Here is a 543,295-nt window from a genome sequence, read left to right as displayed (position 1 = left end):
TCAGTATTCTGAGGTGAGCAATGAAAGCATCTGCTGAGACATTTTCATGCATACGTACGTATATGTATATCGTAGCTTCCTACGATATCGCGGGTTATTTGGTATCGCGGTATTCGAGGTTTCGGTAATCTTCTGCATAGCTCCACTTATCGTGTGCTCATCTTATGTACACTGGGTGACCATAAGTTACTAGTTCTGCATCTCCAATCACCATTTTTTATTTCGGGAAAATGTCGGAACTGCTGGCGAGTACACTATTTTAAAATAAGTACCCATGAATTTTACCTTTTCAAAACATGGCTGTACCCCATGTTCTTACATAAAATATATGTCTTCTTTAAGTCGATATTACTGTAACGACTCGGTTAACCAGTTTGTCGTCTGATAATGTCCAATGATTGTATGCAAGAGTCAGATACATGGTGACCATATTTGTCAAGAAACAAGAGTTTGTATCTATGGCAGCAAATAATAGTAAAAACTATGACGGAAAATCATGTTGTTTTCTTGTAGCGTTCACAACTGACAGGTGTTGACTTAAAAACTTTGTTGTATACTATTCATTACTTTTCGTTGTAACACCTGGTTTTGTTTTAACAGTCTGTGGTTGACATGAACTTTAATGCTCATGCTGGTGTGCCCGTTCTCACCGACAATCCTGGCGTCATCCCCCGTCACAAATACATATGCATTGTTTTAAATCTCACAATGAATTTTCTGTTTTTGGAAGGTACAAGTGACAGAATGAGCGCCATTGATGTAGCATCCAATTTTCAAATTGATTTACAATTTTTACAGCATATACATCAAGACCCTAACATTAGGACGCGTATATGCCTTCGTAAAAAAAAAAAATTCGGCATCACCGCAATATAAGAGTAACGCCTCAACGCCTCTTGCATAACCTCGAATCGTCATGGCGTCTGTGTATAGGTTGTTTACAGCAATTATTTGATTTAAACTGGAAATTAAATGTATAGTAATACAGAGCGAAGAACATCTAACGCACGCTCGCAAGCACGCTCACACACACACGCACACATTCTTGTATTTGGTGGATATCGAGGACTTGCGTACCGAGGACATTTGTTCTGATGATGTTAGAGCGAAAAGAAATACTGTTGAGGCAGTACATTAATAGCAAATGGTGATGTATCAACGAGGGAATTGTATTATCAGTTCTAAGGAATATGAAATTTTGCAATGCAAGCGAGGACGCACACGTTTACACAAATATTCTGTATAATCCATACAAACTAAGGACGTACACTATTTGACAAAATCACGGAGACCGTGGACATTGGTACATTATGACCAACAAGGACATATTTGCACATCTAATCCATTCTTAACAATCAGTACGACCGCTCAGGTGGCCTAGTGGTTAGAGCGTCCGCCTCGGATGCGGGAGGTTGCGGGTTCGAACCAAGGCAGAGCCATAATAAAGACATGATAATGGTACTAACAGCTGCCTCGCTAGGCGCTCAGCATTAGGAGGTTAGTGTTATGACTAGTCGGCCTGGTGTAAAAATAGTGTGACTGCGTGGGACATCATGCTACATATCTGCGGCGTAGTGCCCCAATGATCGACGTCACTATAAACTGCCACACTGCAGACACCGTAGCAATATGACTGAAAGACTGTTAAAGATATGTTAAAATCAAATCTAAATCACATACTAGTATTAAATAACTGTAACCTCTATAAGGGTTTCGTCTACAACTGTTCTTTAGGGCAATTACATTATTATTTGAATATATATCTTGTTGTTATTGACTGACTGATGAATTTATTGATTGACTGATTGTCCTGAAAAATAGTTCCCCTGTGTTAGAGGATAGTTGTATAGTTTCTACGGCGTGTGCTGACGGTACGGAAAGTTGATGAAGAGAAAGCATGCAGATGTGCGGTTGATAGATATTTGGCAAATTTTGAGATCTGTGGTCTTGCATTAATTAGCGAAAAATGTATGTATAGAATGGACACATCGGGCTTTCTAATTTATAACCGAAGTTGTATAGAAGTCTTTGGAAATTTGGGGTAATCTTATGACTTCTAGTGGAATCGTGTCAGGGTTTGACACCGCTCGGTCAAGCAAATACCCCTGGCTTATAGCAATACTATTTGGCTGGATTTGAGCATTTATGGCAGGAAACTCGCCTTATCGGCAATGACTATTCGCTTTTTGACAAAATATAGTAATATCTTCTTTGTATAATACGCGTACGAATCCTCTCTCTCTCCCTCTCTCTCGGGCATGTACAGATGTAATGTTGAAAATGAGAACAATTGCTTGTGTTACCCATAGTGTGTATTTCACAGAGACTCTGTATTTTTCAAGTCACTTTGGTTGAATAAATCGATGATGCATACAACATTATTTCTGTTGTAATCTGTATAGTTTTTTTTTCTCAGCCTCAACACAAATAATAATGATAGACTAAGACATCGATAGCAACAACAACAACAATTTATCTATGCTAACTGAATTGAAACCTCCTAAAATGCTTTAAAGTACAGTAATTGCAGAAGCGAAGAACAGAGTTCTATGAGAGTAGATGTATGCATAGATTTAGTGGATGGGGATAATTGTCTAATACCTTTTTACAAATAGTTTATCCTGTTTTATTGTTTTGGAGCCATGAATAAACAAGAATATACTTTAATGGTATAACACTCTCTTGGTTCACCTTCCAAATCACTTAGTTTATACATCTGCTAATTCAAGGAACCACGTAAAGGTGTTTTGTATCGCTGATTGAAAGTTTTAAACAGGTTCTTTTTCCCGCGTCGCCTTCTGTATTAAACATACTGAAAAAAGACTAAATGAGTAAGAATATTACAGTCTAATGCAGCTCTTCCAAATTCGGTTAGTGATAATTCGATCTCACCTTGACGGGATTTTTCACTTGATTCACATCTGTTCTCTCCTGTTTGAATACTAAATAGGCAAATGATGAAATAGGGGCAGATATAGCTCATTTAATAATCATAAAATAAATTTTGCATATCAAGGATGTCTTTTCAATATCTTTACGTGTGTAAAATCTCGCCGCAAACAGGATGTTTTAACCTTACAGATGGGTTGGATAATTAGCAATTTCATTCCAACTCTACAATGAATTCATGCATATTTCCAATAGCATTTTGATGTACTTCTTTCGTACATGTCGTAGGTTGGACGTGTATGGTATGAATGTATCGTGAGTTTCCCAACGCTATTGTCTCACATGCATGAAATCTTAATAAAAATACCAAGGACTGTTATATGCACCAGCTTATCTTCTTATAGTTTAGCTTAGTAGTTGGTATATGAGGCTTCGATCTAAGGGAGATAATACGTTTTTGCAACGTAATTTGATAGTGGAGATCTCTCTACAAGTTTTCTACCGGCCAGTCGAGGACATGGTTTCGGGCGTGTGTATCACCAGCTTTGGAAGAAAGATACACTCCAAAATCGCGAACAAGTAACAAGCGTGTAAACGGGGACCTTTTCAGAAATCATGATTTTACGTTATTCTAGGCTAAAATAGTTGGGAGAAGCAAGATTTTACCATTTTTCCTCGGTACGTTGGTGTGTAAGCTCATTAATGTTCTCGGTTTACACCAAATACACACACACACACATACACATACACATACACATACATACATACATATGTATACGATTACATACATACATACATATGTATACGATTACATAGATACATACATACATACATATGTATACGATTACATACATACATACATACATACATATGTATACGATTACATACATACATACATACATACATACATACATACATACATACATACATACATACATATGTATACGATTACATACATACATACATACATACATATAATCTCCCATCACCTTTAGCGAAGACTAAAAGTGGTTGCTTTTCAAGCCTTACCTCTCGTCAAAGGAAAACTCGGCCTCTCGTTCATCGTAACACCTCTCACTGCCGATAGTAGATTTAAATTCAACAAACACGTGGTACGAATCATTTGCTCGCCGTTTTTTTTTTTTTATCAGCCTCTTGAATGTTTTTAAAAGATATACTTCTAAACATGCAGCATGTTTTGTTTTACTCTGACCACTTTATTGGAATCTTTGCGCCTCGATTCCATTTCTTCCGATAGATCTGTACAACTTTATATCCGGTGTCATAGTCTTCTGTAGCGACATAAACAATAACAAGTCGGAAGAATTATATAGCAGAAGTAAGACGCATCGGGTGCACGGTGTACTGAAATAAGACAAAATCAGGCCACACAGATTATCGGGAAAATAAGACGCGCATATTTCGGTTTTGTGTTGTCGTGTGCATTAAAAAATTCTTTATAACAAGCGTGTCTTACAGAGAACTTAAAATGTCTTCGGTCAAGCGAATAATTTTTACGAGTTCCCCTCATTTTAATATCTCTTTGTCTTTTCTGCAGATCTCACTAGGTAACCTACACTAATATGGAGCGCAACGGGTTTATTTTGTATTTGTAAGCAAAATCAAGAAAATACGCATTGTCTAACTAATAATATGCACACAAAATCCAACACTGGTATGACTGACATGAAAAGTTTTATGAATGACCATACAGTCCCAACCACGAGTTTCGATAAAGCTTTAATAAAAAGAGATGCTCTAATGAAACTGCAAGTTGCAAGAAGTTTCCCAGATCCAGGGCTACATTTTTGTATTTGACGTAAGATAAACTATGCTAATTAGACAAATATATTTTCCCAAAGTTATTCCTGCCCCAACATATGTTCTCTTGTAAGTGGAATTTCAAACTTCTAGCTGGAGGCATTGGGCCCTGACTGTATTGTTTTAACTTTTCAAAAGATATATTTCGTTACTAACTACTTAACCCACAGCATACAAAGAAGTCTGTCTACTAAACGAAATGCTGCCACCGCTCGGATGAAACAAATATGTCTTAAACTTTGACTGAAAGGTGAACAGTTCACCGATTAAAACGAGCCGTATTCAAACAAGTTTGTTTTTATCCACTGACCCGTATTTCCCGCTTCAAGACTATGTATAACGTGCATATGTAAGTTAAAAGACATTTTTGAAACCATGAACATTTCAATCCTTTTTGTGTCTGTAATATCGAAAGGTAAAGTGACAACAATGATCTAAATCCGTCACATTTGACAGCTAAACAAAAGTAGTTACCGCGGTCTTTTTTAGGTTCATCACAGATCCATGACTGTGAAAAGGGCTTTCAATGTAACAATACTAGACCTATATCCCTATGACTTAACCCACCTGAATAAAAACTAGGTACGCGTTGCAATGTGGGAAGAATTTGGGCTGGGTTGGGGATATGTGCACCATAGCCATTTAGCTATACCTTTCAGTATATAATGAAATGGAATTTCAATATAAATATTATCATGTTCCCGCCGAAGAAAAGGAAAAAAAATCGTTTTAAGAGGAAACAAACGTGAATTTTAAGCCTATACCAAGATATAAAGTACATTTCCCTACACAAAGGTATCTTTATTAGAAATTTGTCATGCCACCAGTGTTGGGTGTGCGGGTTTAATGCCATTTTTCAGGCCATGGCCGACTTTACATTGTGGCCAGTATATATGTTGGAGGAGGAACCCGAGAAGAACCATCGACCCACTGGAAGATACTGGCAAGCTTTCTCACATACCCACGCATGCCGAGCCGAGACTTGAACCCGCTCGGATAGAGGTGAAATGTCAGTGATCTGCAAAGGCGAGCACCTTATACTTCTCAGGCACCCCGAGTTTCCAAAATTATTATGGATTCATCGGGATAAATATATTGAATACAATAAAAAATTAGGTACGTAAAATGTAAGTTAAAAATAAGAAGAGGCCCACTCTGGGTCTTATATCGCTCACATGGCATAAGCAATTTAACAGGCTTATGTAGTATTGTAAGAACACGACTTGCGTAAAATGTTGCTTAAACTTTACATCATGTTGATTTTACCTTTTTTTACTATCGTTCGTTCCAAAGTTAAAGAGATGATGGTATAATTAACATGCAAAGTCTCTTGCTCATAACTGAAATCATCCCAAAATTATTTTAAAGTTAAGTTTACAGAGTTTTAATTTCTGGTCTGTAATTAGTGTCACATGTATTTTACGCGAATTGAAGTTATATATGCGGGCCCTTGTATGTGTAGGGCCCAAGGCAGCACGCAGGACCCAAGGCAGCAAGCGATAAGCGCGGGGCCCTAAGCAAAAAAATTACATTGCTAGTTAGCGCGGGGTCCAAGGCGGTTGCCTCGTTCGCCTTGCCCTAAGGCCCGTCCTGCATATATGACAGTGTTGTTATATGTGTGTGCGGGTGTGTTTGTGTGTATTTTCTTGCTGTTGTTGTTTCAAGGGCCATGGGATTCTTTTCTCATGATGATACAAATCGGAAATATTTCGGGAGAAAAGCGAACTGGGGTATTTTTTAAATTAAAAACAAAAATTACAAAATATAAATTTCATTACATTTTCTGAGTAATGGCATTTGACATATGAAATGTCATTATAAATACACAATACATGTGATATTATACAAAAGACAAATGTTGCAGGCACTTTAACATGATAAGACAAGCAACTTTTTTGTCTTATACGCCTTAAAGAAAGAAGACATAAAACATACATTGTTTTCAACTTTAGTGGACTTATATCGGGCTTTCAACTTTAGTGGACTTTTATCGGGCTTTCAACAGCGCATAGGGAGTTGGATAATAGAGAAAGTTGATTAAGACTGCTATAAAGCGGAAAATACCGGTACTCAAAATGAAAATCAACATGTATATGGATGTAAATTATTGTATCTTCCACAATGGAACGAAAATAGGGTTATCTACTTGCAGTGAAAGAGTTAGACAAGGCGAAAATCTTTCTCCTATATTATTTGTGCTGTAACTAAATGACATCGAGAACAACTTGCTGAGCTCAAATTGTAATGGCATGACAATTGATTTACTGGATGGTGATATAGTAAGATATTTAGAACTATTTGTTTTACTTTATCCAGACGATACCGTTGTATTTTCAGATAATCCAAAAGATGTGTATATTAATCTTGACGTATTCTTTAATTACTGCCAAAAATATTAACTTCACATAAACACAAGCAATACAAAAAATATCATTTGTTGGAAATGTAGAAATACACAAAATTTGAAGTTCAAGTTAGACGATTAGGAGCTTGAAATTGTCCGAAGTAATACATATTTAGGACTGACTCTAGAATGGTTAGAATGGTATATATTCTTGGGGAATAAAGATTCGAATTAGTCTAACCATGAATGTCATGCACCTTCTTAAGAAAAGAATATGAATCTTAATTTGCCTGTTTTTCCGATGTAACAATAGCATCCATGGAACGGGTTCATTTACACTTCATAAAATATGTACTAAAAGTCTAAAACAAACCCCACACATACACATGCGTTATGTTGAGCTCGGTAGAAAATGACTACATTTACACATAAAAATAAAAATGGTTGACTATTGGGTAAATCTCATTAATGGTAAACAAACGAAACTGTCTTATATAATGTATCTGATGCTATTGCAGGATTATAATAATGGTTTTGGCAGAAGTAAATGGATAGAAAGCATGCATAAGGTCTTATCGGAAACTAGGTTTAAATTTTTATTGGTTAATCAAAATCTTTCCAATAAATGCTCGTTAGATACAATCTTTAAGGAAAGACTTCTTGCTCAGTTTATACAAATATTAGAATCATCCATTACTAATTTGACAAAAGCTGATGTATATTTAACTTTTAAACGGAATACTCCATTGGAGTATTGATTGTGATATTGCTGTCTACGTGACTTATTTTGCATCTACTGTGAAAGACAAGATATCGTCGATAACTAATGTCCAAAGTGAGATACTATTTTTTAATCTCACTTGCTGCGTATTAACAGCCTGCATGTAATGAAGAATGTGTTATTGAGATTGTCATTGTTCGACTTCATTTCACCAAACATATGTTTAAGAATTTCACATATGCCTAATTTTCTTAGACATAATAATCTGCAAATAAACTAAGTTCAGACATGGAGTTTAAAAGAAATTTTTGGTGCAATTAGAGCAGAATCAATATTAGAGAGAGAAGAAGACGCAATTGATTCCAAATAAAAATATAAAATTGTGTACAGAAATTCTGACTCTTAATTACGACATTGTGTATAGTTTATACGTATGTTTTATCTAACAATATCTCTGTCGTATGCTTTTATTCAGTTATATATTAGAAATTATGTATTATTGGCTTATTTGTAAAATTGTTCTTTTGAAATGTATGCATTCTGTAAGGTTCATTTTTGGGTAACTTTAAAATCTGGTTTGCATTTTTGCAAGGGAAAAAAGTCTGTATAACTCACATGTAATTCACCCTAGTCATTATCATGGGTTACGTACCTTGGTTTCCGTTCTAGAGAAGATAAGATACTCAAATGGACCTTATATTGTTCAATTGTTAAACATAACTTCACAGTTGTCCATTTCACTAACGAGGTTATGTAGTAATACAATAATACATCCAATATAAACTATCTTTAAAAATTTGTAGCATGTCAACCTGAACTATTTTACTACAGTCAAGTATTTCATCTACGTAGAGTGTTACTTGTATATCTTGGATCTGGATGATTTATGTATATTGGACCAAGTTCACTTAACAACCGGATCGGAAATACAGTCTCTAGCGTGGTAACAAGTTCAGCCAGTCAGGTGCAAGATCACCTCATTCTTGTGAGTTATCAATTGGATTCAAAATCTACATTGTATAAGCCTATAGTCCAAGTTGGATCGAAATGTAATCTGAAATTTGGCCTCCCGAGTTGTACAAAGCTCTGTCATTAAGATGCAAGATCACCTTTTCATTTCCGTGGATATGAAAGCCAGTCATATTGACTCAAGTCCATTATGGAACTTTTCCAAGATCTTGATAATGCAACCATATATTAAATGTTTGGTCAAAGTTGGATTAAAACACACACACACACACACACACACACACACGGTGTACATGGGCACCCGCAGCATAGGTCAAGGGGGTCACGTGACCCCCATCATACTGCATACATATACATATACATATATATATATATATATATATATATATATATATATATATATATATACAAGCTTAATAAAAAATATGTCTGCAAGGGGTGGGGCCACTTCGCTAATTCTTGCAAAAACAATTCAAAATGCGACCACTCTGGGGGCACGCATAAGGGGCGGTGCAGGAGGAAAGAAATTAAATGCGCTAACTGTACAGGACCTCACTACCCTAAATCATATGAATGCCCCCCAACTGCTCGTTAATTTGCTATAGAACAACGTATGGATTCGAACCACACATCATATAAAGAAGCAAGACTAAATATCATTCAAAATCCGAAAACCCCAACCCCCCAAAAACACAAATTCAGAACTGAACATTACCACAATCAAACTAAACAGATCCCCCACCAAAAAAAAAAAAAAAAAAAAACCACTAGCAAAAATGATAATAAAGAAACCAGGAAAACTAACATAAGCGAAACAGCACCATCCAAACCAAACACACCCCATATAACAACTTCTAGTAGGCATTATACTAATAATCAGGCGCCCAGATATCAAACAAACCAATTACCCAAATCCACTAGCAGACCAGAAGAAAGGAATAATCAAGCCACCAAATCAAATAGGTACTCTACAAATGTTGTCCTCCGATTCATTAGTGAATTTGCTAATAACATTGTACAAAATGCAAAGAATGATCATGTCCCAATCGAAATGACTCATCAAGTGCTAACCAAACTAATAAACAAATTCTTTCCCAATCAAAACTCGAGATCATAGTAAACCATACCAAAATCGTAACAATAGTAAATATCAATAATCAATATGTATCCCACTCAGCGTAAATGCTTGATACTGTGGCAGCGGAACTGCCGCGGGATCATTAAGAATATCCCGAGCTAATCCAAAAAATCAACTCCGACAAACCTAAACCTGACAAGAAACCCATCTAACTCAGGCCTCTAACCCCACCCCACCCAAAAAATCCAGGATACTCAACAGTATTTACTAAAAATAGAACAAACGGTAAATTAAAAGGAGGGCTAGCAACATATATTACTGACTCACTTCCAAACACCTAAGAAGTTACCCCAGATCAAAACCAAGACGCACCTGAACAAATAGAAATTCAAACCATCATGATTAACACTAGCCATCATACCATAATACTGCTAAACGTATATGACCCGGGGAGAGATAATCCAACTGCAATATATCACTATACGAAAATGACCACTGACAAAGAGGAAAATTGTATCATATGCGGGATTTTAATACCCGTAACGTAAGATGGGAAGGAATAACGCAAAACCTAAGGGGAAAACTACTTGAAAAATGGACAACCGAATCCAATCTAGTTATCCTTAACAATGGAGCAGGAACAAGATTAGATCCCATCAAATGTGCACTATCAGCAATCGACCTCACCATAGTCACTCCTAAATTGGCCAAAATCTCAGATTGGGAGGTTGATCAAAGCAGCAAAGCGATCACTTCCCTATCCTACCCGAACCCCCTCAATATAATGACAAAAATATACCCAACTAACACATACCAAGGTGGAGGTGTGACAAAGCCGATTGGGATAAATTTAAAATCGCCCTCTCTACAATAACTCTAGCAGATCTTTATAATGATAACATCGATCAATACCATCTAAATGTAATGAACGCCATAACTGAGGCAGCTAAAATAAGTATACCCAGAACAGGAGGACAACTTAAACCCACTGTCCCATGGTGGAACGAAGAATGTAAAGTAGCTCCAAAAAACCAACATAAGGTCCTTAATTGATTTAAACACACAGGGAACTCCAAAGACTTTAGGATTTACACCAGTAGGGAAAGAGAAATGAAAACAATAATCCAAAATGCAAAAGAAAAATTCTGGCAAGCCTTCTGCTCTAACATAAACTTCAAAACCAACGCAAAACAGGTATGGGACAAGAAAAAAGCAATAAAGGGGAAAAGCAAGCAATCAACTCAAAATCTAACCAAAAAAGAAAAGGCAAACTGCTTCTCATCACACTTTGCAAGCATGAGCAGCAACTCCAACCATACCCAAAAATTCCAAGAGCACCGCCAAAATGTAGAACAAAAGTATCCAAACCTCATCTCCGACCTAGGATCCAAACAATCTAAATTAAACAAGGACTTCACAATAGCAGAATGGATAGCTGTACTTGCTAAGAAAAAGGCAACCTCACCCGGAGAAGACCAACTTGGTTATGAAATATACAAACACATACCGGAAAACATAACCGAAATCATACTAGGTCTATTTAATAATAGCTGGCGGGAAGGGCCAACTACCCAAAAGTTGGAAAAAGCTATCGTCATTCCAATACCAAATCCTGGCAAAAACAATAATGACATCAATGCATATAGATCCATATCTCTAACTGATAACATATGCAAAATAATGGAAACAATGATTACTGATAGACTAAAATACCATCTAGAAAGCAACAACTACATTGCAGAAACACAAAGCGGCTTTCTCAACAAAAGATCCACCCTGGACCAATTGTTCAGACACGAAGCAAGCATCAAGCTAGCATTTAAAGCAAAACGCAAATGCAACATACATCTAATTGCAGTATTTCTTGATCTACAAAAAGCATTCGATTTGTGGCCAAAAGGTCTTATTGCGACACTTAATCTATACGAAATAACTGGCCGAATACATTATTGGACGGAGTTGTCAATCAATACTTTCGTTCCACGTGACAGAAAATCGTAACATGCAAGGCATGTAAGTCACACTCATCATCTATCTTTGTTAATTGCATGTTACTTTTCTGAGGTCAACTTCAACATCACTTTAGACAAAGAGACAGAGGGATAGGTAAAACAAGCGGTATAGGTGGATACTTTACAAAGGAAATATCAAAACTTCAGAACTCAAGAAATCCAAAAACGTCATACGCCATGAAGCAACATTTTTTTTGTGTACATCAGCGTACAATTGGTGAGACACTGGATGATGATCTATGACACTTGAGAGCGACTGAGTGTACAGAATGAAGAGAACAGGTCCAACAACAGACCCCTGTAGAACACCACAACACAGATCAACTGGGCTGGAGTGTATTCCATTTGCAGATAGAATTTGTGTCCTGTTGACCAAGTAGGACTTGAACCACAGTAAGGCTGTATCATGAATGCCAAATACATGCTGGAGACGGTGAAGTAATATATCATGGCCTATTGTGTCAAATGCTGCAGACAAATCAAGGAGGGTGAGGACAGTAATCTTTCCGCTATCCAACGCAGAGAGAATGTCATTAACTACTTTTAGAAGAGTAGTTTCAGTACTGTGGCAAGGGAGATATGCAGATTATATATTTCTGAAAAGACTGAATTTAGATGAGATACAAGCTGGGCGGTAGTTCTTTAAATCGTTATGGTCTAGTGTTGGTTTTTTCAGCAGAGGCTTTACAATGGCAGTTTTGAAAAATGATGGGAATTCTCCTGATGAGAGAGAGGTATTAATAACATCAGTTAGTGAAGGCAATACTGAATCTAAGCACTCAAGCAGCAGTGATGTTGGAATTGGATCAAGTAACGTGACTTTTGTGCACTCTTCATCACGATTGTACGTACAAAATCCATAGAGACAGGTTCAAATGCTGCTAATGGTTGCCGCTCAAATTCTGTATCCCAACTGTAGGGTGACGACGAGTCAATTGAAATTGTGGTGTCAAGCTTATCTCTAATTGTTTGTACTTTGTCACGGAAGAAATTTGCAAACATGTCCGGAAGGTCGACTGGAGAGAAGGTAGTTGGAAGTGGTGTTGATTTGTTCCTTGACATTAGTTTGTTAGTAATCTCGAAGAGCTCTTTGCAGCTGGAACTTTCCATGATCTTAGTAGTGTAGTGGGCTGATTTCGCTGCATGGACTATATATGTGACATTCTTCTTAGCGACTTCATAGATTTGCTTATGAATAGTGAGTCTGGTGGAAAGCCAGAGCCTCTCAGCTTTACGGCGGTCTCTTTTAGCAGTGCGAAGCTGGTCCCTAACACTGCTATACCATGGATAACACTTTTGAATTGATACTCTGCACTTGGTAGCTGGGGCATGTGTGTCAAGCAATGAACGCAGACAGTTATCAAGTTGTTCTGTGGTAGGAGGTAAGCAAGTTGTTAGGTTAGCTTGGATGTCGTGCGTTAGTTTGGTTCTATTTATCATACGGAGGTTTCTTTTAGTAGCAGATAAAGGTGGAGGGTTAGGGACTGATACGTCAAGATGGCATATAATGCAGAGGTGATCTGATGCAAGGTTATGGGATACCAGGGAGGACCGTAGAATGTTATCATCATGTCTATGAAGAATCCAGTCTAAAATGTGACCATGTGTATGGGTGGGATGGTTAACTGACTGTTTGAGATTGAAAACATTAATGGAATCTATGAGTTTTGATGTATTTGAGTTTCCGGGACAGTCAAAGTGAAAGTTGAAATCTCCAAGAATAATCAGGTTGCCACCTATCGAATTTCCATAGTCCAGGAGATTTGGAAACGGCTCCAAAAAGAGAGAGTCAATCTGCTTGTTTTTTCTACTTGGAGGAGGGCGGTATAGGCAGAAAAAATGGACTGACCTTTGCTCCAGAACGAGTGTGGTTTGGACTAGTTCAAACGATGTGTGGTCGAAATTGAATGTTGTTGTGTAGTTAAGACGTTTTATCATGGAGTTCTTTGTGATGACAGCAGTTCCACCTGCGCGAGAATTACGGGGGAACGACTTGATGGAGTAACCAGTGGGTGCTAGATCCGCACACTTGGGTTCATCGCCTGATGTTTTTAGCCATGATTCTGTCATGAAAAATATGTCAACATTTTGGTCGTTGATAAAATTAACTATTTCTGTGCGCTTTTCCAGTGGTCCTACTGACTGGGCATTGAATAATGCAATTCGTAGAGGTATTTCTTGGATAGTTGACACAAAGGTTGACGAATTAATAGGGATTTGAATTAGGTTATCTAAATTAACGGTCGAATTTTTTTTAAAATGGTTTAAAGCGAGATAACTGGGATTCGTCTTCCTGTTCTTCGCCGGCCAGCTTTGAAACAACGTTTCTTTTTTCGCTTCTGTTTACATTTAGGTAATGATGAATGTAGTCCCAGTTCGTTTAGTCTAGAGCACAATGTAGTGTGACGAGCCAAGGAGTGATCATTTAAAGCAATTAATGAGGGTCCATCGTAGCATAAACGGGTTGACTGGCGAGTATCACGTGATGGCGCTTTGTTCAAAAACAGTGGAGCAAGACAGCTGAGAAAAAGTGTAATTGTTCTCGTTTCCAAAACAAGGAGATGAAGAAACACATACGAATTTAACAGCCAATACATAATGAACACAATAACGAAGATGAAAACAGGCAACAAGCACAAATATCATGAAAACGGCACTAAAAAATGGAACAGCTGCTACAAGCCGGTTAAGCGATAGCGGCCATCTTGTAATAAAATCTAGCACTTTCAAGTTGTATTATATGTTGTGTCCAGTATTTCATTTTTGGGTTGGAAAATTTATTTCTTCAAATTATTGAATTCAAGTGATTATTTTCTCTGGAAATACAAAGGTACTCAGATAATTTTTTGGGATAGAGACATTCACTGGAATTTATAGTGAATTCAAACCTGAAATTATATTACTCTGATTCAACAAAAGACTGTTGACACATCAACACTCTGTAAGCTACCACGTGCGCATCTTCGCCTTCAGTTTTTTGGATTTATTCTGGACTTCTACTAAATTTTATTCAGGACTTTACATTATTAGGACTTGTGTCTGTAATTCATTGACTATTTTGGGATTTAATTGGCAATATCGTAAGTTATTTTTTTCTCATTTTTGCTTTGTATTCTAGGGAAATAAATTATTTGTTAAAGTTTACCAAGCTTGTTCTCTTTTGCTCTATTTTGTTACTTATTTTAAGAGCATTGACTCGTAACAGTAGTTGAAAACGGAGTCCAAAGGGCTAGAGTTTCAACACATCCAAAGGATTCATCGAACACCAATCAACAGTGCACTAATACGAATAATCGCTCATTTTATATAAAATAAAATAATTCTTAAAAAAGAAAGAACTTAACTAAAAATATAAATTTTCAGACGAGTTAAAAATCAAATTTGTTTTCATCGTTATTTCAATCGCTCTTAGCGAATATATACACTTCTTACTACAGGGGTCTCAAACTCAAACCACCCTGAGGGCCGCATCAAGCCATTTTCTATGCCCCAAGTGCCGCACCACCTTTGTTATCTCTCATGACACCTTGTGACGCCTATCATTTTGCGGGCAACAGAGTACGGCTTGGCGGGCCGAATGCGGCCCAACGGTCGCGTGTTTGAGACCCCCGTCTTACTTTATACCTATTAATTTTCTACCCAAGAGCGAGACATAATTGTACCTTCAAAAGTAGGAAAACTATACAGTCGTTTTCTGTTTCCGTACTACCATACTCTCAAACGATGTTGCAACTGCATTTTCTTCTTTGTTTCCTGATTACAATTCAACAAGTTAGAATGACAATGCCGTATCAAACACTTCACATATAAATGGAATTGATTAGAGTCTTTTTAACGAAACCATATCATCAAATCCCAACAGTTTATTTAATTCCGATGTAAATAACTGTCAAAATAATGTTGTAGTTTCTATGCCATATCCCCATCGAAGCCTCTCACAATGTCCGCCAGAAACAGTTTAAACCCTTATCAGCAGGGCTTTGGATAGAAACTTTACTGATTATTTAGCTGGTGATATCTTCTGTGATGCAAAATTTGGTAACTGCAGTTACTGTAAATCACATATATATTTCTGCTGCCCCTTTGCTTCGAAGAACTCGTGTTTTTTTCAGTGACAGAAGTGAAAATGAGCGAATGTTATTACAAATGCTTCGTTCCTAAAACTGATATTAATGCGCATATCAGCTGTTCAAAACAATGAATTTTAGTTTATGAATTAAGAAGTTCGTATTAGAATGGTTGAAATGTTAATTTCTTTCTTTTTTCCAGTTACGTTTGTAAATTGTATTAATTTATCTGAAAACAGAGTATATATAACAAAATGTCATAGCAATTCGCTCTTGACTGATAGATCACGTCTTACATGTCTAGACGCCTCACGTCTTGTAATGATTTGAATTATCCGATGCTGACAACTCACATGACTGGATCAGGTCAAGTGTTCCAAAATTTATAAATGGCCCTGACTTTCCTCAAAAGCGCACAAAAGCAGAGTTTTAGTGTCTATTTACTCAAAGTATGCATACTATCCAATAAACGTGCATTTTGTTTAGCCACCCACCCCACGGCCCTGACTAGACGATATCTCGCAATCAAGATCTCATTACTGTGATAGAATATATAGTTTCTATATTTGGAAACATTCTCTTTTGTGCGACTGTGTAATGTATAAAGGATGTCATGTTTTCCTCCAATACACACAATGCCGTGGTAAATCCGATGTTGTTGTGGTACATGGTTACGATCCCATCGGTACGCTTCGTCGAACAATGCTACATACGACGTATTTAATGATGTAAATAAAAATATTGACATTTTTATCTGGAATTAATTCTTCTTTATCCGTGAATGGGTGGATATCAACAAACCCCATGCATGAACGGATACTAGTGGAAAACAGTTTAAGAAAATGCAAAATGGAACACCATTTTTAGAGAGATTTCAACGACTTTTATTTTAACGATAGCTGTTGCAATAACGAATAAAATACAGCCTAAAGTATATGTAATGAGTTGATAACAATACAGTATGGAATATTTTTCTTTAAATGTCCGACAAGAATGTTGTAGGTTATTTTGGATAATTCCCTGTGCATTTTGTCCACTATTTATGAGAAATGCGCTGTTTCTTTTGTCACATCAGCACATGCCCCAAACTGTCACATGGAATCTAAATGTGACTTTTATCTCAACTGTCCATTGTCCTTTTATTATTATCATCTTTTGTTATTGCCTTCAATTTGCAGTTGTTTATCCTCTTTAGTAATTGATGATCATCCACTTGTATGGAATAATGTCGCGCAAACCACTCAAATAAGTAGTTAAATTATTCCTTACATTCTTGTTTACAAAATTAATTGGAAAATCTATGCTTATCTTGACTATTTTGTCCAATTAGATAAAAATTACAGCTGCATAATTTTAAATCCTGAACAGCTATAATCGTACTCTCTAAACAATGTCCTGAGCCGGCTATTGTTGTCAAAATTAAAACAACAACATTGATAATAATAATAATAATAATAATAATAATAATCATGCGGATCTGTAATATACCTTGTAACATAATTATATAGAGACTCAGTGTCAGTGAACATACACAAAAATAATAGCTTAATTTGTACTCTTGGTTAGTTGTATCAATTACAGTCCCGGTTATTTTGTATCTGTTACACAGTCCTGTAACGCACTCATGGTTCATTTGTATCTATTACATACTCGGTAACACACAGTATCAAGGTTAGTAGTCTGATTACTTGTTTTGTACTTGCTACACTGGTCGTACATAATTCAAAATTATAAGAAGCATATTTTTTTTAATATTCCGAACAAAACAGTAGGTTCTTTTTATCATTTCAATAGGAAGGCAAGAAAAAATTAAGTTTGTATCCTGCTTTCAAATTTCCAAACAACTGGATCGCGACCGATGTCTCCCACATACAATTCCCGTCCGTCTGGTGATACGGCCAGGTCGTGCGGAGCCTCAAAGTCCTGAAAACAGATGGAAGAGTCTTTTGTAATAACAAAAAAAGCATGTTTCATGAACGCTTAAAAGAATACATATCGTTTAATTCTAGATGTTTAGTCAATCAAATAGATATGACTCCCTCACATAGTGCTGTCCAACCCGCGGGCTGATTTTAAATGGCCTAAAAGAGCTCGAGCAGCTATATAGTCGTTACTTTTCAGTTTTCTTCTGCGGCCCTCGGCTTCAAGAAAAACATTTTTCAGTGGCCCATGGTTAGTTCAATAGTTTCCTCTACTGTAAAGACCTCCTTTCGCCAACAATTTAGCAGATCAGGTCACTGACTTTTTTTTTGGTGGGGGGTCGCTGCGGTTGTTTCAATAAAATTGTCTGATCCCCAAATGGCTTGAAACAAATACAAATACCTGGTTCTGATTTATAGAAAAATATCTTACTTTATCGATCATATTAAATGCAAATATTATCTTGAGATAAATGGAGAAAGAAAACCTGGTTTGAAAGAAAATCCCAAGCTCCCACCTCCACCGCCTAAAAAGATTTAGTGGCTTCTCTCTCATTATGCTAACATCAGCGCGGTCGAGGTCGCGTTGTATAACTAACACTACATCTAATCTGATCTAATCTGTTGAGTACTTAATAATTATGTCAACGTCTGAGCTGTCGAGAACGCTCTGTATAAGTTATGACACTTTCTGAGCAGTCCAGAAGGCACTGTATGACCTATGTCAAGTCCGAGCTGTCGAGAGCGCACTGTAGTAGCTATGCCAGTATCTGAGTAATCGATAACGCGTTGTATTAGTTTTGACACCATAGCCGTCAAAAGCGGATTGTATTTAGCTATGCCAAAGTCGGAGCTGTTGAGAGCGCACTATTAGTTATTCCAACATCTAAGCTGTCTAGAGTACATTATACAAGTTTAATCAACGTCTGGGCCGTCGAGAGCGCAGTCTGTTAGTTACGCCAACACTGGAGCGGTCGAAAGCGCATGGTATGAGTTAATGAACTTGTACAATAGCCGTAAAATAAATCATAATTGATCTAATGTACGTATTTTACAGTCTGTTTATCTACATCAGGATTTTATCTTATGAAAGTGTTAAGGTAGCATTTGATCAAATATACTTATTCAGATTCCCTGTGTATTCTTTAGACAAATGGATTGGACAATTCATGTTTCCATACTTAAAGTTATGCATTAATAGCTAATATACTTCAGATAAAACAGAAACTTGGTTCTATCTTTATAGATACCCTACTGTATGATGCGTGGTGATATGAACTTGATTTTTTTAAATAGGGAGAAAGAATGTTGTCATAGAGATTAGAGAATTTTTATTTCGTACTCCACTGAAATTCGAACCCTGGTCTGCGAATTACGGCATCCATCGCCTTGGCTGCAATCACTTATGAACCTGTATTGGTTAATATAGTAAGTAGTTTCTGCAGTTGAAACCAGACATGGTTCCAAGATTTGAAGATCAGTATGGTACTTAGCGTTGATGTAATCCGATACATAGCAGAGAGTCATATTTTGTCAACGCGTAAACCTTACCGTATTTGTCGGTCCCCATATTTCAAGAACTTTTCCATTTAAATTCATGGTTAGACCGACTGGAGGTTTTACACCCATGGGGTCGGATCCAGTAACTGCATACAGGATGCGGTCTGAAATAGACGGGTCAGAATAAGTAATTTGTCAGTGGAGAAATTTTGGTAGGCACATCTATCGATGTTTTTTGATGGATGAAACAAATATATATATTTGAAATAGGTCATGATTAAATATTCAGTTAAGTTTTTTTTTTGTCAATCCATTTTCCTGCCTTACTCGCCACATTTTCAGTGATCAACCAATCAACCTGTCGATCAATCAGTGCCTCAAGAAAGGAAAAACAGAAAGAAAGATTTATAACCAATTTTTCAATGATTTTCAAATTAAGAATCACATCTTCTAAATTGGAGCTATTTATTTATTTGCTTCACTGATAAGCGTTCTATATGATATTCACTGTGGAGGTAATAGAAATCGTAAATATACATGAAATATGCTTTTGCAGAACCTCAATAAAAAGGACACCTGCTCTGAAAGGACCAAATTAAATTAAAGAAACGATGCATGTCTTCAGAAGATAAAATCGTACAGTTTCTTTGTTGTCCTTACATACATGTTTCATCACACGATATATATTTCACTCACTGGTCGGATCGTAGGAAATTGCAAATATCCTGCCATAATCAGACGGTATTGACCGCTCAAAGGTTCCCGTTCTGTTGCCATCCTTTAGTCCCGCCTCAAAGCACTGAATTCTAAACGAGGAATAAGAGGGGGAAATATTTTATTGCAGAGACAAGTGAAATGTTCTTATCAGAAATATGGCTCATAGGTTGGGAACAAGCTCAGTCACTGTGTTGCAACACATAGATATTGTAATGAATCAATCACAAAGACTGTTTTCGTCAATAAAATTCCGATAAGCTCTAAACATTTTACAATGTATGTCATACGCTACTTGAGATCATCGCGGGCTGGTGAGTCAGTTTTGGAAACCGAGTAGCAATTAAAGAACGTGACAGCAAGATTAATCTGACCAAAAACTGACATTTTTTTTTACGCGTTGAATTTCATATTGAAACTTTAGCAATAGTAACACGAATTCCCTCAAATAAATGAACACGAATACAGCCAAGTTACAGATTTTCGTATTAATTCAACAGTAAATATAATGTGCTTTAATAGCACAGCTATGACGTGCTAATAAATGCGAGAAACGGAAACAATACATAAAAAGTGAATAAAAACGCAAGTTTTCATTTGTGCTTGATCTTCATTTTCTCAAAACGTTTCCTTGTTTACACGGAGATAAATAGTTCGCTTCCGAAAGAAAAGAAAAGGCATACCGTAAATGGTGTGTGTGTGTGTGTGAGAGAGAGAGAGAGAGAGAGAGAGAGAGAGAGATTTTGATTTTTAACGTAGCTTTAACAATGTTTCAGCCATATCGTTACGATGTCTGCAGTGTGACATTTTATAGTGATGTCTAGCACTGGGGTATCATGCCGCAGACATAAAGCATCATGTTCCACCTAGTCACATTATCCTGACACCAGGCCGACCAGTCATAACACTTACCTCTTAATATTGAGCGCCTAGCGAGGCAGCTGCTAGTACCATTTTTGTAAGTCTTTGGTATGACTCGGCCGGGGTTCGAATCCGCGACCTCCCACATTCGAGGCGGACGCTCTAACCAGTAGGCCACTGGATCGGTCCGTAAATGGAGAGTAAATTGCAATAGCTGTGTTTCATCTTACACCGTACAGAGCAAGCAGCCTTCCATGTGTGTTCTTAGTTAAGGTGAAAATAAAAAACGAGCACACGAAACGCACAGCTAGTGGTTAACGAAATGTTCTAAATGTAATGTAACATACATTTAAAAAGAAAGAAATAAAATATGCGTCGGATGCTACTATTTGCAAATTATGAATTACCGAAGCGATGATGAACCTTACTAACTTAATCAAAATGAAAGTATGTCGCATCAATATAGTCATGACATGACAGAAATCACCGATCAGGAATTACGCACCTTTGACGTGTTCCATTAAAAATTCGTGAAAAGGTCAATCTGTCAGTGAAGTTATAATGATGGTGGCAATAAGCATTACATTAATCATTGTCATCGTAATAAAATGATATCATTATAGTCGGCGTCATCACAATCATCGTCATCATAAACAATAACTCCACCACCATAATTTCATCAACAACGACGATGACGACAATAACTAGAGTTCAACAACATCAAATATAGCAACGTTAACTTCAACGAGAAAGAAAAAAGTAACAGACCAAAATAAAGTAATAATTCTGGCACCTAAAAGCAAAAATGAAGAATGACAGACAACAATACTAGTATTCACAACCATTATTAACATCACCAAGACAGACAGGATATTGAGTTCGAATTTTGTTTCAAATGGTGACGTTCTATAATTCTGTTATCGAAGCACAATTTTGTGTATGTTTCTTCACTTTCCTATGTCCGTAAGTACACTATATATATATATATATATATATATATATATATATATATATATATATATATATATATATATATATATATATATATATATATATATATATAATTTTGCAAATTAACTCCTGAAGATGTGGTAATTACAAATGCAAGACACAACCACATAAACACACGATTAATGCAGAAGTCACAACATTTATGGCACTAATTATTATTTTAATGAGCACACGTGCCTAAAAATAATATTGTGCCATAGTTTTACATGACAAGGACAGAACATGGCCTTAATATGCTGACAATAAAATTGTACATATGTGGCATTATGCAATTTTAATTGTCCTTATTGCAGCATATATACTGCCAAAGTGTTTACCTTTATTCCAGTGTACCACAATCTATCTCATTTAGGTTTTCAATTTCTATTCGACAGAATTCAATGAATTGTTCTATTCAGTCCAAGCAATAGACAAACCAATTTTTAAAATTTTCTCTTTTATATTTGTAAGGAAAGTTCAGAAAATCTTTGAAAAACCAACTAGTAAAATTTGTCGAGCCTTCTTTTATCGTATAACATAATACATTATATGTTACTAATTTGATATTTTAAAATTTAGGCTTTCAGTTGATGTCGGCATCATATTATTTTTAATTTCAGATTGTAGGTACATTATCATTTAGCTTTTGTGAACCACATAGGTGTATATCAAAACGTCACGACTCCTACGTTACACGATTTTAACAGTTCCCTCTGACTAAATCCCGTACGTTACACGATTTCAACAGTTCCCTCTGACTAAATCTCGTACGTTACACGATTTCAACAGTTCCCTCTGACTAAATCTCGTACAGTTCTCTTGTTAATGATTATGCTTTCCACAATGCTTTCATTTGAAATTGTTTCCAAATTAGAAATAAATGTTTCATTTGCAACTTTTTTTTCCCCTTCCCAGTCGTCTATCCATCTATTCTTAATTTCATTTGCAACCAGTCGCTGTTTTTGAGACTGAAGCACAATGCACAAGATGTACCTTTCGTTTTCTCTGTCGGCCACACAAACTGTATCCGTCTCCTCAATCAGAGTGAGGCTGTGTGGTATTTGAAACACATCATCGGTCAATTTCCCTACACCTGCAAAATGAGTTAATCTGTATCAAAACGTTTGTAAACTACGCTTCACCCGTGTGTAAATACATTACTCACACTGGGTTCTCGTCAAATTAAAAATTTCCCGCAAAATGAAACATGAAAATCAAATTATCTCTCTATTTATATATGACCATACTATATAACCACGGTCACAACAGTACACCAAAAACAACAAAAAGTGCTTATTTTATTTTGAGTACGAATTTAAAGATTTGTAAGTAAAGAAAGATTCCACTGTTTATAATACTAAGACATTTCGGATCGAAATATTCACGGAGTATTTCGCAGCTTTCACGTGACGTTGACCTTGTACAGGTAGTCACACTGAAACTCCTCTTGTTGTTTAAACAGAAATTTTTTTGTGTGTGATTACTTTTAACAAAAACGCTCTTACAGTACATGCTACCATGGCGGACACATGATTATCAATCATTCTTTCAGGCAAAGTAGAATGTTTACGAATTTGTATTCTACACGCCAACCCACCCAGAAAATTCGTTTGCCAATGCTTGCCAATATATATATATATATATATATATATATATATATATATATATATATATATATATATATATATATATATATATATATATATATATATATATATATATATATATATATAATTTTGTTTCTTTTTTGTCCTCAAATATCCTGACTTTATCTAACTACACTGATAGATATTCAAAGTACTGTGTCCAATTACATTAAAGTTTTCGCCACATATACGTCCTCTGTCAGTCATTACAAGGTATAACGGGAGTGAAAAATCCGTCCTTGGGAAATAATTTTGTTAATCAGTGAGCAGAGCGTTCTACAATTTTTCAAGAAGTCGATTTGAAAGGCGACCTTACCTGTTGGTGTTTGTCCCCATGTCTTCAGCAGAGTTCCATTGGACGAGAACCTCATTATCCGGCTGTTGCAGTACCTAATGTAAGCAAAAATTTAATTCTTCATATAGAGGATCCAGTTGCTAAAACGCACTACCTCCATTTGTTCTCGCTCTGTTTTCTCCCATTTTAAACAGTACTTATTAAAACCCTCAGCCTTAAGATCAAACAGAGATAAATTGCAACCTCCCATTAACAGCTAGTCAGAAGAGCATTTACTGTTTATGCTAGGAGGATGTTTAAGAGAGGTAAAATGTCTAGATGAATTGAGAGTCGGCCGCTTGCTGGATTTAGGAGGTTTATGGGAGGTGGTCATATATAATGGTCAGTTAGACTGTAATAAAGTATAGATTTAAAGTTAAGATGGTGGTTGTGGAATTTCCATTTATTTTATATGTAACGTTTATTGTTGTATTATTTCTCAGACTGCAGGGTGATTTCAATGCCTCTTCAACACAGACAATTTAGCTTTCATTTACTGAAACATAAAAAAATTGTCTTGTTAATTTGCAAGTAGGTAAAGTTTGAATATGCTTGAGTTAATTGTAAAGCTACTTAACTGCATTGAATGCCGAAAGACTAATTTGCAGAGCTTCATATTTGTGCAGTTTTTCAAATAGATATATAACTCGCACAGAAATAAAATCGGCTGAAAAAAGGATCATAGAGACAGTTTGGGAGCTTTCACATACTGTTTTTCAGGAAGTGATGTAATATACGTATGATATAAGTTTGATGTCTACAATAATTGCATACCCGTCCGATACGAAAAAATCTCCATTGGATGCGACAGCAACATCTGTTGGTTTACAGAAATGTCTGTCGTCACTTCCGGGAACAAGAGCTTCTCCGAGCACCATGCTTGGATCATGGGACCCTTTTGGAAATTTCATTACCTGCAAAATTTGTATTGTCATTATATTACCGAATTAATTAATAATTTGTCCTCAGCTTTCACATTTGTATGTATGGTATCTTTTTCTGATAATGACTGTCCATGTGAGAAAGTCTTTTTAGCCAGATTATAATGTAATAATGTAGATGCGCGCTTTTTCTGCAGTTTGAACTCATTACACCTGAACGCTTTTTTTGTACTCTATGTCGCACTACCACATAATAGACAACAATTATAAAACGAAGTATGAATTTTAAAAGATTTCCTTATATATAAAGTCGAAAATAAACGGGTTCGTATTTCTGTATCTTTGCTTAAACGGCACCATTGTGTGTAATTTTGGTTGCTTCACAAGTTCCCTGGATTATGGTAAGTTAAGTTTTGCTTATCCCTCTGCAAAATGTGGACTCTTATATCCATCATCTGCACGAGCATGCACAACCGGATGCAGTTTCAACAGCAATGCAGAGGAAAGGGAAAACGAGTCCTGAGTGCCGTGATTGTTCTCGCAAGGCAATTTTCCACTGCCGGTCCGTGTTGTACAAATACCTTTCACTCAAATACACCTACAATTGATTCACTGTGGTACGTAGTCATACATTCGATGTAAAACTTAAAAAGTATCCTTTAGAAGTCAATTGCCTCCACCATTTCCGACCGACGTACAATGCACCGCTGTTACGAGCTATTGGTTAGCTGACATTAGTAGTATAAGGGGTGAGATTAGCGACAATGGGAATTAGCATTAAAAACACCCCCTGGGTAAGATTAGCGACAATGGAAATTTAACATTAACCACCCTGGGTAAGATTAGCGACAATGGAAATTTTACATGGGCAAAAAACCCTGGGTAAGATTAGCGACAATGGAATTTAACATTGGAGAAAGGAAAAAAAAGGAAATATTGAGAATAGCGACAAAGGCATTCGAACAATGGAAAAAAAAATATCGATTCTAGGGACAAAGGCAATTGAACATGGGGAATAGAGTTTGGGTCTGTCTAGGGACAAGGGGAATTGAACATGGGAATAGAGTTTGGGTTTGTCTAGGGACAAAGGGGAATTGAACATGTTAGAAAAAAAAACTTAGGGACAACTGGAATTGAACATGGGATTTTTTTTTTTTGTTAAATTTTTATAAAGGGGTAGGCAATCGAAAGGCTATCTCTTTTCGAGAAATGTGGGTGGCCCTGAAAAGGGCCTTTGGATTTATGTTAATATTAATATTAACATAGACGGCATCTGTCACATCTTCTTCTTCTTAAACTCCTTCTAACTGCAGGTCCATACACAAATACCCTCTTGAGGCATCCTTGTCTTTCTATGTAAACTCTTCTCATCCATAGACTAGTATCTGTCCTATCAACAACAGTCCACTTGGACCGGACATACATGAGCATGTCCGTCCTAAACATCGTTGAAGACACAAGGCTGGATGATTCAACTCTGGTCCACATCGTGAGGCGACGAGAACAGGTGAATCAATGCAGTGAACTGCGCTTATTTATAGGTAGAGGAAGGATTGAAACGGATTGAGTTCATTCACCAATCCGAACACGCGTTATAAAATTCAGTCAGTCCGCATCCAATCCGAAGAGAGCAGTCTGTGACGTCATGTGGTCTATATAGATTCCCTAGCGCCTGTGTGCTGTCAATCTATGCGACAGTGATTTAACATGACGGAAACTCAGAAAACGATCCATTGGGGTGCACCAGCAGTGGAGACCACCCAAGGGAACCCGGACTTACTTTCAGAAGAGGTACATTGGGATTTTGTGGATTTTCTTACCTCGCAAGAATTTGTTCCGGAACCTTCGTCTCATTCTTCATTACCGCAAGTGGAGAATTTTAGACAGAGACAGAAAGAAGAATTGGAGAAATTTATGCAACGACAAAAGGAAGCGGAACAAGCTTTTCTCCTACAGCAACAGCAACAGCAACAAGAAGAGGTAAGAAAAAAACAACAACAAGAAGAAGTAGCAGCAAAGAAACAAGAGGGTGAAAATCAAACGGCTACGGTACTGTTGGACATTTTAGCGGAGTTAAGAAGTCTGAAACAAATGTATCAGACTTCTTTATCACGACCGAAGAGAATACGACCTTCCCGAGCTAAACACGCCAACCCTGTGACTAAGCCTATCGTACCACCCTTAGTGATTTCAACCCAATCATCATCATCAGAAGTAGGCCTCGGCCGTGGCAAAGGCTTAAGACAGTTAAAGTTGATTGCTTAAACTCACCCCTACACCAAAAAAGGCCCTTTTCAGGGCCACCCACTTCTCTCGAAAAGAGATAGCCTTTCAATTTGCCAATAACTCAAAAATCAACAACAACAAAAAAAAACATTTTACCCTTATAGTACATGTCTGTGTATGAGTGCGTGAGTGTAGCTTCTTATTTTAAAATCAAAACTCAAAGACACTTACCTTATATAATTAATGTATTCTTTTCTCCATAGTTACAATCCAATTCACAATTCACAACAGAACACTTTATAAATTACATTCACTTCTTCTGTTTCTTTTTTAACTCTATCTTTTTTTTCAATTTCTTCACCGTCACAGTCTTTTCCTCCTCTTCCTCCTCACTTTCTTCCCTTCTTCTTTTCTTCACCTGGCTGCTTTCTTCCTCTGAAGACTCTCTCTCTTCTTCTGAAGAATCCCTCTTTTCTTCCGACTCCTCTTGTTTCTTTTTTGGGCAATCTGGAGACCAATGTCCTTTTTCTTGACAATAATAACAGGTATCTTGACTTTTGTCTTTTCTAGCCCCTGTTTTTGTTCTTTTTTGACGGTCTGGACACTCTGAAGACCAATGCCCTTTCTTCTGACAGATATAGCAAGTATCTTGACTTTTATCTCGAAAGGAAGGAGAGTAGTCCGTCGGCTGGTCTGAAGAGAATTTTCTAATGACCCCTCGCAAAGCTCTGATGAAACGTTCCATCTGGGTAGTCTCTTCCATCGTTGTGCTCGGTTTGAGAGTGAAATGAATAGTGAAAGGACAAGACACACACCTTTTTTATATACGCTGGTTTGCCATGACTATAAATTAGTCTATGGTGTTTAAACTTGAGTCATTTGACGTTTTGCACTCAAGATGAAACGATCCTATTCATTCGAGAAGAAAGAAGAAGAAGAAAGTAAGAGGCAGAAACGTGATCCATCGCCTCGTACCAGAGCTGAAGTCTTGGCACAAATTCATGCCAGTGATTTTGAAGAGGACATGAGTGAACCAGAATCCGAACCCTCTAAACAAAGTTCACCACTCTTAGTCAACCCTGAAAAGTACTATTCCATTCGAGAGACGGAAAAGCGCTCCTCTAGAAAATTTAGAACCACGGCTTACACCTACACAGTGAAGTTTAAAGATTTCAAGTCCGACGTACCATTGGAGAAAGCAGAAGGGTTTATCACCGAGATGTGGGATTCTTTGCTCACCGCACTCAAGCGACAATGTCAACCCAAAGAAGACGATCGCTTGACACTATCCATAGATCACGACAGCTTGAAATCCCCTGTTTGGATCGAGTTTAGCAGACCCGCAGAACTAACCTCTTCCAAAGTCATGGACAAGATACAACACGTACAACAATCTAATGACCAATTTGACATCACCGATGGTAAAGCAACACTGAAAATGGCCCACGTCTCTCCTCCTCAAGGGACCGGACAACGCAATAAGGTGTTATTGGTGAACGACCTTCGCAACACCAAAAAGAGTCTCGTTCAAATTCACAATTCTCAAGACCAGATGTGTTTAGCCCGAGCCATCGTGGTGGGACGAACCTATGCCAACAAGAACGACACGGTAGAATGGAAAAGAACCTGGAAAACTATTCAACGATCCGACCGAGCCAAACAACGAAACGAAGCAGAACTCCTGTTACAACAAGCCGGACTGTCCAAAGACACACCCTGTGGCATTCCTGAGATGCAGAAATTGCAAGATGTCCTAGCTCCACTCTACACCTTGAAAGTGCACCCTCAAGAAATGCGCAGACCTCTGTTGTTTCGAGGGAAAGACTTTAAGGACGGAAAATACATTCATGTCTATTATCACGATGACCATTTCGATACCATTACCACTATCACTGGATTCCTGGGATACAGTTATTACTCTGAGAAATGTGACTATGGCTATAACAATCGAGAGCAACACAAACATTGCGGATGGAAATGCCCAGGATGTTTGGCCTCTCCACCCTGTCTGAGCGAAGGACAAGAAAGAGTACAATGTCCTGCTTGTCTGCGCACGTTTGTCAGCCCTGCCTGTTACCAACAACATCTGAAGACGCAAGGTTCACAGCAGAAATGTGCTTGTCAACTGCTGAGATTGTGCCCTACGTGTCGAAAAGGCCATCGTACCAATAATACCAAGGCACACGTATGTTCAGGAAAGAAAAAATGTCACATTTGTCACCACATCGTGGACTTGGAACACCAATGCTACGTGCAAAAATACCAACCCCCACCAGAGAAAGAGGACGGTCACAAGAAGAAAGGCAATTTCATCTTTTTCGATTTCGAATGCATGCAAGAGACTGGCATTCACATTCCTAATTTCTGCGTGGCTCATCGAGCGTGCGAGAAGTGCATTCAAGAACCTATCTTCAGTCATTGCCCTCACTGCAGCAAGATTCCCGGAGGGCGTGAAAAAATCTTTCGAGGACCGAACACGTTAGTCGATTTTGCCCAATGGGTCTTAGATCCCATCGACAAGACGTGGAGCCAAGAGGACATCGAACGTTACGGAGATTGTCATCGTCATGCCACGGTGATGGCTCACAATTTCTCCGGATACGATGGACAGTTTCTTTTGAGGTACTATACGGAACATGGCACCGAACGTCCTAAAGTCACTTTGAACGGAGCCAAAATCATTTTCATGCAAGTGGGACAAGTGCAGTTTAAAGATTCGATGGGTTACTTGGCCATGCCTTTGAGTTGAATGCCTAAAACGTTTTGAATGACAGAAATGGCTAAGGGTTATTTTCCTCACTTTTTCAATACGGAAGCCAATCAACACGCCGTTCTACCCCATTTACCTGAGGCTCACTATTACGACCCTGACAACATGCGTACCGAACAACGAGAAGCTTTCTACGCTTGGTACCAGACTCACGCCTCCGACCCTTTCGACTTTCAGGAAGAAATGCTAAAGTATTGTCGTTCTGACGTGGACATTTTACGACGTTGCTGTGGAAAATTTCGAGAACTGTTCATGGAACACGGAGGGGTCGATCCTTTGAAAGAAGCTTGCACCATTGCCAAAGCGTGTTCCTTAGTGTATCGACAACGATTCATGCCTGAAAACACCGTGGCTGTCATCAGTCCTCAAACGACCCACTATGTCAAACGTCAATACTCGGTCAAAGCCCTACGTTGGTTACATTACTTGTGCGACAAGGAAGACAAATGGATTCAGCATGCCCGCAACGGAGGAGGCGAAAAGACCATCGGAACGTATTGGGTCGATGGCTGGGACTTAGAAAACCCCAAGATCGTGTACTAGTTTAACGGTTGCTTATTTCATGGATGTCCCGTCTGTTACCCTGATCGTAGCACTAAAAATCAGTTTTTACAACGAACCATGGAAGACTTGTACCAGGACACTTGTCAGCGACGCCTAAAGTTAGAACAGCAAGGATACCAAGTGGTGGAAATGTGGGAACACGAGTACGATCACCGTATGAAAACCGATCCCGAGTTTAAACGTGCCGTGGAAAGTTACAAGCTGATTGACCCCCTAAACCCGAGGGATAGTTTGTACGGAGGAAGGACCAATGCCACCTGTTTGCTGTACCAAGCCGACGAAGAGAAAGGAGAAGAAATCAAATACTTGGACGTGTGTTCGCTGTATCCTTACGTGTGCAAATATTGTCCCTTTCCTGCAGGGCACCCACAATTGTTCACGGAACACATCGACCTGAAAAACATTCGACAATACGAAGGCTTGATCAAGTGTAAAGTTTTGCCTCCCACGAACCTATACCATCCCGTCTTACCTCACCATTGTCAAGGCAAACTGATGTTTCCATTGTGCCGTACTTGTGCCGAAACGTGCAACCAAGACCAACCTTGTCAGCACACCCAGAAAGAACGTGCCTTGACGGGAACCTGGATCAGCGTAGAATTGTTCAAAGCTCTGGACATGGGATACCAACTGTTAGAAGTGTACGAAATTTGCCACTTTCCCAAGACACAACAATACCACAAGGGTGACCCCAGTCAGAAAGGCATTTTCGCCGACTACGTGGATGCCTTTTTGAAACTGAAGCAAGAAGCCAGCGGCTATCCTTCCTGGTGTCACACTTCCGAAGACGAAAAGACATTCAAAGAGAAATACTATGAACAAGAAGGCATCTCTTTAGACCATATCGAGAAAAACGAAGGCAGGCGGTCGTTTGCCAAAGTGATGTTAAATTGCTTGTGGGGTAAAATGGCACAACGACCGTGTTTACCCAAGACGGAATATTTGACAGAACCTTCCCGCTACTTTCAGATGATTCACGACAAAACCAAATACATGAAACACGTGGACGTCGTTCGAGAGGATTTGATCTTGGTCAATTACGAAGATCTGGACTTTGTACAAGACGACCCCTTTGGAAATGTCATCATTGCGGCTTACGTGACAGCTCATGCTCGCTTAAAATTGTACGAAGCTTTAGAACTGTTAGGGGAACGTGTCCTGTACTTTGACACGGACAGTTGCATTTACATCCATCACCCGAGTCAACAGCACCCTGACATCGAAGGAGACCGTTTAGGAGCCTGGACAGACGAACATCCCGACGACAAGATTCTAAGTTTCGTCAGTGGTGGTCCCAAAAATTACGGCTACGAATACCGGGACCCACAAGGAGAATTGCACACGACGTGTAAAGTGAAAGGATTGACTCTGAATTATCGTACCAGTCGTGTGGTGAACTTTGGGGTATTGAAAAAAGCCTTGCAATCGGGAGAGGATGCAAACTTTAAAGTGACCACCTATCAACCGAACAAAATTGTACGTTTACCCACTCACCACATCGTCAGTCGACCCTTGGAAAAAGTCTATCAAATCGTGTACCAGAAGCGAGTGCGACTTCCCAATCATTTCACCTTACCGTATGGACACGTCGGTATTGGTCTGTATATAAAAAGAAACCCTAGGCAAGATCGATAGTTCATTGTGACTACCAAGACCGAGCGAACAAGATGAATACTTTCAGAGAAACACAAAACAAGTTTAGACAGGCACAATTCAAGTGTGGGGCTTCTGAAGTGGAATGCGATTGTGAGGCTTGCGACTTTTCAACCTGTGTTAGTGATGGTGCCAGAAGAACCCGTCACCCAGGACGGGACTGTCGTGGACAGGCCTGAAAGACCCTTTCGGGAGGACACTTGTGTGACCTTACCCCCTACTATAGAACTGGTTAGAACATTACCCAAAACATGTTGTACAGACATTTGTGTTTATTCCACGTTAATGGTTATCATGTGCCTTTGATCCTTATACTTAAGCCTTTGGCTTTTATGTATTTTTGTCTTTCGTATTCATGTTTGAAACATTCAATAAACGTGTTCTGAAAAAAGTATATAAACTCTTGTCTTGTTTGTTTTCGTGTCACAAGTGACATTTCTCACACTATGGCTACCTCTGCTGTCTCTGCTCCCTCTTTCTCTACTGTCAAAATCATCGACGAACACTTAGATCGTGCCAGTTGGGAGGCTTTGTATCTTCGCCATCCCTTTAACATGCTCATTGCCGGACCTAGCGGTTCAGGCAAAACCGAATTCGTCAAACGTTTGATCGAACATAAACATCATTTGATCGATCGGCCACCTCAACGGATAGTGTGGTGTTACAAAGAGTGGCAATCGGCGTACAGCCTCTTGCGAGAAAGTCATGGCGATTCCATCGTGTTTGTGGAAGGCATTCCTAAAGAAGACGACGGCATCGTCTCTGACTCCCGTCTAACCCATTTGGTCATTTTTGACGACATGTTAGGAGAAGACGAAGAAGAAATTAAACTGTGGTTTACTCGCAAAGGGCATCACCATAATGCCAGTGTCGTTTACATCACCCAAAATTTGTTTCAACAAAGTAAAGCCCATCGTACCATCAGTCTCAATGCGCATTACGTGGTCTTGTTTAAAAGCCCTCGAGATAAATCGCAAGTGCAAGTCTTAGCCAAACAGTTAGGAACGCCTTGGCTGACTCAGGCGTACGACGATGCCACTCAAACTCAACACGCCTATTTACTCGTCGATTTGAAACCTACGACCCCCGAGGATTTGCGATTTCGTACCCACTTGTTTCACCACTGGTGCCAAGACGGAGGGCCTGTCCTGTACACGTCTCCGTCCTCGACTTCATTTCACTCGACAAAAAAAAATCTATAAAAACCTCAGACCCTTTTCGTCTGTCTCACACAGCGTCAACATGACGTCCCTTCAGTCGCATCTTCCCGTCAAATTGATTCGTGCCTTGTATGGCATCAGTCGAGAAAAAAATCCACAAATACGAGCTCGTGTCTTAGAAGCTAGTCTCAAAGACGTCTTACGATGGTTCACGGTGACGGCACGTCAATTACTCCAAGGAATCATTCAGATTCCTCATCAAACCAAACGCTTTTTCGATCGAAACAAAGTCGCTTTGGTCCAACTGGCCGATCCCCGCATCGACACTCAAACCAAAAAACAAATCATTTTGAAACCTGGAGGGAGCGGTACTCTATGAGGGGTCATCATTCGCTCTCTCTTAAGATGGGATCCTAATGCCCCCAAACTTCTCCCCAAGAAAAAAGTCCAACGAAGCCCCAAGAAGAAAAAGAAAAAGACCAGGTCCCCAAGAAGGAAAACTTCTCCAGTGGCGGGACCCTCCTCTGACCAGACACCACCACCCCGGAAAAAGAAAAGAAGCCCCCAGAAAAAGAAACAGAGAAAAAGTCCCCAGAAAAAGAAAAGTCCACAGAAGAAAACTAGTCGCAAGAGAGGCACTTCGGCCAGGACGCAACTTTACACTCGCAAACCACGACCTGCCACGGCGGTGACCGCATCTCCGGCAGCCTCACGTTCATCCACTTCTCCGTTGATGACACCAAGAACTGAAGAGTACTTGGAGACGTTGATCACACCAAGAACTTCTCCGTTGATGACCCCAAAAATTACTTCCCCAGTGGTAGGACCCTCCAATTTAGTGGCAGTGGCTGCTGCTCACAAAGTACCTTCTCCCAAAATCAAAGTTCAAGAAAGATCGGGCATGTTACAAAGTTTACTGGATTTGTCCAAGCAAGAACTGGCTCGATTTAGTCCGTTACCTACCCCTGCACGACGTGTCATGCCTGTCCTCAAATTGATACGACGTTAAGACAATCAGTGGCGACGCGTTCCAGTATAAAAAAGGTGTGTGACCAAGTAGGGTATCAGTGTTTTTTGGTGCTCCTGAAGACTCAAAGATGTCACCCTCCAGAAAACCCCAAGGAAAGAAAAGAAAAGGACTACCACCACGTTTAATCAAACATGGGGACATGTTATCTGTCCTGTCCAAAGCTTCTCCACCTCTACGAAAAAAACTCATTCAATCGGCCTCCAAAGAGGTCATCGATACCGTGTGCGAATGTTGTTTGAACGTCTTGAAAGGCACGATCCCTTTGTCCAAACACCAGAAACAATGCTTAAGCAAACATCGTCACGTTCTTCGCCAAATGGTTCAAAAGAAAATTCCGATTCGTCAAAAAAAGAAGATGTTGGTCCAACGTGGAGGCATTTTACCTCTCTTGTTAGGCCCCATACTGAAAGGAGTCTTGGGAACCATGTTGGGAGGACTGGTGGGAGCAAGATTAAAAGGCCCTCGGAAGTCCCAAGATTTCAGAATCGACCCTTGACAACCCCATGGAAGGACGAAAACTGGCTTTAGTGCCTTACAAACGATGGATGGAATACCATCGGTGGCAAGAACAACGCACCCCGCATTTACCTCCCAATCCCCATTTGAGCGAGATGTCCCAGTTACAACACGAATTGCAGTCCTTGATGGATCGCCAAGATTTGTCCGAAACAAAAAAATCGCAAAAGTACGGTCAACTCTTGCAACGACTGCAACTCTTTCACCAGAAAGCTTTAGACGAAACAGCTCTACCCACTCTAAAAGATTTTAAGACCTTGATGAAAAGTCCAGCACCATCACCAGTACCAGTACCAGTACCAGTGCCACCACTACCAGTGACCAAGACAGAAAAAGGAGAAGAAGAAGAAGGGTTTCAAACTCCACCAGAAAAAGTACGCAAGTTAACAACACCACCTACCTCCAGAATTGGATGGATTAAAAAGATGATGGCCACCCCTTCTTCATCACAAGAGAAAAAGAAAGTGAAGACAGAAGTGAAGACAGAAGTGAAACAAGAACCGATATCCCCCGCTCAGACATTCTCCTCTTCAACACCTATTGCCGGTCGCACACGCAAAGCATTGCAATCCAAGAAAATACCCCAAGAGAAAAAGAGTAGCATCCTCCAAGAGTGGGTGTCTTATTAACACACCAACCAACACAAAAAATGGAAAAAGTCTTAGCCAGCATTTACTACGATCCCTCCCATCCTGCAGGTACGCAGGAGTTCAAAAATTGTTTCGTGCTACCAAAACGCGACTGAAAAGTCTCCGTTTACCTCAAGTGCAACGATGGTTACAAGAACAAGCTACCTACACTTTACACAAACCCATTCGACGCAAGTTTGCCAGAAGTCGCACCCGAGTGGAAGGCATCGATCATCAATGGCAAGCCGATTTAGCCGATGTCTCTCATTTGGCCAGCTACAATCGTGGCTACAAATATTTGTTTTGTGTCATCGACGTCTTTTCCAAATTTGCCTGGGTCGTGCCCTTGACTTCCAAATCGAGCAGCGAGTTAGTGCGAGCCCTGCAACGACTGTTGAAACAAAGTGGCCGTCACTCTCTTCGATGGCAAACGGACAAAGGCACCGAATTTCTGAACCAAGCTTTCCAAAAAGAATTAAAGAAACGTGACATTCATTTTTTTACCACCGAGAATCCCGAAACCAAAGCCAGCATCGTGGAACGTTTTCAACGCACTTTGAAAGAACGCATGTGGAAATATTTTACGCATCACCACACTCTGAAGTACATCGACATCTTACCGCACCTGGTGAAAGCGTACAACCAATCTTACCATCGAAGCATCGGACGTGCCCCGCAAGACGTGACTCCCGACAACGAAGTGTTGGTGTTTGAGCGCCTATTTGGTACGTCCCCGACGAGGGCTGTCCCCAAGAAAAGTGGAGAGTTGGCCGTAGGAGATTGGGTGCGCATTGGCAAAACCAAACGCACTTTCGACAAAGGTTACTTACCTAACTGGACGACCGAATTGTTTCGTGTCACTGGACGAGTGCATGGCCGTCATCCTGCCGTCTATAAATTGGAAGACATGAACGGAGAAGTGCTCAAAGGAACGTTTTATTTGCCCGAGTTACAACGTGTGACCAAAAAAGAAGACGACGTGTACGACATCGAAAGCATTCTCGAACGCAGAACCCGTAAAGTGGGCAAACGTCGTGTCAAAGAAGTCAAAGTACGTTGGAAAGGATATCCACCCAGTTTTGATTCTTGGATCGACGCTTCGCAAGTCATCGACTATAAAAAGAAGTGACCATCATGCCCTTTCACACAGACGCAGCTACGTCGACCACTCCTCCTTCACCTAGTTCTTCTGTGCAAGATTTACAAAAACAACCCTTGTGGGTGTGGTGTGGAGAACGTGTGCCTAAAACGCAAATCGTCTTTTTCTGCCAAATCTTCGTGGTGTATTGTGTCATCGGGGCAGCCATCGCCAATTTGAGTTTGCAACAAGGAGACAAACAATTGTGGACCATTTTATTGAGCAGTTGCATCGGTTACCTGCTTCCCAATCCCTCCCTGAAATTCTCCTCGAACGGGAACCACGGGAACCTTGTGTCCAGTGCCAGTGCCAGTCACCACTCCAACAACAATCACAACCAGAACCTCATTTTGGGCGGAGACACGCCTCTGACGTCCAGTAACCCCTCGGACAGCCACAGAACTCTGGAATTATGAGTCACCAAAACCAAGTTTACTTGACCTTACCCAGTGACAGTTCCATGGAGGTGTTCCCCAACAACACGTTGTGCTGTTACACGGCCAAATTACCTCAAGCCATCCAGTTAGATCACGAAGCCCATTGGGAAGTGGCTTTGGTAGAAATGATTCACCCTGCACAAATCCAAATCATCACCGAAAAGCAAAACACTTTTGAGGTCGAAATCCTGAACCAACAATTACAAGAAGTCATGAATGACATCGGGTTTTCAGGGGACACAAGACCATCTTACAATTCACCCTTCAATATCTACACCTTGAAAATTCCGGCAGGGTTTTATTTTAGTGGTCAACATTTGGTGGACACCATTACTTCCAGGTTCGAGTTAGCCTTTGGCAAAGCCCTGAACAGAGTCAAAAAAAGTGTCACCCTGGAGTACCATAAAGTGGCTCGTCGCTTACTGATGAAATTTCAGGATACCCAAACGTTGTCCATCAGTTTTAATCGTGACTTGTTTGATATTTTAGGTAGAGACACAAAAATGGCTCCAAATTTTAAACCGAAGATCAACAGCAATACGGAATTTTACAAGTTTTTTCGATTCCCTGTAGAACTGAACCAAGGACTGAATTTGATGTTCGTGTACTCCGATGTGGTGGAGTATAACGTGGTGGGATACACCTCTGTGCCTTTACTGCGTGTCATTCCTTTCAAAGTGGATAGTATCACAACCAGTGACCAGGAAGGTGGAAACACTTACCACGTCCACCGGGAATTTGTACATCCTCATTATTTGCCTGTCAGCAAGTCGTATTTGGACACGGTCAACATTGCTATAAAAGGAGATTTGGGACAAAATATTCCATTCACCAAAGGAAAAGTCACGGTGAAACTCCATTTTCGAAAACGGTTCTCTCACGACTCGTAAGTCATGTATCCAGTGCATCGAGGGGTTGCTCGACAGCGAGGACACGGTTTAGGAGATATGTTAAAATCGGCCTTTCGTTCGGTGGCCCCGGTGTTGAAACCGATGGTGACACGCGGATTGCACGCCTTGAAAGATGCGGCACTGACGCAAGGCAAAGAATTTCTCCAAAATGTCATCATCGACAAACAAAACCCTAAAGAAGCCTTCATGAGGGCAGGCAAAAATGTCTTGCTGCAAACAGGCAAAGACCTTTTAGGCCGACGCGAAACACCTATAAATGCCCTGCACGCTACCGAGTCAGGCATTCAGCAAAGACAAGGCAGAAAGAGACGACGAAGAAAACACCCTTTCACCAGACTTCAAGCTAGAAAGGCAAAGAAAAGAAGAACCGTTCGAGACTTAGACGTTTTCGATTATTGAGACACAGCAACAAAAAAAATGATGCACCGAGAGTCTTGCGCCTGTTCCAAGACGGAACTGGATCTGTTTGCCATGCCACCCACCATGATGACCATGCAAGAATCCCAATGGGTGGAATTTCATCCCGTCTCCTCATTGACCGATTCCGCTCCCATCGAGTTTGAAATCAAAGGACAGCCCGAAGATTACATCGATTTGAATAGCAGTTACTTGTACTTGAAAGTCAAAGTTCAAGATAAGGATGGAAATGCTATAGACACTGAGCCAGTAGCTCCCGTCAACAATTTCATGCATTCCTTGTTTAGCGGAGTGGACTTGTACTTGAATAACAAACTAGTCAGTAGCAGCATGGATACTTACCCTTATCGAGCGTACCTGGAAAATCTCTTGACGTACGGAATAGACGTCAAGAACACTCATCTCAATGCCTGTGTGGTATGGGAAGCTGACGATGCAGGCGAATTTGAAACATTCAAAACTGATACAGCCAAAGACCACAATGCGGGATTTGTAGAACGAAGAGACAGAATCAAAGACGGACACAGTTTAGAACTGATGGATCGTTTGCATTTGGACATGTGGTTGCAAGAAAAATATTTGCTGAACGGGTTGGATGTCCGCCTGAGACTGAATCGGAGCAGTGCCGCTTTCCATTTAATAGCTGATAGTGACGATAATTACAAAACCAAAATCCAAGAAGCCAGACTCTACGTACGCCGTGTGGAAGTGTTACCTAAAGTGGGAAACGACATCAGTCAGACGTTGAGCAGAACGACCGCCAAGTATCCGATCCGACGCGTAGAAGTGAAAACCTTCACCATTCCTAGGGGACAGCGATCCATGATTGAAGATCATCTGTTCCAAGGACAGTTACCCAAACGTTTGATTGTTGGTATGGTCGAGAATACAGCCTTCAACGGAGCTATCGCTAAAAATCCTTTCTACTTTCAACACTTTGACGTGTCCAAGATCGAAGTCAGTCGCGATGGCAAGACCTTGTGTACCCTACCTTTCGAACCTAACTTTGACAAGAAGAATTACTTGAGGTCGTACTTGTCGCTGTACGAAGCCACGGGACAGTTAGGAACCAACACCAGTCACGGTATTACGTACGAGGATTATGCAGGAGGCTACGCTTTGTGGGCTTTCGATTTCAATCCAGACCAAGGCAGCGACGAGGGACATTTCCACCCTATAAAATCTGGCCAGATTCGTGTGGAACTTCAGTTTGCAAAGCCACTGGACGAGACAGTGAACGTCATCCTGTATGCAGAATTCGATAATACCATAGAAATCAACAGTTTGAGAGAAGTCATTCTAGATTACTAGAAGCTATGGAAGACTGTTATCCCTCTTTACCTAGTGGAGAAGCTTTGAAGATGGAATGTGAGGAGACCGTGGAAGGAGAATCCCAACACAAAGACGAAAAGGACATCGTGATCAAGTCGAGATGTCCAGAACAAGAACAGCAATTGGTCTCCTACTGTGCTACATACCTGGCAGACACAATTACGACATGGATGAAGCATGATTACTATGGATGTCAAAACATCAGTCAAGAAGAAAAATTCAACGAATATCTGGACGAAGCTTGGAGTCTGTTTAAAAAAGACGTGTTACGTTCGTGGTATAAAGACTTGCGTGAACATTTCTGTCCTCCATTAACGACTCGAGACATCCATTACATCAAAACCCTCTTTGACAAATTCAAAGAGAAAGTCGAGATCGAAATTGATCACTTATTATCAGCAAAAGAACATTTAGTGACTTATTTTGATCGTGATTTTTCTAGAAACGATGAGAAAGTAAATCGTTGATTTTGTGACTAGTATGCTTATTTTGTTGTCTTAAGCTAGGAAACGTAGTGTCCATCCATGACTCAATAACTTGCAACAGTGGAAATCACAATTTCATTCACAACGTTGCCAACCCTGTTTACAGTAGAGTGTAAATTGAAAAAATGTTTGATGTTATATTGTTGGATTATTGTTAAAAAATGTTAGAGTTGTTGGTTAGTGTTAAGTGATTTTTGAATAAAAAATGATGTGTTTTGAAAAAAATGCCTTTGTGATTTGTTTGGCTATAAGAATGTTTGATTCATGCTCTTTGACTTCTTACTATCCCTCTCATGACACTCATTGAACATTGCGGCTCGAAAACCGTGGAGGGATGTTTTCCTTCACGTCCGCGCTTTGACTTTAAGAACCGGGTTGTTTCCAGTCTAACCATCCATTGTCGACTCATCCTCCTACGAAGACGTGCTCCGAACTAGCTAAGCTAAACGAAGCCTACGTGAATTTGCATAGGGTCAGACACAGTCTGATGCCGAAGCCAGAAGAGATAGAGAATGTGAGAATGCTAAAAGTCACTGAAGACTTGATAGAAGAACTCTTCAGAGAAGAAGTGAACAGGGAGAAAGAAGAATGGACAGAGAAGTACAGACTTCAGAGACAGCAGCAACAACAACAACAACAGCAGCAGCAACAGCAGCAGGAACCTGAACCTGAGAGAGGCTTTGTCGATTGTCGTATCGACACCAAAGAGTTCTTCTTCTCTTTCCGAAGAAGCAGACCTATCGCCAGAAAGTCTATCCTCAGAGGACATCGCATTCTTAGAAACTAAAAGATTGCCATAGCAAACAAAAAAAAAAACAAAAAAAAAAACCCAGCCCTTTTCAGGGCTACCCCAATACTCTAGAAAAGAAATAACCATCAATTTGCCAATGTGTGTAGGTAGAGTAGTGTGAATATAAACACTAACTCTTTTTTATAGTGTGAGGGTATGTGTTTGTGTGTTTGTGTTTGTAACATCTCACGTACGTTGGTGTGGATAGTAGATTAAGATCATGTTTTGTTTGGCTGTTTGAGGTGTGGGGAGAGTAGATTTGGGGGGGGGGTTGATTGGATTGCTTTGCGTATGTGAATAGTATATTGGAGTGATTAATGAAAACATTTTTTAGAAAAGGAATGGGTAGTATAAAAAAGTGAGTGAGTGTTTCTTTTAGGTCCGCGCGTTGTTTTTTGGTCATGATCTAGGTAAGATCAATTTTATGTTTTTTAGGGGGATGTTTTCCTTCACGTCCGCAGTTTTAGTATAAATTGAAACTCGTTCGGCAGTCCAGCTACCCTTGTTGATTGATCAACACCAGAATGAACACGAGACTGGCGAAACTGTTGGAACTTCATGTGCATCTGGAATATGCCAGGCGCCTGTTGAACGAACTGGCCGCGGAGGCCATTGTGGAAGAAGGAAGGATGAAAGAGGAGGAGGAAAGAAGAAATAAAGAAGAGGAGGAGAGAAGATACAAAGAAGAGGAGGAAAGAAGATACAAAGAAGAGGAGGAGAGAAGATACAAAGAAGAGGAGGAGGAAAAGGAGAAAAGAAGAAGAAATTTCAGAATCCCAGAAACCGAAAATTGGGATTCTGAAGCCACATATCCTGCCTCTGCTCTCTCCCCCCAAAAAGTAAAAAGCAACTGGGGAACAAGATGTGTATGTGGCGTCAGGCCTGGAAGGTGCCACCATTAACCAGGTGTCCATGAAGTTCCCAAAAAAAACCCAGCCCTTTTCAGGGCTACCCAATACTCTAGAAAAGAAATAACCATCAATTTGCCAATGTGTGTGTGTGTGTGTGTGTGTGTGTGTAGGTAGAGTAGTGTGAATATAAACACTAACTCTTTTTTCATAGTGCGAGTGTATGTGTTTGTGTGTTTGTGTTTGTAACTGCTCACGTAAGTTTGTGTGAATGGTAGATTATGGGTTTCTTTATTGTTTCTTAGCGTATGTGAAGAGTATAGTTTGGGTTTTGTAACCGCTCACGTACGATTGTGTGGATAGTAGATTATGGATTTTGTTTATTGTTTCTTAACGTATGTGGAGAGTATAGTTTGGGTTTTGTAACCGCTCACGTACGATTGTGTGGATAGTAGATTATGGATTTTGTTTATTGTTTCTTAACGTATGTGGAGAGTATAGTTTGGGTTTTGTAACCGCTCACGTACGATTGTGTGGATAGTAGATTATGGATTTTGTTTATTGTTTCTTAGCGTATGTGGAGAGTATAGTTTGGGTTTTGTAACCGCTCACGTACGATTGTGTGGATAGTAGATTATGGATTTTGTTTATTGTTTCTTAGCGTATGTGGAGAGTATAGTGTGGGTTTTGTAACCGCTCACGTACGATTGTGTGGATAGTAGATTATGGATTTTGTTTATTGTTTCTTAGCGTATGTGGAGAGTATAGTTTGGGTTTTGTAACCGCTCACGTACGATTGTGTGGATAGTAGATTATGGATTTTGTTTTAATGATTTGCGTGTGTAAATAGTAGATTTGGGGTTTGTTTATTGTTGCTTCACTTATGTGGATAGTATATTATATGAAATGAGAAAAGTAGGGGATGTTTTCCTTCACGTTCGCGCGCTGTTTGGTCATGATCTAGGTAAGATCAATTTTATGTCTGGAGGACGTTTTCCTTCACGTCCGCGCTTTTCGTATAAGAACCCACAGTATTCGTGTTTCAAACCATTCTACAAAGAAGATGGCTTCGAACCACCTTGACAAAATGCAAAAATTACAAGACGTTTTAGACAATTTAGGAATAATGGAGCAGATGTTAGTGAGACTCAATGAAGACCACTATTCCTATAGTCCCCATCGACTAAAGATGGAAATTAATAACTTAAGAAAAGTAAAGGACATAATAAGTGGTGTCATGAAAGAGATAAAGGAGGAGAAGGAGGATGAAGAGGAAAGGATAAGAATACGAAAATGGAATGAAAAAATTGAAAAAGAAGAAGAAAATGAGAAGAGGAAGAAAGAAGAGGAGGAAGAGAAGAAGAAAGAAGAGAAGGAGAAAAAAAAGAAGAAAAAGAGTGTAGGAGAGAAAATAAGAAGTTGGTGGAGAAAAAGAAGAAATTAGAAGCAGAAGAAGAAGAAGAAAAACCAAAGGCCCTTTTCAGGGCCACCCATATTTCTCGAAAAGAGAATGACTTTTCAATTGCCTACCCCTTTTTTAAATTTAAATTTAAATTTAAATTTAAAAAAAATTATAAAAAAAATCCCATGTTCAATTCCCCTTGTCCCTAAAGTAGTTTTTTTTTTCTAACATGTTCAATTCCCCTTTGTCCCTAGACAAACCCAAACTCTATTCCCATGTTCAATTCCCCTTGTCCCTAGACAGACCCAAACTCTATTCCCCATGTTCAATTGCCTTTGTCCCTAGAATCGATATTTTTTTTTCCATTGTTCGAATGCCTTTGTCGCTATTCTCAATATTTCCTTTTTTTTCCTTTCTCCAATGTTAAATTCCATTGTCGCTAATCTTACCCAGGGTTTTTTGCCCATGTAAAATTTCCATTGTCGCTAATCTTACCCAGGGTGGTTAATGTTAAATTTCCATTGTCGCTAATCTTACCCAGGGGGTGTTTTTAATGCTAATTCCCATTGTCGCTAATCTCACCCCTTATACTACTGACATTACATACTAAGGGAGGCAACTCATGAAATCCGACAGATGTCGCTAGGACAAAGTACTAAATTATTTTTTCGAAACGCCAAGGTGTTGATAGGGTGATCATATCGGAACCTTGACTAAGGAAGATGATACCTGGAACAGTTTTTTTTTTTTTTTTTAAATATTTACACGACTGAACATTTGCTAATCCGTCAGTATATGAACTAGGTAGACTAATCAATATTCATCACCGTATGCCCTAAGCTTGCAATATAAATACATGTATATTATTTTGGCGGTTAACCTGCATTTACAATATATGTTATATATCCGTTAATGTGTGCTCGCAAAAAGAAGGAAAAGGCCCTGTGTATGTTTGGAGCACCAGGTCCGACGTCCTGTCCACGGTGGGTAAAACTGCATGCTGTATACGTATGACCTATCTTTTCCATTCGAACTCCACATCCAGGAATATGAAAAAAGTCTCCCTTTGCATTGAAAAGGGTTTTCAGCCATAAATTATGGCGTAAATCGTTTAGCAGTTACTCAATGACTGTGAGTTTTAATGCGATTTTTTAAAATATCAAAACTTGTAGAACTTAAAAGCAAGAATTTTAAATCTTATCATCTATGAGGAACGTTAGGAAGGTTTACCTTTAAACCACTGTTTATAAATATTGCGCATTTCAAACTTTATATCACGGTATAGCCCTTATTCACCATAAGTAAAACATAAGACAAAAAAAAAAACAAAAAAAAAAAATAAAAAAAAAACAAAAAAAAACATGCATCTCACACTGCCTAAAAGTTGTACAAACTGCCTAAATGCACCGTATTTACATTGGTTTTCAAACACAAACGTTACGTTTTGGTGGTGAGAAAACTCGTTTAGAAAGAACTGTATAAAAGATGTAGATATGACTTGAAAATTCTGATGCTATAAGTTTCTGAAAGTATGAGTCTGAATCAAAGTTTAGGTTTTCGAAGATTGGTGCATTTCTTTTCTGAGTCAGTATACATTTCTTACACACTGAAATTAAATATCATGATGAGTTTGAAAGTACAGACAGTCATTCGTGCTGGAGGTTCCTGGGTCATAAAATTGATAAAATTCTCTCTGATCGATCGAAATAACTGTAAATGTAGAGGATTAAAATCACAGTACCTGATGCAGACCAACATCCGTCACCCATATGTTTCCATCTTTGTCTACAGTTATTCCATGTGGCATATAAAATCTGTTAAAACAAATTTGAAAAATAGAATATTAAATCGCCTGTAATTTTAGAATGCTTCCTGCAGACACTTTGAAAATTAAAACATGATTATAAAATCTAAGTTTTGAAAAACAAAATTGTTTAATGACAAAATGAATGTTATGACCGAGAGACCATCTTTGACTCGTAGCAACGCTACAATTAACAAAACAATCTGTGCCCAACGAATGGCAAAACGGCTTTATCAGCATCATTTGTGATTGCCCGAATTATGAACCTAAGTGTTAAGCTCAGAATGTGTTCCCCCCTCCTTCATTTGTCACAATAATTTGGAGGCCAATGTGCGTTTCAAGATCTGTTTAAAAGATAAATACATGCAGATTCGTCACAACTTAAAGGTACTTAAACAAACGCCATGAGACCAAACACAATTTTCCCATTTTTGCCGCTGTTCGAACATTAGGTAAATAAAACATGTAGTGGGTGTATTTAAAAGGGGGGGGGGTAACCTGCAGAAAATCAAATTCAGTACATGCGGCAGATTTCTAAGTAATTTTGTATTTGCCCTCTTACTACTCCCTTGACCACAGAAGCAAAATAAAAGTCTAATTATTGATCACTATCGGCTCATTGTCCGTGATTCGATTTTCTAAACTTCTCGCCAAATTTAAGAATCGTCTGTCCATATGGGTAGATTGCAACACAAGATTTCAGTTTATAAGTACATTAGAAGAATATGCGCATTTCGTTAGAGAAATAAAGTTCAAGTGTCGAGGTTACAAGAATTAATATTTGTCGAGGCTCAAACGAGACGAACTTTAAATGAATACAGTACTTACTTTCCTTTGCCAAAGCGGTCGAGAACATTTCCTGTTCGAGAATTCCACTTGTTTATGACATCAACATCAATAGGCCCTTGTTCGGGATGTGCAAGTGTGTTCCCGTTAAATGTTCTGAAATTTGTAATAAAGTATATAGTTCCAGATACGAACATAATAGTTTGAAAAACGGAGAATCACACACGATTTATGCATTTTCTCGCTTGGCTTTTTTTTTAAACAACAGTTTTCTAGAGTTGGTTTACTTAATCATGTAATGATTCATTTATTGATTCAGTTATTCATACATTCGTTAAAGATTAACTATTTATTGGTTAATTTTGTCCTATAGCCAGCATTTCTGCTTGAACAGTAACCTTGCGAAATTTTAAAATGATTATGCTGCAGTTCGTTTTCTGTCTTTAAAAAGACAAAAGATCCGCAAATCATAATTAAGAAATCAAACAGCACGTTCATGTACCGAGCATGACAGTGTATGTCCTTCATGCTTGTCTTCGAAAATATATGTCTGTTCTACCGTACATGATCTATCGAATTTTAATGTTTTTAAAAGATGAAATTTTCGCTCTCGTGGATCGCGTTCTTTGCAATTTTATCTCCTTTAAGCAGCTGACGTTGTGCCGTCTAACAGCTGGCTGGTTAGGTATAGTACGTATATATTTTTCCACGAAGTTAAATTGTTTTATTTACCCATAGTCCCATATTCGCCCGGCCCTATGGAACACATAAAGATCGCTGTTTTTGTCCACAGCCACGCCTCCAACCTGTCCTACGGGGATGTGGTCCCAGCCCCTCACCTCATGTAGCCGGGACGGGTTTTCATTAGCATGAGTCTGTACTAATTCCAGTTCCTGAAGAATGAGAAAATATAGGATACGGACTAGCAACATTTCCGTAGATCGTATCTGCGCTTTAATGTGGCTTTGCAAGCATACATAGTTTGAATACTTGATCTGACAAGATCGCCTCGACACCTTTCGTATATTAAATGATATAAAATAAAACAAACAGCTTCTCTCTACACGTATTAAGATAGTTTAATTAGATACGTTGCTCCCATGTTTACCATTTGTTGTTTGTCGGAAAGACTTAGATGTCCGGTGTAGGTAGTGGGTAGGTCACGTTATACATCTTGGAGTGACTTAGTCACTGTGACGTACGATCTAGGGACAGGTACACATGGATTACTTTGCGGTGATCCATGCGAACTAGGGACAGGTACACATAGATCATTACTTTGCGCTGATTCACGCTTGTGGTAGTATTTGTTTGGTAAAATCACTGTGACGTCCAATCAAGGGACAGGTACACGTGGATAATTACTTTGAGGTGATTCATTCGATCTAGGGACATGTACGCATAGATAATAACTTTGTTATGATTCATTCGATCTAGGGACATGTACACATGGATGATTACTTTGTGGTGAGTCATACGATCTAGAGACAGGCACACATGGATGATTACTTTGTGGTGATTCATGCCTGTAGTATTATTTGTTTAGTAAAATCAGTGTATTAATATACAGTAGAGACAACTTACATTTAATTTTCGCAAATATAAAGATGAATTGCACAAAACACAAGATAAAATATCGAAAGTAAAGAGGTTACAATTCTGAAAATTGTATATAAAGTAACATGTGATACATGTAAATATGTATATGCAAAACATAAAATGTAGAGTAAGCAACATATAAAATACAAAAGGTATATGTCCTAAAAACAATATAAAAGGCACTTTTACCAATTAAGATAATGCATTCATAATAAATAGTTATTGCCACTCTTAGGATCGGAGATTTAAATGAAAGTTTCAAGATAAAAAAGTAAAAAACAACCCAAATAAATTGGGATGAGCGAATTAAAAAGAAAGTTGAAAATAAAATGCCCAAAAAGTACATTACAAAATTGGGTGCCGCCGCGAATTTTGAACCCGCTACCTCTTGTTTGGCAGGCGTGACACACATAATAACAAATGTGGGTGTTTATATACAAGATGCATACTGACACATTATACAAAAGTGGTACGCACTGCACAAGTAAAACAAGACATAAACGCTACAGGAGACCAATTTCCAATGGGGTCCTTGCTGTACTAACATATTTAGGGGGCAAACACCACAAGAATGACATATAAGAAAATAAGCAAATTAACAGGACAGTTAAACAAATTGTATAGCGATACATACAATATTACAAACATAAAACTAAGATACACAATTAAATGACAATAAAAAAGAAAGAAACAAAACATTACACACATATTAATCAGATGAAAGGGCAATACAGTTGAAGTTATGGGACGAACCCCGTTGATAAGAATAGGTATCATAAATACATAATTTGTTTGGAAAAATGAAATGTATTTATTGAAACAAAAGACAGTCACCTGAAATCAATAATAATAATTTTTTTAAAAATCCTTTTCGCTAATTTCAAGTTGTTCTGTTAAGTGAGACTTTACTACAGTTTTAATTCCCTTTCTGTTTGAAATATGTGTAATATTCAGCGCTAAGGGATTCCACAATTTTACTACATTATCATTTGGTAGAAAAGGATATGGTATTTTGAATTGGTGCTATACAGTTATAGTAGCCATCTCTAGTATTATAACTGTAATAGCCCAATACTCACATTGTCTCTAGTGTTATAACTGTAATAGCCCAATACTCACATTGTCTCTAGTGTTATAACTGTAATAGCCCAATACTCACATTGTCTCTAGTGTTATAACTGTAATAGCCCAATACTAAAGTTGTCCTAGTATTATAAATGTAATAGCCCAATACTCAAGCTGCCTCTAGTGTTATGACTGTAATAGCCCAATACTATCATTGTCTCTTGTGTTATAACTGTAATAGCTCAATACTATCATTGTCTCTTGTGTTATAACTGCAATAGCCCAATACTCAAGTTGTCTCCAGTGTTATAACTGTAATAGCCCAATACTCAAGTTGTCTCTACTATTATAAATGTAATAGCCCAATACTTAAGTTGTCTCTAGTGTTATAACTGTAAAAGCCCAATACTCAAGTTGTCTCTAGGATTATAAATGTAATAGCCCATTATTCAAGGTGTCTCTACTATTATAAACGTAACAGACCAATACTCAAGTTGTCTCAAGTGTTATAACTGTAATAGCCCAATACTCACATTGTCTCTAGTGTTATGACTGTAATAGCCCAATACTCACATTGTCTTTAGTGTTATAACTCTAATAGCCCAATACTTACATTGTCTCTAGCTAGTGTTATAACTGTAATAGCAAAATACTCAAGTTGTATCTAGTGTTATAACTGTAATAGTCCAATACTCAAGTTGTCTCTACTATTATCACTGTAATAGCCCAATACTCAAGTTGTCTCAAGTGTTATAACTGTAATAGCCCAATACTCACATTGTCTCTAGTGTTATAAATGTAATAGCCCAATACGCACATAGTCTCTAGTGTTATAACTGTAATAGCCCAATACTCAAGTTGTCTCTAGTGTTATAACCGTAATAGCCCAATACTTACATTGTCTCTAGCTAGTGTTATAACTGTAATAGCCCAATACTCAAGTTGTCTCTACTATTACAAATGTAATAACCCAATACTCAAGTTCTATCTAGTGTTATAACTGTAATAGCCCAATACTCACATTGTCTCTAGTGTTATAAATGTAATAGCCCAACACGCACATAGTCTCTAGTGTTATAACTGTAATAGCCCAACACTGAAGTTGTCTCTACTATTATCACTGTAATAGCCCAATACTCAAGCTGTCTCTAGTGTTATAACCGTAATAGCCCAATACTATCATTGTCTCTAGTGTTATAACTATAATAGCCCAATACTTACATTGTCTCTAGCTAGTGTTATAACTGTAATAGCCCAATACTCAAGTTGTCTCTAGTATTATAAATGTAATAGCCCAATACTCAAGCTGTCTCTAATATTATAACCGTAATAGCCCAATACTATCATACTATCATTGTCTCTAGTGTTATAACTGTAATAGCCCAATACTCAAGTTAACTCTAGTGTTATAACTGTATTAGCACAATACTCAAGTTGTCTCTACTATTATCACTGTAATAGCCCAATAGTCAAGTTGTCTCAAGTGTTATAACTGTAATAGCCCAATATACACATTGTCTCTAGTGTTATAAATGTAATAGCCCAATACACACATAGTCTCTAGTGTCATAACTGTAATAGCCCAATACTCAAGTTGTCTCTACTATTATCACTGTAATAGCCCAATACTCAAGCTGTCTCTAGTGTTATAACCGTAATAGCCCAATACTATCATTGTCTCTAGTGTTATAACTATAATAGCCCAATACTTACATTGTCTCTAGCTAGTGTTATAACTGTAATAGCCCAATACTCAAGTTGTCTCTACTATTATAAATGTAATAACCCAATACTCAAGTTGTCTCTAGTGTTATAACTGTATTAGCCCAATACTCACCTTGTCTCTAGTGTTATGACTGTAATAGCCCAATACTCACATTGTCTCTAGTGTTATAACTCTAATAGCCCAATACTTACATTGTCTCTAGCTAGTGTTATAACTGTAATAGCAAAATACTCAAGCTGTATCTAGTGTTATAACTGTAATAGCCCAATACTCAAGTTGTCTCAAGTGGCATAACTGTAATAGCCCAATACACACATTGTCTCTAGTGTAATAACTGTAATAGCCCAGTACTCACATAGTCTCTAGTGTTATAACTGTAATACCCCAATACTCAAATTGTCTCTAGTATTATAAATGTAATAGACCAATACTCAAGCTGTCTCTAATGTTATAACCGTAATAGCCCAATACTATCATTGTCTCTAGTGTTATAACTGTAATAGCCCAATACTCAAGTTGTCTCTAGTGTTATAACTGTATTAGCACAATACTCAAGTTGTCTCTAATATTATAACTGCAATAGCCCCATACTCAAGTTGTCTCTACTATTATCACTGTAATAGCGCAATACTCAAGTTGTCTCTAGTGTTATAACTGTAATAGCCCAATACTCAAGTTGTCTCTAGAATTATAAATGTAATAGCCCGATACTCAAGCCGTCTCTAGAATTATAACTGCAATAGCCCAATACTCAAGTTGTTTCTAGTATTATAACTGTGATATTATGATGCTCAAGCCGTCTCAAGAATTATACCTGCAATAGGCCGATACTCAAGTTGTCTAGCATTTATAACTGTGATATTCAGATACGCAAGCTGTCTATAGTATTATATTTGTAGTAACCCGATACTCCTGTTGTCTCTAGTATTATTACTGTGATATTCTGATACTCAAGTTGTCTCTAGTATTATAACTGTGATATTCTGATACTCAAGTTGTCTCTAGTATTATAACTGTGATATTCTGATATTCAAGCTGTTTCTAGTATTATGATACTCAAGCTGTCTATAATAGTATAACTGTAATGGCCCGATACTCAAGCTGTCTCAAGTATTATAACTGTGATTTTCTGATACTCAAGCTGTCTCTAGTCTTCTAACTCTGATATTCTGCTACTCAGACTGTCTCTAGTCTTCTAACTGATATTCTGCTACTCAAACTGTCTCTACTATTATAACTGTGATATTCTGATACTCAAGCTGAGTCTATTATAAATGTGATATCCTGATACTCAAGCTGTCTCTATTATTATAACTGTGATATTCTGATACTCAAGCCGTCTCCATTATTATAGCTGTGATATTCTTATACTCAAGCTTTCTCTATTTTAGCTGTGATATTCTAATAATCGTTCCGTCTCTAGTATTATAACTGATATTGTAATACTCAAGCTGTCTCTGTTAATATAACTAAATTATTCTAATACTCAAACTGTCTCTAGTATTATAACTGTGATTTTCTGATACTCAAAAGAACATTATTAAAAAAACATGCAGGGGGATTACTGATTTTTCAATATTGTTCACATGGTTTAGTCTGAATCGTTGACTCAGTTTTCCAAAATTACAGAATAAAGGATATATTTTGCAGCGTGCACGTTTCATTGAGTGATTAAAGTAAGTGTCAGTCAACATTAATAGATCTTTGATTTTTTTTAAGTGTCAGTACTAATAACCAAAGAAGGGCACGAACACTGCTGATTTTATCCTTCATACATGTTGCTACTAGGTCAACCCCATTGTTTATTGTTGTAAAGATTGTTGGAATAAATGCCAAGCCACACAAAGGTTCCAATCTATATGGAGGTTTTCGTCGTTTTCCTCTGAAATTCGAATAGGAAACACACTTTGAAAGCTATTTCAGAATAAATACTAAAACACCAACTTCCAGGTGATCTACCAATAACATACTGCCTAGTTGTGTTAGTAACATAGTTTTTCATTGGCTATTTGGCTCGCGCATGAGCAGAAGGGTAAACGTTGGATAGTTTTTTGTTGTTGTTTTTTTGTTTGTTTTTTTTTTTTTTTTTGCTTAACGGACCCATTATTTTCTTATCGAGACCACTCTTTATTCCAAATGCCCATCTTATCCTACTTTTTGCAAAGGTTCATCTGTCTGTTTGCAGTTCATACCGGTCTGCCTTAGATCTGAAACCAAAAAGTCTAAAATCCGGTCACAAAATCGGATTCCTACCACGGGCGAATTTTGGGTGGAAACAAATCGGGTCCAAAAAATGAGGTTTTTCCCTCTGTATTTTGTAGTGCAAATAGAAATTCCAGATTATTTGGTATCATTGTCGAGCTACATCTGTTTACCTTTCTAGAATACCACCCACTTTAGTGTTTCATACATGACATTGACGCAACAGAGCTTGGCAGTAGGCTACTACCTCCTGCCACTTATACTCGTCACCAGGGGTTAATGTGTTAAGTGACATTTTTCTCGTATTTGTGCTGAATTAAAATATTTAGTAACCAGCCAGCAACAAAACTACTTATGTATACACCCAACTACCGATGCGGAGAGCAGGAAAACAAAGTACGTATAGAGGAATGATGCATACCCATATTAGGACACTGGTTAAGACAAAATGGTACATGGTATATAAATATAATTCCTATATTTTGTTTTCTTCTGTTTATAATATTGTGCATGCTTTCTTCCTGTATCTAAATCCAACAAAATGTCGTCTAAAACGATGGATTCTATATAAATTGTCTGAATCAAATGATTCTATAAAACTTGTGATAATCAGTTGATTCTATACAGCTTGTCTGAGTCGGCCGATTCCAAATAACTAAAAAACAGTTACATGTATCATGTAATAGACACGTCACAAAGTACGCGTTGCTACTGTTTGTTCAATGGTCTAAATTACAAAACACGGATACCGCGTGTATGTGAAATACATGTTAATGATTATATCGGCTCGTGGATATAATGTTCACACTTCATTGACATGTATTTGGCTAATCTCAGATGAATATACTGATTTAACAATCTAAAATCCTACTAACTGATGACCTTAGCTATCAACAGCGCGTGGGCGGAATCAGGATGCGCATACTCGTTAGGTGACGTCTAATATCAATATAATGGAAAAAATTTTTATTTAAAAATAGAAAATAGCAACGTCAGAATACTGGAGAAAAATGTTAGATGTTTTGATTATCGTAACAGAAGTTGCTTTTACTTTGGAACAGGTTTTTTTTGTACCAGCTTGTATAATCCAGTTATTATGTAAAAAAAAATCTGCATAAATAACACAAGATTGTATTGGCGCATAGATGGTAATGGGGATTAGCACCTCTAAGACGACATGATTTAGGACAGAACTTTTTTAAACAAATTGTAGATAGTGCTACGTGGTATATGTAGAAATATTTCGTATTTAGAAGTAATAATAATTAATTCACCTCAGAAAAACGATAGTTCTGTTTTGCAGCCGTTTTGTTTACATCTATGTTGTCAAAATTTGTCATATTGGTCATTAAAGTTGGGATCATTCATTGTGTTCTGATATTATTTATTGGTTTAAGCATCTACTGCACAAAGATCACATACCTTAAGTCGACCAATTAGAGACTGGTCAAGAAGAAAACGGTTGTTCAGGTCTCTGTCAAAGTATCTAGCACTAACCGCAACCACCACGGCACCGACCAATATGGCCACCCAAGACCTCGCGACCATTCCTGCCACAGAAGACACTCGTCGATTCCTCAATGCCCCTTATCTTATCTACAGATGTCTTATATTGGTGACGGGCTAAATGTCAAAGACTGCAAGAATCACACGCAGATAACGCTATATCCTGGTGCAGATACCCTCTCCTATTGGATTCCTAAATGCTGCTCTGCTACAATGTAAATCGTATTGATCGACTCTACATTAACAAAGTGCAACTCAGCCGAGGTTGTTGCTGACGTAGATCAATAGGAATCTGTTGTCACGGGGGAAAAACCACTATTGATTATTTATGTGCCAAACCGATAATGATACAAGAGATATAATTTAAACTATATCCCAATAGTCTTGATAATTGTTTTGGATTAATTTGAAGATATTACTCTTTCTTGTCTGTCGTTACCACGAAGGCAGTGATCAGTTAATGAAGTGCACTTTAAATTTCATTTATTTTTAATTTTTTTTCAAAGTAGGGCGATGCAGTTGGCAAAGATTATTCCACTCAGGACACAAATTATACAAATGAGAAGTATATAAAGTACATCAGAAGTAGATTATCACAAAGTTACAATATTCCCTTTACAGTAGGCTATGTTAGTCTGTTTTTGTTACAGCTAAAATCGTTGAATAAACGCTCTGATAACTCTTTTCTTTCCGAAACATCCCATTTATATGTGTTCAAAATGTATTATCTTCTCTTTTTTCATTCATACACTATCAACAATATCCAAATAGGGATAATTTCTACTACACATGAAAAGAAAAGGATATACTGGAATATTTCTCTTTTTATGCTAGCGCTTGTTCTCTTAATGTTTTCTGCTTCAATTCTATGCCAAATCTGAGCCAGTGCTTTGTTTTGCTTACTCTCTGACTTGTTTTGCTTACTCTCTGACTTGTTTTGCTTACTCTCTGATAATTCAGGTCTTGTTTTTAATTAAACATGATTCAAAAGTATGACCATAACTTAAAGATATCTTTTTCAAAACCTGTTATTTCTATCTCTGACTACTACTACTGTTTTTTATGCTATCGTGGCATGTAAAAATATGGTAGGATTTCATCAAAATACAATCTGAAAAGGAGAATGTTGACCTGTTATCTTTTTCTTTCAAAGTTTTTTGAAAATTATTTTTTTCATCACACCATTCTTGGGAACAATATAATCAACGTATAAACTCAGCACTCTAACATAAGTTAACATTAGAGTTTTAACACTTGAGTACGTTGTAATACCATTCGATAGAGTTGTCCTAACTGTTATTTGTAAACACCTGCCTATTCCGTAGAACTGTTGCTGGCAAGTTATACAAGCTATATATTGAGTCGGTAAGAAGGCTAGCTGAAGACTTGGCTTATCTACATCTTACCTGGCACAAACATTTTCAGAGTTAAGAAGATTAAAGGAGTCAGTATATATGCGTTATAATGCATTTCTGCGAGTAGTAGTAGTTGGGGCTTTCTAGACCTAGGTATGAAACGCTCTGAGTTTCAAATGTTAAGTAATTATCTGTTTCAGCGTTTAAGAGAGTAAAGAACAATATATTGCCACGTTTTAGTTGGTAAAGAATGATATGTTTTACGATTTAGAGAGTAAAGAATGATATATTTTTGCGTTTTATATTGCGATTATTATCCAAAGTATTTTTCAAACATTTGGAAATTTTTAGATTATTTGCTAAAATATAAAAAAGTATGTACTTTTAAGTTATATTTTAAAGAATTTTTAGAAAATAATTTTTGCTTAGTATATACTTAAGCATGAGATAAAGAAAATTATTCGAAGAAAATTTAATTTTTTATAAATTTAATTTTCTGTATTTTCATATGAGAAGAATATATCTTTATATTTTTACAAGTGAAAATACAAGTTATCATGATACGCATTTCGTATCTCTGTAAAGTTACTTGCCCTGTACTATCTCGTCAACATTTTTTGTTAGTTTTTTTTTTTTTTTAAATAGGCCAGTGTGATACATTTGCTGAATCGGACTTGCTTTGGGGTCAGATAGGATGAAATAGTTTACAGAAGTTAAAAAATGAAATTTCTTGCATCATAGTAGATCATCCGAAGTGGACCACTATCTTAAATAATAATAACAATAATAATAATAATAAACTATCTTTGACGAGGATAACACATTTGGTCATGGCTGACCCATCTGCCATGTGGTCCTCGGTTTTTGTAATCGGCTATTTAAAAAAAAAAAAAAAAAATTACAACAAAACAAGAAATAAAAATTAACAAAAAAATAGACAAAATAAAAATAGAAGACCATGCACATAACCAGGTATCGTCGCACACTCATTCGTACATATTTAACATGAATGACTATGTGTGACTATACTGGGAAACATACGAATATGAACAATATTCCCCATATGGTAGAGCCGTAATCTACCAGTGGTAGTATATAACCCGAAAAATAAATTTCAAGTGATTGTGGAGGTAGAAATTTCGAAAGCAATTTTAACAGAGTTATTCTTTTGACTACCAGTGCACATAGGTGATCGATATGCGCATTCCAGTTGAGGTGTTGATCAATGTAGATACCAAGAAGTTTTTGATTTTTGACAATAGATACGTCTAGGCCATTTTTAGTTAGAAGTAAATCCATGTTAGTAGATAGACGCTACCTTGTTCCAATTGTCATACATTTCGTTTTAGAGATGTTAATATGCATTTCGTTTTGATGACACCAAACTGATATATTGTTGAGGTCGATATGAAGTTTATTTTTAATGGACTCTAGAGATTTACCAGATAAATGCAATGTAGAATCGTCAGCGAAAATATCCGTATTAGCGTGCACTGGATACAAGGCTAAGTCATTGATAAATAGTAGAAAAAGAAGAGGCCCTAATATAGATCCTTGAGGAACACCACTTAAGATATGACTTGGTTCGGATATATATTTACCCGTGCAAAGTTATCGCGGATATCTTTATGATCAGCCGATGAATACGGTTGAAAGTGAGATGAAGTTACGAAAAGTGTGATGGGGGATGGATGTTCCGAAGAGTGCGTTTAATCTTCCCATCATAGATTCAGGAACAATTTTGGCATGTAGTTATTTTTTTCCTGTTAAATACTCAACATATGACTTATTGTGGTACAAATATATATAATAGCATGTTTTTGTACAATACGATAAAGTATATTCCGTATTAAGGTACGAAAACATAGTCTACTTACTTTTGGTATTTTTGAAAATATATTTAAGAAATAACATGATATATATTTCAAAATTCATCATATCTTAAAAAAAATTAGACAGCTTTTCAACAATTCTTTTACTATGGTTTTTCACAAACTTTCCATATTTTTGTCAAAATAATGTGCCATATATATATATATATATATATATATATATATATATATATATATATATATATATATATATATATATATGCATTAGACGTGTATTGTGTTTTTGATTTGGGGGAGAGATTAACTAACAAACTGTAATTAATTGTGTGACTTATTACATTTTAGTGGCTTTAAAAAAACTATTTTTGAAGATTTTATGGATCAATATTATTTTATATAACTGAGAATATATATATATATATATATATATATATATATATATATATATATATATATATATATATATATATATATATATATCCGTCAGCTACAGCTGCATACGAAGATAGTCCTCTAATGGCACTGTCTTATCAGATATCAATATGATTGACACGTTTTAAACAACACTAAAAATAAAATATACGGTTTACTGACAGACGATGTTATTTTTAGAACTGCTTAAACAAAAGACTGTATAATTGATGATGATTGAAAGTTCGTTCCATCATTCGATTTTGTACATTGTAAGATTGCTAACTTTGATAAGCCTAGAAACTTGAGATATACATAGGTGAATTAATATTACCTTTGATTCAGTTATGCTGTACATTCTGTATTCATTTTCTAAACGGTCGAGTAGATGGTGATAAACAGGGAGATTTTATGTCTCTTGCAAACGGGAGGAGTCTAATAGATTATAGATAATACAGTCGTCAGATTTATTTAAACATATCGAACGACTCACAGTTCAAACGAATCGGATAACTCACCAATTGAAGTTCCAATCAAAATATTGTATAAAATAACACTGCTCTGGACGATATTAATTTAGGTACAAAACCTAAATCGATTTAAGTGGAAGGAGAATGCAAGAATTTGTATGTGACTAAGTTAGGAATGCTAGTCACAGAGCGTTTTATTAATGATTATTTATTGCACTGTTAAAAACGATATAGAACAATTGTTTGACATTCTCCTAAAATGTTGTATAATGCTGCAGTGATATTTAGAGTAGACTGTAGAAAATGAAATATTCAAAAATCGTCATGATACGATTTAGAATACAAGGATTTGAAAAAGAGGAAATACACTCTCTTGAATCAATTGAGGAAAACCAAGTATGAGGGAATTTTATCAAAAGTTTGTGAAATTCAGAAATAAAAATAGAGAAGTGTGCAGAAATAAAAAGAAGCGTTGGATTAAAGCTCTGTATAACAAATTAGAGAATTCACGTGATGAGGAAAAATATTTTGGGAATCTTGTAAATTCGATATCTTAAAATACTTTAATTGAAATGCTAGAAGAGGTATCAAATCTGGAATGGTTCGAGTATTTTCAAAGCGCACAGAATCCATCGAAAGGCGAATAATTAGACTCAAATTTTGTAGCATTTATTAGAAATATAATTGAAACCATGACAATAATGTCTGTGACACGTGCAATGACGATGACACAAATCAGATTCTCAACTCAGAAATATCTCAAAATGAAGTAATGAAAGCACTGAATTTGCTTAAAAGTAGAAATCACGGTAAAGAATGGCTTCTGGAGAGAGTTTTTCAAGTGTAGAAAGATATCATAGTATGATATTTAATACCTCTCTTAAACTCTATTTTTTGCAATTGTACCTTTTTCTGATATATGGAGAAAGAAAAGGGTTTAATTATACCATGTTTTTAAGAATGACAACCTCTTTGATGTAAATAATTACAGAAGAATAGTTTTACTAGGTACCTGCTGTAAATTATTTACTACAATTCTAAATGATAGACCATCGAATATAATAATGTACCCCATGAATAGGCCGGATTCCATGCTGGTATTTTTACACTAAATACTATTTTTATATTGCTTAATGGTTGATTAGAAAGGCATTTGATTAAGTGGATAAAGCCTGTTGTATGCATTATTGCAAAATGTGTGCAAGGTAGGATGCTGGCTATTTTAGATAAAGGATTTTCCGTTGTATTGCGTCAATTTCTTTTACGGCATAGGTCAAGTGAAAATGTGTAAAAGTAGGGATTTGATAAACATACTTCATTCATATTTAAAATCAGTCTCTGTGAATCACATTGTGATCAGAATAAAGAACTCTCTCTGTATGCATTTAACTTCATAAAAATAATTAAATAAAGGAAATACATAAATAAATAAAAGTGTTGGTCTGTGAGGACAACACTTGACTATAAAACTGAGTTTCAAATAACAAATGATATAATAATATGGAATTTTCTTGTAAAATAAATCAGAAATGAATAGAATTCATATAATTTATAAGAGAGAAAAGATAGAAAAAGTTTTTAAATAAATATTTCTTTGCCAGTAAATAAACTATAAACAAAAATTTACTGTCCAAAATATTGCCTAAAGTTACATAACTCTATAATAAACTAAATAAAAAAATTAATAAAACTCACAATAACTGTGATGTGCCTAGTTTGAGAACTGATTGATTCCCCGCAAGCTGCACACGATGCCTTATATACTGATGATAAAACCCACAACCAACAGAGCCCACAAACCCACATATCCAACGAAACGCACAACCAGCAAAGCCCACAAAACCCACAGATCCAACAACATGAGCTAGTATTGCACGTGTATATGTAGTCAATTTTCACAATGATTATGTAAAGAAATTACCAACTCGATCTTGTACACATTACTAAATTACGACTGTATTGCCCCAAGAATAAAATTAGTTTGTCTTTCGTGGCACTTACCGTGTTAATGCTAAGCTCATAGAAATGGTTAGTTATGCACTCTTACAATATTACTGAGGTAGACCGCATGGCAAGGGAAATCAACATATATTTGTACCAAAGAAATAAAGAAGAGAAAGCCAAACTTAAATGCAGTGATGTATACAAATTAAAAAACGGGGGCTATAAACACATTGCATATTTATCGTAGTCTTAAACAGTTATAGCTATAGCACAAGTCGCATAGCTCATGTACGCGGTCTAAGTCACCTTTTTGCAACTACAGGTGTCATTTTGGAGAATTCGATTGCACATATCTTTAAATGACGTTTATTCACTTTATTTTGTACCTTGCCCATCCAAATTCAATAGAAGATTATATAAAATCCTTGAAAAATGCTTAACGGCAAATCCAGTGACATTTTTAGGCATAGTTAAGCAATCGCTTACATGTCCTGTGTGACTTGTACTAAAAAAATATAGAAATTAATAAAATTGTCAAGGATGCCAGCCGCCGACATTCATAATCCCTATTTTTGATAACTCAGATCATGTAGACTATACCAACTAATAAATATTCGAAGAAGTAAACAAAACATAGAATCATATAAAATATTGATGTTAACTCATTTGATAAATTCGTTGTACTGCTCCGATTAAAAAAAATCGAGACAGAATTGGGCGGTTGGTATGAATGGTGTTTACCGTATATATGCATGTATATTTCACTCCATAAATGCAGGTTATTACAGTATATTGACCCTTATGTTAGATATGTAAAATATTGGTGTAAATTGTTGTACATTCCTAGCTATAGATATCCCTGGAAATGCTACACGGATGTTCAAGACATTCAATGATAGCGACACAATAATTTGGGCATATTATGTTAGATATCTACTTTGTAAACATGGGTTAGGTTTTGTGTACATATCACATGGTATTGCCGATGCTGATTTATTTATTGCTCAATTTAAACAAAGGTTAATGGATTGTAACTTGCAAGAATGTAACGATAAAGCAATGGATCAAACCCTTTAAAGAATAATAAGAATTATAAAAATCTTATAAAATGTGAAAAATACTTATATGTTGTTTCACATAACGAAATAAGACGTTATATGCTCTGTTTAGATTTATGAGAACTTTCTGTTCATATATTTACAGGCAGACAATAAAATGTAGATAGGTCACGTAGATTATATTATTTATGTTACAAAGGGGCAGTTGAAGTTGAATGCAATTTAAAAAAAAAATAAAATGCCCAAAATACTAAAACTTAAGTTTCAAGATTCCTCCAAAGTGCCATGACGAATACCCATCTTATGAAATATTTTGCAATTTACTTTGTAATAAACCTGAAGAGGTAATCAGAAAAACAGCACCGTTAATATATTTTGCCTGCAAGATAAGGAAAAATATTTTACAAATTGTGTATCTATGTTCTGTCATATGTATGTAATTATATGACTTACCTACTTACTGTAGACTTGGAAAATACCAATGTATGTCCACCGTAGTTACATATTTTTCTTCATTGCATAACTTTGTACTTAAGCCCTTATACGAAAAGAATAAAGTTCTTATTGTTGTTATGATCTAAATTTTATGTTACATCTGTATGGTCTTTAAGTAACTAAATAAGGGAAAGGAGTGAATACATGTATCAACATGTTTTGTAAAATTCAAGAAATAATTTATTTCCCTTGAATACAATGTGAAAATTCAAAAAGAACTTACATTATTGTGAATTAAATCCCAAATAGTCCTAACAGTTATATTATAATTCCAAAAGTGTAGAGTTTTCCAAATAAATTCCATTAGTGTTCCGAATGAATTTCAACATTGGACATGTTGATGTAATAATGGCTTGGAATGTGACGATGTGCTAACGTCTTGCTGCAACGTAAAGATATATAATACAAAATGTCCTCAAATAAATTTATAATGATCCCCAAACAGTTATTTAATCCGAAAAGTATTAATGAGCGCTTGTAATTCCAATGAATAATTGAAATAAATTAATCATCTCAAATATTAACTTAACCACAACTTAAATTGATGCCACTAAGACTGATGTTAAATTATAGAATCAGTCTTTCTGATATTATTACCCTTAATATAAAACCTAAGTCACGATAAGAGGACCAGGATGAGGGCCATCTTAATGGAAATGTCAGTCACAATGTAAACAACATTGGTTTCTAGAATATTCCATGGTCATAACCAAGGCTACAAAATTAATATCCTCAGTTATGGACAAAGGTCAAATACACGACATAAATGAAATATACGTAACATATACTGATAGGCAAAAGCCAACACACAATAAAAATTATATATATATATATATATATATATATATATATATATATATATATATATATATATATATATATATATATATATATATATATATATATATATATATATATATATATATATATATATATGAAATTACATAGGCAGTGATCCGTAACGGTGAGCGTTTTAGACCACTCGGCCACTCGGGGACCCTAGTGGTTCTTGGACTGATTCGCTAACAGCAAATAACAATGAATGACGACATTCGTCCCAGTATTTTTCTATATCACATCAATATGACCGAATCATATTCTTCGAAGTTTGATGAAATCTTTCTAAACCTCCTTGACTTGCGTTATGATAAGCAGAACAGAAGACGTAAACCATTGGCTGTCTAATTCATGCTTTACTTGCTGGAAAGTTCCAGACATAAAATTTTACTCTTGATCATATTGAACAGATGCGGGAAGGCTACAAAGTGTAAAACAAACCTCTTATCAACGCTTTTTCTATGCTTTAGTTTTAATTTTCCTCAAAAGAACTGCATCTGGAAATCTTGTTGACTAACACACTATGGTCAATAAATTTTGGTTGCCTGACTTGTTCCTTGGCAAGGGGCCGACGCAGTCTACCATTATTCTGCTAAATGGTTCGTCAAATGCAGAAATAAGTTGTACATGAGCCATATGCATCTTCTGATTGGGTTTCTCTACCATTTGACTAGTGTGACAAGATCTACAGTATTTAGATACATCAGTTTTCAACTTCGGCCAATAAATATTATTTGTGATCTTCTGATAAATCTTATTGACTCCTAAATGACCAAGCAAAGGAGTTTCATGGGCTAGACTAAGAATTTCCTATCGATATGGCTCAGGAACAACAATTTGACAAGTAACTGACTTCTCATCACCAGCGCGTACATCGGGTTGTGTCCGTTTTATCACAAGGACCCCATTTTTGACAAAATAAGAAACTGGTACTTGTGTGGCTTCAGTTTTAGTCCTTTGAAACAAACAAGAGATTTCAGGATCTTGTTCCTATTTGAAAATTAGTGATTGTATTTTGTCACCCTAACTAGAATAGATGGAATGAGTAGTAAAAAGAGGATAAATGTGACCAATACATTTTATCAATACCAAGAACAAAAGTGACCACGTCAAAATCCTGACCAATAAATGTGTCAGCTAAAGGATTAATTTCCTTATCACTATTCTTAATAGCTCGTCCTACCATAGCTCTTGTAACTGCATAAACCGGGTAGAACTAAGAAATTTTAAACTGAACAGGAGCTTTTTTTATCCAAACAAGACTTGTCAGTTACAAGTGGATTAACCACAACCTTATCTCTAGTTAGGTCATTGCCATGTAATAAATGAATACCCTCGATGGGTAAATAATCACTCTTCCGACTATCACGAGTTCTGAGACTAAGTCTGATGACAGATTTAGACAGCAGAGAAGAACAATAACGAAGCCACATTCTACTTCCGAAGATAAGAACACTTTCACTGGAAGAAGACTTCTCAAATAAAGGGAATGCACCTCCTAATAAAAAAATCTGATAAACTCCCGTGTCACTTAATATTTTAGAATTGACAGTCTTGGTAGAATCACCAATAAGTGATATAGAACCTCTAGATATAATCGGTTCATAATTCTCCATAAAAAATCGTACTGGTTTTGTTTAACCCTACAAATGCATTGCTTTCCTTACACCGTGACCCTGCCCTCTTAGAAATCAGAGCATCTGTAGCAATCAGAAATAACATGCCCTTTTTTCTTGCAATAGTTGCATGTAGAAGAATAAACGGATTTCTGATCAGTCTTATCAGATGTTTGATCCCAAAAGGTTTTGGCAGATTACGATTTGGAAGGACTCGTATGAAATAGATTTTTTAACCAAAACCTGCTTAGAAGAAGACTTGCTGACAAACTAATCTGTGTGAGTCCAAGACACACTGTGTGTTTCTTAGCACTTTGAAGACTGGGCTATTGTTATTTACTTCTGTCTGGTTCGCCTCATGATCTACTTCATAAACTTCAAACGGCTCAACACACATCTCCTCGGATCATCCTTAGAGTACGAATAATTGAGCACGCCTCAAACTTCCCTATAACCTACACTATCTACCCGTTCGATCCAGAATCAAACACAATATATACCTCACTTTGTTACATTACGTTGATTGGCTCCAGTCAGAACCTGACAAGCTCTAGCTTAGGGCCTCACAGTTTGAACTTACAGTCTGAGGGGACCTCTCAAATTTAGTTTATTCCAAATAGGGCCTCTACAGATTCCCTTAGCTTAGGGCCTCGCTATGTCTAAATTCGGCACTGGATCCAGTCCAAAATACCTATCTTACCTCATGCATGTGTACACCCCATCTATAAACTCACGCTCCTCTTCCGACACTCGCATTCTCATTGTTTGCACTGTTACAACGAAGTCAAACGGACAACGTTCTTTTGCGTACCTGAGCCCAGCCACGTGGAACGAATTGCCCGTTGAGCTTGACACAAGGACACTGTGATGTCATTCAAGAGTGCTCTTTAAACTCACCTATTTTGACTGAAAGAAAAAACCTAAAGACTTAATGTTTACTTCCTTAATTGATGTCAGTATGTTTTTCTTTTGTAATTTCATAGTGTTTGTTTTAGTAATATTGTCGTTGTATATATTTTATGTGTTATCTAATATTGTAAAGCGCTTATAAATTCTAAAGTATAGGCGCTGTATTAATTTCATATTATTATTATTATTATTACTGGGCTGTCCACTTGTTATGTGGCGCCTTTGGTTTTATTATCGTTATCTAGGAGGTAATCGACTACTGTTTATTGCCCGCATCGAGTAAATGACGTAAAATCTGAAATTAATTGATGGAATAGCAGATCTGAGCAGAGATGTAGAATAGAACAATACGAGCCCCGTATGTAAAATATAACAATTTAAACAATTACATAAATGAAAATTAAATTGTACATGACATTTGAAGGATACACTTTCTCGTAGAAAGAGAATTACAAAATTTACAAGAAATGCATTTAGCGGGTCTGTTATACCGATAGAAACATTTAATCATAGAATCAGTAAACGATCGAACTCATCTTGCACAGCATGTTTCCGGTCCTCTCACAGACAAAGTTGGTGACAGGTCAGAGTCGATATATTCCTTTTTTTCTCCAATCTCTTCAGGCTCAGCAACTGTAACCTGGTTGTCTATTCACTTTCCACTGTGTAGTGCACGTATGAGCCATTTTTTCCACTTTAAATAAATAACAACGCAACCAAAATATTTGTCAGACTTTTTAACTTCTGGGATCGAACAATAATCCCCGCTCTTGTTAAGTCATATATCGTCTTATGGTAATTCAATAGAACTGAAGCTAATATATTGTCTTATCGTAATTCAACCGACTAAGGCTAGTATGTTTCAGTTCGCAATCTAAAGCTGATACACAACCCTCTTAATATGAAATTAATGTCCGTCTCTAGCAGCTAGCCGCATTCCTAAATGGAACCATGACATAAGTAGACAAGATGGTATTGTGCCCTTGTGAGCTGTAAATCACTAACTGGACTATTTCGGTCGCCATGTACCGATTTATCGCTTGAAAAGTATTTAAAACTTAACTACACGAATGAATTAATGGACTTCACTTTTTTGTCCTAAATATATGTTTTGCTAACTAGTAATTCCCTGACATAACATTTCCAAATACAATTAAATCGGTTCCTAGCATGCATGATACATATAATTTATGATTGAAAAATTAATATATTCAGACAATTTGTATTAAAAAAAAATGCATGAAATCCTTAGAATACATACGTCATATAACATTCGAAACAGACACTTGCAAACCATTAACTTCCGAACTTATGGAAAATTGATGTATGAATTTAAATCGAATAAATTCAACAAATTATTACAAACTTATATCAATGAACATATTGTAGATGACTGAGACAAACACTGTACCTTCAGTAACTCGCTTCTTTTCTATGAAGCCGAATCTCTCTTTCCGTATCCCTCAACTTCCAGACACCGGTCCCGTGGACAATTTTATCTTGTTTAGGCTAACTAATTAGGATTAATAATATCCAAATGCCAAAAATTTAACATGCCCACCGAAGTTGGAATAATTCTCTCTATTCCGCCTATATTAATAAATAGTCAAGAGAAACTCCACTTATGTTACTTTTTCAAATAGCACAAATTGTCTCTGGATTGTCTCTACTTTGACATTTTCCACTACTCAACCCCAAGTTAACATATTTGTTGGACCATTATCTTTGCTGGTCCTAATTAAAATTCAGTCATGTTCCCAAACAAGAGTACCACATCCATCGTAGCCTGGCCCATAGTAAAAAAACTAATTGTTACGTGTCACGCTCACCACGACAAGATTTACTCTTGAATGTGTTGCAATAACATTTTCCTTCAAACTTCACTTTGTTACAATTATTATTATTATTATTATTATTATTATTATTATTATTATTATTATTATTATTATTATTATTATTTTATATAAAAGCCTAAAAGATTCGAGAAACAGTTTTATCAACGATTCCTGCTGCATAAGACTTTAGATCAATATCACAAATCTTATTCCACACAAGTTTTTGCGGTACCCTTGAGTCAGTTTGTTTGATTACCGTGCAGTATACATTTGTATCTCACCTATATCCGAAAAAAGCAATAAATATTACTTTCATGTATATTACTTATTTTGTTACGCACTATAACATCTTTTTGTACCGCATGATGTATGGATATGTATTATGGGCAAGTGGCCTATATTGCAAATAAACACTATTATTATTATTATTATTATTATTATTATTATCTAAATAACTCATAGAATTGGAATAATGCTACCCGTTGATCAATATTCTGGATAATATCCAGCATCGAATAGTTTATTAAATAATATAGGTAATATTGGTGCAATTATGTTTTTCGAAAATATAAAGAAATGTCTGGATAAAGCATCTCTTCCCCAGTTTGTCATGTTTCAGTTCACTCAGTGTTATGCAAACCTCTTCTTCATCCTCTCTATAGTATCATGGACTATTTGAATGTTTTCATTTTCCTGTAACAGGTCAATAGAACTGAGAAAAAAGTTTTAAATAATTCTGAAAAGTAGTTATATCAAGTTGCAGATATGGTACTGCTTTGTGAGCAAGTAATTGGATTCTTTACCGGCACCTTAAAGGTTCTGTATTTTTAGAGGATAATGCTGATAAAATGCTACATTTTTGTTTAATTCATATTCCTTGTGTTTGCTTCTTGTAAGAAATTTATTCATATTTTACGGGATTTGTCATTTGTGCTTTGAACTGTCTTAGATATATTAAAGCTTTCGTTTTAGCGGTTCTTCAATCATTGTCAAACCAAGTCTGACCTTTAGAATTTTTTTTTGTTTTCTTTTGCTTCCTATTCATTGGATTGTTTTTTTGTTGGCATGATGGTAAATACCAGCAATGGTTTCGACGCATTCATTGAGTTTCCTATATAGTTCATATCATTTAAAATCGCATCAACATTTTGAGATATTAGATCCTTGAGATTTTTGGATAAAAGACAACCCCTCTTCTTTGTTCCATTTATCTATTACTTTACTACCAGAGTCACTCTCAGCTTTCAGTTCTGATTTGCCGATGTTGTCATGGGAAAATTCAATATGCATATGCATTGATTCCAAACTCTCATCTATGTCAAAGGACGATATATTTTTTAAACACAAACGTCAGCTAAAACATATTATATTGCTGAGGCCGATGTAATAATAATAATAATAATAATAATAATAATAATAATAATAATAATAATGATAATAGCAACAACAACAACATAGCAAGTAGTCGTCAGCAAAGATCTATCATCTCTTTGCTTATATCATTTATCAGTAACTTCCATTGTACATGTATATGTATGGGTATCTCCCTTACCCAAACTCAGCCCCCACCCCATCCATACACACATCCATAGGGGTCGAATAGTTTTGCACCTCTACAGACCAATCATATCTCAAGGTACCAAATCTCCATTTTAAACCGTGAAGCAGGATTCTGGGCGACATTACAGTACTCATGGAATCACTTTACATTTCATATACAATTACAAATATGCATCTGTCCCTTTTGCCAAAACCCTACTATAGGGGGAGGAATTACATTGTTAAACCTTTCAATATATTTACAAAACCACCCCAATCATGTACCAAAGTTTGAATTTGACGGTATCTTTATTCAATGATGTAGGAGGAGTTTGAGACATTGCGCATGCACTAATTCACATTATCACGTGATCCAAACATTTTTTGGAAAATATAATAACAATAATAAAATATATCGTCATCATCATCAAGATCGAAAGTAGAAGAATACCTCAAAAGTGCGAAGTAATTATAGAGCACAAAGGAGAAATCCTCTTATACCAAAAAGACTGTTAAAACAGACAAGACAGACAATCTGACAAGTGCCCCATGCTCCAGATGAAGGGGCCGACGTCACGACTTTTTTAGTACAGGAAATGTTCATAGTGTTTCACCTTCACCTTAATGTATAAAGGGTAATTCTTCACAACTTGTATTTAGTAGGAGGAAACATGGATTAGTAAGGGGACTGGACGGGAGGAGGGAGTTGTTCTCTGTTGCATAGTAAGGGTGCCACTTAGGAACAGTGCCCCCGTGCGCCTCTGTAGTGGCGCCACTAAAAAACAATGACTCCGGCCACCTCGAACCCTCGCGACGCCACTGTACAGCGGCTTCACGTACAACAATCAGAAATCAAAGACACGATCAGGAAAGTTGGACGTCACAGATCATGAATAGCGTTTGATTGGCTTCGTCCCTTATAATCGACTTAAAATTAGACCTAAAAGGTAATAAATGATCCTTTGTCAAGAGAGGAAAACTTTGCATCGCCCGGGGCGGCCACAACACTATTTTGTTCTTATGCATTGTATGTCCCATTGACGATTGAAGAGACAGCAGGGATTGTTTGATTGATAGCTTTATTTCCTCGGTATATTACGAAAAGAACAATCAACAGTATAAAGAATACGACAAAGTAACATTAATTAAAGAAGAGAATAACATACATTTACAAATGATATACATAAATAAATGAATATCTGGTGAACATTTACCATGAGAACTAACAAAAATTAATTTATTTATTAAATTGCTAGGTCAAGGTCAGGTCATTCGTTTTCAACTTTTTCTACACATTACAAAAGCTGTATTACCATTTAAGTGAACACACCTGGCACAGATGCAAAGGGGCTTTGAAAATTTCCTGCAACAGCAAAATGGAAATACATTTTAAGAAAATGAATTACATGCTTATCATTAATAGATGTTAGCAACAGCAAATCTCACTGGCATTAGAGGTAAGCACAATATACTTACTACAAAATTCTCTATCAAATGCACCCATTGCCTCTTTCATATATACATAATGATATGGCTATGCATTGCGATGATGTAAATACTAACAATGACGAATCACACAGAATATATGATGTTAATAAACTAAATTATATGGTGAAGCATAAATCTGTAGATAAAACACATGCATTATCATCAACCATACAGTGAAAAGTTTGTTGTATATTTCCTTCGCATGGAAGAAACAATTAAAATATATATGAGCTGGAAATACACCAGTTGTGCATTGCTAATACAGTATTCACCAAAATCAGACATTGAATCAAAGTCCATGCAAACATGCATCATATATTTGTCAATACTATGACACCAAAACTTTGGACGGTCATGTGTACGAGCAACGACTGAAGAACAGATTGTTTGACAACGAGTACACACATCTTCTTCTAAAGATGGAAAAAATTAAGTCATAATAGTTGCAACAAGCCGACATGACTCAAGAGATCTTGAATTTTTTGTGTTACTTCCGATGTTACAAAGATAATCAAACTTCCATTAGGCAATAACTTCTGAAGTCGACAAAGATTGATGTAGCTGATCATGAAAAATATTTGATCGGATACGTCCATAATAATAGACCAACCATAGACCTGAAAGGTGCAGAGTAATCATTTGTCAAAAGTGGAAACTTTGTATAGCCTGGGGCAGACTCAAAACAATTGTTAGTATGCGCCATTGCCGACTGAAGAGAGAGGACGGTTGACAAGTGCTTGACATGTCTTCTACCTGTCTGGTGTTATAATAATATCTGTCACCTCTGAGAACGACAGAGGGCGAACGCTACTGGTAGAAGAGACTCTTCCTGAACCTGGGGAAGAAAGGAGAAATACATGAATTTCTTGCTTTGTCCCTGGTTTTGGATATTTGATGAGACTGGAATTAGCATTGTGCTTAGTCGTGTTTCGTTTTCGCCGGATTCTTGTGTGAAAATTAAGGGTATATATTAAAAGGTTACATCCTATCGAGACCGTTGGATTGATGACTGAAACTGACCCATGCTCTTCTAACTTTCATCGAGAAGAAAAGGAGGAAAATTTGAGCTGTAAGTAGGAACTGAATTTTACCAGATATCAATCATAGATACCTAAGAGCGTCTGCTGACTATGATTGCTTTGTTCTTTTATTTATAAATTCGGTTTTCGTCAATATGTTGAAGCCATTGGTTATAGTTATTGCTATAACAATATTTTTAATCCAGCATGTAACCAGTTCTCCTAAGCAATGTACAGAATGTTTGAAAGATCATACATGCAACCCACCGGACTGTTTTTGCTGCCGAGACAAATTTGTATTTCCCTTTAAATCCTCGGAGATTCCGCAAATGGTCTACTTCACATTTGATGACGCCGTCACCGAGCAAGTGTCAGTATTTTACCGAGAGCTTTTTGACGGATCAAGGAAAAACCCAAACGGTTGTCCTATCTCCATGACTCTGTTTATATCTCACGATAACACGAAATACCCCATTGTTAATGAGTTTTATAGAAAAGGAATGGAAATTGCATCTCACAGTGTGACTCATAGCCAACTAAATACCTCTAATTTCTTAATGGAGGCCAAATCACAGAGAGAGAACCTAGCTAAACTTGCTGGAATTCCAGTCGAATCAATTAAAGGGTGGAGAAGCCCATATCTTAAACCTACTGGTGACCTTCAACCCAGCACGCTTAAAGAACTTGGCTATCTGTACGACGCTACCCTAACATTCAGTAAGAGAAATCTACGCGAGAAAGCACCAACACCTTTCACGTTGGATTATGGTTGGCCGTATGACTGTAAGGTCAATCCTTGTCCTGCCGGGGTCCATAATGGATTTTGGGAGGTACCAGTGGTGTCCCTCATGGATTACAAACAACAGTATGACTGTGTATATGTGGATGGATGCATGAATCCACCTCCAGACGAGACAGCGGCTTACCAATTTTTATGGGAGAATTTCAACAGTTACTATACGAACTCTCGAATACCCTTTGGCATAAATATGCATCCCTCTTGGTTTTACTATCCTGACCGTCTGAAGGCAATGGACCGATTTATACAGAAACTAACAAGCTTGAATGACGTCTATATCGTAAATGTAGGTCAGGTCATTGAGTGGTTGATGAATCCCACGCCCTTATCAAAGCTGTCAACTTTTGCACCTTGGAACGCTTGTAGATCAAACATAACCTTTTCATCACAAATACAGGAACCAAGCATGGCTTCATCAATGACGACACAGCAACTACCGTCTCGTGCTCTTTCCTCGGCTGAGATTCGCAGACAGCATATACTTCATCGCATGCAGAGAATCAGGGAGGAGCTACGGCATAGAAGGCTGAATATTGATGCAGAAAATACACAACCCTTAATTATAAATCAGCAGCAGCAACAACAACAGCTTATAGAGCAAAAAAGATTACAGCAAGCAAGACAACAGCAAAACATAATTGTGTCATCAAGCATTTTGGATAGGTCTGATGTACGAGTACCTCAAGTTACCCGTCGGCATCAAGAAACTGTGGGAATTCTTCGTCCGCAGCTAGCAAGACAACAGCAGACAATCCGAGCCAAATGGCCAACCAATCAGCATGTGCAAACGCAACCGCAACAAACAGAGAACCCTTGGCTATCACGTCTAGAACATATACGGCAACGGCACCAGACTTCACAACTGCATACGACCAGTAATGAAACAAATACAAGACAAGAAGATACTTTCCCACAGACTATAAGCTCTTTAATTTCGGATATTGCACATGTTCATGACGTTAGAATTGTGCAATTGAAAACCCCCAAAACTGGCACAGAACAATCAGGGCAGTCAGCAATATCTGTTCAAAACCATTTCCCGGAAAGAACTGTACAGCTGCATCAGATACCTATCAAAGAGACTGTGTCGCCCTTGCAAATTACATTTACAACTGCGACTCCAAATTTTGCTAGAATAAATGACTCTCTGAAGAAGCAACAGCCCCTTCAGCCATCAACAGAAGCAGTGATATCTGGTAACAACTGGCATCATCCGCAGCGAGAAAACGCTGAACAACCTAGACAGTGGGATTCACCTTTCCAGTCAGGTAATGCAGGTCTCGAGCGAGACGTAACAGTAGCCAGAAGATTAATCCTTGAAACACAAACTCACAATACAAAAGTTCCAGATCACTGGGTTACAACACAGGTTCCATCTCAAAAGCCGAGGTCCTTTACCACGGTTACCAACGCCCCCGTCTTTGGTAGTCGTCAGTCCATAACTTGGACAACGACAGAGGCTACTACGACTCTTTCCACGGAAAATCCTCTGGCAAAGCGAAGCCGTATCCAGCAAGAGCATATGAGAATGCACAACCAGACGATTGCACGTCAAAAGCAGCAGGAAGAAATAATACGAAAAGAACAACTTGAAATGCTCCGGAGACAACAAGAGGAATTGCACAGAACTATGGAGCTACAGCAAAAACAAGAGACGGACTTTGCCGAACGGCAAAAACAAGAGAGAGAAAGACATCAGCAGGTTGAGCTACAAAGACAGCGTGCACAAGAAACTCAGTCTAAGTCTTCCCCTGATACTCAGCAAACTAACAGCCAGTCCTCAAACTCCGCGTCATCTAGGCGAGATTCATGGCGAGCATTCCTGAGGATGCTTCTAGGACAGTAAACTTTTCGGAAATTCTCGGGATTACAACCATGGATTCACACAAAAATCTTTCGGAATTTGGCTACTCAAGCTTGCCGCACAAAGGATATTAGCATGGTCTATTTTAAAGAAATATATGGAAAACGTGTATATTTTCAAATATCATCAACATTCAAAGATGTAAACTGATTCTAAATGGTTTCCGCTTATTGGATCCTGAGATTTGTTAAATTTTGTGTCAAAGGTGATGGACATTTCTTCAACAATCAAATGTCAGTCTACAACAATATGTTTTAGTCGGACTAATGGACAACATAAATCTTTTATTCCGCTGTCAGATCTCTACGCTACACATAATAATGAGACGATGATGACTAGAGAAATTACAAGTTTTCAGTAGAAATAAAATCAAGAATGAAAGAGAGTTTAAGAATAGACCTTGCCAGATGCTACCTTATTACCTTCTAGTGTGCATTAAACGTGAGCGATCTTAAAGAGTTGGTTACATTCAGTAATAATCAAAAGCGTAGATAATGAGTTAGTTTTATTCAGCAGTGCGTTTATATTGACTTTTCTGGATCACTCATAGTTTTGTGTTTTTACATCTTGTATAAGGAATACGATAATAATAATAATAATAATAATAAAAAATGACAAACTGATTATTGCTGTTATGGAAATTGATAGACCATACAATAGAACGAGTCAGAATGCTGTTTGGAGGGAATAGTTTAACTGCTTTGCTTTTTTAAATGTCTGATATTGCAGTAAGCTATTTAATTGTACAGGGATTGTTGTTGGATAAAATTATGCCTCAGGTTAAATACGTCTAGCCTCCTGAATTTTGCAGTCTTTTTTGTTTCTGAGATCTATTTCACAGTGTATGCAACATTTAATATCTTGTAGAAAATTCATAATTTATTGTATTTCCTATTGCATTATACCAATGCGAGAATGTCTTTCTTCAACAGTTTTGACTGAGCTGGATGATGCTATGACGTCAATCGAAACAATTGCAATTATGTCAAATTTTGCATCGATGATGGTTAATACTGTGTACAACCTATGCGGTAACACTAATATCTGAAAAGCCAATTGTTTTAATTGTTGACAATATACTAATTTATAATTTAACTAAAAACTGAATGGTCTTATAATTTGCTAAAATAATATCCCCAAGTCTGTCTAGTATTTTGAATTTAACTATTTTTAAAGAGATACCACGTTCGACTGGTGTGCTAGTTTAAACTTTTTTCATTGTGCTGGTAATTCTACAGGAGATCGCGATAAATAAAACTATGCGAGAGCAAATGAGTATTTAAACTTGGATTTGTAATGTTTGACTGGTCTAGTGATTTAATTTTAAACTGCTAATTAATAAAGTTACGTCCTACTGGTCTAGTTATTTATTTTGTATTTTAACGTTTTCATATATACTCCAGATCTAAAAACGAAGCTATGAATGGCTCAGAGCTGATACTTGCTAATTATTTAAATTGAAAGTACAAGTCTGTCTCTTGCATAAACTTTGATTCAGTGTGTGTTTATGAAAGTGGTGAAGAAATGTTGTGGAGTTTGGATTTTAAAAAAGTTTCCTTGTGTGATTTGAAAATATCTCCACCTTAATCTGTGCTCCTAAATTCGTTGTAGTTAAATGATATCCTTCTTAGTAAATTCGTTTTAAAACTATATTTCATTATCGTATTAGTAAAAATGCGATTGCTATTGCATAATCAGAAATTATGGCAATTTTTGGACTCCTTGAAAATTATCGCTGCCATTTCATCATTAGTATGCATAGATTTGAATATGCTTGAAATATTTTCAGTAGGAGCTATATTCTGGGCAACGTAGGTGACATTGCGTATTCAGTACCACGTATTTTATCTGACTTCTACATGGAACTACACATGTAAGAACTAGTTTAATGAGTATCATCTGTAACGGCAAATGACTGCGAACAACGTACACCAAAATAAGCAATCCACATATAATGAGGGCGCATTAACCCTAAACGCCAACCTTTATTCCTTTTTTCTAGACACCTGACTTTAGAGCTAAGGTCCATGACGTTATTACATTTTATAAGATTCTGGCAAGATCACACCGGTTACGGCTTGTTTGATGTCACGCGTTTTTGTGACGCAAGTTGTACCGACCATTCATATTTTACGCAGTGTTTGAGTACATTAAATTTCCCGTGTTTAAAACCTTCTTTTTGTTGGAATTTTGTACATAGTCTATCATCAGGTAAGCTTAATGATGATACACGGAACACTGTGCCTAAGCGTTTCCTGATCCATGAGGAAAATGCTATAAACCCTCTAGCTCAAAATCTTTCCGCTTGCATCGGCCAACGTGTGCACGAAGGAAACCGTGTATTTCCCTACATTTCATATTGCTGAGATATGGAAACTTTTGATAGGATGGTGCCATTAAAATGCGACTCACTACCAGCCGCTATTTCTTATCACATCCGCGATATGAAAAGGAGGATGGGCAGAGTTTATTGTTTGCAAAAATATAAAAGTTCAGTGGGTTAATGTGAATGCAAGTTTTCCATAGGCTTGTAAAGAAAGCTCCACTTATTAGTATATTTAGTGGCGTAAACACAAACAAATACAATATAATGACATAGTCATTCAATTAAAAAAAAAATAACGTCATGTACCTTGGAATTATCTTCGAGAATCCAATAACAAGTGACCCAAGGTCAACTCGTAGCACTATGGCAAGTCTCCACCTGCCAGTCTGTATATGCAGAGAGAATTGGAAGCAATCGGAACGTCCACTGCCTTTTCCAATCGTATGCTAGAAAAAAAATCAGTGATCTATAATGATCATTTTGAACTGATCTTGAATCCATGGATATTTTTACAACATTATTTCAGTGACATTACAATAACTCGATGACGTGCCATCACTAAGAGCAACGTAAGCAACAGTTTCAGGCTATACCAACCTAATGATTTCTTACATTTCTCAGGTTTAAAAGTGCATGTATTTCAGCTAGTGCCAAACGTCGTTAAGTGTTACTTTCAACATCTATCATTTTATAAGATTCTGTTCTCTCACATCTAGCTTGATGTTCGTCCACGAAAATCTGACTAATTTGGGAAGTATAACTATCTGCCTACGAGTCTCCTTCAGGGAGTAGTAGTTATTTGACTCACATCGGAAGAGATGGGGTTGCTCCGAATGTGCAGATATCACTCTGGGGATCGTTTGTTTTGACTAATTGTCACGATCATTTTTTAATTTAAAAAAAAAAAAAAAACACCTTTGACGAAATGTAGTCCTATCTCAGACCTAAACCTTCTTAAAATATCTTCGCTATGCAAATTATTCAGGGACTGAAACAATTTTGCAGACTTTTGCCTTGTTTGAGATGTGAGCTTCCTCCATTTTCAGTCTTTAGCGATGTTTCGGTACGGTTAGAACTAATAACAATATATATATACGAAGAGTTTTCCTTACTGAACAGCAGCTATACTACTACTTCTACTACTATTACTAATAATAAAACTAATAAACAACTCTTTATTTAACGAGGATAACACACATGATCGCAAGAGATCCAGTGACCACCTGCTCCTCAGCGTATTTACAGGTTATTTAATAATATAACCACGTATACACACAAAGACATACTCACACACGCACTCAGACAGATTTAAAATATATTTACTAATATATAAAACAACAGTGTCAAAAGCTGCACAAAGGAACATATACTGTACATCAGTAAACAAATTTCAACATGTCAGTATTCATATAGACATATGTAGAAGAAAACAAGCCCGAGATTTTAACATAAATCATATATATAAATCTTATATATAAACAAAGTGTATGAATATTCAAGCATTCTGTTCATCTGCACACTTATACATTCTAACATATATGGATAAAGTGATAGCATTTTGTATTGAGAGACATTAATATATCATTGCAGTTGTTCAAGAAGGAATTTCGGAGCAGAAATCTTAAATGAAAACAGCTTTTTATTATTGCTGCATTGCTAGTGACAGTTGTGTGAAATAAATATCGCATACAAACTTAGGTAATAATAACACTTGGAGCGTGACATTTTTATTTTGTATTTATTGTTTTCTTTCATGATATAAAGGTGTCAGAAGGTTGAGACAGATTCCTCCACCAGTAATATACACGTCTCAGGTCTTTCACTGTAAACACCTTCCTAGTCAATTGATCTGTTCGTGGATTGAAATAAACTATAGTTCGATTTATTACATATTCTCTATTTTAATTGTTGGGAAGCATTTACTAGTATTTCTTATACGGAGGATTTTAAGAAATCTATTTTCCTTTAAATATAATTACAGGCAATATTCTAACGTGAGGGAAAATAGCCTACACACTTTTGTCTGGTGCAGTAATGGAACATTAGTGTATAATTCAGAATCTTTTTAACATTTCCAGTCAGTTCATCCACAGTTGCTACTCCCAATACCAATGTATCTTTGATTAGATTTGTGTAAGTTAACCGACTTACTGTACGCAATATCCATTATTCAGCCAATCGGACTTCATTTTAAATGTCATTTTATTTAGCATAGTAACTTGTTTTAGCTCGCGATACACGAGGAATTCTTTTTTTTTCTTCTTCTTCTTCCATTTTTAAAGAAATAGATACACAACTAATCACGTAATATTCAAGCAGGTAAAGCATCACCTTCTGGTCTGTTTCTGATAATAACGTATTCAACGTGCGTTTCATTTATTCAACATGATGTTGGTGTTTGGTGTGGTTTACATACTTATTTTTTATGCGAAGACGTCATAATGTATTGTAGTTGTCCTGAAATCACGTAGAAAAACGTATTAGGACGGATTTTAGTAAGCGAAATCTCAACGGACGTTGATGTCATTAACGTAGCTATCCTTCATGCAGATAAGCTTCAACGGACAACCTGAGTTTTTTAACGAAAAAGTGACTGAATTTTCTGAGTAACGTATACCCTCGGGATAAACTGTTATCTGAATATATATTCTAGCAGGTAAAAATTATAATACATGTATATGTAGAAGTATGTTCTTGACTAATGTGATACCCAGCATTAAACAAACTCTCATCTAAAGCAAAAATGACAACCCTGAAAGTAGGTTGACTTAGGTCGATGGTTTTACAGACTTTTAAAATCCTGAACACGTGTTTCCCCAAATTTTATATGATATGCTATCTTTTGAACACAATAATATCTATTTTAGATATTCAAATATATATTATATGTCCCAAGAAGAAAAAAATACATGAAAATATGGCAACAAGTTTTTAAGATATGCATCTGTCATTTTATGGAATGAAGTAGAATTAAATTTCAATTCATTTAGATCCTTTATTTTAGTCTGGAATGGTAAAGACTGTAAGTGTAATATCTGGAAATAATCACAGGCAGGTAACTAGAAAAATATATGACTCCCGATTAGTTGGTCGAGTTGCATAGTTCACATCAGAGAGCAAATCGGAACATCGCTCGGTCATCTTTGTGAAGTCGGGAAATAACCTCAGATGTAGTTGTAGGAATGAACATACATTTTGATGCGTTTGATGATTCGCCCCATGTACAGCGCACAACTTACAGTGCGAAGAAGCCAATATTCAGTGACTTTGTCTCCGTCCACCACCATATTGTGCTATGCGAACAAAAGTAGTTCCGGTTTTAGTCCTAAAATTGGGCAATTACATCAGTAGTTTCTTTTCTCAAATTGGGGAAAAATAAGATGTTCCGATTGACCAGGGAGCATAGGAGGTAGACAGCCAAACTAACTGTCTGGTCATAATGGGAAAAATGTACAAAGATTCCGTACTTTCAATAAGATGGAAGATGCTATTTATCTGCTTTCTCGCGAGCTCCGGAAGCTTGAAGCAGTTGTCAGAGAACCGTCAAGTGCTCTACAATTACATCCCTTTTCTTGGAAGGTTTATTTGCATCTCAGCATGTTTTTTGGCATGACTGGTGCTTCCTTCTTTTAAGATACCAAAACTTTGAATACTTTCTCTATTTTTACGGCTTAATATATTCCTTGACATCCTTGAGGTCCTAACCTGTTCTTTACTTTAGTTACCTCAACACTAATTTACTTTTAAATAATTCTTATTAATTGAAGAGCTTTACATATTTAAATACGTTTCTTGCTATGTGATTTGTATCATAATATTTATGTACTAAACTATGATTGTATGTCTTGCAAATTATTTTGATTTAATGACCTTATTGGTTTTATTTGCATTGCCTGTAAAAAGCTAATTAAAGTATAAGCTTAATTGTTGTTTTCATCTTGCCGACTATAATTAATCTTGTCTTATTTTAGTTTATATTGGCTTCGTTCGACTCTAACTTGTTAGCAGAGACACAGATTTTTAGGTGTAAAGTTTGACTCCTTGATCTGATAATTAAATTGATATGTAAGTGAAGCTAACGATTTAACAGCCGGATTGACCTGTCCGACAATAGTTTAATAATAATAATAATAATAATAATAATAATAAACCATTTGGTAATTTTGGTGAAGGCCACCTTCTTCTTCTTCTCTCTCTCTCTCTCTCTCTCTCTCTCATGTATAACATCCTAACTGGAATGTCACATGCGGCTTTCTCTTGTATAGGATCTTGAGAAATGTGTTCTGTACGATAAATTGTTTTAGTTTCATGAAAAATATAGATACAAATCATATAATGGTAAACAAAATATTTTAACTAAATCTGATTTCACGCATTTGTAAAAAAAAAAATGAAATGTAAGTCCCCTTAAACTAAGAAACGTACATGTAGTGTAACTCTGCATTATAAGTTTCTGAGATAATTGTACATTGCAATGTATAGTGTATTTGTAAACTAAACTGATAACGAAGAGTGCAAAACTAGTTTCTAACGAGCCTAAGCGCTTTCCGACTCTAAAGTAGTCTTTTCCAAAGACAAATACAAAATACAGACAAGACAAAGTTTAAAAAATTGTACATGATTATTTATACAAAAAATACTTAAAAGTTTTCATGCTTCAACTATGAGGACTTCAACTTGATGCTCTTGCTGAAACATGTTTTATATTGACCTAGAAATCGATGAGCCAAATATGAGATATTACATATTTAAGCAATATTTTATTCAGTTCAATAATTTAAATCTTGAGTAGTTTTTGGGATAAGCAATTATTTTGGACTACCTAGGTGTTAAAGTTTAAGAAATCAACTTTGCTTCAAGTTGATTATTATTTGATTTTGGGTAAGTTTTTAGATTTGAAACGGTAACTCTTTTACATGACAAGTTTTGTGCCTTAGGGCATTGTAGCATGAGATAAGAACAAAATATTTATTTTGGTCTTCCCATGTTGGTGATTGAACACTTTAAATAATAAAATAAAGGTTTTACACAAATTTAAACAACTACTGTCGAGAGGAAAGTAATTTTTTGTATGAAAGCTTTTCTTTGTTGGCTCGCAAGCTGTTTTAGCGAGTTTCACTCACTGTCTGCGCTAATGACATAACAGCTATTGCGATTTAACTGATCGATATTTGAATTCCCCTAATATATGGACCTGTTTATAGTAAAACACACTAGTGGATAAAAGGAATGGCTACGTTAAGAGTCCGTTTAGGTATTTGTAAATTTTACAAGGTTTCACAGTGACTGGAAAACGCTAAACTTTCCCGAGCAATCCACTTTTGATGTTAAACTATTTAAAACTGATTTTGTTTTAAAATCTGGCTCACAAAATTTTATTCTGTTGATAAAAAGTTGGCTCACCAATCGCGATTAGACAACCACCTCAAATTAGTTTTGGCAAATGTTGGGTGAAAAAGCCGACTTCACGATTTTCATTTTCAAAAGTATGATTGTGATCAGAATCATACTTATATTTAACTCTTTATTTATTTGAATTCTCGAATGATCTGGCTCAACGAGAAGGATATCCTTGCTTCACCTTTCACTTTTACACGTCACCCCAAAAAATCTTCAACTAAACAAGCTGAATGGAATTGACTCGTCGACATAACCTTTGTCCTCGCTATTGTTTAGTAGTATGTTCGTATCATAAATCGAAATAAAAGACAAAAACAAAAAACAAGAACATAAACACGTTCTGACGAACGCTGGAGGCCGATAAGATACCAAACTTCCTGCAGATTAACAAGCAGTAGAGGGACCCATATTTGTTCACGTATGATCGGAGTTAATACAAACGTGATCAAATGACACCCCAGTAATCATGCACCAGATCTGGCTTTTACTTTGAAATTTGTCTTGTTCAGGTCAACCAATGTGGCCCTGGTGGTTAAAATATCTAGCGGAATATTTTATTAATATCAATAGTCAAATAGGAAATTAGCCATAATGTGTACCGGGTTATTAGCGAGGCCACTTTCTACTGGCGCATGTTCCCAGCAAACATGTGTCACAGTGGGACAGGTTGTATACAAGACTGCAATATGGCATTTAATAATTAGAAACCATATTTTAACTGGTAATTATCAGCCAGAACTAATAACGTGAAATAAGGTAGCATTGATAAAGCAATTCACAATGGATGCATATCGTTTTACCTACATCTTCCATGAAAATTTACATGAAATAATTTGTTGTACTAATAGTAAAACCACTAGGTATTATTTTGTTTTACATAGTGCCACGTTATTGAAAAATACGTTAGCATCTTGCGATTATTGGCTATGAATGTCACGTTTTTAACCGCCTAGTAAATTAATGCTACGGCTATCTGCATATACATTTTGAAACATGCTCTTTGGGTATACTTTATTCATATATAACTCGTATTTATGGTACACATTATTTATACAGAACTTCGTTCCTTCGGAGAATTCTCGTTAACAAAAATCCTGAATATCCAAGCTAAAAGACTCTGGAAAGTTGTATAGTACGAATTGTTTATGTGTTCTTACTCAGCACTAAAACTACAAAACAAAATAACAAACGAAACAAACAAACAAGTGTAGCTAGATCAAAGACGTGTAATGGTCATAAAGTATATTTATAAGTATATTATCCGCTTGGGAGCGTTTTTAGCACTAGCTTGAGGTTCTTGCTTGAATAGTTTCGAAAACACGGGATCAGAAACAATATATATTACTAAAATCCATTGGCAGACGACAGTAACTGCTATTGTATATGCGTCTCTGCACGTTGGACATTGGCGCGTGTGAAAACATCAAGAAAAGTGGCACATTTATGTTTTATTTATTACTTGCTTTACACATGAACACCGTTCGTTCCACGCATATGGAGGTAAATGTATTGCCTAAGAAATATGCATGATCTCATTGGCGACGTTTCGCTATTCTAATTTTTAAAACATTTCTATAAAATACGCGAGATATTCACCACTTGCAGGCAGACCAGGAACATGACATGTTATACCCGGGAACTCATTCCAGCGATTTAAACTTAGTAATAGTTACAGAGACAAATACAGGAGTAGTGAATACGTGTGGAGTCCTGGGACAGTAGAATGTTCAAACATCAACCCCTCGTGTGCGATACGACAACACACAAGTAAAAACGAATTTATAGAATTTATGAGAAAGTTCAAGTGGGTATCGATTTCTTTATACTGCCTACATGTGTAGGAACCAGACAAAACTATAATAAAATATCCAAAGTTTCCAGAGAGTAGAATTTTTGTACACCATCCCACTGGCGTCGACAACGCTAAAAATAAATATGTTCTCTAGCAAAGCATCTCTAGGTCACAAATAGTCACATAAATTAGTATTCACAGGCGCAAACACACTAACTTAAATCGGTAATTATAGTGCTTTTAAAAAGAAAAAAACATACACACTAATTTACCTTATTTTACAAATTTAACAATTAATTAATATTCCGGCAAAATACATAGTAAATGGGACACAGACAAAATATATTCAACCAATTTGAGAAATGTTGACAAGATAATGTCTGCTAGTATACCTGTAACTTGTTTTACAGCGTGTTTGCAACTCAGTTTGCTTGATCTATGTATATAAAGCAGAATTACAAAATCAAACATTCTTCTGCAAGAGAGGTAAACTTTCTTTTCGTCATGTAAACTCTCTGTGTGTGTGATTGGGATTTTGAACGTAGCCTTAACAACTTTTCAATCATATCGATACGATGTCTAAATGTGACAGTTTACAGTGATGTCTAGCGCTGGGGCATCATGCTGCAGACATGTAGCATGATGTCCCACCCAGTCACATTATCCTGACACTAGGTCGACAAGTACTAACATAAACCTCTTAAGGCTGAGCGCCAAGCGAGGCAGCTGCGCGTACCATTTTTTTAAAGTCTTTGCACCTCCGGGTTCGAACTCGCGACCCCCCCCCCCTCCCGCATCCGAGGCGGATGCTCTAATCACATAGTGCACCAGTGCGGTCCCATGTGAAATACATTACTTTAAAATACTGATGTAATGCACAGGTTAAACTTCTAAGATAATTCGACTTGAATGCTTCTTCGAAGTACACAGCAACGATGGTGTAAACCTCAAGTTAAAATAATACGACGATTTCGACTTGAGTGCTGCGACATAGTACACATAAAACAGTGAAATGTTGTTACAAACACAATATCGTGATGTAAACAAAATACAAAATAATTGTGAAATATAAATTAGAATTTGTTCACATCTATAAATAGTTTATTCAATTTAAATTAAACTATTTTCCGATATAAATAATTAAAAACTTTTCTATATTTGAGAAGTTAATACCAAAAATAAGACTAAGAAAAATTACAAGTGCCCTGAATACGTTTTTATATAGAAGAGAATACAGAAGTATGAATGCCACAGTTTAAACTGAATGTTAGCGAAAGCCTTAGAGAGATTCATTTAACAGAAAGGTAAATTAGTACGGAAATTTTAACATGAGATATTGAGTCATTTGAGGACAAGATTGTAATTCCAAAAGTTTGACAGTTTGGTTAAAGCTCAGTTGATTGGTCCTTATAATGGGGCTTTAAAGATACACACCCAGGTGGGAGGGAAGCTGAACATAGAATTTTTTTATTACAAAGATAGCATCTAAATAAGTTTCACAGAGGCAAAATGGATAATGTCATTGAAAGTTTATTCGATAGTTTGCTATACAAATTAGGACAGGAAAAAAGCGAACGTACAAGATGCAAGTATGACATGATTGCCAATTTACTACTGCACTTAAATATAAATTACTTTCACGAGTCTCATTCAAAATTTTATCCATTTCGGTTAAGAAATATAAAACAAAAATAAAATTGTGGATGAGAAATGGTTTGTAAAAATAAAATGCAGTTATGCTTCAAATTTTACAATGGGCCTGAAAAATTATCAAAATTCAAAAAACTATGTTGCTAAGCAGATAACTCAGGATATAAAAACATTTTAAAGATAAGTAATGTCAGTATTTGAGGAATTACATTTACGTAAATACCACCAAAAGCAACGTTTTTCTAGGCAATGATTGATTCAAACGCATCAAATGACTAACCACTACGCAAAGAATGTCATGAAACATTTTAACCTTCAAATTGACTGGTAACAAATAAGATGGACAGAACATAATTTTCAGAGCTACGAGATGACTATAATCCTAAGTCACATTTTAGAAGTGGAATTGGAAAGTCTCTATTACGCTAGGATGACTATTCCAAGGATATATATATATATATATATATATATATATATATATATATATATATATATATATATATATATATATATATATATATATATATATATATATATATATATATATATATATATAATACTTGACACTATTTCCATTCCACTTTCTATCCTGTTAATTTAGAGTTGCGCGGTTTTACTAGTATACCATTTTACCGCGGTATTATTTCCGGTGATACGTTCCACGGTTCTATTTAACTGTACTGTTACTTCGGCAGTTTCCGTCAGCAAGTAGTATTCGGAAATTCCCGAGTAATCTTGTCAAGAATTTATAAATATTGACATGATGTTTCATTTTTTTTCTAAAAATCTAAATATTTTCTTGTGTTCAACAGTTGTGTTTGTCACAAATTAATTTTGAATATAACATGACAATTAAATATTTTATGTTTATGGGCCCTATCTGAAAAATATCTAACCCGGGTGTTGGCAATCCAAATCTGAGTTTCTCTTCCCTTTATCAACAATGTAGTAAATCGTAGCCTTCGGTGTCAACACTTCCTATTTATATTAGCAAGATCTCAAATTTCAGCACCATGTATTTCAGAGGGTGTCAGCTATACTGTAAGTTTAATCATCCAACTTTAGTTACAGTTTTTAGATTACAATTTATACAACAACTTATATTTGTCAAAGAATGGTTCTAAAGTATCGCACTGTTTTAAAATGTCCTCTGATTTTGCAAACAGAATTAATCTGAATCGTGGAAAATAATTCTTTGAGTGTGTTCTCTGTCTTTAAGGGGATTGCCATGTTCTTCCAGATGCCTCCTCAAAGTGTATTTAATGTGTTTACTACACAGGAGAAATTCTGCCTTCAGAAATTCACAGTGCAGTGCATTTATCATACTTTTCTTTTGATCACTTGCAAGTACAACAGCGATGTTACCTAATGTATCATTAACGTTGCTGAAATATTTGCCATATGTGTGTTCCCTCTGCATCGAAATGAATCATGCAGGGTTCAAATATTATAGGGAAATCCCCTGTTCGCCTGCTTTCTACGCACCTTTATTTTTATACGAAAATGCGTTAACGTAAAAACGGCTTAGATGAAAGGCCCCGACAACGCTCATAACACTACCGCACACCCGGCACAATTTCTTTTCATATCATCTATTTGATGTTGTTCGTACACTATACAAAAAAATACTTTTTGTCTTTAGTCAGGAGAAACTTCCTGAATGAATTGGTCTCTGTTTAGTCTTCCTATTGTGAGCAGAACGTCATCCGGTATGTTACTTCTAGAACCTAAATCATTCGTCCGAGATTTGTGTTTTTCCACTGGACTTTTTTTAAGCATATATTTAATTAGTTGATTTCTATGCGAAGAAATTGTCCTCTTTTGTTAACTGGAGGAATATGTCAGTCACGTTCGTCGAGTTAGACATCTGTGAGGCTGTTTGAAGAACTTATGGATCAGTGTGCATGTATGGCTCAGATTCTGGACACTTTGAATTTCAGCGTGGCATTGTTTTATTTTTTTATTTTTTATTTTTCATTTTTTTTTTGTTGCGGACATCTTGACACAGTATTCTATAACAGCACACTTGTGTATCTTGTCAATGCTATCAGGCACATCCATTATTGTTGTAACACGTTTCCAGCACTCATGATCAGCCATTAATTTTGTATGACAGCTGCGAAATGTCGCTACATGATTGGGTTGTGGTTTTATCATTTGTTTTCACTTTACGTTATCAAATATCTGCATTCAGTGTCCGCCATTCCGATTCCCTAGCCTCGTAAACCATCACACAAAAGTGTTGTCCCGAGAAAACTATGAAGACACGCCTTATTGTGTGCGTAAGGATATCATAATACATCACATTTGTTAGGCATGCCAACCGCATGAAACCGAATACGCAAATTTTACCCCTTTTTGCCGGGGTTTGACATTCGACACAAACTCATGTTCCGTTTGGCACATATTTCATTTAATATACCGAAGATGAAACAGCATCTTGGAACAGTTCCCGCTTTCATACAAAATCACCCTCCGTCCATCATCATCTCCACCACAAATACAATATTTGACCGTACTAATTACAATTGATTTGTCAAACGTCGTTGTACTTAAAAGTTCTCGCATATTTCCATTTTCATTTCTTATTTCCATGTCTTCTCTCTCTCTCTCTCTCTCTCTCTCTCTCTCTCTCTATATATATATATATATATATATATATATATATATATATATATATATATATATATATATATATATATATATATATATATTTCATTAAAAGGAAATGAGACTTGCTGGTCGATTAGTCTGCGGCCTTACCAATTAACACAGTGAGAAGGGGTAGGCGGCCTTCGTACAGTTCATTATTTAAAAATAATCAAGTTTTTACAATCTGATTAAAGGTTTAAGAACAAAACACACCTCAAAATTAAATAGATTACAATAAGTGTGCTTCGTAACCAAGAAATATACCTTATAGAATCATCAGGCTCTTGCAACTTTGTATCATTGATATTATGAACGCTGTAGATAACTCCCATGGAAACGGTTAAGACGACCAAGGTTATTCTATGTTACATCGTCAAGTTTTAGTTTCAAGGGGTTCATCAAGTCCAAATTATTTTTCTCTCTCACTCCAGATTTCTTCGTATTTTCCCCTTAGTCATGAGAGAGAGAGAGAGAGAGAGAGAGAGAGAGAGAGGGTGGGGTGGGGTGGTAATGCAGAAATTGTGTACCATGTTAAATTTTTTTAGAAAACGGAGATTATTAATATTTGTATCGTTATTTTTTTAGCTCGCTAATGATTAATCAGTGGAAATTCATCATTGATCCATAGAATCTATGGCATACAGTTGAAACGATATTTATATATGCGTATCAATGTGCCATGGGCTTATCACAATTTGATATTATATATATATATATATATATATATATATATATATATATATATATATATATATATATATATATATATATATATATATATTCATTTTTTGTTGCTTTTTTATATACTTCTTCTGTTGGTAATACCATTGTGCTGTTTTGATTTTGATGCAGAATGGAGACTATTTAGGAAGGAAAATAATGAGAAATCACATATAAATAAGATGGAAGAGTATTTTAAAAACAGTTTAAAGAGTTAAACGAAAATGAACATTAAGTGACTCAGTATTTGATATAAAATACGTGTAGCTTTTAGTTGTTTTTTTTTCTCTCTCTCTATTTGTTAATATTTTATTGAAAAACTTGCATTTCAATTGTGGCCCAGGTTCTATGACCTTTTGGCAATCCATTAACAACGAAAACATGTATTAGAGACTTTTGAAATTTTTCCGTTTCAAATACAAATAAAATAAAATAAAAGTATGCGCGAGACTTTCTGGTGGATATAAGATGATAACCCCATTTCCACAGAACGCCATTTTGTTTTGCGGATAGCTGAAGTAATTTCATGATATAGTATGAACTTTTTACATTTTTATTTTATATTTTCATTTGAATCGTATATTAAATGCAGATATATGGTTAAGTTTGATGGAATTGGTGTAGATTTTGGTGGATTTAGTGTCGCTTTGGGAGGATTTATTGTAGATTTGAGTGAATTTTGTGGCGATTTGGGTGGATTTGTTGTTGATTTGTGTGGATTTTGTGTCGATTTGGGTGTATTTGGTGTCCATAGCATTGTTTTGCGGACAGCCGAAGTATGTTCATGATATTTCATGATATCGGATGAACTCTTTCCACTTCTCTTTCATAATTTCATGTGAATCGTATATTAAACACAGAGATATGATTAGGTTTTTATGGAAATGGCGTCGATTTGGGTTGATTTGTTGTTGATTTGGGTGGATCTTGTCTCGATTGGTGGATTTGGTGTCGATTTTGATGGATTTGGGTGCTTGGTAATTTGGGTTAGTACATCAAATATTTCAAAATTACCAGTAAGTGATGTTGATATTTTCTGTCATCTCACTCTTTCAATATTGATCTGTCTTTCTCTCTGTACACACACACACACACACACACACACGCACGTATATTTACCTATTACTCTTCTATTTCTTTTATTCTTCTTGTATTAGTGTCTTCCCCTAACTCTTACCTAGTAGAATGATGAAGGTTTCGTGGATATCACCACTTGCATAAGTCCTATAAAAAGGCCCTTATGGGGTAAGGATTGACCCAGGGGCCAGTGTGTGGTACACACACACACACACACACACACACACACACACACACACACAGACAGAGTCACATAAAAGCAACAATGTCCTCAATCCCCAAGCTTCCCGCCCCAAAGGAGATGGATCGGAAATGGTATTAACAGTACATCCCCAAATCACAAAACAATGGTTCAAGTCCCGCGAACGCACGTCCGGACGAGTATGAAGAAAGGCCGAGTTGTACATAGGAATGACAAAATAGAATACACACATGGTGAGAGAAAAAAAACACCAAGATAACAATGGTCTCTATTGTGATTAATTTTTATCATGTAACACATTACAGTTTTGTTGAATTAAAGTTTTTGTGAGCATGAAATTTCCTATTAATGAAGAATATACTAGTGCATCATGTAATTCAGGTAACCAAAGGCTTTGCAGCAATGAAGTTATTATTAAATTTAACTGAGAAACACGAATGTCAAATTTGACATTTGTTTTGCTTAGGCTACCTCAAAATCTGCATGCGACCACAAATACGGTGTCAAACACGTTTAATAGATGAGTCAGTCTAGTGGATTTGAAAACGTGAAATGCATAACCGTATACACAACTATTCAGCGTAGTTACCTTCTGCTGTGTCACTTTACATTAATACTTCGACAAGGAAAATGGCGAACAAAAACTAAGTCGGTGTACTTGTTGTTTTAAAATCGCAGAGGGTAGTTATAGATTTGCTTACAAGAAATGGTGGCCACCCTCCGGAGGTGGTAACTAATGCAGTTCCGATATAATAACCGACAGGGGCAGAATGCACATACAACATCGTAGGCATGGTGAAATTTTTAAATACAGATATAAAATAATAGAATATACATTGAAATACATCAAATCACATGGCAAAAGTGAAGGGTTCTATATTAGTTTCTCCTATTCCAAAATAAGTGAACAAAACAAAATTGCAACACATTTTATCTTAAAAAAGGAAAAAAAGTATGACTAAATATATCGGAGATTAATTAAGAGTGAATTTTAATGAGTATAGATAATACGGCGGCAACAAGATATAGATAATTGTTCACTGACATTGAACCATATTTGAAGATCATAATTAACAATCATATGAACAAGATGAGTATTAAAGTTTGACTACACAACGCAGACACTATATATATATTAAACAGAGGTGATATAGATAATGATATCATACCATTGTTTACATACCAAATATGGACAGAAAAAAGCGAATGAATAAGATGGATGTTTGACAGGATTAAATATTATACGTAGATAAATAACAACAGCTCAGGTGAAGCTCGTACTTTGTGTTTCGTGGTTACTAGGCTGTTCATGAACCTAGAAAGAAAACAACACTTAAAATGATAGTTACATTTACAGAGAGCTTTGAATTAACAGAACAATTTATTGAACAGCTGGCTAAAGTGATAAAAATGTATTGAGACAACGAAACAGTTTATATGCATGTATCCTAAATATATGAGTTAAGACTTTTACCTATACGAATTGATTAATAGCATTGAGAAAACACCTTTGCAAGGAAGGAAATGTTTTATTCCATTTTAAACAATTGAAACATATGAAATGACAATTGATATCTTCAGTATATCTTGGAACATATGAACATGAAATCACTAGATCTATATCACTCTAACCTGAAAAAAGATACATGGATGCTATATGACATTTTTTTAGTAATTCAGAAATGTATTCTGAAAAATTACAAACTGGACCTTGCTCATTATTCGATTCCCTTCGAATTAGTGCATGACACAAGTTTAAAGATATCAAGTACTGAACAATAACTGCTGAAAAACAAGGGCACATTGATGATGATTGACAATGGAAAAGGTTCTATTAACGGATTCTATAACAGGTTCAATCTGAAATAGAAGTACAGTGATAGATAATTGATCTACATATATTCTTGCTGAGGCAGAAAAGTTTTACAATGTCACGAAACTTCGGGTCACGTGGGTTTATGCAAAGGATTACATAGTTGGTTCAATATGGTTAATTGGAACATTCCTGGTCCTTTCAAAGACGAGTTCAATGACGTTCAGTTTAGAGAGTTTTATGTGTTAAGGTCAAAATATTATTCATTTAAAGCTAAGACTAAAATGAAGTTTGTTAAATAACTTTTAAAATATGCAATTAAAAAGAAAAGGAAATGCAAAATGTATTTAATCACAAAAAATGAATTTGCTCACATCATACAATCATGAGGTGTATAAAAAGAAGAAGTGACATTGCTTTGTATGGCGACAAATGCTTTTTGTTTTGTAGCGTAAATGTATTTTGTAACGGATACGTTGTCTCCAACATAACTTTATAGCACAAGGGATATAAGCATTAAAAGTTTGTTTCATTTGTTTTCATTGAGAGGTCCCACATTTTTTTATTTAACTGAGTCAGGAAAAAGCAACACAGTTTGCTTCAAAACAACAATCTCATTGCATTTTGGTTTTATTATAAAATGTAATTACAAATGGATATTCTAACTGAAATATTTTACTGCAGAGCTGTGTTTCACCCAGATATATGTCTCAAAATGTCTGTCACTAAAAGTTTTTTTCTTCTCAGTTATATTTGTTGCTTTCTATTTACATGATGTAAATTCGTACATTCATGATTCATTAACTAAGAATTTGTTCGTTGAATCAACCAGTAACTCAAACCACTTATTTCAGTTTATCCTCTGGGTCTATCACGATCGCATTTTCATAATGAGTGACCTATCGAGTGGCTTAAATGGTTAGAGCGTTCACCTTGTATGCGGGTTAGAACCCTGGCCGAGTCATACAAAAGACTTATGCAAGTGGTACTAACAGCTTCCAACAGTGACGGGCCCGGAAACTACGTCTGATGCCAAATTGACACAGTGGAGAGGAAGATTAACAAATCCGCACTCTTATCCCTTAATAAAAACACTTTCAATAAAAGAAGACTTCTCAGACAAAGGTAAAGTATCTAATAACAAAAGACTCTGAGAAGCTTTTGTGTCTCTTAATATTTTAATAAGGAGAGGCTTGGATGAATCACAAATAAGTGATATAAAACATTCTAATATGAATGGTTTATAAGATTCCTAAACAGAATCAGACAGGGGTTTGTTTGACCAATCAAATATATTGCTTTCAATACAAGACTGTGGCTTTGACATCCTTGGAGTATTTGGAATTACTACTTTAATTATGTTTCAATTTGTATCAAAAGCAACGACGTGTCCTTTCTTTTTACATTAAGTGCATGTAGGAAGAGATAAGGATTTCTGATCAGTCTTATCAGATGTTTGATTTCTAAAAGTAGTGCCGGAATAACGATATAGAATTATTCATGTTAGACTGGGAAGATCTTTTAACAAACAACTGCTACAAGGAAGACTTGTTGACAAACAGACCATTGTAGACTTAATGAGTTTGCCCATAAGTACTCTTTGTAATAATCAAATCCAATGATCTCTTGTCCATTTCAATCTTTCAGCAATTTTCTCAAATTCAAGAAAGTATTTATCTATTTTTCCACTTAATTTCATGAAAAGGATGTTTAACCTGTTCCTTTATGTTATGGGAAGAGAGTGGTCCACTTGACAGGTCTCATTCTTTTGATTTGCATTGCATATCCCTTTCACTCTCCATTTCAACAAGTTATTTTTTCCTCTTAAATACAAAGTGAAAATTGAGGAGACATATATAATTGTGACTTAAATCCCAAATAAGCCTAAATGTCCTATCACAAATCCAAAAATATAGAATGTTTTGAGGGAACTCAAATACTCTTGAATATCCTGATAGAACAGAATTATGCAACCCAGAATGTCTTTGAATAAATTGACAATAATCTAAACCAGTGTGTATATGACCAAACGTGAGTGAGCACTTTAGTGATTCCAACGAATATTTTAAATAAATAAATGCTCTCGAATTACATCTGAACACAATTATAAATATTATTTAAAACTGATAAAGAAATGAATGAATTAATTTTTGTTTAATCCCTATACATTTTCACTTGACCTAGATGTGAATCATTCCAACGGAAAATTCCAGTCTATTAGTAAACAAGAATGGCACGTAATGTTCCAAACTCAAATGTTAAGTAAACATTCCATTTACAATTTATAACCGTGAACAAATGTTTAGCATACAATTAAATATACATAACTCTGTAAAGAAATTAAAAAATTTAATTAAAAATAACAATGCTTGTATGAAACCAATATTGCAAAAGATGGCTGATGATGTTATTACGATCCTTATGAAGAAGGGTGAAATTATTATGAATAAATACTAGTCCCATTTTGGGCATTATCTCGGGGATGCGGCCTTCTGGTCTTCAATTACGAAAGTAAATCATTTGTTTTGGAGAAATGCTTCAAACACCCGAACGAACTTTGAAAACATCAAATTTTGTAATTTCAAAAAGAGACCAAGGATTGTTTCAGCGAATTTTGATTGCCATAAACTACAAACAGGAAACTGATTTTTACAAATGCATAAAGACTGATTTGTACATATCCATAAGGAGCTGATTTGTACATATCCATAAGGAACCGATTCGTACATAAACGTATGCAACTGATTTGTACACATCCGTAAGGAACCGATTCGTACATAAACATAAGCAACTGATTTATACACATCCGTAAGGAACCGATTCGTACATAGACATAAGCAAATGATTTGTACATATCCACAAGGAACTTATTTGTACACATACGTAAGAGCTGATCTGTACATATTCATAAGCAACTGATTTGTACACAAAAAAAAGGTAATGACTTGTGCATATCCATAAGCGACTGGATCCTCATTTAACTGTTATAACCTATAAAATGTTCCTTGAAGAGTTTGACAAGGAAACAATAGGGATAACAGCTGTACAAATGGCCTATGTGCTGGTTGATTGTACTTAGACATACCTAATAAAACACACACACAGACACACACACACACACACACACTTTATGTATGTGGCCCAGATAGTCGTCAATCGTTTTGCATTCTCGGTGGATTCTTTGGTACCGACGTCCTGAGAACAAGTTATGTCTAACAGCTTAATCGTTCAACATTTAAATGTTATAGACCATCGTGGCCATTGAGAAAATGTACAAAACGAATATCTTTGCTACCTTTCGTTTTACGATGTCATAGAAACTAACAAGAAAATAGCGATGCGACGAAATCAATTAAATCAAAGTTGTACCAGCACCAATTGAGGCAAATAATAATGGCTGATACTCACTCGAACGTTCCGACATGTATCAATCAGAAAAAATATTGTTCTTTTTATGTTTAATTGTTTCTACAGAAAGCTACTCTCCACAGAGAAGAAAGAAAAAACACATTTTCCGTTTCTATGTTCCGCACGGTATCTGAAAACAGCTTTACATTTACAAGACAATGTATATAAAAATCCTAATTATGATAATAATTATTTCTAATTAAGAAACAAATTCAGATATACAAGTACAAAAAATACAAACAGTAGAGGACCACATCCCAATTTTATCGTATATTACAGGGAGATAGAAACCTTGCCAGTTGACAGATCGTGACAGTTTATATGGCTGAAGTTACGCGTGTTCTTTGCTTATAATCGTGACGGCGCATTAAGTGGCTGAAAATATTGTATGAATAACAAGCGCTGAAAAAGTCCGACAATAATTAGCCGTCCAGAATTAAAGCCACGCCTGTCATAATGCTAAATAACCATGTATTGTTAGACATGTGCCACGGTGTAATTTTAATGGCGGCATCATGCAAAGGCCGTCTCCCTATTGTCTTTTTATTTTTACTATAAAAGAGCGGTGTACCAAAACTGTACCTGAAAGGAGGTAAACGACTTCCAATTTTAATGCCAATATCCCCATACGGAAAAAATAGCTAAGACGTACACTGACAGCTTAGAATATGAACACCAGTTCTGTCTGAAAATTTGTAAGGCAAATGTTTCCTACAAACAAATGGATATAATACACAATAATTGCGAGTGAATATATTGATACATTACGCCAGCTTGTTTTCTTATACGTTTGTTATCCACGGATAAATCGCCTCTTTTACAGAAGGGCTGTGAGGATGCTCTTTTATTTCGAAAAGAGCATAAATATACACTGAACATGGCAATAATTTTTTCTCGCTGGGAGGTCATATAATGGCCCGAGTTCTTCTGGTCGTTTGCCACTATGCCTCTTATGATCGAAAAACTGGAGCAATTAGCCATGCGTGCATCGCAAAGGGCCCAACTCCTTAAATCAACTCCACAGGATCTGTATAAACGAAGACCTTTGCGAAGGCAAATGTGGTTGAATCTACCTCTTCAAAAATTAGGGGCACTAACATAGAACATAAATATGGAAGATGCTGGATGTAAAATTTGTGCAAGAGTTTATTAGTATCAAGCGACACGCTAAATTTTCTTAAAATCCGATATTGACCGGGATTATTAAATTGCAGAAAGCTAATGGGCTAAAGTTTCATTTAAATTTCTTAATTCGTTTAAAATACCCGTCCATGGATGGTGGTCACTATTTATATGTCTCTTGCTGTGACCTTGACCTTGAGAAGGAGGACCCGACCATAGTGACCAACTCACTATCTATACATGATATATAATTGGCTTAAATTTCATTAAAATATCCTCAATTTATCTTGAGTGGTTCGAGACAAGGATGTAAGTTACAAAACACATTTCCCTTTGCTAGACCTTGAAGCCGAGGCCGTGGCTATGACATGCAGTACATCATCCATACATGATATGTATTTGGCAAAATTTAATTCAAATATGCTTTGTGGTTCAAAAGTTATTCTCCCTACAAGGATTCAAGTCAAAGAATTATATTACCTTTGTCCTTGGTCTTGAAACAAGGAATCTGACTGGCTAGTGACAGGGCCTAAGTTTCGTGAAACTTTCTCCATCATCACAAAGTTATGGGCTATACAAGCAAATGTTAACAAACTGTTGGACGGTGGACGTATAGGCAACGATATAACACAATGCGCTCTGCTTAAGACGGGCATAAATAAAGGTGAGCAATGAGTCATCAACTCACTAATTAATGGTATTGATATTGATAATTTTGGGCAATATAATTTAAGGGGAAAATAATTGCATAAACACAATCCCAAATTAATCAATATAAAGCATTATATCAAATACGGAGAAAATCAAACAAGCCAAAACTGCGGAATCTAAAGGTTACGGGATAAATAATTATGGGCCACAACTCTTCCAAATGATGGTAGAGGTCTTAAAATAAAACTCGTGAGGTTTCATCTGTATAAAGCACTATACATTTGTTGAAATATAACAATCATTGGTAAAGGTATGCTGCGGAAACAAAAATTTAGGAGAATGAACAATCAATGGCCATAACTTCTCTAAATGATGAAAATATAATGCGTTAATTTCATCTCCGCATGGTACACTATCTAGTGTTTATGCACAAACTACATATACACAAAAGTTAATTTTGATATAAGTATATATTGTGTGCATATAGTATGTCTTATCTCAATTTCAAATACAGTTTGAAATACAGATGATCGTTTTCACCATTATATAAAGACGTGCTAACCGTTTAATAGGGAGGATCTTTGAGGATTTTCCCCCCGAGACTTACGTCACTTTAGAGTAGTACTGAACTACTGTACACACACACACACACACAGATATATATATATATATATATATATATATATATATATATATATATATATATATATATATATATATATATATATATATATATATATATATATATATATATATATATATATATATATATATATATATATATATATGTGTGTGTGTGTGTGTGTGTGTGTGTGTGTGTGTGTGTGTATCCAACATTGCAGCCCTATTTAAAAAAAAAAAAACATTACCACTGCCCTTGCAGCAGGTGGCAAGATTGACATTTCACTATAAAGACTGATATGGCTGCCTGACAAACTTGTTATTGCTACTTATGAATAGGTGGTTATACTAGTAGACATTTCTTTAGAAGACCATGTTGGTCCTGAATGAAAATCGTGCAGACCAATATGGCCATCACAACATTTGTCATGAAAATGTTATTACTGCGCTGTACAAGATAGTTAAATTGATGTGAAGTTTGCATTAAAATGCTTGTTGCAATATTTATTGTGTCTTGAAATGATACTTATTTAACCTCGAAAATAGCTGATAGTGGCCAACCTAAAAATTGGGTTTCTACTTTTTCTGAATGGATAGCGGTATCAACATTTTTAACTTAAATACTCTAACAGTAATGTGGCCAATTGAAATATGTTGTCACTCCTGAATAAATGGTAGCATTAGAGGTGAGTTGCATACCAGTTTACCGCTGTATTGTTTTTACCCTGGTGGTACATACCACAGTAGATTTTCACTGCACTGGTATATATTGGTAGTTTTTTCAGTAATGAATTCATAGAAATTTTCCAGGAATCTTGTTACAACTAAAATGATATTAAAAATGTTCTCATTTTCCCGCCCGTTATATCAGTAGTATTGTGTAGCAAGCAAATTGTAGGCTTCATTATCAGCACTTCATATTTTTATCAATAGGCTCTCGACAGTCTCACAGTATCAGCTATAGTGTAAGCTTAATCATCCCAATTTAGTTGCAGCTTTTAGATTGTAACTTGTACAACAATTAACATGGACACAGTTAATTCATCTACAGTAAGGTACTGACCTTTTATTTATTTTTTTTGGGTGGGGAGAGGCTGTGTGTGAAATATTTTCTTTTCATTCATTTCGAGATAATATATTTTTGGTAATATTATATATATAATATGGTGTTATTATGCTTTGAATCAGAGCAAGGTATCTTTTCCAGTCAATGACAAACGAATTAAACTAAAAAGCGCGTCGCGCTACTGTCCTGAACATTTAATTATATATAATTGCGGTATACCGTGGTACGTATACGGTACATTGAGAAATGCCGTTTGTGCAAAATTCTGTTTGTATCTTGCTTTAGTTATCATTTACCTTGGCGATTTCACTACAACCTGTAGTATAAAAAGATTTTTGTGCTGAAAAAAGAGCCTAGATTTATATGCAAAACAATTTTTAAAAAAAGCAGCAGCCCATGCCTGATGTACATAAAAATTCTAACAAGTTTTGTTGTAGCAACAAAAATGCATTATGCTTATTTACAATCTTACTCATTTCCTCTCATTTGTCACAGTGAATAAGAGCCTACTATATTGCCATATGTTAACACTTACATCCTCCATTGTTTGCTCTGAAGTTACAGCTATACTTAAATCATTGCACCCTTTCTTGAATACTCAAAATATTTCTTTCAGCCTTTTTATTCACTTTTCAAATTGAAAACCTTACAATATCATAAATTGGATATTCTCTTAATGCATGTGGATTTACAGAAACAATCTGCTTGTTCAGTCTGGAAAATGCATACTGTACCGATGGCTACCCAGTTCCATAGACATAGTTTTAATGATTTTACTTGGTAATGTGGCCATTGTGAACAATCTCTTTCCATGTTTACACAGATGGTCATTGATGTTTTTAACAGGCAAAACACTTCTTTCTCGAAAATCATATCTCTGTATTAAAATGATGCAGATCCAATGTTCAAAGTGGCATCTTGTAAATCGTGATCTTGCCACTTCTGCATGGTAGTATCGACATGGGATTTTCAGTTGAACATGACAACAAACTCTAGCTGGTTTTGAATGAAAAGTGTTCATCTGACCAACAACACGGAATCAAGGTGGCTAAGTAATCTTGTTATTAAATTAATGACAAGATTGAAATGACGTCACAAAACACTTTTTACATGTAATTGGTTCTGGCTGAAATGGTCCAGATTTGTCCACCATAAAATCTGCATGTTTTTGAAGTAGCATGCTGTCAAGTCCAAGGTCTTTACCCGGCACTTGTATTTTTGTAATTCAGTTTGCCTATGGACAGTAGCAGCAGAGAGGGCGAACAACCTCTAATTGGTTCACCCGTATTTTCGCAAAATAATCCTTCCTGGGGAATCGCAAAAAATCGCGATATTTTCTAAGTATCCGCGTTGAGTCGACTTGTTCGCCGAACTCAATAGATTCCAACCCCACTTATTGGTTATCGCGACCAGCGATACATCAAAGGAAATACGCGATTTGTCGGTGACAATTGGGAGGCGCGCCCTCTCTGCTGCTATGAATTAAAAATGTATGTTATTGATAATGGCAAATATTGGAGAAGCATATACCACTAGATTAGCTCGAGAGCGACTAGAAGCAATCAAAAAATTTCTTCCTGTGAGAGATTCTGTAAGACAAAAATTACAAGCGCGGCAGGAAGCACAAGTCGAATAGGCTACAGGCACAGAACAATTATTTAAACCCGTTACAACAGCCACTGAAAGGGCTGAGGCGGTCACTGAAAGAGCTTTATTGGGAGATCCTAAGGATGATATTAAGGAGGAAGAGGAAAGAAGAAAGGGTATTTTTCCACTATTAAAACAGACCGCTGAGCAAGCTGTAAAAATTGCGAGGAAAACTAAAAAAACAAAAAAGATTTTACGAGATCTTCCAACTGATATAGCTGCAACTCAACCTCCACCCGTCGACGAAGAAATACTTAAAGGCATCAGCGAAATTCATACTGAAGTCGCTGGCGTAAAAGAAAGACTTGAGCCTAAATCCAAACCGGTGAAAGAAAATGTTGAGCTGAGTGCAAAATTTAACGAAGGTGTTATTAAGCAACTCAAAGAAATAAAAGAAGATTTACCCGCTAAAGTATTACTCGGTCTGGGTCAAAAAGATAAATTTTTAAAACCAGGATATGCCACCATAAGCGATGAAAAATTTATAAAATGGATATATCGCGTGTATTACGACAAGGCGCGAGTCCAAAGTAATGATAAAAAATATGGGGATTTGTTAAAGGAAATGACACGACTTGATAAGCTCGCATCACAACCGCCACCGCCTCCCTATTCATCACCTGAGCAAGAGTCTTATCGACTTCCTCCTCCGTTGCAGCAAATAGAACGACAAAAATCTCAACCTGAATCTGAGACTTCCAAATTACCATCATATCCTGCAGAGATGTTTAATGAAAAATCTCGTAAACATCTTACCGACTTATCATTGGGTAGATTAATCACTATTGCTAGGGGATATAAATATAAAGACAAATATTTGGAACCTAAATATGTTGAAAGAGTAACACCTGAGGATTGGCCTGCTGCAGTATATTTTACCGCTAATAAATCACATATTAACCTAACCGATCCCGGTTACTTATCATTTATGCAAGGTATCGAGAAAAGGCAGATAACAATGCAGCAACAATCTCAAGGAAAAGTACCCGGCGCTACTGGCAGTGGTCTGGGAAGTGGTCTTATTGCCTGTCCTAATAGTATTCTCAATGACGTGTCGCGGTTAGAAGTTCTCATGGGAAGGGGGGGGGGGGGAAACGAGCTGGGAATAACTCACCAGAAATAATTAATGAAGCAGCTGATATCTGTCGACGATTATTTCAAGGTGGTATTATGGATACTGATATTTACCGAGAGTTTATTAATGAGCTCGTTGAAACACCTCAATTGTTTACTGCGTAAAATAATAATGTCAACGACAACATCGACGACAGAGTTAAATGTTCAGCAATATAGATACGATCAAGTACGCGAACGGCAATCAGAGTTCAAAACCCTCATCGATAAATACACAACAAAAGTAGAGAAATATAAGCGACGAGAAGTCATTGTAGACGTTGCAGTATACTCGGTATCCGCGTTAGTTGCATCCACCGGAGTAGTATTATCAGCGCTAACGCCAGTAACAACTGCATTCGCAGTAACAATATGTGTTTCATCATCAGCGACCGCGGATAGTGGTTTTAATATAATCTCGAAAAAGATATCAACGTGCACGAGCACAAAATTGCATGATTATGTCACGCGGCTAAACACAACAGCAGCGGCATACTCAAAATTATCGCCGCTGATATCATCAAGCCTCAACGACGAAATAATATCAGATTCCGAATTCGCGTTAATGGTTAAGACATACGTAGACTGCAAGCAGTCCTAGTCCCACCATTTGAAAACAACGAAAATGAATAATGACAGAATTACTTCAGCAGATAGCCGCAAATACACCACCCCCCCATGAAAACCTCAATAATAATAGTAAGCTCGACAAAACCTGAATTCAGTATTAATTTTCCAACTGCCATTCCGGTAAGTGAAATCGCACTAGCACAGTTGCGAGTATATCACAGTTGGCCCAATATCAAATCAAATCATTTGGTGGATTACCAGCAAATAATTCGTTTGTGTTTGCAAATAAAAATAAACCAGATGGCACTCCCGACTGGAACGTTGTTGGAATACCAACCGGGTCTTATCAAATCGAAGAAATCAATGAGGAATTACAACGTCGAATAAAAAATATCACCGGGAAGGAATCTAAAATAGCAATAACCGTTCATGAACCAACGCTGTCTTCTGCAATCGAGATAAACTCTCCCGACTACGCCGTGGATATATATCAATCTTCGATCAGAACAGTGTTAGGATGGCCTGAGATTCCACCACCGACACCACCAATATCGCCAGAACCTAAAAAGTCTGACTATGCCACGGACACGCAATCATACCACGACATGACACCGTCATACAAACAACAATTACTTGATATAATAAATATAGCGTTCGCCGATGATGTTGATTTTTGGGATGTAGGCAACGAAGCATATTGGAGATTTGTTTATGAACATCAAGGACTTGATATGTCCAAGGCTATTTATCTGAGTCAAATTATTAGATACTTCAGCGAAATTAATCAAGAACATAAAAAAAATTCAGCTACCACGGCAACTCTTTCAAGAACATCTTTCTAATATAACTTCACGCGACGAAATTATTAAACACGTAGAAATGCTAAATCAGCTTGTATCTGACATGGAATATATTAGCCAGCGAGTAATTCAGGCGACAATTAACCTCCATGATGTTCATCATGACCTCAGGCAACGATTTTTAGATGCACGCTCATTAACAGAGGCCACGCTGTCGAATTATAAATTTCCAGGGTATAATGCCCCCGAGCTAAAAAAAAATCAGTCAATGATATTATTGATGAGTTTTTCCCTGATATACTCGCAGAATGGAGATAAACACTACCACCGGCAACTACTCTCCGACACAACAATAGCTCCGAAGGGACAGGACGACATGTGTCTCCGGATATCGTAAATATAACCCCTGTGGTCGCGGTCAATCTTGTGTGTGATGTCATTGATGGCAGCTACAGCACGGACACGACAGTGTCAAATCAAGCCCAGCAGGGATTTGTTCTTTATTCATTCACACCAAAAGAGCCACCAGAATTTCTGATCGTGCAAGAGCCGATCAATCCAATCTATCTACGATGTCATAATCCGCTGTTATCAAGAATAAATTTCAAACTATCTGATCAGTCCGGCCACCTTCTGGATTTGAGGAATGAGACGGTTAATATCAATTTACTTGTGAAATCCTAAGGATTTTGTCTTAAGACTTTTATCCTAAAAATCTATGATTTTCAAGGATCTCATCCTAAAAATCTAAGATTAGATTTTCTCAGGCGGATGTTACATTTTGCACGATTCGGAAAGTAATTACTAGTCAAAATCGTTCACAAACGAAAATAAAAAAAGAAATCTGCAAGTGCACAAGAATATTTATTTTTTACTGACAGACCCTGATTTCTAATTAATCAAGCGAGTATTATATAATGTACCAACACATGAAGGTTTTCATACACGACAAGCATGTACTTGAAAACTACATCAAAAATATATTTACACAGTTTCTAGTCGGTCCAGTTGATTTTGTTATTGATGTATACGGTAACGAAGACTTTTTATTGACACAATCGCAGCTGGATAAACTTCAGCAAGAACGTATTTCTATGATCACGTGTGATAAAGATCAGATTCTAAATTACGCGCACTCTTGCATTAAATTTGATCGACTTAAGGAAATATTTAACTCATCAGATTTGATACAAACAGATTGATATAAGTAAAAAAAAATATTTCACTCATCAGATTGATGCAGGCAAAAAATATTTTTTTACTTTCGGGTTCATTTCCACGTACTTGACTTCATTTTCAAATATCCTTGATGAAATCACCTTGATAAAATCCTTGATTTCATCAAGGGGTCTAACTTTCGATCGTTTCACAATCTGACATAAATTTTTTTAGTTGCCTTACGCGAGTATTAATTATTTTTTTTATTCGTATTCTTCAGATAATTGTGATCTAATTTTTTCAATTGCGCGAGACAACAAAACAAATTCATTTATTTGTGCTTCTTCTACCGTAGCTAGCAATTGATACATAGCCGTCTGAATCCTTTTTATAAATCTGTAATTAGATGGCAGAATATACCGCCCTTCGCATTTAGCCTCTTATTTAGCCTCTTGCAGTGTTTCAAAATCAGAAATGATTTCTTCAGGATTTAATTCATCAGATAATTTTATACCGTCATGTTCTAATTTTTAATAGCAACAATCACATCATTGATATTTTCCTAATTCATTATACCGAATATTATATATTTAAAAGAAAAATATTTTAGACCAAAAATAAGCAGTAGCTATGATGAGCGGTTATCATTTGCACTGGTCTATGTGTCTTCACGAGGATCCTTTCAGACTTTTGTCCCGACACTTTGTCTCGGTTGAGACCTTTCTTATGGTCTTCTCGGCATCCGCATGATCGTTTCTTTTTGGCCGCATTCTTTCTGAATGTTTTGTTTTGTGGGGTACCCATGTGACTTAGAGCTTATGCATCCACGCTACTGTTTATTTTGGGGGCGTGTCACAAACATACCTCCAGCGAATTTTCTAAGCGAAAACGAAACGAAATGTTAGAATATTCAGAAGGCTGTCTGTGTATTGCATTCATGTACATCCTCCCAAGATCAAATCCCAGGGGTGAAAAACACACCGCCCCCACGATTTGACGTGGGAGAGAGATGTACATGAACGGCTTCGGCTGCCGCCCCCCAATTATAAAATCATATTAATCGGTATCATCGACAATATGCCCGTTACGAGACTCGAACCGCTGCCTGTTGACTCTACGGTCCTAATCTAATGATATATGGTTTAGAAATTATTATGTAGCTAACTGTTTACAGACAGTTAACAATTTGCAGCTGAATTTAAATTCTGAACTGGATTTTAATTCTAAACATTACCCGTGAAAAAATAACACCTACCTGTACTGACAATTTTTGATTTTATCAACGCGGAAATGCAAGTACATTGAAATAGCCTGTGGTGCAGTGTGTATACAATAAGACGGTTACGCCACGAAACTGTATGGCTGTAAAAAAAATAACGGTATACAGTTCTGCCACGCTGGATAATATATTACCTGTAAAATAGGTAATGACATGTGTTGCGCAATCTCCTTGATGAAATCAAAGGGCAGGGAAGTGCATCATTGACTTTTACACAATCGTTGCGGAGTTATCTCCGTTATCTGCATCTACATAATGAAATAAAATCCAGCTATTAAACTTGTATGAAAACGATGATTTGGTGATATTTCCTGCAACACGTTTGACTGACATCGAGTGAATATCGAAATACTTGCCAGCCGCGGCCACTGACCGAAATATTCTCTCTTCACTGGTACTTATGTTGAGAGATCTGACAACTCTAGGAACTTTTACAAATTTACAAGTCCTTCCTCGTGCAGAATTCTCGCTCGGCGTGATAGCTTGTAGGATAGATAATTTATTATTAAGTTTATTTTTATCTATATGATCGATCACAAGACCGTCTTTGATCTTTCCAAAGAAACACTCGAACACGAATCGATGATTATAATAATGTTTCCTCCCAGCAGTAAATTGGAGATAACCAGCATTAGTAAAAAAAACCAGTTGGTTTTTTCAACCTGCAATTTTTAATTTCACCATTACAAGACGCTTCATAATTCTTGATGATAGGATGTTGGACAAATTCTTAATTCATTTATACTTTAATGTCATTTGTCTAATTTATAATTTGTCTGAAAACTTAGTTATATACTCGCGCTCACATTTCAGCGTATCATTGTTATTTTTTTTATCATAATATCTTTTAAGTTCACGATATCTTTTTTCGCCACAATTCGCGCACAGCTGTGTTTTGCCCCTGACTCCAACACCACATCGCAGACACGGTATTGGTCCTAAACTCCCCCTTCGAACACTTTGTGAACGTTCCCCGCAGAATTCTTTTCTGCAGGATTTATTACAAGGGGTTACAGATCCCACTTTAAACCACTTGCACTGATTGGTTTGAGACATTATATATATATATATATATATATATATATATATATATATATATATATATATATATATATATATATATATATATATAATATTTTTTATTTAAATGTTTGTCTTAAATATATTATGGAGGAGTTGAGAGATTATCTGCAATCAAGCCCTGGAAAGCTTCTAGATTCGATTTTGCCAGACTAACCCCTGACTCGCGGAGGCGAGCTCTGACTGATCTGATTGATATTATCAGGGACGGCCAAAAAGAATTTCGTGATGATGGGGCATCTCATGTGTGGTCTACATTCAAAATTATATACGAAGACGATGTCAAGGACGCCACAATGAGCGATACACGAGCGAAAACGATTATCGATTACCTTAATCAAAAATATCTTTTCAGAATAAAGTTTATTGTGCATTCGGATGATAACAGGTGGATTATCCGCGACAAACGTGACCCTATCCTTGTTAATGGAAAACACGTTATATTAAGTAAAAATTCCAAGCCGGGAATGTTAACTGGGATTGACAGACCATATTATGCTCGAGTGTATCCTGTAACCGCGGTCATTTATGGAATTTATCCGATAGAAAAACCTAACATTAATGATTTTGCCCCAATGAGATTCTCAAAGCTGAATTGTGTAGCCGAGCGAGTAATGGAACATTTTAAAAATGCGAAGCGTGGAAATGGTTTAAGTGATCTGCGACGTAAAAAAATAACGAAGTGGGCTGAATCGGTTAAGGATACAGAAGCATCAATGAATGATGTCGCCGAGTTATCAAGTAAATTAAAATTTCCAATGATAGTAAAAACATTAACGGGAGAGGTCTTATATGAATCAGTGAATAAAGGAAAAGGAACACCAATTGAAATTATTGATCATAACGCTCATGGTTGGACCAGCGCAGTAACAATATTTCCACGAGATCGTGTCGTGAGATATTACTCCCCAGAGTTCTCTGGGGGAGGAATGTTTGATGCTATCAACCAGATAAGTAAAAACGATCCTGTGCCAGTGTGGTTGTTTAAAAGTTCCGAAGATGGCGAGTATGATCAATTTGTTCGACCTAACGACGATTTGTACCGTCAAGAATCTCTACACGAAGGAATGAGAAAACTCGCACAGAGATATTCAGAAAACACTGAACAATTATTAACTAATTGTTTTACAGTTCCATCAGTTGCTGCCCACGCCGCGAGAGAGAGAAATTCGTGGAGACCAACACGCGCTGAGTTCCTTGAAGATGTACAGTTAAGTTGTACTGAATACGGTCATGGCGGATTGTGGAATACCAAGTATGATCGCAACGAGATGATATCAGTTGATATGGTTGCGTGTTATCCCGGACGTTTTCTCGGGATGGGAGAATGTAGCGAGTATTTTAAAAGATTCGGACACCCCACAAACGAGATGACACGAGTGGCGATTAATGGTCCCTTATCTGATTTTGATCTGACAGGATTTGCTCGTGTAGTGTCGTTTGAATTCGCTGAAAATCTTCATCCTTGCTGTTATGTTTGGTTTGGTAGACACTTCTCCGAGAAACGTTGGGCGCCAATAGTGTTATTACGTTATATGCTTGATCGTAAAATATTGATATCGTTGGTTGTCAGTGAAGCAATTATATCGTATCAGCCGCAGACTTCGGTTTGGTTACCAACACCGGAGCGTATCAGTGTAGATGAGGTCATCGAAGGATATGCGCGGGAATCTCCAAATACTCCTGTTGATGTCATTGTTAATAATGCTCCTAATATTCTTAAGATTAAACTCAGCAGCAGTGAAAAAACAGCAAAGGATCTCGGTAGAAAAATAATCGGTAAATTTACTCAAGGTGGTGCATATGATCATAAACGGCATCACGCAAGACTGATTATGGATCCCGCCGAGTATAAATTTGTGGTCGCTGATGCAGCAGAGAAAGATATATTTTGTGATCGACAAGATGTTTACTTATCCAACGGGAAAAAGTTAGGCACAATTGTTAGTTACAATGCTGGAGAATCATCTCAGTATACTCATTTAAGATTTTCAGTGCTAGCTTATGTTTCTATAAATTTGCTATCGATGATAAATAGATTTCCTGACGCTGCAGTTAGTGTTGCTACGGATTCATTTTATATCGATAAAAGATATTCAGAATTATTGGCTCGTTTTACAAACACTAATGAATCATGGGGCTCGTGGAGAATAAAACAAGAAATGTTACAAAACTATTGTGAATCCACTGATATTACGGTTAAAGATAGTTATTGCAAATTAGAATTATCAGAAATGTCGTCGGCGCCGTCTGTGTATGATCCAGTATCCAGACACAAAACCGTTTATTTGAACGGGCCGGGAGGTTCTGGTAAGACAACTCGAGTGATCGAATTATTTCGAAATTCAGATATGATCCTGTTAACACCTACACACAGACTCGCGCGAGAGATGAAACAACGGGGGGTTAACTCATGCACTTATCACAGCTTTGTCAAATGCAGCGGCGGTGTGTGGACTCCTGACCGGATGAGAGAGAAATATATTCCAAAGATTATTATTTGGGATGAAATATGCACAGTGCCGTTAGACACATTAAAAACATTTCTTGACTGGCTATTAACAAAACATACAGCTGTGATAATGTGCGGCGATCACGGTCAACCACCGCCGTTTGTTGGGCCATCTCCACATTTATGGTTAAAAGATTTCATTGATTATTACGAGGAGATAACTGATGGTTATAGAGCGCTTGATGCAGAATTAAACGAGTTCAAGAAATTAATCAGACCACAACAGAATAAAATTCAATGCGAAATAATACGTAAAATAATTTCAGAGACTTCAATGAGCGACTTTCTGCAAGCGTGGAGACCAAACGACTTGATAGTGGCAAGTAGAAAGATAGACAGAGACACACTTCAACAGCAGTTGTTTCAGTTTCCAACGTTGCCAGTGCCGTTGTGGTATAGACCAGCTGATACACGCTTACAAAATATTGACGTTGATATACCAGGACAGACCGAAAAACAAAATCTCGTATTAAATGATATTGTCACAGTTGATGTCAATGTTGTTGAAGATGCACTGTGCGCTAATAAATCCCCGTGGACGCTAGGATACGCAATGACAATCCACTCATCTCAAGGATTAACTATCTCTGATACAGTTGTTTGGATCGTTGATGATCGAATCGAGTGGTCAAACTTAGTTTACTTGGCGGTGTCCAGAGTCAGAAGAATATCTCAGCTGCGGAGAATTGTTTTAGATGAGTCAACGGCTAATGAAATCAACGAAAACGACAAGTGCAGCAAAGATATAATAAGAAAAAATTAGCTGGTTACAAACAGAGTGACAAAAAAAAAAATAATCGAGAATTTGACCTTGATGTTGAATTTATCATGACACTAAAACAACAGCAGAATAATCACTGTACAAACTGTAATTGTGTAATGTTGTGGCAGTATTTGAGTAATAATCCAAGACAATGAACCGTAGATAGAAAAGATAATCGTCTTGGTCATACACGAGAAAATGTGATGCTGACCTGTCTTGAATGTAATCGGCGTAGGGGTGCTGGCACCCTTGGTGCTAGTTAAGTGATTTGGGCAGTAATTGTGTGTTCTCGGGAATTACTTGTAGTTGTTCACGTGTAAATCCACGTTGAGGAGCAGTTAAATCCAGTCTGTAGATTGCGGGTCTACCAGTAGATCTTGTTATGTTAGATATCTTGTGTGTGGTGATGCTCCAGGTAGGATCAGTCGCTCTATTTTTTACCACCTTCGAGTTCACCTGGTTCATATAAATATCTATCAGTGACATTGCCCAGTATTGGTTGTGCTGAAAAATCACGTCGTTGTGGTATATGTTTTTTTGTAATTGCGTTAATAGGTTTCATGTTGGTTGTTCGAGTAATTTCATTATTTAATGCAGTTATCACGCTTGGTAATCTTGCAACCCATTCGCGTGATCTCTTGTCCTGAATGAATTCCTTCACGTATTGATATCCAAATAACCGCTCAGCAAGAGTTCGATTAAATCGCTCAACAATTTCCTGATCACGATTAATTGCAGTATGTCCTCGTCTAATGGTGACATTATGTTGCTCATCAACGATGATACTGGACCCTGAAATTCCTTGCCAGGATCAACTTGTAGCAGCTGTGGCCATCGTAGACCACCTCGTTGATAAATTCCTTCAAACGCAGAAGCTACTTCAGATGCTGTTTTAGTTGTTAAAGGTTCTGCATCTTTGTGTCTACTTGCAACATCAACTACAGTTAGCGCATACTTGTATGTAATTTGACGTCTTTGGATTTTAACGGTATCATGAGGTAAAAATAAAATATCAGCCTGGTGAACTTCATTAGGAACACTAACATCAAAATGTGCAATGTGAATTTGTTTAGGCGGTGGTTGGTAAATTTGCCACATTGCTTGTTTGGATAACCAATTTTTAGCTGTAACACGTGTAACTTTTGCTGCTTCAGCGAGTTTACTAATTGCTGCGCTACCTTTCCAATATCCTCTTGGGGAATAATAAATAGATTCCATTTATAATTAATTGCCAGCACCTAGAGCTAATTACCTTTCATTGCGGATTTAATCAACCAATTAGCTAATGTTTCTTTGAAAGATTTACTTGTAATAGAATTTAGCGAGTGAATTAATTTCACATCTGCGATATGCCTATCTTGACGATTTTTACTTTTATAAGCTACATCATGAGCATGACACGCCTTATCAATAGCGTTTATCGGATACTCACCTGGTTTAGGTTGATCTTGGTCATCAAGTCTGATATCAAGTGTGGTTCCAGGGCCACAGTAATTATATCCTTGGAGGTATTTTTCTCCTGGTTATGTAGCCCACGGAGTCCCAGGTAATTTTGTTAATTTTGGTGCGATGTCACCTCCGTGTTGCTTCTGTTTTTTACTTGGCTTTATCTTTGGCTTTGGTTTATCACCTGATTTGGGAATAAATTTAAATTTCTTTGTACCGCATCGTTCACACTTGCCTTTAAGTGCTGATCTGTTATTTTTTGTTGTAATACTTGTTAGATCACCTGTTGGGGTACGCGCCCTGCATTTCACACAATATAAATCCATATTGTTTTATATTATATCTAATGGAAATCACTGACTTTTCTACTACAAGGAATCGAGAACCAGTTAAGCATCACGCAGCGCTACCAAATTCTGTTCGTATGATTATAATTGGACCATCTGGGATTGGTAAAACACAATTACTGTTGAATTTAATAAGTTGCATTTGGTAGCCCCGTCAGTTGATGATCAACGATGCTACGAAGTGTTAAAAGATTTTAATGAAAGTGCAAAATCGTTAAATGAGAGCGGAGATGATGTTGTTGAATTTATAACTGACATTAATGAAGCGCCATCTGTAGAAGATCTTGACGGATTTATTAATAATTTAGTTGTTTACGATGATGTAATGCTGGATTAGCAGTCCAATCCTGCCAGGATATTTTCCAGAGGTAGACACAAAAACACTGACGTGATTTATGTTACTCAAAGATATGTACAGATTCCTAAAGTGATCAGAGATAATTGTAATCTTCTGGCTGTGTTTAACAGAGCTGATACTCACACGTTGCGGAATATTCATCAGACTTGGTGCAGCGGCGATATGGATATAAATAAGTTTAGAAACTTCTTTTCACGAGCACAAGCTACTCCGCATAGTTTTATCACGATAAATTTACATGATCCTAGAACACGGTATCGAATCGGGTTAGATAAAAAAATTTAATTCATAGCAGCAGAGAGGGCGCGCCTACCAATTGTTACCGACAAATCGCGTATTTCCTTTTATTTATCGCTGGTCGCGATAACCAGTAAGTGGGGTTGGAGTCTATCGAGTTCGGCGAACAAGTCGACTCAACGCGGATACTTAGAAAATATCGCGATTTTTTGCGATTCCCCAGGAAGGCTTGTTTTGCGAAAATACGGGTGAACCAATTAGAGGTTGTTCGCCCTCTCTGCTGCTACAGTGGCTACATGTGCAAACGAATTTTGACCAGACTGTATATACCAGTAGTTGTATTCCAATAAGCAAGTCGATAATCACTACTTTGATCTTGATTTGAAGGTCAAAGTTATTAGCTGCACTGTCTTGCGAGCGTGATGAAATGAGTATGAATGGATTTTTGTCAAACACGGTTTGGGGATAATAATATCTGAAGAATACGTTGAATGATGCCAGTTAAGTAACTTTGAGGTATTTGCCTTTACTAGTCATAGACCAGAAGAACTTGTGAGCTGTTGCGTTATTCATCCATCGTTAGCAATCATGTTTGTTCCAACTTGCCATGAAACTTGACACACATTCATCCCAAGGTTTAGTTGGTCCTAAATGAAAATTGTGTTGCTCACTCATTCAATAAAATCTAACCTTGTTCCTTCTAGCAATGTTCCCATGCCGCCGGAGAATAGGGATAATGAAGTTTCGGTTGCTATACTGGAGTTTGGATGTCCATGACACTTTTGTGGACATATCTCCAGAATCTTTTCGGGATATATTCACGAAATTTTGTCATTTGTACAGTAGTGACCATTGTGATTACAAACTGTGTCTCTACGTCCGTTGCACTCTTCTGGTTAATACATCCTCAGTCGTTTAAGATGCTTAATGAAACTGGAATGCGCGTGTCCCATGTAAGATTCGTCTTTGTCAGATAATTATATTGATCCAACATTTTGTGCATACGTCTTACGGGATGGGATGTATTCAGTGAGCTTAAGGTATGGCTGCATGTCCGTTATACGTCATCCATAAAAATGTTTTTTTTTATTAAAAAAAAAACAGGACACGGTGCCTCGTAGTGATAGATGGGCTTACTAAATTTTGCGAAGATATCCCAAAGGATTCGGAAGTTACGTAAAGAAAAGCGCGACGGCCGCTCTAGCGGACTCTCGCAAACACACGCACGTCACAACTTTATTTGCGGGTATTTGAAATCCAAAGGTTTCGTTGCCTTTTTAAAATAAAAAAAATTTAAAAAAATTGGAGGGCAGCTTTCTCACTTACTAATGCGATTAAGAAATGAAACTTAGTATACTTACACACTGTGTATTGGGTTCCTATATACAAGGTCACAGCTAAATGTTTTCTATCATAATTTCTTGTCTGCTCCAGGACTTTAAAGCTGTTTCAGCTGTCGAGTTGAAACGTGGTATACTTGTACATCGTCATAAGGTGTTGCTGCTACATTGCGGATCCTGACAAAGTCACAATTCAATATTTCAAGATTTCCACACCCCTTATAGCTTTACAGCTGTTGGAGAATAATGGATGTGGTTGCACGTCATTATTTAAAGTGTCACATGGCTCTGTAGGTAAAATCTTGAAGTTCAAGGTCATGACTTTATATTTGTAACCACTCTCTCTTCCATTGTAATGCCTTTAAGCCATTTGAGATCCAGGGATTAAATTTGGTATACTTTCACCTTACGACAAGAATGTGTGCCACATACCACACTGGAGGTCCTCTTTTCAAGGTCAAGATTCATCGAGTTTTCCATTATACTTTCCTATCTGCTATGTAAATGGAGAACTATACGAGATTAATGCATGGAACTTCACATACACTCATTTATCACTAGATGCAGTTCTCATCCTAAGCTCAAGGTCACATCTCTATTTTAATTTTCCATCGCACTTTCCATGCAATACAGTAAATTTAGCAACGTTTGAAATTAAGGTATGCAGCTTTGTATACTTTTGCCTCATCACGAGAAACTATTCCAAGTACAACATCGGGGTTCAGATCTTTGAAGGTCAGGGTTATGGCTCAGTATTTTAAGTTTCTTCTCAATAATGTTTTCCATCATACTATTTTCTGCACTTTAATTTTAGAAATGAGTACTTGAAACTTTGTGTAACTTGCACATCATCAACAGAGTGTATCGTGTCGTACTAGGGTGAATGTGTTCAAAGTCAGTTTCACAGCTCAAGTATTTCAACTTTCCATAATACTCTTTCGGCTCCATAACTTAAGAGATTTTTGTTTCTAGGGTATGTAACCTTGTAGAATATAAGCTATATCGAATACCGCATTAGGGTTCTGTTGGGATTTTTTTTAAGGTCTAGATTACAACTCAGTACTTTGCGTTTTTCCCTGCAAATACAACTTTTTAGAAGTGTTGTTTATCATATTTTGGGTTGCTCTTTTCAAGGAGCCTCGGGTGGCAATGTGGTCTCAGGCACTCGCCTTTACAGTAAACTCACACATCTCATCTCTGTCTGATTAAGTTTGAGTCGTGGCTTAGCCAGCATGAGTGTGTGATTGCAAGTAGCTTCCCCTGGGTTAGTGGGTCTTTCAGAAGCTTTCCTGGATTATTCCTCCACCAAATATACTGGCGGCCTAGTCCTACAACGTAAGACACATCACCCAATATTTTTGTTCTGGAGTGTTGGATTAACTGGCGGCCATATACAGTCTATTTCACCTTAAATGGAAATCACAGCCCATCCCCCTAAAAAAAAAAATTTAAAGGCCAGTACCATACAGTACATGAATTTACTATGTCTGTGTTAATTGTTGTATAAGTTACAATCTAAAAGCTGCAACTAAATTGGGATGATTAAGCTCACACTATAGCTGATACTGTGAGACTGTCAAGAGCCTATTGATAAAAATATGAAGTGCTGATAATGAAGCCTACAATTTGCTCACTACACTATTGATATAATGGGCGGGAAAACTATTGGATGCCAAGCAAATGAGAACATTTTTTAGTGGATGAAACAGAAAACAAGTGCACTTCTGAAAATTGAAGAATGATTAGTCTTAAAAAAGAATCTGTATGCTAAACACATTCACATATTCTAGTAAACAGCTAAAAATACTGCGTCATTTTTGTTTTTACTTTTAATAAGCTGAATCTGTGCTGCAATTCATTTGGCCCTTACCTTGGCATACCCGACAGGTGTAAAAGATGTGATTAAAGATCATAAATATAATTTTCACTATTAATTTGGACAGATACAACTGTTTTGTAAAAGAAAGAATGAAAACAAGCTCTTAATAATTTAGTTGTAACAAGATTCCTGGAAAATTGCTGTTAATTCATTAGTGAAAAAACTACCAATATACCAGTGCAGTGAAAATCTACTGTGGTATGTACCACCAGGGTAAAAACAATACAGCGGTAAACTGGTATGCAACTCACCTCTAATGCTACCATTTATTCAGGAGTGACAACATATTTCAATTGGCCACATTACTGTTAGAGTATTTAAGTTAAAAATGTTGATACCGCTATCCATTCAGAAAAAGTAGAAACCCAATTTTTAGGTTGGCCACTATCAGCTATTTTCGAGGTTAAATAAGTATCATTTCAAGACACAATAAATATTGCAACAAGCATTTTAATGCAAACTTCACATCAATTTAACTATCTTGTACAGCGCAGTAATAACATTTTCATGACAAATGTTGTGATGGCCATATTGGTCTGCACGATTTTCATTCAGGACCAACATGGTCTTCTAAAGAAATGTCTACTAGTATAACCACCTATTCATAAGTAGCAATAACAAGTTTGTCAGGCAGCCATATCAGTCTTTATAGTGAAACTGTCAATCTAGTCACCTGCTGCAAGAGCAGTGGTAATGTTTTTTTTTAAATAGGGCTGCAATGTTGGACATCATTATCAGCACCATTTTCATCTAGGATCATCTCTACACAATGTAACAAAAGCTTTCTCCGAATCCAGATGCAAATATCACCACATTAAGTAGGGGCAAGATGTTAAAAAGTTGCTGCATATCAATACAATTCTCCATACATGGCCTGCAATACATCTTGATGCAAATATAAACTTGATGGTCTTCCCAGCTTTAGAAGGTAGGCGGGGCCCTTTTCTGTCTACACTGGTTGTTTATTTCCAGTATGCAGATTACAGACAGTACATATTTATATAAAATTCTCATCAATGACAACACAACAAAAATACTTTCAGACTCCTGGTAGGTTGCACAAGTTTTATTCAACATTTTAGGCCATTTAAGTAACTTTCACCATGCCCTTTGTTTTGCAATGCATGAATGCTTGAAAAACATCTAATGATCAATTTCATGTTCTCACAAACTTGGAAGACAAAAAGATAGAAGAATTTTCTTATGCAAAGACAATTTCCTCCTTGCTTCTTTACCCCTGTGTATGATATTGTTCTGTGCTTCTTTCTGAAGGGGAAAAAAAAAGGCTAGTTTTGATAGCTTGAATCGGTTAGGAAACTGAGCTTTATGGTTATGTACAATTTTCCGAAGACCACATCCATTGTCCTTTGAATGCATCTGCTCCAAAATAGGAATTTACATTAAAAAAGCTATGCCAAAGTTTCAGTTTCTCTCTCGAGTCAGTGCTCTACAGACTACAATACCAGACTTCTTATCTGTTTCATAAAGCTGCAATAGGGATTTTAGTACATCCGCTTATTCAGAGGTAGTTTGATAAATATCTTTACTCCTTAAATTCATTTTTTTCATATAATTTAATGAAGTTCATCATAACCCTGATGGTTATATATATATTGTTCTGTTGCATACATTACCACTGGGCTCAATTGATAGATAAAAGAAAAAGTGCATTATACTTTAAAATTGTCCGCATTTTAATTAAATACCACTAAAATGGAGATCTACCAGCAAGCTTTTATTTTTGTCCATCCAGCATGTATATCTGACTTGTATTTAACACCATTTTTGAGCTCAAAATCATCAACTGGCATCACCATTATTGCTTTCCCATCTCCAATAATCAAATATATTTCACAACTTTAAAAATTATTGTCATGATCATCAGCTAGTATTTGCCGAATGAAATAATCAGATCAACAAAGCCAGGAATCAACCATTTCACATTTTCTAGGCAGCCCATATTTTAAACACATTTGTATATACAAACTTCTTTAGTGTGACCCGCAAAAACGGGAAGGTTGGCATGTCTGAATTAAGGTCTAAATTTTTCCAAAGTTGGACCAATTTTTCCAGCAAGATATGTACAGTAGAACCTGTCCTGAAAGACCACCCCTTCTGCAAAATATAACGGCCTCTTAAGATAGGCTGTCTCTCACGACAGGTCATCACACTATATAACCAATCTGTGCAAGGAGTACCTGGTCTCTCTTAGCAGTGGTCTCAAAACAAAAACAGGTTTTACTGTATTACTATTGACAACTTCGAAATTTGCATGTGTGTTTTTTGGATTTGTAACATTCATACATTCATCCCCTGGCGAGGAAAAAGTGTAATCCAAGTGGACAAAAAGAGCAATCCACATTTAACATGATAAAAATTCAATGAGCATATATGTACAAAATGATTTTATTTATCCCTCTGGAATTTTAAAGAACCAATATTCCCTTCATAACCTGACAAAAAGGAGGAAATTTATATCTTAAGTTATTGTGTCTTTTAGCTGGGAAATAAGATGAAAAAATCAACTCTTCCTGTATGAAGTACGTTGTCAGGTAGATTGGAGTGCCAACTTGATACTTCAAGAGTTCTTCTAATTTATCAGCTGCTTTTCCTGCAACATGGTGCATCAAATGACAACCTGATATGTACAACGATGGAGACATTTTTCAAAATATAGAATGCAACTCCTTTATGACTTCGAGTCATCACTGATGCAGTCTCAGCTTAAAACCCCATACAATTATGCCAACTTAAATTTATTCAAAGTATTATCAAGCAAATAAATTTTTAAAAAATCTCAAGTGGAATCTACTGTTAATTCTGGTAATGAAAGAAGAGCACTCTGACTTTGCCCTTTACATTGTCAAAGTCTCTTAAAACAGACTGGGTACAACTTTTTGTCACAATTACTACTCCTGTCTGTTGCAATACTAAACAGCCCAATTTAAATGGCTTCTGCAATTTTAAGTGAAGTATCTCCTGGAAAACACCTAACAATATTAGACGATTTTGTTCTTGCACATGCATATTTTCTGCAATTTTGGAATCAGGAAACATCCGTCCAAAAAAAGGACCAATGTAGTCTTCTACTGCTAGAGGTCGTGTGTGTTTTATTAAGAACTCGGTAGAAAATGCATCTGCATTTATAAAATTCGTGTCCACAATTTAGTTCTGCTGTATAAAAAGAAGTTACCTCAGTACTGGAGTTAGTGAACGAGCTAATTCAAGATTTCTTGTTTTACCACCATGACCAATATTAAAATCCTTTCCATGCAAGGTGCATGAAGATCACTAGAATGGAACACTGTATTGTGTAATTCATGTATTCATCTCCGAATCAGTTTTTTTTCTTTTCCAAATCCATCTGTTAAATTACTTTGAAAAGTATTTTTTGCTCTAACATGCATCGACTAAAATAAATCTGACTTGACTTTTAGCGTCAAATACCTTACATACTGGTTGTTATGAATTAGAATAAAGAATCTGCAAGCAAAGATTAAAAGTTAGAAAACTAGTCTGTTCTCTCCTAAGCCATACAACTGCTATAAATAGAAACCGAGGTCAAAAGTTCAAAGTAGAAACTAGCATGTTTCTTGAGTAGGGCAACTGCTAAACAGAACAATACTGTTAGGAAAGTGCATGCAAGTTTTCGGACAAGCGTACTCTTATGTCGTAGTTACATAGAAGCCGTCTTTTCTAGAATATGGTCTGTGGGATTAATGGGATGTTAATAAAAATGAGAATTTTTGGGGGGGAGGGGGATATATCGAAAACGCACAATGCGAATACAGTTACGCATAATGGTTGGCATGTATGAACATTGCTTTAACATTTTTGCAGCCATATCGCTACGATGTCTGTAGCATGGCAGGTTATAGTGGTGTCTAGCACTGGGGCAACATGCCACAGACAAATAGCATGACCTTCCCACCTAGTCACATTATCCCGACACTAGGCCGATCAGTCCTAACACTAACCTCTTAATGCTGAGCACCTAGCGAGTCAGCTGTTAGTACCATTAGTTTATTTCTTTGGTTCGACTTGGTCAGCGATTTGACCCACAACCTTCTGCATCAGAGGCAGACGCTCTAACCACTAGGCCACCAGAGCGGTGAAATTTGCATGTACAAACTTCTTTAGTGTGATCGGAGTTGATGCAGCAAAGTTTTAACTAAAACGTTTTGTGAAGTACACAGATACCTTGATTACCTTCAGTAGTTTCAGAAACTGCAGTTCCCAACCCCATGGAGCAAGAAGGCTTCTTTCTAAATCTCAGCTTGATGTGATCTTTTTATTTTTTTTAACAATGTAATTGTTGCTTTTCCTCTCACAAATCAAAACATTCCTTTTTGTACTTCTTTGATGTTTAAAGATTATTGTTATTTTCAGGTTCCTAGTGGGCATTCTGTATGAATATAGACAGTTTAAAGTATCCAAGGTACTCCTATATAAGTTGGACTGGTTCCCTGATCACCATCACCGAATGTAATTATGAAACAGATCAGACTCAAACACAGATAAACAGTATTCAGATTTGAGAGCAATTGCCATTTTTTCAAGCCTGTCATTTACAGGTCATTTCAGCCAGAACTGCATTCAAATTGTATGGGGTTTGCAGGGCTTGGGCTAAGAATGTTGGACGTGAAAACACATTCATATGACCATGTGTACTGACATGAAGAATTTCAAGATGGCCCTTTTACAGCACTACCCGCCACTAATGGACAGATAGAAGATGGATGCAGATGCATCACAGTTTTTCTGGTATTTAACCAGCTGAGCTTTAAAAAAAAGGGGGACAAAACGGACTGTGACAAGTTTATTTTTGCTGATCACATTTACATGACTGAAGCTAGAGCGTTTTAAAATTCAAGATGGTTAAACTTCTTTTAAAATCCGCCATTACGTTCCATGGATTTTATTTCTGAAACATTTCTTTATATTAAACTCCAGTTTTGGTCTTGCATATTCAAGAATATTCCTATCCAAAATTAATACAGCTGCAAGTTAGCAAAGACAGCTTAATGAATATATGAATAAATAACTCAAAGGTCCAACGAAGTCAAAATCTGCACTTGATAGTCAATTCTAGAGATTCAGTGTTACAGCTTGTCAAGGTAGTTATCAAGGCTGGGTACACCTTCCTTGAGTCCCTTCCTTTTTCTTGTGGTGGTGACAACTTCTCCTGGCTTGCTGCTGGCTTCCATGGGGTTTCCTGGCAGAATCTGCCAGTGGTCAAATACACACTGGGGGAAGGCCTGTCCACCGGTGTGAGATCTCAGATCACCAGTGAAACCTGCATATATATAAATAAAAAAACCATGTACCTTGCCTTGGATAAAAACAACAGCACCCCTATAATTTTTTTTGGGAGTGGGGGGTATGGGACAAACATGTGGTTAACCATTAGGTTTTAGGGATGTTGGCCAAGAAGTTTAGAGATGGTGGTGTCTGTGTAGCACACATCCATTAAACAAGAAACGATTACAATATATTTTTAAAACATTAACATCAAGACTATGAGCAAATCTACCATATTTTACTTGCTGTCTTATTCCATGCTTTCACATGCCAAGAAATAGAACTTTTGACCAATGAATAAACTAAAAATCAACAGATCAGCAATGCCATTTTCAGATTAGTTTTGTATGTCATCAATGATGCCATTTTCAGATTACAATTTTAATATGCGATCAGCAATGCAACTTTCATATCACAACCTGCACAAGGCAGAATCAAATGATTTCAACATTTAATAAAATGATACAAGAAATTAAAGTTTAGGCATATGAGAGTTATGAATTTATTTGTACCCTTTTGCTAATGCTTTTGCTTTTTCTCCATGTAAACAAGTTTTCAATGATCGTCTGACCACAAACAGTGCCAACCTATCATATTAGTGTGCAAAAATTGGCCATATATGGCATAAAACTAAAAAAAAATTGTATCTTATTTTCAGAAATTCTTCCAAGTGATTTTCTTGTAAAACCAAGGTTTGTAATCTTTAACCTGCTACAATTTTACTTCTTACTGCAAACTGTAACTGAAAATTAGGGTAAAAAACTATATTGCTGACCATGAAAAAATAAATTGTTCCAATAAAACCGTTAGCAGTCCCAAGCATGACTGCTAATGTGACCTAGTTACTTAATGGTCAGTGTTGGATTAGCTGAATTGTATAATGAAGTATTTTGACATGTCAAAAAAATGATTTATTCAAAGCCTGGAATTGCATTTTCAGTTTTGTGTACTGGCTTTTTATCTAAGTGAATTATTACGTGGAATTAAACATTCTTAGTAGTAATACTGGTTGTTGAAGAGAGACATCAGAGGATTGATTCATTTAACATTATCATTCGTTGAACCTGCAGTGTTCTAACATTTATTTAAAGACTTTGGATTAACAGTTGTACCAAGTTACTGTGAACTTATTCAAAGACATTCTGGGATTATATTAGTAATGTCCTCTACTGTTGACAGACACATCAGTAGTGCATCATTTGGAATACCTTTGGAACTTGTTTTGATTACTCAGAATTATTGCAATTAATATACTTTAAAGATTTTAAGAATTCATTCACCATACTGCATGTTTGAATTCTTGTACTTTGTATTTTTCAGGAAATTATTTTGTTTTTGATTATACAAAACTTTATTTTCGCTCCTTCTTGAGTCTTAACAATGTTTATACAAGGTCTGAAAACTTGTGATTAAAATTTTTTTCCCTTAAAAATATTAAGATCAGGCAAAATGTAACCTGTTTTTTTTTGTGGAGAGCATGTTATTGAGACGAGGCAATATGTAATCCATTTTTGTGGATAGCATGTTTTGAAGACAAGAAAAACTGTTAACCTGTTTTTTGTGGAGAGCATGTCATGGAGACGAGGCAAACTGTAACCCGTTTTTGTTGAGAACATGTTATGGAGACAAAGCAAACTAATTTATAAATCCTGTATATACAGTTCCACATTTAATCTCTATTTAAGAGCTAATAGCATTGGATGTAATGCCAAGTGTCCAATTTTCAAAATATGCCTCACAAGGCCTTTGTTTAAAAAGTGCTCTTGCATTCAAGGGCCCATAACCCTTCTAAATGTCATAAAAACTCTGTTATTCCGGGTCTTGTCAATATAACGGAATGACAAGTTTGGCTGCAATGCAATTATTTGTAATAAAGTTGGGCAGATGATAGGCAATAATGGCTCTTCTAAATCAAACATGTAATTATAAGAAACTGAAGTCATTTAAGGTCTCACCAACAGAAAGCTGCATACCAAATTTATCTATCGGATGTACATCATTTTTTCTGTTTAAATACCAATGACATGTGGGCTGAATTGGGCCTTCCTTTAGTATACTGTGCACACAATTTATCTTATTGCCATTAATAGTGTGCATCTTTAATGTCGCATGTTTAATTAATGTCAACTCGTTTTGAAATTGTTTTCTAGAAGTCAAAATCAATAGGAATGAGCAATCGGGAGACTATCAGTGTTCTAAAAAGGAAAATACTGAGGGGACTAAATCAACACGAGTTCCTCAATGGGATGAATACTGGCTGGAAAATTTCCAGAAATACAAGACTAGACCATTTCTTCCATTTATCTGCGAAGTGCCACAACTATCGTACAATCCTCTGCGATAGGAAGATTTTCAAATGAGCTGCTGTGATATCTATATTCAATGTCTTTTAGTGAAAACCAGACGCCATTATGACCATCTGTGAAGTGGCAGTAGCAGCAAGTCTGTCATTGTGGCAGTATTAGAAGATCTAAAATTGATATCATAAGAATCCTATTGGTGTTGATGTGGCCATTTGTTTCAGAGTAGTGATGACCACCATGGTGGGCATACCAAGTCTTTCAGTAAAAACCCTACGCTGAAAATGAACATCAATTCAGGATGACTAGTGCTAACCAGATTTTTGAAATGGCTGCTGTGGCAGCCTTTATGGACATCAGATTGGAACCTTTTGCATTTAGTATCAACTGGACATCATGAGTTGTCTTCTGCTGACAATACCACATCAATATGATCATGTTTAGGAGCAGTAGTGATAAAATTTAAAAAATGGCTGTGGTGGCCTGGATAATCATCAGATTGTTACCATTTCCACTGAGGACTAAGAAGACACAAGGTCCTTATGAGAAAACCGCATGTTGATATGACCACGAATCAGAAGTTGTGGCAAGATGTTCAAGATGGTTGCTGTGATGGCCACATTGGATGTCCGAGCAGCACCAGACCTGCCAACCCTAACAAAACTGTCTAAGCAAGGCAGATTTTTTTCCACAAGTTTGACCTCTCTTCAGCAAGGTGTGACAAAATATATACTGCTAGTGTAAAGTTGGAAAACAAGTATTTAAGAAGTTTTTTTATTCAAAACTGATGCAGTGATGATAAGCTTTATGTAGAACTGAATGGTTTGTAAAGGACATGAAGACCTATTTACAGCTAGTACAGTTGCACAAACTTCAGTTTGAAACCTATGCAGCTCATTGGTTTGTTGTTGAATCTCAACTTGACAATTCTTGGAATATTTTTTCCATTTCACATGAAAATGTCAATCTTATCCCCAGCCACAATACATCCTCAAATGAACATATCCAATAAATATAAATGTGTCCTATCCTACTTTTATTCAGAAGAATCTGCATATTCCTTTTAATTCTTCTGTGCTGATAACACTTTAAGCAGCTTATTTTCCATTTAGTCTTGAACATGTATTGCTTGCTAGATGCCATTTAAAAAAAACTTCCATCAATGATGCCATCATGAAGATGTCTGCATGAAAAAATATGTACCATTTAAAGCATCCAAGGTACTATTCTAAGTTGGTCTGGTTTCCTGACAAACTCTACGAAATCTAAAATGAAATCTAGATCCAAATAAAATTTGGATCAGCCAAATGTCCAGATTTTACTGCAACAATCACTTTTCCAGATTTTGCTTTTATTGTTCATAGATTACAAATGCTCCAAAACAGTGCCGTTAAACTGATCGACATGCAAAATTTGAGCTAAGCTTTATAGACAGATTGACAAGTGCAACACTCCACTGTTATGGTGGGGAATGGATGAACAGAGCCATCTTTGTAGCTATAATGGACAGCATCTTTTTCAGCACTTACCGAATGATTCATTTACAGGCAGGTAAGCCTTAACCAAGAACTGTGGAGTGTGTCCAATTTGGTTGTTTTCAAAAACAACACCACGTCTCTTGTTCAGGCAGGTAAAAATCCCACCAACAGCAACTTCAGGGCACTGAAAAAGTAATTATTCAATGTTACTCAAAACAAAGCTATGCTAAAATAAAAGCAAACCATGTATTGGGGATTTAATGGCCCAGTTGCACAATGCTACTGCCTATATGGTGCCTATTGGAAGTCAAGATCTCAAAATGTCAATATAAAGAATTGAACAGAACACTGGAGCAAGATAAACCCATCAAAATAAAAGTAATGCATACATGCACAAGACTTTAAGGGCACCTCCACACATAGCTAGAAAATGTAAATTAAAGTCTGAAAAATGCAATGAAAAATTTCACAAGAACTATAGGAAGATGAACCCTGCTATACAAGTGTGCATAAAACATAACACAAATATCAATGGTTCAAAAGAAAAAGTTCTTAAATCATATTCACATGAAGAAATTTTCTTTCTTACAAAGTGGAAGTCTATGTACTTGACTTAACATGTTCCAGTTAGTAGACACTGGCAGGGTATGCACTTTGATCAAGGTTCTGCTGCAAGTATGCTGCAGTCAAATATGTACTCCCTATATGCAATTGGCACAATATCACCCAATCTCTGCAATTTGTTAAATACAAGGCAGGGATCGTCCTGGGCTTCGCCAATGTCGCAAACTGCGAATTTTTTTCCTTATTGGCGACAAAAATATCCCATCTGGCAATTTTTTTGGCGACAGACTTTTTGGTTATTTAATTTGTAAATACAATCATGGATTTTGACTGGATAAATTAAAAGGAGAATGAAAGGAAGCCACAAACTTGACTAAGCAATGCATTGGAATCAGTCTGTTACACAAACGATCCTTTGTTCGTATTGACAACCCCATCTTTAGAGTGCATTGTTACATCATAATCTGCTTATGCTGACATCTGGGCTGAGTACTGTATGCTGCGATACAGTCAGTCATGCTACCGAACTATACCTACAACTGACCGACTTCTGAAGACGCGAATAGAACAGATACAATTAATTGAATGGCTAATCCTTCTGTTGTTGTTGTTTTGTTTTTTTTACATATACCAATGCAATAGTTTTGCTGAACCTTCATTGAAAACTGATAACCTTTGAAGTACTGACTTTTGCGTATAAATACAAAGCAAATGGAAAAAATCTCAATCACAATTATATCTGTCGCCAGTACAGCATTTTACTCATTGATCTTTTCCTTTTGCCATCAATCCGTGTTATGGCTGCAGAGACTTAAACTCCGCAACAAGAAATAGCAAAAAAAAAAAAAAAAAAAAAAAAAAAAAAAACAGTTTTGCATAATTAATAATAATTATTTATTTCTCAAAATACAGGAGTGAAAGAATCCCTAAAATGGGTGTGAATTTATGCTTATATATACGGTCCAATATTGCCAGGTGTTGACTCATGTAAGTTTCATTCGTGGGAATGGAGATCCTAGTTTGCTTGTCGAGAAAATTTATACAACATTCAGTGATCATTCTTGGGATTTAGGAATCAATTCACTTCAAGCTTTGTGAAGCTAGCCATAAGGGGGAGAGGGGGGTGGGGGCTGCCGAGAGACTACTGGTGTCACCTGTCAGCACTGTAGACTGTGAACGTGGATTCAGTAAGATGAACCTCATAAAAACCTGGCATCAGAAATAAACTCTGCATTTCATCTCTCGAGAATTTAATGAGAATCAGCATGTACAGATGTGAAAAATTAGACTTTGAAACTGCATTCAACAAGTTGGCAGCCCTAAAATCGCGATGGATCTACATATAACACTTTGTAACATTTTGTTAATGCTTATTGTAATTAGAGTATTAACTAACCCATCTTTTGTAATTTTCATTGCCTGTTATATTAATAGACTAAATTAACACTTCAAAAAATGTACACTTGTTCTGGCGACACTTTTTGAAAATTGGCAACAAAATGTCGAGGTTGGCGATTTTTTTGGCGACAGCTTTATAGAAGCCAGGACCATCCCTGCAAGGGATACTAATCTGATAAAAACAGTTTGATGGTATCTTCCATTTGTAAATGGGTAATTGCAACACAGCTTTGGAGTCTCTATCTACCCCTTTATGACTCTAAATATGAATATGACTAGGCAAGATGAATGTGACAGTATGAAATGAGGAAATGTTTCTGCATCATCTTTGTTTCTGATTGATCTGGGACAAAAATCTAGAATTTTGGAAACAGGAATCAAGAACTTGAATTGTGTGTTTTGGACTTTGAATGCACCTTTCACAATTTTTCAGTCATATCGCCATGTCTGCCGAGTGACATTTTATAGTGATGTCTAGCACTGGGGCATCATGACAGAGACATGTAGCATCCTGTCACACCCAGTCACATTATCCAGGCTGGCCATTCCTAATAATAAGATCTTAACGCCAAGCAAGGCAGCTGTTAGTACCATTTAAAAAAGTTCCTGGTGTGACTCGGCCGGGGTTGGAACCCACGACCTCCTACATCCGCTGTAACCACTAGACCAGTCTCAAGAACTTGAAATAAAAGTACATTTAAATTTCAGATCTGCTAATGCTGATAATTACAATAGATCTTTTGTTAAGTACAAGACTCTTTGTTGTTGTTGTAGGGTTTAACACCATTTTTCAGTACATGATGGGCTATACATGGCAGCCAGTATTAATGGTGGAAGAAGAACCAGGGAAAACCCCGTAAAGAACCACCGACCCACGAGAACCTACTGGCAAACTTTCTCACATAAGCACATTGGCTGAATCCGAGACTCAAACCGATGCAGATAGAGGTGAGATGACAGTGATCCACAACGGAGTGTGCTTTAGACCACTTGGGGCCCCTCAAGACTCTTTGTTGATTCCAGAATTCTTCAGTAGGACAAGAGGACATCATCTATCAGCTTTTGAAGCATCTGATGGATACAAGGATACAACCCTCAAACGTTTTCAATCAAATTTGGGACACTGGTAAGTTGATGCTATCTTGTTGAGAAGCAACAATTACGACAGTGAAAATAAAGAGCTTGCAGTATTGTGAATCAAATCCCAAACAGTCCAAAAAGATCTATCACCAGTCCTAATGAACAAAGTTCTAATTCCAGTGGTATTCCAAATGAGTTCCAAACACTGAATGTATTGATGTGCCTGCAGTCTCCCAAGTGGTAATGTGCCATTGGCCTGAAGTGTGATAATGCACCATTAGCTTTTGATAATCACAATAATCCAAAACTGATCTTGTCTGAATTCACTTTATTTCCAAATTAAATTTGGTCCAAAAATAGTATTGAATAGGGATTTTATTTCATGTCAATAACAATTTGAATTCCACCCAAATAAAAAACTTAACACAACAAGAACTGGAGATTTTAACAAGAATATTTTTTCAAGTAAAAAAAATTATACATATATAATTAAAAAAAAACCAAGTCACCAAAAATAAAGCCAGGATATAGGTCCAAGGTTCATTCCAGATAATTCTATGCTGTAATCATAAAATCTGTTACTAAAATTATAATAAAGTGAGTGGTAAGCATCTGATACAAGTTTTGCCCATGGGGAATATCAAAATCCTTGACCCAGGCCCAAATAAACACATCTATATCTATTGATAATGATCTTAATATTTAACCCACACTAAAAGAGAAAATATTAATTATTTATTATTTGCTTAAAAATTAAAAATTACTTGTCAGTTACACAATGAACTACATACCTGCCAACCCTCCAGACTCGCAATTAGTGAAAAATAGGGATAAAAATTTGTGCATTTTTATGTGAATTTGTGAAGCGATCTTACAGTCTGGGAATATTTGTAGGAACAAATATTTAGCACGGACTCCAGCTGATAAAGGGTAGATTGTATTCAACAAGAAAACTCGCAAACAATGCCTCAACGTTGGTAACTTGCAGGTCTTTTGTCAACGGTTTAAAATATTCCAGAGCTGAAATCCGCTGAGAGTTCATCATTTTCCCACCTCTATGTGCTTTTTGCACCAATGTCTCTGCCACCATGCCCAATGCTAAAATTTTTGGGACACTGCATGCAAAAGCATGATGATGATGTTGTTTGATGGCTGAATGCATTGCCAATTTTTGGTATGCCAAGCTTAATTTTTTGTGCATTACATTTCATTTTCCTTGTTGGTGAAGACATTTTCAAGACGAGATGCCGCATGGTAATTAAAATCAGTGTTCGCGGTGCATGCACATAGCAAAACTCCAGTTAAGCCCCAGTTTATCTCAAAAGTATTTGTAAAACTACTCTTATTACATATAGCTTAAAATATGCTAAAATGCTTGCTAACGGGCCAACTGTAGCAATCAGCTATAGTTCCACTAATATCGCTACCAGATTTAAAATAATCGAGAAATTTATGATTTTTTTGCATACAGTGTGAATCCATGAATTGCTGAAAAAGTTGTGAAATTCGCACCAAAATCGAGAGGGTTGACAGCTATGCATCACATAATCACGGGGAAAAAATACCCAAACAGGAATACAAATTAAATATACATTAAAACAACATTGATATCAATACCTAAGCCCTGAAAGGACCATACCAACTTCTCAAATTAATGTCCAGTACCATCAAGTTGCATTTGCGAAACAGTGGCATGGCAAATGTATGATGCATTCTTCCGGTATGAAGTCCACACGCATTCAACAGCCAGAGAAGCATAAAAGACCATTTTGTTAGACTTGAACCAGCTATTAGATAAGCTTTTATAAAGAATCATTTTGTTGAATCGTCTTATCTTCATAATGATTCACATGATCAAAATTCATCGTGTTGGTTTAAGAAACATGCAAATAAAACACTTCAAGCAAAACCTCAACTGTTGACTATGCTAATGCCAGAAAAATTAACAGACGCATGCATGTCAACCCCTGGCAAGGAAAAAGTGTAATCCAACTGGACAAAAAGAGTAATCTGTACAGAAAAAGAGTAATCCACATATAACATAATAAAATTCAATAAGCATATGTACAAAATGATTTACTGTAGTATCATTTATTTTCGTTGGACTCAATTTTTTGTGATTTTGTATATAATAAAGACATTTCGTGGGTACTTAAATTTGTGGCATCACCTGTCAAAGTTTGCAGATTAGTAGGTATTTAATTTCATGGTTTAACCTCTACAAATACTCAAAATAAAGAATACAAAAGAATATAACTATTTTGATGCACAACACAACTTTAATGTTTAAAACAATACTATCACCTGTATGAGCGCAAATCAAAGACCTGGCAAGTTCAATACTTACACTTTGTTTTCGACCAAGTGAATAACATCAGTTGAAGCCGACGCAGCCAACAAAACTAAAACAATACTACCATCACTATGAGCACAAATAAAACATCTGTCAAAATTAATCACTTTTGCTTTTTCATTTGAAAGCTCAACATCAAAGGAAGCCGACGCAGCCAACAATGCTAGGCCAATCGGTGCTTAAAGTACATATGAATATCTCTTGTTTAAACCAATGTCCATAAAGTTGCACTATCAATAACTGATGTGTTTAGAACCCATCAAAGTTCGAAGATGCCAACTAAATTGAAAGACAGTGGAATGACTCCTTTGTTTGTGCCTGCCTCTTGTACAGAAGGATTTCAACCACTAAACTTGATAGTAAATAAAGAGTACAAAGAATAATCAAAGTCGCACTTCCACGAGTGGCATGCTCTACAGCTCATGGATGACATTACAGAAAAAGATGTTACTGGTGATGATCAGTGCACAGTATTAGTAAACCTTGCAACCTCATTAATCAAGCCAATTCACGCTGAATGGACAATTGCAGCTCAGGAGACAATTAGTGAAAGATTGGACTAATTATCAGTGGTTTTGAGAAAGCTGGACTTGTTTAATTTGGCAATTTGGGGATCATTTACCTGAGAAGCATTTGTGAGTACCATGAGACTTGATTGACACGACTCTGATACAATGGCTATGTCAAAAAGTTTGAAGTGTGAGCTTTAATACTCAGCTGTAGTGTACATAATACATAGTGTTTCATTAATAATAATGTTTCAAGACTAATTAATAGTATTTTACAAGAAAGTTGTCTTTATGGATTAAAATTGCATGGATAAAATGAAAAGTGCTTTCAAAAGGATTTAAATGTTTCAAAAACAGTTGCACTCGAATGCAGGATTGATATGAATAAGTATTAATTTAATTTTCTTATACTATTATTCTGTATTATTGTTTACATCATTTCAATATTACTACTGCTTATCTCTATTTTCTCTCCATCCTTACTTACCTCACATATCGATTTAAGGCAGTGAGTGTAAAATTACAGCTATCGAATACATCATCAAACGTGCATTGAAACAATATAAAATGATTTATAATTCATATTTCAAAAGGTTAAAATAAAAAATAAAAATCACTCGTAAAAGTTAATATTTAATTACTAGATTACAGTATTGACCTTGATTTATCAAATACTAGTAGCTGTGTTAATCTCTCGGAATCAAACAGAAAAAGGTATGTGTGTGTGTGTCGTTTGTTATCATCCTGTGTGGCTCATTTTTCGTTGGGGATTTAAATTTGTGGTTCAGGGCAACAATGAAAACCAAGAATATTGGTCCCCCACAAAAACTGATGATACTACCGTATTCTACCACTTCTGGTTTTTTAACATCAATTACTGCTTCTAATTTTCATACATATAGAACTTTGAGCTTTTAAAAAGCAACTGTCTCTCATATTGCATTTCAAAACACATTTTACCAGCAGTGATTATGAATGTTTTGCACACCAGTAGAGAACCAAGTGCTGGGTTACAGAGATTGAATCTGAATTCAGCCTTTTTTTTTTTTTTTTAACAAAACTGAACAATCTCTCAGTCAGCATTAGAATGGTAAAGAACCAATATTCCTTTCATAACCTGACAAAGAGGAGGAAATATATATACTCCAGTAATTGGATCTTTTAGCTGGGAAATGTGGTGCCACTGCACATCAACTCTGACCACAATAAGTACACTGTCAGGTAGAATGCCAACTTGATACTTCAGGGGTTCACCTAATTTTATCAGCAGCCTTTCCTGCAGCAAGGTGCATCATCTAACAAGGACAACCTGATATGTACAGTGAGACATTTTTAAAAATACAGAATGCAACTCCTTTATGAATTCCAGTCAGCACTGATGCATAATCAGCTGAAAGCCCCATACAGTTCTGTCAACTTATGTTATTCAAAACATTATCAAGCAAAAAAAAAATTGTTTTCTCCAGTGGAATCTATTGTTAATTCTGGTAATGAAAGAAGAGCACTCTGACTTGCCCTTTTCATTGTCAAAGTCTCTTACACAGACTGGGTACAACATTTTGTCATCATAATCACTAATCCTGTCTGTTGCAATATTAAATGGCCCAATTTTCATGGCTTCTGCAAAATACCTAACAAATTAGACGATTTTGTTCATGCAGATGCATATTTTTTTCAGTTTTGGAATCAGGAAACATTCGTTTCAACAAAGGATCAACGTAGTCTTCTATTGCTAGGGGTAATCCGTGTTCTATTAAGAACTCTGTAAATAACGCCTCTGCATTTACTAATTCTGTTTAAAAAAAAGAAGTTGCTAGTTACCTTGATATTGGAGTTGGTTAAAAGAGCTAATTCAAGATTTCTTTGTTTTACCATCATGACCAATATTAAAATCCTTTCCATACAGCCTGCAGTGGGCGTGAAGCTGCCCTAGAATGGAGCGCTGTATTGGTAATTAATGTATTCATCTTCCAATCGTTTTTTTTTGTCTTTTTCTAATCCATCTGTGAAATTATTCAGCGCCAAATACCTACAGACTGGTTCTGTATCAGATATGAATTACAACAAAGAATCTGCAGTCAAAAATTAAAAATCTGGAAACTAGTCTGTTCTCTCCTAACTAAGGAATACAGCTCCTATAAATAGAAACTGAGGTCAAAAGTTTCAAAGTAAAACCAGCACGTTTCTTGGAAATATGGCAGCTGCTATAAATAGAGCATAATACTGTTAGGAAAGCGCATGCAAGGCTACGGACAAGTGTACTCTTATGTAGTTACGTAGAAGCTGTCTTTTCCAGAATATGGTTTGAAAGATTAATGGGATGTTAATATAGATAACAAATTATATAAAAAAAATTGGGAGGTGGACACACAATAATCAAAATATGTTTATGTGTAAATTTAGTGGAAAAAAAAAGTAATAATTACGCCAAGGGCGTAATGGTTGGCATATATACTGCCATGGTTCACTTCCCACTAACAACAAAAATGAAACGTCTGAATCTTCTTAAAAGATGAAACCTCTTTCTCATCATGCAAAATGGAAAAGAAGATGCTTTTATATGTGCAGATGCAAATCTTTATATAATCACACTACTTCAAAACTTTTGTGGTTGTTGTGGGGGTTTAATGCCATTTTTCAGCACACGATAGACTATACACGGCGGCCAGTATTAATGGTGGAGGAAGAACCTGTGAACACCCCGGGAAGAACCACCGACCCACAAGAAGCTACTGGCAAGCTTTCTCGCATACCCACAATGGCTGAATCCTAGACCTGAACCCACGCAGACGGAGGTGAGATGGCAGTGATCCGTAACGGAGAGTGCTTTAGACCACTCGGCCACTTGGGGCCCCAAAACTTGTGGTAATCTGCAGAAATTGGTGAGACCGTGTTAACAAGATTCTTCCAAACACTACATAAAACTGCAAGTCAAAATGTGTAACAATCAGTTATCCATAAAATCTTCTCAGTCGAGTTTCTTTCACAAGATTTTGTCATACAAAGAATTGAGCTGCAAGTCACTATTCCTACATACACCTACTGTTAAGCCAAATACCATTTCTGGCCCAATTTGTTATGGTTGTATGTATGTTCACTTGAAGACCATAGTTAAATACACCAAATGATGTTATGTTTTACAAGTCCAAAGTTCTTGCAATAAATCTTTATGTCTCTGCCAAGAAAGTATTGCCAATGTCATGCCATCTGTCAAATTAATGCTTAACATAATCATACCTGAATTTCCACAAGATAAACAGGCTCCATTATTCTAGGCTCAGCTGTCAACATGCAGGCATACAAGCATCTCCTGGCTGTGGGGATGATTTGACCACCCCCACGATGGATAGCATCAGCATGGAGTGTTACATCATGGAGGTCAAATCGAACACCACGGACATTTTCCTCACAAAGAACACCCTGGAAAATAAAATGAATTAATTTTATTTTAGATTTAAGAATGCCAATTAAAAAAAAACATTTTACTACGCAAAAGTCCATTTTTCAAAATACATTAAGGTCAGGTCACCAAGGTTACATACTGCAGTGAACAAAAATTCTCAACCTAGACATTGGTTTTCCAAATTCACAGAAACAAAACTACAGCAAAAAACTTTCTAGTCCTCTACAAACTGTTGTATAAAACATAAGGGATACATTTAAAGGAGAACTTCTCCCATCTCCAGTGTGAGATGCATGAAACATCCTTGGCATGTCCTAAGCAAAGACACTTAACTGCATTTCATCAATATAATAGTCAAAAGATGTGCTGAAATGCTATCACAATAAAAAATAAAAAAAAGGAAACAAACCAAACTATAATTTAATGATGAAAGCAGTGTACATTACCTCTTTAAAATCTATTCTACATGCATGCATATGCACTCAAGTCAAGAGAGATTTATGTCTCAAAGTACTTTAAAAATATTACTGCTGAACCATTGCTGGTACTCACCTCCTTTGTAGCCCATTGGAAGCCAGCAACACAGCTGTCCTTAATTTCATTCAAATATTGTACTCCCTTGGTCACGTCAATCAAGAGGTTGGGGCCCAATCCCTCGGGACCAAAACACCAGATCTTGCGGCATTCACCAACGTCCATGTCAAAGTGCTCAGCCAAATACTTGGCTCTTTCCTTCATTTCTTGTCGGGGTGTTATATCTCCCTAAAAGACATGTAAAATGCTGTAAAGACTATCATTTTAGATACTCGTGTTCACTGTTGCTACTCCATTTCATTGAGTCTCTTCTATCATGTAACAATAACAGTTTCCAGAATAGAGAGCGAAGATTTTCAACAGTGTACTTAACTGATTGATTGATTGATTGATGGTTTGTTTTTTAACGGCGCATCAGCACTTTTAGGCTATTTAGCGCCAAACAAAGTGTTATTTGTATAATCTTTTAAAACTTATAAAAGGTCCTATATCGACCAGCAATATAAAAGAACAAATGGTTGAAATTAAAAACGGTAAGATGATAACGGTGCAAAATAAAGCTTCCCGATCAACGGGAGATGTAAAAAAGATGAATAGGTATTAAAAGTGTACTTAACTAAACAGGATACTACAAAAACCAAAACCTCTGACACTTGTACAGTGGCAGGTGTGTGATTTGGATTTTTAATGTAGCTTTACCAATTTTTCAGTCATATCGCTATAATGTCTACAGTGTGGCAGTTTATAGTGATGTCTAGCACTGGGGCATCATTCTGCATGATGTCCCACCCAGTCATTCTCCCGACACCAACCTCCTAATGCTGAGCGCTAAGTGAGGCAGCTGTTAGTATCATTTTTATAAGTCTTTGGTATGACTCGGCCAGGGATCAAACCTACAACCTCCCGCATCTGAGGCAGTTGCTCTAACTACGAGAGTGGTCAGAACCAGAAGGTGACGAACAAGACAAGAGGAAGAAAAAGTTGATGGAAACCTACTTATTGGCCTCTTGTATAGTGGCAAGTATATGGAGGTTCAATTTGCAACTTGGGGCAAAGTATTTGGCCAGTCTACACAAAAAACCAGATGACAAATAGAATCTTTAAGAGTTCAAACGTGCATGCATCATCATGGTTTTTCATTGGAGCTTCAAAGTGTCAGACAATGGATTCAGGTACCTACACAAGTAGAATTCAATAGTTTCATTAAATTGACTATGGGCACATTGTCATTGTATAAGTGCTGTTCCAGTAAAACAAAATCCCCGAGGGGAAGGCACTTTCAAATTCACCCAATCCACAACAGAAGCAATTTAAACAAATTATGATCCACTGTCAGATGTGTTTTAATTGAAAAACACTGCCCCCATACAGAAGCATAATTTTTTTAACATAATTTCTGGCTATGGGTTAGTGGGCGGTAGAAGTGATTTTAATATTGGGTTGGGGACAGAAGTGATTTAAATGACAGCTGGCTGGAGGTAATCTGCTGATTTCTTATAGATCACATAATCTATTGCATATTTTTATTTGTATTTATTCATTATAATCAATCTTTTGTCCTTTTATTTGTTTGTCAGCCATGTATATCTCTGATACTGTGAAATCACAAATGTTTATGTCATTGATCAGTCCCTTAATACCAACTAATTTAATGTATAGATCATTGATCAGTCCCTTAATACCTACTAATTTAACGTCCATGAATACAGATTTTATAATAGGGATTTATATTCTAATACAGAAATCATGAATTTATATCCTTACTAAACTGTCTGTTTACTAAAGTGATCACTGTGTTTTGCTATTTTTCTTTGTTCTCAGGCATGCTGCTTTTGATTAGAATAATAGTTAGATCTTGTATTACTTTAAATGTGTGGTCAGATGCTATGATTCCTTGTTATTATTTTTTCAATAAATGTTTTGGTAAACTTACAATACATGATTTGTTGGAAAAAAACAAACAATAATGCCTGTGGAAGTGATGTTGCATTACTTCTGCCTACTTTCACACTATATCATTTCTTGTAAGAACATATTTCAGTTACCGATGTCTTATTTTTATGCTTGTTGCAAGACTAATATAAATTTTAAAAAACAAAAGAAATATAGCAAGTCAAACATTTTTACATCATTAATTCGATTTTAAAAAATGAATGAAAGTCAAGGAATCATTTTTCCCAGAGTACTCCTCATTGAAGTTAACTGTATTGTCAACAGCATCATCATCATCACTGATGGCCAAGCAGTAACACTGCATTTTCAATCCAGTTGTCACAGGTTCTATCCCCCACTTCTAGTCTTTCATATGAGACTTGTACTTATGGCATGAGGGGCTTTCATGGCAGAGTGGTATAAGATGCTTGTCTTGTGATACAGATCTGAGGGGCTTTCATGACCAAGTGGTACAAGATGCTCGTCATGTGATTACTTGCCTCCAATGTGTAAATGAGAATGTTGTCAGTCACTTTTGGAAGATGAGTGGTTCTACATAAGTGGTGTTTGGTGTCTCAAAAGTGGTAAAAATAGGAGTCCCACCAGCACAAGTTGCAGTCCCTCCCAGAAAACTATGCAAATTGTAAGAACTATTGGTTGCCTTTAAGTTTAATTTCTACATTCTTTATAACACTGACAAAGCTCTTGTTTGTTCATCAGAGTGAGTCTGAATTTTGTCAATCCAAGGAAGGTCTTATTCAAAGCACTAAGCTAGGCATCACACTTTCTTACACTTGGCTACTGTCCCATCCAAACTATCAGTTCTAGCAACTTTAGCACAGCTAACTGATCAACACATTTTCCCACTAAGCAGGTGGCTGAAGCATGACTGGCAAGTCTTTGAATTTTGCCACCCACATATTACATGTGTACGGAGGACTCTCGCCTAAGTCATTTTATGCGTCCCCAATAAAAAAAATTGGCATTCAAATACATGTGATTAAGCATTTCTGAGACCTCAGAGTTTTCATTAACAGGAACTCTGCCGAAGATTCACTTCCTTGAATCAGCGCTTTGCTGCCTATTATGCTAGTTTTTTTTCTTCTTCCATAATGCTGTATTAGGGTTTAAAGTCCAATATTCCCATAGTCTGCTTGTTCAGACATAGGTATTTTGAATAAATATAATCGGCATATTGTCCCTCCAACACGTACATCAATTTTGGTCTCAAAATCACACACTGGTATGCTCATTCCAGGGCCAAATGAACCAATCAAATTTAGTTTAACAGCCATGCATGTCGAACCGACGTATATAGCTATCTGGACGTCGCATCAAGCGCTGCAAGACCGCTACTGGCAGCGCAAATTATGTTTTGAAATGCACTTTTAAAGTTAAAAAGTTTCATAAAATTGCACACTGCGCAAAGCATGTTTTATATCCACGACGATGTAATTTGTGGAATGAGTATCACTGCTTTAAAAGTACGCGAATTCGTACAAATTATGTGCACTCATTGGCATCATTTTCTGGCCCAATGTTTTATTCACGTTAGACCACTAGGAGGGGGTTAGATGCGATTTTAAATATATATTCGTTATATTTTGTGACAACCCCATCAGCGATTTCTCATTTTAACACAACCCACAATAGAAGTGATTTTCCTAACCAACCTTCCAGAACCAGAATCAAAATAGTTTAAAACACAACCTCCTACAGAAGTTTTTTCGAAGTGCTGTACGGGGGGTGGGGTGGGGGTGTATATATGTTTTACTGGAACAGCTCTAAGACATTCAGCAGTGAGTACGAGTGGCTTCCCTTTCTCTACCACTGTACTATTTTGTGGGACATAGCTCTGATGATGTTCCACTTTCCTATTTACGGTTTACAAGAAATTAATTATCATCCCCTGTACATGGTGTATCATTTAGTCCTGTTCAAAATCTTAGTTATGGTGGCCAAGAATGTTCTTGAGAAAAAAACTTTTGTTTTGCTATACCCATCTTTCTACTGATTTCATTTCCCCACAGTGACAAGTGTGAAAATGTATACATGTCAATGGTTATGGAGTTTTATTTTGAAAGTGGGTGACTCAAAATTTAATAGGGTCAATCACTGAACCCCGACCATAGCTGAAAACTTTCACATTTATGAAGGAAACCTTGCAACCCTACACAGTAAGAAAAAATTAATACCATGCTTTAGTAGTCCAGGTACAATGGTTAATGAACATTTCATTCCAGTTTACCTAAGTTTAGGGCAATATTTACGACCTTTGAATAGTCAATTTTTGTAGCATATTTTCATGTTTATATTTTACCAATTTTACACCAGTGTGAAAAAAATTGTAAACAAAAAACGTAATATGCAGAGTCTCTTGCTGATAACTGTTCATGATTTTCAGAACTTTACAACTTTAATCTGAGGTCTGCAGCATCATACAACTTTCACAATAAACTTAAATTACAATTTTTTAAAACAATTTTAAGGCCATAGGTCCTAATGGTCACTACAGCCATTCTGATCCATTCCTGATCAAATTACTTATATAAATGACCCAAGTATAATAATGGTCACCTGCCGAGGTGCTTGGTAATGAACAGTGATCTTTTAAGCAGTCACAGAGTGTATCAAGTATGTTTAGGGAAGCATCCAAAGATCCAAATAGCAATTGTATGGAGTTCCACCTCTGAAACTTCTGGCAAGAATTTCATAAATTTAATAACTGTTAAGACCAATTTTTTTTTTGCTCTCCTCAAGTGGCAGCTTAAAATTACACATTTTCTTCAGATGGAAATTAATATTTTCAATTGGCTTATTCTAGTTGATGAAATTGGTCTTTCTCCCTGCTGTATGGGAACCCATTTGTTCAAATCCAATTGGCTAAAATCAGCTGATGAACCATGCAATGTTAAAAAAAAGTAACATGTACAAGAAAACAACTTTATTATAACAATTCTCAATTATGTCAATGCTCCAACCACGACTAAAAAAGGGTCCAAAATAATTTTCATTGGAGCAAAATGATTTTCAAGAACTAGAATATCAATTTTAAAGGCTTACAACATATAAAAAAAAAAAAAAAAAAAAAATTAAAAAAAATAAAAAAAATAAAAACGACACTATTTTCAAAGTGTTCAAGGGAGTGTAGAACCCTGTAATTAACATGCAAAGAGCTCACTTGTATTTGAAATCAGAGATATTCATGACATAAAACAATATTTCAAATGTGATCAAAACTGGTTGAAAAACTCAGCTTCTATAGTGGTAACAAGCAATGATAGACACAAACCCTGTCACAAGCTCTAGTGGTAAAATGGTTGGGAACCTAAAATTCCCAACGTTTACAGTGCAATCCCTAGGGATTCAAGATAGGAGTTTTAAAAAAATCCTGTTAAACTTTGGAAGTTCAATGCACAAATGAGGGTAAAGGGAAACATTTACTTACATTGTCAATTGCCTCAGGACAACCTTCAGGCAAAGGTCTGGCTTTCATGTAAAGACGATTATGTTTGTTGGGTGACTTGGACAAGCACATGATATTGGATTCTTCACTGACAGTTTCTCTGTATGACACAACAGGATCTGACTTCTTGATGGGGATGCAGGCATGGTCCTCTTCCAGATCTTTCAGGCAGATTTCCAGGTGGAGTTCTCCTGCTCCAGCGATAATGTGCTCACCAGATTCCTCAATGGTGCACTGAGGACATAGAGAAGGGATTAGCATAGCCTTGAATAATAAAACTTGTAACGTGTTCCACTTTGAAAGAATTGCAAATGCCTAACAATGATGTTCATCTTAGGGGAAAGTTATTTTATTTACTGTTAGACATAAAGTAAAAAAATATAAGCCAGAATGGAAACATCAATAACAAAGGATTTCTTATTTTTGCTTCAAATCACATCAGTAAAATGGATTTCATCTGAGGAAATAACTACCAAATCACAATAAATCCAAATGTTATTTAACAAAGTCCCTCAAACTGATGCTTGACTAGGGAAGAAAAAAAAAAACACCCCAGGAATTCAAGACTATTTCTTCTGAATGTTGAAACCATCTCAGATATTCTTTGTAACAAGATTTCAAATTAGCAAAAGAACATTTCAGATTCGCCCATTTTTGTTTTAGGACAGGCAGACATCATTAGAAGCCTTTTGGTGAATCATCCCGGGGGGTTTAGTAAGAAGATTTTTGTCATTGTACTTGCCCAACTGTTTTCAATCAGGACAAATTAACAAGGTATTGCAATGATAAAAGAAATGATAATTAAAAACACCACCAAAAAAAACCCAAACACATCTGGTAAAAACAGACATTATTTTTTAAGATAGTCACCATTGTGGCCATATTGAGGGATAGTCATTACCATTTTGGACCAACTTGATACTACAAGAACGTCAAAATGACTTCCCATTTTTGAGATTTTCAAGAATGCCACATACTGTCATCAGATCATAACCATTTTAATTTATGACAAGTTGCTCAGTGAAAAACCCACGCATCCATGTTCCTTCAATCATTATGAAGTAGTGACAAGTTGGCTGCACTCAGATTGGCATCCTTTATATTTAGGACCAACCAGACTTCATAAAAAGTCCTTTAGTGAACACAGTATGTTGAGAGGACTGCATTCAGGAGTAGCAATATCATGGCATTCAGGGGTAGCAATATTATGAATTTTAAAGATGATCATTGTGGTGGCATACTGGACATCGGATTGGCACAATTTTCATTTAGGACTACCTAGACGTTGCTAGTATTCTGGTGAAATCCATGCAACAAAATTGTCAATCCCATAACCTCAGTCAGCTTTAATATTTTGGGGGCGAAATGGAAATGGCTGGAAAACCTAATATGTAATCATGTCCTTAAACTTAAAATGATCCCCAACTGAATATGTCGCACATCTCTAATACAATTATGCCAGATTAATCTCCGTAAGTAAAGTTGTTAGGTGAAAAAGAAAGTGCAATGAAGTATATGAAATACTTGCCCATGACCATGAAGATGGGACACACAATGTGGCTCAAGACAACATCTAATGATGTACAAGTGAACCAATTTCATCCCTTAATCTCAAAGGGCTTGAAAGGCCCAGTGGAAAGGAAAATATGACACAACCCCCACAAACAACCCAAATTAAAATGCAAAACAATGACCTTGATGACAGGACAACTAATGTGGCAGACAAAATGCATTATAGTTAAAACAACCTCAATGTTTTAACAGCAAAAAGTAAAGTAATTGATGAGAACCATGAATACAATACTTTTCCTGCTTTGCCCTACAAGATCATAGACAAATATTCAGGTGGTCATTCCAATTGAAAGTTGGCATCGCTACTACTTGATCCAATCAATTATATAATGCTTCTCATTTAAAGCTGGAAATCATGGCATCTATACAACTGTGAAACAACTCTTGTGGTTAAACCCCGATTTATTAGTAGGTTACAACAGCTCAAGGATTTTCTGGTTGCTACAAACTACAAATATAAAACCAATAAACAAAGAAAGATCCAACAGAACACTAGAGGTATATCTATGAAAGGCAAGACCCAAATGTAATGACCATTATGAAAAATATAAAGAAATAAAAATATGCACATCATTTTCTTGCAGTTAATTCATTGTGGACAAGAAACAATCAAAACCATAACAATGTACACACCTGGACCATAGGATCCGACTTGGCGAGACGTTTCAAACCTTCCACCAGCTTGGGTAGATCTGACGGGTGCACACATTCTACAGCCACACGCACGACAGGGCTCACAGAGAACTTCATCACCTTAAATAAATGGAGATTTTTGGAATATAAACAGCTTTCAATACCTATAATCAGTTCCTGCTATTGCCTGTTTGATTTCTCTTCAAAACCCCTTTCCCCCACTTTGTGTGGTCAAGTTGAAGGCCAAAATGGCTCTTCTGCATACCTTTTATCTTTGATACTGTATTGCTACATGCTTAGAATTACATTAAAGGGTCATCTTCAACTTTACAAATTAGAACTTTTAATAGGCACCATACAGCCAGCACTGGGCTGACATGCCATTAAACCTTATTCACACAAAACTTATTATTGGTAATCTATACATGTAAACTAACCAAAAGAACCCCTCTGTAGCATGGGAAGCAGAGTAATGTGAACAGCACATTATGTGGATTTTGTCATTTTCTGACTCGGCTTGCCACACCTTGTATTCACCCCAAAGACCCATAAATTTAAAGAACAAGATTATTTCTCTTCCGTAAATTTTGGTGAATTAAAAACAAAAAATCATGCCATGGTTTCTGACAATTTTGTCAAGTTCCAGTTAGTCGTTTGCCAGTTGTTGTAAATAGCAGCTGTCAATGGACTAAGAACGATGCAGAACGGACAAAAGGACACATCATACCAACTCGATCTTCTGATACAAACCTATATAGCCCTACAAGGTTCAAGATAAATTCAGTAAATAAGAATTTAAACTGAAATTAAAATCTAAGGCTATTGGAGGCAAGAAGTCTTAAAAAGGACACAGTCATGGATGGAACTAAAAACCATATACAGCATTATGTGAAAGGTAAGAATTCAAGCATAAAAGTCTGCAAAGCACTGATTTAATAAAGTAAAACTTTAATTCAGTTTATGTTAGTGAAAAATTATTGTTTTAAATTATCCAAAAGACAATACCAACAAGATATTCAAGGACAGGGATGCTCTTGTCTTGAATTCTGGAAAATTATTTTTTCTCATAGAGAATCTATTTTATATATCATTTTACATAATCTGAACACCTTTACCACTGTGTTATGATGTATTTGAATGGGTTTATCCTTTTTTTTTTTTTTTTAAGTGCAATATAATTTTGACATTTTTAGCTCAATATGACTTTAAAAATCATAGTATCATTACTATCAAGAGCCATTATTTGCCAAAATGAAATCACCATCTGAAGATGCACCACTGTGGAAATTTGCTATTTTGGTAATCAAGGTATCCCATATTATAAACACATATTTGTAAAACTTCCTTGATGCAATGTTCAAACTATAAAAGACTGCATGCCAATTGATTTAGTTTAACAACTATTCATGTGAAGCCAAAGAACCCGCACGTGTGAACAGACACCTAGTTGAAAAGAAACAAACCTCTAATGGCAGTTGGACTGGTGTTGTGACAAGCACTTTCAGGGACTGCTAAATAAGAAATGTATATTGCGCAGAGGACACTTTGGTACGCACAAGTTCTTATGTATCACCGCTTTCCAAGTACACAAAAAATTTCATACAAAATTTTGCGCTATTCCAATGCCCTGGCAGAATCACAGGTTATAGAATCATGACCAATTCCAATTTTTGCATTGATTATCTCATTCCTATTTGCTTCTCTAGCTGTTTATGCAAGAAATGGTGTTAAAACAATGGGGGGTTTAACAAAAGAAATAAAAAGCAAGGAAAAGCTAGACTGCTGGAAAGACTGCATAGGACACAATGTAATAAAATAAGACAGAAGAGTTTGAGAATTTTACCTACCCTCATGTTGTGGGCATCCTTGAAAGTTGAAATTGTTCCAGTCTTGATTAGGTACTGATCCACTCCGACAAGACCACAGATGTTACCACAAGGAACATCCTCAATTGGCTCAACATAGCGACCCATCATCAGAATAGTCCTTGAGAGTACAATTAAACAATGAGAGGTCCAAAAACTTTTTAAAAAATAATGCATTTCAAATAAAACAATATCAAATGTTAAACATTTTTGGTTTGGTGTGTTATGACACAGCAACACATGTAGGTTATATAGTGCCGAGGCAATTTAAAGAAAGTGCTTTGCTCAAAGACATCACGGTAACTGACCACAGGCTGGTCTGATGGCAGGATTCGAACCTGCAACATATTGGTTGCTAGCCAAGCATGGTAACCACTGAACCAGTGGCACCTTGTAAAACATTTCATACAGATATCAAATAACTTGATTGTAAACATGCAAATTTTGTTTTCATAAAATATAAAAAGCTTCGCACAAATCTTTTAAAAACAAATGCAGTTATAAATCCCATTGCAGGTGAGGGACTTCCCCATTATACTACTCGTGTTCCAAGAAATGCAGTACCCACAAGCTTGACAGTACAAAAAGTAAAAATCATGAAAAAAAAGTAATGTTCCTAACAAAGACAGCTTACACTAACCCCTTGATTTCTTAATGGCATTTGCTTTCACTGTTTACATTAATTGCAACAATTATGCCAAAAGCGTAATGGTTACTACGTATGTTCATCATGTCCTTTGTATGGCATCCAACACTTGTTATTGAACAATACACAGCAAATGATATTGGTCTGAAGAACACGAATGGTCTTTCTTGAAGGATTGATCGCCTATTCTAAAATCAAGAAAAGAAAACTTGTCTTTTGTAAATGGGTGTTCAGATTTAAAAATAAAAACAAAATATGGATCTACTTTTGATCTCTTCATCAACTGATATATATACTGCCTTCCACCCCAATTAAACAATCACATCAATGCATCAATAGTACTAACTATTGTCAAGTGTTTCAGAGTTGCAACTGCAAAGCAGCCTGCACTTGCATGTGATTCCTGTAATTTATGGCAACAAAGCTTGTAATACACCTAGGTATGCTGCACAAAATGTTTGGTACCCAAATTTTTTCACAATCATCTTGTGCTCCATGATGAATTATGCTTGAACTGAATATGCAGACAAGGCAAATTTTAAAACTTGCTCGAAATTCAGCCTTCGATCAAACAGAATTCAAACATTTTTGTTAATTTCATAAACTGAATGACAACTAGTTCCATCAGCATTTAATGGTCAAGAAAACATTTTGGCTGATTATATTCAATAAAATGACCAGACATTAATCCCCATTATTATTCAAATTGTTGACCAATAGGCAAAAGTATGCAGTTTGAAAAGGGCCAAAATTTATTTTGGACATTTTGAGAATACTTTTCCATTCTGTACAGTATTTTCTAGACAATTAAAAGTTTTCACTAATAAAAGTTCAGCATTTTTTTATCAAAGATCATTGTGCAGGTGTTTTCAATAGATGAAGCACATAGCTGCCAACCTTCCACGCTCACAATTAGTGAAAATAGGGATAAAAAGTCGTGAATCTGGACATGAATTAGTGAAAAATACCATGACAATAACTCCATCCACTCTGCCCGTCAATACTACACTATATCAAGATCGCAATATAAAACTAAAACACTACATATATGCAGAAATATTTATTTATCAAGACATGGTACTGTGGCAGATTCAACTTCCTCAACTGCTTGATTGTAAATTTGTTTTCTAAACAGTTCAGACTTCTTGCCTGCTGGTTGATCTTGGTGACTAAAATTGCTGAACAAATTTTCTGCAGTTAAGGAGGCCCTAAAGTCTGTCCTTTTTTCCCTCACTAGAGAAAATATTCTTTCGCTGTCACTGGTGCTGTGAGGAATGCACAGGAGCTGCAGCACTTTTGGTTCTTCCACAGGAAAATTTGGAAGCGATTTTCGAGTCCGGGAACATTTGTCAGAACAAATGTTTAGCATGATCTCCAGCTGATAAAGGTAGATTGTGTTCAACAAGAAAACTCACAAATAATGCTTCAGTGTTGATACCTTGCAGGTCTTCCGCTTAGAGGGCTTAAAATATTTCAGAGCTGAAATCTGCGAAATCTTAAGTTTCCCAACTGCTATGGGTTTTTTTTGCAACCGAAGTGCTTCCTCACATCGTCTCTGCAATGGCACACTGAGTGCAAAAAGCATTATGAATATCAATGTTTAATGGCAGAATGCACGGCCAATTTTTGATATATTCCAAATAAAACTTCACTTTTTGGGCAATACATTTCTTTTTCCTTGGTGGTCAAGACATTTTCACGATCTTACATGCGATGCTGAATGGTAACTGAAATCAGTGTTGGTGACGCACGCGCGGAGCAAAATTCCAGTTAGGCCCCAGTTTTTCTCAAAAGCATTTGTAAAACTAGTCTTATATATATAAATTGGAAAATGCTTGCTACTGGGCCAACTGCACTAAGCAGCTGTAGATATACTAATATCGTGACCAGCAGTACTGGACCGTTTCGGCAACTGCGAATATCACGACTAGCGCTTAACAGGAAATCTATTATCTTAAAGATTTAAAATAATTGAGAATCGGAGAATTCGTGAATTTTTGGCTTGCGGCATGAATCGCTGAAAAAGTCGTGAAATTCACGTCAAATTCGTGAGGGTTGGCAGCTATGGAAGCAGGTAGTCAAAATATATACTTTTCTGATTTCCAATGACAAGTTTGATGTCTTGTGCTTTTTTGAAAAGTGCAATCTATATAGTAAGCAAGCTTGGAATCTGAATGCCACCATCTGGCCCCTCCTAAATAAAATCAATCCTAGTCTTGCATCTTTATTTTCTAGAGCATTTGTATGCATCATAAATACAATGTTCTTGCACCACAGGAGAAAATGAAGTCAATGGTACATCTGAGCAGTTAAAATGAACTCCAATCCATAAAAAGATAGTTTTGAGATGCTTCAACTGCTGATTAAAAACAGTTTCAATTCTTCTTTTAACAAAAATGACCCTGCATTTATGGACAATAGGGTGCTGTAGTTCACTAAATCAACATCTTAAAATATTTTTGCTTTTATCTGAAAAATCTGCTATAAACTCCTTTCCCTCATTAACTATGTCAAGTCACTTGGCATTATACAAGAGTAAACTTTTTCCACAGGATATAAATTGGCAGTAGGAAAATGGGGGCGAGTGAGAGGATTCATCCAAAGGCTCAAGTGAAATTAAGTAGCTTCAAGAATGCAAGTTAAATTCAAGATGAAAATTAAAGTCACTGAACAAAATTTGTATACAAGCGACTCTGACTTTATGCAGGGACATGAGCACCAAATACACCACAATGTCCAGTCATGACCCCTTTCCCCATGTAACTGACAAGAAAGACCTCCCCTGCAAGTGACCAAGGCCATGATAAAACAAGACTGGTATAAGGTATTCAGCACCTATCTGTGACACAAATCCCCCCACCCCCCCATGGGAAGAGTTAATTATCATTACATCTTCATACCTCTGAATACTTTTCTCATACAAATCTTCCTTCTTTCCAGGCACATAGTTGGGTCCCATGATGCGGACCTTTTGTCCGGTTTTCACTGTTCCAGAGAATACACGACCAAAGGCATAGAAACGTCCCTTGTCACTGGTTGGCACCATCTTGGAGATGTACATCATAAGTTCTCCATTGGGATCACATGCCTTGACAGCTGAGAAAAGTGAAAGCCAAAGCTCGAGATTAAACCTGTGCACATACTCTCTTTCTTTAAGGTGCTGGCAACAATTATTACCTTTTATCATACAAGTTTGTCAGCTAAAAAAAGGTTAATGCCAAAATTGCTATGGTCAACTTTACAGTATTAGTCAAACTGACAGTATACAGACATGATTTTGGTATTCCACCAAAAAAGCTGATATTCTGAAAGGGGGGTTTGCGGGTCCTCACCAAATAATGGGTTATGTTGTCTCTCGAAGGGCAGCACCCCCAATCCAGGTTCCCATAAAAAAGCAGTTTACAATCATAAAAAAAGGCTCCTGGTACAACTTATGATCATAAAATATAACAAAATAATCATCTGTAAAACTAACAAACTTACGAAAAAATTTCAACCTGACTTGAACAATTTCACAATATTTATTGTCACATAAATTTGTTCTCCAGTACTATTGGTGCTTATTTCATGTGCATGTCAGTGTTCATATCGTAATTAAATTACAATAATTTCTAAATTGTGCAGCAAATATATTATACTTCTCTCTTTTCATAACAAATCTGTAAAACAAACACGCAAGTACATCAACTATATACAAATAATCCCATACATTCACTTGTCTTTTTCTCCACTGGACACAAACCTGTTGATATGCCAGTTGAGTTCATTTTGTGGCTTTAGCAAAGATTTCTTTAGCCTTCATTTTTGACGCAATGTGCAATCGTTTTATTTTCTTTCTTAATGAGAGCCTTTTTCCTTTCACGCTGGTGCTTGTATTGGCGACATGCAGTATGCATATTCTGACAGAGAGCTGAATCTTTTCTCTCATGCAAGAAATTTTTCATTTTACAGTAATTAACTGCACTTTTTTCAGATGCCTTCTGAGCTTCAATTTTTCCGTATGCAGCGTCTTTTGTAGGTGCTGTTCCAAACTCTTCCAAATGCGATAACCGTAGAGCAGAGGTCACAAGATGCCAGTCCTCTAGCATTCAGTTTTCTTATAAACTGACCAACTAAATTTCCATAAACTTTTCACTCCAGCCATTCCAATTTCCATACCTTTTTTTAAAACGTTTCTCTAAACTTCTCGTGGCATGGTCTCTCTCAATTCGGGACGCTATATTTTGCAAGCACATTTCTTTCCATTGCCATCAGTTTCCATTACATGAAGATTCACTGGATGAATTTAAACTTTTGACCAATCAGATACTCTTTTCAAGAGCCACGGGCTAAATAATATAAGGATCAAATATGTTACAAGGAGCACTGCAGAATGGGACCGAACGGAACATTTTTTAAAAACCAGATTGGAGATGATTAAAAAAAACAACAACAACAACAAAAAAAAAAAACGGAATATATCAAGAAAAATCGGATTCAAGTCAGGAGACAAGTGGAATTCTGCTTTAAAACAGAAAAATCTTGTCTGAGTATATTATATTCAAGACAATCCATTTCTCGCTTTTAGCTGCAGTGTCAAAACTATTTTCTGTTCTTCAGCAAGATTTTCAAATTGGCTGCTGTGGTCCATATATCGAAATAGCTCGGCACTATTTTTCTTCAGGACAAAGTCGACATCATGGTTAGACTTTTGGTAAGACCCAAGATCAAACTGATCATTGGGGGTGGGGGAAGGAGGAGAGGATATATATATATATATATATATATCAGAGGCACGACTGGCACCATTTTCATAAAGGACCAACGAGGTATCACAAGTCATTGGTGAAAACCCCGTTGATTTAGTTACCTATCTCGAAGAAGTAGAGGTAACATTAATGTCCATACAGAGGATGTCATTTTCATCAAGGACCAACTTAACATATAAGCTTTTCTGATGAAACTGATGTCAAAATGGCTTTCCATACGAAAGTAGCAAAATCGAGATGTTCAAGATGACCAATGTGCTGGCCATATTAGACATCATTCAATTTAGGACCAACTAAACATCACAAGTTTTCTGATGAAAACAGGTCAATATGACTTTCAATTCAGGAGGAATGGGACAAGACTTGCCCAATCAGCAAATGTCTATGCCACGTGAACAGAATATACAACAGCAGATCTTCTAATCTTTAATGTAGCTTTAAAAAAAATCCAGTCATCATTGATACAATGTCTGCAGTGTTGCAGTTACAGTGATGTCTAGCACTGGGGCATCACGTCTGACCCAGGAAGACGAGTCCTAAAACTAAACTCTCAATTCTATTCAGGGTTTGAACCTGCAACCTACCTCGTCCAAGGTGGATGCTCTTTCCACTGTGGCCATGAGAGCAGCTGCACATTTGGAGAGGATGCCAACCCTTCAGCATGCTCATTAGAGATACAACAACAATTTTGTGGGATCAAGGCAGCTGGCATTACTTGTTCATAAAACAAACCAACACACTCATATTGCACCTTTGTGCAAGCCAATACACACTAGTACAAAAAAGCAAAATTATTTTCCAGGCACCCAAACCAAGCCAATTCCTTGTAAACTGAAAAATGTTGAAATTGCATCTGATATTAATTTGCATTTTTGGACGAAAATTCCATTCAAATGGAGCAGTGATAGGATTTTCAAGAAGGCCACTGTAACTCCATTATTCAATGTTAGAATGGCATCATTTTCACTTAAAAACAAGTAACAAGGTAAGACTTTCTGTGACAAACCTATGTCAACAAGACAATCCATCTAGGAGCAATAGTAACACATTTTCACGATAGTCAATGTGACAGCTATATGGGATGTTAAAATGGTACAAATTTCATTTCGGTCCAACTAAACCATGAAATGAATGTACATATTAAGCTTCATGGTCATCCTCAAAAAACTCGGGACACTGCAACAAACTTGTGCAATCAGGCTGATGAATATCAGGCTGTGCCATGAACTACTCTGGTCTACAGTCTGCTAAAAATTCAATCAACTGGCCTTTTTGCCTAATTCCAAATATTAGATGCTTTACAACTACAAATCGGGAATGTGTGGGGTCTTCTTGGCCAAAAGGAAATAATGGGAATTTGCAACAAGTGAAAGGCATAAAGTTCATTTTTCCACAGTGAACTTAATCTCTTTCACACATTAAGATCTGGTGGATCTTTCAAAATTCAAAATACCATCTGTATAGAACAGCAGTACCAAATTTAATGTATTCTGTTGCTGCAACAAACCACCAATCAATGACCCATCAATGATGTGAAAATACCACAAAGGCAGAAATGTCTTTAAAATAACTATTACAAAATCCCCCACAATGTTGTCAAGTCTACCTACCAATAGCACACTTGTCATCCATTGGTCCTTCATACAGCATTTCACATCTGTATTTCTGGGCAGTGACAGGTGAGGGCAAGTGAAATACAATCATCTGAAGCAGGGCATCACCAGCTGGGAGCCATTTTCTCATCATTGTCTGAAGAAAAATTAAAATATGTGATAGATGTTGCATACATCAGCCGTAATAGCACTTCTGACCTTTTAATTCTGAACATCAATAACCCTAGAAAATCTTAAAACTTGGTTGTATCCACTCATCTATGCAGATTCTACAATTTCTATTTTTTCATAGTTCAGGTTACGAGCAAGTACCATTAACTTTGTCATCTACATGTCCTCTTGAAACATCAACCTAACACGGCTGAATTACAAAGAATGATCACAATATACAGCATTCCAATTGTAAGGACTTTTCAATAGACTGCATATCCCTTTCACCCTTAGTTCAATATCATTTCAGGCATGACACTTCCAGGCAACTGCAATACAAAAAGCAACAGCATGAACACATCTGGAATGGAACCAGCTTCCCAATGGGGATTTTTTTTTTTTAATTACAACTTTCCATGATCTGTAGGGCACTTTAAAAGATTTTTTTCTGGCTGTTCAAATTTAGTAATGTCATAATTTCTTGTTTCAAATAACTTAAGTTTTGTAGAGTGTGTGATTTAAACTTTTAATGAAGCTTTAAAAAATTCAGCCTTATTGCCACGATGTCTGCAGTGTGTCAGTTTATAGTGATGTCTAGCACTGGGGCATCATGCTGCACGTTTCCCAAGTCTGTAATTAGAATAGTATCAGTATGCCTTATGGTAAATTCACACAGGTTGACAGGTCTGCTTATCTCTGCCCCCTTTCCAAGCCATCTAAATAGGGGTTTGGTTAGTTTGTCCTGTATAGCTAATATTTACGTGGGGAAACCATTCGTCTGAATTCAGTCAGTTACCTTCAGCTTTCACACTTTGACCCCAAAATTAAAAAACCTTTTATTTTCCTTGTCAAAATCAACTTGCATGTAAAGTTTGGCAAACAGAGATCCTGAAGAACTAAGTCGATCAAGAACAGAAAAATGTCAAGACCAGATAGAGTCTCAGCATAATGTACTTTGCCAAAACAATGGCAAATACCATGAAGAAAAAAAAACAAAAAACAAAAACAAAACGAAAGAACTATATTGTGTAACTGTAATGGAGAGCACTACTAGATACAACAAATCATTTTCTGGTAGTTTGTGGGTGTGTGTGTGTGCATGTTATTATAATGATGTCAACATTTTTTCAACCATACCTTAAGAAGCTGCTTTTGCTCCAAATCCTTCTCTTCAACAGTCAATTTCACACCCAGTTTCTCTGCAAACTTCAATGCATCATCCTTAGTTGCCTTCATACAGATGTCAAATATCTGTGAAAATTGTCAACACATTATAAAAGAGAAATTCATCATGGTAATTCATGAACTTTTCAAGTAGTGTCCTAAAAAAAACAAAGTAAACTGACAAGGGTGGGAGTTGCTGTCTCCAGGTCCTCCAGTTTATGGACCAAGAGTGTTGTTATAACTCTGATACAAGACTTCAACTGTTGAAATCCTTTAAAATTTTTGGTAAACATACAAACAAAAGAAAATAATTAAGACATCTCTTAAACTTCACATAAAAAGCAACTGTAGTTCCTATTATGTAAATTTAATGCAGTCAAGCACTTCCATTCAACAAAGAGCATCACCTAAATCCATATACTTGCCAAAATAATCAGGAACATTGCCTACAATGTCACAAGCATGATTTTTGTATCTCACCATTTATGCAGGCAAGACATCCACTGTCAAGATACAAGGTTGTGCCTTCACAGATATGTACAACTGAAGACAAAACATCACCATGATTATTCATCCTGTCAATTTTCTTAAATTCAACTTTCAGGTATGGACAAAGTAAAACAGCCAGCAATTGGACATTCTATTCATAAACAAGTTTTATTAGGTAGCTGGTCTGGTAGAGATCAACCAAGGAGTCATGCACATATAAAATTGACAAAATTCATCTAGCAAACTGAAACTGGACATGTGAAATTTTATGAAAACGGACTTGCCTGGTAGATTGGAGACAGAATGTACTGAGTAAATCCTCTTTCTCCCTGAGATGGCTCTTTATACCACTTTTTCTCCTTTGAATTGTAGAAGTTGTCTCCCCAGAGCCTCTTTGTCAGCTTTTCCTCACTAATGCCAAACTTCTTGACGTACATCTTGGCAAAGTCTTTCAAGGTGAAGGCCCAACCATGCAGACCAGAACCAAACCCTACTGTACCTTTCTTTGGGTCAACCTGGCATGGAATCAATATACTAAATGTATAAAGAAGAATACTAGACCAGTTCAAGATCTGCTCATTTACAATACATGCAAAATTTCTAACTACATATTCAAAACTTGGTTCATTAAATTTTAAAATTCAAGTCTTGAAAGCAAAGCTCTATTTTTTAGCTTTAAAAATATCACAGGCAATGGAGGAATGACCAAAAGTGAAAGGCTCGTTTATGTAAAAGTACAGAGAATATCACTAGCCTGGAAAATTAGTTTGGTTTGATGCCATTTTCAGCACTGGACAGACTATACATGGCGGTCAGAACATCTAAAAGAACCACCAACATATGGTATGCTACTTGTGAGCCTTCTCACACAACTATATTAGTCAAGGTGAGACTTGAACCCACACAGAGATGACATATCAGTGATCTGTAAAGGAGAATGCCTTAGATCCCTCGGCCACCCTGGAAAAATGGAATTATACTAATTTACGTGAGGGTTGTAAGTGAAATTAAATTATATAATCAGGTGGGATTTATTTTATATAGGTTTCTTTTCAACATTTAATTTTTTTTAAATCTGAGGTTCAAAACACAAAGCAGTTACATCATTATCTCAATGGTGAGTGTAATCTTAACTTTTTTGAGTCTGTTGCTAAATATAATGAAACTAAAAATAAAGTGAAAATTAATGAATTAAAATGACTGGATGTCTTCAATTTGCACAATTTGTGTGCTTTATCAACCACTAGAACAGCCTAATGTGTGCAAACAAACCCCATTCCTTCTGGAGTCGGGGTGGAGTCTTGTCATTTTTCATCCAAGTTTTAACTTTTTTTAAAAATGTATTTCAGTTTCCCTCAATTTTTTAAAGGTCATTTTTAAGGTCTCCAAGGTCAAAATGAAATTTTAGGTTTTTCCAGGCTTTTGAGGTTCACTTCCAACACTGATAAGATCAAATGGAAGCAAATCTGAGGCATTGCTATGTATGCCCCTTCATGGTTTCAAGACATTTCATCAGGAAATGCAGTAATTCAAGAAGAAAATAGTCATTTTCAAGCTCTCAGATCATCTACGTACTGCTTTGCATACATCTGAGAAGACAGAAAAAAAGACAGGAGAAATGTGAAATTCTGCTCTAAAATAGGGGAAAACAATCCACAATGTGGTGGTCATGCAAACGCATTTACGTATCTTGAATATTAATTGTTGTTCTAAAATTTAAAATTATTATTGTGTAGCCAATATCTATTCAATCCCTATTATGGAATACTCTGTACCTTAACAGTCACCCGAAAACAGTGACAAAACCATGCTGGTCCATCATTTTCTAAACATGCTCATTAGTCCTTTGATGCCTGCAGACACATTACATGTTTGCACAGGAACCACTGGATAAGCACTTCTTTGACACATATCAAATAATTTATTTTTTATAAAAAGAAAGCAGATGCAGCCATTTTCCATGGTCTTGCCTAAACAATCCACAGTTTGTAGTTGGCAGGCTTCATCCATACAAAATATGGAGAATCCATAAGGTTAAATAGATCTGCAATATATGGCAGTACAATTGTTTGGGCAAAACAGGTAGCTTTATTGTAACATTTCAGCATGCAACACTTAATCTGGCTGGTAATAGAGCAGACCTTTACGCAGGCCTCATCCAACGAATGTCCATATACATTAGCACTGATTTTGCCACACATTTCTCAAGGCATGTAAACAACAGTCCAAGCAAAATGTGGGTACAACGATCAAAATAAAGTGGATAATCACCATTTGAAGATGTGTGTAATCAAATTCTAGAAAATGACTACTGAAATAGTTGTTACTAAAAACCTACATGATCTGCACAATCTGAACTAGTGACAAGTCTGACAAGTACAGCTGGTGACATACATTCACAAATTATTCATTATCTGAAAACCAATAGTAAAATTTGTTCATATTACAACAATCAAGATAAATTTTACTCCACAAAAAAAAATATACTGCTGCAGTCTAATAAGGCATGAGCCAATCTAACCAAACAGATCTGTATAAAATTGGTTCAGCTGTTCCAGAAGTTTAAAGCCACACCAGTGTGTGGAAGCAACCACAGGATACAATTTTCATAAAGCATGTTCCTAGAGACAATCCCACAAAGTATGATATAAGCCCAACCATTGTAGAAGTTAACATGAGGATCTTCACACAGCTGCAATGGATGCCATGCCTTTGCTAAGGAAGTCACCCAGGTCATTTTTTGAAACAATAAAAACCAATTTGGTTAAGCAGCTTTACATCACAAAAGCAAGTTTCAGTTTCATTTGTATAGTTTTCTGACAAACCTTTAAGGGAGTTGTGACCCTTGGCTGCCTTCTGCCTTGGTCCTTCCATGGTTTCCTCTCACAAACTTCTGATTGTAATTCATAGATTGGAATAAAATTTACTCGTTACATAAAACAACAGAATCAAGAGAGTTTGGACTTCACCCTTTCCCAGCAGTTTTACATTTTCAGTTCCCCATTTAACTTGGAATGTTGCCCTTTAATGACATCAAATTGGCGGAGGAAGCTGTACGAGAGAAACATAGTGATATAATTTTTCATAACAGTGCAGACTACAGAATCCCTCCTCAGCATACAATATACATCTGTTGTCTTAACCAGTTATTCTGAGACCTGGACATTTGTTCTAACAAGACTTCAATGTACGGTCCAAATATTTGTGTGGCAACACAATATACTTACATCAATGTTTCCCATGGGATTGCTCTCGTGACTGTAGGTGGCAATAATAACGTTGATGTTTTCAATAATTCTCTGGAAAGTTTGATACAAATCTTCCTTCTCAATTTGCAGTGTCAAAAGGGCCAAGTCCATCTTGTTCATGAAAAGAACTGGCTTAATTCTCTCTGCAATGGCCTGACGCAGCACAGTTTCAGTCTGGACACACACACCTAAAGTACAACAGTAAAGGTTAAAAAACAACGATGTACCGTGAGTACAAAGACCAAAGACTATAGCTATGAAATTCTGTTTTAAAAAAACCCATAAAACTAAATCTGAACAAGTTCTTTATTAAAGTCTTAAAAATGTGGGGGCTGTATAAATTACTTTAAAAATCTAGAATTATGAAAAGACCAAGGAACCAGCAAACTCGTCAAGATAATTTATCTGTACAATTTATGACAATTTCAATATTCACTCAACAATTCAGTGAAAAGTTAAATGGTTGGCAGGTATGGATGAATTGCCATGTACACAATTCAAGCAGCTTCAAGAACAGAACATTCAAGAACTTTAAAAGATTGATCTGAACCTTTTTCATGGACCCAATTAATAAAAATACAGGTGTCTTTAGTTTTAGTATCTTGTATAGTATCTATGAGAGGATATGAATGTAAAATGTTCCCTCCATTAGTTCCATTAAAAATATCAACATGAACTCAATCGTCTCTTCAAAAACCAGGGCACAGCGAAATCATATGAAGTGCAGTACCAGTTCTGTAAAAGGAGATGAGATTTTTATTTCCGCTGCACAATTGAGGCAACATGTGTATCTTACTACAAAGTATGCATAAAACAATACTTTATAACTTGCAGAAAATACACATCTGAACACTGTAGCCAGCTGAAAAGGAGACGTAATGATTTACAAGCAAGAAAATACTGACCAGAAACGCAATCCACAACAACCAGAGCTCCATCAGTTACACGCAAAGCAGCAGTTACTTCAGAAGAGAAGTCAACATGCCCAGGTGAGTCAATCAAGTTGATCAAAAAGTGGGTGTTCCCTTCAGGATCCCTGTCTTGCTTGATGTATTGCAGATCTTCCTTATTCAGTTCATAGTAAAGGGAAATGGCTCTGTGGGTACAGTGAAAAAGTGCATTAGTACAGAAGTAAACAATTTTCTTTAATAAAAATAAATCTACAAGTCATTTACAGGGGAAGAGGCTAAAATGGGCAAAAAGTTACCTCGCCAACACCTGCCCAAAACCCAAATGCAATATCAGTAAGACAATGTTATTTCAAGATTACTCAATTCTTAGGATCCATATTTTGATGCATATATGCATCACTGATCCAATTATGAAAAGCTTCATGGGAGAAAGATGCCCAGGGTTGGGTTAATTTTCTCAAGTGGTAAAAAGAAAATAAAAAAATTCTAGAATGCATATTTCCATTAGCATCATTTGTACAAACTTGAAACCCTTTACACATGAATACTTTGCAAATTCTTCAGAATGGTTTTTCAAAAGACTCTGAAAGGTTGTTTTTAGCAAGTTAAGATACTTGTTGGCAAATCAATAATTTATATAAATCTGAAGGCCTTTCATGATTAAAGTTTTTGTCAAATTTTGCCACTCAGTGATGGAAAAGTTAATTTTTAAGGTGTTTTCTTCCTCCTTTCAGGTTTTAGTAATGCTGACTATCTGACAACTGATCAGCATAATGTGAACCAATATGAAATCCATGAGTGCCAGAATTCTTTGTCAAATCTGATAAATCTGTCTGGGTGCCAAGCTGAACTTGTTTTTAAGTTTTCAATTTTTATTAACAGTGTCCATGATGGAATTTGAAGACCTCTTTTTCTTTTTAAAATAGAAATTTTAAGTAGCAATTGTGAATAGATGATGCACACAGACTATACCATCAGGTTACTCAAACATAAGATAGAAAGAAAAAAAAAAACCAAAATCTGCAACAACAAAAAAAAAACATTAAAAAAGTGCTGGGTTTAAATACAAATTTATTTCTTGCCAAACATCATCCTTTTTTTTTAAATTAAGAACAAGGGGGGTAATTGTAATTATTTAAGGATAAGTATTGTCCTCCAACTTGGATCAGAGGTCTCATTAGTATTTTGAAACGAGGAGTCCAGGACTCTTATTTTGGAATAAATAGGAGTCCCACCACCAAAAGTTGCAGTCCCCATAAGCATATTAGACGTACATGAAGTGGCTAATGTCAAGATGAGAAGGAACAGTTGTCATAAAGTTAAATTTTCCAAATTCTGTATACCACTGACAAATAACTTGTTTGTCCATCAGATACAAATTTCAATTAAAGGAAAATCCTTATTGCACCCACTAAGCCAGGCATCAAACTTTCTTGCGCTTGATAACTGTTCCATCGAACTACCAGTTCTAGTAACTTCAGCACTCTTTTGAACTTTTTGACAAATTCATCAATCTGCATTTAATCCCAAAATATTTATCCAATGGCATTTTGACCGAGTCTCCATGTGTTTTGATTTCGAGGTCATATGCACTGCTTATTCTGCTACACTAGGAAACGAACACAATATTAAAGGTAAATTTGTTCATTGATGTATGCTTATAATGACTACATGTACATCTCTACCTTTCTGCCTCAAATTCAGTCATTGTAAAAATTATCAGCACATTTTCCCACCACTCAGCAGCTAGTCAGGGTCTTTGAACTTGTCACCCAGCTAGTACATCATGTCCTTCTGATGTACTCTTAAAATGACGCGTACATCTGAGGGCCTTTCAGCCACTGAATTTTGACACATTTTCAAAATAAGCAGGTGGTTGAAGCAGGAGTGGCAAGCTTTTGAATTTGCCACCCAGATATTGCACATGTATGGAGGACGCCTGAGTGATTAACTGTGTCAGATAGAGTTTGTGTCCAAATACGCGTTATCAGGAGTTTCCGAGACCCATGTTAGATACAGACAGAAAGGACAGTATAGCATGGAGGAGGGGACTGGGCAACAAAAGCAGGTATTGCATAACTGAAATCATTTTACTACATTCCCCACATGCAGCATTGTATTACCCACTACTACCACCTTGCTAAATTGTAAAAAGCAGATATCCCAAGATAAATGTCAAAGTGCTTTAAGGCACCTCAACACAATTCTGGTTATATGGTGCAAAGTAAAAGTATGTGGGTTTTTTTTGGCATAATGTTGACAATCATTTTTGTATGGAGACTTTGCACACGTGTTGGGTCACTTAGTTGTCAGCAATGAAATTTTATGGAATGTAGGCCAAAACAAGTTTAAAGGTGAAATTGGTGGAGACGACTATTGCCTCCACCCCCTTACCCCAATGTGTAAATGCCTATGGGACGTGCCATTTTCCCAAGACATGCCTTATCTGCCCCCATTTTCATATTCTGGTCAGTTGTGGCTAAACTGCATTAATAGCTAAATGCTATATTTCAGGACACAAGCACAAGGCATGTGCGACTAATAGTTGATCCCTATCATTGCATTCATCTTGTGAAAAGGGCTGCCCTTTCGACATGCTTCAAAGAAATCATGTACTACAATGTGTATATAAGCACCAGCAATTTACTGACAAATAAATGATGCCATATTCTGTTGCAACTTGCGATGCCAAAGACTCCATTTTAACAGTTTAAATCTGCAGTCACAAGTTACTGTACATGCAGCAACTATTTTTACGTTTTATATCCCAAAATATTTCCTAAGGTTCAACTCTTAAGACAGTTAACACAGTTAAGTAAATAAAAGATTTACTTTGAATTAGTTTTTTGGGGGCATATATATGGTGTTGTATATAGGGTTTTATTCCTTAATTTAAAGTTTACATATAAGGCAAATAAATGCCCCGTGTTACTGGCCAAGTTTCTTTGGTGAAAATGGAGACATGATTATCTTTGCAGAGAAAATTACACAGCATTCACTGTGATCATTCACACGACTGAAAATAACTGGCAACATTTTTTAATTTAAATTTACAATAGTACTGTTGTAGGGGTAAAAAAAAACTTTGTTGTGTGATAATAATCATTTTGTCATAGCAGCATTCATAAGTGATAAAATAGAATATGGGATGTGTGGTTGGCATATGTCTATTTATGCATGGGATTTTTTTGGTGAGAAATAATAACTGACAATGTAATAATCGAGAATTCTCTGCCAAAAATTGGGATATATCATGAGATCAGGAGGTGGGTGTGGAAATACTTCCCCAATAATTGGGAGGTTTTTCTATCAGCTTGTGGAGTTTCAGTCAAGGCTTGCAAGTTTATTCAATTCATCAGCCTAGGCATGTGTCAAGGCTTGCAAGTTTATTCAATTCATCAGCCTAGGTATGTGTCTCCAACAAATTTTCTTTGCACGCCGACCAGGAAGAGATTGTCTAGCTTTCTCACATGACCCCACTGACAAGAGTCCAAGTCTTTAACTCGCACAGAAAATTCAGATGGCAGCAGTCGGTAAAGATGAGTGCTTCAGATCACTCTGCCATCCTGGGCCCCCAAGGAGGGTATAGTCCGCAAGGTTGAGAATGGTGGAACATGTGGATTTGTCAATTAGGTCTGGTGCCCCGAGTGGCCGAGTGGTCTAAAACGCTCACCGTTCCAGATCACTGCCATCTCACCTCTGCCTGCGTGGGTTCGAGTCCAAGGCTCGGCTAGCGTGGGTACGTGGGAAAGCCTGCCAGTAGCTTCTCGTGGGTCGGTGGTTCTTCCCTGGGTTTTCCAGGGTTCTTCCTCCACCAGTTATACTGGCCGCCATGTATAGCCTATCTAGCGCTGAAAAATGGCGTTAAACCCTACAACAACAACAATTAGGTCCTGCAGCACTAGCTTACTCTGTAGACTTTTCCATGGTGTGCAGAGCGTCTGGATTTCTCAATCTTGTCTTGAAACTGTTTCACTTCTAATAAATGGAAGACTGAAAATTCTGCAAGGTACAAGTGGGTGGTGATTGATCCATATGTGCAACCACAGGGGCTCGTTACAAAGAAAATCAAGGGACGTGGGTTCTAACCTGTAATAATATAACACAAGGGAAGATTTCACCATTGACCGAAAGGTAAGATCCGAACAAACTCGAGTGCACAATTCCGCGGTCAATGGTGAAATCCAAGACTGTCCGAATGCAAAAATCGCGCTGTGAGTTGGGATAATGTCCATACGTCAAGATCGGCGAACAATTATTGCATTTTCTCACATCACAAACTGAACGAAGTGTGTAGAACTGTTTTGAAAATTGAACTATTCTTGATTACGACTGGCCTAAGTTGGAAATTAGCAGACGCAATTAGGATAAACTAGCAGTGTTGGAACTGCCGAGGGGTGCGGACCGGTGTCTTCCCTTGTGTTATATTATTACAGGTTAGAACCCCCATCCCTTGATTTTCTTTGTAACGAGCCCCTGTGTGTGCAACCACAAGTCACACTGGGTAAAGAAGTGGTAATAATGAACATACAAAATGTATTTTGAATGTTTAAAAAACATTACTACATCAAACATATTTTTAAAGAATATCAGAGAAAGTTTACACTCCCTAAATACTTACGTAGACTTGATGGTAATGCAGCGCTCCTGTTCATCCTTGCGGGTATCAGTGAACCTAGTTTCACCTGCCTTGGCTGCAGCAATGATACCTGCTTTGCCCACAAGAGAATCTGTAAGAGTAGATTTTCCGTGATCCACATGTGCTATCACGGACATGTTGCGGATGTTGAGCTTATTGTCCATGATAGTACGGATCTCGTCTGTTGTAAAGTTCACCTGGAAAGACAAAAAGTTGAGTATTTCAAACAGTGAGCAGTAAGTAATACTACAAACATCCCTTGGCAAGATCATGAAAATGCACATGAGCAAAAAGCTTTGACAGCAGGCTTAAATATCAGATGCATCATACTTATGGCCACTTGATGGATTGGTTCCCTCGAACCACATATATTAAATCATAGTTCATTAAAAAAAAACAAAAAAAAAAACTCATTCAACTTTTAAGACTTTCCTAACGTAAACATTTTACAAAAACCGTAGAGAAATATTAATTGTAGTCGATCCACTGCGATCCCAATTTCCAACTGATGACGTAATATGGTGGTTGTATACATTTAACAAAAACAGCCATAAAAAGCGACCATTCATGTAAAATACATCCATGAAACTTTTATACCAAACACTTTGATAATCGTTCATTGATTTAGTCTATTTAAAAATCCTGGATGAACTTTACCATCTTGGATTGAGTCTTTTAGGACACGGCTGTATTTTGGTTGTCCTTTATGGCGGACTCAATATAGGAAAGGACCGGCTTCTACGTCACGTGCAGGAATGTTGCGAAATGAGCTAGACTGGTGTACAAATATATAATAAATCTAAAACATTCGAGAATTTACTCAAATGCTGTAGACCCGACAAGAAATGAAACGTGTGCAAATAATCAATGTATATCATTTAAAGCATATTTCGCTTAAGTTATATAATTTAAATACCAGAATTATTTTTTTAGATTTACATAACTTCTCAAATTTTTAAATGAGAATAACAGTCTATAAGATTGTCATTCAGACCACTTCGGCTATTTCTGCCAAAAAATATATGAGTGCAGACTGGTACCCTTGCCAGCCATACTCTTAGCACAGGAGGCCATTAGCTCACCTTTGAACACCTATGGAGTGTGTGTGTGTGTCTGTGTGTGTGATTTGGATTTTTAACGTAGCTTTGAAAAAAATTGAGTCATATCGCTACGATGTCTGCAGTGTGACAATTTATAGTCATGTCTAGCACTGGGGCATCATGCCGCAGACTTCTAGCACGATGTCCCCACCCAGTCACATTATCCTGACACCAGGCCGACCAGTCCTAACGCCAACCTCTTAATGCTTAACGCCAAGCGAGGCAGCTGTTAGTACCATTCTGAGGTATATTACTGGACAAAAAATGTCTTGGAACGGAACGCACAGAACAGTGACGTCAAAACTGCTTCTTACCAGGAATACATCTCCCATTTTTGTAAGCATCTATGGAGGACTCGCGGTACTAATTTAGTTCCCATAGTAAACCTACACAAACACCATGATATTAAATAACTTAAAATGTTTGAATGCTCATCATCAAACCTATATTTATAAGCATAGGTAAAACCTGGATGTCAGCTTTTGTGTTAAGGAAAGGATATGAGCCGCGGCATTTTCTGGACCTGCGTGTGTTTGAAACATATGCTTTCAATTCCGCACCAATGAGTCAGGTGCTAATTTTAGTAATGACTGTTAAAAGACTCCAATTCCATCAATAAAACAATGTCTCTATTTTTGTTTCACTTTGAACTGGATAAATTCTCAAAAGATTCTTTTTCGTAAAACATAACATACATTATTAACAAATCCTGGTCAGCCAAACCCATATATACTCTATTTTTTTGTAATTTTTTTTTTTGCAGGCTGGTTCCCATTTTCCCATGGGTCCAGAAGTGTTGACACCGAAGCCTGAAGTTTACAAGTTATGCTACTTATATAATAAGCATGGAAAATCTGAGTGGGACGTCAACACCATGGCAAGATTTTAATCAGAAAAGACCAGCAAAAATAAAATACCCATGCTAAACGAACGAGATAATATTTAATGAAGATGACATTTGTTTAAAAAATTCACCGCCACCACCTCCTAAAATAACAAAAACGTCTCAATCTTGCAAAGGAGTACATGCACCTAACAGATTAAGACACGGTAAATAAATAACTGAACTTTGATATCATTTCGATATTTTTAAATCCGATATTTATCCAAAAGATGGATTTTGCCAGAATGTCTTTCACAGCATCCCTTTTGGCCACCACGCTGGCATACATGACACGTGTCGAACATGTGATTAGAGGATCATAAATATAATTATATGTAATATTAAAAATAATTTTTGTGACAAATACATGTCCCCTCCCCCCCCAAGTGGGGATGGGTCGGGTTATTTTTTGTGATGAAAAATTAAATCGTACTGCTAATGTCATTAAATTCGTAAAAAGATTACTCGGGAATCTCCATACGTTCCATGCTGAAGGAACTATCGAAGTACCGATACAGTGAAAAATACCTTAACGCGTACCACATGAAAAAATACCACGATAAACCGATATAACAGTAATATCGTGCATTTCCAGTATCAACTGAAGTAACTCAGCATGCACAAACTTAAGGTTCAAATTTTTAAAAGGTGTTACAGTTTAAACCAACTTTTGTTAAGAATTTGAAATGTATAACTGGTCAAATATACAGGAATCCTATGGTTGTCTATGACCTATTAAAACTGCTTCTTATATCACAATATTACTCGTGCAGCTCTGCGAATGTTCAGACATGCCATTAGTGTCAAGCGCTCAGTTCAATGGCTTGGGCATTGCTTCCTGTTAAAATATGTACCTCGTCTTTATAGAACTACTGTTAAATATACCGACAAAAAAAGGTGGAAACAAATATCACCCAATATACTGGTCGTTTCTAGACCCTCATAGTGAAGAGTAGCGGAATTTGGTACTACTTTGCAGTAAAACATAAAGAATCATATACTTATTTACTCTGGGCATACTTTTGAAAGAAAAATGGATTTTTATAGGGTGAACAACAAAAAAAAACAACAACCACATGACATATAGCCTCCCAACTGGCGGTAAAGTACCAGATTTTGGGATATCCTTGGATCTGTGCTTTGGACAAACATGCATCATAGCATGGGGATTTAAGTTGGATTTTGTAGCCTTGTATAAGAACAACAACAACATCAACAAAGATGGATTTGTTCGATGTGTCTTTGAATTCAATTTAGTTAAATTTATACCGAAAACGTAGGTGCCGTTATGTGCTGTTTGAGTAGGGATGGTAATAAACACAGGCACCCACACACGCACGCATACGGCAGCAGAGAGGGTCAACCCTCCTCAATAAATCCGAGCAAAGAAGTCTACACGGCTTACCTTAACGGAGGAAAGTTTCATTTTGAAAAATAAAGCTTTCAAGAGGGAAGGCTCCGTTGGAAGGGGCCGGGCATAAAAGTCTATACGGGTTACCTTAACGGACAGGTTGTACCCTCGTTGCTGCTGTCAATTAAAATAAAATTATATCAGATAATGCCCCCAGCGTTTGAATCTCACGCAACTAAATTAGCTCGAGAACGACTAGAAGCAATTAAGGAATATATTCCCTTGAGAAATTCTGTTAAAGAAAAACTACAAGCGCGTCAAGAATCCCAAGGTGAATTTGTAGAAGGCGCAGAACAGTTATTTAGGCGCTACTGAAAGTCTACTTGTGCGATTACGACAAACCGCCGAACAAACTGAAAAAATAGCGGCGAGAGCTAAACAAACAAAAAAGATTTTAAGCAGCAGGGAGGGCGAACAACCTCTAATTGGTTCACCTGTATTTTCGCAAAATACGACTTCCTGGGGGATCGCAAAAATCGTTAAAAAAATGCGATATTCAGCGTAAAACAACTCCGTCAACGACAAATTGGTTTACTTATTATCGCTGATGGCTTTTTTTCTTCGATGCAACTTAAGAAAAAATGCGCAATCGTCGGTGACGCGTCTAGAGCGTCGCCCTACCTGCTGCTCAATTAAAAACTTTTATCAAGACCAACTCGATATTTTAGCACGACTAAAGAAATTTTTAAATTTATTTATGTCCATATCGCCGCTACACCAGGTCTGATGAATATTTCGTAACGTGTGAGTATCAACTCCGTTAAAGACAGTAAGAATATTACAGTTATCCCTGATCACTTTAGGGATCTGTGTATACCGCTGGGTTACATAAATTACATCTGTGTTTTTGTGTCTACCTCTGGAAAATATCCTGGCAGAATTGAATTGTTTATCCAACATTACGTCATCGTAAACAACTAAATTGTTAATTGACCCGTCAATATCATCGATACTCGGTGCTTCATTAATGTCAGTTATAAATTCAACAACATCATCTCCGTTTTCATTTATCAATTTTACGCTTTCATTAAAATCTTTTATTACATCATAACAACGCTGATCATCTACAGATGGAGCTACCAAATACAACTAATCCCACTTCATCCATTTCAGTATTAAATTAAGTAACAACTGCGTCTTACCACTTCCAGATGGACCTATAATAATCATACGAACAGAATTTGGTAGCGCTGCATGATACTTAACTGGTTCTCGTTTCCTTGCTGCAGAAAAGTCAGTGATTTCCATATAGAAAATATATAAAAAGAATATGGATTTATATTGTGTGAAATGCAGGGCGCGCATGCCAACAAGTGATCTAACAACCATTACAACAAAAAAATAATAGATCTGCGGTTACGGGCAAGTGTGAGCGATGCGGTACAAATAAATTTAAATTTATCTCTACTGGCAAGTCAGGTGAAAAACCAAAGCCAAAACCAAAGCCAAAAAACAAAACCAAAGCCAAAGTGAAAACCAAAGTCAAAGTCAAAGTCAAAATCAAGTAAAAAAAAAAAAAAAAAGCAAAACTACCCGGGACTCCGTGGGCTAAATACGCAGCAGAAAAACATCTTCCAGGATATAGTTACTGCGGCCCTGGAACCCGACTTGATATCAGACTTGATGACCAAGATCAACCAAAACCAGGTGAGTATCCGATAAACGCTATTGATAAAGCGTGTCATGCTCATGATGTAGCTTATAAAAGTAAAAATCTACAAGATAGGCATCTCGCGGATGTGAAATTAATTCACGCGTTAAATTCCATCACTGATAAATCTCTCAAGGAAAAATTAGCTAGTTGGTTAATAAAATCCGCAATGAAAGGTAAATTAGCGTTAGGTACTGGTAATTAATTATAAATGGAGTCGATTTATTATTCCCCAAAAGGATATTGGAGGGGTAGCGCAGCAATTAGTAAACTCGCTGAAGCAGCAAAAGTTACGCGTGATACTGCTAAAAATTGGTTATCCAAACAGGCAATATGGCAAATTTACCTACCACCGCCTAAACAAATTCACTTTGCACATTTTGATGTTAGTGTTCCTAATGAAGTTCAGCAGGTTGACATATTATTTCTGCCACGTGATACCATTAAAATCCGAAGACGTCAAATAACATATAAATACGCGTTAACTGTAGTTGATGTTGCAAATAGATACAAAGATGCAGAACCGTTAACGACTAAAACAGCATCTGAGGTTGCTTCTGCTTTTGAACGTATTTATGAACGAGGTGGTCTACGATGGCCACAGTTGTTACAAGCTGATTCTGGCAAGGAATTTTAGGGTGCAGTATCATCGCTGATGAAACAACATAACGTCATCGTCAGACGAGGACATACTGCAATTCATCGTGATCAGGAAATTGTTGAGCGATTTAATCGAACACTTGCTGAGCGGTTATTTGGATATCAATACGCGAAGGAATTAATTCAGGACAAGAGATCACGCGAATGGGTTGCAAGATTACCAAGCGTGATAGCTGCATTAAATAATGAAATTACTCGAACAACCAACATGAAACCTATTAACGCAATTACAAAAAAATATACCACAACGACGTGATTTTTGAGCACAACCATTACTGGGTGATGTCACTGTGAGATATTTATATGATCCAGGTGAACCTGAAAAGGGTAAAAAAAAAAGAGCGACTGATCCTATTTGGAGTATTACCACACAAAAGATATCTAACATAACTAGATCTACTGGTAGACCAGCAATTTATAGACTGGATTCAACTGCTTCTCAACGTGGATTCACACGTGAACAATTACAAGTAATTCCCGAGGACACACAATTACCGCCCAAATCACTTAACTAGCGCCTCTACGCCGATTACACTCAAGACAGGTCAGCATCACATTCTCTCGTGTATGACCAAGACGATTATCTTTTCTATCTACGGCCAATTGTCTTGGATTATTACTCGAATACTGCCACAACATTATACAATTACAGCTCACACAGTAATTATTCTGCTGTTGCTTCAGTGTCATGATAAATTCAACATTAAGGTCAAATTCTCGATTATTTTTTTGTCACTCTGTTTGTAACCAGCTAATTTTTTTCTGATTATATCACTGTTGTTTTCATTATTAATTTCATCAGCCATTGACTCACCCAAGACAATTCTCCGCAGCTGAGATATTCTTCTGAATCTGGACACAGCTAAGTAAACTAAGTTTGACCACTCGATTCGATCATCAATGATCCAAACAACTGTATCAGAGATAGTCAGTCCTCGAGATGAATGTATCGTCATTGCGTATCCTAGCGTCCACCGGGATTTATCGGCGCGCAGTGCATCTTCAACAACATTGATATCAACTGCAACAACATCATTTAATACTAAATTCTTTTTCTCGGTCTGTCCTGGTATATCAACGTCAATATTCTGTAACCGCGTATTAGCTGGTCTATAACACAATGGCACTGGCAGTGTTGGAAACTTTTTCTTGTGTAATTGAAATAACTGTTGTTGAAGTGTGTCTCTGACTATCTTTCTACTTGCCACTATCAAATCGTTTGGTCTCCACGTTTTCCAAAAGTCGTTCAAGGAAGTTTCTGAAATCACCTTGCGCATAATTTCACATTGAATTTTATTCGGTTGTAGTCTGATTAATGTTTTAAATTCCTTTCATTAGTGACTACTTCTTAATAATCAACAAAATCTTTTAACCACAAATGTGGGGATGGTCCAACAAACGGAGGTGGCTGACCGTGATCGCCGCACATTATCACAGCTGTATTTTTTGTTAATAACCAATCGAGAAATGTTTTTAATGTTTCTAACGGTACCGTACATATTTCATCCCAAATTATAACTTTTGGAATATATTTCTCTCCCATTCGATCTGAAGTCCACACACCACCGCTGTATTTGAAAAAGCTGTGATAAGTACTAGAATTGACTCCTCGTTGTTTCATCTCCCTGGCAAGTCTGTGTGTTGGTGTTAGCACGATTATATCTGAATTCTGTCGAAATAATTCGATCACTCGAGTTGTCCTACCAGAGGCTCCCGCCCCGTTCAAATAAACGGTTTTGTGTCTGGATACTGGATCATACACAGATGGTGCATTCGACATTTCTGATAATTCTAATTTGCAATAGCTATCTTTAACCGCAACATCCGCGGATTCACAATAACAATGTAACATTTCTTTTTTTATTCTCCATGAACTCCATGATTCATCATTGCTTGTGAAACGAGCCAGTAATTCTGAATATTTTTTATCGATATAAAATGAATCCGTAGCAACTCTAAGTGCAGTGTCAGGAAATATATTTATCATCGATAGTAAATTTATAGAAACATAAGCGAGCATCGAAGATATTAATGTGTGTACTGAGGTGATTCTCCATTGATGTAACTAACAATTGTACCCAACCGTGTTCCGTCAGACAAGTAAGCGTCCTCCCGATTACAAAGTATATTTCTCGCAGTGGCATCATTAATTATAAAATCTAATTCAACATCATCCATAATCAATCGTGAGTGATGCCGTTTATGATTATATGCACCACCTTGAGTAAATTTACCGATTATTCTTCTACCGAGATCTTTTGCTGTTTTTTTACTGTTATTGAGTTTAATCTTAAGAATATTAGAAGCATCATTGACAATGACATCCGCGGGTAGGTCCGGATATTCCTGTGCATACTCTTCGATGACTTCATCGAGACTGATACGCTCCGGTGTTGGTAACCAAACCGAAGTCTGTTTTCGGTACGATATAATTGCTTCACTGACCGTCAACGATATCAATATTTTACTGTCAAGCATATATCGTAATAACTCTATTGGCGCCCAACGCTTCTCCGAAAAATGTCTGCCAAACCAAACATAACAAATCGGATGAAGATTCATAGTAAATTCAAACGACGTTACACGAGCAAATCCTGTCAGATCAAAATCGGGTAATGGACCATTAATTGATACTCTTACCATGTCATGACAAGGATGACCAAATCTTTTAAAATATCCGGCGCACTCGCCCATCCCAAGAAAACTTCCGGGATAACACGCGGTCATGTCCACGGAAATCATCTCGCAGATATTATACTCGGTGTTCCACAAACCGCCATGACAGTATTCGATACAACTATCCTGGACATCTTCAAGGAACTCAGCGTGTGTTGGTCTCCATGAATTTCTCTCTCTCTCTCGCGGCGTGAGCAGCAACTGACGGAACTGTAAAACAATTAGTTAATAACTGCTCAGTATTTTCTGTGTATCTCTGTGCGAGTTTTCTCATTTCTTCGTGGTGAGATTCTTTACGATATAATTCAGCATTAGGTCTTACAAATTGATCATACTCGCCATCTTCGGAACTTTTAAACAACCATACTGACACAGGGTCGTTTTTGCTTATTCGGCTGATAGCATCAAATATTCCACTCCAAAAGCTCTCTGACGAGTAATATCTCATAACACGATTTCGTGGAAATATTGTTACTGCGGAGGTCCAAGCGTGAGCGTTATGGTCAATAATTTCAATTGGCGCTCCCTTTCCTTTATTCGCTGATTCATATAAAACCTCCCCCGTTAACGTTTTTACTACCATTGGAAATTTTAATTTTCTTGATAACTCAGCGACATCGTTTATTGACGCTCCTGTATCCTTAACCGGTTCAGCCTATTTGTTTATTTTTTCACGTCGCAGATCAGTTAAACCGTTTCCACGCTTCGCATTTGTAAAATGTTCTATTACTCGCTCGGCTACACAATTCAGCTTTGAAAATCTCATCGGGGTAAGAACATTAATGTTGGGTCTATCATTTAGCTGATAAATTCCGTAAATGACCGCGGTCACAGGATACGCTCGAGCATAATATGGTTTATCAATCCCATTCAGCATTCCTGGTTTGGAATCTTTACTTAACAGAGCGGTTTTTCCATTAGCAAGGACAGGGTCACGTTTGTCACGGATAATCCACGTATCGGAATCCGCCTGCACAATAAACTTTATTCTGAAATGATATTTTTGATTGAGGAAATCGATAATTGCATCACTCATTATAGCGTCCTTGACATCGTCGTCGTGTATAATTTTGAATGTGGACCACACGTGAGATGCTCCATCATTACGAAATTCGTCTTTGGCATCCCTGATAATATCAAACAGACCAGGCAGGGCTTGCCTCCGCGAATCAGGGGTTAGTCTGTCAAGATCAAATCTAGAAGCTTTCCGGGGCTTGATTGCAGATAATCTCTCAAACTCCTCCATATTATCTTTAAGACAAACATTTAAATAAGAAATATATATATATATATATATATATATATATATATATATATATATATATATATATATATATATATATATATATATATATATATATATATATATAATGCCTCAAACCAATCAGTGCAAGTGGCTCAAGGTAGGATCTGTAACTCCTTGTAACAAATCCTGCAGAAAGGAATTATGCGGAGAACATTTACAAAGTATTCGGAAGGGGGGGGGGTTCAGGACCAATACCGTGTCTGCAATGTGGTATTGGAGTCAGGGGTAAAACACAGTTATGCGCAAGTTGCGGGGGGGGGGAAGATACTGTGAACTTAAAAAGATATTATAACAAAAAAAATAGTAATGATGCGCTAAAATGTGAGCGCGATTATATAATTAAGTTCTCAGACAAATATAAATTAGACAAATAACATTATTATATAAAATGAACCAGGAATTTGTCCGACACCTATCATCAAGAATTACGAAGCGAATCGTAATGGTGATATTAGAAATTGTAGGTAAAAAAAAACAGTTGGTGCTGTTAGTAATACTGGTTATCTAAGGTTCAGAGCTGCGGGTAAGAAGAATTATCACTGTCATCGTTTCGTATTTGAGGTCTATCACGGAGAGATCGAAGACGGTCTTGTGATCGATCATATAGATAAAAATAAACTTAATAATAAATTATCCAATCTGAAAGGTGTCACGCCGAGCGAGAATTCTGCACGAGGAGAGACTGGTAAATTTGTAAAAATTCCTCGAGTTGTCAGATCTCTCAACATAAGGACCGGTGAAGAGAAAATATTTAAGTCAATGTACGCGGCTGACAAGTATTTTGATATTCACCCGATGTCAGTCCAACGTGTTGCAGAAAATATAATCAAATCAACTTTTTCATACAAATTTAATGGCTGGATTTTATTCCGTTATGTAGATACAGATAACGGAGATAACTCTGCAGCGACTGTGTAAAAGTCAATTATGAATTTCTCTCCCAGCGCAACCCACGTCATTAACTTTACAGGTAAACAATTCTCCGTGCTACTTAACACGGAAGGTGGCGCTATACAGTTTCGCATTTTGCATAAGGGTTAGGAATTTAAAGAAAAAGAATGTCCCCGGCTTTCCTCACTGGTTATACTGGCTATTTAAAAAAGACCTTATATATCTTAGGTATAATGCAAAGAACCTTTAATTCCCTTTATTTTGGTGTATGATTGATGGGTGTACTATGGGTTATAGAGTATACAGCTTGGCCTTACTTCAAATGTGCACCTTTCAAAAAAGTGCTAGCTCTACTTGGTCATTTTCACTTCCTGAACTTCAGAGGTCAATTGTATAAAAAAGAGCCGATAACTTTTTTTACATTTTATATATTTGGTAATTCATTCATTGCACTTTCAGAAGCTGGTATTGTCTAGTCTGGCAAAATTCATTTTCCCTATTTTAATAGCTGCTATGTATAGTGTACTTTAGACTAATTCAGGCTGATTTTTTAACACAAGGGAGCAGTCATTTTAGTTAGCAGTGTGCTTAAATCATGTAAAATTTCCAAAAGTACAATATCCAAAAGAAATATCATCTACATTACATTAATGTAGCATAGAGGTATGCAAACATTCTCTCCACTGTGCATGTTTTAAATGCGAACTACTTCACCTTACATACGTCACTCTCTCAAAAGTACATATTATCTGGTGAGCGCCACCGAAGCAAATATCTCCAATTACTTCCCTTGACAAAGTGGTAAGGTCGAAGTTGACAAAGTCAAGGATCGGCAGGTGTAATCGTTTATTTAGAATTTTTTTCAAAAACAATACACTTATTTTACTGAATTCGTTTGGTTTCTTGGTTCATCTGCAGTTTTTCCGCGATTATATTTAAGATAAGAAATACGAAAAAACACGCCCAACATATGAGCTATTTTTGAGTTTCCGAGCGTAGAATATAACCCCGTATATGTCTGTGTTTTCCTTGTACTACCCGTCAAACCTGCCAAAATGTTATGAGACAGGCTCTAAAGCACACAATTCTTACACTCCTTGTTGAGAAGTACAGTCAGTTATAGCAATGGCGCGTACAAAGCAAACAGTTTAGAAGTACTGGATCCCCCCACAGGACTATCTATACTGCCCACTACGGACTCCGAAGCTCAAAAAGGGTGAGAAGAATCATCACTTTACACAAAATAATTAACCAAACCAAACCGAAAATTATCAAGAAATGGAAAACAACATGGAAAAACGAGACATTGAAAACAAAATTCGTGCAACACGAGGCAATATGGCGACGAGAAAAGAAGTCAATTACCTTGAGAAATTCTTCAAGCTGGAAAGAGTAGTGATACATGATAAAAGCTACCTACAATGTAAATACAAGGAAGGAACGCAAGAAATAGACATGAGGCACATACAAAGGGAAAATATACCTTGTCTAACCACAGTAATGATAGCCATGAAAATAGCCCACCCGGAATGTATGGATAGAGTATACTCCATAAACCCTAATGGATACAAAGGCTACATAATAAGACCGAAAGGGAAGAAACCAATATTACCATATGGAGAAATGCAGATTGGGAAAGAAAAAGTGACAATAAAGGAACCAGAACCATTGCTAAGGGAGATTAAAAAACGAACAGGAGAATTACATGTTACAGACATCCCGCTGGAAATACCAATAGAAGCAATAGTCAAGCGTTTTGAGGAAAAATACAATATCCCGGTTAGCTCAGCAAGGAACAGAACGATAGAAACAACATCAATTTTAGACGGAACACGGATATTAGAGATAGAAATCAGTAACATGAAGAAAGTAAAGAGAGCCTTTTACATATTCGGATTCTTAGCAAAGACATGGTACAAAGGATGCATTTTTGACAGAACATGCAATAGATGTGGGAACACAGGTCACACACCATTTAAATGTACCCAGAACTCGGAAAATATAGGACCAATAATGACATCTACGAAAACAAGCAGCAGACAAATAGGAAATATGCAGCCACAACAACAACAACAACAAAGAACACAAGATGTGCAGCAGCAACAACAACAGCAGCAGGTACAAAAACAGGAAATACCGAAACAAGCAGGAAAAAAGATAGAACAAATACAACAACAAAGAGATGAGCAGAAGCAGCAACAACAACAAGAGCGTTTACAAGAACAAGGACAACAAAAACAAAAACAAGAACAGGAAATACAGAAACAAGCAGGAGAAAAGCAAAGGATAGAACAAATACAACAACAACAACAACAAGAGAGAGAAACTATACTACAGAAAGAAATTGAAAACAATAAAAAAGGGCTAGAAGTCCAACTGCAGCAACCCAAACAGACAAGAAATGAACAACAAGGACAACAACAACAACAACAACAACAAACAAAGCAACAACAGGTGATGGGAAATAGACAAGAAGAACAACAAAAGAAAATAAAATCACAACAGCAACCAGAAAACTTAGAATTACAAGGGTCAACAACAACGACAACAATACCAACAGATCAGCCTCCAGAAAACGAATCACAGGGATGTAAACAACAACAACAACAACATCAAATACAAATGCAAATACAAGAAAGTCAACAAGAAAATATCAAGCTAATCCAACAAGATATTGAACATGAGCAACAACTAGAAAGCAAACTACACCCAAAACAAACAAAACGAAGTCTACAAGAAAAAGAAGGGATACCAATACAGCCATCATTACAAGAAAGTGACTCAGAAGTTACAGCTTTCAAATTACAACAGATCCAGAAAACACAAACACCTAGATTATTAGAAACACCCCAAACAAACAGGATACCGCAGCAAAATTCAAATGAAGACCCAGAATTGCTACAACCAATGGAAACAAGCCTAGATTTAAGGAAAGCACTTCGAAATAAGACAAAAATGAAAAGAAAAGAAAGGAGAAAAAGTCAAAAAGAGACAGAAGCAACACCTATGTTCAGCTACGATGAATACATTGAAAGAAAGTATGGAATTTAAATAATTTAAAAAAAAAAAAAAAAAAAAAAAAAAAAAAAAAAAAAAAAAAAAAAAAAAAAAAATTATTACACTTTACAAAAAGCAATAACACAATAGCTAAACATACAGAATAGCAATCATAACATGTAGGGCAGGAGGGCCTCCCTAACTGGTCTGTGAAGATCAAAAAGGAGAGAGAACCCTCCAAAAAAAAAAAAAAAAAAAAAATAAAGCACACAATCAAATAGAGAAGATTTTGATATCGCACTAATAGTATCGTGTAACCCACGCACATATTTCAAAACAAACAAATAAAAAAAAAAAAAATGGATCCAGAAGGTCAAACTGAACCAGTCAGATCTAAGATCAGGCAGTATTTTCATACTGAGTATGAAGATAACAGGATGATAGTGAACCACCCGGCTGGGTGTCAAACCATAGACTTTGAAGGCGCCACCAACCCGCCACGACAAAGCGAAGTTTTGATGGCACTTCATCATATGGGGATGGACATAGGGAAGATTGACGCCCTACAAAACGGAGGACTCAATAAATTCGTGATCTATCCAAAAGGAGGAATACCATTATTACAAGAGGGAGAAATAAGTGTAAAGGGGATGACGGCCCAAGTCTACAAAGCAGCCCCCTTTATAAGAACCATGGAGCCACGATTGACGGAAATCAACGTGATGGGACTTCCCATGGAGGTGGATAGCCAAGAATTGGTGGATAAAATCAAAAAGAAGACGGGAGTGAGCGTGGTCACACACAAAATGGCGACTGTGTGGGGCTTCGCCCCAATCAAGTCAGGAAATAGACTTCTGTATGTCAGCAGAGAAGATGCCAAGAAGATCCCGATCTTCTTCTATGTCTTGGGCTTCCGATTGAAAACATGGTACAGGGGGAGCGAACAAGATCGAGTTTGCCCCCTGTGCCACCAAAAAGGTCATGGACCTAGAGATTGTCAAGGGGGAATGGAGAGACCCAAAAATCAAGAAGAAACCTATGCCAGTAAGGCATCAGAACAAGGGCAGAAAACCGTACCCCTGCAGCCAAAACAACAACAACAACAACAACAACTACAAAAGCAACAGGAAGAGATCCTCAATCTGATAAGACAGGTTAGAGAGGAAAAAGAAAAAGAAAGAGAAGAGGAATTACAAGTACTACCCGAGCTAGAGATCACAAAAATAGAGGGGCACAAGACTTTGGGGTGGGAGAACTACCTGAGCCCAAACAAAACGGCAAAAACGAGTGTACAAATTGAAGAAGAGATCACGACACAAAATAGATTTAGTGTCCTAGAGAACATACAACTAGGAGATAGCCTACAGACAGACACCCCTTTGACATCGACGCCCATGCCCAAGAGAAAGAGGGCGAAAAGGAATTCGGAAGCTATATCACCACAGGAGAAGGCAATACAACGCAAGAAAAATAAACAGGGAAAGAAAACTATAGAGGCCGAAATAGAGAAAATACAAGAAGAAGAAGAAGACTCAGAACTGGAAAGCGAGGGAGATGATATGGGACGAAATGAATCGGAACTGGAAACGGAAAATGACACGGAAATGGAGAAAGAGAACGTAATTACAACAACAACAACAGAATCGATACAAACCATGAATACAGAGTCAGAGAGTACAATACAAACAACAGTGACAAGTGCAGGGGGAACACAAAATAGTACAAATACATCAGAGGGGGGTGGGGAAACCAGTGCCCCTCCTACAGACATTTCACAAACAAGTATTATAACACAAGAATTATAATAATTTGTTAAATAATTTAGAATAAAAAGGAAAAAGCGACACCCTGGAAGAGACAAGAATGGAAGGAAAAAACTTACAATTCTTGTCTATAAATATAAATGGTATAAATAGGGAAAAAATTTTTAAATTCCCTAAAGATCTAAATTACGATGTATTGTTAATACAAGAGACGCATAACGGTTTTAAAGACAATATAAAAATAATAATGGAAAGTTACCTAAATGGGATCTTATTAATTAGTGATTACGAACACACAGATATTAAAGGAGGGGTGGCAGTTCTAATCAAAAATAAAAAAGGTTTGACATGGGAAAGAATAGAAGTAGATAAGATTTTTAACGGTAGGATGATACATATTACAATAGAGGATGTGCATATAATTAATGTATACATGCCAGCAAATAGGGAACAAAAAAAAATATTCTTAGAGAATTTAAATAAATATATAGAGAAATATGCAACAGGGAATATAATTATAGGGGGCGATTTTAACTGGGTGGGAGAAAATATAGATAGGGAGGGGGATCTAGCGCCAAACGATATTAGGATCAAACCGGATATGGACTTTTTTATCAAAAAATATAAATTAACGGATGTGTACCGAGTACAAAATTTATTAAGGAAAGAATATACTTATAATTATAAAATAAATAAAGGAAGCCGCTTAGACAAATTTTACTGTAACAACTATGATGAAAATGTATACAAAGAATCGAGTATCACAAATTTTAAAATATCAGATCATAAACTTATTAATATGACTGTAATCTTTAAAAATAGAATAAAATGGGGGCACGGAAGATGGATGATAAATAATTCAATTTTAAAAGATACAGATTTTATACAAAGAGTAAAGAAAGAGATAGAAGATTTTAAGAATAAGGAATATGGTGATATAATATTAGAGTGGGAAAAACTTAAAGTCAAACTAAAAAAACTAGCGATTGAACACTGTAATTTAAAAAATAGGAAACTGAAAACAGAAAGAGAAGCGATCAGATACCAACTACAAAAAACAAATGCTAAGGATATAGAGACCAATTTAAAAAACAGATTGGAAGAAATAAATAAAATAGAAAGTAGGGGTAGAGAAATTAGGGCAGGGAAATTTACGGGGATATATAAAAAAGCAGAGGGATTATATAAAAGAGAAGAGAAAAGAATGGGGGGAGATAAATTTATGGAGAGGGTAAAAATCAACACAACAACAACAACAACAATAATAGAAAAAAAGCAAGTTATGGATCATATTAAAAACTATTATGCAACACTGTATACGTCTCAAAAAATATCAGAGAATGAAATTGATGATTACTTACAAGATATACCATGTGAAAAAATTAATGATAATTTTAAACAAATATGTGATGACTTTATATCACAAGAAGAAATTTTAGAAAGTATAAATGCAATGAATAAGGGAAAATCTCCAGGGGGAGATGGACTCTCTGCTGAATTCTATATGACATTTTGCAGAGAGCTGTCGCCCATTCTTGAATGGTTATATAACAATATATTTTTAAGAAATAATGAAATGTCGGAAACGATGAAAGAAGGGATCATCATTTTAATATATAAAGGCAAAGGGGATAGGGAAGAACTAAAAAATTGGAGGCCCATCTCCCTCCTTAATACGGATTACAAAATATTAAGTAGAATCCTAAGCAATAGGCTAAAAAAGGGGATAGGTGGAATAATAAATGTAAATCAAACGTGTGGGCCCAAAAATAGGGACATACAAAATAACATATTAAGCATAACTGCAATTATAGAACATGTACAAAATAAGGGACAGAAAGCTGCTATGGTACTTTTTGATCAAGAAAAAGCTTTTGATAGAATAGAGCATAACTATATGCAAAAAGTCCTGGAAAAATTTGGCTTCGGAGAACCTTTCCGAAAATGGACACAAATTCTATATAATAACATTACTTCTAGAGTTCAAAATAACGGAGCCATGACAGAACAATTTGACATTAAAAGATCGGTGCGGCAAGGATGCCCACTATCAATGCTATTATACGTGATAGCAATTGAAATGCTCAGTATCAGTGTAAAACTAAACAAAGGAATTAAAGGTATAAATGTTCCAAATATCAAAGAGGAAGTGAAAATGTTACAACATGCAGATGATTGCACTAACTTTTTAGAGGACCCGAAATCCTTTGAGAACCTTATAAAGGAATATGAAAAATTTGGAAGAGCATCGGGGTCAAAAATAAATCATGATAAAACAGAAATTTTAGAGATAGGCAACTGGCGCGGTAGGCTTTCCAGCATACCAGCCCATATGTTTAAAGATACCGTTAAAGCACTTGGTGTGTACTTTGGCAAAAATGAAGAAAAGGAAAACTGTAAAAAAATGGAATGTGAGATAAAAAGAAATATCGATATCTGGGCACTTCTGCCGTTATGTTTAATGGAACGGGCACAGGTGGCCAAAACATATATGTATACAAATTTGAACTATATTATGAAGTCTACTAACATAAGTAACATAATATTAAATAATATAGATAAACTTATAATTAAATATATATGGGATTTTAAATTACATTATGTTATAAAAGAAACATTATACAAGGCAAAAGAATCAGGGGGAATAGGGTTACCAAGCCCCATAATTTTAAAAGTTACCAATATATTAAATAGATTTAAACGACTGAGTGACGAACCTAAATTACCATGGGAGGGGATATATATATATTGGTTTGGTTTTGTATTGCGGAACAGGGAGGGAATATATAAAAATAACAAATTAATGAAACTTTTAGAAACACCTAGAAAATTTAAGAGTATAAGAGATCTATTAATGAAATATAGGGACACAAAAGAATTTTGGGACCAGGACGAAAAACTCTCATATAAATGGATTCGGAATGACATAACCAAAAATATACTAAGTAAAGTTGAACGAGAAAATTTATATGTGAACTGGAAAAAGGCATGGGGGCACTGGTCACAATTAGGATCTTTAAAAATACAAAGCCTCGCCTTCAAATACATGCATGATGCGTGGTTGACGGGAGAGGTTGCAGCGAGACGGCACATGGTCGGAGTACCGCCTAAATGTCCGCTGTGTAAAATAGGAATATACAATAAAAAACACGTTATGTTACACTGTAAGGAAACAGAAGCTGATAGGAATAAAATAATTGATGAAATTAACTTAAAGAGTAAATTTAAACCACAATGTATATTATATCTTGATGGTGACTTTAGTAAAGCAACTTTATATAAAATTTCAAGTTTTATCGTTAATAATATTAAGAAATGTGGCCCAATTAAATTTTAACATAGGGATTACCTCAAGAGGGAAAGTACAGATAATGATGCCATGGGGCTATGTCACATGGCGCTACGCGAAGTGAACAGGCCCATGGCAGAATCTGGAAAGGAACCCCTCTTGTAAATAAATATATAAAAACTGAATCTCTATCCTTTCTATCACTAATATCTATAAAATTTTTTGGAATTGAAAAAAAAAAAAAAAAAGAGACAATTTGGAGGGGGCACGGTCAATAGTGTCTTGCACTACCCGTCAAAGCTGTCAAAATGTTTGGAGGGAGCAGGGTAAATAGTGTATATATGTTGTGCTGTCCTTGCACTAAAACCTGCCAAAGTGTTATAAGACAATATGGAGAGGGCACGGTCAATAGTGCTGTACAAACTTGGAGGGGCACGGTAAATAGAGCTGTCCTTGCACTACCCGTCAAACCTGCCAAAATGTTATAAGACAATTTGGAGGGAGCACGGTCATCAGTGCTGTACAATTTTTTTTTCATTTAAATATATAACTATATAAATAATGAATTACGAAAATATCAATGATGTAATTGTTGCTGTTAAAAAATTAGAAGAAAACGGAATTAATATATCTGATGAATTAAATCCTAAAAAATCATGTCTGATTTTGAAGCACTATATGAGGCTAAATTGGAAGGTCGGTATATTTTGCCTGCTCAGTATAAATTTATAAAGAAAATCCAGACAGAGTTATATAAATCACTAGCTACAATAGAAGAACAGCAACTAGATGAATTTGTCCCTCTCTGCCGTGCAATCGAAAAAATTAGATCAGCATTGTCTGAAGAATACGAATCAAAAAAAAAATAATTAATACTCGTGCAAGACAGTTGAGAAAAATTATATCAGATCGTGAGTTAAACCCCCTTGATGAAATCAAGGTGATTACTGGGAAATGAAGTCAAGTACGTGGAAATGAAATCGAAAGTAGAATGTCAGTGTCGCTGCACTGACAGTAAAAAAAAAATATTTTTACCCACATGATTTTTTTTTTACCCACATGATATTTTTTACCCACATCAATCTGACCTACATCAATCAATCTGATGAGTTATTTTCACTTGTATCAATCTGATCTGCATCTGATGAGTTAAATAATATTTCCTTAAGCCGATCAAATTTAATGCAGGAATGCGCGTAATTTAAAATCTGATCTCTGTCACATGTGATCACAGAAATACGTTTTTGCCGTAGTTCATCTAACTGTCCCTTCGTTAATAAAAAGTCATTACCGAATACATCAATAACCAAATCAACTGTGCTGACCGGGGACTGCATAAACACCTTCTTGATGTAGTTTTCAAGTGCTTGTTTGTCGTGTATAAAAACCTTCAAGTGCTGGTACATATATAATACTCGTTTGATTAATTGGAAATCACGGTCTGTCAGGAAAAAATAAAATTCTTTGCAGGTATATTTTTTTTACTGAATTCGCATGATTTTGTTGAGGTGTTTCAGCTACGAATTCCAAACACCAACAGTAAGATATTGCTTTTAATGTCTTATCGGCTGCTTCCAGTATAAATTCCTCTTCGGTTCCCTTGTTTAATATGATAGTAACAACCCCGGAAAACTTATCGGTGGAATCCCTCCAAAGATATTTTGTGAAAATCTCAAATTTTGCAGCACTGAACACAGAAAACCTGTACACGCCAGTAACTGTTGCGGTGTATTTGATAGTTTTATTTTGTTCAGACCATGTTGCGAATCCAGATGATACAGTGTACACTATGATGTTAAAATCCACAGGGATAACTCCAGGTGGGATTTTAATCAAACTGGTTTTGTTAACAATTTCAGGAATCCCACTTACGATATCCTGCTGTATTTGTTTGATCGTGTCAATGTTGGTTTTGATATCAGAAAGATTTATGTCAACGGTGTGCGGAGCGCCGAAGAATTCCTCTGCGGTTTCATTAATTTTTTGAAAGCTTCTACGAAGTCTTGAAAACGCGTTTACGTGAATGTCGTATTCGGCCGCAGCGTGGATAATTTATTGTCTACGTTGTCAACATATAGTTTGTTTGCAGCATCATTGTCGGATGTTGGATCCGCTAACACCAGTATTTTGTTTTCGTCCATGTTGAGTTCACCTGTCATTGTGTCACCGGTATTTTTTAAGCGATTAGTCACACTTGCTGCGATTTGATCTCTGATGCTTGTAAACGATATACTTGAGTCTCTGATATTTCCGATGTCAGTAAACACAGGAATGTTGTCCAGGACAGCTCCAAGAACCCTGCGAACTATATCATTCCATTTGATATTACTAGTTTTTAGTTTTCCGTACCGGTCCTGAAAAATAACAACCTCATCTGGGTCTATCCCGCATAACGTTAAAAGATTGTCGATTTCATCTTTGGTCGCATATTTTGATAAATCCACATCACCGCATTTTTTATCTTTGCTTCGATGAGAGATCTTCCGTAAATATCTACCATTATTCTCTTAAGGATTGTTTAAATCGTCCCGTGGTATACTCGTGCACGACTTTGTGAGGATGTTTGGTTGATTTTGATATCGCGTCAAGCACATTTAATACCTCACGGCCACATATTGGCGATCGGTTAGTGTTTGTGTTGGTAGCGTTGAATACCAGATTGGAATGGGAGTTGGAGTACTCGACTGGCGGTGCTAACCCATGCGAATCGAAATATATAATTCCATGTGGATCGATTGCGTGAGCAACCCAGTGAGTTCCTGGACCATCACTGTTATCGAGATTAATAATTCCAGTTTCTGGATTATTCGGTTGTTATGGTAATTGATTTCGCATAAAAACACCTTTGAAATTTTTTATATTTAATTGTTTAGCAGCATCGAGCAAATCAAAATTTGACATCGGTAGAAAACCAGCGGTTTTCAAAACTGTTTTGGGTACCATGAAGGCGGAGTTCCTGGAAGTCTTAGACCCCGTCCTTTTTTGTATCCTTTTCCAGTTGCTTTCTTTAATGCCATCCCAGCAGCTGTCCCAACAGCTCCTAACGCGGCTGCTTTTGCGACAGCTGGGGCAGCAGCAGCTATCAGTGCTGGTATTGCTACGAGAAGTGGAAATATTCCACCGGTTTTAATCATATCCTTGATAGCTTTTGGAGCGAAATCAAGTTGAACTCCGGTTTTTGCTTGCTTTGCTTTATTGAAATGTTTTAGTTGGGTTTTAGTCAGCGATAAGTTGTTTGGACCACCATTAGCAATTTTATCGTTTTTTAGTGTTATCGTTGCCCCCCACACACTCGCGTTCTTTGATTGTAATTTCTTTACCTGACCAGAAGTCAAAGCAACATTAACGTGACTGTATGACATTTTATAATTAACGCGATTGATCTAATTGTCTACATGTTTTCTACTGGTGCATCAACGACTCTCATTCGGCCACCAACACCAACACCTTCAAGTAACATTGTCTTATCGCTGAGTGTAACAGCAATTGCTCTGTAATTAGCTACTTCAGCCACATTTCTATTCACTTGAGCTCTGAAATGCACATCAACGACAGACTGTCTAGTTAAATCAAATTGCTCTAGTGAAAAGTAATAGATTGGATAACGTGCCATAAAATCCAATTGTGATATTTGCAAACCAGTATCGATATTTATATCACGCGCTAGATATTTCATCAAGCGATGATATACACGTGCAACATGATAATTATCAAAATTTAACTGTATATTTTCAGATGGTTCTTGATGCCCGTTTATTCTTAAAGAAACGTCAGCAACATCGAGTTTATCAAATATCATATGACTCCGTGTTTGTGAGTTTGTTCGTGTGACATCCTGAAGAGCAATGAAAATATGTGCAGAAACCCCCTGCTGTGATGCTATATGCCATGTAAATAAACCGTTAACGGTACTCTGAGCGCTATCTGTGGTTACTGTAAACCATGATAACAACGATTATCAAATTGATCCATAAAAGAAAGCAGTCGCTGTTCTTCAGCAATTGTCGGAGTCATTACCGGCATCCACAACAAAAGTTTTATTATTAATACTTTACCAACATCAACACCAGTACCAACTTCTCGCCATAAGGCATCATTGTCATCATTTTTTCTAAAAAGCACAACCGTATGTTTTAATCCAAAAATTACCTTTTTGATATCTCTACAAAATCCAAACATATGCGACAGCGGGATGGCACAAGAAAATTTTCTATCAATCCTACTCAACATTTGTTTATGTGTATGAAATCCTAGATTAAAATGATTATTAGAACCGTGAACCACCGGATATACATCAGCGTCGGCGTTGTTGGCAAAGCTTCTTGGTCGTCTAATATCGTACTGATTATCGTCAGGATGATCAGAAGTGTCCTTGGCAAACATCATTGATGGGCCAGCTGATTTTTTATAATCATCGGAGTATCTTGCTAAACCTATTATTGTTGTAGCCACATCAACATTGTTCTCAATTGACTCGATTTTTTTTTCCGTCAATGAGATACGCAGCGCTTTCAGATAAGGCCATAATTCCATTATTGACAAAACCGATTTTAAATCCATCGTCATGTTTTGTATTATTTGTTTTTGAAATTTCACCCTCTACCTCGTTGATTTGATTCTCGTATGCCATAAGAATAATACTGAAAATCGGGCACCGATTCATCCTTGAGTACTGGTGCATCCATGTCTAACGCTGGGTCAGATTTACATTTAAACATTTTATTATAATTTGTTATCTTCTAAAACGAAGACCGCTTCCTGACACCAGACTTGTATTTATTTGTTCAGCCCCTTGATTTATCAGCTCTGTTAGTTTTTTATTTGCAGCTTGATTTATTACTTTACTAACATCTGCAGGCATCACTTCAGCGCTAAATTTCACCGGTGGTGGCTGGACCGCCTTTGGCCTGCGTATTAATCGTGCTAGTCTATCCTTGATTGCCAAGAGCGCTTTATTGGCAACGTTACCAACAGCACCAGTAGCTTTATCACGAATAACATCAATAGCTTTCATTGATAATTGTTTTGCGATCGGTATTGCTTTAGGAGCCATTCCCGCAAAAAAGCCTTGAACAACATCACCAAATCCATCTCTGTAAGTTATTTTGTATACTGGTAATCGTGAATTTACCACCCTGACCCTAACTGGCCTACGATGAGATTCGTGTATGATCATTTTATTTAATTATTTATTTATCTAACAACTAGTCACTGTGATAGTCATGAACGAGCTCATTAATAAGTTCTCGGTAGATATCGATATCCATGATACCACCTTGAAATAATCGCCGACAGATATCAGCTGCTTCATTAATTATTTCTGGCGAGTTATTCCCAGCTCGCTTTCCTCCTATAAGAACTTCTAGCCGTTGCGCGTCATTGATGATATTGTTAGGACAGTCAATAAAACCACTTCCTAAACCACTGCCAGTAGCTCCCAAGATACCAAGGTCTTCTAAAATATCTCCTGAAGAACCAGGTTCATCCTCTGTTTGTGTTTCCTGTCCCCGCGTTTGTTGTCGTTCTACTCGTTGCAGTGGCGAAAAGGCTCTTGCTCAGGCAATGGATAGGGAGGTGGTGGATAGGGAGGAGGTGCTGGTGGTCGTGATGCGACCTTATCAAGTCGGTCCATTTCCTTTACCAAATTATTATACTCGTCAGTTTTGACCTGATTTTTTTCGTAATACACGCGATACAACCATTTTATAAATTTCTCATCCCTTACGTTGACATATTTTTGTTTTAAAATTCCACCCTTTCGATTTAGAAGTGATAATACTGCAGCGGAGGAATTTTCCTCTGGTATTTTTCTAAATTTTTCAATAAAACCATCATTAAATTTTGCATCCAGCTTAACGTCTTCTCTTACCGGTTTGGGTTTAGGCGCGAGTTTTTCTGTTACGCCTGCGACTTCAGTACGAATTTCGCTGATATCTCTAAGTATTCCTTCTTCTTCGACTGGTAGAGGTTGAGCTGCAGCTATAGCAGTTGGAAGATCTCGTAAAATCTTTTTTGTCTTTTTAGTTCTCGCTGCTATTTTTTCAGTCTGATCAGCGGTCGTTTTAATATTGGAAGAATACCCTTTCTTCGTTCCTCTTCCTCCTTAATATCGTCCTTAGGATCCCCCCAATAAAGCTCTTTCAGTGACGTCAGCAGCTTTTTCAGTAGCTGTTGTAATGGGTTTAAATAATTGTTCCGTGCCTGTAGCATATTCAACTTGTGTTTGTTGCCGAGCTTGTAATTTTTGTCTTACAGAATCTCTCACAGGAAGAAACTTTTTTATTGCTTCTAATCGCTCTTGAGCTAGTCTAGCGGAATGTGCTTCTCCAATATTTGCCATTATCAATAACATAATTTTTTAATTCATAGCAGCAGGGAGGGCACGCCTCCAAATTGTCACTGATAATCTCGCATTTTTTCTTAAGTTGCATCGAAGAAAAAAAAACCATCAGCGATAATAGGTAAACCAATTTGTCGTTGACGGAGTTGTTTTACGCTGAATATCACATTTTTTTTTAACGATTTTTGCGATCCCCCACGAAGTCGTATTTTGTGAAAATACAGGTGAACCAATTAGAGGTTGTTCGCCGTCCCTGCTGCTTTTTACAAAAACTTCGAACTGAAATAGCTGCAGCTCAGCCTCCTGCAGGTGAAGAAATACTTGAAAATATTCGTACTGAAATCGCCAACGTAAATGAACTTGCTCCTAAACCCAAAATAAAAGAAAGAAAATATTAAATTGATTAAAAATTTTAACGAAGGTGCTGTTGAAGAAATTAAAGATACTAAAGAACGTGAATTGCCTGAAAAAATACTACTTGGCATGTATGATAAATCTAAAATATTAAAACCTGGTCATGAAACCGTAAACGATGACGTGAGGATGCTAAATACGATGTACTTGTTGAAGAATGAAGACTTCATAAAGAGCTTAATACAACTTTCTATACCTTCTTCTCCATCACTACCGTATCAACTTCCTCCACCGCAGCAACAGATAGAACAAAAAAACAAAAAAACAAAAAACAACGCCGAGTATAGAAGGTAAACAACCTAGATTCATGTTTACTGATAGTGCTCTTGAGGAATTAAAAGATGTGAATGATTTAATCGATACTGCTGCAAGTGGATACGAACAACGTCAAAATTATTTAAAACGTAATAACAAAATATCATATAATAATTGGACTCCTAAATATTTTGCTGCTAAAAATTCACCGATTAATTTACACGATCCAAAATATATTAAATTTAAAAAGGAAGTAGAAGAAAGGAGACAAGAACAAGAACAATCTCACGATGCAACTGACACCGGTGTTACAGGAAGTAGTCTTGTTACTTGTCCTAACAATATCCTCGATGATGTGCAACGGTTAGAAGTTCTCATAGGAGGGAAACGAGCCGGTAATAATTCTCCGGAAATAATCAATGAAGCAGCTGATATTTGTCGACGATTATTTCAGGGCGGCATCATGGATATTAATGTTTATCGGAAACTTATTGATGAAATCGCGGACGGCCACTACAGCGATTAAACGAATAAATAACAAATAAGATGATCATGCATAACTCTCACCGCAGACCTGAAATGGTCAGAGTAGTAAATTCACGATTATCTGTTTACGGCGTGTATTACGGGGATGGACTCGGCAATGTTATTCAGAGATTATTTACAAGGATAGTTCCCAAAGCAGTACCAGTTGCAAAACAATTATCAATGAAAGCCATTGAGTTATTCGTGAAAAAAAGCTCCTGATGCAATCAGCAACGTTGCTTTTAAAGCGTTCTCAGCAATCAAAGACAGAATAATGCAATTAATATGCAGACGAAAAGTAGTACAACCACAACCAGTAAAATTACCAAGCAACGAAGTTATGCCCGCAAATGTTAGTAAAATAATAAATCAGGCTGCAAATCAAAAACTAGCAGAGTTGGCTGGTGTACCTGTTAAAGAAATAGAAAAAAAAAAATAACTGCAAGTCTGATAGCAGGAAGTGGTCTTCATGTTAGATGATAGCAATTATAATAAAAATGTTCAAACGCGTATCCGACACATTATTTGACATAGACGAACCAGTCTCTAGAAATGAGTCTGTGCGTGATTATCATCATTATTCTAACGAGGCACGTGTACCCGACGCACGTGGAAGAATTGAATTACAGATTCATGATACAAGTAGATATTTCTTACCTTGTGAGGCATTCATCGAAGTTGAGGGTAAAATTTTAAAAGCAGATAACATAGCATACGGAATTGATGATCGAGTTGGTTTTATTAACAACGGCGTAATGGCGTTATTTAGCAATGCCACATACATGACTGATGGAAGTAATATTGAAAATATTCAAAATGACGTTGACGTGGCCACGATGATACTTGGTCTTGCAAGATACTTTGACGATTACACGAGATCAGCCGGCCCAACATTGGTGTTTGCAAATGACACACATCTGATCATCCAGAGCACAAAAACGTAACCGTGGGTAATGTGAGAAACGCGGCTGGAACTGCAGAAACACCTGTAGTAATATCAATGAATGAAAACTTTAAACTCAGGATTTGCCGTACGCCGAGCAATGTTAAACGCCGACGAGGAGTTTTCATGCGCGATTCCACTATCTCATATTTTTGGATTTTGCAGAGATATCAGAAAGGTTATATTTGGCGCTAAACACACGATAGTTCTTGTTAGAAAACCTAATGATGACAATGCCATATGGCATCCTGATGGAGTTGATAATGGTAGAGTAGTGCTAACAAAACTATCACAATGGATGCCAGTAATGACTCCATCGATTACTGAAGAACAGCGATTGCTTTCTTTTATGAACACAGGTGGTAAATCACTGTTATCATGGTTGACAATGACCTCAGATAGTGCTCCAATTAACGCCGCTGGGTTGTTTACGTGGCAAATAGCATCACAACAGGGAGTGACAGCACCACGGCATATATTCATTGCGCTTCAGGCAAATTCAAGAACAGACAATCAACAAAGAAATCCAATGGTATCTGACACATTTGGAGCTTCTGAAGTTTCTTTGAGGATAAACGGACACCAGGAACCTTCTGAAGATACTGATTTTGAGCACAATGATGTTGCACGTGCGTATCGTCGTTTGATGTCGTATATGGGACGTGTCCAAAACATCGACACTGGTTTACAGATATCTCAACGCGATTTTACAACGCTGTATCCGATATACTACTTTTCGCTGGAACACTTGGATTTATTTAGGCAATCTGTTCTTGATATACATTTTCGAACTCGTGTAGCTCGAATACCAGCATCAGTAGCTCGTCCACCGGCTATTCCTGGTGGTGCCAGATCAATCGTGGTTATACTCAGCGACAAAGCAATGTTGTTTGAAGGATTTGGTGGTCGAATGAAAGTCACTGATGCACCAATAGAAAATATATAATTTAAAAATACGAGTATTTTATAAATGTCATCATACCATCACGTTAGTGTTAGTCTGACTCCTGGTCAGATTAAGAAACCACAATCTGCGTCAGTGAAAAAACAGGAACCAAAATAACGCTAAAGCACAGTCACATCACAGGCGGTGAAAATAAATTTGCGTTGACAGAACGTCAGCTTAAAAATCTCGATAACGACAGACTATCCCAAACCGGAATACGACTTAAACTTTCCATCGGAGCCATCAGCGACGCCGTTAAGACCGGAGGCATATTTCCGTTACTCGCGGAAATACCAACGCTGATAACTGCTGAAGCTCCAGCCGTTGCAAAAGCAGCCGCGTTAGGTGCTGTTGGAACAGCTGCTGCAATGGCATTAAAAAAGCAACACGAAAGGGCTTAAGGCTTCCAGGAACTCATCCTCGGGGATAGGGTCTAAGACTTCCAGGAACACTTCGTTGATTTCACCGTTGTCAAATTTTTATTTACCTGATGCTGCTAAGCAACTAAAAATAGAAAACTTTAGAGGTGTTTTTATGCGCGATCAGTTACCTCAACGACCAAACAACACCGGGACAGGTTTTATTACCCTCGATAATAGTACCGGTGCAGGCACTCATTGGGTAGCATACGCGATTGATCCCCGTGTGATTATTTATTTTGACTTATACGGGTTGGCTCCACCGCAGGAATTTATCAACTATGTTACACCGATCAAAACCCCGGTCTGGAATTCAACGTGCCAACACAAACACTAACCGATCCGCCGATATGTGGTAGTGAAGCAATTGCTGTACTCGACACTGTATCAAAATAAGCGTTGCCACCTCACAAAGTCGTGTACAATTATACAAGTTCGTCGTTTAAACAATAATGGTAGATATTTACTGAAGATCTCGCGGCGACACTACTAAGAGTAAAAAAATTCGACGAAATAGATTTGTTAAATTACGCGACTAAAGACGAACTCGTTCATATTATGAACCTCTCCGGAGTTGACCGAGATGAACTTGTTGTTTTTCAGGATAAATACGGCGTTTTAAAAACAAGTAACATCAAGTGGAATGACATAGTTTGTAGAGTTCTTGGTTCTACCACGGATAGCATCCCTGTGTTTACCAGCGACGGTAAGATCAGAGACTCAAGTATATCCATATCGCAAATCAGAAATGAAATTGCAAGAAGCATTGCTAATCGTTTGAAGATTACTGGCGAAACAATGACAGGTGAACTAAGCATGAACGGAAATAAAATAGTCGTGTTAAGAGATCAAACATCCGACGAAGATGCCGCAACAATATGTAGACGTTAACTGCAGCACCGTAGATGGTAAATTATCCACGCTGTGGGCCGAGTATGATGTTCACGTAAGTGCGTTTACAAATTTCCGTAGAAACTTTAGAAAACTTGACGAAATCGCAGACGATTTCTTTGGCACCCCGTTGACTGCTGACGTGAAACTCTCTGATGTCCAGACGAGCATTGAAACGATTACAAAAAACCACTAGAAGATGTCGTAAGTGGAATTCCTGATATCGTTAACAAAATTAATGTGATTAAAATTCCTCACAAACAGATTATCAACGTAGTATACACAGTGTAATCAGGATTCTCAACATGGTCACATCAGAATATAACTATCAAACATATCGCGGAAGTCACTGGTGTGTACAGGTCTGTGTTCAGCGCTGCAAAATTTAGTAAATACACCACACATCCCTGACATCATTCAACCGATAAGTTTTCCGGGGTTGTGTCTATTGTGTTAAATAGCGGAGACAAAGAAACATTTATACTAGAATCAGCTGATAAGAAATTAACCGCAGCATCTTATTGGTGGTGTTTGGAATTTGTTGCTGAAACGCCTCATTTGGTTACTGTTTAAAATATAATGGCCTTAACAGAGTTAAGCGTTCAAAAATTTAGATATGACCAAGTACGTGAATGGCAAACAGCGCTAAAAACCATCGTTGACAAGTATACAACGAAAGTAAAAACATATCGTAGACGTGCGGTTCTCATCAATGTTCCTGTATACTCGGTATCTACGCTCACTGCTGGTACCGGCGTAGTATTAGCAGCGCTAACACCATTAACTTCAGCAGTAGCTGTGACAACATGTGTTTCATCATCGACAACCATCACTGGGGTTTTTAATATTATCGCGAAAAAGATATCCACGTGCACGAGCACAAAATTGCACGACTATGTTGTGTGATTACACACGGCAACAAACGCGTACTCTAAAGTATCGTCGTTGATATCATCAAGCCTTGACGATACGACGATATCAGATCCTGAATTTGTCACAGTACTTAAGACATACAATGAAGTAATTGATTTAGAAAATGGAGGTTTAAATAATGACAGAACTACTGCAGCAGATAGTCGCAAATACAAATCCGCTGCAAACCACAATGATATCAGTAAAACCACTAACCCCAAATTTAATATTGTTTATACAATCGCGATTCCAGTAAAAGAAATAGCTCTCGCGCAGTTGCGAGTATACTACAATTGGTCAAATATCAGATCAAAGTCATTTGGTACGCTGCAGTCAAATAATTCGTTAGTATTTGCGAATAAAAATAAAGATAATGGTAATCCCGACTGGCAGGTTGTCGGAATATCCACGGGAAGTTATCGAATCGAACAAATCAATGATGTATTTCAGCGCAGAATTAAATCTGTTACGGACCGGGAATCCAATATAGCCATAACGGTTCATGAACCAACGCTATCAGCAGCGATAGAGAAAAATCCACCGGATTACGTCGTTGATATATATCAGTCATCGATCAGACCCGTGCTAGGATGACCTGAAATTGCTCCACCGGCACCTGCACCAATACCTGAACCTACACTGGCTGATTTTACATCGACGAATCGTTCGTATCATAGAGTTACCGCCATGAGTCATCAGTCATGGTATGGTAAATTGAATACATCAATTGAAAAGGACCTGTCTGGCGATGAATTAATATTCAACAATGGTAGAATAATGTGGCAGTTTGAATATTTCGAATCTAGCGGAGACAAAAAGAGCGAACTTGCTACCGAAGAAACTTGCAGAATTTATTTTGATCGCATTAATGGAGACCATAAACTAAGTCGAAATATTTTGCGTGATATTTTTACCGATTATCTTCTTGATTTGACGTCTACGCGAGATGAAATCATTAAAGAAATAGAAATATTAAATCAAATTGTATTTACTTTTGAATTTATTCATCAAAATCTTATACAAGGGGTAATCAAGTCAGAAAACAGATTTAAGCAATTATTTCTTGATAAATATTCAATAACAGAAGCTGATCTACCGACATTTAAATTTCCTGGATATAACCCAGACGTGTTAAATAAAGCTACCAATGATATTATTGATAAATTTTTCCCTAAAATACTTGCCGAGTGGAAAAAAATCATCCCGCCACCAAATAGTCTCAGGTACAACAATTGACAACACGGTGAATGCTATCATATTTCGCCGGGAATCGTAAATATAACTCAACGATCGCGGTCAATCTTGTATGTGACGTAATTGATGGCAGCTATCAGACAAACACAAACATATAAATCAAGCACAACAAGGATATATCTTATATAATTTTACACCGCAAGTTCCACCCGGATATATGATTGTGCAAGAGCCGATCAATCCGGTCTATCTACGATGTCATAATCCGCTATTATCAAGAATGAATTTCAGAATAACTGACCGATCCTGCAACTTGCTTGACCTTCGTGGAGAAGTTTTCCGTTTGAATTTATATGTGCGATCTTAATGATTTTATCAAAAGACAACACATACTTGAAACAGGAGGAAAAAATGCATAATAATTCCCCTCCTTGATCCTTGACTCTGTCAAAGGGGGGCATTTTTATTAAACTGACAAATCGACTAAAATCAATATAAAAAGACGAAAATCTGACACACTTTCACTTTCGTTTTCACGAAGTGACCCTAATCTTCATTTTCAGATATAATATTTCTTAATTGTCTTATGCGAGTGTTAATTTTCTTTTCTGCTTCGTATTCAAGAGACAGATCTAATCTAATTTTTCTATTGATACGAATTCCCCTACTTCAGTTTCTTTTACTGTGGCCAACGATTGAAACATGGACCTCTGAATTCGCTTTACAAACTTGCATTCTGATGGTAGTGTGTATCCCCCTTCAAGTTTACGTTCTTGTAATGTTTCAAAATCAGAAACAATTTTTTTTTCATGATTTAGTTCATCAGATATATTTATACCGTCATGTTTTAATTTTGTAATAGCAGAAATAATATCATTGATATTTTCGTAATTCATTATATACTAAATATACGTTTAAAGGAGACCAGAAACAAATGGAAATACAGAATAATAGTAAAAGCACTATAGAAGAAAACTTGATTCTGAAGTATCATCTGCGACCGTAATGGCAATATTTAAATATTGGCATATCTTCTAGGAGCTGAATTTCCGTGACCTCGTATGCAAACTTTCCGTGCCTATTCGGTTACTTTCGGGATGTGACGTCATAGAAGCGACTCCAGTATCCCAACTGGAAGTTGACAGAGTAAAAGACAATGCCGTTTTGCGTTGCTGACGGGTGTAATAGGACATTAAGAAAAACCTGTGGACAACATCTTTTTTTCTTTTCCAAAGATAAAGGCAGAAAAACAGTATTTATACATTATTACATGCGAATCGATTTCAAAGCAACACCATACAGCACTCTGTGATCATTACATTTCTAAAGGAATATTACAAGAAGGATCCTGAAAAAAAAAGACATTTCAAGGATACGCAAATACTGTTGGATATTTTAAATCCTGGAAAAAGTGTTAAACGTGTGAGTTACGAAAATAGGCAGAAAGCCGAGTAAGTGACCAAAAAATGCAACAATCAATTCACATATCTTTTATCAACACCAGCAGTGCTAAAAATGTGATAGCCCGACACCCGGGGCCCCTCTAATTTTAGTTCGGGCCCATCCTGTATTCAAAGTTAGGTGCCCATCGGGTTTGTCGAAAAAAAATTGTTTGCCTTAGGAAACTGTGATCGCGCTGATGAAATGAGTAAATGTATTTTCAAGATGTTGATATACATATCTTAACACGGCACAATCGAAATCAAATCATCTCTGTCCTAGGTGAAATTGAGACCTGATTTTAATCAAATGGAAGCTTTGCTAAAAATAAGATTATAAACCCCTGACACGGCCATGTTTCGAGAAAACACAATTTTCAGTAATCTTAAACAAAAATTAAAAATTAAAAAAAAACTTTTAGTCTATGCCTGTTACACGTAGTACGTATAAACAGTAATCTGTAATGACTGGAACTGATATAAAACTATCCCTTGGGATGTTTAAATAGAAGCGACTAAAAGAAAACAAGTTTCAATTTAACTGGCTGACAATAGAAATTGGGGCGGGGAGGTTTTACTATTTACCCCACCCCTTGCTCCAATGTGCGAGAGCCCATGGGAAGCGCCATTTCTCCCTGTGATACGCCTTATTATCCCCCAGGACAAGACCCTTTTTTCACATTCTTGTCAGCTGTGGCTAAACTGCATAATAGCTAAAGGTTAGACTTGAGTACACAAGTATAAGGCCAGTGTGACTAATTAACAATTAATCATCATCAATTCATTTATCTTGTGAAAAGGACTGCCCTTCGGACATACTTCAAAGAAACCATGTTCTACAATATGTATATGTAAACATCAGCATTGATTGGCAAATAAACGATGCCCTATTTTATTGTAGCTTACGATGCCTAGGACTTCATTTTAACAGTTAAAATCTGTGTTTCCCACATTTAAATCCCACCTTATTTCCTTAGGTTTAAGTCTTAAGGCGTGTAACACTGTTTACTGAATTCAATATTTATTCTGAATTAGTTCTTTGGGGGCACGTATACTGCGTAGCATATTTTCTTTTATTCCTTCTTTTCATTTAATCATGGTAATTAAATTAAACTTTACATATACTGTAGATGAATGTCAGGCGTTAACTGGCCGAATTTCTCTGGTGAAAATGGAGATTGATTTGTCTGCAGAGTAAAGTAGGCAACATTCACAGTGATCATTCATGGGATTTAAGATAATTGGTGACAATTTTATTTTTTTAAACGTTTTTGTTACTACAATTATGTTGTAGTGTTTTAAAGAATCTGAAATTTATGGGAATAATGTTTAATCTTAACATTCTATTTACTGAAGAAAAATATGATATTTATTATTTCGTGACTACAATCTTCACAAGTGATAAAATAGAACATGGCATCTGTGATTGTATACGTTTCATCTATTTATGTATGGGTTTTTGTTTTCTCTTCTGAGAAATGAACATTGGCAGACATAATGCAATAATAGGGAGTTCTCTACGAAAACTCGGGAGTTAGTACGAGATCGAGAGGTAGGTGTGAAAATACCCCCAAAATCGGGAGGTTTTTCTCCTGGCTTGAGAGTTGACAGGTATAAAATGTCCGGACTTGTGGAATTTCAGTCAGGGCTAATGAGTTTATTTAAGTCACCAGCACTGGGCCTGGGCCTACAAAATTTCTTTCAGCACTGACCAGTACAGTACATAAACCATTATACCAGACATGTATATACTGTCAGATTTGTCAGTACGCTAACTGTAGCCTGCATGTAAAATACACTGTGATTGAATCATAAGAAGGAAGCTTCTTAATGTTTAAATTAATTACTTATGATTTCTGCTTTGCAGATTTATTTGTGGGGTTTTTTGTGTGTGTGACAAAGTAATGCTTAAGTTACGACCGATAAAAACCGTTCTCAATGCTTTTTACACCACCAAGGTAATGGATATTTTTTCACACACAAGTCGGTCCCGTTCTAGTCTCTTCGCCCCTAATTCAGTATTATCTCTCAGCGTTTCAGAGTTGGATGTATATTTTCAAGATATTATACTTTCGGTGGTGTGTTTGTGTGTGTGTGTGTGTGTGTGTGTGTGTGTGTGTGTGTGTGTGTGTGTTGGGGGTAGGTAATGAATATGTCATTTACATATAATGGAATTGAACCTCATCCTTCTTAAATTAATGTATTGCATTGTGGTAAATTTTTAATTTTTACATTGGGCACCATCATTTTAATCCTTATCACATTTTTGCACAGCACACGATGTATAAGTATTTATTTAAAAAATACATTGCATTTTTTTAATTCCAAAATATGAAACAGGAGCACCTTCTTACTGTTGTATTTTTCTGATGTCAGGTCTTAAACACATTGTTAACACACAATTCAACAGATGTAGTTATGAGCATAACTCAGAAGCATATTAAACTTTGAATGAGCAGCCCAAATCAGGTCTCCTCCTGTCTGTCTCGCTCGCCATGTAGATGCTTGTCTTTGAGGACTGGCTAGTATTGCGTCAATGGACCACGTGATCTATCGTCTCATCAAACCTCGGAAAAACTCGGCAATTTACTGAATCGTGGTATCTTCCGCGCAATATAATCACTACCCGCCTACGATATTTAATTTATAAACATCACAGTCCAATTAAAATTTGTAAAGAAATACATACATAAAAGGAATTTTTTGGTTTCTGGTCTCCTTTAAAAGATTTTTTTTTACACTCTCATGTGAACTCCTAGATTGCCATATGACATTCTAGCAAGTCCAGGAGGCTGTTTTACACTAAGGACGACACAACCCCATGTGAGCTCCTAGATTGCCATATGACATTCTAGCAGGTCCAAGGGCGCACGAAACACAACTTCTCATGTGAAACCCTAGCACGGTCAGGAGGGCATGTTTAGTACAGGACAGCACAATACATAAATCTTAATTCTAAGGACAGCACAATTCCAATGTGAGACCCTAGATTGCCATATGACAGTATAACAGGATCAGGGATATATTTACAGTAAGGACGGCACAGTACATAAATCTTATCTAACTTAATTCTAAAGATGGCACAATCTCCATGTGAACACCTATATTGCCATATGACATTCTAGCAAGTCCAGGAAGATATATTTACAGTAAGGACGGCACAATACATATAGTAGCATATTTACAGTAAACCTTAATTCTAAGGACGGCACAATACATAAATCTTATCTAACTTAATTTTAAGGACATCACAACATACACGGGAGCCATTCTCTACGTTCAACAGATTTGTGCACACATTCCCCAAAATCAACCCCGGGAGAGTGCAAAAGGGCACTCACCACGTGGTGACATGGCGGGAAGGTGTGTTTGTTGAGGTTTGAGCAATCAGGAGAGGACTCCCAATAATAAAACGGACCCGATGATATATAAGGTAACCGATACTTGGAACTCCAAAAATAGCTCACGCGATGGGCGTGGCATTTTTGCTGTTTGTATTTTTATTTGTTCTTAATCATAATCGCAGAAAAAATATAGATGAAACAGGAAACCGAACGGATTAAGTAAAACGAGAATATTGTTTCTGAAAAGAAGACATCATTTATCCTTAATAAAAGATTTCACCTACCTTAACTGACAGTCCCTGACAAAATCAAGGGGGAAATAATGTTATAAAAAACGGAGACAACTGTCAGCACTTGAAGTAGACACAATTGTTTATACATCCTAGAAATATAATACCGTTGTTGTAACACAGACTAGATTGTTGAGATAGGCCGCTTTCTTAGGTGGCGCTCACCAGATAATATGTACTTTTGAGACAGTGACGCATGTAAGGTGAAGTAGTTCGCATTTAAAACATGCACAGTGGAGAGAATGTTTGCATACCTCTATGCTACATTAATTTAATGTGGATGATATTTCTTTTGGATGTTGTACTTTTGGAAATTTTACATGATTTAAGCACACTGCTAACTAAAATGACTGCTCCCTTGTGTTAAAAAATCAGTCTGAATTAGTCTAAAGTACACTATACATAGCAGCTATTAAAATAGGGAAAATGAATTTTGCCAGACTAGACAGTACCAGCTTCTGAAAGTGCAATGAATGAATTACCAAATATATAAAATGTAAAAAAAGTTATCGGCTCTTTTTCATACAAATTACCTCTGAAGTTCAGGAAGTGAAAATGACCAAGTAGAGCTAGCACTTTTTTGAAAGGTGCACATTTGAAGTAAGGCCAAGCTGTATACTGTATAACCCATAGTACACCCATCAATCATACACCAAAATAAAGGGAACTAAAGGTTCTTTGCATTATACCTAAGATATACAAGGTCTTTTTTAAATAGCCAGTATAACCAGTGAGGAAATCCGGGGAAATTCTTTTTCTTTAAAATCCTAACCCTATGCAAAATGCGAAACTGTATAGCGCCATCTTAAGAACGTAGTTATTTACTTCCGCGTTCAATTTTGGATTGTCGAATTAACATTACAGTAATAGGTGTTTTACCAAATCCTTCGTTTTTCCAGTAGTTAGATGTTGTGACTTTAGCAATACATGACCCGGAGTGAAACTCCGGAAGAGAGAATTAACCACACAAAAAATATGTATTTACAAATCTCTCCCCCTTGACAGAGTCAAGGATAAAATCAAGGACATCGTCATGGGGACAACGATGACTATATCAATTGCGATAAAATCAAGGACATCGTCATGGGGACAACGATGACTCTATCAATTGCGTTACATATCCGCTGCAGAGTTGTCTCCGTTGATTTATATCAAACACTATGGGACATAACAAAATGAAATCCATTGTTCATACTTCTGTGAAAGGGCCAAATTGGTTATTTTATCTGCTACATATTGAACCGCGCGTGAGTTAATACCGAAAAACTTACCACCCGCGTTCATTGACGGAGATATTATTTCTTTACCAGTTTTATATTTACAGATTTAACCACCGTATGAACTTTTTAAAAATCTTTCCAGAATTCCCAAATGCGGAATTTTCGCTCTGTGTGATAGATTGCAGGTTATCCCAAAAGTTATTTAGCTTTTGTCCGTCAATATGATCGATCACAAGACGGTTTTTGATCACCCCGTGAAAAGTCTCGTATATAAACCTATGACAGTAATACCTGTTCCTCCCAACGTTGAATCTAAGATAACCAGTATTATCAACAGCACGAATTGTTTTTTCCGCTGACAGTGTCTGATTACACCATCACGAGATGCTTCATAATTCTTGAGGATAGGATGTCTGACAAATTCTTTTTGCTCCATTTATATATAATATCATTTTTCTAAATTATAATTTGTCTTTACAAATCTAGCTATATAGTCTTCAGGGTTTCTTATGACCTTTTTATCAAGGGCAGAGTCTTTGACAACGTCAGGGTTGTTATTTTTTAAGATCATAATATCGTTTTAGTTCTCTATATTTTTTACCACCACAACGCACACACAACTGCGTTTCCCTCTAACTCCAACACCACACCGTAAACAAGACCAAGACCTACTCGACCAACCCTTTGCAAATGTTGTCAGCAGAATTCATTTTCACAAGATTTGTTACAAGGAGTTGAAGACCCTATCATCAGCTACATTGGTTCTTTGTTTGAGTCATCATATATATAATATTTTTTATTTAAGTATTTGTCTAAAATATACTGTGGAAGAGTTTGGGAGATTATCTACAACCCAGCCGTGGAAAACGTCGTTTCCTGAATCCAGATTCGATCTTGACAGAATAACTCCTGACTTGCGGAGGCAAACTCTGGCTGATCCGACGAATGATCTGGTTAATAATATTCGAGATGCTAAAAACACGTATTGTCAACATTCAAAATTATACGCGACGACGAAGTCATTGATGCTACAATGAACGATGAGCAGGCGAAAAAGATTATCGATTATCTCAACGATCAAAAATTTTTTTTCAGAATAAAATTTGTTGTATTATCAGAAACATGCAATCTCAGCGCTGAGTGGATTATCCGTGACAAACATGACCCTGTCCTTGTTTATGGGAAAACCGCTGTACTAAGTAAAAATTCCAGGCCAGGAATGTTGAATGGTATTGATAAGCCATATTACGAACGAGCGTATCCTATAACAACGGTTTTTTATGGAATTTATTCGCTAAATGATAACCCCAACATTTATGATCTTGCGCCAATGAGATTGTCAAGACTAAATTGTGTAGCCGGAGGAGTAATCGAACATTGTACAAAAGCGATACGTGGAAATGGGTCAACGGATCAGCGACGTGAAAAAATAAACAAATGGGCTGAATCGGTCAAGGAAACTGAGCTACAATTAATGATGTCGCTCATTTAGAAAAAAACACTAAAATTCCCAATAATAATAGCAACGATCCTGTATCAGTATGGTTATTTAATATTTCTGATGATCAAAAATATGAATTATATCGTAAAGAATCTCTTCATGAAGAAATGAAATATCTTGAGCAGAAATTTTCAACAGAGAATACTGAACAATTACTAAATAATTGTTTCACCGTTCCGTCAGTTGCTGCTCACTTTGCAGGAGAGAAAAATTCGTGGAAGCCAACACGATTTGAATTTCTTGAAGACGTACAGCTAAGTTGCTGTGAATATGGACACGGTGGATTGTGGAATACCGAGTATGACCACAACGATGTTATCTCGGTTGATATGGTCGCGTGTTAACCGGGAAGTTTTCTTGGTTACGGAGAGTGTTCTGGATATTTTAAAAGATTTGGACACCCCACACACGAGATGACTAGAGTATCAATAAACGGACCCCTACCTGATTTTGATCTAACTGGATTCGCCCGTATTGAGTCATTCGAGTTTGCTGAAGGTCTTCATCCGATCTGTTATATTTGTTTTGGTAGAAACTTTTCAGAAAAACGTTGTGCACCCAATAGTGCGGTTACGATATATGCTTGATTGTAAAATATTAATATGGTTGATTGTAAGTGAGTCAGTTATATCATACCGTCCTCAGAGAGAAGTTTGGTTACCATCGCCTGATGAAAGTAAAACCGCAAAGGATCTTGGCAGAAGAATAATCGGTAAATTTACTCAAGGCGGAGCATATAGTTCATAAACGACATTATGCACGGTTGATCATAGACAATGTTGAATATGATTTTGTAATTGCTGTTGCAACGAAGATAAATATATTTCTAAGTCGAGAAACCGCTTATTTGTCTAACAGAACACGATTAGGTACAATTGTTGGTTATATTGATGGCGAGTCGCCTCAGTTTACTCATTTAAGATCTTCAATGGTTGCTTATGTTTCTATAAATTTATTTTTGATGATAAACAGATTCCCTATCAATGCAGGCAGAGTTGCAACGGATTTGTTTTATACTGAAAACAAATATTCAGAATTACTTACTCAATTTACCGCTCATGATGCATCGTGGGGTGAATAAGAATAAAACAAGGAATGTTATATAATTACTCTGAATCCGCAGATGTTGCGGTTAAAGGTATTTATCGTATATCATTATTATCGGGACAAACGTCGAATGCACCAATGTATGATCCAGTGTTCAAACACAAGACGGTTTATCAAAACGGACCGGTAGGTTCTGGTAAAACAACGCGAGTTATTGAATTATTTCGGCAGAGTTCAGATGATATGGTTGTTTTAACACCTACACACAAACTTGCAAGATAAATGAAAGAAGGAAAAGTACAATCATATACTTATCATAGCTTCTTCCGATCGAAGGGATACGCATTAACTCCTGACCGAATGGGCGAGAAATACATTCCAAGGATCGTCATTTGGGATGAAGTATGCACAGTATCTAAAGATACACTAAAAATATTTCTCGATTGGCTGTTATTGAAAAATACAACTGTGATCATGTGCGGCGATCATGGTCAACCACCGTCGTTTGCTGGGTTATCTGTGCACGAATGGCTAAAGAATTTTATAGATTATTATGAAGTACCTGATGATCATAGATCTCTTATTCCAGAATTAAGGGAGTTTAAGAAATTAATCAGACTACTACCGAATAAAATTCAGTGTGAAATAGTGCGTAAAATAATTTCAGAAACTTCTATGAACGAATTTTTGCAAGTGTGGAGACCAAATGATTTGATAGTGGCAAGTAGAAAGATAGTTCGTGATACACTTCAACAGCGGTTACTTCAGTTGCATAAAGAAAAAAAATTCAGATATACGTGTACCATTGTGTTATAGACCAGTTGACGACAGAATATCGAAGTTGAAATTCCCGGTTCAAAGGAAAAACAGAATCTCGTATTAAATGATGTTGTCGCAGTTGATGCTAGTGTTGTTGAGGATGTGCTGAGCGCGGATAAGACTCCATGGACACTGGGATACGCAATGACAATTCATTCATCTCAGGGGTTAAATATCTCTGATACAGTTGTTTGGATCGTCGATGATCGTGTCGAATAGGCAAACTTATTTTATCTCGCAGTGTCTCGAGTCAGAATAATATCTCAACTGCGGAGAATTATCATAGACACTACAGAAACCATCAATGATGTTATTAAGAACGATATAGTAATTTATTTTTAGCTGGTTATAAACAATGTGACACAAAAAACGCGACTTTGATCTAGATGTTGAATTTATCATGACGTTGAGACAACAGCAGAATAATCATTGCGCGAGCTGTAATACAGTAATGTTGTGGCAGTACTCGGATAAACATCCAAGACAATTTACCGAAGATAGAAAGGATAGTAGTCTTGGTCATACACCCGAAAATGTGATGCTGACCTGTCTTGAGTTTAATCGACGTAACGGCGCTAGCTTACAAAAGTGATCGCGGTGGTAACTGTGTGTCTTCAGGAATTACTTGTAATTGTTCACGTACAAATTGACGTTGAGGAGCAGTTGAAACTAATTTGTAGATTGCGGGTCTACCCATGGATCTTACCGCGCTGAAAATTTTATGCGTTGTAATACTCCAGATAGGATCAGTCGTTCTTTTTTTACTACCTTCAAGTTCACCGGTTTCATATAAATATATTACAGTCACATTAACTAATAACGGCTGTTTTGAAAAATCACGTCGTTGTACGGGTATGTTTTTTTGTTATTGCATTAATGGGTTTCATAGAAGTTGTTCGAGTAATTTAATTATTTAATGCAGCTATGAACTTGGTAATCTTGCAGCCCATTCGCGAGATCTCATATCCTTAATTATTTCCTTCGCATACTGATAACCAAATAACCGCTCAGTAAGTGTTCGATTAATTCGTTCAACAATTGCCTGTTCACGATGAATTGCAGTATGTCCTCGTCGTTTTTCAACGTTATGTTTTTTCATCAACAATGATACTGCACCCTGAAATTCTTTGCCAGGATCAGTTTATAATATATGTGGCCATCTTAGACCACCACGTTGATAAATTCGTTCAAACGCTGAAGCTACTTCAGCTGCTGTTTTAGTTAATAGCGGCTCTGCTTCTTTATACCTACTTGCAACGTCAACGACAGTTAACGCGTACCTGTATGTTGCTCGACGTCTTCCAATTTTAATAGTATCATGTGGTAAAAACAAAATATCCGCCTGATGAACTTCATTTGGCACGCTAACATCAAAATGTGTATGCTGAATAATTTTAGGTGGTGGTAGTTAATTTTCCATATTGCCTGTCGTGCTAAATCATTTTTCAACAGCAACACGTATAACATTTGCTGCGTTGGCGAGTTTACTAATGCTGTTCTACCTTTCCAATAACCCCTTGGACTATACTAAATCAATTCTATTATAGCAATAATCGGTTGATTAATTACCAACTCCTAATGCTAGTTTACACATCATTGCAGATCTTACTAACCAATTAGCTAATGATTCTTTGAAAGATTTTTTTAATGGAATTTAGCGAATGAATTTTACATCTGCGATATGTCGCTGCTGAAGATCTTTACTTTTATAAGCTACATCATGAGCGTGACACGCTTTATCAATAGCGTTTACTGGATACTCGCCAGGCCTTGACTGATCTTGGTTATCGAGGCTGATATCAATTATGGTACCAGGACCGCAGTAATTATATCCTGGAAGGTGTTTTTCTCCTGGGTATTTTCCCCATGGTGTTCCTGGTAACTTTGTTAACTGCGCGGCTATATCACCTCACTTTTTTTAAGTCTTGCCCGTTGGTTTGTCAACGGAAATAAACTTAAATTTTTTTGTACCACATCGTTCACACTTACCCGTAAGTGCTTGTCGTTTAGTTTTCGTAGTTGTAGTTGTTAGTCCACTTGTAGGGGTACGCGCCCTGCGTTTCACACAATATAAGTCCATATTATTTATTATATTTTTACATCATGGATGTAACTGATTTTTTAGCGACACGAAAGCAAGAGCCGGTCAAGCATCATGCAGCGCTACCATATTCTGTCCGAATGATTATAATTAGCCCATCCGGGTCTGGCAAAACACAACTGTTACTTAATTTAATAATGAAGTGGATCAAATGGGATAAATTGTATTTAGTTGCTCCGTCAGTTGATGATCAGAAATGTTACGAAGTGCTTAAGGATTTTAATGAAAATGCAAAGTTGTTAAACGAAGACGTTATTGAATTTATTACTGATATTAATGAAGCGCCATCCGTTGATGATAATGATGGATTTATTAACAATTTAGTTGTATATGACGATGTAATGCTAGACAAACAGTCAAATCCAGCTCGGATATTTTCTCGAGGCAGGCATAAAAACACGACGTAATTTATGTTACTCAGGGGTATACGCAAATACCAAAAGTGATCAGAGACAACTGTAATATTTTAGTTTTATTTAACGGAGTTGATACACATACTCTGCGAAATATTCACCAGACTTGGTGTAGCGGTGATATGGATATAATTAAGTTTAGAAATTTATTTAGTCAGGCTCAGTCAACCCCCTATGGATTTATAACAATAAACTTACATGACCCCCGATCACGATTTGGTGGTATAGGTCTTGATAAATTTTTGGGATAGGGTGCGACCTCTCCGTTAAAGTAACCCGTATAGACTACTTTTTTGCCCGGCCATTTCCAACGGAGCCTTTCCTCTTGAAAGCTTTATTTTTCAAAATGGAACCTTCCTCCGTTAAGGTAAGCCGTATAGACTTCTTTGCTCGGAATTACTGAGGTGGGTTCACCCTCTCTGCTGCTCATACGCTCACGTTAACACCGGACTCATGTTTGGAACTATAGTGTCCTTTACATGTCTTGCATTTTTCATACGCCATAAAAACAATTAATAATGACAATAATGGTTCCTTCCTACTCTATCACACACACACACACACACACACACACACACTTTAGTTTGATAGTTTTAAATAACAGTACACTAACACTAACTTATGCACATTAAATGTTGCAAAAGCACTTTGTCCAGATTTAAAAATATTAATTAAAACTGTCTGAAGTAATAATAATAATAATAGTAATGGGGACTTTGTATAGTGCCTGATCTTTAGAAGCTCTAAGCGCTTTACAACATTAGACAACACATATAACATAAAAAAACATATAATGATATTATTACAGAAAACAAACACCATGAAATTAAAAAAACATAATAACATGCTGTAAATATTTAAGGTAGGGAACATTATTCGGTCTTTAAGTTTGTTCTTGCAGTCGAAATAAATGAGTTTTAAGAACACTTTTGAATGGGATCAGTGACTTTGTTCCTAAGTTCAGTGGACAATTCATTCCACGTTGCTGGGCCCTGGTATGCAAAAGAACGTTGTCCATATGACTTTCGTTTTCGTAGTGGGAATAATGAGTATACGATTGTCAGAAGAGGAGCGTAAGTATCTTTTTGGTGTGTACACATGAAGGAGGTCGCATAGGTATGTTGGACTAGAGTCCGTCAGTGAAACTTAGCACAGAGAACAAATTTTGTCATTGATTCTGGACCGAATGGATAACCAGTGTGAGGTACAGAGCAGCGGGGAGGTGTGCTCTGATCGTGGTATTCTAAGTATGATCCGAGCAGCTGTGTTTTGAACGTTTTGAAGTTTCTGAAGTTGTTGTTGTTGTGGGGTTTAACGCCATTTTTCAGCACACGATAGGCTATGCATGGCGGCCAGTATTAATGGTGGAGGAAGAACCCTTTAAAACCCCAGAAAGAACCACCGACCTACGAGAAGCTACTGGTAAGCTTTCTCACATACCCACACTGGCCGAGTCCTAGACTCGAACCCACGCAGACAGAGGTGAGATGGCAGTGATCCGTAACGGAGAGCGCTTTAGACCACTCGGCCACTCGGGGCCCCAAGTTTCTGAAGTAGACATTGAGATGAACCAGACAGAATTGAGCTACAATAGTCCAGCCTTGAACGTACTAATGAACATACAAATGTTTTAGTGGCATCAACTGAAAGATATTTGCGAATGGAGCTGATGCGTCTCAGCTCAAGATATGCAGCCTTGCATATGTTCATGACATGCTGGTGCAAGGTGAGAGTACATCATTTACATAGACGCAAATACAACGCTGATGACGTGCTCAAAGCTCTTCGATAATTAAGTTAAAGTATGTTTTAATAATGAGCAAAGACGAGTGGAGAAAGTGATGAAGAAATGTTTGTCAGCTCTGCGAGAACACATTTTAGCAACTATAAAAGGTACGCCAGATATGGTTTATCTCAAAGAGTTTAGTTCCAGCAACAGTGTACAGAAACCATTACATATTGTTTTTATTATCAAAAAGACACACAAATATAAATTAGTAAAAACGATAGCAAATTATGTGCTGGAAACCATATCATCTGGTGTGATCAGATAACAGGCTACATAGTAGTAGTAGGTTTAAATTAGCTAGCATACAACAATGTTCCACCTTTAAATCAAGAGGAAAAATGTGGATACTGACAGAATTATATTTATATTTGCTTCAGATCCTCAGCTAAACATTTAAAACAATCGCTAATTATGACATAGGCATGGACAGACATATTCGAACAAAAACAAAAGAGCATGATATTCCGTGGAGTGACCAATTTTAGCAAAATATTACTGTCACCAAATCTGATGAGACTGAACGAAAGAACTATTTTTGACTATGTCGTCATTCTCTAACTTTTGTGTTCAAGAAGACCTACGATAGAAATTGGTTATACAAAGATAATATGTGATCGGGATACATTCCTAGGATAATATTGACAAGTGGTCAGAGTTACTGGTTGGTTTCTTTCAAGAACCAATACTTTGTTTATGGTTGAAGACTTGGGCAATCTTAATTATGTATTAAATTAAGCAACATACCTGTCTTTCAGTGGTATAGATTTTGAAACATCATTTTTGATGATTTTACAAAAGTATAACCCTGTAATAAAATATTTGAGACAATACACATTATGCTGCTGACAGCATAGAGAGTACAAAATACGACAGAAACTATGGTTGTAAACGATCATGTTATTCCGGACTAAGTGATAGTAGAAAATGTCGATACTTTAAATAGAACAAAAGAAACACGCTTTTCTGAAACACAAACGCCCTTTCTAGTATAAGGTAACGATATGAAAGTAAGGTAATAAATTTATAAATAAAGTTGTCAAATAAACAATGCTTGTCGTCCCACATGTTAAATTTTTTTCATGTTGAATTTTACATTTCATTATGGTATAAAACAGGCCTGTACAACGTCCTCCAGGGCGCGGGCCAGACATGTGATTTTTAAAGCCAAATTCTATGATGTAAATAAAGCGGATTGAAGCAGGTCGTGGGCCAGGGGGTGTAGGTTGCACATGCCGGGTAGAAAATGGGTGAATTTATTTCTTTGTTTTGGTTTTTTTTCCTTTTGATTTTGTAAGAAATCTTCGACTAACACTAAGTCATGGTTTTCCTTTGGAAAGTTAAAGTTCTTTCAGGCATTTAAAAAATAGCATATATATATATATATATATATATATATATATATATATATATATATATATATATATATATATATATATATATATATATATATTACCGGCTTCTTTTGCTCCTGGAATATTCCATCGAGTTTATTAATCAATCCAAAAAAAAAAAAAAAAAAAAGAAAAAAAAAAAAGAAAATCAAAGCTGTATTCAGTGCAACGTAAGATTTAAACACCGGCTGTTGTGTAAACAATACAAACGTCTCTCTTCACAAATTTTACACCCAAGGTATGTAAATCTTTAAGTGTGTATAATGAATGATATAGTTTTCTTTGTGTCTCAAGTTGACAACAATATGTGAACTTGAGACATTTATTCATCTTCTTCATGGGAAATCAATTATTTTCATCTACAGTTAATTTCTCTGGAGCTAACACGTAATCGATAAAATGGAATCTTTAAATCAACTTCTAAAATGCAGCTGGTATCAGATTTTAAAGATACAATCACAATCATCGGACCAAATAAGCACACAGTTCTCTATCACATAAATTTGTTCATCAGCCGACATTAAGTCCTAATTATTTATTTTCAATATAATATTTTTTTTTCTTCTTCAGTTACCTGCATTCATTGTTCCATGGCCTAGATTAGCGGTTCTGAATATTTAGGTACGTAATTAAATGACCTTGACCATTTGAGCTCAGTATTATTGTCTACCTGACCATCTTTGTCCAGTTAGTATTCGTGATTTGCTTCTGCGTACCTATGTAGTCTCATACGACTTCCACCTCTTATTCCAATCTCATGAATCATGAACATGTTATAATCTATTAAAAGTTCAACACCGATAATGTTAATGAGGCAACATGTTATAATCTATTAAAAGTTCAACACCGATAATGTTAATGAGGCAACATGTTATAATCTATTAAAAGTTCAACACCGATAATGTTAATGAGGCAACATGAACTGATCAAGTTTGTAAGTTTTCACACAGACATTCACGAATTCCTCAAAATGTCACAATGTATCAATCTTTTTTTCCTTGTGTAATATTTTTTTTTTAGATCTTTGAAGATATTTGTATGTTAAAAGAGAAAGATTAACTCATAATGTAATATTTTATTTGTCTTATTGGAGTCTAAAGCAGTTGCATGGTCCTGCTAATGGATATAACCGGACTTTATAGTAAAATATTCATTGAATGAAATAATGCCTAAAGAAATTTATATGGCGTTTATAAGTGGTATGAATGACATTTCTCATCAGAATAAGGAATATAACATGATTTATATGCTTTTATTTCAGTCTCAATTATCTAGGAGTTTTATTGCATTTAAAATATCCATAAGCTGTGCTTGTTTAGCGATATTCAATTTTTATTTGCAGTATTCTCGTACAGTGTTTTCTCTATGATGACCCATTGCACAAATCTATCATTAATACCCCTCCCCGACGAACGAACAATCACGCGGAAACTGCGCTGTTTGTTTGGTAGATTGGAACAAAATTTGAAATATTGATTAATGTTAATAAAGCTCAATCCAATTATGCATGTGTTCAGGGGCGTATTAACCATTAAGCAGACTAAGCACAAAGTTGAGAAAAGGGTGAAAAGAAAAAAAAACGAATGAAGGTTTGTAAAAAAAAATTGATAAAACTAGTGCAAATTGATCATAATGTTCTGTTTCTTGATCATGGTGCACCCTAGGGTTATCTTCCCAGGTATACCACAAGGAGCACTGCTGGCGCAGTGCACTCTGACCTCTGTCGGTCAGCGTGGAAAGGAGGGGGGCACCAAGATTTGTCAGTGCTTAGGGCACCAGTGAGCACGTGTTTTACATCTAGATCAATCGCGATAATGAAGTACTTACGTGGTGACTTTTGCAATTGACTGATGAGAGGCATTCATTGATTGTCTAATTAAAAGCATTTTATCAACTACACCTGGCGAGCTGCACAGTGATGGACATGCAGTGTGAGTGTGTGATTAGGATTTTTAACGTAGCTTTAACAATTTTTCAGTCATATCGCTAGGATGTCTGCAGTGTGGCAGTTTATTGTGATGTCTAGCACTGGGGCATCATGCCGCAGACATGTAGCATGATGTCCCACCCAGTCACATTATGCTGACACCAGGCCGACCAGTCCTAACACTAACCTCTTAATGCTGAGCGCCAAGCGAGGCAGCTGCTAGTATCATTTTTGTAAGTCTTTGGTATGACTCGGTCGGGGATCGAACCCAAGACCTCCCGCTTCCGAGGCGGACGCTCTAACCACTAGGCCACCGGAGCGGTTAGATGGACATGCAGAGTTTGGTATTCGGTGGTAATGTCTCCGCCGTTATATGCAGTTCGAATACACGATGAGTAGTGACATTGTATTACACACGAACGCTTCACCTCCGCTGATAATGAAGATAAACAATCTATTATGTAGATAATGAAGATAAACAACTGTAAGTTATATATATATATATATATATATATATATATATATATATATATATATATATATATATATATATATATATATATATATATATATATTAAAAGTTATTAATCACTCACTTTTGTTGGAACACTTTATAAGGGGTATATTGACAAACATTGTGGTCATTAGAAATGTGATCTTTCCCGCTCCACAAGAGAACGCCACACTCATTTAGGAAATTATCGGAAGGGGAATTACCTTCTGTGTGACAATCCTGGAGAAATCACTGCTCCTATCCCATATATGTGATTTGAAATTCCAAATATAAGCTGTTATTTAATATCTACATTACTTAGATGGATATTCCCAAAAGAACCCAATATACCCATTATGCTCTCGCAAGATCCAACCAGTTCAAACTGGCTTGAGACACAAGTTTGTATTGACCATAATACAAAATTGTGAATCCTATCCCTAGAATCGCATATTAGTGAATTACATGGATTCAGCTGTTTAAACAACATTCCTTCTATTACTGATACTTACACACAGCAAGTTGTACTTCAAACATATTTAGTGTCAAGGAAGGCAGATTTTCTTTCATTCAATTTTGTAGTGACAAATACGACAAAAAAAATTGGCAGACAACGCCGACTGGACCTTGGTTTACTCAATGCGAATAGTGAAAATATTGATTTGGAGTTATTTTACTTCAGTGTCAAATTTATGGAAGAATTTGGCAATCGCATTTAAAATTTGTTATTGTAATGTTGTAATATTTACTTCAGCCAGCTTGACATCCGTCTAGGACATTGACAAATAATACACCCTTGTTTGCTAGCTTGGGCAGATTTTTTGTTGCAATATTAGGGCTTTAATTATGCAGATTTGTTTCTTCAATAGTCAGTGTATTAAAAACTGATTTTATTTTCTATCGTTGATTTATGACACTCACACATTATTGCTTATTTCTAACCCATTTTTAACATAACTTGGTGAAGATGACAATGCCATGAAGATGTTGGACACGCTTCGTGAAGGAGCGTATAATCCTGCATCTGACTGGTGTGTGGCTTTTTGTCACAGCCTTATGGTGTCAACCAGTCTTAGTAAATAGGTTGATATCATCCTATTTATAGCTGCTTCCGCACGGAACTACGCAACTAACTCTCCCAGTCATGACTGACTGCCCCCCACCGCAAAAAAAAAAAAAAATTATGCGGGCACCTTTGGATCCATTCATATTAATGACGCTATCTTGCATTTCACCGGTTGAGCTTGTCAATATGCATGAACGATATTTCTGATCAGATCCTGATAAAACTTGGTAAATAGTCTTATTTTCGATTACATTTTGTTCCAGCTCGGTCAATAATTTTATATAATCGTTGTATTAGGTTTCACAAAATGTGATTTCTGGGCATATTAATAAGTTTACATTTGACTTTCTGGGTTGTGATCTCTTTAGATAAAATTTAGAGGCTACAGTTTTCTTAACCGATTTTTAAAAATCGGTTTACAGCCTTAAGATGAGCAAGATGACATGCATATTAATTATACCTTAATATGCAGAAATAATGTGATTAAGAATCCAGTAAAATATGTGGTAAATAGAATAAAAGAGAAGAAAAGAAAGAAAAAACACATAAAAAACCCACAAAAACAATTGACTGTCTTATAAATCGACGTACAACCGGGAATATTATTAACCAATAGATTTAGAGAGAAAGAAGAACAAAGTTCCTTTCCGCGAACGTTTTACACCGATTATTGGATAAGACAGTTGGCTGTAATCGTTTGTCCTTATGGACTGACACACATATATATGGTCAGACAGAGAATTTCATTAAATCTATTACATGTAAATATCCAGGGATGAAATTGAAAGATCTGAAGAAAAATTATTATCCTCATACATACATATGCAAGACTGCATATCTTGAGCTGAGACGCAACAGCTCCATTCGCAAATATCTTTCAGCTGTTGCCGCTAAAACACTTGTGTGTTCATTAGTATTTTTAAGACTTGACTATTGTAGCTCAGTTCTGTCTGGTTCATCTCAATATCTACTCCAGAAACTTCAAAAAGTTCAAAACACAGCTGCTCGGATCATACTTTGAGTACCACGATCAGAGCACACCTCCCCGTTGCTCTGTACCTTACACTGACTATCCATTCGATCCAAAATCAAACACAATTTTCTGTGCTACGTTTCACTGACGGACTCCAGCCCACCATACCTATCTGACCTTCCCCATGAGTAGTGAATGGGGGCACCCTACGGACAATGGGAATTAGCATTAAAAACACCCTTGGGGCACTCTACGGACAATGGAAATTTAACATGGAGAAAAATCGTGGGGCACTGTACGGACAAGGGGATTTAACATGGGAATAAATCGTGGGTCACTCTACGGACAAGGGGAATTTAACATGGGAATAAATCGTGGGTCACTCTACGGACGAGGGGAATTTAACATGGGATTTTTTTTTTTTTTAAATTTAAAAAAAAAGGGGTAGGCAATGGAAAGACTATCTCTTTTCGAGAAATATGGGGGCCCTGAAAAGGGCCTTTGGGTTTTCTTCTGCTTCTAATTTCTTCTTTTCCTCCACCAACTTCTTATTTTATCTCCAACACTCTTTCTCTTCTTTTTTTTTCTCCTTCTCTTCTTTCTTCTCTTCCTCCTCTTCTTCTTTCTTCCTCTTCTCATTTTCCTCTTCTTTTTCAATTTTTTCGTTCCATGTTCTTATTCTTATCTTTTCCTCTTCATCCTCCTTCTCCTCCTTGATCTCTTTCATGACACCACTAATCTTGTCCTTTGCTTTCCTTAAATTGTTAATTTCCATCTTTACACGATGGGGACTATAGGAATAATGGTCTTCAACGAGTCTTATTAGCATCTGTTCCATTATTCCTAAGTTGTCTAAAACGTCTTGCAAGGTTTGTAATTTGTCCATTTGGTTTGACGCCATCTTCTTTTTATTCTTTGCAGAATGGTTTGAACGACGAATACTGTGGGTTCTTATACGAAAAGCGCGAACGTGAAGGAAAACATCCCCCTAAAACATAAAATGGATCTTACCTAGATGATGACCGAACATCGCGCGTACGTGAAGGAAAACATCCCCCTACTTTCTCATTTCATATAATATAACCCTAACTATACTCTCCACATTTGCTAAGAAACCCATAATCTACTATTCACACAAACATACCTGAGCTCTTACAAACACAAACACACCAACACATACCCTCAAAATTTTTAAGAAAGAGTTAGTGTTTATTTTCACACTACTCTACCTACACTCATTGGCAAATCGATCGTTATTTCTTTTCTAGAGTATTGGGTAGCCCTGAAAAGGGCTGTTTTTTTTAAAACTCCAGATGCACCTATCTAATGGTTGCACCTTCCTGGCCTGGCGCCGCACACGCATCTTCTTCCCCAGTCTTCTTTCACCTTTCTTCTGGGGAGCGCAGAGGGAGGATGATTCGCTTCAGCACCCCAATCCTCTGTTTCAGGAATATTAAACGACATCATCTCTTCTCTTTTCTTTTCCTCATCTTCCCTCTGTCTTCTCTCCTCTTCTTCCTTCTTTATTCTTGCTTCTTCTACTATAGCCTCCGCTGATAGTTCGTTTACTATCCGCCTGGCATATTCCAGGTGCATCTGGAGTTCTAACAGTTTCACTATTCTGCTAGTCATTCTTCTGGCTGTGTTGATCAATCAACAAGGGTAGCTGGACTGCCGAACGAGTTTCAATTTATACTGAAAGCGCGTACGTGAAGGAAAACATCCCCCTAAAAACATAAAATTCATCTTACCTAGATCATGACCAAAAAAAAAAAAAATAACAACAACGCGCGGACCTAAAAGAAACACTCGCTCACTTTTTTATGCTATCCATCACTTCAATAGACTATCCACATACGCAAAGCAATCCAATCTAACCCCAAATATACACCTCAAACAGCCCAAAAAACTAACATCATTTTAATCTACTATCCACGCCAACCTACTTTATCACTTACAAACACAAACACACCAACACATACCCTCAAATTTTTTAAGAAAGAGTTAGTGTTTATTTTCACACTACTCTACCTTCACACATTTGCAAATCGATCGTTATTTCTTTTCTAGAGTATTGGGTAGCCCTGAAAAGGGCTGTTTTTTTGTTATGGCATTCTTTTTAGTTTCTAAGAATGCGATGTCCTCTGAGGATAGACTTTCTGGCGATAGGTCTGCTTCTTCGGAAAGAGAAGAAGAATTCTTTGGTGTCGATACGACAATCGACAAAGCCTCTGTCAGCTTCAGGTTGCTGCTGTTGCTGTTGTTGCTGCTGTTGCTGCTGTTGCTGCTGTCTCTGAAGTCTGTACTTCTCTGTCCATTCTTCTTTCTCCCTGTTCATTTCTTCTCTGAAGAGCTCTTCTATCAGGTCTTCAGTGATTTTTAACATTCTCACATTCTCTATTTCTTCTGGTTTCGGTATCAGACTGTGTCTGACCCTATGCAAATTCACGTAGGCTTCGTTGAGCTTAGCTAGTTTGGAGCACATCTTCTTAGGAGGATGAGTCGACAATGGATGGCTAGACTGGGAACAACCCGGTTCTTAAAGTTAAAGCGCGGACGTGAAGGAAAACATCCCCCACACGGTTTTCGAGCCGCAACGTTCATGAGAGGGATAGTAAGAAATGAAAGAGCATCAATCCAACATTCTTATAGCTAAACAAAAGACAAAGGCATTTTTTTCTAAACACAACATTTTTTATTCAAAAATCACTTAACACTAAACAACAACTCTAACATTTTTTAACAATAATCCAACACTATAACATCAAACAATTTTTTCAAATACAATCTACTTTGAACAGGGCTGACAACGTTGTGAATGAAATTGTGATTTCCACTGTTGGAAATCATTAGGCCATTGATGGACACTACGTTTCCTAGCTTGAGACAAAAGATAAGCATAATGGTCACAAAACCATCGATCTACTTTCACATCGTTTCTAGCAGAAGAACGAGGATCGAAATGAGTCACTAAATGTTCTAAGGAATATCCCAGGCTGCGATGATGCAGAAAATACACACAGTACTGTCCACACACCAAGGAATCTGTGCTTTGTAATTTCACGTTATTGAATCGGGTGGTTTGAGCATTTCTTCTCATAAAGTCGATGATATCGTCTTCCAAAGGGGGCAATCCGTACGAATCAAAATATTCCACACATCCTTCCTGAGGAAAGTAGACGGCTACCCAGTGGGTTCCTGGGAGATGACTGTCGTCCGTGTTGATCACGTAAGCTTGATGGTCTTTAGGTTTGCGATGAGGGAGTTCATCTTTAGCACAGACGACAGGATTCCAAGAAGACGTATACGAACTGTGGTTCAAAAGGTAATAAAGTTCCCAGGTATCCATTGTTTTGTGTTTGTTTTCTTCACAGGTAATAATAAGTCGTCAATTCGATCCTGACTTTTTGCTTGAAAATGTCTGACGAATAAACGGTTATTCGTTCTGTTTCCTCACTCTGATTCAGGAGAGCTTCGATACGATGGATCTCTTGAGTGGTTAATGGTGGACAAGAATGTTCACGCAAGTCTTTATACCACTGGTGCAACACGTCTTTGTTCGAGATGAGACTCCAAGCTTCGTCCAGATATTCGTCCAATTTTTCTTCTTGACTCAACATCAGGCATTTATCGTGTTGAATTTGACTGGGATGATCGTTTTGACATCCATAACAATTTTTCTTGATCAATTCTGTTATTTTGTCGACCAAGTGTTTGGCAAAACAGGAGACTAAATGGGCTTCTTGTTCTGGCCATCTTGACTTCATCATGATATCTTCTTCGTCTTTGTCTTGGGATTCTTCTTTTTCCACGGTCTCTTCACATTTCATCTCCAAAGTTTCTCCACTAGGTAAAGAGGGATAACAGTCTTCCATGGCTTCTAATAGTCTAGAATGACTTCTCTCAAACTGTTGATTTCTATGGTATTATCGAATTCTGCATACAGGAGGACGTTCACCGTCTCTGTTAGATTTGTAGTAAACTGAAGTTCCACACGAATCTGACCTGATTTTATAGGGTGGAAATGTCCCTCGTCGCTGCCTTGGTCTGGAGTGAAATCGAAAGCCCATAAAGCGTAGCCTCCTGCATAATCTTCGTATGTAATGCCGTGACTGGTGTTGGTTCCTAACTGTCCGGTAGCTTCGTACAGGGACAAGTACGACCTCAAATAATTCCCGTCACCAAACTTAGGTTCTAAAGGCCGGGTACACAAGGTCTTGCCGTCGTGACTGACTTCGATCTTGGACACATTGTAATGATTAAAGAGGAAAGGATTTTCGTGGTAGGCTCCGTTGAAGGCTGAATTCTTGACGATACCAACAATCAAACGTTTGGGTAACTGTCCTTGGAACAGATGATCTTGGATCATGGATCGGAGTCCAGAGGCAATGGTGAACGTTTTCACTTCCACACGTCGGATCGGATACTTGGCGGTTGTTCTGCTCAATGTTTGACTGATGTCGTTACCTACTTTAGGTAACACTTCCACACGACGCACGTAGAGTCTGGCTTCTAGGATTTTGGTTTTATAAGTGGCATCATTAGCAGCCATCAAATGGAAAGCGGCACTGCTGCGATTCAGTCTCAGGCGGACATCCACCCCGTTCAGCAAATACTTTTCTTGCAACCACATGTCCAAATGCAAGCGATCCATCAGTTCTAAACTACGACTTCCAGCAATTTTCGCTCGTCGGTCTACAAATCCCTTTGAATGTGCAGCATCCGCAGCAAGTACAATAGCGTTGAACTTAGTTGCTGGGTCAGGTTTCCATACCACGCAAGCATCTAGATGAGTATTCTTGGCGTTTATTCCATACGTCAAGAGATTTTCCAGGTACGCTCGATAAGGGTAAGTATCCATGCTGCTGCTGACCAGTTTGTTATTCAAGTACAAGTCCACTTCGCTGAACAAGGAATGCATGAAATTGTTGACGGGAGCTACTGCATCAGTATTGTCTAGGTCATCGTTGTTCGCTTCGGTTACTTTGACTTTCAAGTACAGGTAACTGCTATTTAGATCGATGTAATCTTCGGGTTGTCCTTTGATTTCGAACTCGATGGGAGCAGAATCGGTCAAAGAGGAGATAGGAAGAAATTCCACCCATTGGGATTCTTGCATCGTCATCATGGTGGGGGGCATGGCAAACAGATCCAGTTCCGTCTTGGAACAGGCGCAAGACTCTCGGTGCATCATTTTTTGTTGTTGCTGTGTTTCAATAATCGAAAACGTCTAAGTCTCGAACGGTTCTTCTTTTCTTGGCCTTTCTCGCTTGAAGTCTGGTGAAAGGGTGTTTTCTTCTTCGTCGTCTCTTTCTGCCTTGTCCTTGCTGAATGCTTGACTCGGTAGCGTGCAGGGCATTTATAGGTGTGTCTCGTCGGCCTAAAATGTCTTTGCCCGTTTGCAGCAAGACATTTTTGCCTGCCCTCATGAAGGCTTCTTTAGGGTTTTGTTTGTCGATGATGACATTTTGGAGAAATTCTTTGCCTTGTGTCAGTGCCGCATCTTTCAAGGCGTGCAATCCTCGTGTCACCATCGGTTTCAAGACTGGAGCCACCGAACGAAAGGCCGATTTTAACATGTCTCCTAAACCGTGTCCTCGCTGTCGAGCCACCCCTCGGTACACTGGATACATGACTTACTTACTTACGAGTCGTGAAAGAACCGTTTTCGAAAATGGAGTTTCACCGTGACTTTTCCTTTGGTGAATGGAATATTTTGTCCCAAATCTCCTTTTATAGTAATGTTGACCGTGTCCAAATACGACTTGCTGACCGGCAAATAGTGAGGATGGACAAATTCGCGGTGGACGTGGTAAGTGTTTCCACCTTCCTCGTCAGCGATTGTGGCAGAGTCCACTTTGAAAGGAATGACACGCAGTAACGGCACGGAGGTGTGTCCCACCACGTTGTATTCCACCACATCGGAATACACAAAGATCAAATTCAGTCCTTGGTTCAGTTCTACCGGGGTACGAAAATACTTGACAAAAGTATCGTTGTCGTAAATGACGGTTTTTTGTTTTAGTGTTTGTTCTATTTTCTTCCTCATCTTTACGTCACCACCCAACATGTCAAACAATTCATCACAGAAATAGAAACCCAAGATTTTTTCATCAGGAAATTTCATCAGGAAGCGACGAGCTGTTTTGTGGTATTCCAGGGTGACAGCTTTGGACTTGAAAGTCTTAAAAGCTTCCCCAAACACGCCATTAAACTTGGAGACTATGGCGCTGACCAAATGTTGACCACTAAAATAATAGCCTGAAGGAATGAACAACTCATAGTCGGTCCACTTTGGATTGACTTTGTTTATTGTTTTATGGGGATATTTGTTATTGTCATTCATCCACTTTTGCAATGGTTCGTCATAAACTTCCACCGTAAATTTACTTTGATCGTCAATGACATTCAGGACTTGGGTCGGGTGAATCATTTCTACCAAAGCCACTTCCCAATGGGCTTCGTGATCTAAGGGGATGGCCTGAGGTAATTTGGCCGTGTAACAGCACAACGTGTTGTTGGGAAACACCTCCATGGAACTGTCACTGGGTAAGGTTAAGTAAAATTGGTTTTGGTGACTCATAATTCTAGAGTTCTGTGGGTGTCCGAGGGGATATTACTGGATGTCAGAGGCGTGTCTCCGCCCAAAATGGGGTTCTGGTTGTGGTTGTTGGAGTGGTGACTGGCACTGGCACTGGACACAACGTTCCCGTTCGAGGTGAATTTCAGGGAGGGATTGGGAAGCAGGTAACCGATGCAACTGCTCAATAAAATGGTCCACAATTGTTTGTCTCCTTGTTGCAAACTCAAATTGGCGATGGCTGCCCCGATGACACAATACACCACGAAGATTTGGCAGAAAAAGACGATTTGCGTTTTAGGCACACGTTCTCCACACCACACCCACAAGGGTTGTTTTTGTAAATCTTGCACAGAAGAACTAGGGGAAGAAGGACTGGTCGACGTAGCTGCGTCTGATGTGTGAAAGGGCATGATGGTCACTTCTTCTTTTTATAGTCGATGACTTGCGAAGCGTCGATCCAAGAATCGAAACTGGGTGGATATCCTTTCCAACGTACTTTGACTTCTTTGACACGTCGTTTGCCCACTTTACGGGTTCTGCGTTCGAGAATGCTTTCGATGTCGTACACGTCGTCTTCTTTTTTGGTGACACGTTGTAACTCGGGCAAATAAAACGTTCCTTTGAGTACTTCTCCGTTCATGTCTTCCAATTTATAGACGGCAGGATGACGGCCATGTACTCGTCCAGTGACGCGAAACAATTCGGTCGTCCAGTTAGGTAAGTAACCTTTGTCGAAAGTGCGTTTGGTTTTGCCAATGCGCACCCAATCTCCTACGGTCAACTGTCCACTTTTCTTGGGGACAGCCCTCGTCGGGGACGTACCGAACAGGCGCTCGAACACCAGCACTTCGTTGTCGGGAGTCACGTCTTGCGGGGCACGTCCGATGCTTCGATGGTAAGATTGGTTGTACGCTTGCACCAGGTGCGGTAAGATGTCGATGTACTTCAGAGTGTGGTGATGCGTAAAATATTTCCACATGCGTTCTTTCAAAGTGCGTTGAAAACGTTCCACGATGCTGGCTTTGGTTTCGGGATTCTCGGTGGTAAAAAAATGAATGTCACGTTTCTTTAATTCTTTTTGGAAAGCTTGGTTCAGAAATTCGGTGCCTTTGTCCGTTTGCCATCGAAGAGGGCGACGACCACTTTGTTTCAACACCCGTTGCAGGGCTCGCACTAACTCGCTGCTGGATTTGGAAGTCAAGGGTACGACCCAGGCAAATTTGGAAAAGACGTCGATGACACAAAACAAATATTTGTAACCACGATTGTAGCTGGCCAAATGAGAGACATCGGCTAAATCGGCTTGCCATTGATGATCGATGCCTTCCACTCGGGTGCGACTTCTGGCAAACTTGCGTCGAATGGGTTTGTGTAAAGTGTAGGTAGCTTGTTCTTGTAACCATCGTTGCACTTGAGGTAAACGGAGACTTTTCAGTCGCGTTTTGGCAGCACGATACAATTTTTGAACTCCTGCGTAACCTGCAGGATGCGAGGGATCGTAGTAAATGCTAGCTAAGACTTTTTCCATTTTTTTGTGGTGATTGGTGTCTTAATAAGGCACCCACTCTTGGAAGAGGCTACTCTTTTTCTCTTGGGGTATTTTCTTGGATTGCAAGGCTTTGCGTGTGCGGCCAGCAATAGGTGTCGAAGAGGAGGAGGATGTCTGAGCGGGGGATATCGGTTCTTGTTTCACTTCTGTCTTCACTTCTGTCTTCACTTTCTTTTTCTCTTGTGAGGAAGAAGGGGTGGCCATCATCTTTTTAATCCATCCAATTCTGGAGGTAGGTGGTGTTGTTAACTTGCGTACTTTTTCTGGTGGAGTTTGAAACCCTTCTTCTTCTTCTTTTCCTTTTTCTGTCTTGGTCACGGGTACTGGTGGTACTGGTACTGGTACTGGTGATGGTGCTGGACTTTTCATCAAGGTCTTAAAATCTTTCAAAGTGGGTAAAGCTGTTTCGTCTAAAGCTTTCTGGTGAAAGAGTTGCAGTCGTTGCAAGAGTTGACCGTACTTTTGCGATTTTTCTGTTTCGGACAAATCTTGGCGATCCAGCAAGGATTGCAATTCGTGTTGTAACTGGGACATCTCGCTCAAATTGGGATTGGGAGGTAAATGCGGGGTGCGTTGTTCTTGCCACCGATGGTATTCCATCCATCGTTTGTAAGGCACTAAAGCTAGTTTTCGTCCTTCCATGGGGTTGTCAGGGGTGAATTCTGAGATCTTGGGACTTCCGAAGGCCTTTTTATCCTGCTCCCATCAGTCCTCCCAACATGGTTCCCAAGACTCCTTTCAGTATGGGGCCTAACAAGAGAGGTAAAATGCCTCCACGTTGGACCAACATCTTCTTTTTTTGACGAATGGGAATTTTCTTTTGAACCATTTTCCGAAGAACGTGACGATGTTTGCCTAAGCATTGTTTCTGGTGTTTGGACAAAGGGATCGTGCCTTTCAAAACGTTCAAACAACATTCGCACACGGTATCGATGACCTCTTTGGAGGCCGTTTGAATGAGTTTTTTTCGTAGGGGTGGAGAAGCTTTGGACAGGACAGATAACAGGTCCCCATGTTTGGCTAAACGTGGTGGTAGTCCTTTCCTTTTCTTTCCTTGGGGTTTTCTGGAGGGTGACATCTTTGAGTCTTTAGGAGCACCTAAAAACACTGATACCCTACTCGGTCACAGGCCTTTTTTATACTGGAACGCGTCGCCATTGATTGTCTTTACGTCGTATCAGTTTGAGGACAGGCATGACACGTCGTGCAGGGGTAGGTAACGGACTAAATCGAGCCAGTTCTTGCTTGGACAAATCCAGTAAACTTTGTAACATGCCCGATCTTTCATGGACTTTGATTTTGGGAGAAGGTACTTTGTGAGCAGCAGCCACTGCCGCTAAATTGGAAGGTCCTGCCACTGGGGAAGTTCTTTTGGGGGTCATCAACGGAGAAGTTCTTGGTGTAATCAACGTCTCCAAGTACTCTTCAGTTCCTGGTGACATCAACGGAGAAGTGGACAAACGTGAGGCTGCCGGAGACGCTGTGGCAGGTCGTGGCTTGCGAGTGTAAGGTTGCGTCCTGGCCGAAGTGCCTCTATTGCGACTAGTTTTCTTCTTCTGTGGACTTTTCTTTTTCTGAGGACTTTTTCTCTGTTTCTTTTTCTGGGGGCTTCTTTTCTTTTTCCGGGGTGATGGTGGTGGTGTCTGGTAAGAAGAGGGTCCCGCCACTGGAGAAGTTATTCTTCTTGGGGACCTGGTCTTTTTCTTTTTCTTCTTGGGGCTTCGTTGGACTTTTGTCTTGGGGATAACTTTGGGGGCATTAGGATCCCATCTTAAGAGTGAGCGAATGATGACCCCTCCTAGAGTACCGCTCCCTCCAGGTTTCAAAATGATTTGTTTTTTGGTTTGAGTGTCGATGCGGGGATCGGACAGTTGGACCAAAGCGACTTTGTTTCGATCGAAAAAGCGTTGGGTTTGATGAGGAATCTGAATGATTCCTTGGAGTATTTGACGTGCCGTCACCGTGAACCATCGTAAGACTTCTTTGAGACTAGCTTCTAAGACACGAGCTCGTGTTTGTGGATCTTTTTCTCGACTGATGCCATACAAGGCACGAATCAATTTGACGGGAAGATGCGACTGAAGGGACGTCATGTTCACACTGTGTGAGACAGACGAAAAAGGGTCTGAGGTTTTTATAGATTTTTTTCATGGGAGGAGTGAAATGAAGTCGAGGACGGAGACGTGTACAGGACAGGCCCTCCGTCTTGGCACCAGTGGTGAAACAAGTGGGTACGAAATCGCAAATCCTCGGGGGTCGTAGGTTTCAAATCGACGAGCAAATAGGCGTGTGGCGTTTGAGTGGCATCGTCGTACGCCTGAGTCAGCCAAGGCGTTCCTAACTGTTTGGCTAAGACTTGCACTTGCGATTTATCTCGAGGGCTTTTAAACAAAACCACGTAATGCGCATTGAGACTGATGGTGCGATGGGCTTTACTTTGTTGAAACAAATTTTGGGTGATGTAAACGACACTGGCATTACGGTGATGCCCTTTGCGCGTGAACCACAGTTTAATTTCTTCTTCGTCTTCTCCTAACATGTCGTCGAAAATGACCAAATGGGTTAGACGGGAGTCAGAGACGATGCCATCGTCTTCTTTAGGAATGCCTTCCACAAACACGATGGAATCGCCTTGACTTTCACGCAAGAGGCTGTACGCCGATTGCCACTCTTTGTAACACCACACGATCCGTTGAGGGGGCCGATCGATCAAATGATGTTTATGTTTGATCAAACGTTTGACGAATTCGGTTTTGCCTGAACCGCTAGGTCCAGCAATGAGCATGTTAAAGGGATGGCGAAGATACAAAGCCTCCCAACTGGCACGATCTAAGTGTTCGTCGATGACTTTGACAGTAGAGGAAGAGGGAGCAGAGACAGCAGAGGTAGCCATGGTATGAGAAATGTCACTTGTGACACGAAAAACAAACAAGACAAGAGTTTATATACTTTTTTCAGAACACGTTTATTGAATGTTTCAAATATGAACACGAAAGACAAAAATACATACAACCCAAATAGTGATGTACAGGAATATAAAACACATCAAAGCGATCAAAGTGGAATATAAACAAGTGTCTGTACAACATGTTTTGGTTAACCAAGATGTCCTAGGGACAGTGTGTAATGTTCTTACAGTCTCTACATGAGGTATTGTCACACAAGTGTCCTCCCGGAATGACCTTTCAGGAATGTCCATGACAGTCCTGTCCTGAAGCGAGTGGTTGTTCTCGGTGACGGGTTCTTCTGGCACCGTCACTAACACAGGTTGAAAAGTAACTTTTTTCCTTGAACAACTCTTGTGCATACTGGGCCACTTCTTGGGTCCAAGCCTCAAAACCCCCCTTTTTCCAATCACGAACATCTGTCCAATGAGGGTGTAAGTCACAAGCTACACACACATCGTCATACACGTCTTGGGTCGCTAAAAGTTGACGAATCTTTTTTTCCTGTTGAGGTCGAGAAGTATCCAGATGAAAACGCAAGGCTTTGAACAAAAGGAGTTTTTCATGACCATTTAAGGCCATGGAGGTGGTAAGTACTGATCGTAAAGAGTCCACAAAGAATCGGCTGGTAAACGAAATCCCAGAAAACAAGTCACTAAGACACACACCACTTGTCGTCCAAAATTGAATGGATACAGTTCTTGTAATAATTGATGGTAATGATCCACGGTTTGAATATGGTCATTGAGTTCCTTCCACGGAATCTGTTGGATGACATGTGACATAAACCGTGGCATGGCAACCTGTTTTTATATTCTCTTTTTTTCGGATGCAATAGACGTACTTTCTAGCCAGAGATCTTCGTTCTCCAGTAGGGAATCTAAATCTTGCATACTGTAACCGAAGCGTCAGAGTTCGTTTAGGTGTTTCCTCTTCCTCTAAGTAGATTCCACGTAAAATATGTTGGTAATCCTTTAACTTGTCTTCCTCAATGTATTGCTGTAGGTGAATCTCGAAGTAACCATAATCATGAACATGTCGATCATTAGCGACCTCAAAGTTTTGAACAATGTCTGACCATTGAAAGAATTTCTGACGAATCAGTTCTCTTATACCATTCAAGTACCAGTGGTTAAAGATCTGGTGACGTATCGGATGCAATTGTTCTTTACGTTTCACTTGTATTTTCACCAGCTCTCGGTAAATGCGTTCTCTCAACTCCACAGGCAAAGCACGAATGTTCTCTTGTAAAGTATCCATGAATAGGTCATACTAAATCCTCTTTGGTCTGACACAAGAAATGTACTCTTTGCACAAACATGGTTTCACTTCAGTGTCGAATTTAAATCGTTGAGTCACTAATCTACACATTACAATTCGTTCAGAAGTTTCCTCTTTCACCAAGTTGACATTGTGTGAAAGATGTTGGTAATTCGTTAACTCTTCCTCTGGAATTCGATGCAGTACATTTACAATGTAGTAGATAGAATCGTCAATACCAAACCATTCCTTTTTATAACCAGGAGGTCGTTGATCAATGTCTGTCCAATGGAACACTTTCAATTGAATCAGTCCTTGTATAGCCTGAAGGTACCAGTGGTTCAAACACCGGTGACGTATCGGATGCAATTGTTCTTTACGTTTCACTTGTATTTTGACCAGTTCTCGATAAATGCGTTCTCTCAACTCCACAGGCAAAGCACGAATGTTCTCTTGTAAAGTATCCATGAACAGATGATTATGGTAAAAAGTTACTTCAATGTCTCGGTCCCACTAAAGGTAAGTAATGACAATTCGGTGACCATCGAGCATGTTCAACGTAGGCCGAATCTTGCCGTTCCCAGTGGTGAAGTGACACACCGCAACTGAAGCACTTGACTTTATCTCCTTCGCCCAAGTAGAAAAATCCGGCTCTGGCTAATTCTTCGGGGGTCGGTCCTCCCAGATACTTTGGCCATTTTCCTTTGAACGATTGAAGACGATTTTCAAAGTCGCAGTATTCCGACAAACGCACAGGAAACGAATATTCGTTTTTCACAGGTTCGTTTCGATGAGGGTTGAGTGAAATGGGCAGGAGTTTGCTCAGGGCTGGATGACATCCGTAGGGAGGTAAACGTGAAGGTCGACATTCCCCTTTAAAATGAAACCCAGTAAAATGTCCAAGAGGACGAGCAGCATCGCTTTCGCATCCCACAGGTTTGACACGCACAGCATCACTTTCCATGACAGGGGTAGGGGTACTAAAGTTCCCATGATGCTTTACGGCATCGCTCAGGTCACAAGGTACAGCATCGGTCCCATCGCAAGGCTCACAATCGCACTCGTCTGCAAACTCCGTTACGCAATTACAATGGTAACCACATGGACAATCGCAGTTTCCTTCCGGACATTTTCCGTCGCAATGTCTGGGTCTTATCCATCCAGTATTAGTCACACTAGAGAAAGATACAGCTTTTTTACAATCCCCAAACTGGAACGATGTCTCTTTCAAAGTATTCATCTTGTTCGCTCGGTCTTGGTAGTCACAATGAACTATCGATCTTGACCATAGCCCCTTTTTTATACTAGTCGCAATGCAGTCTCCAGCTTGTACATCTTTCCTTTTTTACGTTTTTTATGTCTTGTTTCGGAAGGTACCGTCTCTAAGGTACCGTCAACATTGTACCGTAGTGTGATGGGTGGAAAGGCCATAGAAAGGTAAGGGCAGTGCGGAGACCATCGAGTATGTTCCAGAATAGCTGAATCTTTATAGATACATAGATCCATTCGTAACTTCAGTCCGCAAGCGAAACACTGTACCTCGTATCCCAATCCTGACTCAGGTCCCAAGTAGACAAATCCTGTTCTAGCTAAAACATGCGAAGAAGGTAATCCTTCCCTATCCGTAGGCCATTTCTGAAACGTGTCCAATCGACGGGCACAATCACAATAGTCAGGTAAGAAGACTGGAAAATGGTAGGGTTTGAACTTGGAGTTCTCATCGGGTTTCTCACTCGATTCTTGCTGTGGCGAAGTCATCTTTCTGGTGGGTGGCTATCCTCTTACAACCAATGTTTTATACCAACGTGTCCATACGGTAAGGTGAAATGATTGGGAAGTCGAACTCGCTTCTGGTACACGATTTGATAAACTTTTTCCAAAGGTCGACTGACGATGTGGTGAGTGGGTAAACGTACAATCTTGTTCGGTTGGTAAGTGGTCACTTTAAAGTTTCCATCCTCTCCCGATTGCAAGGCTTCTTTCAATACCCCAAAGTTGACCACTCGACTGGTACGATAATTCAGAGTCAGTCCTTTCACTTTGCACGTCGTGTGCACTTCTCCTTGTTTGTCACGGTATTCGTAGCCATAATTTTTGGGACCGCCACTGACGAAACTTAGAATCTTGTCGTCGGGATGCTCGTCTGTCCAGGCTCCTAAACGGTCTCCTTCGATGTTAGGGTGATGTTGAATCGGGTGATGGATGTAAATGCAACTGTCCGTGTCAAAGTACAGGACGCGTTCTTCTAACAGTTCTAAAGCTTCGTACAATTTTAAGCGAGCATGGGCTGTCACGTAAGCCGCAATGATGACATTTCCAAAAGGGTCGTCTTGTACAAAGTCCAGATCTTCTTCGTAATTGACCAAGATCAAATTCTCTCGAACGACGTCCACGTGTTTCATGTATTTGGTTTTGTCGTGAATCATCTGGAAGTAGCGGGAAGGTTCTGTCAAATATTCCGTCTTGGGTAAACACGGTCGTTGTGCCATTTTACCCCACAAGCAATTTAACATCACTTTGGCAAACGATCTCCTGCCTTCGTTTTTCTCGATGTGGTCTAAAGAGATGCCTTCTTGTTCGTAGTATTTCTCTTTGAATTGTATTTGGTCTTCGGGAGTGTGACACCAGGAAGGATAGCCGCTGGCTTCTTGTTTCAGTTTCAAAAAGGCATCCACGTAGTCGGCGAAAATGCCTTTCTGAGTAGGGTCACCCTTGCGGTATTGTTGTGTCTTGGGAAAGTGGCAAATTTCGTACACTTCTAACAGTTGGTATCCCATGTCCATAGCTTTGAACAATTCTACGCTGACCCAGGTTCCCGTCAAGGCACGTTCTTCCTGGCTGTGCTGACAAGGTTGGTCTTGGTTGCACGTTTCGGCACAAGTACGGCACAAGGGAAACATCAATTTGCCTTGACAATGGTGAGGTAAGACGGGATGGTATAGGTTAGTGGGAGGCAAAACTTTACACTTGATCAAGCCTTCGTATTGTCGAATGTTTTTCAGGTCGATGTGTTCCGTTAACAATTGCGGGTGCCCTACAGGAAAGCGACAATATTTGCACACGTAGGGATACAGCGAACACACGTCCAAGTATTTGATTTCTTCTCCTTTCTCTTCGTCGGCTTGGTACAGCAAACAGGTGGCATTGGTCCTTCCTCCGTACAAACTATCCCTCGGGTTCAGCGGGTCCATGAACTGGTAACTTTCCACGAGGCGTTTAAACTCGGGATCGGTTTTCAAGCGGTGATCGTATTCGTGTTCCCACATTTCCACCACTTGGTATCCTTCCTGTTCCAACTTTAGGCGTCGCTGACAAGTGTCCTGGTACAAGTCTTCCATGGTTCGTTGTAAAAACTGATTTTTAGTGCTACGATCAGGGTAACAGACGGGACATCCGTGAAATAAGCAACCGTTAAACTCGTACACGATCTTGGGGTTTTCTAAGTCCCAGCCATCGACCGAATACGTTCCGATGGTCTTTTCGCCCCCTCCGTTGCGAGCATGCTGAATCCACTTGTCTTCCTTGTCGCACAAGTAATGTAACCAACGTAGGGCTTTGACCGAGTATTGACGCTTGACAAAGTGGGTCGTTTGAGGACTGATGACAGCCACGGTGTTTTCAGGCATGAATCGTTGTCGATACACTAAGGAACACGCTTTGGCAATGGTGCAAGCTTCTTTCAAAGGATCGACCCCTCCGTGTTCCATGAACAGTTCTCGAAATTTTCCACAGCAACGTCGTAAAATGTCCACGTCGGAACGACAATACTTTAACATTTCTTCCTGAAAGTCGAAAGGGTCCAAGGCGTGAGCCTGGTACCAAGCGTAGAAAGCTTCTCGTTGTTCGGTACGCATGTTGTCGGGGTCGTAATAGTGAGCCTGGGGCAAATGGGGTAGAACGGCGTGTTGATTGGCTTCCGTATTGAAAAAGTGTGGAAAGTACCCTTTAGCCATTTCTGTCATTCCAAACGTTTTAGGCATTCGACTCAAAGGCATGGCCAAGTAACTCATCGAATCTTTAAACTGCACTTGTCCCACTTGCATGAAAATGATTTTGGCTCCGTTCAAAGTCACTTTAGGACGCTCGGTGCCTTGTTCCGTATAGTACCTCAAAAGAAACTGTCCATCGTATCCGGAGAAATTGTGAGCCATCACCGTGGCATGACGATGACAATCTCCGTAACGTTCGATGTCCTCTTGGCTCCACGTCTTGTCGATGGGGTCTAAGACCCATCGAGCGAAATCGGCTAGCGTGTTCGGTCCCCGAAAGATTTTTTCACGTCCTCCAGGAATCTTGCTGCAGTGAGGGCAATGACTGAAGATAGGTTCTTGAATGCACTTCTCGCACGATCGATGAGCCACGCAGAAATTAGGAATGTGAATGCCAGTCTCTTGCATGCATTCGAAATCGAAAAAGATGAAATTGCCTTTCTTCTTGTGACCGTCCTCTTTCTCTGGTGGGGGTTGGTATTTCTGCACGTAACATTGGTGTTCCAAGTCCACGATGTGGTGACAAATGTGACATTTTTTCTTTCCTGAACATACGTGTGCCTTGACACTATTGGTACGTATGCCTTGTCCACACGTAGGGCACAATCTCAGGAGTTGACAAGCGCATTTCTTCTGTGAACCTTGCGTTTTCAGATGTTGTTGGTAACAGGTAGGGCTGACAAACGTGCGCAGACAAGTGGAACAAGGCACTGGTTCTTCGCTCAGACAGGGTGAAGAGGCCAAACATCCTGTGCATTTCGATCCACAATGCTTGTGTTGCTCTCGATTGTTATAACCATGGTCACATTTCTCACAGTAATAACTGTATTTCAGGAATCCGGTGATACTGGTAATGGTATCGAAATGTTCATCGTGATAATAGACATGAATGTATTTTCCGTCCTTAAAGTCTTGGCCTCGAAACAACAGAGGTCCGCGCACTTCTTGAGGGTGCACTTTCAAGGTGTAGCGTGGAGCTAGGGCATCTTGCAATTTTTGCATCTCAGGAATGCCACAGGGTGTGTCTTTGGACAGTCCGGCTTGTTGTAACAGGAGTTCTGCTTCGTTTCGTTGTTTGGCTCGGTCGGAACGTTGAATAGTGTCCCAGGTTCTTTTCCATTCTACCGTGTCGTTCTTGTTGGCATAGGTTCGTCCCACCACGATGGCACGGGCTAAACACATCTGGTCATGAGGGTTCTTAATTCGGACGAGACTTGTTTTGGTGTTGCGAAGATCGTCCACCAATAACATCTTTTTGCGTCCAGTCCCTTGAGGAGGAGAGACGTGGGTCATGTCCAGTGTGGCTTTACCATCGGTGATGTCAAACTGATCATTAGATTGTTGTACGTGTTGAATCTTGTCCATGACTTTGGAAGCAGTTAATTCTGCAGGGGTGCTAAACTCGATCCAAACAGGGGATTTCAAACCGTCGTGTTGTATGGAAAGTCTCAAGCGATCGTCTTCTTTGGGTTGACATTGTCGCTTGAGTGCAGTGAGCAAAGAATCCCACACCTCAGTGATGAACACTTCTGCTTTCTCTAACGGCACTTCAGCCTTGAAATCTTTAAACTTCACCGTGTATTTGTAAGCCGTGGTTCTAAATTTTCTAGAGGAGCGCTTTTCCGTCTCTCGAATGGAATAGTACTTTTCAGGGTTAACTAAGGGTGATGAACTTGGTTTAGAGGGTTCGGATTCTGGTTCACTCATGTCCTCTTCAAAATCACTGGCATGAATTTGTGCCAAGATTTCAGCCCTGGTACGAGGCGATAGATCACGTTTCTGCCTCTTACTTTCTTCTTCTTCTTTCTTCTCGAATGAATGGGATCGTTTCATCTTGAAAGCAAAAAGTCAAATGACTCAAGTTCAAACACCATAAACTACTTTATAGTCATAGCAGACCAGCGTATATAAAAGGGTGTGTGTCTTGTCCTTTCACTATTCATTTCACTCTCAAGCCGAGCACAACGATGGAAGAGACTGACCAGATGGAACGTTTCGTCAGAGCTTTGCGAGGGGTCATTAGAAAATTCTCTTCAGACCAGCCTACGGACTACTCTCCTTCCTTTAGAGATAAAAGTCAAGATACTTGCTATATCTGTCAGAAGAAAGGACATTGGTCTTCAGAGTGTCCAACCAACATGAAACCCATTAGCGCGGTCACAAAAAAAAATATACCAACACAACGGAAAGATGCTGGAAAACAAAAAATATTAGGTGATGTCACAGTCAGATATTTATATGAGCCTGGTGAACTTGAAGGTGGTAGCGCGAGAGCAACTGATCCTATTTGGAGTGTTACCACACACAAAATATCTACCGTGACAAGATCCACTGGAAGAAATGTAGGCGTTTCCAGACCTGCAATCTACAGATTAGATTCTGCTGCTCCTCAACGTGGATTTACACGTGAACAACTACAAATAATTCCCGCGGATACACAACTACCGCCGCGATCACTTCGGTGATTTCGATCACTTAACTAGCACCCAAGGCGCTAGCGCCAAGGGTGCCTGCACCCCGACGTCGATTACACTCAAGACAGGTTAACATGGTATTTTCTCGTGTATGACCGCGACTATTATCTTTTCTATCTACGGTAAATTGTCTTGAATCATTACTCGAATATCGCCATAACATTATACAATTACAACTGATGCAATGATTGTTCTGCTGCTGTTTTAACTCAATAATAAATTCAACATCAAGATCAAAGTCGCGTTTATTTTTTTTGTCAGATTGTTTGTATCCGATTAATTTTTTTCTTATTATATCATCATCGATGATGTTAAATTTATCAACGATTTCAGGAATTATAATTCTACGTAATTGAGATATATTTCTGACCCTCGATACCGCTAAATAAACTAAATTTGACCACTCGATGCGATCGTCTACAATCCAGACTCGTGTATCAGAAATAGTTAATCCCTGAGACGAGTGGATCGTCATAGCGTATCCCAACACCCATGGAGATTTGTCAGCGCGTAATGCATCTTCGACCACACTGATATCAACGGCGACAATATCATTTAATACGAGATTTTGCTTCCTTGACTCTGTCAAGGGTCCTGGAATATCAACATTAATATTCTGTTTTCGTGTATCTGATGGTCTATAACACAACGGTACGGGTAATTCTGAATATTGTTCTTTATGTAGCTGAAATAACTGCTGCTGTAAAGCGTCTCTGATTATTTTTCTACTTGCTACGATCAAATCGTTGGGTCTCCATGAGTTCAAAAAATCACTCATTGATGTCTCTACGATTACTCCACGTAATATTTCGCACTGAATTTTGTTTGATTGTAATCTGATTAATTTTTTAAACTCCTTCAAATTTGCATCAAGAGCTCTATGATCATCATCTATTTCCTCGTAATAATCAACGAAATTTTTTAACCAGTCATGTGGAGATGGTCCAACAAAGGGCGGAGGTTGACCATGATCGCCACACATTATTATGGCGGTATTTTTCGTCAACAACCAATCAAGAAACATTTTTAATGTATCTAATGACACCGTGCATATCTCGTCCCAAATAATTATTTTAGGTATATATTTTTCTCCCATCCGTTCAGGAGTCCATGTATCTCCGCGCCACCGGAAGAAACTATGATACGTACACGATTGTACTTGCCGCTGTTTCATCTCACGTGCAAGTCTATGTGTGGGTGTCAGCACGATTATATCTGAATTTCTAAAAACATTAATTGTTCGAGTTGTTTTGCCGCATCCACCAGGTCCATTGAGATATACTGTCTTATATCTGGTTATTGGATCACTCAACGATGGTGCCTTCGACACTGGAACATCTGCTGATTCTCCATAATTGTGTAATAGTTCCTTTTTTATTCTCCACGAACCCCATCGTTCATCATTACTTGTAAATTTCATAACAGGTTCTAAATATTTACTTGAAATATAAAACGAGTCCTTTGCGACTCTGACTGCGGCCTCAGGAAATCTATTAATCATCGATAATAAATTTATAGAAACATAAGCCAACATGGAAGATCTTAGATGAGTATATTGCGGGGATACGTCATTTATGTAACTAACGATCGTACCTAATTTTGTTCCGTCGGATAAATAAACACTCTCTCGATTTACAAATGTATTTTTCGCCGTTGTATCAGCGATTATAAAATCGTACTCGGCATCATCTAAAATTAATCGTGCGTGATGTCTTTTATAATCATATGCACCACCTTGAGTAAATTTACCTATAATTTTTCTACCGAGATCTTTTGCGGTTTTGAGTTTATTAGGAATATCGTCCTTAAACTCGCTAATAACTTCAGAATCTGACATGGGCAACCAAACTTTGGTCTGTGCATGATATGATATAATTGCCTCACTGACCACCAACGATGTCAGTATCATACAATCTAGCATATATCGCAACAGAACTATAGGTGCCCAACGTTTTTCACAAAAATGTCTGCCAAACCAAACATAACAAATCTTGTGAAGATTTTCGTTAAACTCGAACGACTCAATACAGGCGAATCGAGTCAGATCAAAATCAGGTAATGGTCCATTAATTGCCACTCGCGTCATCTCGTTTGTAGGGTGACCAAATCTTTCAAAGTACGTAGAACAATCTCCGTATCCCAGAAAACTTCCTGGATAACATGCAACCATATCAACCGAAATAACATCATTGTAATTGTATTTGGTATTCCATAATCCGCCATGTCCATATTCGACGCAACTTGCACGTACGTCCTCGAGTAAATCAAATCGTGTTGGTTTCCATGAATTTCGTTCTCTGGCGAAATGAGCCGCAACAGATGGAACGGTAAAAACAATTAGTTAGTAATTTGTCAGTATTTTCCGCGTGCTTGCACTGTAAAAACGTCGCAAGATTTTTCATCTCGTCATGGAGGGATTCTGTGCGATATATTTCACCGTTCGGTTTGACAAACTGATCAAATTCACCCTCCTCATTACTTTTGAATAACCATACCGATACAGGATCGGTTTTACTTATTTCGTTAATAAAATCAAACATACTCATATCTGCCACAGATAATTCTGTGGGATAAAATCTAACAGTTCGATCACGTGGAAATATTGTTACTGCGTTAGTCCATGCGTGTGCGTTATGATCGATAATATTTATTGGAGCTCCTTTCGATTTATATTTCGACTGGTACAGTACTTCTCCCGTTATTGTTGCTACGGTTATTGGAAATTTTAATATTTTTCCTAACTCAGCAACATCTTTTATTGTAGCACCGGTATCCCTAACTGAATCAGCCCACGAGTTTATTTTTTCACGCCTTAAATCAGTTAATCCATTTCCACGCATCGCGTTTGTAAAGTGTTCTATTACTCGTTCAGCTACACAATTTAGCCTTGACAAGGTCAAGGATGATAATTTCATCGGCGCTAGTTTATCAACGTTGGGTTTTTTATTTATCTCATAAATTCCATAAATAACCGCTGTTACAGGATATGCTCGTTGATAATACGGTTTATCAATACCAGTCAATAGACCCGGTCTGGAATTTTTACTTAATATGATAGTTTTATTATTGCCAAGGACAGGATCATACTTGTCACGGATAATCCAACTATCTGTTTCTGTTAATACAATAAATTTTACTCTGAAGAAATATTTTTGATTGCCCTCGTATTCAGCGATGTAGTTAATGATAGTTGCCGCTCGCTTGTCGTTCATTGTAGCGTCCGTGACAGCGTCCTTGACGGAGTCAGCGCGTATAATCTTGAACGTTGACCATGTATGAGATGCACCATCCGTGTAAAATTCTTTCTTGGCGTCGTGAATTTTCGAGATCAAACTTTTATTTTTCGGATCAACCAGATCTCGTACTGGCAAGTCAGAAGATAATCTGTCAAGGTTGAATTTATACTTAACAGGCCTAGTTTGGGATAATCTTTCAAACTCGTTCATATAACTAAAACAAATATTTAAATAAAGAAAATTATATATATATATACAATGTCCCAATGTAGATGGTTGATGATCGGCTCAGTAAATCGATGCAACAAATCCTGTAGAAAGGAATATTGTTGGATGCACTCACAAAACATACGACGAGGAAGTCTAGGACCAATGCCATGTCTACGGTGTGGTATTGGAGTGCGAGGAAAGACAAAATTATGTGGAAAATGTGGCGGGAAACGGTTCAGAGAACTTAAAAGATATTATGACAAAAAAAATAATAGCGGTGAAAACGCTATAAAATCCGTGGAGGATTATATATCAAGATTTCAGACAAACAATGATTTAAACATATAATATTATTATAATGGAGCAAAATATATTTGTCCCACATCCTGTCATAACAAACTATGAATCAAATATTAATGGTATCATCAGAAATTGCAGGTTGAAGAGACCAGTTGGCGTTGTTTCTAATACTGGCTATCTAAGGTTCACAGTTGGAAAGAAAAGATATCATTGTCATCGTTTCATCTACGAGTGTCACAGGGGGTTGATCAATGATGGTCTTGTTATTGATCATATTGACGGGGACACTCAAAACAATAATTTATCCAATTTACAAGCTATCTCTTACAGCGAGAATAATACACGTGGAAATACAGGAAGATGTAAGACAATCGGAAAGAGGGTGGTAATTTCTACAAACATAGAAACCGGTAAAGTAATTATGTTTCAGTCTATGAACGCGGCTGCGACATATTTTGATATTCACCCGCAATCAGTACAAAGAGTGGCAGAAAATATATATAAAACAGCTCTCTCGAAAAAATATAAACAGAAAATCACATTTCAGTATCAATAACTATCATCACCACATTATTAACTATCATCACCACATTATTAACTGTCATCACCACATTGAATTAATTTTTTTTTAATTTATGTCACAGAGGTCCTCCATACACTACTGAATTTTTGATTTAAGGGGAGATTACTTTGTAATATATAGTTTTCTTCGTAGATGGTTGGTTTTTTATGATTGTAATTAGTCAGTTTAACTAATTACATCGTATAGTGCCGAACGAACAGACTCATAAGTATTATTTATGGTTTTTAAATATTTTCCCATCATACAACACATGATAATATTATTGATCCGTAGGAAGCTGTGTGTGAAACAGAAATCGTTACTCATTGTAATTGACCTGCAGTTGTGTGTTCACTGAACTTACAATTCTGGAAAGTTCCTTGACTGGTGCATTAATGCCACTATATTATTGATTTTCGGTCTGCTACAAATACAGAAACTGTTATTATCCAGAAACCGCTACAAATACAGAAACTGTTAAATACAGAAACCGTTATAAATGCAGAAACTGTTATTATCCAGAAACCGCTACAAATACAGAAACTGTTAAATACAGAAACCAGCTACAAATACAGAAACTGTTATAAATACAGAAACTATTATTCAGAAACTATTATTCAGAAACTGTTATAAATGCAGAAACTGTTATAAATACAGAAACCGCTACAAATACAGAAACTGTTATAAATACAGAAACCGCTACAAATACAGAAACTGTTATAAATACAGAAACTATTATTCAGAAACTGTTATAAATGCAGAAACTGTTATAAATGCAGAAACTGTTATGATTCAGAAACCGCTGTTTAGTGTAAATATTGGTTCCTTAGCTATATATTAACTTCCGAAACATATGTTCGTAACAAGGTTTGATAGCTCGATCAGTATGGTATTGGACTGTGGCGCTCGCGGTCCAGGATCGAATCCCCATGGCTGACAATTTGTCGGTGGTGCGCATAATTGCGATTTTTATAATAGTGGGGGGAACCGCAAGAACCCCTCCGCTCAGCAAATTCACAACCACAATATTGACTGGTTGTTGATACCTATTTTTCGTATCACCCACTGGATTAATTATTATGGGTGTGATTTTGCTGAGCGTACCTTAATTAAGTTATATGTTTGTGCTGTCCCAGAAACATCCCGACGAACTCGAAGGGGGTCTGGGATATTTTTTTTTTATTTTAAAGATTTATATATATTATATAATGAACCATGAAAATATCAATGATGTAATTGTCGCTATTAAAAAATTAAAAAAAGATGGAATTAATATATCTGATGAACTTAATCCTGAAAAAATAGTTTCTGACTTTGAGATTTTACAAGAACGTAAAACCATGGGGACACACACACTATCATCTGAATACAGGCTCATGAAACGGATTCAATCGGCAATGTTTCAGTCGCTAGCTACCGTAGAAGATGATCATGTGAAGGAGTTCGTTCCTCTTTCTACCGCCGTAGAAAAAATTAAGTCGTTATTATCCCACGAGTATGAGGCAAAGAAAACGATTAGTACTCGCATAAGACAATTAAGAAAAATAATGTCAGATCGTGAAACGATCCAAGGTAACTTCGTTACTGATGAAACGATCCAAGGTAACTTCGTTGGTGAAACGATCCAAGGTAACCTCGTTACTGATGATAATGAAAATGAAAGTTTTGGTAACTGGGGTCCAAGTCAACGCTGACCACATGTATTGGTAGTCAAAATCAAGAAAGTTCTAACCTTGTCAAATTGTTCCTAATAAATTTTATTTATTATAAATTTTATTTATTATAAATTTTATTTTTACTGAGGATTTATTTTTTTTTACTAAAATCAAGAAAAATGCACAAATTACTTGATTCTGACGGGGTAGTTGGTAGTCAAAATCAAAGAAAAATGCACAAATTACTTGATTTCTGACGGGGTAGTTGGTAGTCAAAATCAGGAAAATTGAGCAATTTCGTTGTATTTTAGTAAAAAAAAAATAAAAATCTCAGTAAAAATAATATTATTAATAAATAAAATTAATTTATAATAAATAAAATTTGTTAGGAACAATTTGACAAGGTTAGAACTTTCTTGATTTTGACGGGGTAGTTGGTAGTCAAAATCAAGTAGTTCGTGCATTTTTATGTTTCTGACGGGGTAGTTGGTAGTCAAAATCAAGTAGTTCGTGCATTTTTATGTTTCTGACGGAGTAGTTGGTAGTCAAAATCAAGTAATTTGTAAAATCAGGAAATTTAATAAATATTATTTTTTTTTTGTGATAGAAATTTTAATTTTACTTTCATCGACTAGCTTTTTTAGTTGCCTAGGCCTTAGTTGCCTAGGCCTTAGTTGCCTAGGCCGATTAATTTGTACCAAACACAAATTTGTGCCAGTAATAATAAAATATTTTTTTAAGTTGATCGAATTTGATTCTGATCTCCGTTACAAATGTTCTTCTAACTGTTAAGAAATTCTCGCGTGTAAAAACCCTCCTCCACATGAAGATCTACGATAAAAGTCCTTACGACGGAAGTCCTTAAGACAAAAGTCCTTAAGACAAAAGTCCTTAAGACAAAAATCCTTAAGACAAAAGTCGTAGGACGGAAGTCTTTACGACAAAAGTCTTTACGACTTTACATACAGATTTATTATAAGCTCTTCTTCACGTATGTCAATCAAGCGATTAAGGTGGTCTGTGAGTTTAAAATTGATTCGTGTTAACATATTATTGTGACACCGTAAATACACGGGATTAGTTGGTTCTTGCACGATTAAATTTCCAGGGGGAACTTGTGGTGTGAACGTGTACAGGATGTATCCTTGTTGAGCTTGATTTGATCTTCCGAGATCTATTTGATAGCTGCCATCGATTACGTCACAAACCAGATTGACCGCGACCGTCGGTGTTATATTAACGATTCGCGGGGATACGTGTCTTCCGCCGCCATGTGGATCATTATCATATCTGAGAACAGCTGCTGGTGGAATTAATTTTCTCCATGCATCGAGTAGTTTAGGAAAAAACTCGTCGATGACATCATTGATAGATTTTCTTAACTCGGTTACACTATACCCGGGAAATTTATAATTTGGTACATCGGCTTCTGTTAATTTATATTTTTCTAACCATGCTTTTACTTCAGGATTTTCAGGTGATTTTAAAAGACTAACCATCTCCTGAACTATTCGGTTATTAATATATTCCATATCTGATATAAGCTGATTTAATATTTCCACACGCGTGATGATTTTTTCACGCGATAACGCTGATATGTCAAAAATATGTTCGTTAAAATATTGATTCAGTTGATCTAGTTCTTTTTTACACTCTTGATTGATTTCCTGAAAATATCTAATAATCGTTTCTCGATGAAAACCCCAATGAGGTCCTGTTTCTCCCGGATTATAAAAAAACCATGCCTCAATTCTACTGAAGAAGACAAAATTGTGAAGCATTGATGAGTTTTTTATAATACGTAGGTGTTCCCCGTATGATGGATTAATTTCATGATATGATTGTCTATCCGTGACATAATCAGACTTTTTCGGTTCTGGTGGTATCGGTGTTATCGGTGGTGATATTTCAGGCCATCCTAGCACGGATCTGATTGAAGATTGATAAATATCAACGGCATAATCAGGCGAGTTTATTTCAACCGTCGAGGACAACGTCGGCTCGTGAACGTTTATTGATATTTTTGATTCTTTTCCTGTTATTGATTTTATTCTACGCGCAAATTCCTCACCGATCTCTTCAATCTGGTAACTGCCGGTTGGTATTCCAACAACAACCCAGTCAGGTGTTCCATCGGGTTTGTTGTTGTTAGTAAATACAAGCGAATTATTTGCTGGTGTACCATTAAATGATTTTGATCTGATATTTGGCCAGCTGTAATATACTCGTAATTGTGCAAGTGCTATTTCTTTTACTGGAATTGCAGTAGGAAAATTAACAATAAATTCAAGATTGGTTGAACTTACCGAGATCATCGTTATCTTTGGCGGAGTTGTGTTGGTCACGATCTGCTGGAGTAATTATGTCATTATTGATACTTGTATCTTTAATACCTTCATCGTATATTTTGGTCATCATTGAAAATTCGAAATCAGATATAATTCCATCACTGAGACTCGCTGATAACAACGAGGATAATTTCGAGTATGCTACCGTCGCTGTATGTAATTTTATTTTGTAATCGGATAACTTTTCGTTCGTACAAGTACATATTTTTTTTGTGATGATGCCAAGCACACCTGCAATAGTTGTTGCTGCTGATATACAGATAGTTACAACTACTGGTGCCATCGTTGTTAACGCTGATAATATTACACCGGTTCCAGCAACAACAGCGGATACTGAATAAACAATCACATCAACGATAACCAATCGTCGTCGATATCTTTTTACTTTTACTGTATATTGATAAACTTGATCTTTTAGCGCCGCCTGCCATTCACGCGCTTGATTGTATCTGTATTGTGCACCGTCCATATATATTTTTATGCCGTAACCAATTGAGGTGTTTCAGCTACAAATTCCAAACACCACCAGAAGGATGTTGCGGTTAATTTCTTATCATCTGCTTCCAGAATAAATATTTCTTCGGTTCCGCTATTTAATACAACAGATACAACCCCGGAAAACCTGTCTGTGGAATGACGCCATGGAAACGTTGTAAATATTTCAAACTTAGCGGCGGAAAACACAGACAGCCTGTACACGCCAGTGACTGTTGCGGTATATTTGATAGTATTATTTTGCTGCGACCATGTTGCAAATCCCGATGATACCGTGCATACGATGTTTGTGATATGCCCGGGAGTTATTGCAGCTGAAATTTTAATCAAATTTGTTTTATTGACAATCTCAGGAATTCCCGCTACGATGTTTTGCTGTCTTTGTTTGATCGTGTCTAGGTTATTTTTTATATCAACGAGTTTCATGTCAATGACGAAAGGAGTTCCAAAGAACTTACTTATGGCATCATCGGTTTTCTGAAAATTTCTTCGAAGCCTTAAAAAACCGGTTACGTGAACATCATATTCGGCCCGTAACGTGGATAATTTACCGTCTACGGTGTCGACGTATTTTTTTGTTGCTGCATCTTCGTCAGATGTTGGATCCGCTAAAACTACTATTTTATTTCCGTTCATGCTGAGTTCACCCATCATTGTGTCACCGGTGTTTTTCATACGATTAGCAACACTTTTTGCAATTTCATCTCTGATGGTTTTAAGTGACATACTTGAATCTCTGATTTTGCCGCTATCAGTAAACACGGGAATATTATCTGTAACTGCACCAAGTACTCGCCGGACTATATCATTCCATTTGATATTGCTGGTTTTTAGTTTACCATATCGATCTTGAAAAATAACAACCTCATCTGGATCAACTCCAGCCAGGTTCATAATATCAGCGAGGTCATCTTTAGTCGCATACTTTGACAGATCAACGTCGGATTTTATTTTCTTACTAGTAGAAGATCTTCCGTAAATATCAACCATTATAATAAGATCCGTTGTTTAAAATGCTTTACGCGCAACATATCGGTTGCTTGTATAATCGTGCACGACTTTATGTGGTGGCCTGGATGATTTTGATATAGCGTCGAGTACATTAATTACTTCACGGCCGCATATTGGCGGATCTGTCATTGTTTGTGTTGGTAGCGTTGAATACCAAACTTTATAACCGCTAGTTGTTGCGTGGAGTGGTGCGACATACTTGATAAATTCAACAGGTGGAGGTAACCCGTACGAATCAAAATAAACAATTCCACGCGGATCAACCGCGTATGATACCCAATGAGTACCGGGTCCGGAACGTTTGTCAAGATTAATAATACCTGTTTCAAGTTTGTTTGGTTGTTTCGGTAATTGATCTCGCATAAAAACACCTCTAAAGGCGGATATTTTTAATTTTTTAGCAGCATCAAGTAAATCAAAATTTGATGATGGAACGTTTAACGAAATGACCCTGGAAGCCTTAGGCCTCTCCCCCAACGAGATCCCGGTAATCTTAGACCGCGTCCCTTTTTTTTGTATCCCTGCCCTGTTGCTTTCTTTAGTGCCATTCCAGCGGCTGTTCCAACAGCACCTAACGCGGCCGCTTTTGCTATGGCTGGAGCAGCCGCAGCTAGGAATGCCGGAATGGCCGCAAATAGTGGGAATATACCACCCGTTTTAACCATGTCTTTGATGGCGCTCGGGGAGAGATGGAATTGAACTCCAGTTTTTGATTCTAGGGCTTTATTGAAATGTTTAATCTGATTATTTGTCAACGATAATTTGTTTGGACCACCACCAATCTGATCTCGTTTTAGTGATATTTTAGTTCCGCATTTGTTGGCGGTTTTTGTTTGAAGCTTTTTTACCTGACCGGGGGTCAGAGTAACATTAACATGACTATACGACATTTTTATATAAAATATATTTTTCTAAATAACACGATTAAAGATTTTCCACCGGTGCATCAACGACCCTCATTCGACCACTGCCACCTTCAAGTAACATGGCCTTGTCGCTAAGTATGACCGCGATCGCTCTGTAAAAGGCACCACCAGCTGGTGGGTTAGTAACATGAGCTCGAAAGTGTATATCAACAACAGATTGTTTGGATAAATCAAGATGTTCTAGTGAAAAATAATAAATCGGATATAGACCTGTAAAATCTAGTTGTGATATTTGCAAACCAGTATCTATATTTTGATCACGTCCCATGAATGACATTAAACGATGATATGCGCGCGCTACATGATTTTGTGCATAATTTAACAATATATCCTCAGATGGTTCTTGATGTCCATTTATCCGTAAGGATACTTCACTAACTCCAAGGTTATCAAATATCATATGTGATTGTTCTTGATCATTTATCCGGTTAATATTTTGCAATGCAATAAAAATATGTCGTGGTGCAGAAACACCCTGTTGTGATGCTATATACCATGTAAATAAACCATTAATATTGCTTTGAGCAGCATCTGTGGTTACTGTTAACCATGATAGCAATGATTTACCGCCTTGATCCATAAAAGATAGTAATTTTTGTTCCTCAGTAATAGATGGAGTCATTACTGGCATCCACAATGAAAGTTTTGATATATTTACTTTACCCTCGGCAACACCAGCACCTCGCCAGATTGCATCATTATCATCACTTTTTCTTACGAGCACAATTGTGTGTTTAGCTCCAAAGATGACTTTTCTAACATTTCTGCAAAATCCAAAGATGTGAGATAATGGAATTGCACACGAAAAATTTCTATTATCTCCCGACAGCGCTGCTCGGCGTGTTGCAAATCCCAGGTTGTAAGTCGCATTAACGCTTCCTATAATATCAAAAGCAGCAGCTGGTCTGGCTGCGTGCTCAAAATCAACTGGTTGTGCATCGGCAGTACCTGCTGGTGTCAGTACTTTGGTATACTGAACATGATCAGCGTTGTTGGTAATATCCTTAGCAAACATCATTGTTGGACCAGCTGATCTTGTAAAGTCGTCAGAATATCTGGCTAGACCAATTATTGTTGTAGCAACGTCAACATCCTTCTGAACTGATTCAATATTTTTTCCATCAATCATGTATGTGGCGCTATCAAACAACGCCATGATCCCGTTGTTGACAAAACCAACACGCAAATTAGCAGCATATGGCGTATTAGCTACAACATTCGTTACAAGTCTACCTTCTACTTCAATAAACGCCTCAGCGGGCAAGAAATATCTACTTGTATCATGAACCTGTAATTCGATTCTCCCCCGCTGATTTGGTAGTCTTGCGTCATAAGAATAAAATTGATAATCACGTACTGACTCGTACTTAAGGACAGGTGCCTCCATATCAAATGCTGGGTCTGATTCGCGCCTGAACATTTTATTATAGTTACCATTTTTCCAAATGATGATCATCGTCGACGAAGACCACTTCCTGCTATTAAATTTGCTGTTATATTTTTTTCTGCTTCTTCAGATATCGCCGCTAGTTTTTGATTTGCAGCCTGATTTATTATTTTACTGACATCTGCGGGCATCACCTCAGTACTTGCCAGTTTCACCGGTGGTTGTTGTTTTCGTCGCAGTAATCGTGCTAGTCTTTCTTTGATCGCCGAGAACGCCTTACCAGCAACATTGACAATTGCACCAGGAGCTTTATCACGAACAATATCAATAGCCTTCATCGATAATTGTTTTGCAACAGGTGCTACTTTTGGAGCTATCCTTGTAAATAATCCCCGAATGACATCACCAAGTCCATTTCCGTAAATTGCTTCATAGATTGGTAATCGTGAGTTTACCGCTCTAACCTGTGTGGGTTTACGATGATTATCATGCACAATCATCTTATTTTATTTACCATTTATCTAACAACTAGTCATCAACGAGCTCATCAATAAGTTCTCGGTAAGCGCCAATATCCATGATACCACCTTGAAATAGTCGCCGACAAATATCAGCTGCTTCATTGGTTATTTCTGGTGAATTATTTCCGGCACGTTTTCCTCCTATGAGAACTTCTAACCGTGACACATCATTGATGATATTATCAGGACATAAACCAGATCCTGTTTTAGGTTCATCTTGAGATGTTTTAAATACTGGTGGTTGCATTACCGGAGTAAGTACTTCAGTGGTGACCGGGAGTGATCCAGGTGGTGAATCTGTCGGTGTAAATGTCATTTTCGGTGCAGAAATTTTACGTAAAGGTGAAGGAATTTTCTTCGAGGAGGGCGATTTAAGTGACTCTTTAGCCTTTTTAATTTCCGACATCAACCTTTGCTGTGACGAAGAAGATTGTTGTTGTTCTATTTGTTGCAGAGGTGGAGGAAGCTGATACTGGGAGGACTCTCCTTGTTCTGGTTGTTCCCGTCTCTCTCTATAAAGTCTTTTTACTTCTTCTTTAAGTCTTTTAAATTCTTGACCTCTAGCTTGTTTTTTATTGTAATATACGCGATATATCCATTTAATGAAATTATCATCATTTGTTTTTTCATGACCGGGTTTTAAAATACTAGATTTATTAGATATATTTTTTGATATCATCTCAGGTAATCTCTCTTTTTCAATATTTCTAATTTCCTCAACAACTCCTTCGTTAAATCTTGCAATTAATCTTAAGCTCTCTTCTGCTGTTTTGGGTTCAGATGCAAGTTTTTTTCTCACATCGGCGACTTCAGCACGAAGTTCTCCAATACCTTCAAGTATTTCCTCACCAACAGGTGGAGGTTGAGCTGCAGCTATGTCAGTTGGAAGGTCTCGTAAAATCTTCTTTGTCTGTTTGGTTCTTTTTGCTGTTTTTTCTAATACCGGAAAAATACCCTTTTTCCTCCTCTCATCTTCCTCCGCAATATCTCCCCATATAGTTTTTTCAGCAGCCGCCGCAGCTTTCTCAGTAGCTGTAGTGACGGGTTTAAACAGTTTTTTAGTGTCCTCTTCATACTCAACTTGTGCTTCTTGCTGCGCTTGCAAGTTTTTTCTAAATGAGTCTCTGACAGGAAGAAATTTTTTAATTGTTTCTAATCGTTCTCGTGCTGTTCTTGCAGTATGAGATTCTGAATGTACCATTTTTATTATAACATGATAATTTAATTAATATCAGCAGAAGAGGAATACAGAAGTTTGATGATATATAGCAGCAGAGAGGGTACCTACCAACGTTGGTCGTCAAAAAAATAAACAAGAAATAAATAAACACGTAGAGTACTTTATTTTTTCAGCTACTATTTCAAACTGAGGTTTTATTAGTACAATCGGTCATTGCAAAAATAAACATCTCAAGGAAAGTTCATTTGTAAAATCTGGACCTTTCTACGAGATGATTTATTTGTTTGTTTTATTTATTTTGTCGGAATTCTATGGTCTGTTCACCCTCTCTGCTGCTTATGTTAATGAATACACTAACATAAAACCCAAAGGCCCTTTTCAGGGCCAGCCATATTTCTCGAAAAGAGATAGCCTTTGAATTGCCTACCCCTTTTTTAAATTTTTAAATTTAAAAAAAAATCCCATGTTAAATTCCCCTTGTCCGTAGAGTGACCCACGATTTATTCCCATGTTAAATTCCCCTTGTCCGTAGAGTGACCCACGATTTATTCCCATGTTAAATCCCCTTGTCCGTACAGTGCCCCACGATTTTTCTCCATGTTAAATTTCCATTGTCCGTAGAGTGCCCCAAGGGTGTTTTTAATGCTAATTCCCATTGTCCGTAGGGTGCCCCCATTCACTACTCCCATGTGTACACATCAGAAAGATACTTACGCTCCTCTTCTGACAATCGTATACTCATTATTCCCACTATGAAAATAGAAGTCATATGGACAACGTTCTTTTGCATACCAGGGCCCAGCAACGTGGAATGAATTGCCCATCGAACTTAGACACAAAGACAGTGATCCCATTCAAGAGTGCTCTTAAAACTCACTTATTTCGACTGCAAGAACAAACTGTCTTTTGTTTTCCAATTTCATTTTTTTTTTGTTATTGTTGTAATCGTATCGTTATATATTTTTTTATGTTATATGTGTTGTCTAATGTTGTAAAGCGCTTAGAGCTTCTAAAGATTAGGCGCTATACAAAGTCCTCATTATTATTATTATTATAACGCGCAGTTGTTAGTGCCTATCGCCGCAGTTCCGGAACAACAGTGCAGAAACTGTTTAGGGTCGTACCATTTGTAGACGGAAGTGGTTTACCTCGACCACTAGACGTCAGCACCGCTTGAATAATTTCCATGATGTCTGCTTCCAGGACTCAGGTAAAATTGCTGTGAAATATTGATGGTTTTATGGACTTTTTGGTATGAAAGGCAGCAGTGATACATTTACTATGCCTGTAATAAACATTTCCTGAAGGGATTTTTACATTTACTGACAGATGTCTTCCAGACAAACGATGCATGTGGTTGACAATCGATCAATAATTTTCTAAAAAATGGTCTTATAAAAGAAGTTGCAGCCTCCCAAATGTGGCTTCATGTACAGGTGATAAAAAAAAATATATTTAAAAGGAATCTTAATTGCATGAGAGGATTCTTCTTGCACATCAACTGTTATAATTCTTGGACTTGTATTTAACAGTGAAACAAAAAGCGACATCTTAATTTTGCATGAAGAAGATCTATCATAAAAAAAGATGCTGCTTTAGTAATTCTGCCTAATGACGTCACTGGTGCAAATACAGGTTAAGCTCAGGGATCATCTAAGCGAGATATTCGTTAAGAATTGTTGCCAGATTCAGTTGATAATTAAAATGGCCATTTTTATTCATCCTAATACCAAAATAGATATTGAAAATATATTGCTTGAAATGTGCAATATTAGAGGGATAATCAAGAGTATGAATATAAGTCTCCATTTGTTTGTACCCACAACCAATTTAAAAGATGCAAGACATAAATAAGATAAAAGATGCATAGCACTTAGTTCATTTATTATTTCCATAATTTCAATCCCGATTTTGCCCAGGTGGGACCCTAACACTGTTATTGTCAGCACGTTTCATTCCAAACAGAAGTTTTCAGTGTAAAAGACAACTTTTTGTCAGTCATTTCCAGTTCCTGGACAAGTCCTTATTTCAGCGAAGGAGTGTATGCATGACTACACATGTACGTACATAGAAGGAAAATGCTATGTTGTCTGCTTTCTGTATATTTACAATGTCGAATCAAGCATAGGAAAAGAATCACAATTACAGATTTGCCTTTCATGTGAATTTAACAAGCGGTATAATTTCTGTGTACATGTGTGAATGGGATATGTATTTAGACTCTCAACATTATGGTAATTTACAGAATTAACCGACAGTTACCAAATATGATGAACTACATCACAATGTTGTTTGAGGAATCAATTTGCCTATAGTGTACACAACATGGTGCCGTGTTAGTATGGGAAAGTCTGTTAAGCATGAAAGGTGCAGAGAATACCTGTGTTCGGGCTATTCTGGTCACAGGTTAAAAATTACAAATCAATGAATGAACTAAGTTCTGTACACTTTTTATCACATTAAAGATTTCCGTTATTGAAATCGGTAGTGGGGTACAAACAAAAGGGGAGGTATAGTCAGACTTCCTACAATGTAAGATGTAGCACATAATATTTTTGTCTTGGTGCTGTGTCTTACTGCCTAAATAATGACCTTGTGTAGCATGTACCCATATCAACTGACAGGAGGCAGAGAGGTAACATTTGATGGAATATCTCACATACTTGGCAGCTCAAATCAGCACTCTTCCACAAATTTAAATCTAATTGATTATGCTTACTTTGCTGTCTTTATCCTGATGGAATCAAATTTTTTACTATTAAATGGATGTATTTTCATGTTCCATTCAGCTGGTTGGAATGTATTGGAAGCAGGGAATGCTGAAATCGGATTAGGTTGAAGAATATTTCTTTAATGAAAGTAATAAAAAATATACGAATATTGAACAAAGCATTTAGAAAGCAGTTTCATTGAAGGTACTTATCCTTTTAACCAATTTTGACATTCCCAGCTTCAATAGCATTCCAACTAACTAAAATGTAGGTCAACAGAACTCGAAAACACATCCATTTGTCTGTGTGAGAATTGGAATTTATTTGAAAAAAGGTGGTGTAAGTTAGGTCCACCTTAATCAACATGACTTTATTTGGTCGAAAAGCTTCAATATGTGCTATCAAATGTGTGAGATATTGTTGAAAATTTTGAACGTTCTGATATCAGTCAACATCACAGCATGCTACACAAAGCCATTATTTGGGATGTAAGACATGGCACCAAAATATAATGTAATATGTCATATTTTGTTGGACTAAATCCAGACTGTAAACTGGTTATCATTATATTAATCAAAGTTAAATAATGTGTTTATTTATCAATTTTTTAATTTGTGGCAAATCATACAGTCAAGATGAAGGGCATAATTTATTTCTCACAGGGCAGAGCCATGTTGGTTTTGTCCAGGTACCTCAAGGTGAATTGAATATTTAAATTCTTTCTCTTTATGATTGATTTCACACTGGCACATAGTATCTAATAGTTTTTTTTTACCTGAAGGATGCACTAAGAAACCATCTAAAAATAGCTGATGTTTACTGGAGATCAGTTTCTGAATTAAATAATTTTGTTACCAGTAAAAGTTGTCCAATAATAATCTGCTTGTCTTTACTAAAATTCATCTTGGTCATTTGGACCCTTTTTTTTTTGTACTCATTACAGGTATGTTTTGACTTGAGTACATTTTGTCTTGGATGTGTTTTAATTAGGTTACATTTCAGACCAGTTATCTGATGCCCTTATTTCTTAAAGGCCAACATAAAAATGTATTCTTTCCATCTTGCAGTTTTTATTGAATAGATATCCACAAATTAAAGTATTGATGCAAAATTATGCCCATGAAAATATATTTATTGATGGTACAGTTATCACTGGGTATACAGTCAGTGAATTTGTGAAAGGTGGACTTATAAAATTTGTGAAAGGTGGCCTTAATGAAAGTAAGAGTACCAAAACATTGTGGAAGCATCTAAAAGAGCTGAACCCACCCAGGAACAGTTGTCTTTCCCCTAGACTTAAGCAAAATGATGATATAGCAACATCTGTACAAGACATTGTAGAAATGTTCAACAATTTCTTCATAAGCATCTCCAGTAACAGTATTCAGAACCAGACTAACACCCCAATTGAACTTGATGCTCTTCTGTTATTTATAAGAGCTAAAATTCCTGATGATAATTATTTTTCAATAGCTAATGCTAGTGAAGCTGATGTTTTTGATATGCTAATTAAGGTGAATATTAATAATTCTTCTGGATTGGATGGTATTGGTCAACGAATTCTTCAAATTGCTGCACCAGTAATAACAAAGTCACTAACGCATATCATAAATTTAAGTATAATGAGTGGTAATTTTCCAGAAACAGTGAAAAGTGCAAAGGTTACACCTATCTTTGAGAAAGGAGAAAAGGAGGATCCAGGAAATTACAGACCAATATCAATTCTACCTGTATTGTCAGAACTATTTGAAAAGCATATAGCCATTCAGGTCTATAAATTTTTTGAAACATAATCTCTTTTTCATAAAGCGCAATCAGGATTTAGAAAGTACCACTCATGCCAAATAGAACTTACCAAATTAACTGATCTTTGGCTGAAGGAAATGGATAATGGACATATGACTAGGATTGTTTTCCTTGGCTTCAAGAAAGCCTTTGATCTTGTTGATCATGAAATTCTGCTGCAAAAGTTGAACTGTTACAGGTTTGACAATCCTTCTTTAAACTGGTTTAGATCATACCTAAACCAAAGGTCTCAACAAGTAAGCATTGGCAATATTAGCTTTCAGACTCGCACTATTCATTCAGGAGTCTCTCAAGGCTCAGTTTTGGGCCCTCTCCTCTTCCTTATTATATCAATGATCTGCCATTAAATAATGAATCCACAAATACAGATTTGTTTGCAGAAAATGCAACCTTGTATACATCTAGTTCTGATACTGAAGTTATCCAAACAAGATTAAACTCAGACCTTATTAGAGTCCAAAACTGGGCACAACAAAATAGGATGGTAATTAATGAAGGTTATACAAAATGTATGATTTTGGGGACATCACAAAAGCTACACAAGTCAGGGAACCCAAAACTATTTCTTGCAATAAATAATCATCCATTAGAAAATGTCAAACATGAAAGGCTTGTAGGTGTGTCCGTAGATAATAATTTATTATGGAATGACCATATTGATAAGCTTTGTAAAACTCTGTCATCCAAAATTGCCCTTCTCAGCAGATTCAAGAAATATCTACCTATGGAAACTCGCAATCTATACTACAAGTCATATATTCTTCCAACAATGGAGTACTGTTCTAATGTATGGGGAAACTGTGCTAAATCTGAGCTTGACAGGATTTATAAACTTCAGAAACAAGCAGCACATGTAGTTATAGATGCATCTGTTGATCATCCCTCAAAAGCATTATTTACAGAACTCAAATGGTTCACAATATATGACAGGATAGATTTTCACAAGGCAGTTCTTTTATATAAATGTCTACATAGAACTGCACCAGAGTATCTTCAGGACTTATTCAGGCCTTTTTCAGCGCAATACCAGTTGAGATCAATATCACATGGAAAACCTTCTAGCACCAAAACCAAGAACAGAGGAATTTAAAAAGAGTTTCATTACTCTGGTACAGTTCTGTGGAATAAGCTTCCACTACATGTAAAATATGCTGAAAATATTAGAGTATTTAAGAAGAGATATCATGAGCATGCATGTGTTTCTAATAGATAATGGAATTTAATATTTTAATACTAAACATGTTAAAATAAACACTAATTATTGCTATCTTCATATAATGTGCATTGTTATACTCTCCTTAAGAGGGCCTCAAGGGAGAATAGTCCTTGACTAATGAGTCACCCTCTATAAATAAAGCATTATTTGTTATTATTATTATTATTATTGTAAAACTCCTTATGAACCTTCGAGTGAGGCCTCCTTTCAGGACCTCACACTCAAAATTGTGTTTTCATGCACTCTGGTGTCTGTGAGAAGATGCAGTGAGATTCATAATTTGTCTGTAGACATAGTCAGTCTCTGGCTTTATGGAAATTACAATTCAGTTCCTCTCCTTTGTGAACTGAGATTTTTAGGCCAAAAAAATCGGTATTCCCTACCTTTAGAAATTCTTTGTGTTGAATCTGTGCTGGGGATGATCAAGATAGACTTTTATGCCCAGTTAGGATCCTCCGTTTCTATTGTAATGTGTCTAAAGAAAAAGGAAGAGTAGAAAACATCTTTTCTATCCTCTTAAGGGCTTTGTACACATTTCTACTGTCATTATCTCATGGTGGATTGTCACCACAATTAAGAGAGCAAAGCAGTCACTGATCAAAATCTCTTTTATGACTCTAATATCCCATGAGGTTCAAGCTGTTGCTACCTCATTGGCCTGCCTTAATCACTGTTTATTGGAGGACGTTATGAAGGCAGCATTTTGGCGTTCCCATACTACCTTCAACATTTACCTCTGCTTATTAGCTCAGCAGAGTGCAGACATTTGTTCTCTGGGACCTATTGTTGCAGCTTATTTGGCCTAGACTGATTAGCATGTTCTCTAACAAAAAAACGTGAATGTCTCCCCCAATGGTGAATGTATTCCATTTTCTGTTTTTGATCAGTTTTAATGAGAGCATCAGCCTATCCTAACTGTCAAATTCAGCTGTAGTATAGTGATTGGTAATGTATTAGTGCTAGTAAAATGTAGAGTTTTTTTTGCGGTTTGAAGTACAACTTGCTGTGTGTAAGTATTTACCCATTGCTATTATAAAATGCCCTCCTCCCACCATAATCTGGTGTTCTGGCTGAATTGTCTGTAAAAAAATATATTTCTGTGCTTAACCTAAATGAGTTGCATTTTTGGATTGTACCATGCTGACAGATTTCCATTATTTGGGAGGATATATTCATATCAAACAGATGGTGATTAGTTGACATCAAGAAGATAATCAGGGGCGGATTAAGGCTCACTGGTGCCCTAAGCACTGACAATCTTGGTGCCCCCCTCCTTTCCACGTACACCTGGGAAGATAACCCTAGGGTGCACCATGATCAAGAAACAGAACATTATGATCAATTTGCACTAGTTTTATCAATTTTTTTTTATAAATCTTCATTCGTTTTTTTTTTTTTCTTTTGACCCTTTTCTCAACTTTGTGGTGTCCCCTTTGGCCCTAGTGCCCTAAGCACGTGCTTAGTCTGCTTAATGGTTAATACGCCCCTGAAGATAATGATATACAATAGCGATGGGTAAGTGTTGCATAATTAACATTAGTTGCCCCTCCCCTCTACAACCTACATATTATTCTGTGTAGATAAGCTGATTAAGTATAAAATGAATGAATTCAATGGCTCATATTATTATCTAGTTATAATTTTTAATGAATTTTCCTTTACATTATTTGTATTTTTATTATGGTTTATAGAGATTTTTTTTCTTTCTTCAGAGAGCAGTATCATGATGTAAGCATTCATTTTATGTACAAAATGGATTAGACTGAGCCACCTTGTAGTTCTTAGAATGTCAGATCAGGAAGACAATATCTGTCTGGATGAGAAGCAGTCTGTTAAAGAAGTTACTGAACCAGACTTTGGGGAGGGGGCATGTGGGGGTAGGGGGCTGAGACCTAGCAGTCCCCGAAGTGAAGGTGACAATTTTAGTATGGATGTTCAGTTTGGTGAGGGAAGCTCTCGACATGCTAGTGAAATTTCATCCCTTTCCTATCAAAACTTATTAGATGATAATGATATTCCTGGCCCTGTACTATCCCGGAGAGAAAGTGAGGAAAGTGTAGATTCCTATCTTCCAGATATCCCTGATGACATTCCACAAAATATGGAAGGACCTGACATGTCAATCTCTGTAAGCCAAAGGGTTACAAAATCTGGTGAAAGCATTTCAAACAAAATCTCCATTAAAATGACAGACGATAATATACAAATATGTGAAGAAATTTATAGTACTGATCAGCTGGGTGATAGAACCAGTCAAAGTGAATCAAAGAGAAATGAAAGTATGAGAGAAGCTAATGAATATCAAATTGCATGTGATTTAGAAACAAAAGATATTCAATACAGTTTTCGAAAACAGGATTTTCTGGATACCCAGATAGATGGTTTTGGTCATAGAAGTAGATCGCTACCTCCTACAGAAGAGAAAAAGGAGGATATTAGTTGGAAAAGAAATAGTTTAGAAATTCGAAATAATATACCTGTCGTAGGAGAGATTAAAAATTATGAAAAAGACATTAACAGTATAGTGTTCAGTAACCAGGGTGCAAAGCCTAAAATAAAGAAGCAATCCCCTGGTCTAGCTTGTCGAGTTGGAGAGGGAAGTGGTAGTGGCAGTGATCGAGAAGGATCCAGTTCAGAAAAAGAGATGGACAAAAGTTCAAGGATGGCAAATGATATGACACATGCTGTAAATGTCAGCAGACAGAATGGCCAGTCTTCAAAAGACAGTTTTGGTAATGATGATATAGATATCCCAAAAATGACCAACCCTGGCACAGTTAATGTTGGAGGTGTGAATGTTTCAGTAGCACCTGCAAAAATGGATGTACAAAATGAGTATGATTATGTAAAATACTCTAGAGTTCAACAGGGCAGTTCCTATGTTGGAATGAGACTTGCTTATTCAAGCTCAAATGATGCTGCTAATTTGAAGAGTGGATGTTCCAGTGTTAATGGTATCGATCATCTGGGAGATAGTTCTAGAGAGGGCACGCCTGAAAGATTTTCTCAACAGAAGATATCTAATGTAAGAAACATTCAGGAAAGAGTTAGTGAGGAAACATTAATGGAAATCCCATTAAATGGACCAGATACTTGCCTGATGGATGGAAGCAAACCGTTTTCTCTGTCTCCAGAAAATACTGAATGTGATAGCATAGAAGTTGAGAGTGTAGTTTCAGAGGATGATAAATCTCCAGTAGGCATGCCAAATGTGGAAGATGGACTGTCAAGCAGTCAAGCAAGCGATGCTGAGGATAATCCCTTTCCTCAGGAGCCAGTTACTCCTACTAAAATGCTCCAAATGAAGCAGAAAGCTGAAATCCAGCTCAGCTTGAACAACCAGCAAAATCTGTCAGAAAACAAGCCAGTAGAGATAGATGCTGAGGCTATTATTGAAGATCTTAAAGCAAAGCGTGAGTTTTTAGACCATGCTATCAATGACATTCGAGAAGCCATACAGAAAAGTAAAGGGACGGAGCTAAAAACTTCATATGCAGAAGAAAGTGACAACACCTCTGAGCCAATATGGGTAAAACGGTAGGTATATATGTGTGCTCACATTTTTAAAGGTGTCATACAAATGATACAAGTCAGTAAATGTTGGATTGCCAAAGTAGAAATAACCACACATAGACTGGGGTATCATTTTTGGCCAAAACTGTTATTGTAGTTATTGTTACCACCCTGTTAAGGGGTAATATTCTTTTCACAGTGAATATTGATGAAAATTTAATGCTGGTTTTGAGGTTACAACAGTTTCAGTTTGTATATGACATGTAGCAATATTGACAAAGATGTTAGACCATCATTGAACCTTGCCATTGTACAAAACAGATTAGCATCCGAGCCACATATACAGTCCATCATAAGATAGGTCTTCACTTAAGACTTGAAACTGAAGGGTCTTTGTCTCCTGGGGCAAAATTTTCATTAGTTAGAATTGAAGACTAGGAATCAAAATCCTTAACCCAGAAATTATGAGAATGACATGGAGAAATATAATCTCACTTTTATAATTTTTTTGTCATTTTCTGAGCCTTCCTTAATTCACAAGCAAGACAATATATCAAGAGGAGGCTAACATGAAATTTGAACATCACACATACCATTCAAACGGATTATTCATAAACCACCATAGACAAATATTTGGCATTGCTGAAAATGGGTTAGCACAAGTTTTGCTAGATACAGTTCAATCTGTCTATTATTACTGACAAGGCAATACACTTAGATCACCCCACAATTTTCTTCCATGCTTGCTTGTATTGTCATATACATTTTGAAGGAGTGTCTACTTGATGTTTCTGACAGCTGTGTTCATTCTCACAGTCTGAGTTAGTATCATGCTGATGTTTCCCTGAGAAATAAGTTATATTATTCCTCTGAGCCATGGTATTTATATGCATTACCTAAATTAACAAATTTAATTTGGTATAACGTGATATTGCACAGCCAAAAGTAGAAAAATGTATGCATGTAACAGAAATGTTTAAGACATGAACAAATAGGGAAATTATTCACACAAACACACACACACATATATATATATACAGAAGCAAAACAAATTATACCTCACAGTTGATAACTTGTACACACTGGTGTCCAAAAACAGCGACAGAAATGAGAACACAAGTTACCAAGGGACCTCAGAAAAATTAAGGGATCAGTATTGACAGAAGTGGGAGTGGGTAGTTTAAGTGGTTGAGTACTCATTTAATAACTCATTGGAAATAATTTTCTAAACATGGCTCTATCTAATTACCTTTATTTCCAGTATATCCAGTCTCTAAAAAAAATCATTTAAAATCTTGTTCCACAAGTTTGCAACACACATCACATGTGTACCAGTGAAAACATTGTATTATAGACCACCTTTTGCATGTGAGTTTGGATATATTATAGTATTACTGTAGATTCAGAATAAAACATTTATTTAGAGAATGGTGAAACTTGAGTTTTAAAAAATTGTTATGCTAGTATAATACTGATGCTTGCATAGTCTAGTGGTAAGTATGACTGTCTTGTTTGCAGACAAACCAAGTTCAAATCTAATCTTGTACAATCTATTTTCTTCAATTTTAATTTGATGGGCTGCTCTGCCTTGAATTAGGCAGGAGAATCGTGATGGAGCTGAACATAAATGGTAAAATGCTGATATTATTGCAAGGGCTACAGTAAGAAATCTGCTATCGATCTGTTATACATATTGCAAGACAATACATTTGAACATAAAATGAATAGAAATTTGCTTGCTCCACATGAATAACATATTTCAAACTCAAGTATTTTCACCTACTCTAAATAAATCCACTATTCTCTTGTTTCAAGCAAATATTCTGTTTATATCTGAAGTTATTGCAGTAAGGCATTACTGACATTTTAATTGATCTGTATTTCGTCATAGATTGTTATTTTAAGTATACTGAAAACTGTTTAAAAAAAAATAAAAAATTGACTCTAACAAATTATACATCATTTATTAAAAGTTAAAAATTTCATAATTTTGAATAAAATTTATGTGCACTGACCATGGGTGAAACAATTCATCAGTATTTTGATGCGTTGGTACTTTGCTGTAAAGATACATATATTGATAAAAGATGTGGAGAATAAATTCAAAATAATACTTAATGTATGCTAGTTATTTTAATCTTCAGCAGTTATGAGTTCTTATTTGTAGGGGTGTGCAGTAATATCGAATACTGGTATATTGTGGTATTAAACTGACAATACAGTAATCATGATGTAACTTTCTTATGTCAATATAGTGCGATATTGACATAAATTTTGATAAGAAGCAGCAAACGAACTCTATTATTATTATTATGAATTAATATTAACCATATTTAACTACCTATAATAGTTTCTGATTGACAGTGACCTATTGAATTCCATACCTTTACCTCTGTTAATCAGCTTCAGAAACCATGGATTGTCCTTGGCTTCGCTAATGTTGCAAATTGCGATTTTTTTTATTGGCGACAAAATATACCATTTGGCGATTTTTTTTTAGCGACATCCTTTTTGGTTGTTTAATTTGTACATACAGTCATGGATTTGGAGTGGAGACATTCAAAGGGACCACGAAAGGATGCCACAAACTTGGTTATAAAATGCACTGAAATATATGTTACATAAACAAATCCCTTGTTCGTATTGACAAACCCATCTTTACAGTGCATTGTTACATCATAATCCGCATATGTTGACATCTGGCCTGAGAACTGTATGCTATGATACACTCAGTCATGCTACCGGACTATACCTACAATTGACCAACCTCTGAAGACACAAAAAGAAACAGCTACAATTAATTGAACGATGGCTAATCATTCTTTTTTTATATTATAAATGTATCAATAAAATAGTTTGGCTGAAACTTAAGAGAAAACTGATTATTTTTGAAGTACCTATTGCTGTGTATAAATACAAAGCAAATGGAAAAAATCGCAATCAGAATTATATCCTGTCAACAGTGCAACTCTGTCATGGGTAAACAAAAATTTACCATTGCATGTTCATCATCTCATCCTGAGAGTAGGTTAATGAAATTAATAGCATTTGGATTTAGTGGAATTTCATCAGACAACACAGTCCCTGAACCTGATGTTTATACCTGACAGTCCAGCATCATCTAGATATAGTGGTGGTAGTAATGCTTGAAGTGCATGATGAATGAGTCAAAAGTTCCAGAAAATTTCTCGACAGCTGGAAACTTGGGTGTTTGTGGCTGAGATATGATACAAAGTTAAAGTGGTGTTTTGTGATATATGTATCGAGGCACAAGTCGTGAATACATTTATAACTGGCTGTGATATTTTGAAGAAGAGGTGTGTCACCAAACATGAATCCAGGCGGGGTAATTTTGCTCTTTTGCTTTTGCCATTAATCCCGTCTTACAACTCCAGGGACTTAATGCAGCAAGAAATAGCAAAACAAACAAGTTTTGCATAATTGAAAATAATTCATTTCTTAAAATACAGGAGTGAAAGAATGAAAACTTGCAGCATGGTAAATGAATTCTTGTTTCCTAAAAATCCTTTCAGTTCCAGTATGTCCAAGAAATCTGAATACGTTTCAACAGAAAATGCCTCGTCTGTGTTGAAGTTTCAAATGTACAGAAAAATTTCCAAAGAATTCAAATAGTCGTTGAATAAATTTAGTTAATACAGTACATTTATTCTAGCTTGGTATGCAAAAATATATCCTTTCAAAAACCAAGTTGGGAGATTAAATCCAAAAATGTGCTGACTGGGACCTACCATCAGGAAGTTTTTTGCGGCATATTTAAGCATTGTTTTCACTAAAATATTCACTGATTTTTCGGGTCCAATACATGTGAAATCCCCCTCCCCCAGATGTGCCCCCATTTCATATTCTGTCAGCTGTGCCCAATCTGCACAGTATTTAATGGTTAGACTTGAGTCTCTTCGACATACTTCAAAGAAACTGCCTGTTCTACAGTGAGTGAAAGCACTAGCAACTGATCGATAAATAAACAATGCTCTTTTTTGTTATAACTAACAGTGCCTAAAATGGGTGTGAATTTAGTTAACATTTCAAATGTGGTCTCAAGTTACCATACATGTGATAACTATTTCCCACATTTTATATCACATCTTATTTCCTTATTGTTAACTCGTATATGCATAAAACACTGCTTACTAAATAACATATTTATTCCGAACGAGTTTTGGGGGGCACATATGCTGTGATATGTTTCTTCATTCCTTCTTTTAATTTAATGATGGTTGTTGTTGTGGGGTTTAACGCCATTTTTCAGCACACAGTATGCTATACATGGCAGCCAGTATTAATGGTGGAGGAAGAACCCGGGACAACCCCGGAAATAACCACCGACCCACGAGAAGCTTCTGGCGAGCTTTCTTACAGACCCACATTGGCTGAATCCGAGACTCGGACCAACGCAGGCAGAGGTGAGATGGCAGTGATCCATAACGGAGAGTGCTTTAGAACACTCTGCCACTCGGGGCCCCAATTTAATGATGGTAATTAATGCTTATATGGTACATTAATGCCAGGTGTTGACTCATGTAAGTTTCATTCGCTGGAATGGAGATCTAATTTGCTTGTCGAGAAAAAAGTCTACAGCATTCAGTGATCATTCTTGGGATTTAGGAATCAATTCACTGCTAGCAAAGTGTGGCAAAAATAAATTCTGAACTTCTCTTTTGACAGAGATTACTTTGTGATGCTAGCCATAGGGTGGGGGGGAGCATTTCATTCCTGAATGCATTAAATTGATGGTCGCATTATACATCACTTATCTTACATTGCAAAGTACGATCATAGGGTTTTAGTATTAAAATGTCATTAACTAAAGTTTGTTACAAAACCGTTGTTTGGAAAATAATACACATAATATAGATTTGCTTAATACCTGATGCTTCTATTAAAAAATGAGAGAGAGAGAGAGAGACTGTAGATGTCAGGAAAGTGGATATTTTACATTTGATAATGCATTTTTTTGAGGTGACAACAGTCGTACTTATGCATTAACTGTGATGTGGGATGCAAAGACCATGGAAGTAGTGCAAAACAGTCATGTAATGATTTATTTTGTAATATTATATCCTGTATTGCTTGTTGTCAATAAAGTAACTATCCCATCTTTTTCAATTTTCATTTCCTATTACATTAATATACTTGGAAAAATATTCACTACTTGTTTTGGCAACATTTTGTGAAAATTAGTGACAAAATATTGAGGCTGGTAATTTTGTTGTTGTTGAAAGTCAGGACTATCCCTGAGAAAGATTTCTTTTTCATTTCCTGAGCAGAATCAGCGTGGGTAATTGGAAGTTACATGTCTGTGAATCTTCATCCTATTGAAGCTTTAACTTCTCTTTGTCAGCAAATAAGCACCTTGCTGACATTGACCTTGAGCTAAAAGTATTTCAAGCATAGCTGAGTATGACCTGGTGCAAAATTCAAAAGTGCGGTCTGCCATATGGACTCATTTTGCATTAAGAAAGAGTAAAAGGGATGGGAAAATTGATGCGGCAATTGCAGTGTGCCAACTATGTGACACTCATTTTAAGTTTTCTGGTGGAACTACTAATCAAGTGTATCACATGAACCAGCACCATCCTGGGAAATGTGGTAATTACAAGATGACAGACAATAGATCATCGCTCCCTGCTAATGCGAATTCGTCATGTGAAGATACTTCCGATCTTTCTAAAGCTAAAATGTTGCAGCCAATCCAGAGAACCTTATCAGGGCTCATTGGCATGAAATACCCCTCGCATTCTTCTCCTGCTTTACATATTACTGACAAGGTATGCAGATTTATAATTAAGGACATGCGTCCATACTGAATAGTGGATTTGCCAGAACTTAGAGACCTTTTACATACACTTTACTTCCGATATAATGTTCAGGTAGAAAGCAGTTTGCAGAGGTGGTCATTCCTCAAAATATGCTCAAGTATTCCCATACCACCTATTGTATCATATAATGCATCAAACATGGACAAGGCAGGAACTCTTTTAGGATGCAACTTTCACATCAAGTGTTATGCACATACAATTAATTTAACTGCACGAAAGTGTCTCAGGATCAGATACATTGAAATTCTCCTCAGCAGGATTTGTCAGATAGTTGGGTTGTTCCAAGTACAACTGCAGCAGCTAAACTGAGAAGCCAGGCTGAATTGCTGGGTCTACTGGATCCTAAGCTTATAGCTGATGTTCCCACTGGATGGAGCACTGCTCCAGTGGCTATGTGGTTAGAGCATCCGCCTCGGATGCAGGAGGTCATGGGTTTGATCCTAGGCTGAGTCATACCAAAGACTTACAAAAATGGTACTAACAGCTAGCTCGCTTGGCGCACAGCATTAAGAGGTTATTGTTAGGACTGGTCGGCCTGGTGTCAGGATAATGTGACTGGGTGGGACATCTTGCTACATGTCTGCAGCATGATGCCCACGTGCTAGACATCACTATAATCTGCCACACTGCAGCCATCATAGCAATATGACTGAAAAATTGTTACAGCTAAGTTAAAAAATCCAAATCACACACACACACTCACACACCCACTGGATGGAACAGTACTTAAGAAATGATTTCAAAGATTCTTGAAATGCAGTGTGCAGTAATTGCCATTTTGAGATCCAAGGATCTTGCTAAAGATTTGAACACATTTGCCTGGCAGATGAGGTAATGGTTTGTCTAAAACCTCTTAAAGTGGTGATGACCACTCTTTGTGCTGAGTCTGTTCCAACCATTTCTGTTATCATGCCTCTTCATCTCACATTTATTGACAGCATTTTCCAATGTAGCGATGATGACTCTCTAGTAATAGCTCAGATGAAAAGGACTGTGGTTCTATCTTTGGGATAGATACACTCATCAAGAAGAAACTCACTATTGCTGCTGCCTTGGATCCACATTTTAAAGCATTACCTTTCCTCAGTGATGCATGAAGGAATGAAACCTTTACCAAAATTTTGCAGAATGCATCAGAAATCATTGTTAGAGTGAAGGCTGAACATGACACTGATCACTCACCTGTGGGTGATAGTGGGCAGAAAGAACTGCCAATTCTACTGCTAAGGATGCTCAACCAGTTTTGAAGAAGCTCAAGCCAGAGTGATATGATAGATAAAGGTACCTGTTGTTCTGGCATGCAAGAACTTCTGCATAGCTGGTATTGAGACTTCAGAAACAAAAATGGAAGAAATAAAAGAAGAGCTTAAGAGCTATAGAGTGTTTCCGTCAATTCCCTTGAATTCAAATCCTCTTCAATATTGGAAAAATCATGAGCAGAGATTTCCTATATTAGCTAAGCTTGCTAAATCCTTCTTGTGCATCCTAGCAGCAAGTGTCCCTTCTGAGAGGGTGTTCTTCACTGATGGAGATATAGTAAATGCATAACGTTCAGCTCTAAAACCAAATCATGTTGGTGCCCTTATCTTCTTAAAAACAAATATGAAGTAAGTTCCATCATGTGATTGTCAAGGCAGTTCCATTTGAACTACACTAGGTAAAGTGACAATAAAGAGACCAATATGCAGTTTCATGCATTTTATGTTTATCAAAAAGTAAACCACAAACTGTGAACCGTTCAGACAAAAGACTTAGATTGTAACTCTTTATATCTCTGTTAGATTGCAACTACCGTACTGCATGAAAATGACTATTGACAACTCACTTGCCTTTTACAAATTAACACCGAGTGTTGTGGTTTGTAATATGAAACCTCTTTGCCAATTCCATGTTAATTATCTTACAGCATGTTTAGCATAAAGGAGAGAATCCAGAAGTAACCCACTCATATAATGAAGTACTTTACTTATTATTTAGTAACCACTTTTATGTATTGTTTCTTTGTTGATTTGTATCTTGTCACTTTCATTCAAATTAGAAAGCTACACTTCTGGTATGTCAGACTGTGAAATATGTTACATTGAATTCTAATTGGTGGTTATTGTTTGTTCTGGTCCCAGGTAAACAATAACCACCAATTAGAACTTACATTAGCATATTCCTGGTATGAATTTGTAGAGCCAGTAATGTTTGAGAACTAATCCAAATTAGTTTGGAGTCATGCATATAAAAATGTACTCATTGTAGTATACAGTTTTTATTTAACTGTTCACCCTTGGTTTGGCATAAGCAGATAGATCATAGTGTTTGTGGCAACAGCTGTTTCTTAGATGCCTAGGCAACTGTTTACGCACCTGGGTTCTTCAGTTTGACATGACTGGTTGTTAAACTAAATTTGATTGTATTGTAATGTGCCCTCACACAAACAGAATGCTATATGTCCCTACACGAAAACTATATAGCACACAATATAACATATATACACAGAGCACACACGGGACGTAGGAGACCTCTAGCCAAGGTCAACTAAGAACTCAGGGGAGGGATTTTGAGCTGGGTGATAGAAACCGAACTTGGATGAACAGCCCTATAGATAACACTAGGACGTAACAAATACCCCATCAAAAATCAATGTAAATTTTTTAAAATCAAAATTCTTTTAAAAATAATAAACAATGTACCTGGTGGAAACAACAACACATAAAACACCTTTTTATTTTATATGTGGGGGGTAGGCAGTCTGGTTTCTCCCCCCCCCCCAAAAAAAAGAGTTTGAAATACAGGCTACCTAGATAACCCAAAATGGTTGATTCCCAGTGTGGCTTATCTTCAGATGATCATTTCGTTCAGCAGATATTTACTGATGATGGTGATGATAATAATTTTTAAAGTTATGAAGTACATCAGGTTATTGGAGCTGGTGATCATGGAGATATATTGGTGTTATAAGTCCACTGTACATATAGATCGATGGATAGAAATAGATGGCAGTGCAGGTCATTCTCCCTTTTAGCTGTGTTTCGAAATTAAATGTAGAAAAAACCCAGAATGCCAAGCCTAATTAAAATACATATAACTTAAAAGTGGAAAGCAGTTTTGATTTCTTTTCTCAAATGGACTAGTTCTGTGGGATCATGTGCTACAAAATCATATATTTTAGACCGGGTTTTAATAAGCTGAATTAAAAAAAAAAAGTTGGAAAAACAATGAAATTAAGTAAAAATATTTATTTGATTAAAATATCTGTCTGAACAAGCATACTATGGCATTGATGGCCTAAAAACCCTAATATGGTATTATGGAACATATAAGAAATCTGGCAAAGTAGTTAGTAAAGCGCTGGTTTAATAAAGTGAAACTGCAGCAGAGTTTTATATTGATGAAAATTCTTATTTTGGAACAGAAGTATCCAGAAGATAATACCTTAGCTCTGGAAAATTGTACATAACAACTGTAAATAATAGTTTCATAACTTAGGCAGGCTAAGATAGCTATGTACATGCTCCTTCAGACAGAAGCACAGTACAGTCTTGATGCACGTAAGGAATAGGGTACAATCAGAAATAATCAACGGATCAATGTTTATACTACTAGAGGTGACATATTTTAAAGATTTTGGTTTCAGTGGGTTTCTGATGGAGCGGAGCAGAGAAAGATAGAGACAGATATTGAAGTGTTAGGTAAATGTTAACTGGCCATTTCCTCCTTCCCTTACTTTTTTCTACTCCAACCTTATTTTGGTGACGAGGGAAAATCCTGGCAGCATCTTTGCTTAAATCACACCTGGGGAACAAATTTGGAATGTTCCTTTTTTTGCAGAGATATTTATTCAGCGATTGAATGTGCCGATAGGATAAATAAAGGTAGCACAGAATCTGTGAGTGCAGGTTTCAAACCACACAAGTTTCTTATCTTAGATCAATTTTTTAATTTTTTGGTAAAATTGGAGATTGTGTTTTCAAAGATTTTTCCTTCACTAAGAAAAACAAGTACCTGTAGCTACAGCAGTTTTTTGCATCTGCAGGAAGAACATTGGGATCAATTTTTTTGGTATTCATCCCCACTCCCACACTCAGACTTGTTCTAGATTAGATTTAATTTGCAAGAGGAAATTGCATAATTCCATTGATGGACATTTTCCAGCAGGGACTAATTGTTTGTAATTGAGAATTGAATAGGTTTTCATTCACCTCAATTTTAGTATGTGTTTTAGATTTCGGTAACTAAGTCAAAGCCTTTTATGTCCCATGACTTTACCCTTAATTCACATGGTAGTGTGATTTAAGCAAGTGCACATGAACCAGTAATGAACCTACAAATGTGTGTATGCAAGTTAAGTTGCTACAGAAATACTGGTAAACATGCTGGTAGAGTGGTAAGTTTACATTAGCAGATAGTTACTCAGCTTTTACTGTCTTTAACTCAGTTACCGGTTTTTGGCATCTAGTGCCCCTGGTTCCATATCTGTGCATGATGATGTGGGTGGTTTTCAATTTCCACCAGCACCAGTTTGAACTCACCCATACTAATTGTTTATCTTTGATAGCCGCAGAATCGGATTTACTAATTGTACAGAGATTACTTTGTGCTGCCACAAGAAGTTTTGAATAGATGTGTATTTATGAATATAATTGTATTAACATTATAGTACCAACACCAACTGAGATACAGGTTTCTATTGGTATAGCTCTGACAACAATTCTGATTGGTGTACCTGTGATAGTACTCATGGTCCCAATTTCAGCAACACCAAGGCCAATGGTTGTTCAGAGGTCTTGGAAACTCTTAATCATGCGTATTTGGATGCCAGTTCTTTTATCTGGGAAGCAGAAAATCACTTAGGCTGGAGTACTCCGTATGCAAGTAATAGGTCTGCGGCAAAATTCCAAGACTTGCCAGTCCTGCTTCTGTGTTGATCAGTTAGTTGTGCTGATATTTACGATGACAGAATTCAGTGGCTGAAAGACCCTCTGATGTACATGATGCCATTATAAGAGTACATCAAAAGAACATGATGCAATAGCTGGGCAGCAAGTTCCAAGACTTTGCCTGGCAGCTGGGTGGGAAAATGTGCCAATATTTATTGTGATTGAATTCAGAGTCGGAAAAACCAAGAGATGTACATGTGGTCATTTATAAGGGTACATCCAATAAACAACTTTAGCTTTCAGTATTGTTTTCAAGATGCCATTCACAAATTTGGATAAGTATTTTTCGGTTAAGTGTCAAATTGACAGATTGTAATTAGAGTCAGAAGAGTAGTAAAGCTGCTAGAAACTGATTGTTCGGATATGACAATAGCCAAATGTAAGAAAGTGTGTGATGCCTGGCATAGTGTTTGGAATAAGACCTATCCTTGGGTTGACAAAATTCAGTCTCACTCTGATGGACAAACAAGAGCTGTATGTCAGTGTTATAAAGAATGTAGAAATTAAATTCAATGGCAACCAACAGTTTTTCTAATCTGCAAAGTTTTCTGAGAGGAGACTGCAACCTTTGCTGGTGTGACTCCTATTTTTACCAAAATGGGTAAATCTACATTGAAAGAACATCCCTTCTTCAGAAACTTCAATTCTGACATTAAAATTACTACAGTCAGTGGTCTGATTTCACTATGTTACCTTTGCTACTGAACAAAATTGACCTTTACTGATTGTAGTCACATTGGTTCTACATATAACAACTTTGGAACTCTGTGGACACGAACATTGTGCAAATCAAATGGCAAAATATGCAGATGTTTTAATGAAGTCAGGTAGTTTCATGTGTCACAGTTGTAATGTTTGGAGAACTGTTTGAGAGCCACAATAAAAGGTTCCCATTTGAACCATTTCTGCATATAACATTGTGGACACGAAATTCAGTACGTTGAAATTATGATGTAGTTTCATAATATGAACTTTTATTACAGACTGTATCTGTATAGTAAAAAGGTTTCAGCATGTCTTATTATCTGTGGGCTATTTAAAAAACCTTTGATTAATGTTATTTTGTCTTTAACAAGTTCATAATGATGCATTTTGTTGCTCTTATGCTAAAGTTACATAAAGCTACTTCAAGGAAGGTGATGATGATGATGTAAAAAAATGGCAGTATAAATATAGCCCAGATTTTCTAATTATTTTGCTCTTATCAACAGATGCAAACATGATAGCTGATTGTGCATGCTGGAGGTGTTTTAATTATTACTGCAATTATATATCTACATCTGGCTGCTCTAACATAAACTTTTATCATAATTTTTTTCACTCTAAATTCACTGAGTAGCAGAGATAACCATGATCTCGGTCAAGCAAATCAATCACAGGGTAAGACAGAGCAGTGCATTGGCCTGACTGCGACATCTCTGGTGACTTCACTTGTGCCACACTGGGAAAATCCTACCATAGTTTCATGTGCGCTTGCTTAAATCTTACACTCACCTGTGATTTAAAGGTAAAATCATGGGTATAGTAGGCTTTGAACTATCTTGGGTACAGAATGACTATTATGAGACTGCTATTTTTACATACTCTTACACAGTGCAGAACTACCCTTTCAGCTTTAGACTGAAATATCTTTGTGTCTCAGCAGTTTGATATCTGCATCAGGTTGCAGTACCCTCTTCTCTAGGGAACCTTATAAGTTTCAGCAACGATACCTTTAAAATAATTTTGGTATATTGTGTAGTATCTCAATGGTTAGTGTGCTGGACTTGTATCTGAAAGGGTTTGGGTTTGAATCTTACCATCAGCTCATTTGGGTCAGCAACCATTGTGTGCCCTTGGATGATGCATTTTACTCCATTTATTTTGGCACAAAATAACTTGTGTTGCTGTGATATAAAACACCAAAACCAAACTCATTAAATGTACATGAAGTAAAGTGAAGTGCAGTTCCAGCTTTATCAGAAATATGACAGTGCCATAATGTCAAAATTATTCCTTGTCTGATTTTAATGCATGTAACTGAGCCTCTCTTTGATCATGGAGAGAAAAAATTTAATTACTGTTGTTTTTACATGCTTATGTAATAATTTCATCATAAGTAGGGAAAAAAAATCAATTTTTGACCTGTAGTGACTGTCATTACAGCTTGTAAACATAGGGATATATACCAGTTTGTAGTGGCTATTACTTGAGCATTCTTCCCGTCCATTAAGATGTTCCAATTGTTCAATATGTTGCATACCACTTGATTCAGATAGATATGTTAAGCTACCAAGAATGAAAGAATGTCTATGACTTTTGTGTGATTTAAATCTCAGTGGATTTGTAACAGGTGTGTTCTATGACAATTTAAGAGACAGTTTATTTGAGTTGAATTCAGAATTTTTTAAATTCAGTTTAATAATAATTTATGTTATCTCGGTACATGTAAGTGATAGTAAACCTTGTAATTTTATTGAAATTAGTTCCTTGCCTGTCAAAGTTGTGCTTCTCAGACACAATTTGTGTATAGATTGGGATGGGAAAAGATGGGTTGGTTTTAGGGTTGAAACTTTAATTATGGATCAGCTTTTAACATCCTTGAGATGACAATCTGATTGGAACCAAAAACTATCATTAGGTAGTTGCTCACTTTCAGAGAGAAATGTTTAGGAAGTTTTTTGTGTGGATGGTTTGTAATAAGAAGGTTGGAGGAATTTCTGAGGCATATTGATAGATTATTATGATCCATAGGTTGTAGTGGGAATTATTAAGACTTAGAAATACCTCAAAATTGGTATGTAGTAGATATTTTGGACCTTGTATGGTCTTAGCTTCTTTTAATCAAATGCAGTAAAGTTTCTTTTTCTGCCCAATCCTTCTCAGGATATTGGACAGCGTTAACATGGGCATGTATTATGTCTGCTTGAGAAGTCCATTTCACAGGAATAGGTTTAGTCTGTCGTATGAATCCTTGATCATGTTATTAATTTTGGATGATAAATAGAAAGAGATGAAAACAGTGTGTGTGATTTGGATTTTTAACATAGATTGAACAATTTTTTCAGTCTTGTTTAAGTGACTTTCAGATATTCAGTTTAGATGTCTGCAGTATGGCAGTTTATAGTGATGTCTAGCACTGGGGCATCATGTCGCAGACATGTAGCATTATGTCCCACCCAGTCACATTGTCCTGACACCAGGCTGACCAAGCCGAACACTAACCTATTAATTGAGGCAGCTGCTAATACCATTTAAGTCTATGGTATGACTTGGCTGGGGTTTGAACGCATAACCTCCTGCATCTGAGGCAGATGCTCTAACCACTTATGCCAACGGAATGGTCATGAAGAATTAAGGATGTCTGATATATTATATATATATATATATATATATATATATATATATATATATATATATATATATATATATATATATATATATGTCTGTGTGTTTGTTATCCTGACAATATATGTATGCATATATATATGTGTGAGTGTGTAATACTATCCATACATGTATGCATGCATACGTTTATCTTGGTGTATCTGAATAATAGTGTGCAACTTTAATACAAACTCTAGACTTTAGAGCCCCAATGCCACCATTTATCTTAAATTTCACCATTCTTCCAATCTAAAGTTTGGATAGAAGGAAAAGATTTGTTAAAAAGCTATCTTGACTTAAACCATTCTTTGAAATAATCAAGATGTTTGGTTTAAATGACTTTAAAATATTCAGTTTATAATTAAGAAGTGCCACCCCTTACTTCAGTCAATGAAGTTGCTTATAATTCTTTTGCTTTTTGGGGGGAGTTCTGCTGTTTTGCCTTGCCTCCACACCCACAGCTCTTACCAAGGTCATGGGAGTAGTTACAAGGTCACTATGTGTCCCATTCATGACATATTTTGATGATTTCATGATCCACAGTGGTTGCCTCGAGACCTTCAGACTAGGTGTGTCTTGGTGTTGGTCCATTGCGATCAGGCTGGGTCCCTTGGCCAAACTTGGAGAAATCAGAACCCACTACATCTCAAGTTTTTTTGTCTTTGTGGGGATGAATTTAGTCATTTACAGAGTATTAGTCCATGTCCCTTGGGACAACAGATGAAATTCTATTCCTCTTGACAGTAAAGATCAGGTTGGCAATTTATCCTTATCTCTTTTTGCTGGGGCCCTTGAACTCTGTAGCAGATTTGATTCCCCTAAGCAGACAGCATTTGCATCCTCTCCAATTTCTCCTTTGGTGGTTTGTAAACTGCACAGGGACTCCTTCACTACTGATTTTTATAGGTCAAGATTTCCACCATCATCTGATTTGGTTGACAAATCAGGGCCAGTTCTAGGACAGAGTCCTCATGCTCCCCCAACCCCACTTCTACCTGTTTGCAGATGCCACAGATTAAAGATGTGGTGCTCAGTTTTTGTCCAGTTAAGAATATACTTTCCACATCAGTGATTTAGAAACGAGGGCAGTGTACTTACCCCATCATTGGTTTGTCCACCAAATAAGAGGTCGCTTCAAGATTGTCTTGTCTGACAACATATTGATGGTAGTACACCTCAGGAGACAAGGTATCACAGGTGCACCTCCTTTGCCACATTCATGGCAAGAAGAATATTTTGGCAGACAGCCTGTCTAGGATAGGGAAGATAGTTCTCACAGAATGGTCTTTACATCTGTCCATACACTATTCCAACTTTACGGGACTCCATTGTTGGACTTGTTTGAAGGCTAAACAGCAAAGTCTCCTTTTACATTTTCCCAGCCCCAACCACAGAGCTGGGGGGGTCAAAACTTTTGGTTCAGCGGAGTTCTTGACCTGCTGTTGGACCACCCTAGGACATTACCCCAAACGAGGGACATTATATCAAGCGACAGGGGCACTTTCCTTCACAATGGTCCGCAAATTCTCAATCTTTATGCCTGGCTCTTCTCAAACTGTCCCTCTGCTATGAGTTCTAGATGTCCCTCTATGATTGCATTGACTGATGGCCACTGGGACTGACTCTTACTTTAGCAGCCCTGATCAGATATTTCACTAATGCATAGATGGAATCTCTTTTGTGTCTTGTGAACTCAAATTAAAACCCACTTTGAAGCGTTGGCTGAAGCTACCTTAAAGGACCTTACCCATTAAACTATTTTCTTGGTTATATTAGCATCTGTGCGATAAAGGAGTAAACTTCATGTCCTTTCCTTTGAACCAGGCTGTATTAGGTTCAGCGAATAGTATGTCAGTTTCTCATCTTTACCAACCAGCTTTTTTAGCAAAGAAAATCCATGGATTCATTGGTTGGTTTACTCCTAATTGAGATCCCCAGTCTTTGTCATATTTGTGTTGATTATCAAGGTAGACTTTATGATGTTTCTGCAGTACACCCACCCCCAAAAATGTTCACTATCAATGTGTGCAGGAAGTTAATGAAAATAATAATCTCTTCATTTTTGTTTGAAAACAGTCATTGATTTTACAAAATTCACAATTTAAAGGATTGTTTGTATCAGCTAAATTTTTGAAAGGTCACTGTCTTAAAATTATTGTAAAGTTTTGTATTTTAATCAATGTAGTAATGTAACTGTTAATTGCATTGGCACAGAATGGAGAAAAATTCCATTGAAATCACCAGTTTTTGCCTTTAAAAATATAGTGATAAGAAAATCAACCTTTTTTGAGTAGATACAAGGAAATATTTTGATTATGAAATAGAAACATTTTATACTGTCACTCTTGGCTTTGGCAGTCATTACAATGCAGTGTTTCCCACATATCTATTCAAAAGACATGGATATCCTTTACATCATCTCTTGGTCAACAAAAGACTGAGCAAAAGCATATTTCTAGTACATCAGAGAATAAATATATCAAACTTGTACTTGCTTTCCAAATGCATGTTGTTATCAAGGAAGGGTTGATTACAGAACAGTAACACAAGGAGGATTACAAAGTTAATTTTGAGGCATTTAGAGATTTCTTTCTTTTGCCAGCTTGCATTTACTGGTTTGAAGACAGAACTGTTGTGTTTCTTGTATTGGCCATCATTTGAACACTTTCAGCATTTTGTATTTAAGTTTTAAAAAATCATCTGACACATTATAACCCTGCTTGCAGGCTAAAACGTGTTCTTTGGAAACATTTTCCAGCTTTTCCCCATTGGTTGCCTTGTTTGAATTTGTACACATTCAGAAGCTTTCATAAATTGGCATTGTCACTTGTATTATTTGCAGGGAAACGGATGAGGAAGACCAGAAGCCAGCACCCAGTGAGGAGATACGTCTACTGAGAGAGGAGTTCAGGAGAAAGCAGGGGCTAGAAATGCATCACAAAGAGCAAGAACATGGTAAGATGGTCTCAATCATTATACAAGAAATTTTTAGCTATCTCTTTTGGTAATCCAAGTGGTGATATTAATTAGTCTTGAAGATGAAGGAACCTTGAGAACTACCGGTAGGAAGAAACTAGTATACTGTATATCTCTATTTTTATGAACCAGTGAATTAAGAGATTGTATAACATGTAATTTGATTAGATTCCATAAAATTATTCATATGAACAATTTAAAATGATTTGTTTTAAGTACGTTTTATGGCACAGCAAAAAACAGGTAGGTTATTTATAGCTGAGGCAATTTGTAGGATTTGAACCTGTACTCTAGAAGTTGTTACTTTGACACACTAACCATTGAGAGATTGTGGCTTCTGTTATTGTTAGTCACCTCTTATCACATGTGGGAGGGAACATTGGGCCTCGTTTACATCACATTCAGGCACACTATTTCCACTGCAGTATAATATGTGATGACAGTATTATTTATTACATATATTTAATTGTATTGATTAAACCCTTGAATGACAATGATATTTTTTTTTTGCTTTTGTGTGTTTCTCTACTTTAGTCATTATATGTGATGAAAAATGTCCAATACTATGGTGTATAGCACCCGACACTTAATCCAGTTCAGTGGATATCATATGTATAATGACAAATGCCCACCACTGGTTTCTAAAATCTGACACTTAATCCAGATCTGTGGATATATATTAGAGTGTGTGCACTTTTACCAGCATACTAGTTTAGTGATATTTGTTTTTCCTATAGTGCATTGTATGGTACTTTTTCATTGAACCAGTACTTCGATAGTTTCCGTCAATATGGAATGGACAGAACTTCTTGAGTAAACTTGTTACAAATTTAATATTCACATCATGTTTTCCTACTTGATGACTATATAATTGACATATTTTTTTTTTTGACAGAACAGTTATATTGGTTAAAAATGAATTTTGAATATTTGAAATATAATTATACTTTAGATCCTTTAATCATATGTTTGACTCATGTGATGTATGCCAGCTTGTTGGCCAGATTGGATGTTCAGAGTGAATCCAATTTTTGGAAAAAGTTTGAATTTAAGAAGAAGAAAAAATTTGGTGTTATTTCCTAGTGCATGCTAATGCATTAAGTACACACCACTCCGGTGGCCTAGTGGTTAGAGCGCCCACCTCAGATGCGGGAAGTTGTGCGTTCTATCCCCAGCCGAGTCATACCAAAGACTTACAAAAATGGTACTAATAGCTGCCTCGCTTGGTGTTCCACATTTCGAGGTTAGTGTTAGGACTGGTTGGCCTGGTGTCAGGATAATGTGACTGGGTGGGACAACATGCTACATGTCTGTGGCATGATGCCCCAGTGCTAGACATCATTATAAACTGCCACACTGCAGACATCATAGCGATATGACTGAAAAAATGTTAAAGCTACATTAAAAATCCAAATCACACACGTACATTAAGTACACTGTACATGTATTTCTTTTGTATGATTGAGAATTATTCTAAGCTTTTTTACAGGCTTCTGTTTGAATTCTATATATTTTCTCAGGTTGAGTGTATTTTTTGTTTACTGGCCCTGTTGATAAATATCTTGCCAGAGTGTTGGCATCCCATTCAAAATTTCCCTGCCTATTATATCAGTAGTTTAGTTTGTGAATTGTAGGCTTCGTGTCAACATTTCCCATTTTTTCAGCAAAATATTCTATGCTAGCATGTCTTTCACAGGGTGTCAAATGTAATGTAAGCTTAATTATCCCACTTTAGTTATCAGGGATGGTCCTGGCTTTTAAAAAGCTGTCGCCAAAAAAATCGCCAACCTCAATATTTTTTGAAGTGTTAATTTAGTCTATTAATGTAACAGGCAATGAAAATTACAAAAGATGGGTTAGTTAGTACTCTAATTACAATAAGCATTAACAAAATGTTACAAAGTGTTATATGAAGATCCGTTGCGATTTTAGTGCTGCCAACTTGTTGAATGCAGTTTCAAAGTCTAATTTTTCACATCTGTACATGCTGATTCTCATTAAATTCTCGAGAGATGAAATGCAAAGTTTATTTTTGATGTCAGTTTTTATGAGGTTCATCTTACTGAATCCACGTTCACAGTCTACAGTGCTGACAGGTGACACCAGTAGTCTCTCGGCAGCCCCCCCCCCCTTATGGCTAGCTTCACAAAGCTTGAAGTGAATTGATTCCTAAATCCCAAGAATGATCACTGAATGCTGTATAAATTTTCTCGACAAGCAAAGATCTCCATTCCCACGAATGAAACTTACATGAGTCAACACCTGGCAATATTGGACCGTATATATAAGCATAAATTCACACCCAATTTAGGGATTCTTTCACTCCTGTATTTTGAGAAATAAATAATTATTATTAATTATGCAAAACTGTTTTTTTCTTGCTATTTCTTGTTGCGGAGTTTAAGTCTCTGCAGCCATAACAAGGATTGATGGCAAAAGGAAAAGATCAATGAGTAAAATGCTGCACTGTCGACAGATATAATTGTGATTGAGATTTTTTCCATTTGCTTTGTAATTATATGCAATAGTCGGTACTTCAAAGGTTATCAGTTTTCTATGAAGGTTCAGCAAAACTATTGTATTGGTATATGTAAAAAAAAAACAAAAAAAAAACAACAGAAGGACATTCAATTAATTGTATCTGTTCTATTCGCATCTTCAGAAGTCGGTCAGTTGTAGGTATAGTTCGGTAGCATGATTGACTGTATCATAGCATACAGTACTCAGCCCAGATGTCAGCATAAGCAGATTATGATGTAACAATGCACTCTAAAGATGGGGTTGTCAATACGAACAAAGGATCATTTGTGTAACAGATTGATTCCAATGCATTGCTTAGTCAAGTTTGTGGCTTCCTTTCATTCTCCCTTTTAATTTATCCAGTCCAAATCCATGATTGTATGTACAAATTAAATAACCAAAAAGTCTGTCGCCAAAAAAATCGCCAGATGGGATACTTTTGTCGCCAATAAGGAAAAAAAATATCGCAATTTGCGACACTGGCGAAGCCCAGGACGATCCCTGGTTATAGATTACAGCTTTTAAAAAAAAATTAACATTAACATTGCTAATTCATCTACTATAATGTGCTGACCATATAAATTTTTTGAGGGGTGGGACTGCTATTTTCTTTTGAGCTGAGATATTGTATTTACTTTTTTTCTCAAGATAATTAATATTTTCAAATAAAATAATGGATATTTTTTCAGCTATTGAGACAGAAATTAAAAAACAACATGGCAAGTAACTGACCCTGAACATTAAACTGTTGATCCCTAATATAAGATGGGTATACAGAGGTACATATCATGGTATATTCAGAAATACAACAGTATACCATGGTACATAATTTTTCTAATATACACTTGTATACGACAAATGCCCTCCAATGTGGTGTCTAGAACCCAGACATGATTTTTCTCCATTTTAAAGCGGAGTTCTGCTTTTCTCCTTACTTGAATCAGATTTTTCTTGATACAGTCCATTTTTTATATCATCTTTGATCTGGTTTTTCAAAAATGGTCTGTCTGCTCCCATTCCACAACGACCCTGTAAATTATTCGTTCCATAGTTAGCACACGACTCTAGTAAAGAGTATTCTGATTGGTCAGTGGTTTAAATTCATCCAATGAATCTTTGTGTAATGGAAACTGATGGCAATGAAAAGAAGAATCATGCTTGCAAAACATGGCATCCCAAGTTGTTGAGAGAGTCTATGACACGAAAAGTTTAGATAAAGGTTTATAAAACATATGGGAATGGCTGGAGCGAAAAGTTGATGTATATTTAGTTGGTCAGTTTGTTAAAAAGCCTGAATGCTAGAGGATTGGCATTTTTTGACCTCTGCAATAAAGATCAGAATTACGGTAATTGCAGTTGGTAGAGTTTGGAACAGCACCTGCAAAAGAAGCTGCATATGGAAATATTGAAGCTCAGAAGGTATCTGGAAAAAGTGCAGTTGTTTACTATAAGAAGAAAGATTTCTTGCATGAGAGAACAGATGTAGCACTCTGTCAGAATATGTGCACTGCATGTCGCCAAGCACCAGCTTGAAAGGAAAAAGGCTGTCATTAGCAAGGAAAAGAAACAATTGCACATTGAGCCCGAAACAGCCAGTGTTGACAAAAAGGAAGACTAAAGAAATCTTTGCCAAAGCCGCAAAAAGAGCTCAACTGGCATATCAACAGGTTGTGTCAAATGGAGAAAAAGACGAGTGAATCTATGGGATTATTTGTATATAGTTGATGTACTTGAGTGTTTATTTTACAGATTTGTTATGAAAAGAGAGAAGTAAAACATATTGGCTGCAAAAATTAAGAAAATTATTGTGACTTAATTACGATGTGAACACTGACATGCACATAAAATAACTAAAGCATTAATAGTATTGGAGAACAAATTCATGTGACTATAAATATTGTGAAATTATTGAACTCAAGTTGAACATTTTTGTTAAGTTTATTAGTTTTTCAAATGATTATTTTGGTTTATTTTATGATCACAAGTTGCACTGGAGCAGCTTTTTATGAGTGTAAAATGTGTTTTGGTCGGGGGCCTTTGGCCCTCTGGATCAAGGGCACTGCCACTCAAGACCCAGTTGGGGAGGACCCCCCCAGACCCCCCTTAAAAATTGTTCAGCTTTTTTTATGGAAGACCAAAATCATGTCTGAGAACTGGACACTTTGTCCAGTAAACTGGATTTTTACTTTGTCCAGTAAACTGGATTTTTATGATGACACCTGACACTAGATCCAGTTCAGTAGTCACACACATGCACATTCATGTGGACCACTCAGGTGGCCTGAGTGGTTAGAGCATCTTGCTCAGATGCAGGTGGTCATGGGTTGAAACCCCAGCCGACTTATAACATTGGTACTAGCAGCTGCCTTGCATGGTCATTGGATATTCCATGTGCCATGGAGATTAGTGTTAGGAGTGGCTGGCCCAGTGTCAGGATAATGTGACTGGGTGGGACATGATGCTACGTGTCTGCGTCATGATGCCCCAGTGCTAGACATCACTATAAACTGCCGCTAGGTGCAGTGTTAGGACTGGTCAGCCTGGTGTCAGGATAATGTGACTGGGTGGGACATGATGCATGTCTGTGGCATGATGCCCAAATGCTAGACATCACTATAAACTGTCAGACATTAGACATCGTGGCGATATGACTGAATAAAATTGTTAAAGCCACATTAAGAATCTTAAACCACACAGACACACAAACACACACACACACACACACACTATAAACTGACACATTGCAGAAATCTTAGCTATATGACTGGAATTAAGGTATGTTAAAAGTCCAAATCACACACACATTCAGACCAACAGATATGGCTCTACCCTTTAATGCATTCAGCCTTCCATGTGCCATCTTAGATGTCAGAACCATGATCTGCAGGCATACAAAACTAATATGTAACCATTGCATTATACATACATGCCAACCATTATGCTTTTGGCGTAATCGTCAAGCTTTTTTTACCCTACTAAATTATGCCTTACGCATAAATGTATTCGGATTAAGCAGTGTTTCCCTTTATGCACATTTGTGCATCAGGGACGCACGCTGGAGACAATTGATGCACACATTTTGTTGTGATCACTGTGTCTTTGTGTCTAAGTTCAGTGGGCAATTCATTCCAAAGGACTATTCACTTTTGCAGTCTTGGCAATCACGCGATCAGAAGTCACACCGGTAATCATAATGAATATTCCAGTCAAGGGAATAATTTTCTCCATTTTTTATTAAAGTTAGATCCACAGTTACACTTTTGTGTTCTGCTTCTTTTACTTTCTTTGCTAATGTTTTTAGTGATCGACATTTTAATCTGGCAATCACTTTCTAGTGCAGTGAGGCTTGATTTTTAATATCTAGAACAGCTTGCTGAGCTCAATGGAAATCACGAGAAGCTCACGAATTTAGGGGAAGCTACTCCGTCATAACATTGCCTATGCTAGTCTGGTTCATTGTTTTATACGTTCCCTGCGTTGCACTTTGCTATACGAATAGAGGAGCACAAGGCAGGGAGCAAACAAAGCGGGGAACCAGTCAGTGCCTATACTCGAAGTATATATGATGCCATCCATCGTCCAATGCATTGGGTATTAAATAAATCATGATCATATTATGAAAATCCTTTGCATCAAAACACCGCACGGTAACAAAATGTGTGCGTCAATTTTCTCCCGCGTGCGTCCCTGACGCACAAATGTGCGTAACACTGATTAAATTTCTAAATTTTGCCAGTAGACGAATTCTGATAATTGCAGCATGGGTTGTCAAAAGCAAATTCTCTCTTTAAAACATTTAAAATAAAAAGAAAGCCTGCACTTGAGTAGAGCTTTCATGACATTGTTATGTGCTGCTTACGACAGATTTCCATTGTTTGCTGCATTAAAAGATTAATATTGAATGTTACATTTTTTGCATAATTTGCTTTATATGCCTTTACAAACAAATTTTACATGATAATATCACAACTTAACCTCATTACATTTCTCAGTCCATATCACAAGTCCAAAATTAGTTTCCACAAAACTAGTATCTTGTTAGTATTGTAACGTTTTTTGACAACAGGAAATATTTTCATTCAACAGTTTATGCTTTTTTTCTTTTAAACATTGAAGCATGACAATTGACACTGACCAGAAGCTGCTAGAAACTGTCCTTATGTATGTTGTTGGTTTGAAGACTTTTCCTCTATACACTTATTACACAATGGAGGGTGGGGGTGGGGGGAAGAGAAAGGAAAGAATGGACTGTAGGTTGAAAAATCTTGTTCAGACTTTTAGAAGAAAAGAACACATTTCAGATGGTAAGTCCCTAAGCAGGACAATAAATTGAAAAATGTATATGGTTTGTTTTATATAGTGCAAGAAACCAGTTTTATCTTACCCATGTGTTTCCTACCACTTCTGACCTGCGGGTTTCCTTCTTTTGGCTTCGGGGTGAAGAGAGCACAGTGTTATTACATTTTAAAGACTATGTCATTTTGGCAAATTACTGTTTATATCTAAATATATACACATACTGAAGTTCTGTCCAAGTTATACAATTTCATTTAGCTGCATGGTTTCCTGATATAGTTGTCCACTCTAATACTATTCATCTTTCCAGTATGTACATCTTTAAATATTTTTTTTTTCTCTTTATTAAGTCCATCTCTATCCTTCCTCTGGTTAGTTCCTCATAGCCACTGCTTTGAACATCCACTGAAGTTAAGTCTTTGTTAGGGAGAGGCCATTTAATTGTGGGAGGAGGCAAAGACACGTGTTTTGAAACGTGTTTCTTGCTCTGTGCTCTGATTTTCTTATATAAAGGACACTGTGCCATTCCTTTTCTTGCTTTAAATAATTCGCGTCAGCTATAACATCTCGTATTTCAAAATAAGGCACAATTCCCTCCTTATCTGACAGGCAAAATGTGGCATTTGATAGAAGGTGTTCAGCCACCGGAAAAAAAGCAAAAGTTGAATGAGAATGATGAGGAATAATTCTTATGATAGGGAAAAGTGTGATGGAAAATTTCAGAAGAAAAGGACAAAAGACAGGGAATGGCTGAATTATAATGAGGAAAGGAACGTTATGTGGTGTAACTGGTGTAGGCAATTCACAAAAACAAACACACAGAAAACAGCCAGTTTTGTTGCGGGTTGTTCAAACTTTAAAATTGAATCGGTAAACATACATGAAAGCTGTGTGACATTGTTTTGTGAACAGTACTGTAGTCCGATAATACAAACCCATTTGTTTGTACCCCCCTACTGATTTAAATAATGGAAACCTTTAATGTTATGAAAAGTGCAAGGAACTTAGTCAATTCATTCATTGATTTATAGTTTTTGACCTGACTCTGAGTAGAGTGGCCCTAACTCCGTCATCTTATGTGCGTTTCATGCTTAACTGAAGTTTTCGGTGTAATAGACTGACATGCTCGGATCCATTTCCAGTTTCTGGACAAGTCGATTTTCAGCAAAGCACCCCTTTGTGCTTTGTCCTTTGTATTATCAGACTTAAGATTTGGCAGGACTATAGTCCTACTCTACATCCCCGTTTGTTTGTACCCCCCTACCGATTTAAAAAATGAGAACGTTTAATGTGATAAAAAGTGCACAGAACTAAGTCAATTGAATCATTGATTTATAATTTCTAACCTGACTGTGACCAGAATGGCACTAATGCTGGCATACCCTGCACCATTTCATGCTTAACGGACTTTCCATACTAACACAGCGCCATATTGTGTACACTATAGGCCAGTTTATATCCTTCAGACAACATAATGACACAGTTCATCCTGTTCGGCAAATGCTGAATAATTGCGTAAATTACATAACGTTGAGAGTTGGAATTATATCCCTCTGCATACATGAACATAGAAATTAAACCGCCTGTTAAATCCACATGAAAAGCGTAATTGTCATTTTCCTTTGCTTGATTCGACATTGTAAATATCGCAAGCAGACGACTTATGTATGTATATCTGTAATCGTGATACACTCGTTTGCTGAAAATGGACTTGTCCAGAAACTAGAAATGGATCCGAGCATGTCTGTCTATTACACTGAAAACTTCCGTTAAGAATGAAACGCGCATAAGATGACGGTGTTAGGGCCTCTCTACTCAGAATCAGGTTAGAAACTATAAGTCAATGAATGAATTGACCAAGTTCCTTGCACTTCTTATGACATTAAAGATTTCCGTTATTTAAATCGGAAGGGGGGTACAAACAAACGGGTTTGTATTATCAGACTATAGTAAATTTCTCAATATACTAGTCCTTCTGGCTACAAAGAAATTTGTGTTAAATTCGAGCCATATATATATATATATATATATATATATATATATATATATATATATATACTGCATCACACACCAATGCCTGCTTCCCTTATATACAGAACTGGATTGGCTAACCATTACTAAATTAAGGACAGCCCCCTTCCACCACAGACCATACCATAACTAAATGTGCTGAACCAGCATTTCATATACCTCAGTTAGCCAGATTTTACATGAGGTTGAGATAGAAGAATATGACCCAGTTACCCAGATCTATCATGAATTCATGAGTCCCTCAAACTTGTCATGATATTGATGTTTACCAAAATTCTCAACCCCAACTTCTTGTTAAATAGAAACCTGATACTGCTAACTGCTGACTATATTACTTCTTTCATTGAACCTTATACATCTTTAACTTTTTCCCACATGAATTTCCCTTTGTTCATATAAGCATGAAATTGAGCAATGGTAATGTTTTGCACTAGATTTTTGAACATAACAAATATAGTTAAATGGGTGCATTCAATGGAAACTTTAATATAATACATGACATGTATTACTATGGGTCAAAAGTTTTTGTGCTGATATGCTGGGAATTCATTTGTCTTGCTGGTCTCATCAGCTTAAGCAGAAAACAGTCCACCATTGTAAACACTGTTAATTTTTGTTTTTGAATTTTTTGAAAATCTTGTGTTCTACATTTGTTGCTGCATTCATCTGAAATTTGGGTGCAATATTACAATAGGTCTAAAGTTGATATGCCAATATTCTTGGAGTTTCAGTCTTGCTTAAGAAGAAAACATGTTTCATGGTTGTAATCAAATGATGTTTTGTGTTAAAATTTCTTTTAAAATCACATTATCTTCAGCTCATTTTCTGTATTGAACTGAAACTTATAGGACAATATTTATGTAGGTGTAAGGAATTCCAGTCACGTCTCTATCAGCCACTTAAGCATGAAAGTTTATAAAGTCAGTTACACGAATTAAGCAGACAGGGTTGTATGGAACACTTGTGCTTAAACTTGGTATGAATGTTCTGCTGTGCCAGAATTTGTGCTTCAAGTGATACTCATTTCCCATCAAGTACATTTAAATGAATTTATCCTGACATGTTTCATTTATACTACTACATTGTCTTATAGACCAGTGTATACTGATTGAGCAATGTCAGGCTTCTTGGGTCTCTTGTTTAATGTTAGTGAAAGAAGCAGGGACTGAAAACAGATTGTGGAATTTTCTAGTCTTTTTATCACAGGAATGTTCAAAGCCAGCATATTGATCCTTTCATTTTGAATTATTACATTACCTTATAATTTTATATCATTTAGATTTTTGCTTATCTACTCTTACACTGAATGGAGAAGGTACTAATGTATTTATGTCTAATGTATTGCCATGAATGAAATGGCTTCACCAGACTTGGATTTAATCCTGCAATTTATTGATCTTTCTCGCTTTGTTGTCTGACTGGTTCTTACAGTGTTTTTGTTTCTTTTTCTTCAGTGTATGAAATGGAGAATGAAAATGATAGACTGTTGGAAAACCAGTTCACAAGGAATGATGGGAGGGTTTATCAGGCCCCAAAAGGTGAGACTGAGTTACAGGCATTTGGTGTACCATTTGGAAAGTGCAGGGTTCAGACCAAGCTGCAGCGAAATTAGCTGTTGAAGGACCAAAAGGCTTTGTCCTTAATGAAAAGGCATCTTTTATATAAAAATTTACTTTGATAGTGAAATTAAGAAAAAAAGTTCATGATACAGTCCTTTTGGAGTTGTTAGGTTTGACTGCATTAACCTGTATTTTCAGCATTTCTTTTCATTGCAAACGAGCTATATATATCTACTAACTTTCTTGCCTCAAAGGTTATATTCTAAAATAAAAAGACATAAGTCAGTAGCAAACCACTTCTAAAATGACTGAGAAAATTTCAAAAGCAAGAAGTTGTCATGTTAAAAGTTTCTGAACCCATACTGATGCAGTGAACTTAGTGGTACTAACTGACATTTTTGGAGAACACTGGAAAGTCTTTTCTGTTTTTGAAATCGTCCATTACAGTTCTATTCATGATGAAGATATAAAGAATACATATTTTGCTCTGGATGATTTTCAGATATTTTTTACAGTGACCAACCCAATCAGAAATTAATATTTTTTTGTTGATATGGTTGAAGGATTGATATGGTAATGCTTCTTTTGATTCTTTCATCTTTGACCTGTTTCTGTGGATTTAATTTTTTTGTGTGGGTACAAATCTTTTTTATATATATATATATATATATATATATATATATATATATATATATATATATATATATATATATATATATCTATCTATATATATGGATTTTATTTTCTACAAACTATGATTTAAAAACACAGCATAAAATGATCTAGCTGTGACTGCCCTCTCCCCACCATATTCACAGAATTGGGTACTAATTGACATTTAATTTATGACAAAATATCCTGGCAATTATAAGTAATTAGAAAAGTCATGTGACTTGTATCTCTTAATAATCTTTTTCTTTTTCAGGTAATATGTCAAACAGTTAACACTACAGGTAGAGGTATTAAGTAAATGATTACCACTGTGCTTTTGCTTTATGTACTTTCTGCCTAATTGCTTCCTATTGTCTTCTTAGTCAGTTTCTTTCAATTATTTTCTACCAGGCTTACACAGTTTTGAAGAAACCGATCAAGAATGTCAGGTGCATTTACATATTTTCAATGTTAAATTACATACCTCTTCCTCAGTAAATTGTGCCTGGATAATTTGCCTATCCATTTATAATGCAGTCAGGTGTGGAACCCATTCCCCCCCAATCCCCCTCCAAAACAATTGAACCCTATTTGTGGAACAATCAAAACTTGAAAATTAAACTTTCATATATCACTCATTTTTTCAAAAAATCAGAAATCTGTCAGCATAATGAAATTCATAACTTTTAATAAGAAGTCATATATTTTCTTGATTTTTTTAATACAAAATTAATCTCATTACACTGTAAATAGCTGTATTTGATTATATTTTAATCCATAAAAATCAGTAATGCCTGCTGGTGGCAGCACTTTAAGGAATTAATGTGAATTAGATAAGTTTTATAAAGTGATATTTGTGTTTTAGTTGAATCTTTTAATTTTGGCCTCTCTGAAACAATCATAAATGCTATATGGCCTCTTATAGGGGCCCCTGGTGGCTGAGTAGTCTAAAGCACTCGCCTTTACTGATCACTGCCATCTTACCTCTGTCCGTCTGGGTTCAGGTCTCAGTTTAAGCCAATATGGGTATGCTTCCCATAGGTTGGTGGTTCTTCATTTCCATGGGTTCTTCCTATAGCAGTTATATTGGCCACCATGTGTAGCTATCATGCACTGAAAAAGGGCTTTAAACCCGAAACAACCATATGGCCTCTTGTATTCATATGTGACAAGTGTCATTCTACTGTCACAGCTTTATCAGTGAACATTTCTGAGAACCTAATTAAGTATAGACTGTGTTTTGATCACCAATTTGCAGAAGTATTGCTTGTATCATTACAGTCAATGAAAAGTTGACCTGCTTTGTATTATCATTTTAATTATGTCTTTTGTGTGAAATCAAATAAATTGGATATCATAAGAGAAAAAATGTTAAAAAGTTTACAAACCATGAAAGAGCTAGTAATAATAGTGTGTCAGGTCAGTTGATTTCAAATGACCATTTGAACACTTATAAATATTATCATGTGGGTAACACAATTAAAGTCCCTAACATTAAACTGTACTTTATCCTACTAATTTGCAAATGTGATAAGTGATTGATAGGGAAGCAAAGCTAAAGGAGTACTTAATGCATGAAAAGCTTTGTTTCAGAGATGAAGTTCATTATAGAAAAGCAAGTTTTAAAGATATTTTGAGAGGTTTGCTCAAGGAGTAGAAATTTCACTGTTACTTGCAATAAAATTGCAGGAGCAATATTTTTAAAAAATAGTTTCAATATTGATAGTAATAAACTGTCCCTAGAGTTTTGAGAAAAGGAAGTCTTGTTTTGTTGTGATACAATAATAATACTTGAACATATGAATACTCATATGCAGAAAGCAATGATGTCATACAGGGTTTTTGGAAGTACATGTGGGCGTGTCCTAAAACCTCTTGGAGTAATGTTCTTAATGATTTTTCAAAGGTTGATTATCTTGAAAATAATGGTAAATTTTACAAATAGAGAACAACTTCATCAGAAGAGAATTTCATGGACAGTTATTCCCATTGCAAATATAAAATGAGTATTAATGTATTTAACACATTTTCTCCCCTAATGATCTCGTTGTTACTGTCCAGCCAGGATGGCATCCCCTTCTTATTATTATCCCTCTATAACTTGCACCCTCACTTAAACTGTGGCCTGTGTTTTATTACCCACTTGTGTACCAAGTTGTTAAGGAATAGGTGTAAATAGTCTTCCTCTGACAGCATAGATTTTCATAATTACTTCCTTGGATGTCAATGTCTTCGATGTTTTGGGCCATCTACCCATAACAAATGTAAGGGTAAAAATTGACTCCAAGATTATTTCTTGGTGCCATGTTTGAGTATTGCTCAGATAGATCATATTGTTATGTGTTTAGGCTCAAATAAACAGTAACACAGAAAGAGTGACAACAACAAGCTTTTTAACAAATGTTCTAATAATTTCAAGTTCGAATCCTGATGGAAAATCCAAGATGGATGATGATGATGTATGCTGTAGTCAGTACTGTGCTTATCTACAGTTCCTTGTATAAATACAAATAACAGCACTCTGGTGTTGGAAATCCAAATTAAATTTGTAAGCAGTGTCTTTCCAAAATTTCTGTGTGACCACTCCTCAAAATATTTCCAGAGAAAAAAGAATTAATCCTTTTGAAATCCAACTGTTCTGAAGAAAATTATAACTCAAAATCTGGCTACAACAAATTAACTTGACATCAGTGTGAAGAGCCCAAAACTGAGTTCTCTCTCTCTAAAACAAAGGTTATATTGTATTATAAGACGCAGTTTCAAAATTCCCCGAAGTTTTGAAATCAGATGGGGGGATCACATGATCATGTTTATATCATGTATACAGAATATGGCCATGATTAGACCAATAATTTTCTCTAACAAATAAAAAAAAAAATTAAAAAAAGTTGTTTACATCTTAAACCCAAAGCTCCATGATGACTTTGACAACAACCAATCATTTTAAAATAAAAATAGAACTTTGTTTACTAATTTTGAATCAAGGTCAGCATCCAGGCCAGCACCTGGTGTTTATGAAAAGAATGATTCAGGTCAAATTTTCTGGAAAAATACCATCCCCAGTGAATAAATTTACACTATAATAGCATATAATATAATACAAGTTTGAAACTGACAAACAATTAAATTAAAATAAATATGAATTAAATCAGATATACGTAACAATATTGCATTATACCTCTCTTCCTTTATAGCATACCTTCATAACTCATGAATCTAATTTTAGTTTGGATTCAGGTGTGGATGCCTCAGAATTGCTCCCTGTTTGCTGAACTTAAATAAATTTTTTAAATGAAAGCTACATAAGTCACTAGTCTTATCATAGAAAGTGTCTGTAGGTACAGGAAAATTTGTAATCAATATAATAAAATTTGCAAATTTTAATAAGAAATCATATTTTGATTGATTTTTCCTTTTAAATAGATGTCTCAATACACTGTAAATAATAATTATTCAAATAAATTATTTTCAGTGAATATGCTTGTAAATATCTGTTGATGGTGACCCTAAAAAATAAATACCAAGTAAAGGAAGCCTTGTGCACAGAGATTTTTTCCTTCACATTCATATTTTAATTTGATTTCATTGTTATCAAAAATGTGATATAATGTCTTCTGTTCAGTTGTGACAAGAGTGAATTGACTGATACATTGGTGCCCATGGGTACTTTGTAAGAATCTAATTAAGTGCTCTGTCTTGGTTTGCAATTTGTAAATGTGTTTGTTGCATTGTTACAATCAATTAAAAGTAGACCTGCTTTGCTTTATCATGTTCTTTTGTATCAAATAAAATAAGGGAGTTAGAATAAAAAATGCTCAAGGCATGCAAATCCTACCTTCATAAGAAATAAAGGTCACTGTCATGAGTCATAGGCAGTCAAATTATTTAAACTGACCAATCAAACACTGTTTTAAATATTTTTTTAACGTCATTAAAGTATGTAACATATTTTATCATAACCATTTGCAACTGTGATCATGGATAGTAAGGGAACCAAGTGGTGCTTGAACTTGTTATCATAGAAAGGATTCATAATGGAGAAGAGTATTCCAAAATTTGTTGGAACTTAAAATTCTTCAGTCAACACACCAGAGATAGGTTCAAGGAAGAGCAAAAATTACAGAAATGCTTGCATGAAGTTAATGCATATGATGGGCATACATGGAACTGGTATAGGTTACTAATGATACACAGATGAAGGTTGGAGACTCAAAATGGTGACCCAGAAATCTGAGAGACTTTGGGAGGTAGCAGAGAAGTAAAAAGACACCCAAAATAAATGAACTGTTTTTCTCTGAATGCCATATAGTGTATTAATTAGTGTAAATATTGATTTGTTCTGATTCACGCTATTGACATATTCTATGAAGTTAGGGCTCATTGAATTTGTGTTTGGACATTATTTGAGCATTTGTAGAATTTTGCAATTTAACTAAGAAGGATTTAATGTCCTTAATTTCATTGAATGAATCTTGACAAATGTGATCTAAAGGAAAAGAATTTAATTTTTGTATCTTATTTCATTTGATTAGAAATTTTGTGAAAAATATATGTCAACCATAATCTTTATGGCTATTTGAAGTTTGTAAAAGTTTTGATTCAAAACATGTAATGGCTGTAATTTTTGAAGCATTGTATTTAATTGGCTTTTTTTATTCAGTCATTATAAGGAAATAAAGCATTGTAATTTCTTTATTGTATTTCATTTGAAGTGTGCTAGATCATCCAATGAAAATCATAGCATTAATGTTTTACTGATAAAACAAATTTAAGAAAACAAAAACAAGTTTTGACATTTGTTCCTAAAGATAAATGAAAACCTTTTTGTAATTTTGTTCTAAATCAAAATTAGAATTTATTTACAGTCACACATAAAAAGTAGTGATGAAATACACTGTTTGTAGGTACTTGTACATATGATGCATATTGAAACCTCATGGAACACTGGTTTTAACAGGTATTTTTTTAAAGATTGTTTGACATGAAAATATTGACAATAAACAAACAACTTCATTTGTTTTCATTTGCAAAAAAGGCTATTTATGATGATTGTTCCACTGCTCTTTTTGCAGATGATGGATGTTGATTTTGACTGGAACAAACTTGAATTATTGGTTGTTAGTTCTGCTGATCATAGACCAGAAAAGCTTATGGGAGCATGTTGTCTGTTGTACATCATCTTACCACCCATAAGCACAAAATTGTTATTGCTAATCCTCTTTAACTACTTGGAGGATGCCATGAAACATTGCACACACATTCATCATATGGTCTTGTTGGTCCTAAATAAAAAAAAAGTGGTGTTGCTTGGACATCCAGTATGGGCACCAAAGTGGCCATGTTGAAAATATTTTTATCACTGCTCCTTCTGAATGGATGATCATATTAATGTAGGGTTTTCAGTAAAAGCCTTCTGATGATATCTAGTTGGTCCTAAATAAAAATCATGCCATACTGATGTCCATAATGGCCATCAATGGCAGCCATCTTGACAAACATGCTATTGTTACTCCTGACGAAGGGAAAGTGATGTTAACATGGCATTTTCACCAAGAAGACTTTTCTTGTGATATCTAGTTGGTCATAAATGAAACTGCTGCATCCAGTTATCCTACCATGGCAGCCATCGAAGAAATCATCTTATTGCTTCTTGTCCTGAATGGAAAGTCATATCAACATGGTTTTCACTACAAGAATTTCATATATGATGTCTTGATCCAATATGGCCAACATGACAACTCATCTTCAACAGAAAGTTGTATTAACATGGGGTTTTTATGGGAAGACTTCTGATACTGTCTAGTTGGTCTTGAATGAAAATGGTGCTATCTAACTTCCATTATGACAACCACAGTGGCTATCTTGTTATTGCTAGTCCTAAATGGAAAGTCGTATTGATATAGGGGTTTCGTGAGATGATGTATTATGATGTCTGCTTGGTTCTACATGAAAATGGTGCTGATCTGCCATCCAGTATGGCCACCATTGCAGCCATTTTGGAAAATCTTGTTATTGCTATTTGTCTCAAATGGAAAGGCCTATTGGCTTTGGTTTTCACTGGAAGACTTGGTATGAGTTTAAGCTTAAATAAAAATGAAACCAATCTGACATTCAGTATGATCACAATGGTCATCTTAAAAATCTTGTTATAGCTACTCCTTCTAAATAGATCGTCATAATGGTAATGAAGTCTGGTGGGTCCTAATTGTAAATGGTACTGATCATTCATCCAATATGGCCACCACTGCAGGTGGTATGAAAATCTTGTTATTGCTAAAAATTATATCAAAGATGTATTCAGCACTCAGCAGTTAAAAAGTAGAAATGGTCTTAACATGAATTTCTGGAAATGTAGAGTGTCAGTCACTTGAGAGACTAATGTTTTGTAGGAGTCATACTAATTAATTCAACTGAAGTGTGGAATATCAGGGGTCAAGCCTGACTTGAATTTTAGGGAGAAGTGGCTTTTCCTTGTGGACAGAACAGGGAGAAGTGAGAGCTCAACAGGGAGAAGTGGATGTGAAGCAAGAACTTGTGTATATATATATATATATATATATATATATATATATATATATATATATATATATATATATATATATACATTCATTCATATTTGCATTTAACATTGGATTTAAGCAATACTTTATTCTCAAGTAGAAAATTTTCTGAGTTATTGAGGCCATATGACTCTAAAAGAGAATGATAGAAACTACATTATAAACACATTTCATCTGAGTAACCAGATTACATTATTGTGATTTCAAGTTAGTAAAAATGCTAAATCAACTACCCTTAATCAAATGTTTTGAATTTTTTGTATACCTTCTACAAGTTCACAATAATAACACTTTCAAAGATCTCTACACCCATTTGAAACAACCCCTGTACCATGTACATGAGGGCAAATGCACACATGCCTTCAGATTGTACTGTTTGTCCTTATTTCCTTGTTGCAGATAAAACTTCATCATAACTATTCATAGATAACACACTCAAATGCATACAATTACAGAAATGACTCCTTTAATCGGTATATGAACTAAACCTTGTTTCCAACTGAATCAACACATCTGTTTTTAGAAGGAGGAGTTTGCATAATGTAATCACTCACTTTATATTTAGTTTCATTGCAGACTTATGGTTTATTTATTTGTCTATATGCTTGTACTAATTTTATGCATTGGTTAAATAGAATCTGCTTCGCTTCTTTTTTCTGTATTTTCACAAATACGAGTCAGGTCAGATAGCAGTTTTGACCGTACAATGCTTCTCGTGAATTCCACAACATAGCATTCCACAACATAGCATTGTCTGACCTATATAATTGCATTTTAAAGTCAAATCTTAATTAGTTTAATACCTAGGCTTTGCTTTCTTTGAATTGTATATTTTTCTGCATATATTTGCATGATTTACAAAGCAGACAATCTTATAAACTGGTACTACCCAGACATAGCGATGGTCTGCATTATTTCCCCGTTAATGGTTCACTTAAATTTCAAAACTAATTTTATGACAGAATAGTATACAAGAGGCAGTTAAAATATTCAGATCACAGGTTCTTATCTTAAAACACAAATTGCTATTTACATACTATTGTTAAAGATTCAAAACACAAATGTGTATGTTTTTATCATCAAAGGATAACATGCAGAAATTGGGCCGTGATAGTTGCTAACTTACTTGAGAAAGGGTTAATGGTCAATCAGCTGTCAAAACACATGCCTGTGAATGTGCAAGAGTGAGGTTGTCAGTGTAATTAATATCAGAACTAGGCCTAGCTACTGATAGCTGGTTGAATACATGTCACTACAACATAAGTTCAGAATTAACTTGGTTAAGGAGAGGGGGCATCTAAAAAAGTATGTCCAGTCAACGTACCTCTTAACAAATCACAGGGTGAATTCATTTTCGCTTTCCTAAGAGAAGAAGGCAAAGTTTACATTTTTTAGGCGACTTAGTCACCCACTTTGCCTGGTAGTGTGACCCCTGGAGTATTTTTGTCTTTAGTACTTATCTGTGTATGCTTCGTGGGAGTTTGTGATGGATGTGAGGTTTGATGCCCCACGTTACTTTCCAGGATAATGAGGATCATGTATGTCATCAAGTTCATCTTTCTACCGCAGTGTTTGATTTTGCTAGGGTATCTACAGAACCATCTTTTTCAGGGTAATATATTTCCAAACATGCTTTTGGAAACCTTTTTCACAACAAGCTCAAAGACTTTCTTTTGGTTGTCTGCTATTTTGGAGGGATGAGAAAGGGATATAACATTGAAATAACCAAGCATTGTCTCAGAGCCAAATTGAATGTGAAACAATGAAACTTTTACATGTAACTAGCTGATAAATTACTCATCAGTAATTAGTTTAAATTATGCTTGTACTAACTTTTGTGAATAAATCACTGTTTTTAAACCATCACATTTATGTCTTTTAAAGTATAAAATTAGCTATCTGATCTTAAAACTGATTGGATTAATCCTTGTAAAATTAATTTACTTAATTCATTTTTTTAAAAATCAAAACAAATCAGTATAGTTCTTTCATATTGTAATGCATTGATTTAAAAACATACTGCAGTTGACTGGTGCATCAGTTTATTATTGATTCCATATTAGCTACCCATATGTTCTGAAAAATTGTACAGATTTTGTCAATGTTTTTAACCATCAGTATAATGTACTTTTTGTAATTTGTCTTAACTTCTCATTTGTCATGTGTCATCAGTCTACAGAAACCATACCTATTTTTAATTGTGAGTCATGATTTTTCTCCATTTTAAAGCAGAATTCCGCTTTTCCCCAGACTTAAATCAGATTTTTCTTGATATAGTCTGTTTTTTTATGTCATCTCTGATCCATTTTTTTAAAAACGGTCTGCCCAGTCCCATTCTGCAACAACCCTTGTATATTATTTGTTTCATATATTAGTTAGCACATAACTCTCATAAAGTGTATTCTGATTGGTCAAAGGTTTAAATTTATACAATGAATCTTCGTGTAATGGAAACTGATGGCCATGGAAAGAAGCATGCTTGGTAAACATGGTGTCTTGAGTTGTTAAGAGAGACAATGACATAAAAAGTTTAGGTAAAGGTTTAAAAAATACATGGAAATATAAATGGCTGGAGCGAAAAGTTGACGGAAATTTAGTTGGTCAGTTTATAAGAAAACTGAACGCTAGAAGACTGGCATTTTGTTAGAGTTTCCTCTGACCCTTGTCACTCCATTTTTGATATTTGGACATTTGTGTTGGGGTGTAGGATCAGAGTCCATTCCCTATAAAAAAAAGTTGGAATTCGCCAACACCATTTGGTGTCGGCATGGGGTAGCCGCTTACTAGCTGGCCAGGCAAACTTGAATGACCTTTCATCGAGATATACCTGCATGAAATCGATAGGAACATAATTTATTTTCTCAGAAATTGCGATCATAGCATTCATTATGCATTTAATCTGCTGACAGATGAAACAAAAGTACATCGTTGCTTGAAATTTGACCTGGATTTGGCCATTTGCATTCCTAGTCATGTGGCTACACAACTCTTGCAACCTACATGTCAGTGACATCAGAGGTCATAAAGTCACGTGATATCAACAATACATCATTTCTAGTGTTGCTGTAGGAAAACAAGTCAAACATATAAATGAAAGTCACATAATTTTTATAGAAAAATGAAGAAGAAAAAAAACTTCTCAAAATATTTATTGTGAAAACAACGACCAAAAATCGGTAAATGTTGCAGCAATTTGAAGAAAACCAGATTCACTATGCAGAGAGCATTTGTCAGTGTAGTAGTCATGTGACACCAACAAAAACATTGCTGACATGTACTCTATACTTCTTAAAAATGGTTTTCTCCACCCTGTTGTGATACTGACAGGTTTCTGGTTGTTCTCAGAATAAATATGTTGAGAATTAAATGTGCATTATATCTATTTACAAACATTAAGTGACTTCTAAATAATGTCTAAATTCTGTGTACAACTACTTTGGAAATTTGTTTATTGTTGATATCACGTGACTATATGACCTCTGATGTAGGTTGCGAGATTTGTATAGTCATGTGAATTGGAATGCAAATGGCCAGATCCAGGTCAAATTTCAGCAGTGACATACTTTTGTCTCGTCTGTCAGCGGATTAAAGACATGACGAATGCTATGCTCATGATTTTTGAGAAAATAAATCATATTCCTATCGATTTCATGCTGGTATATCTCGATGAAAGGTCATTAAAGTTTGCTGGGCTGGCTAGTAAGTGGCTAGCCCATGCCGACACCAGATGGTGTTGGCGAATTCCAACTTTTTGAGAGGGAATGGACTTTGACCCTACACCCAAACATAAATGTCCAAATATAAAAAATGGGGTGACAAGGGTCAGAGGAAACTCAGACTAGCATTTTGTCACCTCTGCTCTATGGTAATCATGGTTGGAAAAGTTTGGAACAGCAGCTACAAAAGAAGCTGCATACAGAAAAATTGAAGCTCAGAAGGCATCTGGAAAAAGTGCAGTTAATTACTATAAGAAGAAAGATTTCTTGCACGAGAGAACAGATGTAGCCTTCTGTCAGAATATGCACACTGCATGTCACCAATACAAGCACCAGCTTGAAAGAAGAAAGGCTGTCATTGAGAATGAAAAGAAACGATTGCACATTGAGCCAAAAAAGTCAGTGGTGACAAAAACGAAGGCTAAAGAAATCTTTACCAAAGCCACAAAAAGAGTTTATCAGCAGGTTTATCCATTGGAGAAAAAGACAAGTGAATGTATGGGATTATTTGTATATAGTTGATGTACTTGGGTGTTTATTTTACAGATTTTTTTTATGAAGAGAGAGAAGTGTAATATATTTGCTGCAAAAATTGAGAAATTGTGACTTAATTATGATGTGAACACTGACATGCACATGAAAATAACTTCAGCATCAGTAGTATTGGAGAACAAATTCATGTGACTGGTAAATATTGTGAAATTATTGAACCCAAGTTGAACATTTTTGTTAAGTTTATTAGTTTTTCAAATGATTCTATTGGTTTATTTTATGATGATAAGGTGCACCAGGAGAAGTTTTTTATGACTGTAAAATGAACTTTTGGCCGGGGGATTCTTTGGCACCCTGGACCTGTTCGAGACCCAGTTGGGGGAGGACCCCCACCCCTTATAATTTTTTCAGCTTTTTTTATGGAAAACCAAAATCATGTCTGTTTGTGTATTTTTTTTATTCAAATAAAATTACATTTGCAAAATGCAGGTGATCATTAATTTTTAAAACTATTTTTACCTGTAAATTAATTTAATAAAATGTAATAAAAAATATAGCTAATACAGCATATATGATTAGCTGTGTTTCTTTGGCCCTATATCATAATATAAAGACAGTTTCTCTTCAGACAATAGAGGGTCAAAATTGTTTGTCTGTCTGGTCATTTTTTGCTTTTAAACCTCTAAATGTCAGTGATAAGTGTGGTCCCACTGATGATTTTATTTTATTTTGTTCTGCAACAAACCCAAATTTAAATTCAGGAAACACATATATTTGACAAAACCTTTTTTTTATTTACTGTATAATCTAAGTCACTCTGGTTTACTTTTTCCTTTCAGCCATTCATTTTTCTTTCTTTTTGTCCTGGTTCCTTTTCTTATGCTTAACTGTTTTGTTTTAAACAATTGTTACAGTGTTATAACATATGTTTCTTGTCTTTTGTGTAGTATTTTTCATCATTAAAGGCTCTCAGTCACATCTTGTTCTTAGATGTCTATAAATAAAACTTACAAGAAGAAGGAAAACTTGGTTCATTTCCCATTGCCTTTCTGTACTTGAAAAAATAAAACCATTGGAAAAAGTTACTCTTCCAGTCGATAAAAATGCCAAGGAAGGTTGAGCCAAAAGATGGTTGGAAATGGTTTCTACCAGAGATAGATCTGATAGGAACTGAAAATTCTCTGTATACTTTGGGTTTCAGATTGGAATGATACATGTTAGTCCTTTTTTCAGCTTGGTAGGCAAAAGTTGTATGCAGGGTATCTCTTATCTTGCCTTTGAAGAAGTTAAAAAGAAGCTCAAACATTTTAAAGGGCAAAAATAGGTTAGGGGATGAAATCTTAAGATTTTACAGGGCAGGATAATTGGAAAGAGGGAACAAGATACAACGTTTACACAAAAGCTTTGGGATTATTTACTAGTATTGTAAAGAAGAGCTTTCATGTTATACCAGTTATAGAACTTTATATGACTGAAGGACACGCATACAACATATGTAGATGCTATTAATGATGTTTATTCTTTTTATCTCTATGACAGATCAGAAGAGCTTACGGGATGGTCCATTCTTGTCAGTCGTCAGTCTGTCCTTTAGCACAAGTTTGAATTGCAGTGATAACTTTCTAAACACATTGATGCCATAGTCTAACTGGTCCTAGATGAATTGCAATGATATTTTCTAAACACATTGATGCCATAGTCTAACTGGTCCTAGATGAAAATGGTGATGCTTGCACATCCAAGATGGTCATGGCAGTGTACAACTTGAAAATTTTATAATTCACTCCTGATCAGATAGTCATATTAGCATAGGATGTTCAGTAAAAGACTTCTTATGATATATATATATATCTATCTCTCTCTCTCTCTCTCTCTCTCATTGTGCCCACAGATGGCACATGAGGCATCAGTGAATCTTTTCCAACTCTGGAGGTCTATTGCTTGGTTGACTGCTGTTGACATGTCAGATTGATCTGAGTTCCCTTTCCATGGAACCTCTCCAGGTTTCATTTGGGCATCGTCTTCCATGTTTCCCCATTGGTGTCCATTTTAGTGCCATCTTGGGAAGGCTTTTTGTTATTCTTCTAAGGCACTTGATGTGGACTTAATCCAGTTTCTTGCTGATGCTTTGGGTGGTTTTCCATTATTTGGATCCATATAGCAGAAGGCTTAATAGATTTAATTTGTAGATTCTTAGTTTTATCCTAAGAGAGAGCAGTTCTTATGATGTTTAGTTGGACCTCAACAAAAATTGGTGCTGATCTGACATCCAATATGGCCAGCTTGGCAGCCATTTTGAAAATCTTGTTTTTGCTACTACTGAATGATACCCAACATGGCCACCACAGCAGGCGTTTTGAAAATCTTGTTATTTCTACTCCTCCTGAATGGATGGTCATATCGGCATGGAGTTGCACTAAAAACGTTTTATGATATCTAGTTAATCTTAAGTGAAATTGGTGCTGATCTGGGGTCCAGTATGGCCACCACCATCTTGAAAATCTTATTTCTTTTCCCACATGGATGGTCGTATCAACATGGGGTTTTCACTGAAAGGCTTATGATGTCTAGATTGTCCTGAATAAAAATGGTGTATATCTGAAGTACAATAGTGCATCCACAGCAGCCATTTTGAAAATTTAGTTATTGCAATTCCTCCTGAATGGATAGCCATGTCAGCATGGAGCTCCCACTAAAAGGCTTCTTAAGATCTTAAATAAAAATGGTACATAACTGAAATCCATTAGTGCATCCACAGTAGCCATATTGAAAACCTTTTTATTGCATCTCCTGAATGGCACCGCTCTGGTGGCCTAGTGGTTAGAGCATCCGCCTCGGATGCTGGAGGTCGTGGGTTCCATCCCTGGCAGATTCATACCAGAGACTTAAAAAATGGTACTAACAGATGCCTTGCTTGGCGTTCAGGATTAAGAGGTTAGTGTTAGGACTGGTTGGCCTGGTGTCAGGATAATGTGACTGGGTGGGACATCATGCTACGTATCTGTGGCATGATGCCCCAGTGCTAGACATCACTATAAACTGCCACATTGCAGACATTGTAGTGATATGACTGAAAAATTGTTAAAGCTATGTTAAAAATAAAAATCACATCACATCACATTTCCTGAATGGATGGATCATGTCAACATGGTGCCTGTCTGATGTCTAATATGGCCACCACATCATGCATTTTGAAAGTCATGCTAGTGCAACTCCTACTGGAATGGTCATCTTGAAAATTTTGCTGTCATTACTGCTCAATGGATGGTCATATCAGCATGAGGTTTACACTTCATGTGATATAAAGTTGGACATAAAGATGCCGATGTTAAATCCAATATGGCTATCACAGTAGCCATCTAGAGAATCATTTTATGGCTACTTCTCCTGACAGAATTTTCACCAACAGATTTCTTATGGTGTCTCCTTGGTCATAAATGGTACTGATCTGGAGTTGAAAATGGCTGCCACAGTTGCCAACTTGAAAATCTTGGTGTTTTCACTAAAAGAACTCTTTTACTGTTTTGTTGATCTTAAAATTAAAATGCTGCTAATCTGACATTCATTATGTGACCATCAAGAAAGTCTTCTTTTACCTACCCCTTTTAAAGGTAAAGTCATTTTGACATGGAGTTTCCATCAGAAGAGTACTTACATTGTCTACTTGATCCTAAATGAAAAGGACTGACCCTCAATATGGCCCTTGTGATGGCTATCTTGTAAATATTGTTATCTCTACTTCCATATTGATGGATCTATCAACATGTGGTTTTCACCAATAGACTTCTTATGATACCTTGTTGATCCTAAATGAAAATTGTGCCAGTTGTAAATCCAATATGGCTGTGATGACAATTATGTTAAAATCAAGTTGTTACTGTTTCTGAATGGATGCTCATTATGACATGGGGTTTTGACCAAAAGACTTCTAATGATGTCTACTTTGTCTTAAATGATAATGGTGCCAATCTGACATCCATTATATGCACCACAGCAGCTTATTTGACAATCTTGTTATTGCTGAAGAATATTAGAAATGGTTTCAACACAGCAGTTAAGAGGAAGAAATGCTTTTAACTTGAATACCTGGAAATTCTTTTTTCCAAGAGTAGAGTGTCAGTCTTATGAAACGACTTGTGCTTATATGACCAAGAGCAAGAGATTGGCATGTAGCCGAAAAATAAAGACAAATATATTAAAAATTGTTTATGATATATTTTATCTTAATGTTTAGATCACCTGGTTGTATTGACAAGTAAAGTTATCATATGGCCCTCCTTCTTTTGTGCATCATTCATCATCTCTTATGTGTAATGTAATCAGCTTCTTTTCAGAAACCATTAAACCAATTTCATTTAAACTTGGGGGAGCATCCTGGCATAAAAAGCTTTCAGATTTGTAAAAATGTTTCAAATCTGCTTTCAGATACAGCCACCATTAGTAAAATTAGAAACCCTTTGAATGTTTTCTTCTACAAAACTGTTTAGTCACATTTAGATGAATTTAAAAGAAAGCATCTTGGCATGAATGAGTTTCAGTTTTATACAGTAATACCAATCTTCTCAAAAAGTGCTGAACAGGAATTGAATCAGATTTGACAAAGCATCTTGGTAAGGAGGGGTTAACAAAAAATTTCACAATTCTGCCAATCTGCCATCAGATATGACCACCATTACTAAAAATAGAAAAGCTGTTAAACTCTCAAAATATGCTCAATTGAATTTGACCACATTCAGCAAAGAACATGTTTGTAAAGACAGTTTTCAGATATTTTCTAATGATGCAGACCTGCCATCAGATATGGCCACTGTTGCTAAAAATATAAAAAAATTTCAAACAACTTGTTAAAAGCTGCCTAGATTGGACAAAATTTGGTATGAAGGTCTTCAAATGTTTTTGAACTGCCATCAGATGTGGCTGGTTTGACTAAAAATAGAAAAAATTTTGACAATGTATCCAGGCAAGAAAGGTTTTCAAGTTTTTAAAAAAAATACAAATTATGCCAATCTGTATTCAGATATTGCCATGGTTACTATAAATAGAAAAACATTAAAATGACTCTTTCTTAGAGAATACAGAATTTGACCAGATTTGACAGAAATCATATTTTGCATGGATGACATCATTTGTGCAAATGATTCCAATCTACCACCTGGTATGGTTGATATTACTTAAAATAAAAAAGTTGTACAACTGTTTTTAAAAATGTTGATAATTGGAAGAAATTTGTACAGAAGGCATCCAGATTTCTTAACCAGTTGTGCATGCATTTGGCTTTTATGCAGCTGTCAGCCAGGTGACCAATCTCAGGCCCACTTGGACCTTTTGTTGCAGTGACAGAATTGTGCATGAGATTAGTTTCATATAAAAAGTTGTTTTCATCATCAAAGCAACTATACCTGCCATAAGGCAGAGCACATTATGAAACTGTTGTCTGTCTATAACCTGTTTCATTTCTGCACAGTGGCTTGAGTTGTGCACATATGCAGTTACCAAACTTTGTGGAAGACTTGCTTTTGTGATAATGAAGAACCCTGTTGATTCTGGGTGGAAAACTTGATCAAGTGAAGGTCACTCTTACTAAAAGGAAGAAAATTGGTTTCTACATAATAACTCTAGTTCTCCATTTTCTTCTGTTACCAGACTTTGTGGTTGACTTGCACTTGGGGTAAAGGAAGAACCCTATTTATTTCAGATCAAAGGTCAAGGTCACAGTGAATGAAAGGAGAAAAATGGTTATGCACAATAATTTCAGTTCTCCATCCACAGTTACGAAACCATGTGTATGGCTTGTACTTGGTAAGGAAGAAGTCTATTGATTTGGGGCTTGAAAGTTCAAACATCATGGTCACTGTGATTGGAAGAATGTATATTTCCGCACAAAAATATCCTTTGGTTTAGATCATGGACCTAAGCCAGACTTTGTGAATGGCTTGCACTTTGGGTGAGAAAGAAACCCATTGACCTTCAGGGTAAAAATGCCAAAAGTAAGGGTCATTATAACTGCACAATAATATTGGTTCTTCTACATCACAGACCTCATCCAGACTTTGCAGATAGCTTACACTAGTGGTACAAACAAAAAGCCTTTTCAGTTTTTGGGTTAAAAGGTTAAAGATCAAGTTCACTGTGAATGAAGCAAGAAAAGTGTTTTTTTTTATCAAAAATTGTAGTTATCTACATAGAACCACTATTGAATTCAGCTGTACACTGTGTCATTGGTGGTACTCTTGATTTTATTCTTTCTTCCTTTTCTTGTTGCACATAATTCTGGTCATTTATTAGCTCTGCTGATCATAGACTAGAAAAGGTTATGTAATGATATTTTGTCAATCATCCATCTGTCCATTAGCACAAGTTTGCTATTGCTGCTCCTTCTAAAGGACAAGTAGGATTGCCACAAACTTGAAACACAATCATCCCATGGTTTTGTTGGTCCTCAGTGAAAATGGTGCTGCTTGAACATTGACAGTGGCTATATTGAAAACCTTGTTATAGATACTCTTTCATGTCAAAGTTTGGTTTTCATTAAGACTTATGTTTAGTTGGTCCTAAACGAAAATGGTGCTATCCAAACATCTAATATGGCTAATATAGCAACCATCTATAAAATCTTTTAATTGTTATTTCACCTGAATGGAATGTAATATCTTCAAGAGGTTTTCACCAAAAGACTTCTTACAATGTCTAGTTGGTCCTGTAAATGAAAATGGTGCCAGTTTGAAATCCATTATGGCCACCACAGCAGCAGGCTTGAAAATGTTGTTATTGCTACTTCTCCAGAATAGAAAGTTAGATCAGCATGGGGCTTTCACCGGAAGACTTCTTAAGGTGTCCAAGTTATCTTTACTAAAAATTGTGCTGATCTGATACCTAATATGGCCACCATAATGGTCTTCTATAAGCAGTATATTTCTTGTGATACCTAGTTTGTCTTAAATGAAAATGGCGCCAATCTTTCAGCCAATATGGCTGTCACGATGACTATTTTTAAAAGCTTTTTATAAATTTTTCTGAATGAATAGTCATATTGGCATGTGAATTTCACCAAAATGCTTCTTATCCTGAATAGTTTGGTCCAAAATGAAAATTGGTACTTATTTCATATCCAGTATGGCCACCGCAATTACCAATTTGAATGTTATCACTCAAAAATATCAGAGATGGTTTTAACACTTGGCATTTAAAAGAAGCAACAGTCTTGTATTCCTGGAGATTCCTTTCAGACAGTAGAGGTTTCTAAATGACACAGCTTTGTCACCTGGTAGGCACCATTAGGCCCCACTTTTTCCATTTGTTGAATGAACACTGACAATAGAAAACCTTTTTAGCATCTTAAAAATCGCTTAACTGTATTTGGTAGAAATCATGCAGGCAAGAGGGCTTTCAGCTTTATACAAATTATTATGTTCAGAATTAGGTAGTGTTCCAAATCAGGTGCAATCACTGTTTTAAAAAAAAAAATTTGTTAGAGAACTTCATCCCAAATACCACTTCACAGAATTTGACCAGTCTGTTAGAAAGCATCCTGACATTGAGGACTTTAAGATTTGTACAGATGATGCGAATCTGCCATCAAATATGGCCACCATTATTAAAAATAGAAACACCTTTAAAAAATTATAAAAATGCAGCTGAACAGAATTTGATACAATTTTGCAACGCTTTGTGTGGGTTCCTTGTGGCATAGTGGTCTAATGCATGTTTTTTTACACATTAACCCCAGGAGGTTTTTGTCGTTTTCACCTGAAATTCGCGTAGGAAACACATTTTGAAAGCTATTTCTGAATACATCCTAATAAATCAACTTCCAGGTGATCTTCCAATGACATAATGCCTAGTTATGTTAGAAACATAGTTTTTCATTAGCTGTTTGGCTTGCGCATGAGCAGAAGGGTTGTTGTTGTAGGGTTTAACGCCATTTTTCGGCACATGATAGGCTATACATGGCGGCCAGTATTAATGGTGGAGGAAGAACCCGGGAAAACCCCGGAAAGAACCACCAACCCACAAGAAGCTACTGGCATGCTTTCTCACATACCCGCATTGGCTGAATCCAAGACTTGAACCCATGCAGACAGAGGTGAGATGGCAGTGATCCTTAACGGAGACCGCTTTAGACCACTCGGCCACTCGGGGCCCCAAGCAGAAGGGTAACGGACCCATTATTTTCTTATTGAGACCACTCTTTATTCCAAATGCCCATCTTATCCTACTTTTTGCAAATGTTCATGTCTGTTTGCAGTTCATACTGATCAGCCTTAGATCTGAGACCCAAAAAGTCTAAAATCCGGATTCAAAATTGGATTGTGACAATGGGCGAAGTTTGGGTGGGAAAAAAATCAGGTCCAAAAAACAAGGTTTTTCCCTCTGTATTTTGTAGTGCAACTAGAAATTCCAGATTATTTGGTATCATTGTAGAGCTACATCTGTCTACCTTTCTATAATACCACCCATTTTGGTGTATCATACATGACCTTGATATTACAGAGCTCAGCAGTAGGGTTCCACCTCCTGCCATGTAAACTTGTCACCATTGGTTAATGTGTTAATTAATGTCATCTCACCTCTGTCCATATAGGTTTGAGTCTTAGGCTTGGCTAGTGTGGATATGTGAGAAGCTGCCAGTAGCTTCCAGTGGGTCACAAGTTCTTACTGTGTTTTTTCCCCAGGTTATTCCTCTACCACTTATACTGGCTGACAGATATAGTCTCATTGAAAAATAATTTTAAACAACAAAGCATTCTGGCATGAAGGGTTTTCAAGATAGTACAAATTATGCCATTCTCACATAAGATATGGCCACCATTACTAAAAGTAGTCATCTTTTCAAATGACTTGTAACTGAATACCATTTAACAGAATTTGAATTGATTTGACACAAAGTATCCTGGCGTGGAATGCTGTATGGCATATACAAATGATTCCTGTCTGAAATCAAATCTGGATACTGTTACTAAAAATAGAAATTTAAAAAATAACTTTTAATAATTGCTTAACAGAATTTTATCATGTTTATAGAAAGTGTTTTAAGTAGTAAGGTCTTTAGGATTTATACAACTGATGCTGATTCCCCCCTGCCATCCCAATCAGCTATGGCTGCCATTACTAGAAATAGAAAAATATTTGCAGAACTTTGAAAGAATTGGTGAATAGGATTTGACCTAGTTTGATGCAAAGTGTAGTGGTACAAATGTCTTTCAGTATTTGACATATGATGCTGATGTGAAATCACATATAGATGAGGATGCAGAAACTAATGGTACCTCAAAACATTGTTTTTCTAGCATATGCAATGAACACTATTGGATTAAAATGTTCACAGAAATTGTCCTGCCGACTCAGATTTGTTGGTCATTTGTATGTGTTAGGCAGATGTCAGTGAGATGAGCAATATCAGGGTCATATTGGTCTCATTTACATGCTTAAAGACAATCTGGATAAAAACACGGTTGCCTATGCTTTTCTGCTTTTTCTTGTTTCTTAGAGCTGTCATTATGATTGAGACAAATCAATTAAAGTTCAGTAATGCAATAATTGTTTTGAGTGTGACTTTGTCAGTGCTAAAAACATCCACTTGTTCACTTGGTGATTGGTAAAGTAAACACCAAACAAAATTAGTCACATAATGGTCTTGTATTTAGTTCACCTGGAAAAAGGCACAGTGAGTGTATGCTATGGTATTGATGCATTATGTGTCATCAACATTTCTTAAAAACTGTCAGACCAATTTCAACCAAATTTGACACTAAGCATTCTGGCATAAAGATCTGTCAACTTTATACAAATGATTCTAATCTGTATTCATTTATGTGGCTATCATTACTAAAAACAGAAAACTTATAAATGATGTCTTCTCCAAGCTGCTGAACAGATTTGGATCAGATTTGACAGAAAGCACCCTGGAATGAAGTCCTTGCAAAGTTTTACGTATGATGTTGATCCATCATCAAATATGGCCAGCATTACTAAACATAGAAAGAGTTGTCTGTCATCCATCAACAATTGCTGTTGTCATCTTCTACAAACCTTGTGACCAATTTCACGCAAATGTGGCACAGAGCATGCTGTTATAAGTGGCTTTAAAGTTTTCTATAAATAATGCCATCCTGCTATCAAATATGGTTGATGATACTAAAAAGGAAAAAAGAATCTTTAGATGACTTTTCTAAACCAGCTAAACAGAAATTGATGACAATTTTATTAAAAAAGCATAATGACATGAGGCCATTCAGGTTTTTACAAATGGTGTTGTTCTACCCTCAAAAAGACTGTTGTTATCAAATATAGAAAAACCTCCCCATCAATGTCAACAATTGCCAGTATAAATCCTGGCCTGAAGATCTTTCAGTTTTCTAAAGAAAATGCTGATCCACTGTCAGATATGGATGACATTACTAACATAGAGAATTCCTTTATACAACTTGTTTTCTAAAATTGCTGAATTGAATTTGACCAAATATGATAGAAAACCACCTGGTATGAAGATGTTTAAAATTTATGCAAAAGTTTAAACAAATGATGCCATTGTGTCGTAGAAATATGGCCACTGTTATTAGAATAAAATAAACCTTGATCAAATTCTTCTCCATAACCGCTGAATAAAATGTGACAGTAGGCATCTTGGAGTCAGTGCCTTTCATGTTTATATGAATGATGCTAATCTGCAGTTGGATATGTCTTCTGTCACAATAAATATAAAAGCCTTCAACAACTTTTTCTAAATAAACATTTGAAAGATTTAACGTAATATGATAAAGTGTCCTAGCTTGATTGCCTTCAGATTTATAAAAAATATGCAGTGTTTCCATCAGATATGGCTGCCATTACTAAAACTTTGAAAACCTTTACATACCATTATCAGTAATAAAATACGTAACAGAATTTGACCAACATTGACACAAAGCATCCTGGTGTAGGATCCTTTCAGTATTGTAGTGATGTGTGATTAACTGTGGAGAACAATACAGCATCTAGAGAAACCTTGAAACATTTGGGTTTTTTAAAATATGTAAGCCACAACACTGGAGAAATATAGCATAAGTCATCAAACTGACAGACTTCTTGGCCAACTGATCTTGCATTTGGCTATGAGGTAGATGTCAGTCTGGTGAGTAATCTTATACCCTCTTTGGTCTTTTGTCCATCTCGACTGCTTAGCATGATGAGGGGTTGGTAGCTAAAGACATGCAGCTTTCACCTGTGTGTGTGTGTGTGTGTGTATATATATATATATATATTATATATATATATATATATATATATATATATATATATATATATATATATATACATATACACATACATACATACATACACACACACACACACACATACAGAGCATAATTTGCAGTCAGGTTATGGTTTGTTGTCCAACAGGATGAGGAGCAGTTTAATAATATTTTTCAAAATATTTTTCTGTTTTCTGACTTGTAATTCATTCTTCACACTCTATGCTTACTTGTTTCTTAAAGCACTGTTAGTGTTAGTCTGATCACTGGATGAAACTACTCACCATCTTCTTTCTCACAGCAGTTAATTATATTTGAACTTTGTGTTTTAGCTTGTGTAGCATTTTTTGTTTGTGTTCATGTCACATCATAGGAGGGTTGTGGTGAAGATTTAAGTAGTAATTCCCCTCTTGATGAGCCTCTTAATCTCAGGACCCACCTTGCCAATAAAAAATTGTTATTTTTATGGAAGGGTCATGTTTCCATAGCAAATTGTATAATCTCTGGAAAGGGGATGGGGTTGCTTCTGTACAGCAGTTTCATTGTAGTATTGAAAAATGGCAAGAAATTTCTTTATGAAGAAAAGTAGAGGGGACATCTTTAAAGGACACCTGTTGTGATTTAAGTTTAATACAGTTAGTTCTGTGGAAAATGGGAACACAGTTTCTCCTGAAGCATACCCTTCAGCAATGAAAAGATAGTCCTGTAAGAGGAATGGTATGGTGAAGAGATGGTCTGTCTAGAGTAGGGGTCTAAAATATGTGCCACATGCAGCCCATGGGGGTATTTTATTTGGCCCACAAGGACACTGGAATTTATAAGATAGTAATGCAAATGTTTTCTTCACAGCCAGCCTGTTTTGTTAAAATATTTTGATTATTACATTTACTTCTTGTTTCCAGCATTTCAGCTTGGCTACATTTTATATGTGCCAGTTTTGCTTTATGAAAAGTTTCATTCATGCAGCCCAATTAAAGGGCCAATGTATTAGTAGTTATATGTCCCTCGTGGTGATTTGAGATGAGACACTTTTGTCTAGTGAGAAACAATATGAGGGAACCATGGTATAATTCCCAGGATAAAATAAAATAATTATTTCATAACACTTGATACAATTGTGCTTTTGTTAAAATCTTATTAGCCTGTTCTGTTTAAAGACTTTTTGAAACAAGTCAATATAAATATTCTACTTGTTTGCTTTTGAGACAAAGACTTCATTAATTTGTACTTATTCTGCATTAACAATGTGTTTTTTGTTTTATTAATGACCAGTTATGTAATATTCTGCAGTAGTTCATTTTAAAATTATGCATTTGAAACATAAGTAAATCATTATGCAAGGAACAAAGCAAAGAATGCTTGCTACAACCTCTGAGAATCTCTTCCTGTATGCACCTTATGAATATTGTCATTAGATCTTTCTGTAAACCCAAATTAAGTAATTGCCCTGGAAGCAAAATGCTTGGATTAGATATATGTAGAAGCAGTTGTGATCCTTGTATACATCAACAAAGAGAGGAATATTTTGATTACTCTTTCATATATTGTTGTTATAATTTTTGTTACAGTTTTATAGAAATGTCCTCCATCAGTTTATAATTTCTAATCTAATTTTTTTTTATCACGGGGTCCCAAACACTGTCAAGCTGTTGGTGTTTCAAATAAAATGGGAGATTCTTCAGTAACATGGTCACCATGTTTACATGGGTGAATCTATGTTTTAAAATACCAGAAGTGATGTAGTTCACTGTGTTTGATAATCTCAATAAGTCATAAATTTTGGAATACATCTCTTTGAACACACGTGCTCAAGAGTTCCTCCCCTTTATTTTTTTTTTTTTTTTTTTTAATTATTAAAACTAGACATTGCAAATTTGGATGCAAAGTCTTTACTGAAATGGTCTGTTCTAGAAACCAGAAAAGGACAGTGAGCAGTCTGTCTGCTTGTTTACATCAAGAGCTTCCAGTTGGTTTGAAATATTAACAAGGTGATGTTAAGACCTCCTTATGACAATCACGTTAGAAATTATAAATTGATGAATGATATGACTAAGTTTTGTGCATTTTTTAAAAATATCCCTGATGCTTTTTGTTTTTTAAAATCTGTAATGTGGTACAAACAGTAGGGTGTGAATATTATAAGTGTTCATATTTACAAGAAATATTTGCTAATGAGAATTTTAAAAGAATGCCAACAAGAAACAAAAGCAAAATAAGCAAAGAAAGATTATGGTCGATACATATCTTGCAGAGAAATTTTTCTTGCAGCAGAGGTATCTTTCTTTACAATTTATTGATAAAATTCTGATCATTACTCATTTTTTCTATTGCATTTAAAAACTATGATTTTCCTTTGCTGATCATCAGTTTGTTTAAATGCAGAGATGACAACCAGTCCTGACTTTGTGGAAATATTACAATTATTTAATTAAAATTCTGCATTCTGCATGATTTGTGAGGAAAACTAATGTTTATGGTTATTGTTTTGGCAATAAAATTGTAGAAGGAATTAAAGATTCTTGGATTTTATGAATGTATACACATTTATTCTTATTGGAGGTTAATGGTACAGGTGTGTGTAAATGCAGTATGATTGTTTGGAAGTTTGTGATTTTTAAAAAATCTTTTATTGATTCCAAGCATAATACTTTGGCTCCCAAAATATTACACTAGGATTCCTGATTATCATGCTCATGGGATGGGATCTTTGAAGATTACACTTATCTATATTGTCAACTAAGCCTTTTATCTTTCATCCAAAATAAAATAGAATTAAAAAAGTTGATGGGATGTTAAATTTGAATGATAATGGATTGTTAAAATGTTAATTTCTCTCCCCCCCCCCCCCATGAAGCACAGCTATTTAATTAGCATTGCATATTATGACAGACTTGTAATAAAGTAGTTATGTCATGACAAAATTTAATAATACAGAAATAGGTAGTCAGTAGACCTCATACATTAAAATTCAGTAAAGGATGTAATGCCCTCAATTGCATTCATGTAGTTTTCTTAGACTTGTGATTTCATTGTTTTGAGAAAGAAAGAATTGTTTTTAGCTGATTTGTAATTTAGAATGTCTTCATACTTTTCAGTCCTTTAAAATTAGTTGTATAAAAAAAAATCTGAAAAAAGCTGCCATATTAAAGCAACATTACAAAGAAATAATTGTTGAAACAATTATGAAAACTATGAATTTATGCCCATGTTAGATTCATGAAGCCTAGGATTCTTTCAAGGGTAATCAAGAAAAGAGTCGGTGGATATATTTTAGGAAAAAATTGACCATGGGGACAAATCTCAGGCAGTTGAATAATAGAAATTCTTCAAGATTTTGTTTTAAAGTTTGGATTGAGGCCCACTTGGATGTTTAACCCTTCAAATCAAATTGTCATCAACATTAACCATTAATAGCCAGATTTTAAGAAAAATTCTGTGTTTGGGATATCTATCAGCACAATTTGTGTATGCCCACCATAAGGAGCATATTTGTGTTGTGATATTCATCCATCTCTGTTACCAGTTTCATTTTTCACCAGTAACTTGAGATATCTGGCATCTGCAGTTAGTAACTTTGTAGATGGCTTGCACTTGGTGTAAAGAAGAACCATATATGATTTTTGGTCCAAGGTCAGGGTCACTGAATGAAGAAAAAAAAACATTATTTTGAGTGAAAGAGGAAAAATTGTTTCTCTATAATAATTTCAGTTCTTTGTCATGTACGGTTAGCAAACTTTATACCAGGTTTGCATTTGGTGTAAGGAAGAATCTTATCGATTTCACTGAAAGTTCAAAGGTCAAGTTAACTATGACAGAGAATAAAAATGATTTCCTGTAATATTGGTTTTACATTACAGATCTTGACCAAACTGTGGATAGCTTGCACATGGGATAAGGTAGAAACCTATCAGTTTTGGGGACTAAAGGTCAAAGGTCTAGGTCACTGTGATGGTTTTGCATACAAAATTTTTGTCTGCATAGAAGACTATTAAACATGAAGCAGGAATATTATGTGCCATTCACGGTATTCCTGTTGTTCCATGTATAAGATTTTTATAGTCTAAGTAATTCTTGTCAGTGGACAAGAAATGTCACTCAGAGGTTCATAAACATAAAAATTAAAGTAAGCATGTCCTGCTAGAAATCATTGTACTGCCAGTCTTACTTAAAGCAGCTGTAGATATGAACTTATATAATCATATCATTCATTACACATGCTAGAGATGATTACAGGAGGCAGTGACTTTGTTTTAGGCATTTTCTTTATCTTTTGTCGTGAAGTTTTTTCAATAACATTGACTTTGTTTATATTTCACTTTCTTGCAGCTATCTTTAACTTGAATTTTGTTAAAGGTGCCAAAGATTCCAAATTTAGAATTTTATTCTTTAGTAAAGAATTTCAATTCTGTCTTGTAAGCAGATGTATTATATATTTGTTGCATGATTCTATGGTCCAGATTAAAAATTAGCATCTATATTGGTTATATAGTCAAATGTAGAATCAGATGTAGTACTTGATGTAACCTAGCTTTTTCTGTCCATTGGCATCTGTTTGCATAGGTCTGTTTCCTAGTGTTTGTAGCAGTTGTCTTAAATTGTGATTTTAAGAGCTGGTCATTAATGGCACCAGAAACTTTTCTGTTCTGTGCATTTTTGAGTATTTATGTATTCTTTTTCTGCATGCTTACAAATCAGTGCATGATTTCTATGTTTTAGGTTATGACAGTGATGATGAGTATGAAGATGGTGAGGAAATGCAGTATACTCGACGAAATAAAGGCAAAAAATATTCTTCCATTTCCGGTAAAGAAGACTCAATTGATCATGTTGAACACCGCAGTTATGTGGTGGGTCCAATCAGTTCAGGGTCATTACAAAATAGTGACAGTGTTAGTATGTATGGGGACAATAACTCATATGCCTACACACAGGATAGTCGACACAATTCAGAATCCCAATGTTCCTCAGAAGAATATGGTGGCAGTGATACTGAACATGCAACAAAGACTGCATACATCAAGAAAGAAGGAGGTATAACGTTTAGTAATATTGCTGTAATCTGTTTAAAATTTGTCAGAGTTTTAAAGTTTATTTTGGACAAAGATGCAAAAGGATAGCAATTGTAGCAGGTATTTTGAGAAGAGGTTGAATGTGGGAACATGAGAGAATATACTTGCTTTGGCAGAGGTGTTGGATGTTAACAGTTATGTAACAAAAAAATTAAATATTAGGAATTTTCCTATCAGGCATAGAAACAACTAAATGCATATTAGCACTTGCTAAATGAGCTACAATAGGCCATTTAGAAGTTACATATGTATCAGATGAAAATAAGCAAAATCCCCAGAACTTTAAAGATCATTGGGAAAGATGGTCAGAAGTAGTTCATCCTATAAAAACCAATGTCCTTATTCACATTGGCTTCATAGGGTTATGCTGTTTTCACAATTATGCATTCATCACATACTGAGAACTATTTTTAAAAAATACTGATGATCATGTATGCTATTGAGGCAGTGCTTATACTAAATTATCTTAAGCCAGAAAAACAAAAATCTACAAAGTATATTTGACCTAGTGCACATGCATCCAGTTTAGGCATTATTAAGGAACAAACAGTGGATAAATGCACTTTACAAGCTAGTTCAAGTTATTATTCCTGCTCTTTTCTCTAATTTTATTGCATACACATATTTTTTATGATTGCATTGACAAAACATAAAGAAAAAAATCTATTTAAATATATTTGTAGTTCTTAATGTTTTAAATTTTGTGTAGCTGTAAGTTACACTTGACACAGATTAGTGGATAGTTTAAAATATAAATATGTATTGATAATGTCAAGGTGTCTTATGGTTTAATCAGAAGTCTTGTATTGTGAAATATGTGATAGTGGGAGCATTGAAGAAGAGAAGATATTCATTGTTAATGATCAGCAGAGTAATTTGTGACAAATAATTGTAAATGGTATATTTTAAGTAAAATATGTGAAAAATGAACACTTCATTTGGAAATATGAATCATTTATATATGCCTGCCATAGGGCAGAGCATATTATGTTAAGATGCTCTCTGGTCATCCATCCATCAGTTACCAGTTTGGTTTCTAAATAATAACTTTCAGTGTCGACCATGCACAGTTAGCAAGCTTTGTGGATATGTTTGCACATGGGGTTAGGAAGAATCCAGATCAATTTCAGTCTGAAAAGCTCAAATGTCAAGGTCACTGATTGAAGGAAATAACATGATTTCTTAACAATAACTCTCCATCATCTACATTTACAAAACTTTGTGGACAGCTTACACTTGGGATAAGGAATATCCCTATTGATTTCATGGTCAAAAGATCAAAAATATATGTAGCTGTGACTTCAAGAATGGTTCTGTACAATAATTTAAGTTTTCCATCACCTACATTTACCTAACATTGTGGATGGCTTGCACTTGGTATGGAAGAAGACTATAAATTTCATAGTCAAAAGGTCTGAAGTAAAGTTCTCTTTGACTGAAAGAAGGAAAATTACATTAATTCTACATGCTATACCTCAACCAAATTATGTGGATGACCTAAAGGTCAGAGGTTAAGGTCATTGTTGCTGGAAGAAGAAAAAGAATGGTTTATGAACAATGATTCAAGTTCTCCATCATTTGCAGTTACAAAACTTTGTGGATGGCTTGCACACTGTGTAAGGAAGAAGGCTAATGATATTGAGGTTTTAAGGTCAAAGGTCAAGACTACTGACTGATAGAAGAAAAATTGTTTCCACAAAATAATATTAGTTCTACACCATAGCAGACAGTACCTAAACTTGTGGATGACTTGCACTTAGGACTATTAAACATGTGGTAGGTATATAATGTGATATTCTTGGTAATCTTGTTGACGCTCTTATTTGCCCTTGTGATTTTATTGTCTGAGCTGAGTAAGCATGGTGTTATCACTTTTACAATAGGACCAGTGGTGATGTTAAAGTTTTATAGTACTGCTTAAGAAAAGGCTGTTTCATTCTTGTAAAAAGTCACATATTTTCAACATCAAATTTTGGATAATATTACTGTAGGTCTAAAGTTGATGTGCATGGAGATCTTTTATATAGGAAATAAGTCAGTATGGTTAAGAATGTTAAACTGTTGTATGAAAGTTAGATACAGGTGTTTCACTGACTAGCCTATGGATGCAGATGAGAAACAGGTTTCCATGAAACAATTGTATGTTTGTTGATGTGCAAATTTTGTAAAATGTACCTGACTCAAAGACTTTTAAAATTATCCTTTCATTGCAACATGATGTGCCACCTAGATTTTTAGTTCATTTATTAAATTCACAAACACATGTACACAAATATTTGTTTTCAGCAAACTAATGTGTATGTCAGATAGAAAAGACAACTAGTTGGATAATGAAATGCATCTAATTAAAAGTTCCATTCTTTTTTCTTATGCACCACTACTAATGCAATAGGAGTCTGTAGTGTTGTCTTTGCCTGACTGTACATACAGTAAAGTTTTTGCATTAAGGTCCATATCATAGGCACTGTTGTGGGACATTTGTCTTCCATGATTTTTTTTTAGTTTGAATTGATTTTGATCAAAATACATTAATTATGTGTGCAGTGTTCTTTGGGGAGTTTCTATGTATTATGCTGTTTTTTTCCTAACAGTTTCCGTTACATAATGCTTGTTTCTTATGTAATGAATATAACTGCATCTCTATAAGGTCTGTCAATTCAACCAAGGCTGCATTTAACTACCAGAACATCAGTGCATGAAACTTCAGCATTGGCTTGTCATGTGAAACTGAACTGCATTAGAGAATGAAGTGGGGATGGATGGGTGATAATGCAGGGAAAAAGCAGATTAAAATTTTTGTTTGCATTCCAGTGTTTAAAAGGGTATGCCCATATGCATAGACTCTTCTGCTGGATAGACATCACTATAAATTGCCACACTGCAGACATTGTAGCAGTATGACTGAAAAATTGTTAAAGCTATGTTAAAAAGCCAAATCATACACGCACACATAAAAGCTTTGTTGAATATCTGTCTCACATGAGTGCATTTTATGGCACTAAATGATGTAATCTTTCTAAATGGTGACAATGTCTGCTGCATTTGAAAGAGGGATTTTTATAAAGAAAAACTGTTTTTTCTAGGAATGTGAAGTCTTCAGAAATATTTGGCATATATAGGTCAAATTTTTTATCAGGCATCTGCTATTTTGTTTTTGACCGATGTTCTTCATCATGCAGGAGAGAAAATATGTACTCAATACAAATCTCGCTTTTTCTATTCATGAGTTCCTACTCATCCTGAAAACATTTTGTCACACATTGATGCAAAAGATTTCACTAATTTTGCCCACAGAAATAAGATTAGAGCTGATCTTGAACCCTTGATATGTTGTAGGTGTATTTAGTTATTTGCATTATCAAGTGATTAATTAAGGCCTGCTCATTGAAGTATGCTAAGCTCAATGCAAGCATGTTGTCCATCCATCACAGTTTGGTTTCTGCAAGATTACTGGCAATTGTTGAATTTTAAGCAAATTTATATTTGAGACCTCAAAAAGAGTTTGATTTTCAGCCTTAGAGTAATTGCCTCCCAATTGTATAATTTTTATTTCCATGACATCATTTTGCAAAGATATGTTAGATTTACCAAACTGATATGTGGCTTCACCTTAAATGACTTTTATTTCTTGTTTTCACTAATATCATTTATAGCAGTGACTTTTGTTTTCCACAGCATTACTGTACCAAGGATTGTTCAGTTTCAGCCAAAATAGGCATGACTGTTTATAAGACTTTAACTGAGTTTGATTTCCACCATTCAGCAACATCATTTAGAAGAGTTGTGGTTAAATTCATTATGCATCTTTATGCTTATAAGACCTTTGATTATTTTGATTCCATGAATTAATTTTAAAGTTGTTGATTGATTGTCCTCCTGACAGCATTACCTTACCAAGGAATGTTGGATTCTACCCAAATTATGTATGAAAATGAGTTTCATTTACATTTTTATTTAGAAGAGCTATGACCCCAAATTGCCATCATTATGACCTAAGTTCCTTCAGTACTTAACCAAGGTGTGTTGGATTATAGCCATATTTTGCAGCTGCATGCCAGTGAGACATCGAATGAGTTTTGTTTCCAGCATCATTTGGAATAGTTATGGTCATTGATTCCCAGTCCTCCTAACATTGGGTTCTGCAACATGACTTTCCTAAAAAAAGGTTGGACTTTGAATCACATTTATCACATCTTTATATTCACAATTATCACATCTTTATATTCAAGAGACATTTAATGAATTAAATATCCAGCCTTCCACATCATAATGCAGAAAAGTTATGCTTTCAGGTTGCCTATTGTCTTAATTGGTTTCCCAACACAAGTTCCTCTGTTGAAGGCCACGCTGAACAATTGCCATCATCCTTCATGATGCACCTGTTGCTAATTGCTCTAGTTTTCACAAGAAATTATATTTCTTGAATTGGATTTTTTATTTTATGAAGAAAGCATTTTTTTTTTATTCCTCCGAGGTCAGAATGAGCGGTGTTGCAGAAATGACTATGTAGTGGACATTTAACATTTTGTAACATCTTCCATTGTTAACACATTAACCCTGGAGGTTTTTGTCGTTTTTGCATGAAATTCGAGTAGGAAACACATTTTAAAACCTATTTCTGAATAGATCCAAACACACCAAATCCCAGGTGATCTTTCAACAACATACTGCCTAGTTGTGTTCGAAACATCGTATTTCATTGGCTATTTGGCTCATGCATGAGCAGAAGGGTAAAAGTTGGAGCTCTTTCTTTTTTTTTTCTTTTGCTAAACAGACCCATTATGTTCTATCGACACCACTCTTTCTTCCTGATGCCCATCTTATCCTACTTTTTGCAAAGGTTCATCAGTCTGTTTGCAGTTCTTACCGATTTGCCTTAGATCTGAGACCAAAAAGTCTAAAATCCGGACACAAAATTGGATTCCGACCACGGGCGAATTTTGGGTAGAAAAAAATCGGGTACAAAAAATTATGTTTTTCCCTCTGTATTTTTTAGTGCAACTTGAAATTCCAGAATATTTGGTATCATTGTAGAGCTACATCTGTCTCCCTTTCTATAATACCACCCACTTTAGTGTATCTTGCATGACCATGACGCTACAGAGCTCGGCAGTAGGCTACTACCTCCTGCCATGTTAACTCATCCCTAGGGGTTAGTGTGTTAAGAGACAGGATAGATTATGGTTTTTGATGATCCTTATATCATATTTTACCCAAGTACAAATGGAAATGAGTGAATCTTGTCATTATTGAAAACTATAACATACATGATGAGCAAGGTTGTCTATTCTAGTGTCACGGTAGATATATTATTCCTGACCCATATTATACAAAAAAGTTATGAAAATGCAGTGTAATTTGGTTGTTAATTTATCCCACAAATGATTGGGATCCTTTACTTTTTAGATTATGATACAGATGAGGAGACGGATCAGTTGCTGAAGAAGCAGTATCAAGGTAACCAACATGTGGATATCCCAGAACTAAGTCAACCACCAGTTAACAGAAGTGCTCAGGTATTTGTTGAAAGTTTAAATTGATAACATGCACATTTCATATTGTCTTGCCTAGAGTTATAAAGTTTTATACTGGCAATTTATGTTCATGCATAATTCTTTGTTATTCAGCAGAAGTCATTATTATGATAATGGAGTACTCTGTAGTCCATTGTCCATCGACCAGCATTTGCTTGTTACTAGTGTGGAGGCCATATTTTTGATCAGCTTTTAATAAATCTTGAAACATTGATAAAACTTAAATCAAGATCTTGCTTGAGTTTGATTATGACTGTGAGCCCAGATATTGATGAGGTGATTTACCACTCTAGGGATATTTTTTTTAATTCAGTTTCCGAACAAACTTGAAAAATAGGTTTTAAATCATCCTAATGTCTAGTGAATTTTACTATGAGCAAAGCTTGAATATATTAATGAAATTCAGCAAAATTTTAGAAAATAGTTCTGAAATTGTATGAAGTAATTTTTGGTTGGAAGTAACCCATGATATTTATGGTTAGAATCACATGTTTAGGGATAGAGTTCTTCCCCTTGCAAAATAAGAAAACCTGCTTTAACAAAATCTTTAGTAGAATACTTGATGTGTAATTTCAATAGAACAATTCTTTAAAATATTTGCAAAATAATACAACTTAAAGATTAAAATAAATAATTAAACTAAAAAAAATAAAAAATAATAGTAAACAAACATACAATTTCAGGCTAGCATATACTATATGTAAGGTTGTAATTAGAATCAGAATTTCTTGACACTGGTATAGCTGTTTGTTTACATGTGTTTTTTTTTTTATAGCTCTGTTGGTTATAAATCAGTACTTATTGGATCCATTGTCCATCTTCTGATATCTAATATAGCACTAGTTTATTATTGCTACTCCTCCAGATCTGCTTGTTGCATTGCCAGTGAAAATTTACATATATAGTCTTTCCAAAACCTAGTTAGTTCTAGATGAAAATTACACTGACATGCGATATGGCTGCCATGGCAGCTATCTTATGTTTGCACTAAAAGACATCTCATGGTGTCATGTTGCACCTAAATGACCATGGTACTGATCTGACATCCAGTATGACCTCCATGTCAGCCATCTTTAATATCTTGTTATCACTACTCCTCCTGAATGGAAGGTTATATTGGCACCAGAAGGGTTCTTATGATACCTGATAGTAATTGTAAAAGGGCTGGTTTGAGATCAACATTCATCACATTATGCTGAGTCACTGTGCAACAATGTTTTTGTTCAAACCTGGGCATCATTGGAAGGTTGGTCTAGTCACTCATGGCATCATAGCATCAGGTGGGTAACTATCAAGAGATACCATCATGACATTAAGTGTGTACAAGTGTCAGTAGTTGCTGCTTTGTGTTAGATACTCCTGGACAGGGTATGTTTTTCATGGGATACATATCTATCAATTCCCTCCAAATCAAAACATCCTGTCGTATGTATTTTCAAATCAGATGGAAGACTTTATAACAAAAAGCTTGTTAGGATTAAAGGTTTCACAGGATGATAGCCACAAAGAATGTGGCTAAAAATAGAGCAGGTAACAATGTGATCAACAACACAACCAATTAGGGATGTAGGTTCCTGTGATATACCATCATAAACCATTGGTTGCAAAGGAACTCTTTAATGTGCCATGGTGCCCATGTGCCATACAAACTCCTGCAGGAAGAAATTCTTCAACACTTACTGTGTTGTTCATGCCCAGAAATATAGAGTGGAATCTGACTCCTGTTGAAAGTGAGGAGCAGGTGCTATTGCAATCCATCGCATATGCAGCAGATGTGGAGATTGAAACCAGCCCAACAAGCTAAGATGTATAGAACTAAAGACCCATCCACAGTACAGGAAGGTCCTTATTGAGCTTGTGGCCAAGGTCCATCCCACATGGATGGTGACCTATGATCATATTAGAATCACTTTAACACATTAACCCCTGAGCCAAACAGCTAGGCAGTCCCTGAGACATGCTGACAGCACTTGGCTTGCGGATTTTTATGGGGGGGGGGCTACTTGAAATAAATTTGTTATTTTATTTGTACTCATTTAAATAAGCTGAAATTTGGCACAGCAGTTCTCAATAAAATTACATACATAATGGTATAAATTTCATGCTACATGCAGAAATAAAATGCTACATGCAGAAATAAAATTCATGCATGGTGAAAACAAATGATGTACTTGCCAATTTGCTTCTCTTGCCATGAATAATCCATAAAATCCATTATGAATTCACACAGAATTATTAACACCATCAGCACACGAAATAATTCTATTTAATGTACACAGAAATTCCACTTGTCATCTCTCTTGTAAACTTAACATCCTGTGAATACTGTACACAAATGGGCATATTTTCCTTGCTCTTTACTTACCTTTCTTCATTAGAATTCTCACTGAAAATTTAAAAACTAATAAAACACTTAACACGTTAACCCCTGGAGCTTTTTGTCATTTTCGCCTGAAAATCGAGTAGGAAACACATTTTGAAAGCTATTTCTGAATAGACTCAAAAACACCAAACCCCCGGTCATCTTTCAATAACATACTGCCTATTTGTGTTAGAAACATCGTTTTTCATTGGCTATTTGACTCGTGCATGTGCAGAAGGGTAAAAGTTGGAGTTCTTGTTTTATTTTTTTATATTTTTTTTGCTAAACGGAGCCATTATTTTTGTATTGAGACCACTCTTTATTCCAAATGCCCATCTTATCCTACTTTTTGCAAAGGTTCATCTGTCTGTTTGCAGTTCATACTGGTTTGCCTTAGATCTGAGACCAAAAAGTCTAAAATCCTGACACAAAATTGGATTCCAACCACAGGTGAATTTTGGGTAGAAAAAAGTCGGGTCCAAAAAATGAGGTTTTTTTAATCTGTATTTTGTAGTGCAACTAGATATTCCAGATTATTTGGTATCATTGTTGAGCTACATCTGTCTACCTTTCTATAATACCACCCACTTTAGTGTATCCTGCATGACCATGACGCTACAAAGCTCGGCAGTAGGCTACTACCTCGTGCCCCATTAAGTCGTCGCTAGGGGTTAATGTGTTAACAAACCTTGAGTTATCAACACTCATGCTAACAACATTTATTTCCCAAACATTTATCTGACGATTCTTCAAAAGAAAAAAGCTCCAAAAAATTATATTCATTTGCATCAGGGTCTAAATTATTGTTGGCCCTGGTGTTGGTCCTGTGTATAGCCTCTTGTCAGTGTGTGTTTTTATCATTTACGGTCCATCGATCAGTTCTCCTTTCATTTTCTTCTTCTCCATCCTCTTCAACATTCTCATTCTCATCACTACTGCTGTTGTCTCCAGTAGCTATTTTGATGTCATATCAATCTCGTCTGATTAAAATCTGAAAATTTTCCATCAGAGTTTGTCAAGTAAAAGTCTGCTCCCAGTGGCTGATTCTCATCAATTTGCAACATTTTCAGATCTGTATGTTTTCACTATTTCTGCTGCTATCGAAGTCAGTTTTTTTCCCTTTGTTCAGCAGTGTTCACTCTATCTACATAAGCATCTGCCTTGGAAGCGGGAGGTCGTGGGTTTGGTCCCTGACTGAGTCATACCAAAGACTTACAAAAATGGTACTAAGAGCTGCCTCGCTTGGCGCTCAGCATTAAGAGGTTAGTGTTAGGAATGGTCGGCCTGGTATCAGGATAATGTGACTGGGTGGGACATCATGCTACATATCTGCGGCATGATGCCCCAGTGCTAGACATCACTATAAATTGCCACATTGCAGACATCGTAGTGATATGACTGAAAATTTTTAAAAGCTACGTTAGTAATCCAAATTACATCACATCTATGTAAGCTAAAATTTTATTGGTTAAACTGCATACATAATTAGGAAATGGCTTCAAATCAACCAATGGTTTGCGCCGATTTAACTTGTCATGCAGGATACAGGCCTAGGCAAATACTGTCACTCAAACTTGGTGCCCGGGATACAAGCTAGGTAAACTAAGCCACATTATCAAGGCACTCGGGAGATGAGGTAGGTAAAGTATGATGAGTTATCGAGGCAGCGGGTGTTAATATGTTAAGCAATAGCATCTTTCCATTTTACCTACCAGTTGAATATTTGGATAAAGGCCAGGTACAGTGGCATTTATAGCTGCACACATACACCTACCCTGATGATAGCCAACAGCAAGCGGCAATATTTTTCCAACTAAAGATTAGTAGTGCTCCATAGGATCCCACTATCTACCCTAGACATGGAGCTTATTAATGCCACATGAAGGGAGTGAAAGATCGCTGAACAATAATACATTTATATGCTGGAGGCAGTACTAGTGGCCCAAGCTTGGTAGCCAGCCCCAGCCATCAAACAGTCAATGCCAGCCTCTAGGCATATCAAACCTACACTGGATCCTAGGTAGCAACCTGCACCATCTGAGGAAGTCTTGCATACTGGTTCTAAGGCAGTCACCAATGTCAACTCCTATTCAGGATGTTTTGAATGAGCCATTCTTTCCACCTTTTACCCTTCTGATGATCACACCAGTTGTACTTGCAATCACAGTAAGTATCATGGAATGCTATGATTGGACAAGTTAAAATTTCTAATGAAGGTCTCTGACATTTCCAAGTCTAAGAACCTCAACCCACTTTTCCAATTGTCTTTGGATGGGACTGTGCTCTTTATCCCACATGCGATTCCAGTAACACTCTGGATAAAACCATCATCCAGCTGCTGCTGTCAGACAATGACAAGCAAACATTACATATGGATCAAAGACCTTTCTGGGCTAGTGTATATCATTAACAAAATTGAACATAAAGAGCATGTTTGCTTCCATTGTTTTCAAGCCTTCTTCGAACCTAACCTTCTTGAAAGTCATGAGCATGGCCACAGAGGACCTTCTTTCTAATGCCAGGAAAGAATAAGCTTTAAATCAAGCACCTCTTTTATCAAATGCCATACCCTACATTATTCATGCAGACCTTGAGGCCCTAACTTACAGATCAGAAGGGAAGAGGTTAACCCCACAGCAATACCCATACCCATAAAACCTCGAGCCAGAGGAAAGGACATATTAGTCCAAAGGATAAAAAGCTAGGAGAAAGGGATGGTATATCTCTCAGAGGTATCAACCAACCTCACCTGTTTCTTACTGGTGCATTTGATATGGCTAAGGTCTGTCACATCTGGCAGAAGTGGTTGGGTGATAACATTTTAAGAAGAGACCACTGCCACATTACCAGCCAATGCCAGGGAGTTGGCCATAACTGCTGTAATCACATTATCTTGCACAATCTAATGGGCCTGGGTAATGAATGAGGGTGTTTGAGGTCCTCCCTGAGCACACAAATTAAATCTCAAGGCATATACACATACGTGCATTGCCACATGAATGGCATCTTATGTCCCTCACCAAAAGCCAGCTGGACAAGCTCTCCAAGTTCTGGAGGGCCCGCCGTGGTGCCAGAGTGTGGATGGCTGCTGGAGAGCTCACAAGCATCCTATTATGCTGATGTCTGTCCAGGTAAAGATCGTTACAAGCAATCTGCAAGTCAAAGTGCAGCATTAACTTTAATGTTTGATCATGGCCCAAAAGAATATGCAAAAAAAAGATTTTGTCTTTCCATTGTTTGCCCTCCTCCCTTCCTTAGTGGTTGTTGCCAAGGTGGCAGTGATCCTAGCCCAATGCAGCTGCTGGCAAGGTTGCAGCCCACAAATAGCTTGGTACAGCTTGTCACCTGGCAATGCACAAATATATGGGAGGTGCCATTTGGCCTCTAGTAAAAAGAAAATTTTGGTCTCTGACTTGTGTTGGTGGTATTGAGGACTCTTTCCAACTTTGACTCGCTGCATTTGGGTGTTTGTATGTGAGATGAGCTGGAGCTCCTGCTAGGGTGCAGCGGCACAAAGGCTGTCATTGTTAACCTCGGTACCTTGTAGAACCATGGAACTCAATGGGGTAGCATTTTGGGCAATGTCTGACCATCTGCTCTTTGTCAACATATAAGTTGCAAAGTCCAGTGTTTTTGCTCGTTTTGCCAAGATGGAGTCTCTGTTGCATCTTGCAGGCTCTAGCTAGGAACCATAAGGTGAAGCTTCCTTCAAAAACCTAACCCTCAAGCCTGGTTTTCTTGCTCTCATTAGTGTCAGTGACAAAGGAGTGAGCTTAATGACCTATCCATAGATCCCGGCTTTTTGAGGTTCAGTGAATGTATGATTCGGTTTCTCTCCTTTGCCAACCAGGTTTTAAGCACCAGCTTCCATCAGTTTCTCAACTCCTGATTGAGATCCTTATATATGCTTTGGAATGCTTGTATTTGTTGGCTTCTAAAGAGAGAAGAAGGAGTTGGGAACATCTTTTCATCCCTCTTAATAGGTTGGTTAGTCTTTTTAGCTAAAAGGTATATCCAATCCAAGGTGGATTGCATACACCTTTAGGAGAGCTTATCAGTTCTTTCCTGAGATCGACCTTTTGTTCATAAAATTAAAGCCCATGAGGTCTGAGCAACTTACACCTCATTGACCTGTCTAACTCATTAGTTTCTGGAAGATGCTATGAAAGCTGCATTTTGACAATCTGACGCTACCTTCTTCTCCTCTTACCTTCACTCATTGGTTCACCAAAGCGAAGGCATATTTTCCTTGAGTCCAATTGTTGTCTTTCAGAAAGTGGCCCAGTGGAATACCAACCAGCAATAGTCTTATAATCTGGAGGTCAGTTGTGTAATCAACACTTTCCCACCCAACTGACAAATTCAGCCATGTAATAGCAACAGGCATGGTACTACTGATATTAAAGAATAGTTTTTGGGGGTTAAACTAATGTCAAAGATGTAATAGTTAATTGTTGCTATTGCCAGATTCCCCCTTTCTGCCCTGCACTGATGTTTCACTAGTTCAGACTGCATCATAGAAAGAATGAAGGACAGTACAATTGGGCAAGCTATCTGCAGGATGTACCAGTGTCTTGTATTCTAGAGTCTTCTGGTTCACCCTAACGAGAGGACAAATTCTCATCCTCCAGTTAGGGTATTTTCCACATAGAAGTGTAATGCCTTGATCAATGATAATAGTAAGCATAAAGTAATTATTAATATTTATTAGGGAAGATAAGAAATATTCAAACTCCCTAATTAAATTGCTACTACCACCAATTGACATATTTACTTCTGTACATGATGACTTGTGTATCAATTCTTGTGGTAATTGATCTAAAAATCCCACATTAAGGATTTATTTACTGTTACAAGATTCTTGTGAAATTATTGTCTTTATTGCTAGATTTCTGTTCTATCGATTTTTAATGTAGTATATCTATGCTTTGATATATATGGTAAAGAAGGCTAGGCAGAACTGCATTTATATTGCAGCTTCCTTTCAACTGTTCTAGGCCAAAGGTGTAAAGTATCAACTCATTGGTACTCCACTGTTGCAGGTCATGGGCAATAATCTGCAATGCTTCATCACCCATGGCTGCTTTTGAGATATCCTCATTCCTCATGAAAATGCATAAACTTGATTATCCAGTCACTGCAAGCATATGTAAAGGTTTTATCACCATTGTGGCCCATATTCACACTGTTTGAAGGAGTCAGAGTTTCTCTGCCATCCACAGCCACTTATTGATCGATTAAATAATTACTTTCATTGCTGTGTGGGAGTTTGTTAGTGTTGTTTTTAATGACATATTTTTGTTTCTGTATTCTCATCAAAAAGAAGGAAATCAGTGTAGGCAGACACAGGTGATAGAGGGGCATTGCATATTAGTGCCTGTGGCATGTAATGATGATGGTACTCCAATGTTTACTGTCCACACTGTTCTAAGCATGTAATTTGTACATTTACTATATGTATCAAATGTGCATGAGGAAGCTTTTTATAAGTGAGAATTTACCACAAATATTTACTTCAAAAACAGAATTTGACAGCTTTTTAAGAAAAAAGGTAGGATGAATGAGATATTGTTGTTATGATGACAGAATAGAAAAGTTGCATCACGTGGGGTTCATATTATAATTTACCTCTAAATAATAAAGGTACTGTATGTACATAATAATACATTATGTACAGTACATATATGGTTTAGAGGTAATTGTAAGAAACTCCTATGAGTTGTACAATATAATAATAGACATCTGCATTACACAGGAAGTATGATTTTAAAAAAATTGAATTGATATGATATCAGTGACAATGGTTTTGTTTTTTCTGTATAGTTTTTAATATATTATCTTGTATCATATGACAGGTCCATATACAGCCTCTTCTTAATTATTTATTTCACATCAAAACTAATATTGCATGTATTGATTTACAATGACAACAATTAGACATTCACTGAAAAGAAACAAAATTCCTTACCTGGAAGAGCTATTGCTGAGAAAGTAGGCTCTTGAATGGTTGTGCTTTGCAACCTTTCTTTTCTGTCTTTCAGACTGGAAACTTGGCATGATTGCACCAGAGGTCTAAATGCCTTGAACAATCATTGTGAAATGTACTCAGCATGTTTAGGTTTTGAGACTTATATAATTTTGGCAGAAAGAACAAATGAATTCATCTTTGAGAATAGCAAATTTTAGTGAGATGGATGCTCCTAAAACAGATCACAAGTTTGTTTGAATGCCTTTGATCTTATAGTTATGCTGAGGCTAACATATACCTGCAGCTTGGTGCTTCATCTGAATAGAATGTGACTGACAATCAGTTAAGCAACTGATTCAACTTTGTTAAACAATTAAAATAACCAACTTACATTATGAAGCATAATGTGAAATGACAGAGGGGTATACTGAAGGAGACAGATGAGGCAGAGGGGTATGCTGAAGGGAGCAGAGGGGCACACAGCAGGGGCAGAGGGGTGGGCCCTCTGTTTCTTTTCTAGTAGGAATACTTCACCTATGGCCATTATGGGGCAGCTGCTTCGTTGTGACCTTGGGGAAGGGCATTTAGGTTTCCTTTTTTTGTCATGATATAACCAATAAAGTGTTAACAAATGCAGTTTAAACCAGAATAAATGAAAATGAAAGTTTGACAGGCATCAGTCTGGCATGATTTTAAAGCCAACATTCTTTACCAGTACTGGGTTGTGAACATGATAACAAAAACAAGTATGAATGGATTTTTATCATGTGACCTAATCTCTGGATAAATCTGAATCATATCTGGAATGATATCACAAAATAATCGTTTTTCCTCCAAGAAATAATATTACTTATTTATTTAATGAAAGCTAGCATATTATATCTGGATACTGAGACAGGTTCATTCATCTTCTGTCCATGATATCTTGACATTGTCTGAGACAAGTTCATTTATCTTCTATCCATGATATCTTGACATTGTCTGATACAAGTTCATTGATCTTCTGACCATGTTTTCAGGTTCAGGATCAAATGCCATGACAAAGCATTTTGTACTTTACATCTTATGAACATGTTAACCCAGACATGCACTAAAATATCTTTGTTTAGAAAATTTGATATGTTGGAATTTTCTCAACAGTTTCAGAGATTGTTTCAATCCTCAGCAGTTAAAAAGAAGAAACAACATATTTATAGGTTACTGCATTTGTATGGGAAAATATGAACAAGTTTTTGGATGGAATACTGCACAACCTTGGGAGTGCAGTATATCCTTCCGAAAAACGAGTTCATATTTTCTCATACAAATGCAGTAACCTTTTTATTATATGCTCATTTTTTTATTCTACCTAAGGTTTAATTATATAAACAAAATACACTACAAGAAACAACGTAAATGAATGTGTGCTGCATTCCAAACTAAAAAGTACATATTCATCATTACACAAATCAACATTATTACTGCGCACATAACTCCGCCCTGATAAATTTGAACTTAGTCGCACGCTCGACATAACTTTTGAAAGAAAATGGCGTGTCTAGTTAAAATTGAAATTTGGAGTCATATTGTGAACGAATGTGCATTGCAACAACTTTTCCATTTGATCTGGAATGATTAGATTTTGGTATTTTGTTTCGATTCAACAAAAGTTTGTGATTTTGGACTGGATTCATCTGTGCAAATTGTACATGAAATAATCAGATTGAAGCGGCGCGGGAGAAGCATGTTTACATCTGCAAGTGTGTTTGTTCTGTCATTGACTATTTGAAATCATTATGTGGGGAAAATATGAAGTGTTTCAATTGCAATTATCAAAAAGACTCTATTGAATTTAATGTTTATTTCATTTTGAGTACAGTAAGGAAGATGTAATCGCACTTGGAATATAGTCGAAATTACAGTACAAATTCGAAATGTTTAATCAAGCTTGAGAACTCATGACATGGCTCATGTAATTCGGATTTGCAGAACTAAGAAAGTACATTTTGAGGAAATTCTGGATGTAAAACTAAGTATATTTTTTTGCCATTCTTATTACCAGCTAAAGGAGACAGTTTATGCCTTTATAGCTTGCATGCTATTTGTAGGTACCAAGCATTTTATGAAATCTGGTGTCTATCGCAAAATCTGAAACAATGTATCAAAAAGTTAACGTGGAATGTAGCAAAACAGTTGGTATGTTGCAGTCCACGAAACATCTGCTTTAGTTCATTCAGAAACAAATTTAATCAACCACAACGTATTGCAACTACTATACTGATGTAGATTGGTTTACAAGTAGTTCCTAATACACTATTGGGCACACGTGTCCAGCATGTGGGTGCAATATGAAGGTGTGCAATATCGTTAAATATTGAATGATTCTGATAATGTAAAGTTAACGGAGAAAAAAATGAACATATAATAACATGGATTCTTGGAAAATCAGTCTCTTCAGGGGAACTCTTGCTTTCTCTATGCTCAAAATTATTGACAAAAGAGATGCAGGAAGTAGGAAAGCATTGTCCCTAGCACATATCTTAGGTGAGGTCATAAACTTGACCTCCTGCATGAGGAAGATTCTTTTAATGTTTGCGCATATTGTGTCTGCATTATCAGTTTTATGTGTGCATTATGTTCTTTATATTTCCTTTATGTGTACTTTATATTCTTTATATTTCCATAGTAACATACCCAATTGTTATCTTAGTAAACAAGTTGAACTGGACACCTGGTACATATAATAGAGTCCATCTTAGGTAAATTATGATGGTATTTTTCTTTATTGGACATTAATCTCTCTCTACTGTTTGAGGAAAAAGAAGAGGCATTGCAGCTGCCAAAGATTAAACCCAGCAACTCTCACAGCATAACCAGTCACACTTATAACTATACTAACACGGTCCAGATCATCTGGTCAGGAAATGGATAACATCCTTTTGACAACTGTACTCTGATCCCCTTACTTTCAGATGTGAGTTTTCTATAACCTATATACATATTCCTTAAAGGGGTAGAGCACATGCATTGATCATTAATGACAGCATGATCATCTCCATGACCGAAGGTGTCAGGATACAGCAATAACTTTGCTCCCATATCTGCTTCAGTTAATTTGCCCTTTTGACAATGTGGTTTATACAACATTCCTTTAGCTTGCTATGGTCTTGTTTTCTCAAACCTTGTATAGTCCTTACACATGGGTTATTAATTTTGTGGTTGATATATCCAGTGTCAAAGTTACTTGAACTAAAAATTTTTTTTTTTTCATTTTGCATGATAATCAGTTTTTCTTGGCTTAATTTTTGGCAAACTCTACAGGTGGGCTGCACTTAACAAGGGTTATCACCTAATTGATTCTGAGAGCAAGTGGTGAAGATCAAGGCCAGTGGAGCAGACATTGTAAATGTTTGTTTGTTTTGTTCTTTGGGTCCAATTTTCATTAAACTTAATAGGTAGTTACACTTTGGCAGTGGCCTTTATTGGTTCTTGGACCCAGATGTCAAAGGTCGAGGTTACTGAAGCAGAATATTTAACTTTGGGTTCTACATGACAAGTCCACATTCATCAGGTGTCCTACATACAAATTTGCCAACTTTGTGGTTGCATTATGCTTGAGGAAGTGCAGATTCCTATTAAGTTTGTGATTAACAGCTCAAAGGTTAGGCTCACTGTATGTGAAATAGCCAAATTTTGGGGGAATCAGTCAGTGTTCTGATGGTTATTTTGTATCACTAGCACTTCTGACATGGTAAGATCTGAATTCATTGTTTGATAATCTAGAGTGGTAAGCTCTGATGATTTAAATGAAATTGATATGTAAAATTAACTTTTTCATGGTTGATCATAGTTGGTTAGTTAGTAAATAGACGCATTTACTTCTAAGTATGGTTTTCAGGAGAGTACATATTTCACTGAACCTCAGTTTACTGGGCAATAGCATTGGTGGAGTTCTTTGTGACATTGTCCAGATATTCACTTTTATAGTGGATTTCTAATTGTCTTGGATTTCTTGCTACAAACCAAGATGTCAGCCATAAGTGCCATTTCAGTTCAAGGAATGTGTTTGTTTTAATGTATTAAAAATGTTACTTTTCAAAACCAGGAAAAATGTTGGCAGTGAAAATAATGTTATGTTTCTTGTTTTTGTAATGGCACTTTGAACACATTATCATCAGTGCCTTTGCAAGGACACACCAAGTCACTGGCCAAGGTAGGTATTCAGTTGCATTAATGGATAAAAAGTCTTGACTCTTAGAATATAAACATTCACTGTAAAAGAGCTAATTACAATATTATATTTTATTTTCAGGCTGAGAAGCGCCGTTCACGTGCCAAAGAAGGTGAGCAGGAATCATGTAAGCTATCTCATTTATGTAAACATTAATTTGTGTGGTCTTTGTTTCACTAACAGTGTTGTAATCTGCCTGATCAGCTTTTCTTCATCAAGGTGAGTAAAACTGGCTAGGTAAAATAACCGTCATTCATCCCAGGATAGATGAAAAAACTATCAACAGATACACAGCTTCATATTTTCTTTTCCGTTGCAGTGTGGGAGGTCATGGGTTCAGACCCCAGCCAAATCATACCCAGACTCATAAAAATGCTACCAGTAGCTGCCTCACTTGGCACTCAGCATTACATGTATTGTGTTAGGACTGTTCGACCTGGTGTTAGGATAATGTGACTGGGTGGGACATGAGGCCACATTCTGTGGTGTGATGCCCTAGTGCTTGACATAATTTTAAACTGCCACACTGCAGACATTTTTGTGATATGACTTGTTTTGTTAAAGCTACATTAAAAATTCATTCATACTCAATTAGTAAGCATGTTATTGGATTACACGCACCATGGTCTTTGTAGCTGTTGTTTGTGCTATTTCTAAACATGAATAAATTGATCAAAATCTGTTTCAAAGGGAAAGCACCTTGCCTCGTGTAAATCAAACCAAAGAGTGGCTTTAAAAAGTCTTATTTTTCTTTTGTCTTTATCTCTATGTAATCTTCATAATACTGAATTTAAAAAACAAACACCAAAACCAACTACTTTTGCTCATATATGTAATGAATAGGTTGTTGGTTTAATGCCATTTTTCAGCACATGATAGGCTGTACATGGTGGTCAGTTATCTGTTGGAGGACAAACCCAGAAATACCCTAGGAAGAACCATTGACCCATGGGAAGTTACTGGCAAGCTTTTTCACAAAGCCACATTGACCGAGCTGAAGACTCACCTAGACGATATGAGATGGCAGTGATCAGTAAGGAGAGCAGTCAGCCACCCAAGGACCCAATGAATAAGTAACTCTGGTGTATAAGATATGGATCTGGAGTTATTTCCCAATATTGCTTGCAGCTATATTTAACAAAATGTCAAAGGAGGTCTGTAATAAAACCCATAGCCGTAAGGCAATAGTTGCTACTATTGCCTTGCTTTCCTTTCTGGGATGCCATCTCCCCAGTTCAAGCTAAATATTCCCCCCACAAGTTGGTAATTAGAGGGGTGGAATTGAAAAGAACATGATCTCTATATGATTTCTTAGCCACAATCACTGTATGGAATATCTTCCTGTTTTTCCTGGACTACACGTCAAGAGTGTGCAAAACCTCATACTGGGATTTGCCTTGATATTTAAACATTTTTTCAGCCAGTCATATATTTTCTTGTGTTGATTGGGTATTTTTCTTCCAAGTCATTGTATTATGAGTGTTTTGTATTTAGTTTGCTAATTTTGAAGAGTCTCTGCACCTTGCTGAGCAAATTGTCCTTCTATTCTTTGCTCCCCTTGTTAGTAACTGTTGTTTATGTGAGTATTACCTACTCTCTTTCACAATGGAAATGGTGCTGTTCAGATATCAAATGTGGCCATCACAGCAGCCATCTCAAAAATCCTGTTGTCACTACTCCTCCTGAATAAAAGTCATAGTGACATGGGGTTTTCACCAGAAGGCTTCTTATGATGTCTTGGTGGTCCTGAATGAAAATAGTTGTGCTTGGACATGCTATCACTACATCTCTTGAATGGATGGATGGTCATATTGACAAAGGTTTGACTAAAACACCTTGTTGTCTAGTTGGTCCTAAATGTTCCCAATCTGATGTTCAATATGGCCACCATGGCAGCCATTTTGAACATCTTGTTATTGCAGGAATATCATATTTACGTGAGGATTTCTCTGAAAGACTTGTTATGATGTCTGGTTGATCATAAGTGAAAATGATATGGATCTGACTTGCAATATCTTGAAAATCTTGTTATTGCTTCTACTCCTGAATGGAAAGTTATATCAAAATAGGGTTGTCAGCATAAAACTTCTTGTGATAACTACCTGGGCTTATTTGAAAATGGTTACATTTAGACATCCAATATGGCTACAACTCTGACCATCTTGAATATATTATTACTTCTCTCAGTGGATGGTCATATAAACATGGGGTTATCACTTAAAGACTTTTTGTAATGTTGGTCATAAATGAAAATAGAGCTGGTGCTAATTTGGCATCCAATATGGCCACCACAGAAGCCATCTTGAAAGTCTTATTTTTGCTGCCACTCCTGAATGGAAACTCCGTGCCAACATGGTTTTCACCAGAATACTTTTCATGATGATTGGTTGGTCCTAAACAAACAACATGTCATTTCTGTATTTTAGGGATTGTCAAAAGTCCAAGAATTCCTCTGGTGAGGTCATATGCTTTTAGTGCTGGTAAAAGTTAGAGCAGATCATTGCTCCTTCACGTAAAAACTGCTTGAGCACAAGTCATACCTTCTGGATGGCAGGGAAGAGCAGTAATCTCACTCTGACAGATCTGAGGCAGACTTGTCTTTCTCTTCCTTCACAGGTTTTTTGCAAGTGGTGACCATACACCAGCTAGTTACTAGTCACCAGACTATTCAAGCAACTAGACACCTGAATTTGATCATTGCCCAGGGAACAGGGATATGTTACTACCTATCCCCTAGGGGTATTGGGATTTGAGATTTGCTCATCCATTTTGAGAAGGGGACTGGATTGGCATCCCCCATTTAATACCTACATGATTTGTGGATCCCCCCTACCTGGTAATGAGTATTGTTTCCTCCCTATGTCATCATGGATGACCCTTCTGTCCATACATATACCAGTCAACCAGCATCATTGTAGGCTGCAGACCCACAATTGGATGCTTTGCAAGTCTGATCAGAACACATGTAATTAGGTCTCTTGCTATATACCTTGTTTCCTGACTGGGACTATTGAGCATCCTTCCCCCTTATGGGATAGGAACTTGGACAACACTGCCCACTTTTTTATTCTTCTATATGATCTCTATGAGGCTTGGGCATTTACAACACCTGTTGAGTCTGGAATATCTCCTTTTCTCCTCATGGCACTATGGAGTTTCTCATTGGCCACAGTTATGGAAAATATGTTTTTAGGTTATTGCACATTTTTTGCACCTTATGACAAAATTGTGAACAAGATTTAGAAAATAGCCATCTCATGTCATTCTAATATACAAAATACAGTCTTTTGTCATGATTTGTCAGTTAATGTTCATTTGAAAGTGTAGCATTCTTTTTTTAATTTAAATGCCCCGCAAACTTGTAAATTGTTCATTAATTTAGAACAAGTTCATTAATTACAATATTTACAAGAGTAATTAGTGCATTAAATATTAAGTTTCACTATTTGGCAGGATTACTCGCCTCACAGCTTTCAAATTTCACACCTGTCTTTATAATTGCCACAGTTTAACTTCATTCTTCATTTCAAATTACAATCAAAACAAATTTTGTTGAGAGTTTATTTTGCTGTTTTCTTTTACATGTGGCAATGTGATGTTTTTTGGGTTGCCACCAAACTGCCTTTGTGCAGCTCTGATTTCTAAACACTTTACCTTGATTTGGTTTGGTGTTTGTAGCAATTTTTTTTACTACTCACAGATGTATCATATTTTTCTTTTCCTTCCAGTTCCAAGTGAAAGAAAATGTGCTATAAATAAAAATTAAAACACTTAGTATTTATGTAGAAAAGAGCCACACTATCTTATAACTGAATTTCAGAAAGTAGGCAATATAAAATATGGGATTATTTCTTTTCAAATTGCAGCCATTAACTTTAAGGTCAGAATTGAAGCCCCCCAAAACACATAGGCTACACCTTTCACGGCACTGGAAGTTTACAAAAAGCTTTTTTCTTATCTTTTTATAAAGGCAATGTATCTATTATGAATATAATATTTGCTGTATAAATATTAAATATTTCTGCTTAACTTTGCTTTTATTGTTGTATCAACTTAAGGCTTGCTTTATAATTTTTTGATGGTTTTCATTATGAATCTTGATTTTTTATGTACCTGCTATATTTGTATTGCCAGTATTTAAATGAACACCTTCATGAAGAAAATTTCTGTTTTACACAGTTTCATACATTTTTGAGCACACTTTCTGTAATCAGTAGACTTTATAAGTTTTTGTTCACCAATACAGAGTAGAGGACAGCTATATTGACCAACCCTGACATTGGCTTCAGTGTTGGCATAGATGTTGGCATGTACATGTGTTGAGCCTTACTGCATCTAAACAGTTGTTTCTTCTTAGCTTGTAGCAATAGTTTCAGCTAAGACCTGCCCTTCTAGAGAGTGGTTAAGAGCTGACTTTCATGTACATTATTTGTATATATTTATCTCAGGATTTTTGCAATCTCTATATATGCTGTTATACATTACAGTTCACTCGTATTTTTGTAACATGACACATCATGTTGGGGGACTTAATCCCTTCCACTTTTGCTCCATGATGGAGCAACAAAATACTGACCAATCACCACCATGCCTCAGTTGACACACCTATGACAACTCCACCATGAAGCAATGATTGGCATTACTGATTAACATTTGAACAGCCAATCAGTGAAGACCACCTATGGAAAGACCACAACTTCATGAGTGATTTACAATCAAATACTATTTCAGCAAATGATGATCTTTATTTTGATCACATATATGGGCAACAGAAATTTAAAAAGTCTTGTATATTTCGTTCATATAGATAACTTACATTCTGACCTGATGAGAGGCACACCTTGTTGAGCTTCTCTTGAACAGTAGTACATTTATCGTACTATTTAAACTTGAAAAGTAATCCTCTGAGGTTGGACAATAAATTCCAGATAACATCAGCTTATATTTAAAAACACACATATCAAAAAAGAAAAGACTGTATTTACTCTTAAATGCAAACAAAGTATTTTGTCCTTAAGCAGTAATGGTTCAGTTACAATATTGAATATACATTACACAGATATGAATTAGTTTAATTCTGAATGCACATGTACTGTAAGGGACTGGTCATTTAATTATATGGGGCTGACTTATTATTTTTTGATTGGCATTTTTTTTTTCTTTCATCAAAAGATAAGTTTGTTTCAGATCAAGCAAGGAATAGTGTCTTTTTTATACTATAAATCAGAAGAAAATAATAATTTTCAATCATTTACCCCACTTCCTTTAGAAACTTAACTTGTCTCTCTCTAATAAAGGCTTCAGCAGATGTCCAACAGAAATCAAGGCAGTGACCATTGTAGACACTGTTAAAAAATGTTAGCACCAGAAGATCATGACAATTTCACTTTGGGAAATGTGCATTTCTGTCACATGAATGACTTGGCACTTTGCACTTCATACATAGAGCTTGAAATATGGTCCAGTCATTAACAACAGAAGTTTTACTGATTGACATTTGAAAAGCTAATGAATGAAGACCACCCATGGAAAGATTGAGATATCATGTGGGATTTATAATCATATACCATTTGAAGATCCAAGTAATTTTAATTTGTATCAAATATATTAGGACAGTTAAAATATAAAATAAGAAAGTCTTGTATATTCTATAGCAATATGTTTATGCTTTTACTTTATTCAAAGAAATCTGAACAAACTTATATACTGACTTGACAAGATGCACACTGTTTTAATCTTTTCTTGAACAGTGTAAATTTATCTTGCTGTTTAAACATGAAGGATAATCCTCTAAGATTTGTACAGTTAAAATCCAGTTGATAGCAACTTTTGTTTTAAAAAAATCCCAACAAAAACAAGAGCAAATTCTGAATTTATGAACCATGTAATGACCCATTCATGAGTCTGAATATACATACTTTTCAGTTTTAATTACACATGAACTGCAAGGGACTGGCCATTTAATTTATGGTGATAGGTCATTTTTTCCAAATGGATATTTTATTTTTGTTTCATCACAAGATAAATTTATTGCAAATAAGAAAAACAATGGCATGGTGTCCTTTTTATCATACAAATCTCAAGTTTAAATCACCCCTCTGTAATTCTGTGATTGGATGTCAGAAGAAATAGTACATTTGATTACTGGGGTAACTATCGGAACTTGTGCAAGATTGTTTCACTTTGGTAAAGCATGAATGCAATTTTGTTATAAAATTTTTGATGTCTGTCTTTTGTTATAATTCTTTTCACTGCAGGGAGTGAAATATTACTGAATTTCATAACAAAAGTATAATGCATGAACTGCAGCAGAAATAAGGAAATGAATGCATCTACATTCTGATAACATAGTACAGTGGAACCCTGCTATAACATGATAATTGGGGTCCAAAAAATTGGATCACGTTAATATCGGGGTCACGTTAATGCGGGGTTTTACAGTATTTTACTTTATTCAGAGAACAACTCATTGGCACATATATGTGTATTCATGTCTAATGTATATGATAAATAGGGTATCAACACTGTTTACTATCGTGCCATCGAGGCAATCAGTTCATCTATAAAGCATGTAATTCCATTGAAAAATTGCACACAGATTTACAATATTTAACAATTATTTCCCAAATCATTGTGTCTGAATTCAACGTCTAATATACAGCATGAACAGGGGGGTATCAACACCGTTTACTTGCTGTCTGATATCGTACCACCAGGGCTTGAAAATAATCCATAATATATGTAATTCCATTGCAGAAATTGCATACATATTTAAACTATTCAATAATTTTGTAACACATGATTATTTGTCTGAATTCAGTAGGAAAAATTAACAGCAAAATTAGGTTAAGAAAGACAAAGCATGTGTACGGTTCATTACGTTCCAGAGTCTATGAATGGTGTCTGTACAAATTTCATACTGCTACAATTTTCTCATGTGTTTCCTTGTACATTTATCTGTTGCAAATTTCCAATAATTAATGCTTTTATGCCTATTCATTTGAACGACAACAGCAAGAATAATTACCAATCAACACATGCTTTCAGCATACATATAACTTTTACTTCAGATTTTGTGAATATCGAAAGAAACGTGTGAAAACTAATATACTAATCATTGCGCAAAGTGGAGAGAATGACTTGCATTTGTGAACTTGCTTTTCCATAATGGTAAAATATTTTTATAAAAAATATCAAATTAATAATGAGTTCGTAAGTGAACCCCATACACATGTAAAACCCGAGAACTAAGTGCAGTAGGCCTACAATGGTCACGAGTCACTTTTATAAAAAAAAATTTAAAGCTGAACACAGGTACAATTTCATACCCTTTAAATTTCCAGCTAATAAAGTGGACATTTTTTTACTGGTCAACTGATTGTGTCTAATAACACCGCCAAGCCCAGCAAACATTCTGGTGGCTTTTGATTTTTGATGTTTATTAAATTGTGAGAATCTTTTATCAACCACCACATTGTCTACTGCTTTGGTTTTGTTTGCAGTTAAGGAAGAAAACACATAATGGCTATTGTTTGAACAACAATTGTATACAGAATTAATTGAACATCACAAGGATGACTTACTGGCTTTACTCATGGACCAGTAATAAGTAACATTTCTGATTATGTTTATTTTGGCATAACACTTCAAGAACCTGGTAATATTGTTAAATTTCAGAAGCTATGCCACGATCATATATTAAAATTCATATGCAGACTTTTCCCCCAAATGATAATAAACATTTTACACACTATTTCTTTTACTTAAAAAAATATATATATATTTTTCCCAGTACGAGAAAAATACACATATATGTAATTAAAATTGCAGGAACCATGCCATGATCATATTAATTTCGAATTCATTCGCGATCTCTTTCCCATAATGATAATATACTTTAAACAAAAAATATTTTTTCTTGTGCAAATGAATATACGAAATTTCGGGAGCCATGCCACAACTGCGTTGTAGCTAAATTCATTGAAGTAAATGTACTCAAAATAGATCCATTAATTAGCACTTAACATTTTGTTTTGTTTTAAATAGACTTTTCCATAATGTGCAGAAGAAAGCAATAAACCAATTTGAGATAAATGTAGAAACCAAACTTGGTATTACTGCTACTGATAGGTCTTTTATTTGTGTGAAGTTATTACATTCTGTTAGAGTAATTTAAATTTAACATCCATCATTTTATTGTGTGTGAGAGAGAGAGAAAGAGAGATGAGGAATCTATCGCTTTTTCCATTTAATCCATATTAGCTGCAAAGCGCAAACCAAATACAGAAATCTGCTAAATACTATTGAAAGAAATCGGTTTGCATATTTTATTTTTTGTTTAAATTTCCATACGATCTAATAATCACAAGCAGGAAACTGCATTGAAATAATTAAACATCTTAGATCTATATTACGATTAAGTTTTTAATGCATCATTTCCATATGACTGATTAGTTTTTTTCTATCATGATTAAACTTTTGTTTGTATATTTTTCCTTACAACAACACAGAATGCCTTGAATTTGTAGAATATTTAAGATTAGAAAATTTTCTACATTATTATTTATTCATTTTGAACAATACGTTGAGGTCAGATTAATTAGGAACAATTACTAAACTTCCGATGTTAATAACAGGACCATAATGTGAGCTGTAAAATACAAAGCGCCAATTCAGATGGCTTTTTGTTAAAAACTTACCTTTTCCAAGCTGAAATTGACATAATTTTCTGATGCTAACATTTTACAACAGCGTTTATAATGGTCACTGCCTTGATTTCTGCAGAATATCCACTCAAACAAAATCTTTATTAGGGAGAGACCATTTAAGTTCCTAAAGGGTTATTTTATTTGAAACAAATTTATCTTGTAATGGGCGAAAGAACACTATGTAGTCCCAGAAATTAAATGACCAGTCCCTTATAGCATAAATGCAGTCAGAATTGAACTTAATAAGTTCAAATGTGTGTACATGTATATTCAGCCTCATGACTGGGTCATTACTTTTTAAGGACTAAACATGTGGTTCTCACTTCAGTGTAAATATAGTGTTTTCCGTTTTGTTGCTTGTTTTAACAGAAGTGGCTTTCATAGGGAATTTAAATGTACATACCTCAGAGGAATACTTTTCATGTTTAAACAAGGATAACTACTGTTCAAGAGAAATTTAACAGAGTCTCATCAAGATCCCAGTGGATAGTTTTATTCAGATTTCTTTGAATAAAGTAAATGCATAAACTTAATTGCAAAAGATTTTCATTAGTCTTTTCTACATGAAACAAGTACAGTAGTATTAGTACAATTTTGAGGCATTGCAACTATGTTAACATTATCTTAAATTTGAATCGGCATCATATCTATTACATCATCTTCATTAGAACTAGGAAATGTATATAATCATCTGATAGTGATGTAGATAAATTGATGCCTCTCTGTCTGTCTTTGAACCTCTAAAGAGCATGCATGCAGTGGTCATACACAGTACCCATGCCCATTTAATAAAGACCACATCCAGTCCATGGTGGTCATCCTCAGCAACTCCAGGAGAAAGCGAGGTGTACAGAGGAGCAATTCTGAGTGAGCATCTGCATAAACTCCACCAGGATGCGTGGAGAGGTGGTGGAATTTTTTTAAAAAAATCTCTCCACTATCTCCACTCCCACCCGCTACATGTCTGCAGCATGATGTCCCAGTGCTTGACATCACTATAAATTGCCACACTGCAGACATAATAGTGATAAGTTAAAAATTCAGAAAACACAAACACACTCTCCACCCCCATCTCCATGCATGGGGTTCCAAAAACATACGTGAACTGTCCTGTACCTGAAGTTTTGTTAAGGGGATGCATCACACCTTTGTTGCAAAAAGAAGTTTCTGGATCTATTTTTCATGCTCCATTGACACTTGAAATTTTGTATTTAAAGTTTTTTGATTGGGTACCGTTATATTCTATTCATGCAGTTTGTTAATTGAATGCATCGGATAATGCAACACACCTACAATCGAAGAAGGCAACTGTGACTTGTACTTTTATGCTTTATTGTAGGTTAAATATAAGTGTTTAGCTAATGATCACATTTTGTCCCATATATAAAGAACCAGGTTACACTGACCAGTGCAGTTGGAAATAGAAACAAACTTTCCATGACTGTTCATTATATTGCATTAATTTACCCACAGCAAGTTCATTCTGTACCTGTGAATGAATATAGGAGTTAGATATGTGGACTACATGTGTAGGATCAGCTGTATTAGCTAATCAGTGCAATTACTGATGCCTGAACTAAGCTTCTAATACTATACAAACTGCTATCAATCCAAGATTGCTCATAACCTGTGCCTTTCATGGAGTAAAACCTGGCTTCTTAGGGTAGGCATTGATAATAGTTTGAAGCAGATTTTAAGAACAATGATTTAAGGGAAAAAACCCAACCAAAAATCTAAATTAATCTCTAGATTTTGTCATCTCATTGTAATAATTCTTTAATAAAAGGGAATGGTCTCTTGTCTGCCATCCAACGCCCAATATCCACCTGTCCCTTAGCAGAAATTTGTTATTGCTACTCCACTTAAACTACTCGGAAGATTGCCATGAAACCTTACACATATATTCATCCCTTGGCCTTGTTGGTTCTAGATGAAGATGGTACTGCTGACACAGCCAATATGACAGGCACACTGGCCACCTTGAAAATCTTGTTTTAACTATTTCTTCTATATGGATCGCTATATTAACATGGGGTTGTCACTAAAAGATATCTTATTATGTTCTAAGTGATAGTGATTTAAATATGATGTCCAGTATAGCCATAAGCGATAAAGAAAACTTTGTTATTGCATCTTCATCTGAAAGGAAAGTCATATTGATATGGGGTTTTCACCAAAGACTTCTTTGGACGTCAACTTGGTTATAAATGAAAATGGTGCTGATCTGAGGTCTGATATGGCTGGCACAATGGCCATCCTGAAAATCTTGTTCTAATTACTTATTATAATTGGGTTTTCACTAACAATCTTTGTATAATGTTCTGTTGATCTTAAAATGGTACTCATCTGGTATCTAATATGTAGCCATCATGAAAAACTCGTTTTATCTTCTGCTCTTAAAGAGTAAACCTTTTGGACATTGGGTTTTCATCAAAAGAGTTCTTATGGTGTCTACTTGATCCTAAATGAAAAAGACCTAAATTAAATATGGCCACCATGTTGGCTAGCTTGAATTTATTGTTATCTCTAATGCCAAATGGATGGTTATATATACATGGGGTTTTCACCAATAAACTTTTTATGATACCTAGTTGGTCATAATGAAAATTGTGCCAGTTGTAAATCCAATATGGCTGTGATGACAGCTGATGTTAAAATCTAGTTGTCACTACTCTTTCTGAATTTTGACCAAAAAGACTTTCATTGTGTTGGGTTTGACATATTTGTGCCTTGTTTCTGCATGTCTACTGCCAATCTGACATACAGTATGTCTACCACAGCAGCTGATTACTATCTTGTTATTGCTGAAGAATATCAGAAATGATTCCAACACTCAGCAGTTGAAAGGAAGAAATAGTCTTGTCGTCGATTCCTGGAAATTGTTTTTGACCCAGGAGAGCAACAGTCCCATCAGTGAACTCTTGCAGTTATCTTATATCTTTTATGCCCTATGTTATGTATGTTTGTATGTATTTATATTGTTTAATGGCAGCACAGTACTGGCAATATAGTGGCAATTAAAAGTGAATTTTAAAAAATCATCAAGATTAAATATTATACAAGAAAACTTGTAACTAGAAAAGGATCCACAATTTTCTTGTCAGGATTACTTTGCCTGAATTTGTTTTTTGCAAGATAATTGATATTTGCAATAGCTACTTAAATCTTTGTATGCATGAGCTATATAATTATTGATTTTATTCTAGTTAACTTTATACCTCTTGATATAGCTATACATTTTGTAGGGCACACAAGATACTGCTTACATTTGTTATGTCCCACCTCAACACTGGAAATGGAATACAGTGTTACCCATGTCTTAAGGTCTGTTTGTCACCCTGGGTTGGCTGCCTCGATATGTCCTTGTACAATGCATTTCACTTCCACTTCCTTGGCCTGATGTAGCCAGTAATATGTTAAAAGTACTGTTAAAATGATCAAAAGCAAAACAAAACCATTTGTCTCACCATACTTAAAATTTACATTTGGATAATTTTAGGCACTGTGATGAGGCATCCATGCTCCTTGAAGATATTTCTTATTTTTAAAGCAACTTAGAGTTTGCATTAAAGTCTGTTACACATGTTTATCTTCTGGTTTTTTTTGTTCGTTTCAATGAAAAATATCCTTACCAGGTAATGTTTTATTAGATGTAAGGCAAATTGATTGGAAAATTTCTCACATTTAGTTCTGTAAATTTCATTCTTTGAATTCCTGAAAATAAGTCACTAGTGAATTATCATTCACTTTGCCAGTGCTGTTCAGAACGTTTTCCAATATGGGATGGGCTAGTTGCTAACATTGTTTACATCAGTCTGTCATATGATGTCAATGTTTATTCATAATATTACTGTGTATGTTGGCTTAGTGTCTTCATTAGTTAAACTTGGAAAAAGTCAACACAGCTTTTTGTTTGCTTGAATATTCAACATTGTTTCTCTTAGTGTATATAATAGATAGAACACATTTTTGCATAGTTGTTGTTGTTGTAGGGTTTAACGCCATTTTTCACCACACGATAGGCTATACATGGCGGCCAGTATTAATGGTGGAGTAAGAACCTGGGAAAACCCTGGGAAGAACCACCAACCCACGAGAAGCTACTGGCAAGCTTTCTCACATACCCACATTGGCTGAATCCTAGACTTGAACCCACGCAGACAGAGGTGAGATGGCAGTGATCCGTAATGGAGAGCGCTTTAGACCACTCGGCCACTTGGGGGCCCCTTTTTGTATAGTAATATGTTCAGTAATTCAGACAAGTCTAAGACCAAAATCCCATTCATTCACTATAGTGATCATGAATTGTTTTGTACAGTTGTACATGTAATGCAAATGTGCATAATCATCTATAAAATATTCCAACCAATTTCTCCAAATGAAACTAAAAAAACAACAGGTCTTGGACAACATAGTGGAAGCTATCTTTGGAAGTTAAAAGCATTCTTTGAAGAGGAAAAAAGTGAGAAAGTTTTATCAACAGTTAAAGCAAGATTGTAGTATCCCAGAATTTCTTGTCCAGAATTTGAAATCATGAATATCTTTGATGAATAGAAAAATTACACAAATACCATCATTATTGTGAATACAGTAGTGTTCTTTGGTACACTAGGAATTGTTTCAGTTGGATTTTATTTACAGATTTTATTATTTTTTAGTCTTTTCATTTACCATTTTCATTGAGCATTTATCACAATCACCTCAGAGTTTACAAGCACAACTATATATTTTGTTTACAATAATTTACAGAGGAAGTATGTTTTAATTAGAATCTAGATGAATCTAGATTTTCTATTTTTCTTGTTGTTCATATGGTGTAGCACTGTGCACAATATTTACATTTTTATATGGCAAATTCTATGCCATTTGATGATTGGAAGTCTAATTTCATGTACACTACTCCCTTGATAACTCACATCCAGATAACTGATGAACCCACTTATAATGTGGTGACAGGTATAGATTCCATTTTTTAAATCTAAAATGCCCCAAAAATGTACCAATCATGAAGAAAATCATGATCAAAGTTGGTAAATGAATCCCTGATAAATTGCTTTTATATTAACAAAAGCAGAAATTAGTGTCCAGAAATTTGAGACATCATGAAAATCTCAACTTTTTTAAGTCATATATTTTGTTACATTTTCTTTACAAATAAATTCTCTTTACACTATAAATAACAATCTTTGATAAGAGTCATTGAAAATGTCATTAATGCCTACCTGTGGCAACAGTTTAAGAAATAAATGGAAATAAGTTTTGTTCATGAAATTTGTGTTTTAGTCGTATATTTTAATTAAGTTTTAGTGAAATAATCATAAATGCAGTATGCTTTCTTGTATTCAATTGTGAAAAATATTGTATCCATCACGTCTGTGTCTGCGAGCATTTCTATGAGAACCTAAATTACTGCAGACTGTTTTGCTTTCCAGTTTGCAGATACGTTTGTTGTATTGTTACACTCAAGTAAAAGCAGATCTGCTCTACATTAGACAGCAATGCTTTTTGTATCAAATGAAATTATTGGAATGGAATTTTTTTAAAAAAAGTTAAAAGGCTTGCAATACCGGAATATAGGCTGGCAGGCACAGTCATGTCAGGTCAACTCATTTCAAATTACCACTCAAACACTTATAAATATTATTATGTAGGTTACAATTAAAGCATCTTAAATTATCCTAGGGATTTATAAATGTGATCAAAGATAGAAAGGCATCTAAGCAAAAGGATTACCTTGTGAATTCAAGCTTTGTTTGAAAGATATGGTTCATTATGGAGAAGTGAGTTCCAAAGTTATATAGTGAATTTAAAATTCCCGAATTGGTACTCATATATGAGCAGAAGTTTCACTATTACCTGCAAGGAAATCATACCATCATTATTTTACTAATAAAACAAAGTTAAAAAGTTATTAAACATCGACGTTCAAGAAATATCTGCATTTTGAACAAAAGGAATCTTATTTTGTTGTGTAAAAAGCACTGATATAAGACAATGTTTCTGCAGGTACACAATGAGGCACACATGAAAGTGATGTGTTGAAATCTCATGGAGTTATGTTTTCATGATCTTTCAGAAATTGGTTCTCTTGAAATCAAAGGTAATTTATACTGAAAGCAGACAGTTGCATTAGAAAAAGATGTTATTGACAATTATTCGCAATACGATTATAAAATGAGCATTCATTAAACAGTGCTGCTACCCCCCACTTCCATGGTCAGCCAAATGGCATCCCCTTGTTGACTTTTCAGATGTCCTTTGGTAACTTGCTCCTTTGCATTTTGTTCCGTCTATGTTTTCTAAGCCCTGCTGTGTGCGAGTTATTGAGGGAGAGATGTGTTAGATTTTAACAAATCTGTCATGTTGCTTTTATATAAATTAAAAAGTCATGTAGGTCTTCAGTTTAAACTGTGAAGGACTAGTTTACATTTTGTTTGTCAGTAATAATATACCAATAATATCTTTGTTCATAATATATATTGGTAATTATTTATAAATTCTTTATTTGAGCTTTTAATATAAGATGAAAAATTATAGCTGTACTAATTTATACTCTGCATAGTCCATTACTAACGTCATTCATTCTTTCCATATGTACATCTGATGGACTAACCTACTAACTTGATACTAATTGCTCTGGTAAGTTAATATACTGGTTTTTCTTTCCCACTGGCATGGGTTTAACATGTTTGTACCCTGTTCCTGCATGGCTATCTGGAACATTAAAAATATATGAAATGTAACAAAGACCCAACTTTGCACTTTTTTCTTTCATTTGATTCTTGATTGTTCTTTTGATCATTTGTCTGCTAAATTTAAGCAATAATAACTGGGCTTCATTTAGTGACTTGTATTTGTTTTACCTGAAAATGTGTGAAGGAACCCCATCTCATGGAAACCTTGCATATCTATGTCTTTGCAATGTCCTTACCCATTTGAGTTGGTGATGGGAAATATAATATTTTAGTTCATATGTTTTTGTTCATTCATTTATGTTTTGTTCATAAAAATCTCACATTTTATGAATATATCATGTATTGAGGTTTGCTGGTGATAGACCCAAAGTACTTATGTGTTGGCCGTCCATCTGGCATCTGGCATCCATTAACAGAAGTTTGTTATCACTATTCCTCCAACACTTCTGGGAGCATTGCCATGAAACTTTAGAAATACATTCACTTTAAATTCTTGTTGATCTAAATGAAAATGGTGCCATTTTGAAAATGTTTTTATTGATGCTACTCTTGAACACTTGGTCATATTGACATATGGTTTTTACTAAATGTCTTCCTATGATGTCTAGTTGGTTTTAAATAAAATAGTGCTGATCTGACAGTCAATATGGCAGCCACAGTGTCCATCTTGATAATCTTGTTCAGGGCTTGTGTTTTGAGGAATGTGATCGCTCTTGTGCAGCATCACACTCCTTAAGTTGCTTGCAGGAGACCAATCCATCACTCTCCCCAATCTGATTGTTCAAAACAAAGATTTCCATATGTTTTCTGAGGGAACTTCTCAATTTTAGTCCCTGATTTCTTAGCAGTTGCCTTTCATAACACTATAGATTTACATGTTCTGCCATTTTGATACGACATGTGCCATAAACGATGGTGTCAAATATTTTAGTTGTAGGATAGTCTTTAAAGCATTAATTAATTTAGTTTAATGATGATAAATATTATTCCTAACAATTTAGCATATTTGGTGACATCATCATACAAACAAGTGTTTATTTTTTGAACATGCATTTGACTTTGTGGACATAATATTAGCAGCCATCACTGTTCCTTTGTGCTTATGCATACAAAAATGTCATCTGCTAAAAAAAATAAAAGGCAGTTCAGTTCAGCTGGTCACATTACAATGATGGAATGTTCCTGCACTTTGATATAATACTGATATAATTGACAGTGAAGAAATTGTGACAAAATATGGTGTAAAGTTTGTGCCAGGCATTTGCCAAAAGTATGCAATGATGGTCATATTTATATTTGATCATTAGTGAATAACTTTCCTCAACACTACCAGGAGAGTTGTTTGCAGCTCTCCTGCATTTTACAAAACACAAGTCCTCCTGAATTGTTGGTCATATTGACATGGGTTTTCACTAAAGACTTCCTATGAAGTTATGCTGGTGTTAAATGAAAACGGTGCCCATTAGACATCCAAAAGGCCACTGTGTTAGCCGTATTGAAAGTTTTGTTATCTTTGCTCCTTGATTGGATGGTCATATTGATATAGGATGTTTTGTGATGTCTGTTTAGTTGTAAATAAAAAACAGTTCCATCCTGACAGTCAGTATGGACAACTTTCTGCCATCTTAAAAATCTTGATATGGTTGCTCCTGACTGAATGATGGGGTGAAATTTCACAAGAAGTCTTGTGATGTATTTTGGCGCTGAATGAAAATGGTACCAATCTGGCATAGAGTATGGGTGATTTTTCAAATCTTCTTATTGCTATTCATCATGTTATTACCTGCATTGGGTTTTCAGTAGAAGACTTCCTATGCTATCTCAGTTGTCCTTGTTGAACATGATGCTGAAATGACATCCAGTATGTTGTCCATCTTTTTTAAGTCTTGTTATTGCCACTCCTCCAGAATGAACAGTCATAACAGCTACATGGGTTAATTACCAAAAGACTTTTTATCATGTCACATTTGTACTAAATGACAATGATGCTGATTTGGATGTGTAGTCGGTTTGGCTTGGTGGCCATATTGTAATTTTGTTATTTCTACTTGTTCTAAATGGCTGGCTGTAGTAGCATGTGGTTCTCAAGAAAAAAGACTAATTATATTTTAACCGAAATGTGAAAACAAGACAACCAGTGTCATTGGATAATATTTACATCACCCTTATCTTGGTCCATATTGTTAAAATTTTATGGTACAGGACAGGTGGCATCCATAGAAATTTTCAGTAGCAAGGTTTTCTTCTTAGTGCTTCTCCTATAGGGGTCATTGGGGAATTTCCGTATGAGATCACAACTGAGCATGTGCAAAGGTCTGGTTGGCAAAACTACTATGGTAGTGAAGGAATGAGACAAACTCGTACAATGCAGATATATTACAAATGAAGCACATGGTCACTTTATGCAAAAGTTAGTTGGCATTAAAAATTATAATGGACTGCTTGATCCATACAAACTCAGATCAGGATGGATAAGATTTACTATTTGTTTGTGGTTGGTTATTATTATGTTTATTTCTTGCATGTTGATATTGTCTGCAGGCTTTTTGGCATTTAGTTCCAAGCCATTGTTTGTTATTTTTATTCCACATTGGATTGCTATTATTTATTACAAAACATGTTGAAGCATTGTTTCTATATTTTTAATTAAATCTGCCTTTTCGTTTTCGTGCTATCTTGGTTCAAGTTCATGTATGTAGAAATTATATTTCAGCATGTAGCTAGAAACAACAGAATAGTCAATAATGGAAGTATTTAGGAAATTTGTAGAAACAACATTCATATCATCACCACATTTGCCATTTACTATACTAATATTACTATTTCTGCATATGTCTATACGTATTTTCCCAGTGGTATTAATTTCTTGATCTAGTGTTACTCGTTTCTTTGGCAGTATATTCTTATCAAGAATGTTCTTGGTATTGTTGATCAATTCAGCACCAAAACCAGAGTGTTTGAGAAAGAATTAATTTTCTTTCAAATAATCATTAATGTTACGAGCTCTGGCATTAAAATCTCTCATCAAAAACAAATATATCTTTGAAGTACAAATAATAGTAATTTAGGATGCAAACATATCAGTTTCTTCTTAAGTATAAACCTAGAATTTGATGTAGGAACATAGATGACTCCAAAATAAACATCATCATCAGTTTTAGAACATGTTTTATTGACTTGAAACCAAAGTATCTAATCTGATTCTTACTGAATAATAGTTGCAAAAGGGGAGATATAATCATTTTGACATTACAGTTAGTCATCATATATGGAGCAAGCCTATGGTCTCTCTGCCAACCAAACTAGGAAACCCCCTGGTAACCATGCCCAATGATGTCACAGTAATGATTGCTATATTAAGTCCAGGGGTTGTCAGGAAAAGTTCTCTAAAAGCTAACATTATGTTTATTACTGGAAAAGCTTTCATATATAAAAATTAGCCAAAATATTGTTGGGATCGGCTTTTCAGCCAGTATTGGCTTATATTGGAAGAATCAAGGTAATAGTTTAAACTTGTAGACCTTTGCACAATAGAGATTTTCATAAAGTTCTTCTTATGGAAATGGAGGTGGGTTGATATCATTAATACACTGATGAATCACAATAATGCAGTATTTGCTCTGGTGGCAGTGTGGTCATGGTACTGATTCAGACAGTTGATACAGGATGATAACGATGAAACATAAACTAGATGATATAATCTGTCAAAACATATTTTGTCTTTCTGTCCTTTTAAATAAAGTAAACCAAGCTCCTTACAACAGGTATACAAACTGTCATTGTACCTACTATACAGTACCTAATTAACTGCTACACACTGTGTTTGAATCAAAGAACTTTAGTCTATCATCATATAGCAATTAGTAATCCTATATGCATATTTTTATTTGTTCTTTTTAAATATTTGTTCCACCAAAGTGTTGTTTGCATGTTTTGCTTACCCCATTATTTAGATTAATTATTAATCTTCCCTTAAAAAGGGTATACCATGTTCTGCTTAAATAAATGCCCCTCTCTCCCATTGAAGTTAAAGTAAGTGCCCAAGTTTGACAAAGATACATTCTGTATTGGAATTAGAAAAAAGAAGGTGTAAAATTTATAACCTGTAACTGTCTAGTTTTATGTACAGTGACCCAGCTTAAAAAATAAAATCATTCACATTCCTCTTCTGAATAACTGCCATTTAAGTTTGAAATTATTTAGATCTTTGTAGTTCTGCTCAATACACGTCTTTTGGCAGGAAAATGATATCAGTATATGCTGTCTTTAGTTCCCAGAACCACAGTCCTAATTTTTGTCTAGAGTTGACTGCATCAGCAACTTAAAACTGTAAAGTACATGTATCTAAAAGTGCATTTAGAATAATAAATATGTTTTAAAGTCATTTAATGCACCTAATCTATTTATGTGAACATTTAAAAGAAATCCAGAAAGAGTAGATAACACTTATTTTTCACCTGGAATTTAGTATATTCTAAAGTGGGTTTATACCATAATATGTGATGCTTCTTTTGGAAACATGGACTTTCATGCATTTTTTAAGCTGATATGTGGCAATAATATCGTATCATAAAGAATGTATTTATCTTGCTTTATTTCAGTTTATATATGTATATGCAACTGTTGTGATACATAAGGCATACTGAAGGCAGTTATCATAATACAATGACAGTGTATATCTCAGTAACTATTATTCTTTCTATTCACTTTAAAGAGGGTAAAGAAATAAACCTTTCATGATTGTTTCAATAAGTAGGCAACATTTTTATTATCTGTTGGAATGTTTCTTCTTTAAATACATTACCCAATCATAATACCTTAGGAGAACTACTTCTACCCTGCAAATCCAGCCCTCCCAGATAACACTCATAGCTAAAAGAAGCTAAAAGTTATCTGCCCACATAGGTGGCTGTCATGCAGACTGATCTCCCCTTGGTACAGGGATTGTCACCAAATCCCGTGAATATCCTAGTTACTACTTCCACTTGTGCCAGGCAGCATCTTTTCATCAAGAGGGATCTTGCAGTTCTACACTTACAAGATGGAGGAGCCTTCACTTCAGAAGGGAAGCATACTCCTATGTTTCCAGCTTTTCATTCTTCCCTTGAAGGCAAAGTTTTGCCTTTTACAAATATCCCTTTGCAAGGTATTTCAATATAATTTAGAAAACTTGTTTATATTACTATATAGCTTCCAATTGGGTTGGATAGGTACAGGTCAGTTTTCTATGCATGGTTTACTCAGTAGCATCCTGCTCATGTAGTGTTACTGAAAGTGATGCTTGAGTTATTTTTATCTGTGTAGGCAATTAACAAATGGTCTTCCTATGTAAGCTGTAAGTAGATTGATTATCTGCCTTCTGGTTAGTACATGTAAGTGACACTTCAGTGATTCTACTTGTACAGGCAGTCAAAATTCACATGCCTACAGGTTGTTTGTGACTAGAATTGATTATTTAGCATCCACTTTCTACATATTAATAATGAGGCTAAAATTCTCTACCTGTTCAGATCTACTGCACCCCACTACAGGTATTTATCATAGTGATGACCCTGCCTGGATTCTTACCAGTTCAAAAAGCAGGACACTCTTTAAATGTATATTGGATCTGCTCTATTTTGTCTTGCAAATTTAGACCATGGAGAGACCAGTTTGACAACAACTCAACCGATATAGTTAATTTTTTCTGGTTATCATTTCTTGAATACATTTTGGACCTGCATGTTATGGACAAGTCAATCATAGTTTGGGAGATTCAATATCTGCTTGCACACAAGGCTTCAAACCATATCTTTTCTGGGCAACAGGATGGAGAGCATCAGTTACAGGCTCGCTTATCAGAATTATGGCCAGGATAGATGGATCAAACATCATGTAATTCATCCCAACATAATAAATCAAATGATATTCTTCTTGCACAGATGACCTACTTCTGTTTCAACTAGACTAGGCTTGTCTACAACCACAATATATACATGATAAGTTACAGTATCAATTCAGGGCACTTCACAAATTTAGTCAACAGAATAAGCAGGGGCATATTCATAGGATGGTCCACTTCATAACAGAGACAAAACATACTTTAGTAGTAAAAACAGCTATGAACAAACACCAGGTGGAAAAAAGATAAAATGATCTCAAGCTCCACCTTGCAGACTGTTCACGGCCCAGGTAATGCTTGCAACCTCATCATCCTATCTCTTTAATTATCAGGTTGACAGAATTTGCTGCATGCCACCATCCCTGTCAGACTCAGCTACGGCAGAAGGATTTGCAATGCAACCAACAAGTCACAGGGATATTCCTGGAGTGCATGCCACTAGGAAACAATCCTACAACTAAGTGGAAGAGTCAGAGGGAAGTCAATCATTTTCACCAGCATTTCGCAAGACCATCCCTATCTCAGTGACATACATACAGGCTCCCAGTCTCATGCTTATCACAGATCCTGGTCAGGAGAAGGTTCCATTCTTTCGCGGCTGAATGGGGAAGATTTACCATGTCATCATGGGGACCCAGAAAGAGTACTTGGGCCTCAGTATCATATTCAATGCCCCTACTAAGCTTTTGGCACTCACCAGGTCCTCAGCCTAAGTGCAGTTAATCAACTCTATTACGCTCTTAGGTTTGTAGTGGAATGCAACAGTGGGTCCAAAAGCTGTCCAAATAGAGACTAAGTAATCTCCTTGTCAACAAGAACATCTCCAAACTTTCAAGATTTGTCTAGGTCTGGAATCAATGTTCAGGTAAAAAGAATGTGTCCCCTTAGAATTCTTTCACTGGCCGACTTTTGCTCAGTGTGGAAGTGGGCATCATAGTCCTTGGTCACTTTATTGGGCTCACATAACAATGATCACATGGTCCAAATGGAGAACTAACTGTGACCATTGGGCCAAATCTCACAATGTACAAAAGGCAGGGAAACCACTTTGGATTGGCATTGGTGATACCTCTGTAAGCACAACCTCTGGAAATCATGATTGCTTAAGATGAAAACAAAGAGGGCTGGGGAGCAAGTCTCCTACCATTTTGGACTACCATTGGAGCATGGTCCCCTCAAGATCATTATTTAAATATCTATATCATCAAGATGGAAACCGATTTGAAAGATTTCATCAGTGGCTGGAGAACCTACAGGGGAATGAATTCTTGTTTGGGATTTTCTGAAGTGGTGGTCCTCATCAATAATTTACACTCAGGTTTGATATTTACTAAGCTAGCTGATGTATTTGCAGACTCGTGGTTCTGCAAGAAGGAAATAACACAAACAGAATGGTCTGTTATCCCTTAGTTTTCACTCAGTAGACACTTTTTCGGATTGACCTATGGTGGCAAGATGGAATGCCCAAACCTCAACCTTTGTCACTCCAGTCTTGGACACAAAAGGCCTGAATAATCGACTCTCTGTCTATAGATTGGAATGGCAGAATGTATACACTCCTTCAACACCTATGATTCATAACAGGATTCAGAATATTTGAGTATCTCCTCATCCTGATTATCACATTCAAATGATAAATATATTAAGCAACCTCATCAATCAGAGAGAATTGCCAGAACAGATATTCCCTCATCAGAATTAAGAAACCATGATGGCAGGTTCTTTACCACAACCCCCCAGTTACTGAACCTGCTGATCAGGATCTTATTAAATATGCCCTTAAGAATCAATAACTGTGTAAAGTAGTGGAAACTCTCTCAAGTGAGATGGCCATCCACCTTAGAGGGATATAAAGGCATGGAATATAATCTCATTTTAGCATAAAAGAGCACTTTATACTGTGGGTATCCATACCTCAATAGCTAACTTCCTGTGACTCTTGGATGAAAAACTGTTAGCACCAATCACAATTAAAATTACTGTTCCACTATCACTGGCATACTTTGTTATCATGGAAGGGAGGATATCAAACAAACCAAAGACAGTTGATCTTCTGTTCTTTTGGATTCCATCGGGCCAATGACATTGGACTCGTGCCCAAGTCGTAGTTATCATGGGTGCTAAATTGGTGGAACAAGACAACATTTGAACTGCTCAAAAGCTTACTTAGTTCATCTGTAAGTCCTGCTTCCACGCTACTTTGGCAGTCGGCAGGCAAAATCAGCGATTCTTATGGGTGGACCCATCTCCACACAGTTCTGACACAGTGGATCAATATTGCCACCTGAAATCATTACCATGAACAGGCTTCCTTTCATGAGGAATTAGATATTAGTAATAATTGAGTTCTGAAGTGGTATTTTAGAAATATTGAGCTGTTGCATCAGGGGAGATCATACCTTACTTTACCTTCAAGAGGGAAGGATGATTTATCAACATAGGCATTTTCATCCTGAATAAAATGGGCTATTTGTCCTGCAGACTAAACCCTCACCAATGAATTTGCTCAGCATACTGGCTCATGAATTTAGGACTGAAATCATTGCATATGAGTGAAACTGTTTTCTAATATATTTTTCCATGCTGTTGTTGTTGTGGAGTTTAACACCATTTTTCAGCACACAATATGCTGTACATGGCGGCCAGTATTAATGGTGGAGGACGAAACTGGGAAAACCCCAGAAAGAACCACTGACCCACGAGACTGGCAAGCTTTCTCACATACCCACATTGGCTGAATCCGAGACACAAACCGGCGCAGACAGGGGTGAGATGGTAGTGATCCATAACGGAGAGCGCTTTAGACCACTTGACCACTCTGGGCCCCTCCATGCTGTGGTATGGAGATCCGAGTACACTTCTCCTGTTCTTATCAGAAATCTCTAATCCGAAAAGACTCAAGTTGATATGGAGGAACTTTTACCTGTGGCACAAATGTTACCCTTCCAGATCTTTTGACAGCTTCATACAGCAGTAGTGAATGAGATAATCATTGGATTTGGTGCCAATTTCTATACCAAGGGGAGATCTCTCAACTTGACTAGCACCTAGGTGGTCAGATAACTTTTAGCTTCTGTTAGCTAAAAGTATTGTCTGGGAGGGCTGAATATGCATGGTAGTAGTAGTTCTCCCAAGGTATTATGATTGGGTAAGCATTGTAAAGGAAAAAAGTTGATATTCAGGTTGATTGATGCATTTCATTTTGTGACTTCAAATAAATAGGATGGAAGAAAGTTTGAATTGCATATTTAGTGTAGGTACAGATTACAGCATGATTACAGTGTCATCTCAAAGTTAATTTTTGTCATTATTTCATGAGAAATGTATTTGTATGGTCATTGGTAATGATTATAAGAATAATAAGAAATCATTAAGTTTTCTAACTTCAAACATTCACTAGAATGAATGGGAACCATGATGCTTTGCCTTTTCATCCAAATCCTCCTTTGTTTTCTGTCAAAAGTTTGAAGCAAACCATATGATGGTGCATGTATTCTTTCATTGCAGCTTCTGTCTATGATCCTGAAAATCCGGCAGTCTTGATAGAGGGTGTTCTGTTCCGGGCACGCTATCTGGGCTCCACACAACTAATATCAGAGGGCCAACCTTCAAAAGCAATGAGAATGATGCAAGCACAGGAGGCTGTTGGCAGAATTAAGGTACAACCAGACGTGTGTGTGTTTTGCTGTGTTGCATAATTGTATTTATTTGTAATCAGGGTAAAGTTTCATATTTTAACTTTTCTGGTCATAGACGAAAAGAGTTTATGAGATGGTCTGTTGTCCATTATCCATCCATCATCTGTCATCTGTCTGTCAGCACAAGTTTGTTTTTGCTACTCCTACAATTACTTCGTGTATTGCCATGAAACATTACATAGTGGGTCACAAGTCCTGCATATTTTTTATGGATTGCCATGAAACTTGCTGCCCGAACATCCAGTATACTACAACTGTCACTTTTAAATCTTGTCATTGCTACTCCTCCTGAAGGGATCATCATAATGTTTTCACTAAAAGACTTACAGAATCTGGTTGGTCCTAAATGAAAGTGGTGCCAATCTTGCTTCTAATGTGGCCAGTACAGCAGTCATCTTGAAAATCTTTTTATTGCTACTCCTCCAGAACAGAGAGTCAGATCAGCATGGGATCACTGGACAACTTCATATGGTGTCTAGTTCATAAATAAAAATTCTGAAATTCCAATATGGCCACCATAGGGGCTATTAGTAAATCTTATCACTACTTCTCCTAGACAGAAAGTCATATAACCATTGGGTTTTCACCAGCAGACTTCTTATGATGTCATAGTTAGTACTGGAAGAAAATAGTATCAGTCTGACATCCACAATAGCATTCATCTTGAAATTATTGTTATTGCTAATCTTCCTAAATGGAAAGTCATATTGACTTGCATTTTTCATGAGAAGACTATTTATGTTCAAATTGGTCCTGAATGAAAATGTTTGCAAATCTGACTTAAGATATGGCTGCCGTAATGTACAGATTAAAAAAAATGTCACTTATTTTCTTGAATGGATGGTCATATTAAAATTAGGTTTTCACCAAAAGTCTTCTAATGGTATCTGGATTGTCCTAAATGAAATGGTGCCAATCTTTATCCAGTATGGCTGTTTAAGGGGCTAATTTTAAATTGTGTTACTTGAGAATATCAGGGACGGTTTCAGTACTCAGAAGCTGAATAGAAGAAATGGTCTTGTTTTGAATTCATGAAAATTCTATTTGGACAAAGCACCTGTGCTGTACAAGCTTTGAGCTTGATTAAAGAATACACAACTCACATCAAATCAGCGATAGTAGTGGTTAGTTGGCCATTACAAGATGCAGTCCATGTTTTCCAGTTTCCTCAACCCTTGTGTGTATTTTGTATAAATTGTTACAATCTGTGAAAACAAAGCATTTGGTTTGGAGTACTTATCTTAATCAGATATCCAGTATGGTCACCATGGCAGCCATCTTGATTTTTTTTAATTGTTAGTCTACCAACATCACTTTTGACTGGACGTCTTTTGATAATGTATTGCCAGTTCTAAATGAAATGATGCTTTCTGATATCTAATATGTAGTCATCTTTAAATATTCTCTTAAATGGGAAGTTATTTTGACATAGGGCTTTTATCAGAAGAATCCTTATTGTGTCTAGTTGGTTATAAGTGAAGGTGATGCAGACTGACCTGCAATATGGCTATATTGTGGCCATCTAGAAAGTATTATCTCAACTCCTTCCATATGGATGGCCAGACCAACAGGGGTTTTTCACCACAAGACTTCTTATGATACCTAGTTGTTATACATGAAAATGGTACCAGTTATATGTTCAGTATGACTGCCACAATAGTTTTCTTAAAAATCTTGTCACTACTTCCTCTAATTGGCTGGTCATATTGGCATGGGATTTTCATCAAAAGACTTCTAATGATATCTACTTCACTTTTAATGAAAATGGTATAAGTCTGACAACACGTTCACCACAGCAGCTAGTTTGAAAATCATTGTGAAAGAATATAAAAGGTGGTTTTAACACATGACACTTGAAATGCAAATAATGATGTTATCTTTCTGGAAATTAGTTTCAGCCGGTAGAGGTACTCTTGTTATCATAATCCATCTGCATAATTCAAGTGTTTGTCAGAAATTAAATTCTTGTCTTTGAAAGCATTTAAACAGAAGCTTAGTTTATGCATGGATAATATGGTTTTGACTAGATCCATCTCTACTTGTTCCCATCTTATAATAAATCAAAGCACAATATTACCAATAATACTAAATTATCATGAAAATTATTATGAATCATGTAAATTATTATTATAAATTATTCTGTGAATTATTATTCTTTTAAATATTTGTTGCTAAGACCATCATATCCATTGCAGTATTGCACTTAGGATCCCAAGGTAGGGGACACTATCCCTCACCTTCCAAGTTTGTTTGATATAATATTTTAAAGAGTAAAGGAAAATTGTAGCACATAATGAATTAAAAGTACTACATGTAATGTTACTTGCATTCCTTCTAAATTCTGGTGACTTAGACTTTTGTTGATGATAGAGGTCCTTCATGCACTTCTTTTTTTTGGGCAAATGAATGAGTGCCAACTGGAGTGAGCAGTATCCTACTGTTTGGCTAGCTTCAGACACATCTTTTAGTGACCATGTAGCAAAGTGGGTCTTTTCTTTATCATGAATTTATTCTCAAATACTGACTTGTCTAGCATCTCAGAATACATTTGAATGAAAATAGCTATATCACCAAGAGGTATGTTAGGTTCATTTGGAATGGAACTGGAGTAACATTACGAAGGCTTATACTTTGAATGGAAATAGATATGATAGTATTGGCATTGAGATGATGAAAGCCTATACTTTGAATGGAAAGAGATGTGATAGTATTGGCATTGAGTTGATGAAAGCCTATACTTTGAATGGAAATAGATATGATAGTATTGGCATTTGAGATCATGAAAGCCTATACTTTGGATGGAAATAGATATGATAGTATTGGCATTGAGATGATGAAAGCCTATACTTTGACTGGAAAAAGATATGATAGTATTGGCATTAAAATCATGAAAGCCTATAATTTTAATGGAAATAGATATGATAGTATTGGCATTGAGATCATTGGCATTGAGATCATGAAAACCTATAGTTTGAATGGAATTAGATATGATAGTATTGGCATTGAGATCATTAAAGCCTATACTTTGAATGGAAATAGATATGATAGTATTGGCATTAAAATCATGAAAGCCTATACTTTGAATGGAAATAGATTTGATAGTATTGGCATTGAGATCATGAAAACCTATAGTTTGAATGGAAATAGATATGATAGTATTGGCATTAAAATCATGAAAACCTATACTTTGAATGGAAATAGATATGATAGTATTGGCATTGAGATCATGAAAACCTATAGTTTGAATGGAAATAGATACGATAGGATTGGCACTGAGATCATGAAAACCTATACTTTGAATGGAAATAGATATGATAGTATTGGCATTGAGATCATGAAAGCCTATATTTTGAATGGAAATATATATGATAGCATTGGCATTGAGATCATGAAAGCCTATACTTTGAATGGAAATGGATATGATTGTATTGGCATTGAGATCATGAAAGACTATACTTTGAATGGAAATGGATATATGATTGTATTGGCAATGAAATACGTAAGATCATTTGAAAATTTTAAATATTGAAATTAATTAAATCATTTTCATCCAGCTTTAGCAGTATTGACCTCTTAATAAGTCAGATATGGATAGGAGTACAAGTGCTGAGGGATATTTAAGAAAAGTTGTTTTTTTTGTATTGAAAATGCAGCCATGTGTACTTCAAACAACAAACATTTTTCTTGTAGATGAATATTTTCAGTACCTGTAAATTTGTAATGTATATAACATTATCCATACTATAATTAGGATATTTGTTTTTGTGAGAACAATTGACCTTTTGGTTATCTATCATTTCTCACTGTGCATTCCATAAATAGGCCTCGGTAAGTTGTGCTAAATGTTGTACTGCAAAAATGAACTAACAATGCATGGCTTTAATGTTAGTAAAGATTTGTTATTTTGTAGAATCATGTCAGCAAGAAAAGAGATCTGAAGCCTTGTTTACCATTATTTTATGTGATTGAATCAAACTGGTGACATTCTAGTCATATCCTTTATGATTATACTTTGGTAAAAAACACAAACATTAAATTTTGTGTCTAGAATCATTTGTTTTTCCTTCATGAATGATCCTGAGTATGAATCTGTATTCAGCATTTCATACGTTTCAGTTGATACTTTTTGCGAACACATTCGTATAGTTGTGTGCTTTTTTTCCACTGAGATTCTGTGCATTTGGTTTTATTTTTAAAGTAGTTTTAATTTAGACTCATAGTTATTTAAGTCTTAATAGTTTGAACCTGATGCTCCTGCTTTACAGAATTTGATTGTCTCTTATTGCCTTTATTTAGGATGTTTCCTGATTGGAGTTGGGTTCTTCCATATGTTTTTGTTTGAATTTGGATGTTTAGGAGAAGATTAGGAGACACAAATATTTTTATGTAGCTCTTCATAGACCAGTAGAGCTTATTTGGATGCCCTGTTACCATCATCCTTCATCTATCCCAGGTGTGCACAACCTTTTTTGGTCAAGAGCCAGATTGCATTTTCTAAGACCACTTGAGGGCCGCAAACACTAATTTCTTTAATATAATTACTGTTCCCAGGCCAGATTTCTGTGTTGTTTTAATTTGCCCTGAGGTCCAGACAGAACATGTTCAAGGGCCAGATCCCGCCCGAGGGCTGGGGGTTGTGCTCCCCTGATCTATCCAATTGCACAAGTTTGAGGATTGCCATGAAACTTTACAAACTCATTCTTCCCAAGGTCTAGATTATCTTTGATGAAAATTGGTCAGATCTCCGTGATGGCTGCCACAGTTTCAATCACGAAAATCTAGTTTTAACTACTGCTTCTAAATGGATGGCCATATCAGCATGGGGATTTCATTAAAAGACTTTTTATGATTCAAGTTGGACCTAAGGAAAATGGTGCTCATCTGACATCCAATATGGCCACCAAGAAAATTTGGCTACCACTACTCTTCCTGCATGGAAAGTCATATCATGGTGTTTTCACCAGGAGACTTATTTTGGTCCCAAATGACCTGCTGATCTGATCTCCAGTGTAGTATCCATGGTGGCCATCTTGAAAATCTTATCACTACTTCTACAAGGATGATCATATCAACATGGGTTTTTCATCACTTCTTATGATTACAAGTTGGTCCTTGATAAACGTGGAACCAGCTTTACATCCATGTGACTGCATCGCTAGCCAACTTAAAAACTTTTGTATGGCTACACCACCTGAATGGATAGCAATACTGACATGACATTTTCACCAAATGATGCTTTGTTGATCCTAAATGAAAAAGTGTACCAATCTTACATCATATATAGCTCCAACCATGGTCAGGTTGAAATTCATGTTATGGCTCAACAGTATCAGAGATGGTTTTTGTACTTTGCAGTTAGAAAGATGAAATGATCTAATCTTGGATTCCAGAAAATTCTTTTGGCCAATAGAGGCTAAGTCTTCATGAGGGACTCTTCTTACTTATAAGGCATAGATGTAAATGTACCTTGCAGAATGATCGTTTAACTTTTTAACTCCACAGATCATGCTTGTACATCATGAAGCAGTATATTTCGATCTCTGTAAAGTGAACATTGGTTATAATATACCAAATACAGGTGATATTACTGAAAAAGGGAAAGATGTACAATAGTTGTATAATGATATCAGCTGATGTAGAGTTTTTATGTGCATGCAAAAAACGGGGGAAAAACATATTTTTGAGACCCAACTTTTTTCAGGTGAGAAATGACCAGTTTCAGAACCAGAGTTTGTGTTCTGCTTTTAAACTTTTTGGACTTCAGTCTAAACCAGACCAGTTTGAACTGCACATGGACAGATAATCCTTGCAGAAAGTAGCATAGGTTTCAGATTTGAAGTTTAATGGGACCAGGATATGATATTGTCCAATATGCCACTGCACCCCCACCCCTCCCATCCAATTTTCATCCTTCTGCCTATGTACAGCTGAAATAGCCAATTGAAAACTGTATTTTATACACCTAAGCACTCAGTTACATAAAACTGGATGTTCTGTTTTGAAGCAGCCTCAATATTGTGTTTCCTACCCCCAATTCAGGCAAAAATAAAAAGAATTTCCAATGGGGAATTATTTAAAGATATTCAGAATTAAAAATTTGCATCTGCTTGCGAGACATTACCCTATGGTGACATTTGGTTTGTTGTGTGAACCTGTCTTTGGCCAGTATTCTTATTTTTGTACTTGTTCATGTATAACATGCATCAAGCTACATTTGATCCAGATTTGCCATCACATAATCACAACCCAGCATCCCAGTTGCTAAAATTGTCATTGGTGGAAGGAAACCCAAGTGGGAGAGAATTGACTGTATCATGTAATATAAAATTTATAGTGACTGTAGGTACAGAAACAGAGTACTTCCTCACTTAGAAATGGCAAAAATCATTGTTGGAAATAGTGAAAGATTTTGTATTCCCAAATCTCCACCATGGTTATCTAAACCTTTCAAAAGCAATGTTTGACATTTTTTTAATTCAAAAAGCCCTCAACAAATCTTCCTTTTGCAGAGTAAATTCAATAAAATCAGATGCCATATTGTAGCCATATGTCCCTGTATACAGATGTTACAAAAGATGGAGACAGTGTTGGAGCTGCCATTGCAAGAACTTCATGGCACAATCTCCAGATATAGTTTCAGTTTTTGCTGCAGAAATTACAGCCTTGCTCTTGGGTTGAAATCTCTTAAAACAACAAATTGCATCATATTCTTGGATTCCATTTCTTCGTTGAAAGCCTTATAGAGTTTTAAATCTGATGACCCTTTAATAACCCAGATGTTATAGTAACATAATGTTCTTATACAATCTGGAAAAATTGTTCTGTACTGTTGGTTGCCTAGTCACTTTTGCATAAAAGGTAATGAAAGGGCAGATAAAGCAGCCATAGCTGCCTACAGTCATGTCCCCGAATAGAAGGTCCCATATAACAACTTTGAACATTGTATAATTCAGCATGTTCATCAATCTTATTTGGAATGAATATTATCCCATTAATAAGCTAAAGAATATTAAACTCACTATTGGAGAGTGACATCCGTCATATATAATGAATTAGAGAGATGTGGTGGTATTGTGCCAATCACATATGGGACATGCCTGACTCGTGCATTACCTACGTTAAGTGTGAACCTTAACTGGAATATTCTTTTCGAGTTCATTGATTTTCACTCCATTGAGATGAATATTTTGACATAAACTAGCTGAAAGAAATTATGAGTACATACCACTAGAAAAAAATATTGGACATTTTAATGGAAGACATTTTAATAATGTTTTAAGGATTATAAATGCATTACCTTAATCTGTTATTTTATATACATTTTACAGTATTATTTTTATATATATTTTACAGAATTTTAACATTGTTATATTTTATGTTGTATCATTTTGGAAGAGTTTAACTCCCAAAAACTTTATGCAGTTCATTTTAACATTTTTGAATATAATCTTTTGTTGGCACCACATAGCCAATTTGGTGTTGAGGTACCACAGACTGTACTACACACATATCCTGAGGCTTGAACAGGGCTTTCTTTACCAGCCAGGAGTTGGGTGATATACGTGACTTCTATTTCATCAGGTGTTGTCAACATGGCTGGTACCATTTTATCCCATGTTGTCATCATTTTTACATGATACAGTGTGTTCCCACTGTCATTGGTTGAAGCTGAGCATCGACAATGTTTGTAATTTGGTATGCATCTGCAGATTAGGGTATATGCAGTTCTACCAATAATTTTAATCAAATAGCATAGACTCTAACCTGCTGGCACATTATTTAATGGCAGATCTAGGTCTGTGCTACTGACATTTGGGTGGCTATGTACATGGATAATTAGGGTGCTTTATGTTATTATTGCTACAGTTTTAAGTTGCTGCTAGTAAGTGTCCAATATTTAGTTTTAATCTTTTGTCCATTCAGACACTGCCCACATTGCATTTTGGCAGTAGATACAAGGTATTTGACTTTTGTTATCTCTGTGAGACATAATATTTATATTGAGATATGGGAAATATGATTTCATCATCTTTCCAATGTTTAAGAGACAAATTAAAGACTTTTGTTATGCTGGCCAAAAGGTGGCACATATATTAGTATGCCATTATCCAACTGTCTATCCATCTATCTGTTACTTCTTTCATTTTCATCCAGTAACTTTTGGTTTACAAAGTACTTTTTTACCAAAATATCTGGATTGTTTTTTGTATATGGGGGAAGAAACAAGCCTATTGATGTTTTTGGTGGGGTGGGGGGTGTGTGTGTGAAAAGTTTGAATGTCAGGGTCACTGTAACTGAAAGATCAAAAATGGTTTCCACCCAATAACATTAGTTCTACATCACAGACCAGGACTAAACTTTGTGGACAGCTTGTAATTTAGACCAAAGAGTTTTATTTTTTTGAATCAAAAATTTCAATTATCAGGGTTATTGTGGCTGAGATATAAATAATGGTTTCTGCACAAAATTTGAGCTCTTATCGATATATCTATATACTTCGTCAGAGTTTGTGGATGGTTCATTCTTCGAGTAAGGAAGAAACTAGTTAATTGTGAGGTTAAAATATCAAAGGACATGGAGCATGAAAGAGTAAATGGGTCTTGCATTGTAATTTTTGTTCAGAACCACATAATTTGACAGAGTCTGTTGAAGACTTGTATTTAAGGTATGGAAGAGGCCTATTGATATGGGTGTTGAAAGATCTACTGTCAGGGTCATTGTGGCTCAAAGAAAAATGGGATTTGCAGAATAACATTTGTTCTAGAGTAAGTTTCTTGACCAAACTACTTTGCACTTACGGTTAGAAAGGAACCTTTATGTTTCTGGGTCTAGAGGTTATTTACCAGCAGTCAAGGACATGGTAAGTCTGATATGAAAATAAAGGTTTATGCAAAGTAAGTTTAGTTCAGGTCCATGTAAAGTTAAATTTACTGAGACCCATTTATTAGTAATCTCAAGAGTCAATCATGCACAGCTAGTGCCTACATAGAAAACCATTAAAAATGTGGATGACATAAAATGTACACCTAATACACTTCCTGGAGACATGTTCAAAATAAGTTTTACTGATGCCACAATTGTTGGATCCATATGTTAAAATGATGTACCAGTACCTTGCTAAATTCCCCATCCCCTACCTCCATTTATTAAACAAAATTCGTCCTTCCAAGTGTCATCAAACTCAGTTTCGTTTATTTTATGAATCTAAGAAAAAAAACTTAATGGTCATGGATGTAATTGTAAACAAATCTGACATTGTCATTGAAGACTTTTCCCTGAGGCTTTATGACTTTATATAAAGTCTCATTATCTTTCATGAAAATTTTCTCCAAATATATGAGTCTTAATTTCATTCCTGTCAACATTATACCTTTAGTTGAAGAAATTTTAAGGTACTATAAAATATAATTGTGTTTTCCCATTAAGAACATTTTGATCTAGTTAGCACTTGTGTTCTTTTGACACTTGTCAAGATATGAAATCAGATTTCCTATGAATTTTTGTACAAGTTTACTATAAAAAATCTTATTTGCTGTTGCATGATCAGTAGTTTACAGATCACGAAATGGGTAATTTTACCAGTGAAAAATGACATGAAACACTAAAGCATTTCATGATTGGATTTGAAAATCAGTTTACCTGTATTTCAGGCAGCTGGTAAATTTCCATGTGATTGAAATTCCTTGAGTATGATAATCTGATATCAGATTCTTGATTCTTTACACTGACAGATAAATTACTACTTGCAAGCTGTGGAATTGTTCTAACAACTGCCATTAACATAATTAACTACATCAGCAGTTGTTGAATCTGTTGAATTTTTAATTTGATGGAAATTAAACAAGAAGTTTTTGTTTTTGCTGAGATTTTCTGTAGTTCTGTATTTGACTGAAATGGCCATAAGGCTTAATCTTATGGTGTGACCATGTGGCCATCACTTTTGTTGGATCCACCTTTTAAAATGTTGTAAAATGATGAATGGAAGCAGTTAATGCAGATCTGAATGAATTTCTGAAACTGTAAATAGTAATCAACAAGATGATGGTTGGAATGCAGATGGAACACAAATGAAATGCAGAATGGATGTAACTGAAATATTGATCTTGTAAAATTACCTTTTCAGGGTCTGTATGTTCTATTTGAGCTTATTTATAGTCCTAAACTTTTTCATCTTTAAATTTGTGATGTAATTTTTTTTATTCAGTTTCATTGTTGTCTTGCCATTGATTAAAGTATCTTCAAGCAAGATATAGAGGTTATGCTATTATTTATTCTTCAATCCCTTTGTCTCACACAGACTTTGAGCAATTTTTTTTATAATGGCAGTATATGTTTCAGGATTGTTTGAGTGAAATACTGTTAAAATTTGCTCATAGCACAACTTCCAAAAATCCCTATATTTCTTATATAAATCTGTATTTTTTACACCTGTGCCTTTTGCAGGGGTATATAGTAATTTTTGTGACCTGCCTTCCATCCATCTGTCCATCTGTGCTTTGATCCATTTTAGCTTTTTTATTATGAAACTTAGTAAATATTATGGTAATTACCAGAAGATTTTGCATATAGACAAATCACTTTGCTTCACAATTTGCCATAAAATCTTCGTTGTTGTTGTTGTTGTGGGGTTTAACACCATTTTCAGCACATGATAGGCTATGAATGGTGGCCAGTATTAATGGTGGAGGAAGAACCTGGGAAAACCCCGGTAAGAACCACCGACCCATGAGAATAAAATCTTTATAAGTGCTATGACAGTCACCAGAAGATGTGCATATAGATAAATCACTTTGCTCCTTCAGTTTTCTCCTGCAATTTGTGAGTTATTGCCTTTTTTCTCTTGTAGCAGTGTATGATACAATCTCATTAGTACAGATAGTCTTGCAGTTCTTTTTACTGCTGTGAAACTTGGTAAATTTTATGGTCATGTCTTGATGAATCTCTTTGATCATTAGAGTTATTCTCTTCTTGTCTTGAAGCTTAATACATTGTATGACAGTCTCTTTAGCAATCATTTTGGACATTTCATTAGTGCAACCTTTTCCACAATTTGTCTTGCACTATTTATGGACTGTTGTGAAGTTTTGTGCATATTATCATCATCATCTAAAGAGGGACATATTGACATATCTCTTTGCTTTAGTGATTTTTTTTAAATAAGAAATGTCGGCCTTTTTTTTAAATTGAAGCTGTATGCTTGATTGTCAGGGTTTTGTGCAAGCAACTAGTCTAGCAGTGTTTAGTAGATTGCAGTATAACTTAATGCATATTATGGGCAGAATATATGCATGTTTTCAAAACATTGTGCTAACATTATTTTCAGAAGAGTTATAAGCTTTTATTTTTACTGTGGATTTATCTCCATTATGGACTACAGGTGGAATGTAGGAGAGGCAGGGATATTTTATGGGAGTGTATTGCTCATCATGTCCTTAGTTTATCTCTACTTTTCCTTGTAATATTCCCAAATTTTTGTGGGAGATGCACACATTTCTTTTCTTATTCTTACTTCATACTAGTCATGTTTTAGAAAAAGTATTAAGACATGGTAATATTGTGATGGATGTACTCAGTATTGAATACATGTGTGCTTGTGAGTTCCTGATGATATACATTTAAATTTGTTATTTCAGTTCATTATTCTAATTACATTTCTTATTTGTATTTCAAGTACCTAAATGTCTCTTTAACATTTAGTACTGAAATTTGCTTTCATCTCATAATCCTGCAAAATTTATTAAGATGTTTCACCTTACAGTAGCAATTTGCTGATGATTTAATAAAACCTGTTTTAATTAAAAGCAGATTTTTTAGAAACAAGATGCTTTTTGTTCTGGTTAGCTGAGCCCTTTGGTGAGAATGTTCTCAAACTGATAGAGATCTTGGAGTTTTACTCGACTTGGCTTACTGATGGCAAGTAACTTTTTTATCATTGATAATCTTGAACTTATCCTTGTAATGTTTGAGGTTTGTTTGTGAACTTATGCCATTATTTTTAATTCATTATTTAACTAATAATCATACATTGGTGTCCCTTTCACTTTTGACTACCATGTTTGGATTCTCTTCATCATTTGCCCATTCATTTTTTTTAGATGTACAGTGTTTCAGATAATTTGTTTTGGATCAGATGTTTTTATATATATGTAATGTTATAACACTTCAATATCAGGACACCAGCTATTGATTTGAGCTCAGTTATGCAAAATTTGGACTTAGGACACTTTTTATTTTTATACTTTTTTAATTCAACAGAATTTTTCTTACAACTTGCTGCAAGAAAGTCTAGTAGTAGGCTTCATTTTGATATGCTATCTATTTGAAAATATTTTTATCACTTTTACTCTATGAAAGAATGTGATATTTAATAATAGAATGTCATTCCCATCATTTTTTGTCATTTCCCTAAAAATTCCCAACATTTTCCTAATTTATTTTAGACCCTGTAGCATGAAAAATCCCAATGATTTTGAAACACATGGATTAAAGGAGCTGCAGTGGCTCACTGGTTACCATACCAGATCCAATCAGTTTGGGTATGATTCCTACCATCAGATATGTTTGGGTTGGCTACCATAGTATGACCTTAGTAATAGGCACTTGACTCCAATTGTCTCATCACTAAATAACCTATTTGTGTTACTGTGCTGTAAAATACCAAACAACTGAAGGTGTGAAAAATCTAAAGATTCCAAGTTGTGTTGGAGACCTTGTTGCAGTGAATGCCAAACAAATTTTAAATGGTAGTTTCAAAGATCATGGGGAGGGAGGGCCGAGTGGCCAAGTGGTCTAAAGCACTCTCCATTACGGATCACTGCCATCTCACCTCTGTCTGCGTGGGTTAGAGTCTTGGATTCAGCCAATGTGGGTATGTGAGAAAGCTTGCCAGTAGCTTCTCGTGGGTCAGTGGTTCTTTCTGGGGATTTCCCGGGTTCTTACTCCACCATTAATACTGGCTGCCATGTGTAGCCTATCGTGTGCTGAAAAATGGCGTTAAACCCTACAACAACAACAAAGGTCATAGGATAGGTAAAGTTCTTGTTAAATTTTTGATCTTGGTCTATTCAGTAAATCAGTATAATAAACTACATAGACCTTGATCTGACAGCATAGTATGCATGGCAGATCAGAGTCTATGATGTTTGTAGTTGGACTTAGATGTGAGTATACATGGTGTTCTAAACATAATTCTTGCACTCGTATACATAAGAAAATATTGTGCATTTTATCCAGTTTTGAAATTTTAAATATGTATTGTTTTATATAAAAGAAAACAAGTTCAAAATCAGATTAATCGTTTCTAGGTTATTTTAGCTTTTCTATGGATTACATATAGATTTACTCCAGTATTTTGTAGCAGGTACATTAAATTACATTGGATACTTGTTTACACCGTGTCCAATTTAATAGCCCGAAAGTTGGCTAAAGGTAATGAGATAAGAGGATGCAGAGTGTGGTTAATTTCACAATTAAACAAGACTTACCAATATTGCAGTTTGACTGGGATTTTATGAACCTGTAAATTCCTGAGGGATCACATGAGATGGAAACATGATGAATCAATCTTGAGAACATGATCAGCTTGGATGTTTCTAAAAAAAAACAACAGCAGGGCAGCATATGCATGAAGCTAATCAGCTTACATATGGGTTGGCATGTGATCCCTCAGGCACCTACAGGTTCATAAAATCCCAATCAGACAGTTACTTTATTAAGTCTTGTTTAATTGTGAAACTTTATTTCTCCTGTAAGTGCCTCGGGATTCCAAGAGATTTCAGAGTTTATGCATCCAAGCAAACGCATCACAAAGAAGTGAAAATAAACTTTGTACTAGGAGTACAAGATAAAACTGTTAGTACCATACATGACCGTCTGAAATATTATCTGACATTTTCATAATTTAGACTTCCCAAGCAAAATGCCGTTGAAGTCTCCATCAGATCTAAGTTTAAGAAAGAACTTACAGAATGTGCCATCTTTATTACCCTCTGAAGTCTTTACAATAGCATGTAAAGACAGTTTCATATGAGCTACAGTAGTACCTGAAGCAGTTCTAGTACTACGAGCCCCAAAAATGGATGTATTAATTCCTGACTCTTTCATAAAAATCTTATTCCATCAGCTACAGTAGCAACAGCTTTACAAGGTTTTGTACTGAATGATAATGTTTGTTGTCAGTTCACTATACGCAATAAGTTCTGTTGATGTACTCTTTAAAATTTCAATTGAACAAAGCCCCATACCATGATAATGGAGAAAGTCAATTGTGACGGTTACCAGGCTCACTTCAAAGGTTCTCAAATTCTAACAACTCTATCAGTTGAAAAACTCTATCGGTTGAAATACTAATGTCATCAACATTTATTACTTGCAAAGTTTGGCATCTCTGCCTGCTAAGTAAGGCAAACTGCATAAACAATTTTTGAGTAACTTGTTTCAGAGAACTATTCCCCAGGCAAAAAAATGCAGATGAACAGAGCTCACATTCTAAGTTATGCTATTTCTTGGCAAACTTGGTCTGTGAAGAAAAACTCCTTTCAAAAATCTTTTTATAAAAACATCAATACATAGGTCTAAATTATTACTCAATTTTACTATTGAAAATAAGCAAATCTAGGAGTGTAAATACAGTTATAATCAAAACGTTCCATTAAGAAACCTAGGACATTATTTCCAGGGGGATCAATGGGATAAAAACATTTCCTAATTGAAAATTGTAACCTTTTCTGGATATGTATCTACTTTTGTTTCCTTATGGATTCTCTTAATGAATTGAGCATGTTGCTGGTTGCTTGTCCAAATATGCCTTTGCACAGCCAGGTTTTCTGCATCAGTGAAATACAGCTTGCCAGGTTGTCACCAGTGTGGGTTTTCCTTGTGTGGATCATGGTGGTATGGTCAGTAGGCTGTGAATCGGGGGGGGGGGGACGGACTGTATGACTGCTGAGTGATTTGTCTCGACAGGCAGGGAAGCCACAATGATGCAACAAGAATGACTTGTGCACTGTCATCCATTGTCTTTTCTTTGAGTGATGTAATATGTACAATGATAAGCTGAAAAAATCTCAAATACAGTAGAGTTCTCACCTATGCTAACTGCATATTTTCATGAAAGTTCTGTTGTAAAATACTATAATCATGAAAATTTGAAACTCAAGAGAAATACCAAGTACGGACTTGCTCACACTGGACCATGTATTGGACTCATCACATGGCCAATTCCATCACATGGGATCCTGGGGCACTTAAAATTGACATGTCAGAACTAGGGGTTACTGACACACTAACCACTGTCAGTCAGGTATGTAGAGAACTAATTTGTTTAAAATGTTTGCAATGAACATATCATTGTGAAGTTATGTCTAGGTGACAGAGCAGATGTATCACTATGACAGGCAAAATTGAGAAATGAACAAGACAAACATTGTTCTGCAGATGCACGAAATGCTTCTTGATAATGGTTGGGGGTGTTTTGGCACTGGGAGCTGAATGCCATTCCCAAGGACACCAAAGTAAACAATCCAGACTGGCCTGGGTGGGTACTGAACCTGTGATTGTTTTGTGGTACTTTTCCAACTGAACTATCATGGGTTGTTGAACATTTCTATCCTTTATACTGAGTCTTGCACATGTCTGTGAATGGCATGACACAGGTGTTACTTTTTCAGTGGTAGCAGGATTGCTGTTGTGAACAATATTAAGTTAACATTGGTTGAGCATGTACTGTATCTCTAAGTTTATACCCTGATGTGCTAGGAGTTTATGTCTTGCGTTGTTAGTCTGTAATAGTCTTCAATAAAAAAAATAAGTAGTTTACCATCCCTTGCATCTTAGAGATGGTCTTAAATTTGTCATACTTTTTTAATGTATAAATCATGTCCATGTATATTCACTAATTTGGGATATCTTATTAGACTTTGTGTGCGTAAAAAAACTAAATTTCTTATGGCCTGTTTTAAATGTATGTATATTTTACTTTCTGTGACAGTCTGTCTGTACTTGTACATCCCAGTCCTCTCAGATTGAAATAGATTACTATTTGTTTTTTATTTTTTTCCTTCCCTAGTCTGCTGCAAAAACAGTAATGTGAAAAGATATTTCTCTTTATACTGCTATATTTGTTTACTTGTTATATTGCTTTTGGTGTGTGTTCAGATGCTTGGCACTTAATTAGTATATCATATATGAAGGTAGTCTGCATCATTAACAGAGATAGCACAAGCTGATCCTAGCCATATCCAGGGGCAATGTTTGCACCAAGGTTGGAAAAAAAAATAATACAGTGAATTCACTATTATTTTTGGAGTTGCAGCTTTTGCTGATTTCATCACCGGTACTAAAGACTTATTTAAAGACCAAGCTAATGAAGACAGTAAGAACCCATCACATTCTATCAATTTAAAACCAACAAATATGTTATTATTTGCAAATGAAAGAAATTAATGCCATGAAATATAAATGAATTCACTGTAGTCAGCTTATATATAGTTAAGGCGTATGCATGTTTATTTTTGTATTTCTTTTTTTATCAATGTTAATACAGCTAAGGTAATTTTTTGTGTCCCTGTGTATGCCAGCTTTTCACAAAAATGACCAGTACTATTACTGACCAAGTATAGTGTATAGTGCTAATAAGTGGTAGTTGGTGGGGTAAGTGTGTGTGATTAGGATTTTTAACGTAGCTTTAACAATTTTTCAGTCATATCTTTTCCATGTCTGCAGTGTGGCAGTTTATAGTGATGTCCCCCAGTTACATTATCCTGACACCAGGCTTACCAGTCCTAACACTAACCTCTTAATGCTGAGCGCCTAGCGGGGCAGCTGTTAGTACCATTTTTGTAAGTCTTTGATATGACTCGGCCGGGGTTTGAACCCATGACCTCCTGCTTCTGAGGCAGACACTCTAACCACTAGGCCGCCGGAGCGGTGTGTGGGTGTATCAGCAATAAATGGAAACAGTATCCAAATTAAACAATGCCAGTAGGATATTAAAATTTAGCTTAGTAATATTTTATTCAGTCAAGCAAAAATAAATTTCTTCCAGTATGTTAGTCTGAAGAAAACAAAGACAATTTGGCAGCACAGATTAGAGTTCTTTTCAGTATACACTGGGAAGTATGCCATGTCATATCATGTCATGTGTATGCAATATTTAATATGGTATTTACTATATTGTGCCATTTATACACATTCATAGTAGAGATGTATACAATTTATCATATTCATTCATAGTGGGCAAGAATTTTTAACTTCTGTGTCTTCTGTCTCTAGCAGTGTTGTAAACCTGGGCTATACACTTAGTACGTATTTAAGTTATTTGGTCTATATACACATTGGTAAGCAATTCCATTTTTTTTAAACTATTAGATTCTAGTATTCTTGAAAATGTTTTGTATAATAGTCCCAATAACAAATGAAGAAAGTAATAGACTTTCTCTATCTGTAGCACATTTCTTCCTAAACCACAAAGTGGATATTTATTAAACTTGGTACATAGGTTGCCCATGTCATAACCATCTTCAAGAAGGTTATGTGGGATCTTTTGCAACTCCCCTGGGGTAAAGGGTAAAGTGGATGAATCAGAGGTCAAATATACAACAGTACTAGTTAGTGGCATTTTGCCTTGGTATTGTTCCGTGGATCGAGGAAATATTAAATTAAAGTGTGAACTTATAGATCGAATAAATAAAGATCTGAACAGATATATAGAACAGAATGACACGAGCCCCCATACATAGAAAAACAAATATATAATCAATTAAAATAGACAGCTGGGATAATACATTACGTTAGGAAGATACACTTCTATTTTAAATAAATCTTTCACCGAATTTCAAACACAAATATATTTATATAAATAGCTGATTTATTTTAAATGATAGAATTAGTTCATATATTTGAGTGAACGATCAAAGTCATTGCCTTGTACAACTTCATAACCTGCTTATTCCGGAACTCCAACTTCAGTGTGGTGGTTCCTCTAGGTCCTTTTGCTTTTTCCCTTTTCCAACCTCCCTACTGTCCTTCAACATCTGAATGCTTGTTCACATGCATCTGTCCATATAAATTTCATCAGAGATTTTTTCCAAGTCAAGTCAGTCCCAAGAGAGATCGAACATCCGTCTTGGTGGTCGGTGATACTACGTCCCTAAGTTGGTCGACCGTTGAACTATCTGGGTTCATGTGTCTTTCCTGAGGGTATGACCTAGGTAGGTTAGTTTCCTAAACCCTACATGGTTTGGCTGTGGCAACACATACCTACATCCTAATATTATGTCACAAGACGGTCTCGTCAGACACACTGCTTGTAATTCATCCCATTACATGCAGTGAATAAAGATCATTGTTAACAACCAGGAGCGAATCTTTCGTCTGGTTAGCAAACTGGACTTCAAGCATCTTGCCTGTGTAATCTCTGGCTTGACATCTACTATCTACCTAGGCCAGATAACTATAGCTGGTATCATATAGCACAGTTGCCATCTCACCATTAACAGTAGCTACCACTGTGTTAGTCAACTCCACTGTTTTCTGTTTCTTAACAGTATTTGGAGTTACCTAATTAATTGTTGTTGGACGATACTTCCTACAATCCTTAACGACATGGCCTGGTCTGTTGCAGCTGTAGTACACCAGCTCACCTTTCCTCCCCAGGTTATCCTTCTCTGCCCCCTGAGTCTTCCCTGACCCATGGAAATGTTCTCCGATGGGATTTCCAGCCCCTGGCCTCCCACCATTCTGAACATTCTGTCTTTGGGGTACTACCTCAGTGGTCTTTCTATGCTCGCTGATGCCAGGTCAGTCCCTGTCAACCCAGGTGGTGGAAGCAAGTGCACACTCTCATAGTGCTCGGCCATCACATTTATATCATCCAAGGTTGAGAATTCACACTCCGCTAAGAACACTATTAAGTCTTTTCTATATGTACTTACGAAGTACTCTTTCTAAATTTTCTCACATATGCCTTCATACGTTGCACGGTACCAGACATTTTCATCTATTTATAAAAATTTTGTCTATGTGGCTATGGAATAGTGAATGTGTTTTGGTAGCTCTCTTTGACGATTCTATTAAAAGTTTTCGAAACATTTCCACTGACAGCTCATAGTGCCATAGTAGCGCTTTCTTCAGGGCATCGTAGTTGTCTACCTCGTTCGGTGTCATATTATGGTAGACCTATTTCATGGCTCCCTGTAAGAATGTTAAAACATTCATAGTCCACGGGTCTTTGGGTAGCTGATGAACCAGTGCTAACTTTTCGAACTGCGCCAAGAAGTTGTCAATGATTTTGTTCTTGTTGTTGAACATGGACATGGTGATCTATATTGGTCATCTGTCTTCAGATCGCCTACTTGTGGGTCCTGAACGTTATTCAGGTCTTCACCCCTTCTGTTCATATTTTCTAGAGTTTTCTTTGGCCTGCAATCTGGCTAGTTTGAGTGCTCGTTTAGCCACTTGTCTGTCTTTCTCTCATTCCATGGCTAGTTGCTCCTTGTGTTCTCTAACAAATTCAGCTAACTGGGTCCCTTTCTAACCTAATTCGTCCTTACCAATTGACTTAAATTCTCTAATTGTCTGTTCCCATCCTGGTCTACTTGTACGGTGACACAAGAATTAAGTCCTTTACCTACACTTAAGTTTTACTGCCCTACTCGAAAATAGCCCCACATATATTTATCCTACTTCTAGTGTTGCCTAATCAATTAAACCAAACTATTCTTGCACCAACAATTAATAAACGGTCAGTACACAGCTGGAATGTCTCTCCAAATTTGGCTTAACACTTACACACTCAAGGCATAATTACTACTGCGGGGTTGGCCTGAATATCTCAAAGGTAATTCTTCACTTCACAAATTTAGAATACGACTCGAACTGCAAGGAATTTGCCTCAATCTCTTACAATATTTTCATCACAGTATGAAAAGAAATGGCAAGAAAATTGCATGCACAGAATATAAAAAGAAAAGCAGACAATGATTCGATTCACTCTGATCGCTGTTTCTTGACAAGAACTATTGAAATTATCACAGTTTAGATACTTATTCTATTCTATATTTGCTCAGACTCTTTACTTGAATAAAATGTTCTGATCCCCAGACGAGCACCCACTTTGTAGCGGTTGCTACTAGTGGTGTTGTTGTGAGGTTGTACCTTCTTATAAGGTGTCTGCTTTTTATTTGGCTATTGTTATCTAGAGGGTGATCGCTCTCGGTATTGTTGCCCGGATTGAGTAAATATTAGGTAAAACAAAATGTGAACTTAGCAGATAATAGAACAGAATGACATGAGCCCCCATACATGGAAAAACTAAAATTGAATCAATTACATCAACAACTGGGATAATACATTACATTAGGAAGATGCACTTCTTTTTTAAACAAATCTTTCATCAATTTCAAACACAAATTTATTTATATAAATACCCAATCTGTTTTAAATGATAAAATTAGTTCATCATATATTCGAGTGAATGATCGATGTCATTGCCTTGTATAACTTCACAACCTGTTATTTCCAGAACTCCAACTTCACTATGGTGGTTCCTCTAGGTCCTTTTGCTTTTACCCTTTTCCAACCTCCCTATTGTCTTGCCTCTTTCGGCCCTCAACCTTTGTGTGGGTAGGTGGATACTTAAGTACGTAAATACATAGATACTTGGATAAGTAGGTACATGGATAAGTAATTGGATACTTAAGTGGATGCGTCCATGGATACTTCAGTGGATCTATATCCCCTCGTGCTTTCAAGCTTTGTTCACTTCTACCACCAAAATTGTATTTGTTGACTTTGCAGACAGCCGGTCCCTTTGACCAATGTTTTAAGAGAGAACTTTTTCCAAATTTACTCTTGGAGTCCTTTATAATTTCACTCTTGCAGGAAAAAACGCAGACTGACAAGATTTCTTTTGATGAGGGCAATTTAACCCCAATAAATTTTCATGTGGGAACCATGCCCCTTATATAGCATAATCAATTATGATTAAATTTATTTACCACCTTTTATAACTAGGCGCCAGAATTGTGGTCAGGCTCACTTATAGAATTCCAAACAACAGATCTGGAAAATTTCAAATCTGACAGTTCTGATATAAAATCGACTGTATCCTTCCCTTTTGAAGTCGTCTAACGGTTAAGTAAACAAAGGCTTAATTAAGAATCACTTCCTCTCCCATCACAGGCATTAGAAATTATTGCATTATAGCGATTTAATAAGCACCTGTCCCCATAAATCTAATTGATCTCTGGCCCAAATTAATGTGTTCTTCATAGATCGACAGAAAGGACTATATTGAATAAGGCCCATTTTCTGCCCTCATTGTATTATTTGATGTATAAATTACTCTATTCTGTATGAAATAAGCATATAAATTTCTTTTTCATACCTAAATACGACCTTTGAACATGGTCTGGTTTGGGAAATTGAAGAGAAAATGCTACATTTGAGCAACTTTAAAACTAGAAATAAGGTATAAGCGCAGGCTTGATCAGACAAGGTATTTACACTGATCGATTATTTTTTATTAAATTGTTTAGGTTCTCATATTAACTTTTGTGTTCACATTTGCGCTAATCACTAAAAATATAAAAATTCTTGAATTTTGCTATGTATCATTGTCGTTGTTTTCCCTGTTTCACCGTAACTGCCAATGTATCACTACGTGTGAGCAATTAGATCTGCATTCCTAGAGTGCATCATATTATTTCCTTCATTATTATTTTACAAAATTTCCCAGAATAATATAGATTCTGATATTTTAAAAACGTTTTCCAACAGTTTCTATCCTTCTTCATTCTTTTTAAATTGCATTGGGAACAATATTTTTTGAAGAGGCGCTGAAGGGGCATTTTGAACTATATGTAAACAAAGACTACGTGGAGTAAACATTAAATATATTTTAATGTTGCCATTTTTTTTTGCAAAAGGATGATGTAAATAATAGGGTAAGGACATATATTTTATTTATTTTATATATTAATAATAGGTTTTTTCTTTATTTCCATCACAATACCATTTGCTACGTTAAATTCACTATTACACTGCAATTCTGTACATGTAATCTTTAAATGAATCCGTCAATATTTTTATGGAAATAACATTTACAACCTGCGCATTTTGTCATTAAGCTGTGTTAACTGGGTCTTTCTCCATATAGTAACAATATTAATTAAACTAAAGCAATAACTGGGCAAACAACAAAGTGTCGTCTGCAGTTATATAAATCTGCTTGGACAAAATGTGTCATTTGCATAATATACAAACTCTTAAACGAAAGTGTCCATAGCTCAAACGGTATAGCATTTGTTGTGCCAATTTGGCGCACCACATTTGAATCCCCCGAAGCTCCGTCTTTTTTTCTCTTTCTATTATCTTTTTCTTTTTAAGAATTAATATCCATTATATTAACAGCAGTCAATTTACAGATTTGAAATAAAATTAGTAACTGCTCAGTTTTCAAAACCAACTAAAAACAATGCACAATTTGCAAATCATTTTATTTTTATATCGTGCAAGGTAACATTTGTATCAGTATGTTATTCATCTAAAACGTATTTCACATTTTTCAGAAGTTCATTAAAAGTGCTGAAACAATATTTTGTTTTTTTCTTAATTATGTCCATATTATATCTTTACAGATGAATATATAGTTTATTGTTGTTGTTGTTGTTGTTGTTGTTGTAGGGTTTAACACCATTTTTCAGCACTCGATAGGCTATACATGGTGGCCAGTATTAATGGTGGAGGAAGAACCCGGGAAAACCCTGGAAAGAACCACCGATCCACGAGAAGCTATTGGCAAGCTTTCTCACATACCCACATTGGCCGAATCGGAGACTTGAACCCACACAGACAGAGGTGAGATGGCAATGATCTGTAACGGAGAGCGATTTAGGCCACTCGAGGTCCCTAAATATGTAGTTTATAAATAGATTATAGTTTGACCATAGGCTACTTCAGGATGTGTGGAAGACAATGTTTTTTCTTTTCTTCTAAAGATAGAAATACAGTAGTGTATGTAACAGTAGTGTAGTGAAGGTAACAAACCCATGTATTCGACGAAGAAGCGAACGTACATCTTCTTGTTAACACTTCCTTTACAGTCATATTCACTAATAACAAACAATCAATTAAATAATTCAATAATATTAAAAATCAATCATTAATATTAAACTATTTTATTGAGGAACATTTTTTTTTGTATTTTATGATTAATTACCTTTTTGTCAAAGTATTTTAGAAACAGTTTTCAGTTGATGCATAAATTCGATGTTCTATTTTTGTCTACCATGGACCATTTTTGGAATAGTTTTAGAAAATAAACTTTATATTTAGCTCTTTATAAATCCTAAAACAATAAAAATGCATTTTGCAAATTTGAAATTGAGTGAATAGCTCATGGTAAAAGAAGTAAAAGGAAACGATGACTACTATCCATGTCTTTTTTGATAGTGATTTGACACTCTGTAACCATGGGTAACCATGGCAATGGACACGTGAACACAAAACTGATGTCAGAAATAAATGTTAACCACCTCATATATAAAGTATACATAATATAAAGACATTTGGAGAGGGGGCAGAAAATGGCCCTTATTCAGTATAGTCCTTTGCATCCTCAAGTTTGAAATTAAGATAAAATTTTATGCATCTTTTTAGAATAACGTGCAAATGGACACTATGAGTATGCATAGTATTCATCAGACAAGCAAGCGATGCTGGGAGACATGCATGAAATATGAATCAATAGGCTGATGGCCAAGGTCCCAGTTATCAGATTAGGCAAAATTATAAAATTTGACATCTTGAGTATTTGCAGTTTTTGAAGGGCACAAAATATGACTGAATGCTGGTACTTAATGTAGCAGTTATAATTCTGCCTTTTTATGCTACAAGATGAGTGGGAATAATCCAATTGACTTTAATATAAATGGAATCTTTACATCAGACAGATGGGTTTAGTTCATGATGATAATGAATGGTCATTCTAGTAGTAATGAGAACAGTGTGTTCAGTACCATTTCATCTGTTGGGATACAGTAATTTTGATGAAATTAGATAATCTAAATGTGAAGTACAGATTGTTTTGATGCATGCTGAAATAAGTGGTTCTTGACTGCCATTATAATGACACTCAGGTCTACATGTCTCAAAGAAAACATGTTTGACTTCTGAATTGAACTTATACATCAAAGAGGGGCATATTACACCCTTTAATTGAGCAGCAATAAATGTCAGGCTGCTGAACTCAGACAACAGAATTATTTTAATAATGCTTGTCCTTTTGGTGCTGGAATGAAAACTTCACTTGTTAATACAAGATCATTATCTATTGTGTAATGTGGGTTTGTGTGTATGTATGTATACATATATATAAAGAATACAAATCATATGGTGAATAACAGTCCTTTCAAGTGCACTTGATTCAGCAAGGGATCACGTGTGTCAGAGATTGATTAAGATAAATGCAATAAACTGACAATGAACAGTGCAAAACTAGTATCTAACTAGCCTAAGCGCTTTTGACTCTCACTGAGTCTTTTTCGAAGGCAATTACATAACAGAGACAAGACAGACAAATAGAAAAACCATTGAATTTGCAAAACTTTACATGGCTGTTTCTACAGGAATTAAACCTTTAAATGTCTTGTTTCAACTTGTTTATTTCAACTTGTTGCAGATGCTGGAAAATATTTTTAATGACTTAGAAATTGATGAGCTTTTAACGACATTTGTTGTTTTATGTAAATTTATACAAGGACAAATTATATCCCAGATATTTCATTGTTATTGTAGTAATTTCAGGCTATTAACACATTAACCCCTGAAGGTTTTTGTCATTTTCGTCTGAAATTCGAGTAGGAAACACATTTTGAAAGCTATTTCTGAATACATCCTAAAACACCAACTTCCTGGTGATCTTCCAATAACATAATGCCTAGTTGTGTTAGAAACATCATTTTTCATTGGCTATTTGGCTCGCACATGAGCAAAAGGGTAAAGGTTGGAGTTCTTTTCTTTTTTCTTTTTTGCTTAACGGACCCATTATTTTCGTATTGAGACCACTCTTTATTCCAAATGCCCATCTTATCCTACTTTTTGCAAAGGTTCATCTGTCTGTTTGCAGTTCATACCAGCCTGTCTTATATCTAAGACAAAAAAGTCTAAAATCCGGACACAAAATTGGATTCTGACCACAGGCAAATTTTGGGTACAAAAAAATCGGGTCCAAAAAATGAGGTTTTTTTCCCTCTGTATTTTGTAGTGCAACTAGAAATTCCAGATTATTTGGTATCATTGTAGAGCTACATCTGTCTACCTTTCTATAATACCACCCACTTTAGTGTATCTTACATGACTATGACGCTACAGAGCTTGGCAGTAGGCTACTACCTCCTGCCACATAAACTCGTCACCAGGGGTTAATGTGTTAAGAAAATTTAGAGAATTTTTAAAAGAAACTGTGTCAGCTGTGAAAGATAATTTTATTTGTGCATGGCTGTCTTTTTCTAGTCTTCTTGGTTCAGACTGCTAGGTTTCAATGTTCTAAGGTGGCATATCCAGTAAGATTCCTTTTCTTTCCTGGTTTTGAAATTCCAGTTGGGGTTGTGAGCAATTGCAGTAAGTGTTATATCACTGAAAGTGTGGCCAGGGGAGGAGAGGAGTTCTGTGACTGGGCTTCTGTACAGCTTCTCTGTCATCCAATCCGGTCTATGCAACCTTCATTGATGACTGCTGTCAGTTTATTGCACACACACACACACACACACACACAGATACAGATATATATATATATATATATATATATATATATATATATATATATATATATATATATATATATATATATATATACACACACACATACATACATAATGAGGACTTTGTATAGCGCCTAATCTTTAGAAGCTGTAAGCGCTTTACAACATTAGACAATTCCTATAAGACAAAAAACATAATAATATTATTACAAAAACAAGCACCATGAAATTAGAAAAACATTAAAAAATAAAAAACATGCTGAGAATATTTCAGGTAGGAAACATTATTAGGTCTTTAAGTTTGTTCTACACCTAATTCAGTTTGAATGCAAGATGAATCTGTGAAAGTCAGCTTTAAAATTTACTTGTCCATACACTTAAAAAGGTCTCAAGATTAATTTGTAACTTATGAAGAAGCACTCATCAAACGATCCCTGACAATTCCTGTTAGGGATAAAAGGAGGCAGACCACCAGTCTCCTCCAAGATTATCAAGAAGGGATTATCAATCCTATTAGCTAAGGAAGGAATATATATTAGGGCCCCATTTCAGGTTCAACAAGATGATGCTCATTCCATTACATTCCATTGGTGCAGACTCTTTTCTTCTGTTGGGAACCTCAGCTTCTTTGCACCTCTTGGATCAGGTGATAAAGGAGGAGACATATAGACTTTTCATAAGGTGGTAAAAAAACTTTTTACTGCCTCCTTCCCTAGATACATGTGCCAAGCCTTCAGGGACTGAGATTGTCACTGGCCTAGAGACACTGAGACCCACTCTCATTCACATCTTTTGCTGCTCCTGTACTCAGCAGTGATCCAAGATTTAGTGCAAGAGGCTTCCAGACAGCAAAATAGGTGGTCTTTCACCTCTTCTATGCTTCAACTGCTACTTTCCACCTCTAATAATGGGTTCATTCTCTCGCTTGAACCCCTTAATCTTCCCACCCCCACCCTTTTGACTTAAGTGTTTCCCATGTGAGGATATTGGCTGGAACCTGGGCTTGTATGAGATAAATAAATCAGTTGAGGCTCATGGCAGCTAAATGTTGAAGTGTCCATGTGTACATTTCAGAAGCAGCTCTTCAGCACCTGAGAATGAAAGTCAGTGAGGATAGGGCTATTGTTGCATTTTGGATGTACTGGAATCACTCCTCTTTGTATGATGTCATATAATAAATCTTCTGGCAACCTTAATCTACTTTCCCTACACTGCTCTGGTGGCCTAGTGGTTAGAGCGTCTGCCTCGGATGTGAGAGGTCGTGGGTTCGATCCCTGGCTGAGTCATACCAAAGACTTACAAAAATGGTACTAACAGCTGCCTCGCTTGGTACTCAGCATTAAGAGGTTAGTGTTAGGACTGGTCGGCCTGGTGTTAGGATAATGTGACTGGGTGGGTCATCATGCTACATGTCTGCAGCATGATGCCCCAGTGCTAAACATCACTATAAGCTGTCACACTGCAGACATCGTAGCGATATGACTGAATTTGCTTTAAAGCTACGTTAAAAATCTAAATCACACACACACACACATGCTGTTAACTGCCACACTGCAGACATCGTACCGATATGACTGAAAAATTGTTAACGCTACGTTAAAAATCCAAATTACACACACACACACCTTCCCAATCTTTCACCTTTGATTTTTGGCACACCAGAGTGAAGGCATTTACCTTTTGGGTCCAATTTTGACAGTACAACATGTGGCCAAGCCATCTTCCTGCCTACAACATAGAATACCCCTTTAAGTACACTTCTCTCAGTTTTTAGCTGTAATAGTCAAAGACTAGAAGAGCTTATGTGAGGGTCTTTTGTCCATCATCTTTTGTCCATTGTCTGACCATCTATTAGCACATGATTATTATTGCTACTCCTAATCTTCTTTGGGGATGGTAGTGAAACGTTTCACACACATTCATCTCATGGTCTTGTTAGTCCTGAATGAAAATGGTGCTGCTCAGACATCCAGTATGGCTAACATGGCAGTCATCTTGAAAACCCTGTTATTACTACTCCTAATGAATGGCTGGTCATATCAATATGTTTTTCACATAAAAATGTCTGATGATGTCTAGTTGGTGATAACTAAAAATAGTGTCAAGCTCATGCTCAATGTGTCTTCAGCAGCCATCTTGAAAGTCTTGCTGTTACTTTTTTGTCCAGAACAGAAAGTCATATTGACATGGGGTTTTCACTGAAAGACTTCTTTAAAATGTCTAGTATGTTATAAATGAAAATGATGCCCAACTATGTTCATTATGAACACCACAGCATCCAACTTGACAATCTTGTTATCATTACTCTCCTGAATGGATGATTGTTTCAACATTACATTTTCACTTTTTGTGATGTCTAGTATGTTCTAATTGAAAGTGATGCTGATCATATATCCAGTATGGTCAGCACATCAGCCATTTTGAAGCTCTTATCATTTTCCCTCTGAATTGAAAGTCATAATGACTTTTTATAATAAGTAGTTAGTTCTAAATGAAAATGGTACTGATCTGATGCCTATTATAGCCATCTTAAAAATTGTGTTTTGGTTCTTAAAAATGGAAAATTATTTGTACATAATGGTTTTCATCAGAAGAGGTTTTATAGTGTTTAGTTGGTCCTAAATGAAAGTGACTAACCTGCAGGGGGCCCCAAGTGGCCGAGTGGTCTAAAGCGCTCACCGTTCCGGATCACTGCCATCTCACCTCTGCCTGCGTGGGTTCGAGTCCAAGGGTACGTGGGAAAGCCTGCCAGTAGCTTCTCGTGGGTCGGTGGTTCTTCCCTGGGTTTTCCAGGGTTCTTCCTCCACCAGTTATACTGGCTGCCATGTATAGCCTATCTTGTGCTGAAAAATGGCATTAAACCTGAGAACGACAACTAACCTGCAGTATGGCCACAATGGTGGCTATCTTGAAATCTTTTGTTGCTGTGACAGTTGTCATGAAAATTATCTTACTACTCTCCCTGAAATGATGAATATTGTGACATGGATGTTTGGATGAAAGACTTTGAGATAACCAATGTGTGTGTGCACCATAGCAGCTCATTTGAAATCTTGTTATTGCCGAGGAATATCAGAGATGGTTTCAACACTCAGCAGTTAAAAGGAAGAAATGGTCTTATCTTGAATTCCTGGAAATTCTTTTTGTGCAGCTGAGTGTCAGTCCCTTCGAGAGACTCTTATTTACATTTTCGCTGGGTACTTTCTTGTGATCTTAATATCCACCCCACCCCACCCCAGACACCAGTCTGAAAATGTGACTGATACAACAGGTGTGCTTCTGCTGTCAGTTTGCACATTACAAACCATTCCACCCCATTCTCTCTCCGTCATTGTTGTACTCTCACTAGTGATCTCAAAATATGTATATGGAAGAAACAGAGAGTTTGTTCAAAAAGTGTACGATAGGGAGTGTTTGTAATCAGCAACATAATCAATAATTGCAGCAATGCAGAACAATGTGACAAGAACTGTCAATATGAGCAGTAGCTTTTATTATAATTTTAATGAGTATTGTGACCTTGTCTTTTATTATAATTTTAATGATTATTGTAACCTTGTCTTTTATTATAATTTTAATGACTAATGTGACCTTGTCTTTTATTATAATTTTAATGATTATTGTGACCTTGTCTTTTATTATAATTTTAATGATTATTGTGACCTTGTCTTTTATTATAATTTTAATGATTATTGTGACCTTGTCTTTTATTATAATTTTAATAATTAATGTGACCTTGTCTTTTATTATAAATTTAATGATTAATGTGACCTTGTCTTTTATTATAATTTTAATGATTAATGTGACCTTGTCTTTTATTATAATTTTAATGATTAATGTGACCTTGTCTTTTATTATAATTTTAATGATTAATGTGACCTTGTCTTTTATTATAATTTTAATGATTATTGTGATCTTGTCTTTTATTATAATTTTAATGATTAATGTGACCTTGTCTTTTATTATAATTTTAATGATTAGTATGACTTGATTTTGGCGACATTTATATAATTTAAAAATGAATGCAGTTAATTAACTTGGAGAAAAGACCTCGCACATATAGTTTTGAAGCTGAAATATGATAATGAAAAATTTTCACAGTCAAATGGTAATAGGGAAAGTTCATGTCAAGTAAGCGACAGTCCTGTGAAAAATAGCAATTACTGGTACAAGTTCTGCAGCGAAATGCTTCAGATTGACAGGTGTTGATGCATGCAATGAAAGCTGTGAAGTCTGTCATGTTTGTGTCATTTACAGGTACTTCATAGCAAAGTTAACAGTTATTGCCATGGGTATCTACTGTTTTTGCTCATGTGTAACACATAACTGTGAACACCATAGACCCTGACTTTCCATAGCATAATGCTGCATTGGATCAGGTATACACAATATGTTCTACTTATGTGCCAACAGCCTAGACCTTTATCTGTTGGCATATCATTCATGTTCAATCAGACTCTTGTTTAGCTTTGTGATATTGCTGCCACATGAGGGTCTGGTAAAATACTTAATTGATTACTATTACTAATAAAAGGCACTTTGGTCCAAATTTGTAGTAACAAAACTATAAGGACATTTCTTGCCATCTCAGTATTTATTTAGACATGTTTTTTGAAGTCGTTTAATTTTATTGTAAGCTTAATAGGATATCATTAGACAACACTTTGTAAACAGTCACCAATGCACTAGGTGTGTCTCAATCTGCCAATTAAACACACCAATGCAGGAGGTGTTTCAATCAGCATTAAAATTGTCCATATGTTTACACAAAATATGATGTGGGGCCCCGAGTGGCCGAGTTGTCTAAAGCACTCTCTGTTACGGATCACTGCCATCTCACCTCTGTCTGTGTGGGTTCGAGTCTAGGATTCGGCCAATGTGGGTATGTTAGAAAGCTTACCAGTAGCGTCTCGTGGGTTGGTGGTTCTTCCCAGGGTTCTTCCTCCACCATTAATACTGGCCGCCATGCATAGCCTATTGTGTGCTGATAAATGGCGCTAAACTCCACAACAACAACAAAATATGATGTCAACTCATCATCACAATTATGTATTATGTCATTTCCTCTCATCATCGAGTAAATTGCTTTTTCGGATTTTGGAAAACCTCATTTTGGTATTGCAAGGAAAACTCTCATTTTTTTCCCCCCAGTGCTTGTTTGGTGAAGGTCTCACCAATCCATTTGAAAAGTTTGATTGAGTGAAACTGTTAGATCAGGCTCCATGTTTATTTTATAGTTGAATGTGTTATACACAACGAAATATGCAGTAAATATTTAAAGGACTCACTAGCATCAGCTACTTATTAGCACTTATTTATGGGATTGGTTTCATAACTGACTGATGAAGTGAATAAAATTGAGCACAGAAGTTGCACAAGCAGAAATTTAAAGAAGAATTAGCAAGATAATTAAATATTCTATAAATAGCCAAATAATTGCACAAAATGCATGTTGATGATGTGCGAATCATGTAAATTATACTTCAGGACTGATGAAATTACTGACTTCGCAGCAATATAAAGTTGTTAGAAATTGATAAATTCTTTTTCAATTAAAATTTTATCTGGAAGTGTAATATGTTCGCATAAGCCAATTTGTTTGGAATTTCAATCTGGCTTAAATACATGTTCAGCCTTATTTGTATGTTAGGCACAGTGAGAAGGTGGTAGTGATGCAGAGATTAACTATGTTACACTGTTTAATATTATTTTTATTTTAATTTTAATGCTTCAAAATTCATTTTCACTATGTGTGCTAACTCTGCATGTTTGTTATCTTTCTAGTGTACTGTTCATTGTTTAGACTAAGTCATTGATGCCATTGATCATTCACAGTTTGAATTAATTATATCCTCAATAATAATAATAATAACAATAACAATAATATTAATATTAATATTATTGATAATAATAATCATCATAATAATAGTTGGTTTAATATACAACAGCATGGTTATACTCAGCATGTGAAATTCTTTTAACACTACCACTACAGGTCCTGGAATTTCATCAACCACTAATACCCATACAACCATTAAATGTCTTTTACATAAGCATTTTTTTCATGTAGTTTGTGCTTGGATGATTATATATATTCCTTGTATAAAAGAATATCTTTTGTCTTTGTTAATTTGAGGGATGGATGACTTTTTGTGCATTCTCCAAAATAAACATCACCCTTATTAGAGTAATTATGTATTATATTTATTTCAGTGGATTACAGTTTTTGTTTAATTCATTTTTGTTTCTATAGGCCCCTGAAGGAGAGAACCAGCCTAGTACAGAAGTTGATCTGTTTGTGTCCACAGAGAAGATTATGGTCTTAAATACAGATTTACAGGTACACATTTAACTCATATTTTTATGAGGAATGTGAGTCTACTTACCTTGTACTCATGAATTTATGATAGACTTATCCTTCAATCATTATTTTACATCTGCACCATGCACAGGGCATATCATTTCATGCCATGATATTCTTCCTCTGTCATTCCACAGAATTACTATTGCTCTTAATGATGAACTTTGATTAAACTTTGTATATTGCTTGCACTGGAGGTAAGGATGCAAACAGTTGATTTTGGAGTCAAAGTGAAAAGTCCAGGTCACAATGAGTCAAATAAAAAAGTGAGGGTGCACAATAAGTTTAATTCTGACCATGTACCACAGTTTCTACCACTACTTAGCTACAGCTTGATATACATTTTGATTCAGTTTGGTTTGATTTTGGTGTTTTACACCACAACAACACAAGTAGGTTATTTTATGCTGAGGCATTTGGAGTAGTGCCTTGCCCAAGGACACATTTCAGTAGCAGAACAGATGAAGTTGACAGTATCACATTCAGCCTGGCTATGAAAAACTGCACATTGATATATACATATTTTAATATTTAGTGCTTTTTCTTTCTTTCTAAACTATAAAATGATAAACATCAACAATCTGTTTTAATTGGATATCAAGTGGTGAGCTTCAAGTTAGTGCATTATAAGTATTTTCCACTTAGTGTTGGACATCAAGGTCAACAACCATTGTGATTGGATGTTTTAAGTTGATGGGATTGTTTTGTTGTGTTTTGTTCATTAAACAGTTTTTCATGATTGCTGACATCTTAGATAAATTTAATCTTTTTTCTCTGCTTCTGCCTACAATGATAGCAGCATTTTAGGGGAAATTAACATTGTCCACTTATCTCTGATTGTTAGAGTCGGCTAATCCACTAATGTGGGAAAGGGCTATACAGATGTTGTGGATAGCTTGCTCATGAGAGGAGAAGGATATCTGTTGGTTTGGGTGACCAAGATTAAGGTCACTAAACCACAAACCTGGGAGAAAATTCCAAAAATAACTTTATTACACACAACATCATGATAACTAAACTTTGAGAATGACTTTCTTGTATGGGAAGGAAATAGCTTTGTTGTTGTTCCTCAGTATTTCTTCCATTTGTTCTTGCCATTTGGTCATATAGAAACCATTTGCTCATAGGTTAAAAGGTCATGGTCCAAGTCAAAGTGACCAATCAGTCAACTCTACCTTGAGTCAGCGCAGCATTGTTAGTGTGGATTATAAACATGGGATAGGTTTAGAATATGCTATTATTGCTTTTTTGTTTGTTTGGTGGTGGGGGGCTTGTCCTGGTCTGTTTCTTTCACTGAATATATCAAGTTCAGCTTGATGGTAAAAACTTTACATTACATAATTAACAAGCATTAATAGATATCATCAAGTAAATATTTTATTTCCACACCGTTTTGCCACCTGAAGATGACAATAAGAACTTGTTTCTACTCCATGCTTTCTTCAAAGCCATGCAGTTACCCACCCCCACCCAGTTAAGACAAGGTGATGTAGATACTGATGTGTCCTTCTGCTTGTCCATATCCCACATGTATGTCTGACCATAAATATTTTCATTTCCAGAATGTAACTCAAATCCTTTAAGGTATGAGATATATTGTCACTGTGTCACCACTGTTTTCATAGTGGTCCATATGAACTTGGTGCTATTAACAAATCTTCATTTGAAATACTTTAAAAAAATGTTTTTGTCCATTTTTCTATCAATTAATTGTGCATAAATATGTTCTTTGGTCAAAACTCTCAAACCAAATAAGATATTTTTATGAGACTTTTTACGCATGTTAAACTAATAGTACAAATATGCTTTTTAAGGAGTAAGGAGACAAAGTCAGCAATATTCTCAGCCATATTCAGTGCACATAGTGAATCATATATCATTTTCGTGAAGGGGAAGTACTAGTCAGCACATAATCAGAACTCACCCAGATGGGCAAGTGATTGTAAAATTTAGTTACTTTTTCAATGTTGGGCAAGTGAATTTTCAACCCCATGGTATTGAACTAGAAGTGTTTTTTGGTACTAAGAATTGTTTGCATTCATTATTTTCCATATTGTCTTGGAAACAAATGATAGCATAAATATTATGTAGGTTTGTATGTAAGCAATAGGCAGGTGGGTACATATCTTCTCTATATAGATGAAAGAAACCTTCCCAATGTTAGAAGCTGCTATTTTAGGAGAGTATCATATTCTACATCATGTTTTTGCCAGGTTAGCAAGGAAACTAAATTCATAGAAATGTTTTACATGGTAAATACTATAAGACAAATTATAGGACATTTTGTTGCAGACATGATGCATTGGCAGAAAGAATATGCTGAATCTTTTTGTTTTATTTTATTTTATTTTATTTAATTTAATTTTAATTTTATTTTATTTTAGGAAATTATGATGGACCATTCATTGAGGACAGTGTCTTACATAGCTGATATTGGGGACATCCTGGTGATCATGGCTCGGCGTCGTTTGATAGGCAGCCCAGGTAGTTCAGATTCCATAATGCATCGGAAACAGGCGAAAATTCTGTGCCATGTATTTGAGAGTGAGGAGGTAAGTTATATTGTTTTATTGGTATCATTAGTTGGTTTCATTAGTTGTTTGAAAATTTCAGAAGGAAGATTTTTATGCTAGATTTATAAGAAGATGACAACATGATAATCAACAACTAAATATTGGGTACTTAACTATGATTTTATTTCCTAGCAAAATCTGATGAATTAAATAATAAGTTCTGTAATAATTAAGGGAGGCAGTTTTTTATAATAAAAACTAATATTTTATTTCTAGTTGAAAGGAGTATTTAAAATAATATAACACATTTTTGTTCTAAAATATAAAATGCAGTTTTTTTTCCAATTTGTGTAAACATAAATATATACTGCTTTGACAATGGTATTTTGACCTACATCTCACATGGTTCTAAAACATCTGTACCTTTCTTCAAGGTTATATCATCTACACATGAAATGTTTGCTAGTAATTTGATTTACATTGGAGGGCTAATTGCAATTTAAATGGTTGATAACTTTGAATTTGATCAATGATTTTTTGAATGTGATTAAGTATCTTTTTGGATGGAAATCGATATATAATGTGCATAGAACTATTCCTATTGCTTGTAAGGATAAATTTATCCCCACCATCACATAGTGGGCATTTTGATGTAATTATTGTGCCAATGATAATATTTTTAATGTTTCACTTTATCTCTGTAATCTGCATAAAAAGAGAAGTGTTTGTTTCACCTGTATGACTAATAAAATACATCTTATGTATTGATGGCAGAATGACAGATTATTTTTCTCCATATTTCACTTTCATTCATACTTTCCATTCCACTCTACAACATTAGATCTGTTTGAGATTAAGGAATTTAAAAAGATGGTATATTTACACATTATCATTAGAATGTGTGTTGCTTTTCACATAGGGGTTGATATCTTGAAGGGAAGGCCAAGTGGATGATGTCTTGAAGGTGAAGGTCATGGCTTATATTTTATGTTTTTTGATGCACAGTCCATTCTGGTCTTTAACTTCTGGTCTGTTAGAGATTAAGAGATGAAGCTAGGTTGTCTTACATAATGTCATTAGAAGATGGGTTGTGTCTCTTCAATGTCAAGGTCACTGGTCCATATGTTACATTTTCCATGGCACTTTTCTTTCCAGTTTACAAGTTTAAAGTCCTTTCAATAACCATGAAACCCATGACATAAATGTTGAATCACAACAAAATATGGTGAATCGTAAATACATGTTCTAAGACTGAAGGCTGTCTAGTCTTTTGGAGTGAACAGTTACTGTATATGCTGGCTTATAAACTCAGTCCAACTGCAAACTGTACAGACCCCGATTTGCCTTCATATAATGTGGTGGGAGATGTGGGTCTGTGTAGCTTGTTAGGTTTAATCAGTAGAACAAACAACATAGGCCCTGATCTACTTGCAAAATTATGCAGAGGCAGATTAGGGTCTATGTTGTTTGTAGCTGGACTTGTGAGTATATATGGTAGCATGTTTGCTTTTGCTCATTTTTGTATGTAATTGACACACACTGTCATTAATTTTAAAGGGACCACTTAGTCTTTTCTTTACATTTTTATTGATACTAGTATCAGTTCATTTCATTTTGGCTAATAAAATAATTACAGTCAGTGACATCTCACAAAAAATAAGTTGTGTGACAAAAGAGCCTGTTCTACTCTTAGTTTTACACGTCATTTCATAGGGTAATTATTAGATTTTAATTTTCTCTTTTTGTTAATTATCAGCATTATTTCTCAGAAGCTTACAAACATGTGCAGCAGAACCTGAAAGTATTTCATATAAATAGAATTATGTTAAGAATATTGGGGCTTAACAGTGTACTTAGTGATATCAAAAGCTTTACAGATTTTGTGCTATATGTGGATGCCACTTTTTATGTATATAGAGGATCTCAGATGGGTAACAATTTAATATTAAATTTATGAAACAAGTTGAATAATGTCCAACTTTTGCAAGCCTTGGCGAGCAAAATCTGGACATGATTCAACGAGTTTCATAAATTTAATATTAAATCATTACCCATTTGAGATTTTTTTATCACAGTTTTTATTTCAGTGGAAATTATTTAGATAGAAAGAAGAACGAATAATTTTGTTCATTCTAACATATGGTGCACCTTTCATTTGTTGTGCAAAAAATATAGTCCCAAACAAAGTTGAACTAGTAAAAGTAGATTGTACATTTTTTACAAACTATAAATCAAAGAAAAAGCTTCCATCCGAATAAACAGAACATTTTATAATGACAAAATCATTTGTCAGAACGGAATGATTAATGTGATGTGATGCCACATTGATAAGTAAAGAGTAGGCCCAGAGTACATGTTTACCCTAAAATGTCACTTGCAGAACTAAACGTTACATTGTTGTGGTTTTTATGTGAAATAGGATTACTGGATGCAGAAATTCCCACATTTACTGCAATACATTTGTGACTGGATATTTACATTATTTGACTGGAACAATAGACTGTACAGAAGATGTAAACAAATTTCTTTTTGAGTCAGATTTGCATCCCATATATACTGCGTAAAGATGCTGTGGTTGATTAAAGTTCTGTCAGTTAGGAGACACATATATGGATTCTATATCTATGTTACAGATATACCACTCCCTTTCCCCACCCCACCATCAAATAAGCAATACCCTTAGTTTTACTTCTTATTTTTGTTCTTGTCTTGTAGTTTTACGCCATGTTTCTCATTATGATATTCTTATACATGACATAACAAATCCTGTGGGGGTAACATATTCATATTCAGACAGCAGAGGTAATTTTTCCTCTATTTCCTTTTGCGAGTTGAGTTCAAAATTGGCCACAAAAATGTTCATTTAGAACCAAACATTCATGAAGGCAGGGTTAAAAACATTTTCCCATAATCCCAGCCAATCATTAAAGAGGATACTGCACAATAATTTCATGGGCTTATTTGGACCAATCAGGATCACATAAAGTGATATTTTAACATGTGGTAATATCAAAAATATGAAACTGCACATACTATAGGAAAACTATACCTACTATGTAATAAACCTATATAATATATGTTATCATTCATAATTATTGTTCCTAAGGGTTATTTAGTTAGTAATATGTAAATAATAAATTCCTTATCAATAGTAAAGATACGAGTCAAGTATAGTGTGTAAATTGTTCATTTCATGGCTTTCAAGATTGAGTTGTACTGTTAGTACAAGTAAACCTCACAAGATCCAGCAAGGACATGAGTTCTAATGTGAGAGGCCAAGCTGACCTAGTTCCTTATATGGTCACTGTTGTGATGATGATGATGTTCGTCCATCGGTGTCGATGAGGACCATTTAATGTCATCGATTCACTGGGGGGGGGGTCCAGAGATGGCTCATCAGTCCGATCCAGTCCTGGAAGAGTCTGTTGTAGTGGGGACATGGATGTGCAGGTTGCTGGCTGGGAGCTGCGGAACTGCTGTTCCTGGATTTGCGCAGATCACATTTTTCAGCTGCGTCCACCAGTCTTTTCTGCTCAAAGGCTTCCACACCAGCGTTGACTGCGCCAAGCAGATCGGTTAGCAGCGACACGCTCCCAGCTGTCAGGATCAATGCCTAGGTTCTTCAATGAAGCCTTGAGGGTGTCCTTGTACCACTTTTTTTTACCACTGTGAGATCTTTTGCCTTGTTGTAGCTCTCCATAGAAGACCTTCTTAGGTAGGCGTTCTACCAGCATGCGGACAACATGGTCAGCCCATCAGAGTTGTGCCTTGCACAGCATGATGTGGATGCTTGTCATGCCGACCTTAGTGAGCACCTCTGTGTTTGGTACCTTGTCCTGCCATCTGATTTTCAGTAGTTTCCTCAGGGAGCTCATATGGAAGTGGTTCAGTTTTTTAACATGGCGGCTATACACAGTCCATATCTCGCAAGCATAGAGGAGGGTGGGGAGAACAACTGCTGCGTAGACTTTGAGTTTGGTGGCAAGCTTGATGCCTCTCCTATCCCAGACATTTGAGCGGAGTCTACCAAATGCTATACTGGCTTTGGCAATCCTAGTGTTGACCTCATCATCTATGTGGACTGCTTGTGAGAGGGTGCTGCCGAGGTATGTGAATCTGTCTACATTTTTGAACTTATGGCCATTGACAGTGATGGATGATTCCAGGTAATCTTCTCCAGGAGCTGGCTGATGCAGAACTTTGGTCTTGCTGGTAGAGATGTGAGTCCAGAGTTGGAGCACACTGAAAAAAAGGTCCATGCTCATTTGCATGCCTGCCTCCATGCTGGAGTTGAGGACACAGTCATCAGCAAACAGCAGGTCGCGAATGTTCTCAACTTGGATTTTGGTTTTGGCTTGGAGCCTCCTCAGGTTGAACAACTTCCCATCCAGGTGGTATTGGAGACCTACCCCAATATTGCTGTCCTTGAAAGCATCCATCAACATTGTGGAGAACATGAGGCTGAAGAGAGTGGGGGCTAAGACGCATCCTTGTTTCACACCATTCGTATCTGCAAAGGGTTTGGAATAGTTACCCTGGTCTTGGACTCTGGCAAGCATGCCATCATGAAACTGTCTCACCATTTCAATGAAGATTTCTGGACATCCAAATTTGGCCATGATCTTCCAAAGGCCTTCCCGGCGGACAGTGTCGAATGCCTTAGTCAGGTCCATGAAGGTGGTGTATAGCTGGACATTTTGTTGCAACTGCCTGGCAGCAAAGATCATGTCGATGGTGCCTCTCTCCTTTTTGAAGCCACTTTGGCTTTTTGGCCGTAGGCCATGATCAAGGTGTTCTGTGAGTCTGTTCAGCAGTAGCCTGGCGAGGACCTTGCCATCAATGCAGAGTAGAGAGATTCCTCTATGGTTGTCGCAGGATTGGCAGTTGCCTTTGCGTTTGTAAAGGTGGATGATGGATGCATCTTTGAATTCCTGGGGTATGTGTTTCATCTTCCACATGCCACAGAACATCTCTGTTAGTCTTCCCACTAACTTAGGTCCACCAGACTTGTAGATCTCAGCTGGGATGGAGTCTGCTCCTGGAGCTTTTCCACTAGACAGGAGCTCAATGGCCTTATGAGTTTCCAGCACTGTTGGAGGGTCAGCCAACTTATCGTTGATTTCCACCAGGGGTAGACAGTTGATCGCTTCATCATTGATAAAAGAGGGTCTGTTGAGGATACCATCAAAGTGTTCCACCCAGTGATCCAGTATCTTCTTCTCGGTTATGAGAGTGCTGCCATTGGAGTGCAAGAATGGGGCTGCTCCTGATGTTACTGGGCAATAAACATCTGTTGTAACACTGATCTGTTTACGATAAGAATGATTTTGAAATGCCAAGATGATTTATTCAAGTCTCATTGCATTATTTCTGATGTATAATGATACTCATCCCTTTACCTCATAGTGCTTTTTTTCTTCAGGCAGTTGATATACATGTACTAAAGTTACATAGTGCAGTGCACTATACACAGAACACCTATTTACCTATTTGACTCCATACACATAGGCCTGACTGTTCACTGTTATAGCAGTGTAGTGTATGTTACGTTTAACATCAATTTTAAACATTTTACATTTTGTGTACACATTTATGTATATAAATATTTAGGAGTAAAATCTGATCATTATAGCTGTATAATAATTTTTCATGCAAGTTTTTTTATGTGCTTTAAAATCTTTAGCAAATTTGTTCACCATCAAGCGAGTGAAGCCATGTGACCAACTATTGCTGCCATTTCTCTTACTCAAAATTTACTAGTTCTTTGTTTATGTCTACATCACTAAATCATCTGCATTTGATAAATTATAAAAACTCAGTGTTGCCTTCATCAATATCAGAACCGTTACTTAAGTTATTGAAGCTTTCATATGAGTGATTTTAATTGTGTAAACTCCAGGAATGTACTGAACAAAATCCATGGCCTCCATTTTAGAGAGTGGAGAATCCACCTCGTTACTGTAAATAGCCCTGGCATTTAAATTGCAACCACGTGATCTGACGTAATGGTCATTCAAATCAGTGAATGTAGTACCTATTAGGGGATTTTCCCCAAAGGTGGTGCTACGAAAACCAGCTAAAAATGGTTGATGTTTACAGCGGGCATCTAAAGGTGCTTCAATGAGAATGGTGTAGAGGTATCCAAAGCCGCTTCCATGCAAATGGTGTAGAGATGGACAAAAGCACTTCTTCGAGAATCGGGTAAAGGTGTCCAAAGGCGTTTACATGTGGTGAACAGCTATATAATAGAATTATTGCGTAGAATTAAGCATTCTTAGTAGTACTGTCAATTATATTGAGAGGAACTCATTTATTTCATTTAATCATTTGTTGGAATGTATCCAAGGCCTATCTTGAAAAGTTTAGAAATTGTAGAAAAGAAACACTACTCAGACTTGTGTTGAGTTTGCATGTGAAAAAACTACTGTGAAAAAATGATGGTGTACAGCCAGGAAGGTTCACCAAGATCATGATAACCTCAGAAAACTCTTATTTTATTGAAGGGTTCAAGAATTGTGTCAGATATAGTGGTATTATGACCTACCTTGATGAGAAAATGGTTGAAACTTTAGCAAATGCTGCTAGTACAGCTAATGACTTTTCCTGGACTCACCAAGTTTCATTTGTAAATAAATCTTCGTCTCAGGTTTCTGAAAAACAAACAACAAAAAAGACCCATTTCATTCTCATGGGAGTACATCCAAATCTTAAAACTGGTACAACTATTAGGAATCAAATTTCTGATGAGATTGATCAGAAATTTTTATCTCCTGATGTGCACTTATTGTAAAAAGAAAAGGCACATTATTTCTGATTGCTATAGGTAGAAATTTAGGCAACAGAATAAAGAGAGAATACTCTTATTTCTGATAGGTCAAGGTCACATTCATATATTAAAAGAAATATATTCATTGGTTCTAGACCTCTCCGGTGGCCTAGTAGTTAGAGCATCCGCCTCAGATGTGGGAGGTCATGGGTTTGATCCCCATTGCTAGGTATCACTATAAACTGTCACACTGCAGACATCATAGCGATAGGACTGAATTTTTTTAAAGCTACGTTAAAAAATCCAAATCACACACACATACACACACACACACATACATTGGTTCTAGCATTATGACCTACCTTGATGAGAAAATGGTTGAAACTTTAGCAAATGCTGCTAGTACAGCTAATGACTTTTCCTGGACTCACCAAGTTTCATTTGTAAATAAATCTTCCTCAGGGTTTTGAAAAACAAACACAAAAAACTGATATGACTGAAAAATTGTTAAAGCTACATTAAAAAATCCAAATCACACACACACACACACACACACGCACATTGGTTCTAGCAAACCCTAGTATGATTTTATTATGGAAAATTATGAACTGTTCATGTTGAAAGGTTCTGTATCACTTGTTGGTGATTATGCCAGGCCTATTCCTATTAAGATATTAAGAAACTCAGGATCTTCTCAGAAACTTTTATTGTCATGTTCCTTGTCTTTTTCTGAGCAGTCTCCTTGTGAAATTGTTCTTATTCAGGGATTTGAGTTATGATTTTTTTTGTTCCTCTTCATAGTGTTAATTTTTCATCAGACTTGGTCTCAGGATCCATGACAGTAGGAGTGGTGAACTCTGTCTGTTCATTTGTTACTAGCTAATGACCTAGTTGGAGTTAAGGTAGTGGTTAATCCAGTTTTAAATGACAAGCTTTGTATGGATCAAAGAGTTGATCCTATTGAAATTGAAATCCCTGGTTTATATCTAGCTTGTGCAGTTACTAGAGCTATGGAAAAGAAAAAGTAAAGAAAAACCTTGAAAATGATGTTGATCAGGATGTTATTCCTTTATGGGTTGGTCTTTTAATGAAGTCACTTTTGCTCCAAGTATGGATCAATCTACTCTTTTTTATGTCACATGTTCAGGCTTGAATAAACAGTAACGCAAGAAAGAGTGAAAACAACAAGCTTTGAAAAAATACAAATACAATAATTTATTTCACTGGAAAAATTCTGTAAAAATAAAGAAAATATGAACTTATGGTTTTATAGAATTAAGTCCAAAAATAATCCAGTAATAATCCATGAATAAAATTTTTGAAGTCCTAATAACAAAATGTTCTACTGATTTCACGTTCGAATCACGACGAAGAATCCAAGATGGAAGATGATGACATATGCTGCAATCTGTAGTGTGGAAGTCTACAGTTCCTTGTAGAAACAAGAATTATCACTCTGGTTTTTGATAGTTGAATAAATTTTAATAAAAAACTGTCCTTGTTCCACAATATTACATGAGCACACATTTTTTCCTGAAAAATAACAGAATTAATCCGTTTGAATCCAAAAAATTTGAAATATCTCCAAACCATGTAATTTGAAATAACTCCAAACAGCACAACATACAGCTAACAGTTTAACAGCCCAGCTTCTATATCTACTGAGAATAATTTTCCAAAATAAATTCTATATGGGCTTCAAAAACGTAAACAAGGGGTCACATGATCATCTTCTTGAAGGTTATAGAAACTATATACTTGATAAAGATCATGTCTACCCAGTGTGACCTTGACAAAAACCAATCATTTACTCTAAGAAATAAAAAATATTTTTTTTTATATATCTTAAAGACGAAATCCATCATGACCTCGACATCAACCAATCATTTTAAAATAAAGATAGAACTTGTTTACGATGGTTACTACAAATTTTGAAACAAGGTCAGGATTTAAATCAACACCTGGTGTTTATAAACAGTCAAGATCAAACTATTTTCTTAAAGAAGTATCATCTCTAGTGAATAAATTTACAATATCATGTAATGAAAAATATAAAAAAGTTTAAACAGACTAACAATTAAATTGAAATAAATATATATTAAATCAGATACAAGTAAATCAAATATACATAACATCTTAATTCCAGTCTAATCCAATTCTGCTCATTCTCTTAATTCTAATCGAATCACTAGTTGTCTCAAAGGAACAAGATCCTAAGATCTGTTTGTTGAATAGGGCTCTTAGAGAATCTGATGCCACAGAAGTACAAATTTGTTATTTTATGAAAAATGGAGTCCTTATGAGTAAATGGAGGCCTCCTGAGGTACATGCTGGTGATAAGTGGTCAGTAAGCTATCACTTCATTATTCCAGAGTCACATCTTTGCTAGCCAAGGTTCCAGTATAATAACCTGTGTATACCTTGGTGGTTCAGTAAGATATTTTAGTGCCTTATTCCTAGTGACATATATAGGATTCATGAGATGCCTCCCTTAATATGTATTGCCAACTAACTAGTAGCATGTAACAGTGATGCATTGTGCTTCAGCCTAAATGGTGGAGGCAGTTGATTTCAAAAGGATACTTTGTAAATTTAATATCAAAAATATGACTATGTAACAGAGAGATGTCATTACAGCATTACAAGTATATTTGAGGACAAGGATGTTTTTGTGCAAACATGAACCAGTTGTTGTTGTTGTTGTTGTAGGGTTTAACGCATTTTTCAGCACACGATAGGCTATACATGGCGGCCAGTATTAATGGTGGAGGAAGAACCCAGGAAATCCCCGGAAAGAACCACCAACCCTCGAGAAGCTACTGGCAAGCTTTTTCACATACACACATTGGCTGAATCCAAGACTCGATCCCACGCATACAGAGGTGAGATGGCAGTCATCCATAACAGAGAGTGCTTTAGACCACTCGGCCATTCGGGGCCCCCATGAACCAGTAATGGAAAATTGTTTATGAGTCCATTCCTGTTGTGTGCTTCCCTCATCTTGATCATGTAGGAACAGTGTTCAGATTTGAACAACTTGATTTTGATTGGATGCATTGGCACTGCAATATCAGATTGATCAGCCAAGGTGCAGATAGGTTAACAAAATGGAACTTTGGCTAGCATGCCTAGGTCATATTGAAAGGAAATTCTTTGTCTAGTCCATGAAACACTGTTGTCTGGTCATTTAAGAGTCAGTAAGACTTGTTAAATGATCTTAAATAATTTGTATTGGCCAAAAATTTGTAGATTTTGTCTACTTGTCAAAGGTAGGAAAACCAAATCAGAAAATATCTAAGGCTTATCAACAATCTGTTTCTGCATTTGACAAACCATTTAGTAGAATAATGGTAGATTGTGTCTGCTCATTAAACAAGATCATGTTAGGCAACCAAATCTTGTTGACAATTATGTGTGCATCCACAAGATTTTCAGAGGCTATTCCTTCAACGAAAACTAAGACCATAGTAAAAGCGTTGGTAAAGTTTTTCACACTTTTTGGCCTTCACAGAAATGCAAAAAAGGGTTGGGACGATAGGGTCTGTTTTTTGGGGTTTTTTTTTGAGAATTAGTTCAAAGTCCTCCTCAGTTTAGGTATTATGGTCCTTATCAAGTTAAAAAGACATTAAGTGACATAAATTACATTAATACTCCTAGGTGGCAAAACAGAAACAATTTTTTGATGTTAATATGTTAAGGAAGTTGACCTGTAAATTATTCATTCAATTTAGTAGTAGTTGCACACACTCAGGATTTAAATGAGGACATGAAATCAGACCTTAGAGACTTTGATGTAACCAATCTTCACAGTTTGGCAATTTTGGACAATTTGGACCAGAAACATCTGCTGCTACAAGAGAAGAGCAAATTAAAACAGATGTTTTTAAAATATGAGCTTGTTTCCAGATACATGTATTCCAACAAATTAAATCTGCCATGGTATTGGAATCAGAGTCGACACCTGTGAAACAACATCCTTGCAGGATAAATCCTCTCAAACAAGAGTGTTTGAAGAAAGAAATTCAGTATTTGCTGGAGAGTGAAAGTAACAGAGTTCACTATGTTTCCTAGTGCCAAAACCAGATAATACTTTCTGTATGTGTACTAATTAAAGAAAAGTAAACAGTGTCACCAACACAGATTCATTTCCAATATCCAGAATGGAAGACTGCTTTGACAGAAATGGAAGTGCAAAATATTTCACCAAGTTTGATGTTTTGAAAAATTTCTGGCAAATTCCACTTATGGAAAGAGCAAAGAAAATTTCAGTATTTGTGAATCCCGATGGATTTTACCATGATAATGTTCTGTATGAAAGGTTCCCCTTGTGCTTTGGAACATTTGATGAACTTGATAACATCTGATACAACTAATCTTGCCACTTACATTGACGATGTCATAAAATACGACACATGAAAATGTCACTTGGAAACCATGTGGAAGTTCTTTGATTGAGTCATTGATGCAAACTTGACAGTTAGTTTAAGTAAAAGTGACTTTCTGCCATGCTTGTATTACATTTTTAAGAACCACTGTGGGACATGGTCAGATTAAACCTATGTATGGCTATCTCTGAATTCCCTGTGTCTGTATCATGCTAAAAAAGTTTTCATTGCATAATTATTTCTTTTTTCATAATGAGGGAAAGTGTTTAATGTACATTATTTTTCATAATTTCAGTTTGTGATGGTTATTTAAATACTAATTCCTTAGTACTAAATTTCTTATCAATTGTAAGTTTGCACTTTAATGATGTATATTACATAAATTATTTCATTCATGGCTTTCAAGATTGAGCGATACTGTTAGTACAAGTAAACATCACGTCATCTGACGAGGACATGAGTTCTGATATGAGAGGCCAGGTGGATTTGTTCATGTAATTTTTAATGGTTTTGCAGAAATCTCATATTTGGTGGCACTTTAATTCATTATTTTAGAAAGGATATAGATCTTGTTGCCATGGAGGTAAGATTTTTTTAATTTTTAAATTTGTTGTTGGTACAACCACAAAATCCACTCATATTTATATTCCATGATAGAAAACTGACTTCACAGTACTTCTAAAGTTCTCCTGATTTTTTCACACCAGCTGGTTTAAAGTTACACCTCTCCCTCAATAACTCATGCACAGTGGGGTCAAAAAACATTGACTGCACTATAAGCAAGGGTGCAAATTACCAAGGACCTCTAGACAATAAGTGATGCCATCCCCACTGGACATCGAGAAAATGGCAGTGAAGGGGCAACTGATCTGCTTAATGGCTGAATACTCATTTTATAATTGCCTTAATAATAAATGTCAATAAAGAGCTTTTTAATATTGAAATTGTTTGTTATTCTGTACAAATTATATTTATTTTCAAGATGCCCAACATCTGAAAGATTGTTAACATTTTTCCAACTGGTTTCAACAACCTTCACATGTAGGTGAAAATATGTTGTACATCACTGTATTTGGTTGTTGTTGAGAGTCTGGTTCTGTTTTGTATGTAATATCAAAGTGCAAAGCAGTGATTGTACAAAAAAGGGAACCAAACAAACTGTTGAACCACAACCAAACAAGATTCCTTGTTTCAAATAATAGCTACATCTGTTTTTTGTGGAACAATCGTCTACTTCAACACTTAAGTTTTGTTTTGCTCAGTTAGTAAAATATTGAAGGGTGATTTCATTACAAGCAACAATGAAGCTTTTGTTCATCCTCGAGTATACATATATCAGTGCAAGAATTCTCTCAAACTCGCTTCTGCACAATGAGCCATATCCGTGAAACAAAGCTCATTATTTCACAATGTTTACTTTTTGCTTGGTTGCCTTGCAATCTTTGATAACATTTATGATTAAGTAAGTTAATTTAAGGTAGTTTAATTATATTACATACACAATGACATTTACAACATTGTTCACTTGATCAATTGAAATGAGTTAACAGTACATACAACCAGAGCTGCTAGATCATAGCATGTAGGATTTGCATGCTTTTGAACTTTCCTTTTATTATACCTCCTTTATTTGATACAAAGGATACAGTTAAATGTGAAAATACAAAGGAGGTCAGATTTTATTTTAGTGCAACAAATACTTCCACAAGTCAGATATCAAAACACGGTTGGTACTTAATTAGTTTCTCAGAGAAAGCTCGCAGACATAGCTGTTACCGTAGATTGACACAATTTACATTTGAATACAGAGGGCATATTGCATTTATGAAGATTATACTTTAACTGAAGTAAAAGATAGAATTAAAACACAAATTTCACTTGATAAAACAACTTATTTAATTGGTATTTATTTATTAAAGTACTGCCTCCAGTAGTCATGACATTTTCATTGATAAAAATTTCACAGAATATTATTATTTACAGTATTCTAAGAATGTCATTTGGAAAGAAAATATAAAAAAATATTACTTCTTATATAAAAAATTATAATTTCATAATGTTAATCAACATTTTAATGTCCTATCTATCATTTTTGATGATAAATCGAGTGAGATATCAAAGTTTCAGTTACTAATTTTGATCACAATTTGTTTTAGTTCAAAAAACATAGGTCCATTTTTCTGTATTTTCTAGTTGTTAAAAAATGGGATCTATACCTGACTCGGCACTATAAACAAGTTCGTTAGTTATCAGGGTGCAAGTTATTGAGGGAGTGGTGTATTCAGAGTAGATGCTTTTTAACTTTTGTTTCATTTTTGTGCTTGAACAGTTTTGTGACTATGGTGCCTGTATCTTGACTCGTTTCTCAATCTATTGATTAGGTTAACAAGTGCAGGGTCTCCACTTGGCCACCATTTAATTCAGAACATGACATTGCCATTACCTTCAAAACCTGATATCAGCAAGGACTTGAGTATGGGATGTAAGGGAAAATGCAGCTTTCTATACCTTACATGAATATATTGATCAAAATTGATGGCTTTTATATTGAAAATTAGTGCTTCATTCTTTAGCACTTTATGGTAGTGAAATGGCTTGCAGTGAAAATGAGCAGTTGACAGCATGAAACATTGGTCTGTCTGCAATCAGAATTCATGTGAAGTTTCCTTCTATTACAAGCAATGAAAGTTTCTTCTTTATGTACATGTACATTCCAGCTTTTATTGATTTTAAATCCCTCAAACTTCTGATAGTAAAAATGTAATTCAAACTGGATAGGGTTTTCCTTTAACAAATCATGACTGGAAGCTGCAATAGCCTAGCTAATTGTTGTTTGTTTTTTTTTGCCATGCAGCAGTGTTTAATTCTGGTTATGCCATCAAAAGACCACTTCATTTACATGTGCTGACATTCTGTTACTTATGTTGAGAGAAAATAATGAAAATGAAGTATGTTTCTATACTGTTTAATTTATGCATCTCTCCTTTCATATGTTATTATATGTCATATTATTGTACCGACAGTATCCATTGCATTTGCATTTTACTGTTCAATCAGTCTATCCCTATTCTAGTTTGATTGAATATGACCTAGTAGTCAATAGATGCAGCATTTCATATATACATAATATATATATATATATATATATATATATATATATATATATATATATATATATATATATATATATATATATATATACAGGTGTGTATGTATGTATATATATATATATATATATATATATATATATATATATATATATATACACACACACACACACACACACACGTGCACACAAAGATGTCCGAGGTTGATAAATGAAATGCTGTTTTGCATACATTTTTGTATGTAGTTGTTGATGGTGGCCTGTGTACTGAAAGTGTCTGGAATATATATCAGAGAGATGGATCAATGGATGGTGGATGCTGAGAGAGAGAGAGAGAGAGATGGATGGTGATGCTGATATAGAGGGGGGCAATTTCATTATATTCAATACAAGTAGCAAGTAGGATTTGCTGTCCCACAGCTGTTTTACTTGTCTACACAGGTATTGATTACATCTTAATTCTACCTGATCTACTTGCTCCATTCAGATACAATGATCCAATGATGACCATGGACCCCAGGAGATTAAGAAACTATCATCTTACACTTTGGTTGCTAACTCTTAACTACCTCAGAGCTCTCTCAAGGAGCTTGACATCAGTGTCTAGTATTTCTGTCTTCCAGAATCCTACCATCTAGTCTTTATTGTTTATACCATACAGACAAGAAAAAAAGTACAGACTGTCTGACATCAAGCTCCGAGAGACCTTTTACCAGGATCATCATTCTATTGACCAGGACTTGTAGATTTAGAAGTTTTTTTTATTCGTTATACTGGTTATAGACCAGAAGAGGTTATGGGATAGTCTGTTGTATGTCATCCACCCATCATCTGTAATCCAACATCCTTCCACCCATTAGCACAAGGTTGCAGTCACTACTTCTCTTGAACTACTTTGATGCTTACCATGAGACATTGCACACACATTCATCCTATGGTTTAGTTGGTCCTTAATGAAAATGGTGCTGCTTGGATATCCAATATGACCACCACATTACCTGTCATGAAAATCTTTTTGCTACTCTTGAATAGATGGCATATCAACATAGTGTTTTCACTAAAAGACCCTTTATGATTTCTAGTTGGTCATAATGAAAATAGTGCTGAGCTGACATGCAACATGGCCACCACATTCACCATCTTGAAAACATGCTGTTGCTACTCCTCTTGATTGGATGGTCATATCAACATCAGGTTTTCACTAAAAGACTTCTTATAATGTCCAGTTAGTCCCGAATAAAAATCATGCTGATGTGACATCCAATATGGCCACCATAGTGGCCATGTGGAAAATCTTGTTTTGCTACTCCTCATGAATGGATGGTCATATCATCATGAGGTTTTTATTGAAAGACTTCTTATGATCTCTAGTTGGTCCTAAATGACAGTTGTGCTATTCTAGTATCCAATATGGCACCATGGCAGCCATTGTAAAAATCTTGCTATCATAATTATACCTGACAGAATGTCATATTGCTTTTCAAAGCTCTTATGATGTCCAGTTGGTCTTAAATGAAAATGATATGATTTGACACCCAGTATGCTGCCACACATCAGCCATAATGAAAATATTGCTATCTCTACTCTTCTTGAATGGATGGGTATAACAGCGTGAGATTTTCACTAAAAGATTTGTTATGATGTCTAGTTGGTTTTAAATGAAAATGGTGCTGAGATGTTGTCCAATATGGCCACCAAAGCTGCCATCTTGAAAATCTTCTTCTTGCTACTTGAATGGAAAGCCATGTCTTAAAAAGTGATATATCTCTTCTTTAATGTATGGCTTTATCAACATGGATTTGTGACCACTAGCATTCTTATGGTGCCTAGTTGTTCCTAAATGAAAATGGTGCCAGTCATACATCTTATATTGCTACCACAACAACTGTCTTGAAAATATTTTTGTCACTACTCACCCGATAAGATGATCATTATGACATGGGATTTTCAACAAAACACTTGTGATATCTTTATTGCCTCAATTGAAATTTGTGGCAAGTTGACATCCAATATGTGTGCCACAGCAGCCTGTTTGTAAATTTTTTTTATGGCTGAATAATAGAGATGGTCTCAGCACTTTACAGTTAAAATGAAGAAATGGTCATATCTCAAATTCCTGGACATTCTTGGCCCAGTAGAGCTTTTGCCCTTTGCTTTTTTATGTTTGTTTTACTTTTTTCTTAGGTTTCTTTGTATATAAAAAAATAATCTGGACTTTTAATTTCTAAAATCCTGCAGAGAACTGAGTTGCATCAACTATTACCATTGCTACTTATTATGTATGTTTTATCTCATCACAGAAAACCATGTAATATATTGATGGACACCATTGTTTTTTATTACAGTAATAAATCTCACAACAGTTGTCAAAATGGCACCATAATTGTTGATTATTTGACAGTAAGAACTGTATCTTAACCTTTCTTTACATGATTTATAACTAGAGAAAAACAAACAATGTATACATTACAGATTCATGTTCTCATAACTGATGGTTGTTAATGTCTTGGTTCTGGCAAACAGCAGCCACTTTCAATCATTGTGTCATTGCAGATTTCAATTTTATAGTTGTCTTCAATGTTCATCTAGATCTAGATCTTGGGGATTGTTATTGATTCAAATATAGTTTGTTCACTATAAGGTCCTTTGCAGATTTATATCAAAACAATTTACTTGTGTTTTGAAAACTCTTTTAAATATCATTTTCATATGATGTCATTTTGTTTACAGTATGCAGATTTTAATGCATCCTTTCATAATTAAAGTTAATTCTGAAAATGAGAAGATAAAATGTAAAGTTCTTCCTTCTTTTTTAAAGTGCTAAATTTTCAAATGATGTTCTTTAAATCATTAGATAAATGTTTGTTCAGCAAAATAAGATGCATTATTTCAGACATGTAGAATGATGCCTTCTTTGGCATAGATTATTTTTTTCCATGAGATCAGATGTGGAACATATATTCCATATTTATGGTCTTTGCATACTGTTGTGTTGACCGCTCTGGTGGCCTAGTGGTCAGAGCATCCGCGATATGACTGAAAAATTGTTATAGCTACATCAAAAATCCAGAGGACACACACACACGTATACTGTTGTGTTTTCAAGGTGCAGCAGTGGCAATTTTGCACACACAAAAACTTCATCTTCCAAATAAGGAAATATTTCTCCCATGTTAATGAAATTCAGGTAAACTCTTCTCAAGATTTATAATGCTTATTTGTATTTCTTTTTAGACTGGTTTATCAAAGACATTTGTGTGACATATTATACTGACTACACTGAGAATTAAATAGTTGTTCCTAATACAGATGTTGCAGAAACTGCAGATGATTGAAATGGTTTATCTTTTTAATTTGTAATAACCTTTTTTGGTCAAAATATATAAAACTTGGACATTTGTAGTCAGACTAAAGTAATAAACATGAAAAACAATTCATCTGCATATGTAGATTTTTATTCATGAAAAAATCCAAAATTTTGTGGATTACAGTAAGCCTGTTAAGAATCATGTAAAAGAAGAGGTTTTAAAAATTATTCAGTTTGCTTTAGAATTTTCAAAAGGAGTTTTTTTGGACTCGAATAACAATACAGGTAGCGAAAAGTTAAATTCCAGTCCAGCTTAAGTAATGTATGAAAATTGTACTTTTATGACATGGTTGCTGATAAAACCATGCAAAATATAACAAATAAAGAAAGCTTTTCATCGATCTGTATGTTCTACAGGAATGCTTTACCAAGAATTATTTTCCATAATCAGTATGACAGACGAAGAATTTTTTACATGCTCTTGATAACTTACAAAAAAGAATGCTTTTCTCTGATATGGATAAATGTGCATTGGTACAATAACATTAAAAAGCTCTATATTTTCCAGTCAATAGCATAGAAATAATTACCTTTGTTCTTGTATGGAACATTCTGTAGAAATAATAAGACTGCATATTTAAGATTTAATGAAAAGACTAAGAATATTGCCAGTGTTGTATGTGGATTTTTTAAAACATGTATTTGATTTAATTTGTGTTTGATTTGATTTGATTGTTTATGGGTTTTGGAATCTTTTTATTTTCTTTACATGTCACTGTAATGTAATTTTGTTTACTAGGAATTTGATATTTTCCAGAAAATTCAGTTTGATCTGAATCTTTCCATAAATGCCTAATGATAGAAACACTTTTTAATTTTGACTTAGTTCCTGGCCTTTATTGAGGGTCAAGTAAACAACTTTTATTCTCAGAGTAAAATGATTGGTTTTTATCAAGGACATACAAGGGGCTGCAAGATTTTTATATTTAAACATGATCACGTATTTCTCTACTTTGCAATTAGGCATTTCCAAAATTGCACATTACTTAGTTTTAATAGTGTTGTTTAGAGAGGAATCTCACAGTCTGGGCTTAACAAATGCTTGATGTTAAGTCGTTTCCTTCTGTTGTAGCCAGTTTTCGAGTTATATGTTAAATTTTCTTCAAATTATTTGGATTCTAAAAGATTAATTCATTTCTCTAGAAACTTTTTGTGCTCATACAGAATTCTTAAACAAAGACATTTCGTAAAAAATTTATTCGGATTTCCAAAACCAGAGGATTATTTATTATGTTTCTGCAAGGAACTGTAGACAACAGCATTGAACAGGATACAGCATATGTCATTTCCTTCCATCTTGGATTCTTTGTCGGGACTCGAAATTGAATTCATTATAACATTTTATTATTTAGGACTTCTAAAAAAATTTTCATGGATTATTCTTGGATTATTTTTGGATTGGATTCTGGAAACTGTAAATTATTTTTTCATTTTTTTACAGTATTTTTCCAGGGAAATAAATAATTTGTTATATTTTTTCAAAGCTTATTGTCTTCTCTCTTTCTTGTATTGCTGTTTATTCAAGTCTAAACACGTAGCATAAGAATTTCATATGAAATTAGGAACCTTTCTCAGGTAAACATAGCTTTTAACAATTTTTCAGTCATATTGCTACAATGTCTGCTATGTGGCAGTTTATAGTGATGTATAGCACTGGGGCATCATGCCGCAGACATGTAGCTTTATGTCCCACCAAGACACATTATCCTGACACCAGGCCGACCAGTCCAAACACTAACTCTTAATGCTGAGCGCCAAGCGAGGCAGCTGTTAGTACCATTTTTATAAGTCTTTGGTATGACTCAACTGGGAATCGAACCCACTACCTCCCACATCCGAGACTACCAAGATGAAAGAAACTGTATAAAATATTGTTGTATCAAGCCACAATTAACGTGTTCTATCAGGGTTTAAACAAAAGCATGTCTAAAAAAAGCATGTCATTAGTTGGAGTCATCATGTGACACTGTTGTCCATCTGTTGAAGTACTTTGCTGAAGTATATACCACAACAAAATGGTGTATCATGTACTAGAAACATACTCCTCCCTCAAGGTCAGGGTCAAGAGAAAATGTAATCATGTGACTTATGGCTTTGTCCAGAGTGTTTTATATTTTTTGAACTACTGATAATATTTTAATGAAATTTTGCCCAAACAGATTTGCCCATGATTAGATAGTGTGCTGTGTACCATAGCAATACCCCCTGCCTTGAGGACAAGTTCATGGAAAGGGAAAATGTAATTTTGAGAAATGTATCCTTGTCTGGAGCATGACTTTCAAACCACTGAAGATATTTTAATGAAACTTAACCAAATTATGTATCATGTATAGACTGTGTGCTCCCTTCCTCAAGGTGAAGGCCACCACAAGGGAAAATGCAACTCATGATTTTTATTCTTTTCTGGAGAATAACGTTTGAATGAAAGCTTAACTTGGTTTCGATCCTACCTTGAAGGCAGACAACAAGAAGTTTCTTTTTTAGATAAACTTTCAGATAAGAAACTGATAAAGTCAGGTGTTCCACAAGAACAAGTTGTTGGACCATTACTCTTTCTGCTGTACGCCAATGATTTACCTTATCATACTGAGCTATCCACCACCATGTTCACAGATGATACAACATTATATAACATTGGATCAACAGGCCATGAGATAAGTACTCTATTAAATAAAGATTTGGTAAATATAAATAACTGTTGTGAACACAACGGTATGAAGATAAATGCTGCCAAATCAAAAGCCATGATCATAGGTAGTCAAGCAAGAGTAAAAGTTGAGAAAAGTTATCCAAAGTAATGATAAAAGGAATGGATATACAGCATTCTGAAAATGAAAAACTACTTGGCATCATGATAGAATATATCTTGTGCTGGAAGATGCAAGTTAAATCACTGCTTTATCTCTTGAACAGAATAAAACTTAACTCCCTCAAGAACAGAGAAAGATAATTCTATAATGCATATATCATGCCACACCTAGAACATCGTTGTTCTATCTTCGGTAATATTGGTACTAAAAATTAGGAAAGATTACTGAAATTTCAGAAAGGAGCAGCAAGAGTTATTTTTGATGCTGCTTTAGATACACCATCAACAAATCTTTTTAAAACCCTAAAGTGGCGTCCATTTCAGCAGAGAACTCAATTTCAGAAGGGTTTACTAGTCTATAAATCATTACATGGTTTGACTCCTGATTATCTTAAATGTAACTTTAAATTTGTTAAAATGTACATATGTATGAACTAAGATCCATCTCAAACAACAAATTATATTTACCTAAACCATTAGAAGAATTTTGCTATTTCTGGAGCCAAACTTTGGAATTCCATACCACCTTATATAGTCAGCTAATGCATGCCAAGCTTTTAAAAAGCTTCTTTGTCAACATCTACAGAAACAATCATTTGTATGATATTGTTTAACTCAGTAGTACTACTTTTTACAACATTGTTATCATATACTCACCTATAATGTTTTACTACTACTATTTGTATGAATCCTGTACATAATCATCCTTGAAGCGTTATACACATTTTATTGTAGCAGTAGATTGGTTGTTGAGATTTTAATAGCATTTATTTATTGTCTAAAGACACCTCATCTTGTAAAAATTGTGCATTATATATATATATATATATATATATATATATATATGTATATATATATATATATATATATATATATATATATATATATATATATATAAATAAATGCAATAAACTGATAATGAACAGTGCAAAACTAGTATCTAACTAGCCTTAGCGCTTTTGACTCTTTAATGAGTCTTTTTCTAAGGCAAATACAAAACATAGACAAGACAAACAAATAAAACAGAAAAATGGTTATGTTTGATAAGCTTTACATGGCTGTTTCCTCAGGAATTAAACCTTCTAATTTTATTATGTTTCAACTAGTTTATTTCAGCTTGTTGCTGATACTGGAAAATATTTGTATTGACCTTGAAATTGATGAGCCATAACAACATAATTATATCCCGGATATTTCACTGTTATAGTAGTCATAGGCTATTAAGCAAAGTTAGAGAATTATTTAAAAGAAAATGTGTCGGCTGCAAAAGATAATTTTATTTGTTCATGGCTGTCTTATTCTTGTCTTCTTGCTTTAAACTGCTTGGTTTCAATGTTCTAAGGTGGCGTATCCTGGTTTGGGAACTCCAATTGGGGTTGTGAGTAATTGCAATAAGTGTTATATCACTGAAAGTGTGGCCAGGGTAGAAGTGTTCTGCAACCAGGCTTCTGTACAGCTTCTTTGTCATCCAATCAGATCTATGAAGGTTGATCCTTTTGTGTAGCTTTTCAGTTTCTCCAACATACTTAAGGCCACAGATGTTACACGTGATGAGATAAATAACATTCTCTGCTTTGTACGTTTTGTTTTGACCATGCATGTTTAGTTTTTCTCTAGTCACTGTGCTAGAAAATGTCCTGTCTCTATCATATGTTGACAGGTTTTGCACCTTTTATCGCCACAGGGGCCAGATTGACTAGGGTGGTCTTGATTAGTGATTGGCGTTAGCTTCACACTGGCTATGATATCCTTGAGGTTTTTTGGTCTCCGGTAGGCTACTAATGGTTTGTTCAGTAGGATTAACTTCAGTTCTTTGAATGTTGGCACAAATTCTTTACTATCAGATGGGTGATAGCTATATTCTGTTTTCAGATTTATTGACATATATTGATACTATACTGTCACAAATTTATTTTTTTATCAACATTGATTAGTGGACTTTTTGACAGTAACCATCATTATAATAACCCAATCAGAACACAATAACATTATCTCAATGCTAACACTATTTTGAACAAATGTAATAATTGTACCCTTCCATTTTTCTGAATAACTACTTAATCAAATTAAAAATTGTAACTACAGACCTTAACAATATGAAGGCTTGGTTATTTTGAGGAGATAAGTGTCACCTTCAGTTAGAAATATGATGCAAATCAGATGATGGTAGATGCATGTACTAATGTACAAATTAGTCATTTTTGAAAGTTACTGGGGGTAATTAGGGGATGAACTAGTTAGTAAAAGTATAACACTGTACCAATTTCACCCATAATGCCTTGCAGAAATTTACCCAGAGTGACTTGCTTTTAAAAATGATTGATGTGTACAGGAATTTCCACATCTGTTGTGATAAATTATACTTTGAACTAGAATTAACATTCATTTACTTCTTCAAAGACTAGTGATGTAAAAGTTTGTTGTTGTGATTTGCAATTTGGTGAAGTATTCCTGAACTGGATGGGTAAACCTATTAGATTACTACATGTAAAATGGCAGTCAGAATTTTCCTCACTTTCTTAAGTAATAGCTGGACCCATTTCTTTACACGCTCATTGATTGATTGTGTCCATTAAAGCAAACTGTTATTTGTCTTGTGTGGGGCTAACTTCATTTAATTTATCTTCTTATTGGCTTTAGCTTAATAGATACTTCATCACTGCTGAGTGTTACTGATGGACCTTTTAACTTTGACTATTTTCTGTCTCTCAAGAATTCAGTAATTCATCCTGAGGCAACATGTCAAGTGGGAATTTGCACTCAGAAGGAATGAAGACAGTTTCATAGGATCACCTTAATGCAAAGGTTATATTGGCATTTATAAAAGATGTTAAAGGTTATTAAGGGTTATATTGGCATTTATAAAAGATGATTAGGTGAAAGTTGGTGAATGAGATGTATTCAGGATTTACATTGTGTCCAAAGTGCCTAAAACCAGACACAGATAGGAAGTTAACTTAATAAGCAGGCAACATGTACATGATATGATCAAAGAAAAGAAACTAAGATATGTCCTGTACATAATATATTATGTTCATTATTTAGATCAGTAAATGTTCAATTAACCTTTCTGCACTTTGTTACCCCTCTCTCTCCATATACATATGAAACCCCTCCCAGTATTTGCCAGACATTTCCAGTTTATCACCTACTATGAGCAACCTGACATAAAAGCTCAGATATCACTATATTAACTTGTCTTTGATTACTTTATCTATTATAATGCCAAATAAACAACTTAAAACTCTAATGCTGCCATTAACTGCAAAAGACATATTATGTCAAATCATAGGAATCATACTGAATCTTGAAAGATATTGGGCATAATCATTGTTGGGATCCATTAAAACCAGATAGTATCGATGTTTCATCACATTATGAGCCATGTAATTTCTTCCTTGAGCTGAGAAACCCTGCCATTCTTCACATGTGTATGAATTAATCCGATGTTATTGGCGACTTCCATGGGTGAACTGATTTCATTCAAAAGCTGGAACATTAGATTTGATGATGTCACTATTGTAAACATATGAAGCTAACACCACACTATCTAGGATTGTCTTCAGCCCAAGTTCACCCTTCATTGTATATTCCAGTATCTTAGCTGATGACCAATATTCACCAGTCTTACTTTTATTTGCTTTTATTTAATGAACACTTTTCTTCTCAGATCCACTTTTTAAAACAAAAAAACAGTCCTGCCTCTCTTCATTTCCTCTTGAATCAATATTTGCACTGCATGTGAATGCTGTTGTGATAAGATTAGTTTGTTGAATGTATCACATCACTATTATTTTAAGCATTATAGAAAAAGATCAGAATTATGAGTGACTTTGTTGACTTAACTAAGTGATGGCATCTCTTAATTCTAGACTGAATATTCAGACATCATTTAAACCTAGTATCTTGATATTTCAAAGAAAGATTTATGTCGGAGAGCTTTTTAAACAAATCACTTGCTTCCTTCTAAACTTTACTTAGAGAACAGTGAAGTTTACGATAAATGGCAGCATTAGGGCTTTAACAAAGTGAAATTAAAAGTTCACTAGAGCTAGTTTATGGATTGATTATTTATCAAACAATCAATGAAGATAAGTGACCAGGTCTAATTTACATGGGTTTCTTTTGACAATCATCGAGGGGGTCATGGACTAAGCTAGTTTGGTCAGTATGTTTTCCCCATTGTTTAAACACTCTTTAACCATTAAAAAACCCATTTCAAAACAGAAGTGAAAGGTTATCTCCAGGACTTAGCATAAACCTTACAACTAAATGATTGCTCAGGATCAGTACTAATAGATTAGGTAAAGTCCCTTATGCCATGTGGTTGGTGTCATGGTGTGACTGCACATGATATCGTTAGAGTAAGATATGTGAACCCTAGGCCTGAATTAAGAAAAAAAGGAGACTAGCCAAAACAACTACCTTTGCTCACCATCTGCCACTGGAAATGAATGTTACTTGGGTGTTAAGTATTTTATGTTGTCAGTTAAAAATCAATTTTTAAAACAGTAGAGTGGAATAAGATTCTGTTGTTATGATGAAATTCTATTGTATAGTTTTTAGTTTGAGAGGAAACCAGTTAATCATGGAAGTTAATACTAGCATTAAAGTACGAGCAAATCTGGAAGCAAACTGACACATTTTGCTAATTTCAACCTTTTCTTGAAAATGCCAGACCAATTTCAACAAAACATGGTTGAATATATTGTAGCATGATTGTCTATCAGTGAGATAGATCTTCTGTCAAAAATTGCTGCTGTGACTTTTACCAAACCATTGAACAGATTTTTTTAATATTAAATCTGACAGACTGGCTTGTAAACCTTTCAGACTTATAAAATTGATGCTCATCCACCATCAGGTATGACCATTATTATTACTAACTATAGAACAACTTGTCCCTTGTCCATGAACAAATGCTTTGTGTAACTTCTCAAAAATCTGCGGACTAGTTTCAACCAAACATGGTAAGGGGCCATCCATTTAGTACATACGCAAAAATAAAAATATTTTTAAAAAAAGACTAGAAATGACTGCTTCTCCAGAAGTGGTAAACATAATTTGATCTATTTTGACAGAAAGCTATCTACAATTAAATATGGCTGTCATTACTTAATTCAGAAAAACAGACTTCTTTTTCAAAATGGTTGAACAAAATTTGATCCTGGTGTGAAGACCTTTCAAATTTTTATCAAGCCATAAAATATGGCCACTGTTACTAAAAACAGAAAGACCTTTAATGGCTTCTTTGAAAGTGCAGAATAGAGATAAATTTAATCAAACTTAACAGAAAGCATTCTTGCATGAAGATCTGCTACATTTGTTTTCTTTTCTTTTCTTTTTTTCAACAGCACTTTTGACATTATTGGCTACATCATGCCAAGGAAATGAGCGCTAAATGCCTTTCCCAAGCACACTGACGCAGCTGCCCCAGGTTGGACTGGGCAGGTACTGAAGCTGTGATTCATGATGGTCTACCTTCTCAGCTACCATGGATCCCCTGATTTCATGTTGATATAAATGATGCTAATCTGCCATCCAATATGGCAGCTGTTCCTTAATATATAAAAACTGGTAATTGTTAATAACCTTTTAACAGAATGTGACCAGATTTGACAGTGTCCTTGCTTGGATGTGATGCAGATTTATCCAGAAGATGCCATTCTGCCATCTTCTGTTATAATAAGTTCAAAAACATTGTCAGAACTTTGTGTAAAAAAATATTCTGAACTGAATTTTATGAACATTTACGAAAAATATCTTTGCATAGGGTCCCTTTAATATTGGACCAATGATGCTGATATGCAATCAGATATGAATTATGGTACAAAAGTAGATAAACCTTAAAACATTTATTTTCATCACACAGAATCAACAACACTGGAGACTTTTTTTGGCCAATTTACCCTTGAATTTGGCTGTTTGGCAGAGGTCAGGTAAATGATCTCAGGCCAGCTTGGGTGTCTTGTTATGAATTTGGCTTTTCCATTTAATCGGCATCTTCTAAACGCTCATGACAATCTCATCATAAATGTTACATGTTCTCCTTGGCATGTTGGGGAAAACCTGAAGAGTTTACTTCTGGCTGCTGTTAGATTTAAACATCCACTTCCACCGTGTACATGGTTTGTGAAACACAGCTAGTGTATTCTAGAACATTTTGTTTGTTGTCAGGATATATTGGTTTAATGGATACATTACTTTTATGTGATAAACATTTGCAGTCATGCAGACATAAGTAATCTGTGAATCTGGTCATTCCATGGGATCTTTATAATAATGGAAAGTAAATTATCTGACCCATGTCATTAAATTGAGATATATCAGTCTGTTACACTTTGAAGAATGGAATTTCATTTAACATTCCTGTAGGAGTCATGCAAAAGACATTAAGCTTTATAATATTGTATTTGTCCATGTAAGATATGCTTCGAATATTAAATAATATAGATCTAGATCTGGTATCACATAATGCATGGTCTGTGATGTTTGTTTTCTCCATTGATGTTAAATCAGCAGCATAGTCTCTGATCTGGTGTTACACTATAATATGGCAAATCAGAATCTGCTGAAATAGAGCATCATGGGTAGATATGGTACGTGTTCTGAGGATATTGGTTAATCACAGCATCATGGTAAGAGTATCAGATGCAAAATCTAACCAATAGTTCACAAGGAAATAAACTCAGGCTATAAAGAAATTAAATCTAAGAGGAAATTAATCCAACATCCTGTTGTAGATTTAGATAGCCTAGATTCAAACTGATTACTAAATCATGATATATTTTTTTACATAGCATTATTGGTTGATACTCAATTTAGCATCTGTAATAGAGGCATCTGATGGAACCTTACAAGACCTTGAGATACTTAGGACATGATTATTGACTGAGGAAAGCCATTCCACAATTTAGTTTTTTAGTTTTCAGACAACTTGTCCCAGTAACTGCCCTAAATGACAAGATTCCAACACAGTAGTTATTTGCCTGAGAGCTACCCTAATTGGTTGTTGTAAACAATTATCTTTTGAAAGGATTGATTCTACAAAAGTCTTTCAAGAAAAGTAGTACTATGCAAGAATTCTATTCCTTAGACAAGTGTTCGTCATTCATTTTTGAGAGTAGGGAAGGTTTCTGTGGAACCTTTTTTTTACTGTATGATTGTCACAGGAAATACCAGTAGTAGTCTTCTATTTCCTTGAAATGACTTGTTAGATCTGGATGCTGCATTACCATATTTTTGTGTCATTGGGCTTTGTTCATTTACAGATAGCAACATTTTTTTGCTTAAATATTTGTTCATGTTTTATAACTTTCAGACAGTGATTATAATATAATTTTATTTATGCACTAATGTTGTGAGACAGTTGTAGTTTTGAAGTGATCAGACGAGAGACAGACTTATACAATTTTTGGAAAGTGGAGGAATGACTTGCTTGTCACTGGAAAAATACTCAACAAGTTACATACATGAATTCAGATTGTTGAAATGATTGTGATAATTGAAACTGATGCTGCTTGGATATCCAAGATGATCACCACATTAGCCATCATAAAAATGTTGTTGCTACTCCTGAATATATGTCATATCAGTATGGGGTTTTCACTAAAAGACTTCTTATGATGTCTTGCTGTAATAAAAATGGTGCAGATTGACAGATTGACAATCTCCATGGCTGCCACAGTGACCATCTTGAAAATCTTATCACTACTTCTCTTGAACAGATGTTCATATCAACCTGAGGTTTTCACTAGTTAGTCCTAAAAAAAAATCACGACAATCTGACAACCATTAGGGCAGCCATAGCAGCCATCTTAAAAATCTTGTTGCTACTTCTGAATGGATGGTCATATCTACATGAAGTTTTCACTATAAGACTTCTTGTAATGACGGGTTGGTCTTAAATAAAAAAAGTGCCATTCAGACAATTAGTATGGTACCATGGCAGCCATCTTAAAAATCTTGTCATAATTTTGCCTGAACAGAATGTGATATTGATGTGGTATTTTCAAAGCTCTTATGATGTCCAGTTGATCTTAAGTGAAAATGGTGTTGATCTTAAACCTAATGTAATTGCCACACAGCAGCCATCTTGAAAATCTTGCAATCACTATACTCTTCCTGAATGGATGAGTGTATCAATGAGGTTTTCACTAAGAGACTTTTTATGATGTCTAGTTGGTCTTAAATGAAAATGGTGTCAATCTGATGTCCAATATGACCACCAAAGCAGCCATCTTGAAAATCTTGTTCTTGCTACTCTTCAATGGAAAGTCATATCTTGAAAATTGTTTTATCTGTTCTTCCCTAATGATGGTTTTATCACATTAGATTTGTAACTAGTATTGTTCTTATAATATCTAGTTGCTCCTTAATGAAAATAGTGCCAGTCATGCATCCAATATTGCTACCACAATGACAACAAGTTACACCTATAATTCAAATTCTGAAAATATTGGGAAAAGCACGCTTCAGTATTCATTATATTTTGGATACAGTGAATAATATCCATTCAAAACTATGTTAACTACAGAGAAAAGAATCTGATTGGTTCTGTAAGTAATATGTACAGCTCCACTGCCCAAAACAAAACCAAAAAAAAACTACCACTTAACTATCATAAAAATTACAATGAAGATTTTGTTTTATAATTTCTGTTTTAGTTTTGATAGCATTTAATAACAAACTGTTTGACCAATCTGATTTATATTTATGCTGATTTCATGGGTAGTACATGATTGTAACAGATTAATGGAAAACATGGTGGAGTTTTTGGGGAGTTTATATTTTTCAATATGTTTGCATTTTTTTGTGGACTGCAATCAAATAGACTCAACTCAGCAAATAATATCCATTTTCATTCATTAATCTACACATAATCTTATTAGAGTGCTATATGATTTAAGCAAAATGTGTGCATTTGATTGATTAGGCTTGGATTGTGTGTTTGTTTTCAGACACTGAATGAATTTTTTAAAATGTGTTTGGAAAGAAATGGACGTAATTAGTTTTTGCCATCTGAAATACAATATAAAGATGCTTCAGATTCATTGGTATTCAGCCTTTAATAACTACGCAGAAGCTTATGTCTCCATTTAAGAATTTTGCCTTCTGACAGATTTAATCAGGATTTTGATCATATCTCTTGGTGACACCCTGGAGCTGTTTGAATTTCATTAAATGTTGTCTAAATTGGAGAAATTCTGCCTACTGATTTCTGACTTGGATTCAATTAAAGAAATTCTCGTGAGGTTTTTGAAGTATTTGATTTAACAACTTCATCTGGAGGAATCAAACTCACAGACATGCTGTCAACTCAGCAGCCAGATATATTTTCTATTAGAGATGCAGTCCTGGATATTCAAGTGTAAGGATGCATGATGATAATAATACCTACCTAATAAAGCTACAGCGTTTTGACATATTTTTGACCAGTCTTCATGACTCCTTATGTGAAGTTAAAATATCATTTGCATCATTTCATGTCATTAATTTTAGAGGAGAAATGGGTAACTATAATTGATTTTTGATATTGGCAATGCATCATCTGTTGATATTGTGGGCAGATGGAAATACCCTCAACAGTATAATGAAAATTAATTTTCTTCATTTAGGGTGATTTTGAGAAAGATCTCAAGTTTAACCTGTGCACACATAGCTCACATGTCTTTTTTGTAACCACCATTATTACAGCAGTTTAAATTACATTTTGAAGAGAATTACCTTCAATATGCTACACGAACTGAACATTTTTATTATGTGCATTATTTTTCAAGATAAAGTCTTGGTATTATTCCAATTTGGAAATATCTCTCTTTCTCATTTTTGTCATTTCATAAGCTTGCATAAGGTTGAATAGCCAGTGTAGGGTACAGAGCAGCGGGGAGGTATGCTCTGATCGTGGTACTCTAAGTATGATCCGAGCAGCTGTGTTTTTAACTTTTTGAAGTTTCTGGAGTAGATATTGAGATGAACCAGACAGAATTGAGTTACAATAGTCCAGTCTTGAAAGTACTAATGAACACACAAGTGTTTTAGTGGCATCAACTGAAAGATATTTGTGAATGGAGCTGATGCGTCTCAGCTCAAGATATGCAGCCTTGCATATGTTCATGACATGTTGGTGCGATGTGAGAGTACTGTCCAGAGTAACACCTAGGTTTTGTACTGATTGTGTGAATTTAATGTTGGTGTTGCTGATATTTATTGTTTGAGGTAAAGGATGTGAATGAGAAAGATTTTGTGTTGTGATCATAATGGCCTCAGTTTCATAATCCCACACGATACTTTCAGGATGTTGGTTCATTTACTGCAGGGAAGTGATTGGTCATTCCTTTTTATGGAACCATTAATTTAAAGGCTTTGGCCTTATACTACATGTAGAGAGGTCAATATTGTAATTCACAGACCATCATTTTCCTCTTGCAATGTGGAGTCTATAAGAAGGCTGCACACCCTCATCTAAATGCCTTAGGAGCGTCAAGAATTGCTCTCACCCACCTGCCAAGTCTGCCACCAGTGACATTACCCTCCTACTGCATGAGGATTTACAGGACAAACTCCCCATAATATCCCCGGTGTGTCACACCATCCTGCCATCCAGGCTGAAGTGGCACATTCTCCACAGTCTTCTTCCAGTCATCAAACCGGGCATTGGAGATATTACACTGACAAGATCCAGTAAAATAGTGTTTACAGTATTTGCATTACTTACGAGGTTTTTATCTGTTATAGACTGAAAGTAATAAAATATTAGGATTGGATCTGTTATAGACAGATAGTATTAAAACACATCATATGCAATAAAACAAAATAAATTCATGTGCATTTTAAAGAATTTTAGGTATTGTGTTTAATAGCAGCAATAGTTACAGATTACTAGTAATATCATTGGGCAATTCATTCCAGATCATAAATGTAGTTTGCATACTCCATTGAATGTTAAACTTATTTAAAGTATTTATGTTTTGTGTTTTTGTTATACTCAGTGGAATTTTGAATGAGTTCCTTTTAATGTCTATGAATATGTCATTGGAATGAAATTGTTGAGATTGTTTGCTACTGGTAGGTTCTTTTTTTCTGGAGAACTTGAAGAGTTCATTGAATAACCATAGTGTTGCTATAATTTGTGTACATTTTAGGTACATTCTTTATCCAGTAAATTATTTATTAGTATTAATTGGGATATTAAAGTGATGTATTTTATCAACATTTAGGTGTATTTGTGGTTTCATGGAATTGTCAAACAGCCTGCCTTTGCTGTCCTGTGAAGTTTATGCATGACAGCTGAATGCCTAGAGGAAAGAGAACTGTTTCTAGGCTACAACTCCATCATTTGGCTTCCTCTTGTGTGGATGTATTCATGGTTTCAACAATTATAGATCTTTTTTGATGTATTGGAGATCTGTGTGGGCAAAGTATTGAAGTCCTGCAGGCATCGTAGCTCATTAGTACATTAATTTCCCACACTGTCTTGGATATTCTGCGGTTTCTTGTTTACGATCTTAATTTGGTTTCCATTTTGAAAGCTATAAAAAAAAAAAACAGTATCTTAGATGCAAACTTTTGCCAGCATTTTATTACTGAGGTCATGGGATAGGAAATCCTAAAGTTTCTATATTTCACTTGAGGGAGATTAAGGTTCTTTTTGTTTTTTTGTGATGTATGTATATTTAACTCATTAACCCTGGAGGTTTTTGCCTGAAATGCAAGTGGGAATAACATTTTGGGGACTATTTCTGAATACATCCTAATACATTGACTTTTTAAAGATTTTCCATTAGCCTAATGCCTAGTTGTGTCGACTTCCAAGTGATTTTCCATTAACCTAATGCCTAGTTGTGTTAGAAACATCATTTTTCATAGGTTATTTTGCTCGCGCATGAGCAGAAAGGTAAAAAAAAATTTATTTTTTTTTTTTGCTTAACAGATCCATCATTTTCATATTGAGACCACTCTTTATTCCAAATGCCCACCTTATCCTACTTTTTGCGAAGGTTCACTTGTCTGGGCAGTTCAGACCGGTCTGCCTTATATCTGAGGCCAAAAAGTCTAAAATCTGGACACAGTCAGATTCCAACCACGGGCGAATTTTGGGTGAGAAAAAAAAAAGGTCCGTAAAAATTACGTTTTTTCTTACGTATTTTGTAGTGCAACTACAATGTCCAGATTATTTGGTATCATTGTAGAGCTACATCTGTCTACCTTTCAGTTTACCACCCACTTTAGTGTATCTTACATGACCTTGACGCTACAGAGTTCAGCAGCAGGCTACTACCTCCTGCCACGTAAACACAGCGCCAGGGGTTAATGTGTTAACAACAAACCCCATACAGGAAAAGATACCTTCTCAGAGTGGAACTTTCTTAAGCTTTGAGCTCCAGGAAAATTTATTTTCAAAATGTCAACGAATAAACTGATTCAGTGTATTTATAAAAACAATTATTCAATGACATATGAAGGATCTACATCTTATATTATATTTTCTCTGTCTTTTGGCACTTTGTTTATATGAACACATGTACCTACATAGTTCTGCATTAAAAAAATTTGTTCCTGCTGTGTAAGTTTCAAACATTGTTTTGAAAGAAGTTTATTTATATACATGTTTTCAGACACAATTGTAGTTTTTCAGGGATGAGACTAGAGAGACAGACTAATACCACTTTCAGAAAGTGGATTAACAACTTGCATTTAATTGGAAATAGCCTGAACAATTGCACAAGATTAAAATTGAAACAACAAGCAAAAAATTAAATTGGATTTATTTAGGTTCAGTTGTCTATTTTGATATCAGGTTAATGACAGATGCCTTTTCAGTGTTATTTTCTTATTTTCTTGGAGTTTCTGAACTTTAGTGCTGCAGTGGCTACTGATATTAGACAAATAATATGAACGAGTGTTGAAAATTTGCAGATCAGTATTTTATTTATGACTGTTGTCTTGTACATGAAAAGCAGTATGTTGTAGTTGAATACCTCTGGCATGCGAATTTAACCTCCAGGAAATTATGGATAATCCATTAAAATTGATTTTTATGTTATTTGTCAACTTCTCATTAACATAGAGGTAGATAGCCTGGACATGAAAAGCATATTATGCAATTGGTATGGTAAACAATCTGCCATATCAGACTGATTTATTTGTGACTTTGTTTTGCTCTTTTTTCTTTTTTGCACTTTGAAAAGAAATGAATGAAAATATGATTTGGATATAGGATACATTAAACCAACGTGAGACAGAAAACTGATCAATACTATGCTAATTCAGTAGATCTTTGGTATTATTTTTGGGTACTTTTTTTGGGTGCAGTTTTTTAGCTCTGCTCGTGATAGGCCAAAAGAGCTTATGATATCTGTCTGTTAATTGTCCATGTTCCATCCACCCATAGTTGTTGTCCTTACTCCTAAACTACTTGAGGACTACCAGGAAACTTTGCACACACATTCGTCCCATTTGGTCCTAAAGGAAAGTGGTGGTGTGCTCAGAAATCCAATATGACCATCTTGAAAATCTTGTTATTGCTACTCCACCTGAATAGATTTTATATCAGCATGGGATTTTCACCAAAAGATTCTAATAGGTCCTAAATGAAAATAGGCCATTATGGCCACCACATTAGCCACCTTGACAATGTTGTTATTGCTACTCCTGAATACATATTGACATGAAGTTTTACTAGAAGACTTATTATAATGTCTAATTGGTCGTAATATAAATAGTGCCAGTCCATTGCAGCCAACATGAACATTTTGTCATTAAAAACCCTGTTATTGCTACTCCACCTGAATGGAAAGTCATATTGCCAAGGGATTTTCACTAGATAACTTGTTATGATGTCTAGTTGGTCCCAAAACAAATGGTGCCGATCTGATGCCCATTATGGTCATGACAGTGGCCATCTTGAACATCTTGGTATGAACAGTGATATGTCTGATTGGTCATAAGTGAAAATAGTATTAGCCACCGCAGTAAGTATCTTAATTCTTCTGAATGAAGAGTGATATTGCCATGATCCCTACCACCACCCCTGAGGTGGGGGACTTTCTTCAGAGGGCTCATCCCCTACATGGCTACTCCAGACTTTAGAGACAAAGAACAAAAAGTCCCTTGCATCAACTCTTGCTTTTAAATTTGGCCAAGAAGTGAAATCATCCTGACCAATCTCAGTATGTCAGCCAAATTCTTTAAAGTTTCACAGACTCAATCAAAGCATCAACCCTTTTTCAGAGCTCCTCAGCAAGCTGGTTCGTAATGGGTGTGCTGTAAAGGTCCAGGTAGGAAGTTTAAGGTCACTGTATATCCCATTTGTCCAATACTTTGATGAGTGGTTTATCTATAATGTCCATTTTGAGTCCCTTAGACTAGATCTGTCTCGAATGTTGGTCCATGGTGACAGGCTGGGCCTTCTGCCAAAGGTAGAGAAATCAAAGCTCACTCTATCTGAAGAGTTTGTGTACATGGGGATGAATTTTCTAAAGAAATGAGGATTAGTCCATGTCCCTCAGGACAGAGTAGACAAGATCCTGTCCCTGCTGGAGGCAGTAAGAGTAAAGACTGTATTGTCAGCTCATCTTTTTCTCTCTCTGCTGGGGACTTTGAACTCTGCACTGGACCTGGTCCCCTAGGCTAATTACACTTTGCATCCTCCCCAGTTTCTCCTTTTGGCAGTATGAAAACTGCACAGCTCATTTGATTTCCCCTTTGTGCCCCAGCAATCATAGTTGAAAAATCTTATCTACTGGTGGACTAATTGCCAGGATCCTACCTCAGAGGAGGAAACTACTGTCACATCACTGCATCCTTTTCTTTTTCTATACAGCCCACAGATTCTCCATCTTCATGCCTAAATGATCTCAGATGATCTCTCCAATGAAAAAACATCTTTGATCGGAGTTGCCAAGTGCATTATTCAGTACAGGAGACAACCTATGTCTAAGGTGTATGATGCTTAGTGGAGAATCTTTTTTGATTGATGTAGTAGAAAACATGTCAAATCCTGAGTCCCTGTGGGAGCGCCAGGCACATTTTCTTTCATCCATTTTAAAAGGGAAACACTGTTCAGTTTCTACTTTTAAGAGCTTTCAAGCAGCTTCAAACACTCAAAGTTTCAAGAAGCCCTGCCATCAGAACAGATTCCCACAAAGCAGACCTGATAGGTATTGCAAGACTGTCTCCCTCTCTAGGCAAAGGGTGTAGAAGAGGCCAATCAGTTTGGGGATCAAACAGTCATAGATTAAGGTCATTATTTTTCAGGTTATTCTCCTCAGTTTACATGGAAGCCTTCTGTGGCTGTGTGGTCTAAGGCACTCATCTTTACTGATCACTCACAAATCTCACCATAGCATGAGTTTGAGTCTAAGCTCAACCATTGTAAGTACATGAGAATGCTTGCAGCAGTTTCCTGTCAGTTGGTGGTTCTTCCCAGCATCTTTCTGGGTTCCTCCACTTGCAAATATACTGGCCACCATGTATAGTGACATGCTGAACAATGGCGTTAAACCCTACAAAAAAAACAAGAACAGTTTTTACCACATTCACTTTTTGCATGATGTTTAATCTTTGCGATGGAAACTGCTCACTAATGGGAATATTTTCATCACTTACAATCCCCCAAAAAATTCTTTGTCTAGCTTGTAGCTTTATTGTATTTTTATGTCATTTATTCTGTACCATTTTAATTCAGGTTGTGAACATATACAAATGCATCAGAAATAGCCCGATTTGGTATTTTTGCCCTGTCCATGTTTCTTACAAATGAATGATCATTTAACTACACTTCAGCACAATTAGTTTCCTTTCTCTGCAAAAACTTGGAAGAAAACATGACCATATATATGTCAAACATTTGTTTTTGTTTTTTTTTAAGTGGGCATTAACTCAAAGCCTGTTGTAATCAGAATGTGCAAGATGTCCAGAGCATATTGAATACATAAGCCAAACCAATTCATGTCAGGAGGAGCATTCCAAGAGTGCTTTACTTAATGCATGATCCTATTGTTAAAATGTGGGGATAAACTTTTGAATTAGAAAGTAACCTGTGTACAAATTACTAAATTGTGGAGGGGGAACCATGAAGACAAATGGGTTTTACAGAAGAAATTTTTGTTTTTGAGTAAATGGCTTAATCAGTTTTTATGGGTAATATGCAACCAATAGATTTGGGGGTCTTGAGATCAGATGTCATGTTTATGGTAATTCAGAGCAGAAAATAATTGACCTTACATGAGATGATAGATCGCTCTGTCTACCAAATCATGTATGTAACATGATGCCCTGCTAACCTCCGGCCATCATGCAGTATTTGGCAAAGAAATATGTTTCAGCTTAAGTGAAATGTTTATCGAAAATGATTTGTATTATTCTTAAAAATGTAAAATTTCAAAGTTGCATAAATTATACTGCAGTAAACAATATTTATATTTTTAGTTCAAGTTCATATAGTAATAATCTAATGTGTTAGTTCAGTAAATAATACAAATCTAGAACTTATTCATGTACAAGGAAATTCGCTTCAAAAATATGCTAATGTATTTAGTATATAATCTCATCCTTATTATTTTTATCTGGCTTATGTCCATGCTGCCTTGAAAGTAAATTAATTAAAAATTAATAACAAAATCGTAAATAATTACTGTTTAGAAGTATACTGTTGTACATAATAATTATAAAGTTCTACTATGTTCATCAGATGGAAGTTTGATCAGTGGTGTCTGTTAATGTATATGCATGCTTAATAAATTGGACAATAATTATTTGAAATTATTGTTTTTGTATTTCTTTCTTATTACATTTTTGTAAAACCACCCCTCCTTCAGCCCAGTGAGAAAGTAAAGAATCACTCAAGTGTCTGAAAGATTAACACATTAACCCCTAGCGACGACTTTATGGGGCAGGAGGTAGTAGCCTGCTGCCGATCTCTGTAGCGTCATGGTCATGCATGATACACTAACGTGGATGGTATTATAGAAAGGTAGACAGATGTAGCTCTATAATGATACCAAATAATCTGGAATATCTAGTTGCACTACAAAATACAGACAGAAAAACCTCATTTTTTGGACCCGACTTTTTTTTACGCAAAATTCGCCCGTGGTTGGAATCCCATTTTGTGTCCGGATTTTAGACTTTTTGGTCTCAATCTAAGGCAAACCGGTATGAACTGCAAACAGACAGATAAGCCTTTGCAAAAAAGTAGGATAAGATGGGCATTTGGAATAAAGAGTGGTCTCCATACGAAAATAATGGCTCCATTTAGCAAAAAAAAAAACAAAAAAAAAAACAAAAAAAACAAGTCCAACGTTTACCCTTCTGCTCATGCACGAGTCAAATAGCCAACGAAAAACGATGTTTCTAACACAACTAGGCATTATGTTATTGAAAGATGACTGGGGATTTGGTGTTTTTGAATCTATTCAGAAATAGCTTTCAAAATGTGTTTCCTACTCGATTTTCAGGCAAAAATGTGTTTAGATGATTAATCACTATTTTTGGGACATTAAAGTGTAAATTTTATAACTTTAAAATAATTCAGTCTATCCAAGAAAAATACTATACATCAAAGCCCATTAAGTTGGGGTGTGTGTGTCTTCACCCATATGCTAGAAACGTTTATTGTTACTTATATTTTTCAATTTCAATTCTTTTTTTTCCCTTTAAGCCATGAACAGGAGATGCTATCTACATACTTTTATACAAACAAACATACTGTAATTGCCATCAACTGTTTCCATTTTCAGGTTATCTTACATGCAACCACAAAAAAGGTCTTTATCCATCAAAGTTTTGTCTATGTTTCAGAAAAAGAATAAATCTAATTCTTCCATGTAGATGATATGAATATTGACAGTCAGAATTACAAGGCTCACATTGACTTCTTTTTGCTCTTATGGATCAAGAAATCAACAAATCATTGCAAAAATTGTAAATATTTATCATAATCAATTCACTATTGCCACAAGCAGCTTGTCAGAGGAAAATGGCAGATGTAAGCAATGCCTGGAGGTGTGTCTAATTTACGCTCGCTGATTGGTTAATTGATCAGTGTGATTGACAAATGGCGATAGGTCAATTGTTTTTACACAGTAACTTTAGTTGAAAACTGCATGCCTTGCTCCAAGGTCATTGACTCTCCAGACTCAGCTGTTCTATACAGCTACCTACTTAGAGAACTATGAAGCATGGAGCTGCAGTTTGAGTTCATTTTACTTTTGGTTTTGGATTACTATGAACCTTGGTACATTCATGTTCATCAGCTTAAAATGTGCATATTGACACATTTTTGTGCTCACATGGCCTTAGTATTGCTCTTTTATACTTTATGTTGGAGTATGGTTTTTGATTTTTTATATACATTTACTCACAGTATTTAGTGGATTGCTGTGAAATAGAGTACATATGGTCATTATTGCATGGGGAGATAAAAAGACTGAAGTGAGTTGTTTTAACAGAAATGAATTGCTATCTGGAATGTTGTTTTCTTTTTAAATTTTTGTGACTACAGGTGCCATCATAGGTTTTATGGTGTAAAATCTTCAACATAGGATAAACATACAAGATATATTTATGTATCTTGAGTGTATACTCTAGCATGAGATTGAGCCGCATATTTTAACAAATCAACTATTCTACACGTCCAGCCAGAACTTCGTTTCTGGTGTTGAGTCTTATTACGTTGCTGGATAGTCAGTATGTCATGTGAGAAATGTACAGGTAAACCCTCTTGATCCAGATGCTTTTATTCCCACTTTAACACCTTGAGTATGTATGAAAGGGGAACCTTCATTGACAAATTGTTTCAAAAGATAAAAAAAAGAAATAATTCACCAGTATTGTTGTTTGGATAACAAGACGTTGGAATAAAAGAAATCACCACTGAAAACTTTTAGGTGTGTTGAAATACTTGAAGAAAATTCTCTATAAGGTGAATGACTTGTTACATTATTCTGTGAATACCATATTTTTATGGGTATGAAATATCATGGTTTTCCATTAAAAAATATTTTTTTTGGTACTTGACTTACATGTCATCTACCCCAATGAGTGCTATCAGGCTTACATAGGCCTCTTGTTTTGAAATTATAATTTCATGGGTGATTTTAGAAGTGTAACTAATTTTGGGGTCTTAAATCCATGGCTTGTAGTTGCAACAAAATCCACAACAAGTCATATTACATTAACCCCTGAAAAAAATATTGAATTCACAATATTATAGATGATTAGCTGGCATTTCATCCTTGAGTGAGATCCAGCTTGAATTCTTGAAAAGGCAGTTAGACTTAAAGGAATAAATTGCTTGCAAAAACATTTGCTTGCAATTTGACCTGTACCATGTTTTCTGCTGTGATCTTTCTCCAAGAGGGATTATCTTGGTAATCTTCAAGATCAGAGGGATCACTGAATAAATAAATTTGCATGCAGATCAGTTCCCTCTGTGTCCAAGAGATCTGTGAAGGTGCAGCTTAAGTAAGAAAAATAGCACAAGATTTAAATAACAAACAGTTGCATCCATGTTGTTGTGGCAAGCATATTTGTAACTGATTTGGAGTGGGGATTGTTAGGATGCTATGTTTTATGCCAAAATACATTATCTAAAAAATAAAATATACTTAACAGTCACTTTTCTGGCAGAAATCATCATGGTAATTGGCTCTGTCAACATTTGAAATTATTTTGTTTACTTCTGTTTCCTAAACACCTCTTTGGATTCAGTTTATACGTGTGATATCTCATTATGGAACAAAGAATATTCATTCTGCAATACACTTACTCACTCCATAGATCTTGAAGATTAGCAATACTTTTTTCGTAAACAAATCTTCCTTATTTGCTGATATTTTCATAACCCCTTCATTGATTCTGGTCATACTTCATATGATGCATGATGGAGCCATGATGATTCATTTGGCATCACATTTACGCCATCCTTTGGCAGACATACAGACAATGTAAAAGATAAAGCTATATAAGCAATAAATTGAAATAGTTTTACATTAATAATTAATGCTCTAAGTGGATTTATCTTGTAGGTCTTTTTTGTTTTTAATCAGTTTTGAAAGTTCACATTCTTTGCAAAATGTAAGAGACAAATATGCTTAGATAAGCTATATTGCAATGTTGATTGCAGCAAAACCATTGTTTTTAAAGCTGTCAGAGTGTAAGATAGGTTTTTAAATAGATTTTCTTACGAATCATAAGTTATAATTTCATTTAGGAATTAATGATTATGACAGCTTGTTTGATTGACCCAATTTTTATTCACCAGCAAAAGAGACATTTGCAGTAGCAGAAGGTGGCATAATATTTTGCTGCTGTTTGTCATACATCTGTGTGTGATTTGGGTTTTTAACATAGTTTTAACAGTTTTTCAGCCATATCTTTTTGATATGTGCAATGTGGCAGTTTATTGCGATGTCAAACACTGGGGCATCATGCTGCAGACATGTTGCATGAGGTCCCATCCAGTCACATTGTCCTGACAAAAGGCTGACCAATCCTAACAGTAATTATTACTATCTTCATACATGTATAATGTGCATTGTTATACTCTCCTTAACAGGGCCTGAAGGGAGAATAATCCTTGACTAATGAGTCACCCTAATGAGTCACCCTCTATAAATATAGCATTATTATTAATATTATTATTGTTATTATTATTATTAACACTGACCTCTTCATACTTAGTGCCAAGCAAGGCAGCTGCTAGTACCATTTTTATAAAAGTGTTTGGTATGACTCAGCCAGGGATCGAACCCACGACCTCATGCATCTGAGGTAGACGCTCTAACCACTTTGGCCACCAGAGCAGTACCTGTGCATCTGTACATCTTTGAGCTCAAGTTTAAGTGTGATATCACAAAAAACTAATAAACTTAGGACCATGAAATTGTATACCCTTTATTTTAAACATATGATGTGATTAGATTTAATAACCGTTACTCTAAAGTACAGGTGATAAATGTATTATTATGCCACTATGGGAAAACAACCCAAAACAACAAGTAGCAAGAGACCTGGTCAGTTGGTGCTTGACTGATGAAACTTGTCAAGGAAATTGTTCAAGATGTCTAATCATTGAATCCAATGATGAGGATCAAAAACTAACCAAGCTGTCACTTTTTGTGATAGTCTGAGCACTTTAAGGCTTGGCTAGAGAGTCAGGATATGTGAAGACAAAATAAAGAAGAGTTTAGCTGCAATGCTAACTGGTAATCTGCTTAGCGGAAAACAATTATGGAGGTACCTGTGATGGTATTTCTACATAATTGTCTAAGTTCATCAGGATGTGCTGTTCAGTCCAGTGATTTTGATGGCTGCTTTGAGACTCAGATACTTGGAAATCTAAGCCCTGACAACGTTTCTCAAGTGTAACAAATCAACTTTCACAGTAATGGCAAGTAATTTCCATAAACACTGATGTTAAGCAGTGACACTTTACCTATATCAGTGAAAGATGGGTTCTTAATTGAACATCCTTGTTGACCCTTTCATTCCTATTCCTTTGCAGCGTTTCAGCTGCCAGAAATATGGGTACCATAAAGATGGCTGCAAGAGGAAACCAGTCTGCCCCTGCTGTTGGCAGGATGGTTACAACAAATTGACCTTTTTAGAGAAATATTCTTCTTTGAATTGCAAAGCAGAACATTTCTAGTACTGTAGAGACTGCCTCGAATGGAAACAAGCAGATTCAATGCGTCAAATAGGAGAAAGGCATTAGCTTTTGTTGAGGTCAAGCAATTTGTTGCTGCCATAGCTCCACTTAACACACGTGATAAATCCTACACCAGTACAGCTAGAATAGAGGAAAAACTTCCACAAATGCTGTCTGTACCAGACATTACATGGCTCAAAGGTCAGGCTAAATCCACAGTCCTTGTGCCACCAAAATCCATGTTAGCAGACACCCCAATCACAATCAAAGTAGATGTACCAAAATCTCAATTTGGCAGTATAAAAAACCTAATGCTACAAATGAAAACCCACCCATATCCAGCCCACAAAAAGAACAGCAAACTGCTGGGGCCACTGGTCATAGAAACAATATTCCACAGAAGATTATCAAGTCTCCTACCTAGAAACTGGATAAATACAGCCTGCAGCTTCACTGGCATCAGTGGTAATGCATGTTTTAAACCAAACAAGGAGAGGATTAAAGAAACTATCCTATCCAACTGTTTAACAAGTTTGGGAGTCTTGAGAGAATGGATACTGGACAGCCACCTGATGTCACATTAGGGAAAGCTCCTGAAAGTCATCTACTCCCACCACAGCCATAGTAGTTAACGTGCTGGATTCTCAACCAGAAGGGTGCTGGTTTGAATCATACCCTTGAACCAGCATGTGTTGGTTACTGTGGTATGTCCTTGGGCAAGGCACTTTACTCCAATTGCCTGGGTACTGAATAACATATTTGTGTTGCAGTGCTGTAAAGCACCAAATCAAACATACAGCAGTTCTTCAAGAAATACTGATAAAGCTGCTGGAAGGTTGTCAATTATCACAAATAATAAAACTCCTCACAAACTAATGTCAACCCTACTTGACAATCCAGAGTCATTCATGCATCTCAACTTTATCACTTTGTTCAATATATTTTCCTCCAGGCAATCCAACCAACCAATCTAACCTTGATCATCTTATTGAACCAGCACCTGACAGCTGATCACTGTAGTGGATCCAGTACTCCTATTTACAAACATGCTTTAGGATGTTGCTGGGAATATAATAACAAATACTTCAGTCATTCCAACACCTGTCAACAAACCATGGATTGATGGCACATGCAAAGACACCATCAGGGAATAGTTAAAGGTCCGTAAACATTTCAATGCTAATCCAGCAACTGAAAATTTGATTAATTACCATATACAGAGCTTAAGATAATTGTACATGTACCATTTGAGAGAACAAGAAAATATGTAGATCCGATTTCTTAAGGTTGAACTCATGCTTCTGTTAAATAAATATGGAATGTACACTACAAAAACTAATAGGCATAAATAAAAGATGTATCAGACATTTAAAGAAATCTGATGAAATGGTAACAGCTGCACCTAAAATAAATTAGGCAAAACATTCCTCAGGAACTCCTTACACAAGAAAATTATTCCGAATAAAATCAAAGCTAAATGCAAATCTGGCAAAATGAATTATCTGTTCAACCTTGGTGTAATCGGATCCCAACCTAACTTTATCTCCAATTTTATGAAGGATAAAAACTGTATAGAGTTGAGGTAGGTAGCACCTCTTCTGATAGTGCAGCATATTGTCAGTCACCCAGGTTCCACATCAAAATTAACAGCATTGTGAAATGTCTTCATCAAGGAACTGACTCCTCATTGTATGTTGACGACTTTTGATGTGCTGTAAATCAAAGATTATGCATACTGTTGAATGTCAATTGCAGATAAGCTTAAGTAAAGTTCAGAAATTGGCATAAGAAAATGAGTTCAGTTTTTAAAAAAATGAATAACTATATGCATTTCTGCAGATTGCATTGTATTTGTGCCACCTCAAAGTTCTATCTTGATGGTTGTCTTGTTTTGTTATAGAGGAAAGCAAATTATTAGGCCTTATTTTCAGCTGTAAACTAACTTTTCTTCTACTTGTTGGATAAATCATGGACAAATGTCATGAGCCCTAGATTTAATATTAGTCATGGCAAACACAGATTTAGGAGCTGATCAGTAGGTCTTGCTCCAGCTATACAGACAATTAGTAAGATTTTTTTAAAACACATTTTGTATTTGTTTGGGCTTGGGCTTTTTTATTTTCTTGACTCTTGTTAGTATAATTGGACAAAAACCACTTGAGATCAATAAAAATGAAATTTGGTTGACATGCTTATATTCATATCTAGATGACCTGATTAGATTTTCAGGCCATTACAGTACTTGCAGCTGTACTGGTCATAGACCAGAAGAGCTTATGGAAAGTAATGGTTTGCTGTCAGTTAATACAACATTTGTCATCCATCCTCTGTTACTTAGCACAACATTGTTAAAGCTGTTTCTCCTCATCTACATGGAAAACTGCTATGAAACTTCACACAAACATTCATTCTAATTCATTTTAATTTCTAGCTGATCCAAAAGGAACATCCAGTATCTTTAAAATTTTCTTATCAAACTCCTCCTGAACATAAGATCATATCAACATGGGATTTTAAATAAATGGCTTCATATAATGTCTAGTTGGTCCTAAATGAAAATGGTGCTGACCTGACAGTCAATAAAGCCATCACATCAGCAATCTTGAAATCTTGTTTTTGCTATTGTTTTTATTCTTCTTGAATGGAAGACATTTTACCATGGGTTTTCCACCAAATGATTTCTTATGTGTTTTTTTGGTCCCATATGAAAACGATACTGATCAGACCCACATTATGATGGCCATCTTGAAAATCTTGTTATTGCTAATCCTGGAAAGATGGTCATATTGAAATCGGGTTTCCACCAACAGACTTTTGTCCACATGAGTTTGAATCTCTGCTCAGCCAGTGTGGATATGCGAGTAAAATTTCCCAGTAGATTTCTTTGGGTCATTGGTTCTCCTTGCATTTTCCTGGGTTCTTACTCCACCAAATATACTGGTTCCTATGTATTATAGCAATCATGGGCTGAAAAGTCGTGCTAACCCCATAAAGTTAAACCAAAAAAGATCTGAATGAAAGTGGTGCCAAGCTGACATCGAATAAAGTCAGCTATGGTGGTCATCATGAAAATTTTGTTTCTACTCCTCCTGAATGGTTGGTATTACTGACAAGAGGTTTTCACTAAAAAATTACCTTGATATCAACTTTGTCCTAGGTGAAAATGGTGGCAATTGAACATCAAATATTGCCATTGTGGTTACCATCTTGAAAGATTCGCTATTACTACATGTTCTCAGATGGTCATATGGACCTTGGGTTTCACTAAAAGATTCTTATGATGTTGGTCCCAGATAAAAATGGTACTCATTAGTGGTGGCCACCTTGGAAATCTTGTTATTACTACTTCTTTTCATACTGACACTGGGTCTTTGCTAAAACACTGGTGACCTCCCAAAACTTGAGAAATCTCACAACAGGTACTTCTCCAAAATTGACAGGAATACTAACATTTGAAAGTGAAATGTATAGTTATTAGCTCTCCTTTTCATAGATCAAAGGAGCTTATCATATGGGCTGTTGTCTGATGTCCGACTCTCCATTAATACAGGTTTGTTATTCCTACTTTTACTTTATTTCAATGCTTGCCATGAAACTTTACACACACATTCATCGCATGGTCTTGATGGTCTTAAATGAAAATGTACCTCTTGAACATCTGTATTTCAGTAAGTCTTGACAAGCTTGCTGCTTCTGGGAGAGAGACTCTCTGGGGAAACCGTTTGCCCAGATCTCTTGCTGCTCCCTCACTTGGCTGTGGTTAATGAACTTTAACAGAAGTCAGGTAATGGTCAGGAGTTTGTTAGACAGTTGAAAGTGTGTTCATACCCTCCCCCGATTGCCCCTGGTAGTCCATGACAGTTGCCTTTATGGATTACTGACATCTCACCTCTGTCCACATGGTTTCGGGTATTGGCTTTTGCAATGTCATTATGTTAGAAAGTTTGCCAGTACCTTCCCATGGGTTGGTTTATTCTGTCAGTGTCTTCCTCCACCAAATATACTGGGGCTGACTTGTGTAGCCTATCATGTGTTGCAAAATGGCATTAAACCCCCTCCCCACTACTTAAGATGCTGGAGCAGCTGATGTGGGTATTTCCATGGGGACCTGGGCTTGCCTTCCAGTCAAAATACTGGAAAGATTAGAACTGAAGGCTAGGTCTCTAGTTACTATTATAGCTGTTGCATGCAAACCTATTTTCTGCAGCTTCTTTCAGCCAGCAGTCCTCCAATATTATGATGATTATTGATCCACAGCAGTTTTTAGAGTCTCTTAGACCTGTCTAATTGGGTATTTTACCCATCCTTGCAAAACCTTACTCCATCTCGAGATTTCATCTACATGGGGATGAAGCTGAACAGAGGCTTAGTCCCAGTCCCACAGCGCAGAGTAGACAAGATCCTGACCCAGTCAGAGGTGCTGAGAGCCAAGACTGAAGTTTCGGCTCACCTGTACCATCTCTTCTGGGGACCTTCAACTCTGCAGCAGACCCGGTTCCCTTAGTTTCTATTTCTTGCAAATTGGAAATCAAACAGGAACCCTCTAATTAATCAGATTTCTCTAGGTTTGAATTTCCACCACCATCTGCTTTTAGTGGTCAGATCAGGACCAGTTTCTGGCTAGATTTCTCTTGCTTGCCTTTGATCCACACTCCTGTCTGTGTGTCGACATGTCAGATTCCATGTGAGATGCTCATCCGGAGATAGAAGAGCTAATTCTTCTGGGCTTGTGATCCCATGAAGAATCTGTCCTCCACATTTGGAAATTAGGGCAGTGCTCATAGCCATTCGGAGGTATATTGACACAATGAGAAGTCACTGCATGCTGGTCTCTTGGAGTCAGGGTGTGTATTTTATTCAAGAACTTAAGTAAAGTTTTGTTTCCAGATCGATCTGACTGTAGGATAAAGTAATATGGCTGCCTAAATGTGTCACATTCACTTCTTGTCAGATATTAAATCTGTTGAACATTGCATTGTAACTAAACTGTTTACTGGTACTAGCCTTATTAAAGAAATAAATAAAGGTTACAAACTTTGATAATCTTGTCCTTTGATTGCTTAGGTTAATAAACTTGGTTCATTTCACATATGTTATGGATAGATGGCAGTGGTTATTGATGTCTAGAGGATGATTGACCTCATTGTTATTGCCTGAACTATTTACCATCGCTAATCAATATATAGCGTACTATAGTATCTCTTAATAAGTAGTTTAAGCCCATGTCATGTGAACTATTAATCACTATTTTGACTAAGTGTCTGGCCTGCACCATGCAGACAACAATAATTTGCCCTCATTATTGCTCCAATGCTAATACAATTTATTGTTTGTTAAAAGAATTCACATGTTATTTATTTACAAATTCACTTTTTGTCTTAACTGCATTATATGCTAGCTAACAATCCATCTGCATAAACATCCTAAGGACCTGATGTCATCTCCTAGTATACAGGATTCATGTGACATTTAAACACTTAAATTCAAACAATTATCTCAAGACTCTTGTCAAGAAAATATTGTATGAAATTTTTCAAATACATGAGTCATATAACATTCAAGACAAATGAACTCAATTACCTTAAGACTCAGATCATAGAAAGATTTCATAAATTTATGACAAAAAAATTCAAACAATTATCTTCAAACTTTTATCAAAGACAAATATTGCATGAAATTAAGACATACATTGAAACAATTATCTTTAGACTCCTGTCAGAGAAAAATTTTATGAATATTTTTCGTACTTTTAAGAAGAAAAAACTTTTTTTGTGTACAAGAAAAATACATATAAGAATTTCAGGAGCCACACCACGATTGTCTTGTATTATTCATGTGCAATCTCTTCCCCAAAATGATAATAAACTTTATACGTTTTTTTCGTACTTTTAAGAAAGACATTCTTTTTTTTTTATGTGTGAGAAAAATACATGTATATAAAATTTTGGGAGCCATGCTACAACTGTGTTATTTGTGTTATAATGGAGCGCGCTATAGCAGGGTCAACTCTGTGTGTGTGTGTGTGTGTGTGTGTGTGTATATATTTCCAAATAAAAATTAGAATTAAAACATGAATTTCATTTGGCAGAAATACTTTAATTATGGTAGTATTCATTTCCTACAGTGTTGCCATGAGTAGGCATTTACCAATATTTTCATTGATCTTTATTTCACCATTTACCTCCTACTTGATACCTCACTTACAACAGTCAAAAAACAGACTGAACTGTAAGCAATGGCACAAATTACTGAGGGACCTCTGAAAAATGGAGTCCCATCCCATCTAGACATCAAGAAGACCATGGAACTGTTCAATGGCCAAATACTAATTTTATAATCAGGCTGGGTATAATTGTTAATAAACAGCTTTTGCTAATAAAATTGTTTGCTTTTTGTTATAAATTGCCTTTATTTTCTAGATAGCCAATCTCGGAAAGGTGATGAAAAACATAACTCCAAGAGGTTTAAACACATTACATGTGTGCCTCATTGTGTACGGTACTGTACCTGCAAAATATTGTATAATAAATCACTGCTTTTTGCACAATAAAACAAGATTCTTTTATTCAAAAGTTGAGACATTTGTTTCGTGAAAAATCTCAATGTTGAAACTGTTTTTTTTTAAAATATTGTTTTAATAGTGAAATATCAATGGAATGATTTAACTGCAATGAACAGTGAAACAACCTCTCATCCTTGAGTAAATCTCTGAGTGCCGTTCAGGAATTTAAGTTCACTACATACTTTGGAACTTGCTTTTCCAGAACAAAATGTATCTATGAAACAAAGGTACTCTTTTACTTCGTTGCCGTGCTTTCTTTGATCACGATTGTGAAGGACTAGGATAATTAAAGGTACACATACTTTAACGTTCATTACAATCAGTGATAAAATGGTCATTTGAAATATGTTGTTCTGACAAGTCACCATGACCACTAGCTCGTACAAAGGCAGGATTTGCATGCCTCTAACTTTTGTTTTGTTTCAGTCCCTTTATTTGATTTGATGCAAGAGATGTAATTAGCATGATAATGTACTGCAGGTCTGCTTTTAATTGAGTGTCACAATACAATAAATATGTCTTCAAATTGGAGATTAAAGCACAGTTGGCAGATACTTAGATTCTCACAGAAATGACATAGCTGCGATGGTAGATGGACATTTTTCACATTTGAATACATGAGATCATATCGCATTTATGATGATTACACTGAAACCAAATTAAATTTATGACTAAAACACACATTTCACTCGACAGACTTGTTTCATTGCTATTTATTTCTTAACACATTAACCCCTAGCGACGACTAAACGTGGCAGGAGGTAGTAGCCTACTGCCAAGCTCTGTATCGTCATGGTCATGCATGATACATGAAAGTGGGTGGTATTATAGAAAGGTAGACAGATGTAGCTCAACAATGATACCAAATAATCTGGAATATCTAGTACTACAAAATACAGATAAAAAAACTCATATTTTAGACCCGACTTTTTTCTACCCAAAATTTGTCCGTGGTCAGAATCCAATTTTGTGTCTGGATTTTAGACTTTTTTGTCTCGGATCTAAGGCAAACCGGTATGAACTGCAAACAGACAGATGAGCCTTTGCAAAAAGTAGGATAAGATGGGCATTTGGAATAAAGAGTGGTCTCCATACAAAAATAATGGCTCCGTTTAGCAACCCAAAAAAAACTCCAACTTTTACCCTTCTGCTCATGCGTGAGTCAAATAGCCAATGAAAAACGATTTTTCTAACACAACTAGGCAGTATGTTACTGAAAGATGATCGGGGATTTGGTGTTTTTGAGTCTATTCAGAAATAGCTTTCAAAGTGTGTTTCCTACTCGATTTTCAGGCGAAAATGACAAAAAGCTCCAGGGGTTAATATGTTAAAGAGTTGTCACTGGTAGGCATCAGTGGCCTTTTTGCTGATCAGAATATTGTTATTTACACTCTACTGAGAATTGTTGTGTAAAACAAATGTAACAAAGAATAAGACTTCTTATTATAAGTTATTGAATTTTGTTATGTTGAATAAATTTCTAGATGTGCTGGTTTTGATGATAAAACGAGTAATATATGAAGGTTTAGTTTACCAGTTTTTATCAAAATTTTCTTTACATTCAACAACTAAGGGTCAATTCTTTTGCCATTTTCTAGAGAAAAAATGGGATCCATGACTGCCACCATGTTATAAGCGGGTTATCAACAGATCGATGTCAGTTGTGTGTTTTATTAAAAAAATATTTTAGTTACAGAAATTCTGTCAGAATATTATAATTATTTTCCTATTAAAATTTTAACATTTCATGAATCCAAAATTTATATACATAAACCAGGAATTTTGGTGATACATCATGCAATATATTGTTTCCATTATACTTTTGATGATTGTTTTTGTTAAACAAACAGGAGCATATTTTTAAACTTTTCTGTAAGAAAAAAGGATCCTCACCTGCGTCACTGTTATAAGTACTACAGTTTACTACTCATGTGGGCATTTTAAAATGAGAGAGTAGAGTATGTGTTTTATTTTCAAACCTTATCATAATCTAGTATTTCAAGTTGAGATGATGTAGTACCCCAATTGATGTCTGTCTGGTCATTTAATTGTCCTTTTTATAAATGTCATCATGTTATTGAGCACATTTGTTGGGCAACATTTGAGCGTATAATCTTTGTTCATATGAAGATGAAATGATATTGGGTGACCTCTATCCGCTAAAAGGATTGCAAGAGGCTTAAAGTGCAGAATACTTTTTGCTTTGTGTCTTTAAGAGGACTGGTAGACTAAGAAAAGCAATTTCATAAATGAAATTTTTATTGATTAGGTACCTGATAAATTTGCACCATACTTTGTTCCTGTAAAACACACACTTGACTGTGAAGATTGTAGACTCTCATCTGCTGTCAGAGCCATGGTGACTTACTAGTTAAGCCACTTGACTTGTCACCAGAAGGATGCATGTTTGATTCTCACCATTGGATTGTGCTGGATTGGCTACCCTAATGAGTACTGGGCTAGTCACTTTTCACTTCTTGCCTTACTGTGCTGTAAAATGAAACAAACAAAAAACCTGATCTGCCATCTCATAATTCACCAGCAGATTTGAGTCCAAACTTTGCTTGAAATTGTTATTAGAACAAACCCAAATTTGGTGTATTATGTGACAGCTTATTTGACCATCTATTCGATCAACTTTTTCAGTAAGAATCACAAGCCTAAGCTCGATATCCCTAAATCATTCTAATAGAGGGACATGTACTGTTTGCAGTCAGGAGCAGATTACACGAGTGGATATTGTACCAAATTTAGGTCAAAAGAAAAATATGTTGAATGTACAGCTAGTGACAAGAATTGATAGTTTATCAATAACACATTTGATTCAGACTGATAAGTCCAGTCAAACTGCAAACTGCACAGGCCCAGATCTGCAAACACATAATTTGCCAGAAGATCTTGGTCTATGCTTTTTGTTAGACATAATCAGTAGAATAAACAACATAGGCCCTGATCTGCCAGCACATGTGACAGCAGATCATGGTCTGTGTTGTTTGCAGCTAGAGTTGACTTATAAGCAATTATATATGGTACTAGGCAGAATTTTAAAAGAACAAAATGTATTATTAAGTCTAATGGCCATAGGCCAGACATTTGTCATCCATCATCTGCCCATTGTCCATCATCCTCCATGACAGCCATTTTGAAAATCTTGTTAATGCTTCTCCTCACTGAATGGCTTCTAATAATGTTGGTCATAGATGAAATGGTGCCAATCTGATTGACATGGTAGATTATATCATTACTCTGCTCTCACCAAATAACTTCTAATAAGGTCTAGTTGGCCTTGAATGGCGCCAATCTGATTATAGCCATCATGACAGCCATCTTGAAAATCTTGTCATTGTTACTTCTCCAAAACAAGAAGTCATATCAACAGGGGTTTCCATCTAAAAAGGCTTTTTTTGTGATATCTTGTTGGTCATAAATGATATATTGTTGATCTTGAAATGGTGCTAATATGTTATCCACAACAGCTAATTTGACAATGTTATTGTTGGAGAATATCAGACATGGTTTCAGCACTGAGTACTTGAAAGAAAGAAATGGTCTTATCTTGATTTCTTGGAAGTTCTTTTTAGCCAAAAGAGCATTAGTCCCTTCAAGGGACTCATTACAACAATACTAAAAAGTCTCTGGTGCTTCAACTGTTAATGCTATAAAAATTATGCACACAAACATTATTTGCACCAAAAAATGCATGTTTGAATGAACTGCACATAAACAATATCATTTGCACAAACTCATACACACTTGACTTAGAATGGCCACAAAATCTGTTATCTCTTGAAGGACACATTTTTGTTACTATCTTCAATGTTCAAGTTTTTGAGCATTATTGACTTGTACTGTTGTGTTTTTATGAGTTTAACTGGGAAGGTCTGTTGTCTTGATGCTTTATGGCACAGCAACAGAAGTAGGTTATTTAGTACTGCAGAAAGTGGAATAAAGTACCTCGCCCAAGGACACACCATAGTAGATGACCTTGGCAGGTCCAGTGGTAGGATTCAAACAAACACCCTTTCAGACATGAGCTGGGCATGCTAACCACTAAGTCACCCTGGCTCCATGTTGTCAGTTATCTATTGTCTTTCCATCCTTAAGCACAAGTTTGTTATTGCTACTTCTCCAGAATTACTTGGACAATTGCCATTAAACTGTACACACTCACATTGATCCCATGCTCTAGTTGGTCCTAAATGAAAATAATGCAGTTAGGACATTCATTATGGCCACAAATTTGGCCATTTTGAAAATCCTTTTTGTTACTCCTCCCAAACAATGGTCATATCAACATGGGATTTTTGCTAAAGGATTTCTTGTGATGTTCACTTAGTCCAAAATTAAATGACGCTGATCTGATGTTGAGTGTAACTACAGCTGTTGCCATCATAGAAAATCATGTTATTACTACTCCTTTGAAATAGGGTTTTCACCAGAAGGCTTCTTATGATGTTTAGTTGGATGTTAATAAAAATAATTCTGATCTGAGGTTGAATATAGCAACCATAGTGACCATCTCGAAAATCCTGTTATTGCAACTCCTTTTGAATGGATGGTCATATAAACATGGGTTTTCATTAAACGACTTCTTATGACATCTAGTCTTAAATGAAAATTAATCCAATATGACATCAAGTATAGTCACCACATCAGCCATCTTTAAAATCTTCTTCTTGCTATTATTCTTGAATGAAAATTCATATTGACTTGGGATTTTTCCAGAAGACTTCTGATATTCGGTTGGTCCTGAATAAAAATGATGCCACTTGCACATCCAGTATAACTGCCAAAAGTGGCCATCTTGAAACTCTTGTTATGGCTACTCTTAAATAAATGGTTGTGTCAATATGAGTATTTTTGACTGAAGAAATTCTTTTCCTGAATTAACTATCATATCAACATGGGTTTCTGCTGGAAGCCTTTTTATGATCCCTAGTTGGCCTTAAATAAAAATGGTGCTGATATGATTACCAATATGGCCACCACAATGACCATCTTGAAAATCTTGTTATTTCTACTTTTCTGAGATGGCTTGTCGTATTGACATTATGCTTTCACTAATATTTTCTTATGTCAGGTTGGTCCTAAAGGGATAGTGTGCCAGTCTGATATCCAATATGGTCACCATGGCTTATCATTGACTTATCATTACTCCTTCAAAAGAGAAAGTATATGGTTTTCACAAGAAGAATTGTTAAGATGTCTTATTTGACCTTAATCTAAATGGTGCTGATCTGATGTCCAGTATGGCTACAGTAGTGGACTTAAGTGTTATTGCCGAGTGACCAAATGGTCTAAAGCACCCACCATTATGGATCACTGCCATCTCACTTGTCTGTGTGGGTATGTGAGAAAGCTTGTCAGTAGCTTCTTGTGGGTTGGTGGTTCTTTACAGGGGTTTTCCCAGGCTCTTCCTCGTCAGTTTATACTGGCTGCCCTGTCTAACCTTTCTTGTGCTGAAAAATGGCGTTAAAACCCTACAACATCAATGTTATTGCTATTCTATAGCAGGCGTAACTGTGATGGTAGATTGACATTTTTTCATGTTTGAATACGAGAGGGTGAATCACATGTACGATGTTTACACTGAAACCAAATTAAAATTTATGACAAACACCAATTTCACTTGACAATTTTTTTTCCGTTCATATTTGTCTCTTAGTGTTGTCACTGGTAGGCATTAATGACATTTTCACAGATCAGAATTTATTCAGAGATTGTTTTTACAGTGTAGTGACAAATATTTGTAAAGAAAATGTAACAATAAATAGTACTTTTGATAAGATGAGAATTTCATGAGGTTAACTCAAATTTCTGGACACTAACCAACATTTTTTACAGTGAAACAAATAATTTATCAAGGTTTCAATTACCAGTTTAGATATGATTTTTGTCGTGTTCAACAAATAAAGATCAGTTCTTTTGGCATTTACTGTTTTAAAAAAAGTGACATTAGGATCCACCACTGCCCCCATGTTATAAGTGGATTCACGAGTTATCCAGGCATGGCTTATCGAGGGAGTGATGTACTTTCAACACTTGGGAGTCAAAAGGAAGAAATGGTTTATCTTCAGTTCCTGGAAATTCCTTTCAGCAATAGAGCATGAATCCTTTTTAAGGGTCTCTGGGTAATTGAGCTGAGTATATCTGTGAATTGTGACTTGCCCACATATACATGTACAGACAAGATGGAAAAGCACATGTAGGTGGATTAATGTGAGGTCTTTCTTCTTTCTTGTTTCCTTTTTTAACCAAAAGATGTATTAGGGTTTCTATCCATTTAATAAAAAATTAAAAGAGATGGTTACTGACTTGGAATTGGTAGTGATATCCTTTCATGCCATCATGCCATAAGAAAAATTTGCGGACATTGAAAACCAATTTATTTAATGAAAATATTGATTAGATACAGTTCACAAATGTATAGCACACTTAGAATAAGAAGAATGTGTTAGATGAAACTTCTGCTTGCCATTTCTGCACTGTATTCCCCTCCTTTCTCAACTCTGGTGACAGTTTTTTTTTGAAGGTCTAAATTTATCATCATTAAGAACCACACATAAAATGGATTTGTATTCAAATTAATTCTTGTTATGTTCCAAAGATCTTTAAATGTGCAGATCTAGATAATGCCAAAAGCACTGGATTTGAATTTTAACTGAAGTATCCATGTGTTTGGTATAATTGCAGCCAAATTGCAATGTGGGATTTGGTCTGGAACTAAGCCTTTGCAACAAAATGGAATGTATTACTGCAGTGGGGTTTTCTGCTTTGAGACTTCTAAATTAATTACCCAAACTATTTTTTGGGGGACAATCAATTCATAAAGATCACAATTTCTTTATTAACAGTGCTTTTAGCTTGTTGGACCTCTCGTACTTAAAAATGAGTTGAAAATTATAGTTATTTATTACTGCATTTATTAATTTATTTTGAAAAAGAAAAAAATTACAGACAATACAGTAATACTTTAGAAGGTGTGAGCTTACAAAAAATGGCACATTAGTGGGTGGGATGGTTTGGATCAGTTGGCATGCTGGAGAGAAAGCCAGGTTGCATTGTTTCTTTCTTTGACACATATATTGATTGGCTGTATTTATTGAAGTGCACTATGGCCTAGCCAGCATTGGCTGTTTGGTTGACAGCTATGCAAGACTTGATGTGGTAAATATTTTGTCTTGGAATAGGGATTTATGGAAGTTAGACTTGTATGTGTAAAATGCTGAAGTCATTGTTCTTGTATTCATTTACCAGGAATTTACAGTTTTGTGGGTTAATGTGTGGTTTAGTGATTCAGTGTGTTACATGTGAGATTTATTTCAGTTAACTGCTCAGCCTAATCATCTGGTGGCTTTGAAAGTTCTTAATTGTTTGGAATTCTCTAGTTTAAAGGTTGGAGACATCAGATATACGAAAGAAAAAGTAAGACAAATTTGATGTAAAATAGGTGAAATTTTTTTAACCTAAATAAAAATATTTGTTGGTGTTAATATAATTTCTTGCTGATAAATTAATTGGTATAATCAGAATTTGGATTTTCACAAAATTGGAAAATGGAATTATGAAGGCGTCTTTGTCAGACATCAGTCAAATTTAACATATTCCAGCATGTATATTTTCATGGAACTATGTCAGGGGACTCAAACCCTAAAAGAGATACAATTTTGGGTTGTTATTATTCTCATGCTTGTGCAAATGGACTTCACTTCAGATTCTTTTTGTGATGTTAATAACAAACATAACTAATTTTTCTTCAGTAATATTCCTTTTTTGTGTCACTGTCTTTAAGTTTGAAAAATCAAAATATTTCATTAGAGAGGAAAGTACGCAGTGTTGGATATTCAGTATGGTATAGACGAGATGCGCTTAGCACGTGGAAAAATGTTTGCTATTGGAGGAAATCTGCATGTCCCAGAATACAGGGACACTAGATATGAACCCTTGGAGCTTATCTTGGAGACTCAGAAAGAGGTAAGGGATCCAGGTGCAAAAAAGTAAGCTTTAAAACTGGATAAATTGTCCATATACTTTTGCTAGTTCAGTGAGGACTGAGAATCATTTTATGTAGAGGTGGGTATATCTAGCAATGCTCACATTAATCCATCCCTCCATCTGACCCTCTTTCCTTCCAGCACACAATCTCATTACTGCAATTTATCCTGCAATTTACTTTTACTTGTTACACATCAAGTAGGAGTTATATTTTTTGTAAAGGTTGTGGTATAAAGTAACCCTTGTGGTCTATCCATTTTTCCATCTATTTATATACTTCTGTCGAGTACAGAATCAAAGTAATACAGCTAGTCATGGAATTTTTTATAGATTGCCACAAAACTTGGTAAATATTATAGTCAGTCATCTGAAGATGCACATATCAAGAAATCACTTTGTACCCACAATTTTGTTAGAACTGTTTCCCCATTTGTCTGTGAACTTAAAGCAGTGTATGACACACTCTTACATTAGCTCAACTATTATCCATTTTTTTAATAAATACCATGAATCATCAGTTAAAGATGTGTAATTAGACAAATAACTTTCCTCCTACAGCTTATTGTCCATATTGACTGGCATTCTGAATTCATAGGCTTTACTGGCCAAAAAGAATTTTTGGGAATCCCAATATTGCTGTTTCTTATGTTTAACTACCAAGTGCTGAATCCATATCTGATATTCTTAAGCAATAACAAGATTTTAAAGATGTCCAATCACCGCTATTATTGTTTAGGATTATCTTGACATCGTAAGAAGCATTTGGGTAAAACCCCATGTTATTATAAGCATCCATTTAGAAGGAGTAGCAATAGCAAGATTTTCAGAACAACCATTATAGCAGCCAATTTTGGTGGGAAGAATGGTACTATTTTCATTTAGGACCAGCTCTACACCATAAGAAGTCTTCTGGTCAAAACCCTGCATTGCATGACCTTTTGCAGGGTTCCCATTCTACCGGGAAATCGGGAAAAAGATGGGAGAAATAAAAAAAAAATTCCTGACCGTGAAAAGTCTTTGAATTTTGCAAATATTGATGTAAGTCAGGAAAAACCCAGGAATTTTCTGCCACCACTTGATGCCCGAAACAGTTACGTAATTGAGTCGTAACTGAATCGATCATGAGTTAAATTTAACGAGTTCTGAACAGAATATTTGGAGGTTGCAGTATATATCATTTAGGTGCTTGCCATAAACACATTTGATTAGTCAATCCAAATGCTCGGTGGATCAGATTCGTCTAGTAGACCTTTTTTCCAAACAGACAGCTTAATATCCATATTTTTTCTTACATGGAAGATATGAAAACCAGTCTTGCATCACAAGATGCCAACAAGGTGTCAGCAAAGTGTAGCCATTTACCAGATGGCCTAGCAAACTTAAACGTTATTAAATCAAGTCAGACCTGCATTAAATCTATATGAAAATTATTTATTTTCTCATAAATTGTGAGTATTAAAATTGTTATGTCTTTAATCTGCTGAAAGACAAAATAAAACTAGGACATTGATGAAATTTGACCTGGTACTCGCGATTTGCAATGGTAGTCGTACAAATACACAAATTTCACAACCCACATGTTCATGACCTCATAGATACATTAGTCACATAATATCTAATATCCCATTTCAAATGTTATACAAAAAAATATTAAATGAAAGTCGCATGCTGGTTGTAATAAAAATACAAAATACAAAGAACTCAAAATTATACATATTTATCCCTAGAACAACTGCCAAGGTTTTGTTTTCTCACCCATGCAGCCGAGAAATCTAGCTGTTTTGCTACCCTTACTTTTCTTATCTCAGTCTAGTCATCTCAGACCAGTCGTCTCAGTCAAGGTGTCCATGCGCTCAGAACTACTTTAAAAAAAAGAAAACCCTGTTGTCTTCAGCTGTTCCTGACATAGTTTTTCATACAACAACAACAACAAGAAATATATAACAAAAAACATGGTAACTTGAGGTCAATTCATCTTTGAAAACATACAATACAAATCATTTCGAGAGAGACACACACATGCACATGATGTCTATTTATTTGTGTTAAGTATATTTGATTTAATTATATCTGATTTAATATATATTTATTTCAATTTAATTGTTTGTCAGTTTTAATTTTTTTAATATTTTTCATTATATGATATTGTAATGTAAATTTATTCACTAGAGATGATATTTATTTTAGAAAATAGTTTGACCTTGACTGTTAGTTTATAAATACCAGGTGTTGATCTAACTCCTGACCTTGTTTCAGAATTTGTAGCAATCTTCATAAAGAAGTTCTATTTTATTTTAAAATGATTGGTTGTTTTCAAGGTCATGATGGGACCTTGTCTTTAAGATATAAACAATTTTTATTTTATTTCTTAGAGTAAAAATGATTGGTTTTCATCAGAGTCACACTGGCAAATGTGATCTGTAACAAGTATTTGCTTCTATAAGCTTCCAGAAAATGATCATGTGACCCTTGTTTACATTTTAGAAAGGCCATATAATCCATGTTTTGGAGAATTTGAATCTCAGTAGGAGTTGGGCTATTAAACTGTTAGTTGTATGTTATGCTGTTTGGAGTTATTTCAAATTACTTGGATTCAAAAGGATTAATTCTGTTATTTTTCTGGAAAATATGTGTGCTCATGTAATGATGTGGAACAAGGACAGGTTTTTTTTTATAAAAATTTACTCAGCTATCAGAAACTGGTATGATAATTCTTATTTCTTCAAGGAACTGTAGACTTCAACACTACAGATGGTAGCATATGTCATTGTTTTCCATCTTGGATTCTTCGTCGGGATTTGAATGTGATATCAGTAGAACATTTTGTTATTAGGACTACTTAAACTTTATTCTCTGATTATTTCTGGATTTGATTCTATAAAACCATAAGTTCATATTTTTTCATTTTTACAGAATTTTTCCAGGTAAATAAATTACTGTTTTTTCAAAGCTTGTTGTTTTCACTGTTTCTTGTGTTACTGTTTATTCGAGCCTAAACAAATGACATAAGACTTGGTATTTTGTTAGTTTCACACAGCATGATCAATTTTATCCTATCTGCAGGCCTAACTCAGTACATTTTCAGGTCAGTGTCATTAAATGTAGCTAAAGCCATCTAACTAAATTTAAATACTTTGTGTGAAACAAATTATTTGTCTGTTAGCTATATTTAATGATGCTGACCAGAAAACTGACTGTGCTACAGATATGATACAGATAGGTTAAACTTTTCAATGCTGTGTGGAATGAACTATGACAGAAAACACTGATCCATGCACATAGACTAGGTCTACATACTTCATAGCCTCGTGGAGAGACAATAATATAACCCTTTGAATGGAATTTCCTTGTCTTGGTCTAAAATCCAAACAAAGACTCTATTCATCAAGGGACACTCAGGCTATACACATTACTGGCCACAAAAATCCCAACTCTCTCAACAACTAAAGAAAATTTAGTAACAGACAGAAATGTGTTATGTCCAACATGCTTTCCTATAATATTGTTAAGCATCTGAAATTGTGCCCCAGTTCAATCAAACATATACCTATAATCTTTAATGATAAATAATGCATTTACCAGTTAGAAGGAATCATTGTTCCGTCCACACATTATTAATCCATAAGCAAATTTTACGGTAGCACTTGCCATATTTCCAGACAGAAAAAGTAATTTTCATATAAACGGTGAACTTGAATGTTCAGCAAATCGTTATTCAATAGGGTACGTATTTGGAGGGTCTTTCATACACGGGAGTCATTTTACAATCAATATTAATTACAACACAAGTATGTCACAAAACAGTTTCACCTCCTCCAAATAAAAGGAGAGTTATATACGATAGCAACACATCTCTAATTACCCACAAATAATCTAATGCAACAGGTTACTCTTTGTTACAGCTTGTACTAAGTAAAACTACAGTAGAGATGTGTACCCAGTATCGTTTCATTATGTACAGTATAACTTTTCAAAATTGGAACTGTTGAAAATAAAACATTTTCTTGTAATAAATATTTATTATTTATTGTTAACTTCATACAACATTCATATATTAAAAGTGATAATACCTCATTATTATGCGACGTTTTATGTTGTTATTTTTCTTTGCTCACACATATAAACTGTGTACTTCAGATGCAACATCACATCACAGCCCTCAATAACATCTTTGTATTAATGAGAAAAATAACCTTGCCTCGTGGGGAGACAAATAATGTAACCCCTTGACTGAGATTTCTTTGTCTCAGTCCAAACCCCAACATAGATTCCATATGTATCATGTGACTACCACGTTAATTTGTGTTCTCTGCTTGATGAATCTGACTGGCCAGATTGCAGTGATAGCGACAGGTTTCTTGTCACTTTCTCCAAATAAATATGTTGAGAATTGCATGTTCTTTCTGGATTTTACAAAAGGTATCTGACTTTCATTTAATATTGTTGAATTTTGTACAACAACATTAAAAAGGATTGTGCTGTTGATATCACGTGACTATTGAGATTTGTGAAGTCATGTGACTAGTACAGGATTAGGTTTCATATATGCTGTAGTTTCATCTAGACTGTGAACGGATTAAAGATATAACGATTACAATACTTGCAATTTCTGAGAAAATAAATCATTTTCCTATCAATTTCATGCACGCATGAGTCAATATAACATCATTTAAATTTGCTAGGTCCTCTACCATATGTCACTAGGCCTAACTCACAGTGGCAGCAAATTCCAAATTTTCAATAAGCAATTTCTCTGACCCCACATCCCAACCTAAATGTGCATGGGGTGGGAATATGCGGAGGAAATCCGGATTAGAAAATGGACTGCTATTCATTTTAAGCCAACTTTGTTGACCAAAATGTCGAATCTGAGCTGAAATTTGGTGAGAAACTATTACACAGTGACATGTGGCTGGAAGCATTGGTTTCAGATCTTAAATGGAATGCTGGAGAAATGGGCAAAATGTCGTCCCTTGTATTAAACTAAAAGATGATACAAGCTGGTATCAATAGAAGTTTGGGCACTGGTTTATCAAATTACAAGAAGACAAACTGATTTTACAGAAAATTCAGTTATTTATAGTACAACTTTGAAGGTCTTCAGTCAAAATTTAAATCAACCCTTTTGTAAATGTTTCTGAAATGATGGAGTTTAAGTTATTTGAAAAATCTTGTTTGGGATTTTATTGGCACAGATAAATTTAGTATTAAACTTTTCTCCTTACAATATGAGAATCAAATATTTTGCGTTTATTGTTTATTGTTTTTTCATACTGTGATAGGAAATGTTACTTTGTATAACATGCATATACATTGTTATATTGTTATTTAGAATTAAAGGTTTGAAAGGAAACAAAACCAGTTTATGTTCATTAGGTTGTTTCCATGTAGCATCATAATGCAGGTCAGCATAGTTAGAATTTGTATTCTGTACATTGTAATGACCTTACATGCCCATTTTTGGGAATATAATCAAACTTGTTTCGTGTGATACATTTTGTGGTTTTGTACATGATCATCTTTTTTTACTTAGATATTTTGGAGAATCTTGAAATAGAAACATCTTTAGATTTAGAAAATGCATTTTTGTATAATTTAAAGTGTTCTATAATTCTATTCAGTAATGGTCATATGTGAACCTTGAAAAACATAATTTCTTCCTGGAAAAACCTTGGAAATGACCTGGATTTATCTTCAGAAAAGCGTGGGAACCATGTTTTTGTTTAGAACGAATAAGGAGAACATTTTCAAGATGGATATCATAGTGGCCATATTGGATGTCTGATTGGCACCATTTAGGACCAACTAGACTTCATAAGACATTTTTTTCTGAAACCCTATGTCAGGATATTCTTTTTAGAAGAAACATTGATAACAAAATTTTCAAGATGGTTGCCATAGTAGCTCTGTTGGATATCCGATTAGCAATATTTTAATTTTAGACCAGTTAGACAACATGGAAGTCTTGGTGAAAACAACATTTCTATATGACATCCATCCAAAAGGAGTAAGCTAGAACAAGATTTTCAAGATGGTTGCCATATTGACTGCATTAGATATCATATTGGCACCATTTTCATTTAGGACCAACTAAGCATTATAAGAACTTTGTCAGTGAAAACTCCATGTACATGTCACAGTTCAGTCAGATGGGGTAGAAATAACAAGATTTTGGTTGGAGAGGATACACGTTTGCATTTGTGATTCCTGACTGTTTGATTGTTTAGAATTATTTAACTTTTTTTTACTAGTACTCCTTTAAATTAATATAAACTCCTTTAAATTAACATAAATAAAAAGGGAATATAAAAACCAATGAACAAACAGATATTTGGACAGAGAGAGATAGTATGTATAACAATAAATGAATGAACAAATTAATAAATTAATAAACAAGAAAGGAGATAAATAGGGAATCTGTGAAATTTATGAATGCACAAACAAATAATAACAAACAAGAGAATAAAGAAATGAATATTACAACAATGTAAGATTATAAGATCAAATAGAAACTTTATTTGTTTTCTTTTCATGTTGTACATGTAGACATTTTAACTGTTGTACAACCAGAAAGTGAAATACATGTGCATGCTTTTTTGTAAATTACAAGAATGGTGGCTGTCTTTTTTTAAACAAAGGCACACAATTTTATGATACCAAATTGGTGGATTTCAAAGTTGACTGGCTACTGGACATACATAATATCTTTGTCTGGAAATGTAACGTGCTTAGCCACAAAATATAGCCAACCAATACTCTTCAAGGGCCATTATTTCCACTTCTGATCCAGTCTTAAACAAAGCCTGCAAAATGGGCATGTTTGCTACAGGAGAATCACTGATCCTATGTAATAGCATCAGCATATGCTTGGTGACATCTTCCTCCCTATACTGTCTTAAAATCCATTTTGCCTGAAATAAAAAACAAAGTCAGGAGTTCTTTGTTTTTCACCAGAACACACTTAAACTTGGATTTCCAAGCATTGCTGGACTTATTATTATGTTTCTTAGCAAGCATTTTGAGAAAGCAACAAAAATTAAAATACATAATCAAGTATTTCTGTCACAATAATTTTTTGCTTTGTCTCCTCTTTTTTGCACCTTTGCCAGAGGTTGATTTTTAATCAAAGAATCATAAGTCATCTTTGAGCACCATTGATCCCCTAATTGACCTATCGCCAGTTGTCAATCATTCTGCTCGATTGACCAATCAGCGAGCGCTATTATATACACCTCCAGACACTGTTTACGTCCGCCATTTTCCTCTGACAAGCTGCTTCTGTCGAAATCGGCTCGGCTATTGTATATAATTACAAATTTCGCAACGGTTCGGAGAAGTCGCCCCACTTCGTCTGGAGAAGTCGCCCCAAGGATCATATATAGTAATTCTGAGATATAGCCACATGGTTAAGGCTTTATTTATTGTTGTTTTTCTTCAACTTAATAACTTATTCAATTTATAAAATTTGCAATTTTTCAACTTTTCCATTTGATCAACTCCGCTTCTGTACTTAACGAAAAATAAGTGTTATCTGTCCCTTTTGCCCTGCTCTTCAAATCATTAGATGCATTTTAATAATATTTGTAGAGATAGTGTTATCAATATTTTTTATTACATTTACATCTAAAAATGAAACATGCGTACTAGATGCAGTATAAGTAAGTTTAATCATCAGGTGAAAATGATTTAGGCGATCAATCATTTTTTTTCAGTTCTTCAGTTGAATGCTTCCAGATCATAAATATGTCATCTAAAAATATGAACCAAAGAGATGGATTAAACTTTTCGTTTTGAATTAAATCCTTTTCTAATTCACCCATGAAAGGGAAGATTATATATGAGCCATATTAATACCCATTATCTGTATGTAATTCGTATTATTAAATTGAAATTAATTATTTTCCAATATAAGTTTTTATTATTTTACAAATATCTTCACTAGATAGTGTGCTATTATTAGGATTGTTATCAAGAAAATATTTGCACGCTTCAATACCATCTGCATGCGGAATGTTGGTATATAGTGATGTTACATCTAATCATTCCAGGATTTAAATTATCAGATAGATGTGGAATATACTTCGACTTTTTAATGAAAGTAGTTGTATCTTTAATGTATGAAAGAAATGATTTCATTAAAGGTTGTAAAACACTATCAATAAATTTGGATAGGTTTTCAGTATATGAATTACAACCTGATATAATGGGTCGTCCTGGAAAATTTAAAGGTAAATTATAGTCAGGATTTTTATGAGTTTTGGGTAAGATGTAGAATTGAGGTGTACGTATGTTAAGAGGGATAGTATCAAATTCTTCATATACAGAATTATTATTTTTGAGGTGTACGTATGTTAAGAGGGAAAGTATCAAATTTCTCACATACGGAATTATTATTTTTAGCGATCTCATTAATGCATGTTTTAATTTTTTATTTAATTTCTAATTGACGTTCAGCTTCTTTAACATAATCATCTTGGTTCACAATGATAATAGTGTTTGACTTATCATCCTTTTTAATCACTATACTGTCGTCAGTCATTAGATTATATACAGACTTAATTTCGTCCTTACAAATATTAATAAGATATTGCTTTAATTTAGTTAATATCTCTTGTGTGATCGCGTATTAATATATATATAAATATAAATATGAATCACGTAAAAGATGACTTAATTGTGTTATAAAAAGGTTATTTGGGTGACAAGCTTTGGGATGACTTCTCCAACCAATTGGTGACTTCTCCAACCACTCTGGGGCGACTTTGCCAGATACGTGGGGGTGAGTTCTCCGCATACCAACGTAACTTAGAGAAGTGCAAGCGATGGATAAATGCTCTCGCTTTCTGTCTCTGTCTCAATGTTGTTTCATATGGCAAATATTGCTCACCAATATCATCTGGTATATCTTTTAATGTTATCACGCACGCCATTTTCACAGAATGTTTGTTGGAGGTTAAAACGTTGTCAAGTCACGTGTTCAGTAGGCGGAGCGATCTACCTTCTGGCGTAAGGTCAGATGCTTATAATACCTAAAGAAAATCCAGCCTTTGTCTTTGAACTCTCCAAATTGCAACAGTAGGGTAATACATTCATGATGGTATACATATGTTTGCCGTTGTTTAATAATTCTTGTCCAGTTACTCAGGATACATATGTAGCACTCTTGGAACAGTTTCAGCCCCCTGTGCTTATGGCTGATTTCTATAATGTGTGAATAGAACATATACAAATTATTTATTTATTTATTATTATTATTATTATTTAATTTCAAAAGCAATTGATTTCAACTTCAAATAGTATGGGCAGTAACAGCAATTTAAACAGTATTTTTGTCCTGTCTGCAGTAGAATCTCATGTAATAACTAACCTGTCATTATTATTAAGCTTCACCTTTCCAGAATGGTGTGTGTGTAATTAGGATTTTTAATGTAGCTTTAACAATCTTTCAGTCATATCGCTACGATGTCTGCAGTGTGGCAGTTTATAGTGATGTCTAGTACTGGGGCTTCATGCAGCAGACACGTAGCATGATGTCCCACCTAGTGACATTATACTGACACCAGGCTGACCAGTCCTAACACTAACCTCTTAATGCTGAGCACCAAGCGATGCAGCTGTTGTACTATTTTTGTAAGTCTTTGGTATGACTTGACTGGGGTTTGAACCCACGACCTCCCGCTTCCGAAGCAGATGCTCTAACCACTTGTCCACCAGAGTGGTTTCCAGAAAGGAAATACCTCATCCATAATAAGTGCACCAACTCCCAGTTACAAAGATTTCTCAGAAGACATGCATCAATTCACTCTGACCCACTTCATCAGCCTTGTGCTATAAGTGTGTCCTATAGCTCAATTCATTTTGAATGACCATTGAGTCGACATGTGGAAAGAAAGACTACGAAGAGAAAAATTTATACAGGTGTTGGTTTTGCTAAATTACCAAGGCTTGAGATTCATAATTTGTAGCAAAATTATCCTCTGTCAGTGTCTATAAAGAAATTGTTTTTTGATGAGATAACATCAGTGTTGCACTGTGGATCGATCAGAAAGGTAAAAGACACTATTCCCTCCTCCCTCCACCACTTTAGTACATAATGCACTAATATTAGATAATCTTGGTTGCTTAAACAATTTTGCCACCTTTGTGTTCTGCACTGTACTATCATATTTTTCTTGAACACTTACATAGCGTAATGATTAAGTCTTAGGACATGAAAAAATAATTTATATGCATTTAAAAATTATAGCATTTTCAGTGTCCCAACACTTATAGACATAAAAAAGTCCAGACAAAATTGACAAGATTGCCATACTGCACACACCAGTGACCAGCTCTTGTTTATTGACTGTGTCAGTAAACTTTTATAAACTACTATGATTGTTTGTTATGTTATTATTTTGATGTAGATCATTTCAGAACTTTCCGACATGAAATAAAATAAAGGTAAATAAAAACTTCAATAATACAAAGGGCACTTAGAGTTTACTGGGCGACTGGTACTATATATAGTGCACAGAACAGTACTTACATCTCAATCATTGCTATTTTATTTATTTTGACCCACACACTCAAGAGTTACCATTTTTCAGATGTATTAGTGATCCAGCAAAGTGAAGCAAATCGTATGAAATGACACACATCTTTAATTATACGAGTCACATAACCAGTATACAATAATTCACATAACTGATCATCATTGATACATTTTAGTTTTGTTGTTTCGGCTTACCATAACACAAATTTGTAACTTTCAACACAGTATTCATTCCACCTTTGACTTTGGACAGCTGGTTGTTTCAGCATTTCCTTTTGTTTATAATTGGCAGATTTGTCTTTTATTTTTCTGACCAGAGACCAAGTAATTGTTTGAACCATGAAATTGGCTTGGGAAAAGGGGGATTTTTGTCTGGAACCAAAGCTGGTAATTGTTAGTTCTAAAACATTAGTTCACACCAATTAACTGTTGTAAAATCTGAATTGGGTTGAACAGGATGAGATGCCTTGCTTAATAGCTGTACTTACTTTTTATCCCCCTCATACTGGTCTAAAATTGAGCATCTCCAAACCCTTCTCACCTTAGCATCCCAAGTGGTCAAGGAGGAAGAGACTTAAACATTCAATATGGCTATCAGCTAAGTCTGAGGTGTTTTTCTTCCCCATGACATGTGCCCAAAACCCAAGTGTTCAAGTTTTTGGAGAAAGAAAAAAAACAATCATGGACAGTGCCTAGAATGGACTTGCTTAAAACTTGGATGTAGAAGTATGAGTATCACAGTCCTTTCTGTTTCAACATCATGAAAAATAGAGTATCATGAACTTGCAATTTTGTTATCAGCTAAACATCAATAACTCCTGACACTCACTGATTTGTCAACACACTGTTTCTTTAAGTGGTGTACAGGAACTTTCTTCATGAACATACACACACTGATAATGACGATCACTTAAAAAGTTACCCTATGTTGATTGTGCATGTGTTAAATATTGGTGTAAATAAACCTAGATTTGACTTTCAGAAAAAGACCTATAGCATACAGGTCTGCCTTTAACTATGATTACCTCATCTAGGCATCACTAGTAAATATAAGCTTCTGAACCCCACTAATGCATATATGCAGTGTTGATAAGCCTAGTTTACTACCCCAGTGTCACATATGTGCATACAGTTCAGCAATATGCATACATACTTTTGATGATCGTAACCAGTGAGAGAACTGTTTGCTCAACATTTTGATACATATAGTTTGTCGGCTATATTTAACATATGTCACTATGAACTTAATGGGCAAAACATGACATCATGTGAAAAACACTTATTTTTTATTCCAAAAGCTCCCTGATACAGAAATGTATGCTACAGTTTTCAGTATTCTTTGTGACAAAAGAGAGAGAGAGAGCTTGATACAAGAGTTCCTGTCTGTAACCTGTATAAACAGTAAACAGTCCAGCCTGAATATCATGGAAAACTCACCTTGGGGCCATTTAATTTTCTGTATTGTCATAGAGGTGATTAAAGGTTAGTTGGAGATAAACAATCAGACTTGCTCAGATTACTTTATTGACTGTAAGTAAAAAAGAAAATGTGTTATATGGGAGAATCCATTAGGCTTATTTACATTGGTAAAGATTAGTTCATGATCAGTGGCAACATTTCATTGAAGTTGGATTTTACTCCATATCAATTCAGTGTAATTAATTTTTTAAAGCAAAATATTGAATTGAAGCTGTGATTCAGGGAAGGATATGGATCATTGGGGAAGTGAGAAAAGCCCTGCAAAAATGCCTTTTAGCCCTCTGGTCAATGCAGTTTGTTTTTGTAAAATGCAGCAGCAAGAAGGAACATTTTATTCTTTATTTTACACAAACACCATATTGACATAGACATCCAAGAGCGTACCACATCTTTAGACATAGTAACACCATCCAGCGCTGGGACAATGCAGGAATGCAGAACTGTCCCAAAAGTAACTATTGCCATTCATCCTCTTTTTCCCAGATATGTCTTCCTTTTTGGTCCTTAAATATATATATATATAGGTAAATGATACAGATACACACTCTCCAGTGTGACCTCTTTTTTGAAAGTTTAATTATGGTAACACTAGGTAACTAACATGTTTAAACATTCTAGAGTGGCCATTGAGTGTTAAGCAGTGCAGATCCAGAAAGATCATTTTCATTGGTGACAAAAATTCAAGAAGATTTTTGGAAAAGTTTGAATTGCAGAACCATCAAAGATTTTGTTGAACTCCAACAGCACTTTCATCACCTTCATATCCACCAAATGCTCTATTAAGAACAGCAAAAACTACATAAAAAAAATGGCTATGTTCTAACATCCTATGGATTTTAAAGACCAAGACCTGATGTATTGTTTCTGTTTTAAATGTCTGTCTGGTTGTGATTTAATATGAGTGAGCTTGTGTGTATGGTGATGATATTTGACTATGTCTACTATTTTCTCTTTGAAAGTATATTTATTGCTTCAGAATTTTTTTTACATTCAAATTTGAATTTCCATTGATTTTTAGTATGCTTATTTGAGTAGGGAACTTACACTCAATTGTATCATGCTGGTTTTTTTTTTCAGTTCTACACTCTCCCTCCCTCCCACACACTTGGGACATCAAAACACATATAAAACTAGCTGAAAAGTAGGAAAGTATTAGTAAGCATGTGCAACTTGCATCTACAAATACCAGTTATTTGTAAAGTTTGTTACATAAATAAATTTTCATTCTTTGTCAATTGCTGTGGGATTATTAAACTATGAAAGAATGCAACTTAAGACCAAGTTTAAATAAAGTAAGTTTCAAAACATTTGTTAAAAGTGATCGCTTTTATCATAGTAAAATGGAGTGTGTTTGGAACAGAACAGTTATCTCCATGTGCACCATTTTGCTAGCATCATTGCATTGCATATGAATTAGAAGCAAGATTTTGTGTAGATTATTAAACTTTGAGACTATCACACCATTGCTGACATCACCACTGCACATATGCATTAAATGCAGATTTTGTGCAGGTTATTATTTAATTTTATTAACTCGTTATACCCTGGTGCCAATTTTACATGGCAGGAGGTAGTAGCCTACTGCTGAGCTCTGTAGCATCAAGGTCATGTATGATACACTAAAGTGGGTGGTATTATAGAAAGGTAGACAGATGTAGCTCTACAATGGTACCCTATAATCTGGACGTTTTAGTTGCGTTACAGAATACAAAGGAAAAAACCTAATTTTTTGGACCCATTTTTTTCCCACCCAAAACTTGTCCGTGGTCAGAATCTGATTTTGTGTCCGGATTTTAGACTTTTTGGTCAGAGATCTAAGGCAGACCTGTCTGAACTGCACACAGACAGGTGAAGCTTTGCAAAAAGTAGGATAAGGTGGGCATTTGGAATGAAGAGTGGTCTTGATACAAAAATGACAGGTCTGTTAAGCAAAAAGAAAAAGAACTCCAACTTTTACCCTTCTGCTCATGCGCAAGCAAAATAACCAATTGAAAATGATGTTTCTAATACACCTAGGCATTAGGCTAATGGAAAATCTTTTAGAAGTCGATGTATTAGGATGTATTCAGAAATAGCCCCCAAAATGTGTTTCCTACTCGCATTTCAGGCAAAAACGACAAAAAACTCCAGGAGTTAATGAGTTAACACTAATAAACCACTGTTGACATTGCTACACAAATAAATTTAAAGCAGGCTTTTGTGTGGATTGTTATTTAGTGTGTTGACACTATCAACTTTTCATTACCCCAGTCTCCTGACATTTAATTGATAAATATAGGATTTTCACATAATTCAATCTTGTTATAAGAGCACCTGTGTGAATGGTGGATGCCATGTGTAAACACAAGTCAAGGTGAATTAGATCATGATAAGTTTAGAAGCATGATATTTTCATCCGACAGTAGCTGGATCAGTCACATTATGGAAACTTCCATTCAACAACAGCTGACTGCTGTGGCTGCTATATCTACACATTAATTAGCCTTATGAAATGAGTTCTGCATATGAAATTAACAGACATGTTATGCCTGATTACATTTTTGATTGATTAGGTTAGTTTCAATAATTTTCAATTAAGAAAGGTAGCTGAATATGGAATAAAATGAAGGTAATTTAATGTCATCAGTATTAGATGATTAAGCATGATCCCAATAGGAAGGTTGAAAAAGTTTGTATCAGATACAGTCTGAATAATTGAATTTCACCAGCCATAGATTGAAATTAAGCATTACTTAAAACTATTGGACCACTTGTTTCAGATTAGGTTTCAGATGAGAAATATGATCCCATTAATTACAGCTGGAATACAATGCAATGAAATGGAAACAAATTTGAGTGGAATCAAAATATTATATTGCATCCTATTATATGATGGACTGTGCTTTAATTGGGTAGATTTATTTCCTTTATACTTCCAAGATGCAATCCAGCTCTCACAGTCATGGAATTCCTATGAAATGTTTAAAAAAAAATTATAAAAGTGTTTTCAAAACTTTCTGAAGTCATTGAAATGAGAAACTTTATTAGAATTTTCGTTAACAATATGCTGTGCACTTTTCTTCAGCATCATATCAGTCATTGATTTTATGATTTACAATTTCTTTTTTGATGGGGAGTAAAAGATATCGATTAAAAATCATTTAATGGTTATAGAAAACTTACGATTTTCCACAGCAGAAATAAGTTGGAACCTGGCTCCAGAAGCTATCATTAGTTTAGTTTGAGTACTGCCTTTGATACTTGTGAGCTGTTTCAGAGTTTTTTGTGTAATTCTAACATGAATATTGATTCTGTTAACTGTTACTGAAGAAAAAATATTATCCCCACAAAGAAATCATAAAGAACTAACCAAAGCATAATCTCTAAATCCAGTGATATCTTATGCATAGAAATTAAATATTGATTTTTTGGGGTCTGTTAACTTTGTGATAGCAGATATTTTCCTCCAATTTTGTTATAAATGGAATACTCAGCTAAAAGCACATGGATTTGAGTAGTTTCATTTCCTTTTTTGGATACTGGTATATTTTACAATATTTTCTAGATAGCAAGTGATGTTGTGGATACGGTGTAGTATATTTACATTACGTCCTAGATAATAGTGAAGTTTTGGATATTGTGTAGTACATTTACAGCAAGTGCTTGACATTAAGTGATGTTGAGAATACTATGTAGTGTATTTACAGTACATTCTAGGTAATAGCAGTAATGTTATGGATATTACTGTATGTAGTATATGCTGTATACAGGGATATTATGGATATTATTACATAGTAAGTGCTTGATAATTTATGACATTGCTGTGGAATCTTTGAGTATGTTTATAATATGTTCTTGATGATAACAGTGCTGTTAATACTTGTGTGAATATTTACAGTAAGTGCTTGACATTAACAGTGTTGTGGATACTAGGTAGTGTATTTACAGTATGTTGTTCAGAATAACAGTGATGTTGTGGATATTATTTGGTCTATTTACAGTACATTCTTGATAATATCACTGAAGATGTGGAAACTATGTAGAATATTGATGGCAAGTTCTTGATAATGATGTGGATATTATTTAATACATTTTACAGTAAGTGCTTTATAATAACAGTGATGCTGTGGATACTTCTTAGTTGATTTATTGTATTAGCTTGATAATAATAATGTTGTGGATACATCATAGTATATTTACAGTATGTTCTAGATAACAGCTGATGTGGAATATATGTAGTATGTATACAGAATGTACTTAATAATGGTGATGTGGATACTATGTGGTATATCTACAGAATGTACTTGATAATAACGGTGATGTGGATACTATGTAGTATATCTACAGAATGTAGATGATAATAATGGTGATGTGGATACTATGTAGTATATCTACAGTACTTGATAATAACGGTGATGTGGATACTACATAGTATATCTACAGAATATATTAGATAATAATAGTGATGTGAACGCTATTTAGTATATCTACAGAATGTACTTAATAATGGTGATGTGGATACTATGTATTATATTCACAGAACTTAGTTGATAATAATAGTGATGTGGATAATATGTAGTATATCTACAGAATGTACTTGATAATAATAGTGATGTGGATACTATGTAGTATATTCACAACAAGGGCTTGATAATAACAATGGTGATGTGGATACTATGTATTATATTCACAGAACTTAGTTGATAATAATAGTGATGTGGATAATATGTAGTATATCTACAGAATGTACTTGATAATGACGGTGATGTGGATAATATGTAGTATATCTACAGAATGTACTTGATAATAACAGTGATGTGGATACTATGTAGTATATTCACAACAAGGGCTTGATAATAACAATGATGTTGTGGATACTATTTTGTACATTTGCAGTAATTACTTTATAATAATTATTTCTTGTTGAAGCACAGAAACATGAATTCTTTATGAACTAATCTCTCACTTGCTTGAATAAAATCTCTTATTTCCGAAATTTTGTCATATGCTGAAGTTTATGTGTTCAAAGGGGGGGGGGGAGGTTTGATACCTGCCCATGGCAACCCTATGTTTTCTAGGGAGGCACTTAGCTTCCATGTCCTTGACATGAAGGACTTATGGGATGGCCTGTCATATTTCCAACAACACTAGTTTGGTATCGCTGCTTCTCCTAAAGTACTTGGAGGATTGCCATGAATCTGTATTCCTACTTTCATCCCAAGGTATAGTTAGCCCCAGATGAAAATGGTACTACTTGGACATCAAATATGGCTGCCACAGTGGACATCCTGAAAATGTGATCACTAGATATCCTGAGTGAATGGTCATATCAACATGGAGTTTTAAATTTTTAAAGATTTCTTATCATGTTTGATGGGTCCTATATAAAAACAGTTCCATTCTGATGTCCAGTAATGCAGCCATCTTGAAAATCTTATTTATTGTTACTCCTCCTCAATGGAAAGCCATATCAACATCAGATTTTCAATAGAAGAGTTCTGATCTCAAGTTGGTCTTAATAATTTGGTGGCACACAAGCATCCCATATGGCCACCACAGACCACCTTTAAAATCTTGTTACAACTTCTATTTTTGAATTGGAGCATCATATCAGCATGGGGTTTTCACTAAAAGACTTTTATGTGTGGTTGCTTCTACTTGAAAATGGTGCCATTATGACTTTCCATTTAGGAGGAATAGAAGCAACAACAGTGTCAAGATGAAAATCTTGTTTTGGCTACTTGTCATCAGCAGAAATTCGTATCATTGTGGGGGTTTTGCCAGAAAACTTCTTATGGTGTCTAGTTGGATTTAAATGAAAATTTTGCTGATCTGACATCCGTCATGGCCACTATAACATCTTAAAAATCTTGCTACTGTTACACCTAATGAGTGCATAGTCATATTTAAATGGAGTTTTCACTATTTAAGACTTCTGATGATGTGTTGTTGATCCTAAATTAAAATGGTACTGCTCATACATCCAGTGTGGCCACCATAGAAACAAATTTGAAGATTTTCTTGCTGTTACTTAAAACATCTATTGCAAATGGTTTCAAAATTCAGTAAATAAAAAGATGAAATTCCAGGATATTTATTCTTTTGAATCAGATGAGCATCAGTTCCTCATGTTTAGATTAATTTAACCATCAAAATGACAGTGAAGAGCTACCAGGCATACATGGTAGGAAGTTACAAGAAAATTACAGTTTTCTGCATGTCACTTCCATCCCATGTGGCAAGTCCGGGGAAAGAAATATGTACTCATAATCGGCATATTTAGAAGAGTTTGGACCTGAAAGAGGTGTGTGTGTGTGTGTGTGTGTGTGTGTGTGTGTGTGTGTGTGTGTTTGTGTGTGTTTTGAATACTTCAATGTTTTCACACAGCTGTAATTTTTTTTTTAAGGTTGAAAATAAATTGAAGTCTGATCTTAATCTTTGGGCAAAGCCACAGTCTGAAAAGTATGACTTTTTTAGAAGAAATTTTGGTACATCAGAATTTATTTAATAAAAGGCTCTTTTTGGCATTTAATGCATTAATTCAAAATTTACAGAACATCAACAGTTTTTACTGTAAAATGACACAATATTATCAGTATTGAAGTTCAGAATGTAAAATTGTCACTTGGCATAATTTCCAGACCAGCAGAAAATAAAGTAAACAAGTTTTTCTGCAAAAAAGCAACAGACATGTTCAGAAAATTAATTTGACTTAAAAAACAATTTTAATAGTTTAAAATCAAGAGCAAATTGAAAATAACTGATATTAGGAGCCAGTACCTGACAGCTTCAGTCTGAAAAATAGTTAAGTTTAATGTTTTGTTCAGCATAGAAATCTTCAAGTGAGCTGTCATTTTAATTGATATTTCCTATATTTGACCACTATTTCATGACTGTACTTAAACCAGTATCAGCGAAAATGAGCTAAATGCAAAATGTTAATGTCACTGTGACCTACTTTTGCCCTTGGTGATCAGTACCCTCAAGATGAATACACCCATCAAGTGTCATGACAAAACATACAAACTTGTCAGAATAAAAGGGTTAAATGCAACAACCAAATATAATCACTAAAGTATGAGAAGTAGGTCACTGTGAACTGCTTTTAACAGTGGTATGTAGTAACATCCAAAATTAATACCCCCATCAAGTTTTATGACTATATAGTGTCAGAGAAATTGTGCTATATGTAAAATCCTAATGACACCTATGCAGATGACACCAACAACACCAATATCAGAAACAGCTTTGCACGCAAGTCAAAATCAACTGTTCCTGTCAAGTGTTGAGTTGACCATTAGGAAACTAATTATAGCCAATAGTTGTAATCTGTCAGTGCTTGTCATTATGAAACATGGATTACAAACTTAGATACAAGTCATGGGTTTTGTGTGAGTCAGTGAGTTCATTTAGCTAATCATTTTGTGGGTCAGTTGTTCAGCTAGTTAGGCAGTATAATGAGTGAGTTCAGTTAGGAGGAGAGTGTTAGTGTTCAGTTCAGAACAGTACTGACCAAGAATTGATGTCTTTAGCTTTGTAAAGTGGATATGAAGGAGTTTTAATATGCAACAAAATTTAGATAAGGAGCATGGTAAAATTCTATAGATGACAAATTGCAGGTTTACAAAATTTGTTATTCACCATTTTTCCTAGCCAACTTTTTTTTTGTTTGTTTTTTTTATTTAAAAAAAGGATTTAGCCAAGACTTGTCTATATGAAAAAAGGATAGGCTAAAATAGAATGCAAACAAAATACACCTTTCTGTATATAGATCCATTCATGTATATTTTTATTTTATGTTTCCTGTTTTTCAATTGAATTTTAAGTAATTCAAATCTTGATGTTGTTTGCATGCCAAGTTCAGACTATTCTACCTCTTCTCACTCCATTGTTCCCATGTGATTTCAAAGAGTTAAAGCAAGATGTTTTGATGAAAAGTACTGTCTGGAGATTTGAATGTTTTTGAGCTAAAATTGACATTATTTTGTTGTGAAGATTTTAATTATTTCCATTTTGGGAATCGCTTTATTTGTTATGGTCTTAGTTCTTTTTCTAAATGGTTTGAAATCTTGTCTCCCTGCAGATCAAGTAAATCTAATGGCAAGATACATCTAAAGTTGAAATGGTGAGAACAACCAATGCCTAGCACAGAATGTGGCAGGACAGGCAGGCAGTTTATGTTCATTCAGTGTGGTCACTTTGTTGGGCCAGTGTCCTGTTTGGTCAGTGGTGTTGCAAGACTTAGTGAATGGATTTAAATGCCTCCTATATGCATTGCAATGTAGATGCAATTAATTATACTGTAGAATCTATCATTTTGTTGTCATGGTTTTAAAATTTCATTGTTTTTTTTCTTCCTGAAAGTAAATTTGTGAGAACATTGTCAATTTGTAAATTAATGAACTTCACATTCATAGATTAAATACCAGTTTATTGATGTCCTCTGGTCAGTAGGCTGTTTTGTAGTGATTTACTAGAGTTAAGTATACTGAGTTATTTTCACAGACAGGCTTATAGACTGTAGAAACAAAGGGCAGATGTTCTTTAGGTGATTTGATAGGAAATGGCTAACATTGCTAAATTATGGGTAGGGTTTAATTGAAAGGCAGAATGTTCATTAGCCCCTTTCATGGAATGTGCTTGCAGATGGCTGACCTTGCTAACTGTTGGGTAGGGATTAATTGAAAGGCTGACTTGTTTTCACAGATGCAAATATGCTAGTAATTTTCAGAAGTAAAGGCTAACTAGCCCCTGTTTATATTCTGTGAACTCTTAGTAGATAATGGAAGTGTGATAGGTTTTTTGTCTTGCTGTCATTTTCAGTGAGTTGAGTGAAAGATTGGTTTAAATGAGGGCAAATACTAGTATATGTACCATTAACATTTACATGATTAATGTTTCTATACATGTTCTTTCTTTCATTCTCAAATTCTTGCATAGGTAGTTACTCTCATTGTGAGTACATACAGTAAACACATATAGTTTCAAAAGTTATGTGTGAATTTCACCAACAGACATCTATTGATATATTCTTCGAGAGTTGGTATGTGTGCCTAGATCTTGACTATAATCATAATAGTGTTCTCAATGAAAATCCTCACATAAGAAGGTATGGCAAATAATGCTGATTGTAGTGATGAAAATTTAATTAAACTTAAGTACTGTAATGCACACGAGTTTGTCTACTTCTGATTCAGGTCTGTTAACATTACAAGACTCATGAATTTTATTTTAGTGCTATCTTTACTTAATAAGGAAGAGCATGTTACTAATATGAGTAGATAATATATAAGACAATAATTTTACATGTAGATTTTGTAGATGATACTACCAAGTGATGGAATAAAATGATGGCATACTGACCTTTAACCTTTAGCTGTGAATAACTGTATTTAAGTTCAATTTATGTAATTTTAATTTTAACAATATTTGTTGATGACCAGAATTAAAACCACTGGTGTATGTTATTGTATTCATATTTTGATAAATTCTGTTTAATCTTTAATTTGTTCATCATTTCATTCTTTATTTCCACTGCTACTAGATTCTGACAGTATCAGTTCTAATTGAATGTAATAGGGCAGTAAATTTTGTTCAGAAGGAATCCTATCATCCAAAAGGACCTCTACTTTTTTATATTTTATGCAACACACAGTCATAACTGTATTGGCTGTAAAGCACACTTAGAGTATAATTGGTGCTTGATATAAAGGACACATGTATTCAGAGGATAATGTTGTCTTGTTCTCTGACTTTTTTATATATACTTGTTTTTTTTGTAATGACAAAATTTATCAGTGTTTGCTTTCAGAGCAGCTAGCTGATATGGAAAGGAATTAAGCTACATAGTTTGGTTGCCTTGTAGTTCATGGTCACAATGACTCAGATAAAGACAAATCACTTCTTCATAACTTGGGTTTCGTACCATTTTTTTTTAAATATAAAATTTTATAAATGATTTGCCTTGTGGGCACAGAAGGTACCTTATAGCAATCATGAATGTGCCAACATAAAACAAGTTGTAATTCATATTGATTTTATCTGTATTATAGTCTGAAAACAGTTAATTGAATGTATTTTGCAGTGGATATGTCTTTGAAAATTTCAGCTCATGAATTGATCTTTGGATATAACTAAGATATTTGCATTACCCAAGAAATTTTTTAAAATTCAAAGAGTTTTAATGTTAGCCCAGCTTTAGGATAATACTTAAATTTACTGTAACCATTTTCTTCATGTGGCCAAAACATTGTTTTTGTGTGTATGTGTGCATGGCATGTTTGCTATAGATTCAAATTTTTGTGAATATTTGACATCGCAAACTACAAAAAATATACTACTCCAGTGTTAAAATCAAGGAAGTAAAATGCCATTAAAACTTCTTTGTACTTTGGACAGAGTTATTTTAAGTGATAACATTTCAGATTATATAGGTTATGTATTCGCAGGATTAATGTGAAGGAACTATGGTGTTTCCGTGGTTAGCAAGTCGGACTTGTGAGTAAAGGGCATGGGTTTAAATCCTACCATTGGATAGATCAGCCCAGGTCAGCTATCATAGTGTCTTGAGGAATGAAGTTTGTGCTCCAGTTACCTAGGTACCAAATAACCTACTCATGTTGCTATGCTTCAAAACACCCAAGTCAAGAATAACGTATTGAATCAAACCCCAGTCAAATATTGCATTTGATTAATTAATATAACAGAATTTCAGATTCCAGAAGCTTGCGTGACAAACATGGGTAGATGCTGGTAGTGATTTCAGAGGCATTCAGCATCCTTTCATCTTGCAGAATCTAATTGGTTCAGTTTTGGAAGCAATTTATTTTTTAATTTCATTATCTTAATTTCTCCAAATCATCTCTCTTGGACTCCAAATTAATCTGCCAAAATGGTATATCAAATTAGTAATGTTAGCAATTTAAATCATAAAATTTTGCAAATATTATTCCAGTTTTCCAGGGCTGTTATTAAATTTTTGACACACCCAGCAGGAGTAAGATCTTTTCTACTAAAAAATTAGAATTTTGTTTCTGGCCCTAGTATTTTTCTTCTAATTGATTAAATTTGTTAAACATATACAGACTGCTCTGGTGGACTAGTGGTTAGAGTGTCCACCTCAGATCGGGAGGTTGTGAATTCTATCCCCAGCTGAGTCATACCAAAGACTTACAAAAATGGTACTAACAGCTGCCTCACTTGGCACTCAGCATTAAGAGGTTAGTGTTAGGACTGGTCAGCCTGGTGTCAGCATAATATGACTGGGTGGGACAACATTCTACATGTCTGCAGCATTATCCTCCAGTGCTAGACATCACTATAAACTGTCACACTGTAGACATTGTAGTGATATGATTGAAAAATTGTTAAAGCTATGTTAAAAATCCAAATCACACACACACACACAAATTTACACATTTTTAAGGGGCCCCGAGTGGCCGAGTGGTCTAAAGCGCTCTCTGTTACGGATCACTGCCATCTCACCTCTGTCTGCGTGAGTTCGAGTCTAGGATTCAGCTAATGTGGGTATGTGAGAAAGCTTGCCAGTAGCTTCTCGTGGGTCGGTGGTTCTTCCCGGGGTTTTCCTGGGTTCTTCCTCCACCATTAATACTGGCCACCATGTATAGCCTATCGTGTGCTGAAAAATGGCGTTAAACCCCACAACAACAACAACAACACATTTTTAAAGGTCATTGGCCATACTTTAACATTTTTCTATTTACATCAGATTTGCATTACATGTTTAAAAGTAGTTATACTGGCACAAAAAGAATTAAAAAATTATCAAGTGTAAAGAAGAAATAATAATTTAATTACTCTGTTACTTAGCTACAATTTTCCACCTATAGAGAACGCCAACCAGAAATGATGTACATTTAACCCCACAAGACGAAGTACATGCCTCTTGTTGTCGAAAAATAAAGCGCTATAAACAATGGATAGGGAACATTTAGGTGAAACTAGTATACTGTTCAGCCTTATATCAATGTGCATGCACGATGCACTAGATTGTGTTGCTTTCAAAACTGTTCAATTGTTTCAATTTATTTTCAAAATTCCTATTAATACAGGTAAAAAGGAATCAATGATGGCTTGCCTATGTCGGCCGACTTTGTTTTAAAAAAAAAAAGATTATCATTTGCACTCACATTGAATGTATTTTCAGCTAATTTTATTTGTGAGAAACCGTCATATAGTTAACCTGAATACAATACGATCTTGGTCATTTTGAACCGTATAATGTATCATGTGTGAATGGCAGGTGCCTTCAAGTAGTCGGTTGATATTCCCATCTCTTTTGTGATTTTGATATCTGACGTAAGCGATACACACTATATAGTAACAATGCATACCCCAGCTGGCATCTACTACATTTATGGAGTTCGTGGATATATTTTTTAAAAGAATTTTGCATGATGAAAAAAGAAGGAATAAATGATAACAATGCAAGGTTAGTTTTTTTCATTTAATTTTCAAATAAGCGTTTTGTTTATTTTATTGTACCGTGCAGTGGGGGGCAAAAAATCAATACAAAAATATTTAGTTTCTTGTCTTGGGACATATACCTTGATGAAAAAAAATTCACCATAAGTTCTGGGGCAGGAAAAAAAATTCTTAATTTGCATGCGTGTGTGTGTGTGTGTGTGTGTGTGTGTGTTTACAAACAGCCACATACACTTGAGCAAATATTATATAAAACTATTGTAAACATATGCCTGATACTAAATCATTCGAGTTAGCTTCACTATCAATTAGAAGTTAGGATGGTGAACAAAAAATGTAATCTCTCTCCAGACATGCAAGCTCTGTGCCACTCAATACATTGGCAAAAACTATTCTATTGATTTCAGAAACAAATGAATAACCACAAGAGCCACAGAATCAACATAAAACTCACCAACCACTAGAACCCATCTGTGCATCTAGTTGAGTCCCATGACATGCAGTCTATTGAGACTAAATGGAAGGACCGATTTAGAACTCATGCATAAGAAATGATATTAGATTCAATAATTGAAAACTTGTTTGGAATTTGGCCTAAATGACAGAAGACTAACCTCGACAGTGCAGTCTTATAAAGATTACAGCAAGGGTTCAGTTTATTTACTTAAGTAAATATTCTGTAACGCTTTACATGTATGATTATTATTATTATTATTTTAACTCTTGTCCATTATCTGGCTATAACATTTTTATTTAGCACCTCTAGACATAATTTTACAGGGATATAATTTATCAGTATATTTTGTAGATATTGATTATTCACGATGCATGGTTTCTGTCCTTAGTCAACAAGGCTGGTATAAGGGTCAAAACTATATATATATATATATATATATATATATATATATATATAGATATATAGATAGATAGATAGATAGAGAGAGAGAGAGAGAGAGAGAGAGAGAGATTATTCTTTAAGTTGTAGGGTTATGCACCAAACAGTTTTATGTAGTTAGCTATGAAATAAGTGTTTGATTGAAGAGAAATCCTTTTCTCCTTATTTCTCCCTTGTTTTTTTACAACTTTGTCAAGATTGTGCGATTTTCTGTTGTATGCACAGTGGGACAGTTCTAGTGTCAAACACATTTGTACAGGCCAGGATCATTATTACTGGATTTGTGCAGTTTAATACCATTTTTCAACACCTGATAGCCTGTATATGGAGGCCAGTATATTTGGTTAAGTAAGAGCCTGTGAGGATCCTAAGAATAACAACCGATTCATGGGAAATTACTGGCAAGCTTTCTCACATACTCACATACCCACATTTGTCAAGCCGTGACCATAACCTATTCAGACAGGTGAGATATCTGTAAAGGCAAGCATTTTAGTCCACTCGGTCTCTTTGGGCCCCAGATTCATGATTAAGTTTTGGCCTACAGCATGTTGAGTGGTTGCCCTTGTTCTCTGAGCTTTGTTTCATAGACCAGAAAAAATTATGGCATGGCCTGTTGTTCATCACCCATCATTCAATGACTGTCCGTTAGTTTGCAAACGTATGTTATCACTATTCCTCCTAAACTATGTGGAAGACTGTCATGAAACAACAAGCTCCCCTTTTATGTTTCCCCAGTCCCCAACCATAGAGCAATGGCATTGGACACTTTCAGCCTGAAGAGGGATTGTGTTTTTGCTTGCACCTACCATCTGCCTCTTGACACTTGTACAGTTGTATGATTCATAAACTGATGAACCACACAGTTCACTGAATCCTTGGGTTGGCCCACACTTTTATTGGCCGCTCAGACCCTTCACGGATCCACCACATGTACAGACATACATATACACATATGTACAGACAGCATACAGCACCCTTGTATTGGCTATGTCTACATTCGTTGCTCCACCATGTGTACAGAGATGTATACACATACGTATAGACAGCACGCAGCACTAAACAGCTACAGTCAGCCCTACACAGATACCATCAGCCCTAAACTGCCCTGAACAACTTCAGACAGCTCTACACAGCCCTCAACAGCTACAACAAAACCAAACTGGTCATAATAATGGGTTCTGAAAAAAACTTTAGATATATGCTAATATATTAAACTCTAATAGCAACTTGTAATTCAAAGTTCACAACATTTCAAATCTGCGTAGTAATAAATGCATCATTACACGATATGACATTAAAACCTGAATAAGCTTCACATATCAAATAAATTATGAATTTAACGCTTACCCCTATGGCTGGAGAGCTTAATGGAGAACATTCACTCCTTGACAAGATCCAAAACGACCATTGTCAGTTAGAAATGGAATCTACCTTAAATCCATAGGAGAGTGAGTAATAGGGTAAAATACCCGTGCATATCGTGGTTTTAATGTCTCTCATCGCAAGTAATTTTCTACGAGATACATGCTAGTACAGTCACTTACCTGGAAAAACAATTATTCACCCTAGGTAACATTGTACGTATGTACAACAAAAGATAGTCAAATCATTCAAAGGCAAAACCAAGTTATTTATTGCCTTATTCTGTGACACATACATCTGAGCAGAATGCCAAGTTCATATAGCTTCAGTGAGCTGTTTAGAAGGCCCATATAGAAGACCTGTTGTGTGGCTCATTTTTACTGGCATGATAATTTGTATGTGAATAATTGTCATTAAACATTTACATAGAGTTAAAATTGTTTATCATTTATACAAGGGATGATATCTGCCCAGAACAAAAAAAGATAAGAAGCAAATACAAAACAATCATAACTGGAATCATAATTGTAGTCACTCCCATGTAATTATAATCATAATTGTAATCATGGTTTCCAAATAAAGTATAATTGTAATCGTAATCATCTCCTGATAATTTAATTGTACTCATGGTTTCAAAAAAAAAGTGTTACTGTAATCATAATCATCAGTGTCAAACAACCTGTAATTGTAACCGAGCACCTGTAATCAATGCTATGCCTGACAGATACCATCTAGCACTAGTCTTCCTTGTTTGTTTTTTTTTCTTCACCAGTTGTGGGATCATCAGCCGCCCACCAGAATGGCAAATTCGATTACACAATAGCAACATGTTACATGTTACTGAAATTAAAATGTAGTAGTTTGGGGGTAACTATTTTTGATGATACAATTGTTGCTATGCCAGATTCCATCCTCTTGCCCCACACTAATTTCCCACTAGCTGTGCCATGAAAAAGAATGTATGATAGTGAATATGGGCATGGTAGGAACAGGTTGGACTTGTGACATTTCTGGAATCCATAACATTTGTAATCACCATATAGGAGGATGAACATGCATCATACGATTGAGGGTATTTTTCATCTGGAAAAGAGTAAGCTATGCAATAGCACCAGGTAAGTATTACATCATTAAAATTAGTTTTACCCAGCACTAACCAAAAACACTACATCCCACCCTCCATTCTCCCTCCTTATTTTGGCAGGCTGTTAAAAGACCTGCTTTGTTTCTTGTGGTTACTTTTTTTGTGTGGAATGTAAGAAAATGTAAGAAAATCTCTCACTGATGCATCATTTGAGTGTTAGTTTGATTGAGAAATTGATGAGATATTTTTGAGAATTTTCTTTCATTACACACACACACACACTTGTGCTTAAGTGGTCATACTGGTATTTACTTTTCATTTTTGTGAATTAGGGCTGATCTGCAAAAAGACAAGAGCATTCAAAGGGAAATTGAAAGCTGTCTACACCAATGAATACAAATCAGTCAGCTTGTTACAGTAACAGCTTGGCCAGACTATGGTTATGTTTATACAGAGAGAGCCTTTTTTGCCAAGATGAAATTTGTCTTAGTGTTTTGATGTTTGATGAAGGAAGCAGTGCAACTATGTGATCCTGCCTGTTGTATTTGTGTGTGTAATTTTACTCAGCCACTAAGTAAAATTGTATAGTTCTAAGATCTTTATATTTCATTAGGAGTGGAATTTCTTGATGTGCTAAATGGTCTCAATCATATTATAGGGACTTTAGGTATATGCGAGGGACTGGAAACTCTCTCAACTTTTGTAGTATGTTGTTTTCTGCAGATCTCGTGTGAACTTACCTGAGCAAGTACAGTATTATGCTTCTTACAGAAGACACAAAACTCTGATTTAGCTATTGTATTTGGCCAATTTTGAACCAATGTTGAAAACTCTATAACACAAATTATGCAAGTTAGATCCTGTTTGAATTTTCCATTAATGAGCAATAAATTTATGTTGAGTTACATGACATCAATCATGTCCTTTAATATACCATAACAAAAATGACTTGTGTGGAGAAAGGTGTCATATGTAACCAGAGATGAGACTTGAAGCACAAATCTGAGGACTTGAAGATTTCAAGCTGCTCCGGTGGCCTAATGGTTAGAGAGTCCACAATGGATGTGGGAGGTCACAGGTTCGAACCCCAGCCAAGTCATACCAAAGACTTATAAAAAATGGTACTAACAGATGCCTCGCTAGGTGCTCAGCATTAAGAGGTTAGTGTTAGGACTGGTCGGCCTGGTGTCAGGATAATGTGACTGGGTGGGACATCATGCTACATGTCTGCAGCATGATGCCCCATTGCTAGACATCACTATAAACTCCTACACTGCAGACATCATAGCAATATGACTGAAAAATTGTTAAAGCTGTGTTTAAAAAATCCATGTACACACACACACACACAACACCTCACATGTTCGAATCTCTGCATACACGTGCTGCCAACATTCATCTGTAAATGTACATACTATAGAGTGGTACATGTATTAAGGGATCATCACACAGAGAAACAGGATGTTGCTACACTTTTTAGTTAACAAAATACTAATTTCAGGGGCATAGCTGGACTACAGTGCAATTGCAAGTGGCTGGGTGAGCAGTGTAAAGCCACTTGGATTTTGTAGTCCCAATGAGTCATTCTCTCCCATGAAATATTTGAATTGTTGAAAATATTTTTGCATTTGTTAATTAAAAAAATGGAGAGAGGAAGATGAAGAAAATTTCAAAAAATCTATCACAGGGAACTTTTGGATAGAGGCATTAGCAACGATGTATTTACTCCTGCCCATTTCTATTGGATGTGTTGCAATAGCTTTTCAAGGAATGTGTTTAGATAACTCAAAATCAGTTTGGTCATGATGAGAAATATTGGAATCAGGTCTAAAGTATTTACATGTAATTTGTGCCCCAAAATTACCTGACGTGACGTTTGTTATTAATCTTATTATGTTGTGTAGGTGGCCATTAGCTTTCTTAGATCTTTTTTTTCCTGTTCTGTGACTTTTTTTCATGTTGACTGTCTGATAAGGTTCAGTGGAATGGCAGAAATTACTAGTGATCATGCTCACATTGCACATTTCTAGCATCAGGCCATATTAATAAGCCCACAATTATCCTTCCTATCTTTTATGTTATTCTCTGAGTGGAAATCAGTCATGGTTTCGGTACAGATAGAAGGACAAGTGGAGAAAAATTTAAATGCTTCATGTAGATGATATAACGAGTCTCCAACTTTAGAATGCATCCATTTGCAGCAATCACATGGATAGATTTCTTGCTTAGATAAGTTCCCCACTCATCAGTGAATTTGGAAATTATAGCAACTTTGTAATTGCATTCTTCACATTTCTCAGAAAATAGATATGTCAGTATTTCTGAATCATGCCAGGGGGCAGATAGGCTTCTCATATTGTGGATTAAAATAGTCTGATCATGATAGTGTCTGTTGACAGATTGTCATTTTGATTGTATGGTGTTACATGTGGAATTTTCTGTTTAGCAATCAAAATATGTATTAAAAACACTTGCATCTAGTAAAGCTGATCTGAAGCCTTTTGTCTAGCAGTACATATGGTAGAATTGTGTGCTAGAGGTCAGGAGTTCAATGTCGAATCGATGATTGTTTAATACTGTGAATTCATTTATTTTCCCTGGAATTGATTTCATGGTTTTGCAAGAAATGTCAGTTTTGTTGGTACTTGAATTTGTTGATTGGAGAAGGGGAGGAGTAGGCTTATTGTATTCACATTTGTATCATTTTTTGTTGGGTTCTTGTAGCAAGCAGCAATTTGGTGTAAGAAATGCCTGATGTAACCATAACATCACCAAACTGGCAATGCAGGCAACTAAAAATTGTCCCACAGCTTAGAAAATATTCCAGTCTGTTTCAGAAATGGATCTGTAACTGATTCCTGACAGGTAAAAATTATATTTTAATTTACATTACTGCAGATGTAGTAGTGTGGAAATGATAATAAAAAAACACCCTCATGGTTTATGTAGTCAGTATTTTATTGCACTGAAGTTTATTTCTAAATAGGTTGTATTTGTTCTAAAAGAGAGATGCTATTCTGTTTTGATGGTGGGTTTGATATTTTGAAGCTTGTTTGTATAGTTTTCATTTCAGATATTTTGTCATGGATGAAGAACATGCTAATTTATATGTTTGAAGTCAGTATGACATAACTGTACATTTATATGCACTAATGGAAACTGACAGCTTTAGGAAAACCATGAATAGATGCCCACCAATCTTTGCTCACCTCATTAACTGAAGGTATGCTGCAATCCACCTTCCTAGGACAGGATTGAAATCGAATTTAAAGTATTTCAATGCTGTGGTCCCTTTTTAATACAGTACTTCAGTTTATCTCAACATCCTTGGGTCTCAGGTAATACCAGTACTCTCAACATAAGTGGCTGTCATGATTGGGGGAGGGGCTAAAAGAAATCAAAATTTAGAAGACGAGTGAAATTCATCTGTAAAGGGTAACTTGTCATCATCAGTTCTTAGGATTTACAGTTTGAGAAAATAGACAAATGAAAATTTGATTAAATGAAGACAAAAATAAAACCCAGTCTGAAATACATTTGTATAAATAACAACTTACATTTGTGTTACCTTTGTGTTATATAGTCCAGAATTACTGTGAAGTACACAGCAAATTAGAAGTCCACAAATTCAGGTATAGGTTACATGTTTGAAAATTCCTGAATCTGTCACATCCCATTAGAAAATTTATACTGTGCATAAACACATCTGTAAAAAATGGAATTTTCATTTTTTTTTGTTCTGTATAATGTAAATTTAATTTGAATTTTATGGTACCCTTTGTAGCCATCCTTTGAAAAACAAAACTTACACAACATTATAAATTTATTCCAATCTCCAATAACTTTAGAAATTCAACAGTCATTCATATTTCATTGCTTTTGTTCAAGTTTGGTGCCAATTTTGTTTTATAAAAGATTGTTTCTGGCTTGTTTTGATGGAGCATTCATGTGCTATTCAAGTCTCCATGAAAACCAACTTTGTGACATTTTATTCCAATGAAGTGTCAGCATCAGATTATCATTATGCAAAATACAAGTCATAACTGGCAGCTTGTCAGCATAAATGATAAGTAAACAAAGAATTTGTTCAAGTTGAGACAGAGGGCTTCTGTCAACACGTACAGTTATTTTTCATTGCAACATCAACATAATCATGACAAGTTTGGTAGTAATATTAGACCATGGGACTGGGACCTCATATTTTTGTCCACACTGGAGGTTCATTGACATAAGTGATGTTGATATAAGTGTGTTGGACTGGAGCAGTAATACATCACATTAATATTATTTAGCCTATTCATTTTATCATCCCAAAAAACCTTGTCTGTTAATGTGAATACATACTACAGCATTGTGGAGAATTATCAATAAGGCACAGTCCACTCATTCACCTCACATGCCCATGAGCAGAAAGAACAGTTATCATTACTAAGCCTGCCATGTTGATGGATGTGTCAAACTTTGTGACTAAAGAAGGATTACTTGTTGCTTGTTTTACACCGCATTGCAGTAATCCTTCAACAAATATTATATCTTGGTGTTACATTTATCTTTGTATTCATTTTAAGTGGCAGTAACCCCTGCTCCCTTTCAGAAAATTGTTCTTTAATTAAGGGACTTCTTAGTAGGGGTGAAACAAGACAACCATACCTACCATAACACGATGTGTCACACTAAAACCCTGACGTTTTTTTACACTCAAACCCCTTGATGGTTGTTTTCTTGGAAAAAAATATACTTTAATACATGCCATTACATGTACCATCTATAAATGATAAACAGTCCTGATTGGAGCTGATGTAAAACTTATCCTTGTGGCAGTTTAAACAGCAGCAAGTAAAAGACAAAGAGGTCAAGTTGAAATGACCATCATTTCACATATTGCTAATAGCTAATGTGATGTGTCAGGTACTTTTAAGACTGATATGGGTGATCCCATTTTGACACTTTGCATAGGTAAAGTTCACAAAGTGGATTTGCCCAATTTGTCTTTAGTTAAAGATAATGCTTGATGTGTTCTGAAGTTATCGCATATTGTCTTCAATGAGAATGTTTAATCCATCTGTATTGTAACAAATTTTGGTTAGTTTGTTAATAGCGATGTTTCTTTGAAGTTGGATTTGAAGTCGTCAGAATAGTTTTCAGTTGTGATTCATTTTTAAGGAGATTCAGGAAGCAATAGACTATCTGCAAAGCAAGCAAAACCTAGCAGCAAAAATTAATTTCAGAACATAGGGTTGATGGAATTTTCGTTTGTGAAACACAGCAGCAAATGAGAGAAATTTAACTTTTTGCACATACTGCAAATAAAATAATTGACTTAAATCACTCTGGAGCATCACTTGTATGAAACTTATTGTACATACTTAATTGAACATTCAAATTAGTCTCTTGATTATTATTCATTATCCTAATCTTGTTAAAATAATAAACATACATGCCAACCATTACTTGTATGGCATAATCATTATGATGTTTTTTTCCACCAAATTAAGTTTTACATTTACTTGTATATGGACTTCACTTTTTAGATCACTAAAAATAAATTAAAAAATAAATTAAAACTAAAATATAAAAAGTTGTTTTTGTCATTTTTATCATCTCCTTGATTCTACGCATACATATCTGAGAACATTCATAAAAAGATCACTGCTGCATAAAAATAGCAAAAGATGACTTTCCTTATTTGTATGTGACCTATGTATGTGACCTATTTACAAGAAAACAGATGGGTTTCTTCAGAAATGAACTTGGGGACCCGAGTGGTCTAAAGTGCTCACCATTATGGATCACTGCCATCTCACCTCTGTCTCCATGGGTTCAAGTCTTGGCTCAGCCAGAGTAGGTACACGAGAAAGCTTGCCAGTAGCTGGTTCTATCCAGGATTTTCCCTGTTTCTTCCTCCACCATTTATACTGGCTGCCATATATAGCCTATCTTGTGCTGAAAAATGGCGTAAAACCCTATAACAGCAACAACAACAAACAGGAACTTTGCCTCATGGATTAATTAAATTGAAGCTAGTAAGTCAGCAGACCAGCCTATACTATTAAAGAAAATTACACCAGATGCTTAGCAAAACACGTTATGGTGTGAGTTCTGGATGTTATATGATGGAAAATGTAGTAGATGTCAAACCATGTCAGATCAGAAAATTAGGACAACTCAACACTGCTTTACAAACTTTTAAAGAACATGATCATGCTCAATGCAAAATTCCAGTTCACAATCATTCATTGAAATTTACACACAGATTAGTTTAAGTGAGTGCTGAACATAATTATTTTGCATTTGTATTCTGGTTCTAATCTGTATGGATTTTTCCCCTTGTGACTAGAATTTAGACCAGCAGCAGAAGCAAAAATAAATGTATCCTTTTCATACATGCTGTGATTCTGGTATGTAATATATAGATTATGCTTACATTATAGTAATCAAGAACAACTCTATTCTGACCAGAATTCACTCGGATAATCCAGCAGTGAAGTTTGAACAACCAGTACTATCCATTCTCCAGTGAGTGCAGTGTTGAACATTTATGACACTTCCAGTATCTTCAAACCCCTTATTGAACTATTAAGAATAGCAAAGACTGCACCTAATGAAGCCTACATTATGCCATGCAATTGGTTTTAAAGACACAGTCTTGGTGTATGATTTTCTTTAATGTCAGTGTGGTTGTGATTATGCGAGTATTTGAACATATTTATATGGTGATGATATTTGACAGTACTAAATCTACCAGGTACATGTAGTTTTTTTCCCTGTAAGTGTATTAAATGCATTGAACAAGATGAAAAGTTCTTTTGTTTAGATTTGAATTTTCAATCATTATGTATAAACTAATATGAAAAGTTAGCTTATTTTCAGTTAAACGTTGTGACTTTTTTTATAACATGCACTGACACACACACACACACCCCCCTTCGACCATACTTGTGTCCTAAATGGTTAGAGCATCTGCCTTGGATGTTGGAGTTCACGGGTTTCGAACCCTGGCTGAGTCGTGACAAAGAATTATAAAAATGGTATGAGCAGCTGCGTTGCTTATGATGCTCAGCATCGAGAAATTAGTTTTTTAAGACTGGTAAGCCTGGTGTCATGTTGTGACTGGATGGGACATGATGTGCTACATATCTGTGGCATGATGCCGCAGTGCTAGAAATCACTAAACTGCCACGCTTCAGACATTGTAGCGATGTGACTAAAAATTTAAAGTTTTGTTCAAATTTTAAAACACACACACCCTCCAGCTTCAAAACACACTTTTTTGAGTCTCATAAAAGAACCAGCTCTGTTGGGAATATGGCATGTATGCACCATTTGTCATGACTAATTGATTCTTCAGTGCTGAAGTGCTGAACAATCTATTGGTTGAAATATATAACAGACACAATCATCATGACTAATTCTTCAGAGTTAGTTGTGTTCAACAACCTTTATATTGATGTATGGTAGACACCGTCATCATGACTAATTCTTCAGAGTTAATTGTGTTCAGCAACCCATATATTGATGTCCATAGTAGACACCATCATCATGACTAATTCTTCAGAGTTAGTTATGTTCAACAACCCTTATATTGATGTATGGTAGACACCATCATCATGACTAATTCTTCAGAGTTAATGGTGTTCAACAACCCATATATTGATGTCCATAGTAGACACCTTCATCATGACTAATTCTTCAGAGTTAATGGTGTTCAACAACCCATATATTGACATATGGTTGACTCCATCATCATGACTAATTCTTCAGAGTTAATGGTGTTCAGCAACCCATAAATTGACATATGGTAGACTCCATCATCATGACTAATTCTTCAGAGTTAATGGTGTTCAACAACCCATATATTGATGTATGATAGACAACATCATCACGACTAATTCTTCAAAGTTAATTGTGTTCAACAACCCATACATTGATGTATATAGTAGACACCATCATCATGGCTAATTAATTCTTCAGAGTTTATCTGTTCAACAACCCTTCCATTTGGATAGTGAACTTTTGTATTAGAAGATTTATTTCTTCCTTGGTTGCAAAATATGAGAGATGAGGAATATGAGATCCTGTTGTAAATGAAAGATGTGATTGATCTAACCACGTAATTGTAAAACTGAAAGTGCATTTTGTTAGACTGAATGCATTATTTATATAGACATAATTAAACACACATTACATTATTCTGCCAAGAAATATTGATTGATTTTTCAATATAGTGTATTCACAGAAACAGGAAACGAGGTTATGAGAACAGATTTGAAGATATTTTTAAATGGTGCTAATGAACAAGTTAATCTTCATTCCTTGAAATGCCATTGTTACAACAAAACAAAAGCAAGAGAAAATTTTCACATGAAATTTAAAATTTCTTTGTGATAACTTTATTATGTTCAATCACTATTTTTGAAGTGCTGATGAATCAAAAACTGGAAACAATATCTGGAAATATTGAAAATTGTAACATTTTATTATCAACTAAGATTTCCTAGATAGTGTAGATGTGATATATTGATAGCATGACAAATTTGCTAAGTGATGATTATTTGAATGTACATTCAAAGTCTCTTGCAGGAAAAATACGTTTTTGAATGTCTATTAAATTGAAATTTTCATAATACAATTTTATTGTATTTTTTTTAATTTACAGCTATTTGACACAGAATCTTCTTGTTGTTGTTGCTATTGTTGTAGAGTTTAACGCCATTTTTCAGCACAAAATAGGCTATACATGGCGGCCAGTATTAATGGTGGAGGAAGAACCCGGGAAATCCCCAGAAAGAACCATCGACCCACGAGAAGCTACTGGCAAGCTTTCTCACATACCCACATTAGCCGAATCCGAGACTCGAACCCATGCAGACAGAGGTGAGATGGCAGTGATCTGTAACGGAGAGTGCTTTAGACCACTTGGCCACTCGGGGCCCCCGACACAGAATCTAAGCTCAGTAAAACTATATTTTGAGGGATAAATATATATCTTAATATGCATGTGTTGAGATTTTGAGCCTAAAATCAAATCTTAGATGTAGAAGATCCTCCAAGGTCCCTGCCATAGATATTGCAAAATAAAGGAGATGATCCAATACTCCGATATTTCCTATGAGAGCTTTAATTGCTTCTGACAAATACGCAATCAAGATTCATTCATTGGCTGTAAACTGTTCACATCAACAATGCCAGAACATGTTGGCTGCCAGATAAACAGTTTAAATTGATATATGAAAAAGCAGGGTTGTGATGTGTATTGTTATATTAAAGATAGAAATCTATATAATTTGTGTCTGGGGAAAGATAGGTGTCATGATTATCATCAAGTATTACAGATGAAAATTTCCTGTTCATAATTAGATGGATGTTTTGAATGCCAAGATGTTATTGGTACCATAAATAAAAATTCCTATACAGAGCTGGCTGTTAAATGAAAGTGGCAGGTACCAAGTCAAGGAATGAGAAGAAACGTATGTTTTGTAGGGCTACTGTGGTGGTAAAGGAAGAACCCTGTTGATTGCTGGGTCAAAAGATCAAAGGTCAAGGTCACTAGCTACAAGAATATTAAGGGTTTATGCACATAAAATCTACCATATATACTCACGTATAAGCCCGTTTGTGTATAAGCCAACCCCCAAACTGAACAGGTATAAAGACTAAAAAGTGCATGACCCATGTATAAGTCAACCTACAACTCCAAGATATCTCAAAATGCACGAGGTAAGTTCTAAATGAGCTTATTTAGGCACACTTATATTTAAAAAAATTACATGTATACTTATCTTGAGGTTGGTGTGCATGATTCTTAAAACGAAATGGTATAAACTTGTTTAAAAAGTAATTTATTTAATTTTCTGTTTTCTTATTGTTTCTGCCTGATTTAGATTTGTGTATAATTTGTTCGAACGATGACAAGAATTTAGCAATCATGAATTGCTGTAACACTGACTCTAGTATTGTTTGTTTCTGCATCATCGCATTGGACATTTTAGATCAGTGCACCAGTAATTACGTTTTTCCTTTGCTTTGAAATTGTAAATTATTGTTGTTGTGGGGTTTAACGCCATTTTTCAGCACACGATATGCTATACATGGTGGCCAGTATTAATGGTGGAGGAAGAACCCTGGAAGAACCACTGATCCATGAGAAGCTACTGGCAAGCTTTCTGACATACCCACATTGGCCAGATCCTAGACTCGAACCCATGCAGACAGAGGTGAGATGGCAGTGATCCGTAACGGAGAGCGCTTTAGACCACTCGGCCACTCATGGCCCCAAAATTGTAAATACCTAACTCATTAAAACATAATCCCAGTATGACAACATAGCAAACAAACAATACGGTTCATGTTCGATACTAATACCGTAAAAGCTGAGTTGTAATTTGCTTTGATGTAAGCGACCTTACACCATACCTGCCAACTTTCACGTGGGGAGGAAAGAAAAAAACCTGATTTTTGGAATCGCTCCACGCTTACCTCCCGACTTTGTATCTTCCAATTTTTGCAGAGAACACCCGATTATTAAATTATGTCATCGATTTTCATTTCTTCTAAACAAAAAAGTCCTACAAGTTCTGTTGTATCACCTGTGAATTATTGTTGTGATGAAATAATTACTATGCTATAAAGAATTTGCTTCTTCACTAAATAAAACGTTAAGTTTAAACATTATTCACGTAAATTGGTGATTTTTTTACCTCTACAATAATACAAAATAAAAAAATAAACCAGAACAAAAAAGTAAACCACAACAATAAAATCGTCCACAATTAATTTCAATCCAAAGAATGATCACTACGAATGCTGTAACTCCATATGCTATACCGCCATTCCCATGAAAGAAACTTACACGAGTGAACACCTGGCATTTTTATACCATACATAGTAATGTTAATTACCATCATTAAATAAAGAAGGAATGAAAATACATACCATGCAGCAAATGTCCTCAAAAAACTAATTCAGAATACATGTTTTATAATAAACAATACTAAATGTTTTACAAGTTGACAATAAGGGAATAAGGTCAGATATACAAAGAGGGGAAAATAGTTGCCGCATGTACAGTACCATGAGGCTGGCAATTTTGGTACCTTTAGTTCAACAAAATTGGAAATCCTTTATTTGCCAACCAATTGCTGGTGCTTGCATAATACACAATAGTATAGAACATGGTTTCTTTGAATTATGGTGGAGGGCCAATCGTTTTCACAAAATAATTGCATGGATATGGATTAACTTTTAATTAGTCGTGCTGGCTTTCTTGCTTGTTTAATCATCTTTAGCTATTGTGCAGTTTGACCACAGTTGACCAGAACATCCTGGGGGAAAATAGGGCACATCACAGGTAGAAACATCGAGTCTTTTTGTGAATTTCACACATATTGGACCAAGTGATCGATCAATATTTAGTGAAAGCAAGGCTTTAGAAATGCCACAAAAAAAACTCCCGATTTTAGGTCCCAATGTATTTTTTTTATTCAGTCTCCTTGGCTTTTGAAAGGTTCATATGTATGCCTTGCACCCCGTTGTACAAATCTATGGTAATCGTGTTAATATTATGGAATAAAAGGCAATTACACATCAATATACTGGTATAGTTACCGGTCAAAATTCCCTCTTATCACAAGCCAGTTTCAGGTTTTATTGATTAACTGGCATGTACTGCTGTCTCAAAACGAAAGACAAATTCGCTGACTATCAACATAGGAGATGCTGAAACATCAAGCTTTCCATTGTGTGGAAAATTATGATGCTTGTTCAGCTAAAACACAAAACTAAAATTGATTGATGTTGATCTTAGTTGATCTATATGAGAATTTTAGCCTTTACTATTACCACTCTTCGTGAACATGTTAATTATGCTGGTTATGTGCCTGTACAATTAAACATGCGTACCTTTTTAAAAATATTACCTCAATTTGTAGGATCGCTTATATCATTGAAAATGAGTAACTTGTGAGTGCGTGATTCAATGTAAATGAAACGGCTATTAATGACTAGTTGAAATTTTATCTGGAAGAATGCAATTTGTTCGAAACAATGAATAAAGCAAAATTTGCATCTAATATGTTTGGGAATAAGTAAGGATTTAAGTGATGCTATGCACGCTTTGCACTGTGTAAGTACTGTACATTATAGTTCAGCATAGTCTCCCTGGTAAACTTAACTGGCCCACAAATTATGAAGTCTGTAGTTACCTTTATTTAACATCGTGTTGGAGAAATCAGAAAAGATACACATGCAAAATAATAACAAAATTAATCATAGTACTTTATAACAGTTTAATAATTATCAGGTCACCGAAAGTTACTTTTTTTGGTACATACCTTTGTCTTAGGACACAGAAAAAATTATTGTTTCATGTCCCAAGATTTACAGCTCTTACAATAGTCAACAAAAAGGCCTAAAAACTGTAAAGTTTAGACATTGGCCTGTGGATAAGCCAACCCCCCTTCTTCCAGGCCTTTATTTTTCCTAAATTATTTGGCTTATACACGAGTAGATATGTTAGTTACAGCCAAAAAGATTTTGTCTCTGCCATGTGTAAACTTTTGGGACATGCATGTTGCAGACAACAAAAAAAAATCCATTTAAGTCTGCAGTGTCTAAAAAATGATGTCTTTGAAATGCAGATACTATATAACAACTAATTATATATGACTGATCCCTCATTTAATTGTCTGGCCATGTTAGAATTAAAAAAACTGCCAGTATTTAGGGGCATGGATCAATAATATCACCATCATTTAGAATCTCATTAAGAAGACATGATGGGGTGGGGGTGCTATGATAAATCTCCAAAACTAACAAATCAGAATCCTTTTATAATACACAGTGATATAACTGCCATTAGCTCCATTCAAGGACATTTATAAAAGTAAAACAGTATTAAGGTAATGATATTGCTTTCCAGAAAAGATTGTTTCAAACTGGGCTGCAAGATTACAGATGCAAGATGACTTTGAGCTAAGATTTTTGCAAAACTACTGTGACAGAAAATGGAGAGCTGATGGACCATCAGTTAACAGACACTGTATCACCCTTTACAAACTTTTAGAGTAAAACTTTTCAAAACTTAATATGAACAGAACAAGAAAACTGAGAATGGCATATTATTGCCTTTAACTTTAGTACAAATGTAGTCCTCTGTGTTGTCATTAGTATGGCATGGTCCACTTGGGAAATTATTGACCAAGGGGTCATAATGACCAGGAATTTTGGTCAGGGTATGTGTTCTTCAAGTAAACATAATGTGCATAAACTATTATTTTCTTTGACTTACCATGACTGTGACCTCTAAATAACCTTTAGAAACCAGAGTCACCTTTAATTGCAAACCATTTACAAATTGAAGTCAAATAGCCTACTTTAAAAGAGAAATTGTTCAGCAAACCCCATTTTCTTTGAACCATAATGACCATAACCTTTGATCTTTAGAGCCCATAATCAGTATTCTCTTCCATATGTTAAGTGCAAGCCCTCTGCAAATGTAAGTCAAGGTACAAAATCTATTATTTTAAAAAATCTTTCAGAGTATGTTTTATCTACAAACTTTTGACCCAAAAATCTTTCAATTTCTTTCTTACCAAACAATGGCATACAATGGCAAAACAGTCAGTATGACAGTGGATGACACACATGCCTGGTGAAAAAAAACTGATGTATTTGAATTTCTGGTTTCAGGCCCAGCTAATTGCTCAATCCATAGGTCAGGCCTTCCAGGTGGCCTACATGGAATTCCTGAAGGCCAATGGCATAGAGGACCCAGGCTTAATGAAGGAAATTGATTACCAGGATGTTCTAAACCAGCAGGAGATCTATGGTGAAGAACTTAACCTTTTTGCCAACAAGGATATGCATAAAGAGGTCAGTCCTATAACTGCTAATATATATAGTCTCATCAATCATCTCATCAGCTAATTAGAACATCTTCAATTAGTAGGGAAGAGAGATCAAGCCAGCACTTCCCCACGTCATTCTTGCATACAAGACTTATGTGGATTTCTTCATTTTCATCATCTAACTATCACATCAAAAGGCAGGGGATCCTGAATGTGACATGAGATAGTACTAGAACTGATGGAGAAAAATAGGGTTAGACCAGTGTCATTCAGACATACATCACTTGGGTTGTGTTTTACCAGAGTTCTAATGAGTTTCCACCATATTTTCATGCAATTTTCAAAATGTACATGTAATGGCTTCATATGTGAGATGGTTAAACTTAGGGTGGTATAGAAAGCCACAAACCATCAAGCTTGGGTAGAAAATCAACTACCTTGGGATGGAACACCACCTACCATCACATGTTACAAAATTGTGGATACACATGTAATTTAACTTATATTCTTGATACTGTCCAGCTTAATTATTGAAGTATTTATGATAAGACTTAAATTCCATCTGTTAATAAAATCTATGAAACCAGTATGATAATCAATGTATTCTGGGAATATGGCATTTTGGTATAAGTTCGATTTTGTGGAAGTAGTGGAAATTGAAATCTGTATAATGGAACTTGCAAAGGAAATAGTGATTGGCCATGAAGTTATTTGCCATCCAAAGGATGGGCACCTACAAAGATCTGGATCAGTAAAATATTCACTTTTATTCTCCACCAAGTTTCAGCTAGGAAATATGATTCACAAGGACAATATTGTAAAACTGACTGTATTTAGCAAAGTAATCTAGTAATAGTACCTGTGGTTGAAATAGTACTATGATAATTTGCTTCTTTCTGGTTTTTGTTTATCAAAACTTGGTGATTGCAGTTTAATTGGATCACACAAGATGGATGAATATGGCAGACATGTATTTTAGCTTCTTTGGGGATTCCATTTATTAACACATGATATGCTATGCATGGTGGCCAGTATATTTGGTGAGAAAGAACCCAAGAAGACCCCAGGATGAGCCACCAACCCGTGGGAAGCTACTAGCAAGCTTTCTCACATACCTACACTGGCTGAGCCAAGACTTGAACCAGTGTGAGCAGGGTGAGATATGAGTGATCTGTAAAGGCGAGTAACTTATGCCACTCAGCCACCCGGAGTACACAATTACAGGTAAAACCCTTCATAACGTGATGCTTGGGGTCTAAAGAATAACATTGCAATATAAGCGAAACACATTAACAATATTTCTTTAAAAAACTCCCCCATAAAAACGTGCATTGAAATTTCATTGTCTTCAGTTTTAACTAACGCCTTGGTTATATATAGTTTGTTTTGTTCACCGAGTTTCATGAGACATCAAATTTGCTTCAGTTTTGAATTGTATACATGCCAATATGGCAGAAATGGTGCATGGTGAAGTTAAGGCAACATTAAATGCAGTGCTGGGATTAAGAATTTGCTAGGGAAACGAATAGTTGGCTTTTCAGAGATCATGTATTTAGGATGTTAACCCTTTACCTCATAGAGTGTATGGCTTTCTAGCCCTGTGATATACGTGTAGCAAAGTTACCCAGTGCAATGCACTATAAATAGAACACCTGTTATCTATTCTACTCCATGCACATAGGCCTGCCTGTTAACTGTTAAACAGTGTAGTATAGGTTATGTTTAATAGAATCTTAACTGTTTTACATTTTTGGTACATATATATTATATATGGACAGATTAAGAGTAAAAACCGATCATTATAGCTGTATAATTATTTTTCATGGAAGAATTTTTAAAGTGCTTTAACACCTTGAGAGAACTCGTTCACCATCAAAACAGTGAAGCTGCATGACCAACTGTAACTGCCATTTCTCATACTTGAAATTTACAAGTTCTTTGTCTCCGTCGACATCACTGAATCATCTGAATTTCATATTTTAAAAAAACTAACTGCTGCCTGCATCAGTATCAGAGCCTTCACCTAAGTTATTGAAGCTTTCATAGTTGTGATTCTAATCATGAAAACTCGAGTAAGTACTGAATTAATTCTGCGACCTCCATTTAGGAGAGTGGAGAATACAACCCAGTTATTTTAAATAGCAGATTTCAACCAGAGCATAAACAGCGACAATGGGATCTGATGTACTGGTCATTCACACCAATGAATGTAGTATCTAATAGGTGGTTTTCCCTGAAGGTGATGCTATGAAAACCAGCTCAAAATGGCTGATGTTTACAGCAGGCATCATAAGGCGCTTCCATGAGAATGGTGTTGAGGCTTCAAAAGGCGTGTATGTGAATTGGGAAGAGGCATCCAAAGGCACTTCCATGTGAATGGAGTAGAGGTGTCAAAAGGCATTTCCATGAGAATGGTGTAGAGGCGTCAGAAGGCGCTTACATGAGGTAAAGGGTTAAAAAGAGAAGTCACCTTAAATTAAAAAATGGGAGCCATGCTGCCATCGTGTTATAAGCATAATTGCATTATAATGAATCGCATTATAATGGGTTTTACCTGTATTAAGTTCTTTTCATTGTTATGATTCAGAATACACAGTAACAAGTAGCAGATTGGTTGCTTTTTTCTAGAGAACATGTGCTATTCTGTACAGAAAAAAACATAATATCAGTAATACAGAAACTGTTGCTATTGTGTAGCTGGCTCTTTTCCAGAAAGAAAATACCCAGACTGTTTGATGAGAATTCTTCCTCCTTTAGGGTTAACCAGAAAGTTATGGAATACCTAAATGCCCCTGGTCCAAGCCACGGATATTTAAGCCATGTTCACATTCTTACATTCATTTTCCAGTTGCAGACATTACTGCTACTTAAATTTATGTGACAGAGAAATTGCTACTTTTTTAACATCACAATTGAAGGTTTCTCTTTATTTGCATCTTTTTGTGTGAGTGGAATTACCACTAATCAAGAACTTTTTTCTGTTCAAATTGAGCTTGCTCACTCTGTATTGATCGAGCGATATTCTCATTTTTTTCTGGCTACATTATGGTATAACCTTTCATTTAGGTTCTTACCACATAAGGGTATTAGCATAACCATCACTGTTGAGAATTATTTTAAGCTTTGGTGTATTTAGTAATATTCTATCCTTGCAGAATTTGGCTGAAAGAGGACATAAGGTTATCCCTTTTGCAGCCTATGGTCTGGTGAGGTCTGCGACTTTGCCAGACATTGACCTACTTACAAAGGAAGGAAGAAAGTTATTTCTTCATCTTCCTCAGAATTATCAGGGTTTTCTTTCTCAAAGTCTCTCAAGTCACAGAAATTACCAAGGTTTTTTCAGAGACTCTTCTGTTTAAGGAGCCCCATTACAAGGGAGGTAATAAGTCAGGTGAGTTACACCCTTTCAGGAGGGTGGACCAGCAACCTCTACTCACCCACAGCTTGATGTGGATTAAAAGTAAGTCCCTCTTTAAAGGAGGTGCAGAACTGTTTCAGTCCCCAGTGTCCATTGTCTGCAAAGGGTAAAGGTAGAATTTTGATCAAAGCTGATCAGATATAGGGAAGGGTGTTCCTGTAGATCAGAGTACCTCACTGGTCATTGACCAGGTACCAGGCAAAAGTTGAGACGACCCCCCCCCCTTCAAACTGCAGTTTCTTCCTAGTGGAGATAATACAGATGATGAACTAGAAAAGGGTATCAGATCAACACGCACACACACTCACACCCTTTCCTTTAATATCTCTAAATCCTTATTGGATGTATGGCCTTCCACAACAGAGAAGTTATTTGCCCTCTCCCTGCAAGCAGCCATGGGCTTCATGCCCCATGCCATCTGATAGAGGTTGATGCTTGCAGGCCATGAACCAACATCTTCCTCTTACAAACTTGGGTCAAAATACATGGAGGGGGATGGGCATTCTTCCCCCAAACATTCAAGGAGAGTAGAGAGTAGCCCTCACCCACCTATGAGTCTGCAGTCCATTAGCTCTGTCAGGAGTTACAGGTCCAAATCTTTCTTTCCCCCAAATCTCCCCTGAACAGTGAAACATTGGGTTGCATAGTTAAACCTCAGAGGAATGGGAATTAGACAAAGATGTATTCTCTGTCCTCATCGATTCACATGGGTTTTGATACAAAATAGGCTAACTTGGCATCCCATCTCTTCAGGTCCCCTGCCTCTTTCCATCTGTTGGTAGAGGTAGCAGAGGAGGAAAACCTATCTTTTGCCCAGTGATCTGTCTTCCAAGCCTTCAGGCTCTGGTGCCACCAAAATCATTTCCATCTTGGAGACTCTTCCTGGGACTATGTCTCAGCCAGATCTCTTGTTGCTTCCTCACTTGCTTACATTAAGCAGCTTTCCCAATGGTTTAGTAAGGCCCAGGACTTTGCTAGTAAGCATAATGGATGGTCTGTGCCCCCTCTGCCTTGTGAGTCTTGGTCTCTGCATCATGCTCTAAGGTTCATACCCCTTCCTGGCCCATTAAACCACCCACTTTTATTGCCGAAGCAGCTTAAATGGGTATATCCTGGACTAAACTCCCAGTTAGAACACCACAAACTTTAGAACAATGGCTAAATCACTGTTAGCCTTAGTCTTGCTTGCCAACCTCTTTTCAGCAGCCTCCTTGTATCTGATAAAGGAGGAATTTCTGTTACCAATTGCCATTCATAATTTGTTGGAAGCAATGGCCAAAATATATTGATATTCCTTATTAGTGTAGCCGCTTCTCATACAGAGTGATATTGCTTAGGATAAATTCAGTGTTTTACTAGAGCATGGTAAGAACTTTCAAAGGGTTGCTCCAGTGTGGTTTCTCAAAGCATTTACTAGGATTATTGGGGTAGTGGCAGCCGATTTAAGATAACTAGGTATCCCTATCCTCCAGTATTTTGATGATTGGTTGAATATTAATGGCCAGTCTATCAGGCTAGATCTGTCTCGTTGTTGGTCCATTGTGACTTTGCTGTGTCTTTTACCCATCCTAGCAAAATGGGAGCCAACTCAATCTCATGATTTTATCATCATGGGAATGAATTCCTCATGAAAAGAGGATTTGTCCATGTCCCAATGGAACAAAGTTTACACTCTTGAGAGCCAATGTCCAGGCTATCAGCTAATCTCTTTCCTTCTCAGCTAGGGACCTTGTATTCCACAATGGATCTGTGTTTTTTATTGGGTTTTTTGGGAGGTGGGTAATAATAATTTGAATGATGTAATACTTAACTGTTGCTATTGCCAGATTACCTCCTCCCACCCTGCACTCATAAAGTTAGGTTGTGCCCTAGAAAAAGAATGAAGGCTGTATGCATTGGAAATACGCCTGTGGAGTATCCCAGGAGCAATTCAGTGTTCTGGAATCTTCTAGTGCACCCTTATGGAGGACAAATTCTCAACACACAGTTGGCAAATTTTCCACCTGGACAAGAACCAGTTATGCAATAGCAACAGGTCAGTATTACATTGTTAAAATTTGTTTTAAACCTGACAAAAAGCTACATTTTTGTGAAGGGAAGGAGATTTTCAGTTTTTAAGGTGGTCAGTTTCATATGAGAATAAACATATGATCAATGACTTTTAATGAATAGATGTAAAAGCAGTTCTTTGTATTATCAGCACAACAGCAGCAGTCACGTTTTATGATAATGGTACCGTCATATGCATTTTGACTGCATAATGGCAGACATCCCCAAATACTGAAAACTAAATTTTCACCAACAGTCTCACCAATTGCATTGGGTACAATGTTATTGCTACTCCTTACAAATGGAAAGTCATATCAGATAAATTATGAAATATATAGTTGGTCCTGAATGGGGAAAAAAATGGTGCCCATTTGACCTCAAATGTGGTCACAATGGCAGCCACCTTAAAAATCTTCTGGTCACCATGGCAGCCACCTTAGGAACCTTCTGGTTGCCTCTCTCTCTCTCTCTCTCTCTCTCTCTCTCACACACACACACACATCACAGTAAACTGTCAGACTGCAAATATAGCCATATGACAGAAACATTTTTTAAATCTACGTAAAGATCCAAATCACACACACATGACAAAATTAAATGTGAATCTTTTGGTACAGTTTTAAAAAGTAGGAAAATTAAATTGCTTGTTTTTGTGGACATTGATTATTTACCAATTTGTTATATTATGTAATCTAGGTACTTCAGTGAGTTAGAATTAATTTGAATTTTAATTTTAATTGTGCTTATGTGAAGTTGTATGGAAAAAATATACGGTATAAAGTCAAAGACGGGCACATAAACCTTAAGGACCAACCATTTAATAACATTTAACTTTGATGTTTAATTTTATTCATGTTAATTAAGTGTTACATTTTATTGATGCTGCTAAAATGTTATATTATCTAGTCAGCAACAATGAGCTGAATTATTAAAGTCATATATATATATATATATATATATATATATATATATATATATATATATATATATATATATATATATATATATATATATATATATATAATAGAACCGAATTGAGCACTAAAATGGCATCTGTGTATGTTTTAATGGCAAGACGCTTAAGCTTTTTGACGAGGCACCCTGTAGGCTGGTGCAGATTCTCTGCTGACAGAATCCATTATCTTTTCGGATGCTCATTCTACCCTCCTGGCTGGGAACATAGAAACTGACCTGTATTCTAAACCTACTGACTCTCACCAATATCTATTTGGATCAGCTGCCATTCCCAACATGTAATAAAAACCTTCCTTATGTTATGTGCATTCGTACTAAATGCAAATACTCTAGTCCTGCAATCAATGAAAGAGACTCAGAGAGCTCTAGGGGCACCTTGGAAGGAGAGAGTACAGAAGAAGCTCCATTGAGGAGACTATAAACAAAAGTAGACTCCTCAATACAGCTTCTCGTGGGTCAATGGTTCTTCCTGTGGCTTTCCCGGGTTCTTCCTCCACCATTAATACTGGCCGCCATGCATAGCCTATCATGTGTTGAAAAATGGTATTAAACCCCACAACAACAACAACTCCTTAATACAAAACCAAGAACACCAACAAGCTTGCCCTCTTTATGGTAACTTTCCACCCTGATGTCCTAAACCTTCAACAGATCATTTGGAAGCATTGGCACCATATTGAATCACCTGAACATCTGAAGGGAATCTTTCAAGAAGTTCCTTTGGCTTTGTGCCATAGACCTAAGATCTCGAGGACCATCTATTATGTGCCAATTTAACCTGGCAAGACCAAAGATTCAGGCACATACTGCTGCAAAGACCAGTGTTGCCTAATATGCAAACATTTGCCAGAGACCAAATTGTTCAGAAGTTCGACAACAGGACTTAGTTACATGATCAGTGAGAAGTTAGGATGTCAAGCCAAATGTAATAAATCTTATGACATGCAAAATCTGTGCAGGGTCTGACTATGTTGGTGAAACTCATTGCTTTCAGAAAGCAAATGAATAATCACAAAAGTCACATTCGCAACAAAATCAGTGTGAATGTTACCAATTGCTACAACTCAATTAGACATTCAGTGAAGTCCCTCAAGAGGCATCCAGTTTGAATCACACCTGGGGTAGACTGATGTATAATGCCTATTTAAGGAACAATACTGGATACTACATTTGAAAATTCATTGGGCGTTTGAACTAAATGAAATGATATAACCTTTACATTACAGCTAGTCATCAGTTTTTCACCCCCACACAATTTTTGCAATATTTGCCCAAGTATGATTATTATTATTATTATTATTATTATTATTATTATTATTATTATTGGTGTTTTATTATTGGTGTTGTTGTTGTTGGACATCTTGAAAGTACTGTAGTCTTACTACTACTCCAATTAAAATAAGTTCAGGTCAAAATGCCTGAAGCAATTAACAACAATCTCACAAACTGTTTGCTTCTATTCACTATTTACTACACACACTAAAGAAATTCAAAAAATGTAGTCTTTTACAAGATAGCATTTATTAATACTTGAATGTATATTTTTTAAATGATTCTTTATGTACAGGGAGCCCTGGGTGGCAGAGTGGTCTAAATGCAGTCACCTTTACTGATCACTGTCATCTCACCTCCGCCTGCATGGGTTTGAGGCTCAAGCTCAGTCAGTGTTGGTGAGAAAACTTTACTGTGGGTCAGTGGTTCTTACTGAAGTTTGCCTTGGGTTCTTCCTCCACTAAAAATACTAGCCGCTACATATAGCCTGTTGTGTGCTGATTAATGGTGTTAAACCTACTTCAGCAACAACTTTATGTTCATTTTGCTTAGTTCTTGTAAGTATTTGTTCTTCCTAAGTATTTATCACCATTTATTTATCACCATTAGCATTGATTTGGTTATGAATATTACTCCCTCGAAAGTGCAAACCATGGTCTACTTAGAGAAACTCTCCCCTCCCATTCAGTATTAGCAAGTGTACCTTTAACTTTGATATATCTGTTTTTGACATGTCAAATTTTATGCACGAGATATGCTAAGACCATAGTTCCCAACCTTTTTGAGTATGAGGACCCCTTCTTAGCATCAGAAAAAAATTCAGACTCCCACAAGCCAATAGTTGTACTTTTAGGCTCCCTTGGAATAACCCCAAGGACACTAGTAGGCCTTTGGCCCACAGGTTGGGAACTACTGTACTGGATAAGTGAATTCAACATGAAACAAAGCATGACCCTGCAGGTGCTGTACATATCAAGGGCAATTATTGTGATAGATCTTAGGATACAAACTGGTTGGCAAGACCCCTTTAGTTGCAAGTGGATCACTGGCCCATTTAGAGGGACTGTGGTTTCCTGTCCTAGGGACATCCTTGTAAACAGGAAAAACAGATTATTTCATCTATTAATTTCCATAAAGACTGAGATCCTAAGGATAGTGTGGAACAAAAAAATTCAATTTGTCATGGATTTACTGTTGTGGTTTATAAATGTGTCTGTTGCATCTGAGATGGCGTGAAATCTGTCAACAATTCACAAATCCTTGACCCATAGCCTATTCTAACCAGATCAGTCAGGCTAAAAATATATTTATCAGACTGGTGTTCAGTACAAGACCATTACTTATACCACATTAATTGGTCTGGCTTCAGTGGATATGATCTTATTTTCATTTTATGCAACAGTTTTTAGTGAAGCTACTAAGTACTTAGTTGTATAGTAATAAATGGAATCTTTCTTACAGTAATCAAAGAAGCTTATTTATGTTGTGTCTGTGAAATCCCATTTATTCTGACACCTTTGTCACCACCTTCTTTCAGAGATGTTAGTTAGACCAGGTCGAACTGGTTTAAGTTATATAATTTAAGATATTGTGTCAGCTTGTTATTCCCTGCCACATCATTGGGCAGGGCATGTAGAATGCATTCCATTAGTCCATCAATCTGTCACAATTTTGTTCCCCAAAACATTATAAGATATTTATGGAACCTAGTCCATGTATTAGACTAGTGGTCCAGGTGCACATTTTGCCATTCAATCTCTCAAGTTTCAATAATTTTCATGTTTTGAGCATACTTAACCAAAGCCATCTGTTGTTTGTCATCTGTCTGTCAACACTTGGTTGTGAACACTCTAGAGGTTTTGTGACCAGATTTTGATCAGACTTGCAGTGTTTTATCTACCCATGCATCATGTGTCAAATACACAGACTTTTCTGATTTGATGCTCAAAAGTCTTCGACAGTACGTAAACTGACACACCCAAATGATATGTTTTGCTGATTAACACCAAACAAAGGCTTGGTCTCAAAATCGCCTCCGGTATGTAAGTTGACTCACCCCAATATTATGTTTTGCTGATTAACACAAAAAAAAGGTTTGCTCTAACTACTTTATTGGCTAGACTACAACTCTCCCCAACAGGGAAAACTACGTGCATATCAGTTTCTTACGCAGATGTTATTTATTATACATATGTTTACAAGTGAATGTGGAGCCTGTAGCTGACCTAATGTGACATGTAACTCATATCATTTGTAGCAACAGGATGTTAGAACTGTATAGTCACCACACACAAGAAAGAGGCAGAAAATAAGCACGTGATTTTAAAGTGATTCTCACAAGAAACTATTATTTTATGTGCATCCTTGTCATGCAATGAAGCAACAATTTCCATGGCTCAATTGCATGCCTTGCATTGTTTCAAGATACTGTAAGCGTTCGACTGAGAATGGCATCCAAGACAAAACAAAAATTAAAATAGATCCAAAACAAACAAAATTATCATTTTAACCGCATTTGTACAATGACCTTCGATAATAGTATTGTTATCGAACCAATGGAGCCTTCATCATCTAAAGACAAGGTACCAGTTACTCGTAAGACAAAATGTTACATTTTGTGCAGCAATAGTTGAAAACATATGCTGGCTATGTTTTCAAAAAGAAGCTAAATCGAGTGAAGAATGTGGCAGTGAAGACACCTTTATGTTTTGCCATATATATACAGAGGCTAAAAACACCTCCATGACCAAACGTCCAAACAAAATAACTTTCAGAACAGTATACTGGCAAGGCATGCTTGGTAACCATAACACAAACTGCTGATTGAAGGTCCACAACACCAGACAGATTTAATGCAGTTTTACAAACAAGACACAGCAGTGAAAGTGCTACTTTAGTGTGTACATTGGCTGAGTATAGATAGAAGACATCCCTTTTTTAAATGCAAATTTCTTCTAATTTAATACACGATTTAACAGCTGCAGAAACTGATGCCATTGGCATTTTGAAGAATTCTATCGATCAGTATGACTCGGCTACTACCTATTCAGAGTTACTGGAGAGCCTATCAAACTTTGTTGAGAATAGTCTTATACGTGACCTGCAAAATTAGTCATTTGTGACAGTAATGGCAGATGAAAGCACTGTCAGATCCAACAATAATTCTATATTTTTAAAAAATCATGTTGATGGTTTCATGTCATCAGAAATAATCTGAGCTCCTATGATATGAGCTCAGATTATTTCTGATGACGTGAAACCATCAACATGATTTTTAACAAATATAATTTTCAGATGCATCTGGCAAGGGAATGGTCTTACTGGCTTTAGTAACAATATATAACAAATATTTTTGTTGTGTATTTAAACAATTAATTATTTTTAAAAACTACTGAAGACTGATCATTTGCTTCAATAGGAATCATAGGTTTGGATTTTGACTTACTGTGTTTGGTCTTGATGAGTTAAATGACTTAAATGAAGCCATTTGTAAATAAAACACTGGAATAGGTATGCAAGCTTATCAAGATCTAACATGGATTTTGTTGTGAGTGACAGGCATCAGAATTAACAAGATGATTTTGCATCTGATTGGCTGAGCTTGTAACCAATATGGAGGCAAACTTTCTGATCAGATTCTGATCAGATTTGGCATGCAAGCTAATACAATCAAAATCTGAGATAATTGGAAAATTAAATTATACTTACCAAGTTGAAGTTTGATAATATCATAGAACCTATAGTACCCTTAGAGATAACATGAGATGATGCATAGTTCACATGACTGATTAGTCTCTAGAGAGGTCACAGGATGACAGAAAAGGAGGGTGGGTCTTTTTTGGCAGGATCCCTTCTGACATTTGTTGATAAAATACTATATAGTCATATGCAATTTGAAATTAAATGATGCTTTTATAACCAATAGAGCATATTCATTAGTGTTTTTGTACATATATTCATTGATCTGAAATCACCAATGAGTAAATTTTAGAGCTAGGTACCATGACAAATTTATCCGCTCCGGTGGTCTAGTGGTTAGAACATCCACTTCGGATGTGGGAGATCATGGGTTCAATCCCCAGCCAAGTCATACCAAAGACTTACACAAATGGTACTAACAGCTGCCTCGATTGGCGCTCAGCATTTAGAGGTTAGTGTTAGGACTGGTCAGCCTGGTGTCAGGATAATGTGACTGGGTGGGACATCATGCTACATGTCTGCGGCATGATGCCCCAGTGCTAGACATCACTATAAACTGCCACAATGCAGACATCATAGCGATATGACTGAAAAATTGTTAAAGCTTCATTAAAAATCAAAGTCACACATACATGACAAAGTTTGTACAGCAGTATTCCACACATGGTATTTCTGAATGTACCTTGATATACCAGTTATTTTAAAGACCAACAATTCAGTGTTTTGGGGCATGGGCATCTTTTTGTTTAATTTACATCTGTCAATAGCTGGAGAAATATCTTAGTCTTTTTGTAGCAAGTTAACACCATATTTTATCCATGATATTATTTGGAATAAATATTAATTATCTTAAGATAAAACAGGCCATCTAGAGAAAATATTTCAGCTGAGAAGAAAATAACAGCCCCTACCTACCCCTGAAAATTAAATGGTCATTATCCTATACAGTAGATTAATTTGCTATGTGTATGTTAATTGTTCAGTATGTAGCAACTGTAACTATAGTGGTACGATTAAGCTCAGTCTGATACCGTGTGCTGACTTTAGAGAACATATTTATAAAATAAGAAGTATTGATACTGAAGACTACAATTTTCTAGCTACACTACTGATATAATAGGCAGGGAAACTTTCATTTGGATGCCAATACCCATGGGACGATGTTTATCAGAGATGGCCAGTAAACACAACAAACACCTACTCTGTAAACTAGAAAATTTAAAGTTTTGACAGAAAACAAGTATGCTTCTGAAAATGGTAGGATGAGTCACAGTCTTATAAAGGAATACATATGCTTAACATGTTCACAAACACTAGTAATAACTAGAACATGATGTTTTTTGAAGGTTTGTTTTAATCTGAATTTTTTCCAAAAGTTGGGTTTGGCCTTAATGTTTCACACAATTCCATTTACCCACAGCAGTTCATATGTGACATGCAGCAAACCTGTGGTTATAGGATATCATACATTTGTAATATTTGCCATTAATGTATGACAGATACAGCTATTTTTAAAATAAAAAGATCATTTTTTCAAAACTATATTGTCATGAATAATAGAAAGATGATGTTACTATCATTAAAGTCATAAGATGATTCCTTGGTAATTTCTGTACATAATACTGATGGAAACTACTGACATACCAGTACATTGAAAAAGTACCATGTGTACATAACAAATGAAGAAAAAAAACCCAGTATACCAATAATAATACCTCACACCTCTAGTAAATTGCCATTTTAAAAGTTACAACAATTTTTGGTCAGTGTTCACATCGTGATAATAAAATAGAAATAAGCAAGATTTCTGACCATTATTTTGAGAAGTCTCTCTCTCCCTTCCTACATCCCCCCCCCCCGTGACACTCAAATTTGTTATCATATTATCAGTAGAAATTGCTTGTAAATAAAAATTACTAATTGACAGCATACCTTTAATTGTAAAATACAACTGACTTTTTGTTAGGTTGGTTGGCATAATTAGGCATGAAAACTGGTACTCACACTTTAAACAGTTGATGGATTTAAGCTGCCACCTTTACATGAAAAAAGTTGTAAAAAATAATGGAATTTGTTGAATGTATCACATCGCTACTTTTAGATCCCTCTCAGAAAAGAACGGATTTACGTGAGACTTTGTTGACTGAATTGAGGGGTGGCACCTCCTAATTCTAAACTGAATATTTGAACAGCATTTAAACCTAACACCCTTTGTTATTTCAAAGAATGGTTTATGTCAAATAAGCTTTTTAACAAATCATTTCCTTCCTTGCAAACTTTAGTCAGATTGGAAGAATGGTGAAATTTATGATAAATGGTGGCATTAGGGCTTTAAACGGTTGCTCAAATTCATCAAGATCAGAAGACAGCTTTTGGTTCTGACCTTTGATGATTAGGGAATGGAAAGAAGCTTCCTGGGGCAATTGTTAGTAGCACCTGAACCACAAGGGATATCACTAGTGCAGCATACGTATATGTCAAGCTTTATTTTCTTCATTTGAGATAGCATTGACTCATTCTTAAAAGAACAATTAACAGATTCAAGTTTCACTGGATTATGGTAAGTACAATCAAAATATGACATTTAAACATCAATTCATGTAATATACCTTTATATATACAATGCCTTACTTACGAGAAAAAAAGAAGTTTCATTTGCATACTCAATTTGGTTACTGCTGATATACTTCATTGAGGCAGAAGGCAGAGTGAAACCACTGTTTGGTTAAGAAACACATGGCTGCAGACCATCTGAGAAAGGTGACCGCTGATTACATAGGAAATCTGTCCTGGTGGTCATTAACTCAGATGACCATTAGGATGGGTTTGATTGTACTACCAAAAACATATTTTATACTGGTTATACCATGCAATTTGAATATTATCATGGTGGTTGCTCTCCAGATGGATGGCTGTATCAACATGGAGGTTTCTAGCAGTAGACTTCTTTTGATACCTAGGTGGTCCTAAATGAAATGGTGCCATTCATACACCCAATATAGTGGCTAGGGCAACTGTCTTGAAAATCTTGTTGTCACTACTCTGAATCGATGCTCTTTATGACGGGGTGTTTTCATCTGAAGACTCCTTCAGATGTCCACTTTCTCTCAAATGAAAATGTTTCCAAACTGACATCCAGTATGTCCGCCTCAGCAGCTAATTTGAAAATCTTGTTATTACTGAAGAATCTCAGAGATGGTTTCAGCAATCAACAGTTGAAAGAAAAAAATGGTCTAACTATGAATTCCTGCACAAAAAAATTCATTTCACCCAGTAGAGCATCAGTCCATTCAAGGAACTCAATTTGTATTTTCTTCTGTTTGTCCATTCATTATCTATTATCCATACTTTTATTTAAATAGCAAAACTTCAAAATATTTAATCTTTGACATTTTGGTTTACATATTAAATTAATGCTGTCAATGTGCCCTTTTGCCTATAGCAATTCTTCAGTTTTAATATTGTTGACATTTTCATCTGTTGGTTTCTTTTTCATTTTTGTTTCTGTGGCATAACTTCCAGACTCAGTTATCTCTTTAACACTTGGTTCCCATGCAAGACTAGTGGTCCTTATGTGCCGTTTGTTATGCAGAACTGTTTAGTTTCAGTATTTTTCATGCTTTTGTCAATTTGTGGATTCATTATCCTCATTTCTTACAAATGTTCTTATTGCTACTTCTGCTTAGATGGTCATATCGACAAGATCACTGGTCTTGACTGGAGATTCTATGTGCAGTTACTTATGGACATTGGAACACAAATATGAATTATTATTTATTTTTTTGTAAACTTATTTTGTAGCTGTATTTATAAAATACCTTGAATGGTGCTTGTTTTTGTTTTTCTTCTTCTAAAAAATATTAAATTTGAATTAGAACTGGGTATATTTGAATCTGTCTGAGAGGAGTTTAGTTTTAATCTATCCATGATGTCAGGTTCAAGGTCAAAGGCCAAGAAACAGATTGTTGTCTGCACTGCACCTGAGAATGTATCAACTAAGTCATAGTTTTGTTACCAAATTTTGTCTTTTGGAATTTCCCCAGAATATCAAAGATTTTGATACCATCACAAACAAAATAAAATGAGGGAAGAAATGGACTGCTCATGAATTCCTACCCTGATTCTTTTTGGCCATTGAAGCTCAAGTAGCTTGGATAAGACATTCATAAATAATTACTTGTTGATTGATTGTACTGAATATTAATCATGCACACTTCACTAAATTCAAATGTTTTCATGAAAGCTGAAAATGACATTTGAAACTATGGGGCATGGAAATTTTATTTTTCCAAAAGAAAACATAGAAGAAAGTTACTTAAGATATTGTTGAGGACATCCCTGTTATTTATTAATTAAACTTGTCATGACATCACAATACAGTATGCAGTGATAGTAGAAAGTACATCATAAACCATTCCAGAATTTACATAGTGATAAAAATATTGTGGCGAAATTTCTGTATTCTAAATGAATTCTGGAAATAAAAATTTTAAAAAGGATTTTCATTCTCCACAATGGTCACCTGTAACTGACTGATGTCTATTTGACAACTCAGTACCCTCTCTGATTGGCTGATGGTTGATACCAGTATTGTGGGCATGTCAGCTGAAGTGACACTGCATAATAGACTTGGTAGGAATCCATTGTTTGTGTAAACATCAATTAATAACATTAAATGCCTATATAATGAAGTCTGTTACTTTTGACAACAGTGCCATACAAATTTTACACTTGGATTCCTGATAAGCATGCATTTAGGTTGGCATCCCTGGTAACTTCACAATTATCAAAATGAGTAGTTTATCTGGGTTGACACAATTAAAATTGTGCATTATGAAGAGGTTAAAGAATTTCCACCAATTTCATAAATGTCATATCTTCCAGATTGTATGCCACACAAACTTAAAACCTTGAAATGTCACTTAGACTTTTATTTTCATGAAGAAATGTAATTTAAGTGTCAAATCTTCCTAATTACCCTTAAAATAGGGTCTCATTATGTGCTCACTACACATTTAGCTTATTAGGCTTGTTGAATAATACCAAATACCACTCTGAGAAAACAGCTTGTGGTCATTTATATACTTATAAGCATAAGTTGGATCCAGCAAACAACATTGACACTAATCTGCTGTCACATAATATGATGAAGAACATGGGTCTGTTTGTTTGTTCTGCTGATTACTCCTAACAAACTGCAGAGACCCAGATCTTCTGGTGCATTTTGTGACAGCTTGTCGGCATCTTTGCTACTGTCGCTTGTTTTATAACCAGTAAATATTCAAATAAGATACTCTTTCATTACAGTCTGATGTTGGAAAATATTTTACGTGCTCTCTGTATTTTCTTGCAGGTGATTGTGCCCAAGGTAAAGGGAGAGAATCTTGGTATTGTGATTGTAGAGTCTGGCTGGGGTTCAATGGTCCCTACAGTGGTAGTTGCCAACATGGCCCCAGCAGGTCCAGCAGCCCGCTGTGGTCAGCTGAACATTGGAGATCAGATCATCTCAATAAATGGGATCAGCTTGGTGGGATTACCTCTCTCAACCTGCCAAAATTATATAAAGGTACAATAAGGCATTAGTAAATTTTCCTATTTCTTCAGGATTGTTACAGACTGAAATGTTGAGTCCCCCAAACAAATACAGTGGACTAAAACAGATGTGAATTCATTATTATTTTTATGGTACCAATTTTTTTTAATGGTTGCTGCAAACCCTGTATTAAAGGCCTATTAAACAATGAATCTTTCTTTTGAAACAAAAGCATTATCCCTTCCCCTGTCCACAAATTTTTAACAAATGAAATTTCATATTTTCTACAATTTTAAAAAAAAATAGCTGTTAAAATTGTTAACATTCTAGTACATGGCAGAAATGCCTGGAATTTGCAGTTTGCTGTATTTGTTTTTATTGGTTTAACTGGCACAATTTTTGCACAAAATTGGCTTTAGGAGACATTGAGGCAGTTGACCCAGCCTGACCAGGGTGTGTAATTGAATCTATAACCCTAAGGTTATACGTCTGGCACTCCACAGACTGTGCTACTGTTGATCTAGATTGTCAAAAAAAATAGCAGCAGCTGCTTAGACATGTGAAAGAGCAATTGTGTCTTGGAGAGGACTAGTCAGATTGGTTTTTGGATCCCCAGATAACCTTATTTTGGATGAATTCTTTTTTGGTCTTAATTGTAGCATTAAAATAACTGTATTCTGTACTATAATTCCTGAACCATTCTAAGTGATTTAGCTTATGTCATTTGAACAATTTATTTTGATGTCAAAGACAATCTTGATGTAATGAAATAGTATTGATATTAGAATTTGCTTGCATTGTCACTTGCATCCATTATCTGTATTGTGATCAAACTCATGGGCAACAACATGATATCTGCCACAGTTGGTGAACTTGCCCAGAGTTTACATAAAATGAATTAATGATACCATTTCAAGCCAGTAACAAGGATTACTGGGTACTATGTACATTTACATGCAAGACAAGTGGCACTGCATGTACATGTAGAGATACTTTTACAAAAACAAAGAAAAAACAAGCATCACAACTGCAGCCAGAATATATATGTAAAAGAAAACACCAAGACATTATCATTTAAGTGGTTAGAGCATCCATCTTGGAAGCGGGAGGTCATGGGTTTGATCCCGGGCTGAGTCATACCAAAGACTTCTAAAAATGGTACTAGCAGCTGCTTCGCTTGGCATTCAGCATTAAGCGGTTAGTGTTAGGACTGGTTGGCCTGGTGTCAGGATAATGTGACTGGATGGGACATCATGCTACATGTCTGCGGCATGATGCCCCAGTGCTAGACATCACTATTAATGGTTACATTGCAGACATCGTAGCGATATGACTGAAAAATTGTTAAAGCTACGTTAAAAATTCAGATCACATCACATCATTTAAGTGGGTTTTTATTATTATTGGCAAACAAGGATATAATGCAACTGGTGTAATTAGCCCAGTTCCAACATGCATTGAACTTGCCAGGTGCATAAATACATAATCATGATGATAGAAATATTAATTATTTAAAAACAATATACACCACTCGCTCGATAACTCGCGCCCTAATAACTTGCGAACCCGCTTATACTGCGGTGTCAGGCGTGGATCCCATTTTATAAACCCGAAAATACCCCCAACATTTATCCCTGTTTGTTGAACTATAAGAAAATCGCGATCAAAATTGGTAATGGAAACTTTGATGTATCGCTTGTTTTATCGTTGAAAACGGTAGATAGGACGTGGAAATTTTAATCAACACTATAAAATATCAAGTTTAAAAATAGTTCATACAATTTTTTACATTTTCTTTCCAAACGACGTTCCTAGTACACCGCAATTAACAATATGTAAGGAAATTTCGATCAATGAAAATGTCACGCTGAGTGGAGGCAGTACTTTAATAAATAAATACAAATTAAATAATTTTTTAATCAATTGAAATTTGTGTTCTAGTTCCATCTTTTAGTTCCTTTTAAGTGTAATTGTCATAAATGCAATGTGTCCTCTTGTAATTAAATGTAAAATACGTCAATCTACCATAACAGCTGAGCTATGTCAGCAAGCGTTTCTCTGAGAACCTAATTAAGTGCCGACCATGTTTTGATAACTGAATTGCAGAAGTATTTGTTGTATTGTTGCACTGAATTAAAAGCTGGCCTCCTTTGTATTATCACGTTAATATTGTCTTTTGAATTAAAAAAAAGGAGGTGTTATAAAAGAAAAGTTAAAAGGCACAAAAATCGGACTAACTTAAAATCTAGCGGCCTCAGACGTATGTCGGGTGAACTCACTTCATTTGATCAGTCGAACACTGTAATAAACGTTATTGTGTATGTAACAGAAACTACCTTAAATTAATTGACTCTTTCATAACTGTGATCAAAGATAACAAGGCAGCCAAGCGAAATGAATACTTCGTAAATTATCGAGCTTGGTTTCACAGATACGGACCATTGTGGGCAAGAGAATTCTTGAACTGGCATTTAGAGATATCCTCAGGGATGATAAGAAATTTCATTATTACTTCCAGTGAAATCACGACATTAACACTGTACTAATTGAACAATAAAAAAATTGAGTTTCGACGTAGACGTGTCACAAAATAAATGTCATGTGCTTTTGAAAAAAAGGAATCTTGTTTGGTGGTGTATCAACAGTTAGTCTAGTTCCCAAATTATGGACTACTGATTTGGCAAGATACTATAAAAACACCACTACGGGGACCAGACTCATCAAGAAAACAAAAAGCAGTGACGTAATACACAGATTTTTTGCGTACACATGATGGTTGTTCAAACCAGTTGGAATGATCTTTCATATTTGGATATTTTGAAAAATAAATGTTATTTAAACTGAATAATGAACAAATTCATTAGAAAAAGCGCATTATTAAAAATTATTATCGACGTGATTGTAAAATGAGGATTCAGTCATTAAATAGTCCAGTTCCCTAATGCCGTTCCCCACCCCCCCACAGTTTTCTCAATGTCAAAGCGATTTTTTTCTTCAATTTTTGGAGGTCCCTTGGTACACCGCGCCTCGCTTATAGTGCGATCTATGTTTGTGGACCCCGTTGTGCGCGAGTTATCGAGGGATAGGTATCTTCAGGATAAAATATATTTTTCATTCATATAAAAATTATCCAGAGAAGAAAGTAATTGTTTAATGTCCAGATATTTTCATTAATAATGATAATCATTATGCTTTTATGATCAGTTATTATGTACATAAATAGTATGTACTTGTCAAAATAAATACCTACAAAAAATACCTTAAAAAGCAATTAAAACTAATTTGCTTTAAGCAGCATATGCAGTTATGACCTTTATGTTTGGCTGATTCAAAAATTGCACATCAAACAAGCTAAAATGGTCTGGTCATGTGAGAACTGAGGACAATTTTATACTTGAAGACAGATCGATACTACAGGAACAGTAGATAATAGCTAATGAACAGTTTCTTGGCATGCAAAAAAAGTTTGAGCTGTCAGATCAGTAATGGTGATTGCAAGTTTAAATAAGTATCCCATGCAACTAACATCTAGACTGTGTTTAACTAAGAAATGGTTAAAGAATGAAAATGATGACAGAAATAGCAGATTGCCAGGAACCAAACCAAGCCAATTTGTGGCATGCACTTTAAGAGTTGAGCTGCCATTTTTAGCTGATGTTATGGTCCTGTGTCCATTATATGTCCTTTGTCATATGTCTTGCCATCAACAATTGCTTGTTAGCATTCCAGAGACCGCATTTCTGATTTGATTTCAATAAAACTTGGAATATGGGTATATCCTCAAAAGATTCAATAATAGGTGAGATCCTTGCATATTAAAAAGGTGATCTTGCACCTGACTTGTTAACCATGTATCCATTATGGAGGCCATATTTCTAGTTAACCATATATCCATTATAGAGACCATTTTATTTATCCTCTTTTATCAAAATTGGAATATATGCTTCTATCATTAAAATCTCAAATGAATGGGATCCATCCTTACTAATGAGGTGATCTTATATCTGATTGACCGACCTTGTTACCACTTTAGTGGCCATATTTCTAATCATGTTTTTTTTTTCAGACTTGGAATAAATGATCATCAAGATCACAGATAATAAGTGAGATGAACACATAATAATGACATGTTGTTGCATCTGATTGGCTGAACTTGTTACCACTCTGCAGACTTTAAAGCCCCACTGCCACTGTTATGTACAAAATGTTGTGTCTGGCAAATCAGCTGAGTAATACTGAATTTTGAAAGATATTTCCTTAACATTGGTGGATTCCATTAAAACTAGATCATATTGATGCCTCATCATATTATGAGCCATGTCATTTCTCTCTTGAACTGAGAAACCAGCCATTTTTCACATGTGTATGAATTCATCCAATCCACTTAACAAAAGCAGGCCTACCTCTCTTAATTCCCTTTCTAATCAATTTGTGTTCCACATGCAGATGTTGTTGTTATTAGGTTAGTCATTATTGGAATTTGTTGAATGAATCACACCACTGCTTTTGGAGCACTCCCAAAAAAGAACAGAATTACGAATTCATTGACTGAATTAAGGGGTAGCACCTCTTAATTCTACTCTTAAACTGAATATTTGAACATCCTTTAACACATTAACCCCTTGCGACGACTTTACGGGGCAGGAGGTAGTAGCCTACTGCCGAGCTCTGTAGCATCATGGTCATGCATGATACACTAAAGTGAATGGTATTATAGAAAGGTAGACAGATGTAGCTCTACAATGATACCAAATAATCTGGAATATCTAGTTGCACTACAAAATACAGATAGAAAAACCTCATTTTTTGGACCCGACTTTTTTTTATGCAAAATTCGCCCGTTGTCAGAATCCCAATTTGTGTCCGGATTTTAGACTTTTTGGTCTCAGATCTAAGGCAAACCGGTATGAACTGCAAACAGATAGATGAGCCTTTGCAAAAAGTAGGATAAGATGGGCATTTGGAATAAAGAGTGGTCTCCATAAAAAAATAATGGCTCCGTTTAGCAAAATAAAAAAATAAAAAAAATAAAAAAATTCCAACTTTTACCCTTCTGCTTATGCGCGAGTCAAATAGCCAATGAAAAATGATGTTTCTAACACAGCTAGGCAGTATGTTATTGAAAGATGACCGGGGATTTGGTGTTTTCGAGTCTATTCAGAAATAGCTTTCAAAATGTGTTTCGTACTCGATTTTCAGGCAAAAATGGCAAAAACCTCCAGGGGTTAATATGTTAAACCTAAAATCTTAATTATTTCAAAGAACAATTTATGTCATCTTTTTTTAACATATAATTTCCTTCCATCCATACTTTAGTTAGATTGATAAAATGATGAAGTTTATAATCAGCGATGACATTGGGGTCTTAAATATTGATACATGTCATGAAGACCTTGGATGGGTTCATTAGTGAACAAGATCTGTGCATATTAATGATATTATATTGCATCTGATTGGCTGAGTTTGTTACTATTCTGGAAGCCATATTTGTGATCGAGTTTTTATCAAACTTGGAATAAAATTGTTTCTATCTTCAAGATCTTGGACTGTGTCAGTAATGAGTTAGATCTGTGCATACTTATGAGGTCATCTTGTATGTAATTGGCTGAGTTTGTTACTATTTGGGAAACCATAATTCTAATCTATTTTTGTTTTTTTCTTCTGATTAGATGAGTTGTTACCACTCTTGAAGACATATTTTTGATCTTTTGCATTTATTATCATCAAGACCCTTGACTTAAAGTAAGAATGAGAGATTCTGCATATTAGTTAATGCCATTGTCTTTTTAAAAGAAAATTGTCAGAATATAGGAAAATGTGTAAAATCAACATAATACAAAGTTTAGGATATAGTTTATGTTGGATATGTTCTTCCAGTATGCCTTGAGCCAGTTTATTGAAATGGTCATCTGTCAAGTTAACTAAGTCGGGTGAGTGAGATCTGGTCCACTTGGACTTCTTGTTATTCACATAGAATCTCAACAGCCTGCATGTGTTAAGAAATATTGTAGCAAGACAAACTTTTCCATTTGTTGCAGATTTTTGCTTGTTCAGAACATTAGTATTATCTCACCTGCATTAACATATTTGTCATTTATCTGCCACTGTAGTGTATGTCAGCATCAGCAGCATTGGACTTATTCACATAGCATCTCAACAAATCACATCCGGCATTTGTTAAGGAATATTGTAGCAAGACAAACTTATCCATTTGTTGCAGATTTTTGCTTGTTCAGTACTTTATTATTGTCTCACCTGCATTAACATACTTGTCACTTATCTACCAATGGAGTCTGTGTCACCATCAGCAGCATTGTTTTGTTTTCAAGTTTTCACAAGTCAGATACATGGGGGATACATCAATAATTGATGCAGGTGAGATATGGTGGGAATACAGCAATAGTGGATGCAGGTGAGACACATGGTTCCACAGAACATGTTTAAAGAATTGAACTGAATATTTACAATGTTTACAGAATGTAAAGCATCAGACAGTGGTCAAGCTGACTGTGGTACCATGTCCCCCAGTGGTAGAGGTACTAATTAAGAGGCCAGATGTTAAGTATCAACTGGGATTCAGTGTACAGAATGGAGTGGTAATTTGCATGTTTTATATAGATATATCTGTTGTCAGATCAATAAGAATATTTTTTGTAACAAAATACTCAATAGTGGCTTTTACATAGGGTGTCAGCAATACCTAGACATTACAGTAATTGTAGTCCAGCAAAACATGTCCAGTGCTAACATCATCTGCTCAGCAATCCTGTCAGATCCAAACAATTTAATACCTGTAATTAACTTGTAATTGAAATACTTTTATTCACTCAGAATTACTGCCATTAATTCAAAATGTCAGTCCCAGTGGTGTTCAGTTAAGCAGGTTGATCGTATGAGTTCATTTCAGTCTCTTTTTAAGCACCAATTAACATGAGGATTTTATGAATTTTCAGCGAGAGCTCAGCATTTTGAATTATTTTGAAAAAGACATTCTGTAAAGTCTACATTTTATGGGTTAAAATTTGGAACAGGAGTTTTGAAAATAGACAGATTGAAGAAATGTGCTTTAGCACCAGTATGGTAGACTAATACACAGAATTCACTTTTGCTGTTAAAAAAAACATCTGGTGTATAACAAGAAATCAGAAAATGAGTGAAAAATGGAATCAGTGAGGAAAAGAAAAAGGAGGGTGCAGATAATTTGTGAGAAAAATTAATGCTAATGACTATGGTGGCGCTCACCAGATAATATGTACTTTTGAGAGAGTGATGTATGTAAGGTGAAGTAGTTCGCATTTAAAACATGCACAGTGGAGAGAATGTTTGCATACCTCTATGCTACATTAATGTAATGTGGATGATATTTCTTTTGGATATTGTACTTTTGGAAATTTTACATGATTTAAGCACACTGCTAACTAAAATGACTGCTCCCTTGTGTTAAAAAATCAGTCTGAATTAGTCTAAAGTACACTATACATAGCAGCTATTAAAATAGGGAAAATGAATTTTGCCAGACTAGACAATACCAGCTTCTGAAAGTGCAATGAATGAATTACCAAATATATAAAATGTAAAAAAAGTTATCGGCTCTTTTTTATACAATTGACCTCTGAAGTTCAGGAAGTGAAAATGACCAAGTAGAGCTAGCACTTTTTTGAAAGGTGCACATTTGAAGTAAGGCCAAGCTGTATACTCTATAACCCATAGTACACCCATCAATCATACACCAAAATAAAGGGAATTAAAGGTTCTTTGCATTATACCTAAGATATACAAGGTCTTTTTTAAATAGCCAGTATAACCAGTGAGGAAAGCCGGGGACATTCTTTTTCTTTAAATTCCTAACCCTATGCAAAATGCGAAACTGTATAGCGCCACCTATTGTTTTGGTCCAAAATATTGAAGGAATTAAAGGTTGTGGAATTTAAGGAATCGATTTATTCTCAGTAGACCATAATTGTTACAATTTAAATAAAACTGAACGTAATTTGTCCAAATTTAACAGATAGCATCTTAGCAAAAAGGTATTTTATGTATGTAGAAATGATGCAAATCTTACATCTAATATGACTTTACTAAAAAAGAGGAGTCTTCCAACAACTTCTCAACAAAAATCACTGAACAGAATTTTTCTAAATTTCACAGAAAGGTTTGTGGCATGAAGTGCTTTCATGTTGCTATAAATGATGCTGCTTGCATCCTCTAATATGGTCACTGTTACTGAAAATGGAAAACAGTTTTCACACCTTCTTAAAGACCAACAGAATCGGCCACATGTTATAGGTTACATCTTCTCATGAAGGCCTTCATTGTATTTTTAGATTATGCTGATTGGCCATTAAATATGCCATCATTTCTAACGTTGAACAACCTTCTTTTCAAAAACTGCTAAATGGAATATGAGCAAAGTTGTCAGGAAATATTTTGGTATAAATTATACAAATTTATGCTGATCTGCCATTATTAACCCTTTACCTCATAGAGTATATGGCTTTTTAGGCCTTCGATACACATGTAGCAAAGTTACACAGTGCAGTGCATTATAAATAGAACACCTGTTACCTATTCGACTCCATACACTTAGGGCCTGTCTGTTAACTGTTAAGCAATGTAGTGTATGTTACGTTTAATAGCAATTATAACCATTTTACATTTTTGGAACACATCTATTATATATGGAAAAATTTAAGAGTAATGTCTGATTGTTGTAGGTGTGTAATTTTTTATACTCGAAATTTTCAAGTTTTTTGTCGGCGTCTACATCACTAAGTCATCTGAATTTATTTATAAAAACTAATTGCTGCCTATAGCAATATCAGAGCCTTTACCTAAGTTATTGAATCTTTCGTAGTTGTGATTCTAACCGTGAAAACTTCGTAAGTACTGAATGAAGTCCGCAACCTCCATTTTGGGCATAAACAGTGACCATGTGATCTGATGTAATGGTCATTCGCAAAAATGAATGTAGTATCTAATAGGGGGTTTTCCCCGAAGGTGGTGCTTCAAAAACCCACTTAAAATGGCTGATGTTTACAGCAGGCGTCAAAAGGCGCTTTCATGCAAATGGAGTAGAGACATCTAAAGGCGCTTCCATGCGAATGGAGTAGAGGCATCCAAAGGCACTTGCACGAGGTAAAGGGTTAATAATAGACAAACCTTTTAATTACTTCTTAAATATATAACAAATTCTGAACAGAATTTGACCAGATTTGACAAATAATCCTGACATGATGGTCTTCAAAACAAAACTAATGTAATCCATCATCAAGGGTACCTGATGTTACTAAATATAAAATATTAGCAAACATCATAACTTGTATTTCTTGGTGACTGCCTTTATATTTAGATTTTCGCTAGATATAAGCCAGGTGAGAAAGCTCAGCCACAACTTGAACCTCACCATCACAGTCAAATGCAGATATCAGCATATGTGTACCTCATGAACAAACTTATCAAATTATTTAAATTTTGCATGTCTTTTTGATGCCTTGTTGCATTAATTGATTCCTCTGTTTTATTGCTTGTGTTCCTTTCCAAGAAACACCTAAAGCAAGTTATGGTTTTCATGGAGCATACAGTAGTTGGAAGAAAGATATTGCAGTCACTTTTCCAACAGCATTGGGAGCAATGGTGACCTCAAAAGCCTGTCAGTGTTTTGAGTGAGGTTTCCTAAATCACTTCATAGATTCTAATCAGCTTTGACATGAATCATATTGAAGTAAAATAGTTCACTCAAAGACACACTTACATGCCACATTTATCTTGGGGTCAGGGTCCCAGTCATAGAAAATTTGCAGTAAGAAATTTGGTTAAAAGTAATTTGCCCCTTTTACCTTCAAGTCAGAGTGACAATCATGAAAAATGTATGCTAAGGTTTTGATTGAACATTCAGTATTTCACCTGTCTATAATGCTAAGTGAGTTTTTGGTATGTCCCTGTGTTCTTCATGCTTCAGAATATATGCTTGTGTCATCAAGATAAACATCAACAAGTTCAGTAATGACCTAGATCCATGCATAAAAATGAGGTGATCTTGCATCTGATTGTCTTATTTTGTTACCATTCTGGAAGCACATTTCTGATCCGATTTTGATCAAGTTTGGAATATTTTCTTGTATCATCAAAAAAGATCATGGACAAGTGTTGAGTGAAATGTACACATTTTAATGAGTAATTTTACATTCAGTTAGCTTAGCATGTTACCACTCTGGAAGTTTCTGATCCAGTTTTGATCTAATTTGAAATATCAAAATATATCAAGATCTTGGATGGGTTCAATAATGAGTGAGATTTGCACATGTTGGTGTAATCTTGTATCCGATTGGCTGGGCGTTTTACCACCCTTTTGGTCATTTTTAAGATCTGAATTTGACCTAACTTGGACATATGTTTATATTGTCAAGCTCTTGGAAAATTTTGATAATGAGCTTGATCTATGCGTATTAATAAGAAGATCTTGCATCTGTTTGCCTGAGAATTTTATCACTCATGGAGCCATAATTAGGATAATATTTTTGCTTGTATCATCAAGATATATGTTTTAAAAAAATGGTATGACCAAGATCTATGAATATTAATAAGGTCATCTTGCATATAATTGGCCAAGCCTCATATATTTTGTGAGACTGTCCAGATTTTAATAAAACTTGGTAATAGGCTGATATTGTTAAAATGCTGGATGAATTTTAATAAGACTTAAGAGTTGGTTTTGTATATGATATGGAGATAAAAAAAATTTTGACCATTCTATAAACTCATTTTTTGATGGGGTTTTCATCCGATTTGGTAAAGATCTTAGTTGAGTATGATTAGGATTGACATTTATGCATGCAAATGATGTAATCTTGCATCTGGATGTATGTGCTTGTCAAAACTCTGGCAACCATATTTCTGATCAGATTGTGATCAAACTTGGTAAAAAGTCTTAAGTTATCAAGGTGTTGAATGAGTTTTTTGAACAAGCTCTCAACACACACTATTGAAATTAAGCTGTCAATTTTTTTTAAAAACTTCTACCACATACCCATTGATTCTTATGATCTGTTAACCCAGGCACCTCTCAGATGGAAATTGTATTAAATGTGTACAAACCTGGAGTAAAGTCACCATTTTGTTTAAAATTCACAGTATCCAATAAATATCACTACCTTATGTCATCTGGTACAAAGTCCAAGAATTCAAGAAATCCTTCCATTGTCATCTAGTAAATAGTCATGGTATCATCATCATAAATATCATCTGAATGTCATATGCAGATGCTTATTTAGAGACTGAGTTTGATCTTTTGATAAATAACACTTTGATCATTCAGTTTGTGAAATCCATTCAAGGCTGCAAATGCACGTCTGTTGAGCAACAAGATCAAATAACCACCCTCTGTTATTTGCCACTGTACCAAACTCGTGGCTCAAATCAAAGAGTTGTCACGTGTGAAAACAAGTTATGGGATTAAGGTCAGTTATTTGCTGCAGAGGTAGACCTCTGCTTGGCACTGAAAAAGTACATGTATTTGTGGCTCAATCAAATGGATTGTCAACTATAAAACAAAGTGAGTGCAGCCTTTACAAGCACCAGCATAAAACTTTTAAACAGTGAACGGGTACCCTATGGCTAATTTTATTATGCAGGTTATTATCAAAGGGCGGGTACCCTATGACTCATTTTATTACGCAGGTCATCATCAAAGGGCCGCTACCCTATGACTCATTTTATTATGCAGGTTATTATCAAAGGGCAGGTACCCTATGACTCATTTTATTACGCAGATTATTATCAAAGGGCAGGTACCGTATGACTCATTTTATTATGCAGGTCATCATCAAAGGGCGGCTACCCTATGACTCGTTTTATTACGCAGGTTATTATCAAAGAGTGGGTACCCTATGACTCATTTTATTACGCAGGTTATTATCAAAGGGCGAGTACCCAAGTACCTAGATACCTGTTGGCATCTTAATTAAAATAATCTTGTATCTGCTTGGCTAAACTTGTTAACACTCTGGAGACTGAAATCCAATCAGATTTGCCAAACTTTGTTTAATTAGCTTTTATTGTCATTGTCAGTGACAGATTCTATAATAATTGCAATTGGTACATCTCAGTGAAATGCTTTGCTTCAGATTGACTGTGCTTATTGTCTCTCTAAATATAAAACTTGGTAAATTGGTTTATATCAAGAATGATTTTGGAGGACTTCAATTATAAGCAAAATCTATGCATATTAATTATACCTTTAGAAATAAATATTTACAGGATATAGAATATTTGCCAAAGTCACAGTCATGAAAGAGATGCATTAGGATTTTAGTTACATTTCTTCATTTTCTTATCTTTCCTAAACTCTTGGATGGATTTTCTTCCTACTTTGGATGAATCATTATGAACCTTAGACCTTAGAACTTTTAACTTCAGAGTCAGCGTTATACATTGTGAAGCAATGCTTTGATGCAAGATCTGATCTTGTTGTTTTTATACAATCACCATATGGCAGAGCATGTTATGTTATAATGTTTTATGTCTATTCATCTGTCTATTAACAATTTTGTTTCTACATAATAACTCAAGTTGTCAATCGTCTTCATTTACACAATTTTATGGATGGATTGCAATTGGGGTAAGGAAGAACGCTAGTTCAAGTTCAGTTTGACTGAAAGAAAATAAAAGTGTTTCTGCACAATAACTTTAATATTACATTACATACCTCCACCAGACTTTGTGGATGGCTTGTACATGAAGTAAGAAAGAATCCTATTGATTTGGGGGTCAAAATGTAAAAGGCAAAGGTAACTTGAAATTGGTTTCTGTGCAGTAACATTAGTTCTGTATCACAGACTTGGATACACACTGTGGATGACTAACACTTGGGGAAGAAAGAAGCCTATTGATTCTGGATTTGGTATGTTGAGGTCAAGGTCACTGAATGAATGAAGAAAAATGGTTCCTGCTAAAATTTTTCGTTATCAACGGCCAAGTGTTTAATATGCTGTTTATGAAACTCATTTTAGTACAGTCAGCACATGATTGTGTTAGATAGTTCATTCATAGCCTGATGTTGCCTCTGCCATTTAGCATGAAGAATAAACTTTGAGATGTACTATGAGAACCTATGTTAGTGCAGAATAGTTTGAGAATTTTGATGCATCTCTAAAGAGCAGGGTTATGTTAATTTTTAATCAGAAAAATAAGGTAGAAGCAAGGATATAAGGATATTCTCCTTTGCCCAAGATTTTTTGGCCATACAAGATGTATTTTTAGTCTGAAAAAGTTTTCATTAATTTTTTGTCTTATTTTAGATCTGCAGTTTACTACGTGGTGGTATAGCTGAAAGAGGTGGTGTCCGTGTTGGACACAGAATTATAGAAATTAATAACCAGAGTGTGGTTGCTGTTCCTCATGAAAAAATTGTGTCATTATTAGCTAACTCTGTTGGAGAGGTGAGCATATTTAATGTCTTTTTTGTGATGCCTATGGTAATAATATGTGTAGCACATCTGCACAATCCCAGCTATATAGTGCTGAACAAAAGCCAGGTAGCAAAGGTAGTGAAATATAAACATTTGTTTTAAAATTCCCCAAGAAGACAAACTTATCCAGTCAAAGTAAATCTGCACCATGAGACCAAAGATACAAGGTGGAAATGTTGTGGAAACTCAGAAAAAAGGAATACAAAATTCCAAGCCATCATTGCATATATTGGATATTGTTGTACATTGTTTAAAAAAGCACACGATTAAAGAAAATAAGAGAGTATCATGAAAAAAAAATTTTTTCAACTTTAAATTCTTGTTTCTCTATTAAGAAATTTTGGGACACGATCCACAAAATAAATGGAAAGGGAAAACAGAATTCTTTCCGACATCTGAAACTAAACAACAAGAATTTCAATTCCAAACATGACATAGTTAATATACTTCCTGATAGTTTCTCTAAAAATTCCTCATTGTCTAATTATTCAGAAGCCTCCAAAGGTTAAAATATCAAAAAGAAAAGACACAGCTGAAATTTACATCGAAAGTTACAATCAACCGTTTTCACTGTTTATGGAATCTTGGAATAAGGCCTATAATACATCTGCTGGGCCTGACAAAATACATTTCCAGTTTTTGAAACACCTACCAGAACCATCATTAACAGTTCTTCTGGAAATCTTCAATGATTTATGGATTGCTGGTAACATACCAAAAACTTGGAAAAAAGCAACAGTAATACCAGTTCCCAAACCATGTAAAGATAGCGCAGATCCTAACAACTATCGACCCATTGCTCAGATGAGCTGTGTGTGCAAAACAATGGAACAAATGATCAATTCTCAGCTTGTTTCATACTTGGAAATTAACAATTTAATATCTTCTTTCCAAAGTGGCTTTCGTTTTGGCTCTAGCACCAATGATCATCTGGTTAGACTGGAAAAATTTATTTGCGACGCATCTATCAAGAAGGAACATTTATTAGTGGTTTTCTTTGATTTAGAAAAGGCCTGTGATACAACATGGAAGTACGGGATACTAAATGACCTGCATGGTCTGGGTCTAAAAGTCTGTCTGCCTTCTTTCATATCAAATTTTCTCACAGACAGAGAATTCAAGGTACAAGTGGGGTCCACCCTCTCTGATATGCACAAGCAAGAGATGGGTGTGCCCAAGGTCAGTATTTTATCTATGATGCTTTTCAACATCAAAATCAAAATCAATAGCATCACCAATTGTTTGGCTCCTGGTGTGGATTGCTCCTTGTACAATGATGACTTTCTAATATGTTATCGATCAAAGCACATGCAAACAACCGAAAGACAACTACAGCAAAATATAAACAAGATTCAAAATTGGGCTAGTACTAATGGTTTCAAATTCTTGAAATCAAAAATGGTATGTATGCATTTCTGTTAGTTATGAAGACATCGTGATGAACCTAAACTCGCGCTGGATGGAATTCCACACCTAAAGAACTTGAAAGCTAAATGCTTGAAATCTCTAGATCTACTTAAAGTAGTAGCGCACACTGACTGGGGTGCTGATAGAAAAGTGATCTGCAATTTATATAGAACGTTGATTCGCTCCAAACTGGACTATGGTTACATTGTTTATGGTTCAGCTAGGAAGTCATTTTAAGATGTTTGACCCAATTCATCATCAAGGAATAAGACTCGCTCTAGGAGCATTTAAGACATCCCCATGTGAAAGCCTTCTCGCGGAAGCGAATGAACCACCCATATCACATCATAGAGAAATGCTTTCCGCACAGTATGCTCTCATTTTAAAATCAAACCCTCAGAACCCTGCTTTTTAGGCCGTTTTTCAACTCAATTACAAAACCTTATACAAAAATAAACCAAACGCCATACCTTCCTTTGGCATTAGAATATCATCCAGCATTGACAGTACCAAAATTGATCTTTCTAAAATTCAGAAAACGTTTGTCTCCAGAACACCTACCTGGCTGCTTACACAACCAAAAGTACTTTTTATGCTACACAATGGAAAGGGGGCCCCAAGTGATCTAAAGCACTCTTCATAACGGATCACTGCCATCTCACCTCTGTCTGCATGGGCTTGAGTCTCGGATTCAGCCAATGTGGGTATGTGAGAAAGCTTGCCAGCAGCTTCTCATGGGTCGTTGGTTCTTTCCGGGGTTTTCCCGGGTTCTTCCTCCACCATTAATATTGGCCGCCATGTATAGCCTATCGTGTGCTGAAAAATGGCATTAAACCCTACAACAACAACAACACAATGAAAAAAATATGAGACAAACCCTTCCATCTTCCATAACTCTTATCATGAACTCCTCACCAAATTTAAAAACTACACAAGAATTTATACTGGCAGTTCAAAGGATAAGGAAAAGGCTGCTGCAGCCTATGTTAGTGGAAAACACACAATGCAAATTTGCTTACCAAATGGTACATCAATTTTTTTAGCTGAAATCAGAGCAATAGACCTCACTAAATAGCAAAACAGTGCTGGTGCGCCATAAAAATACAATCATACATACATACATACATGCATTGTTTAATCATCAAAGTCACTCATTAGTTGACATAATTTTCTCCTAGATGAGATTGCATTAAAGAGTGCCCCTGTTGTATGGTGGTCCTTCCAATAAGGCCAGCATTTTAGTATAGAATGGGATCATAAAAAGGTTGGCAGCTGGAAATGACATGTAAATTGTTGATTTCTAAATTCAACACATTTACATTTGTTACAAAATCCTATTAAAGTATTCAACTTGAATCCGTACAAAGATAAGTTATCTAATTATACTTACTTATCTGTGTCATTGTGGCAGTCATATTTGAACTCAGATCGGTAGCATTTTCATTCAAGACTAACCAGTTATCATAATTAGTCTTCTGCTGATAACACTATGTCGATATGACTTTTCATTTCGGAGGAGTAGCAGTAACCATATTTTCAAGATTGTGGCTATACTGGATGTCAGACAGGCAACCTTTTCATTTAGTACCAACTATGACATCATACAACATCTTCTGGTGAAAACCCAGTATGGTTATATGAAGCCATATTATTGACAGTGCCCTGCCATTCTTGTGCTAAATTGTAGCAATCAATTGATTATTGGTTGAAAGGGTGTCACTGTGCATACAAAACCTTTTTAAGTTTTGTATTTTTATTAAATACTCAAAAAAGCACATTGAACCTGTGACCCATGGTGAGAAAATGAGATAGAGAATGATAATTACAGCCAAATGTTTGTCCACTGATTTAATTGACAAGGTTTTCAGCTGGTTTTGCACTGTGTTGATGATCATGTACAACTGTTTTAAATAACATTGATATGAATTTGTCATAAAATGCATATGATTTTTAAAGGAAGATGTAAAATATTTACCAAATATGGTGGCCACAACAGCCAGTTTGAAGATATTGTATAGCGTAAAACCAGTAGAGATGGTTTCCACATTCTGCAAGCAAACAGAAGAATTGCTGGGAGTTCTTTTCAGACATTAGAGTGTCAATTCCTTCCATAAACTCGTTTTGTCTTCCCTGTCAATGTTTTGCAACAACTTATTCCTTTGATGGCAACTATTAACACTTTTAATCAGATTTGCAGCTTTTAAATCAAATGTTGTGTTTACAAAGTAAGTGATCTACTCACCTTATGAACTAGTCAGTGTCTGGTACCCTGTCCCATAGATATTTCATCTCACTATGTGCTGGAAGCCAAACGGATATCACATCATTTTTACATCACACTAACTTGTGCTGAAAAATACTGTGCTTCAGAGCTGTTAGTTTCTGTGATTTTGAATCTCAGCAGTAATAGTAATCAGTAGTTATCAAAGTAACTTCACGCAATATCCATCATCATTTGTTTATATGTATTTGCAAAATAAATTATACTGAGCATTGTTTATTAGCTAACTACAGTATCAGCTGACAGTGTTGAAAAAAACAGATTTTGGACAATTTACTGAGATGTCTGGTTAAAAATGATTGAGTTAATTTGTACTAGAATGGCTCAATTGTGACCAAAATATGTGTTCTGGGTGTAAGTAATGTTGATTTATTTATGGAGCTGGTTCAGGGAAGTTAAGAGTGACTTCTTTAAAAATAGTAAATCAGGTGATTTTACGGCAAAAGAAATCCTACTCGCCCAGAAATGAACTAAACTGTGTTGCATTCCATGTCTACATTTGGGAGAATAAAAAGTTCAGGCACCTTTTTCTTTATTTTTCAGATTCATATGAAGACCATGCCTACTTCCATATTTCGGTTGCTTACTGGTCAAGAAACACCTCACTTCTTATAGTATTTGTTTCATTTTTACTTATGATTGTCTCAGGTCTGATTTACTTTCACATACAGACTGCCTTTCTGACATATCACTACAAGTCTGATAGGACCTTAAAACATCAAACATTCCTGAAGTTGAGTTTCAAGTAGAGACTGCCAGTGACACATAGAACTTTTGGGGTCACTGAATATATTACCTGAGCAATTTGAGCACTTTAAAACAAAGTGATTTGAGTCACTGGAATACCTGGGAGGAAATAATGTTTTGGTATGGAGAGTCTCTGAAAAGCTATCTAACTCGTGAGGATGCATTTAAAGCAGAATGATCTGTATCACCTGGGTACTTGGTGTTGAGGAAGGGGATTGTAGGAGCATAAGCAATTGTATGCCTTCTCAACAAAATGCTTTTAATGCAATTCCAATTTAATAGTCTTATTTCTATTTTTTGTCCTTCATAATGTTCCTTATTAAAGAGAGAATACTGAATATTGATATAATTTAATTATCATGCTGATATTCAAATAATCTTTTAAACAAAAGCCTTGGAGTAACCATGCTTATATTACCTTATTGCATGTCACAGTGGACCAAAACAGTAAAAGCTGAAGTTCCACATTGATAACATCAATGAAAGAAAATTATTTCAGTAGTCAACATTGTTTCTATTTTTTTCTATCAGCCACTTTATGCATCTGAGTCCCCAAAGCATTTGGCTTAGTTCCTTATCACTCCTGTAAGTCAGCTAAATGATAGTTAATCACTTGATAAATATTTGCCCTAGCAAGATACACACAAAGCAGTAGAATTTAAATAAACATTATGCACTGTATTTTTATACCCTTCTACAACAGTTGTAGAGGCATATAGAGTCCATCCATCCTTCACACCTTGGTTAAGTTGTGTGTTTAGGCCATTTGAAGGCATGATGAACACAATTCTGGTTCAACTATAAAGAAGCCCTAGATATCATTAAATGTTAGAAGCTAATATTATCTATTAGTTTCAGTAAATGAAAGAAATTATCTCGGTAGTCAATATTGTCTGGTTGTTATTATGTCAGTCTCTTTATACATCTGACTTACCAGAATATTTTGACATAATTTATGTGCATCTGTTGGTGCATATGACCAAATACACAGAACCAGTCTTTTTATACATGCAAGTTTATCATTTGTATATATGATATTAAATAGTTGTATTTAAACCTTAACAGTATCATGGATGGAGTGTTTTAGATTGCACTTGCTTGAAACAGTTGAATGGTTGAATGCATTGTTTACTATTTTGTATGGGTAGTACAATAACTGAAAGTGTGTGTGGGTTCTGAAAAGATATTGTTTCAGATAACGTTGGTTAATGGCATGAATTCCAGTTCTTTATTTTCTTTCTCAAGCAGTTCATTTTCATTTCAGTGGGTAAATAGATCACTGAAATGAAATGATCTGCTTACCTACATTCAAATATGGTGAAGCCTTTGGACGTTAAAATGTATTAAAACTGGTAAGACACACATATCTAATTACACCTCTCCCTCAATAACTTGGAGCAAAGGGGTCCATAAACATTAACTGCAGCATAAACAAAGGTACAAGATAACAAGAGAAACAACTTTGGTTAGGTTGCTAGATCCTTAGAAGTCAAAAATATTAATAACATAATGAGAAGAAGAAAAAAAACAGTTGACGTGCAATGCACAAAAATCTGTTTGGGGAGACCACCCCTTCTGCCAACAAAAAGAGACAGCTGATCTCTCATAACAAGATGATCAGTTTTCAAAGTCAAAAATCAACTGGGCTTAAATGAAATATATCCACAATTACAGTACATGTGTTTTATTTGTTATTGATATTTTTTGTTAAAATATTGCAATAATTTCATCTCAGAATTATTTTATATGGCAATAAAAATTGCCATAAAACTTTCACATTAATCTTTGAACCTTAGATTTACATTATTTACATATGAATTGCAAAATTAACTAAGTAATATTAATTATCCTGTTCTTAAGCCAACATGACATGTCCATACATTTCTGCAATTTTTCATATATAGCGTAAGAATTTCACAGCTAAAATGACACTCATCCCCTTTATGAATTAGAAGTTATTATCAAGCTTTGAATAAATATGGAATATATATATGTACCAATTAATAAAATAACAAAACAGAATTAACCCTTTCAAAAACAATTTTTTGTTATTGAGAGACAAAAGCCAAAGGTTTAATTTAACAATGACAAAAAGAGATTAACATGATAAACAAAGGGTGCAAACAGCATTGCTACAATGAACATGTGATTGCTTCATGTATGGCTTTAATAACTGTAACATCAAAAACAGAATCAATACGAGACCTTTTACTGTGACAAGGCTAGACCGCGATAATCACTTATTAATGACAAAGACGAAAACCTCATTGATTACATGCATTAATGATTGATTCCAAGGACAAACAATTTACTCGACTGCTCCAGTGAGAATCATTAAGGTTTCTAATTATGGCATTATTGGGATTGTTTGGTTTTTGCCAAAGATGAAGAAACAGTATGAACCATTGAATTGACTATGTACATCCTTGATTGCTTGTTTTGAAGAAGGAATGGTTAATTGTAATGGGGACTGTGTTTATGTAATAAAATTTATCAATGCATGATCATTGTGGTCGTAATTGACATCTGGTCACTCAAGACAGGTTTTACTCTAATCAGACTCCTGTAATTTGAAGTGTATTAAACATGTGTATCTATCATAAGAAAATACAAATGAACTAAAGTCTCATTACTTATAAACCACTGGATTCCAATAAGTTAATTCCTCAAAATGGCAATTTTAAATGTCACTACTTCATTGTCAGCACATGGAAATGAGTGAATAAAGCTCCTTGTTGTTTGTTCTGATAAACGGACTGCATGTTGCAGTGCCTTGCAGCACTACATCCAGCTTAAAAACAATAAAGCAAAAAATAATGGACTAAACAGAAAGAGAAAAATCAGAAATATTTCTGTTTTATTGCAACTTGAAGTAATATTTTAATGCATCACTGCAAAATTTAAATATCAATCCACAGAATAGCCAAAAACAAAATTTATGAGTTGTGTACAGTACACCTCTCCCTTGGTAACATTTGCCCAGATGACTTGTTAACCTGCTTATAACATCAGTCAGGTGTAGATTCCATTCTGTTGAACATAAAGAGATTCACTGTTAAAATTTATAAATGAAACCTTGCTACAATGCTTGTTTTATCGTCAAAAACAGTAATTAGCACCCACAATTTTAATAAAAAACCAAATTCATAACCATTTATTTTGTTGATTTTATTTTAACAATATATTTTAAATAAGACTGTATGATGAAATATCAGTCATTTTAAATATCATTAATGCATACTGGTGGCAGTACTTTAAGAAATAATAGCCAGTTAATAAGTCATGTCAAGTAAAAATTTGTGTTTCAGTTTTATCTTTTAAACCAGTTTCAGTGTAAACATCACAAAAATGGTGTGCTTTCTTGTATTCAGATGTGAAAAGTGTCAATCAGAGGTGCATGTGGGTTTTTCTTTGTTAACCAAATATTTAAGAAAGTATTTAACCGTTTTGATCTCCATGCTGTATTGGTTGCACTGGTAAAATCAGTTAAAAGTTGAACTGCATTGTATTGACACATTTGTCTTTTGTATCAAATCAAAGGAGTAAAAATTTTCAAAAAGTTAAAAGGCATGTAAATCTTGCTGGCCTAAGAGCTAGTGGTCACAGTAGTGTGTAAAATTCAGCTTATTTAAATTGACCATCGAACACTGTTAAACACATATAAAATAATTGAAGTATCTAGCATTAATCAGTGGTTTATTATCATTTGCAGATGTGATCCATGATAACAAAGGAACCAAGTAAAAAACATACTAAGTGCATAAAAAGTTTTGTTTCGCATATCAGGTTAATTATGGATAAACAAGTTCCAAAGTTTATAGTTAACTTACTATTCATGCAATAGGCTCACAAAGGTTTGCGCTAGAATGAACAGAAATTTCACTACAACTTGCAAAGAAATCACAGCGTCAGTAATTTACTAACATAGCAACTTTAAAAAATTAACACTAGAATGTTTCCACAATCACAAGCAAAAAAAGTGGTGATGTAAAACTGTTTTCTTTGGTATGCATGTGATGAAATGCTGAAACCACTTGGAGTAAGGTCTGAAACAGTCTTTCAGAGACTTGATATTATGAAAAGAATATGTGAAGAGTGAAGATCTTTATTAGAAAAAGCCATTTATGGACAATTATTTTCCCACCTTCACTTTTCAATGACGACAACCAGCCCTTAATTATTCAGAGGTGCCTCAGTAACTCACACCCTTGCTAATTGCTGCAGTCTATGATTTTGAACTCCATTGTGCACAAGATATCAAAAAGAGAGGTACAGTATATGTGATTTTTAAAAAGAATTAATCTTGATCTACATATTAGGCTAGAGTGTTTATTTTTATTCACTTTCTTTATTATACCCATGTACAATGTATTTTCCTATGTACCAAAACAATTCCTTTTGTAATTATTTCAGGGGGGAGGGGGGGAACGGGGATCATTATATATATATATATATATATTCATTCCTAAGTGTTATACTGCTGCTTGTCATCTATCCAGATGCATTGAGATACAAATAAATGGATTTTGATGTAGTTAGATAAATATAATCAATAAATTGCACAAAATTGTACTCATGATTTTTCAGTCACAGCAACTTGCAGTGCAGTTGTGACGAGTTTTCTAAGCACACTGGTCCTCATAAAAGGCCACCCCTATTGCAGTGAAAAGGTAGCTGTTTCAAAAGGGTGACCTCTCATGAAGGACACAAAATGATTCGAATACTATTTTGGTGTTAAGCAAGGTGGCCTTAGAACAGGACTTTCATGGGTCAATGTATTAACTCATTCAGCCCCAGAGGTTTTTGTCATTTTTGCCTGAAATGTGCGTAGGAAAGACATTTGGGGGGCTATTTCTGAATACATCGTAATACATCGGCTTTCAACAGATTTTCCATGAGACTAATGCCTAGTTGTATTAGAAACGTCATTTTCCATTGGTTATTTTGCTTGCGCATGAGCAGAATTCCAAATGCCCACCTTATCCTAGTTTTTGCAAAGGTTCACCTGTCTGTGTGCAGTTAAGACCGGTATGCCTTAGATATGAGGCCAAAAGGTCTAAAATCCGGACACAAAATCACATTCCAATCTCAAGCGAATTTTGGGTGAAAAAAAACCAGGTCCAAAAAATGAGGTTTTTCTCTCTGTATTTTGTAGTGCAACTAGAACTTCCAGATTATTTGATATCATTTTATCTTTTTTTTAATACCACCCACGTTGGTGTATCTTAAATGACCTTGATGCTGCAGAGCTTGGAATTAGGGTACAGCCTCATCACGCCTACAGACGGGATCGGGGCCGAATTGGTTAAGTAGATGACCCAATCTTTTATGTTTGCAGTATGATACAATCAAATGACTTTCTTGGGGAAATGAGTAGATGATTGAGGCCAGTCTTTTAGTGATCCTTTTAAAGTAGTTCATAGCATTTCTGGCTGAAAAGAGGTTCTTATTATGTTTTGTAAAGATACACTACACTCAGACCTGTTTTAAACTGCCACCTCAGGAACATGCTAAATATGTATGGTCTCTGAAACAGGTGATTGTTTTACAGAGGTTCAATATTAATGCAGATGACCTTTGGTGACACTGTTAGAACAGCTATAAAAAGAACACACATTATGAAGGAGCCTTGTGATGAAGAACATTTTGAAAAGGCAGTGTCCCAGTAGTGCATTAAAATACAACCAAAAAAAAAATATATAATGGTGAGGAATAACATTTTCACTGATCCTTATGAGTTGGAACTAAAATAGGGTGAAATAAATCGAGTAGGAATGATGAAACACTTTTACCAATTACCAAACTATGACCCTTAAGTATATTGAGGGGTATTACAGTGATGGACTGCTGTGCAATTAATTTAGAATAGATAGATGTTGATATTACCTTGCAGGATTGACTTAATGTGGCCATTCATAAGATCTCAGTTCAAAAGTAACAGACTTCAGTAAAAGTAATTGACACTTACGACAAAGAATGTTGACAAAACTTGATGAATTACAATAGATTATTCATCATTTCACTTCACCTAGAAATAATGTGCATGTAAAGTCCAAGATTTTGTTTACTAATTATACATAGCTTGAAATATTGAGACCTAGCCCATTTGGATGCTTCAGAAATTTTAGGTGTGTATTTTTCATGCACCCTTCCCAATAACTTATAAAATGTATTGTATTTACCGTATATCTTTTTCTTCTCCCATAACTTATGGTTAAACTGTTTGTTACCTAAATCACATGTCCTATAAGTTATGGACACTAAACAAATTGTGCTGAATTTGTCCCTCACCCCTGCCACTGCATGTTACAATAAAGTAGTTAAATAGAACACTTATTTGATATTACACTGAGAAAAATATAACTTTGTACTGTATGGACACCAAACAAATTGTGCTGAATTTGACCCCCACCCCTGCCACTGCAGGTTACAATAAAATAGGACACTTATTTGATATTACACTGGAAAAAAAATAACTTTGTACTGTTCTTATTTCTTTTCTTTTTTTATTCTTCATAAGCAATTTATGTTCAGAAGAAACATATCCACTATCCAAAATCCTATAGTCCTGCGATGTAGCATACACATCAATAATGTGTATCGCCTTCATTGAGTAAATGCATTGATATATTGTTCATTGATGTGAAGATATATAAGTGAATCATATTTAGTTGTCCTTGAATGTTTCAATGCTATTAAATTGAAAATTTGATCCAACAAAATCGCAAATAAGAGAGAGAACTAACTTCAAGGCACCAGTAATTAATGCATAAGCTAGTGTATGGTGCAAAAAAAACAAGAGTGTATTATATCCGGGATAACTGAATAAAAATATTTTGCAGATAAAATTCAATATTAAATACATTCACTGTGATTGCAAATGAAAATATTTTGCTAGCATGGGTTATAAAAGTATTCTTGACCATTCCAGTGGCAGTGGTTAGAGTGTCCACCTCAGAAACAGGTCATGGGTTCGAACACCAGCATTCCAAAGACTTACAGAAATGGTACTTACAGCTGCCTCACTAGGCGCTCAGCATTAAGAGGTTAATGTAAGGACTGGTCAGCCCGGTGTCAGGATAATGTGGCTGGGTGGGACATCATGCTACATGTTTGTGGCATGATGCCCCAGTGCTAGACATCATTATAAACTGCCACACTGCAGATATTTTAGTGATATGACTGAAAAGTTGTTAAAGCTACATTAAAAATCCTAATCACACACACACACACACACAAAAGTATTCTTAAACACAATGCTGTGTATGCTGTTGTACCCTGCAGGTATCAGTGCCTGTTTGTATCATTTATGAAAACAAGGTGACAAATAATAAAAGCATGGGTGGTGACTAAAAATGCCTGGTATAGAGAAATAAACCCCATGTTTTAATTTGATGTATAAATACAAAGGTTATTTGATTTACAAAGCAAGCCAAACGTGGAAGCAGACTTTGGATTCTTTTAAGTATCTCGATTTTTTAAAGATACAAAGTAGACTGACCTTGGGAAGCCGAACTTGGTTTCTTTTTACCAATATTCACAGGAATTTAAAAAAATTAATTGAAACATTGGAAAAGTTAGGTATCTTTAAGTGACACTTTGAGCATACATTCTGTGAAGTTTATTAAAGTATCTGCTAGAACTGAATAGGTTTCAGTTGTATATCATGATCACAGGAAGTTCATATAACTGTTAACTGAACATGGGACTACTTGGCACTGAGCAAGTATTAAATTCATGGCTCGATCATAGGTTTGGGAAAACAAAATTAGTGCTGCCATTTCAAGCTAAGGGCTTTGTGATGGCAGATAACTAAGGAAATATTACATGGAAATTAGGCCAGGCTTAGAGAAAAGGGAAATAAAAATCAAATCAGAATTGTTATTGTATCAGTCAGGGTACAGCAACACAGAAAATATAATATAAATACAAGTTGCTCAGACTTGCACGAAAATGGAAGTAATATACTTATTAGTAAACACTCATGGATAAGCAGCATTAATAGACCCTAAACTCTGCAGCAGTTAATACATAATTTAATATTTTAAAATATTAAAATCCAGATAAATGCAGATGAAAGTATCTTGTAATGAAATGAATGCCATAATAAAACAAGATTTCCATTGTCTATATTCATTTCTTTTGGGATAGTGGCTTGATAACATAAAATTTGAATTTAAAGTATTTTGTACACACTGCAAACATCATCTTGAGTTTCCAACACTGCAACAAGATTTAAAAAATCTTGCCATTCAAAACTGTGTTAGGAAGAAAAGTGTGAAAACAGTTTTTTATTTTTTTTATTATTTTTAATAAAATTTAAGTATGAGGGCATTTTTTGGTCATTCAGGTTTAACATGATTTCATTTTTAAATCCTAAATTGATTCCCTTATTAATCATTTTGCCAACTAAGCATCAGTATTATGACTGAAAAGATTCTCAAACAGAAAGATCTGTTCCAGGACATGCAGTGTACAAAAAAATTAGTTTAAAAATTAATTTATAGTGTCACAACATATACAGTAAATGTGGTATGCAAATATTTTGTTTAGAATTCCCACAAATTAAAATAAAAATACATCAGTACCACCATAAGAGATGACAACTAAGTCAGAATTGTTTCCATTGATGTGAAGTTCAAATTGTACAGTATAAAGTGAATGAATTGTATGAAATCAGCTTGAATATGTCTTTAAATTTAGTAATTTGTTAATAGCCTATAAAGACCTCTTATGGCTAAGATTTGTCCTGAAGTATGGATATGTTTGAAATATACACTGAACATAATAGTTAGCTGGCATGAAGACCATATAGTTTAGTCCTAGGAAAATTGCAGAAGAAAACCAAAATATGATCTTTTATAATTTTATTTTGAGGAGGATATGATTTCCCGGTGATCACTTTTTCTGACTAAAGTATACAGGTCAAATTTAAAATAATATAGCTAGTAGAACTTGTGCATGAAACAGTTTGACATTTTTTTTTCACCCCTAAATGAACAAGCTATTGCTTGCCCAAGGGGACTCAACTCTGGTACTGGCAGTGTTTGTATTTATGCTCCAAAGTTATGCATTTCCATCATGAGAAACATAACCACTTTCCTGTAATATTTTCTCTCTCTCTTTCTCTCTCACACAAATATATATATATAAAGAAAAATTGTAACTTTCTTCTTGTGATGTTGCCTTTTTGTTTTAAGAACTCTGCATTGTTCATAACAAACCGCGGTGAAAACCAAAACATTTAGATACATTGTCCCAAATTTGATGTGCAATATTATGGAAGTCTATTTAGTTCAGTGCTTTTGCTTTGTGTTATATTCGAGTCATATATTTGTTGGTATATAATGCATAACCAAAAGTGTCACAACAGATTTGCTGTTCCTTATTGCATTAGCGGTTATTTGGGTCTGTGTTGCTCATTTTACCAATAATTTCATGCAGAGAGTCATCTGCTGGCACAAGTGAATGTGGTTCTACAGTTCCTATTTGAATGTATGTTATCTAATGGAAAATACATGAATTTATGGCAGACATTTTTCATTTTTGTCAACACTCTTTGTATGTTGTATATGTTATTATATATGCTTTTATTTGGTATATTATTAGTCAGTGATTTTTGTTAATTGTCAATTAATACAGGTACATGCTGTTGGTGTCTATCATTATAAAGATTTGAGAGATATTTTGCTTTGTTCATGTTTATGTGTCCATATGCGTTTGAAATGGTTAATGTTAAGATTTTAAAAAATTAAAATTCATGAAAACCTGCTTTTGATAGAGGACATAAATTGTGTATTTGTATTTATAATTTATTACTGTACCTCCAATAAGAAATCATGCAATTTAGACATAATATTAATTTCTACTCAACATTGTCATACTCAGTATGGAAATTTTACAGAGTCAGCTTGTTCCTTTCAATGTACAGATTTTTGTCAAATGTTAATTGAGGGTTTATGGATTGGGATAGATGCCAGATAGTACAATGATTGAAGATGTATATATTTTATCCATATTATGCCTTGGAAATAAATGTTTTTCTTTGCATTTTTTGTTTTTGGTTGCACTAAGCAGCTTAAAAATCCATTAACTTAAGCTCTAGAATCCAACATTGGTTTGACTTCTCAAGCTGGCCAATAAGGATTGCTTTGGTGTTAGATATGAGTTACAAGATGCATTTAGACGTTTAGTGGTAAAGAGGTTTGGTCTGTTTCCATTTTTTTTTCTCGTATGTTTTACAATTTAGAAAAGGGGTCTGTTGAAAGAATATGTTAAGAATTTTCCCTGCTGTGAGATTTATATATTTACTACACAAATTAATGTAATTATTACTATATCTACTGGTGTATCACACACACACACAAATCTGTTCATTTAAAATCCTATTCAGAACAAACAGCATAGACCCTGTCTTCTTGGTACATAATGCTGTGTCAGATCTAGGCTTGTGTTCAACATGGAAACTTGCGCATTATGCAACACAGTATTGTTTGCAAAGTGAATTGTGATTGATGTCACTTCAGTGCAAGTATAATTTCCTTTGTCCATTTCACAAAGAAAGTAGAATTCTTACTGATTAACTATAGTAATGTGATTAACAGAGTAAACAAAGAACAAATATAAAAACTCATGAAAATGATCAGCATGTTACGCACTGTTTAAATTGACTCCATAGACTACCTGATTCACAATTTTGTTATTCTTAAAACAATATTATTACAGAGTACAATATTGTGTGTGTGTATGGGATGGCTTGCAGTAGGATTGGTCTGGGATCTACTGGGAATATCAATAAGTCTGGGGTCTACTGGGATTATCAATAAGCAATAGTTGATTGGTCAGTCACTATAATATCATTTAGTGCATCACATAACTCATGAATTCTGATTGGCTGACTAGATGGATCTAATTTAGAACAGTATGCATTTTCCCTTGACAGCAGAATGCTATACTTAAAGAACTACACCTGTTCCTGCAGACACGGTTGCCAATGCCAGTATTACATAACATTACAAGTCATATGATGTACTAAATGTATTATTGTTTTCTCTAATGGCAATGGTCTGCTGACAGTGTTATCTGGTGGAGTATCACTCATTTACTGCACAACCACCAAACAACACTACAGGGAACCCTTCCCTATAGAGAAGTCACTAACACACTGTTGGCGACGAAGTATTGTTTCTTTTTATTCCTGTGATATGGCCTTTAACATCAGACACTTGCTGCAGTCACTTCAAAAAAAAGAAAATTGAATGCATACAAATTCGATTCATGTGGATTTTCATAAAAAATATAATGACTTCATGTATATTAATTCTAGGTCAAAATCAGCATTGTTGCATGTCTGCCATAATCATTTCTTCATTATTATCGTGGATTTCAAGTTAGACATTTTCTTTACATGTATTCTTTTATTTTCACTGCCGCTAGAATTGAAGTCACTTAATATGTACTATCATCTTTACCTTATTTGCTTGATTGCATAATCAGAGAAAAAAGGAATGTAACTTATATGCATGAATATTTTGTGATATACGATTGGTATATTATATACACTTTTGGAATGAATTAATGACTGTGAATCAATGGAACTTCTTTTGGTACATTTTCCTGTAGATCATCTTCATCTCCTGATTTTTTAAGATGAAGATAAATTTTTACAGTTGAAATAAGATGGAGTAAACTTTTGTGCCACAATATCTCATCATGAAGTAATTTCATGTGCATGCATGCTTTCCATAATTATATTGTAATGACTTTAGTTTATGATATGGACATATTTTGATGTGCATAATATGCATCCTGATTTTCAACCCAGAATGACATTTATAAACAAAAACAACCTTAGTTCTGCTGCATAATATGCATGTGATATACATCTCAAAGTCATGATCATTTTGTTCCATTTTCATAGTTCAACAATAGTACACCATTCTGGATAGTGGACTAATCATCATTTGTTGCACAATGTTTCAGTTCTTTAAAATAAACCAGAATTTGGCTGTTTCTCTGGTCTTTCCTGACAGTATGCACCCAATCATAACCAATAAATTTTTTTAAGGTTGAAAGAATGAATAAGTGGCAATACAGATTCAGTCTGTTGCATCAAATATTTCAAATTCCCTTTCATCATCATCAGGGGCCCTGAGTGGCCAAGTGGTCTAAAGCGCTCTCTGTTATGGATCACTGCCATCTCACCTATGCGTGGGTTCGAATCTAGGATTCGGCCAGTGTGGGTTTGTGAGAAAGCTTGCCAGTAGCTTCTCATGGGTCAGTGGTTCTTCCTGGGGTTTTCCGGGGTTCATCCTCCACCATTAATACTGGCCGCCATGCATAGCTTATCATGTGCTGAAAAATGGCAGTAAACCCAACAACACCACCACCACCACCATCATCATCATCACTTATGAAAAGTTGATATGTCCTCATCAGTCATTCTTCTCTACTCCTAATAGAAGACTCTTTCATTTCCCAACCTTGATTATAGCCAATATTGTGTTAAAGTGACATTAAAACCCCCAAAGCTGACCGCTCCGGTGGCCTAGTGGTGAGAGCATCTGCCTCGGATGCAGTTGGTCGTGGGTTCGATTCCCAGCCGAGTCATACCAAAGACTCACATAAATGGTACTAACAGCTGCCTCGCTTGGCGCTCAGCATTAAGAGGTTAGTGTTAGGACTGGTCGGCCTGGTGTCAGGATAATGTGACTGGGTGGGACATAATGCTACATGTCTCCAGCATGATGCTCAAGTGCTAGACATCACTATAAACTGCCACACTGCAGACATCATAGCGATATGACTGAAAAATTGTTAAAGCTACGTTAAAAGTCCAGATCACACACATTACAAACCCCCAAAGCTACATTGGCTTTGTTACTTAGTATATGGGTAATGATGGCTAGTTTCTTACATGATCCATGTTATTGTCTCATTTTTTAGACTTTATTCATTCCAATTCAAGACTGAACACTGGATGCAAACATTTGGGTCCAGTATTTATACTTATTTGGGCATCATATTGTCTCTGAAATAAATTTCAGTGTGAGCAAGCTGGAATTTACCAAATAAATTCATCATAATTATAATATAAATGCCCAAACTTTGGTTGGTGTTGATTATCTTTAAAATCAACATACTCAATCAGTTAAAATTGATCACATTATCATAACAAAAAAATATCAATAAGATGAGAAATAAATACAAAGTTTCATTTCCAAAGATATAAAAAAATTGCAAATGCACCTAGTCAAAACAATGACTTTACGTTAGGAACATAAAAGCTTAATGGCTGCTGATTACCTTGAAAGGCCAAAGTGAATCAATATTGCATTGATCACTATATGGTCACAAATAAATATCAGATACTGTGATTTAAGATGAGAACTAAGGTCCAAGTTTATATTCCAGAAAAAAAAGTATTTGCTTATTTCAAACATTCACTTATTACATGGATTTTCTTTCATGATATGTGTCATTGTTACCATAACAGATAAACCAGTCATGAAAAAGACATCCCCTAAATGTACCTCTGATGAGAACATAACACTCTTTGATTCAACTTAAGTTCAGCAGCTAAAGAAATTAATAAATGAAGAAAAATATATTAGAGCAACGGTTATCAAATATTGAATATTTATAGTTGTGGTAATCATATTTGTTCTACTGCAGTATGGTACTTTGCACAGCTTTAACAGTCTTATGAACATATATTTCTGGTTCAGTCACAGAACAAAAATTGATACAGTGATGTGAAATGAAATGAATTTAATTACCGAAAGCAATTAAAAAAAGATGAGTTTTATTAGCATTATTTAATTTTTTAATAAGGATGTTTAACAATTTAGTTACAATGGGACATATTTAATATTTCACAAGAAGTGAATGTGACACGTAGACAGATTTAGTACCTTTCATCAGATTGACTGGGGGAGGGTAAGGAATTCTTTCCATCTACTGTAAAATGCTTACCTCCTCCTGAAAATAAGGTAAAAATAGTACATACCACAAATGTGTTTACTAATGATGCATAATTTTGTTGTATTTATTATCGTAATAAATAAAAATTGTGTATACTGTTTGGTTAAAACAATTCTCAAAATATTACTTGAGATATGAATCCAAACAGCTTGTCAATGAATAATGAAATATACTAGTTAAGCAATACTGGTGTATCAAGTGTATATTGAGATGTCGTGGTTAATTTATTGATGTCTGTTATTTTGTCATGCCTATGTACCGCTTATATTCCTGCTTATCTATTGTTACTGTACTGACACACCTGTAATGGACACAGAGTTGCAAACTACAACAACCAAAATCAGCTATAACATGTGCCAGCTGATCTAGGTCTTCACTTTTCTTTCTAAATCAACAGCATGAACATTTTCTGGTGTGATAGCAGATATGAATCTGTGCTGTTTCCAGTTCGGTACTCCTACTTCTGTTAGCACAAGTTTGTTATTGCTATTCCTTATAAATTACTTGCAGGATTACCATGAAACTTTATACACTCTTTCATCATGAAAATCTTATCACAACTCCTCCAGAGTCATATTGACAAAGGGGTTTCATTAAAGACTTTATATTTTATGATGTCTGGTTGGTTCTAAATAAAACTGGTGCCAGTATGACTATAAATATGGCCACCACAGGCCATCTTGAAAATATTGTTATTGCTTTTTCTTTAGACATGGTTTTCACCAGAAGACTTATTATGACATCTAGTTGACTGTAAATGAATATGGTTCTGCTTGGACATCCTGTTTGGAAACTGTAGAGGCTGTCTTACAAATCTTTTCAATAGATGGTCATCAAGTATTATGCAGCCTTGTTGAAAATATTATGCCTACTAATTATGTATCAATATGAGGTTTTAACCAGAAGATGACTTTGATATCTATTTGGGCCCACTCAGATGTCCAATATGGCCACCACAGTGACCAGCTTGAAATATTGTTATTGCTACTTCACCTAAATGGATTGTTATATCAACATGTGGTTTCAGTGAAAGAATTGTGACGTCTGGTTGATTCTAAAGAACTTTTGGTGTCTAGTTGGTGTTAAATAAAAATTGTGCAAACCTGATGTACAATAATGGCCATCTATAAAATCCTGTTGTAAGTCCACCTAGATGGAAAGTCAAAAGCCTTGGCATTTCCTAGAAGACATTGTATGAAATTTATTTATTAAAAGAAAACTGCTGATCTGATATCCATCATGGCCACCATCTTGAAAATTTGCTACTCTTAAATGGGAAGTCGTATTGACATATAGTTGACATGGGGTTTTTACCAAAAGACTAATTACGTTATCTGGTTGGTCCCGAATGAAAATGGTGCCAATCTGATCTCAAATAAGATTGCCACAAATGACATATTGAAAATCTTTTTACTAATTCTCCTGAATGGATGGTCATGCCAATGTGGGGTTTTCACCAATGGTCTTCTAATGGTATCTAGTTTGACACAAGTGAAAAAGATGCATATCTTTCATCCCATATGATAGCCACAGTGGCTAAAATCTTATCACTCAAAATTATCTGAGATGGTTTCGGCAGTAACAGGAACAAATAGTCTGTCTTGAATTCTGGAAATTCTTTTTATACAGTAAAGTGTCAGTCCCTTCAAGGGACTGTTGTTTAAATAATGTATAAGCTACATATATTTTTGCTTGCAAGTAAACAAAACTTTGTAATAGCGTCAAGATTTTTTCCAAATTGATTGTATTAGCACTTCCAAAAATAAAATGCAATTTTCAGATAAACTAATGTTCTTTATGTGATATTAAGTTTGCTGCTACATATATATTAGCCACAGATTTGATGTACAGCAGTGTGATGGGTAGAAAGGGATATCATGCATTGTGTGTTCATACATGATATAACACGAGAACTTTCTGACATAGGGTCACCTTGTTGTATGCATTGTCAGAAGAGCACGGGATAATGCTGACATTTTATCTGGTTGCCTTAGGGCTGTTCCATTTAAACATACATGGTACCATGGGAAGGCAGTTTTTAAGAAATATATGCCAGCATACTTTGATTTCACAGAGTTCATATTAAAATCATAAGAAAATTCTAAATTGTATCTATGGGTGAGTACCCCACTTTAAGAGTTTCTTCCCTGTGTCCCATGTTTGCTTTAATGGAACAGCCCTTAGTTAAAGAATTTGTGTACGAAAGAAAATGAAGTGTATCAATCTGAATCTAATTTAAAAAGTGATGGAACGTACTCAAGTGTTTGTATCAAAACTGATGGCTCTATATATATATATATATATATATATATATATATATATATATATATATATATATATATATATATATATATATATATATATATATATATATATATATTAGATTCTAATCAATTATTTGTAAACTCCTTTTTCTGCTTAATTTTCATGTAGCATTAAAAATTTCCAATTTGGGATGATGGTGTATAATAGTTATTTTAATTTAATTGTGCATTTATTTTCACTTTCTGTCAATCACTTGCTGTGCTTTAATATGTATAAGTGTTACTGTGTATTGGTTATTTATTTGTGAAAGCCATTTCTAAATAAATGGGAAAACATAAATGTGTACTGGTTATTTTTACATTACTGTATATTGAAATGAAGGTAACAGTTCTACATTCATCATTTTGTCTAAACCATTCTGCATTCCATTATGAACCTAAAATACATTGCTCAATGCATGAATGAAAGTTGCTTCTCTCTTTTGATATAAGATGTGGGAAAAATTTCAAATGCAAATATGTACCATAAATTATATCTTCATGCAATTAAATTTTTGAAGAATACTGACAACTCAACTTTTTGACAACAATACAATTTTAAAAATGACCAGTTGTCATAATCATAACACGTTTTTCCTCTTGGTAAACTTTGCATGAATAATATGTTTCTGATCTATATTTATCTATCTCTTAGCCTATTATATCAAACATTTTAAGGAAATTGAACCCAACAATAAATTATGCTTTTCAGAATAAATGCTCGGAGTTAACATAATTATATAAATATCTTATACCCTCTCCCCTATTATCAACTCAAGATGTTGATCATTTTTGCAAATTTACCTCAGTGCACTGTGCCAAGGGAGACACCTCCCAAGTTACAGGATATGCAGCATGCTTTTCACAATGTATGTAAATGTATTTCATTTCCCCTATGATCCAGAAATAAAATTCTTTCAGTTTTGCTATTCTGTTCCCATTTAAATACAGTTTGTAAACAAGCAAAACACTTTTTAAAAAAACAATGTTCCTATACATTTTTGCACAGTCTCTGTTCTGACATATTTCTATACTTACACTTGTTTATGTACCTTAACTTGAATTTCTTAATGAAATTTGAAGAATATCTTGTGAGAATAGATGTAACACGGGGCTCCCTAGGTCTAGTATTGTTGGTAACCACCACACACTCTAAAGTATGGCATTTTGTCCCCTAAGGCTTTTGGGGCCTAGATATTTGCTGACTCGTTATCTGACAATTCAGCACACCTAGTATGAGCCTATTTGACCATAAAGCCTTTTTGGAGGTTTGGAACCAGGTCTAGTATTAACGGGAGTCCACAGGTTAAGGGCAGTGATTACATTGGTATTACCCACATTCTAACATTCTTACTTGATGTCAGGTAAAACAACAGTTTTCCTATCGAACAGATAAGACTGCCATAGTATAACCATGCCTTCCCCAAATTGACTGTGAGTAATACGCACAATTTTTCTGCCACAAGAAAGAAAAAATATATAGGCTTTATCAGTCATTTTTGTAAAAGTGAAATTCATGGGTGCACTTTTTTACCCGCAAGGAGTTTAGAAGTTTTCCCAAAATAAAACTGGTGATTCATAAATTATGGTCATCCAGCATATATATAATAAGCACAAGATAGATGGCGTTAAGTAGAAAATACAGATGATCGCGATACCAAAGAACCCGCAAGATTGCAAAAAGCTACCATACATCATATCTTGTAGATTTTTCGAGATTTCCATATTGTGATACTCAGTATGGCAATTAGATCTGTAAATTTTCATATAACCCAACAGGTATAAGAACACATGTTATGCTGGAGCAATCGTAGTGTGAGCTGGAGCAATCATAGGGTGAGCTGGAGCAATCGTAGGGTGAGCTTGGAGAGTTCATAGGGTGAGCTGGAGCAATCGTAGGGTGAGCTTGGAGAAATAGTAGGGTGAGCTGGAGCAATCGTAGGGTCAGCTTGGAGAGATCATAGGGTGAGCTGGAGCAATCGTAGGACAAGCTGGAGAGATCGTATGTATAACTGGAGAGATCATAGGGTGAGCTAGAGAAATCATAAGGTGAACAAGAGTGGACAAGATGGAATTATCGAGAGTTGGAGTTATATACATGTTTCGATGACATTAGAGGGATTTAGAAAAGCTACAACAAAAACTTGGCAGGACAGCATTCAAATTCACGTAGTCTGGTGCAACAGTTAAGAAGTCTAAGTAGCGAAATATTAGAAGACATAAGTAAGGCTGAACACTGTTCAACAAGTAATCCTGCTAGTAAATCACATGCAAATGTCGATTTGGAACTGCACAATATATTTACACAAATGGAACCTACAACATTACGCACCCAGTCAGATGCTCAGTCTGTTGACAAGCCAAGTATGAGCACAAAGACTTGTAGCATTAGCAACAGCTTGACACATGAAACACCCACCATTAGATTTCAGACAAATTTCTCATCCAAGAAAGGAAAACAGAAGAAAGGGACTTGCGTGTCAGTGTGGGCCTTTTATTCCAACATGTGTATTGCTGGCTAGTCCATATTGCGAGCAGGTCACTAGACAAGACAAGAAATTAACTTTGTCCAGTAACAGACACATCATCAGTGGTGTTCAGTTTGAGAAAGAGTGGACTTACCAGGTATTATGAAATATATGATCATATATCTGCTATAAATTCTGAAAAACTGTAAGAGCTGGCTTTGAAGTTGTGACAAGAAGGCACATGGCTTTGGTAACACCAAAATTACCAGTGTACCGGACACTGAATGGGTGTTCTACTTAATAAACTTACAAAAGATAAACTAATATACATTCATCCAAAGGTAACCCTTTTTGAAGAGGATCCATCTGTAAGCATTGAAAATGACATGAATGAAAAGGATGACATGCCATACCTTTAAAAAAAAAAAAAAAACAATCACGAAGGACTTCAACAAATTCATTCAATCTTGCAAACATCTTATCTTTTGACAAAGCAGACACAAGTATTAATTTGTCAAAATCTGAAGACAGCAAAGAATCTTGTTCTGTGCTTGATTTACGTTATGAAAAAACCCACTATTGCATGCAGAAAGTGACTTATCATCTAAGTAAGAATGAGTACTTGCAAGAATCCCCTGTCCATATCAGTTTACCTGTGGATATGCCATTCATGCCAGAGTCATATAGTTCTGCTGTTCAATCCTTGTTGGAAAATAAAGAGGCACAAACTACTAGCCAACAGCAAGAGCAAAGTGCTACTAAGGTGATAGACAAAACTTACGTGGATTATTTGAATCTGCTTGACTCTTCAGATGATGAAGAGATAGAAGAGAACACGCTCCAATATGCCAAGGAGCAGAATTTGCTGGATTCAGGATGTAAAATGGACAAAACTGATATAGCTGTTCTTTTAAAGGACTATCAAAACACGTATCTAGTACCAGATATGTTTTTTGACATTATTATTCACAGACGTCATGTACTGAAGAGTACAATACGAGCAGTGAATGATATTAATTTTTGTTTCTTTCATACAGTTCTAGTTAATTTTTCAGGAGTAGATGCTCAGGATGGTGGTGGTCCACATAGAGAAATTTTTTTGGCTCTTGGTACATTCTGTTTGTCCTGAGATGGGAATTTTCGAGGGACCTGCTGCTTGCAGATCTTTTGGCTATGAGATACAGATGGTTGCTGGTGGAAAATATTTTCTGGCTGGAAAACTCATTGCATGGAGTTTACTGCAAGGTGGACCAGGTCAAAACTGTTTGAGCAAAGATGTATACAGTCTCTTCACTGAAGGCAATGCTGTAAACATGAAATTAGTCCTGGATGATGGGAACATAATTACAGAGGAAAAGTGTGTGAAGCAGTAAGGGCTCTGATGGATAGGGAATCAGATAAGACTTGGAGGAAAGCAGTTTCTTGTCATGGTGAAATTCTTGCAGATCAGGGACCCCCATGATTTTCAATCAAAGTATTTGGAGAAGGATGACATTTGCAAGCTAGCAGTCTAGCAATTCCTATTCAGCAGGTAAATATCATGACAATATTTATCAGTGTGCCTGTTGTCCTAAACATATTTTACCTGTATAAAGCAGGAAAAATATAAGGTAATTGGATTTTTGCAAATAACCACAATTATGACAAATGCACCCTCTGTTGGGATGGGGCTGGATCTAGAATCCAAACCTTTGTCATTATGTACTTTATTTTCAAAGGCTTCCGGAGACCACTGTATATTTGGAGAATTATTGCATTATTGTTCCGTACGGTAAGTGACTTCCACACTTCCATGCCAAGCAAGCTAGTGCATATATATAGGTGGGGCTTTGAACAGCTTTGGAATAATTAGAGACCAAGAAAGTGGAGGGTGGCCATGCTGTTTTATGAATGATTTGGCAGTTTCATGCCACAAAAGTGTATATGGTTAAAGAGTGAGGATCTCTGTAGCTTATAAACTATGAATCCTGGGACAGGCCCCTAAAGGATAACGACAGACCCATGTGATATGCTGACTCCTTAACTTAATACCCCTAGCAATACCAAGTATGTATGTATGTATGTATGTATGTATGTATGTATGTATACCTTAAAATTGGGGACTAAAAATAGTCTAAGGTATGGCCCAATGGCCAATCCCCAGCAGATATGAACAGGCCTAGAGGCCTAGGATCCTATAATCACTGGTGAAATAATCTACATTACTTTTCATTGCTATATGTTCATGTGAAAAATATATCCTTATATTTGTACAAGTCAAAATACTAAATTTCCCATTATGCCATGAACCACTTGATTGTGTGTGCCAGTAGAAGTTCTAGTTCCAGCAAGAAATCTAGCATTTTACTGCATTATCTTTCATGAGTGGAAACTATTTATTGCTGAAGATATTTGACTTCCCACAATTTGCTTCTCCATGAAGTTATGTACTGCACTGGCAATGGTTAAAATCTTGATGTCCTCCATTGCTTTGTTGTCAAATGCTGTGGTCATGTAGTTCAAAATAGGTAACAAAATATCAAAACTCTGTTATGGGAACAGGTTTGGTCATCACAGACCTAACATTCTGTCAGATTCATGCTTTTTATGAAAAATATAGTTAAAATTAATGTGAACTTACAGGGATGGAGTTGGGTGTGTGTGTGTGTGTGTCTCAAAGAGTGAATCTGAACTTCTAAGCTTTGGTTCAGAAGCACATTTCATATAAAAAATGTATAAATATTGGATATATTTCATTTTGTGGTACCAAAAAAGATATATTTGAACTCATAGCTTTGTCATTTGTTACAATAATAATAATAATAATAGCAATAATAAAAATTTATTATATGATGATATCTTAGTATAATATATTATTCTCACTTGAGGTCCACAAGTGTATATGATATGCATTACAAAGTAAATTGGAGAGCATGTATTTCATTATTTACAGTGGCAGTTGTCCTTCAAAATATATGTAATGATTATACAATTTGTGTTTGTTTTGAAGACATTTAAATTTCTTTCTGATGTAATGGACGTGGAAAGCTCATACCTTACAAAATATTCCAACTTTCCCCTACTTTCTGCCTACTTTATTACCTTCCAAACATAGCCCTAATTTGTCCCTGCTGTTTCACAAGGGGTCACTGGAGAGACTGCTATATATATTTGGCTATGGGATGGAGATCTTAATGGTTTCCAAATTATGGCTCAGGAGATAATGACAGATACAGGTATATTGGCGAGGGTAATTTTAAAAATTGAGAAATCTTTCTTTATTGCAACATTCAAAGGCTAATTCCAAGTATAAACCAATGCATTATTGCAAATGTGTATGAGTTCTATCAAGATATGAAAAAATATAGTGAGTAGGCTCGGACCACCTCCCCCTCCTCCCCCTTCCAATAGGGTTGGATTCTTTTTGATAAAACAATAGCAACTTTCCCCTCCAAAAAGTGTAGCAAGTTTCACCTGGTACTTATTGGAGATAGGAGCTTGAAATAACAGCCATTTACATATTGTGTTACCAGTGACATCAACACAGATGTCTTGCAATACAGTACATCATAATGCCAAATATAAACCCACACTATATCAGTGTAGACAATGTTCATCTTACAATTCCTTGATGAACATGCACAGCTATAACAGGGCAGTAATTTGTTAAAGCATAAAATCAAGTTTCTGTGCAGCACCAATGTCAACATGAAGTTGAACAAGACATAATTTTCATCCAATGATTTGTATTTGCCAGTAGCCCAAATCATTAAAGCATTGGTCTTCAAGAAATACCAGTAAACTTGATGGTCATGAGTTTGAACCTTCAACGACCTTATTTACAAATAGAGCTAAAAATTTACAAGACAAGAAAGGATCAAGACCTTTGTGGTCACATGTAAAGAGCAGCATTTATGTTATTTTCCTAATTTCTATCACAAATGAGAATGCATGGCTATTAGCTGCAGAAATTTTAAACTGCAAGCAGCTCTGGTCCTTACTTTACACAGATAGTTTAAGATCGGTATTGTAATGGATGATAGATTTTTACTACAGGATTATATTGAAAATCAAAATTATACGTGTATTACTGTTTAAAACAGACGTTATTCCTGCTTTCAAAACATTGCGCTGAGAAAACACACAGACTAATTGAAGATGGCGGACTGTTCAGATGGACGTTGCAGTGCTTATGTGCAAATCATGGATAATTCTGTTTATGAGACTCGCTCCAGGAAGAAATATACTGAACTGGAAACAGAAAATGAAGGTGATTGTACTGTACATGGGAATTGTGGTTTAAATGCTTTTTATGACGCAGATTTGGTGAGTGATGAGCCTGACAATGCAAACAAGGCAGATCTATGCTCGCAACCTCAGTACACGAGTACACAGAATGTTGATAATACATGTTTTGACAGAGATGCCCAAGATTCGAGTCACCGTTGTAACAGCCCAACATATCAAGATGTCATATCTCAGGTTCCCAATCAGGACTATATTAGAAGACTTGATCAGGAACTAGATAATCTACCCAGAGACATGTATATTGAGAAATTGCTAGAGGTTTCACACGACAGTGAAGATATTGTAACCTGGTACAGGTCAGTTTTATTTAGTAGAGCACGAGGTTTTCCTGGCTGTCCATCTGGATATTTGGTTGTTAGAAAAAACAGAAATGGTGTAAGTAGTTTAATAAAATATGCAAGGGATTGTTATTCTTTAGCTATATTTATAAAAGGGGATCCTTGCGAGATCGATTCTATTTTTAGCAAGAAGAAATCAAACCCTAATGTACAAGCTGAACATTGTGAACATGATGATGAACATAGCTCAGGGCAAGCAGAACAAGTGATTAATTCAGCAAGACTCTCGCTAGCGGAAATCAAGAGTGATTGCGGTCATCTACAACAAACTGTCGTTTCGCTCAGAGAAGAGATTATATCTCTGAAGGCAACCCAAATCACATTGGTGAATATGAATGACCTTAATGCATTCCGTGCTGATGTAAACAATAAGGTACAGGCACAATCTCAAACAATAGAACTGCTCCGTAATGAGATTACGTCACTGAAAACTACTAAGCGTGTTGATGAAAGAAAATGAAACTCTCCACACCATCACCGAGCA

The 543,295-nt window shown here is 35.9% G+C and overlaps 4 protein-coding genes and 2 long non-coding RNA genes across 9 annotated transcripts; 3 read left to right on the top strand and 3 right to left on the bottom strand.

The window, feature by feature from the left end:
- Nucleotides 1-16,761: 16,761 nt before the first annotated feature.
- Nucleotides 16,762-53,977, bottom strand: LOC149801773 (putative peptidyl-alpha-hydroxyglycine alpha-amidating lyase pgal-1). The gene is made up of 10 exons (XM_089956113.1): nucleotides 53,659-53,977; nucleotides 46,377-46,537; nucleotides 45,687-45,800; nucleotides 44,796-44,868; nucleotides 24,640-24,779; nucleotides 23,848-23,921; nucleotides 22,879-22,978; nucleotides 20,017-20,126; nucleotides 19,372-19,484; nucleotides 16,762-17,824 (listed from the first exon to the last, which is right to left on the bottom strand). Exons 1-10 carry the CDS (start codon nucleotides 53,782-53,784, stop codon nucleotides 17,711-17,713), a joined length of 1,125 nt encoding a protein of 374 aa, XP_089812239.1. The 5' UTR covers nucleotides 53,785-53,977; the 3' UTR covers nucleotides 16,762-17,710.
- Nucleotides 53,978-70,251: 16,274 nt separating this feature from the next.
- On the top strand, nucleotides 70,252-74,572 carry LOC149801772 (uncharacterized). The gene has a single exon (XM_089956112.1). The coding sequence runs from the start codon at nucleotides 70,706-70,708 to the stop codon at nucleotides 73,193-73,195; it is 2,490 nt and encodes an 829-aa protein (XP_089812238.1). The 5' UTR covers nucleotides 70,252-70,705; the 3' UTR covers nucleotides 73,196-74,572.
- Nucleotides 74,573-119,048: 44,476 nt separating this feature from the next.
- LOC149801771 (elongation factor 2-like) lies at nucleotides 119,049-161,010 on the bottom strand. The gene is made up of 15 exons (XM_089956111.1): nucleotides 160,896-161,010; nucleotides 160,221-160,435; nucleotides 155,594-155,784; nucleotides 154,668-154,876; nucleotides 151,725-151,955; nucleotides 150,925-151,038; nucleotides 149,635-149,773; nucleotides 146,177-146,372; nucleotides 142,613-142,751; nucleotides 140,766-140,885; nucleotides 138,543-138,794; nucleotides 133,181-133,390; nucleotides 132,463-132,645; nucleotides 123,373-123,505; nucleotides 119,049-119,538 (listed from the first exon to the last, which is right to left on the bottom strand). The coding sequence occupies exons 1-15, from the start codon at nucleotides 160,896-160,898 to the stop codon at nucleotides 119,345-119,347; spliced, it is 2,529 nt and encodes an 842-aa protein (XP_089812237.1). The 5' UTR covers nucleotides 160,899-161,010; the 3' UTR covers nucleotides 119,049-119,344.
- Nucleotides 161,011-161,346: 336 nt separating this feature from the next.
- LOC149801770 (uncharacterized) lies at nucleotides 161,347-162,411 on the top strand. 2 transcript variants are annotated; one of them, XR_016420477.1, is made up of 2 exons: nucleotides 161,347-161,674; nucleotides 162,102-162,411. It is a non-coding gene; the product is annotated as an uncharacterized LOC149801770 (long non-coding RNA). The 2 variants fall into 2 exon arrangements; XR_016420478.1 differs by having other exon boundaries at nucleotides 161,347-161,698.
- An 82,896-nt stretch (nucleotides 162,412-245,307) lies between these two features.
- LOC149801768 (uncharacterized) lies at nucleotides 245,308-519,933 on the top strand. 3 transcript variants are annotated; one of them, XM_089956108.1, is made up of 16 exons: nucleotides 245,308-245,358; nucleotides 251,594-253,418; nucleotides 270,371-270,483; nucleotides 280,806-280,889; nucleotides 308,277-308,591; nucleotides 314,036-314,145; nucleotides 326,785-326,830; nucleotides 351,495-351,646; nucleotides 359,609-359,644; nucleotides 383,699-383,785; nucleotides 386,191-386,358; nucleotides 484,428-484,610; nucleotides 501,352-501,564; nucleotides 508,008-508,127; nucleotides 514,827-514,967; nucleotides 519,229-519,933. In XM_089956108.1, exons 2-16 carry the CDS (start codon nucleotides 251,668-251,670, stop codon nucleotides 519,298-519,300), a joined length of 3,591 nt encoding a protein of 1,196 aa, XP_089812234.1. In that variant the 5' UTR covers nucleotides 245,308-245,358; nucleotides 251,594-251,667; the 3' UTR covers nucleotides 519,301-519,933. The 3 variants fall into 3 exon arrangements, with proteins under 3 accessions (XP_089812234.1, XP_089812236.1, XP_089812235.1); XM_089956110.1 differs by lacking the exon at nucleotides 359,609-359,644 and having other exon boundaries at nucleotides 326,785-326,815; XM_089956109.1 differs by lacking the exon at nucleotides 359,609-359,644.
- LOC149801769 (uncharacterized) lies at nucleotides 449,450-469,785 on the bottom strand. Its single transcript, XR_016420476.1, has 2 exons — nucleotides 469,643-469,785; nucleotides 449,450-449,872 (listed from the first exon to the last, which is right to left on the bottom strand). It is a non-coding gene; the product is annotated as an uncharacterized LOC149801769 (long non-coding RNA).
- Nucleotides 519,934-543,295: the final 23,362 nt, after the last annotated feature.

The sequence above is a fragment of the Sinohyriopsis cumingii genome, chromosome 4 (genome assembly GCF_028554795.1).
Source record: "Sinohyriopsis cumingii isolate HCF-2022 chromosome 4, ASM2855479v2, whole genome shotgun sequence".
NCBI classification, from domain to species: domain Eukaryota; kingdom Metazoa; phylum Mollusca; class Bivalvia; order Unionida; family Unionidae; genus Sinohyriopsis; species Sinohyriopsis cumingii.
Note: the sequence above shows the minus strand (reverse complement) of the source record. Positions and strands in the feature narration are given on the sequence as shown.

Excerpts from the sequence above, each read along its gene's own strand:
- LOC149801773 (XM_089956113.1), bottom strand. The coding sequence starts at position 53,784 with ATGGTCGCGAGGTCTTGGGTGGCCATATTGGTCGGTGCCGTGGTGGTT. Across the intron at positions 46,538-53,658 it reads CTCTAATTGGTCGACTTAAG|GAACTGGAATTAGTACAGAC; the intron begins GTATGTGATCTT and ends CTCATTCTTCAG. Across the intron at positions 45,801-46,376 it reads GGGCGAATATGGGACTATGG|AACATTTAACGGGAACACAC; the intron begins GTAAATAAAACA and ends TACAAATTTCAG.
- LOC149801768 (XM_089956108.1), top strand. The coding sequence starts at position 251,668 with ATGTCAGATCAGGAAGACAATATCTGTCTGGATGAGAAGCAGTCTGTT. Across the intron at positions 386,359-484,427 it reads ATGTATTTGAGAGTGAGGAG|GCCCAGCTAATTGCTCAATC; the intron begins GTAAGTTATATT and ends TTCTGGTTTCAG. Across the intron at positions 508,128-514,826 it reads TCAGTGTACAGAATGGAGTG|ATCTGCAGTTTACTACGTGG; the intron begins GTAATTTGCATG and ends GTCTTATTTTAG.
- LOC149801771 (XM_089956111.1), bottom strand. Across the intron at positions 146,373-149,634 it reads GGATGACAAGTGTGCTATTG|CTGTCAAGGCATGTGATCCC; the intron begins GTAGGTAGACTT and ends CACTTTTCTCAG. Across the intron at positions 142,752-146,176 it reads TATGAGAAAAGTATTCAGAG|GACTATTCTGATGATGGGTC; the intron begins GTATGAAGATGT and ends TGTACTCTCAAG.
- LOC149801772 (XM_089956112.1), top strand. The coding sequence starts at position 70,706 with ATGTTGAAGCCATTGGTTATAGTTATTGCTATAACAATATTTTTAATC.